Source organism: Equus caballus, chromosome 8, assembly GCF_041296265.1.
Source record: "Equus caballus isolate H_3958 breed thoroughbred chromosome 8, TB-T2T, whole genome shotgun sequence".
NCBI classification, from domain to species: domain Eukaryota; kingdom Metazoa; phylum Chordata; class Mammalia; order Perissodactyla; family Equidae; genus Equus; species Equus caballus.
Genome location: NC_091691.1, coordinates 14,631,515 through 15,203,063, shown reverse-complemented (window position 1 = coordinate 15,203,063; position 571,549 = coordinate 14,631,515). Strand labels below are relative to the sequence as shown.

General features: G+C 48.3%; 9 protein-coding genes, 8 long non-coding RNA genes and 1 pseudogene across 129 annotated transcripts in view; 11 read left to right on the top strand and 7 right to left on the bottom strand.

Moving 5' to 3' along the window:
* Window positions 1–7,939, bottom strand: part of LOC138915128 (uncharacterized) — a 13,115-nt gene extending 5,176 nt beyond the window's left edge. The window contains exon 1 of the long non-coding RNA XR_011420789.1: window positions 1–7,939. This exon is cut by the window's left edge and continues 244 nt beyond it. This is a non-coding gene — a long non-coding RNA (uncharacterized lncRNA).
* Window positions 7,940–14,618: 6,679 nt separating this feature from the next.
* On the top strand, window positions 14,619–53,711 carry LOC138915197 (neuroblastoma breakpoint family member 15-like). Its single transcript, XM_070220017.1, has 29 exons — window positions 14,619–14,790; window positions 14,892–15,101; window positions 17,101–17,203; window positions 20,721–20,935; window positions 24,644–24,695; window positions 25,493–25,716; window positions 26,532–26,583; window positions 27,400–27,569; window positions 28,430–28,481; window positions 29,298–29,467; window positions 30,328–30,379; window positions 31,196–31,365; window positions 32,226–32,277; window positions 33,094–33,263; window positions 34,124–34,175; window positions 34,992–35,161; window positions 36,022–36,073; window positions 36,890–37,059; window positions 37,920–37,971; window positions 38,788–38,957; window positions 39,899–39,977; window positions 40,574–40,788; window positions 41,868–41,916; window positions 42,540–42,754; window positions 43,839–43,890; window positions 44,661–44,836; window positions 46,754–46,990; window positions 49,326–49,540; window positions 52,531–53,711. Exons 2-28 carry the CDS (start codon window positions 14,924–14,926, stop codon window positions 49,529–49,531), a joined length of 3,555 nt encoding a protein of 1,184 aa, XP_070076118.1. The 5' UTR covers window positions 14,619–14,790; window positions 14,892–14,923; the 3' UTR covers window positions 49,532–49,540; window positions 52,531–53,711.
* On the bottom strand, window positions 51,063–76,302 carry LOC138915198 (cationic amino acid transporter 4-like). The gene is given in 7 exon segments (XM_070220018.1): window positions 51,063–54,947; window positions 55,049–55,157; window positions 55,415–56,055; window positions 56,524–57,091; window positions 57,093–57,546; window positions 74,391–74,461; window positions 76,160–76,302. Coding segments are annotated over 5 exon segments (1,932 nt in total). The 5' UTR covers window positions 57,507–57,546; window positions 74,391–74,461; window positions 76,160–76,302; the 3' UTR covers window positions 51,063–54,747.
* A 31-nt stretch (window positions 76,303–76,333) lies between these two features.
* On the top strand, window positions 76,334–84,186 carry LOC138915084 (cationic amino acid transporter 4-like). Of its 50 annotated transcripts, none has more exons than XR_011420788.1 (12): window positions 76,354–77,040; window positions 77,242–77,390; window positions 77,534–77,882; window positions 78,140–78,248; window positions 78,349–78,931; window positions 79,281–79,433; window positions 79,550–79,672; window positions 80,429–80,485; window positions 80,859–80,949; window positions 81,355–81,639; window positions 82,014–82,248; window positions 83,833–84,186. XR_011420788.1 is itself a non-coding variant. In XM_070220039.1 (12 exons), exons 3-5 carry the CDS (start codon window positions 77,817–77,819, stop codon window positions 78,483–78,485), a joined length of 312 nt encoding a protein of 103 aa, XP_070076140.1. In that variant the 5' UTR covers window positions 76,354–77,040; window positions 77,242–77,390; window positions 77,534–77,816; the 3' UTR covers window positions 78,486–78,931; window positions 79,281–79,433; window positions 79,550–79,672; window positions 80,859–80,949; window positions 81,355–81,639; window positions 82,014–82,248; window positions 83,472–83,589; window positions 83,833–84,186. The 50 variants fall into 50 exon arrangements, 49 of the variants coding, with proteins under 49 accessions (XP_070076126.1, XP_070076140.1, XP_070076141.1 ...); XM_070220039.1 differs by lacking the exon at window positions 80,429–80,485 and adding an exon at window positions 83,472–83,589; XM_070220040.1 differs by lacking the exon at window positions 80,429–80,485 and adding an exon at window positions 83,472–83,589 and having other exon boundaries at window positions 81,355–81,644.
* Window positions 84,187–91,438: 7,252 nt separating this feature from the next.
* Window positions 91,439–140,042, bottom strand: LOC138915193 (NBPF family member NBPF14-like). The gene is made up of 39 exons (XM_070220015.1): window positions 139,853–140,042; window positions 139,542–139,751; window positions 137,437–137,539; window positions 133,705–133,919; window positions 129,944–129,995; window positions 128,923–129,146; window positions 128,056–128,107; window positions 127,070–127,239; window positions 126,158–126,209; window positions 125,172–125,341; window positions 124,260–124,311; window positions 123,274–123,443; window positions 122,362–122,413; window positions 121,376–121,545; window positions 120,464–120,515; window positions 119,478–119,647; window positions 118,566–118,617; window positions 117,580–117,749; window positions 116,668–116,719; window positions 115,682–115,851; window positions 114,770–114,821; window positions 113,784–113,953; window positions 112,872–112,923; window positions 111,886–112,055; window positions 110,974–111,025; window positions 109,988–110,157; window positions 109,076–109,127; window positions 108,090–108,259; window positions 107,178–107,229; window positions 106,192–106,361; window positions 105,172–105,250; window positions 104,362–104,576; window positions 103,234–103,282; window positions 102,394–102,608; window positions 101,259–101,310; window positions 100,308–100,483; window positions 98,152–98,388; window positions 95,608–95,822; window positions 91,439–92,625 (listed from the first exon to the last, which is right to left on the bottom strand). Exons 2-38 carry the CDS (start codon window positions 139,717–139,719, stop codon window positions 95,617–95,619), a joined length of 4,665 nt encoding a protein of 1,554 aa, XP_070076116.1. The 5' UTR covers window positions 139,720–139,751; window positions 139,853–140,042; the 3' UTR covers window positions 91,439–92,625; window positions 95,608–95,616.
* Window positions 140,043–152,190: 12,148 nt separating this feature from the next.
* Window positions 152,191–160,462, top strand: LOC138915196 (uncharacterized). Of its 2 annotated transcripts, none has more exons than XR_011420787.1 (3): window positions 152,191–154,885; window positions 155,990–156,386; window positions 157,435–160,462. It is a non-coding gene; the product is annotated as an uncharacterized lncRNA (long non-coding RNA). The 2 variants fall into 2 exon arrangements; XR_011420786.1 differs by having other exon boundaries at window positions 153,536–154,885; window positions 156,005–156,386; window positions 157,435–158,537.
* Window positions 160,463–175,638: 15,176 nt separating this feature from the next.
* On the bottom strand, window positions 175,639–181,340 carry LOC138915195 (uncharacterized). 2 transcript variants are annotated; one of them, XR_011420784.1, is made up of 3 exons: window positions 180,582–181,073; window positions 179,081–179,462; window positions 175,639–178,032 (listed from the first exon to the last, which is right to left on the bottom strand). It is a non-coding gene; the product is annotated as an uncharacterized lncRNA (long non-coding RNA). The 2 variants fall into 2 exon arrangements; XR_011420785.1 differs by having other exon boundaries at window positions 177,979–178,032; window positions 179,081–179,477; window positions 180,582–181,340.
* A 14,121-nt stretch (window positions 181,341–195,461) lies between these two features.
* Window positions 195,462–228,838, top strand: LOC138915194 (neuroblastoma breakpoint family member 6-like). The gene is made up of 21 exons (XM_070220016.1): window positions 195,462–195,613; window positions 195,715–195,924; window positions 197,927–198,029; window positions 201,547–201,761; window positions 205,471–205,522; window positions 206,320–206,543; window positions 209,253–209,304; window positions 210,121–210,290; window positions 211,151–211,202; window positions 212,019–212,188; window positions 213,049–213,100; window positions 213,917–214,086; window positions 215,028–215,106; window positions 215,702–215,916; window positions 216,996–217,044; window positions 217,670–217,884; window positions 218,968–219,019; window positions 219,795–219,970; window positions 221,888–222,124; window positions 224,454–224,668; window positions 227,652–228,838. The coding sequence occupies exons 2-20, from the start codon at window positions 195,747–195,749 to the stop codon at window positions 224,657–224,659; spliced, it is 2,667 nt and encodes an 888-aa protein (XP_070076117.1). The 5' UTR covers window positions 195,462–195,613; window positions 195,715–195,746; the 3' UTR covers window positions 224,660–224,668; window positions 227,652–228,838.
* Window positions 228,839–236,091: 7,253 nt separating this feature from the next.
* LOC138915192 (cationic amino acid transporter 4-like) lies at window positions 236,092–243,202 on the bottom strand. 50 transcript variants are annotated; one of them, XR_011420776.1, is made up of 11 exons: window positions 242,396–242,842; window positions 242,030–242,138; window positions 241,347–241,929; window positions 240,845–240,997; window positions 240,606–240,728; window positions 239,793–239,849; window positions 239,329–239,419; window positions 238,634–238,923; window positions 238,030–238,264; window positions 236,689–236,806; window positions 236,092–236,445 (listed from the first exon to the last, which is right to left on the bottom strand). XR_011420776.1 is itself a non-coding variant. In XM_070219985.1 (11 exons), exons 2-4 carry the CDS (start codon window positions 242,459–242,461, stop codon window positions 241,793–241,795), a joined length of 312 nt encoding a protein of 103 aa, XP_070076086.1. In that variant the 5' UTR covers window positions 242,462–242,768; window positions 242,880–243,202; the 3' UTR covers window positions 236,092–236,445; window positions 236,689–236,806; window positions 238,030–238,264; window positions 238,614–238,923; window positions 239,329–239,385; window positions 240,606–240,728; window positions 240,845–240,997; window positions 241,347–241,792. The 50 variants fall into 50 exon arrangements, 42 of the variants coding, with proteins under 42 accessions (XP_070076086.1, XP_070076108.1, XP_070076083.1 ...); XM_070219985.1 differs by lacking the exon at window positions 239,793–239,849 and adding an exon at window positions 242,880–243,202 and having other exon boundaries at window positions 238,614–238,923; window positions 239,329–239,385; window positions 242,396–242,768; XM_070220007.1 differs by having other exon boundaries at window positions 238,639–238,923; window positions 241,515–241,929; window positions 242,396–242,889.
* A 745-nt stretch (window positions 243,203–243,947) lies between these two features.
* LOC111774618 (uncharacterized) lies at window positions 243,948–257,760 on the top strand. The gene is made up of 3 exons (XR_011420783.1): window positions 243,948–244,117; window positions 255,204–255,465; window positions 256,294–257,760. It is a non-coding gene; the product is annotated as an uncharacterized lncRNA (long non-coding RNA).
* Window positions 257,761–260,021: 2,261 nt separating this feature from the next.
* LOC111774625 (cationic amino acid transporter 4-like) lies at window positions 260,022–270,807 on the top strand. The gene is given in 7 exon segments (XM_070219970.1): window positions 260,022–260,159; window positions 262,711–263,164; window positions 263,166–263,733; window positions 264,202–264,842; window positions 265,100–265,208; window positions 265,310–265,864; window positions 266,501–270,807. Coding segments are annotated over 5 exon segments (1,905 nt in total). The 5' UTR covers window positions 260,022–260,159; window positions 262,711–262,750; the 3' UTR covers window positions 265,483–265,864; window positions 266,501–270,807.
* SLC7A4 (cationic amino acid transporter 4) lies at window positions 266,735–307,337 on the top strand. Of its 3 annotated transcripts, XM_070219969.1 has the most exons (8): window positions 266,735–266,797; window positions 267,401–267,480; window positions 267,869–267,959; window positions 270,783–270,882; window positions 304,296–305,317; window positions 305,786–306,378; window positions 306,636–306,744; window positions 306,846–307,333. In XM_070219969.1, the coding sequence occupies exons 5-8, from the start codon at window positions 304,336–304,338 to the stop codon at window positions 307,016–307,018; spliced, it is 1,857 nt and encodes a 618-aa protein (XP_070076070.1). In that variant the 5' UTR covers window positions 266,735–266,797; window positions 267,401–267,480; window positions 267,869–267,959; window positions 270,783–270,882; window positions 304,296–304,335; the 3' UTR covers window positions 307,019–307,333. The 3 variants fall into 3 exon arrangements, with proteins under 3 accessions (XP_070076070.1, XP_070076069.1, XP_001915777.3); XM_070219968.1 differs by lacking the exons at window positions 266,735–266,797; window positions 267,401–267,480; window positions 267,869–267,959; window positions 270,783–270,882 and adding an exon at window positions 296,635–297,011 and having other exon boundaries at window positions 306,699–306,744; window positions 306,846–307,337; XM_001915742.5 differs by lacking the exons at window positions 266,735–266,797; window positions 267,401–267,480; window positions 267,869–267,959; window positions 270,783–270,882 and adding an exon at window positions 296,638–297,011 and having other exon boundaries at window positions 306,846–307,337.
* A 31,397-nt stretch (window positions 307,338–338,734) lies between these two features.
* Window positions 338,735–366,860, top strand: LOC100067080 (cationic amino acid transporter 4). 5 transcript variants are annotated; one of them, XM_023646991.2, is made up of 5 exons: window positions 338,735–339,010; window positions 363,696–364,717; window positions 365,186–365,778; window positions 366,036–366,144; window positions 366,246–366,739. In XM_023646991.2, the coding sequence occupies exons 2-5, from the start codon at window positions 363,736–363,738 to the stop codon at window positions 366,383–366,385; spliced, it is 1,824 nt and encodes a 607-aa protein (XP_023502759.2). In that variant the 5' UTR covers window positions 338,735–339,010; window positions 363,696–363,735; the 3' UTR covers window positions 366,386–366,739. The 5 variants fall into 5 exon arrangements, with proteins under 5 accessions (XP_023502759.2, XP_070131453.1, XP_070131454.1 ...); XM_070275352.1 differs by having other exon boundaries at window positions 338,753–339,010; window positions 363,727–364,717; window positions 366,227–366,860; XM_070275353.1 differs by having other exon boundaries at window positions 338,753–339,010; window positions 366,227–366,855.
* Window positions 366,641–375,459, bottom strand: LOC138925331 (uncharacterized). Of its 2 annotated transcripts, none has more exons than XR_011441322.1 (3): window positions 370,711–375,459; window positions 370,558–370,638; window positions 366,641–370,236 (listed from the first exon to the last, which is right to left on the bottom strand). It is a non-coding gene; the product is annotated as an uncharacterized lncRNA (long non-coding RNA). The 2 variants fall into 2 exon arrangements; XR_011441321.1 differs by having other exon boundaries at window positions 370,558–370,804; window positions 371,120–375,459.
* A 17,948-nt stretch (window positions 375,460–393,407) lies between these two features.
* Window positions 393,408–410,358, top strand: LOC102148999 (uncharacterized). Of its 5 annotated transcripts, XR_002809686.2 has the most exons (8): window positions 393,628–393,752; window positions 397,274–397,456; window positions 398,173–398,413; window positions 400,201–400,389; window positions 403,462–403,519; window positions 404,233–404,382; window positions 408,334–408,522; window positions 409,020–410,358. It is a non-coding gene; the product is annotated as an uncharacterized lncRNA (long non-coding RNA). The 5 variants fall into 5 exon arrangements; XR_002809687.2 differs by lacking the exon at window positions 403,462–403,519 and having other exon boundaries at window positions 393,408–393,752; XR_011441318.1 differs by lacking the exon at window positions 403,462–403,519 and having other exon boundaries at window positions 398,173–398,342.
* Window positions 410,359–448,597: 38,239 nt separating this feature from the next.
* LOC138925468 (transforming acidic coiled-coil-containing protein 3 pseudogene) lies at window positions 448,598–450,431 on the top strand (annotated as a pseudogene).
* Window positions 450,432–482,334: 31,903 nt separating this feature from the next.
* On the bottom strand, window positions 482,335–497,516 carry LOC111774539 (uncharacterized). Its single transcript, XR_002809531.2, has 3 exons — window positions 497,313–497,516; window positions 484,309–484,396; window positions 482,335–483,209 (listed from the first exon to the last, which is right to left on the bottom strand). It is a non-coding gene; the product is annotated as an uncharacterized lncRNA (long non-coding RNA).
* A 59,693-nt stretch (window positions 497,517–557,209) lies between these two features.
* Window positions 557,210–567,576, top strand: LOC138925330 (uncharacterized). Of its 2 annotated transcripts, none has more exons than XR_011441317.1 (2): window positions 557,210–557,364; window positions 567,303–567,576. It is a non-coding gene; the product is annotated as an uncharacterized lncRNA (long non-coding RNA). The 2 variants fall into 2 exon arrangements; XR_011441316.1 differs by having other exon boundaries at window positions 566,372–567,576.
* The last annotated feature ends 3,973 nt before the right edge of the window (window positions 567,577–571,549 follow it).

Here is a 571,549-nt window from a genome sequence, read left to right as displayed (position 1 = left end):
CATTTAATCATCCACCACCACTCTGGTGGTCAATGCTGCCTTCTCTCTTTCACATTCTACATTCTCCTCCATTATACATGAGGTAAATACACTCAAAGAGGGTAATGCAATCCTCCACACAAACATTCTGGGTCCGTGGTGGAGCTGGTCTTTGACCCTCTGACTGCCTTTCCCAAGGCCGTGCTTCTATTGCTTCAACACAGACCTGGGATAGGGTTTGCCTGCAGATGTGGCTGGGACCAGAAGACATCAGCGAAAGTTAGTTATTCCTGGGAACTCTTGTTTATCCACTTGGCAAGTATTTCCTGAGAGGTTTATCTGGCGGGCTCTTGTGGAGGCCCCGGGGAGATGGGGTGGACAAGGCAGAGAGCACGCCTGCTCTCAGGAAGATGATCTTCTGACACAGGAGCTAGACGTTTCACAGATGCTCCCATAAATACATTTTCTTTTTAAAGATTGGTGCCTGAGCTAACAACTGTTGCCAATCTTTTTTTTCCTCCTTGCTTTTTCTCCCCAAATCTTCCCAGTACATAGTTGCATATTTTAGTCGTGGGTCCTTCTAGTTGTGGCATGCGGGACACTGCCTCAGCATGGCCTGATGAGCGGTGCCATGTCCACACTCAGGTTCCGAACCAGTGAAACCCTGGGCCACCAAAGCAAAGCCGGCAAACTTAACCGCTCGACCACAGGGCTGGCCCCCCTAAGTACAATTCAATGGTCGCTGTGATAAATTGTACTTAATACTGGTGTGTGCTGGTCTCATTGTGCCAACTCGGCTTGAAAACTGACTGAGTATACATGAGAAGACTATAGAACTGTGATAAAAGAATTGTCCCCGACAAGGTCCTTCAGATATTTTTGTTCTAACGGTGGAAATACTGATGTTTGATCCAGTGTCCCTTCAGATTCAGATGTGGGTTCCTGGAGGGTGTGGTAGGTGCTTTTGCACATGGAATCTTGTGGCCGATGCTTGTGTGGTGCCTCTGCCGCCGTCAAGTGGTGAAGGATCCTGGGAAAATCTGCTGTTCTCTCTGGGCCTCAGTTTGCTCATCAGTAAGATAAGGTTGTTATTCAAATTCTCAAAATCCTTTCCTGCTCGGTTTTCTCTAAGTGCATGGAGGAATGAGTTGCGTGTTAAATGTGCCCTGGGAACTGCAGCCAAGAGCCGACCTTGGTCCCTTCTCTGTTTGTCTCCTGTAGGAGCCTGAGCTGAGCTCGCGGGCTGAAAACACAGAACTGAGAGAGCAGATGGAAGAAAGAAAATCAGCAGGTTTGGAGGCTGAGAACAACCCAAAGAATGGTCAGGTACTGGTGGAGCAGGTGGTTGCCAAAGGAGGTGAGAATCAGGCCAAGTTGAGTTCAGAAAAGTCAAGGGAAACTGAGGAATGCGTACAGCATCACCCAGCTCCGCGTGAGCAGGCCTGGGCTGAACAGCGAGGACTGGGAGAGCAACTTACTCCACGGTGAACCTGTGCACCTGCCAAGGAGATCCAAGGATGGATCGGGGTTGGTTTCTCCTTCTGGGAAGCACCAATTCCAAGAAGAGGAGGAAGCGACCATGAGGCTCTGCCCTAGACCCCGCAGCCTCCACCTTGGGGCTGCCCTCACACTGGATGCCCTCGCAGTAAGTGTGGGCTTAGAGGGGTAAATGATGTTTGAGGAAAGGCTGGAGATGTCCGTTCTTACGTTAAACAGCTGTGCCCTAAAGCCAGGAGGGCCATGGCTAGGGAACCCTTGCATCTGAATCGGTGATCCTAATAATGTTCTTCTGTATCTATGTTGAGAAAGGCTTCACACACACTATGTCTTAAGTATTTGTTGAGAGCTTAATTTCCCCTATGCAGTGTTAAGAACTTGGAGTTCAGAAAAGAGTGAGATTTCCCTGAGGAAATCAGAGCAGTGAGAGGAAGAATGCAAGCAGACAGTTTCAATACCCTGTGGTAGCTCTCGTAAACTTGGGTGTCGTGGCAGCCCAGAGGATGGGAGGGGAGGCCGAGGACATCTCTTCCTAATGACAGGGTGAACCATCGAGTGGAAGCCCTGAGGACAGTCCCGTCATCAGCAGAGCTGACCCCAGGTGAGTGTCATAGGGCCTAGAGAGTGTAGGGCAGGCTCCTCTCTAAGGCTGGGCATCTGCTACATCCTGAGAGAGAGCAGAGCATTCCTGACAGGACATTTGGGACAAGAATGTAGCGAGATGATGATTTGCAACCACTTTGATTCGATCAGTGAACGAATGTCACGAGAGCCTCGTCAGGGCTTGACTTGGTGCTGGGAGCCATGAATACAGAGATGAAGAAAATATTCCAGCTTCACAGAGCTCTCAGTCTAGGAACCAGGAAGTCATGAAAAACGTAGTGGTAGTGGGTCATTGCAGGAAGTGGCCAGTGCTGCCTTGGGATGACCTCGCTGGTTGTCCTTCTCCCCTTTCTGTTTCTTCCAGCAGATAGATGACCTTTCCTGGCCCAGTGACCTAGGACCTCAGCCAGATTTCAGCCTCTCGGGATACAAGCAATTAGGCTCCATGTTGGCTCCAAGCAGTCAACACTACCAATGTCACCAGAGAAAACTGCTGATCTCAGTGGTTACTGTCTATGTCCTGGCCAGCTGGAGAAATAAAGAGGCAAGTCTAACTAGGCTTTTTCTTTAATTTTAATTTTCTTCTTTTATGTTTAATGAGGTAACATTGATTTATAACATTCTACAGATTTCAAATACACTTCATTATTATTCGACTTCTGTTTCCATGACATTATTCACCACGAAAAGTCTAGAGAATGTCCTCCAGAGAGTGTCCTGGTGACCAACCGTCATAGTTGAGTGTCCCAAATATTGGCATGGGCCTCCTTCCTGTGTTTCATTTCACAGATCTTGTTTACATAGTAGCCGTATCAAGAGAAAAAACAGAGAGATGGACTCAAAATGACTGAACAATGTGTGATTCGGCAATGAATCTCAAAAACTTTCAAGATCCCACTCAGAAAGTGATGTTTTCGGGAATACAATCCATGCTTGGGGTGTAGTGTCATGTAGCGAGAGAAAATCAATTGCATTTAGCAGCATTTAGCGACTTGTAAAAACAACACCTTCCCCAAATGACCCAAATGATGACTGTATAGACCAAATAACGAAGAGAGCCACTGATTTCCACTGATCTTACAGAAGCAGGAGGTCCTTCATGCGCTCAAACAAGCTGGGAAAACGGCTGGGTCTCTAGGGCCACGAAACAAAACAAATCCCACTGTGGGTGCCGTAAGAAGAGGCAAAACAGATTTTATGGCAGTGGCCGCAAGATGGCAGAGAAAATGGCTTGAGGCTTTTGGAGTCGCAAATGAGTTGGCTCAGAAGAACATGACCTCTTAGAAAAACATGTTTGGCAAAACTTTGGACCCCGTGGACACTAAACGTTTAGCCCGTGATCTGCGGTCATTCTGTATAGAATTCGTTCTGTATTCTCTTGGACCAACAGTCACTTTTATAAAGGAGGTCAGGAAGCTGCACATCAGCACGCACACCTGAAATGGAAATGGTGTATTTTTTCCAAAAAGCCAGAATAATAGAGAAGTTGTTTCTCATTTCCAAATTGGAGTTTTTGACCTAACTGAAGAATTGACTGCCATAGATATTAACTACTCATGATGCTCACAAATATGCTGACTTAAAGAGAGTATGATAACTTTGATAAATAGCAATGGAAAACAACTGCTTTTACTGTTAGCACACTGTCCTGCAGGGATGTCAGTGGAAGTAGTGAGCGACATTACAACACCTGAACGCCCAACAGGAAACAGGTCAAAGAAGGAGGAGACAGTCAGCCAAATGTATGGAATTATGTGTAATGTACACAACTGTGAGTTGGTTGGTAACAAACCAATGGGAGAAGTCTATGTTTATATTGACTCTTGGGTCCTGTCAAATGGGCAGAGCATTGGGAAACAAAACATTGGACTGTACAAAGAAAGTCAGTTTGGACACTGCCTTTAGAAAACGATTAAACAGATATAAAGAAAACACATCTAAAGGTGTTTGTGAGCCATGTTTTAGCCCAGCAAGAATAAGCTTTAGGAGAGATCCATAATGACAAATAGATGCTTTGGTCTTTCAGAGACAAGTCGTCTGACCCACTGGGAATGAGACCTTGTGAGTCATCCGGGTGAGCAGGCTTTACATGACTGGCTGGAAAGCTCAGTGACTGAAGAGAGAACTGAAATATGCTGCACACACCGGTCATGGCCTAATTTGAACGGAAGGTCTTTCACCGTCTTTTGGGGGGAACGAGGCTGGCGCAAAGGGACTACAGATTCTGTTGCAGCCACAGGGCTCCGATCCTTACAGACTGATGGGAGTGGACGCCTACTTCAGAGATGGTACAGGAGGCAGTGTCTAAGCAGGAACTTATGGTATTTGAGGGCTCTATCTTTGCATACCGTTGGAAAGATTCTGGCAGGACAGAATGCTGGAATAGATTATGGCAGACTAAATGAAATAACACGGGCGCAGACTGCCCCCTAAATCTCGGAACTGGCGTCGCAGCTGGATACAAGGACAAACTGGCAGCCTCACCAACCGAATGGTCACTTCTAAGGAAGTCTTGCTGATGAACACACAAAACCTTTCACATTCGTTAGTCCACAACAGCCCTCCTGCAAACACCTCCCGGCCGCAGGACTCAACATGGGTGTTGATTATCTTCTTTGGCCTGATGGTAAAACCTCAATTGATCTGAAGAATTCTTCTGACCTGGCAAATACACAAGTCCCCAAAACTGTGGTCTCTGCCCGATCTGGCTTGATTCTGAAGCATTTGTTTCTAGCAGGATACAAGGTCAATATACAAAAATCCATTTTATGTCTATGTAATTCCAGTGCACAACTGAAATGTAAAAAATAATAGCGTCAAACAAATGAAAGTACAGGACGTTGGTGAAAGAAATTGATGACGACCTAAAACATGAAGACCAATTCCCTGTTCAAGGGTCAGAAGACTCATTATTTTTGAGATGTCAGTTTTCCCCAATTGGGTCTATAGATCCAACCCAAGCCAACTCAAATCTCAGTCAGCATGTTAGGGAGACAGGAATGATGTGATTCTAAATGAATATAAAATGACAAAGATCTAGCGTAGTCAAAACATTTATAAAATAAAAAACAATGTTGGAGGGCCAGCTCTACCTCATTTCAAGAACTATTATAGAGTTATTTTGTTCAAAGCAGTACGGAATTGGTGTAATGATAAGTCAACAGATCGATGGAACAGAACACAGAGTCAAAAAGTAAACTGATACCTATAATGAGACTGATTTTTTACATTTTTATTTCTTTATTTATTTATTTCTTGAGTAAGAGTAGCCCTGAGCTAACATCCGCCACTAACCTTCCTCATTTTGCTGAGAAAGATTGTCCCTGAGCTAAAATCTGTGTCCTTCCTCTGCTTTATATGTGGGATGCCTGCCACAGCGTGGCTTGAGGAGCAGCGAGGAGACCGCCGCCCAGGATCCGAACCAGTGAATCCCATGCCACCTTTGGAGCACACGAACTTAGCTGCTACACCACTGGGCCAGCCCCAGGAGACTGATCTTTGGCAAATGCAAAAAGATACCGCAGTGGGGAAAGATAGTCTTTTCAACAAATGATAAAGAATGATCTTTTTCAAGCTTTTCCAACTAGTGGTTGTTTATATCTACATGAAAAATACTTAAATAAATAAATAGAATCCATGTCTCCCAGGATATCCAAAAATTAACTCAAAATAGATAATAGATCTAAATGTAAACGTTAAAAATGTAAAACTTCAGAAGAAAACAAAGAGGAAAATTTTTGTGACTTTAGGTTAGACAAATGTTTCTTAGATTGATACAAAAAACATAATCAATAAAAGAAAACATTGAGAAATTGAATGTCACAAAAATGGAAAACATTTGCTTTTCAAAAAACACTGGTAAGTGAATGAAAAGTCAAGCCACTGTGAGTTGAAAATATTTGTAACTCACTTATGTGAGAAAGGACTTATACCCAGACTATACAGGAACTCTTAAAACCAAATCATAAAAAGGCAAATCAATTTTAAATTGGGTGGAAGATTTGTATAGTAATTCTGGGAATAGGCAATGTAAGCTATCCATCTTTCATCTACGTTTGTGAAATTGCTTTGATAATTCAAGATGATTTGCGTTTCCATATAAATTTCAGAATCAGCTTGTCAGTGTGCCAACAGACCTGCCGGAATTTGGAATGGGACTGTAATAGATCTGTGGATCCCTTTGGGGAGAATTGACGTCTAAAGCATCTTGAGTTTTCCAATCCACAACAAGTTTCTCTCTCCATTAATTGAGTTCTTTAATTTCTCGAAGTATTGTTCTGTAGTTTTCACTGGACCTTTCTTACACATATTTTGTCTGGTAAGATAATGCAATGAGAGAATTGGTCAAAAGACTTGAGGAAATACTTCTCAACAGAAGATATGTTAATGGCCAAAAAGCAAATGAAAAGTTGCTCAACTCTGTCACCCAGGAAATAAATTCATCCTGCAATGGTTCCCATTCCCCATCCATCAGCATGACTAAAATTAAAGAGACTGGAAATACCACATGTGGTGAGGGTGCAAAGCAACTAGAAATCTCTTGCACTTGTGGGAATGAAAAATGGCACCACCACTTGGAACAGCTGCACCACAGGTAAACACACACCAGTCACGGAAAAGCCGCTCCACTCCTAGGTGTTTACGCAATATGTTCACACAACAATCCGCACACGAATATCCACAATAGCTTTATTCATAATGGCCAAAACCTGGGAACTGCACAGATGTCCATTAACAGACGAATGTATAAATAGACACGATACAGCCGTACAAAGGAATACCCCTTAGCAATAAAAAGGCATGAAGTGTTCATGTGTGGAGTAACGTGGATGGATTTTAAAATCATTATGCTGCATGAAGAAATGCAGACATGAAAGAGTACATGTATGGTTCCATTATATAAAGTCGTTAAAAATGCAAACCCATCTGTAATGACCGTGTTGCCTGGGTCTCGGGTTGAGGGAGTGATGGACTGCAAAGGGGAGCAAGGAAGGTCACGAGCTAATGGAAATGCCCTGTGTCATGACGGTGGCAGTAGTTTCATGAGTGTGTAGTCCGTCAGATGCATTTAATTGTATCCTTTAAAGTGGTGCAGCCTATTGTACCTAAATTATACCTCAGCAGCGTTCATATCATAATCGGTTGTATTTCTCCATTCTAGCCATGAGTTACTGAGAAAATGAAATTCAGTAAAACAGTATAAAGATTACCATCCACAATCATTAAACGCCTTAGAACACGTATAATAAAGACCCCTGAAAACTATTACTGAGAGAAATTAAAGAAGATCTAAGTAAATCGACCCAAATCTATGAAATTCATAGACTGGAAGCTTCAATATTGTTAGAATGACAGACCAACATTGTCCCAATTAATATTGCAGCAGGCATTTTTTGGGTAGATTTTCAAGCTAATTCTAAACTGTATATGGAAGTGAAAGTACCTAGAATAGCCAAGACAACCTTGAAGGAGAATTAAGTTGGAGGACACACTCTACTACATTTCAAAATTCACTTTAAAGCTATAATAATTACAACATTGTAATATTGGTGCAAGTAAACACAACACAAGCAAATCAATGTGAAAGAGTCAAGAGTAAAATATTTACCCACGTACACACACAATTATTTGATTTTTTTTTAATAAAGTCACCAATACGTTTCACTGGGGAAATCAAAGACTTTTCCATAAAAAGCGTTAGAAAAAATGAATATTTATTTAAAAATAAGTTAATATGAAAAACCACGTCCCACCGTACATTGAAGTTAATTGGAGATGTGAAAGTTAAACCTATAAAGCCTTTGGAAAAAAATGCGAATATTTTCATGAACCATGAAGAGGCAAAAGTTTCTTAGGCACAATACCCAGGAACTCGCTATAGATGAAAAATGGATCCAAGTGGATTTCATAAAGTATCGATTCTTTAGCTTATCAGACATGACTATTTAAAAAGTGTAAAAGCAATTCATAGACTAGGAATAATTACTTGCAATACTTATATCTGATGAGGAACAGTAAATCCTATAAAGTCAGAAGGAAAATTACAAACAACCTCATTTATTAATGAGCAGATTAGAAAAGCCACTTGGCATAATAAGAGAGTCACTTGGCCAGTAAGCTTTGGAAAACCAAGATGGCAAACCACTACACAGCCTGCAGGATGGCTAAAGTTGAAAAGACTGAGAATACTAAGTGTTGGAGACTACACCAGAGAGACTGGAAGTGTCCTGTATCTGGGGGGAAATGTGAAAGGATACAACTCCTTTGCGAGAGTCTGTGTCAGTTTCGACCCTTTCCCCAGGTAATTCTGTTCCTAGGTGTATGTACCCAGGAGGCTGGGTATCTCCACAAGTGAATGTCCCCCAGCAAAACTCATATATGAATATTCACAGTTGCTTCATGCATAATAACCAAAAATGAATCTGTCCATCATCGGAAAAATGGGTAATGAAATAGTGCTATAACCATAAAAGAGAATATTTCTTGCCAAGTAAAAAACCAAATTATTGCCATGGTAGCCTGTCAAGATTGAACCTCCAAACCAGATATTGAGGGAAAGAACACAGAACGAAAGAGAGATACCGCATCATTGCATTTATAGGAAGGGCAAAAATAAGCAAAATTAATCTATGGTGAGAGAACGCAGAATAGTTTCTCTGTGGGGGATGGGTCTTGACTTTCAGGGAGTGCGACAGAAGACTTGGGGGTGATGGAAAATGTTCTGTTTCTTGGTCTGGGTGGTGATTACACAAGGCCTGTGCATGCTAAATTCATGGAGCTGTACTCTTAAGTTTTGTGCATTTTCTTCTAGGTAAATTATACCTCAATAAAAAAAAGTTAGCAATAAAAAAGAGAGATGATCACAGAGTAAAAAGAGTGACAAATGACAGAAAATGGATAATAAATGTTGGACGTAAAAATAATAAGAAACCCTTGAGAAGGAACCCAAAGCAATGGAACAGAACAAACACTGAAAAGTATAGTTTAACCAAAAAAGATAATGAAATTTAAAAGTTCTAATAATATTAAAGTGACGCGCTGCTACCTTGGGAAAATCACCCTAGAACCACAAACGCTGAGATTATTCCAGCAAAAGTACTGCCACTCAGTTTGACATCATGGTACGAGGCTGACTTCGAAGGCCAAACAGAAATGGTTTCTAGTGCTCAATCCTCTGCTCACTCGATGTGTGATCTTGGGAAACTGTGTAGTCTTTCTGCGTTTTCTCAGGATAAAACCTGACTAATGGCATAGCTAGAAGGACCTGCAACTAGAACATACAGCTATGTTATACAACTGTGTACTGGGGGGCTTCGGGGAGAGGAAGAATAAAAAACCTGACTAACAGGCTAGTTCATAGGATTAAACATGAACACCCGAACAATAATAGGCCCTAAGAACATACGTGACTTTGAGTCCTCCTTTACTCACCGTAAATCTGTAGCCAGAAAACTATGGGCAGAGAGCACATTAGTTGTTCTTATAAAAACACACTTCCATCATTTCTGGAAAGAAGCCGTGGATGCAGTAAAAAGAATTGGAGAGGAACAAGAGCCTTTTGAACAGCCATCCCCAAACCCTGAAGCGGGGCTCGTTTCCATCAGAGACCAGAGAGGAAAGTCTTGCCTAAGCCCAGCCCCTGCAGTCTTCCCCGTCTGGAGGGGACTGAGGGCGTCCACTCTAGCTCCAGAACAATCAGGGCTCCCAAGGGTTTCTCAGAAAAACAATCAGTTGCTCCACTCTAAAGATATTGAACAATTTTTGAAACCAGGAGAGGTCAAGGAGAAGCTGAAGCACAAAACCAGAACTCTCTCCTGAATCAATGCCAGGATGCCAATAAATACCATTTCCCAGATCTCTGTCCTTTTTTTTCTTTTTTGAGGAAGATTAGCCCTGAGCTAACTGCTGCCTATCCTCCTCTTTTTCCTGAAGAACACTGGCCCTGAGCTGACATCCATGCTCATCTTCCTCTACTTTATACGTGGCACGCCTACCACAGCATGGCTTTTGCCAAGGAGTGCCATGTCTGCACCCAGGATCCGAAGTGGCGAACCCCGGGCCACCGAGAAGCAGAACATGCGAACTTAACCGCTACACCACCGGGCCGGCCCCCCAGATCTCTGTTCTAGTACGTGGATGCTCCATCGGAGTGGTGGGCAGGCCTGTGAATATCAATCAAGAAGGATATAAATATATATCAATTTATAGGAATCAAAATTCAAAAATGTCCCCCTATACTAACCCAGGAAAGTTCTAATTCAAAGCAGTGTGTTGAAAAAAACAGAGGTTTCGATCTTTGTGACCTTTGATTAGGTAATGATTGCTGAGATCTGACAGCTAAAGCAAAAACAATCAATGAAATAAGTAGATCGACTGGACTTCACCAAAATTAAAATTTTCTGTGCTTCAAAGGATGCCAACAAGAAAGTGAAGACAACCCACAGGATCAGCGAAGACAGCTGCAAAACATGGATCCGGTAAGTGTGTAGTACCCAGAATATTTAATGGACTCTTGCAATGCAACAGTAAAAAGACAAATAATCTATGAATGGAAAAAGCATTTGAATAGGCAGTTCTCCATATAAAATGCACAAATGGTCAATAAGAACATGAAAGGACGCTCAACGTCGTTAGTCATTAAGAAAATGCAAATCAAACCCACAATGAGATACCACTTCACAACCGCTACTATGATGTATTAAAAGACAGGAATAGCAAGTGTTGAGGAGGATGTGGAGAAACTGGAATCCTCGTGCATTGCTCGTGGGAACGTAAAAGGGCACAATTGCTTTGGCAAACAGTTTGTCACTTCCTCAAGGTTAAATATAGAGCTGATGTAGACATAGCAATTCCACTCCTAGGTATACATCCAAGAGAACTGAACACATGTGGTCACAAACAAACTTGCACATGAACATTCATAGCAGCATTATGCATAGCAGCCCAAAGTAGAAACAACCCAAATAGCCATCAACTGATGAATGAACAATATGTAGCATAGCCATAAATGAAATTGTATTAAGGCATGAAAATAGTAAAAGTACTGATACATGCCAAACCATGGGTCAACCTTGAGAACAGTATGCTAAGAAGCCAGACACAAAAGACATGTTGAATAGTTCGTTTTACAAGAAATGTCCACATTCGGCAAGTCCATAGGGAGAGCAGGTAGAGAAGTGGTTGCCAAGGGCTGAGAGAATGGGAGAATAGGCAGTAACTGCCAATAGGTATGGCGTTTCATTCTGGAGGTAATGAAAACATTCAGAAATTAGGTAGTGGTGAGAGTTTCACCACCTTCCAAATAGACTGAAAGTCACTGCTTTGTACACAAAATGCTGAATTTTACTGTTTATGAATTATGCCCTGATGATGATAATAAGGCAGCAATGTGACTTTGCACAGTCCCATGCCCTGTATTTTCGTGAAACAATGTGTCTCAAATGAATAACCAGTGGCCAGAATATGATGCTGTTAGCCTTTTGTGAACAATATATTGGATGAAAAAATTAAACTCAGGAAAATTTTGGTAGCAATGAGGTATAGGCGAAGAAAGTACCTCCTAGGGAAGACATGACACGAGAATGAACTGGAAAATGTGGGAAGAAGATTTGGGGGCAGAGGGGGACTACCTGACCCCTGGCTTCAGCCCTTACAGCCAGGAGACCTTGGGCCAGTTACACACCCTCTCTGTGCCTTGGTTTCTTCATCCGCAAACCAGGGAAATGTAATGCTTTCCTCACAAGTCGATGGTGAAGGTTAGAATTAATAATGTATCTGAAATAATCATCCCAAACTGTGAGGAAGGTCGATGACAGCAGTGGGCCCTCAACCTGTTTCACATCTGAGCGACTTCAGCAAATCCATTCCATGCCCCACCTCCGCCCGTTGAATCAGAATCGCTACAAGTGAGGACTGTGAACTTGATTGGTACCAACCCTCCCAGATGACTCTTCTAAGGATTGCCCCCCCCGGGGCGGGAAACACTGAGCTGTGTAACTTTTACCCAAAAGACAAAAGTAGGACAGAGCAGAGCCACAAGGACATTTCCAATCTGTTCTCTCAAGCAGAGGAGGAACTGTTGGAGGACCCTAGAATGGAAAGGGACCTGGCGTGGCTGACCCCGTTTTCACCTCATCCAGTTTATGGCACAGACACAAGCCCTTGGGGACATACGCCTGAGGTACCTGACGGTCCACCTTGAAATACTGAAAGCCCTCATTTCAAATCCCGGCTTGCTTTGAACGGAAGTTAAATTTACCCTCTTTTGCTCACGGAAGGGACCAGTCTTCCACACGCCTTTTACCTTACCAAATTTAATCATATCGGGATTGATGCACATTTCAACAGAGAAGTTTCAATGAGAAAGCCTTATAAATATCCTAGCCACTCAACAAGAAACCAGAACATTAGCAAGTTCAGGACAGTTCAGCCCAATAGATCACAGGCACTGAGACATGACTCCTGACCTGAGTTACAGGGAGGTCATCTTGCCTGTCGTTTGACATCATGCCGACTAATGAGGTGGGAAAGCAGCTACCCATTCTCAGATCTGGGTCGCTCTCGCCTCCAGACTGTGCCTGACGTCCTGACACCATAAGCATTTCAGGGAGACTCTGGAAGAGCCCAGCCGGCACTTCTGCTATTGGACGTGCATGCAGCTCGGTTAGTAGGACAAGGGAGCGCTCTAGAAGCGAAGCCAGGTCACAGAGAGAGACAAAGAGCACAGTAAACGGGACAAATGCAGGATAAAGACAAATAGGTTTCTCCTACTGTTCCAGAACGCAAAGCAATCACTCACTTGCTCTTATAAAGAAGAAGCGTTTGTCGTATTTTTTTCTATTTTTAATTTGGCCAAGTAAATTACTGAACGTCCCCTTCTTCAAGTTTTTTACTTTTTGCTTATGGACAGTAATATTACCTGAAACGATTATGATGAAAATAAGATGCCGTTCTATGTAGACAGCGCTTCTTAGCAAAATGCCTGGCACAATAATACTCAACGAACTATTACTGTTATTATGATTACTATAATTAGCACTGCAAAACGCTCCTCCCTGTGACTTCAAGTGTGTCATGTAACTTTTGCGAGCCTTCCGTCTCGTCAGTTTTAAAGTGAAGGAATTTGACAATTTTTTCTTTTTCCTACCGAATGTCAGGTCCCACAAACACCAGAAAGTAGATTTCTTTAAAGCCTTTGATGGCTCTCACGCCGATATCATTCCACAGCATAGTTGGAGGACGGCATGGGATGGGGAGCAGATGAGCTTCCAAAAGTGGCTGATCTGGGCCTCCATCCTGCACTGTGACGGGAACGCTGGGCCGCACGTGCTCACACCAGTTGCAGCCTTAACTCAGGCAAGTCCAGCAGCTAACCTGAAGAGGCCGATGCCACAGCGGGTCTGCCAAGTCTCAGGCTCACAAGACCCAGTTGGCATCGGATGCTGAGAAGGTCAGGAGAGGGTTCAGGGCATCGTTTTTCCTGCCTACCTCTCCTTCTCTTCGAAACCTCAGCTTCATTGTCACTGAAGCCCATTGCACATGTACACTGTGGATCATGAACCATCCCTGACCCTTGACCTTGAACTGACTGTGTTCTCAACTACAGGTCAGTGGCATGAGGACAAGTCAAAGAGATCTATCGAGCAACGTTCCATGAAAACTGCCCTGGATCCCTGTCTGTTCAATATGTAGGGGAACTGAGGGAACGTAAAAAGTAGCGTCACGTTTAGAAATCTTTCCAAAAGAATGAGCACAACATGTATTCCGGGATGTATACCTGAACTATTTTAATCATTTTGACAACTCAGAAAGAGCTCTTGTGGTACTAGAATAAGATCCACGAGTGAGAAATATGACATATGTTGTCTAGTGACATTGAAAGCATCCTCATCAAACATGGTGGACAATATTGATGAACAACATCCAAAAAGCAACCAAGAAATACAGGAGGACTTCGGGAGGCAGGCGTGTTCAACTTGACTTAACTTGCTGCCCCAGTGATGGAGAAGAAGCCAACGTGACACAAGGATACAGCAAACAGAATATTTAGAGTTTCAGGACAGAACACATTTTTTTAAATGAGTTGTTCATTCCTTTATAGGATACTCTGCTGTTGTCCTACACTTTTTAATGGATATAGAAAAAACGGTAGAAGAACATCATCATGAGAGTCGAAAAATTTAACATCTTTCACTTGTGGAAAAACCTTAAGCTCTGTTTGAATTTAAGGAGAAGGTTGGGTGACTTCATGACAGCCCTTAAGAAAATAAAACTTGTTGGGAAACTATTTCTGCCTTGATGCTTTTGTAAACATACAAGAACGAACACTGAGAAACTGTTAGGCTTGGATATGTCTTGGAAAGAAATAGGTTGGTACTATCAGCACAAGGGTAGACACCTCTTGAGAGTGGCTGCTTAGGGTGGCCCCATCGCTGGTGACTTTCAGAAGAGACCAGGGGGGCTTGTGTATCCTCGCGGCCTAGGCAACTGGAAGGCAGGGGCTCCTAAGATTCCATGACACCCCCCCACCTTCCAGTTCTGTTATTGCAACTCCAGACCGTTACCTGGCGCGCTGGCTCCTCCCTCCGTCACTCGTGTTGGAGTGTGAGCTAGGGGCAGTGCCTTTGGCTCTGAGCTCTGGCGTCTTGAACCTTGTTTTGGGGGTTACAGACTCTCAAGTGCTGTGGGGTGTTGATCACGTTGTTGCCGACAGTAAGTTAAGAATTCCTGACTCCTCACCCCTCAGTCCTCATTGAACCTATTTGCTTTCACTTGTTTTTAACCCATTCTGTGTTTGGGTCTCTTCTCCCCAGTCCCTGCCCTACCTCTTCTGCCCCACGTCACCATGGCAGTTTCTCTCGGCCCTGTGTCTGATCCGGGGGCCGAAATGACCCTCCTGGAAATCAACCAGGAGCTTCAGTCCCAGCTGGAACAAAGCAAACAGGACTTTCGAGACCTCAAACAGAAGTTCCTTGTCTCTGAGTCCACTGCCTACATCCTGGCCAACCAGCTGCAGAAATACAGTAAGTCCTACAGGGTCATGGTCAGCAGAGGGGTGAGTGACCACCGTGTTCCCCCTAAGAAACTAAAAACTCTCCAGACCTTTTCTTCTGTTCCCTGAGGCAAAATAAACATTCTGACCACAGTCCAGGGAAGGTGCAAGTGGGTATTTTACCCTCAGTTTGCTGAGCATGGACAAACCGAGGCCCAAAGAGTTGAGGGACTTTTCCAGATTGGCAGTGAGGTGTAGGGTGGGATTAGGTAAAATCCCAGTGACTGATTCCTGGTGCAGGCACAGCACTGCGTGTTTCCCTCTGGAGCAGGCTAACCTGTTTCTCCCAGCATCCTCCGTGTACGGAATCAGATCCTGCATCACTCTTGGCCTAAGTGTCCGGGACTAATGAGCTCCATCAGTTCAGGCTTCTCTGAGGTCCCACTGGCAAAGCTCTGTGCTCCTTACACTGGGGAGATGGGGTGATGGTACACACTGGGGGAAGCAGGTGATGTTCCCTGCTTTACAAGAGCCTGAAGATGAGTGTGCTCCTCACTGACACTGTGGTATCCATGAGTGACGCCATCCAGACAGAGACGACCCTGCTGAGCGCGAAGCCGTGCTTCCTGAGCACAGGCTTTTCTTTCTGAGGCCAAGGAAGCCACTTTGCCTCTTGGGGTGAGGTAGAGGGTGTCTCTGGGGAAATGAGACAATCCGTACCCCCTCTTCTGTGTCTCTCTGAGCTGGTGAACCTTTGGTGATGCAGGACTGCCAGCAGGTCCGGGTGACCTTGAGGGTCTGGGCTGTGAGACATGGCCCAAGTGAGAATGACGCTAAGTGGGGGTGGCCACCAGCCCCAGTAAAAACTCAAACCAGTGTCTGGGACAGGTCCTTCCCTCCCACAGTCAGCCTCGCAATTGGAAGCTCAATCACCTGTTCAGTAAGAGGGGCTGTGGTGACGAAAGGGATCGTGAGAACAGGGCCTCGTGCCAAACAGAGTGAGTAGAAGGGATCTTGACGACTCTGAGTCTGGATGGGTGTTATTTTCCAATAAACCATCGTGGGAGTGGTGAACTTCAAATGACTGACGCAGAGAAAAGTAAACATTGAAACCTGCTATTTAAGAAAGTGAGGAGATTAGGTTTTGAGAAAGGACTCAGTTTTCCTTACAGCTTTTTTTTATAGGCGTAACGTAACTGTAGGAAACAAATTTTGAAGATGAAGGAGAAAGATGTCACCCAAGATCTTGTGGCGAGGTAACACAGTGCATTGGTGAAGACTGAGCTACTCTTCCTGGGCTCAGATCCAAGCTGTGGCTTTTTCTGAGCCTCACGGTTTCCTCCTCTGTTAGTATGGCCCTGTCATAGTGCCTACTTCTTTGAGCGGTTGCAATGAATCACATGAGTTATTTCTGTAAAGTTACTAAAACAGTTCTTGACACACAGGAAACACTATTTATTAGTTCTTTCTTGTACTACTTGGAATTGAAAACAACTTCTACAGCCTGTGCCTATTTCCTTCAGGGATTGATGGTTATGCCTTGTATTTTTCAGAATTGCATTCGTATACATTTATATTTCATCGTGAAGGTACTTGTCCTTGAAATTCTGAGCTCAGAGGGCCCAACAATCAGTAGGCCCAGGGGCCTTCCCGAGCACACAGGGATCGCCACTTCATGCCGCTGCTTAGTGTTTTACTCAAGAGGCTGCAAGTCTTGGTAAAGTGGCCCAGGACTCGGCGTCAGTCTCAGGGCATGTGAATTCTGAGCTTGCCAAACGTCAGCTAATCTTGTCTGGTCACTTTCTCTGCCTTGGAGCTTCTCTTTGCTCAGCTGTCAAATGAGGAGTGACCAAATGCCGTGTATTTGGGAGGCTGAGCAATAGAAGGTGGAAATCTCAGTGGAGAGCCTGGTGCTGGGGTTCTATCTGCCTCTGAGAGAAGAAGATGGAGCCTGCCTCCTCCCTTGCAGGCAGTGACCCCAGCAGCATGGCCAGCTTTCCACTGAGGCCGGCCTCTCTGTCTTTCCTCAGAGTCTGGAGCGTGCAAAGACATCATTGAATCGGTGCTGGGGGAGAAGCTGCAGTTCCAGGAGGGGAAGCCCACAGAGAAGTCAACGTTAGCGGAGAAGCTCAAGTAAGCGGGGCTCTGTGCTGGACGTCTGCTGGGAAGTTGTAGGCATCTCTGAAGGGGGCAAGGAGCAACTCTGGGCCAGGAGAATGGCCCAAATTTTCATGGCAGCCACATGCATACGAATTTGCATAACACCATTAGAGAACAATAATTGGTAAACTATGGACTCCAATTACTCAAAGGTTCCTTGAGTCTTTTTTTAAAATAAAACTTATTGAGGTGAAATTCACAGAACCTAAAGTTGGCTAAATTCGAGTGAAGCATTCATTGGCATTTAGGACATTCAGGATGTGGTGCAATCACTACCGCATTTACCTTTAATCACAATCACCTCCTGACTGACTACAGTTTGTCAGACTTTCTCTGAAAAAAAGCTGTCTTTCTAAAGGTTTTGAGAAACCTCCAGACTGTTTTCCACAGTGGCTGCACCAATTTATATTCCCAACAACAGTCTAGGAGGGTTTCTTTTTCTCCACCTCTATACGGAATCTAGAAACCAAACCAAACCAAACAAACAGACTCATAGAAACAGGAAATAAAGTGGTGATTACCAGAGGGAGGAGGGGTTGGGGGTGGGTGAAATGGGTGAAGGGGATTAAGAGGTACAACCTTCCAGTTACAAAATAAGTAAGTCATGGGGTTGGAATGTAGAGCACAGGGACGGTAGTCCACAATATTGGAACAACTTTGCATGGTGACAGACTTACATCTATTTCGTTTACCCGTTCTCAAGAGTTATATTTACATCGTCCACAAAAACCTCATGAGACATTAAACAAAATCAGCTGTTATTCTAAGTTATTACTCTTGTTGACAAATGTTGTAACAGAGAGAACATGAGCTCATTTGACGAGTAAACCCAGGCTGTATGTCTGCATTGTATCCACTGCTGATAAGTCTGAGAACACGTCTATTTTAAATCAAACCAGCACACTTAAACAGGCTTTTATTTCCCAAAGTTCATTTTAGATCCTGTTAAATAGCTTTGTCTTTTAGGAGGTTCTGTATATTAATTAAAGACTGTGTTCCGTTCGAAGAGATTTTGAATCCTCTCTTTGAAGGGTGACCCCTCAGGTGGACTCATCTGAAGCAGAGGTTCCCCAGAGTGGCCATTATAATTCCAAATTATCTCAAAAGTTTGCCTATTTTCAGCTGTTTAGTTTCAGATCAGGCATTTTGGGGGAGTTGAAGTGGCAAATCTCAGTGAGAGAAGAGAAAGCAGCAGCAGGCTTCGCTTCTGCCCTGGCATGTTTAATTATTTAATGATTTTTCTCTTAAAGAGGCAGTAAAATATTTCTTATTTTCTTTAGAAGCATCAAAAGATTAAAATAGGCTTCCTGTTGTAGCTGGCTTGTTCCGATTGCATGTATCGGTTTGAGTAAACTGAAACTGCCTCATTTTGGCCATTGTAAAGTGAGATCTCCTCTACATGTCCGATTCGCAGAGCCTGAAGGGTGGGTTTATGAGCTCTTGCAATATCAGGCAAGGGACACGTTCCCCAGCGACACATAATGTTTATTCCCACTGCAGAATCCGTAATGCAATGCAGCAAAACAGACGTAATTGTTTTACAGAAGGTCTATTTACATACACCAACTTGGACAAACCTTTATCTTAATTTTTTCAACTCTTGTACCCCTAATTATAACTTATATTAGAATTTCACTCACAAGTTTTGGTATTACAGTGTTATGTAGGGAATGTATTCTCAGCTAGGCATAATATTTAATCCCAAAAAAGCATCCAGGCAAAGTTGACATAATCTCCTCATGTAATATTAGGGTAAACACTTTAATCTTTATACTTGTACCAACCTGAGCAGCCTAATTGTTGCCCCAAACAAGTGTTGATAGGTTTCTCGCTGTGATTTCTGTCTACTGACTTTTAAAATATTTTTCAAACTGGAAGAAATAGAACAAGTTTGTCTGATATTCTTGAATGTTGGGGGCCAATCTGGGGTCCCTTTAGCCCATCCAACCTTAGGCAGTGTTTTAGTCAAAGCTTCGTTTTGACTGTATTTGTGTCTGTTCTATTCACCCTGCTCTTTCTTTTTAATGACTAAAGATTGCCATCCTGTTGGAGTGAGTGAGTTCTGTCACTCTTCCCTTCTTCACTTCTCTTTGTTAACTTGATGTTTCCATTTGCATCTGTGAGACCACAAGAAGAAGCTGAGACCCCAAATTTGATGACGTTTTTGAGATTAGTCCTTGTATTTTCCTTTTAATTTGGTCTTTTCATAGGGACCAGTAAAACAGCTCTTTATGAAGAGAGCTCTCTAAAAAAGTTTTCTAACTTAAGGATCCATTGTTTGGCCATCTTCTCTCCAGAGTTTCAAGAGTATTGTGGTCAAACAGAGTCACAAAAGAAAATCATCCCTTTCAGACATTGGCTTCTAACTATAATTAGACCATCTACTCAGAATTAACCCCAATGGGCTCTGCTTGGTGACAGACAGCACGTTTCCCATTCCGATACACAGCGACAGAGAGACACTCAGATCCAGACACAGAAATACCAGACACCAGTGAACCAGTTCCCAGATGGAGGGTAGAAAGTCCTACAACTGTTCCCACTCCAAATGCGTGCCCAGACGGCCCCTCCGTGAATGGAAAGGACCCGAGTTGGCCCTTCCGTGAATGGAGGGGACCCCAAAAGAGGGGAAGGAACTTCATGGGCATCTCTGAGGCAACTTACTCTATTTCAGAGTCCATCGACTTCCCAGAAGGAAGAAGCAGCAAACAAACCAATCTAGAATCTGTTTCCTCGCCATAAGAAAATGGGCCTAGGGGTCAGTGGCTCCGAGGCAGATGGAAAGTACTGAGGGCAGTCGCTAGGGCAAATGACCGAGGTGGCTGCAGGACTGCTTCCCAGGAAATCCCAGTTGGCCTGGGGCCATGGACCCATGGGCAAGAGCCTTCTGGTGGGCTCATAAGATTTTACCACCTACAAACATCGGTTCTTTGCCCGCCACACAAGAGGGGCCCAATAAAAACTGGAACACCAGGCTTAAGGCAAGGAGAGGGTTGTTATTTCGGGTGACATGAGCCAGGAGATGAGAGGGAGCCCTCACATTTGTCTCATTTCATCTCGTCTCACCGAAAGAGGGGAGGTGAGCGTTTTTAAAGGTTTGTGAGGATTGTGGCTGCTTGCAGATGGTCGGGGGACTCAGTGGCCTTGCTGGTCGGAACTTTCCCACCAGCCTGCATTCGGCCTTGGGACACTGTTTGCAGGGGGGAGGAGGAGATGATAGGGAACCCAGGTGCTTTGTCTCCATGGTGGGTAGAGTATTCTGGAGCCAGGGAGTAAGCGGGGAAAGAGTGCTGTGGTTTTAGCCCCACATATGCTGGGTTTAATGGAGGGGAACTGATAGCAGGCTAGCATCAGCAGGTCACCATACATGTGCCAGAATTCTGCTACAATAGCTCCTTGGGGATGTTCTCACACAAATCTCCATGAAAAATCTTATAACCTATGGTTCGACTCTTTGCATGTTTAAATGGTCTCTTCTGTGCCACCTTAGGAAATACGATGTCCTAATCCAAGATCAGGCTCGAGAGCTGGCCCAGTTACGGCAAACGATAGAGAAAGGCAGAGAAGTCTCTGGGCTCCTCAAGCAGCACCTCAGGAACCTTCTCACCCACGATGACCCTACCAACTTCCAGGGTCAGGGCTTTCAAGAACGACTGGCTGAGGGCTGCAGGCTGGTGAAGCGCCTTGCCCGAAAGCTCAGCCCAGGTAAGGCGGTCATAGGCCCTGACTGCACTGAGCTGCTCCAAGAGATTCCACTCACGAGGATTTTTTTTTTTTAACCAGTTGTTCTGGTTTCCATGTCCCATTTGGGGCCATCACAGGAGCAGCACTGGCAGGGTGGGAACAGAGAGGAGAAATGCACTGGGTACAGGCCACAGTGGTCCAACTAGAGGTTTCTTTCCTGATGGACAGTGAATCACATTAATTGATTTTTGAGTGTTGAACCCCCTTTTCATAGCTGGAATCAATCTCACTTGGTTGTGGTGTATAATTCTTTGTATACTTTCTTGGATTCAATCTGTCAAATCTTGTTGATGATTTTTGCACCTATGTTCGTGAGACTTATTGGCCTGGAGTGTTCCTTTTCGTAACATCTTTGTCTGGTTTTTGTATTAGGAGAATGCTGACTTCATAGAATGTGTTAGGATGTATTCCCTCTGTTTCTATTTTCTGGAAGAGATGGTAGACAACTGGCCTAATTTCTTCCTTAAATATTTGATAGAATTCACCAGTGAACTTATCTGGGCCTGGTGCTTTCTGTTTGGGAAGATTCTTTTGTTGTTTCAATTTCTGTAGTAGATATAAGCCTATTCAGATGATCTGTTTCTCCTTGTGGGAATGCTGGTAGATTGTGTGTTTCAAGTAATGGATGCATTTCAAACTTCAGGGCACAGATTGGTTCCTAACATTCCTTGATTATCCATTTGATGTCCATGGGATCAGTAGTGCCAGTCCCTCTTTCACTTCTCATATGAGTAATCTGTATCTTCTGTCTTCTCATTCCTTCTCAGCATAGTGCCTGCCCTAGAGAATGTTCCGTGTGAGCTTGAGAAGAATCTGTGTTCTTCCCTCGTTTGATGAAGAATTGTAGAAGTGTCGATTCTATCAAGTTGATTGATGGTGCTGTTTATTTCAACTCTATCCTTCCTGATTTTCTGCCTGCTGGATCTCTCTGTTTCTGACAGAGGGGTGTTGAAATCTCCAACTGTAATACCGGATTCATCTACTTCTCCTTGCAGCTCTCACTTTTTGCCTCAGTTATTTTCGTGCTCTTCTCCTAGGTGCACCTTAAAAACTGTTATGTCTTTGGAGAATGGACCCCGTTTTGTTACGTGACACCCCTCTTTATCCCTGATCATTTTCATTGGTCTGAAGTCTGCTTTGTCTGAAATTGTTTGAGCTACTGCAGCTTTGTTTTGATCAGTGATAGCGTGGTATATCTTTCTCCATCCTGTTTCTCTTATTCTATCTGTGCCTTTTTATTTAAAGTGGGTATCTTATACACATCATCTAATTAAGTCTTATTTTTTCATCCGCTCTGACAGTCTATCTTTTAATTGGTGCATTTAGACCACTGACTTGGAAGGTTTTTGTTGATATACTTGGATTAACGTCTACCATATTAGTTACTGTTTTATATTCATTGTTCTCTTCCTGGTTTCTTTTCTTTGTCTTCCACTCTTTTTCCATCTTCTCTGGTTGTGAAAAAGAATTTTACGTGATTCCGTTTTTTCCTCCTCTCTTGGCATGTCAACTGTACTCTTATTTTTTCTTTCTTCTTTTTCAGTGGTTGCCGTGGAGTTTGCAATGTACATTTAAAAATCATCCAAGTGCTCTTTCAAAGAACAGAGTACTGTTTCATGGCTAACACAAGTGCCTAATAACACAGTATTCCCAATTCATTCCACCCATCCGTTAGAGCATTACTGTCATTCATTCCACTTATCCATAAGCTGCTTATCCAAATCCATTATTGCTACTATTGTTTTGAACAGTTATCAGTTAGATCAATCAAGAAAAAGACAAATAAATTATTGTATTTGAATTCATTGCTTCAAAATGCTCTTCCTTTCTTTGTGTAGATGCCAGTTTCTGATTTATATCATTTTCCTTTGTTCTGAGGAAGTTCTTTGAACATTTCTTGCAAGGCAGGCCTACTGGTGACAAAATCCTTCAATACTTCTTTGTCTAGGAATGTTGTCTTTTTCTCTTGCTGATGGAGGATAATTTACTGGATACAGAATTCGAGGTGGGTGGGGTGTCTTCCTTATACTCCCTTCTCTTCTTGCTTGCATGGTTTCAGAGAAGTCTGATATACCTCTTATCCTTACTCTTCTCCGGGTAAGGTATTTTTCCCTCTGGCTTCATTTAGACTTTTCTTTTGTCGTTGATTTTCTGCATTTTGAATATGATATTCTTTCCTAGGTGTATACATTTTGGTATTTCCCTGGTTGCTATTCTCTGAGCTTCCTGGATCTGTGGTTCAATGTCTATAATTAATTTTAGGGGATGCTGGCCCCACGGCCAAGTGGTTAAGTTCACACGCTCCACTCGGCAGTGCAGGGTTTCACTGATTCAGATCCTGGATGCGTACATTGCGCTTCTCATTAAACCATAATGAGGCAGCATCCCATATGCCACAACTAAAAGAACCCAGAGTAGAATGTACAACTATGTACTGGGGGGATTTGGGGGGAAAAGGCAGAAAAAAAAGAAGATTGGGAACAGTTGTTAGCTCAGGTGCCAATATTAAAAAAAAAAAAAACCTTTGGGTGGCAAAAACTGAAGAAATTTTTAGGAAATTCTCAGTCACTATTGCTTCAAATGCTTCTTCCATGCTCCTTCTGATAGTCACGTTACACATATTTACACCTCTTGTGATTGTTCCACAGTTCTTGGATCATCTCTTCCTTTTCATTGTTTTTCCTCTTTGCATTTCAGTTTTAGAAATTTCTCTCGATATTTCTCCAAGCTCACAGGTTCTTTGCTCAGCCGTGTCCAGTGTATTGTTGAACCTCTAAGGCACTCTCCATTTCTGTCCCAGTGTTTTTCATTTCTACCATCTCCTTTGGATTCTTTCTTAGAGTTCCCATCTTTCTACTTACCTTCCCCTTATGTTCCTGCATGCTGTCCACCTTTCCCTTTGGAGCCGTTAGCATGTTAATCACTGTCATTTTAAATTCCTGCTCTAGTAATTCCACCATGTCTGCCATATTGGAGCCTGGTTCTAATGCTTAGTTTCTTTCCTCAAACTGTTTTTTTTTTGTCTCATAGTGTGTCTTTTAATGTTTTGTTAAAAGCCAAACATGATATACTGGGTAAAGGATTTGAGGTAAGTAGGCCTTAGTGTGAAGTTTTGTCTTTATCTGGCTAGGGGTTAGGCTGGGTTTCCTGTTTATTGGAGCTGTAGATGTCAGAGGCTTAAATCTCCTCTGGAGTTCTTGGTTTTGTGTTCTCAGCTCTCCTGATTGTCCCTGGTGATTTCTGCCTAAATGAGGCCTGAGAACGTGCAGTTCTTTCAGTTGTATCCTTTCCGTTATATTCCCCTGTTATCATCTAGGATCCCTATGGATGTGCTGGTAAGGGGGGTGTGTGTGTGTGTGTGTGTGTGTGTGGAAACATTCTGTAGTCCTATGATCAGGGCTCAGTCTGTGAGTCAGCCTGGGTCCCTGGGCTGTGGCCTTCACAAGAGCTTCTCTGGGTTCACCTTCCTGCTCCCCTCGATGGAAAAGGAAGGCTAGAGGGGCTGGAATTGGGCATTTCCTTTCCCCAAGGTCAGTTGGGATGTGGTAAAATCCCAGTTGGTTAGGCTCTGGTCAAATAGTTTCTTTGAGAGCAGGCCAATGGGTGGCATGGAACTCCTTAGTGCCTGCTGGACATTTCTGAATTTGGAATTTCTGAATTTTTCTGCAGAAAATCATGCAGAGGAGGAGAACAAAGAAGAAAAAGCATCAGTGGACCCCAGGTAACAAGGAATGATCAGGGCCTGGAAGAGGATGGGTAAAATCAGAGGATGGTTCCCAAATAAAGACCGAGAGGCCAACACTAGCCACAGATTTCTAAGGCAAAAGTGACAGAAACTGCTGGTTGAATTATTCCATTCACTTAAGCGATCAGGAAATAGCCTTCTAAAAAGGTTGTCATTTGCTTTTGTGATACTTGTCATACTTACGTAAGGGAAATTAACCCGTCTCAGGGAATTTGTTGTAGTCACAGAATCCATCTGTTCTCTCCTCTGTGGCTAAACCTAAGATGAGATGGATATCTGCTTTCTGAATGGTGGACTTTAGCTTGTTGGCATGCATTTCATAGCAAGAAATGTAATTAGACCAAAACAATCATGTCCCGTCACAATATTGATAGAAAGAAGTCTAGAAGGCACAAGGTCTCTGGGCATGTACAATGTGTCAGGAACGTGCATTCCTTGGGTGGCAGTATGTAAAATTCAACACCATTTCTGCACGCAGTTGACCCACTGTTCTGGTTCTCTGTGTCTGCTGAGTGCCATTGCTGTACCATCCAGGTAGAGTTGATTCTCCTTCCTCATTGAGTGCTATCTGGCCAGTTCACTGAGCGCCCACTCCCCTCTCTCCTGCTCTCAGGGGCAGCCAGACCATGCCCTCATCATAGGAGGATTGTTTTCTTTCTCTTTGAGGGGACTGTCCCTCACTTTCTGTCACCACTCTCTCTACCACCAATCAGGACCACCTGGGACTCTGGCATCCGATCCTTCTTGGTTTCATCATATTCTTTTTCCCCTAGCCTGAGCACAGAGCTACAGGAAAAAGAGAGTGTGAAAGAAGCCCTGAAGGGGTCAGTGGATGAAGGCCCTGTGACTTCTTCCAGTCACCAGTACACGTCTGGTTCCCACGAGCCTCCGAGCACCAATGTTTTCTTGTCTGAGGAGCATGAAGACTTCTCTGCTCTGGTTGCAGCTACTGAGTACTCCCATCAACAGGAGAAGAAAGCTCCAACAGGTCTCCCAGGTAGTGTCCATATTCATGTTCCCCATGTCCCTGTCCAGGTCAAGATATGTCATCTCTTCAGTCTGGCCCTGGAGACGTAACTTGGTTTGAATCAGAATCTAGGACTCAGTTTTAAGCACACACATCAGGTGGGTCAGGTAGTTCGACACTCTTCCGAGTCCCAGGCCAAATCTCTGTCATCCCCGTTACCATGCCTGCTCCACTGCAAACAGCAGTCTCTGTCTCCTCTAAGTTGGTTTACCCTCAGTAGGGAGCCACCTAAGTGTCAAAAGATAAACACCTCTTGAATGTGTCTGGAAGTTTACCACCCAGGGCGTGGTGTGAACCCTGGCACCCTCCACCACTTGGAATAGCAAGAATCCTGTTCTCCAGGTGGCACCATAGATTCTTTGCTCTTTAGGAGTGATTAAATTCCATCCATCAGTCTAGTCTCGGTGTATAACTTCCTCCAAACCAACAGCAGCCAGCATACCTGATGGAGTAAGAGCTGAATCTTGCCACAGCCTTTCCAGAAAGCAACTAGATGAGCTCCTCATGACCTCGGGAAGAATATGTTGAACTCTTTGCCCAGGTTCAGGGAAGAGAACTTTGTTGTATTGATCTGCCAATTCAGAGACAGTCTGCCCTATGACTCAGGAAAGGAAGCCTCGTCCCTTTTCAGAAGACACAACCCGAGGCCTCCTGGAATATTCTGAGACTATCCTGTTCTCACGCTGAGAAGACTTATGTCCCTGGGTTGAAACAGGCCCCTGGGTTGGTAATGTGTCAAGAAGCAACTTTTTATGATGACTGGCCCTGTCCAAATTTATTTGCAGAAACTCAAAAAGATCAGAAGGATGAGGACAGAGATGAGCCAACAGCCCCCAGGTAACTGATAATCCTGGTTGTGAAAGCAATGGTGACATCTGAAGATCTCAAATCCAGGGAGAATTAGAAAGTACCAGTAGACCTGTTTCATCCCATCACGCTACCACCAATCACCCCTCTTAAGAATGCTGTCTGTTTCCTTGGGACTTGTCCTGTTAGTTTCCACTTGGTATTAATGTCTCAAGTTTAGGAACCTAGAATCAGCTTGACACAAGGCAAACTAACCAATCTTAGAGATTTCCTGCACTCAGGGAGACCACGCGTCCTCTCTTGTTTGGGGAAAACTAAGAGAAGTTGCATAACTTCTGTCTGCACATTTGGCCTGTTGAACGGTGAGGATTTCATAGCACGACATACAGCTCGACAAAAATGTGTCTATGGTATTACAGTATTGACAGAAACAGGCCTAGAAGGCACGAGATGTCTGGGAGCCCACAATGCCCCAGGAGCCTTTACTCACTGGGCCTCTGTAAGAAAAGTGGAACAGAAGTTATGCTTTGGAGTTGCAGGAACTCCTGTGGTTCTCGTTGTGTGCTCTGTGTCATGACTGCGCCATAGAGGAGAGCTGAGTCTCCTTCCTCATTAACTTGTTATCTGGACGGGGCAGTGAGCACCTGCTGCCCTCCCTCCCCCCACCACGGCAGCCTCACTTAGTTGCAGTCAGAGGAGGACTGTTATCTTCTTCCTGTTTCAAGGGATGCCCTCTTTACCTTCTGTGACCTCTCCCTTAGTCTTCCAATCAGAACCAGTGGGGAAGTTGCGGTGTCCAGTCTTTCCTCGTTTAATATTCTGTTATCTTTGTGCCTCTGGGCTCAGCTGGGAGCTGCAGGAGGAGGAGGAAATGGATGATGCGTGTCAGGATTCTTTGGATGAAAAGTATTTGGCTCTTTCCAGTCACCATGACTTGTCTGACTCCTGCCACCCTCCCGACAGTCCCACCCTTCAATCTGATGAGCATGAAATCTGCTCTCGTCTGGATGGAGCCCGTGAGTACTCTATTGGAAAGAGGACAAGCTCCGAATGGTCTCCCAGGTAGCCTCCATGTTCTTTGTGCTCACACCTCTGTCCGGGTACACAAATGTCTCTTTGATGGCAGGCCTTGGAGACCCACCTTGGTTTCAATCAGAATCTAGGACTCAGTTTTAAGCACACACATCAGGTGGGTCAGGTAGTTCGACACTCTTCCGAGTCCCAGGCCAAATCTCTGTCATCCCCGTTACCATGCCTGCTCCACTGCAAACAGCAGTCTCTGTCTCCTCTAAGTTGGTTTACCCTCAGTAGGGAGCCACCTAAGTGTCAAAAGATAAACACCTCTTGAATGTGTCTGGAAGTTTACCACCCAGGGCGTGGTGTGAACCCTGGCACCCTCCACCACTTGGAATAGCAAGAATCCTGTTCTCCAGGTGGCACCATAGATTCTTTGCTCTTTAGGAGTGATTAAATTCCATCCATCAGTCTAGTCTCGGTGTATAACTTCCTCCAAACCAACAGCAGCCAGCATACCTGATGGAGTAAGAGCTGAATCTTGCCACAGCCTTTCCAGAAAGCAACTAGATGAGCTCCTCATGACCTCGGGAAGAATATGTTGAACTCTTTGCCCAGGTTCAGGGAAGAGAACTTTGTTGTATTGATCTGCCAATTCAGAGACAGTCTGCCCTATGACTCAGGAAAGGAAGCCTCGTCCCTTTTCAGAAGACACAACCCGAGGCCTCCTGGAATATTCTGAGACTATCCTGTTCTCACGCTGAGAAGACTTATGTCCCTGGGTTGAAACAGGCCCCTGGGTTGGTAATGTGTCAAGAAGCAACTTTTTATGATGACTGGCCCTGTCCAAATTTATTTGCAGAAACTCAAAAAGATCAGAAGGATGAGGACAGAGATGAGCCAACAGCCCCCAGGTAACTGATAATCCTGGTTGTGAAAGCAATGGTGACATCTGAAGATCTCAAATCCAGGGAGAATTAGAAAGTACCAGTAGACCTGTTTCATCCCGTCGCGCTACCACGAATCACCCCTCTTAAGAATGCTGTCTGTTTCCTTGGGACTTGTCCTGTTAGTTTCCACTTGGTATTAATGTCTCAAGTTTAGGAACCTAGAATCAGCTTGACACAAGGCAAACTAACCAATCTTAGAGATTTCCTGCACTCAGGGAGACCACGCGTCCTCTCTTGTTTGGGGAAAACTAAGAGAAGTTGCATAACTTCTGTCTGCACATTTGGCCTGTTGAACGGTGAGGATTTCATAGCACGACATACAGCTCGACAAAAATGTGTCTATGGTATTACAGTATTGACAGAAACAGGCCTAGAAGGCACGAGATGTCTGGGAGCCCACAATGCCCCAGGAGCCTTTACTCACTGGGCCTCTGTAAGAAAAGTGGAACAGAAGTTATGCTTTGGAGTTGCAGGAACTCCTGTGGTTCTCGTTGTGTGCTCTGTGTCATGACTGCGCCATAGAGGAGAGCTGAGTCTCCTTCCTCATTAACTTGTTATCTGGACGGGGCAGTGAGCACCTGCTGCCCTCCCTCCCCCCACCACGGCAGCCTCACTTAGTTGCAGACAGAGGAGGACTGTTATCTTCTTCCTGTTTCAAGGGATGCCCTCTTTACCTTCTGTGACCTCTCCCTTAGTCTTCCAATCAGAACCAGTGGGGAAGTTGCGGTGTCCAGTCTTTCCTCGTTTAATATTCTGTTATCTTTGTGCCTCTGGGCTCAGCTGGGAGCTGCAGGAGGAGGAGGAAATGGATGATGCGTGTCAGGATTCTTTGGATGAAAAGTATTTGGCTCTTTCCAGTCACCATGACTTGTCTGACTCCTGCCACCCTCCCGACAGTCCCACCCTCCCATCTGATGAGCATGAAATCTGCTCTCGTCTGGATGGAGCCCGTGAGTACTCTATTGGAAAGAGGACAAGCTCCGAATGGTCTCCCAGGTAGCCTCCATGTTCTTTGTGCTCACACCTCTGTCCGGGTACACAAATGTCTCTTTGATGGCAGGCCTTGGAGACCCATCTTGGTTTCAATCAGAATCTAGGACTCAGTTTTAAGCACACACATCAGGTGGGTCAGGTAGTTCGACACTCTTCCGAGTCCCAGGCCAAATCTCTGTCATCCCCGTTACCATGCCTGCTCCACTGCAAACAGCAGTCTCTGTCTCCTCTAAGTTGGTTTACCCTCAGTAGGGAGCCACCTAAGTGTCAAAAGATAAACACCTCTTGAATGTGTCTGGAAGTTTACCACCCAGGGCGTGGTGTGAACCCTGGCACCCTCCACCACTTGGAATAGCAAGAATCCTGTTCTCCAGGTGGCACCATAGATTCTTTGCTCTTTAGGAGTGATTAAATTCCATCCATCAGTCTAGTCTCGGTGTATAACTTCCTCCAAACCAACAGCAGCCAGCATACCTGATGGAGTAAGAGCTGAATCTTGCCACAGCCTTTCCAGAAAGCAACTAGATGAGCTCCTCATGACCTCGGGAAGAATATGTTGAACCCTTTGCCCAGGTTCAGGGAAGAGAACTTTGTTGTATTGATCTGCCAATTCAGAGACAGTCTGCCCTATGACTCAGGAAAGGAAGCCTCGTCCCTTTTCAGAAGACACAACCCGAGGCCTCCTGGAATATTCTGAGACTATCCTGTTCTCACGCTGAGAAGACTTATGTCCCTGGGTTGAAACAGGCCCCTGGGTTGGTAATGTGTCAAGAAGCAACTTTTTATGATGACTGGCCCTGTCCAAATTTATTTGCAGAAACTCAAAAAGATCAGAAGGATGAGGACAGAGATGAGCCAACAGCCCCCAGGTAACTGATAATCCTGGTTGTGAAAGCAATGGTGACATCTGAAGATCTCAAATCCAGGGAGAATTAGAAAGTACCAGTAGACCTGTTTCATCCCGTCGCGCTACCACGAATCACCCCTCTTAAGAATGCTGTCTGTTTCCTTGGGACTTGTCCTGTTAGTTTCCACTTGGTATTAATGTCTCAAGTTTAGGAACCTAGAATCAGCTTGACACAAGGCAAACTAACCAATCTTAGAGATTTCCTGCACTCAGGGAGACCACGCGTCCTCTCTTGTTTGGGGAAAACTAAGAGAAGTTGCATAACTTCTGTCTGCACATTTGGCCTGTTGAACGGTGAGGATTTCATAGCACGACATACAGCTCGACAAAAATGTGTCTATGGTATTACAGTATTGACAGAAACAGGCCTAGAAGGCACGAGATGTCTGGGAGCCCACAATGCCCCAGGAGCCTTTACTCACTGGGCCTCTGTAAGAAAAGTGGAACAGAAGTTATGCTTTGGAGTTGCAGGAACTCCTGTGGTTCTCGTTGTGTGCTCTGTGTCATGACTGCGCCATAGAGGAGAGCTGAGTCTCCTTCCTCATTAACTTGTTATCTGGACGGGGCAGTGAGCACCTGCTGCCCTCCCTCCCCCCACCACGGCAGCCTCACTTAGTTGCAGACAGAGGAGGACTGTTATCTTCTTCCTGTTTCAAGGGATGCCCTCTTTACCTTCTGTGACCTCTCCCTTAGTCTTCCAATCAGAACCAGTGGGGAAGTTGCGGTGTCCAGTCTTTCCTCGTTTAATATTCTGTTATCTTTGTGCCTCTGGGCTCAGCTGGGAGCTGCAGGAGGAGGAGGAAATGGATGATGCGTGTCAGGATTCTTTGGATGAAAAGTATTTGGCTCTTTCCAGTCACCATGACTTGTCTGACTCCTGCCACCCTCCCGACAGTCCCACCCTCCCATCTGATGAGCATGAAATCTGCTCTCGTCTGGATGGAGCCCGTGAGTACTCTATTGGAAAGAGGACAAGCTCCGAATGGTCTCCCAGGTAGCCTCCATGTTCTTTGTGCTCACACCTCTGTCCGGGTACACAAATGTCTCTTTGATGGCAGGCCTTGGAGACCCATCTTGGTTTCAATCAGAATCTAGGACTCAGTTTTAAGCACACACATCAGGTGGGTCAGGTAGTTCGACACTCTTCCGAGTCCCAGGCCAAATCTCTGTCATCCCCGTTACCATGCCTGCTCCACTGCAAACAGCAGTCTCTGTCTCCTCTAAGTTGGTTTACCCTCAGTAGGGAGCCACCTAAGTGTCAAAAGATAAACACCTCTTGAATGTGTCTGGAAGTTTACCACCCAGGGCGTGGTGTGAACCCTGGCACCCTCCACCACTTGGAATAGCAAGAATCCTGTTCTCCAGGTGGCACCATAGATTCTTTGCTCTTTAGGAGTGATTAAATTCCATCCATCAGTCTAGTCTCGGTGTATAACTTCCTCCAAACCAACAGCAGCCAGCATACCTGATGGAGTAAGAGCTGAATCTTGCCACAGCCTTTCCAGAAAGCAACTAGATGAGCTCCTCATGACCTCGGGAAGAATATGTTGAACCCTTTGCCCAGGTTCAGGGAAGAGAACTTTGTTGTATTGATCTGCCAATTCAGAGACAGTCTGCCCTATGACTCAGGAAAGGAAGCCTCGTCCCTTTTCAGAAGACACAACCCGAGGCCTCCTGGAATATTCTGAGACTATCCTGTTCTCACGCTGAGAAGACTTATGTCCCTGGGTTGAAACAGGCCCCTGGGTTGGTAATGTGTCAAGAAGCAACTTTTTATGATGACTGGCCCTGTCCAAATTTATTTGCAGAAACTCAAAAAGATCAGAAGGATGAGGACAGAGATGAGCCAACAGCCCCCAGGTAACTGATAATCCTGGTTGTGAAAGCAATGGTGACATCTGAAGATCTCAAATCCAGGGAGAATTAGAAAGTACCAGTAGACCTGTTTCATCCCGTCGCGCTACCACGAATCACCCCTCTTAAGAATGCTGTCTGTTTCCTTGGGACTTGTCCTGTTAGTTTCCACTTGGTATTAATGTCTCAAGTTTAGGAACCTAGAATCAGCTTGACACAAGGCAAACTAACCAATCTTAGAGATTTCCTGCACTCAGGGAGACCACGCGTCCTCTCTTGTTTGGGGAAAACTAAGAGAAGTTGCATAACTTCTGTCTGCACATTTGGCCTGTTTAACGGTGAGGATTTCATAGCACGACATACAGCTCGACAAAAATGTGTCTATGGTATTACAGTATTGACAGAAACAGGCCTAGAAGGCACGAGATGTCTGGGAGCCCACAATGCCCCAGGAGCCTTTACTCACTGGGCCTCTGTAAGAAAAGTGGAACGGAAGTTATGCTTTGGAGTTGCAGGAACTCCTGTGGTTCTCGTTGTGTGCTCTGTGTCATGACTGCGCCATAGAGGAGAGCTGAGTCTCCTTCCTCATTAACTTGTTATCTGGACGGGGCAGTGAGCACCTGCTGCCCTCCCTCCCCCCACCACGGCAGCCTCACTTAGTTGCAGACAGAGGAGGACTGTTATCTTCTTCCTGTTTCAAGGGATGCCCTCTTTACCTTCTGTGACCTCTCCCTTAGTCTTCCAATCAGAACCAGTGGGGAAGTTGCGGTGTCCAGTCTTTCCTCGTTTAATATTCTGTTATCTTTGTGCCTCTGGGCTCAGCTGGGAGCTGCAGGAGGAGGAGGAAATGGATGATGCGTGTCAGGATTCTTTGGATGAAAAGTATTTGGCTCTTTCCAGTCACCATGACTTGTCTGACTCCTGCCACCCTCCCGACAGTCCCACCCTCCCATCTGATGAGCATGAAATCTGCTCTCGTCTGGATGGAGCCCGTGAGTACTCTATTGGAAAGAGGACAAGCTCCGAATGGTCTCCCAGGTAGCCTCCATGTTCTTTGTGCTCACACCTCTGTCCGGGTACACAAATGTCTCTTTGATGGCAGGCCTTGGAGACCCATCTTGGTTTCAATCAGAATCTAGGACTCAGTTTTAAGCACACACATCAGGTGGGTCAGGTAGTTCGACACTCTTCCGAGTCCCAGGCCAAATCTCTGTCATCCCCGTTACCATGCCTGCTCCACTGCAAACAGCAGTCTCTGTCTCCTCTAAGTTGGTTTACCCTCAGTAGGGAGCCACCTAAGTGTCAAAAGATAAACACCTCTTGAATGTGTCTGGAAGTTTACCACCCAGGGCGTGGTGTGAACCCTGGCACCCTCCACCACTTGGAATAGCAAGAATCCTGTTCTCCAGGTGGCACCATAGATTCTTTGCTCTTTAGGAGTGATTAAATTCCATCCATCAGTCTAGTCTCGGTGTATAACTTCCTCCAAACCAACAGCAGCCAGCATACCTGATGGAGTAAGAGCTGAATCTTGCCACAGCCTTTCCAGAAAGCAACTAGATGAGCTCCTCATGACCTCGGGAAGAATATGTTGAACCCTTTGCCCAGGTTCAGGGAAGAGAACTTTGTTGTATTGATCTGCCAATTCAGAGACAGTCTGCCCTATGACTCAGGAAAGGAAGCCTCGTCCCTTTTCAGAAGACACAACCCGAGGCCTCCTGGAATATTCTGAGACTATCCTGTTCTCACGCTGAGAAGACTTATGTCCCTGGGTTGAAACAGGCCCCTGGGTTGGTAATGTGTCAAGAAGCAACTTTTTATGATGACTGGCCCTGTCCAAATTTATTTGCAGAAACTCAAAAAGATCAGAAGGATGAGGACAGAGATGAGCCAACAGCCCCCAGGTAACTGATAATCCTGGTTGTGAAAGCAATGGTGACATCTGAAGATCTCAAATCCAGGGAGAATTAGAAAGTACCAGTAGACCTGTTTCATCCCGTCGCGCTACCACGAATCACCCCTCTTAAGAATGCTGTCTGTTTCCTTGGGACTTGTCCTGTTAGTTTCCACTTGGTATTAATGTCTCAAGTTTAGGAACCTAGAATCAGCTTGACACAAGGCAAACTAACCAATCTTAGAGATTTCCTGCACTCAGGGAGACCACGCGTCCTCTCTTGTTTGGGGAAAACTAAGAGAAGTTGCATAACTTCTGTCTGCACATTTGGCCTGTTGAACGGTGAGGATTTCATAGCACGACATACAGCTCGACAAAAATGTGTCTATGGTATTACAGTATTGACAGAAACAGGCCTAGAAGGCACGAGATGTCTGGGAGCCCACAATGCCCCAGGAGCCTTTACTCACTGGGCCTCTGTAAGAAAAGTGGAACAGAAGTTATGCTTTGGAGTTGCAGGAACTCCTGTGGTTCTCGTTGTGTGCTCTGTGTCATGACTGCGCCATAGAGGAGAGCTGAGTCTCCTTCCTCATTAACTTGTTATCTGGACGGGGCAGTGAGCACCTGCTGCCCTCCCTCCCCCCACCACGGCAGCCTCACTTAGTTGCAGACAGAGGAGGACTGTTATCTTCTTCCTGTTTCAAGGGATGCCCTCTTTACCTTCTGTGACCTCTCCCTTAGTCTTCCAATCAGAACCAGTGGGGAAGTTGCGGTGTCCAGTCTTTCCTCGTTTAATATTCTGTTATCTTTGTGCCTCTGGGCTCAGCTGGGAGCTGCAGGAGGAGGAGGAAATGGATGATGCGTGTCAGGATTCTTTGGATGAAAAGTATTTGGCTCTTTCCAGTCACCATGACTTGTCTGACTCCTGCCACCCTCCCGACAGTCCCACCCTCCCATCTGATGAGCATGAAATCTGCTCTCGTCTGGATGGAGCCCGTGAGTACTCTATTGGAAAGAGGACAAGCTCCGAATGGTCTCCCAGGTAGCCTCCATGTTCTTTGTGCTCACACCTCTGTCCGGGTACACAAATGTCTCTTTGATGGCAGGCCTTGGAGACCCATCTTGGTTTCAATCAGAATCTAGGACTCAGTTTTAAGCACACACATCAGGTGGGTCAGGTAGTTCGACACTCTTCCGAGTCCCAGGCCAAATCTCTGTCATCCCCGTTACCATGCCTGCTCCACTGCAAACAGCAGTCTCTGTCTCCTCTAAGTTGGTTTACCCTCAGTAGGGAGCCACCTAAGTGTCAAAAGATAAACACCTCTTGAATGTGTCTGGAAGTTTACCACCCAGGGCGTGGTGTGAACCCTGGCACCCTCCACCACTTGGAATAGCAAGAATCCTGTTCTCCAGGTGGCACCATAGATTCTTTGCTCTTTAGGAGTGATTAAATTCCATCCATCAGTCTAGTCTCGGTGTATAACTTCCTCCAAACCAACAGCAGCCAGCATACCTGATGGAGTAAGAGCTGAATCTTGCCACAGCCTTTCCAGAAAGCAACTAGATGAGCTCCTCATGACCTCGGGAAGAATATGTTGAACCCTTTGCCCAGGTTCAGGGAAGAGAACTTTGTTGTATTGATCTGCCAATTCAGAGACAGTCTGCCCTATGACTCAGGAAAGGAAGCCTCGTCCCTTTTCAGAAGACACAACCCGAGGCCTCCTGGAATATTCTGAGACTATCCTGTTCTCACGCTGAGAAGACTTATGTCCCTGGGTTGAAACAGGCCCCTGGGTTGGTAATGTGTCAAGAAGCAACTTTTTATGATGACTGGCCCTGTCCAAATTTATTTGCAGAAACTCAAAAAGATCAGAAGGATGAGGACAGAGATGAGCCAACAGCCCCCAGGTAACTGATAATCCTGGTTGTGAAAGCAATGGTGACATCTGAAGATCTCAAATCCAGGGAGAATTAGAAAGTACCAGTAGACCTGTTTCATCCCGTCACGCTACCACGAATCACCCCTCTTAAGAATGCTGTCTGTTTCCTTGGGACTTGTCCTGTTAGTTTCCACTTGGTATTAATGTCTCAAGTTTAGGAACCTAGAATCAGCTTGACACAAGGCAAACTAACCAATCTTAGAGATTTCCTGCACTCAGGGAGACCACGCGTCCTCTCTTGTTTGGGGAAAACTAAGAGAAGTTGCATAACTTCTGTCTGCACATTTGGCCTGTTGAACGGTGAGGATTTCATAGCACGACATACAGCTCGACAAAAATGTGTCTATGGTATTACAGTATTGACAGAAACAGGCCTAGAAGGCACGAGATGTCTGGGAGCCCACAATGCCCCAGGAGCCTTTACTCACTGGGCCTCTGTAAGAAAAGTGGAACAGAAGTTATGCTTTGGAGTTGCAGGAACTCCTGTGGTTCTCGTTGTGTGCTCTGTGTCATGACTGCGCCATAGAGGAGAGCTGAGTCTCCTTCCTCATTAACTTGTTATCTGGACGGGGCAGTGAGCACCTGCTGCCCTCCCTCCCCCCACCACGGCAGCCTCACTTAGTTGCAGACAGAGGAGGACTGTTATCTTCTTCCTGTTTCAAGGGATGCCCTCTTTACCTTCTGTGACCTCTCCCTTAGTCTTCCAATCAGAACCAGTGGGGAAGTTGCGGTGTCCAGTCTTTCCTCGTTTAATATTCTGTTATCTTTGTGCCTCTGGGCTCAGCTGGGAGCTGCAGGAGGAGGAGGAAATGGATGATGCGTGTCAGGATTCTTTGGATGAAAAGTATTTGGCTCTTTCCAGTCACCATGACTTGTCTGACTCCTGCCACCCTCCCGACAGTCCCACCCTCCCATCTGATGAGCATGAAATCTGCTCTCGTCTGGATGGAGCCCGTGAGTACTCTATTGGAAAGAGGACAAGCTCCGAATGGTCTCCCAGGTAGCCTCCATGTTCTTTGTGCTCACACCTCTGTCCGGGTACACAAATGTCTCTTTGATGGCAGGCCTTGGAGACCCATCTTGGTTTCAATCAGAATCTAGGACTCAGTTTTAAGCACACACATCAGGTGGGTCAGGTAGTTCGACACTCTTCCGAGTCCCAGGCCAAATCTCTGTCATCCCCGTTACCATGCCTGCTCCACTGCAAACAGCAGTCTCTGTCTCCTCTAAGTTGGTTTACCCTCAGTAGGGAGCCACCTAAGTGTCAAAAGATAAACACCTCTTGAATGTGTCTGGAAGTTTACCACCCAGGGCGTGGTGTGAACCCTGGCACCCTCCACCACTTGGAATAGCAAGAATCCTGTTCTCCAGGTGGCACCATAGATTCTTTGCTCTTTAGGAGTGATTAAATTCCATCCATCAGTCTAGTCTCGGTGTATAACTTCCTCCAAACCAACAGCAGCCAGCATACCTGATGGAGTAAGAGCTGAATCTTGCCACAGCCTTTCCAGAAAGCAACTAGATGAGCTCCTCATGACCTCGGGAAGAATATGTTGAACTCTTTGCCCAGGTTCAGGGAAGAGAACTTTGTTGTATTGATCTGCCAATTCAGAGACAGTCTGCCCTATGACTCAGGAAAGGAAGCCTCGTCCCTTTTCAGAAGACACAACCCGAGGCCTCCTGGAATATTCTGAGACTATCCTGTTCTCACGCTGAGAAGACTTATGTCCCTGGGTTGAAACAGGCCCCTGGGTTGGTAATGTGTCAAGAAGCAACTTTTTATGATGACTGGCCCTGTCCAAATTTATTTGCAGAAACTCAAAAAGATCAGAAGGATGAGGACAGAGATGAGCCAACAGCCCCCAGGTAACTGATAATCCTGGTTGTGAAAGCAATGGTGACATCTGAAGATCTCAAATCCAGGGAGAATTAGAAAGTACCAGTAGACCTGTTTCATCCCGTCACGCTACCACGAATCACCCCTCTTAAGAATGCTGTCTGTTTCCTTGGGACTTGTCCTGTTAGTTTCCACTTGGTATTAATGTCTCAAGTTTAGGAACCTAGAATCAGCTTGACACAAGGCAAACTAACCAATCTTAGAGATTTCCTGCACTCAGGGAGACCACGCGTCCTCTCTTGTTTGGGGAAAACTAAGAGAAGTTGCATAACTTCTGTCTGCACATTTGGCCTGTTGAACGGTGAGGATTTCATAGCACGACATACAGCTCGACAAAAATGTGTCTATGGTATTACAGTATTGACAGAAACAGGCCTAGAAGGCACGAGATGTCTGGGAGCCCACAATGCCCCAGGAGCCTTTACTCACTGGGCCTCTGTAAGAAAAGTGGAACAGAAGTTATGCTTTGGAGTTGCAGGAACTCCTGTGGTTCTCGTTGTGTGCTCTGTGTCATGACTGCGCCATAGAGGAGAGCTGAGTCTCCTTCCTCATTAACTTGTTATCTGGACGGGGCAGTGAGCACCTGCTGCCCTCCCTCCCCCCACCACGGCAGCCTCACTTAGTTGCAGACAGAGGAGGACTGTTATCTTCTTCCTGTTTCAAGGGATGCCCTCTTTACCTTCTGTGACCTCTCCCTTAGTCTTCCAATCAGAACCAGTGGGGAAGTTGCGGTGTCCAGTCTTTCCTCGTTTAATATTCTGTTATCTTTGTGCCTCTGGGCTCAGCTGGGAGCTGCAGGAGGAGGAGGAAATGGATGATGCGTGTCAGGATTCTTTGGATGAAAAGTATTTGGCTCTTTCCAGTCACCATGACTTGTCTGACTCCTGCCACCCTCCCGACAGTCCCACCCTCCCATCTGATGAGCATGAAATCTGCTCTCGTCTGGATGGAGCCCGTGAGTACTCTATTGGAAAGAGGACAAGCTCCGAATGGTCTCCCAGGTAGCCTCCATGTTCTTTGTGCTCACACCTCTGTCCGGGTACACAAATGTCTCTTTGATGGCAGGCCTTGGAGACCCATCTTGGTTTCAATCAGAATCTAAGATTCAGTTGTAAGCACAAACATGGGGCGTGTCAAGTAGCTGTACACCCTTCCAAGTCCCACATCAAATCTCTGTCATCCTGGGACCCAATGCCAAGCACAGGCTGATGAACACCAGGTAAACCAGAGTGGGGAGATTCAAGAGATCATAACACACTTCCAGCCACCACTGATGCTCCTGCACAACAGGAGTCTCCATGAGCTCCTTCTAGAAAGATGGGCCCTGTGATCTCTCCTGTAATTTTCTTCCTAATTGAGTTCCTGAACTGAGCATTAATGCCTGTCCAAGGAGGGTGGTAGTCTTGCCTATTTCTTTGGAGATGTTGTTACCATGGTTCCTCAGCTCTGGAATCTGGTCTCTCTCACCTCTGAGATATCTTGTCCTTGCTAAACAGTCTGCTGAGGAACGAGACAAAGATACCTCTGTCTTTCCATGTCTGGAGTTTTCGCTGAAATCAAGGCATGGGCCCTGGTGGCCCCACCTCTATGAATCACCCAGGATCCTGGCCTCTTGAAAGCGCCAAATACACTTTCCTCCGTGGGGTGTATGGATTCCATCCATCAGTCTCATCTTGGTGTACAATCCCACCTATCTCACCAAAGACCAGGGTGTCTGCTGGGGCCAAGCTGACTCTTTCGGCAACACCTCTTGAAGGCTGCTGACATGTTCCCTGTGATCTTTGGTGAAAATAGACGTATTTAACTGTTTGCTCGACTCAGGGCAGAGGACATGGGGGTGATGATCTACCAGGGCCGGGTCGATGTCTGACTAGACGTTTCTGAATTTGTATGCAGAAAGTCATGAAGACGAGGAGTATGTGGAAGAGAGAGAACCACTGTCCAAAATGAACGACCAGGAGAGGGTAAAGGACAGGTAAAGTATGGAAAGGTTCCTAGAAAGATCAAGGAGCACAAAGGTGACCACATCTGTGATGCGATGGTCACCCAAACCTGCAGATTGCACTCCTGTCATTCCCTCAACCAACAACGACATAGCCCTCTTAATGGGGCTGTGCAATCTCCTTCTGGTACTTGTAGAGTTAGTCTGAACCAAGGTGAACCAACTACTCTCATGGATTTCCTGTACTGCCGGACATCACGTGTCCTCTCATGGATGGTTGGCTAAAAGGCAGGGTGAGATTCACATCCGCTTTCTGCAGAGTTCATGTTAGGTCGTTGGCAGGTATTTCACAGCAGGGAAGGTAACTTGACCCCCGAAAGTGGTATTATGTTAGACACTGAGAGAAGGTGGCCTAGAAGGTACAAGAACGCTGGAGTCTGCAATGCCTCAGGAGCTGGTATTGCCTGGCCGCTGATGGAGCTTTCAAAACTATTTAGGCATTTGCCAAACATGTCCAAAAACTCTGTTTTGAAGGCAAATGGGGGATGTTCTCATAGAAACCTCTGCGGAGGTCCTAAGAACCTTTGACTCAATTCCAATTATACGTTTTCCTTTCTAACCCAACATAGGGAGTTCGAATTTCTAATTCGACTTCAGGCACGAGAGCTGACCCAGTTACGCCTAAAGACACGGGAAGGAAGAGAGCTATCCCTCCTGCTTAATCAGAACCTCAAGGAGCTCCTGGGCCGCAGTGACCTTAACAACCTCCGGGGGCAGGCCTTCCAAGAGCAATTGGCTGAGGGATGCAGGCTGTCCCAGGCCCTTGTCAACAAGCTCGGCCCAGGTAAGGCGGCCACAAGCCCTGATTGTGCTGAGCTCTCCAAGGTCCCCGGCTCACAAGAGACTCCACTTCTCCCCTCCTAATGTTTTTGCCATCTGTCCTGGTTTCCACATCACACTTGGGGTCATGACAGGACCAGGAGCGGCTGGGTGGAAGGAAAGAGAGGAGAAATGTACAAGGTGGAGGTGATAGTGTTCCGAGTGCCTGCTTCCTCCCTCATTTGCCATGGCCCTTGGGACAGGGGGCAGCCTCCACCCAGTTTTAGAGCACAGAAAGGCAGACATGATAGGAGGCAGCTAGTAAGGCGGAAAAGGGCCCTGAGCTAAGCGTGGACGTTCCCAGGCTCCAGCCTGAGTTCTGTCTTTTCTAACAGTGGGTGCGGGACGGATGTATCCTTCCTGGATTTCAGTGTCTTCATCTCTAACGTGATTAACACATGTGTTGCATAGTAGTTGTAGCATTCCAATAGGGAAGGCCTATGAGCGTACTTTCACAATGCTAGGGTCACTCACTGGGGTTGATTTCAGTGCTGGGTATGGTAGAATCTGGTAGCGGGATGTGGGTTTACACTAGAATACTTAGCACTTAACGAGGAGAGAATTTTCCTGGTGAACGGTAGAAGCAGACGTGGAAGTCCCCATGAAGGACCAAGTCATGTGAGACTCATGGGACAGAACTGTTTTTCGTCTCCTGAGAGAAAGGAAGAGGTTCTCTGTGAAAGGCATGATGAGATACAGAGTCAGTGAGCTTGGGAACCAGCCTTGTGGCAGGAGGGAGGAGAGAGTGGGAGGAGCCCCTAGGAAAGCTGGAGGAGCATCTCTTGATCTGGGTAACCAAATCAATTTTTAACTCCTTGCCCAGTTCCACCAGAGCATGCCATCTGGGACCCATCAGATCAGGGCCACTTTGCCTGATCCATCAGAATACCACGGCAGCCCATTTCTTTACAGACAAAACACGACACCTTTCTGAACTCATGTAGAGGTAATTCATGTCTCCAGGCCCAGAAAGGCACCTGCATTTGTAACGGGTGAAGTGCAACTAGCTCATGTCTAAATGGACCTTTCTCAATTTCTTTGCAGAAAACCACGAAGAGGAGGCTGAAGAACAACTGGGATCACTGACCCCCAGGTAACAGTGAAGGATCAGAGGAGGGTAATGTGCAATCAAATGCAGAGAGGGTTCTGGAAAGAACAAACGCAGAGGTCAAAAGTAGCTGCTTTCCTGAAGCAAGGAGGCACAAAACTGGCTGATTGTGCTGGTCTCCTCCACTCCCTCCATCTGGATCGTCCCTGTTCTTTGCAGCATGTGGAGTCTGTCTCACTCCCAGTGAGGTAACCAGGCCTAGAGACGTCCTGCCCCTTCAGACATGCCTTCTTCTCCTCCGGAGGGTCAAAACCCAGAGTCAGGTCCATACCTGCTCTCTGCATGTGGGCCTGAGCGTGTTGGCAGGTATTTCATGACAAGGAAAGTAACCAGACTAAATAAACATTCCTATTTTGCCTCAACCTTTAGAGAAGGAGGCCTAGAAGTTCCAAGATCTCTTCCAGTCTCCAGTGTCTCAGGAGCGTGTTTTCACTGGGTCACTGTGTGTAACATGCAAAAGGAAAGAAGAAAAAATGTGGTCCACCAAAAATGAGCAGATTTCTACTTGGAAGGCCTTTTGGGGATATTCTCACCAAAATCTCTCTCAAACTGTTTATCATCTCTCATGACCCCATTTCCACTCAGGATTTCTCTTCTCTCCCGCCTAGGAAATACCATTTCCTCATTCATGATCATGCACGAAAGCTGACCCGGATACGCCAGACGTTACGGGAAGGAAGAGAGCTCTCTGTCCTCCTCCATCAGGACCTCAGGGACCTCCTCACCCACAGTGACATTGGCAGAGACTGGGGACAGGGCTTCCAAGAACAACTGGCTGAGGGATCCAGGCTGGCAGAGCGCCTTGTCCACAAGCTTAGCCCAGGTAAGGCGGCCAGAAGCCCTGACTGCGCTGAGCCCCTCCAAGGTCCCTGGCTGACAAGAGCCTCGGCATCTCCCCTCATAATGCTTTCGCCAGCTGTCCTGGTGTCCACATCGCACTTGGAGCCATGACAGGACCACGACTGGCTGGGTGGGAGCAGAGGGGAGAAATGCACAGGGGGACGTCATAGTGCTCCAAGAGCCTGCTTCCGCCCTGAGGGACCGTGCCCTTTGGGGCAGGAGGCAGCCTCCACCTGGTGTCACAGCACACAAAGGAGGACGTGACAGGAGGCAGCTTGTTAGAGTGAAAAGAATCCTGGACTGAGCCAGAGCTCCTCGGGCTCTTGCCTGAGCTCTGGCTTTTATAGCTACAGGCGAGTACTTGATTTCTCCTTCCTGGATTTCCGTCTCCTCATCTGTAAAATGGGTCAAAAGATGTGTTGCCTGGTAGCTGTAACTACTAAAGGAGGGAATGCTCATGAATGTGCTTCAGAAAGGGATCATACTCCTAACCGTTTGGGGTTTATTTGGTTATAATCTGAAAATCTTGGGGCAGATACGTTGATTTGTAACAGAACACTTTCCACAAGAATATTTTCCCCTCTTATGATATAAAAGCCAACATGCAGGTCCCCGTGAAGTCCCGGGATGTATGGAGGGGTGAGTCATGGGGTTTTCTATCCTCCTTTTAGAGAAAGGAGTAGGGTCTATGTCGGGGTTCTGAGTGGACATACAGTCACTGAGACTAGGGAACCAGCTTTGTGGAAGGAGGAGGAGAGAACTAGAGAATTCCAGAGGGAAACTGGACAACTGCCCAATGACCTGGAGACAAAAGATATTTGATCTTTACGCAGTTAAACTCAGAGCACGCCATGATGGGGATCCAGCAGATCAAGGACATTTTGCCTGATGGGTCAGGACACCATCCCAGGCCATTCCTTCAAAGTCACACATGGGGCTGTCAGTACAACTCTCTCAGTGTGTCCTGCCCTCATACACAGGTCATTGCTGTCCGTGCCCAGGCAGGCCTTTGTGTCTGTAGCGGGTGAAGGGGCACTATTTCATCTCTGTCTGGATTTTGTTTGCAGAAAACCTGGAAGACGATGACGAGGAGGAAGAACAAGAATCGCTGAGCCCCAGGTAACAATGAATGAGGAGGGCTAATAAGCAAGGGTACAATGTGGGGAGAGCACCTGAAAGAAAGACCCTGAGGGCCAAATAGCCCCAGGGTTCACAGGCAAGGGGGAACCAGCACTGCCCCTGCTGCTGATTCCGCTCACTCCAGCAACGATGGCAAAGCCCTTTGAACTAGGTTGTCTCTTGTCTTTGTGGTACTCGTGGCCTCGGTCTGACAAGGGGAACTAAGAACTCTCAGGGATTTCCTGCCCTGAAAGAAATCCCTTGTTCTCTCTTGGAAGGCTAAAACAAGGATGAGATGCATGTCTGCTTTCCCAACTGATGGCCTTAGGTCCTTCATAGGTATAGCATAGCCAGAAAGGATCTAGACAAAATTAAAAAAAAAAAAACATAACAGGTCACAGTATTGACAGAAAATGGCCTAGAAGGCACAAGATCTCTGGGAGTCCACGATGCCTCCGAAGCCTGCATTCGCTGGGCTGCCATATGTAGATTCAACACAATGTATTCACAAACTGGAAGCCATTGCGTTGGGTCTCCGAGTGTGATGCGTCTGCCTTACAGGGAGAGCGCAGCCCCGTCACCACCTCACTGTCGGTCCAGTGCACTGAGCACGTTCTGCTCACTCTCATTCTCTCTCTCCCTCTCTCCTGTTCCAGGACAGCCAGGCTTTGCCCCAGTCCCTTGCACCCTACCCTTCAATCAGAACCAGCTGGGACACTGTGGTGTCTAATCCTTCTTGATCTCTTCTTTTCTCTTCCCTCTCTCACCAGTCTGGAGAGGGAGCTGCTGGAGAAGGAGATTGTGAATGAAATCCTTCCAGATCCATCAGGTGAACAGAATTCGACTCCTTCCAGTCCTCGTGATCTGTCTGCCTCCGGGGAACCCCTCAGAAGCACTGCCTTTCCGTGTGATGAGCCTCAAGTCAGATTGACTCTGGAGGCAGCCAGTGAGTACTCCCATCAGAAAGCAGATAAATCCAAGTGGTCTCCCAGTTAGCCTCCATATTTTTTAAGCTCACCACGGCTGGCCAGGTAGAGAGATACTTTCTGCAGGCTCTTGGACCGAGTTTTAAGTACAGATTTCAGGAGGGCTTGGGAGCTGTGCTCTCAGCCTAGTCCCTAGCTATGTCCCTCTCAGCCTGTCCCTCAGTGGCATCTGCAAGCCATTTTTCCCCAGGTGGGAGAGAGAAGGGATCATGACCACCTCACAGCCAGCACTACAGCAGGGGCACAGTAGGTATTTGTCAGACCTCTTTCTTTAAGATGACACATCTCATCTCCTGCAGTGTTTCTGCTAATTGCATTTCCTGAGCAGTGTCTCCCACGCCTCTCTGGCTATCCACACGTGGAACAGTTTTACTCAATTATTCTGGAGGTCTGTTCTCATGATTTGGGGTTTAAAGCTGATGCTCTACTTCCTCTGGGGTGACTACCTCCCTCTGAAGATTTAAAAACGAGATCCTAGACGCCGCATCCTGCCTGTGCCCCTTGGTTTCAATGAAGCCAGAGCTCTGGCTCTGGTTTCCCCTCCTCCATAAATGGCCATGAGTTTCATCCTTTGTGTAGGCTCAGTGACTTCTTCCATGTGTGGGTTAGAGCTTCAAGCATGAGTCACGTCTTAGTGTTGTAATCTCATGGAAATGTCAACAACCAGTGTGCCTGATAGGACCCTCGTCTAACTTATGAGCAAAGAAGAACATGAGGCCACAGGACAGAAGGACTACAAAGGCAGGGGGAGGAGTCTGCATGTGTAGAGTTGGACCATGATGAGAACAGGACTTCTGGGTGATTGGATTATTCAGACGTTTGATCATGTGGAGATGACAGGATCAGAGAAGCAGAAGGAGACTCCTGGATCCAGGTGTCAATGATGAGAGTCTCATAGAGTGTGTTGTCAGGAATCTACATGGTAACACCATCCCAAATGAGAGTTTTACGAAACATTTAAAACAAACATTGGTGGCAATGAGGATGTGCAGAGGGGAGGAGAAAGGGGAACCCACAGTGGTGTGGAGAAGGCCCTGGGGGTTATGACCCGCCTTAGCCTGACCTGGACTGGTCTGAGGCTATTTCAGGTCTTTGGTTAGCCCTCTTTCTGAGAATAGATTTTCATTTCACAGAAGAAATTGAAACATGTTGGATTAGGGACTAAAGCCCAGACCCCCGGAAGAGTGTGTAACATAAGGACTGTGCAGCATATTACGTCCCTGAAGAACCACACCAAGCCTGATGCCGTAGCACCTCTGGTCCATAAGTTTCTTATAAGGGTCTCAGACCTCTACCTCATTACTTACAGCTGCTACTACCTGACCCCCCCCCCACCAAGTGGCAAAAGAATATATATATGTGTGGGTGGGTGGAGGGCAGCCAAAACTTACAGAAAAGGAAGGTCAAAAGGCTCCAGAACTTTGCAAAGATTCCAAACTTGGTCTACAGTTTGCCAACTCCCTTCTTACTGGAAACAGAAGCCTTGGGACCATACTTCTTCCCTTCCTCTGATATTCTTCAGGGCAGACACCAGCAACTCTTTCTCCCCCATGTCCTGAGTCCTCTTTAGAACCTTCTCTGTAGGCTCCTGGACTAAGGTTACTAGTAACAGAGTAATAGGCATGACCTCATCTGCCCATGCAAAGCCCTCTGGACTCCAGTGGGTGACTGTCCACTTCAGGGCCACTGCAGCCTGGGCACCTGCCATCTCGGCCTCCCCAGGCACACACGTCATGGCGACATCTCCTTCATATACATGAAGTCTGAGTTTGTTTCCTGAGACCACTGACAAGCAGGGACTTCTGAAATGGGTGATCTGGGAGAGCTTAGCAACGGGAAACTCGGATTGGTCCTACTGAAACCACTTCTTGTTTCAGCTCCTTCCTGGGAGGCTTGTCAGCAAGGGCCTTTGAGTGGAAACTTGAGTTTCCAAAGGACAGAGATGCAAACTTCACAAGCACCGCTGGAGCCAAGCAGCTGGGGGAGCAATTATCTGGGGCTGAAGCTGGACCAGTTCCATTGCGGGGATGGCAAAGCCACGCTTGGTCTTTCCTTCACCACCTGGAGCTTTGCAGCCAACAGTGTTTCCGCAAACCGAGGTTCAGTCTTCCAAGGTAAGAAAGAAAAGAAGAATAGGAAGCTCTAGTAAACGTGTTGGGCGTCACAGGGTTGTGGGGGGAGGCGACAATGGGGCCTCTCCCGTGCTCGCTTCAGGTCAGGTTGAAAGCCGTGAGGCTCTGAGAGAGCGAGGTGGTGAGAGCCTGGGCTTTAGGATCAGCTCTGCCCCAGGTCCTGGGTTTGCATCTTACTGGCTGTTTCCCTTGGCCAGGTTGTTGAATCTCTTAGGTATTTACATCCCAATTCCCTCATCTGAATCCCCTGAGAATTAGGTCTGCATTCCATACTCTTACTCATACTGCGTTAATACTCTTGGGAGTATTAAGGACATCATTTCTACAGTGTCTGATTCAATAAAAATTGCTTGATAACAACTATGAGTATGTCAAATCCACCCCCGTATCTTTCTGGTGCTTTAACACTTACAAAATGATTCTGTGTGCCTTGTTCTGTCTGATGCAGAGCAGTCTTGATGGTCTCCACTCTCTCTGGACCCCATCTTCCCTTCTCTGTCAGAAAGGCACGTTTGCCCATTTTCCCCTCGTCTTTCAGGATCCATCATCAGGCCAGTTTTCCTGTTAGGTGCCCCCAGTAACACTGCCGTAGACACACTCAGTCCCCATGGAAACACTGGTGCACGGCTCAGTGTCCTCCTTATTCTTCACTTTTTTCCCTCTGTTTCGTGGAAAGGGCCACCTTCATCCTTAAAGTGCACAAGTCAGTCTCTTTTAGGAGACTCGATTTAATTCACCAGCTCTACTCATCTCTAAGTCCATGTCCTCAGTGTTTTTCTCCTCAGGATCCTGAGGGGTTGCTTACAACTGAGCTTCCAGACCCTGACATCCGTTTCCTCTGGGTCTGCTCCTCCTCACCCTCCACCACTCTCAGCATCTCCTCCTGGGCCCTGGAGCTGCCTGGTGCTCATCCTTCAGGTGACGGTGTCCTCTGAGGAAGGAGGAGAGACCCATGTTCTCAAGCGGAGGTGGGGCAACAAGGAGCGCCCTGTCGCTCGTGGACAGGTCCTACAGAAAGTCTCAGTGAGGGTCAGGAGAGGCGGAGCCATGACAAGTGCCGGCAGATCTTGGGCTGTTGAGTTGTCTTCTCACCCTCTAGCCTCTCTTTTTCCTTCTCCTTGGCTTCCCCAATCCCAGCCAAGACTCAGCCTCACTGGCCTAGTCGCTCTCTTTCCTGCTCACTTTCCACAGGGGCCTGAGCATGAAACCAGGCTCCACGCCAGGTTTTTTGGCCAACGATAGTTTCTTAGTCCATTCAGGCTGCTGGCACAAAAATTCCATTGACTGGGTGACATAGAAACCGCAGAAATTTATTTATTGGAGTTCTGGAGGCTGAGAGGTGCAACATCACGGCGCTGGCACCTTCGAGGTTTGGGGAGAGCCCCCTTCCTGGTTCACAGAGACTGTCTTCTCGCGCCATCCTCACGTGCTGGAAGGGATAAGGGAGCTCTGTGGGGTCTCCTTTATGAGGGCACTAATCCCATTCACGAGGGACGTGCCGCCCAAAGGCCCCACCTCGAAACACCATCACACTGGGGATCCGGTTTCCACAGAGGAATTTGGGGGAACGTAAGCGATCCTTCTCTGGAGATTCCGTCAATGCTCTTTGTGTTATCCTCACCGTCCTCCTCCTGGTGTTCCACGGGTCATCTGTTTCTCGCCACAGGCTTTCTCCTTCTTCTTGCACTTCTAAATGTTTTCCAATTTCAACTGACCAGAATAGTGATTAGAATGTCATATTCAATGCCTCCAAATCCCTATTTATTCATCTGTTCCATCAGAGAAAAAAACACATATGCATAGATGTATTTATATATTATGTCATACATTCTGTGTATTTTGTGTGTACCTTGTATAGGGTACATATATGACATATATATATATGCAAGTTTTGTAAACTCCCCTGCTTTCACCCTCCCCCAGTTTTTTCTCTCCTATGTTTTCCCGTGCACTCTGGTTCTGCGTGATCTCTACAATCTCCTTCCTGCCAGTAGGACAACCTCTGTCCATGTGATTTCCTTCCCTTTGTCTTCTCTACTGAGACACTGTCTTTATCAATTCTGTTTTTCTTGATATCTTTTGGCAAATGGGAGTGTGTTTGCCTCCTGACCATCTCATCACCACTGAGCACCGTAAAAAAGATCGACAAAAAAGAAAATCTCACTGTCTGCATTGGCTTCACCTCACCCCCACGGACTTTCAGATGGCCGTTGTTGTTCGAGCCACTTTCCTTATTCGATGTCGCTCTCGGGTGGGGAGTAAGTCACTGTGGGTCGTGAATAACTGTGGATCCTGTTGGCTGTGATTTTCTTTTCAGAGCTGGGTTTGGACGCATCCCTCAGGATGAAGACCCCTCCCACGCTGAAGGGTGATGCTCTTGAGTGTTCGGATGCCAGCAAGCAGGGGTGTCAAGTCATTGGTCACATTGATGCCTCAATTGTCATCCAACAGAGGATTCTCAAAAGAAAACTGCGGCTCAGCAAGTGGAGACTAGCATGCAGATTCCCTGGCCTTCAAGCTTAGGGTCCAGAGGTGAGCCCATCCGGGGCTCTCAGATGCACTTATTCCTCAGTGCTCCTGTCTAAGCTTATAGCTCAGTCTCCTGCTCTTTTTTCTCTCCCTTGTTTGTTCTGTTCAACATCTGGTGCTACCTCTGTCTGGTCTCACCTCTGTCCTCCGTGGGGGCTGCCACTGTGCCAGGCCCTTCCATCTCCGTCTCCTGTGTGCACTCTGACGTCTGCTGTGTTTCCACTGCCGCTGTCCTGATATTCCCTCTCACCTTTCGTCTTAGTCAAGGGGAAGCCCGGCCCCATGGTCCTCCTCATCACAAAGCATCTTTGAGCCACTGAACACATGGCGCTTTGTCTGAAATCACACACTTTCTTGGCTTCTTTGCCTTCCCTTCCCTGCTTCCCCAACTCCACTGCCTCTTGCTTCTGGGAGCATTGTCCAAATGGATCACTTGCACATGGATATTCCTCCTGTATGTGTTAGGGAACCCGACCTAGGACAACCCTTAACCCTGGACTTCTCCATGTGAATAGGAAGTGTTGAAACTGAGGAGAAAGAGCCCCGGTTACAAAAACTAAACGAGTGGCTGGGTCATGGCCATGTGGTTGAGTTCACGCGCTCTGCTTCAGCAGCCCAGGATTTTCCCGGTTCAGATCCTGGGCACGGCCCTAGCACTGCTCATCAGGCCATGCTGAGGCAGCGTTCCACAGCGCTGAACTAGAAGGACCCACAACTGGAACATACAACTATGTCTTGTGGGGCTTTAAGGAGGAGAAGAAGAAAACAAAAAAGATTAGCCACAGATATTAGCTCAGGGCAAATCTTTAAAAAGAAAAAACCTCACTGAGAGCCTGGGTGGGAGTGCTGGACTGGCCTGGTGTCGGGTTTCTCCTCGGCCCCAGGTGTGCAGGCCTTGGCTGGTCTGCATGGGGCTTCCAGGGACCGAGTGTCCCCACCTCAGGGCCTCCTCGGAGCTGGCAGTAGTACTGCCATGTAATAAGCAACTGGGGACTTTTATTTAGATGAATCCCTTGACCTCACAACTCAAGATTCTCATTTAAATGCTCTGGGGTGGACTTCGGGCTTCAGTATTTTTAGAAAGCTCTCAAGTAGTTTTTATGCAGCTACAGATAAGAAGAACCCTTTGTCTCCTATGACCTCAGGTTCAGCATAGAAATGTGCCAAACATGTCAGTGCTTCATTGAAATGTCTGAGTATCCATCAGTCCTTGATGGAATTGTATTCCTCTCTCAACTGTACTATCTGTATAACATGCCAGAAAATCAAGAAGAAAAAGAGGTAGATGAATGGATCAGACTTAGAAGAACTCTGCTTGGAAAAGACTTTCTCCAACTTTTTAGAATACAAGATAAAATGAGAAATAAACATTACATAGAAACCCAGTTTACAGATAACAATACCTCCCTATTACAAATAACAGAATTTAGTACTTTCTTTAATTTTTTTCTCTTCTTTCCTTTTCTTTTTTTGGTGAGGAAGATTGGCCCTGAGCTAACATCTGTTGCCGATCTTCCTTTTTCCTTGAAGAAGATTGTAGCTGAGCTAACATCTGTGCCAATCTTCCTCTATTTTGTATGTGGGAGTCTGCCACAGAATGGCTTGATGAGTGGGGTGTCTGTCCATGCCTGGGATCTGAACCCGGGAACCCCGGGCCACCCAAGCAGAGGGTGCAAACTTAACCACTATGTCACCACGCCAGTCCCTTCTTTCATATTTACCATGTAAAATGTGAAGTTCACAGTCCATCAAATTGAAATCAAGTCCAATGGGTTTGGTGCTACAGTTGGAAAATTTTACTATTGATCAATTTTCGTCATTAAGTAAAATCCTCAAAGAGAACCATTATATTCATTCCCCTAAAGAAAATATAATAGTAAATAAATTGGACGTTAGGAAAAAGAGTTAGGTTTATGCTTCTTTATGCCATTCTTTACACTGGCGTAAATCTTAAAAAGGAATCTTTCCCAAGGGAGTGCTTTGGGGGAATCAAAGGGCAGGTGGAGGAGAACCTAGTCAAACCAGTTGCCTTCTGCATCCCCTTCAGAGACTTTCTGGTCTAGACGTTGAGAATATTCCTAGCAATGCCCTAAGGTGTATCCTGGTGTGGAATCAACAGGAGGACTGAAGGAAAATGAGTTCGTCCATGGTTATACTCCTTGCTGTTTTTTTGCTAATTCCATTGTGCGTTTCCCCTTGTGGGTTTCTTCCTCAGGCCCTCGGGAGAATATTTCTCTGTAAAGCCTTACTCTCGTCCAGCCAAGGTGACCCAACAGTATCTACTTCCTGTCGACACCTCCGGACTGGAGCCTTTCCTCTCACCTTCCCCGAAATGGACACAAAGGGAGAGGCCTGAGTTCTGGCCCCAGGGTTGTCAATAACAGCTCTGACGGCTTTAGTTAGGCCTGAGCCCCCTGGCATCCCCACTCCTCATCTGCAGAAGGTGGAAGTGGATTTGGATATATTCTGAGGTCCCTGTAGGCTCTTCCATGCCGGACCTCTTCCCATCGCCTGCCCTTCTTCCTCAGAGTGCTGGGACAGAGAGAGAAAGAGGGCGTGCCTCTCTGAAAAGGGTCCTCTCCCTCCAACAGCAGTCTGTTTGTGAATGTGTGATGGATGCTGAGCACATCCCTCCCTGGGAGGTGTGAGACAACCATCCCTTTGCTCCAGACGAACGGGATTCAGGAGTGAAGTGGCTGCTGAGGACAGGGTGGTGGGGATCTGGCTAGGGCTCTGCACCAGCTCTGAGCTCGGATGTCACCAGCTCCTGGTGGGCGAGGACAGGGCTCCCTGGATCCTGCACCGCAGACTGGATGGAAGTTTAGGGAGGTTCTTCTTCTAACTTTGGATCTCCCTTTCCCCTTCAGCTCCTCCTCCCAGTAGGAGCTCAGCTTGCTCCTGGCCTCTGTCACCATGTAGCCAGCCCTCCAGGCTCAGCTCGCAGCAGGACCTGACAAAGACTCACACTGGCTTCTTTTTTCTCTCTCTCTCAGATACCAAGGACTTCCAAAACCAAGAAAAGAAGAAACCCCATTATGCACAGTCGCTTTTCCACTTGATGCAACACATCTAAAACAGCCAATCCAGCTCCAGCCCAAACAGAACACCAGAGGGATCCTTTGCTGAGAATCCACATCACAAGCACAAACCACTCTCCACGATGTTTACTCCAAAAGCCTGCTTCGATGGGAGCAATCCCAGCCCCTCAGCCTCCAGTTGTGGGACATCACAAAGGAGCCCAATGCCTAGATGCACACACGGTTCTGAGAGACCTTACCCCTCGCTCCTCTCCATTCCCATCCCCTACGTAACCAGAATCAGGAGCAAGTGGGCAAAGACAACGTGTCAATCCGGACGTTCTTTGCCACCAGCAGGGCTGTGCTAGGAGCAGACAGCAGTAACCGCGCAGTGTTCTTGCTGAGAATGTGCAGGCTGAATTTCATCATGAGGTCGTTATCAGACAGCTGCAGAACGTACACCATTGAACAAGACAACTGACCTTTCTTCCAACAGTCAGTGCCACCGCAAAATGACGACCACAAAGAGGAGAAGAGATATTTTCGCTTCCTAAGGACTGAAAGGATTATGTTATTGTGTTTTTTTAGTCCTTTGGGACCAAAAATATCTCCTCACCTTTTTGTGGCTGTCTGTGGTGGTGGTGATGTGGCCTTGTTTGCAGGGGACAGGTCAGTCGTCTGGCTCAGTGGTCTGCATTCTGAAGTTGTCTGACCGTTTCCTCCTGATGAAATTCAGAATCAGCCTTCTGCCAAGAACACTGTACAGTTAGTTTCTGCTGTGAGCGTCCTAGCGCAGCCCCCTGGAGACCAAGGATGTCCAGTTTATCCACCACCGTTACTGTGTGACTAGCATTGGTCACTTTGTTCTGGAGGGCCCACGAGATCGGTTCATTGTAAAGAGGCCTTTTTTTTCTTTCTATCATTAGCAATTTGGTGAGTGGTACTTTGAGAGTGTATGAATATCCTCTTCTCTAAAGATCTTTCTCTAAAATTTTTACCATCATTAATGAGCCCTGCTGTGTGTCACTTATCGTATTCCTGTTAGTACACTGGACATTTTCTAATTTCGTCATTCCTCTATACTTGTAGCTGCTGGCACAGTGCTGTGGAAAAGAACTTACCCTCCCCCTTTCATACCATTAAAGTTTCTGTTGTGACTGTCACTGTGGACTCGTGAATTTTTTACATGCATTAGCATAATCCATTATACTCAGGATTGATTTTGTTGGGTATGGATTTAAGTCAATAGAAATCTTCTTGTTCCTCCTGTTCATACTTATGTGCTAAAGCTTCCCCCATGAATCACATTTCCTCAGTCATCTCTTATCGGGTAGAGTTGGTCCCTCAAAGACTTCCTGTGATGGAATCAGGACTCCCCGGGGGTTGCATGTTTAACTGTCTTATTATGCTGCCTGATGCAGGGACAGCTTGGTGGAATGTAAAGGACTTTCCCACAATGACTCTTATTCAGTTTTTTAAAAACATTGTCTTGCTCTGTATGTTCTGTTGAGATGGAGAATGTAAATCCATTTTCTCCCAGTTGTGTGTGAATTGGCTTTGAGGGGTGGGGAACTTTGGGAATGTCTGGAACTTGAGAGGAATTTGTTTTTCTTTTTTTCAAGTCTTTTGGTTCTAAGAGGATAGAACTTGGAGTTGACCATTCCAGTCTATTTCTCCCAGGAATCTATGATTTTCTCTCTGATCCTGTCTCAGTATCTTTTCTTTGCTTTTGTTCTGCTTGATACTTACTTTATTCAATGTCTCTTATAATTTTGAAATATGTTGCCCTTATGAACCTTGCCAGTTAGCCTTTTTTCAGAGAGTTTTCTTTTTCTTCATTTTTTTCCTTGGTTCTGCCAATTCTAACTTCTCATTTCCTGTTTCGTACCCAGTTCTCTTTTGAGTATTTCTTGTGTGAAGTTTTGTTTCTTCGTATCCACAAATGCTTTGTCAGGAACATTGAATTCAGTTCAGGATGTCATTTTTCAGTGATCCTATGTTTGCTCATTGCTTTTGAGGGGAATTGTTTCATGAGCTGAACTCTTTGACTCTCTAGTTCTGGTTTTTCTTTCTGTCACCTTAGAACACCTGTCTGCTACATGATTTTCCCATTAACATGCTTAGGTTTACTGAACGAGAAACAAACATTCTATCTAGGAACGGATGAGTGATTGGTTTGGCTTAGTCCATTTCTTAGGTCTGGATCTCTCTCTTTGGTGCAAGTCGTCTAAGAGACATGAGGTTTGGGGATTGGTGGGCTGTGTCTTCTGGATTTAGGGAATCTAGGGCCTGCACCGTCTCCTCTAGGCTGCCACGTGTGGCAGTCAACCCCGGCAGCTCCCGCTGGTTCTCCTTGCTGTGCCAGATGCCGTAGACAAAATACACCACAAGTCCTCTAAGGATGGTACAAGCCTGAGGGGCAGGTCCCAGCCCAGCTTCCCTGCTTGCCCTCCTCCTGCAGCCAACCCAGGGTCCCAGCCTGATCCCTACTCACCAATCAGCAGCCAGACGGAGAAGCGCAGCCAGGTCAGGGAGCTCAGATGTAGCATGAGGAAGACGTTGAGGAGGATGCTCGCGGCTGGAATCAGGGGCACCATGGGAACCTGAGGGGGCAAGGGCAGGGCTGCTGGGCTGCAGGGAAGGGCTCTGGGCCAGGGCCTGATTTCTTGGGAGTCCACAGAGACTTTCTTCACCTGTGGAGGTTCCAGAGACAAGGGCCCACTCGCCATGCAGAAAGAGGGGGATGGGGTACTGGCCGCCCCCACTCCGTGAACCCTGGTGTATCCTGCCACGGCAGAGGAGGAAGGGGCAAAGGGAGCTGGCTGGGCTGAGAGTGAGGGGTGCTGGCTGGAGGAAGTACCTGAAAGGCATCCTGCCGGCGCTGTTGCTGGTGGGCCCCCAGGACGAGGAGACTGAGCAGAAACACGACGGAGCTGAGCAGGAGCAGCAGGGTGTGGCCCCAGGGTGGGAGGTACAGGGCCGACTTCCCAAAGACCAGCACGCAGTCCAGAGTGATGGCTGACACCACCAGGACACGGAGTGCCCAGGCCACAGCGACTCCAGGTCTGCGTCCACTCATGAAGCCAAGGAAGGGCCTCAGGGCTGGTCGCAGCTGCCCAGGCTCAGGGGCTGAGGGCTGCTCAGTGTCCTCCAGCCGTCTGTGTCCTGAGGAGTCCTCATACCCCTCAGCCACAGAGCCAGGGCTGACTGAGCCCAAGGGACTAGATGGAGGAGACTTTTGGAAGCGTAGCACAATAATGCTGGTGTTCACAACAGGGCGGGTGACCAGGGTGCCAATGGACAGGAACTGGATCAGTGCCTCAAGGTCCAGCAGCACCGCCAAGAGAGGCATGAGGAACCCGAACACCAGGATGCCCACTATGGGCACCTGTGTGCGAGGGTGCACACGGGTAAATATCTGGAAGAAGAGCCCGTCAGTGGCCATGGCATATACGATGCGTGGCACAGCAAAGAGAATGTTGAACAGGACAGTGGTCATGCCTATGGCAGAGGGTGGGAGACCAGTCAGCATGGTGGACAAGCCCACCTGTGGTCGCTGATCGGGGCCAGAGCATGGGTGGCCCCTTGGTAACAGGGGCATGAGTTTATCTGGGCTCTCAGAGTGAGCCTGAGTGTAGGTAGGGTACTGAACTGTTCCCCCCCACCACCCAGGAATGGGACAGCCCAGTTCAGGTGACAGACCCACTGGAGAATCTGATGAAGGCTGAGTCCTTCCACCAGGAAAGTACCTGGCAGCACATGCCCAGAACTGACATTCTGTGTACGATTGGGAGGGGTGGTGAGCAGGTCCCTCCCAAAAAGCCTGGGTGGCGAGTCTAATCACTAGCACCTTCCTGGGCCCAGGACACAACTGGGAACACAGGCCCAGATGGCGATGTCGTCTTGGGAGGCTATGGGCAGGGCCCCACCACCCTGTCCTCTCCCACCTTACCCAGAAGGGCCTCTTACCGCAGACAGCGCCAGCCGCCAAGATGAAGTCCGCCCAGCTGTAGCCCCGCTGGTAGAAGGCATCAGCGAGTGCCCAGTCAGGGTCTAGGCTGTGCCTGGGCACCATGAGGGTGAGCACAGTGGAGGCAAGGATGTTAGTACCAGCCACCAGGCCAACTGAGATGGCGATGGCCATAGGCACAGCTCGCTTGGGGTTCTGGCCCTCCTCGCTGGAGGCAGCAATAGCGCCAAAGCCCACGAAGGCATAGAAGCAGGTGGCAGCACCAGCCATGATGCCAGAGAAGCCAAACGGCGCAAAGCCGCCCTCCTCAGTGCTCCAGTTCTCCGGATGGGCCAGGACAAACCCCAGGGTGACGATGAAGAGGATGACAACCAAGCTGATGGCAGAGAAGGTGCAGTTGAGCCAGGAAGAGATGTGCACTCCACAGTAGACAAATGCGGAGGCCAAAAGTATGACTCCAGCAGCCAAGAAGTCCGGGTACTGGGCCAGGAACGGCACCTGCCAGCTGCCCACATGGGCCATGGTGAAGCTGCGGATGCGGTGACCGAAGATGGCGTCCAGGTGAGCTGCTCCAGGTGCGGGCCATGGCAATCCCACCAATGAGACATTGGATGAGCAATATCCAGCCAATGAGGAAGGCCCACAGTTCACCCATGAACACATAGGTGAACAAATAGGAAGTGCCCTTGCGGGGCACACGTGCTGCCAGCTCCACGTAGCATAGGGCTGCCAGCAGGGAGGCCATGACAGCTACACTGAAAGACACGAGCACCGCAGGGCCGGCCATCTCCTTGGCCACAGTGCCCGTGAGCATGTAGAGGCCCAAGCCCATCGTAGCACCCATGCCCAGCAGGATCAGATCCAGCACGGTCAGGTGGCGCTGCTGCGACATCTCCGTGGTGGACTCCTCCAGTGGCTTCAGCCGGTTCAGCTTCTGGCAGAAGCGCGCCAGGCTGGCGGTGCTGGGCAGTCCCCAGGCCATGGTGGGCAGCTGAGAGGAGCACCAAGCCGGCTGCTGGCACCTACGAGGGCGAGAGAGGAGTGACAGGCTGCCCCGATGGATCCTGACCAGCCTTCAGTCATTGCTCTGACCCTGCCCTGAGGACCGAAGCCTTGAACCACTGGCTGCCCGGAGGGCTGGATGAGGCAGGGTCAGGGTCACAGGGAAGCATGGAGACTGCTTTGGCCTGCCTCCGGGGCAAGGGAGGGAGCCTGGTGGAGGGGGACCTGGGCATGTTTGGGAGGGGCCCTGAGGGTGGGGAGGGTGCCGCCCCAGGGAGCCCGGCTAGGAACCGCTCCAGTGGTCTGGGATCCCAGGGCAGGGTGGAAACCAGAGGCTTCCAGGGAGCTGGGCCAGGGCTCCAGGACCCAGAACACAAGTGACTCTGTGGCCCTGGGTGCAGTTAGAGATGTTCATCCCCCCATCCCCCACCCTGCCAGGCTGGTATATCAGCTCACCCCTCTGGGAGTGGGTGGCACCCTGGGTTCTGTGCCTGTCCCGGTACCCAGAGATGCCTCCGGAGTCAGTTCTGTAGCGCCACTGCCCACTGATACCAGATCCTTTGCCTTTTCTCTCACCTGCATCTGTCCCCATAAGCGTTGCTGTGACTCACCTGCTGTCACTGCCACGGTCCCTCTGTGCCGAGGGCCTGCCCAAACCCCTGAGCGCCAGATCCAGCACTGAGCCTTACGTCATGGTGACACAGGCATTCAGCCCACCCTACCAATACTTCACACGGTCAAGACCAGAGTTCCCCAGGTTCTAGGGAAGCCTAACTACTGTGCCTGGTTCACAGATAAGGACATCCAAGCCACCAGGTAACTGACTAACCTAGGTCACTGGGGTGGTTTTAGGAGGCCTGTGGAGGTGAAGGTCCAAGTCAGGGAGTGGGGGGGGTCTGGACCCCACCCGCTTTCCACTGCTGCAGACACCCTCCTTGATCCCTCATCCCAACACAGGTACTCCACCAGCTGGGCACCATCCAGGCCCCTCCACACTGGGAGCTGTGGGGCTGTCGGCGTCAGGCAAGACGCTGATAAGACGAGGGTATGAACCTGGCTGAGAGGCCCTGGGCAGCACCTGACCTCTGGGCACAACGGGATGGCAGTAAGCCACCCTGAACCGTTGACGAGGGAGTGCGCAGCTTTGGAGACTGTTCTGGGAATTGGCAGGACTCACGCTGGCTGTTCTGAGCTTGTAGCTGCACACGATGTTCTGAAAGGAGGCAAGCAGACTCCTGGGGATGACCTCCAGCTTGGGGCATCCCTAGGGCCCCTCAGACACCAATGACAGCCCTTTCTAGACAGGAGCACCTGTCAAGCCTGGGGGACCCTGGGGGACCCTAACGGCAGCTCCCCACTTGCGGATATCCGTGAGAAGTAGCGTGGACTGAGCATCTAGCCCATGCCAGTCCCCACATCACGGGAGGCAGATCATGGGTCTCATCACATGACCATCAAACCCCCCACCCCCCACCCCAGGCTGATTTATTCCTGGGGCTGAGGGGTCTTTGTCCTTCTGCTCTTTCCACTTCTTTGAAAGTGTAAAGGTTGGTGTGACAGGGTGTGAACTTGTTTACAGCAAAATGATGACAATCCGTGCCAGCAACGCACAACTGAAACAGATATCCTCTTCCCCAAGAACCCTCTCCATGTTGTCAGGTTTCTATGTGGTTTGTGGAATAGGACTTCAGGGGCACCTGCAGGCTGTCTGGCTCAGTGGGCTGGTGACAGGATGGTGGACTCCCAGACAAGATGGTGCCACTTAGAACACTCTGCCTTAGCCCGCCCCCTTGACCCCTTCTGATATTTGGCTGACATCGTCTCGAGCAACTTCTCAGGTGGGCTCCCACTTCCTGCAGGGATGACAGCTCCAGTACTTTGCTCTTGTGTGGCCTAGACATAACTGGGCCTTATCCTGAAATGCTTTCACAAAAATCCAGAAAAACGCATTTCAAACCAAGAGGCTTGTGCAATTTTATAACAGGAGCTCCCCCAACGCCTTGCTGATGACAACCTGAGAGCTGGTGTGCAGGCTTTCAGAGCACTGACTTTATCTACCCAGAGAGGGGCTCTCACCACACACCCCTTCACAGGCACCAACATCCAATGGATATCTGTGGCCAAGCATGGTTGATGCAGTAAACCGTAAACTTCAAGGGATATGGCTGGGCCAAACGCTGGACCCCACTGAGCAAGGCAGTTGCACAGAGCAACACCATGAAGATGCAGTGAAGAGAAAGCACTAAAAGATACATGAAAAACAAGAGAGAACACTTCCCACCTCATCCTACAAAGCCAGGATCACCCTGACACCAAACCCAACAAAGACATCACAGGAAAAGAAATCTACAAACCAACATCTTTTAGGAATAGAGAGGCACAATTGCTCAAGTGAATACCCGCAAATCAAATCCAGCAACATATATAAAAGGACCAAGTGGGATTTATTCCAAGAATGCAAGACTGATTGAACATGTGAAAATCAATCAATGTAGTATGCCACACTAATAGAACAAAGGACAAAAACCACCTGATCCTCTCAACAGACACAGAAAAAAAACAGTCAACACACCTGGAGTAGAAGGGACTGCCCTCAAACTGATGAAGACCATTTACGAAAACCCTCGGCTGCTGTGCTCAGTGGTGAGAGACTGAAAGCTTTCCATCTGATCGGGAACAACCTCGGGATGTCCTCTCACCGCTTGTGCTCAACATTTTACTGGAGGCTCCGGCCATGGCAATTAGGTGAGAGCATGAAATCAAAGGAATCCAGATTGGAAAGGAAGAAGTACGACGACCTCTAGCACAGATGACATGATCTTATGGAGGAAAATTCGAAAGAATCCACAGAAAAAATATTAGAACTGATAAACAAGTTCAGCAAAGGTGCAGCATACAGACTTGTATACAACAGACAATACACAATATAAAAATGTAGTGTATTTCTATACAGTAGCAATGAACTATCCAGACTTAAAATTAAGAAAACAATTCTGGTTATATAGTATCAAAAAGAATAAATTTTTGTACAAACATACCTTAGAATAAATTTAACAAAAGGAATACAAGACTTGTACACCGAAAACTACTAAACATCACTGAAAAAAATCTGAAGACGACCTAAATAAGTGGAAAGACATCCCACTTTCATGGACTGAAAAACTTAATATTGTCAAGATGGCAATACTCCCCAAATCGGTCTGCAGAATCAATGCAATGCCTATCAAACTCCCAGCCGCCTATTTTCCAGAAATTATCAAGCTGAGCCTAAAATTTAGATGCAGATACAAGGGATCCAGAATAGCCAAAACACTTTTGAAAAGGAACAAAGTCGGAGGACTTACATGTTCTGATTTCTAAACTGACTACGAAAGCTACAGAAATTAAGATAGCGTGTTATTGAAGTAAAGACAGATAGAGATCAATGGAGTAGAACTGAGAGTCCCAAAATACGGCCATTCAATTTTGAAAATTTATGGTCAATTGTTTTTAAAAAATAGACTTCATTTTTTTAGAGCAGTTTTAGGTTCACACAACACTGAGCAGAAGATGGAGTTCCCATATACCTCGAGCCCCTGCACATGCCCAGCATCCCCCACTATCAACATCCCCAACTAGATTGGCACATTTGCTATAACTGACGAACCTACACTGATACATCATGATCACATCAAGTCCGCTGTTTACTTAGGGTTCACTCTTAGTGGGTTTTGACAAATGTATAGTGACATATACATGTATACACTATTAGGCTATGCCCTAAAAATCCTCTGTGCTTCACCCATTCATCCCTCCCTCCCCACTAACACCTGGGAACCACTGATCTTTTTCTGTCTCCACAGTTTTCCCTTCCCAGAATGTCATATGGTTGCAACAGAATCATACAGCATGTAGCCTTTTCAGATTGGCGTTTTCCACTTAGTAATATGCATTTAAGGTTGTCTTATGTATTCTCACGGCTTGATACCTCCTTTCTTCTTAGTGCTGAGTAACGTTTCTTGTCTGGATGTACCAGAGTTTATCCATTCACCTACTGAGGGACATCTTGACTGCTCCCAAGTTTTAGTAATTATGAAGAAAGCTGCTGTAAATATCCACGTGCAGGTTTACTTGTGGACCTAAGTTTTAAACTCATCTGCATAAAAGCCAAGGAGTATGGTTGCTGAATCACATGGTAAAAGGACGTTTCATTTCATAGAAACTGCCAAACTGTCTTCCCAACGACTGTACCATCTTGCACTCCCACCAGCGATGCATGAGCACTCCTGCTGCTCCACATCCTCAGCAACATTTAGCGTTGTCAGTGGATTGGATTTTTGCCACTCTAACAGGTGTGGAGTGGTGTCTCAGTGTTGTTTGAATTGGCAATTCCATAATGACATACGATATGGAGCATCTTTTCACAGGTTTATTGGCCAACTGTAAATCTTCTTTGGTGAGGTGTCTCTTGGGATCTTTTGCACATTTTTAACTGGGTTGTTAGTTTTCTTATTGTTGATTTTTAAGAGTTCTTTCTCTATTTTGAATAACAATCTTTTATCAGATATCTCTTTTACAAATATTTGTCCTAGTCTATGCCTTGTCTTCTCATTCTCTTGAAGACCAATTGAGTTTTTAGAAGAGTGCCTAAACAGTTCAATGGGGGAAACAATAGTCTTTTTAACACACTGTGCTGCGACAACTGGATATCCACATGCAAATGAATGAAGTCAGACTCCTACCTCACACCACACACACAAATTAACTCAAAATGGATCAGAGAACTAAATCTAAGAACCGAAACAATACACACATATCACAGGGATATTGCACGTTCACTTGCAGACCATTGCAATAAAATGAATGCCCCAGTAAAGTGAACCACATGAAGTTTTTGATTTTCCACTGCAAATAAAAGTTATAATTACACTACACAGTAGTGTATTAGGTATGCAATAGCATTATATCTAACAAAAGAATGTACATACATTAATTAAAAAATACTTTATTGCTAAAAAATGCTAACCATCATCTGAACCTTACAACTGAACGAGCTGTAATCTTCTTGCTGGGGGAAGGTCTTGCCTCAATGTTGAGGGCTGCTGACTGATCAGGGTGGTGTTTGCTGAAGGTTGGGGTGGCTGTGGCTGATTCTTAAAATAAGACAACAGTGAAGTTTGCTGCAATTGACTCTTCCTTTCACGAACAATTTTTCTGTAGCATGCAATCTGGTTTGTTAGCATTTTAACCACACTAGAACTTCTTTCAAAATTGGAGACATCCTCTCAAACCCTGTCACTGCTTTATCAACTAAGTTTATCTAACATTCTAAATCCTTTCTTGTCATTTGAACAATCTTCACAGCATCTTCAGCAAGAGTAGATTCTATCTCAAGAAACCAATTTGTTTACTCATCCATCAGAAGCAACTCTTTATCTGTTAAAGTTTAATCATGAGATTGCAGCCATTCAGTCACATCCTCAGGCTCCACTTCTAATTCTAGTTCTCTTGCTCTGCCCCCCATATCTGCAGTTACTTCCTCCCCTGAAATCTTGAACCCCTCAAAGTCATCCATGGGGGCTGGAATCAACTTCAAAACTCCTGTTAAGGTTGATATTTTGACCTCTTCCCATAAATCATGAATGTTCTTAATGGCATCTCGAATGGGAAATCCTTTCCAGAAGGTTTTCAATTCGCTTTGCCCAGATCCATCACAGGAATCACTATCTATGGCAGCTGCAGTCTTACGAAATGTATTTCTTAAATAAGAAGACTTGAAAGACAAAATTACTCCTCTATCCCTGATCAAAATGGGCATACAGGATGGAGGCTGTGCTAACAGGCATGAAAACAACATTAATCCCACTGTGCATCTCCATCATAGCTGTTGGGCAACCAGGTACGTTCTCAATGAGTGGTAATATTTTGAAGGGAATCTTCTCTTCTGAGCAGTAGGTCTCAATAGTGGGCTTAAAACATTCAGTAAACCATGTTGTAAACAGACGGGCTGCCATGTAGGCTTTATTGTTCCATTTACCGAGCACAGGCACAGTAGATTCAGCACAATTCTTAAGGGCTCTAGGATTTTCAGAATGGTCAATGAGCATTGGCTTCAACTTCAAGTCACCAGCTGCATTAGCCACTAACAAGAGTCAGCCTGTCCTCTGAAGCTGTGAAGCCAAGCATTGAATTCTCCTCTCTACCGATGAAAATCCTAGACGGCATCTTCTTCCAGAATAAGGCTGGTTTGTCTCCGCTGAAACTCTGTTGTTTAGAGCAGCCACCTTCACGAGTGATCTTAGCGAGATCTTCGCTGTAACTTGCTGCAGCTTCTCCATCAGCACTTGCTGCTTCACCTGGCACTTTCATGTCATGGAGATGGCTTCTCTCCTTAAACCTCATGAACCAACTTCTGCCAGCTTCATTCTTTTATTCTGCAGCTTCCTCATCTCTCTCAGGCTTCAGAGAATTGAAAAGAGTTAGGGGACTGCTCTGGATTAGGCTTTGCCTCAAGGGAATGTCATGGCTGGTTTGATTAGTGGGTTTGTGACAGAAGGCATCTCAAGCTCTGGAGGGACACCGGAGACACCGTTTTCACTACACCATCCTTACTGCCTATGCAACAAAGCTCTTTACTCTCTCTATTTTGGGGAGTGAGCATTTTGGATCATGAGAGCTACATCATCTGTGTCCTCCCAAGGGAGGTCTCCTGCATCCAGGGTAAAGATTTATTGTAAGCCTGGAAAGTTACCTCCAGGTCTTTCCTTAAAAAGGCTCATTGCATTGAATCACTAGTGGAATAAATACACAATTGGAGATCCCACTCATCAATGGCCAGATGACGCATCTTTTGAATTAGAAAAACTTCTATATTTGAAAAATATTTTAGAAAGCACTTATCACAAGCAGTTGTGTTACTGCTGTTTCAGGGAAGATCAAATTAAAAAGAAAACCCCCCAAAACATAATGGCTAGCCTGAGGGAATCTCTTAATAAACTGAAAGAAGTCAGACTTAGAACAAAAATTAAAAAGCAAATTAAATGAAAATCCTCCTTCTCCTCCCTCCTATACTCCCCTGGAACCCCAAGGCCCTGTCCCTGACTCCCCACAAGATCTTCTCGATCTCTGGGCCCCTGGCTTAACCTCCTCCTCTCAAGACTTAGCTCATCAGCCAGTTCCTCAGCCACTTCCCTTAGATCCTAAAACTCCAACTTCTCCATAAAGCATTCAGCTGCCCATCATCACCTCCCTCTCTTTAGAAGACTTACAGGGGCACTCAGGCCTCACCTCCAAGCTAGGGGCACACAGGTCACCTGTGTAAATGCTGAAAGCCAGGAAGTGAATTCAGTAGAAGCAGCCAGGAGAGGCAGGAAGGCTGGCTTTGCTGTCCCTTATCCTCCTACTTCCCAGGGCTCTGTCATCTTCAGGCATTCCATGCAGGGTCCATTGTGGATGTATCCTGGACGTCCACTGCAGAGAATTCATGTCCCCTGGACAGCAGGTGATCTATTAAATTATGAAACTCTCCTGCCTCCATTGTCAGACGAGCCTACGAAATTTGGAGAGGGATTAGAAAGTTAGTGGCTATTCATAACCCCACCCACAGAGACCTCTACTGGCTGCTAAGGGGGGTCCTTCCAGCCCAGGATTACACTGTAGTTGTCAGACAGGCCAGGCGGCCCCCTGGAGGAAACCCACTCTCATAGGGGAAAAGAGGTGGCCAGACCCTCTCCCAGGCCCTCCTGCAAATGACCAGGAAGTGATTCTGCTAGAGGCTGATATTCAAGGTTTAACAGAAGTGATTTTAGAGGCATTTCCTCCTACAGTGAACTGGTCAAAAGTTGAATCATGCACTCAGAATGAGGGGGAACATCCAAAAGCCCTTGTTGAACTTGTCATACAAACCTTTCAAAGTCACACTGCATTAAACCCGGAAGCCCCAGAGCACGGGAACCTCCTGATTTCTGCTTCAGCAGGAAATTTTCTTCCTCATGTAAAACAACAAATTCCAAACAGTGTGGGTGGTTGGTCAGGGCAACGAGTAAGTGTAATAATGGAGGCTGCTACACAATTCTTTGAAAATAGTCAGCAGGAAAGTAAAAGACAAGGAATTAAAAGCAACTCTTCTGGCTTTACAACTTGGATCTTTAGAGAAGAAAAATGCAACCGAGAGTAAATTACAGCCCACTCAGAGGCCTCCCTACTTGCCTCCAGACAACTGGAGGTGTTGCAAGAAACCAGGGCATTGAAAACAGATCCTACTGCTCTTAAGAGAAGGGGAAGCTTAAAAAATACGCCCCTTTTAGGCCCCAGCACCTCCAGAAGGCTTTTCTCCTCCTGAGAGGCATTTTCCCCTAAATGATGGGGTCAGCCTATCCTCAGTTGCACCTGTGAGCCTACCATTAAACTAGAGGATGGGAACTGTATTTCTTAATTGACACTGGTGGGACTTCCTCTACTATCCCTTCAGAGGCTTATCCCTACCTCTCACCTCTGATTATATTCAAGCTGTTAAGAGTCTCTGGGCAGCCTATTTCATGGCCCGTAGCTCAGCCCACTCCATCTTTAGGCCCGATCACACTCATCATGCCTTTCTAGTCTCCCACTGTTGACCAGCAAACCTTCTGGGCAGAAGTTTGTTATGTAAATTGAATGCCACTAGAAATTGTAATGAGAAAGGCATTTTTATCTCCCTGCCCTCAGACCACACTCCAAGTCTCCTATTTTCCTTGCTAGAAACGCATCCTGATATAAGAGGATGAGTCTTCAAAAGATGTCCCAATTAGTCTCTGGTCTACACATGCAAATGAAGTAGGATTCTTAGCATGCACATTACTAAGAAAAAGAATAAACTGTGTCCCTCAGTAACCCAATACTCGCTCTCCAGAGATGCAGAGTGAAGATTTCAATCTATAACAGACTCTCTTTTGCAACGGGGTATATTCATTTTCACTTCCTCACCCTGTAATACTCCAATCTTGTGATAAATAAATGACAGACATATAGGATATACTGGAGTATATGAGGAGGCCATCTGGGTTAAAACTAATTCAGCCTCACCTTGTTTTACCAAAAGGGCCTGACATGGCCCAGTGAGCATGCACTGTATAAGTGATTTAAGTATTTACTATGTCCCAAAGACAAGAAAAGTGCCATTAAAGATAAGGATGTAACTTCCCCCACGTTGGCATTTCCTTAAAGATAAGCATCTCTCCCTAAACTAAGGATTGATTGCTGACCTGCTGTGCTCACCTTGAGACCACCCATCTTCCAACCGCAGACCTGCTGTGCTCACTGAATTGCTGTGCTGCCAAAGCAATCTCATGACTATCGTCAAACACTATATAACCACTCTGTACACCCCCACTTCTTTGGAGTGTTTGCTTCCTTTGCGAAAGGGCTCTCCTGGGCTATATGGTCCTCGGGCTTGGATCATCAACTTATTCCAATTTGGTATATAGATTGGTTATGGATGGATTATTTGCGTTGACACTGGCCAGTGAAAAAAGAAGGCAATTTTCACTCAGATGGGAACCAAATCTATAGATTTGTACAAGACCCCAGAGCCATAAAGTCTTTCATAGTTCCTCAGCCTCCTTGGTCCTTGATACTGCTGCCATCTCGACCTCAGTTCTTGCTGACTGTTGACCCTTGCTCAGCTTTCTTTCCAACCCCTTTGCACCCTGATTCACAAGTTCTTTCTGCATTTACATTTACAGGGAGGCAATTAACGTGGACTCACCTCCCTCAGGGATATTGTGAGTCCTCTCATTATTTTCCGGAGTCCTTAAAGCTGACATGGATTCTGTACTCTCTACTCAAGGCTCCACTCCTGTTCGCTGTGTGGATAACCTTCCAGTCTGTAATGCAACTAAATAGGGAGCTCTTACAGAGCCCTCATTCTCCCGAAGGCACGAGCTGCTCGAGGCCATAAAGCCTCCAGGTCTAAATTTCAGTGGGTGCAAACGACTGCTACCTACTGGGACATGACATATCTCAAGGCATTCAGAAGCTACCCCTAAATGCCTTCAGTCCATTTTGTCCATCCTTCTACTCAAAACGAGAAAACAGCCACGTAAACGTCTAGGGGCAGCTGGTTACGGCCCCAGCGGATTCCTGATTCTGCAGCCCTTGCTAACCCTCTCTAAGTTCTTCTCCCAACTATCACCCCAGAGCCTATTTCCTGGCCTTCAGAGCCATTAAACTCCTTTGAAACCTTAAAATTAGGTTTGTCCAAACCCCTGGCTCTCGGCTCACCTACTTTTGACGACCTTTTCATCTATACTGCCACGAAAATAGTGGAATTGCTAAAGGCATCCTGGGGCAGTCTTTCGCCTCTCAGAGACATCCTATAGCATACTTCTCATGCCAACTAGATGCTGTATGCCCCCAGGCTTCCATGCAGTGGCCTCATCTGCCACCCTGACTGACAAAGGCAGTACTCCAACACTAGGCTCTCCCATTCGTCTCTAGGTTCCCCATGCTGTGTCTGCTATTTTGCAAATTCATAGACACAACACCTCTCTACAGGGCCAGAGACGACCTATAAGTGCACTCTTAACTAACTCTTCCATCATCTGACATCGTTGTGATACTTGGAATTCAACTACCTCATTACCCCTCCCTGATGATGGAGAGCCCCACGCTATCCCACATGATTGCCCTGCAACTATAGAAATGGTCTCAAAGCCACAAGAGGATCTCTCAGACATCCCTTTAGACAGTCCAGGCTTACTTCTGTTTTGTGATGGCTCCTGTAAACAGAATTTCCAGAGCAATATAAGAACTGGCTATGCCAAGTTTCCCCACATGAAACACTTGAAGCTTATTCTTTGCCCACTGTAAAATCAGCCCAAGATGCTGGACTCATAGATCTTATTAGAGCCTGCACATGAGCAAAGGGGAAAACTGCCACTCTTTACACTGACTCCAGTGTGCTTTTGGAGTCTGCCATGCTGTTGGTACAAGGTGGAAATCCCACGGATCCTTAACTTCTGCAGGAACACCTATTGCTAATGGACACTTAATTGCTGCCCTATTACAAGCTATTTACCTCCCTTCTCAAATAGCCATTGCTCACTCTTCAGCCCATACTCAGGAAATTGATGTCACATCTTCAGGAAATGACAGGCTGGCAGGGCTGCTAAATATACAGCTCACCATGGACCCCCTAGTCCTTTCTCCACTCAACTTTTAAATGTGCCTTTATCTCTGACTCCCATTATTAACCAGTACGGAAATGCCCCACAATCTGAAAAAGACCATGGGATACAACATGGCACCAAACAATGATCAGATGGATTAGACGCTTGGCCAACGAGACTTCCTGCAGCTTCTTTTCCTTTGACTTTTTGGCTGCACTTATCTCCCACCAAATGGGACATATGTGCAGATGGGGGATAGTTAAGGAACTAAAAGACAATTGGCTTTGCCCTGGCATCCACAAAATTTCTGACCCAATTATTTCCCAGTGCACTACTTGCCAATCTCACCAAGTTTCTGGGAGAAATCAGCAGAGCCCAGGAAGTGCTCCCAGGCCCACACCACACTTTGCAGCACTCCAAATGGACTTGATAGCCTTGCCCCCAGCTTTAGGCTATTCTCCCTGTTTGGTTATTGTCTGTATGGCTACTGGATGCACCGAACGCTCTCCAACTAGGCATGCAGATGCCACAACACTGGAAAAGAAGTTATTCCTTGTTTTGAAATTCCCTTATGGATCAAATCAGACCAAGGAACTCATTCTACAGCAGACAAAAACTACTTGCTTGCAGAAACTCTGGGGTACTCATTAAAATTTCATACCCCGTATCATCCTCGATCATCAGGGCTGTCAAATTCTAAACATCAAGAGGACTTTAGGAAAGGTCTGGCAAGAAACTGGGCTTAAAAGGCCAGAGGCTCTGCCCTTGGTCCTCATAAAGATTCAGCATATTCCAAATAGTAGAGATGGATTGACTCCTATTGAAATAGTGTTTGAATGTTCGATGCCTACTGGCGACTCTAAACCTTCCCTTCCTGGATTAAGTGAATATTACGGGAACTTAAGTGAACAATTTGATGCTATGACTAGCTATAGACAAAAATTAACTGGTATACTTGAAGCATATGGTCAACAGATAAAAGAGGCATGGTCCCCACTTTCTGATAAGCCTTGCTGTCCCGTCGGACCAGAAGATCGGGTGTCCATCAAGGTCCTTAGAAGAAAACATGCGCTGTCACCTCGCTGGGAAGGACCTTAGGAAGTCCTACTGACCAAATACACTTCCATCAAAATAAAGGAAAGATCTTCCTGGATCCATGCAAGCCACGTGAAAATAGATGCAGAACATCGCTCTAAGAAAACTCAGAGACAGTCCCCATAGGTGACCTTAAATAAGGATTTCCAGGGCCAATTCCCAGGCCCCAGAAGCAGCCAGCCTCATGGAGTAGCCAGTTTCTCCCAGGATCATGGATCAAGAAACCTCACTTTCACCTATTTTCCCCTCTGGCTTTTAAAACTCCCTACACACACACACACACACACCACCACTATCGCCACCAACAACCACCCTTTTTCTCTTAACCAGCATACATATTCCTTTTAATCACTTATTAGGAAGCAGACTCGAGAGTGTTGGTTTCTATCTGTCCTACTTCCCTCTCTGAGTTTCCACTATCAGCTCTTTTCCAGTATGTGTCTTGCTCTTGCTAACCCTCTCTTTCTCAACAGGACCAGCACAGACCAACACCCCCTTATGCCAGTTTACCAAACCCTGGCCACACTAACTATCCAATCTGAATGTTGGTTATGTCAACGGCTAGAGAGTTCAAAGAACCTGAACTAGTCTCTGTTCCTGCTGATGTGAACACCTGGTGGACTAAGTACGGGAGATGGATGAACAATAGGGTATGGTGTCCACGACAAGGACACCACCACTCTGCCTCTCCTGGTGAGTCACGTGGGCCCAGAAAGCCTCTAGAGAAACTCCAGGACTGTCCCTTGCCCAGATGAAAACAACAGGTAAAACTTTTTCCCTTTGAATTGAAAGTAACCCTCACACTGGACCTTTCCTTGGTGGCACACCAGGACAGTATTGCAATCAAACTCTGTGGTTTCATCCCACAGGTGGCATCTTCAAACCTCTCAAGGAAAGTGGAAGTGACTCTAACACTACTCCCTTTGGCACAAACATTTGCCAAATCACCAAATGTTCTGGATGGTTTACAAACCACCATTGTATGACCTGGGGTATTACAGCTGCACGCATGATTAAGCTGCCCCATACCACAAACTATATGTGGGTGGATCCAAACTCTGGACTCACATGGTCAGGTGACAGGACCAGGCTTTACAGCTGCCAAAATCAAACTGCAGGCCTCCTGTACCAGCTGTTCTGCAATCTTTTCTGCTCTCTGATTGACAGGAGCACATGGAAAATGGAGATGTTCAGGCAATAACAGTAACAGTAGCAAAGGTGATGGAATACTCCAGACCCTGGGGACTACTGGTTCAGTTCTAACCTTGTCTGTAAACCACATTGGTCTTTTTGTTTCATGTGGCAACCAAGTATATAACGGGTTCCCAGCTAATTGTTCAGGACAATGTGGACTTGGATATCTGGCCCCTTCTGTCACCAGATACTCCACCCTAAATGCTGGACAAATTGCAAACTTGGGTTCCTTTGTTCCTAAGATTGGCCACATCAACGTGCCAGTTCAGAAGTCATAGAGAATCCACTTGAAAATCCTAACTCCAAGTTGTTTTCAGCATCCATAGTCTTATTCCCAGCTTTGGAGATTACGAGGTGGAAAGGCAATCTTAAATCTCTCCATGGTAATGGAACACTACATTCAACACTACCATGCAAACTTTGAAAATACTCCAGTCAGAGATTAGCAGCCTAGCCTCTGTGGTCCTCCAAAATCCACCTGTTGTGGACACTCTGACTGCCCAGCAAGGAGAAGCTTGTGCAATCATCAGTGAAAAATGCTGCTTTTATGTGAATGGAACAGGGCAAGTAGTATCTAACTTCTATCTATTAAAAGAGAAGATTCACATTTCCCATCAGATGAATGAAGCTCACCCATTTTATTGGACTGACTCATTCCCAGGATCAGGAACTGGTTTAATGTGGTGTGAGGAGACGGGATCCAACCCCTTTTCTGCTTGTTCACCCTCATTCCAATCTATGTTCTTTTCTCCCTTTGCAGATTTCATACTACTTGGCTACTAACTCACTTTCTCTCTCCAGAGTCACCAGCTCAGCTTTTAACATGTGAAATTTCCGGGGACGTTTCAGAGAAAGGAACTGATGGGGTTCAGGGCAGGCCACCCCAAGATGTGCCACCCTGGGATGCGGATCATTTTGAGCTGAAGACAATCAAGGCTAAGAAGATTCTGGAAGAATATGTGACCTTCCCCCAAACTGCCTAAAAGAATTAAGTAGAACGCTGTGTCCCAGGAAGCTCTTACCATAGATTACTCTAGGTGTGGTAGGCAAGAAGGCATCCAGCAAGGGCCATTTTATCAAAAGAGCTCTTTTGCATCCCACTGGCTATAGATAGGACAACGCAAACATTTGTTTACCGAATACGAAATCTTTTCATCTTTCTATAAATTGCCTTCTCTCACTGTGAAGTCTCAGACCTCTATCTTCCTCTTCTCAGTCCAGAAAGACAGACATACTTCATTTCCCCTGACTGTCTTTGGAATTCTTCATGCTTATGTGACTTCCCCGTGTGCACATATTAAACTTTTATTTTCTTCTGCTAACTTGTCTTGCGTCATCTGTAATTCTCTGACCAGCCTTAAGAATCAGAAGGGGAAAAGGGGGTTTTTCTCCCTCTTCCCCTGCACCTTCAATTTGTAAAAAAGGCAACATCTGCAGAGCACAACAAAATGAGCTATGCCTGTAATACGTATGGTGACTTATCAAATTAACATTTGTTAGGCAGAGCCCTGGGGGTACTGGATAGTGAACCTCTGGTTCAACAAAAGACCACAGAGGAAGTGAAATAGAGAAGTGTGTTACTCCCAGGTCCTGGAGGACCTAGAGGGGCCACAGCACAAGGCGCAGGCAGGGAGCAGGGTGGGACCTGGGGCAGACACCTTTATTGGGTTCTGCAGGCAGAGTGCTTTCCAGGCTAAATCTGGATTGGACAATTCAAACCACATGAGGTTTTGGGGAGCTTCCCAGGGGTCTCATCTAAGGGGCAAACAAGGGAAAGCTAGAGAGTGCAGGGAGGGGAGAATGCTTCTCACAAGGGAAGTTGTAGGAACCATATGAGGAACTTACATTTACTTGTGGCTCTGTTACCTGGCCCACCAACCCCACAGGAAATTAAGCACAATGCTACTCAAAGCAAGCCTAACACATTATCTTTAGCTTACAGGAAACCACAGAGAGGGAGGAGAAGATGGATTTGACACATGGTCAAAAACAGTTAAAACCAGCTGAAGGCAACATGATAGTCTGACTTGACCTGACACAGAACCTACAGCTCGTCATACACTCAGTGTAATGCATTATCATGCTACATAATACACCTACCCACAGCTATGACAAGAAATTCTAGACCAGATAAGGGATGAAAAGGGGTGGCACCGCATTCCCCAGAAAATCCTGCCCTGTTCCCCATATTCCTACGAATATTCCTCCCCTTCACGATCTTGACCCCTTATATATAACACCTGCTTAATCCCCCTAGAGCTAAAAAGCTGATTTGTGAAATTGTTCCCATTTTTCTATTCTTCGGCCATTGAATAAAGCTTGTGCTATAGAATGCTCAGCTTCAGTTTTGTTTCAACTCTACGAGACTGAACAGGAAAGACCCCTCCAAGGAAGAGCTGGGGGTTGTGGGTTCCAGTCCCACCCATGGACTCTTCCTTGGGTCCCCTCTGATTGTGGGACAGTGGAGAGAGGCTAAATTGGTAACAGAATTGGCACTGGATCATGGGTTCAAGTCCCACCAGAGAGAAACTGGTAACAACTCTGCTGGTCGTCATCTAGGGGGTGTACTCTCAAGAGAGGCTAGTGTCATTTCAAGGCCCCTGCAGGCCACCTGGCCACACAAAATGGATGCCAAGGCAGCAATGCTATGGAGTAGTTTACCGAAACTCCCAACAAACTCTTAGAAGAAAATATAGGAGTAAATCTTCATGACTGTGGGTTAGCCAATGCTTGCTTTCTTTTAGTTTTTATTTTTACTGAGGTAACACTGGTTTATAACGTTGTACAGATTTCACGTGCACATGAGAATTCGACATCTGTATACACTATAGCATGCTCACCACCACAAGTGTAGTTTCCATCCATCATCATATAACTGTCCCCCCCCTTACTCAACCTAAGAAAAATATAAATAAATTGGACTTCATCAGAATTAAAAACTTGTGAGCTTGAAAGGATACCATCAAGAAGGTCATGCCACAGAACGGAAGAAAATATTTGCAAACCATACATCTGATAAGGGGATTGTATCCACAATTTAGGAAGAACTCTTACAACTCAACAAGAAGAAGATAAGTAGCCCAATTTAAAAAAGGACAAAGGATTGAATAGACACTTCTCCAAAGAAGATATACAAACGTCCAACAAGCACAGCGAAAAAGATTCTTGACATCATCAGTCATTCGGGAAATGGAATTCAAAACCACGGTGCAAAGCACCCTCCCCAAGGATGGCTACTGTCAAAAAGTCAGATAAGAACCAGCACTGAAGATGACGTGGAGTGACTGGATCTCTCATAGACTGCTGGTGGGAATGTAAAACAGTGCAGCTGTTTTGGAAAACCGTTGGGCAGTTCCTTAAAATGCTAAACATGAAGTTACTGTATGATCCAGCCATTCCGTCCCTAGGTATGTACCCAACACATGATAACATGCGTCCACACAAAAACTTACACGTCGATTTTCCTAGCAGCATGACTCCTAGCAGCCCCAAAAGCAGAAGCAATCCAAACGTCCGTCCACTCCTGATGGAGAAATAAAATGTGAACTATCCACACAATGGAATATTATTGCTCCATAAGAATGAATAAAACGGTGATAAAACATCGATAGATCTTGAGAACACTCTATTAAGGGAAAGGAGCCAGTTACAAAAGACAACATACTGTCTGATTTCATTGATATGAAATCTCCACAAGAGGCAAATCCATAGAGACAGAGAGATCAGTGGCGGCCAGGGGATGGGCGAGGGGGAATGGGAAGCGACTGCTAATGGATACAGACTTTCCTTTCGCGGTGAGGAAAACGTTGTGAAATTAGATCCCAGTCACGGCTGCACAATTCTGTGGATGTACTAAAACTCACTCAAGTGCACATTTTCAGTCGGTGAGTATTACGTTATGGGAATAAAGTTATCATCAAAATAAAGCACCAAACTGTTTCCAAGAAAGAATTCCAGGGGCAGGAAAGGCTGAGCGCCAGAGAGAAGAACCTGGTCAACGGAGGAACAGAGGAAGAAGTCGGGCGACCAGTGCTTCCTCCAAGCTGGCCCCTTGTTCATTTCCTGATTGAGGCAGGGAAATGCGAAACAGAACCAACCAGTCACTTATGTCTAAGGGCTCTAAATGGAGCTGGGAAGCCATGAAGGAAGTGGGTCTTATGCACGTCCTCGTGGGGCAGAACAGGAACCTTTGAAGTCAGTAACGCTGGAAGAAACCTGCAGCTCATCCCAGAGTCAGACGTTGGCCTTCCTCTGGCTAGCCTTATCAATTATTTTTAGCCAAGATTAGCTTTCTGCTGCGAACCCCAATGAACCTTCTTTGTAATGCAAACCTCCCTCCGTGCCTTTCAAAGCCCGACTTCTACTCCCTAGCGGGACACTATCTGGGTTTCTACCTGAATCTCTGCTCCCTGAATTGCAACTCTTTGAGCCCAAAATAAACACCTCTGCCTCTCATTTTCCTTCTTTATTTTTAGGTTAATCGCGCCAGTGGTGTGTCTGAGTCCTGCCCAGCACTTAGATTTCTGTTTTGACTGGAGCCAGAATACCAGCAACAGCTGCAAAGTGAATATGTGCCTGATTTTTTCGATTTGTTCTCTCTTCTACACTAGCCTGAAAGCTGACTGTAAACGACCCCTTTGCACAGCGCGGCCAAGACTTACTTAAAATCACCGCGGAGTTTCCAGCAAGACACAGCCCTGCTAGTGTCTCTGGGGCGTGTCTCCTACACTCCTTAAAAAACGTTGTTACTGATCCCACCTCTGAGCACCGCCCTACACAGAGGCTGACCTGTACTGTAACCACCACATTTACACACACATTTAAACACGCGAACATGTACAGGCCAGGACCGCGCCAGGCCTCCCCCCGGCCGCTCCGAGGGCCGAGCGCGCTCCTGCTCGGGCTCACCAGCGTCCGGTGGGTCTGTAGGGGTCCCCTCCTACAGACGGGGAAACTGAGGCTCGGAGAACTCGAGCCACACGGGAGGAGGGCTCGGGCGGGCCCCCACCGCCGGCTGACCCGAGGCTCCGCTCTCCCTCGGAGCTCCCGCCCTCCGGCCGCTCGCCGCGCGGTAACCGAGCCCCGCCGCGGGGCGCGGAGGCGGCAGGAGGGCGCGGCCGGCCTGGCTCCCCGCCGTTCCAGCCCGGGCGCGCGGGGGAACGAGACGGCGCCGGCGGAGGTTCCAGAGGCCGCCAGGATGCGGGGCGGTCCTGCCACTCACCTGTGGGGTCCGCAGCGTCGCTCGCCTCAAGGACGGAGTCCGCCGTTCGAGTTCTGAGCGCAGACACGTCGGCAACAAAGTGCGCCAGGCGTCTCGCCCCCTGGCCTGGCTGGAAACGCGCCGCTGCCCCCGCGCGCAACGCTCTCAAAAGGCGCATGCGCACAGCGAAGGCCCGCCCCAAGTATGGATGCCTCCTCTGACTACGCGTGCGCAGTGGGGGCAGCTGTGCCCCTTAGATCCCCGGGCTCACGCGCTGTATCGCCAGAAAGGACTGCGCCTTCCTGATTCGGGCCGTCGAAGCACGCCCTCTCGTGGGGAACCGGCGCAGAACAATTACACAGTGTGTTGACTGCCCTTACTCCCACGGGCATTTATTGAGCGCCCACTGGATGCCAGGCACTGCGCTGGGTGCTGCTACCTCAGGGACAACGACCGAGGCAGCCCAGCAGGGAAGCCGTGATCGCCAAGGAGCGGGTCTCAGCGGTCGGCCACGTTTTCCCCTACGGCTAACAGACAGTCCAGCGCGTACACGTCTGCGGACCGAGGGACCGAGGGGAGACGGAGCCGGCCCTGCCCTCCGGGATCGGGCTGCCGGGAAAGGAACGGTCGGAGGGTAGAGGTGGCTGTGGGCGCGCCCGTGGGGTGGGGCTGGGGAACGGGACTTGGGCAGGGGACAGGGGATTGGCGGGAAGGGCACTTTCCCGCGGCCGCGCAGATGGAGGCTCCGGGCGCCGGACCGGGGCCGGGGGCGTCACCGGGGCTGGAGGCGGCCCTGCAGAAGCTCGCGCTGCGGCGGAAGAAGGTGCTGAGCGCCGAGGAGATGGAGCTGTACGAGCTGGTGCAGGCGGCGGGCGGCTCCATGGACCCCGATGTGTTCACAAGTGAGCGGGAGCGGGCGCGGGCCGGGCTGCGCGCTCGGCGACCCCCGACCCTCCAGCTCTCCCAGCCACCGCCCTTGTCGGACCCCCTTGAGGCCCAGCGTAGAGTCGGGGTCTTGAGGGAGGCGGCCACGCCTGCCCGCTCTGGCCGAGCAGCCTGGCCCGGGCGAGGAGGCTCCTTGCGCAGCGCGCCTGTCTCTCCAGGATCCTGCTGGGCCTGCTGAAGCTGAACGTGGCGCCCCTAGCCTTCTTCCAGATGCTCAAGTCCACGTGCCCCGGGCAGAGGCTGCCGAGCGAGTCCCAGGCCCCCGCGGCCGTGTCACTGCCCACATCCAGCGCACCTGAGACGAGAGGTCAGAGGTGGGCCCGGTGCTCCCTGCTTCTGTGGCCCCGGCAGCGAGGTGGCGGGGATGGGGCGGATGGGGGGGGCGGCAGCGCCCACCCCAATGTCGGCTTGGCCCTCATTGGCCAGGCCTTTCTGCTGGTCTTCTCCCAGGACCCGCTGGGCTAGCCAAGGGCTCACCCCTGGGGCTCCGTCTCTTCGGCTTGGCTGCCGCCCTTGAGAGAGCACGTGCAGATCGGTGGCCGCAGAGCAGGTGCCCCAGGGAGGCCCAGTGGGCTAGGCTTCATCTGGGGCTTTTGCTGCCCCAGCCTCTTCTCACCTCTGGGCTCTTGCCTTCATCCCACAAACACCGGACGAGACTGCTTTGGTCTTCGAGGACTCGGCGCTGCACCTCCCACACTGAGGCTACACCCTGCTGCTCCTGCTCAGCTCCCTCATGTTTCTGCTCAGTCTCCTCGTCCTGGGGGCCCACCAGCAAAAGCACCGGCAGGACACCTTTCAGGTACTTCCTCCAGCCAGCACCCCTCACTCCCAGCCCAGCCAGCTCCCTTCGCCCCTTCCTCCTCTGCTGTGGCAGGATGCACCAGGGCTCACGGGCCTGGGGAGTCCAGTACCCCATCCCCGTCTTTCTGCATGGCAAGCGGGCCCTTGATTCCAGAATCCGCAGAGGCGGAGAAAGGCTCCGTGGACTCCCGAGAAATCAGGCCCCAGGCCAGCAGCCCCTCCCTGCAGCCCAGCAGCCCTGCCCTTGCCCCTCAGGTTCCCATGGTGCCCCTGACTCCAGCCCTGAGCATCCTCCTCAACGTCTTCCTCATGCTGCATCTGAGCTCCCTGACCTGGCTGAGCTTCTCCATCTGGCTGCTGATTGGTGAGTGGGGCCAGGCTGGGACCCTGGGTTGGCTGCAGGAGGAGGGCAAGCAGGGAAGCTGGGCTGGGACCTGCCCCTCAGGCTTGTGCCACCCCTGCAGGATTCGTGGTGTATTTTGTCTACGGCATCTGGCACAGCAAGGAGAACCAGCGGGAGCTGCTGAGGTTGACTGCCACAGACAGCGGCCTGGAGGAGATGGTGCAGGCCCTGCAGCCTCTTAGCCAGGCACCTGCCTAGGAGCCCAGACACATGGAGCAGCCGGCCAGTCCATGAGGACCGCTCGGGGCCTGCCTGTCTTCCCCTACATCCCCACGAGGCTGGAGGGGCTGGCAGCCCTTCTATCCGAGGCAGCTCGGATTTGCAGGCCTGCCCATGCCAAGGGGTCCTCAGGACCGCAGGACCTTAGCACAGGTGCGGAGCTTTGAATTCCTCAGGAGTGGGCCGTGGCCAGTGCTGGTGTGGTGGACTCTGCGTAGCACCTTCCACTTTATGACCAACTCCAGCCACCTGGGCAGGTGAGCAGGGTGGTCAGGGAAGAGGCCTGCAGCCCCAGGGATCTGCAATAATAACTGCTCAGTCACCCACGTGGCCTGCCATCGTGTCCACTGTGGTGTTCTTTGTGGCACTGAATCCTCGCCTGCTCCTGGGAACCAGAAGATTGTCCCCAATCCACAGTAAAGTTGGTGAGGTTCTGTAAGGGGGAGACACTAGCCCTGGGACAGGGACATGACCAGGTCAGGATCCCAGGGTCCTGCCCTCAGGCCACTGCCTTCTTCCCAGCACAGGGTGGGGCTACACACACCAGGCACGGAGGGCTCCCTCACAGGGTGGGCCCAGGCTCCCTCCCAGGTTTCCCACATGTCCCCTTGGGGGCGGATGCAGAGAGCAGAGCCTGGACCCCAAGGAGGCCGCCTAGAAAGGGCAGTGGAGTTCCTGGGTTCCCTGAGTTTCCAGGGCTCCTAGAGAGCAGGGCATGTGCCTGAGGCCCCAGGATATAGAGGCCCACAGGTACATGCATCACGCATCTCTCAGGCACCCACACGGCTCACCTGGGGGTGCACACCCACGTGCAGACTGAGGCAACGGCTGTTTCCAAGCTCAGGGCCCGCAGCTCCAGCTGCCTCTCTCCCTGCGGCCCCCTCAGGGATTTGGGATGAAGGCTCAGGATGGGAGACACGCATGCAGGTGGGTGCACAAGCGCCTAGGCCCTACCTGGTGGCTATAGGGCCCCATCCTCAGGGTCCCCAGGCCCACTCTGCACCCCAATTGGTCTCCCCAAGTCCATGTTACATCTACCATAGATGCCTCCAACTCCTTGATCCTGCCTGTGAGGACCACACAGGAAGCTGCTGGCTTTGGCAGCTTTACTCCTTGACTCTCTCCGGCCTTGACATCAGCCTTCTCTGGGCCCCAAGGACAGCCAGGTACTCGTGATCACACTCCAATAACCAGGCCTCAGGGCTGTGAACTCTCACCCCAACCCTTCTTACCCCGCCTCCCATGGACACTGCTCTGGGGATTGAGAGGCAGCAGGGACCCCAAGGTTTTGCTAGGCTCCAGGTTCCAGGTGATTCCAGGTGCTTCCCAGCCTGGGCTGCAGCCTTGGGCCTCCCCAACCTGGCCCATGTCACCCCACCAGCAAGCTGCCAGCATGACCTGGTCACCAGGGACCCATGAGAAGGCAGCCCCTTACCTCCCTGGAGTGGGTACCCCCCAAATCCCTGCCCCTCCATGGGACCAAGACAGGGCTGGACTGCTGCAGCCCCCGTCCCTCCCCTCCTGACCATGGGCCCGGGGACATGGGCAAATTCTCCAGCATGCAGGACTCAGGCCCCCGGGAGGATGCCAGAGCCAGAACCAGGCCAGCCTGCTGGGGGCTTCCATGGGCTCTGTTACAGGCATTGTCTCTGGCCCCTGGTCTGCACCTGGGGTCTTGGTCAGAGCATGGTCCCTGTGCAGTTGCCTCAGGCTGAGGTGGCCAACTGCCCAGACACGCTGTCGTGTGTGACCTTGGCCAGCAGTGACGTGTGCAGATATACAGCCTCCCCACCCCTTGGCTCCCAATAGCTTGGTGAGCAGCTTCCTGGGCATTGGGTTGGGGGTCACCAAGGAGACAGATAGAAGGTCCCAAAGGACCCCATGCCCACCAACTCAGCCCCTCTACCCTCCTCCCCCTTCAGCCCCCCACAGCCCAAGGGCTGCCACCAGGAAGGGGCTGGTGCTCATAAGCTGAGCAGGTAAGGGCCCAAGAAGTGCCTGGTATTCTAGGGGGAGTTAGATCACCTGCTCCCTGCACTCGTCATTCCATGGATGAGGCCCAGAGCTGGGAGGGGCCCTGCCCTAGGACACCAGGATCAGAACAGCTGTGACAACTCTTGTCAGGCTTCTTTCTCCCCCACCTTGGACTCTGGCTGCACAGACCCCCATGCAGGGTAGCTGAGAGGGCAGGGGTTCTACCTGTGGTGGGAGGTCTGGGAGCCGGGCAGGGCCGGAGTTAACCACAGCCAGGGTGGTGGACAGCTGGAGAGCAGGGAGCTATGGGGAACACTGGAGACAGAGCCCAGGAGAGCGTTCTCCAGCCCCAGCAGGAGCCCCACTGTTTCCCTGCAGGTCTCCATACAAAACTGGCTTCTGTGATCCCCAGGGAGCACCCCGCCGAGGCCGGAGCTGGGGGAGTGACAGTCTGTGTGGGAGCTGAAGGGTAGGATTTTTCCCCCACCCCCTGCCCTGGGCCTGCTAGGGCTTCATCCATGAGTCCGCTAGGCAGGGCCCCCACCCTTGCCAGCCCCTATCTCTCCCCCCAACTCTCAACCCCCAACCAGCAGAGAAAGGCTACAGGCCTCAGGAAAGGGCGAATGAGTGGGTGCCAGGGCCACCCTGGTGACAGTGTCCAGCTCCCCGCAGGTGGGGGTAGGTAAGGGGCAGGCTCTGCTGGTCCTGGGACCCTGCCCTGGGTGTCAGGGACACTTACACTGGCACAGTGTCACTCCACACGGCACCAGCCCCGGATCTCACAGGTCCTGCGGGTCCCATTGAACACCACACACTGGCCCGTGTTTATGCCTTGAAAACACAAGGCAAACTCCGGGCCCTCCAATCTCCACAGGATCTGGGAAGGGAGTGGCAGGGGGCTGTTGGAGAAAGGAGAGATGCAGAGGCACCACCAGGCCTGCACGTTGGAGCCACCCGGGGTCCCAGCACGGCCCCCTGAACCCCCATCCCAGTGGAGGTGCCGGAAGACAGAGCCCTCAGCTATGTGGCTGTGCGTTCCCGTCTCCCCTTCAGAACAGTCTTCGTCAGCCCAGCAGGTCCCCAGTGGATGGAGGGTGCTGACGTGGTGAGAGCAGAGCTGTCCAGGCCCAGGAGGTGTCTCCCCTTCGTGGGATGCTCGGTATTGTCAGTATTTTTTTTCCCATGTGAGTCATTCTAATAGATGTGTGGTGGTACCTCAGGGTGGCTCTAAGTTGATTAATCAACTGCCTAATGCAAATCGAACATCATTTGTTGAGTTATTTGCCAACATCATATCCTCTTTGCTGAAATGTCTATTCATGTCTTTTGCCTGTTTTGGGGAGGGAGTGGGTTGTTTATTGTTTAGTCTGGAGAGTTCTTTGTATACTCTGGACACAGTTGTCTTAGTCTGCTCATACCACAGACTGGTTGACTTAACAGATATTTCTTTTCTCGCAGTTCTCGGCTGGAAGTCAGATATTAGGGTGTCAACATGGTTAGGTTCTAAGGAGAGCTCTTTTTTCTGTCTTGCAGGTGGAACCTTCTCACTGTGTGTTCACATGACCTCCTCTTTGTGGATGAGGGGTGGTAGGGGAGGCAGAGGAAGACAGAGACATAGAGCTTTCTGGTGTCTCTTCTTTGAAGAGCACTGATCCCATCATGAGAGCCCCATCCTCATGACGTCATCTAGCCCTAATTACCTCCCGAAAACCCCATCTCCAAATACCGTCACATTTAGAGTTAAGCGTTCAACATAGGAATTTTGAAGGTAGGTACAAAATTTCAGTCCATTGCATTCTGCCCCTGACCCCCCAAAATTCATGTCTCTCTGCTATCAAAAATACATTCGTTCCATCCAAATAGCCCCAAAGGCCTTAACTCATTCCAGCATCTCTAAAGTCTAAAGTCCAAAATCTCATCTAAGTATCATTTAAATCATGTATGGATGAGACTAGAGCTACGATTCATCCTGAGGCAAAATTCCTCTCCAGCTGAGAACCTGTGAAACTGGACAAGTATTGTGCTTCCAAGATACAATGATGAGACAGGCATAGGACAGACTTTCCCATGCCAATAGAGAAAGACCAAAAATAAACATCTGTGATGCTCTAAAAGATTGGAACGACATTGAGATTCATGGAAGGCTGCACCCAACAACTGAGGGTACACATTCTTTTCAAGTTCACATGGAACATTCCCTAAGAGAGACTGCAGGCTCAACAATAAAATGCGCCTCAAAACTATTAAAGAAGAGGACTCTGAGTGTGTTATTTTGACCATAAGAGAATTAAATTAGAAATTAATAATAGGTATCTGAAAAATTGCCAAATATTTTGAAGTCAAGCAACATGCTTATAAAAAACCTGTAGGTCAAAGAAGAAGTGACGTTGGAAATGAGAAACTCTTTTGAACTGAGAGATGATTTTAAAGCCACATATCAAAACTGATAGGATGAGGCTGAGGAAGATCTTAGAGGAACGGTTCTGTCTCTAAATGCCTATATTAGAAAAGAAGAGAGGAATTAGATCAATATTTGGAGCTCCCACTTTGAGAAGATGGGAAAGTAAAGTGACGTATGCCAAAGTAGGCAGGAGGAAGTACACAGTAAAGCAAAACACTGGAACACAGAAAGTGGAAAACACAGAATCAATCAAGAGAATCAACAGAAGCAGAAGGCAGTTCTGCAAAAAGATTGATAAACTTGACCTACCTCTAGCAACACTCATTAAAGGCAAGAAAGAGAGGGAGGGAAAGAGAGAGGAATTAACAGTCTCAGGAAATAAAGACAGGATATCACAGCCCTCAAACCAAGAGGATTATTCTGAGGCTTTGAAACCTAAGTGAGGAACTCCTGCTAGTGTTTGCCCACCTTGATTTTCAAACTCTTTGGGGTCAATGACTCATTTTTACCTTCTTTTTTCTCCTTTTTTGAACTGGAATGTCTCTAATTTTTATCCAATGCCTGTCCCACCAATTGTCTATTGAGAACAGATCTCAAGACAGAGAGGAATTGTGCCCAGGAGCTGTACCTGATAGATTCTATTCAGGAGCCTCAGCAGCAATTGATGTGGACATTGTCATGGGATGAGACTTTAGGAACCTTAAGAAGGTGTGAATGTATTTTGTATTTGGGATCTCTGGGGGCCAAAGGGCACATTGTGCTAGGCAGAATTTCTAGACTGGCCTCCCAAATACGTCTCACCCTAATCCCAGAACCTGTGAAGGAGATGAGATATCAGTCCTGTGCTTATGATGTTATATGGCACAGTTCTCTTTAGGATGGGGTGATTATCTGGGTGGGCCAGGCCTAATCACATGAGTTCTTAAATGCAGAGTTTTCTCTGGGTGGTAGGAGAAGACAAAGCCAGAGACATTCGCAGCATGAGAAGGACTCGATGCCACATTACAGCATAGAGGATCTGAGGAAGGAGAAAGCCACCTGAGAAAGAATGCAGACAGTCTGTAGAAGCAGAGAATGGCTCCTGAATGACAATCAGCAAGGAAACAGGGATCTCAGTCCTTCAACTGCAAGACACTGAATTATGCCAATGCAGGAGTGACCTTGGAAAGGGACGCTGAGTCTGGGTGAGAATGTAGGCAGCCATCACCTTGATTTCAGCCCTGAAACCCTTAGCAGAGAACCCAGGCACATCATCCCAGATTCTGACCTACAGAGTCCACGATAATAAATGGGCATTGTTTTAAACGGCTGCGTTGGTGGTCATTTGTTACACAGCAATAGAAAACTAACACAGATGCTGTCTCTATTCTGCTGAGTTTCTGTCATCAGATACACATAATCTGATGCCGGCAGGAGCAAAAATGTCTGCAACCACAGGGTAAGTCGTGCATGCACGTTTGTGTGACTTGTCCTGACCCAGTGCCTCTTGAGGAACACCATGAAAGTCATTTCAATCTCTCAAGGAATGGCTCTTCACACAAACCTCCGAAAAAATTAAAAAGATGCAGTGCTTAATTCTAAATTGACATTATCTGAGAAGTCATCATCCATTTCTATTTCCTATGTCAAATTTATGCAATCTCCTTGTACACTGGAGCTCACCTGCCAAGATTTTAAAGCAAGGACCCTTACTGGCACAGACAAAATTCTTCCATGACAACAAAAACCTCCAGTCTTATTAAATTTCCCCAAATAATTGAAAGTGCCACCAATGCAACCCCACCACCCGTTGTCATGAAAAATAGGGAAAAAGGGAAAAGATCCATTGTTGAAAGACCCACCTTAACAAACCTTTAAACTTGAAGGCCTTGTTTTCTGATTTTTATTTTTCTCGTGCCCAGTCATGCGGGCCTCGCTCCATGGGATGGATGGTCCCCAGTTTCACTGGGCTCTCTCTGGGAGGAAGTCAGGTTAACCAAATGACAAGTCTCTCCTGTGAATCAGTCCCTCATCCACAAAATCCAGAATGACATGTGAAGCCAACAAACACTGTCATCCCCAGCAAGCAATGAGTTTGCAGTGCTATCTGCTGCCAGCTTATCTAACAGAACAGACATGACAGAGATAGCAGATAACAGAGAAAAAAAAGGGTATCCTGGTTTCAGCTTTTCCAGGGTGCCAGTTAGTTGGGCTACTTGCCCAGAGTCCAATTCTGTGGTAACTCCTGTGGGCAAATCTCCCAACAGGGGTTGATTGTTGGCAAAAAAAAAATTGCAGGTCCTGGTACTATGCATGTTGGCAAGAGGTTGGAGAAAAGAATATTCTCATAAACGGTGAGACTGTGACTTGGTCCCACTTCTTTGCAGGGCACTGAGGAGGGAGTTAGCAAAAGGGAGAAATGCACGAGTACTTTGATCAGGCAATTCCATTACAAGGAACCTCTCCTAGAGAAGAGTGCTAGCGAGGAGGGATATATGTGTAAGGGGCTCCCCTCCAGCACTGTTTGTAACCGTAAACGTTGAAACCAATTTCACGTCCATCAACTGGGAAACGTTTCAATGCATTATGACCAGTCCACACCATGAAAGGCTATGCAGTCATTTAAGAGAACACAGGAGATAATGAAAATGCTGAGTGATGGGCTGACAAGAACTCCTGTATAGTGAGTATTTACTATGTGCCAGACACTGGGCTCTGATAAGGTCAAATTTTACCAGAGCCTTGTGATCCTGGGGAGTAGGGCAGGTTAAGAAATCCTGGGACCCTTTGCGTCCCCGTCAGTATGGCTGACTGCAAAGAACTGCCCTTTCCACGTGACTCAGATGACACACATGGACACCTTCCTTGTCTACTTATGACAAGGCCAGACACAGACCCTCCCATTTCCACTCTTTGCTTCACACAGGATCAGCTGAACTGCTGGAGACACTAACCGATTAGAACAAAATGATTGTTAATCCAACTCTGGTTAAGTCTCTCTCCTTCCTCCAAGCCCCGGAATTTTGACCCGTCTGCAGCCTGAACTGAGTGTAGGCTGGTCTCAGGATGGCACATTCCCTGATCTGCTGTCTAATCAAGCCCCTTTCATCTTACTTGTCCACACGTGGCTCTTCGCCCCTTGCTTACTGCCCCCATAAAAGGAAGCTCTTTTGTCTGACCCTTGAGACACTTGCAGATCTTACAGTCAAGGCTAGACTACTTCGCATGTAACTTGTTTGGTTAGATTTCAGTTGCGATCTACATTCATTTTTTTTTTTAAGATTTTATTTTTCCTTTTTCTCCCAAAGCCCCCCAGTGCATAGTTGTGTATTTTAGTTGTGGGTCCTTCTAGTTGTGGCATGGGGGATGCCGCTTCTGCATGGCTTGATGAGCGGTGCCATGTCCACACCCAGGATCCAAACCAGCGAAACCCCGGGCCGCCAAAGCAGAGCACACGAACCCAACCACTCAGCCACGGGGCAGCCCCTCTGCATTCATTGTGACATAACTATAAAACTAAATGAAATTTTCAGAAATTTCACCTCTTGACATTGAAAATACAAGGCAACAAATGAACCCAACTGTGTATCCCTGTTGTAGAACAACCATGTGGATTAGAACTCTTCCAAGAGACTCTCAAACACAATAATTTATCTGTACTCCAAGAGAGTGACAAAACCAGAAGCCACTTTCCTCAAGCGTGTTATTAGTGGTGGTGTTGCTATTGTCTGTATTGTTTTGTTTATATAAATGAGGGGAAAAAGTAAATGAGACATTTTGGGATATTCTAATTCTATTACTCCCAGTGTCCTTTAAAACAAAAACTGCTCAGTGTTAGAGAAAGGAGATTCAGGTGAAAGATAGACAGCCGATAAAACCCTGACAGTGGCAGCCCCGTTGCCTAGTGGTTCAGTTTGGCATGTTCGGCTTCAGCAGCCTGCGTCCAGTTCCCGGGTACGGACCTACACCACTTACCTGCCAGTGGCCATGCTGTGGCAGTGGTTCATATACAAAAGAGGAAGATTGGCTAGAGATGTTCGCTCAGGGTGAATCTTCCTCAGCAAAAAAAGAAAAAACCCCTGTAGTTCCAAATTAGAATTGGCAGTGTTGGTGAATATACGGGAGTACATGAATACGTATGAACATAAATGTGCATTTCCTAGTTCTGTCCACTGGAAACTAATGAATGGCAATGAGTACCTCTAGGATACACAGTTGGATCTGGCAAGACCATTTTGCACAAAAAGAAACCAGAGTTTGTTAAAGAAATGGCTGAGTCAAGGAAGGAGCAGTAAATATTCAAGATGAGATAGAAACACCTTGTCATCCTGATATCAGGAGAGGTCTCAGAGAGTATTAGCATGTTATCAAAAGGATTAAGGGGCCATCTTGAGCTCACATTCTTTGCTGAAAGGGAGGATAATTGGAGCATCAGTAAGGACCATATTGCAATGGATTGAACTGCTTCCATGTGTCTGAATCCTAGAGTTCATGGCAACCCAGAAAAAGAAAAAGAAAAAGAAAGGAAGCTAACTGGTGACCACAGAGGGTGCTGGGGGACCAGCTCATTTAGCTGCAGTTCTCTTTACAGACTGTGCCGTTAACTGACTGACTAGTTATTTAGGGGATGTTTCTCTTTCTGCAAGTGTCCCAGGTAATAAGACCTGACGATGGAGTATCACCAGTTTGCTCCGCGTCATCGCTGAATGGACCTGGGCCTTGCACATGAAGGGCTGCTAACACCATCAGAAGAGGCACACAGGACGGGACGTGTCCCCTGATGGAAGAGCACACACCGCTTTTGAGGAAGTCTTGTCACCCTATCAAACCTGAATCCGATCAGTGTCTGCATCTGCGGATCCAACACAGTGGCCACGAGAAACGTGTGGCTATTGAACATTTGCAATGTCGCTAGGGGTGCAGAGGAGCTGAATTTTAATTTTATTGAATTTATAACCTTTAAATGTAAACTTACAAACTGAAGACAGGTAGAATGCTATTTTATTAGACCCAACTGTGTAAATTTCATTTCCCTCAACAGTAGCAGTGTACAAGATGAGCCTTTTGTTTTGTTGACTGCTCGTACATGTTAGTTTCCAAGGTGGCTACTAAGTTTTTTTTCCTTTTTTAGAGATTGGCACCTGAGCTAACATCTGTCGCCAATCTTCTTTTTCTTTCTTCTTCTTCTTCTCCCCCCAGCCCCCCAGTACAAAGTTGTGTGTTCTGGTTGTAGGTCCTTCTGGTCATGTGATGTGGGACACCACCTCAGCATGCCCTGATGAGCAGTGCCATGTCCGTGCCCAGGCTCTAAACCAGCAAAACCCTGGGCCACCAAGGGGGAGCATGGGAACTTAAGCACTGAGCCAGATGGCCGGCCCTACATTCATTTATTACGTTTGGCATTTGGCCCTGCATTGTCTTTCTATCAGACAGCACTGCTCCAGATTCTACCACCCACTGAGAGGAAGTGTGGAGGACGGAGGAACGTGTTAAAGTGTATCCGGGGACAAAATCAGCCAAATTCCGACTGCGGGAATGCTACAGAACAAACACTTCAGTTTCATCACAAATAATTGACAAAAGAGGAGAGAACAAGAGTGAGAGAAAGAGAGAGAGTGAGAGAGAGAGAGAGAGAGAGAGAATGAGGGAGAACCTGTGTATGCAAGAGGCTTAAAGACATATCCACTGATCATAGTTTGTGGATTTTTTTTGCATATTGACTCAAAGAAACCAACCTAAAAACAACAATGGGATAATTGAACACTGTCTATTTCATGATATTAAAGATTTTAAATTATTTACTGAATAATTGTAATAGTACTATGATAATACTTTCAAAAAGAGTCATCATTTAGGGAAACATTCTGCTATAATTACAGATGAACATGATGTGTGGGGTTTGCTTTAAATAATATAGGAAAAGGGACGTCAGCGGGATTGTATTAAACAAGTTGAGCCTTCAGGTGATAATTGTTGAAGCTGGTCGATGAAGATGGGGATGTTCCCTTGTAGAATTCCATTTCTGTGTACTATAGAAAGTCTGCATTTGGAAAGAATGGTAGCGAGTACAGGTCCACCTAGGATGACGGCAGCTGCATTTCTCAGCATTATTTCAAAGGACTAGGAGTTGACATGGAGAGTTGTAAAAGAAAAACCCAGTTCATTCCTCCTGTGTTTTTCTTTCCCGTGTGTCTCCTTTATTCGTCACACAAAACACTTCACCTCTGACACTTCTGGTCACCAAATGTGTGGGTTTTTTCCCACACCAAGCAATTCTCCAGGACACCAACTAGGTGTCCCACAATTTCACTGAATTCGGACACTGTCTCCCTGGAGATAGTGTCAAATCCCACAGATAAAGGGCTCAGTCCCACAAGAATGTTCCCACCCCACTTCACATGCCAATTGCATGTAGCAGGTCCTCAGGCTACCCACAACTTCTGTCCCACTTGGCTACAAAGCAGAAGTTCCCACAACCCCTTCCTCAGGTTTGGTTAACCAATGCAAAGCCAGATGAAGACACACATAGGGTGAGGTCCGGAAGGGTCGCGAGTATAGGAGCTTCTGTCCTCGTGGAGCTGGGTCGCCTCACCCTCCTGGTGCGAATATGTACACCACCCTGGAAGACCTCTGAACCCCTGACTACTGGGATGATTTAGAGGCTTCTTCCCATAGGAAAGGTCAATTATTAACTCCATTTTCAGTCCCTGTCCCCTCTCTGGAGGGTGGGGCGTGGGCTAAAAATTCCAAGCTTCTAATCATGGCTGGGTCTTTCTGGTGGCCACCCCTAGCCAGGAGCCATCCAGGAGACCACCCAGAGTCACCTCAATAGAACAAAAGCCGCTCCTGGTGCTCCTGTCATTTAGAGATTTACAAGGGTTTTCAGAGCCCTGTGTCAGGGATGGGGTCAAAGACCACATATTAGCAAGAGATTTGTTCCTTTCTTATCACTTATGAAACTACCAAGGTTTTAGGAGTTGTGTGCCAGGAACCAGGAGCAAAGAAAATAGTTTCCATTATCTCACAAGAGTCCAAAACACCACTCATAACCTTCTACCCAAACCACCAGGGGCCAGAGAACACTGTGGACTCAATTGGCTTCCACTGAGCCAGGTCTGGGGGCCACACAGCAGGGGAAGGATCAGCAAAGACCACGCACATAGAGGAGAGGACAGCAGGGAGGGCCTGCTCGGGAGGGAACACAGGGAAATCCTCCACAGAAAGGGACTGTCATAAACTCAGAGCAGGCCTGAGACCAGGGCCACCACAGCTCTGGCTGCTGGGGAATTGAAAGGAAGGGCTTCCACAGTGCAGAGGACCAGAGGTGACAATGTTGGGGAGGCACAATTGCTGGGGCCAGGGAGAGACCTGGAAGAGGGCGTAGTGTCTTTGGAGGCTTGTGGGGAAGGAAAGAATGAAGCAAGTGGTAGAAATGAAAGGTCCTACTGGAAGAAAATAGATTCCCCAAATCCAGAAGACACAGCCCGCCTATCCCCAAACCTCACGTCTCTTAGACGAATTGCACCAAAGAGAGAGATCCAGACCTAAGAAATGGACTAAGCCAAACCAATCACTCATCCGTTCCTAGAGAGAATGTTTGTTTCTCGTTCAGTAAACCTAAGCATGTTAACGGGAAAATCATGTAGCAGACAGGTGTTCTAAGATGACAGAAGAAAAAACCAGAACTAGAGAGTCAGAGAGTTCAGCTCATGAAACAATTCCCCTCAAAAGCAATGAGCAAACATAGGATCACTGTAAAATGACATCCTGAACTGAATTCAATGTTCCTGACAAAGCATTTGTGGATACGAAGAAACAAAACTTCACATAAGAAATACTCAAAAGAGAACTGGGTACGAAACAGGAAATGAGAAGTTAGAATTGGCAGAACCAAGGAAAAAAATGAAGAAAAAGAAAACTCTGAAAAAAGGCTAACTGGCAAGGTTCATAAGGGCAACATATTTGTTCAAAATTATAAGAGACATTGAATAAAGAAAGTATCAAGCAGAACAAAAGCGAAGAAAAGATATTGAGACAGGATCAGAGAGAAAATCATAGATTCCTGGGAGAAATAGACTGGAATGGTCAATTCCAAGTTCTATCCTCTTAGAACCAAAAGACTTGAAAAAAAGAAAAACAAATTCCTCTCAAGTTCCAGACATTCCCAAAGTTCCCCACCCCTCAAAGCCAGTGCACACACAACTGGGAGAAAATGGATTTACATTCTCCATCTCAACAGAACACACAGAGCAAGACAATGTTTTTAAAAACTGAATAAGAGTCATTGTGGGCAAGTCCTTTACATTCCGCCAAGCTGTCCATGCATCAGGCAGCATAATAAGAGAGTTAAACATGCAACCCCGGGGGAGTCCTGATTCCATCACGGGAAGTCTTTGAGGGACCAACTCTACCCAATAAGAGATGACTGAGGAAATGTGATTCATAAGGGAAGCTTTAGCACATAAGTATGAACAGGAGGAACAAGAAGATTTCTATTGACTTAAATCCATATCCAACAAAATCAATCCTGAGTATAATGGATTATGCTAATGCATGTAAAAAATTCACGAGTCCACAGTGACAATCACAACAGAAACTTTAATGGTATGAAAGGGGGAGGGTAAGTTCTTTTCCACAGCACTGTGCCAGCAGCTACAAGTATAGAGGAATGACGAAATTAGAAAATGTCCAGTGTACTAACAGGAATACGATAAGTGACACACAGCAGGGCTCATTAATGATGGTAAAAATTTTAGAGAAAGATCTTTAGAGAAGAGGATATTCATACACTCTCAAAGTACCACTCACCAAATTGCTAATGATAGAAAGAAAAAAAAGGCCTCTTTACAATGAACCGATCTCGTGGGCCCTCCAGAACAAAGTGACCAATGCTAGTCACACAGTAACGGTGGTGGATAAACTGGACATCCTTGGTCTCCAGGGGGCTGCGCTAGGACGCTCACAGCAGAAACTAACTGTATAGTGTTCTTGGAAGAAGGGTGAGTCTGAATTTCATCAGGAGGAAACGGTCAGACAACTTCAGAATGCAGACCACTGAGCCAGACGACTGACCTGTCCCCTGCAAACCAGGCCACGTCACCACCACCACAGACAACCACAAAAAGGTGAGGAGATATTTTTGGTCCCAAAGGACTAAAAAAACACAATAACATAATCCTTTCAGTCCTTAGGAAGCGAAAATATCTCTTCTCCTCTTTGTGGTCGTCATTTTGCGGTGGCACTGACTGTTGGAAGAAAGGCCAGTTGTCTTGTTCAATGGTCTACGTTCTGCAGCTGTCTGATAACGACCTCATGATGAAATTCAGCCTGCACATTCTCAACAAGAACACTGCGCGGTTACTGCTGTCTGCTCCTAGCACAGCCCTGCTGGTGGCAAAGAACGTCCGGATCGACACGTTGTCTTTGCCCGCTTGCTCCTGATTCTGGTTACGTAGCGGATGGGAATGGAGAGGAGCGAGGTTTAAGGTCTCTCAGAAGCATGTGTGCATCTAGGCATTGGGCTCCTTCGCGATGTCCCACAACTGGAGGCTGAGGGGCTGGGATTGCTCCCATCGAAGCAGGCTTTTGGAGTAAACATCCTGGAGAGTGGTTTGTGCTTGTGATGTGGATTCTCAGCAAAGGATCCCTCTGGTGTTCTGTTTGGGCTGGAGCTGGATTGGCTGTTTTCGATGTGTTGCATCAAGTGGAAAAGCGACTTTGCATAATGGGGTTTCTTCTTTTCTTGGTTTCGGAAGTCCTTGGTATCTGAGAGAGAGAGAAAAAACAAGCCAGTGTGAGTCTTTGTCAGGTCCTGCTGCGAGCTGAGCCTGGAGGGCTGGCTACATGGTGACAGAGGCCAGGAGCAAGCTGAGCTCCTACTGGGAGGAGGAGCTGAAGGGGAAAGTGAGATCCAAAGTTAGAAGAAGAACCTCCCTAAACTTCCATCCAGTCCGCCGTGCGGGATCCAGGGAGCCCTGTCCTCGCCCACCAGGAGCTGGTGACGTCCGATCTCAGAGCTGCTGCAGAGCCCTAGCCAGATCCCCACCACCCTGTCCTCAGCAGCCACTTCACTCCTGAATCCCGTTCGTCTGGAGCAAAGGGATGGTTGTCTCACACCTCCCAGGGAGGGATGTGCTCAGCATCCATCACACATTCAGAAGCAGACTGCTGTGGGAAGGAGGGGACCCTTGGCAGAGAGGCACGCCCTCTTTCTCTCTCTGTCCCAGCACTCTGAGGAAGAAGGGCAGGCGATGGGAAGAGGTCCGGCATGGAACAGCCTACAGGGACCTCAGAATATATCCAAATCCACTTCCACCTTCTGCAGATGAGGAGTGGGGATGCCAGGGGGCTCAGGCCTAACTAAAGCCACCTGAGCTGTTATTGACAACCCTGGGGCCAGAACTCAGGCCTCTCCCTTTGTGTCCATTTCGGGGAAGGTGAGAGGAAAGGCTCCAGTCCGGAGGTGTCGACAGGAAGTAGATACTGCTGGGTCACCTTGGCTGGACGAGAGTAAGGCTTTACAGAGAAATATTCTCCCGAGGGACTGAGGAAGGAACCCACAAGGGGAAACACACAATGGAATTAGCAAAAAAACAGCAAGGAGTATAACCATGGACGCACTCATTTTCCTTCAGTCCTCCTGTTGATTCCACACCAGGATACACCTTAGGGCATTGCTAGGAATATTCTCAACGTCTAGACCAGAAAGTCTTTGAAGGGGATGCAGAAGGCAACTGGTTTAACTAGGTTCTCTTCCACCCGCCCTTTGATTCCCCCAAAGCACTCCCTCGGGAAAGATTCCTTTTTAGGATTTACGCCGGTGTAAAGAATGGCATAAAGAAGCATAAACCTAACTCTTTTTCCTAACGTCCAATTTATTTACTATTATATTTTCTTTAGGGGAATGAATATAATGGTTCTCTTTGAGGATTTTACTTAATGACCAAAATTGATCAATAGTAAAATTTTCCAACTGTAGCCCCAAACCCATTGGACTTGATTTCAATTTGATGGACTGTGAACTTCACATTTTACATGATAAATATGAAAGAAGGGACTGGCGTGGTGACATAGTGGTTAAGTTTGCACCCTCTGCTTGGGTGGCCCGGGGTTCCTGGGTTCAGATCCCAGGCATGGACAGACACCCCACTCATCAAGCCATTCTGTGGCAGACTCCCACATACAAAATAGAGGAAGATTGGCACAGATGTTAGCTCAGCTACAATCTTCTTCAAGGAAAAAGAGGAAGATCGGCAACAGATGTTAGCTCAGGGCCAATCTTCCTAACCAAAAAAAAAAAGAAAAGAAAGAACAGAAAAAAATTAAAGAAAGTACTAAATTGTGTTATTTGTAATAGGGAGGTATTGTTATCTGTAAACTGGGTTTCTATGTAATGTTTATTTCTCATTTTATCTTGTATTCTAAAAAGTTGGAGAAAGTCTTTTCCAAGTAGAGTTCTTCTAAGTCTAATCCATTCATCTACCTCTTTTTCTTCTTGATTTTCTGGCATGTTATACAGATAGTACAGTTGAGAGAGGAATACAATTCCATCAAGGACTGATGGATACTCAGACATTTCAATGAAGCACTGACATGTTTGGCACATTTCTATGCTGAACCTGAGGTCATAGGAGACAAAGGGTTCTTCTTATCTCTAGCTGCATAAAAACCACTTGAGAGCTTTCTAAAAATACTGAAGCTCAAACCCCACCCCAGACCATTTAAATGAGAATCTTGAGTTGTGAGGTCAAGGGATTCATCTAAATAAAAGTCCCCAGTTGCTTATTACATGGCAGTACTACTGCCAGCTCCGAGGAGACCCCGAGGTGGGGACACTTGGTCCCTGGAAGCCCCATGCAGACCAGCCAAGGGCTGAGGAGAAACCCGACACCAGGCCAGTCCAGCACCCCGACCCAGGCTCTCAGTGAGGTTTTTTCTTTTTAAAGATTTGCCCTGAGCTAATATCTGTTGCTAATCTTTTTTGTTTTCTTCTTCTCCTCCTTAAAGCCCCACAGGACATGGTTGTATGTTCCAGTTGTGGGTCCTTCTAGTTTTGCGCTGTGGAACGCTGCCTCAGCATGGCCTGATAAGCAGTGCTATGTCTGTGCCCAGGATCTGAACCGGGAAAACCCTGGGCTGCTGAAGCAGAGCGCGTGAACTCAACCACATGGTCATGACCCAGCCACTCATTTAGTTTTTATAACCGGGGCTCTTTCTCCTCAGTTCCAACACTTCCTATTCACATGGAGAAGTCCAGGGTTAAGGGTTGGCCTAGGTCGGGTTCCCTAACACATACAGGAGGAATATCCCTGTGCAAGTGATCCGTTTGGACAATGCTCCCAGAAGCAAGAGGCAGTGGAGTTGGGGAAGCAGGGAAGGGAAGGCAAAGAAGCCAAGAAAGTGTGTGATTTCAGACAAAGCGCAATGTGTTCAGTGGCTCAAAGATGCTTTGTGATGAGGAGGACCATGGGGCTGGGCTTCCCCTTGACTAAGAAGAAAGGTGAGAGGGAATATCAGGACAGCGGCAGTGGAAACACAGCAGAGGTCAGAGTGCACACAGGAGACGGAGATGGAAGGGCCTGGCACAGTGGCAGCCCCCACGGAGGACAGAGGTGAGACCAGACAGAGGTAGCACCAGATGTTGAACAGAACAAACAAGGGAGAGAAAAAAGAGCAGGAGACTGAGCTATAAGCTTAGACAGAGAGCACTGAGGAATAAGTGCAGCTGAGAGCCCCGGATGGGCTCACCTCTGGACCCTAAGCTTGAAGGCCAGGGAATCTGCATGCTAGTCTCCACTTGCTGAGCCGCAGTTTTCTTTTGAGAATCCTCTGTTGGATGACAATTGAGGCATCAATGTGGCCAATGACTTGACACCCCTGCTTGCTGGCATCCGAACACTCAAGAGCATCACCCTTCAGCGTGGGAGGGGTCTTCATCCTGAGGGATGCGTCCAAACCCAGCTCTGAAAAGAAAACCACAGCCAACAGGATACAGTTATTCACGACCCACAGTGACTTACTCCCCACCCGAGAGTGACATCGAATAAGGAAAGTGGCTCAAACAACAACGGCCATCTGAAAGTCCGTGGGGGTGAGGTGAAGCCAATGCAGACAGTGAGATTTTCTTTTTTGTCGATCTTTCTTACAGTGCTCAGTGGTGATGAGATGGTCAGGAGGCAAACACACTCCCATTTGCCAAAAGATATCAAGAAAAACAGAATTGATAAAGACAGTGTCTCAGTAGAGAAGACAAAGGGAAGGAAATCACATGGACAGAGGTTGTCCTACTGGCAGGAAGGAGATTGTGGAGATCACGCAGAACCAGAGTGCACGGGAAAACATAGGAGAGAAAAAACTGGGGGAGGGTGAAAGCAGGGGAGTTTACAAAACTTGCATATATATATGTCATATATGTACCCTATACAAGGTACACACAAAATACACAGAATGTATGACATAATATATAAATACATCTATGCATATGTGTTCTTTTCTCTGATGGAGCAGATGAATAAATAGGGATTTGGAGGCATTGAATATGACATTCTAATCACTATTCTGGTCAGTTGAAATTGGAAAAAATTTAGAAGTGCAAGAAGAAGGAGAAACCCCGTGGCGAGAAACAGATGACCCGTGGAACACCAGGAGGAGGACGGTGAGGATAACACAAAGAGCATTGACGGAATCTCCAGAGAAGGATCGCTTACGTTCCCCCAAATTCCTCTGTGGAAACCGGATCCCCAGTGTGATGGTGTTTCGAGGTGGGGCCTTTGGGCAGCAGGGCCCTCAGGAATGGGATTAGTGCCCTCATAAAGGAGACCCCACAGAGCTCCCTTATCCCTTCCAGCACGTGAGGATGGCGCGAGAAGACAGTCTCTGTGAACCAGGAAGGGGGCTCTCCCCAAACCTCGAAGGTGCCTGCGCCGTGATGTTGCACCTCTCAGCCTCCAGAACTCCAATAAATAAATTTCTGCGGTTTCTATGTCACCCAGTCAATGGAATTTTTGTGCCAGCAGCCTGAATGGACTAAGAAACTATCGTTGGCCAAAAAACCTGGCGTGGAGCCTGGTTTCCTCCTCAGGCCCCTGTGGAAAGTGAGCAGGAAAGAGAGCGACTAGGCCAGTGAGGCTGTGTCTTGGCTGGGATTGGGGAAGCCAAGGAGAAGGAAAAAGAAAGGCTAGAGGGTGAGAAGACAACTCAACAGCCCAAGATCTGACGGCACTTGTCAGGGCTCCGCCTCCCCTGACCCTCACTGAGACTTTCTGTAGGACCTGTCCACGAGCGACAGGGCGCTCCTTGTTGCCCCACCTCCGCTTGAGAACATGGGTCTCTCCTCCTTCCTCAGAGGACACCATCACCTGAAGGATGAGCACCAGGCAGCTCCAGGGCCCAGGAGGAGATGCTGAGAGTGGTGGAGGGTGAGGAGGAGCAGACCCAAAGGAAACGATGTCAGGGTCTGGAAGCTCAGTTGGAAGCAACCTCTCAGGATCCTGAGGAGAAAAACACTGAGGACATGGACTTAGAGATGAGTAGAGCTGGTGAATTAAATCGAGTCTCCTAAAAGAGACTGCCTTGTGCACTTTAAGGATGAAGGTGGCCCTTTCCATGAAACAGAGGGGAAAACGTGAAGAATAAGGAGGACACTGAGCCGTGCACCAGTGTTTCCATGGGGACTGAGTGTGTCTACGGCAGTGTTACTGGGGGCACCTAACAGGAAAACTGGCCTGATGATGGATCCTGAAAGAAGAGGGGGAAATGGGCAAACGTGCCTTTCTGACAGAGAAGGGAAGATGGGGTCCAGAGAGAGTGGAGACCCTCAAGACTGCTCTGCATCAGACGGAACAAGGCACGCGGAAACATTTGTAAGTGTTAAAGCACCAGAAAGATACGGGGGTGGATTTGACATACTCATAGTTGTTAGCAAGCAATTTTTATTGAATCAGACACTGTGGAAATGATGTCCTTAATACTCCCAAGAGTATTAACGCAGTATGAGTAAGAGTATGGAATGCAGACCTAATTCTCAGGGGATTCAGATGAGGGAATTGGGATGTAAATACCTAAGAGATTCAACAACCTGGCCAAGGGAAACAGCGGGTAAGATGCAAACCCGGGACCTGGGGCAGAGCTGATCCTAAAGCCCAGGCTCTCACCACCTCGCTCTCTCAGAGCCTCATGGGTTTCAACCTGACCCGAAGTGAGCATGGGAGAGGCCCCATTGCCGCCTCCCCCCACAACCCTGTGACGCCCAACACATGGACTAGAGCTTCCTATTCTTCTTTTCTTCCTTACCTTGGAAGAGTGAACCTCGGTTTCCAGGAACACTGTTGGCTGCAAAGCTCCAGGTGGTGAAAGAAAGACCAAGCGTGGCTTTGCCATCCCCGCAATGGAACTGGTCCAGCTGCAGCCCCAGATAATTGCTCCCCCAGCTGCTTGGCTCCAGCGGTGCTTGTGAAGTTTGCATCTCTGTCCTTTGGAAACTCAAGTTTCCACTCAAAGGCCCTTGCTGACAAGCCTCCCAGGAAGGAGCTGAAACAAGAAGTGGTTTCAGTAGGACCAATCCGAGTTTCCCGTTGCTAAGCTCTCCCAGATCACCCATTTCAGAAGTCCCTGCTTGTCAGTGGTCTCAGGAAACAAACTCAGACTTCATGTATATGAAGGAGATGTCGCCATGACGTGTGTGCCTGGGGAGGCCGAGATGGCAGGTGCCCAGGCTGCAGTGGCCCTGAAGTGGACAATCACCCACTGGAGTCCAGAGGGCTTTGCATGGGCAGATGAGGTCATGCCTATTACTCTGTTACTAGTAACCTTAGTCCAGGAGCCTACAGAGAAGGTTCTAAAGAGGACTCAGGACATGGGGGAGAAAGAGTTGCTGGTGTCTGCCCTGAAGAATATCAGAGGAAGGGAAGAAGTATGGTCCCAAGGCTTCTGTTTCCAGTAAGAAGGGAGTTGGCAAACTGTAGACCAAGTTTGGAATCTTTGCAAAGTTCTGGAGCCTTTTGACCTTCCTTTTCTGTAAGTTTTGGCTGCCCTCCACCCACCCACACATATATATATTCTTTTGCCACTTGGTGGGGGGGGGGGGTCAGGTAGTAGCAGCTGTAAGTAATGAGGTAGAGGTCTGAGACCCTTATAAGAAACTTATGGACCAGAGGTGCTACGGCATCAGGCTTGGTGTGGTTCTTCAGGGACGTAATATGCTGCACAGTCCTTATGTTACACACTCTTCCGGGGGTCTGGGATTTGGTCCCTAATCCAACATGTTTCAATTTCTTCTGTGAAATGAAAATCTATTCTCAGAAAGAGGGCTAACCAAAGACCTGAAATAGCCTCAGACCAGTCCAGGTCAGGCTAAGGCGGGTCATAACCCCCAGGGCCTTCTCCACACCACTGTGGGTTCCCCTTTCTCCTCCCCTCTGCACATCCTCATTGCCACCAATGTTTGTTTTAAATGTTTCGTAAAAATCTCATTTGGGATGGTGTTACCATGTAGATTCCTGACAACACACTCTATGAGACTCTCATCATTGACACCTGGATCCAGGAGTCTCCTTCTGCTTCTCTGATCCTGTCATCTCCACATGATCAAACGTCTGAATAATCCAATCACCCAGAAGTCCTGTTCTCATCATGGTCCAACTCTACACATGCAGACTCCTCCCCCTGCCTTTGTAGTCCTTCTGTCCTGTGGCCTCATGTTCTTCTTTGCTCATAAGTTAGACGAGGGTCCTATCAGGCACACTGGTTGTTGACATTTCCATGAGATTACAACACTAAGACGTGACTCATGCTTGAAGCTCTAACCCACACATGGAAGAAGTCACTGAGCCTACACAAAGGATGAAACTCATGGCCATTTATGGAGGAGGGGAAACCAGAGCCAGAGCTCTGGCTTCATTGAAACCAAGGGGCACAGGCAGGATGCGGCGTCTAGGATCTCGTTTTTAAATCTTCAGAGGGAGGTAGTCACCCCAGAGGAAGTAGAGCATCAGCTTTAAACCCCAAATCATGAGAACAGACCTCCAGAATAATTGAGTAAAACTGTTCCACGTGTGGATAGCCAGAGAGGAGTGGGAGACACTGCTCAGGAAATGCAATTAGCAGAAACACTGCAGGAGATGAGATGTGTCATCTTAAAGAAAGAGGTCTGACAAATACCTACTGTGCCCCTGCTGTAGTGCTGGCTGTGAGGTGGTCATGATCCCTTCTCTCTCCCACCTGGGGAAAAATGGCTTGCAGATGCCACTGAGGGACAGGCTGAGAGGGACATAGCTAGGGACTAGGCTGAGAGCACAGCTCCCAAGCCCTCCTGAAATCTGTACTTAAAACTCGGTCCAAGAGCCTGCAGAAAGTATCTCTCTACCTGGCCAGCCGTGGTGAGCTTAAAAAATATGGAGGCTAACTGGGAGACCACTTGGATTTATCTGCTTTCTGATGGGAGTACTCACTGGCTGCCTCCAGAGTCAATCTGACTTGAGGCTCATCACACGGAAAGGCAGTGCTTCTGAGGGGTTCCCCGGAGGCAGACAGATCACGAGGACTGGAAGGAGTCGAATTCTGTTCACCTGATGGATCTGGAAGGATTTCATTCACAATCTCCTTCTCCAGCAGCTCCCTCTCCAGACTGGTGAGAGAGGGAAGAGAAAAGAAGAGATCAAGAAGGATTAGACACCACAGTGTCCCAGCTGGTTCTGATTGAAGGGTAGGGTGCAAGGGACTGGGGCAAAGCCTGGCTGTCCTGGAACAGGAGAGAGGGAGAGAGAGAATGAGAGTGAGCAGAACGTGCTCAGTGCACTGGACCGACAGTGAGGTGGTGACGGGGCTGCGCTCTCCCTGTAAGGCAGACGCATCACACTCGGAGACCCAACGCAATGGCTTCCAGTTTGTGAATACATTGTGTTGAATCTACATATGGCAGCCCAGCGAATGCAGGCCTCGGAGGCATCGTGGACTCCCAGAGATCTTGTGCCTTCTAGGCCATTTTCTGTCAATACTGTGACCTGTTATGTTTTTTTTTCTTTTTTTTAATTTTGTCTAGATCCTTTCTGGCTATGCTATACCTATGAAGGACCTAAGGCCATCAGTTGGGAAAGCAGACATGCATCTCCTCCTTGTTTTAGCCTTCCAAGAGAGAACAAGGGATTTCTTTCAGGGCAGGAAATCCCTGAGACTGCTTAGCTCCCCTTGTCAGACCGAGGCCACGAGTACCACAAAGACAAGAGACAACCTCGTTCAAAGGGCTTTGCCATCGTTGCTGGAGTGAGCGGAATCAGCAGCAGGGGCAGTGCTGGTTCCCCCTCGCCTGTGAACCCTGGGGCTATTTGGCCCTCAGGGTCTTTCTTTCAGGTGCTCTCCCCACATTGTACCCTTGCTTATTAGCCCTCCTCATTCATTGCTACCTGGGGCTCAGCGATTCTTGTTCTTCCTCCTCGTCATCGTCTTCCAGGTTTTCTGCAAACAAAATCCAGACAGAGATGAAATAGTGCCCCTTCACCCGTTACAGACACAAAGGCCTGCCTGGGCATGGACAGCAATGACCTGTGTATGAGGGCAGGACACACTGAGAGAATTGCACTGACAGCCCCATGTGTGACTTTGAAGGAATGGCCTGGGATGGTGTCCTGACCCATCAGGCAAAATGTCCTTGATCTGCTGGCTCCCCATCATGGCGTGCTCTGAGTTTAACTGGATAAAGATCAAATATCTTTTGTCTCCAGGTCATTGGGTAGTTGTCCAGTTTCCTTCTGGAATTCTCTAGTTCTCTCCTCCTCCTTCCACAAAGCTGGCTCCCAGTCTCAGTGACTCTATGTCCACTCAGAACCCCCACATAGACCCTACTCCTTTCTCTAAAAGGAGGATAGAAAACCCCATGACTCACCCCTCCATACATCCCGGGACTTCACGGGGACCTCCAAGTTGGCTTTTACATCATAAGAGGGAAAAATTTTCTTGTGGAAAGTGTTCTGTTACAAATCAACGTATCTGCCCCAAGATTTTCAGATTATAACTAAATAAACCCCAAACAGTTAGGAGTATGATCCCTTTCTGAAGCACATTCATGAGCATTCCCTTCTTTAGTAGTTACAGCTACCAGGCAACACACCTTTTGACCCATTTTACAGATGAGGAGACAGAAATCCAGGAAGGAGAAATCAAATACTCGCCTGTAGCTATAAAAGCCAGAGCTCAGGCAAGAGCCCGAGGAGCTCTAGCTCAGTCCACGATTCTTTTCACTCTAACAAGCTGCCTCCTGTCACGTTCTCCTTTGTGTGCTGTGACACCAGGTGGAGGCTGCCTCCTGCCCCAAAGGGCATGGTCCCTCAGGGAGGAAGCAGGCTCTTGGAGCACTATGACGTCCCCCTGTGCATTTCTCCCCTCTGCTCCCACCCAGCCAGTCGTGGTCCTGTCATGGCTCCAAGTGCGATGTGGACACCAGGACAGCTGGTGAAAGCGTTATGAGGGGAGATGCCGAGGCTCTTGTCAGCCAGGGACCTTGGAGGGGCTCAGCGCAGTCAGGGCCTGTGGGCGCCTTACCTGGGCTAAGCTTGTGGACAAGGCACTCTGCCAGCCTGGATCCCTCAGCCAGTTGTTCTTGGAATCCCTGTCCCCAGTCTCTGCCAATGTCACTGTGGGTGAGGAGGTCCCTGAGGTGCTGATGGAGGAGGACAGAGAGCTCTCTTCCTTCCCGTGACGTCTGGCGTATCTGGGTCAGCTTTCGTGCATGATCATGAATGAGGAAATGGTATTTCCTAGGCGGGAGGGAAGAGAAATCCTCAGAGTGGAAATGGGGTCATGAGAGATGATAAGGAGTTTGAGAAAGATTTCGGTGAGAATATCCCCAAAAGGCCTTCCAAGTAGAAATCTGCTCATTTTTGGTGGACCGCATTTTTTCTTCTTTCCTTTTGCATGTTACACACAGTGACCCAGTGAAAACACGCTCCTGAGACACTGGAGACTGGAAGAGATCTTGGAACTTCTAGGCCTCCTTCTCTAAAGGTTGAGGCAAAATAGGAATGTTTATTTAGTCTGGCTACTTTCCTTGTCATGAAATACCTGCCAACATGCTCAGGCCCACATGCAGAGAGCAGGTATGGACCTGACTCTGGGTTTTGACCCTCCGGAGGAGAAGAAGGCATGTCTGAAGGGGCAGGACGTCTCTAGGCCTGGTTACCTCACTGGGAGTGAGACAGACTCCACATGCTGCAAAGAACATGGACGATCCAGATGGGGGGACTGGAGGAGACCAGCACAATCAGCCAGTTTTGTGCCTCCTTGCTTCAGGAAAGCAGCTACTTTTGACCTCTGCGTCTGTTCTTTCCAGAACCTTCTCTGCATTTGATTGTACATTACCCTCCTCTGATCCTTCACTGTTACCTGGGGGTCAGTGATCCCAGTTGTTCTTCAGCCTCGTCTTCGTGGTTTTCTGCAAAGAAATTGAGAAAAGTCCATTTAGACATGAGCTAGTTGCACTTCACCCGTTACAAATGCAGGTGCCTTTCTGGGCCTGGAGACACGAATTACCTCTACATGAGTTCAGAAAGGTGTCGTGTTTTGTCTGTAAAGAAATGGGCTGCCGTGGTATTCTGATGGATCAGGCAAAGTGGCCCTGATCTGATGGGTCCCAGATGGCATGCTCTGGTGGAACTGGGCAAGGAGTTAAAAATTGATTTGGTTACCCAGATCAAGAGATGCTTCTCCAGCTTTCCTAGGGGCTCCTCCCACTCTCTCCTCCCTCCTGCCACAAGGCTGGTTTCCAAGCTCAGTGACTCTGCATCTCATCATGCCTTTCACAGAGAACCTCCTCCTTTCTCTCAGGAGACGAAAAACAATTCTGTCCCATGAGTCTCACATGACTTGGTCCTTCGTGGGGACTTCCACGTCTGCTTCTACCGTTCACCAGGAAAATTCTCTCCTCGTTAAGTGCTAAGTATTCTAGTGTAAACCCACATCCCACTACCAGATTCTACCATACCCAGTACTGAAATCAACCCCAGTGAGTGACCCTAGCATTGTGAAAGTACGCTCATAGGCCTTCCCTATTGGAATGCTACAGCTACCATGCAACACATGTGTTAATCACGTTAGAGATGAAGACACTGAAATCCAGGAAGGAGACATCCGTCCCGCACCCACTGTTAGAAAAGACAGAACTCAGGCTGGAGCCTGGGAACGTCCACGCTTAGCTCAGGGCCCTTTTCCGCCTTACTAGCTGCCTCCTATCATGTCTGCCTTTCTGTGCTCTAAAACTGGGTGGAGGCTGCCCCCTGTCCCAAGGGCCATGGCAAATGAGGGAGGAAGCAGGCACTCGGAACACTATCACCTCCACCTTGTACATTTCTCCTCTCTGTCCTTCCACCCAGCCGCTCCTGGTCCTGTCATGACCCCAAGTGTGATGTGGAAACCAGGACAGATGGCAAAAACATTAGGAGGGGAGAAGTGGAGTCTCTTGTGAGCCGGGGACCTTGGAGGGCTCAGCACAATCAGGGCCTGTGGCCGCCTTACCTGGGCCGAGCTTGCTGACAAGGGCCTGGGACAGCCTGCATCCCTCAGCCAATTGCTCTTGGAAGGCCTGCCCCCGGAGGTTGTTAAGGTCACTGCGGCCCAGGAGCTCCTTGAGGTTCTGATTAAGCAGGAGGGATAGCTCTCTTCCTTCCCGTGTCTTTAGGCGTAACTGGGTCAGCTCTCGTGCCTGAAGTCGAATTAGAAATTCGAACTCCCTATGTTGGGTTAGGAAGGAAAACGTATAATTGGAATTGAGTCAAAGGTTCTTAGGACCTCCGCAGAGGTTTCTATGAGAACATCCCCCATTTGCCTTCAAAACAGAGTTTTTGGACATGTTTGGCAAATGCCTAAATAGTTTTGAAAGCTCCATCAGCGGCCAGGCAATGCCAGCTCCTGAGGCATTGCAGACTCCAGCGTTCTTGTACCTTCTAGGCCACCTTCTCTCAGTGTCTAACATAATACCACTTTCGGGGGTCTAGTTACCTTCCCTGCTGTGAAATACCTGCCAACGACCTAAGATGAACTCTGCAGAAAGCGGATGTGAATCTCACCCTGCCTTTAACCAACCATCCATGAGAGGACACGTGATGTCCGGGAGTACAGGAAATCCATGAGAGTAGTTGGTTCACCTTGGTTCAGACTAACTCTACAAGTACCAGAAGGAGACTGCACAACCCCATTCAGAGGGCTGTGTCGTTGTTGGTTGAGGCAATGACAGGAGTGCAATCTGCAGGTTTGGGTGACCATCGCATCACAGATGTGGTCACCTTTGTGCTCCTTGATCTTTCTAGGACCCTTTCCATACTTTACCTGTCCTTTACCCTCTCCTGGTCGTTCATTTTGGACAGTGGTTCTCTCTCTTCCACATACTCCTCGTCTTCATGACTTTCTGCAGACAAATTCAGAAACGTCTAGTCAGATATCGGCCCGGCCCTGGTAGATCATCACCCCCATGTCCTCTGCCCTGAGTCGAGCAAACAGTTAAATACGTCTATTTTCACCAAAGATCACAGGGAACATGTCAGCAGCCTTCAAGAGGTGTTGCCGAAAGAGTCAGCTTGGCCCCAGCAGACACCCTGGTCTTTGGTGAGATAGGTGGGATTGTACACCAAGATGAGACTGATGGATGGAATCCATACACCCCACGGAGGAAAGTGTATTTGGCGCTTTCAAGAGGCCAGGATCCTGGGTGATTCATAGAGGTGGGGCCACCAGGGCCCATGCCTTGATTTCAGCGAAAACTCCAGACATGGAAAGACAGAGGTATCTTTGTCTCGTTCCTCAGCAGACTGTTTAGCAAGGACAAGATATCTCAGAGGTGAGAGAGACCAGATTCCAGAGCTGAGGAACCATGGTAACAACATCTCCAAAGAAATAGGCAAGACTACCACCCTCCTTGGACAGGCATTAATGCTCAGTTCAGGAACTCAATTAGGAAGAAAATTACAGGAGAGATCACAGGGCCCATCTTTCTACAAGGAGCTCATGGAGACTCCTGTTGTGCAGGAGCATCAGTGGTGGCTGGAAGTGTGTTATGATCTCTTGAATCTCCCCACTCTGGTTTACCTGGTGTTCATCAGCCTGTGCTTGGCATTGGGTCCCAGGGTGACAGAGATTTGATGTGGGACTTGGAAGGGTGTACAGCTACTTGACACGCCCCATGTTTGTGCTTACAACTGAATCTTAGATTCTGATTGAAACCAAGATGGGTCTCCAAGGCCTGCCATCAAAGAGACATTTGTGTACCCGGACAGAGGTGTGAGCACAAAGAACATGGAGGCTACCTGGGAGACCATTCGGAGCTTGTCCTCTTTCCAATAGAGTACTCACGGGCTCCATCCAGACGAGAGCAGATTTCATGCTCATCAGATGGGAGGGTGGGACTGTCGGGAGGGTGGCAGGAGTCAGACAAGTCATGGTGACTGGAAAGAGCCAAATACTTTTCATCCAAAGAATCCTGACACGCATCATCCATTTCCTCCTCCTCCTGCAGCTCCCAGCTGAGCCCAGAGGCACAAAGATAACAGAATATTAAACGAGGAAAGACTGGACACCGCAACTTCCCCACTGGTTCTGATTGGAAGACTAAGGGAGAGGTCACAGTAGGTAAAGAGGGCATCCCTTGAAACAGGAAGAAGATAACAGTCCTCCTCTGTCTGCAACTAAGTGAGGCTGCCGTGGTGGGGGGAGGGAGGGCAGCAGGTGCTCACTGCCCCGTCCAGATAACAAGTTAATGAGGAAGGAGACTCAGCTCTCCTCTATGGCGCAGTCATGACACAGAGCACACAACGAGAACCACAGGAGTTCCTGCAACTCCAAAGCATAACTTCCGTGCCACTTTTCTTACAGAGGCCCAGTGAGTAAAGGCTCCTGGGGCATTGTGGGCTCCCAGACATCTCGTGCCTTCTAGGCCTGTTTCTGTCAATACTGTAATACCATAGACACATTTTTGTCGAGCTGTATGTCGTGCTATGAAATCCTCACCGTTCAACAGGCCAAATGTGCAGACAGAAGTTATGCAACTTCTCTTAGTTTTCCCCAAACAAGAGAGGACGCGTGGTCTCCCTGAGTGCAGGAAATCTCTAAGATTGGTTAGTTTGCCTTGTGTCAAGCTGATTCTAGGTTCCTAAACTTGAGACATTAATACCAAGTGGAAACTAACAGGACAAGTCCCAAGGAAACAGACAGCATTCTTCAGAGGGGTGATTCGTGGTAGCGTGATGGGATGAAACAGGTCTACTGGTACTTTCTAATTCTCCCTGGATTTGAGATCTTCAGATGTCACCATTGCTTTCACAACCAGGATTATCAGTTACCTGGGGGCTGTTGGCTCATCTCTGTCCTCATCCTTCTGATCTTTTTGAGTTTCTGCAAATAAATTTGGACAGGGCCAGTCATCATAAAAAGTTGCTTCTTGACACATTACCAACCCAGGGGCCTGTTTCAACCCAGGGACATAAGTCTTCTCAGCGTGAGAACAGGATAGTCTCAGAATATTCCAGGAGGCCTCGGGTTGTGTCTTCTGAAAAGGGACGAGGCTTCCTTTCCTGAGTCATAGGGCAGACTGTCTCTGAATTGGCAGATCAATACAACAAAGTTCTCTTCCCTGAACCTGGGCAAAGAGTTCAACATATTCTTCCCGAGGTCATGAGGAGCTCATCTAGTTGCTTTCTGGAAAGGCTGTGGCAAGATTCAGCTCTTACTCCATCAGGTATGCTGGCTGCTGTTGGTTTGGAGGAAGTTATACACCGAGACTAGACTGATGGATGGAATTTAATCACTCCTAAAGAGCAAAGAATCTATGGTGCCACCTGGAGAACAGGATTCTTGCTATTCCAAGTGGTGGAGGGTGCCAGGGTTCACACCACGCCCTGGGTGGTAAACTTCCAGACACATTCAAGAGGTGTTTATCTTTTGACACTTAGGTGGCTCCCTACTGAGGGTAAACCAACTTAGAGGAGACAGAGACTGCTGTTTGCAGTGGAGCAGGCATGGTAACGGGGATGACAGAGATTTGGCCTGGGACTCGGAAGAGTGTCGAACTACCTGACCCACCTGATGTGTGTGCTTAAAACTGAGTCCTAGATTCTGATTGAAACCAAGATGGGTCTCCAAGGCCTGCCATCAAAGAGACATTTGTGTACCCGGACAGAGGTGTGAGCACAAAGAACATGGAGGCTACCTGGGAGACCATTCGGAGCTTGTCCTCTTTCCAATAGAGTACTCACGGGCTCCATCCAGACGAGAGCAGATTTCATGCTCATCAGATGGGAGGGTGGGACTGTCGGGAGGGTGGCAGGAGTCAGACAAGTCATGGTGACTGGAAAGAGCCAAATACTTTTCATCCAAAGAATCCTGACACGCATCATCCATTTCCTCCTCCTCCTGCAGCTCCCAGCTGAGCCCAGAGGCACAAAGATAACAGAATATTAAACGAGGAAAGACTGGACACCGCAACTTCCCCACTGGTTCTGATTGGAAGACTAAGGGAGAGGTCACAGTAGGTAAAGAGGGCATCCCTTGAAACAGGAAGAAGATAACAGTCCTCCTCTGTCTGCAACTAAGTGAGGCTGCCGTGGTGGGGGGAGGGAGGGCAGCAGGTGCTCACTGCCCCGTCCAGATAACAAGTTAATGAGGAAGGAGACTCAGCTCTCCTCTATGGCGCAGTCATGACACAGAGCACACAACGAGAACCACAGGAGTTCCTGCAACTCCAAAGCATAACTTCCGTGCCACTTTTCTTACAGAGGCCCAGTGAGTAAAGGCTCCTGGGGCATTGTGGGCTCCCAGACATCTCGTGCCTTCTAGGCCTGTTTCTGTCAATACTGTAATACCATAGACACATTTTTGTCGAGCTGTATGTCGTGCTATGAAATCCTCACCGTTCAACAGGCCAAATGTGCAGACAGAAGTTATGCAACTTCTCTTAGTTTTCCCCAAACAAGAGAGGACGCGTGGTCTCCCTGAGTGCAGGAAATCTCTAAGATTGGTTAGTTTGCCTTGTGTCAAGCTGATTCTAGGTTCCTAAACTTGAGACATTAATACCAAGTGGAAACTAACAGGACAAGTCCCAAGGAAACAGACAGCATTCTTCAGAGGGGTGATTCGTGGTAGCGTGATGGGATGAAACAGGTCTACTGGTACTTTCTAATTCTCCCTGGATTTGAGATCTTCAGATGTCACCATTGCTTTCACAACCAGGATTATCAGTTACCTGGGGGCTGTTGGCTCATCTCTGTCCTCATCCTTCTGATCTTTTTGAGTTTCTGCAAATAAATTTGGACAGGGCCAGTCATCATAAAAAGTTGCTTCTTGACACATTACCAACCCAGGGGCCTGTTTCAACCCAGGGACATAAGTCTTCTCAGCGTGAGAACAGGATAGTCTCAGAATATTCCAGGAGGCCTCGGGTTGTGTCTTCTGAAAAGGGACGAGGCTTCCTTTCCTGAGTCATAGGGCAGACTGTCTCTGAATTGGCAGATCAATACAACAAAGTTCTCTTCCCTGAACCTGGGCAAAGAGTTCAACATATTCTTCCCGAGGTCATGAGGAGCTCATCTAGTTGCTTTCTGGAAAGGCTGTGGCAAGATTCAGCTCTTACTCCATCAGGTATGCTGGCTGCTGTTGGTTTGGAGGAAGTTATACACCGAGACTAGACTGATGGATGGAATTTAATCACTCCTAAAGAGCAAAGAATCTATGGTGCCACCTGGAGAACAGGATTCTTGCTATTCCAAGTGGTGGAGGGTGCCAGGGTTCACACCACGCCCTGGGTGGTAAACTTCCAGACACATTCAAGAGGTGTTTATCTTTTGACACTTAGGTGGCTCCCTACTGAGGGTAAACCAACTTAGAGGAGACAGAGACTGCTGTTTGCAGTGGAGCAGGCATGGTAACGGGGATGACAGAGATTTGGCCTGGGACTCGGAAGAGTGTCGAACTACCTGACCCACCTGATGTGTGTGCTTAAAACTGAGTCCTAGATTCTGATTGAAACCAAGATGGGTCTCCAAGGCCTGCCATCAAAGAGACATTTGTGTACCCGGACAGAGGTGTGAGCACAAAGAACATGGAGGCTACCTGGGAGACCATTCGGAGCTTGTCCTCTTTCCAATAGAGTACTCACGGGCTCCATCCAGACGAGAGCAGATTTCATGCTCATCAGATGGGATGGTGGGACTGTCGGGAGGGTGGCAGGAGTCAGACAAGTCATGGTGACTGGAAAGAGCCAAATACTTTTCATCCAAAGAATCCTGACACGCATCATCCATTTCCTCCTCCTCCTGCAGCTCCCAGCTGAGCCCAGAGGCACAAAGATAACAGAATATTAAACGAGGAAAGACTGGACACCGCAACTTCCCCACTGGTTCTGATTGGAAGACTAAGGGAGAGGTCACAGTAGGTAAAGAGGGCATCCCTTGAAACAGGAAGAAGATAACAATCCTCCTCTGTCTGCAACTAAGTGAGGCTGCCGTGGTGGGGGGAGGGAGGGCAGCAGGTGCTCACTGCCCCGTCCAGATAACAAGTTAATGAGGAAGGAGACTCAGCTCTCCTCTATGGCGCAGTCATGACACAGAGCACACAACGAGAACCACAGGAGTTCCTGCAACTCCAAAGCATAACTTCCGTGCCACTTTTCTTACAGAGGCCCAGTGAGTAAAGGCTCCTGGGGCATTGTGGGCTCCCAGACATCTCGTGCCTTCTAGGCCTGTTTCTGTCAATACTGTAATACCATAGACACATTTTTGTCGAGCTGTATGTCGTGCTATGAAATCCTCACCGTTCAACAGGCCAAATGTGCAGACAGAAGTTATGCAACTTCTCTTAGTTTTCCCCAAACAAGAGAGGACGCGTGGTCTCCCTGAGTGCAGGAAATCTCTAAGATTGGTTAGTTTGCCTTGTGTCAAGCTGATTCTAGGTTCCTAAACTTGAGACATTAATACCAAGTGGAAACTAACAGGACAAGTCCCAAGGAAACAGACAGCATTCTTCAGAGGGGTGATTCGTGGTAGCGTGATGGGATGAAACAGGTCTACTGGTACTTTCTAATTCTCCCTGGATTTGAGATCTTCAGATGTCACCATTGCTTTCACAACCAGGATTATCAGTTACCTGGGGGCTGTTGGCTCATCTCTGTCCTCATCCTTCTGATCTTTTTGAGTTTCTGCAAATAAATTTGGACAGGGCCAGTCATCATAAAAAGTTGCTTCTTGACACATTACCAACCCAGGGGCCTGTTTCAACCCAGGGACATAAGTCTTCTCAGCGTGAGAACAGGATAGTCTCAGAATATTCCAGGAGGCCTCGGGTTGTGTCTTCTGAAAAGGGACGAGGCTTCCTTTCCTGAGTCATAGGGCAGACTGTCTCTGAATTGGCAGATCAATACAACAAAGTTCTCTTCCCTGAACCTGGGCAAAGAGTTCAACATATTCTTCCCGAGGTCATGAGGAGCTCATCTAGTTGCTTTCTGGAAAGGCTGTGGCAAGATTCAGCTCTTACTCCATCAGGTATGCTGGCTGCTGTTGGTTTGGAGGAAGTTATACACCGAGACTAGACTGATGGATGGAATTTAATCACTCCTAAAGAGCAAAGAATCTATGGTGCCACCTGGAGAACAGGATTCTTGCTATTCCAAGTGGTGGAGGGTGCCAGGGTTCACACCACGCCCTGGGTGGTAAACTTCCAGACACATTCAAGAGGTGTTTATCTTTTGACACTTAGGTGGCTCCCTACTGAGGGTAAACCAACTTAGAGGAGACAGAGACTGCTGTTTGCAGTGGAGCAGGCATGGTAACGGGGATGACAGAGATTTGGCCTGGGACTCGGAAGAGTGTCGAACTACCTGACCCACCTGATGTGTGTGCTTAAAACTGAGTCCTAGATTCTGATTGAAACCAAGATGGGTCTCCAAGGCCTGCCATCAAAGAGACATTTGTGTACCCGGACAGAGGTGTGAGCACAAAGAACATGGAGGCTACCTGGGAGACCATTCGGAGCTTGTCCTCTTTCCAATAGAGTACTCACGGGCTCCATCCAGACGAGAGCAGATTTCATGCTCATCAGATGGGATGGTGGGACTGTCGGGAGGGTGGCAGGAGTCAGACAAGTCATGGTGACTGGAAAGAGCCAAATACTTTTCATCCAAAGAATCCTGACACGCATCATCCATTTCCTCCTCCTCCTGCAGCTCCCAGCTGAGCCCAGAGGCACAAAGATAACAGAATATTAAACGAGGAAAGACTGGACACCGCAACTTCCCCACTGGTTCTGATTGGAAGACTAAGGGAGAGGTCACAGTAGGTAAAGAGGGCATCCCTTGAAACAGGAAGAAGATAACAGTCCTCCTCTGTCTGCAACTAAGTGAGGCTGCCGTGGTGGGGGGAGGGAGGGCAGCAGGTGCTCACTGCCCCGTCCAGATAACAAGTTAATGAGGAAGGAGACTCAGCTCTCCTCTATGGCGCAGTCATGACACAGAGCACACAACGAGAACCACAGGAGTTCCTGCAACTCCAAAGCATAACTTCCGTGCCACTTTTCTTACAGAGGCCCAGTGAGTAAAGGCTCCTGGGGCATTGTGGGCTCCCAGACATCTCGTGCCTTCTAGGCCTGTTTCTGTCAATACTGTAATACCATAGACACATTTTTGTCGAGCTGTATGTCGTGCTATGAAATCCTCACCGTTCAACAGGCCAAATGTGCAGACAGAAGTTATGCAACTTCTCTTAGTTTTCCCCAAACAAGAGAGGACGCGTGGTCTCCCTGAGTGCAGGAAATCTCTAAGATTGGTTAGTTTGCCTTGTGTCAAGCTGATTCTAGGTTCCTAAACTTGAGACATTAATACCAAGTGGAAACTAACAGGACAAGTCCCAAGGAAACAGACAGCATTCTTCAGAGGGGTGATTCGTGGTAGCGTGATGGGATGAAACAGGTCTACTGGTACTTTCTAATTCTCCCTGGATTTGAGATCTTCAGATGTCACCATTGCTTTCACAACCAGGATTATCAGTTACCTGGGGGCTGTTGGCTCATCTCTGTCCTCATCCTTCTGATCTTTTTGAGTTTCTGCAAATAAATTTGGACAGGGCCAGTCATCATAAAAAGTTGCTTCTTGACACATTACCAACCCAGGGGCCTGTTTCAACCCAGGGACATAAGTCTTCTCAGCGTGAGAACAGGATAGTCTCAGAATATTCCAGGAGGCCTCGGGTTGTGTCTTCTGAAAAGGGACGAGGCTTCCTTTCCTGAGTCATAGGGCAGACTGTCTCTGAATTGGCAGATCAATACAACAAAGTTCTCTTCCCTGAACCTGGGCAAAGAGTTCAACATATTCTTCCCGAGGTCATGAGGAGCTCATCTAGTTGCTTTCTGGAAAGGCTGTGGCAAGATTCAGCTCTTACTCCATCAGGTATGCTGGCTGCTGTTGGTTTGGAGGAAGTTATACACCGAGACTAGACTGATGGATGGAATTTAATCACTCCTAAAGAGCAAAGAATCTATGGTGCCACCTGGAGAACAGGATTCTTGCTATTCCAAGTGGTGGAGGGTGCCAGGGTTCACACCACGCCCTGGGTGGTAAACTTCCAGACACATTCAAGAGGTGTTTATCTTTTGACACTTAGGTGGCTCCCTACTGAGGGTAAACCAACTTAGAGGAGACAGAGACTGCTGTTTGCAGTGGAGCAGGCATGGTAACGGGGATGACAGAGATTTGGCCTGGGACTCGGAAGAGTGTCGAACTACCTGACCCACCTGATGTGTGTGCTTAAAACTGAGTCCTAGATTCTGATTCAAACCAAGATGGGTCTCCAAGGCCTGCCATCAAAGAGACATTTGTGTACCCGGACAGAGGTGTGAGCACAAAGAACATGGAGGCTACCTGGGAGACCATTCGGAGCTTGTCCTCTTTCCAATAGAGTACTCACGGGCTCCATCCAGACGAGAGCAGATTTCATGCTCATCAGATGGGATGGTGGGACTGTCGGGAGGGTGGCAGGAGTCAGACAAGTCATGGTGACTGGAAAGAGCCAAATACTTTTCATCCAAAGAATCCTGACACGCATCATCCATTTCCTCCTCCTCCTGCAGCTCCCAGCTGAGCCCAGAGGCACAAAGATAACAGAATATTAAACGAGGAAAGACTGGACACCGCAACTTCCCCACTGGTTCTGATTGGAAGACTAAGGGAGAGGTCACAGTAGGTAAAGAGGGCATCCCTTGAAACAGGAAGAAGATAACAGTCCTCCTCTGTCTGCAACTAAGTGAGGCTGCCGTGGTGGGGGGAGGGAGGGCAGCAGGTGCTCACTGCCCCGTCCAGATAACAAGTTAATGAGGAAGGAGACTCAGCTCTCCTCTATGGCGCAGTCATGACACAGAGCACACAACGAGAACCACAGGAGTTCCTGCAACTCCAAAGCATAACTTCCGTGCCACTTTTCTTACAGAGGCCCAGTGAGTAAAGGCTCCTGGGGCATTGTGGGCTCCCAGACATCTCGTGCCTTCTAGGCCTGTTTCTGTCAATACTGTAATACCATAGACACATTTTTGTCGAGCTGTATGTCGTGCTATGAAATCCTCACCGTTCAACAGGCCAAATGTGCAGACAGAAGTTATGCAACTTCTCTTAGTTTTCCCCAAACAAGAGAGGACGCGTGGTCTCCCTGAGTGCAGGAAATCTCTAAGATTGGTTAGTTTGCCTTGTGTCAAGCTGATTCTAGGTTCCTAAACTTGAGACATTAATACCAAGTGGAAACTAACAGGACAAGTCCCAAGGAAACAGACAGCATTCTTCAGAGGGGTGATTCGTGGTAGCGTGATGGGATGAAACAGGTCTACTGGTACTTTCTAATTCTCCCTGGATTTGAGATCTTCAGATGTCACCATTGCTTTCACAACCAGGATTATCAGTTACCTGGGGGCTGTTGGCTCATCTCTGTCCTCATCCTTCTGATCTTTTTGAGTTTCTGCAAATAAATTTGGACAGGGCCAGTCATCATAAAAAGTTGCTTCTTGACACATTACCAACCCAGGGGCCTGTTTCAACCCAGGGACATAAGTCTTCTCAGCGTGAGAACAGGATAGTCTCAGAATATTCCAGGAGGCCTCGGGTTGTGTCTTCTGAAAAGGGACGAGGCTTCCTTTCCTGAGTCATAGGGCAGACTGTCTCTGAATTGGCAGATCAATACAACAAAGTTCTCTTCCCTGAACCTGGGCAAAGAGTTCAACATATTCTTCCCGAGGTCATGAGGAGCTCATCTAGTTGCTTTCTGGAAAGGCTGTGGCAAGATTCAGCTCTTACTCCATCAGGTATGCTGGCTGCTGTTGGTTTGGAGGAAGTTATACACCGAGACTAGACTGATGGATGGAATTTAATCACTCCTAAAGAGCAAAGAATCTATGGTGCCACCTGGAGAACAGGATTCTTGCTATTCCAAGTGGTGGAGGGTGCCAGGGTTCACACCACGCCCTGGGTGGTAAACTTCCAGACACATTCAAGAGGTGTTTATCTTTTGACACTTAGGTGGCTCCCTACTGAGGGTAAACCAACTTAGAGGAGACAGAGACTGCTGTTTGCAGTGGAGCAGGCATGGTAACGGGGATGACAGAGATTTGGCCTGGGACTCGGAAGAGTGTCGAACTACCTGACCCACCTGATGTGTGTGCTTAAAACTGAGTCCTAGATTCTGATTGAAACCAAGATGGGTCTCCAAGGCCTGCCATCAAAGAGACATTTGTGTACCCGGACAGAGGTGTGAGCACAAAGAACATGGAGGCTACCTGGGAGACCATTCGGAGCTTGTCCTCTTTCCAATAGAGTACTCACGGGCTCCATCCAGACGAGAGCAGATTTCATGCTCATCAGATGGGAGGGTGGGACTGTCGGGAGGGTGGCAGGAGTCAGACAAGTCATGGTGACTGGAAAGAGCCAAATACTTTTCATCCAAAGAATCCTGACACGCATCATCCATTTCCTCCTCCTCCTGCAGCTCCCAGCTGAGCCCAGAGGCACAAAGATAACAGAATATTAAACGAGGAAAGACTGGACACCGCAACTTCCCCACTGGTTCTGATTGGAAGACTAAGGGAGAGGTCACAGTAGGTAAAGAGGGCATCCCTTGAAACAGGAAGAAGATAACAGTCCTCCTCTGTCTGCAACTAAGTGAGGCTGCCGTGGTGGGGGGAGGGAGGGCAGCAGGTGCTCACTGCCCCGTCCAGATAACAAGTTAATGAGGAAGGAGACTCAGCTCTCCTCTATGGCGCAGTCATGACACAGAGCACACAACGAGAACCACAGGAGTTCCTGCAACTCCAAAGCATAACTTCCGTGCCACTTTTCTTACAGAGGCCCAGTGAGTAAAGGCTCCTGGGGCATTGTGGGCTCCCAGACATCTCGTGCCTTCTAGGCCTGTTTCTGTCAATACTGTAATACCATAGACACATTTTTGTCGAGCTGTATGTCGTGCTATGAAATCCTCACCGTTCAACAGGCCAAATGTGCAGACAGAAGTTATGCAACTTCTCTTAGTTTTCCCCAAACAAGAGAGGACGCGTGGTCTCCCTGAGTGCAGGAAATCTCTAAGATTGGTTAGTTTGCCTTGTGTCAAGCTGATTCTAGGTTCCTAAACTTGAGACATTAATACCAAGTGGAAACTAACAGGACAAGTCCCAAGGAAACAGACAGCATTCTTCAGAGGGGTGATTCGTGGTAGCGTGATGGGATGAAACAGGTCTACTGGTACTTTCTAATTCTCCCTGGATTTGAGATCTTCAGATGTCACCATTGCTTTCACAACCAGGATTATCAGTTACCTGGGGGCTGTTGGCTCATCTCTGTCCTCATCCTTCTGATCTTTTTGAGTTTCTGCAAATAAATTTGGACAGGGCCAGTCATCATAAAAAGTTGCTTCTTGACACATTACCAACCCAGGGGCCTGTTTCAACCCAGGGACATAAGTCTTCTCAGCGTGAGAACAGGATAGTCTCAGAATATTCCAGGAGGCCTCGGGTTGTGTCTTCTGAAAAGGGACGAGGCTTCCTTTCCTGAGTCATAGGGCAGACTGTCTCTGAATTGGCAGATCAATACAACAAAGTTCTCTTCCCTGAACCTGGGCAAAGAGTTCAACATATTCTTCCCGAGGTCATGAGGAGCTCATCTAGTTGCTTTCTGGAAAGGCTGTGGCAAGATTCAGCTCTTACTCCATCAGGTATGCTGGCTGCTGTTGGTTTGGAGGAAGTTATACACCGAGACTAGACTGATGGATGGAATTTAATCACTCCTAAAGAGCAAAGAATCTATGGTGCCACCTGGAGAACAGGATTCTTGCTATTCCAAGTGGTGGAGGGTGCCAGGGTTCACACCACGCCCTGGGTGGTAAACTTCCAGACACATTCAAGAGGTGTTTATCTTTTGACACTTAGGTGGCTCCCTACTGAGGGTAAACCAACTTAGAGGAGACAGAGACTGCTGTTTGCAGTGGAGCAGGCATGGTAACGGGGATGACAGAGATTTGGCCTGGGACTCGGAAGAGTGTCGAACTACCTGACCCACCTGATGTGTGTGCTTAAAACTGAGTCCTAGATTCTGATTCAAACCAAGATGGGTCTCCAAGGCCTGCCATCAAAGAGACATTTGTGTACCCGGACAGAGGTGTGAGCACAAAGAACATGGAGGCTACCTGGGAGACCATTCGGAGCTTGTCCTCTTTCCAATAGAGTACTCACGGGCTCCATCCAGACGAGAGCAGATTTCATGCTCATCAGATGGGATGGTGGGACTGTCGGGAGGGTGGCAGGAGTCAGACAAGTCATGGTGACTGGAAAGAGCCAAATACTTTTCATCCAAAGAATCCTGACACGCATCATCCATTTCCTCCTCCTCCTGCAGCTCCCAGCTGAGCCCAGAGGCACAAAGATAACAGAATATTAAACGAGGAAAGACTGGACACCGCAACTTCCCCACTGGTTCTGATTGGAAGACTAAGGGAGAGGTCACAGTAGGTAAAGAGGGCATCCCTTGAAACAGGAAGAAGATAACAGTCCTCCTCTGTCTGCAACTAAGTGAGGCTGCCGTGGTGGGGGGAGGGAGGGCAGCAGGTGCTCACTGCCCCGTCCAGATAACAAGTTAATGAGGAAGGAGACTCAGCTCTCCTCTATGGCGCAGTCATGACACAGAGCACACAACGAGAACCACAGGAGTTCCTGCAACTCCAAAGCATAACTTCCGTGCCACTTTTCTTACAGAGGCCCAGTGAGTAAAGGCTCCTGGGGCATTGTGGGCTCCCAGACATCTCGTGCCTTCTAGGCCTGTTTCTGTCAATACTGTAATACCATAGACACATTTTTGTCGAGCTGTATGTCGTGCTATGAAATCCTCACCGTTCAACAGGCCAAATGTGCAGACAGAAGTTATGCAACTTCTCTTAGTTTTCCCCAAACAAGAGAGGACGCGTGGTCTCCCTGAGTGCAGGAAATCTCTAAGATTGGTTAGTTTGCCTTGTGTCAAGCTGATTCTAGGTTCCTAAACTTGAGACATTAATACCAAGTGGAAACTAACAGGACAAGTCCCAAGGAAACAGACAGCATTCTTCAGAGGGGTGATTCGTGGTAGCGTGATGGGATGAAACAGGTCTACTGGTACTTTCTAATTCTCCCTGGATTTGAGATCTTCAGATGTCACCATTGCTTTCACAACCAGGATTATCAGTTACCTGGGGGCTGTTGGCTCATCTCTGTCCTCATCCTTCTGATCTTTTTGAGTTTCTGCAAATAAATTTGGACAGGGCCAGTCATCATAAAAAGTTGCTTCTTGACACATTACCAACCCAGGGGCCTGTTTCAACCCAGGGACATAAGTCTTCTCAGCGTGAGAACAGGATAGTCTCAGAATATTCCAGGAGGCCTCGGGTTGTGTCTTCTGAAAAGGGACGAGGCTTCCTTTCCTGAGTCATAGGGCAGACTGTCTCTGAATTGGCAGATCAATACAACAAAGTTCTCTTCCCTGAACCTGGGCAAAGAGTTCAACATATTCTTCCCGAGGTCATGAGGAGCTCATCTAGTTGCTTTCTGGAAAGGCTGTGGCAAGATTCAGCTCTTACTCCATCAGGTATGCTGGCTGCTGTTGGTTTGGAGGAAGTTATACACCGAGACTAGACTGATGGATGGAATTTAATCACTCCTAAAGAGCAAAGAATCTATGGTGCCACCTGGAGAACAGGATTCTTGCTATTCCAAGTGGTGGAGGGTGCCAGGGTTCACACCACGCCCTGGGTGGTAAACTTCCAGACACATTCAAGAGGTGTTTATCTTTTGACACTTAGGTGGCTCCCTACTGAGGGTAAACCAACTTAGAGGAGACAGAGACTGCTGTTTGCAGTGGAGCAGGCATGGTAACGGGGATGACAGAGATTTGGCCTGGGACTCGGAAGAGTGTCGAACTACCTGACCCACCTGATGTGTGTGCTTAAAACTGAGTCCTAGATTCTGATTCAAACCAAGATGGGTCTCCAAGGCCTGCCATCAAAGAGACATTTGTGTACCCGGACAGAGGTGTGAGCACAAAGAACATGGAGGCTACCTGGGAGACCATTCGGAGCTTGTCCTCTTTCCAATAGAGTACTCACGGGCTCCATCCAGACGAGAGCAGATTTCATGCTCATCAGATGGGATGGTGGGACTGTCGGGAGGGTGGCAGGAGTCAGACAAGTCATGGTGACTGGAAAGAGCCAAATACTTTTCATCCAAAGAATCCTGACACGCATCATCCATTTCCTCCTCCTCCTGCAGCTCCCAGCTGAGCCCAGAGGCACAAAGATAACAGAATATTAAACGAGGAAAGACTGGACACCGCAACTTCCCCACTGGTTCTGATTGGAAGACTAAGGGAGAGGTCACAGTAGGTAAAGAGGGCATCCCTTGAAACAGGAAGAAGATAACAGTCCTCCTCTGTCTGCAACTAAGTGAGGCTGCCGTGGTGGGGGGAGGGAGGGCAGCAGGTGCTCACTGCCCCGTCCAGATAACAAGTTAATGAGGAAGGAGACTCAGCTCTCCTCTATGGCGCAGTCATGACACAGAGCACACAACGAGAACCACAGGAGTTCCTGCAACTCCAAAGCATAACTTCCGTGCCACTTTTCTTACAGAGGCCCAGTGAGTAAAGGCTCCTGGGGCATTGTGGGCTCCCAGACATCTCGTGCCTTCTAGGCCTGTTTCTGTCAATACTGTAATACCATAGACACATTTTTGTCGAGCTGTATGTCGTGCTATGAAATCCTCACCGTTCAACAGGCCAAATGTGCAGACAGAAGTTATGCAACTTCTCTTAGTTTTCCCCAAACAAGAGAGGACGCGTGGTCTCCCTGAGTGCAGGAAATCTCTAAGATTGGTTAGTTTGCCTTGTGTCAAGCTGATTCTAGGTTCCTAAACTTGAGACATTAATACCAAGTGGAAACTAACAGGACAAGTCCCAAGGAAACAGACAGCATTCTTCAGAGGGGTGATTCGTGGTAGCGTGATGGGATGAAACAGGTCTACTGGTACTTTCTAATTCTCCCTGGATTTGAGATCTTCAGATGTCACCATTGCTTTCACAACCAGGATTATCAGTTACCTGGGGGCTGTTGGCTCATCTCTGTCCTCATCCTTCTGATCTTTTTGAGTTTCTGCAAATAAATTTGGACAGGGCCAGTCATCATAAAAAGTTGCTTCTTGACACATTACCAACCCAGGGGCCTGTTTCAACCCAGGGACATAAGTCTTCTCAGCGTGAGAACAGGATAGTCTCAGAATATTCCAGGAGGCCTCGGGTTGTGTCTTCTGAAAAGGGACGAGGCTTCCTTTCCTGAGTCATAGGGCAGACTGTCTCTGAATTGGCAGATCAATACAACAAAGTTCTCTTCCCTGAACCTGGGCAAAGAGTTCAACATATTCTTCCCGAGGTCATGAGGAGCTCATCTAGTTGCTTTCTGGAAAGGCTGTGGCAAGATTCAGCTCTTACTCCATCAGGTATGCTGGCTGCTGTTGGTTTGGAGGAAGTTATACACCGAGACTAGACTGATGGATGGAATTTAATCACTCCTAAAGAGCAAAGAATCTATGGTGCCACCTGGAGAACAGGATTCTTGCTATTCCAAGTGGTGGAGGGTGCCAGGGTTCACACCACGCCCTGGGTGGTAAACTTCCAGACACATTCAAGAGGTGTTTATCTTTTGACACTTAGGTGGCTCCCTACTGAGGGTAAACCAACTTAGAGGAGACAGAGACTGCTGTTTGCAGTGGAGCAGGCATGGTAACGGGGATGACAGAGATTTGGCCTGGGACTCGGAAGAGTGTCGAACTACCTGACCCACCTGATGTGTGTGCTTAAAACTGAGTCCTAGATTCTGATTGAAACCAAGATGGGTCTCCAAGGCCTGCCATCAAAGAGACATTTGTGTACCCGGACAGAGGTGTGAGCACAAAGAACATGGAGGCTACCTGGGAGACCATTCGGAGCTTGTCCTCTTTCCAATAGAGTACTCACGGGCTCCATCCAGACGAGAGCAGATTTCATGCTCATCAGATGGGATGGTGGGACTGTCGGGAGGGTGGCAGGAGTCAGACAAGTCATGGTGACTGGAAAGAGCCAAATACTTTTCATCCAAAGAATCCTGACACGCATCATCCATTTCCTCCTCCTCCTGCAGCTCCCAGCTGAGCCCAGAGGCACAAAGATAACAGAATATTAAACGAGGAAAGACTGGACACCGCAACTTCCCCACTGGTTCTGATTGGAAGACTAAGGGAGAGGTCACAGTAGGTAAAGAGGGCATCCCTTGAAACAGGAAGAAGATAACAGTCCTCCTCTGTCTGCAACTAAGTGAGGCTGCCGTGGTGGGGGGAGGGAGGGCAGCAGGTGCTCACTGCCCCGTCCAGATAACAAGTTAATGAGGAAGGAGACTCAGCTCTCCTCTATGGCGCAGTCATGACACAGAGCACACAACGAGAACCACAGGAGTTCCTGCAACTCCAAAGCATAACTTCCGTGCCACTTTTCTTACAGAGGCCCAGTGAGTAAAGGCTCCTGGGGCATTGTGGGCTCCCAGACATCTCGTGCCTTCTAGGCCTGTTTCTGTCAATACTGTAATACCATAGACACATTTTTGTCGAGCTGTATGTCGTGCTATGAAATCCTCACCGTTCAACAGGCCAAATGTGCAGACAGAAGTTATGCAACTTCTCTTAGTTTTCCCCAAACAAGAGAGGACGCGTGGTCTCCCTGAGTGCAGGAAATCTCTAAGATTGGTTAGTTTGCCTTGTGTCAAGCTGATTCTAGGTTCCTAAACTTGAGACATTAATACCAAGTGGAAACTAACAGGACAAGTCCCAAGGAAACAGACAGCATTCTTCAGAGGGGTGATTCGTGGTAGCGTGATGGGATGAAACAGGTCTACTGGTACTTTCTAATTCTCCCTGGATTTGAGATCTTCAGATGTCACCATTGCTTTCACAACCAGGATTATCAGTTACCTGGGGGCTGTTGGCTCATCTCTGTCCTCATCCTTCTGATCTTTTTGAGTTTCTGCAAATAAATTTGGACAGGGCCAGTCATCATAAAAAGTTGCTTCTTGACACATTACCAACCCAGGGGCCTGTTTCAACCCAGGGACATAAGTCTTCTCAGCGTGAGAACAGGATAGTCTCAGAATATTCCAGGAGGCCTCGGGTTGTGTCTTCTGAAAAGGGACGAGGCTTCCTTTCCTGAGTCATAGGGCAGACTGTCTCTGAATTGGCAGATCAATACAACAAAGTTCTCTTCCCTGAACCTGGGCAAAGAGTTCAACATATTCTTCCCGAGGTCATGAGGAGCTCATCTAGTTGCTTTCTGGAAAGGCTGTGGCAAGATTCAGCTCTTACTCCATCAGGTATGCTGGCTGCTGTTGGTTTGGAGGAAGTTATACACCGAGACTAGACTGATGGATGGAATTTAATCACTCCTAAAGAGCAAAGAATCTATGGTGCCACCTGGAGAACAGGATTCTTGCTATTCCAAGTGGTGGAGGGTGCCAGGGTTCACACCACGCCCTGGGTGGTAAACTTCCAGACACATTCAAGAGGTGTTTATCTTTTGACACTTAGGTGGCTCCCTACTGAGGGTAAACCAACTTAGAGGAGACAGAGACTGCTGTTTGCAGTGGAGCAGGCATGGTAACGGGGATGACAGAGATTTGGCCTGGGACTCGGAAGAGTGTCGAACTACCTGACCCACCTGATGTGTGTGCTTAAAACTGAGTCCTAGATTCTGATTGAAACCAAGATGGGTCTCCAAGGCCTGCCATCAAAGAGACATTTGTGTACCCGGACAGAGGTGTGAGCACAAAGAACATGGAGGCTACCTGGGAGACCATTCGGAGCTTGTCCTCTTTCCAATAGAGTACTCACGGGCTCCATCCAGACGAGAGCAGATTTCATGCTCATCAGATGGGATGGTGGGACTGTCGGGAGGGTGGCAGGAGTCAGACAAGTCATGGTGACTGGAAAGAGCCAAATACTTTTCATCCAAAGAATCCTGACACGCATCATCCATTTCCTCCTCCTCCTGCAGCTCCCAGCTGAGCCCAGAGGCACAAAGATAACAGAATATTAAACGAGGAAAGACTGGACACCGCAACTTCCCCACTGGTTCTGATTGGAAGACTAAGGGAGAGGTCACAGTAGGTAAAGAGGGCATCCCTTGAAACAGGAAGAAGATAACAGTCCTCCTCTGTCTGCAACTAAGTGAGGCTGCCGTGGTGGGGGGAGGGAGGGCAGCAGGTGCTCACTGCCCCGTCCAGATAACAAGTTAATGAGGAAGGAGACTCAGCTCTCCTCTATGGCGCAGTCATGACACAGAGCACACAACGAGAACCACAGGAGTTCCTGCAACTCCAAAGCATAACTTCCGTGCCACTTTTCTTACAGAGGCCCAGTGAGTAAAGGCTCCTGGGGCATTGTGGGCTCCCAGACATCTCGTGCCTTCTAGGCCTGTTTCTGTCAATACTGTAATACCATAGACACATTTTTGTCGAGCTGTATGTCGTGCTATGAAATCCTCACCGTTCAACAGGCCAAATGTGCAGACAGAAGTTATGCAACTTCTCTTAGTTTTCCCCAAACAAGAGAGGACGCGTGGTCTCCCTGAGTGCAGGAAATCTCTAAGATTGGTTAGTTTGCCTTGTGTCAAGCTGATTCTAGGTTCCTAAACTTGAGACATTAATACCAAGTGGAAACTAACAGGACAAGTCCCAAGGAAACAGACAGCATTCTTCAGAGGGGTGATTCGTGGTAGCGTGATGGGATGAAACAGGTCTACTGGTACTTTCTAATTCTCCCTGGATTTGAGATCTTCAGATGTCACCATTGCTTTCACAACCAGGATTATCAGTTACCTGGGGGCTGTTGGCTCATCTCTGTCCTCATCCTTCTGATCTTTTTGAGTTTCTGCAAATAAATTTGGACAGGGCCAGTCATCATAAAAAGTTGCTTCTTGACACATTACCAACCCAGGGGCCTGTTTCAACCCAGGGACATAAGTCTTCTCAGCGTGAGAACAGGATAGTCTCAGAATATTCCAGGAGGCCTCGGGTTGTGTCTTCTGAAAAGGGACGAGGCTTCCTTTCCTGAGTCATAGGGCAGACTGTCTCTGAATTGGCAGATCAATACAACAAAGTTCTCTTCCCTGAACCTGGGCAAAGAGTTCAACATATTCTTCCCGAGGTCATGAGGAGCTCATCTAGTTGCTTTCTGGAAAGGCTGTGGCAAGATTCAGCTCTTACTCCATCAGGTATGCTGGCTGCTGTTGGTTTGGAGGAAGTTATACACCGAGACTAGACTGATGGATGGAATTTAATCACTCCTAAAGAGCAAAGAATCTATGGTGCCACCTGGAGAACAGGATTCTTGCTATTCCAAGTGGTGGAGGGTGCCAGGGTTCACACCACGCCCTGGGTGGTAAACTTCCAGACACATTCAAGAGGTGTTTATCTTTTGACACTTAGGTGGCTCCCTACTGAGGGTAAACCAACTTAGAGGAGACAGAGACTGCTGTTTGCAGTGGAGCAGGCATGGTAACGGGGATGACAGAGATTTGGCCTGGGACTCGGAAGAGTGTCGAACTACCTGACCCACCTGATGTGTGTGCTTAAAACTGAGTCCTAGATTCTGATTGAAACCAAGATGGGTCTCCAAGGCCTGCCATCAAAGAGACATTTGTGTACCCGGACAGAGGTGTGAGCACAAAGAACATGGAGGCTACCTGGGAGACCATTCGGAGCTTGTCCTCTTTCCAATAGAGTACTCACGGGCTCCATCCAGACGAGAGCAGATTTCATGCTCATCAGATGGGATGGTGGGACTGTCGGGAGGGTGGCAGGAGTCAGACAAGTCATGGTGACTGGAAAGAGCCAAATACTTTTCATCCAAAGAATCCTGACACGCATCATCCATTTCCTCCTCCTCCTGCAGCTCCCAGCTGAGCCCAGAGGCACAAAGATAACAGAATATTAAACGAGGAAAGACTGGACACCGCAACTTCCCCACTGGTTCTGATTGGAAGACTAAGGGAGAGGTCACAGTAGGTAAAGAGGGCATCCCTTGAAACAGGAAGAAGATAACAATCCTCCTCTGTCTGCAACTAAGTGAGGCTGCCGTGGTGGGGGGAGGGAGGGCAGCAGGTGCTCACTGCCCCGTCCAGATAACAAGTTAATGAGGAAGGAGACTCAGCTCTCCTCTATGGCGCAGTCATGACACAGAGCACACAACGAGAACCACAGGAGTTCCTGCAACTCCAAAGCATAACTTCCGTGCCACTTTTCTTACAGAGGCCCAGTGAGTAAAGGCTCCTGGGGCATTGTGGGCTCCCAGACATCTCGTGCCTTCTAGGCCTGTTTCTGTCAATACTGTAATACCATAGACACATTTTTGTCGAGCTGTATGTCGTGCTATGAAATCCTCACCGTTCAACAGGCCAAATGTGCAGACAGAAGTTATGCAACTTCTCTTAGTTTTCCCCAAACAAGAGAGGACGCGTGGTCTCCCTGAGTGCAGGAAATCTCTAAGATTGGTTAGTTTGCCTTGTGTCAAGCTGATTCTAGGTTCCTAAACTTGAGACATTAATACCAAGTGGAAACTAACAGGACAAGTCCCAAGGAAACAGACAGCATTCTTCAGAGGGGTGATTCGTGGTAGCGTGATGGGATGAAACAGGTCTACTGGTACTTTCTAATTCTCCCTGGATTTGAGATCTTCAGATGTCACCATTGCTTTCACAACCAGGATTATCAGTTACCTGGGGGCTGTTGGCTCATCTCTGTCCTCATCCTTCTGATCTTTTTGAGTTTCTGCAAATAAATTTGGACAGGGCCAGTCATCATAAAAAGTTGCTTCTTGACACATTACCAACCCAGGGGCCTGTTTCAACCCAGGGACATAAGTCTTCTCAGCGTGAGAACAGGATAGTCTCAGAATATTCCAGGAGGCCTCGGGTTGTGTCTTCTGAAAAGGGACGAGGCTTCCTTTCCTGAGTCATAGGGCAGACTGTCTCTGAATTGGCAGATCAATACAACAAAGTTCTCTTCCCTGAACCTGGGCAAAGAGTTCAACATATTCTTCCCGAGGTCATGAGGAGCTCATCTAGTTGCTTTCTGGAAAGGCTGTGGCAAGATTCAGCTCTTACTCCATCAGGTATGCTGGCTGCTGTTGGTTTGGAGGAAGTTATACACCGAGACTAGACTGATGGATGGAATTTAATCACTCCTAAAGAGCAAAGAATCTATGGTGCCACCTGGAGAACAGGATTCTTGCTATTCCAAGTGGTGGAGGGTGCCAGGGTTCACACCACGCCCTGGGTGGTAAACTTCCAGACACATTCAAGAGGTGTTTATCTTTTGACACTTAGGTGGCTCCCTACTGAGGGTAAACCAACTTAGAGGAGACAGAGACTGCTGTTTGCAGTGGAGCAGGCATGGTAACGGGGATGACAGAGATTTGGCCTGGGACTCGGAAGAGTGTCGAACTACCTGACCCACCTGATGTGTGTGCTTAAAACTGAGTCCTAGATTCTGATTGAAACCAAGATGGGTCTCCAAGGCCTGCCATCAAAGAGACATTTGTGTACCCGGACAGAGGTGTGAGCACAAAGAACATGGAGGCTACCTGGGAGACCATTCGGAGCTTGTCCTCTTTCCAATAGAGTACTCACGGGCTCCATCCAGACGAGAGCAGATTTCATGCTCATCAGATGGGATGGTGGGACTGTCGGGAGGGTGGCAGGAGTCAGACAAGTCATGGTGACTGGAAAGAGCCAAATACTTTTCATCCAAAGAATCCTGACACGCATCATCCATTTCCTCCTCCTCCTGCAGCTCCCAGCTGAGCCCAGAGGCACAAAGATAACAGAATATTAAACGAGGAAAGACTGGACACCGCAACTTCCCCACTGGTTCTGATTGGAAGACTAAGGGAGAGGTCACAGTAGGTAAAGAGGGCATCCCTTGAAACAGGAAGAAGATAACAGTCCTCCTCTGTCTGCAACTAAGTGAGGCTGCCGTGGTGGGGGGAGGGAGGGCAGCAGGTGCTCACTGCCCCGTCCAGATAACAAGTTAATGAGGAAGGAGACTCAGCTCTCCTCTATGGCGCAGTCATGACACAGAGCACACAACGAGAACCACAGGAGTTCCTGCAACTCCAAAGCATAACTTCCGTGCCACTTTTCTTACAGAGGCCCAGTGAGTAAAGGCTCCTGGGGCATTGTGGGCTCCCAGACATCTCGTGCCTTCTAGGCCTGTTTCTGTCAATACTGTAATACCATAGACACATTTTTGTCGAGCTGTATGTCGTGCTATGAAATCCTCACCGTTCAACAGGCCAAATGTGCAGACAGAAGTTATGCAACTTCTCTTAGTTTTCCCCAAACAAGAGAGGACGCGTGGTCTCCCTGAGTGCAGGAAATCTCTAAGATTGGTTAGTTTGCCTTGTGTCAAGCTGATTCTAGGTTCCTAAACTTGAGACATTAATACCAAGTGGAAACTAACAGGACAAGTCCCAAGGAAACAGACAGCATTCTTCAGAGGGGTGATTCGTGGTAGCGTGATGGGATGAAACAGGTCTACTGGTACTTTCTAATTCTCCCTGGATTTGAGATCTTCAGATGTCACCATTGCTTTCACAACCAGGATTATCAGTTACCTGGGGGCTGTTGGCTCATCTCTGTCCTCATCCTTCTGATCTTTTTGAGTTTCTGCAAATAAATTTGGACAGGGCCAGTCATCATAAAAAGTTGCTTCTTGACACATTACCAACCCAGGGGCCTGTTTCAACCCAGGGACATAAGTCTTCTCAGCGTGAGAACAGGATAGTCTCAGAATATTCCAGGAGGCCTCGGGTTGTGTCTTCTGAAAAGGGACGAGGCTTCCTTTCCTGAGTCATAGGGCAGACTGTCTCTGAATTGGCAGATCAATACAACAAAGTTCTCTTCCCTGAACCTGGGCAAAGAGTTCAACATATTCTTCCCGAGGTCATGAGGAGCTCATCTAGTTGCTTTCTGGAAAGGCTGTGGCAAGATTCAGCTCTTACTCCATCAGGTATGCTGGCTGCTGTTGGTTTGGACGAAGTTATACACCGAGACTAGACTGATGGATGGAATTTAATCACTCCTAAAGAGCAAAGAATCTATGGTGCCACCTGGAGAACAGGATTCTTGCTATTCCAAGTGGTGGAGGGTGCCAGGGTTCACACCACGCCCTGGGTGGTAAACTTCCAGACACATTCAAGAGGTGTTTATCTTTTGACACTTAGGTGGCTCCCTACTGAGGGTAAACCAACTTAGAGGAGACAGAGACTGCTGTTTGCAGTGGAGCAGGCATGGTAACGGGGATGACAGAGATTTGGCCTGGGACTCGGAAGAGTGTCGAACTACCTGACCCACCTGATGTGTGTGCTTAAAACTGAGTCCTAGATTCTGATTCAAACCAAGTTACGTCTCCAGGGCCAGACTGAAGAGATGACATATCTTGACCTGGACAGGGACATGGGGAACATGAATATGGACACTACCTGGGAGACCTGTTGGAGCTTTCTTCTCCTGTTGATGGGAGTACTCAGTAGCTGCAACCAGAGCAGAGAAGTCTTCATGCTCCTCAGACAAGAAAACATTGGTGCTCGGAGGCTCGTGGGAACCAGACGTGTACTGGTGACTGGAAGAAGTCACAGGGCCTTCATCCACTGACCCCTTCAGGGCTTCTTTCACACTCTCTTTTTCCTGTAGCTCTGTGCTCAGGCTAGGGGAAAAAGAATATGATGAAACCAAGAAGGATCGGATGCCAGAGTCCCAGGTGGTCCTGATTGGTGGTAGAGAGATTGGTGACAGAAAGTGAGGGACAGTCCCCTCAAAGAGAAAGAAAACAATCCTCCTATGATGAGGGCATGGTCTGGCTGCCCCTGAGAGCAGGAGAGAGGGGAGTGGGCGCTCAGTGAACTGGCCAGATAGCACTCAATGAGGAAGGAGAATCAACTCTACCTGGATGGTACAGCAATGGCACTCAGCAGACACAGAGAACCAGAACAGTGGCTCAACTGCGTGCAGAAATGGTGTTGAATTTTACATACTGCCACCCAAGGAATGCACGTTCCTGACACATTGTACATGCCCAGAGACCTTGTGCCTTCTAGACTTCTTTCTATCAATATTGTGACGGGACATGATTGTTTTGGTCTAATTACATTTCTTGCTATGAAATGCATGCCAACAAGCTAAAGTCCACCATTCAGAAAGCAGATATCCATCTCATCTTAGGTTTAGCCACAGAGGAGAGAACAGATGGATTCTGTGACTACAACAAATTCCCTGAGACGGGTTAATTTCCCTTACGTAAGTATGACAAGTATCACAAAAGCAAATGACAACCTTTTTAGAAGGCTTTTTCCTGATCGCTTAAGTGAATGGAATAATTCAACCAGCAGTTTCTGTCACTTTTGCCTTAGAAATCCGTGGCTAGTGTTGGCCTCTCGGTCTTTATTTGGGAACCATCCTCTGATTTTACCCATCCTCTTCCAGGCCCTGATCATTCCTTGTTACCTGGGGTCCACTGATGCTTTTTCTTCTTTGTTCTCCTCCTCTGCATGATTTTCTGCAGAAAAATTCAGAAATTCCAAATTCAGAAATGTCCAGCAGGCACTAAGGAGTTCCATGCCACCCATTGGCCTGCTCTCAAAGAAACTATTTGACCAGAGCCTAACCAACTGGGATTTTACCACATCCCAACTGACCTTGGGGAAAGGAAATGCCCAATTCCAGCCCCTCTAGCCTTCCTTTTCCATCGAGGGGAGCAGGAAGGTGAACCCAGAGAAGCTCTTGTGAAGGCCACAGCCCAGGGACCCAGGCTGACTCACAGACTGAGCCCTGATCATAGGACTACAGAATGTTTCCACACACACACACACACACACACACACACACCCCTTACCAGCACATCCATAGGGATCCTAGATGATAACAGGGGAATATAACGGAAAGGATACAACTGAAAGAACTGCACGTTCTCAGGCCTCATTTAGGCAGAAATCACCAGGGACAATCAGGAGAGCTGAGAACACAAAACCAAGAACTCCAGAGGAGATTTAAGCCTCTGACATCTACAGCTCCAATAAACAGGAAACCCAGCCTAACCCCTAGCCAGATAAAGACAAAACTTCACACTAAGGCCTACTTACCTCAAATCCTTTACCCAGTATATCATGTTTGGCTTTTAACAAAACATTAAAAGACACACTGTGAGACAAAAAAAAAACAGTTTGAGGAAAGAAACTAAGCATTAGAACCAGGCTCCAATATGGCAGACATGGTGGAATTACTAGAGCAGGAATTTAAAATGACAGTGATTAACATGCTAATGGCTCCAAAGGGAAAGGTGGACAGCATGCAGGAACATAAGGGGAAGGTAAGTAGAAAGATGGGAACTCTAAGAAAGAATCCAAAGGAGATGGTAGAAATGAAAAACACTGGGACAGAAATGGAGAGTGCCTTAGAGGTTCAACAATACACTGGACACGGCTGAGCAAAGAACCTGTGAGCTTGGAGAAATATCGAGAGAAATTTCTAAAACTGAAATGCAAAGAGGAAAAACAATGAAAAGGAAGAGATGATCCAAGAACTGTGGAACAATCACAAGAGGTGTAAATATGTGTAACGTGACTATCAGAAGGAGCATGGAAGAAGCATTTGAAGCAATAATGACTGAGAATTTCCTAAAAATTTCTTCAGTTTTCGCCACCCAAAGGTTTTTTTTTTTTTAATATTGGCACCTGAGCTAACAACTGTTCCCAATCTTCTTTTTTTTCTGCCTTGTCTCCCCAAATCCCCCCAGTACATAGTTGTACATTCTACTCTGGGTTCTTTTAGTTGTGGCATATGGGATGCTGCCTCATTATGGTTTAATGAGAAGCGCAATGTACGCATCCAGGATCTGAATCAGTGAAACCCTGCACTGCCGAGTGGAGCGTGTGAACTTAACCACTTGGCCGTGGGGCCAGCATCCCCTAAAATTAATTATAGACATTGAACCACAGATCCAGGAAGCTCAGAGAATAGCAACCAGGGAAATACCAAAATGTATACACCTAGGAAAGAATATCATATTCAAAATGCAGAAAATCAACGACAAAAGAAAAGTCTAAATGAAGCCAGAGGGAAAAATACCTTACCCGGAGAAGAGTAAGGATAAGAGGTATATCAGACTTCTCTGAAACCATGCAAGCAAGAAGAGAAGGGAGTATAAGGAAGACACCCCACCCACCTCGAATTCTGTATCCAGTAAATTATCCTCCATCAGCAAGAGAAAAAGACAACATTCCTAGACAAAGAAGTATTGAAGGATTTTGTCACCAGTAGGCCTGCCTTGCAAGAAATGTTCAAAGAACTTCCTCAGAACAAAGGAAAATGATATAAATCAGAAACTGGCATCTACACAAAGAAAGGAAGAGCATTTTGAAGCAATGAATTCAAATACAATAATTTATTTGTCTTTTTCTTGATTGATCTAACTGATAACTGTTCAAAACAATAGTAGCAATAATGGATTTGGATAAGCAGCTTATGGATAAGTGGAATGAATGACAGTAATGCTCTAACGGATGGGTGGAATGAATTGGGAATACTGTGTTATTAGGCACTTGTGTTAGCCATGAAACAGTACTCTGTTCTTTGAAAGAGCACTTGGATGATTTTTAAATGTACATTGCAAACTCCAGGGCAACCACTGAAAAAGAAGAAAGAAAAAATAAGAGTACAGTTGACATGCCAAGAGAGGAGGAAAAAACGGAATCACGTAAAATTCTTTTTCACAACCAGAGAAGATGGAAAAAGAGTGGAAGACAAAGAAAAGAAACCAGGAAGAGAACAATGAATATAAAACAGTAACTAATATGGTAGACGTTAATCCAAGTATATCAACAAAAACCTTCCAAGTCAGTGGTCTAAATGCACCAATTAAAAGATAGACTGTCAGAGCGGATGAAAAAATAAGACTTAATTAGATGATGTGTATAAGATACCCACTTTAAATAAAAAGGCACAGATAGAATAAGAGAAACAGGATGGAGAAAGATATACCACGCTATCACTGATCAAAACAAAGCTGCAGTAGCTCAAACAATTTCAGACAAAGCAGACTTCAGACCAATGAAAATGATCAGGGATAAAGAGGGGTGTCACGTAACAAAACGGGGTCCATTCTCCAAAGACATAACAGTTTTTAAGCTGCACCTAGGAGAAGAGCACGAAAATAACTGAGGCAAAAAGTGAGAGCTGCAAGGAGAAGTAGATGAATCCGGTATTACAGTTGGAGATTTCAACACCCCTCTGTCAGAAACAGAGAGATCCAGCAGGCAGAAAATCAGGAAGGATAGAGTTGAAATAAACAGCACCATCAATCAACTTGATAGAATCGACACTTCTACAATTCTTCATCAAACGAGGGAAGAACACAGATTCTTCTCAAGCTCACACGGAACATTCTCTAGGGCAGGCACTATGCTGAGAAGGAATGAGAAGACAGAAGATACAGATTACTCATATGAGAAGTGAAAGAGGGACTGGCACTACTGATCCCATGGACATCAAATGGATAATCAAGGAATGTTAGGAACCAATCTGTGCCCTGAAGTTTGAAATGCATCCATTACTTGAAACACACAATCTACCAGCATTCCCACAAGGAGAAACAGATCATCTGAATAGGCTTATATCTACTACAGAAATTGAAACAACAAAAGAATCTTCCCAAACAGAAAGCACCAGGCCCAGATAAGTTCACTGGTGAATTCTATCAAATATTTAAGGAAGAAATTAGGCCAGTTGTCTACCATCTCTTCCAGAAAATAGAAACAGAGGGAATACATCCTAACACATTCTATGAAGTCAGCATTCTCCTAATACAAAAACCAGACAAAGATGTTACGAAAAGGAACACTCCAGGCCAATAAGTCTCACGAACATAGGTGCAAAAATCATCAACAAGATTTGACAGATTGAATCCAAGAAAGTATACAAAGAATTATACACCACAACCAAGTGAGATTGATTCCAGCTATGAAAAGGGGGTTCAACACTCAAAAATCAATTAATGTGATTCACTGTCCATCAGGAAAGAAACCTCTAGTTGGACCACTGTGGCCTGTACCCAGTGCATTTCTCCTCTCTGTTCCCACCCTGCCAGTGCTGCTCCTGTGATGGCCCCAAATGGGACATGGAAACCAGAACAACTGGTTAAAAAAAAAAAATCCTCGTGAGTGGAATCTCTTGGAGCAGCTCAGTGCAGTCAGGGCCTATGACCGCCTTACCTGGGCTGAGCTTTCGGGCAAGGCGCTTCACCAGCCTGCAGCCCTCAGCCAGTCGTTCTTGAAAGCCCTGACCCTGGAAGTTGGTAGGGTCATCGTGGGTGAGAAGGTTCCTGAGGTGCTGCTTGAGGAGCACAGAGACTTCTCTGCCTTTCTCTATCGTTTGCCGTAACTGGGCCAGCTCTCGAGCCTGATCTTGGATTAGGACATCGTATTTCCTAAGGTGGCACAGAAGAGACCATTTAAACATGCAAAGAGTCGAACCATAGGTTATAAGATTTTTCATGGAGATTTGTGTGAGAACATCCCCAAGGAGCTATTGTAGCAGAATTCTGGCACATGTATGGTGACCTGCTGATGCTAGCCTGCTATCAGTTCCCCTCCATTAAACCCAGCATATGTGGGGCTAAAACCACAGCACTCTTTCCCCGCTTACTCCCTGGCTCCAGAATACTCTACCCACCATGGAGACAAAGCACCTGGGTTCCCTATCATCTCCTCCTCCCCCCTGCAAACAGTGTCCCAAGGCCGAATGCAGGCTGGTGGGAAAGTTCCGACCAGCAAGGCCACTGAGTCCCCCGACCATCTGCAAGCAGCCACAATCCTCACAAACCTTTAAAAACACTCACCTCCCCTCTTTCGGTGAGACGAGATGAAATGAGACAAATGTGAGGGCTCCCTCTCATCTCCTGGCTCATGTCACCCGAAATAACAACCCTCTCCTTGCCTTAAGCCTGGTGTTCCAGTTTTTATTGGGCCCCTCTTGTGTGGCGGGCAAAGAACCGATGTTTGTAGGTGGTAAAATCTTATGAGCCCACCAGAAGGCTCTTGCCCATGGGTCCATGGCCCCAGGCCAACTGGGATTTCCTGGGAAGCAGTCCTGCAGCCACCTCGGTCATTTGCCCTAGCGACTGCCCTCAGTACTTTCCATCTGCCTCGGAGCCACTGACCCCTAGGCCCATTTTCTTATGGCGAGGAAACAGATTCTAGATTGGTTTGTTTGCTGCTTCTTCCTTCTGGGAAGTCGATGGACTCTGAAATAGAGTAAGTTGCCTCAGAGATGCCCATGAAGTTCCTTCCCCTCTTTTGGGGTCCCCTCCATTCACGGAAGGGCCAACTCGGGTCCTTTCCATTCACGGAGGGGCCGTCTGGGCGCGCATTTGGAGTGGGAACAGTTGTAGGACTTTCTACCCTCCATCTGGGAACTGGTTCACTGGTGTCTGGTATTTCTGTGTCTGGATCTGAGTGTCTCTCTGTCGCTGTGTATCGGAATGGGAAACGTGCTGTCTGTCACCAAGCAGAGCCCATTGGGGTTAATTCTGAGTAGATGGTCTAATTATAGTTAGAAGCCAATGTCTGAAAGGGATGATTTTCTTTTGTGACTCTGTTTGACCACAATACTCTTGAAACTCTGGAGAGAAGATGGCCAAACAATGGATCCTTAAGTTAGAAAACTTTTTTAGAGAGCTCTCTTCATAAAGAGCTGTTTTACTGGTCCCTATGAAAAGACCAAATTAAAAGGAAAATACAACGACTAATCTCAAAAACGTCATCAAATTTGGGGTCTCAGCTTCTTCTTGTGGTCTCACAGATGCAAATGGAAACATCAAGTTAACAAAGAGAAGTGAAGAAGGGAAGAGTGACAGAACTCACTCACTCCAACAGGATGGCAATCTTTAGTCATTAAAAAGAAAGAGCAGGGTGAATAGAGCAGACACAAATACAGTCAAAACGAAGCTTTGACTAAAACACTGCCTAAGGTTGGATGGGCTAAAGGGACCCCAGATTGGCCCCCAACATTCAAGAATATCAGACAAACTTGTTCTATTTCTTCCAGTTTGAAAAATATTTTAAAAGTCAGTAGACAGAAATCACAGCGAGAAACCTATCAACACTTGTTTGGGGCAACAATTAGGCTGCTCAGGTTGGTACAAGTATAAAGATTAAAGTGTTTACCCTAATATTACATGAGGAGATTATGTCAACTTTGCCTGGATGCTTTTTTGGGATTAAATATTATGCCTAGCTGAGAATACATTCCCTACATAACACTGTAATACCAAAACTTGTGAGTGAAATTCTAATATAAGTTATAATTAGGGGTACAAGAGTTGAAAAAATTAAGATAAAGGTTTGTCCAAGTTGGTGTATGTAAATAGACCTTCTGTAAAACAATTACGTCTGTTTTGCTGCATTGCATTACGGATTCTGCAGTGGGAATAAACATTATGTGTCGCTGGGGAACGTGTCCCTTGCCTGATATTGCAAGAGCTCATAAACCCACCCTTCAGGCTCTGCGAATCGGACATGTAGAGGAGATCTCACTTTACAATGGCCAAAATGAGGCAGTTTCAGTTTACTCAAACCGATACATGCAATCGGAACAAGCCAGCTACAACAGGAAGCCTATTTTAATCTTTTGATGCTTCTAAAGAAAATAAGAAATATTTTACTGCCTCTTTAAGAGAAAAATCATTAAATAATTAAACATGCCAGGGCAGAAGCGAAGCCTGCTGCTGCTTTCTCTTCTCTCACTGAGATTTGCCACTTCAACTCCCCCAAAATGCCTGATCTGAAACTAAACAGCTGAAAATAGGCAAACTTTTGAGATAATTTGGAATTATAATGGCCACTCTGGGGAACCTCTGCTTCAGATGAGTCCACCTGAGGGGTCACCCTTCAAAGAGAGGATTCAAAATCTCTTCGAACGGAACACAGTCTTTAATTAATATACAGAACCTCCTAAAAGACAAAGCTATTTAACAGGATCTAAAATGAACTTTGGGAAATAAAAGCCTGTTTAAGTGTGCTGGTTTGATTTAAAATAGACGTGTTCTCAGACTTATCAGCAGTGGATACAATGCAGACATACAGCCTGGGTTTACTCGTCAAATGAGCTCATGTTCTCTCTGTTACAACATTTGTCAACAAGAGTAATAACTTAGAATAACAGCTGATTTTGTTTAATGTCTCATGAGGTTTTTGTGGACGATGTAAATATAACTCTTGAGAACGGGTAAACGAAATAGATGTAAGTCTGTCACCATGCAAAGTTGTTCCAATATTGTGGACTACCGTCCCTGTGCTCTACATTCCAACCCCATGACTTACTTATTTTGTAACTGGAAGGTTGTACCTCTTAATCCCCTTCACCCATTTCACCCACCCCCAACCCCTCCTCCCTCTGGTAATCACCACTTTATTTCCTGTTTCTATGAGTCTGTTTGTTTGGTTTGGTTTGTTTTCTAGATTCCGTATAGAGGTGGAGAAAAAGAAACCCTCCTAGACTGTTGTTGGGAATATAAATTGGTGCAGCCACTGTGGAAAACAGTCTGGAGGTTTCTCAAAACCTTTAGAAAGACAGCTTTTTTTCAGAGAAAGTCTGACAAACTGTAGTCAGTCAGGAGGTGATTGTGATTAAAGGTAAATGCGGTAGTGATTGCACCACATCCTGAATGTCCTAAATGCCAATGAATGCTTCACTCGAATTTAGCCAACTTTAGGTTCTGTGAATTTCACCTCAATAAGTTTTATTTTAAAAAAAGACTCAAGGAACCTTTGAGTAATTGGAGTCCATAGTTTACCAATTATTGTTCTCTAATGGTGTTATGCAAATTCGTATGCATGTGGCTGCCATGAAAATTTGGGCCATTCTCCTGGCCCAGAGTTGCTCCTTGCCCCCTTCAGAGATGCCTACAACTTCCCAGCAGACGTCCAGCACAGAGCCCCGCTTACTTGAGCTTCTCCGCTAACGTTGACTTCTCTGTGGGCTTCCCCTCCTGGAACTGCAGCTTCTCCCCCAGCACCGATTCAATGATGTCTTTGCACGCTCCAGACTCTGAGGAAAGACAGAGAGGCCGGCCTCAGTGGAAAGCTGGCCATGCTGCTGGGGTCACTGCCTGCAAGGGAGGAGGCAGGCTCCATCTTCTTCTCTCAGAGGCAGATAGAACCCCAGCACCAGGCTCTCCACTGAGATTTCCACCTTCTATTGCTCAGCCTCCCAAATACACGGCATTTGGTCACTCCTCATTTGACAGCTGAGCAAAGAGAAGCTCCAAGGCAGAGAAAGTGACCAGACAAGATTAGCTGACGTTTGGCAAGCTCAGAATTCACATGCCCTGAGACTGACGCCGAGTCCTGGGCCACTTTACCAAGACTTGCAGCCTCTTGAGTAAAACACTAAGCAGCGGCATGAAGTGGCGATCCCTGTGTGCTCGGGAAGGCCCCTGGGCCTACTGATTGTTGGGCCCTCTGAGCTCAGAATTTCAAGGACAAGTACCTTCACGATGAAATATAAATGTATACGAATGCAATTCTGAAAAATACAAGGCATAACCATCAATCCCTGAAGGAAATAGGCACAGGCTGTAGAAGTTGTTTTCAATTCCAAGTAGTACAAGAAAGAACTAATAAATAGTGTTTCCTGTGTGTCAAGAACTGTTTTAGTAACTTTACAGAAATAACTCATGTGATTCATTGCAACCGCTCAAAGAAGTAGGCACTATGACAGGGCCATACTAACAGAGGAGGAAACCGTGAGGCTCAGAAAAAGCCACAGCTTGGATCTGAGCCCAGGAAGAGTAGCTCAGTCTTCACCAATGCACTGTGTTACCTCGCCACAAGATCTTGGGTGACATCTTTCTCCTTCATCATCTTCAAAATTTGTTTCCTACAGTTATGTTACGCCTATAAAAAAAAGCTGTAAGGAAAACTGAGTCCTTTCTCAAAACCTAATCTCCTCACTTTCTTAAATAGCAGGTTTCAATGTTTACTTTTCTCTGCGTCAGTCATTTGAAGTTCACCACTCCCACGATGGTTTATTGGAAAATAACACCCATCCAGACTCAGAGTCGTCAAGATCCCTTCTACTCACTCTGTTTGGCACGAGGCCCTGTTCTCACGATCCCTTTCGTCACCACAGCCCCTCTTACTGAACAGGTGATTGAGCTTCCAATTGCGAGGCTGACTGTGGGAGGGAAGGACCTGTCCCAGACACTGGTTTGAGTTTTTACTGGGGCTGGTGGCCACCCCCACTTAGCGTCATTCTCACTTGGGCCATGTCTCACAGCCCAGACCCTCAAGGTCACCCGGACCTGCTGGCAGTCCTGCATCACCAAAGGTTCACCAGCTCAGAGAGACACAGAAGAGGGGGTACGGATTGTCTCATTTCCCCAGAGACACCCTCTACCTCACCCCAAGAGGCAAAGTGGCTTCCTTGGCCTCAGAAAGAAAAGCCTGTGCTCAGGAAGCACGGCTTCGCGCTCAGCAGGGTCGTCTCTGTCTGGATGGCGTCACTCATGGATACCACAGTGTCAGCGAGGAGCACACTCATCTTCAGGCTCCTGTAAAGCAGGGAACATCACCTGCTTCCCCCAGTGTGTACCATCACCCCATCTCCCCAGTGTAAGGAGCACAGAGCTTTGCCAGTGGGACCTCAGAGAAGCCTGAACTGATGGAGCTCATTAGTCCCGGACACTTAGGCCAAGAGTGATGCAGGATCTGATTCCGTACACGGAGGATGCTGGGAGAAACAGGTTAGCCTGCTCCAGAGGGAAACACGCAGTGCTGTGCCTGCACCAGGAATCAGTCACTGGGATTTTACCTAATCCCACCCTACACCTCACTGCCAATCTGGAAAAGTCCCTCAACTCTTTGGGCCTCGGTTTGTCCATGCTCAGCAAACTGAGGGTAAAATACCCACTTGCACCTTCCCTGGACTGTGGTCAGAATGTTTATTTTGCCTCAGGGAACAGAAGAAAAGGTCTGGAGAGTTTTTAGTTTCTTAGGGGGAACACGGTGGTCACTCACCCCTCTGCTGACCATGACCCTGTAGGACTTACTGTATTTCTGCAGCTGGTTGGCCAGGATGTAGGCAGTGGACTCAGAGACAAGGAACTTCTGTTTGAGGTCTCGAAAGTCCTGTTTGCTTTGTTCCAGCTGGGACTGAAGCTCCTGGTTGATTTCCAGGAGGGTCATTTCGGCCCCCGGATCAGACACAGGGCCGAGAGAAACTGCCATGGTGACGTGGGGCAGAAGAGGTAGGGCAGGGACTGGGGAGAAGAGACCCAAACACAGAATGGGTTAAAAACAAGTGAAAGCAAATAGGTTCAATGAGGACTGAGGGGTGAGGAGTCAGGAATTCTTAACTTACTGTCGGCAACAACGTGATCAACACCCCACAGCACTTGAGAGTCTGTAACCCCCAAAACAAGGTTCAAGACGCCAGAGCTCAGAGCCAAAGGCACTGCCCCTAGCTCACACTCCAACACGAGTGACGGAGGGAGGAGCCAGCGCGCCAGGTAACGGTCTGGAGTTGCAATAACAGAACTGGAAGGTGGGGGGTTGTCATGGAATCTTAGGAGCCCCTGCCTTCCAGTTGCCTAGGCCGCGAGGATACACAAGCCCCCCTGGTCTCTTCTGAAAGTCACCAGCGATGGGGCCACCCTAAGCAGCCACTCTCAAGAGGTGTCTACCCTTGTGCTGATAGTACCAACCTATTTCTTTCCAAGACATATCCAAGCCTAACAGTTTCTCAGTGTTCGTTCTTGTATGTTTACAAAAGCATCAAGGCAGAAATAGTTTCCCAACAAGTTTTATTTTCTTAAGGGCTGTCATGAAGTCACCCAACCTTCTCCTTAAATTGAAACAGAGCTTAAGGTTTTTCCACAAGTGAAAGATGTTAAATTTTTCGACTCTCATGATGATGTTCTTCTACCGTTTTTTCTATATCCATTAAAAAGTGTAGGACAACAGCAGAGTATCCTATAAAGGAATGAACAACTCATTTAAAAAAATGTGTTCTGTCCTGAAACTCTAAATATTCTGTTTGCTGTATCCTTGTGTCACGTTGGCTTCTTCTCCATCACTGGGGCAGCAAGTTAAGTCAAGTTGAACACGCCTGCCTCCCGAAGTCCTCCTGTATTTCTTGGTTGCTTTTTGGATGTTGTTCATCAATATTGTCCACCATGTTTGATGAGGATGCTTTCAATGTCACTAGACAACATATGTCATATTTCTCACTCGTGGATCTTATTCTAGTACCACAAGAGCTCTTTCTGAGTTGTCAAAATGATTAAAATAGTTCAGGTATACATCCCGGAATACATGTTGTGCTCATTCTTTTGGAAAGATTTCTAAACGTGACGCTACTTTTTACGTTCCCTCAGTTCCCCTACATATTGAACAGACAGGGATCCAGGGCAGTTTTCATGGAACGTTGCTCGATAGATCTCTTTGACTTGTCCTCATGCCACTGACCTGTAGTTGAGAACACAGTCAGTTCAAGGTCAAGGGTCAGGGATGGTTCATGATCCACAGTGTACATGTGCAATGGGGTTCAGTGACAATGAAGCTGAGGTTTCGAAGAGAAGGAGAGGTAGGCAGGAAAAACGATGCCCTGAACCCTCTCCTGACCTTCTCAGCATCCGATGCCAACTGGGTCTTGTGAGCCTGAGACTTGGCAGACCCGCTGTGGCATCGGCCTCTTCAGGTTAGCTGCTGGACTTGCCTGAGTTAAGGCTGCAACTGGTGTGAGCACGTGCGGCCCAGCGTTCCCGTCACAGTGCAGGATGGAGGCCCAGATCAGCCACTTTTGGAAGCTCATCTGCTCCCCATCCCATGCCGTCCTCCAACTATGCTGTGGAATGATATCGGCGTGAGAGCCATCAAAGGCTTTAAAGAAATCTACTTTCTGGTGTTTGTGGGACCTGACATTCGGTAGGAAAAAGAAAAAATTGTCAAATTCCTTCACTTTAAAACTGACGAGACGGAAGGCTCGCAAAAGTTACATGACACACTTGAAGTCACAGGGAGGAGCGTTTTGCAGTGCTAATTATAGTAATCATAATAACAGTAATAGTTCGTTGAGTATTATTGTGCCAGGCATTTTGCTAAGAAGCGCTGTCTACATAGAACGGCATCTTATTTTCATCATAATCGTTTCAGGTAATATTACTGTCCATAAGCAAAAAGTAAAAAACTTGAAGAAGGGGACGTTCAGTAATTTACTTGGCCAAATTAAAAATAGAAAAAAATACGACAAACGCTTCTTCTTTATAAGAGCAAGTGAGTGATTGCTTTGCGTTCTGGAACAGTAGGAGAAACCTATTTGTCTTTATCCTGCATTTGTCCCGTTTACTGTGCTCTTTGTCTCTCTCTGTGACCTGGCTTCGCTTCTAGAGCGCTCCCTTGTCCTACTAACCCAGCTGCATGCACGTCCAATAGCAGAAGTGCCGGCTGGGCTCTTCCAGAGTCTCCCTGAAATGCTTATGGTGTCAGGACGTCAGGCACAGTCTGGAGGCGAGAGCGACCCAGATCTGAGAATGGGTAGCTGCTTTCCCACCTCATTAGTCGGCATGATGTCAAACGACAGGCAAGATGACCTCCCTGTAACTCAGGTCAGGAGTCATGTCTCAGTGCCTGTGATCTATTGGGCTGAACTGTCCTGAACTTGCTAATGTTCTGGTTTCTTGTTGAGTGGCTAGGATATTTATAAGGCTTTCTCATTGAAACTTCTCTGTTGAAATGTGCATCAATCCCGATATGATTAAATTTGGTAAGGTAAAAGGCGTGTGGAAGACTGGTCCCTTCCGTGAGCAAAAGAGGGTAAATTTAACTTCCGTTCAAAGCAAGCCGGGATTTGAAATGAGGGCTTTCAGTATTTCAAGGTGGACCGTCAGGTACCTCAGGCGTATGTCCCCAAGGGCTTGTGTCTGTGCCATAAACTGGATGAGGTGAAAACGGGGTCAGGCACGCCAGGTCCCTTTCCATTCTAGGGTCCTCCAACAGTTCCTCCTCTGCTTGAGAGAACAGATTGGAAATGTCCTTGTGGCTCTGCCCTGTCCTACTTTTGTCTTTTGGGTAAAAGTTACACAGCTCAGTGTTTCCCGCCCCGGGGGGGGCAATCCTTAGAAGAGTCATCTGGGAGGGTTGGTACCAATCAAGTTCACAGTCCTCACTTGTAGCGATTCTGATTCAACGGGCGGAGGTGGGGCATGGAATGGATTTGCTGAAGTCGCTCAGATGTGAAACAGGTTGAGGGCCCACTGCTGTCATCGACCTTCCTCACAGTTTGGGATGATTATTTCAGATACATTATTAATTCTAACCTTCACCATCGACTTGTGAGGAAAGCATTACATTTCCCTGGTTTTCGGATGAAGAAACCAAGGCACAGAGAGGGTGTGTAACTGGCCCAAGGTCTCCTGGCTGTAAGGGCTGAAGCCAGGGGTCAGGTAGTCCCCCTCTGCCCCCAAATCTTCTTCCCACATTTTCCAGTTCATTCTCGTGTCATGTCTTCCCTAGGAGGTACTTTCTTCGCCTATACCTCATTGCTACCAAAATTTTCCTGAGTGTAATTTTTTCATCCAATATATTGTTCACAAAAGGCTAACAGCATCATATTCTGGCCACTGGTTATTCATTTGAGACACATTGTTTCACGAAAATACAGGGCATGGGACTGTGCAAAGTCACATTGCTGCCTTATTATCATCATCAGGGCATAATTCATAAACAGTAAAATTCAGCATTTTGTGTACAAAGCAGTGACTTTCAGTCTATTTGGAAGGTGGTGAAACTCTCACCACTACCTAATTTCTGAATGTTTTCATTACCTCCAGAATGAAACGCCATACCTATTGGCAGTTACTGCCTATTCTCCCATTCTCTCAGCCTTTGGCAACCACTTCTCTACCTGCTCTCCCTATGGACTTGCCGAATGTGGACATTTCTTGTAAAACGAACTATTCAACATGTCTTTTGTGTCTGGCTTCTTAGCATACTGTTCTCAAGGTTGACCCATGGTTTGGCATGTATCAGTACTTTTACTATTTTCATGCCTTAATACAATTTCATTTATGGCTATGCTACATATTGTTCATTCATCAGTTGATGGCTATTTGGGTTGTTTCTACTTTGGGCTGCTATGCATAATGCTGCTATGAATGTTCATGTGCAAGTTTGTTTGTGACCACATGTGTTCAGTTCTCTTGGATGTATACCTAGGAGTGGAATTGCTATGTCTACATCAGCTCTATATTTAACCTTGAGGAAGTGACAAACTGTTTGCCAAAGCAATTGTGCCCTTTTACGTTCCCACGAGCAACGCACGAGGATTCCAGTTTCTCCACATCCTCCTCAACACTTGCTATTCCTGTCTTTTAATACATCATAGTAGTGGTTGTGAAGTGGTATCTCATTGTGGGTTTGATTTGCATTTTCTTAATGACTAACGACGTTGAGCGTCCTTTCATGTTCTTATTGACCATTTGTGCATTTTATATGGAGAACTGCCTATTCAAATGCTTTTTCCATTCATAGATTATTTGTCTTTTTACTGTTGCATTGCAAGAGTCCATTAAATATTCTGGGTACTACACACTTACCGGATCCATGTTTTGCAGCTGTCTTCGCTGATCCTGTGGGTTGTCTTCACTTTCTTGTTGGCACCCTTTGAAGCACAGAAAATTTTAATTTTGGTGAAGTCCAGTCGATCTACTTATTTCATTGATTGTTTTTGCTTTAGCTGTCAGATCTCAGCAATCATTACCTAATCAAAGGTCACAAAGATCGAAACCTCTGTTTTTTTCAACACACTGCTTTGAATTAGAACTTTCCTGGGTTAGTATAGGGGGACATTTTTGAATTTTGATTCCTATAAATTGATATATATTTATATCCTTCTTGATTGATATTCACAGGCCTGCCCACCACTCCGATGGAGCATCCACGTACTAGAACAGAGATCTGGGGGGCCGGCCCGGTGGTGTAGCGGTTAAGTTCGCATGTTCTGCTTCTCGGTGGCCCGGGGTTCGCCACTTCGGATCCTGGGTGCAGACATGGCACTCCTTGGCAAAAGCCATGCTGTGGTAGGCGTGCCACGTATAAAGTAGAGGAAGATGAGCATGGATGTCAGCTCAGGGCCAGTGTTCTTCAGGAAAAAGAGGAGGATAGGCAGCAGTTCGCTCAGGGCTAATCTTCCTCAAAAAAGAAAAAAAAGGACAGAGATCTGGGAAATGGTATTTATTGGCATCCTGGCATTGATTCAGGAGAGAGTTCTGGTTTTGTGCTTCAGCTTCTCCTTGACCTCTCCTGGTTTCAAAAATTGTTCAATATCTTTAGAGTGGAGCAACTGATTGATTTTCTGAGAAACCCTTGGGAGCCCTGATTGTTCTGGAGCTAGAGTGGACGCCCTCAGTCCCCTCCAGACGGGGAAGACTGCAGGGGTTGGGCTTAGGCAAGACTTTCCTCTCTGGTCTCTGATGGAAACGAGCCCCGCTTCAGGGTTTGGGGATGGCTGTTCAAAAGGCTCTTGTTCCTCTCCAATTCTTTTTACTGCATCCACCTCTTCTTTCCAGAAAGGGTGGAAAAGTGTTTTTGTAAGAACAACTAATGTGCTCTCTGCCCATAGTTTTCTGGCTACAGATTTATGGTGAGTAAAGGAGGACTCAAAGTCACGTATGTTCTTAGGGCCTATTATTGTTCGGGTGTTCATGTTTAATCCTATGAACTATCCTGTTAGTCAGGTTTTTTATTCTTCCTCTCCCCGAAGCCCCCCAGTACACAGTTGTATAACATAGCTGTATGTTCTAGTTGCAGGTCCTTCTAGCTATGCCATTAGTCAGGTTTTATCCTGAGAAAACGCAGAAAGACTACACAGTTTCCCAAGATCACACATCGAGTGAGCAGAGGATTGAGCACTAGAAACCATTTCTGTTTGGCCTTCGAAGTCAGCCTCGTACCATGATGTCAAACTGAGTGGCAGTACTTTTGCTGGAATAATCTCAGCGTTTGTGGTTCTAGGGTGATTTTCCCAAGGTAGCAGCGCGTCACTTTAATATTATTAGAACTTTTAAATTTCATTATCTTTTTTGGTTAAACTATACTTTTCAGTGTTTGTTCTGTTCCATTGCTTTGGGTTCCTTCTCAAGGGTTTCTTATTATTTTTACGTCCAACATTTATTATCCATTTTCTGTCATTTGTCACTCTTTTTACTCTGTCGTCATCTCTTTTTTTTATTGCTAACCTTTTTTTATTGAGGTATAATTTACCTAGAAGAAAATGCACAAAACTTAAGAGTACAGCTCCATGAATTTAGCATGCACAGGCCTTGTGTAATCACCACCCAGACCAAGAAACAGAACATTTTCCATCACCCCCAAGTCTTCTGTCGCACTCCCTGAAAGTCAAGACCCATCCCCCACAGAGAAACTATTCTGCGTTCTCTCACCATAGATTAATTTTGCTTATTTTTGCCCTTCCTATAAATGCAATGATGCGGTATCTCTCTTTCGTTCTGTGTTCTTTCCCTCAATATCTGGTTTGGAGGTTCAATCTTGACAGGCTACCATGGCAATAATTTGGTTTTTTACTTGGCAAGAAATATTCTCTTTTATGGTTATAGCACTATTTCATTACCCATTTTTCCGATGATGGACAGATTCATTTTTGGTTATTATGCATGAAGCAACTGTGAATATTCATATATGAGTTTTGCTGGGGGACATTCACTTGTGGAGATACCCAGCCTCCTGGGTACATACACCTAGGAACAGAATTACCTGGGGAAAGGGTCGAAACTGACACAGACTCTCGCAAAGGAGTTGTATCCTTTCACATTTCCCCCCAGATACAGGACACTTCCAGTCTCTCTGGTGTAGTCTCCAACACTTAGTATTCTCAGTCTTTTCAACTTTAGCCATCCTGCAGGCTGTGTAGTGGTTTGCCATCTTGGTTTTCCAAAGCTTACTGGCCAAGTGACTCTCTTATTATGCCAAGTGGCTTTTCTAATCTGCTCATTAATAAATGAGGTTGTTTGTAATTTTCCTTCTGACTTTATAGGATTTACTGTTCCTCATCAGATATAAGTATTGCAAGTAATTATTCCTAGTCTATGAATTGCTTTTACACTTTTTAAATAGTCATGTCTGATAAGCTAAAGAATCGATACTTTATGAAATCCACTTGGATCCATTTTTCATCTATAGCGAGTTCCTGGGTATTGTGCCTAAGAAACTTTTGCCTCTTCATGGTTCATGAAAATATTCGCATTTTTTTCCAAAGTCTTTATAGGTTTAACTTTCACATCTCCAATTAACTTCAATGTACGGTGGGACGTGGTTTTTCAGATTAACTTATTTTTAAATAAATATTCATTTTTTCTAACGCTTTTTATGGAAAAGTCTTTGATTTCCCCAGTGAAACGTATTGGTGACTTTATTTAAAAAAAATCAAATAATTGTGTGTGTACGTGGGTAAATATTTTACTCTTGACTCTTTCACATTGATTTGCTTGTGTTGTGTTTACTTGCACCAATATTACAATGTTGTAATTATTATAGCTTTAAAGTGAATTTTGAAATGTAGTAGAGTGTGTCCTCCAACTTAATTCTCCTTCAAGGTTGTCTTGGCTATTCTAGGTACTTTCACTTCCATATACAGTTTAGAATTAGCTTGAAAATCTACCCAAAAAATGCCTGCTGCAATATTAATTGGGACAATGTTGGTCTGTCATTCTAACAATATTGAAGCTTCCAGTCTATGAATTTCATAGATTTGGGTCGATTTACTTAGATCTTCTTTAATTTCTCTCAGTAATAGTTTTCAGGGGTCTTTATTATACGTGTTCTAAGGCGTTTAATGATTGTGGATGGTAATCTTTATACTGTTTTACTGAATTTCATTTTCTCAGTAACTCATGGCTAGAATGGAGAAATACAACCGATTATGATATGAACGCTGCTGAGGTATAATTTAGGTACAATAGGCTGCACCACTTTAAAGGATACAATTAAATGCATCTGACGGACTATACACTCATGAAACTACTGCCACCGTCATGACACAGGGCATTTCCATTAGCTCGTGACCTTCCTTGCTCCCCTTTGCAGTCCATCACTCCCTCAACCCGAGACCCAGGCAACACGGTCATTACAGATGGGTTTGCATTTTTAACGACTTTATATAATGGAACCATACATGTACTCTTTCATGTCTGCATTTCTTCATGCAGCATAATGATTTTAAAATCCATCCACGTTACTCCACACATGAACACTTCATGCCTTTTTATTGCTAAGGGGTATTCCTTTGTACGGCTGTATCGTGTCTATTTATACATTCGTCTGTTAATGGACATCTGTGCAGTTCCCAGGTTTTGGCCATTATGAATAAAGCTATTGTGGATATTCGTGTGCGGATTGTTGTGTGAACATATTGCGTAAACACCTAGGAGTGGAGCGGCTTTTCCGTGACTGGTGTGTGTTTACCTGTGGTGCAGCTGTTCCAAGTGGTGGTGCCATTTTTCATTCCCACAAGTGCAAGAGATTTCTAGTTGCTTTGCACCCTCACCACATGTGGTATTTCCAGTCTCTTTAATTTTAGTCATGCTGATGGATGGGGAATGGGAACCATTGCAGGATGAATTTATTTCCTGGGTGACAGAGTTGAGCAACTTTTCATTTGCTTTTTGGCCATTAACATATCTTCTGTTGAGAAGTATTTCCTCAAGTCTTTTGACCAATTCTCTCATTGCATTATCTTACCAGACAAAATATGTGTAAGAAAGGTCCAGTGAAAACTACAGAACAATACTTCGAGAAATTAAAGAACTCAATTAATGGAGAGAGAAACTTGTTGTGGATTGGAAAACTCAAGATGCTTTAGACGTCAATTCTCCCCAAAGGGATCCACAGATCTATTACAGTCCCATTCCAAATTCCGGCAGGTCTGTTGGCACACTGACAAGCTGATTCTGAAATTTATATGGAAACGCAAATCATCTTGAATTATCAAAGCAATTTCACAAACGTAGATGAAAGATGGATAGCTTACATTGCCTATTCCCAGAATTACTATACAAATCTTCCACCCAATTTAAAATTGATTTGCCTTTTTATGATTTGGTTTTAAGAGTTCCTGTATAGTCTGGGTATAAGTCCTTTCTCACATAAGTGAGTTACAAATATTTTCAACTCACAGTGGCTTGACTTTTCATTCACTTACCAGTGTTTTTTGAAAAGCAAATGTTTTCCATTTTTGTGACATTCAATTTCTCAATGTTTTCTTTTATTGATTATGTTTTTTGTATCAATCTAAGAAACATTTGTCTAACCTAAAGTCACAAAAATTTTCCTCTTTGTTTTCTTCTGAAGTTTTACATTTTTAACGTTTACATTTAGATCTATTATCTATTTTGAGTTAATTTTTGGATATCCTGGGAGACATGGATTCTATTTATTTATTTAAGTATTTTTCATGTAGATATAAACAACCACTAGTTGGAAAAGCTTGAAAAAGATCATTCTTTATCATTTGTTGAAAAGACTATCTTTCCCCACTGCGGTATCTTTTTGCATTTGCCAAAGATCAGTCTCCTGGGGCTGGCCCAGTGGTGTAGCAGCTAAGTTCGTGTGCTCCAAAGGTGGCATGGGATTCACTGCTTCGGATCCTGGGCGGCGGTCTCCTCGCTGCTCCTCAAGCCACGCTGTGGCAGGCATCCCACATATAAAGCAGAGGAAGGACACAGATTTTAGCTCAGGGACAATCTTTCTCAGCAAAATGAGGAAGGTTAGTGGCGGATGTTAGCTCAGGGCTACTCTTACTCAAGAAATAAATAAATAAAGAAATAAAAATGTAAAAAATCAGTCTCATTATAGGTATCAGTTTACTTTTTGACTCTGTGTTCTGTTCCATCGATCTGTTGACTTATCATTACACCAATTCCGTACTGCTTTGAACAAAATAACTCTATAATAGTTCTTGAAATGAGGTAGAGCTGGCCCTCCAACATTGTTTTTTATTTTATAAATGTTTTGACTACGCTAGATCTTTGTCATTTTATATTCATTTAGAATCACATCATTCCTGTCTCCCTAACATGCTGACTGAGATTTGAGTTGGCTTGGGTTGGATCTATAGACCCAATTGGGGAAAACTGACATCTCAAAAATAATGAGTCTTCTGACCCTTGAACAGGGAATTGGTCTTCATGTTTTAGGTCGTCATCAATTTCTTTCACCAACGTCCTGTACTTTCATTTGTTTGACGCTATTATTTTTTACATTTCAGTTGTGCACTGGAATTACATAGACATAAAATGGATTTTTGTATATTGACCTTGTATCCTGCTAGAAACAAATGCTTCAGAATCAAGCCAGATCGGGCAGAGACCACAGTTTTGGGGACTTGTGTATTTGCCAGGTCAGAAGAATTCTTCAGATCAATTGAGGTTTTACCATCAGGCCAAAGAAGATAATCAACACCCATGTTGAGTCCTGCGGCCGGGAGGTGTTTGCAGGAGGGCTGTTGTGGACTAACGAATGTGAAAGGTTTTGTGTGTTCATCAGCAAGACTTCCTTAGAAGTGACCATTCGGTTGGTGAGGCTGCCAGTTTGTCCTTGTATCCAGCTGCGACGCCAGTTCCGAGATTTAGGGGGCAGTCTGCGCCCGTGTTATTTCATTTAGTCTGCCATAATCTATTCCAGCATTCTGTCCTGCCAGAATCTTTCCAACGGTATGCAAAGATAGAGCCCTCAAATACCATAAGTTCCTGCTTAGACACTGCCTCCTGTACCATCTCTGAAGTAGGCGTCCACTCCCATCAGTCTGTAAGGATCGGAGCCCTGTGGCTGCAACAGAATCTGTAGTCCCTTTGCGCCAGCCTCGTTCCCCCCAAAAGACGGTGAAAGACCTTCCGTTCAAATTAGGCCATGACCGGTGTGTGCAGCATATTTCAGTTCTCTCTTCAGTCACTGAGCTTTCCAGCCAGTCATGTAAAGCCTGCTCACCCGGATGACTCACAAGGTCTCATTCCCAGTGGGTCAGACGACTTGTCTCTGAAAGACCAAAGCATCTATTTGTCATTATGGATCTCTCCTAAAGCTTATTCTTGCTGGGCTAAAACATGGCTCACAAACACCTTTAGATGTGTTTTCTTTATATCTGTTTAATCGTTTTCTAAAGGCAGTGTCCAAACTGACTTTCTTTGTACAGTCCAATGTTTTGTTTCCCAATGCTCTGCCCATTTGACAGGACCCAAGAGTCAATATAAACATAGACTTCTCCCATTGGTTTGTTACCAACCAACTCACAGTTGTGTACATTACACATAATTCCATACATTTGGCTGACTGTCTCCTCCTTCTTTGACCTGTTTCCTGTTGGGCGTTCAGGTGTTGTAATGTCGCTCACTACTTCCACTGACATCCCTGCAGGACAGTGTGCTAACAGTAAAAGCAGTTGTTTTCCATTGCTATTTATCAAAGTTATCATACTCTCTTTAAGTCAGCATATTTGTGAGCATCATGAGTAGTTAATATCTATGGCAGTCAATTCTTCAGTTAGGTCAAAAACTCCAATTTGGAAATGAGAAACAACTTCTCTATTATTCTGGCTTTTTGGAAAAAATACACCATTTCCATTTCAGGTGTGCGTGCTGATGTGCAGCTTCCTGACCTCCTTTATAAAAGTGACTGTTGGTCCAAGAGAATACAGAACGAATTCTATACAGAATGACCGCAGATCACGGGCTAAACGTTTAGTGTCCACGGGGTCCAAAGTTTTGCCAAACATGTTTTTCTAAGAGGTCATGTTCTTCTGAGCCAACTCATTTGCGACTCCAAAAGCCTCAAGCCATTTTCTCTGCCATCTTGCGGCCACTGCCATAAAATCTGTTTTGCCTCTTCTTACGGCACCCACAGTGGGATTTGTTTTGTTTCGTGGCCCTAGAGACCCAGCCGTTTTCCCAGCTTGTTTGAGCGCATGAAGGACCTCCTGCTTCTGTAAGATCAGTGGAAATCAGTGGCTCTCTTCGTTATTTGGTCTATACAGTCATCATTTGGGTCATTTGGGGAAGGTGTTGTTTTTACAAGTCACTAAGTGCTGCTAAATGCAATTGATTTTCTCTCGCTACATGACACTACACCCCAAGCATGGATTGTATTCCCGAAAACATCACTTTCTGAGTGGGATCTTGAAAGTTTTTGAGATTCATTGCCGAATCACACATTGTTCAGTCATTTTGAGTCCATCTCTCTGTTTTTTCTCTGGATACGGCTACTATGTAAACAAGATCTGTGAAATGAAACACAGGAAGGAGGCCCATGCCAATATTTGGGACACTCAACTATGACGGTTGGTCGCCAGGACACTCTCTGGAGGACATTCTCTAGACTTTTCGTGGTGAATAATGTCATGGAAACAGAAGTCGAATAATAATGAAGTGTATTTGAAATCTGTAGAACGTTCTAAATCAATGTTACCTCATTAAACATAAAAGAAGAAAATTAAAATTAAAGAAAAAGCCTAGTTAGACTTGCCTCTTTATTTCTCCAGCTGGCCAGGACATAGACAGTAACTACTGAGATCAGCAGTTTTCTCTGGTGACATTGGTAGTGTTGACTGCTTGGAGCCAACGTGGAGCCTAATTGCTTGTATCCCGAGAGGCTGAAATCTGGCTGAGGTCCTAGGTCACTGGGCCAGGAAAGGTCATCTATCTGCTGGAAGAAACAGAAAGGGGAGAAGGACAACCAGCGAGGTCATCCCAAGGCAGCACTGGCCACTTCCTGCAATGACCCACTACCACTACGTTTTTCATGACTTCCTGGTTCCTAGACTGAGAGCTCTGTGAAGCTGGAATATTTTCTTCATCTCTGTATTCATGGCTCCCAGCACCAAGTCAAGCCCTGACGAGGCTCTCGTGACATTCGTTCACTGATCGAATCAAAGTGGTTGCAAATCATCATCTCGCTACATTCTTGTCCCAAATGTCCTGTCAGGAATGCTCTGCTCTCTCTCAGGATGTAGCAGATGCCCAGCCTTAGAGAGGAGCCTGCCCTACACTCTCTAGGCCCCATGACACTCACCTGGGGTCAGCTCTGCTGATGACGGGACTGTCCTCAGGGCTTCCACTCGATGGTTCACCCTGTCATTAGGAAGAGATGTCCTCGGCCTCCCCTCCCATCCTCCGGGCTGCCACGACACCCAAGTTTACGAGAGCTACCACATGGTATTGAAACTGTCTGCTTGTATTCTTCCTCTCACTGCTCTGATTTCCTCAGGGAAATCTCACTCTTTTCTGAACTCCAAGTTCTTAACACTGCATAGGGGAAATTAAGCTCTCAACAAATATTTAAGACATAGTGTGTGTGAAGCCTTTCTCAACATAAATACAGAAGAACATTATTAGGATCACCGATTCAGATGCAAGGGTTCCCTAGCCATGGCCCTCCTGGCTTTAGGGCACAACTGTTTAACGTAAGTACGGACATCTCCAGCCTTTCCTCAAACATCATTTACCCCTCTAAGCCCACACTTACTGCGAGGGCATCCAGTGTGAGGGCAGCCCCAAGGTGGAGGCTGCGGGGTCTAGGGCAGAGCCTCATGGTCGCTTCCTCCTCTTCTTGGAATTGGTGCTTCCCAGAAGGAGAAACCAACCCCGATCCATCCTTGGATCTCCTTGGCAGGTGCACAGGTTCACCGTGGAGTAATTGCTCTCCCAGTCCTCGCTGTTCAGCCCAGGCCTGCTCACGCGGAGCTGGGTGATGCTGTACGCATTCCTCAGTTTCCCTTGACTTTTCTGAACTCAACTTGGCCTGATTCTCACCTCCTTTGGCAACCACCTGCTCCACCAGTACCTGACCATTCTTTGGGTTGTTCTCAGCCTCCAAACCTGCTGATTTTCTTTCTTCCATCTGCTCTCTCAGTTCTGTGTTTTCAGCCCGCGAGCTCAGCTCAGGCTCCTACAGGAGACAAACAGAGAAGGGACCAAGGTCGGCTCTTGGCTGCAGTTCCCAGGGCACATTTAACACGCAACTCATTCCTCCATGCACTTAGAGAAAACCGAGCAGGAAAGGATTTTGAGAATTTGAATAACAACCTTATCTTACTGATGAGCAAACTGAGGCCCAGAGAGAACAGCAGATTTTCCCAGGATCCTTCACCACTTGACGGCGGCAGAGGCACCACACAAGCATCGGCCACAAGATTCCATGTGCAAAAGCACCTACCACACCCTCCAGGAACCCACATCTGAATCTGAAGGGACACTGGATCAAACATCAGTATTTCCACCGTTAGAACAAAAATATCTGAAGGACCTTGTCGGGGACAATTCTTTTATCACAGTTCTATAGTCTTCTCATGTATACTCAGTCAGTTTTCAAGCCGAGTTGGCACAATGAGACCAGCACACACAAGTATTAAGTACAATTTATCACAGCGACCATTGAATTGTACTTAGGGGGGCCAGCCCTGTGGTCGAGCGGTTAAGTTTGCCGGCTTTGCTTTGGTGGCCCAGGGTTTCACTGGTTCGGAACCTGAGTGTGGACATGGCACCGCTCATCAGGCCATGCTGAGGCAGTGTCCCGCATGCCACAACTAGAAGGACCCACGACTAAAATATGCAACCATGTACTGGGAAGATTTGGGGAGAAAAAGCAAGGAGGAAAAAAAAGATTGGCAACAGTTGTTAGCTCAGGCACCAATCTTTAAAAAGAAAATGTATTTATGGGAGCATCTGTGAAACGTCTAGCTCCTGTGTCAGAAGATCATCTTCCTGAGAGCAGGCGTGCTCTCTGCCTTGTCCACCCCATCTCCCCGGGGCCTCCACAAGAGCCCGCCAGATAAACCTCTCAGGAAATACTTGCCAAGTGGATAAACAAGAGTTCCCAGGAATAACTAACTTTCGCTGATGTCTTCTGGTCCCAGCCACATCTGCAGGCAAACCCTATCCCAGGTCTGTGTTGAAGCAATAGAAGCACGGCCTTGGGAAAGGCAGTCAGAGGGTCAAAGACCAGCTCCACCACGGACCCAGAATGTTTGTGTGGAGGATTGCATTACCCTCTTTGAGTGTATTTACCTCATGTATAATGGAGGAGAATGTAGAATGTGAAAGAGAGAAGGCAGCATTGACCACCAGAGTGGTGGTGGATGATTAAATGAGATATCATGCAGTAGACAGGGCTCCAATCCGTGGCCACCAGCTTCATAGCTAAAGACATCCACATCGGAGACAGTGTGGCGCTTGTTGAAAACGTCTGTGGTTAAGGCCCAAAAAACTGCATTTCACAAAAAAATTCCAAGGACAATCTCATGCAAGGAAAGAGCCCCACCATTAAACAAACAATCTAGGATGGAAACCTCCAAAAGCTCTAGGGGCAGCAAGAATGACTCAGCTGGAGCACGGTAAGTCCCTTGTCCAAGGTGTCCTTTGTGTGGGAAGTGTCCCCCTTTCCAGGAAGGGTTCTCACCTGACGTGGGCCACAAAGAGGACCCTGCTTCCGCAGTCGGGGCTTCTAGAGTGCCTCCACTGTCCTTTAGGTTTTCTCTGCTGTAATCACTGGGGATCTCAACCCTCATCTGGGTCATTTCTGTCTGAAGACCTCTGTGATTTTCTTCTCCTCTTGGAGAAAGAGAGGGCGGAGGTCAGTTCTGAGGCTCCACAGTTCTAGGCTTTCTCCTAAGCCGCCTACGGGAGCGGAAAGAGATCACGACGGAGAGAAATCAGGTCAATAAAGAGGATCCCAGAGGAGCATGAGATCGCAAGGGCAGGCCCTCATGGGAGACAGTCAGAACCCCGACAGGGTCAATATCAGACCTATTCAGAGGGAGAGGACACACCGATCGATTCTGTGGGCAGAGGATCCAGTCCTGTCCTTCCAGACTTCTGATCTACAGAACTGTGAGATGACAAATGTGTGTTGTTTTATACCACTGTCTTTGTAATCTGTTAACAGGCAGCATTAGAAAACTAATTCAGATGCTTGTCTCTATTCTGTTGATTTTTTAATTTTCAAAACACGTATGGTAATGCCCATAAACTAAAAAAGACCAAAGAACCACAGTAAAAACCTTGTGCCGTGTAAATCTTGTGTTCCCCTTCCTATGACTGTTCCCAAACCCTTGTATCAGGAAGGACACTATGAAGGGCATTTCAGGCGCTGGAGGGATGTCTCTTTAATGGGACCAACCAAATCTCTAAAAGAGTGAAGAGGCCACGATACTTAACTCCCCATAACATTCTCTACGAATCCATCATCTACCTCTATTTTCTAAGTCAGATCATGTTTTAGCTCCTTGTTCTTCTGAACTCACCAGACAAGGTTTTATAGCAAGTACCAGTTCCCGGCACAGGCGAACCAATTCAAGGAGAGCAATAGAACAGACACTCTATTAAGTTCCCCAAACACATTGTTTACATTGAATGCAATCTCTCCTCCTATTCGGACTAGAAATAAAGAACAGTTCTATTTTTGGAACTCCATTTCTAACGAAAATTTCAACTTACAGGTCTCTATTTTCCAGGTTTTCTTCTGCTCGATTCCAGTCATGGACACCTCACTCCTTAGGGTTAGCGAGTTCCCAATGCCCTGCAGCCTGGACTCTCTCAGTGGAACTCAGGGGAACGCAACCTCAAACCTCATCTATGAACCAGGCCCTCACCCTCAAAATCCAGGACAGTGTGCAAACCCAACAGGCAATAGCATCCACCCAGGAGGAGGGATATGTTTGCACGTCTCTTGGCCCAGATTATCTGAGAGAACAGAGCAGTCATAACGTAGAAGAGAACAGAGAAAAGTCATATGGATTTCAGCTTTGCCAGGATGTCAGTGAAGTCAGACGAATGAGCATAAACTCATTGGAGGAACTCTCTCAAGAAGGATTTAATCGTTGATAAAAATAGACGGTAGGTACAGATGCTACCGAGTGTTGGCAAGAGGGTGGAGAAAGGAATATTCTCTTAAATGATTGGGAATATGAAGTGGTAAAGCTTCTTTGCAAGGCAGTAGGGCAGGATTTAGCAAAACTATACATGTAGCAATATATTTCTAAACCCAGCACTTCCCTTTACAGAGACAGATGCTAGAGTAATACTTACACAAGCAATGATAGCTATAGACACAGACATAGATATAGATATACAGATGTCCCATGCAGCATTGTTTGTAAAACACTGGAACGAAGTCCATGGCCATCAATTGGAGAACACTTATTTATAGTGGTCCATCCATACCCTGAAAGGGTCTGAAGCTGTTTGAAAAAACAAGGCAGCTAATAACAATGCAGATGGGGATGGACTGGGAAGAGCTAAGATGTACTGAGTATTTACTCTGTGCCAGGCACTGGGCTCAATGCTTTCCCTGCACATCTCATTTAAACCTAGGACAACGCAGCGGGGAAGAACTCCCATTTCACCCATTTTTAAGTGAGAAATTGAGCCACAGAAAATTCAAGAAACTTAGCCAACATCACACGGTTACCCAGTCAGGTTTGCACCTAAAGCTTGTGAGACCAGGGTGCTCTCTTTCCTGGTTCTTTATTTGAGGGATTTCCAGAGAGAAAGAAAAATACCAGCCTCTGATGCCCTGAACTGATCTGACACTCACAGCCTGACCGTTTTGTTCTCATGCTGGAAATAAACCATCTCACATCCAGAATATCAACCTCAGACAAGATTACTCTCAGACTTGCATAAAATGAGACAAAACAAGGCTACCTCATAATTTTGTCCAGGCACAGGCAAAGACAAGGTCACTATGCAACCTACAAAATCCCAAACATCCTCCTCTTTTTCTAAGGAAATGGCTGTTACTTCGTTAGTCCAGTCATTGAATTGCCCCTGCTGACAACAGTATTCAGTATGGAACACACCCTGCCTCCTTCCATCCTTCCCCACATCACCCAGCCAAAGCCCAAATCCTCTAATACGTTCCTTCTAACGCCCTCTTTCTTAGATCGTGGGGTGTGTTCTTTCTGGCTGCAAGGAATAAAAGACCGAACTTGCTGACGAAGAAGTGTGTTCCTGGCGATTTGGCTTAAGGGAATTGACACCAGCTTTCCAGGAGGAGCAGCTGTAAACACCCAGCCTCAGGAAGGAAGCTTATGTTCTCTGTGAGATATCTAGGCTCTGAAACTCCACAACTTGTTTTCACCCTTAAAGAAAAAACAGATTCTTTCCACCTAATCCTTTTAGTAACCAACGTGAACCTTAGGAATTTAGGCAGGATTTTTCCACGTCTGATTTAAAGTCGAGAGATTGAGGACAAGGTGAAGAGAGAATCTAGTTAAGAGAGAACGTGCAGGACAACTATAGCTTAAAAGGACCTGGGATCAGTGAAAACCCGGTGTCCCTCGCGGGGCCTGACCACCCTCCCTTCATCTGACAGATGAACCAGCCCACCTATTTATTACCCAACGAAAGGCGGGCGCTGGTCCTCTCTGCCAGGTCTCTCTAGCCCCAGGCTGCCGCAGCCTGGGCTCTTCTCCCTTGTCTAACCGCGCCAGCGCCAGAAGACCTGGAGTCCAAGAATTGTGTGGAGATATCTACACTACCATCGTGTGATATCCTAAGAATCAGAAATTTCTGTTGGTGACAAAGTGACAGGACTGTCATATGCCCACATTCAGACGGAAAAGCTACATTTCTTGAAGAAATTAGTCAAGTAAAGACGTCATTCTCCCACCCACCTTAGATGTACGTACGACGTTTTGCAGTGCATGTCGCTGGATCGCGTGGCAAGGGCTGTTCTAGGCGGTTTTGGTGACCGGCGGCCTCCATCAAAGGCATGGAGCACTTGGCCGGCTCTGTGGGGTCTCCTCCCGCAAAGGGGCAGGGCCCCTCCCCCTTCCTTTTCCTAGGAAACTGCGGGACACTGTTCCCAACTCCTCTCCCCTGGTGAGTGTGAGAGCGTCATGACTGCTCGTTTCTTCCCCGGAAATCCTGTTCCTCATATCTGTCCTTACCAGACACACCTTCTGAGTTCATCTTTCTTCTCCTTTTATTCCCTCAATATCTTGCTCCCATTTCTAAATCACATCCTTGGCCTGAGCCTGAAAATCTTTTGCTGTTGCTCTTGTTCCTTCTATGGTAGTTTTAGTCCTCAAGCGCTCTTGTTCTAAAGTGGTCTCCGGATGAAGCGCCATCCCCAGGCATGAGGCCTAGCACCCCGCGGCCTAAACCGGGAGGGTGATGACGTCACTTCCTGCTCAGTTTCCTGTCCTGCCATTGGCCGGCAGGGTGGAGTGGGAGGGGAAAAGTGCGGGCAGGAGGCGGTGCGTGGGTCAGAAGGAAGTAGCAGTGAATGACACCAGGCCAGGGGGCGGGTCTTATGCAGATGAGACAGGTCCAGGGGCTGCTGTTCAGACTCCCGTTGGTCACAGACCCTATGACTTCCTGAGCCACAGGGATGGAGTCCAGGATGGTTGCCTGAATTTGAGAGCAACTTCTTTGCAGAGGACCCCAGGGACTGGGGGAGGGGGTCCTAGAGACTGGGAGTGGACTGTGTAAGGCTATAAGGCTATGCCAGGGCGGCAGGGAACGATGTTTCATGCGCTGTGCCACAGATAGCCCCCAAATGGAGGTGCTTCCTCAGGGTAAGGTTGCTGAATCGTACTTCAACGTTTGTCATCCCCATCATTTTTCCAACTTTGAGGGTCTGACTGTGTCATATGTGACCCCGAGTCCTGGTGCATGGGCTGTGTCCTGTTTGGGATTTCCTGAGAGCTGTCTTAATCCCGAGCTGTTCTCCTAATCTTTCTTTCCTTCCAAATTGGCCACTCTAGCTCTTCTGCTGATCTAGTGCTGTGGGCACTGAGTTCTCTCCTGCTCCCTTCATGAGGCCTGCCACAGACTCAGGGGAGGAACAACACTGGCCAGGTCCAGGGTCTTTACTGTCCGTTGCTTGGCTCCCGTTGCTGCTGGCTAATGGCTTTTGTTTTGTCGTTGCTCTGTGAGTGAGTGTGCGTGTGTTTTGCCACGTGTTTACATTGGGTGTGAGCTTTTGGGGACACATGAGAAAGCTGATGCTGGGAACCTCAGGCCACCTTCTGTGGGTTCTGCTGCTTCTCTGGCTGTCTGTTCTCTCCAGGTTGTTGACCTCTGTTGGAGGCCACACACCTCTGCCTTTGGGCATTTCCTGTCTACAGGCCTCTGACATCCTTGGAATGCTCTGGCCACCCAGCCCTTGAGGAGCTCTTGCCTAGGAACCCACAAAATGCCTGGGGTAACTGGGAATCCTCTTCTCTGCCATGGTTACCAAACACACTTCCTTCTTAGAAGGTCCCAAGAATTAGGACAATTCTGAGTCTCCCCCCCCCACCCCCACCCCCCAATAAAGCTTGGCATCTCAGTCCATGGCTCTAGAATGCACTGGATTCCAAGCTCCTCAGAGATACCCGCTGTTGGTCCAGGGACAATAGGTCAGAGCTATGGTTGCCAGCGCCATGCTTGTCACACAGGGCCTCCTCCAGTCCTGGTGCCACCACTTGTCTGGTTGGGACCAGGGCCCACCTCCTGGGCTTCCCCTGTGGGTCACGTGGATGGAATAGTGTCCCACACCTCCTAGTGCTGTGCAGATGGAGATACCCCAACTGCTCACTTAGCACAGTTTGTGCTTCCTGGTATGATCTGCATTGACAGAATGATATATTTTCTTCAACTGGATCATGCAATATGCAGAAGGCTGCAGAAAACATAAACGTACACCTTAATGAATGGCTGTAAATTAAAATAACGCCCACCTAGATCAATACCTACAATTTATGAGACTTCCAGAAGCTTCACACGTGCCCCTTCCTAAAGACATTTTATTCCCTGCCCTTAGCAGTAACCGCAGTCTTATGTTCATGGTGTTCCATTCCTCGTTTACTTCATAGTTTCATTTATCATGCACTCCGCACAGGTCTGGGTTTAACCTGTAATCATACGGTATATATTCTCTTCTGTCTGGCTTTTTTCACTAAAAATTATGGATTCAGGAGTCATCAGTGATTCCTCCGTTGCCATGGCTAACGAACTATACCCCGATTTAGTTCTCCATTCTATTGACGATGGACATTTGGGTTGTTTCCAGTTTGCGGCTCTTTCACACAATGAGGCTATGGTTCTTATTGTGCAGGTGTCCTGAACTCAGTGGATCACACAACAAGGAGTGGAATTCTAGGGTCCTGTATTTCGCCTGTCCAAGACTTTCTGAGGTTAAAAAACAAATTATAACGCAAAGCTGCAGATTGTAAAATTCATAGGAACAGAATAGAACAAACTGAATCCATGTGATTACTGGATATATAGATGCAAGCTTACATGTTCGAGTACTAATCAGTGTGTTTTCTATGTTCATCCTCCCCGCTCCATTCAAGTTTGACATCTCCACGTATCCAACTAGAATGACCTGGGAGGGCTAGAACCGATTCAGCAGGGGGACCCCATGGCTCCATGAGGAGACCTGGCCTACACATGCTTTTCTCTTGGGAGCTTTTTATACTTTGGACTCTCCAGACCCTCTCACAAGACCAGGGTTTGGCAAATGAAGGCCTGGGGTGGGGGTGGGGCGGAGAGTTGGGAGGCTACAGTCCTGTTGTGGGTGAAGGATTTGGGCCCAGGCTTGGGGATAGCCAGTGGAAAAAGAAAGGATCTCCAGAACCAGGGCATTGGAGGAGGAATGAGAGGCTGTTCCTGTGGAAAGAAAGGAGGCTGGAGGATGAGAGACCAGAATTTGTGTTTGCAGAATCGGATAAAGGGGAATTCCAGAGAGAGGGGCTGCCATTCTGGGGCCAGGGACTAGAGCCACCTTGGTATTCAGCTCCCCGTCCTCCACCTCTTCCTCCTTCTCCTCCTCATCTGCCCCTCCTCCCATATCCTGCCTCTCCATTCCCCTCCCCTTCCTCCTCCATCTCATGATGGCACACAGCGCGCCATAGGGAGCCACACAGTAGGCATAGGAAGATGTTTTAAGTTATTTTAAAATCAGAAGAAAAAGAAGTCTCTTCTGGTCAAAGAAAATACTTTAACACATAATAATAATAATTCGTTTCCATTATGCCAACACAGTGGTAAAAAATACTTTTTAATATTTTATGGGTGAGAGCGCCCAGGAAGGCAAAAGTACATAGGCCCCACGAAAGTCATCATGTGAACTGTGTGCTTTGTGTGCATTTGCAGGGTATTGTACGTGAAAGCAAAGACCTATACAGCCAACCAAACAAGGGCGAAGGGCTCAGCAGTTGTAGTGCAAGGCCTCTGTCCCTGGTGCTCTTTGGCAGAATCTCCCCCCCCCTCCAGGGAAGGGGTCCTACTTGGAGGGCCCAGAAGAGATTCCTCCATCTGAGCCTTTAGTTCTTTCAGTCCCGCTTTGGCGTCTCCTCTCCTCTGGGTGCTGGATGTTCTCAGCGCTCAGGGGGAGAATATTTTCTTGAAGACCACGGTTACTGCCTCTACTATGGGGAGACACGAGGAAGAGATGCATTAGGCACTTATCAATGACCCACTTTTCTCCACATCCATGGGGTTGATCTGGAGTGAGAGAATGATTTAAAGAGATCAGATCACTCAAGAGGTTCCATCCAAACCTGGCAGCACAAAGGCAGCTCCTAAGTGAAGAGTCAGCCCTACTGTGTGGCATGTGGATAACTGCTTCCTTGGCCACATGGGCCCTGGAGACGACTGTGGCGGGAGACAAGGAGAGAGACAGCCATGAGGAAGCAGTGGGGGGGTCACCAAGTGTATGAGAAGAAAAACAAACAAACAATGAGTCAGTCTATTGAAAAGAAAGATGCGTTTTAATTATGCAGGACGGCAGGAGGCTGTGATTCCTATCTTCTGGGTGGAATAAAGTCCCCTGAGATAACACCTCGCAAGTCAGGAAGCTTCATGACACCCCATATCACCTTAGAGATGGTACAATTAGCTGAAGGGCCTGATCCAAGACCACAAAGTTCATCAGAAAGAGAGCACCCGGCAGAGGGCCAGACCTCCAAAGAGGAGAGAATCGGGTTGCCTTGTGACAGCCGGGCCTGGGTCACCAACCTGGAAGTCTCCTGACCAGCAGGGCGCTGGAGGCACCTGGGGTTCCTGGGAGGGGATGGGGTTGGGGGAGAGGGCAGGTGGATGTGGGGGGCTGTGCCCTTCAGCCAGGAGAAGGAGAGCTGAGCCACAGTGCTCTGCGGTCTGAGAAAAGCGTGAGGAGGAGATGAGAGCCCCAGGGCACGCTGGCTGGTCTCTGGGGACTTGGGCACCAGCCCCCTTCTGGCGTCCTCTCTGGGATCTGTGGATCCCTGAGCTCTGGAAAGGCGCCCATCCTCCCGAGCTGGGGGCCCGCAGAGTTAGCCCAGGCTGCTCTTGGCACGGGTGGGGGTGCAGGGTCAGAGCCGAGTGCAGGAGTGGGGTGCCGAATGCTGGCCGACCCCCGCAGACCTCGCGGTGAGCGACGCCACCCCTGCCTCCCTCTCCCAGGAGCGGACCATGAAGAGTCTGGGGGCAGAAGGGAGGGGAGACGAGGAGGGAACGGCCGGGGGCTGCAGGGCACGCTGGGGTCGGCACCGACCGCTGGAGGGAGGGCGAGTGGCTGCTTCTGGGGGGACAACAAGCGGCCGTGGAAAGCGGTGCCCGAGGCGGCGGGGGTTCGGTGGGTCGCACTCACCGACGACGCGCAGCACGTTCCGGGAGCGCCAGGTGCGCGGGACAGAGCGCCGGCCCAGCTGCGGAGCCCGCCCCGCCCAGCCCCGAGGACGCGTGCGCGCAGGCCCCGCCTCTCCGCCCGGCCCCGCCCCTCGCTCCCCCTCCTCTGTGGTTCCTGCCGAGCCGGCTGCGGCGGCGAGAACCGGAGACCCCGAGCTGCGGCGTCAGGTGAGTCCGCGGCGGGCCCGGGGCCGGGGTGGGCGAGCTGCCGGGGACGGGCCGGGGGCGGCGGACGCGAGGGGCGATGCGGGGTCCGAGGGTGCGGGCGTCTCCATCGGGGACCCCCATTCGCCACCCACGGCGTCCCCACCGGGGTCCCCGCCGCCCTCGGCCTTGCTGGGGCCGGCAGGCCTCGGACCGTTAGCTGGCGTGGAGTCGCCACCCTTAGACCCCAGAGTTCCAGGCAAGCGGCTTCGGGGGTGGGGTCGTTTCTGCCCAGAGGAGGCTCGCGGGGCCCGTGATGAGGGGTGGTCTGGGGCCGGCTCTGCAGCAGGGGGCGCCAGGATCCTAGAGGATGCTGCCACCCTGAATCAATCGAGGAGGCTCTAAAGTTCTCCAGAACCAACTAGAACCCCTGCGATATTTTCAGGGATGCGAATGCCACAGGTCTGGGTTGGGTAAGATGCAGCCTCAGGATGGGAGACCCCACTTCTAGCGCTGCAGACCCCCTTAGTGGGTGGAGCCCCCCATGCCGCGCGCTTGGAAAGGCTCCCCGCCCTCAGGGTCTCCAGTCCCCCACCCGTGCCCCGCCAGCCAGACGAGGGTGCCCCCTCCACCCAGCTTCTCTGTGCACTGCTCCCGTTAAATTCCCTGGGGAGGAAAAAAAAAGCAAACAAATTCTCCGGGGAGGAAAAACCTGGAGTCTAATTAGCGTTTAGGCTTCTCATCGAGAAATCGTTTACCCTATTCTTCCGGGCCAGCGTGGATGGAGGGAGAGAAGGCGCCGAGGGTTTGGGCAGGTGGGCTTCAGGGAGAGCACTGAGCAGTGGGGGGGACATCCACCTTTGGTTGAGGCCCCCCCTGCACTGGTTGTTGGCTTCCCCTCTCAGATCAGCAAGGGGAGGGGGGCGGATTTAACCATCTGACTCAGACCCCCTGGAGGGGAGACAGGCTGTGCCTCTCCTGATGCTCCCGGACCCCCGCACTATTGCTGGGTTCCCGAGGCCTGGACCCTGACTGCTGGTCTGTGTCACCCGCTCTCCCACCCCAGGCGTGCCCTCTTCTGTGCAGGTGCTGGCTCGGCCCTGGCCCTCAGGCTCCTGCGCGCATGGCCCTGCCGGCCCTCTGCTGCCCCCTGCGGCCCTGCGGGGAAAGCTGCCCGTCCGGGCCTGGCTGACCCCCTCTCTGTGCAGTGGCTCAAGTGGACTTAACGGCCAGGTTCTTGGTGGGGCTCAAGGTCATTCCCCAGGCATTGGCCTGTGCTGAGGTGACTGACTCCAGCCCCAGGTGAGATGTCTGCCCTGCTGCAGGCCACACGCCCTGCCCATGGCCTGACCCCACTCCAGTTGTCAGCGCCCACCTAGAAGCAGAGTAGGTATCCCCTCCAGACAGCAGGGCAGCCAGGGCTCCATGGGGCCCAAGAAGTCTTGGTTTACAATCCAGACCTGTGACTGCCTTTGGGCAGACTCACGCGCCGTAACTGCTCTTATCGCACTTGTCACACACAGACACAGGCCTAGTTCTGGATTGTGTGGTGGCACAGCAGGATGACTCACTGTAGCTTTAAGAACACTTTCTCAGACTCACACACTCACACAGAGGCACACAGGCCTTTGTGCTCCCGCAGGTGGCACCCGAGGCCCCAGTTGGGTGCGGGTGGAAAAGAGGTCCCTCGATCACTGGAGGTCACACCCATGGATGATGGAGGGTGAGCGTGTACCCTGCCTGTGTGCGCTGGTGTGCCCAAAGTACACGATGGACACACAGATCCCGTGCTCAGACGTCTACACCAGGGACACCGTGGGTGTGCCGTGTGTCTCCTGGGTGCTCATCGCTCTCTCTCCCCAGCAGTCTGGCCTCCACTCTGCCTTCAGGGGTGCTTCATATAGTTCTTCCTGGCACCTCCCGGGATGTGACTCTGGGCCCCGTGGCCATCATGTCCCTCCTGGTCCCCTTCTACACCTTCCATGACCCCCCCTGTGCTGTGCTGCTGGCCTTCCTGTGGGGCTGCATGCAGTTGGCCATGGGACTCCCGGGCTTGGGTGAGACTCTTTTCCTGCTGAGGTGGGGGCTGCGTTTCTGCTCTTCCTGGGGCCCCGAGGCACCTGCCTCCTGCGGCTGCCCCTGCCCTCAGCATTTCCTTCTTTATATTCCGAGGGCTGTCCCTGTGTGTGTGTGTGTGGGGGGGGAGTGCCCTCAGCCCTAAGCCCTACCCCATTCTGCTTAAATGCCAGGACACTTGGAGAAGTGCCCAGGCCCTCAGACCCTGGACTCCCTTTCCTGCTCTCCAAACCAGCCCACACAGGGCATGTCACACCCTCAGCCCTTAACCCCAATCCCACCCACAACCCCCCTCCCAGCCCATGTCCACCCCTGTCCTCTGGGACCGGGCAGAGCTGTGACCAACTTGGTATTTCCTCTTGGCTGGCCAGGGTTCCTGCTGAAACCCTGCCCCACCATCTCCGGCCCCGTCAGTCATTAAAGGTCTCACCTCTGCTGCTACCGTCACCATCGGCCTTGGGCAGATCAAGGTAGGCTCACCACTTGGCACCAGGGCAACCTGCTGGGTAGAGGACCAAGGCTGGGTCCTGGTATGTGTGGGTTAGTCCTGCGATTCCAGAGCGCGAAGCACACGGTGCTCACATGGGCCTCCATGAATAAAATGACCCCTTTGGGGAGATGTTGGGGGAGGGTCAGATTCTGCCACAGGTCATTTGGGGCACTAGTAATGACAGCCCCCACTCTTGGTTGAGTTTTCCCCCAGTACTTCCGCTGCCTCTACACAACCCTCAGCCTGCAGCCGCCACACGTCCTGAGCGTCCTGCCAAAATTTCCACAAGCAAATGAATCCCCATGCTCACTCATTCAGCTGGGTGATTTCATTTTTAGATATTTTTCCAATTCCTGTTGAATGTGTTTCAATGCCATGCTTCTTTATGTTTCTATTTAAACCTCGATAAGAAGCACTAGATCACGGCAATCCATCATCCGAGGCCGTCACTGATTCTCCTTTCCCAGGCTTTGACGTTCCTGGGGGGCAGGAGCTGTTGTGGCCCCGACCATGGCCACCCAGCGCTGTCCTTGGTATAAAGTAGCTCGGGTGGGCGTGCAGAATGGACGCAAGCTGCTTTCTACTAATGAAGTTGTGGGGCTCTGGTGGCAGACTCAGGGCCACCCCCTGCGTCATGACTTGCTGTCCCCACCGGGCCTCTCCAAGGCCTGGTTCCCACGGCCAAGCTCTGCTCCAGGCTAGCCCATGACGGCCTTCCTTGATGGCGGGCAGGGGGCAGATCAAGGACAGGAGGAGACGTGTGTGTGAGAATCAAGTTCTGACACGTCTTCCCTCTCTCTCTGTGCTGGGACTGGGGCCACACTCTCCCTGTGCTTATTTCTCACCACACCCCCGGGAGGCAGCTTTACCATCGTCTCCATTTAGAGAGGAGGAAACCCCTTAGAAAGGTGGGGTGAGTGCGATTTCTATATAATGTGCACACACACGTCAGGGGAAGCTTGGCAAATGCGGTTTCATGGGATGGTCTGTCCTCTATTCTGGAACAACATCCTTCCTTTTTAGGGTCAAGACTGTTCCTTGATAGGATCATAATGCGGGTAGAGGCAGCTTCCTTATGCATATGTACTTGGTGACCCTACACCCCCAAAGTCATTGAACCTTGACTAGGTCAGGACAGCCATCTGAGAGCCCCTAGGCTGGGGTGGGTGGGGGTCCTCCTGACCTGCCAGGACAGAAGGGGAGGCGGAGGTTGGAGGTGTCTCCTGGCTAAGCAGCCGAGACTTCTGTGGCACCAGCACCTCAGGCCCCTTGGCCCTGGTGGGTGGCGTGAGCCCAGGGCAGTGTATTGTGGTCGGTGATGGTTGTGTGAACTGAAGGGGACAAAGATTGGCATCAAGAACAGGCGCACAGCTTTGTGACAAATCAGAATGTCTCTGTATTTGTGTTTGATCGCTCGTGGAAGGTACTTTAAAGCCTGTTGGATTTTAATAGACACGCCCTGTGACATCACTGCAAAGTACTGAATTCTCATGATCCTTTGTCACTCTGCCTGCTGGTCGTGCCGACCCACATTTATGTTTGTTATCTTATATAGAGTTAGGATTCGATTCAGGGTCAACAAAGAGCCTTTTAAGAACACTCTTGGATTCTTTTCAGTTGTATCCTGAAGGCATCTGTCACTTCTGGAATCCACTCCAACCACGAGGAGGAGAGTCCCTCCAATGCCTATGATATGGACTCTTCAGGAGTTTTTAGTTTTAAAAGTGGGAATCTGGAAGACTCAGTTCTTCATGACTCCAAAATATTTATTTCTTAATATTTTAGTTTTTCACAAACTGATGCTTTTCAGAGAGATGTTGTTATTGGGCTCTTTGACTTCTGAGGCCATCTCTGGGGGTGGGGCAGTAATAAGTGGGGGGCCACTTTCACATTCAGGTGCAGATCCGTGTGACCCAAACTCTTACACTTCTTTCCATTTGATGACTTCCCCGTGTTCCTCTCCCGCTCAGGGCTGATGATTCTTTCCTGACGCTTGTGAATATGTGTTTTTAAACCTTAGATGCCTTAAAAAAAATTAAAACATGGAAATCCTCGTGAATATTTCAGGATTTCCTGGTACCTTGAACGTTAACTAATAGAATTCCTCTGGGTTTTGTTGCCCTAGTTCAGGTCCTTTGAAGTGAGTGAACAAGATTCCATGCTCCCTTCTGGGGTTACTGTCTATGTTGACGATGCACAGCGCAGTCTTTTAATCGTCGTAACAGCTTTAGTGAGATATGGTTCAAGCACAATACAAGTCACATTGTGTGACCATCTGCTTTTATTTCTTTTGGTGTATACCTGGGAGTGGAATTTTGGGTCCTATGGTGACTCTCTGTTTCACTATTTGAATACCCGGAAGAATTTTTTCCAAAGTGCCTGCACCATTTTACACTGCTGCCAGCAGTGTGTGGGGGTTCCAGTTTCTTCATATCCTCACCAACACTTACCATCTGTCTTTTTGCTTCTAGCCATGCTGCGGGTGCGAAATGATATCTCACTGTGGCTATGAGTGGTACTTCTCTGGTGGCTAATGATGCTGGGCATCTTTTCATGCTTAATGGTCATTTGTATATCTTCTTTGGAGAAGTGTCTGTTCAGCTCATTGGTCATTTTTAAATTGGACTATTTGGCTTTTTATAACTGAGTTGCCACAGTCCTTTGTATATTCTAGACATGTTTCTTATCAGATATACGAGTTGCAAGTTTTTATCTATATTGTGGATTGTCTTTTCACATTTTTTTTTTAAAGATTTTATTTTTCCTTTTTCTTGCCGAAGCCCCCCAGTGCATAGTTGTGTATTTTTAGTTGTGAGTCTTTCTAGTTGTGGCATGTGGGACGCCGCCTCTGCATGGCTTGATGAGCGGTGCTGTGTCTGCGCCCAGGATTCAAACAGGCGAAACCCTGGGCCACTGAAGCGGAGCGAGCGCAGGAACTTAACCACTTGGCCACGGGGCCAGCCCCTCTTTTCACATTCTTAATGGTGTCTTTTGAATCCCAAAAGTTCTGCATTTTGATGATGGCTAATTTACGCACAATGGAGTCTTACAAGTTGGAAATGATTTAGATATTAAATCATATTCTCATCCATATTTTGGTTATATAAGTTAAAAGCCAACTGTGAAAGGGTCAGGGAAAGATTCACATTAGTTCATTTCAAGATTTGCTAGAGATCCAAGAGAACTCATCAGGGAAGATACCAAATATCAAGTATTTCTTTATTATCCGTTTAGTGTTCATGGGATCAGTATTTATATAGTTCCTCTCTCATTTCTGATACTAGTAATTTGTGTTTCTTTCTCTTTTTCTGATTATCCTGGCTACAGGTTTCTCCATTTTTAAAATCTTCTTTTAAGAACTACTTTTAGGGGGCCGGCCCGGTGGCACAGAGGTTAAGTTCACACATTCTGCTTCTCGGTGGCCTGGGTTTCGCCAGTTCGGATCCCAGGTGCGGACATGGCACCGCTTGGCAAAAGCCATGCTGTGTGGTAGGTGTCCCACACATAAAGTACAGGAAGATGGGCACTGGCTCAGGGCCAGTCTTCTCAGCGAAAAGAGGAAGATTGGCAGCAGACGTTAGCTCAGGGCTAAAAAACAAAAAAAAACAAAACCAGAGAAGGCAAAAATAATTTGAAAAGTGCAAGACAAAAACAGAAAGATCAAAAGCAATTTGTAGAAATAGTTACAAATATGGTAGGTATTCATCCAACTATATCAATAATCAGTTTAAATAGGAGTGGTCTAAATACAGCCAGTAAGAGACGGATTTCATCAGCCTACATTAAAAAAATAAGAACAAACTACATGCTGTTAACGAGAAGCTCACTTTAATTATAAAGATACAGCTCGGTTAGAAGTAGACGCAACAAGAAGTCAGGCTAACACAAATCCAAAGAAACCCACAGGAGCTGTATTAATTTCAGAAAGCAGATTTCAGAACAAGGAAAATTCTCAGGGACAAAGAGAGGCATTCATATGTTAAAGGGGTCAATTCTACAAGAAGACGTAACAATCCTTAACATACATGCCTCTAAAAACAGAACATCAAAGTATGTGGGGAAAAACCAATAAAACTTCAGCGGCCCAGAGTTTCACCTGTTTGAATCCTGGGCGCAGACACAGCACCGCTCATCAAGCCATGCTGAGGCGGCGTCCCACATGCAGGGGCAGCCGCAGGAGGCAGGTGCCTCGGGGCCCCAGGAAGAGCAGAAACGCAGCCCCCACCTCAGCAGGAAAAGAGTCTCACCCAAGCCCGGGAGTCCCATGGCCAACTGCATGCAGCCCCACAGGAAGGCCAGCAGCACAGCACAGGGGGGGTCACGGAAGGTGTAGAAGGGGACCAGGAGGGACATGATGGCCACGGGGCCCAGAGTCACATCCCGGGAGGTGCCAGGAAGAACTATATGAAGCACCCCTGAAGGCAGAGTGGAGGCCAGACTGCTGGGGAGAGAGAGCGATGAGCACCCAGGAGACACACGGCACACCCACGGTGTCCCTGGTGTAGACGTCTGAGCACGGGATCTGTGTGTCCATCGTGTACTTTGGGCACACCAGCGCACACAGGCAGGGTACACGCTCACCCTCCATCATCCATGGGTGTGACCTCCAGTGATCGAGGGACCTCTTTTCCACCCGCACCCAACTGGGGCCTCGGGTGCCACCTGCGGGAGCACAAAGGCCTGTGTGCCTCTGTGTGAGTGTGTGAGTCTGAGAAAGTGTTCTTAAAGCTACAGTGAGTCATCCTGCTGTGCCACCACACAATCCAGAACTAGGCCTGTGTCTGTGTGTGACAAGTGCGATAAGAGCAGTTACGGCGCGTGAGTCTGCCCAAAGGCAGTCACAGGTCTGGATTGTAAACCAAGACTTCTTGGGCCCCATGGAGCCCTGGCTGCCCTGCTGTCTGGAGGGGATACCTACTCTGCTTCTAGGTGGGCGCTGACAACTGGAGTGGGGTCAGGCCATGGGCAGGGCGTGTGGCCTGCAGCAGGGCAGACATCTCACCTGGGGCTGGAGTCAGTCACCTCAGCACAGGCCAATGCCTGGGGAATGACCTTGAGCCCCACCAAGAACCTGGCCGTTAAGTCCACTTGAGCCACTGCACAGAGAGGGGGTCAGCCAGGCCCGGACGGGCAGCTTTCCCCGCAGGGCCGCAGGGGGCAGCAGAGGGCCGGCAGGGCCATGCGCGCAGGAGCCTGAGGGCCAGGGCCGAGCCAGCACCTGCACAGAAGAGGGCACGCCTGGGGTGGGAGAGCGGGTGACACAGACCAGCAGTCAGGGTCCAGGCCTCGGGAACCCAGCAATAGTGCGGGGGTCCGGGAGCATCAGGAGAGGCACAGCCTGTCTCCCCTCCAGGGGGTCTGAGTCAGATGGTTAAATCCGCCCCCCTCCCCTTGCTGATCTGAGAGGGGAAGCCAACAACCAGTGCAGGGGGGGCCTCAACCAAAGGTGGATGTCCCCCCCACTGCTCAGTGCTCTCCCTGAAGCCCACCTGCCCAAACCCTCGGCGCCTTCTCTCCCTCCATCCACGCTGGCCCGGAAGAATAGGGTAAACGATTTCTCGATGAGAAGCCTAAACGCTAATTAGACTCCAGGTTTTTCCTCCCCGGAGAATTTGTTTGCTTTTTTTTTCCTCCCCAGGGAATTTAACGGGAGCAGTGCACAGAGAAGCTGGGTGGAGGGGGCACCCTCGTCTGGCTGGCGGGGCACGGGTGGGGGACTGGAGACCCTGAGGGCGGGGAGCCTTTCCAAGCGCGCGGCATGGGGGGCTCCACCCACTAAGGGGGTCTGCAGCGCTAGAAGTGGGGTCTCCCATCCTGAGGCTGCATCTTACCCAACCCAGACCTGTGGCATTCGCATCCCTGAAAATATCGCAGGGGTTCTAGTTGGTTCTGGAGAACTTTAGAGCCTCCTCGATTGATTCAGGGTGGCAGCATCCTCTAGGATCCTGGCGCCCCCTGCTGCAGAGCCGGCCCCAGACCACCCCTCATCACGGGCCCCGCGAGCCTCCTCTGGGCAGAAACGACCCCACCCCCGAAGCCGCTTGCCTGGAACTCTGGGGTCTAAGGGTGGCGACTCCACGCCAGCTAACGGTCCGAGGCCTGCCGGCCCCAGCAAGGCCGAGGGCGGCGGGGACCCCGGTGGGGACGCCGTGGGTGGCGAATGGGGGTCCCCGATGGAGACGCCCGCACCCTCGGACCCCGCATCGCCCCTCGCGTCCGCCGCCCCCGGCCCGTCCCCGGCAGCTCGCCCACCCCGGCCCCGGGCCCGCCGCGGACTCACCTGACGCCGCAGCTCGGGGTCTCCGGTTCTCGCCGCCGCAGCCGGCTCGGCAGGAACCACAGAGGAGGGGGAGCGAGGGGCGGGGCCGGGCGGAGAGGCGGGGCCTGCGCGCACGCGTCCTCGGGGCTGGGCGGGGCGGGCTCCGCAGCTGGGCCGGCGCTCTGTCCCGCGCACCTGGCGCTCCCGGAACGTGCTGCGCGTCGTCGGTGAGTGCGACCCACCGAACCCCCGCCGCCTCGGGCACCGCTTTCCACGGCCGCTTGTTGTCCCCCCAGAAGCAGCCACTCGCCCTCCCTCCAGCGGTCGGTGCCGACCCCAGCGTGCCCTGCAGCCCCCGGCCGTTCCCTCCTCGTCTCCCCTCCCTTCTGCCCCCAGACTCTTCATGGTCCGCTCCTGGGAGAGGGAGGCAGGGGTGGCGTCGCTCACCGCGAGGTCTGCGGGGGTCGGCCAGCATTCGGCACCCCACTCCTGCACTCGGCTCTGACCCTGCACCCCCACCCGTGCCAAGAGCAGCCTGGGCTAACTCTGCGGGCCCCCAGCTCGGGAGGATGGGCGCCTTTCCAGAGCTCAGGGATCCACAGATCCCAGAGAGGACGCCAGAAGGGGGCTGGTGCCCAAGTCCCCAGAGACCAGCCAGTGTGCCCTGGGGCTCTCATCTCCTCCTCACGCTTTTCTCAGACCGCAGAGCACTGTGGCTCAGCTCTCCTTCTCCTGGCTGAAGGGCACAGCCCCCCACATCCACCTGCCCTCTCCCCCAACCCCATCCCCTCCCAGGAACCCCAGGTGCCTCCAGCGCCCTGCTGGTCAGGAGACTTCCAGGTTGGTGACCCAGGCCCGGCTGTCACAAGGCAACCCGATTCTCTCCTCTTTGGAGGTCTGGCCCTCTGCCGGGTGCTCTCTTTCTGATGAACTTTGTGGTCTTGGATCAGGCCCTTCAGCTAATTGTACCATCTCTAAGGTGATATGGGGTGTCATGAAGCTTCCTGACTTGCGAGGTGTTATCTCAGGGGACTTTATTCCACCCAGAAGATAGGAATCACAGCCTCCTGCCGTCCTGCATAATTAAAACGCATCTTTCTTTTCAATAGACTGACTCATTGTTTGTTTGTTTTTCTTCTCATACACTTGGTGACCCCCCCACTGCTTCCTCATGGCTGTCTCTCTCCTTGTCTCCCGCCACAGTCGTCTCCAGGGCCCATGTGGCCAAGGAAGCAGTTATCCACATGCCACACAGTAGGGCTGACTCTTCACTTAGGAGCTGCCTTTGTGCTGCCAGGTTTGGATGGAACCTCTTGAGTGATCTGATCTCTTTAAATCATTCTCTCACTCCAGATCAACCCCATGGATGTGGAGAAAAGTGGGTCATTGATAAGTGCCTAATGCATCTCTTCCTCGTGTCTCCCCATAGTAGAGGCAGTAACCGTGGTCTTCAAGAAAATATTCTCCCCCTGAGCGCTGAGAACATCCAGCACCCAGAGGAGAGGAGACGCCAAAGCGGGACTGAAAGAACTAAAGGCTCAGATGGAGGAATCTCTTCTGGGCCCTCCAAGTAGGACCCCTTCCCTGGAGGGGGGGGGAGATTCTGCCAAAGAGCACCAGGGACAGAGGCCTTGCACTACAACTGCTGAGCCCTTCGCCCTTGTTTGGTTGGCTGTATAGGTCTTTGCTTTCACGTACAATACCCTGCAAATGCACACAAAGCACACAGTTCACATGATGACTTTCGTGGGGCCTATGTACTTTTGCCTTCCTGGGCGCTCTCACCCATAAAATATTAAAAAGTATTTTTTACCACTGTGTTGGCATAATGGAAACGAATTATTATTATTATGTGTTAAAGTATTTTCTTTGACCAGAAGAGACTTCTTTTTCTTCTGATTTTAAAATAACTTAAAACATCTTCCTATGCCTACTGTGTGGCTCCCTATGGCGCGCTGTGTGCCATCATGAGATGGAGGAGGAAGGGGAGGGGAATGGAGAGGCAGGATATGGGAGGAGGGGCAGATGAGGAGGAGAAGGAGGAAGAGGTGGAGGACGGGGAGCTGAATACCAAGGTGGCTCTAGTCCCTGGCCCCAGAATGGCAGCCCCTCTCTCTGGAATTCCCCTTTATCCGATTCTGCAAACACAAATTCTGGTCTCTCATCCTCCAGCCTCCTTTCTTTCCACAGGAACAGCCTCTCATTCCTCCTCCAATGCCCTGGTTCTGGAGATCCTTTCTTTTTCCACTGGCTATCCCCAAGCCTGGGCCCAAATCCTTCACCCACAACAGGACTGTAGCCTCCCAACTCTCCGCCCCACCCCCACCCCAGGCCTTCATTTGCCAAACCCTGGTCTTGTGAGAGGGTCTGGAGAGTCCAAAGTATAAAAAGCTCCCAAGAGAAAAGCATGTGTAGGCCAGGTCTCCTCATGGAGCCATGGGGTCCCCCTGCTGAATCGGTTCTAGCCCTCCCAGGTCATTCTAGTTGGATACGTGGAGATGTCAAACTTGAATGGAGCGGGGAGGATGAACATAGAAAACACACTGATTAGTACTCGAACATGTAAGCTTGCATCTATATATCCAGTAATCACATGGATTCAGTTTGTTCTATTCTGTTCCTATGAATTTTACAATCTGCAGCTTTGCGTTATAATTTGTTTTTTAACCTCAGAAAGTCTTGGACAGGCGAAATACAGGACCCTAGAATTCCACTCCTTGTTGTGTGATCCACTGAGTTCAGGACACCTGCACAATAAGAACCATAGCCTCATTGTGTGAAAGAGCCGCAAACTGGAAACAACCCAAATGTCCATCGTCAATAGAATGGAGAACTAAATCGGGGTATAGTTCGTTAGCCATGGCAACGGAGGAATCACTGATGACTCCTGAATCCATAATTTTTAGTGAAAAAAGCCAGACAGAAGAGAATATATACCGTATGATTACAGGTTAAACCCAGACCTGTGCGGAGTGCATGATAAATGAAACTATGAAGTAAACGAGGAATGGAACACCATGAACATAAGACTGCGGTTACTGCTAAGGGCAGGGAATAAAATGTCTTTAGGAAGGGGCACGTGTGAAGCTTCTGGAAGTCTCATAAATTGTAGGTATTGATCTAGGTGGGCGTTATTTTAATTTACAGCCATTCATTAAGGTGTACGTTTATGTTTTCTGCAGCCTTCTGCATATTGCATGATCCAGTTGAAGAAAATATATCATTCTGTCAATGCAGATCATACCAGGAAGCACAAACTGTGCTAAGTGAGCAGTTGGGGTATCTCCATCTGCACAGCACTAGGAGGTGTGGGACACTATTCCATCCACGTGACCCACAGGGGAAGCCCAGGAGGTGGGCCCTGGTCCCAACCAGACAAGTGGTGGCACCAGGACTGGAGGAGGCCCTGTGTGACAAGCATGGCGCTGGCAACCATAGCTCTGACCTATTGTCCCTGGACCAACAGCGGGTATCTCTGAGGAGCTTGGAATCCAGTGCATTCTAGAGCCATGGACTGAGATGCCAAGCTTTATTGGGGGGTGGGGGTGGGGGGGGGAGACTCAGAATTGTCCTAATTCTTGGGACCTTCTAAGAAGGAAGTGTGTTTGGTAACCATGGCAGAGAAGAGGATTCCCAGTTACCCCAGGCATTTTGTGGGTTCCTAGGCAAGAGCTCCTCAAGGGCTGGGTGGCCAGAGCATTCCAAGGATGTCAGAGGCCTGTAGACAGGAAATGCCCAAAGGCAGAGGTGTGTGGCCTCCAACAGAGGTCAACAACCTGGAGAGAACAGACAGCCAGAGAAGCAGCAGAACCCACAGAAGGTGGCCTGAGGTTCCCAGCATCAGCTTTCTCATGTGTCCCCAAAAGCTCACACCCAATGTAAACACGTGGCAAAACACACGCACACTCACTCACAGAGCAACGACAAAACAAAAGCCATTAGCCAGCAGCAACGGGAGCCAAGCAACGGACAGTAAAGACCCTGGACCTGGCCAGTGTTGTTCCTCCCCTGAGTCTGTGGCAGGCCTCATGAAGGGAGCAGGAGAGAACTCAGTGCCCACAGCACTAGATCAGCAGAAGAGCTAGAGTGGCCAATTTGGAAGGAAAGAAAGATTAGGAGAACAGCTCGGGATTAAGACAGCTCTCAGGAAATCCCAAACAGGACACAGCCCATGCACCAGGACTCGGGGTCACATATGACACAGTCAGACCCTCAAAGTTGGAAAAATGATGGGGATGACAAACGTTGAAGTACGATTCAGCAACCTTACCCTGAGGAAGCACCTCCATTTGGGGGCTATCTGTGGCACAGCGCATGAAACATCGTTCCCTGCCGCCCTGGCATAGCCTTATAGCCTTACACAGTCCACTCCCAGTCTCTAGGACCCCCTCCCCCAGTCCCTGGGGTCCTCTGCAAAGAAGTTGCTCTCAAATTCAGGCAACCATCCTGGACTCCATCCCTGTGGCTCAGGAAGTCATAGGGTCTGTGACCAACGGGAGTCTGAACAGCAGCCCCTGGACCTGTCTCATCTGCATAAGACCCGCCCCCTGGCCTGGTGTCATTCACTGCTACTTCCTTCTGACCCACGCACCGCCTCCTGCCCGCACTTTTCCCCTCCCACTCCACCCTGCCGGCCAATGGCAGGACAGGAAACTGAGCAGGAAGTGACGTCATCACCCTCCCGGTTTAGGCCGCGGGGTGCTAGGCCTCATGCCTGGGGATGGCGCTTCATCCGGAGACCACTTTAGAACAAGAGCGCTTGAGGACTAAAACTACCATAGAAGGAACAAGAGCAACAGCAAAAGATTTTCAGGCTCAGGCCAAGGATGTGATTTAGAAATGGGAGCAAGATATTGAGGGAATAAAAGGAGAAGAAAGATGAACTCAGAAGGTGTGTCTGGTAAGGACAGATATGAGGAACAGGATTTCCGGGGAAGAAACGAGCAGTCATGACGCTCTCACACTCACCAGGGGAGAGGAGTTGGGAACAGTGTCCCGCAGTTTCCTAGGAAAAGGAAGGGGGAGGGGCCCTGCCCCTTTGCGGGAGGAGACCCCACAGAGCCGGCCAAGTGCTCCATGCCTTTGATGGAGGCCGCCGGTCACCAAAACCGCCTAGAACAGCCCTTGCCACGCGATCCAGCGACATGCACTGCAAAACGTCGTACGTACATCTAAGGTGGGTGGGAGAATGACGTCTTTACTTGACTAATTTCTTCAAGAAATGTAGCTTTTCCGTCTGAATGTGGGCATATGACAGTCCTGTCACTTTGTCACCAACAGAAATTTCTGATTCTTAGGATATCACACGATGGTAGTGTAGATATCTCCACACAATTCTTGGACTCCAGGTCTTCTGGCGCTGGCGCGGTTAGACAAGGGAGAAGAGCCCAGGCTGCGGCAGCCTGGGGCTAGAGAGACCTGGCAGAGAGGACCAGCGCCCGCCTTTCGTTGGGTAATAAATAGGTGGGCTGGTTCATCTGTCAGATGAAGGGAGGGTGGTCAGGCCCCGCGAGGGACACCGGGTTTTCACTGATCCCAGGTCCTTTTAAGCTATAGTTGTCCTGCACGTTCTCTCTTAACTAGATTCTCTCTTCACCTTGTCCTCAATCTCTCGACTTTAAATCAGACGTGGAAAAATCCTGCCTAAATTCCTAAGGTTCACGTTGGTTACTAAAAGGATTAGGTGGAAAGAATCTGTTTTTTCTTTAAGGGTGAAAACAAGTTGTGGAGTTTCAGAGCCTAGATATCTCACAGAGAACATAAGCTTCCTTCCTGAGGCTGGGTGTTTACAGCTGCTCCTCCTGGAAAGCTGGTGTCAATTCCCTTAAGCCAAATCGCCAGGAACACACTTCTTCGTCAGCAAGTTCGGTCTTTTATTCCTTGCAGCCAGAAAGAACACACCCCACGATCTAAGAAAGAGGGCGTTAGAAGGAACGTATTAGAGGATTTGGGCTTTGGCTGGGTGATGTGGGGAAGGATGGAAGGAGGCAGGGTGTGTTCCATACTGAATACTGTTGTCAGCAGGGGCAATTCAATGACTGGACTAACGAAGTAACAGCCATTTCCTTAGAAAAAGAGGAGGATGTTTGGGATTTTGTAGGTTGCATAGTGACCTTGTCTTTGCCTGTGCCTGGACAAAATTATGAGGTAGCCTTGTTTTGTCTCATTTTATGCAAGTCTGAGAGTAATCTTGTCTGAGGTTGATATTCTGGATGTGAGATGGTTTATTTCCAGCATGAGAACAAAACGGTCAGGCTGTGAGTGTCAGATCAGTTCAGGGCATCAGAGGCTGGTATTTTTCTTTCTCTCTGGAAATCCCTCAAATAAAGAACCAGGAAAGAGAGCACCCTGGTCTCACAAGCTTTAGGTGCAAACCTGACTGGGTAACCGTGTGATGTTGGCTAAGTTTCTTGAATTTTCTGTGGCTCAATTTCTCACTTAAAAATGGGTGAAATGGGAGTTCTTCCCCGCTGCGTTGTCCTAGGTTTAAATGAGATGTGCAGGGAAAGCATTGAGCCCAGTGCCTGGCACAGAGTAAATACTCAGTACATCTTAGCTCTTCCCAGTCCATCCCCATCTGCATTGTTATTAGCTGCCTTGTTTTTTCAAACAGCTTCAGACCCTTTCAGGGTATGGATGGACCACTATAAATAAGTGTTCTCCAATTGATGGCCATGGACTTCGTTCCAGTGTTTTACAAACAATGCTGCATGGGACATCTGTATATCTATATCTATGTCTGTGTCTATAGCTATCATTGCTTGTGTAAGTATTACTCTAGCATCTGTCTCTGTAAAGGGAAGTGCTGGGTTTAGAAATATATTGCTACATGTATAGTTTTGCTAAATCCTGCCCTACTGCCTTGCAAAGAAGCTTTACCACTTCATATTCCCAATCATTTAAGAGAATATTCCTTTCTCTACCCTCTTGCCAACACTCGGTAGCATCTGTACCTACCGTCTATTTTTGTCAACGATTAAATCCTTCTTGAGAGAGTTCCTCCAATGAGTTTATGCTCATTCGTCTGACTTCACTGACATCCTGGCAAAGCTGAAATCCATATGACTTTTCTCTGTTCTCTTCTATGTTATGACTGCTCTGTTCTCTCAGATAATCTGGGCCAAGAGACGTGCAAACATATCCCTCCTCCTGGGTGGATGCTATTGCCTGTTGGGTTTGCACACTGTCCTGGATTTTGAGGGTGAGGGCCTGGTTCATAGATGAGGTTTGAGGTTGCGTTCCCCTGAGTTCCACTGAGAGAGTCCAGGCTGCAGGGCATTGGGAACTCGCTAACCCTAAGGAGTGAGGTGTCCATGACTGGAATCGAGCAGAAGAAAACCTGGAAAATAGAGACCTGTAAGTTGAAATTTTCGTTAGAAATGGAGTTCCAAAAATAGAACTGTTCTTTATTTCTAGTCCGAATAGGAGGAGAGATTGCATTCAATGTAAACAATGTGTTTGGGGAACTTAATAGAGTGTCTGTTCTATTGCTCTCCTTGAATTGGTTCGCCTGTGCCGGGAACTGGTACTTGCTATAAAACCTTGTCTGGTGAGTTCAGAAGAACAAGGAGCTAAAACATGATCTGACTTAGAAAATAGAGGTAGATGATGGATTCGTAGAGAATGTTATGGGGAGTTAAGTATCGTGGCCTCTTCACTCTTTTAGAGATTTGGTTGGTCCCATTAAAGAGACATCCCTCCAGCGCCTGAAATGCCCTTCATAGTGTCCTTCCTGATACAAGGGTTTGGGAACAGTCATAGGAAGGGGAACACAAGATTTACACGGCACAAGGTTTTTACTGTGGTTCTTTGGTCTTTTTTAGTTTATGGGCATTACCATACGTGTTTTGAAAATTAAAAAATCAACAGAATAGAGACAAGCATCTGAATTAGTTTTCTAATGCTGCCTGTTAACAGATTACAAAGACAGTGGTATAAAACAACACACATTTGTCATCTCACAGTTCTGTAGATCAGAAGTCTGGAAGGACAGGACTGGATCCTCTGCCCACAGAATCGATCGGTGTGTCCTCTCCCTCTGAATAGGTCTGATATTGACCCTGTCGGGGTTCTGACTGTCTCCCATGAGGGCCTGCCCTTGCGATCTCATGCTCCTCTGGGATCCTCTTTATTGACCTGATTTCTCTCCGTCGTGATCTCTTTCCGCTCCCGTAGGCGGCTTAGGAGAAAGCCTAGAACTGTGGAGCCTCAGAACTGACCTCCGCCCTCTCTTTCTCCAAGAGGAGAAGAAAATCACAGAGGTCTTCAGACAGAAATGACCCAGATGAGGGTTGAGATCCCCAGTGATTACAGCAGAGAAAACCTAAAGGACAGTGGAGGCACTCTAGAAGCCCCGACTGCGGAAGCAGGGTCCTCTTTGTGGCCCACGTCAGGTGAGAACCCTTCCTGGAAAGGGGGACACTTCCCACACAAAGGACACCTTGGACAAGGGACTTACCGTGCTCCAGCTGAGTCATTCTTGCTGCCCCTAGAGCTTTTGGAGGTTTCCATCCTAGATTGTTTGTTTAATGGTGGGGCTCTTTCCTTGCATGAGATTGTCCTTGGAATTTTTTTGTGAAATGCAGTTTTTTGGGCCTTAACCACAGACGTTTTCAACAAGCGCCACACTGTCTCCGATGTGGATGTCTTTAGCTATGAAGCTGGTGGCCACGGATTGGAGCCCTGTCTACTGCATGATATCTCATTTAATCATCCACCACCACTCTGGTGGTCAATGCTGCCTTCTCTCTTTCACATTCTACATTCTCCTCCATTATACATGAGGTAAATACACTCAAAGAGGGTAATGCAATCCTCCACACAAACATTCTGGGTCCGTGGTGGAGCTGGTCTTTGACCCTCTGACTGCCTTTCCCAAGGCCGTGCTTCTATTGCTTCAACACAGACCTGGGATAGGGTTTGCCTGCAGATGTGGCTGGGACCAGAAGACATCAGCGAAAGTTAGTTATTCCTGGGAACTCTTGTTTATCCACTTGGCAAGTATTTCCTGAGAGGTTTATCTGGCGGGCTCTTGTGGAGGCCCCGGGGAGATGGGGTGGACAAGGCAGAGAGCACGCCTGCTCTCAGGAAGATGATCTTCTGACACAGGAGCTAGACGTTTCACAGATGCTCCCATAAATACATTTTCTTTTTAAAGATTGGTGCCTGAGCTAACAACTGTTGCCAATCTTTTTTTTCCTCCTTGCTTTTTCTCCCCAAATCTTCCCAGTACATAGTTGCATATTTTAGTCGTGGGTCCTTCTAGTTGTGGCATGCGGGACACTGCCTCAGCATGGCCTGATGAGCGGTGCCATGTCCACACTCAGGTTCCGAACCAGTGAAACCCTGGGCCACCAAAGCAAAGCCGGCAAACTTAACCGCTCGACCACAGGGCTGGCCCCCCTAAGTACAATTCAATGGTCGCTGTGATAAATTGTACTTAATACTTGTGTGTGCTGGTCTCATTGTGCCAACTCGGCTTGAAAACTGACTGAGTATACATGAGAAGACTATAGAACTGTGATAAAAGAATTGTCCCCGACAAGGTCCTTCAGATATTTTTGTTCTAACGGTGGAAATACTGATGTTTGATCCAGTGTCCCTTCAGATTCAGATGTGGGTTCCTGGAGGGTGTGGTAGGTGCTTTTGCACATGGAATCTTGTGGCCGATGCTTGTGTGGTGCCTCTGCCGCCGTCAAGTGGTGAAGGATCCTGGGAAAATCTGCTGTTCTCTCTGGGCCTCAGTTTGCTCATCAGTAAGATAAGGTTGTTATTCAAATTCTCAAAATCCTTTCCTGCTCGGTTTTCTCTAAGTGCATGGAGGAATGAGTTGCGTGTTAAATGTGCCCTGGGAACTGCAGCCAAGAGCCGACCTTGGTCCCTTCTCTGTTTGTCTCCTGTAGGAGCCTGAGCTGAGCTCGCGGGCTGAAAACACAGAACTGAGAGAGCAGATGGAAGAAAGAAAATCAGCAGGTTTGGAGGCTGAGAACAACCCAAAGAATGGTCAGGTACTGGTGGAGCAGGTGGTTGCCAAAGGAGGTGAGAATCAGGCCAAGTTGAGTTCAGAAAAGTCAAGGGAAACTGAGGAATGCGTACAGCATCACCCAGCTCCGCGTGAGCAGGCCTGGGCTGAACAGCGAGGACTGGGAGAGCAATTACTCCACGGTGAACCTGTGCACCTGCCAAGGAGATCCAAGGATGGATCGGGGTTGGTTTCTCCTTCTGGGAAGCACCAATTCCAAGAAGAGGAGGAAGCGACCATGAGGCTCTGCCCTAGACCCCGCAGCCTCCACCTTGGGGCTGCCCTCACACTGGATGCCCTCGCAGTAAGTGTGGGCTTAGAGGGGTAAATGATGTTTGAGGAAAGGCTGGAGATGTCCGTACTTACGTTAAACAGTTGTGCCCTAAAGCCAGGAGGGCCATGGCTAGGGAACCCTTGCATCTGAATCGGTGATCCTAATAATGTTCTTCTGTATTTATGTTGAGAAAGGCTTCACACACACTATGTCTTAAATATTTGTTGAGAGCTTAATTTCCCCTATGCAGTGTTAAGAACTTGGAGTTCAGAAAAGAGTGAGATTTCCCTGAGGAAATCAGAGCAGTGAGAGGAAGAATACAAGCAGACAGTTTCAATACCATGTGGTAGCTCTCGTAAACTTGGTGTCGTGGCAGCCCGGAGGATGGGAGGGGAGGCCGAGGACATCTCTTCCTAATGACAGGGTGAACCATTGAGTGGAAGCCCTGAGGACAGTCCCGTCATCAGCAGAGCTGACCCCAGGTGAGTGTCATGGGGCCTAGAGAGTGTAGGGCAGGCTCCTCTCTAAGGCTGGGCATCTGCTACATCCTGAGAGAGAGCAGAGCATTCCTGACAGGACATTTGGGACAAGAATGTAGCGAGATGATGATTTGCAACCACTTTGATTCGATCAGTGAACGAATGTCACGAGAGCCTCGTCAGGGCTTGACTTGGTGCTGGGAGCCATGAATACAGAGATGAAGAAAATATTCCAGCTTCACAGAGCTCTCAGTCTAGGAACCAGGAAGTCATGAAAAACGTAGTGGTAGTGGGTCATTGCAGGAAGTGGCCAGTGCTGCCTTGGGATGACCTCGCTGGTTGTCCTTCTCCCCTTTCTGTTTCTTCCAGCAGATAGATGACCTTTCCTGGCCCAGTGACCTAGGACCTCAGCCAGATTTCAGCCTCTCGGGATACAAGCAATTAGGCTCCACGTTGGCTCCAAGCAGTCAACACTACCAATGTCACCAGAGAAAACTGCTGATCTCAGTAGTTACTGTCTATGTCCTGGCCAGCTGGAGAAATAAAGAGGCAAGTCTAACTAGGCTTTTTCTTTAATTTTAATTTTCTTCTTTTATGTTTAATGAGGTAACATTGATTTAGAACGTTCTACAGATTTCAAATACACTTCATTATTATTCGACTTCTGTTTCCATGACATTATTCACCACGAAAAGTCTAGAGAATGTCCTCCAGAGAGTGTCCTGGCGACCAACCGTCATAGTTGAGTGTCCCAAATATTGGCATGGGCCTCCTTCCTGTGTTTCATTTCACAGATCTTGTTTACATAGTAGCCGTATCCAGAGAAAAAACAGAGAGATGGACTCAAAATGACTGAACAATGTGTGATTCGGCAATGAATCTCAAAAACTTTCAAGATCCCACTCAGAAAGTGATGTTTTCGGGAATACAATCCATGCTTGGGGTGTAGTGTCATGTAGCGAGAGAAAATCAATTGCATTTAGCAGCACTTAGTGACTTGTAAAAACAACACCTTCCCCAAATGACCCAAATGATGACTGTATAGACCAAATAACGAAGAGAGCCACTGATTTCCACTGATCTTACAGAAGCAGGAGGTCCTTCATGCGCTCAAACAAGCTGGGAAAACGGCTGGGTCTCTAGGGCCACGAAACAAAACAAATCCCACTGTGGGTGCCGTAAGAAGAGGCAAAACAGATTTTATGGCAGTGGCCGCAAGATGGCAGAGAAAATGGCTTGAGGCTTTTGGAGTCGCAAATGAGTTGGCTCAGAAGAACATGACCTCTTAGAAAAACATGTTTGGCAAAACTTTGGACCCCGTGGACACTAAACGTTTAGCCCGTGATCTGCGGTCATTCTGTATAGAATTCGTTCTGTATTCTCTTGGACCAACAGTCACTTTTATAAAGGAGGTCAGGAAGCTGCACATCAGCACGCACACCTGAAATGGAAATGGTGTATTTTTTCCAAAAAGCCAGAATAATAGAGAAGTTGTTTCTCATTTCCAAATTGGAGTTTTTGACCTAACTGAAGAATTGACTGCCATAGATATTAACTACTCATGATGCTCACAAATATGCTGACTTAAAGAGAGTATGATAACTTTGATAAATAGCAATGGAAAACAACTGCTTTTACTGTTAGCACACTGTCCTGCAGGGATGTCAGTGGAAGTAGTGAGCGACATTACAACACCTGAACGCCCAACAGGAAACAGGTCAAAGAAGGAGGAGACAGTCAGCCAAATGTATGGAATTATGTGTAATGTACACAACTGTGAGTTGGTTGGTAACAAACCAATGGGAGAAGTCTATGTTTATATTGACTCTTGGGTCCTGTCAAATGGGCAGAGCATTGGGAAACAAAACATTGGACTGTACAAAGAAAGTCAGTTTGGACACTGCCTTTAGAAAACGATTAAACAGATATAAAGAAAACACATCTAAAGGTGTTTGTGAGCCATGTTTTAGCCCAGCAAGAATAAGCTTTAGGAGAGATCCATAATGACAAATAGATGCTTTGGTCTTTCAGAGACAAGTCGTCTGACCCACTGGGAATGAGACCTTGTGAGTCATCCGGGTGAGCAGGCTTTACATGACTGGCTGGAAAGCTCAGTGACTGAAGAGAGAACTGAAATATGCTGCACACACCGGTCATGGCCTAATTTGAACGGAAGGTCTTTCACCGTCTTTTGGGGGGAACGAGGCTGGCGCAAAGGGACTACAGATTCTGTTGCAGCCACAGGGCTCCGATCCTTACAGACTGATGGGAGTGGACGCCTACTTCAGAGATGGTACAGGAGGCAGTGTCTAAGCAGGAACTTATGGTATTTGAGGGCTCTATCTTTGCATACCGTTGGAAAGATTCTGGCAGGACAGAATGCTGGAATAGATTATGGCAGACTAAATGAAATAACACGGGCGCAGACTGCCCCCTAAATCTCGGAACTGGCGTCGCAGCTGGATACAAGGACAAACTGGCAGCCTCACCAACCGAATGGTCACTTCTAAGGAAGTCTTGCTGATGAACACACAAAACCTTTCACATTCGTTAGTCCACAACAGCCCTCCTGCAAACACCTCCCGGCCGCAGGACTCAACATGGGTGTTGATTATCTTCTTTGGCCTGATGGTAAAACCTCAATTGATCTGAAGAATTCTTCTGACCTGGCAAATACACAAGTCCCCAAAACTGTGGTCTCTGCCCGATCTGGCTTGATTCTGAAGCATTTGTTTCTAGCAGGATACAAGGTCAATATACAAAAATCCATTTTATGTCTATGTAATTCCAGTGCACAACTGAAATGTAAAAAATAATAGCGTCAAACAAATGAAAGTACAGGACGTTGGTGAAAGAAATTGATGACGACCTAAAACATGAAGACCAATTCCCTGTTCAAGGGTCAGAAGACTCATTATTTTTGAGATGTCAGTTTTCCCCAATTGGGTCTATAGATCCAACCCAAGCCAACTCAAATCTCAGTCAGCATGTTAGGGAGACAGGAATGATGTGATTCTAAATGAATATAAAATGACAAAGATCTAGCGTAGTCAAAACATTTATAAAATAAAAAACAATGTTGGAGGGCCAGCTCTACCTCATTTCAAGAACTATTATAGAGTTATTTTGTTCAAAGCAGTACGGAATTGGTGTAATGATAAGTCAACAGATCGATGGAACAGAACACAGAGTCAAAAAGTAAACTGATACCTATAATGAGACTGATTTTTTACATTTTTATTTCTTTATTTATTTATTTCTTGAGTAAGAGTAGCCCTGAGCTAACATCCGCCACTAACCTTCCTCATTTTGCTGAGAAAGATTGTCCCTGAGCTAAAATCTGTGTCCTTCCTCTGCTTTATATGTGGGATGCCTGCCACAGCGTGGCTTGAGGAGCAGCGAGGAGACCGCCGCCCAGGATCCGAAGCAGTGAATCCCATGCCACCTTTGGAGCACACGAACTTAGCTGCTACACCACTGGGCCAGCCCCAGGAGACTGATCTTTGGCAAATGCAAAAAGATACCGCAGTGGGGAAAGATAGTCTTTTCAACAAATGATAAAGAATGATCTTTTTCAAGCTTTTCCAACTAGTGGTTGTTTATATCTACATGAAAAATACTTAAATAAATAAATAGAATCCATGTCTCCCAGGATATCCAAAAATTAACTCAAAATAGATAATAGATCTAAATGTAAACGTTAAAAATGTAAAACTTCAGAAGAAAACAAAGAGGAAAATTTTTGTGACTTTAGGTTAGACAAATGTTTCTTAGATTGATACAAAAAACATAATCGATAAAAGAAAACATTGAGAAATTGAATGTCACAAAAATGGAAAACATTTGCTTTTCAAAAAACACTGGTAAGTGAATGAAAAGTCAAGCCACTGTGAGTTGAAAATATTTGTAACTCACTTATGTGAGAAAGGACTTATACCCAGACTATACAGGAACTCTTAAAACCAAATCATAAAAAGGCAAATCAATTTTAAATTGGGTGGAAGATTTGTATAGTAATTCTGGGAATAGGCAATGTAAGCTATCCATCTTTCATCTACGTTTGTGAAATTGCTTTGATAATTCAAGATGATTTGCGTTTCCATATAAATTTCAGAATCAGCTTGTCAGTGTGCCAACAGACCTGCCGGAATTTGGAATGGGACTGTAATAGATCTGTGGATCCCTTTGGGGAGAATTGACGTCTAAAGCATCTTGAGTTTTCCAATCCACAACAAGTTTCTCTCTCCATTAATTGAGTTCTTTAATTTCTCGAAGTATTGTTCTGTAGTTTTCACTGGACCTTTCTTACACATATTTTGTCTGGTAAGATAATGCAATGAGAGAATTGGTCAAAAGACTTGAGGAAATACTTCTCAACAGAAGATATGTTAATGGCCAAAAAGCAAATGAAAAGTTGCTCAACTCTGTCACCCAGGAAATAAATTCATCCTGCAATGGTTCCCATTCCCCATCCATCAGCATGACTAAAATTAAAGAGACTGGAAATACCACATGTGGTGAGGGTGCAAAGCAACTAGAAATCTCTTGCACTTGTGGGAATGAAAAATGGCACCACCACTTGGAACAGCTGCACCACAGGTAAACACACACCAGTCACGGAAAAGCCGCTCCACTCCTAGGTGTTTACGCAATATGTTCACACAACAATCCGCACACGAATATCCACAATAGCTTTATTCATAATGGCCAAAACCTGGGAACTGCACAGATGTCCATTAACAGACGAATGTATAAATAGACACGATACAGCCGTACAAAGGAATACCCCTTAGCAATAAAAAGGCATGAAGTGTTCATGTGTGGAGTAACGTGGATGGATTTTAAAATCATTATGCTGCATGAAGAAATGCAGACATGAAAGAGTACATGTATGGTTCCATTATATAAAGTCGTTAAAAATGCAAACCCATCTGTAATGACCGTGTTGCCTGGGTCTCGGGTTGAGGGAGTGATGGACTGCAAAGGGGAGCAAGGAAGGTCACGAGCTAATGGAAATGCCCTGTGTCATGACGGTGGCAGTAGTTTCATGAGTGTATAGTCCGTCAGATGCATTTAATTGTATCCTTTAAAGTGGTGCAGCCTATTGTACCTAAATTATACCTCAGCAGCGTTCATATCATAATCGGTTGTATTTCTCCATTCTAGCCATGAGTTACTGAGAAAATGAAATTCAGTAAAACAGTATAAAGATTACCATCCACAATCATTAAACGCCTTAGAACACGTATAATAAAGACCCCTGAAAACTATTACTGAGAGAAATTAAAGAAGATCTAAGTAAATCGACCCAAATCTATGAAATTCATAGACTGGAAGCTTCAATATTGTTAGAATGACAGACCAACATTGTCCCAATTAATATTGCAGCAGGCATTTTTTGGGTAGATTTTCAAGCTAATTCTAAACTGTATATGGAAGTGAAAGTACCTAGAATAGCCAAGACAACCTTGAAGGAGAATTAAGTTGGAGGACACACTCTACTACATTTCAAAATTCACTTTAAAGCTATAATAATTACAACATTGTAATATTGGTGCAAGTAAACACAACACAAGCAAATCAATGTGAAAGAGTCAAGAGTAAAATATTTACCCACGTACACACACAATTATTTGATTTTTTTTAAATAAAGTCACCAATACGTTTCACTGGGGAAATCAAAGACTTTTCCATAAAAAGCGTTAGAAAAAATGAATATTTATTTAAAAATAAGTTAATCTGAAAAACCACGTCCCACCGTACATTGAAGTTAATTGGAGATGTGAAAGTTAAACCTATAAAGACTTTGGAAAAAAATGCGAATATTTTCATGAACCATGAAGAGGCAAAAGTTTCTTAGGCACAATACCCAGGAACTCGCTATAGATGAAAAATGGATCCAAGTGGATTTCATAAAGTATCGATTCTTTAGCTTATCAGACATGACTATTTAAAAAGTGTAAAAGCAATTCATAGACTAGGAATAATTACTTGCAATACTTATATCTGATGAGGAACAGTAAATCCTATAAAGTCAGAAGGAAAATTACAAACAACCTCATTTATTAATGAGCAGATTAGAAAAGCCACTTGGCATAATAAGAGAGTCACTTGGCCAGTAAGCTTTGGAAAACCAAGATGGCAAACCACTACACAGCCTGCAGGATGGCTAAAGTTGAAAAGACTGAGAATACTAAGTGTTGGAGACTACACCAGAGAGACTGGAAGTGTCCTGTATCTGGGGGGAAATGTGAAAGGATACAACTCCTTTGCGAGAGTCTGTGTCAGTTTCGACCCTTTCCCCAGGTAATTCTGTTCCTAGGTGTATGTACCCAGGAGGCTGGGTATCTCCACAAGTGAATGTCCCCCAGCAAAACTCATATATGAATATTCACAGTTGCTTCATGCATAATAACCAAAAATGAATCTGTCCATCATCGGAAAAATGGGTAATGAAATAGTGCTATAACCATAAAAGAGAATATTTCTTGCCAAGTAAAAAACCAAATTATTGCCATGGTAGCCTGTCAAGATTGAACCTCCAAACCAGATATTGAGGGAAAGAACACAGAACGAAAGAGAGATACCGCATCATTGCATTTATAGGAAGGGCAAAAATAAGCAAAATTAATCTATGGTGAGAGAACGCAGAATAGTTTCTCTGTGGGGGATGGGTCTTGACTTTCAGGGAGTGCGACAGAAGACTTGGGGGTGATGGAAAATGTTCTGTTTCTTGGTCTGGGTGGTGATTACACAAGGCCTGTGCATGCTAAATTCATGGAGCTGTACTCTTAAGTTTTGTGCATTTTCTTCTAGGTAAATTATACCTCAATAAAAAAAGGTTAGCAATAAAAAAAAGAGATGACGACAGAGTAAAAAGAGTGACAAATGACAGAAAATGGATAATAAATGTTGGACGTAAAAATAATAAGAAACCCTTGAGAAGGAACCCAAAGCAATGGAACAGAACAAACACTGAAAAGTATAGTTTAACCAAAAAAGATAATGAAATTTAAAAGTTCTAATAATATTAAAGTGACGCGCTGCTACCTTGGGAAAATCACCCTAGAACCACAAACGCTGAGATTATTCCAGCAAAAGTACTGCCACTCAGTTTGACATCATGGTACGAGGCTGACTTCGAAGGCCAAACAGAAATGGTTTCTAGTGCTCAATCCTCTGCTCACTCGATGTGTGATCTTGGGAAACTGTGTAGTCTTTCTGCGTTTTCTCAGGATAAAACCTGACTAATGGCATAGCTAGAAGGACCTGCAACTAGAACATACAGCTATGTTATACAACTGTGTACTGGGGGGCTTCGGGGAGAGGAAGAATAAAAAACCTGACTAACAGGATAGTTCATAGGATTAAACATGAACACCCGAACAATAATAGGCCCTAAGAACATACGTGACTTTGAGTCCTCCTTTACTCACCATAAATCTGTAGCCAGAAAACTATGGGCAGAGAGCACATTAGTTGTTCTTACAAAAACACTTTTCCACCCTTTCTGGAAAGAAGAGGTGGATGCAGTAAAAAGAATTGGAGAGGAACAAGAGCCTTTTGAACAGCCATCCCCAAACCCTGAAGCGGGGCTCGTTTCCATCAGAGACCAGAGAGGAAAGTCTTGCCTAAGCCCAACCCCTGCAGTCTTCCCCGTCTGGAGGGGACTGAGGGCGTCCACTCTAGCTCCAGAACAATCAGGGCTCCCAAGGGTTTCTCAGAAAATCAATCAGTTGCTCCACTCTAAAGATATTGAACAATTTTTGAAACCAGGAGAGGTCAAGGAGAAGCTGAAGCACAAAACCAGAACTCTCTCCTGAATCAATGCCAGGATGCCAATAAATACCATTTCCCAGATCTCTGTCCTTTTTTTTCTTTTTTGAGGAAGATTAGCCCTGAGCGAACTGCTGCCTATCCTCCTCTTTTTCCTGAAGAACACTGGCCCTGAGCTGACATCCATGCTCATCTTCCTCTACTTTATACGTGGCACGCCTACCACAGCATGGCTTTTGCCAAGGAGTGCCATGTCTGCACCCAGGATCCGAAGTGGCGAACCCCGGGCCACCGAGAAGCAGAACATGCGAACTTAACCGCTACACCACCGGGCCGGCCCCCCAGATCTCTGTTCTAGTACGTGGATGCTCCATCGGAGTGGTGGGCAGGCCTGTGAATATCAATCAAGAAGGATATAAATATATATCAATTTATAGGAATCAAAATTCAAAAATGTCCCCCTATACTAACCCAGGAAAGTTCTAATTCAAAGCAGTGTGTTGAAAAAAACAGAGGTTTCGATCTTTGTGACCTTTGATTAGGTAATGATTGCTGAGATCTGACAGCTAAAGCAAAAACAATCAATGAAATAAGTAGATCGACTGGACTTCACCAAAATTAAAATTTTCTGTGCTTCAAAGGGTGCCAACAAGAAAGTGAAGACAACCCACAGGATCAGCGAAGACAGCTGCAAAACATGGATCCGGTAAGTGTGTAGTACCCAGAATATTTAATGGACTCTTGCAATGCAACAGTAAAAAGACAAATAATCTATGAATGGAAAAAGCATTTGAATAGGCAGTTCTCCATATAAAATGCACAAATGGTCAATAAGAACATGAAAGGACGCTCAACGTCGTTAGTCATTAAGAAAATGCAAATCAAACCCACAATGAGATACCACTTCACAACCACTACTATGATGTATTAAAAGACAGGAATAGCAAGTGTTGAGGAGGATGTGGAGAAACTGGAATCCTCGTGCGTTGCTCGTGGGAACGTAAAAGGGCACAATTGCTTTGGCAAACAGTTTGTCACTTCCTCAAGGTTAAATATAGAGCTGATGTAGACATAGCAATTCCACTCCTAGGTATACATCCAAGAGAACTGAACACATGTGGTCACAAACAAACTTGCACATGAACATTCATAGCAGCATTATGCATAGCAGCCCAAAGTAGAAACAACCCAAATAGCCATCAACTGATGAATGAACAATATGTAGCATAGCCATAAATGAAATTGTATTAAGGCATGAAAATAGTAAAAGTACTGATACATGCCAAACCATGGGTCAACCTTGAGAACAGTATGCTAAGAAGCCAGACACAAAAGACATGTTGAATAGTTCGTTTTACAAGAAATGTCCACATTCGGCAAGTCCATAGGGAGAGCAGGTAGAGAAGTGGTTGCCAAAGGCTGAGAGAATGGGAGAATAGGCAGTAACTGCCAATAGGTATGGCGTTTCATTCTGGAGGTAATGAAAACATTCAGAAATTAGGTAGTGGTGAGAGTTTCACCACCTTCCAAATAGACTGAAAGTCACTGCTTTGTACACAAAATGCTGAATTTTACTGTTTATGAATTATGCCCTGATGATGATAATAAGGCAGCAATGTGACTTTGCACAGTCCCATGCCCTGTATTTTCGTGAAACAATGTGTCTCAAATGAATAACCAGTGGCCAGAATATGATGCTGTTAGCCTTTTGTGAACAATATATTGGATGAAAAAATTACACTCAGGAAAATTTTGGTAGCAATGAGGTATAGGCGAAGAAAGTACCTCCTAGGGAAGACATGACACGAGAATGAACTGGAAAATGTGGGAAGAAGATTTGGGGGCAGAGGGGGACTACCTGACCCCTGGCTTCAGCCCTTACAGCCAGGAGACCTTGGGCCAGTTACACACCCTCTCTGTGCCTTGGTTTCTTCATCCGAAAACCAGGGAAATGTAATGCTTTCCTCACAAGTCGATGGTGAAGGTTAGAATTAATAATGTATCTGAAATAATCATCCCAAACTGTGAGGAAGGTCGATGACAGCAGTGGGCCCTCAACCTGTTTCACATCTGAGCGACTTCAGCAAATCCATTCCATGCCCCACCTCCGCCCGTTGAATCAGAATCGCTACAAGTGAGGACTGTGAACTTGATTGGTACCAACCCTCCCAGATGACTCTTCTAAGGATTGCCCCCCCCGGGGCGGGAAACACTGAGCTGTGTAACTTTTACCCAAAAGACAAAAGTAGGACAGAGCAGAGCCACAAGGACATTTCCAATCTGTTCTCTCAAGCAGAGGAGGAACTGTTGGAGGACCCTAGAATGGAAAGGGACCTGGCGTGGCTGACCCCGTTTTCACCTCATCCAGTTTATGGCACAGACACAAGCCCTTGGGGACATACGCCTGAGGTACCTGACGGTCCACCTTGAAATACTGAAAGCCCTCATTTCAAATCCCGGCTTGCTTTGAACGGAAGTTAAATTTACCCTCTTTTGCTCACGGAAGGGACCAGTCTTCCACACGCCTTTTACCTTACCAAATTTAATCATATCGGGATTGATGCACATTTCAACAGAGAAGTTTCAATGAGAAAGCCTTATAAATATCCTAGCCACTCAACAAGAAACCAGAACATTAGCAAGTTCAGGACAGTTCAGCCCAATAGATCACAGGCACTGAGACATGACTCCTGACCTGAGTTACAGGGAGGTCATCTTGCCTGTCGTTTGACATCATGCCGACTAATGAGGTGGGAAAGCAGCTACCCATTCTCAGATCTGGGTCGCTCTCGCCTCCAGACTGTGCCTGACGTCCTGACACCATAAGCATTTCAGGGAGACTCTGGAAGAGCCCAGCCGGCACTTCTGCTATTGGACGTGCATGCAGCTGGGTTAGTAGGACAAGGGAGCGCTCTAGAAGCGAAGCCAGGTCACAGAGAGAGACAAAGAGCACAGTAAACGGGACAAATGCAGGATAAAGACAAATAGGTTTCTCCTACTGTTCCAGAACGCAAAGCAATCACTCACTTGCTCTTATAAAGAAGAAGCGTTTGTCGTATTTTTTTCTATTTTTAATTTGGCCAAGTAAATTACTGAACGTCCCCTTCTTCAAGTTTTTTACTTTTTGCTTATGGACAGTAATATTACCTGAAACGATTATGATGAAAATAAGATGCCGTTCTATGTAGACAGCGCTTCTTAGCAAAATGCCTGGCACAATAATACTCAACGAACTATTACTGTTATTATGATTACTATAATTAGCACTGCAAAACGCTCCTCCCTGTGACTTCAAGTGTGTCATGTAACTTTTGCGAGCCTTCCGTCTCGTCAGTTTTAAAGTGAAGGAATTTGACAATTTTTTCTTTTTCCTACCGAATGTCAGGTCCCACAAACACCAGAAAGTAGATTTCTTTAAAGCCTTTGATGGCTCTCACGCCGATATCATTCCACAGCATAGTTGGAGGACGGCATGGGATGGGGAGCAGATGAGCTTCCAAAAGTGGCTGATCTGGGCCTCCATCCTGCACTGTGACGGGAACGCTGGGCCGCACGTGCTCACACCAGTTGCAGCCTTAACTCAGGCAAGTCCAGCAGCTAACCTGAAGAGGCCGATGCCACAGCGGGTCTGCCAAGTCTCAGGCTCACAAGACCCAGTTGGCATCGGATGCTGAGAAGGTCAGGAGAGGGTTCAGGGCATCGTTTTTCCTGCCTACCTCTCCTTCTCTTCGAAACCTCAGCTTCATTGTCACTGAACCCCATTGCACATGTACACTGTGGATCATGAACCATCCCTGACCCTTGACCTTGAACTGACTGTGTTCTCAACTACAGGTCAGTGGCATGAGGACAAGTCAAAGAGATCTATCGAGCAACGTTCCATGAAAACTGCCCTGGATCCCTGTCTGTTCAATATGTAGGGGAACTGAGGGAACGTAAAAAGTAGCGTCACGTTTAGAAATCTTTCCAAAAGAATGAGCACAACATGTATTCCGGGATGTATACCTGAACTATTTTAATCATTTTGACAACTCAGAAAGAGCTCTTGTGGTACTAGAATAAGATCCACGAGTGAGAAATATGACATATGTTGTCTAGTGACATTGAAAGCATCCTCATCAAACATGGTGGACAATATTGATGAACAACATCCAAAAAGCAACCAAGAAATACAGGAGGACTTCGGGAGGCAGGCGTGTTCAACTTGACTTAACTTGCTGCCCCAGTGATGGAGAAGAAGCCAACGTGACACAAGGATACAGCAAACAGAATATTTAGAGTTTCAGGACAGAACACATTTTTTTAAATGAGTTGTTCATTCCTTTATAGGATACTCTGCTGTTGTCCTACACTTTTTAATGGATATAGAAAAAACGGTAGAAGAACATCATCATGAGAGTCGAAAAATTTAACATCTTTCACTTGTGGAAAAACCTTAAGCTCTGTTTCAATTTAAGGAGAAGGTTGGGTGACTTCATGACAGCCCTTAAGAAAATAAAACTTGTTGGGAAACTATTTCTGCCTTGATGCTTTTGTAAACATACAAGAACGAACACTGAGAAACTGTTAGGCTTGGATATGTCTTGGAAAGAAATAGGTTGGTACTATCAGCACAAGGGTAGACACCTCTTGAGAGTGGCTGCTTAGGGTGGCCCCATCGCTGGTGACTTTCAGAAGAGACCAGGGGGGCTTGTGTATCCTCGCGGCCTAGGCAACTGGAAGGCAGGGGCTCCTAAGATTCCATGACAACCCCCCACCTTCCAGTTCTGTTATTGCAACTCCAGACCGTTACCTGGCGCGCTGGCTCCTCCCTCCGTCACTCGTGTTGGAGTGTGAGCTAGGGGCAGTGCCTTTGGCTCTGAGCTCTGGCGTCTTGAACCTTGTTTTGGGGGTTACAGACTCTCAAGTGCTGTGGGGTGTTGATCATGTTGTTGCCGACAGTAAGTTAAGAATTCCTGACTCCTCACCCCTCAGTCCTCATTGAACCTATTTGCTTTCACTTGTTTTTAACCCATTCTGTGTTTGGGTCTCTTCTCCCCAGTCCCTGCCCTACCTCTTCTGCCCCACGTCACCATGGCAGTTTCTCTCGGCCCTGTGTCTGATCCGGGGGCCGAAATGACCCTCCTGGAAATCAACCAGGAGCTTCAGTCCCAGCTGGAACAAAGCAAACAGGACTTTCGAGACCTCAAACAGAAGTTCCTTGTCTCTGAGTCCACTGCCTACATCCTGGCCAACCAGCTGCAGAAATACAGTAAGTCCTACAGGGTCATGGTCAGCAGAGGGGTGAGTGACCACCGTGTTCCCCCTAAGAAACTAAAAACTCTCCAGACCTTTTCTTCTGTTCCCTGAGGCAAAATAAACATTCTGACCACAGTCCAGGGAAGGTGCAAGTGGGTATTTTACCCTCAGTTTGCTGAGCATGGACAAACCGAGGCCCAAAGAGTTGAGGGACTTTTCCAGATTGGCAGTGAGGTGTAGGGTGGGATTAGGTAAAATCCCAGTGACTGATTCCTGGTGCAGGCACAGCACTGCGTGTTTCCCTCTGGAGCAGGCTAACCTGTTTCTCCCAGCATCCTCCGTGTACGGAATCAGATCCTGCATCACTCTTGGCCTAAGTGTCCGGGACTAATGAGCTCCATCAGTTCAGGCTTCTCTGAGGTCCCACTGGCAAAGCTCTGTGCTCCTTACACTGGGGAGATGGGGTGATGGTACACACTGGGGGAAGCAGGTGATGTTCCCTGCTTTACAGGAGCCTGAAGATGAGTGTGCTCCTCGCTGACACTGTGGTATCCATGAGTGACGCCATCCAGACAGAGACGACCCTGCTGAGCGCGAAGCCGTGCTTCCTGAGCACAGGCTTTTCTTTCTGAGGCCAAGGAAGCCACTTTGCCTCTTGGGGTGAGGTAGAGGGTGTCTCTGGGGAAATGAGACAATCCGTACCCCCTCTTCTGTGTCTCTCTGAGCTGGTGAACCTTTGGTGATGCAGGACTGCCAGCAGGTCCGGGTGACCTTGAGGGTCTGGGCTGTGAGACATGGCCCAAGTGAGAATGACGCTAAGTGGGGGTGGCCACCAGCCCCAGTAAAAACTCAAACCAGTGTCTGGGACAGGTCCTTCCCTCCCACAGTCAGCCTCGCAATTGGAAGCTCAATCACCTGTTCAGTAAGAGGGGCTGTGGTGACGAAAGGGATCGTGAGAACAGGGCCTCGTGCCAAACAGAGTGAGTAGAAGGGATCTTGACGACTCTGAGTCTGGATGGGTGTTATTTTCCAATAAACCATCGTGGGAGTGGTGAACTTCAAATGACTGACGCAGAGAAAAGTAAACATTGAAACCTGCTATTTAAGAAAGTGAGGAGATTAGGTTTTGAGAAAGGACTCAGTTTTCCTTACAGCTTTTTTTTATAGGCGTAACATAACTGTAGGAAACAAATTTTGAAGATGATGAAGGAGAAAGATGTCACCCAAGATCTTGTGGCGAGGTAACACAGTGCATTGGTGAAGACTGAGCTACTCTTCCTGGGCTCAGATCCAAGCTGTGGCTTTTTCTGAGCCTCACGGTTTCCTCCTCTGTTAGTATGGCCCTGTCATAGTGCCTACTTCTTTGAGCGGTTGCAATGAATCACATGAGTTATTTCTGTAAAGTTACTAAAACAGTTCTTGACACACAGGAAACACTATTTATTAGTTCTTTCTTGTACTACTTGGAATTGAAAACAACTTCTACAGCCTGTGCCTATTTCCTTCAGGGATTGATGGTTATGCCTTGTATTTTTCAGAATTGCATTCGTATACATTTATATTTCATCGTGAAGGTACTTGTCCTTGAAATTCTGAGCTCAGAGGGCCCAACAATCAGTAGGCCCAGGGGCCTTCCCGAGCACACAGGGATCGCCACTTCATGCCGCTGCTTAGTGTTTTACTCAAGAGGCTGCAAGTCTTGGTAAAGTGGCCCAGGACTCGGCGTCAGTCTCAGGGCATGTGAATTCTGAGCTTGCCAAACGTCAGCTAATCTTGTCTGGTCACTTTCTCTGCCTTGGAGCTTCTCTTTGCTCAGCTGTCAAATGAGGAGTGACCAAATGCCGTGTATTTGGGAGGCTGAGCAATAGAAGGTGGAAATCTCAGTGGAGAGCCTGGTGCTGGGGTTCTATCTGCCTCTGAGAGAAGAAGATGGAGCCTGCCTCCTCCCTTGCAGGCAGTGACCCCAGCAGCATGGCCAGCTTTCCACTGAGGCCGGCCTCTCTGTCTTTCCTCAGAGTCTGGAGCGTGCAAAGACATCATTGAATCGGTGCTGGGGGAGAAGCTGCAGTTCCAGGAGGGGAAGCCCACAGAGAAGTCAACGTTAGCGGAGAAGCTCAAGTAAGCGGGGCTCTGTGCTGGACGTCTGCTGGGAAGTTGTAGGCATCTCTGAAGGGGGCAAGGAGCAACTCTGGGCCAGGAGAATGGCCCAAATTTTCATGGCAGCCACATGCATACGAATTTGCATAACACCATTAGAGAACAATAATTGGTAAACTATGGACTCCAATTACTCAAAGGTTCCTTGAGTCTTTTTTTAAAATAAAACTTATTGAGGTGAAATTCACAGAACCTAAAGTTGGCTAAATTCGAGTGAAGCATTCATTGGCATTTAGGACATTCAGGATGTGGTGCAATCACTACCGCATTTACCTTTAATCACAATCACCTCCTGACTGACTACAGTTTGTCAGACTTTCTCTGAAAAAAAGCTGTCTTTCTAAAGGTTTTGAGAAACCTCCAGACTGTTTTCCACAGTGGCTGCACCAATTTATATTCCCAACAACAGTCTAGGAGGGTTTCTTTTTCTCCACCTCTATACGGAATCTAGAAAACAAACCAAACCAAACAAACAGACTCATAGAAACAGGAAATAAAGTGGTGATTACCAGAGGGAGGAGGGGTTGGGGGTGGGTGAAATGGGTGAAGGGGATTAAGAGGTACAACCTTCCAGTTACAAAATAAGTAAGTCATGGGGTTGGAATGTAGAGCACAGGGACGGTAGTCCACAATATTGGAACAACTTTGCATGGTGACAGACTTACATCTATTTCGTTTACCCGTTCTCAAGAGTTATATTTACATCGTCCACAAAAACCTCATGAGACATTAAACAAAATCAGCTGTTATTCTAAGTTATTACTCTTGTTGACAAATGTTGTAACAGAGAGAACATGAGCTCATTTGACGAGTAAACCCAGGCTGTATGTCTGCATTGTATCCACTGCTGATAAGTCTGAGAACACGTCTATTTTAAATCAAACCAGCACACTTAAACAGGCTTTTATTTCCCAAAGTTCATTTTAGATCCTGTTAAATAGCTTTGTCTTTTAGGAGGTTCTGTATATTAATTAAAGACTGTGTTCCGTTGGAAGAGATTTTGAATCCTCTCTTTGAAGGGTGACCCCTCAGGTGGACTCATCTGAAGCAGAGGTTCCCCAGAGTGGCCATTATAATTCCAAATTATCTCAAAAGTTTGCCTATTTTCAGCTGTTTAGTTTCAGATCAGGCATTTTGGGGGAGTTGAAGTGGCAAATCTCAGTGAGAGAAGAGAAAGCAGCAGCAGGCTTCGCTTCTGCCCTGGCATGTTTAATTATTTAATGATTTTTCTCTTAAAGAGGCAGTAAAATATTTCTTATTTTCTTTAGAAGCATCAAAAGATTAAAATAGGCTTCCTGTTGTAGCTGGCTTGTTCCGATTGCATGTATCGGTTTGAGTAAACTGAAACTGCCTCATTTTGGCCATTGTAAAGTGAGATCTCCTCTACATGTCCGATTCGCAGAGCCTGAAGGGTGGGTTTATGAGCTCTTGCAATATCAGGCAAGGGACACGTTCCCCAGCGACACATAATGTTTATTCCCACTGCAGAATCCGTAATGCAATGCAGCAAAACAGACGTAATTGTTTTACAGAAGGTCTATTTACATACACCAACTTGGACAAACCTTTATCTTAATTTTTTCAACTCTTGTACCCCTAATTATAACTTATATTAGAATTTCACTCACAAGTTTTGGTATTACAGTGTTATGTAGGGAATGTATTCTCAGCTAGGCATAATATTTAATCCCAAAAAAGCATCCAGGCAAAGTTGACATAATCTCCTCATGTAATATTAGGGTAAACACTTTAATCTTTATACTTGTACCAACCTGAGCAGCCTAATTGTTGCCCCAAACAAGTGTTGATAGGTTTCTCGCTGTGATTTCTGTCTACTGACTTTTAAAATATTTTTCAAACTGGAAGAAATAGAACAAGTTTGTCTGATATTCTTGAATGTTGGGGGCCAATCTGGGGTCCCTTTAGCCCATCCAACCTTAGGCAGTGTTTTAGTCAAAGCTTCGTTTTGACTGTATTTGTGTCTGCTCTATTCACCCTGCTCTTTCTTTTTAATGACTAAAGATTGCCATCCTGTTGGAGTGAGTGAGTTCTGTCACTCTTCCCTTCTTCACTTCTCTTTGTTAACTTGATGTTTCCATTTGCATCTGTGAGACCACAAGAAGAAGCTGAGACCCCAAATTTGATGACGTTTTTGAGATTAGTCGTTGTATTTTCCTTTTAATTTGGTCTTTTCATAGGGACCAGTAAAACAGCTCTTTATGAAGAGAGCTCTCTAAAAAAGTTTTCTAACTTAAGGATCCATTGTTTGGCCATCTTCTCTCCAGAGTTTCAAGAGTATTGTGGTCAAACAGAGTCACAAAAGAAAATCATCCCTTTCAGACATTGGCTTCTAACTATAATTAGACCATCTACTCAGAATTAACCCCAATGGGCTCTGCTTGGTGACAGACAGCACGTTTCCCATTCCGATACACAGCGACAGAGAGACACTCAGATCCAGACACAGAAATACCAGACACCAGTGAACCAGTTCCCAGATGGAGGGTAGAAAGTCCTACAACTGTTCCCACTCCAAATGCGCGCCCAGACGGCCCCTCCGTGAATGGAAAGGACCCGAGTTGGCCCTTCCGTGAATGGAGGGGACCCCAAAAGAGGGGAAGGAACTTCATGGGCATCTCTGAGGCAACTTACTCTATTTCAGAGTCCATCGACTTCCCAGAAGGAAGAAGCAGCAAACAAACCAATCTAGAATCTGTTTCCTCGCCATAAGAAAATGGGCCTAGGGGTCAGTGGCTCCGAGGCAGATGGAAAGTACTGAGGGCAGTCGCTAGGGCAAATGACCGAGGTGGCTGCAGGACTGCTTCCCAGGAAATCCCAGTTGGCCTGGGGCCATGGACCCATGGGCAAGAGCCTTCTGGTGGGCTCATAAGATTTTACCACCTACAAACATCGGTTCTTTGCCCGCCACACAAGAGGGGCCCAATAAAAACTGGAACACCAGGCTTAAGGCAAGGAGAGGGTTGTTATTTCGGGTGACATGAGCCAGGAGATGAGAGGGAGCCCTCACATTTGTCTCATTTCATCTCGTCTCACCGAAAGAGGGGAGGTGAGTGTTTTTAAAGGTTTGTGAGGATTGTGGCTGCTTGCAGATGGTCGGGGGACTCAGTGGCCTTGCTGGTCGGAACTTTCCCACCAGCCTGCATTCGGCCTTGGGACACTGTTTGCAGGGGGGAGGAGGAGATGATAGGGAACCCAGGTGCTTTGTCTCCATGGTGGGTAGAGTATTCTGGAGCCAGGGAGTAAGCGGGGAAAGAGTGCTGTGGTTTTAGCCCCACATATGCTGGGTTTAATGGAGGGGAACTGATAGCAGGCTAGCATCAGCAGGTCACCATACATGTGCCAGAATTCTGCTACAATAGCTCCTTGGGGATGTTCTCACACAAATCTCCATGAAAAATCTTATAACCTATGGTTCGACTCTTTGCATGTTTAAATGGTCTCTTCTGTGCCACCTTAGGAAATACGATGTCCTAATCCAAGATCAGGCTCGAGAGCTGGCCCAGTTACGGCAAACGATAGAGAAAGGCAGAGAAGTCTCTGTGCTCCTCAAGCAGCACCTCAGGAACCTTCTCACCCACGATGACCCTACCAACTTCCAGGGTCAGGGCTTTCAAGAACGACTGGCTGAGGGCTGCAGGCTGGTGAAGCGCCTTGCCCGAAAGCTCAGCCCAGGTAAGGCGGTCATAGGCCCTGACTGCACTGAGCTGCTCCAAGAGATTCCACTCACGAGGATTTTTTTTTTTTAACCAGTTGTTCTGGTTTCCATGTCCCATTTGGGGCCATCACAGGAGCAGCACTGGCAGGGTGGGAACAGAGAGGAGAAATGCACTGGGTACAGGCCACAGTGGTCCAACTAGAGGTTTCTTTCCTGATGGACAGTGAATCACATTAATTGATTTTTGAGTGTTGAACCCCCTTTTCATAGCTGGAATCAATCTCACTTGGTTGTGGTGTATAATTCTTTGTATACTTTCTTGGATTCAATCTGTCAAATCTTGTTGATGATTTTTGCACCTATGTTCGTGAGACTTATTGGCCTGGAGTGTTCCTTTTCGTAACATCTTTGTCTGGTTTTTGTATTAGGAGAATGCTGACTTCATAGAATGTGTTAGGATGTATTCCCTCTGTTTCTATTTTCTGGAAGAGATGGTAGACAACTGGCCTAATTTCTTCCTTAAATATTTGATAGAATTCACCAGTGAACTTATCTGGGCCTGGTGCTTTCTGTTTGGGAAGATTCTTTTGTTGTTTCAATTTCTGTAGTAGATATAAGCCTATTCAGATGATCTGTTTCTCCTTGTGGGAATGCTGGTAGATTGTGTGTTTCAAGTAATGGATGCATTTCAAACTTCAGGGCACAGATTGGTTCCTAACATTCCTTGATTATCCATTTGATGTCCATGGGATCAGTAGTGCCAGTCCCTCTTTCACTTCTCATATGAGTAATCTGTATCTTCTGTCTTCTCATTCCTTCTCAGCATAGTGCCTGCCCTAGAGAATGTTCCGTGTGAGCTTGAGAAGAATCTGTGTTCTTCCCTCGTTTGATGAAGAATTGTAGAAGTGTCGATTCTATCAAGTTGATTGATGGTGCTGTTTATTTCAACTCTATCCTTCCTGATTTTCTGCCTGCTGGATCTCTCTGTTTCTGACAGAGGGGTGTTGAAATCTCCAACTGTAATACCGGATTCATCTACTTCTCCTTGCAGCTCTCACTTTTTGCCTCAGTTATTTTCGTGCTCTTCTCCTAGGTGCAGCTTAAAAACTGTTATGTCTTTGGAGAATGGACCCCGTTTTGTTACGTGACACCCCTCTTTATCCCTGATCATTTTCATTGGTCTGAAGTCTGCTTTGTCTGAAATTGTTTGAGCTACTGCAGCTTTGTTTTGATCAGTGATAGCGTGGTATATCTTTCTCCATCCTGTTTCTCTTATTCTATCTGTGCCTTTTTATTTAAAGTGGGTATCTTATACACATCATCTAATTAAGTCTTATTTTTTCATCCGCTCTGACAGTCTATCTTTTAATTGGTGCATTTAGACCACTGACTTGGAAGGTTTTTGTTGATATACTTGGATTAACGTCTACCATATTAGTTACTGTTTTATATTCATTGTTCTCTTCCTGGTTTCTTTTCTTTGTCTTCCACTCTTTTTCCATCTTCTCTGGTTGTGAAAAAGAATTTTACGTGATTCCGTTTTTTCCTCCTCTCTTGGCATGTCAACTGTACTCTTATTTTTTCTTTCTTCTTTTTCAGTGGTTGCCCTGGAGTTTGCAATGTACATTTAAAAATCATCCAAGTGCTCTTTCAAAGAACAGAGTACTGTTTCATGGCTAACACAAGTGCCTAATAACACAGTATTCCCAATTCATTCCACCCATCCGTTAGAGCATTACTGTCATTCATTCCACTTATCCATAAGCTGCTTATCCAAATCCATTATTGCTACTATTGTTTTGAACAGTTATCAGTTAGATCAATCAAGAAAAAGACAAATAAATTATTGTATTTGAATTCATTGCTTCAAAATGCTCTTCCTTTCTTTGTGTAGATGCCAGTTTCTGATTTATATCATTTTCCTTTGTTCTGAGGAAGTTCTTTGAACATTTCTTGCAAGGCAGGCCTACTGGTGACAAAATCCTTCAATACTTCTTTGTCTAGGAATGTTGTCTTTTTCTCTTGCTGATGGAGGATAATTTACTGGATACAGAATTCGAGGTGGGTGGGGTGTCTTCCTTATACTCCCTTCTCTTCTTGCTTGCATGGTTTCAGAGAAGTCTGATATACCTCTTATCCTTACTCTTCTCCGGGTAAGGTATTTTTCCCTCTGGCTTCATTTAGACTTTTCTTTTGTCGTTGATTTTCTGCATTTTGAATATGATATTCTTTCCTAGGTGTATACATTTTGGTATTTCCCTGGTTGCTATTCTCTGAGCTTCCTGGATCTGTGGTTCAATGTCTATAATTAATTTTAGGGGATGCTGGCCCCACGGCCAAGTGGTTAAGTTCACACGCTCCACTCGGCAGTGCAGGGTTTCACTGATTCAGATCCTGGATGCGTACATTGCGCTTCTCATTAAACCATAATGAGGCAGCATCCCATATGCCACAACTAAAAGAACCCAGAGTAGAATGTACAACTATGTACTGGGGGGATTTGGGGAGACAAGGCAGAAAAAAAAGAAGATTGGGAACAGTTGTTAGCTCAGGTGCCAATATTAAAAAAAAAAAAACCTTTGGGTGGCGAAAACTGAAGAAATTTTTAGGAAATTCTCAGTCATTATTGCTTCAAATGCTTCTTCCATGCTCCTTCTGATAGTCACGTTACACATATTTACACCTCTTGTGATTGTTCCACAGTTCTTGGATCATCTCTTCCTTTTCATTGTTTTTCCTCTTTGCATTTCAGTTTTAGAAATTTCTCTCGATATTTCTCCAAGCTCACAGGTTCTTTGCTCAGCCGTGTCCAGTGTATTGTTGAACCTCTAAGGCACTCTCCATTTCTGTCCCAGTGTTTTTCATTTCTACCATCTCCTTTGGATTCTTTCTTAGAGTTCCCATCTTTCTACTTACCTTCCCCTTATGTTCCTGCATGCTGTCCACCTTTCCCTTTGGAGCCATTAGCATGTTAATCACTGTCATTTTAAATTCCTGCTCTAGTAATTCCACCATGTCTGCCATATTGGAGCCTGGTTCTAATGCTTAGTTTCTTTCCTCAAACTGTTTTTTTTTTGTCTCACAGTGTGTCTTTTAATGTTTTGTTAAAAGCCAAACATGATATACTGGGTAAAGGATTTGAGGTAAGTAGGCCTTAGTGTGAAGTTTTGTCTTTATCTGGCTAGGGGTTAGGCTGGGTTTCCTGTTTATTGGAGCTGTAGATGTCAGAGGCTTAAATCTCCTCTGGAGTTCTTGGTTTTGTGTTCTCAGCTCTCCTGATTGTCCCTGGTGATTTCTGCCTAAATGAGGCCTGAGAACGTGCAGTTCTTTCAGTTGTATCCTTTCCGTTATATTCCCCTGTTATCATCTAGGATCCCTATGGATGTGCTGGTAAGGGGTGTGTGTGTGTGTGTGTGTGTGTGTGTGTGGAAACATTCTGTAGTCCTATGATCAGGGCTCAGTCTGTGAGTCAGCCTGGGTCCCTGGGCTGTGGCCTTCACAAGAGCTTCTCTGGGTTCACCTTCCTGCTCCCCTCGATGGAAAAGGAAGGCTAGAGGGGCTGGAATTGGGCATTTCCTTTCCCCAAGGTCAGTTGGGATGTGGTAAAATCCCAGTTGGTTAGGCTCTGGTCAAATAGTTTCTTTGAGAGCAGGCCAATGGGTGGCATGGAACTCCTTAGTGCCTGCTGGACATTTCTGAATTTGGAATTTCTGAATTTTTCTGCAGAAAATCATGCAGAGGAGGAGAACAAAGAAGAAAAAGCATCAGTGGACCCCAGGTAACAAGGAATGATCAGGGCCTGGAAGAGGATGGGTAAAATCAGAGGATGGTTCCCAAATAAAGACCGAGAGGCCAACACTAGCCACGGATTTCTAAGGCAAAAGTGACAGAAACTGCTGGTTGAATTATTCCATTCACTTAAGCGATCAGGAAAAAGCCTTCTAAAAAGGTTGTCATTTGCTTTTGTGATACTTGTCATACTTACGTAAGGGAAATTAACCCGTCTCAGGGAATTTGTTGTAGTCACAGAATCCATCTGTTCTCTCCTCTGTGGCTAAACCTAAGATGAGATGGATATCTGCTTTCTGAATGGTGGACTTTAGCTTGTTGGCATGCATTTCATAGCAAGAAATGTAATTAGACCAAAACAATCATGTCCCGTCACAATATTGATAGAAAGAAGTCTAGAAGGCACAAGGTCTCTGGGCATGTACAATGTGTCAGGAACGTGCATTCCTTGGGTGGCAGTATGTAAAATTCAACACCATTTCTGCACGCAGTTGAGCCACTGTTCTGGTTCTCTGTGTCTGCTGAGTGCCATTGCTGTACCATCCAGGTAGAGTTGATTCTCCTTCCTCATTGAGTGCTATCTGGCCAGTTCACTGAGCGCCCACTCCCCTCTCTCCTGCTCTCAGGGGCAGCCAGACCATGCCCTCATCATAGGAGGATTGTTTTCTTTCTCTTTGAGGGGACTGTCCCTCACTTTCTGTCACCAATCTCTCTACCACCAATCAGGACCACCTGGGACTCTGGCATCCGATCCTTCTTGGTTTCATCATATTCTTTTTCCCCTAGCCTGAGCACAGAGCTACAGGAAAAAGAGAGTGTGAAAGAAGCCCTGAAGGGGTCAGTGGATGAAGGCCCTGTGACTTCTTCCAGTCACCAGTACACGTCTGGTTCCCACGAGCCTCCGAGCACCAATGTTTTCTTGTCTGAGGAGCATGAAGACTTCTCTGCTCTGGTTGCAGCTACTGAGTACTCCCATCAACAGGAGAAGAAAGCTCCAACAGGTCTCCCAGGTAGTGTCCATATTCATGTTCCCCATGTCCCTGTCCAGGTCAAGATATGTCATCTCTTCAGTCTGGCCCTGGAGACGTAACTTGGTTTGAATCAGAATCTAGGACTCAGTTTTAAGCACACACATCAGGTGGGTCAGGTAGTTCGACACTCTTCCGAGTCCCAGGCCAAATCTCTGTCATCCCCGTTACCATGCCTGCTCCACTGCAAACAGCAGTCTCTGTCTCCTCTAAGTTGGTTTACCCTCAGTAGGGAGCCACCTAAGTGTCAAAAGATAAACACCTCTTGAATGTGTCTGGAAGTTTACCACCCAGGGCGTGGTGTGAACCCTGGCACCCTCCACCACTTGGAATAGCAAGAATCCTGTTCTCCAGGTGGCACCATAGATTCTTTGCTCTTTAGGAGTGATTAAATTCCATCCATCAGTCTAGTCTCGGTGTATAACTTCGTCCAAACCAACAGCAGCCAGCATACCTGATGGAGTAAGAGCTGAATCTTGCCACAGCCTTTCCAGAAAGCAACTAGATGAGCTCCTCATGACCTCGGGAAGAATATGTTGAACTCTTTGCCCAGGTTCAGGGAAGAGAACTTTGTTGTATTGATCTGCCAATTCAGAGACAGTCTGCCCTATGACTCAGGAAAGGAAGCCTCGTCCCTTTTCAGAAGACACAACCCGAGGCCTCCTGGAATATTCTGAGACTATCCTGTTCTCACGCTGAGAAGACTTATGTCCCTGGGTTGAAACAGGCCCCTGGGTTGGTAATGTGTCAAGAAGCAACTTTTTATGATGACTGGCCCTGTCCAAATTTATTTGCAGAAACTCAAAAAGATCAGAAGGATGAGGACAGAGATGAGCCAACAGCCCCCAGGTAACTGATAATCCTGGTTGTGAAAGCAATGGTGACATCTGAAGATCTCAAATCCAGGGAGAATTAGAAAGTACCAGTAGACCTGTTTCATCCCGTCACGCTACCACGAATCACCCCTCTGAAGAATGCTGTTTCCTTGGGACTTGTCCTGTTAGTTTCCACTTGGTATTAATGTCTCAAGTTTAGGAACCTAGAATCAGCTTGACACAAGGCAAACTAACCAATCTTAGAGATTTCCTGCACTCAGGGAGACCACGCGTCCTCTCTTGTTTGGGGAAAACTAAGAGAAGTTGCATAACTTCTGTCTGCACATTTGGCCTGTTGAACGGTGAGGATTTCATAGCACGACATACAGCTCGACAAAAATGTGTCTATGGTATTACAGTATTGACAGAAACAGGCCTAGAAGGCACGAGATGTCTGGGAGCCCACAATGCCCCAGGAGCCTTTACTCACTGGGCCTCTGTAAGAAAAGTGGCACGGAAGTTATGCTTTGGAGTTGCAGGAACTCCTGTGGTTCTCGTTGTGTGCTCTGTGTCATGACTGCGCCATAGAGGAGAGCTGAGTCTCCTTCCTCATTAACTTGTTATCTGGACGGGGCAGTGAGCACCTGCTGCCCTCCCTCCCCCCACCACGGCAGCCTCACTTAGTTGCAGTCAGAGGAGGACTGTTATCTTCTTCCTGTTTCAAGGGATGCCCTCTTTACCTTCTGTGACCTCTCCCTTAGTCTTCCAATCAGAACCAGTGGGGAAGTTGCGGTGTCCAGTCTTTCCTCGTTTAATATTCTGTTATCTTTGTGCCTCTGGGCTCAGCTGGGAGCTGCAGGAGGAGGAGGAAATGGATGATGCGTGTCAGGATTCTTTGGATGAAAAGTATTTGGCTCTTTCCAGTCACCATGACTTGTCTGACTCCTGCCACCCTCCCGACAGTCCCACCCTCCCATCTGATGAGCATGAAATCTGCTCTCGTCTGGATGGAGCCCGTGAGTACTCTATTGGAAAGAGGACAAGCTCCGAATGGTCTCCCAGGTAGCCTCCATGTTCTTTGTGCTCACACCTCTGTCCGGGTACACAAATGTCTCTTTGATGGCAGGCCTTGGAGACCCATCTTGGTTTCAATCAGAATCTAGGACTCAGTTTTAAGCACACACATCAGGTGGGTCAGGTAGTTCGACACTCTTCCGAGTCCCAGGCCAAATCTCTGTCATCCCCGTTACCATGCCTGCTCCACTGCAAACAGCAGTCTCTGTCTCCTCTAAGTTGGTTTACCCTCAGTAGGGAGCCACCTAAGTGTCAAAAGATAAACACCTCTTGAATGTGTCTGGAAGTTTACCACCCAGGGCGTGGTGTGAACCCTGGCACCCTCCACCACTTGGAATAGCAAGAATCCTGTTCTCCAGGTGGCACCATAGATTCTTTGCTCTTTAGGAGTGATTAAATTCCATCCATCAGTCTAGTCTCGGTGTATAACTTCGTCCAAACCAACAGCAGCCAGCATACCTGATGGAGTAAGAGCTGAATCTTGCCACAGCCTTTCCAGAAAGCAACTAGATGAGCTCCTCATGACCTCGGGAAGAATATGTTGAACTCTTTGCCCAGGTTCAGGGAAGAGAACTTTGTTGTATTGATCTGCCAATTCAGAGACAGTCTGCCCTATGACTCAGGAAAGGAAGCCTCGTCCCTTTTCAGAAGACACAACCCGAGGCCTCCTGGAATATTCTGAGACTATCCTGTTCTCACGCTGAGAAGACTTATGTCCCTGGGTTGAAACAGGCCCCTGGGTTGGTAATGTGTCAAGAAGCAACTTTTTATGATGACTGGCCCTGTCCAAATTTATTTGCAGAAACTCAAAAAGATCAGAAGGATGAGGACAGAGATGAGCCAACCGCCCCCAGGTAACTGATAATCCTGGTTGTGAAAGCAATGGTGACATCTGAAGATCTCAAATCCAGGGAGAATTAGAAAGTACCAGTAGACCTGTTTCATCCCGTCACGCTACCACGAATCACCCCTCTTAAGAATGCTGTCTGTTTCCTTGGGACTTGTCCTGTTAGTTTCCACTTGGTATTAATGTCTCAAGTTTAGGAACCTAGAATCAGCTTGACACAAGGCAAACTAACCAATCTTAGAGATTTCCTGCACTCAGGGAGACCACGCGTCCTCTCTTGTTTGGGGAAAACTAAGAGAAGTTGCATAACTTCTGTCTGCACATTTGGCCTGTTGAACGGTGAGGATTTCATAGCACGACATACAGCTCGACAAAAATGTGTCTATGGTATTACAGTATTGACAGAAACAGGCCTAGAAGGCACGAGATGTCTGGGAGCCCACAATGCCCCAGGAGCCTTTACTCACTGGGCCTCTGTAAGAAAAGTGGCACGGAAGTTATGCTTTGGAGTTGCAGGAACTCCTGTGGTTCTCGTTGTGTGCTCTGTGTCATGACTGCGCCATAGAGGAGAGCTGAGTCTCCTTCCTCATTAACTTGTTATCTGGACGGGGCAGTGAGCACCTGCTGCCCTCCCTCCCCCCACCACGGCAGCCTCACTTAGTTGCAGTCAGAGGAGGACTGTTATCTTCTTCCTGTTTCAAGGGATGCCCTCTTTACCTTCTGTGACCTCTCCCTTAGTCTTCCAATCAGAACCAGTGGGGAAGTTGCGGTGTCCAGTCTTTCCTCGTTTAATATTCTGTTATCTTTGTGCCTCTGGGCTCAGCTGGGAGCTGCAGGAGGAGGAGGAAATGGATGATGCGTGTCAGGATTCTTTGGATGAAAAGTATTTGGCTCTTTCCAGTCACCATGACTTGTCTGACTCCTGCCACCCTCCCGACAGTCCCACCCTCCCATCTGATGAGCATGAAATCTGCTCTCGTCTGGATGGAGCCCGTGAGTACTCTATTGGAAAGAGGACAAGCTCCGAATGGTCTCCCAGGTAGCCTCCATGTTCTTTGTGCTCACACCTCTGTCCGGGTACACAAATGTCTCTTTGATGGCAGGCCTTGGAGACCCACCTTGGTTTCAATCAGAATCTAGGACTCAGTTTTAAGCACACACATCAGGTGGGTCAGGTAGTTCGACACTCTTCCGAGTCCCAGGCCAAATCTCTGTCATCCCCGTTACCATGCCTGCTCCACTGCAAACAGCAGTCTCTGTCTCCTCTAAGTTGGTTTACCCTCAGTAGGGAGCCACCTAAGTGTCAAAAGATAAACACCTCTTGAATGTGTCTGGAAGTTTACCACCCAGGGCGTGGTGTGAACCCTGGCACCCTCCACCACTTGGAATAGCAAGAATCCTGTTCTCCAGGTGGCACCATAGATTCTTTGCTCTTTAGGAGTGATTAAATTCCATCCATCAGTCTAGTCTCGGTGTATAACTTCGTCCAAACCAACAGCAGCCAGCATACCTGATGGAGTAAGAGCTGAATCTTGCCACAGCCTTTCCAGAAAGCAACTAGATGAGCTCCTCATGACCTCGGGAAGAATATGTTGAACTCTTTGCCCAGGTTCAGGGAAGAGAACTTTGTTGTATTGATCTGCCAATTCAGAGACAGTCTGCCCTATGACTCAGGAAAGGAAGCCTCGTCCCTTTTCAGAAGACACAACCCGAGGCCTCCTGGAATATTCTGAGACTATCCTGTTCTCACGCTGAGAAGACTTATGTCCCTGGGTTGAAACAGGCCCCTGGGTTGGTAATGTGTCAAGAAGCAACTTTTTATGATGACTGGCCCTGTCCAAATTTATTTGCAGAAACTCAAAAAGATCAGAAGGATGAGGACAGAGATGAGCCAACCGCCCCCAGGTAACTGATAATCCTGGTTGTGAAAGCAATGGTGACATCTGAAGATCTCAAATCCAGGGAGAATTAGAAAGTACCAGTAGACCTGTTTCATCCCGTCACGCTACCACGAATCACCCCTCTTAAGAATGCTGTCTGTTTCCTTGGGACTTGTCCTGTTAGTTTCCACTTGGTATTAATGTCTCAAGTTTAGGAACCTAGAATCAGCTTGACACAAGGCAAACTAACCAATCTTAGAGATTTCCTGCACTCAGGGAGACCACGCGTCCTCTCTTGTTTGGGGAAAACTAAGAGAAGTTGCATAACTTCTGTCTGCACATTTGGCCTGTTGAACGGTGAGGATTTCATAGCACGACATACAGCTCGACAAAAATGTGTCTATGGTATTACAGTATTGACAGAAACAGGCCTAGAAGGCACGAGATGTCTGGGAGCCCACAATGCCCCAGGAGCCTTTACTCACTGGGCCTCTGTAAGAAAAGTGGCACGGAAGTTATGCTTTGGAGTTGCAGGAACTCCTGTGGTTCTCGTTGTGTGCTCTGTGTCATGACTGCGCCATAGAGGAGAGCTGAGTCTCCTTCCTCATTAACTTGTTATCTGGACGGGGCAGTGAGCACCTGCTGCCCTCCCTCCCCCCACCACGGCAGCCTCACTTAGTTGCAGTCAGAGGAGGACTGTTATCTTCTTCCTGTTTCAAGGGATGCCCTCTTTACCTTCTGTGACCTCTCCCTTAGTCTTCCAATCAGAACCAGTGGGGAAGTTGCGGTGTCCAGTCTTTCCTCGTTTAATATTCTGTTATCTTTGTGCCTCTGGGCTCAGCTGGGAGCTGCAGGAGGAGGAGGAAATGGATGATGCGTGTCAGGATTCTTTGGATGAAAAGTATTTGGCTCTTTCCAGTCACCATGACTTGTCTGACTCCTGCCACCCTCCCGACAGTCCCACCCTCCCATCTGATGAGCATGAAATCTGCTCTCGTCTGGATGGAGCCCGTGAGTACTCTATTGGAAAGAGGACAAGCTCCGAATGGTCTCCCAGGTAGCCTCCATGTTCTTTGTGCTCACACCTCTGTCCGGGTACACAAATGTCTCTTTGATGGCAGGCCTTGGAGACCCACCTTGGTTTCAATCAGAATCTAGGACTCAGTTTTAAGCACACACATCAGGTGGGTCAGGTAGTTCGACACTCTTCCGAGTCCCAGGCCAAATCTCTGTCATCCCCGTTACCATGCCTGCTCCACTGCAAACAGCAGTCTCTGTCTCCTCTAAGTTGGTTTACCCTCAGTAGGGAGCCACCTAAGTGTCAAAAGATAAACACCTCTTGAATGTGTCTGGAAGTTTACCACCCAGGGCGTGGTGTGAACCCTGGCACCCTCCACCACTTGGAATAGCAAGAATCCTGTTCTCCAGGTGGCACCATAGATTCTTTGCTCTTTAGGAGTGATTAAATTCCATCCATCAGTCTAGTCTCGGTGTATAACTTCGTCCAAACCAACAGCAGCCAGCATACCTGATGGAGTAAGAGCTGAATCTTGCCACAGCCTTTCCAGAAAGCAACTAGATGAGCTCCTCATGACCTCGGGAAGAATATGTTGAACTCTTTGCCCAGGTTCAGGGAAGAGAACTTTGTTGTATTGATCTGCCAATTCAGAGACAGTCTGCCCTATGACTCAGGAAAGGAAGCCTCGTCCCTTTTCAGAAGACACAACCCGAGGCCTCCTGGAATATTCTGAGACTATCCTGTTCTCACGCTGAGAAGACTTATGTCCCTGGGTTGAAACAGGCCCCTGGGTTGGTAATGTGTCAAGAAGCAACTTTTTATGATGACTGGCCCTGTCCAAATTTATTTGCAGAAACTCAAAAAGATCAGAAGGATGAGGACAGAGATGAGCCAACCGCCCCCAGGTAACTGATAATCCTGGTTGTGAAAGCAATGGTGACATCTGAAGATCTCAAATCCAGGGAGAATTAGAAAGTACCAGTAGACCTGTTTCATCCCGTCACGCTACCACGAATCACCCCTCTTAAGAATGCTGTCTGTTTCCTTGGGACTTGTCCTGTTAGTTTCCACTTGGTATTAATGTCTCAAGTTTAGGAACCTAGAATCAGCTTGACACAAGGCAAACTAACCAATCTTAGAGATTTCCTGCACTCAGGGAGACCACGCGTCCTCTCTTGTTTGGGGAAAACTAAGAGAAGTTGCATAACTTCTGTCTGCACATTTGGCCTGTTGAACGGTGAGGATTTCATAGCACGACATACAGCTCGACAAAAATGTGTCTATGGTATTACAGTATTGACAGAAACAGGCCTAGAAGGCACGAGATGTCTGGGAGCCCACAATGCCCCAGGAGCCTTTACTCACTGGGCCTCTGTAAGAAAAGTGGCACGGAAGTTATGCTTTGGAGTTGCAGGAACTCCTGTGGTTCTCGTTGTGTGCTCTGTGTCATGACTGCGCCATAGAGGAGAGCTGAGTCTCCTTCCTCATTAACTTGTTATCTGGACGGGGCAGTGAGCACCTGCTGCCCTCCCTCCCCCCACCACGGCAGCCTCACTTAGTTGCAGTCAGAGGAGGACTGTTATCTTCTTCCTGTTTCAAGGGATGCCCTCTTTACCTTCTGTGACCTCTCCCTTAGTCTTCCAATCAGAACCAGTGGGGAAGTTGCGGTGTCCAGTCTTTCCTCGTTTAATATTCTGTTATCTTTGTGCCTCTGGGCTCAGCTGGGAGCTGCAGGAGGAGGAGGAAATGGATGATGCGTGTCAGGATTCTTTGGATGAAAAGTATTTGGCTCTTTCCAGTCACCATGACTTGTCTGACTCCTGCCACCCTCCCGACAGTCCCACCCTCCCATCTGATGAGCATGAAATCTGCTCTCGTCTGGATGGAGCCCGTGAGTACTCTATTGGAAAGAGGACAAGCTCCGAATGGTCTCCCAGGTAGCCTCCATGTTCTTTGTGCTCACACCTCTGTCCGGGTACACAAATGTCTCTTTGATGGCAGGCCTTGGAGACCCATCTTGGTTTCAATCAGAATCTAAGATTCAGTTGTAAGCGCAAACATGGGGTGTGTCAAGTAGCTGTACACCCTTCCAAGTCCCACATCAAATCTCTGTCACCCTGGGACCCAATGCCAAGCACAGGCTGATGAACACCAGGTAAACCAGAGTGGGGAGATTCAAGAGATCATAACACACTTCCAGCCACCACTGATGCTCCTGCACAACAGGAGTCTCCATGAGCTCCTTCTAGAAAGATGGGCCCTGTGATCTCTCCTGTAGTTTTCTTCCTAATTGAGTTCCTGAACTGAGCATTAATGCCTGTCCAAGGAGGGTGGTAGTCTTTCCTATTTCTTTGGAGATGTTGTTACCATGGTTCCTCAGCTCTGGAATATGGTCTCTCTCACCTCTGAGATATCTTGTCCTTGCTAAACAGTCTGCTGAGGAACGAGACAAAGATACCTCTGTCTTTCCATGTCTGGAGTTTTCGCTGAAATCAAGGCATGGGCCCTGGTGGCCCCACCTCTATGAATCACCCAGGATCCTGGCCTCTTGAAAGCGCCAAATACACTTTCCTCCGAGGGGTGTATGGATTCCATCCATCAGTCTCATCTTGGTGTACAATCCCACCTATCTCACCAAAGACCAGGGTGTCTGCTGGGGCCAAGCTGACTCTTTCGGCAACACCTCTTGAAGGCTGCTGACATGTTCCCTGTGATCTTTGGTGAAAATAGACGTATTTAACTGTTTGCTCGACTCAGGGCAGAGGACATGGGGGTGATGATCTACCAGGGCCGGGCCGATATCTGACTAGACGTTTCTGAATTTGTCTGCAGAAAGTCATGAAGACGAGGAGTATGTGGAAGAGAGAGAACCACTGTCCAAAATGAACGACCAGGAGAGGGTAAAGGACAGGTAAAGTATGGAAAGGGTCCTAGAAAGATCAAGGAGCACAAAGGTGACCACATCTGTGATGCGATGGTCACCCAAACCTGCAGATTGCACTCCTGTCATTCCCTCAACCAACAACGACACAGCCCTCTGAATGGGGTTGTGCAGTCTCCTTCTGGTACTTGTAGAGTTAGTCTGAACCAAGGTGAACCAACTACTCTCATGGATTTCCTGTACTCGCGGACATCACGTGTCCTCTCATGGATGGTTGGTTAAAGGCAGGGTGAGATTCACATCCGCTTTCTGCAGAGTTCATCTTAGGTCGTTGGCAGGTATTTCACAGCAGGGAAGGTAACTAGACCCCCGAAAGTGGTATTATGTTAGACACTGAGAGAAGGTGGCCTAGAAGGTACAAGAACGCTGGAGTCTGCAATGCCTCAGGAGCTGGTATTGCCTGGCCGCTGATGGAGCTTTCAAAACTATTTAGGCATTTGCCAAACATGTCCAAAAACTCTGTTTTGAAGGCAAATGGGGGATGTTCTCATAGAAACCTCTGCGGAGGTCCTAAGAACCTTTGACTCAATTCCAATTATACGTTTTCCTTTCTAACCCAACATAGGGAGTTCGAATTTCTAATTCGACTTCAGGCACGAGAGCTGACCCAGTTACGCCTAAAGACACGGGAAGGAAGAGAGCTATCCCTCCTGCTTAATCAGAACCTCAAGGAGCTCCTGGGCCGCAGTGACCTTAACAACCTCCGGGGGCAGGCCTTCCAAGAGCAATTGGCTGAGGGATGCAGGCTGTCCCAGGCCCTTGTCAGCAAGCTCGGCCCAGGTAAGGCGGCCACAGGCCCTGATTGTGCTGAGCCCTCCAAGGTCCCCGGCTCACAAGAGACTCCACTTCTCCCCTCCTAATGTTTTTGCCATCTGTCCTGGTTTCCACATCACACTTGGGGTCATCACAGGACCAGGAGCGGCTGGGTGGAAGGACAGAGAGGAGAAATGTACAAGGTGGAGGTGATAGTGTTCCGAGTGCCTGCTTCCTCCCTCATTTGCCATGGCCCTTGGGACAGGGGGCAGCCTCCACCCAGTTTTAGAGCACAGAAAGGCAGACATGATAGGAGGCAGCTAGTAAGGCGGAAAAGGGCCCTGAGCTAAGCGTGGACGTTCCCAGGCTCCAGCCTGAGTTCTGTCTTTTCTAACAGTGGGTGCGGGACGGATGTCTCCTTCCTGGATTTCAGTGTCTTCATCTCTAACGTGATTAACACATGTGTTGCATGGTAGCTGTAGCATTCCAATAGGGAAGGCCTATGAGCGTACTTTCACAATGCTAGGGTCACTCACTGGGGTTGATTTCAGTACTGGGTATGGTAGAATCTGGTAGTGGGATGTGGGTTTACACTAGAATACTTAGCACTTAACGAGGAGAGAATTTTCCTGGTGAACGGTAGAAGCAGACGTGGAAGTCCCCACGAAGGACCAAGTCATGTGAGACTCATGGGACAGAATTGTTTTTCGTCTCCTGAGAGAAAGGAGGAGGTTCTCTGTGAAAGGCATGATGAGATGCAGAGTCACTGAGCTTGGAAACCAGCCTTGTGGCAGGAGGGAGGAGAGAGTGGGAGGAGCCCCTAGGAAAGCTGGAGAAGCATCTCTTGATCTGGGTAACCAAATCAATTTTTAACTCCTTGCCCAGTTCCACCAGAGCATGCCATCTGGGACCCATCAGATCAGGGCCACTTTGCCTGATCCATCAGAATACCACGGCAGCCCATTTCTTTACAGACAAAACACGACACCTTTCTGAACTCATGTAGAGGTAATTCGTGTCTCCAGGCCCAGAAAGGCACCTGCATTTGTAACGGTCGAAGTGCAACTAGCTCATGTCTAAATGGACTTTTCTCAATTTCTTTGCAGAAAACCACGAAGAGGAGGCTGAAGAACAACTGGGATCACTGACCCCCAGGTAACAGTGAAGGATCAGAGGAGGGTAATGTACAATCAAATGCAGAGAAGGTTCTGGAAAGAACAGACGCAGAGGTCAAAAGTAGCTGCTTTCCTGAAGCAAGGAGGCACAAAACTGGCTGATTGTGCTGGTCTCCTCCAGTCCCCCCATCTGGATCGTCCATGTTCTTTGCAGCATGTGGAGTCTGTCTCACTCCCAGTGAGGTAACCAGGCCTAGAGACGTCCTGCCCCTTCAGACATGCCTTCTTCTCCTCCGGAGGGTCAAAACCCAGAGTCAGGTCCATACCTGCTCTCTGCATGTGGGCCTGAGCGTGTTGGTAGGTATTTCATGACAAGGAAAGTAGCCAGACTAAATAAACATTCCTATTTTGCCTCAACCTTTAGAGAAGGAGGCCTAGAAGTTCCAAGATCTCTTCCAGTCTCCAGTGTCTCAGGAGCGTGTTTTCACTGGGTCACTGTGTGTAACATGCAAAAGGAAAGAAGAAAACATGCGGTCCACCAAAAATGAGCAGATTTCTACTTGGAAGGCCTTTTGGGGATATTCTCACCGAAATCTCTCTCAAACTCCTTATCATCTCTCATGACCCCATTTCCACTCTGAGGATTTCTCTTCCCTCCCGCCTAGGAAATACCATTTCCTCATTCATGATCATGCACGAAAGCTGACCCAGATACGCCAGACGTCACGGGAAGGAAGAGAGCTCTCTGTCCTCCTCCATCAGCACCTCAGGGACCTCCTCACCCACAGTGACATTGGCAGAGACTGGGGACAGGGATTCCAAGAACAACTGGCTGAGGGATCCAGGCTGGCAGAGCGCCTTGTCCACAAGCTTAGCCCAGGTAAGGCGGCCACAGGTCCTGACTGCGCTGAGCCCCTCCAAGGTCCCTGGCTGACAAGAGCCTCGGCATCTCCCCTCATAACGCTTTCACCAGCTGTCCTGGTGTCCACATCGCACTTGGAGCCATGACAGGACCACGACTGGCTGGGTGGGAGCAGAGGGGAGAAATGCACAGGGGGACGTCATAGTGCTCCAAGAGCCTGCTTCCTCCCTGAGGGACCATGCCCTTTGGGGCAGGAGGCAGCCTCCACCTGGTGTCACAGCACACAAAGGAGGACGTGACAGGAGGCAGCTTGTTAGAGTGAAAAGAATCGTGGACTGAGCTAGAGCTCCTCGGGCTCTTGCCTGAGCTCTGGCTTTTATAGCTACAGGCGAGTATTTGATTTCTCCTTCCTGGATTTCTGTCTCCTCATCTGTAAAATGGGTCAAAAGGTGTGTTGCCTGGTAGCTGTAACTACTAAAGAAGGGAATGCTCATGAATGTGCTTCAGAAAGGGATCATACTCCTAACTGTTTGGGGTTTATTTAGTTATAATCTGAAAATCTTGGGGCAGATACGTTGATTTGTAACAGAACACTTTCCACAAGAAAATTTTTCCCTCTTATGATGTAAAAGCCAACTTGGAGGTCCCCGTGAAGTCCCGGGATGTATGGAGGGGTGAGTCATGGGGTTTTCTATCCTCCTTTTAGAGAAAGGAGTAGGGTCTATGTGGGGGTTCTGAGTGGACATAGAGTCACTGAGACTGGGAGCCAGCTTTGTGGAAGGAGGAGGAGAGAACTAGAGAATTCCAGAAGGAAACTGGACAACTACCCAATGACCTGGAGACAAAAGATATTTGATCTTTATCCAGTTAAACTCAGAGCACGCCATGATGGGGAGCCAGCAGATCAAGGATATTTTGCCTGATGGGTCAGGACACCATCCCAGGCCATTCCTTCAAAGTCACACATGGGGCTGTCAGTGCAATTCTCTCAGTGTGTCCTGCCCTCATACACAGGTCATTGCTGTCCATGCCCAGGCAGGCCTTTGTGTCTGTAACGGGTGCAGGGGCACTATTTCATCTCTGTCTGGATTTTGTTTGCAGAAAACCTGGAAGACGATGACGAGGAGGAAGAACAAGAATCGCTGAGCCCCAGGTAGCAATGAATGAGGAGGGCTAATAAGCAAGGGTACAATGTGGGGAGAGCACCTGAAAGAAAGACCCTGAGGGCCAAATAGCCCCAGGGTTCACAGGCGAGGGGGAACCAGCACTGCCCCTGCTGCTGATTCCGCTCACTCCAGCAACGATGGCAAAGCCCTTTGAACGAGGTTGTCTCTTGTCTTTGTGGTACTCGTGGCCTCGGTCTGACAAGGGGAGCTAAGCAGTCTCAGGGATTTCCTGCCCTGAAAGAAATCCCTTGTTCTCTCTTGGAAGGCTAAAACAAGGAGGAGATGCATGTCTGCTTTCCCAACTGATGGCCTTAGGTCCTTCATAGGTATAGCATAGCCAGAAAGGATCTAGACAAAATTAAAAAAAAGAAAAAAAAACATAACAGGTCACAGTATTGACAGAAAATGGCCTAGAAGGCACAAGATCTCTGGGAGTCCACGATGCCTCCGAAGCCTGCATTCGCTGGGCTGCCATATGTAGATTCAACACAATGTATTCACAAACTGGAAGCCATTGCGTTGGGTCTCCGAGTGTGATGCGTCTGCCTTACAGGGAGAGCGCAGCCCCGTCACCACCTCACTGTCGGTCCAGTGCACTGAGCACGTTCTGCTCACTCTCATTCTCTCTCTCCCTCTCTCCTGTTCCAGGACAGCCAGGCTTTGCCCCAGTCCCTTGCACCCTACCCTTCAATCAGAACCAGCTGGGACACTGTGGTGTCTAATCCTTCTTGATCTCTTCTTTTCTCTTCCCTCTCTCACCAGTCTGGAGAGGGAGCTGCTGGAGAAGGAGATTGTGAATGAAATCCTTCCAGATCCATCAGGTGAACAGAATTCGACTCCTTCCAGTCCTCGTGATCTGTCTGCCTCCGGGGAACCCCTCAGAAGCACTGCCTTTCCGTGTGATGAGCCTCAAGTCAGATTGACTCTGGAGGCAGCCAGTGAGTACTCCCATCAGAAAGCAGATAAATCCAAGTGGTCTCCCAGTTAGCCTCCATATTTTTTAAGCTCACCACGGCTGGCCAGGTAGAGAGATACTTTCTGCAGGCTCTTGGACCGAGTTTTAAGTACAGATTTCAGGAGGGCTTGGGAGCTGTGCTCTCAGCCTAGTCCCTAGCTATGTCCCTCTCAGCCTGTCCCTCAGTGGCATCTGCAAGCCATTTTTCCCCAGGTGGGAGAGAGAAGGGATCATGACCACCTCACAGCCAGCACTACAGCAGGGGCACAGTAGGTATTTGTCAGACCTCTTTCTTTAAGATGACACATCTCATCTCCTGCAGTGTTTCTGCTAATTGCATTTCCTGAGCAGTGTCTCCCACTCCTCTCTGGCTATCCACACGTGGAACAGTTTTACTCAATTATTCTGGAGGTCTGTTCTCATGATTTGGGGTTTAAAGCTGATGCTCTACTTCCTCTGGGGTGACTACCTCCCTCTGAAGATTTAAAAACGAGATCCTAGATGCCGCATCCTGCCTGTGCCCCTTGGTTTCAATGAAGCCAGAGCTCTGGCTCTGGTTTCCCCTCCTCCATAAACGGCCATGAGTTTCATCCTTTGTGTAGGCTCAGTGACTTCTTCCATGTGTGGGTTAGAGCTTCAAGCATGAGTCACGTCTTAGTGTTGTAATCTCATGGAAATGTCAACAACCAGTGTGCCTGATAGGACCCTCGTCTAACTTATGAGCAAAGAAGAACATGAGGCCACAGGACAGAAGGACTACAAAGGCAGGGGGAGGAGTCTGCATGTGTAGAGTTGGACCATGATGAGAACAGGACTTCTGGGTGATTGGATTATTCAGACGTTTGATCATGTGGAGATGACAGGATCAGAGAAGCAGAAGGAGACTCCTGGATCCAGGTGTCAATGATGAGAGTCTCATAGAGTGTGTTGTCAGGAATCTACATGGTAACACCATCCCAAATGAGATTTTTACGAAACATTTAAAACAAACATTGGTGGCAATGAGGATGTGCAGAGGGGAGGAGAAAGGGGAACCCACAGTGGTGTGGAGAAGGCCCTGGGGGTTATGACCCGCCTTAGCCTGACCTGGACTGGTCTGAGGCTATTTCAGGTCTTTGGTTAGCCCTCTTTCTGAGAATAGATTTTCATTTCACAGAAGAAATTGAAACATGTTGGATTAGGGACCAAATCCCAGACCCCCGGAAGAGTGTGTAACATAAGGACTGTGCAGCATATTACGTCCCTGAAGAACCACACCAAGCCTGATGCCGTAGCACCTCTGGTCCCTAAGTTTCTTATAAGGGTCTCAGACCTCTACCTCATTACTTACAGCTGCTACTACCTGACCCCCCCCCCACCAAGTGGCAAAAGAATATATATATGTGTGGGTGGGTGGAGGGCAGCCAAAACTTACAGAAAAGGAAGGTCAAAAGGCTCCAGAACTTTGCAAAGATTCCAAACTTGGTCTACAGTTTGCCAACTCCCTTCTTACTGGAAACAGAAGCCTTGGGACCATACTTCTTCCCTTCCTCTGATATTCTTCAGGGCAGACACCAGCAACTCTTTCTCCCCCATGTCCTGAGTCCTCTTTAGAACCTTCTCTGTAGGCTCCTGGACTAAGGTTACTAGTAACAGAGTAATAGGCATGACCTCATCTGCCCATGCAAAGCCCTCTGGACTCCAGTGGGTGACTGTCCACTTCAGGGCCACTGCAGCCTGGGCACCTGCCATCTCGGCCTCCCCAGGCACACACGTCATGGCGACATCTCCTTCATATACATGAAGTCTGAGTTTGTTTCCTGAGACCACTGACAAGCAGGGACTTCTGAAATGGGTGATCTGGGAGAGCTTAGCAACGGGAAACTCGGATTGGTCCTACTGAAACCACTTCTTGTTTCAGCTCCTTCCTGGGAGGCTTGTCAGCAAGGGCCTTTGAGTGGAAACTTGAGTTTCCAAAGGACAGAGATGCAAACTTCACAAGCACCGCTGGAGCCAAGCAGCTGGGGGAGCAATTATCTGGGGCTGCAGCTGGACCAGTTCCATTGCGGGGATGGCAAAGCCACGCTTGGTCTTTCTTTCACCACCTGGAGCTTTGCAGCCAACAGTGTTCCTGGAAACCGAGGTTCACTCTTCCAAGGTAAGGAAGAAAAGAAGAATAGGAAGCTCTAGTCCATGTGTTGGGCGTCACAGGGTTGTGGGGGGAGGCGGCAATGGGGCCTCTCCCATGCTCACTTCGGGTCAGGTTGAAACCCATGAGGCTCTGAGAGAGCGAGGTGGTGAGAGCCTGGGCTTTAGGATCAGCTCTGCCCCAGGTCCCGGGTTTGCATCTTACCCGCTGTTTCCCTTGGCCAGGTTGTTTAATCTCTTAGGTATTTACATCTCAATTCCCTCATCTGAATCCCCTGAGAATTAGGTCTGCATTCCATACTCTTACTCATACTGCGTTAATACTCTTGGGAGTATTAAGGACATCATTTCCACAGTGTCTGATTCAATAAAAATTGCTTGCTAACAACTATGAGTATGTCAAATCCACCCCCGTATCTTTCTGGTGCTTTAACACTTACAAATGTTTCCGCGTGCCTTGTTCCGTCTGATGCAGAGCAGTCTTGAGGGTCTCCACTCTCTCTGGACCCCATCTTCCCTTCTCTGTCAGAAAGGCACGTTTGCCCATTTCCCCCTCTTCTTTCAGGATCCATCATCAGGCCAGTTTTCCTGTTAGGTGCCCCCAGTAACACTGCCGTAGACACACTCAGTCCCCATGGAAACACTGGTGCATGGCTCAGTGTCCTCCTTATTCTTCACGTTTTCCCCTCTGTTTCATGGAAAGGGCCACCTTCATCCTTAAAGTGCACAAGGCAGTCTCTTTTAGGAGACTCGATTTAATTCACCAGCTCTACTCATCTCTAAGTCCATGTCCTCAGTGTTTTTCTCCTCAGGATCCTGAGAGGTTGCTTCCAACTGAGCTTCCAGACCCTGACATCGTTTCCTCTGGGTCTGCTCCTCCTCACCCTCCACCACTCTCAGCATCTCCTCCTGGGCCCTGGAGCTGCCTGGTGCTCATCCTTCAGGTGACGGTGTCCTCTGAGGAAGGAGGAGAGACCCATGTTCTCAAGCGGAGGTGGGGCAACAAGGAGCGCCCTGTCGCTCGTGGACAGGTCCTACAGAAAGTCTCAGTGAGGGTCAGGGGAGGCGTAGCCCTGACAAGTGCCGTCAGATCTTGGGCTGTTGAGTTGTCTTCTCACCCTCTAGCCTTTCTTTTTCCTTCTCCTTGGCTTCCCCAATCCCAGCCAAGACGCAGCCTCACTGGCCTAGTCGCTCTCTTTCCTGCTCACTTTCCACAGGGGCCTGAGGAGGAAACCAGGCTCCACGCCAGGTTTTTTGGCCAACGATAGTTTCTTAGTCCATTCAGGCTGCTGGCACAAAAATTCCATTGACTGGGTGACATAGAAACCGCAGAAATTTATTTATTGGAGTTCTGGAGGCTGAGAGGTGCAACATCACGGCGCTGGCACCTTCGAGGTTTGGGGAGAGCCCCCTTCCTGGTTCACAGAGACTGTCTTCTCGCGCCATCCTCACGTGCTGGAAGGGATAAGGGAGCTCTGTGGGGTCTCCTTTATGAGGGCACTAATCCCATTCCTGAGGGCCCTGCTGCCCAAAGGCCCCACCTCGAAACACCATCACACTGGGGATCCGGTTTCCACAGAGGAATTTGGGGGAACGTAAGCGATCCTTCTCTGGAGATTCCGTCAATGCTCTTTGTGTTATCCTCACCGTCCTCCTCCTGGTGTTCCACGGGTCATCTGTTTCTCGCCACGGGGTTTCTCCTTCTTCTTGCACTTCTAAATTTTTTCCAATTTCAACTGACCAGAATAGTGATTAGAATGTCACATTCAATGCCTCCAAATCCCTATTTATTCACCTGCTCCATCAGAGAAAAGAACACATATGCATAGATGTATTTATATATTATGTCATACATTCTGTGTATTTTGTGTGTACCTTGTATAGGGTACATATATGACATATATATATGCAAGTTTTGTAAACTCCCCTGCTTTCACCCTCCCCCAGTTTTTTCTCTCCTATGTTTTCCCGTGCACTCTGGTTCTGCGTGATCTCCACAATCTCCTTCCTGCCAGTAGGACAACCTCTGTCCATGTGATTTCCTTCCCTTTGTCTTCTCTACTGAGACACTGTCTTTATCAATTCTGTTTTTCTTGATATCTTTTGGCAAATGGGAGTGTGTTTGCCTCCTGACCATCTCATCACCACTGAGCACTGTAAGAAAGATCGACAAAAAAGAAAATCTCACTGTCTGCATTGGCTTCACCTCACCCCCACGGACTTTCAGATGGCCGTTGTTGTTTGAGCCACTTTCCTTATTCGATGTCGCTCTCGGGTGGGGAGTAAGTCACTGTGGGTCGTGAATAACTGTATCCTGTTGGCTGTGGTTTTCTTTTCAGAGCTGGGTTTGGACGCATCCCTCAGGATGAAGACCCCTCCCACGCTGAAGGGTGATGCTCTTGAGTGTTCGGATGCCAGCAAGCAGGGGTGTCAAGTCATTGGTCACATTGATGCCTCAATTGTCATCCAACAGAGGATTCTCAAAAGAAAACTGCGGCTCAGCAAGTGGAGACTAGCATGCAGATTCCCTGGCCTTCAAGCTTAGGGTCCAGAGGTGAGCCCATCTGGGACTCTCAGATGCACTTATTCCTCAGTGCTCTCTGTCTAAGCTTATAGCTCAGTCTCCTGCTCTTTTTTCTCTCCCTTGTTTGTTCTGTTCAACATCTGGTGCTACCTCTGTCTGGTCTCACCTCTGTCCTCCGTGGGGGCTGCCACTGTGCCAGGCCCTTCCATCTCCGTCTCCTGTGTGCACTCTGACCTCTGCTGTGTTTCCACTGCCGCTGTCCTGATATTCCCTCTCACCTTTCTTCTTAGTCAAGGGGAAGCCCAGCCCCATGGTCCTCCTCATCACAAAGCATCTTTGAGCCACTGAACACATTGCGCTTTGTCTGAAATCACACACTTTCTTGGCTTCTTTGCCTTCCCTTCCCTGCTTCCCCAATTCCACTGCCTCTTGCTTCTGGGAGCATTGTCCAAACGGATCACTTGCACATGGATATTCCTCCTGTATGTGTTAGGGAACCCGACCTAGGCCAACCCTTAACCCTGGACTTCTCCATGTGAATAGGAAGTGTTGGAACTGAGGAGAAAGAGCCCCGGTTATAAAAACTAAATGAGTGGCTGGGTCATGACCATGTGGTTGAGTTCACGCGCTCTGCTTCAGCAGCCCAGGGTTTTCCCGGTTCAGATCCTGGGCACAGACATAGCACTGCTCATCAGGCCATGCTGAGGCAGCGTTCCACAGCGCAAAACTAGAAGGACCCACAACTGGAACATACAACCATGTCCTGTGGGGCTTTAAGGAGGAGAAGAAGAAAACAAAAAAGATTAGCAACAGATATTAGCTCAGGGCAAATCTTTAAAAAGAAAAAACCTCACTGAGAGCCTGGGTCGGGGTGCTGGACTGGCCTGGTGTCGGGTTTCTCCTCAGCCCTTGGCTGGTCTGCATGGGGCTTCCAGGGACCAAGTGTCCCCACCTCAGGGCCTCCTCGGAGCTGGCAGTAGTACTGCCATGTAATAAGCAACTGGGGACTTTTATTTAGATGAATCCCTTGACCTCACAACTCAAGATTCTCATTTAAATGTTCTGGGGTGGGGTTTGAGCTTCAGTATTTTTAGAAAGCTCTCAAGTGGTTTTTATGCAGCTAGAGATAAGAAGAACCCTTTGTCTCCTATGACCTCAGGTTTAGCATAGAAATGTGCCAAACATGTCAGTGCTTCATTGAAATGTCTGAGTATCCATCAGTCCTTGATGGAATTGTATTCCTCTCTCAACTGTACTATCTGTATAACATGCCAGAAAATCAAGAAGAAAAAGAGGTAGATGAATGGATTAGACTTAGAAGAACTCTACTTGGAAAAGACTTTCTCCGACTTTTTAGAATACAAGATAAAATGAGAAATAAACATTACATAGAAACCCAGTTTACAGATAACAATACCTCCCTATTACAAATAACACAATTTAGTACTTTCTTTAATTTTTTTCTCTTCTTTCTTTTCTTTTTTTTTTTTGGTTAGGAAGATTGGCCCTGAGCTAACATCTGTTGCCGATCTTCCTCTTTTTCCTTGAAGAAGATTGTAGCTGAGCTAACATCTGTGCCAATCTTCCTCTATTTTGTATGTGGGAGTCTGCCACAGAATGGCTTGATGAGTGGGGTGTCTGTCCATGCCTGGGATCTGAACCCAGGAACCCCGGGCCACCCAAGCAGAGGGTGCAAACTTAACCACTATGTCACCACACCAGTCCCTTCTTTCATATTTATCATGTAAAATGTGAAGTTCACAGTCCATCAAATTGAAATCAAGTCCAATGGGTTTGGGGCTACAGTTGGAAAATTTTACTATTGATCAATTTTGGTCATTAAGTAAAATCCTCAAAGAGAACCATTATATTCATTCCCCTAAAGAAAATATAATAGTAAATAAATTGGACGTTAGGAAAAAGAGTTAGGTTTATGCTTCTTTATGCCATTCTTTACACCGGCGTAAATCCTAAAAAGGAATCTTTCCCGAGGGAGTGCTTTGGGGGAATCAAAGGGCGGGTGGAAGAGAACCTAGTTAAACCAGTTGCCTTCTGCATCCCCTTCAAAGACTTTCTAGTCTAGACGTTGAGAATATTCCTAGCAATGCCCTAAGGTGTATCCTGGTGTGGAATCAACAGGAGGACTGAAGGAAAATGAGTGCGTCCATGGTTATACTCCTTGCTGTTTTTTTGCTAATTCCATTGTGTGTTTCCCCTTGTGGGTTCCTTCCTCAGTCCCTCGGGAGAATATTTCTCTGTAAAGCCTTACTCTCGTCCAGCCAAGGTGACCCAGCAGTATCTACTTCCTGTCGACACCTCCGGACTGGAGCCTTTCCTCTCACCTTCCCCGAAATGGACACAAAGGGAGAGGCCTGAGTTCTGGCCCCAGGGTTGTCAATAACAGCTCAGGTGGCTTTAGTTAGGCCTGAGCCCCCTGGCATCCCCACTCCTCATCTGCAGAAGGTGGAAGTGGATTTGGATATACTCTGAGGTCCCTGTAGGCTGTTCCATGCCGGACCTCTTCCCATCGCCTGCCCTTCTTCCTCAGAGTGCTGGGACAGAGAGAGAAAGAGGGCGTGCCTCTCTGCCAAGGGTCCCCTCCTTCCCACAGCAGTCTGCTTCTGAATGTGTGATGGATGCTGAGCACATCCCTCCCTGGGAGGTGTGAGACAACCATCCCTTTGCTCCAGACGAACGGGATTCAGGAGTGAAGTGGCTGCTGAGGACAGGGTGGTGGGGATCTGGCTAGGGCTCTGCAGCAGCTCTGAGCTCGGACGTCACCAGCTCCTGGTGGGCGAGGACAGGGCTCCCCGGATCCCGCACGGCGGACTGGATGGAAGTTTAGGGAGGTTCTTCTTCTAACTTTGGATCTCACTTTCCCCTTCAGCTCCTCCTCCCAGTAGGAGCTCAGCTTGCTCCTGGCCTCTGTCACCATGTAGCCAGCCCTCCAGGCTCAGCTCGCAGCAGGACCTGACAAAGACTCACACTGGCTTGTTTTTTCTCTCTCTCTCAGATACCAAGGACTTCCGAAACCAAGAAAAGAAGAAACCCCATTATGCAAAGTCGCTTTTCCACTTGATGCAACACATCTAAAACAGCCAATCCAGCTCCAGCCCAAACAGAACACCAGAGGGATCCTTTGCTGAGAATCCACATCACAAGCACAAACCACTCTCCACGATGTTTACTCCAAAAGCCTGCTTCGATGGGAGCAATCCCAGCCCCTCAGCCTCCAGTTGTGGGACATCGCAAAGGAGCCCAATGCCTAGATGCACACATGCTTCTGAGAGACCTTAAACCTCGCTCCTCTCCATTCCCATCCGCTACGTAACCAGAATCAGGAGCAAGCGGGCAAAGACAACGTGTCGATCCAGACGTTCTTTGCCACCAGCAGGGCTGTGCTAGGAGCAGACAGCAGTAACCGCGCAGTGTTCTTGTTGAGAATGTGCAGGCTGAATTTCATCATGAGGTCGTTATCAGACAGCTGCAGAACGTAGACCATTGAACAAGACAACTGACCTTTCTTCCAACAGTCAGTGCCACCGCAAAATGACGACCACAAAGAGGAGAAGAGATATTTTCGCTTCCTAAGGACTGAAAGGATTATGTTATTGTGTTTTTTTAGTCCTTTGGGACCAAAAATATCTCCTCACCTTTTTGTGGTTGTCTGTGGTGGTGGTGACGTGGCCTGGTTTGCAGGGGACAGGTCAGTCGTCTGGCTCAGTGGTCTGCATTCTGAAGTTGTCTGACCGTTTCCTCCTGATGAAATTCAGACTCACCCTTCTTCCAAGAACACTATACAGTTAGTTTCTGCTGTGAGCGTCCTAGCGCAGCCCCCTGGAGACCAAGGATGTCCAGTTTATCCACCACCATTACTGTGTGACTAGCATTGGTCACTTTGTTCTGGAGGGCCCACGAGATCGGTTCATTGTAAAGAGGCCTTTTTTTTCTTTCTATCATTAGCAATTTGGTGAGTGGTACTTTGAGAGTGTATGAATATCCTCTTCTCTAAAGATCTTTCTCTAAAATTTTTACCATCATTAATGAGCCCTGCTGTGTGTCACTTATCGTATTCCTGTTAGTACACTGGACATTTTCTAATTTCGTCATTCCTCTATACTTGTAGCTGCTGGCACAGTGCTGTGGAAAAGAACTTACCCTCCCCCTTTCATACCATTAAAGTTTCTGTTGTGATTGTCACTGTGGACTCGTGAATTTTTTACATGCATTAGCATAATCCATTATACTCAGGATTGATTTTGTTGGATATGGATTTAAGTCAATAGAAATCTTCTTGTTCCTCCTGTTCATACTTATGTGCTAAAGCTTCCCTTATGAATCACATTTCCTCAGTCATCTCTTATTGGGTAGAGTTGGTCCCTCAAAGACTTCCCGTGATGGAATCAGGACTCCCCCGGGGTTGCATGTTTAACTCTCTTATTATGCTGCCTGATGCATGGACAGCTTGGCGGAATGTAAAGGACTTGCCCACAATGACTCTTATTCAGTTTTTAAAAACATTGTCTTGCTCTGTGTGTTCTGTTGAGATGGAGAATGTAAATCCATTTTCTCCCAGTTGTGTGTGCACTGGCTTTGAGGGGTGGGGAACTTTGGGAATGTCTGGAACTTGAGAGGAATTTGTTTTTCTTTTTTTCAAGTCTTTTGGTTCTAAGAGGATAGAACTTGGAATTGACCATTCCAGTCTATTTCTCCCAGGAATCTATGATTTTCTCTCTGATCCTGTCTCAATATCTTTTCTTCGCTTTTGTTCTGCTTGATACTTTCTTTATTCAATGTCTCTTATAATTTTGAACAAATATGTTGCCCTTATGAACCTTGCCATTTAGCCTTTTTTCAGAGTTTTGTTTTTCTTCATTTTTTTCCTTGATTCTGCCAATTCTAACTTCTCATTTCCTGTTTCGTACCCAGTTCTCTTTTGAGTATTTCTTATGTGAAGTTTTGTTTCTTCGTATCCACAAATGCTTTGTCAGGAACATTGAATTCAGTTCAGGATGTCATTTTTCAGTGATCCTATGTTTGCTCATTGCTTTTGAGGGGAATTGTTTCATGAGCTGAACTCTCTGACTCTCTAGTTCTGGTTTTTTTCTTCTGTCATCTTAGAACACCTGTCTGCTACATGATTTTCCCGTTAACATGCTTAGGTTTACTGAACGAGAAACAAACATTCTCTCTAGGAACGGATGAGTGATTGGTTTGGCTTAGTCCATTTCTTAGGTCTGGATCTCTCTCTTTGGTGCAATTCGTCTAAGAGACGTGAGGTTTGGGGATAGGCGGGCTGTGTCTTCTGGATTTGGGGAATCTATTTTCTTCCAGTAGGACCTTTCATTTCTACCACTTGCTTCATTCTTTCCTTCCCCACAAGCCTCCAAAGACACTACGCCCTCTTCCAGGTCTCTCCCTGGCCCCAGCAATTGTGCCTCCCCAACATTGTCACCTCTGGTCCTCTGCACTGTGGAAGCCCTTCCTTTCAATTCCCCAGCAGCCAGAGCTGTGGTGGCCCTGGTCTCAGGCCTGCTCTGAGTTTATGACAGTCCCTTTCTGTGGAGGATTTCCCTGTGTTCCCTCCCGAGCAGGCCCTCCCTGCTGTCCTCTCCTCTATGTGCGTGGTCTTTGCTGATCCTTCCCCTGCTGTGTGGCCCCCAGACCTGGCTCAGTGGAAGCCAATTGAGTCCACAGTGTTCTCTGGCCCCTGGTGGTTTGGGTAGAAGGTTATGAGTGGTGTTTTGGACTCTTGTGAGATAATGGAAACTATTTTCTTTGCTCCTGGTTCCTGGCACACAACTCCTAAAACCTTGGTAGTTTCATAAGTGATAAGAAAGGAACAAATCTCTTGCTAATATGTGGTCTTTGACCCCATCCCTGACACAGGGCTCTGAAAACCCTTGTAAATCTCTAAATGACAGGAGCACCAGGAGCGGCTTTTGTTCTATTGAGGTGACTCTGGGTGGTCTCCTGGATGGCTCCTGGCTAGGGGTGGCCACCAGAAAGACCCAGCCATGATTAGAAGCTTGGAATTTTTAGCCCACGCCCCACCCTCCAGAGAGGGGACAGGGACTGAAAATGGAGTTAATAATTGACCTTTCCTATGGGAAGAAGCCTCTAAATCATCCCAGTAGTCAGGGGTTCAGAGGTCTTCCAGGGTGGTGTACATATTCGCACCAGGAGGGTGAGGCGACCCAGCTCCACGAGGACAGAAGCTCCTATACTCGCGACCCTTCCGGACCTCACCCTATGTGTGTCTTCATCTGGCTTTGCATTGGTTAACCAAACCTGAGGAAGGGGTTGTGGGAACTTCTGCTTTGTAGCCAAGTGGGACAGAAGTTGTGGGTAGCCTGAGGACCTGCTACATGCAATTGGCATGTGAAGTGGGGTGGGAACATTCTTGTGGGACTGAGCCCTTTATCTGTGGGATTTGACACTATCTCCAGGGAGACAGTGTCCGAATTCAGTGAAATTGTGGGACACCTAGTTGGTGTCCTGGAGAATTGCTTGGTGTGGGAAAAAACCCACACATTTGGTGACCAGAAGTGTCAGAGGTGAAGTGTTTTGTGTGACGAATAAAGGAGACACACGGGAAAGAAAAACACAGGAGGAATGAACTGGGTTTTTCTTTTACAACTCTCCATGTCAACTCCTAGTCCTTTGAAATAATGCTGAGAAATGCAGCTGCCGTCATCCTAGGTGGACCTGTACTCGCTACCATTCTTTCCAAATGCAGACTTTCTATAGTACACAGAAATGGAATTCTACAAGGGAACATCCCCATCTTCATCGACCAGCTTCAACAATTATCACCTGAAGGCTCAACTTGTTTAATACAATCCCGCTGACGTCCCTTTTCCTATATTATTTAAAGCAAACCCCACACATCATGTTCATCTGTAATTATAGCAGAATGTTTCCCTAAATGATGACTCTTTTTGAAAGTATTATCATAGTACTATTACAATTATTCAGTAAATAATTTAAAATCTTTAATATCATGAAATAGACAGTGTTCAATTATCCCATTGTTGTTTTTAGGTTGGTTTCTTTGAGTCAATATGCAAAAAAAATCCACAAACTATGATCAGTGGATATGTCTTTAAGCCTCTTGCATACACAGGTTCTCCCTCATTCTCTCTCTCTCTCTCTCTCTCTCACTCTCTCTCTTTCTCTCACTCTTGTTCTCTCCTCTTTTGTCAATTATTTGTGATGAAACTGAAGTGTTTGTTCTGTAGCATTCCCGCAGTCGGAATTTGGCTGATTTTGTCCCCGGATACACTTTAACACGTTCCTCCGTCCTCCACACTTCCTCTCAGTGGGTGGTAGAATCTGGAGCAGTGCTGTCTGATAGAAAGACAATGCAGGGCCAAATGCCAAACGTAATAAATGAATGTAGGGCCGGCCATCTGGCTCAGTGCTTAAGTTCCCATGCTCCCCCTTGGTGGCCCAGGGTTTTGCTGGTTTAGAGCCTGGGCACGGACATGGCACTGCTCATCAGGGCATGCTGAGGTGGTGTCCCACATCACATGACCAGAAGGACCTACAACCAGAACACACAACTTTGTACTGGGGGGCTGGGGGGAGAAGAAGAAGAAGAAAGAAAAAGAAGATTGGCGACAGATGTTAGCTCAGGTGCCAATCTCTAAAAAAGGAAAAAAAACTTAGTAGCCACCTTGGAAACTAACATGTACGAGCAGTCAACAAAACAAAAGGCTCATCTTGTACACTGCTACTGTTGAGGGAAATGAAATTTACACAGTTGGGTCTAATAAAATAGCATTCTACCTGTCTTCAGTTTGTAAGTTTACATTTAAAGGTTATAAATTCAATAAAATTAAAATTCAGCTCCTCTGCACCCCTAGCGACATTGCAAATGTTCAATAGCCACACGTTTCTCGTGGCCACTGTGTTGGATCCGCAGATGCAGACACTGATCGGATTCAGGTTTGATAGGGTGACAAGACTTCCTCAAAAGCGGTGTGTGCTCTTCCATCAGGGGACACGTCCCGTCCTGTGTGCCTCTTCTGATGGTGTTAGCAGCCCTTCATGTGCAAGGCCCAGGTCCATTCAGCGATGACGCGGAGCAAACTGGTGATACTCCATCGTCAGGTCTTATTACCTGGGACACTTGCAGAAAGAGAAACATCCCCTAAATAACTAGTCAGTCAGTTAACGGCACAGTCTGTAAAGAGAACTGCAGCTAAATGAGCTGGTCCCCCAGCACCCTCTGTGGTCACCAGTTAGCTTCCTTTCTTTTTCTTTTTCTTTTTCTGGGTTGCCATGAACTCTAGGATTCAGACACATGGAAGCAGTTCAATCCATTGCAATATGGTCCTTACTGATGCTCCAATTATCCTCCCTTTCAGCAAAGAATGTGAGCTCAAGATGGCCCCTTAATCCTTTTGATAACATGCTAATACTCTCTGAGACCTCTCCTGATATCAGGATGACAAGGTGTTTCTATCTCATCTTGAATATTTACTGCTCCTTCCTTGACTCAGCCATTTCTTTAACAAACTCTGGTTTCTTTTTGTGCAAAATGGTCTTGCCAGATCCAACTGTGTATCCTAGAGGTACTCATTGCCATTCATTAGTTTCCAGTGGACAGAACTAGGAAATGCACATTTATGTTCATACGTATTCATGTACTCCCGTATATTCACCAACACTGCCAATTCTAATTTGGAACTACAGGGGTTTTTTCTTTTTTTGCTGAGGAAGATTCACCCTGAGCGAACATCTCTAGCCAATCTTCCTCTTTTGTATATGAACCACTGCCACAGCATGGCCACTGGCAGGTAAGTGGTGTAGGTCCGTACCCGGGAACTGGACGCAGGCTGCTGAAGCCGAACATGCCAAACTGAACCACTAGGCAACGGGGCTGCCACTGTCAGGGTTTTATCGGCTGTCTATCTTTCACCTGAATCTCCTTTCTCTAACACTGAGCAGTTTTTGTTTTAAAGGACACTGGGAGTAATAGAATTAGAATATCCCAAAATGTCTCATTTACTTTTTCCCCTCATTTATATAAACAAAACAATACAGACAATAGCAACACCACCACTAATAACACGCTTGAGGAAAGTGGCTTCTGGTTTTGTCACTCTCTTGGAGTACAGATAAATTATTGTGTTTGAGAGTCTCTTGGAAGAGTTCTAATCCACATGGTTGTTCTACAACAGGGATACACAGTTGGGTTCATTTGTTGCCTTGTATTTTCAATGTCAAGAGGTGAAATTTCTGAAAATTTCATTTAGTTTTATAGTTATGTCACAATGAATGCAGAGGGGCTGCCCCGTGGCTGAGTGGTTGGGTTCGTGTGCTCTGCTTTGGCGGCCCGGGGTTTCGCTGGTTTGGATCCTGGGTGTGGACATGGCACCGCTCATCAAGCCATGCAGAAGCGGCATCCCCCATGCCACAACTAGAAGGACCCACAACTAAAATACACAACTATGCACTGGGGGGCTTTGGGAGAAAAAGGAAAAATAAAATCTTAAAAAAAAAAATGAATGTAGATCGCAACTGAAATCTAACCAAACAAGTTACATGCGAAGTAGTCTAGCCTTGACTGTAAGATCTGCAAGTGTCTCAAGGGTCAGACAAAAGAGCTTCCTTTTATGGGGGCAGTAAGCAAGGGGCGAAGAGCCACGTGTGGACAAGTAAGATGAAAGGGGCTTGATTAGACAGCAGATCAGGGAATGTGCCATCCTGAGACCAGCCTACACTCAGTTCAGGCTGCAGACGGGTCAAAATTCCGGGGCTTGGAGGAAGGAGAGAGACTTAACCAGAGTTGGATTAACAATCATTTTGTTCTAATCGGTTAGTGTCTCCAGCAGTTCAGCTGATCCTGTGTGAAGCAAAGAGTGGAAATGGGAGGGTCTGTGTCTGGCCTTGTCATAAGTAGACAAGGAAGGTGTCCATGTGTGTCATCTGAGTCACGTGGAAAGGGCAGTTCTTTGCAGTCAGCCATACTGACGGGGACGCAAAGGGTCCCAGGATTTCTTAACCTGCCCTACTCCCCAGGATCACAAGGCTCTGGTAAAATTTGACCTTATCAGAGCCCAGTGTCTGGCACATAGTAAATACTCACTATACAGGAGTTCTTGTCAGCCCATCACTCAGCATTTTCATTATCTCCTGTGTTCTCTTAAATGACTGCATAGCCTTTCATGGTGTGGACTGGTCATAATGCATTGAAACGTTTCCCAGTTGATGGACGTGAAATTGGTTTCAACGTTTACGGTTACAAACAGTGCTGGAGGGGAGCCCCTTACACATATATCCCTCCTCGCTAGCACTCTTCTCTAGGAGAGGTTCCTTGTAATGGAATTGCCTGATCAAAGTACTCGTGCATTTCTCCCTTTTGCTAACTCCCTCCTCAGTGCCCTGCAAAGAAGTGGGACCAAGTCACAGTCTCACCGTTTATGAGAATATTCTTTTCTCCAACCTCTTGCCAACATGCATAGTACCAGGACCTGCAATTTTTTTTTTGCCAACAATCAACCCCTGTTGGGAGATTTGCCCACAGGAGTTACCACAGAATTGGACTCTGGGCAAGTAGCCCAACTAACTGGCACCCTGGAAAAGCTGAAACCAGGATACCCTTTTTTTTCTCTGTTATCTGCTATCTCTGTCATGTCTGTTCTGTTAGATAAGCTGGCAGCAGATAGCACTGCAAACTCATTGCTTGCTGGGGATGACAGTGTTTGTTGGCTTCACATGTCATTCTGGATTTTGTGGATGAGGGACTGATTCACAGGAGAGACTTGTCATTTGGTTAACCTGACTTCCTCCCAGAGAGAGCCCAGTGAAACTGGGGACCATCCATCCCATGGAGCGAGGCCCGCATGACTGGGCACGAGAAAAATAAAAATCAGAAAACAAGGCCTTCAAGTTTAAAGGTTTGTTAAGGTGGGTCTTTCAACAATGGATCTTTTCCCTTTTTCCCTATTTTTCATGACAACGGGTGGTGGGGTTGCATTGGTGGCACTTTCAATTATTTGGGGAAATTTAATAAGACTGGAGGTTTTTGTTGTCATGGAAGAATTTTGTCTGTGCCAGTAAGGGTCCTTGCTTTAAAATCTTGGCAGGTGAGCTCCAGTGTACAAGGAGATTGCATAAATTTGACATAGGAAATAGAAATGGATGATGACTTCTCAGATAATGTCAATTTAGAATTAAGCACTGCATCTTTTTAATTTTTTCGGAGGTTTGTGTGAAGAGCCATTCCTTGAGAGATTGAAATGACTTTCATGGTGTTCCTCAAGAGGCACTGGGTCAGGACAAGTCACACAAACGTGCATGCACGACTTACCCTGTGGTTGCAGACATTTTTGCTCCTGCCGGCATCAGATTATGTGTATCTGATGACAGAAACTCAGCAGAATAGAGACAGCATCTGTGTTAGTTTTCTATTGCTGTGTAACAAATGACCACCAACGCAGCCGTTTAAAACAATGCCCATTTATTATCGTGGACTCTGTAGGTCAGAATCTGGGATGATGTGCCTGGGTTCTCTGCTAAGGGTTTCAGGGCTGAAATCAAGGTGATGGCTGCCTACATTCTCACCCAGACTCAGCGTCCCTTTCCAAGGTCACTCCTGCATTGGCATAATTCAGTGTCTTGCAGTTGAAGGACTGAGATCCCTGTTTCCTTGCTGATTGTCATTCAGGAGCCATTCTCTGCTTCTACAGACTGTCTGCATTCTTTCTCAGGTGGCTTTCTCCTTCCTCAGATCCTCTATGCTGTAATGTGGCATCGAGTCCTTCTCATGCTGCGAATGTCTCTGGCTTTGTCTTCTCCTACCACCCAGAGAAAACTCTGCATTTAAGAACTCATGTGATTAGGCCTGGCCCACCCAGATAATCACCCCATCCTAAAGAGAACTGTGCCATATAACATCATAAGCACAGGACTGATATCTCATCTCCTTCACAGGTTCTGGGATTAGGGTGAGACGTATTTGGGAGGCCAGTCTAGAAATTCTGCCTAGCACAATGTGCCCTTTGGCCCCCAGAGATCCCAAATACAAAATACATTCACACCTTCTTAAGGTTCCTAAAGTCTCATCCCATGACAATGTCCACATCAATTGCTGCTGAGGCTCCTGAATAGAATCTATCAGGTACAGCTCCTGGGCACAATTCCTCTCTGTCTTGAGATCTGTTCTCAATAGACAATTGGTGGGACAGGCATTGGATAAAAATTAGAGACATTCCAGTTCAAAAAAGGAGAAAAAAGAAGGTAAAAATGAGTCATTGACCCCAAAGAGTTTGAAAATCAAGGTGGGCAAACACTAGCAGGAGTTCCTCACTTAGGTTTCAAAGCCTCAGAATAATCCTCTTGGTTTGAGGGCTGTGATATCCTGTCTTTATTTCCTGAGACTGTTAATTCCTCTCTCTTTCCCTCCCTCTCTTTCTTGCCTTTAATGAGTGTTGCTAGAGGTAGGTCAAGTTTATCAATCTTTTTGCAGAACTGCCTTCTGCTTCTGTTGATTCTCTTGATTGATTCTGTGTTTTCCACTTTCTGTGTTCCAGTGTTTTGCTTTACTGTGTACTTCCTCCTGCCTACTTTGGCATACGTCACTTTACTTTCCCATCTTCTCAAAGTGGGAGCTCCAAATATTGATCTAATTCCTCTCTTCTTTTCTAATATAGGCATTTAGAGACAGAACCGTTCCTCTAAGATCTTCCTCAGCCTCATCCTATCAGTTTTGATATGTGGCTTTAAAATCATCTCTCAGTTCAAAAGAGTTTCTCATTTCCAACGTCACTTCTTCTTTGACCTACAGGTTTTTTATAAGCATGTTGCTTGACTTCAAAATATTTGGCAATTTTTCAGATACCTATTATTAATTTCTAATTTAATTCTCTTATGGTCAAAATAACACACTCAGAGTCCTCTTCTTTAATAGTTTTGAGGCGCATTTTATTGTTGAGCCTGCAGTCTCTCTTAGGGAATGTTCCATGTGAACTTGAAAAGAATGTGTACCCTCAGTTGTTGGGTGCAGCCTTCCATGAATCTCAATGTCGTTCCAATCTTTTAGAGCATCACAGATGTTTATTTTTGGTCTTTCTCTATTGGCATGGGAAAGTCTGTCCTATGCCTGTCTCATCATTGTATCTTGGAAGCACAATACTTGTCCAGTTTCACAGGTTCTCAGCTGGAGAGGAATTTTGCCTCAGGATGAATCGTAGCTCTAGTCTCATCCATACATGATTTAAATGATACTTAGATGAGATTTTGGACTTTAGACTTTAGAGATGCTGGAATGAGTTAAGGCCTTTGGGGCTATTTGGATGGAACGAATGTATTTTTGATAGCAGAGAGACATGAATTTTGGGGGGTCAGGGGCAGAATGCAATGGACTGAAATTTTGTACCTACCTTCAAAATTCCTATGTTGAACGCTTAACTCTAAATGTGACGGTATTTGGAGATGGGGTTTTCGGGAGGTAATTAGGGCTAGATGACGTCATGAGGATGGGGCTCTCATGATGGGATCAGTGCTCTTCAAAGAAGAGACACCAGAAAGCTCTATGTCTCTGTCTTCCTCTGCCTCCCCTACCACCCCTCATCCACAAAGAGGAGGTCATGTGAACACACAGTGAGAAGGTTCCACCTGCAAGACAGAAAAAAGAGCTCTCCTTAGAACCTAACCATGTTGACACCCTAATATCTGACTTCCAGCCGAGAACTGCGAGAAAAGAAATATCTGTTAAGTCAACCAGTCTGTGGTATGAGCAGACTAAGACAACTGTGTCCAGAGTATACAAAGAACTCTCCAGACTAAACAATAAACAACCCACTCCCTCCCCAAAACAGGCAAAAGACATGAATAGACATTTCAGCAAAGAGGATATGATGTTGGCAAATAACTCAACAAATGATGTTCGATTTGCATTAGGCAGTTGATTAATCAACTTAGAGCCACCCTGAGGTACCACCACACATCTATTAGAATGACTCACATGGGAAAAAAAATACTGACAATACCGAGCATCCCACGAAGGGGAGACACCTCCTGGGCCTGGACAGCTCTGCTCTCACCACGTCAGCACCCTCCATCCACTGGGGACCTGCTGGGCTGACGAAGACTGTTCTGAAGGGGAGACGGGAACGCACAGCCACATAGCTGAGGGCTCTGTCTTCCGGCACCTCCACTGGGATGGGGGTTCAGGGGGCCGTGCTGGGACCCCGGGTGGCTCCAACGTGCAGGCCTGGTGGTGCCTCTGCATCTCTCCTTTCTCCAACAGCCCCCTGCCACTCCCTTCCCAGATCCTGTGGAGATTGGAGGGCCCGGAGTTTGCCTTGTGTTTTCAAGGCATAAACACGGGCCAGTGTGTGGTGTTCAATGGGACCCGCAGGACCTGTGAGATCCGGGGCTGGTGCCGTGTGGAGTGACACTGTGCCAGTGTAAGTGTCCCTGACACCCAGGGCAGGGTCCCAGGACCAGCAGAGCCTGCCCCTTACCTACCCCCACCTGCGGGGAGCTGGACACTGTCACCAGGGTGGCCCTGGCACCCACTCATTCGCCCTTTCCTGAGGCCTGTAGCCTTTCTCTGCTGGTTGGGGGTTGAGAGTTGGGGGGAGAGATAGGGGCTGGCAAGGGTGGGGGCCCTGCCTAGCGGACTCATGGATGAAGCCCTAGCAGGCCCAGGGCAGGGGGTGGGGGAAAAATCCTACCCTTCAGCTCCCACACAGACTGTCACTCCCCCAGCTCCGGCCTCGGCGGGGTGCTCCCTGGGGATCACAGAAGCCAGTTTTGTATGGAGACCTGCAGGGAAACAGTGGGGCTCCTGCTGGGGCTGGAGAACGCTCTCCTGGGCTCTGTCTCCAGTGTTCCCCATAGCTCCCTGCTCTCCAGCTGTCCACCACCCTGGCTGTGGTTAACTCCGGCCCTGCCCGGCTCCCAGACCTCCCACCACAGGTAGAACCCCTGCCCTCTCAGCTACCCTGCATGGGGGTCTGTGCAGCCAGAGTCCAAGGTGGGGGAGAAAGAAGCCTGACAAGAGTTGTCACAGCTGTTCTGATCCTGGTGTCCTAGGGCAGGGCCCCTCCCAGCTCTGGGCCTCATCCATGGAATGACGAGTGCAGGGAGCAGGTGATCTAACTCCCCCTAGAATACCAGGCACTTCTTGGGCCCTTACCTGCTCAGCTTATGAGCACCAGCCCCTTCCTGGTGGCAGCCCTTGGGCTGTGGGGGGCTGAAGGGGGAGGAGGGTAGAGGGGCTGAGTTGGTGGGCATGGGGTCCTTTGGGACCTTCTATCTGTCTCCTTGGTGACCCCCAACCCAATGCCCAGGAAGCTGCTCACCAAGCTATTGGGAGCCAAGGGGTGGGGAGGCTGTATATCTGCACACGTCACTGCTGGCCAAGGTCACACACGACAGCGTGTCTGGGCAGTTGGCCACCTCAGCCTGAGGCAACTGCACAGGGACCATGCTCTGACCAAGACCCCAGGTGCAGACCAGGGGCCAGAGACAATGCCTGTAACAGAGCCCATGGAAGCCCCCAGCAGGCTGGCCTGGTTCTGGCTCTGGCATCCTCCCGGGGGCCTGAGTCCTGCATGCTGGAGAATTTGCCCATGTCCCCGGGCCCATGGTCAGGAGGGGAGGGACGGGGGCTGCAGCAGTCCAGCCCTGTCTTGGTCCCATGGAGGGGCAGGGATTTGGGGGGTACCCACTCCAGGGAGGTAAGGGGCTGCCTTCTCATGGGTCCCTGGTGACCAGGTCATGCTGGCAGCTTGCTGGTGGGGTGACATGGGCCAGGTTGGGGAGGCCCAAGGCTGCAGCCCAGGCTGGGAAGCACCTGGAATCACCTGGAACCTGGAGCCTAGCAAAACCTTGGGGTCCCTGCTGCCTCTCAATCCCCAGAGCAGTGTCCATGGGAGGCGGGGTAAGAAGGGTTGGGGTGAGAGTTCACAGCCCTGAGGCCTGGTTATTGGAGTGTGATCACGAGTACCTGGCTGTCCTTGGGGCCCAGAGAAGGCTGATGTCAAGGCCGGAGAGAGTCAAGGAGTAAAGCTGCCAAAGCCAGCAGCTTCCTGTGTGGTCCTCACAGGCAGGATCAAGGAGTTGGAGGCATCTATGGTAGATGTAACATGGACTTGGGGAGACCAATTGGGGTGCAGAGTGGGCCTGGGGACCCTGAGGATGGGGCCCTATAGCCACCAGGTAGGGCCTAGGCGCTTGTGCACCCACCTGCATGCGTGTCTCCCATCCTGAGCCTTCATCCCAAATCCCTGAGGGGGCCGCAGGGAGAGAGGCAGCTGGAGCTGCGGGCCCTGAGCTTGGAAACAGCCGTTGCCTCAGTCTGCACGTGGGTGTGCACCCCCAGGTGAGCCGTGTGGGTGCCTGAGAGATGCGTGATGCATGTACCTGTGGGCCTCTATATCCTGGGGCCTCAGGCACATGCCCTGCTCTCTAGGAGCCCTGGAAACTCAGGGAACCCAGGAACTCCACTGCCCTTTCTAGGCGGCCTCCTTGGGGTCCAGGCTCTGCTCTCTGCATCCGCCCCCAAGGGGACATGTGGGAAACCTGGGAGGGAGCCTGGGCCCACCCTGTGAGGGAGCCCTCCGTGCCTGGTGTGTGTAGCCCCACCCTGTGCTGGGAAGAAGGCAGTGGCCTGAGGGCAGGACCCTGGGATCCTGACCTGGTCATGTCCCTGTCCCAGGGCTAGTGTCTCCCCCTTACAGAACCTCACCAACTTTACTGTGGATTGGGGACAATCTTCTGGTTCCCAGGAGCAGGCGAGGATTCAGTGCCACAAAGAACACCACAGTGGACACGATGGCAGGCCACGTGGGTGACTGAGCAGTTATTATTGCAGATCCCTGGGGCTGCAGGCCTCTTCCCTGACCACCCTGCTCACCTGCCCAGGTGGCTGGAGTTGGTCATAAAGTGGAAGGTGCTACGCAGAGTCCACCACACCAGCACTGGCCACGGCCCACTCCTGAGGAATTCAAAGCTCCGCACCTGTGCTAAGGTCCTGCGGTCCTGAGGACCCCTTGGCATGGGCAGGCCTGCAAATCCGAGCTGCCTCGGATAGAAGGGCTGCCAGCCCCTCCAGCCTCGTGGGGATGTAGGGGAAGACAGGCAGGCCCCGAGCGGTCCTCATGGACTGGCCGGCTGCTCCATGTGTCTGGGCTCCTAGGCAGGTGCCTGGCTAAGAGGCTGCAGGGCCTGCACCATCTCCTCCAGGCCGCTGTCTGTGGCAGTCAACCTCAGCAGCTCCCGCTGGTTCTCCTTGCTGTGCCAGATGCCGTAGACAAAATACACCACGAATCCTGCAGGGGTGGCACAAGCCTGAGGGGCAGGTCCCAGCCCAGCTTCCCTGCTTGCCCTCCTCCTGCAGCCAACCCAGGGTCCCAGCCTGGCCCCACTCACCAATCAGCAGCCAGATGGAGAAGCTCAGCCAGGTCAGGGAGCTCAGCTGCAGCATGAGGAAGACGTTGAGGAGGATGCTCAGGGCTGGAGTCAGGGGCACCATGGGAACCTGAGGGGCAAGGGCAGGGCTGCTGGGCTGCAGGGAGGGGCTGCTGGCCTGGGGCCTGATTTCTCGGGAGTCCACGGAGCCTTTCTCCGCCTCTGCGGATTCTGGAATCAAGGGCCCGCTTGCCATGCAGAAAGACGGGGATGGGGTACTGGACTCCCCAGGCCCGTGAGCCCTGGTGCATCCTGCCACAGCAGAGGAGGAAGGGGCGAAGGGAGCTGGCTGGGCTGGGAGTGAGGGGTGCTGGCTGGAGGAAGTACCTGAAAGGTGTCCTGCCGGTGCTTTTGCTGGTGGGCCCCCAGGACGAGGAGACTGAGCAGAAACATGAGGGAGCTGAGCAGGAGCAGCAGGGTGTAGCCTCAGTGTGGGAGGTGCAGCGCCGAGTCCTCGAAGACCAAAGCAGTCTCGTCCGGTGTTTGTGGGATGAAGGCAAGAGCCCAGAGGTGAGAAGAGGCTGGGGCAGCAAAAGCCCCAGATGAAGCCTAGCCCACTGGGCCTCCCTGGGGCACCTGCTCTGCGGCCACCGATCTGCACGTGCTCTCTCAAGGGCGGCAGCCAAGCCGAAGAGACGGAGCCCCAGGGGTGAGCCCTTGGCTAGCCCAGCGGGTCCTGGGAGAAGACCAGCAGAAAGGCCTGGCCAATGAGGGCCAAGCCGACATTGGGGTGGGCGCTGCCGCCCCCCCATCCGCCCCATCCCCGCCACCTCGCTGCCGGGGCCACAGAAGCAGGGAGCACCGGGCCCACCTCTGACCTCTCGTCTCAGGTGCGCTGGATGTGGGCAGTGACACGGCCGCGGGGGCCTGGGACTCGCTCGGCAGCCTCTGCCCGGGGCACGTGGACTTGAGCATCTGGAAGAAGGCTAGGGGCGCCACGTTCAGCTTCAGCAGGCCCAGCAGGATCCTGGAGAGACAGGCGCGCTGCGCAAGGAGCCTCCTCGCCCGGGCCAGGCTGCTCGGCCAGAGCGGGCAGGCGTGGCCGCCTCCCTCAAGACCCCGACTCTACGCTGGGCCTCAAGGGGGTCCGACAAGGGCGGTGGCTGGGAGAGCTGGAGGGTCGGGGGTCGCCGAGCGCGCAGCCCGGCCCGCGCCCGCTCCCGCTCACTTGTGAACACATCGGGGTCCATGGCGCCGCCCGCCGCCTGCGCCAGCTCGTACAGCTCCATCTCCTCGGCGCTCAGCACCTTCTTCCGCCGCAGCGCGAGCTTCTGCAGGGCCGCCTCCAGCCCCGGTGACGCCCCCGGCCCCGGTCCGGCGCCCGGAGCCTCCATCTGCGCGGCCGCGGGAAAGTGCCCTTCCCGCCAATCCCCTGTCCCCTGCCCAAGTCCCGTTCCCCAGCCCCACCCCACGGGCGCGCCCACAGCCACCTCTACCCTCCGACCGTTCCTTTCCCGGCAGCCCGATCCCGGAGGGCAGGGCCGGCTCCGTCTCCCCTCGGTCCCTCGGTCCGCAGACGTGTACGCGCTGGACTGTCTGTTAGCCGTAGGGGAAAACGTGGCCGACCGCTGAGACCCGCTCCTTGGCGATCACGGCTTCCCTGCTGGGCTGCCTCGGTCGTTGTCCCTGAGGTAGCAGCACCCAGCGCAGTGCCTGGCATCCAGTGGGCGCTCAATAAATGCCCGTGGGAGTAAGGGCAGTCAACACACTGTGTAATTGTTCTGCGCCGGTTCCCCACGAGAGGGCGTGCTTCGACGGCCCGAATCAGGAAGGCGCAGTCCTTTCTGGCGATACAGCGCGTGAGCCCGGGGATCTAAGGGGCACAGCTGCCCCCACTGCGCACGCGTAGTCAGAGGAGGCATCCATACTTGGGGCGGGCCTTCGCTGTGCGCATGCGCCTTTTGAGAGCGTTGCGCGCGGGGGCAGCGGCGCGTTTCCAGCCAGGCCAGAGGGCGAGACGCCTGGCGCACTTTGTTGCCGACGTGTCTGCGCTCAGAACTCGAACGGCGGACTCCGTCCTTGAGGCGAGCGACGCTGCGGACCCCACAGGTGAGTGGCAGGACCGCCCCGCATCCTGGCGGCCTCTGGAACCTCCGCCGGCGCCGTCTCGTTCCCCCGCGCTCCCGGGCTGGAACGGCGGGGAGCCAGGCCGGCCGCGCCCTCCTGCCGCCTCCGCGCCCCGCGGCGGGGCTCGGTTACCGCGCGGCGAGCGGCCGGAGGGCGGGAGCTCCGAGGGAGAGCGGAGCCTCGGGTCAGCCGGCGGTGGGGGCCCGCCCGAGCCCTCCTCCCGTGTGGCTCGAGTTCTCCCAGCCTCAGTTTCCCCGTCTGTAGGAGGGGACCCCTACAGACCCACCGGACGCTGGTGAGCCCGAGCGGGAGAGCGCTCGGCCCTCGGAGCGGCCGGGGGGAGGCCTGGCGCGGTCCTGGCCTGTACATGTTCGCATGTTTACATGTGTGTGTAAATGTGGTGGTTACAGTACAGGTCAGCCTCTGTGTAGGGCGGTGCTCAGAGGTGGGATCAGTAACAACGTTTTTTAAGGAGTGTAGGAGACACGCCCCAGAGACACTAGCAGGGCTGTGTCTTGCTGGAAACTCCGCGGTGATTTTAAGTAAGTCTTGGCCGCGCTGTGCAAAGGGGTCGTTTACAGTCAGCTTTCAGGCTAGTGTAGAAGAGAGAACAAATCGAAAAAATCAGGCACATATTCACTTTGCAGCTGTTGCTGGTATTCTGGCTCCAGTCAAAACAGAAATCTAAGTGCTGGGCAGGACTCAGACACACCACTGGCGCGATTAACCTAAAAATAAAGAAGGAAAATGAGAGGCAGAGGTGTTTATTTTGGGCTCAAAGAGTTGCAATTCAGGGAGCAGAGATTCAGGTAGAAACCCAAATAGTGTCCCGCTAGGGAGTAGAAGTCGGGCTTTGAAAGGCACAGAGGGAGGTTTGCATTACAAAGAAGGTTCATTGGGGTTCGCAGCAGAAAGCTAATCTTGGCTAAAAATAATTGATAAGGCTAGCCAGAGGAAGGCCAACGTCTGACTCTGGGATGAGCTGCAGGTTTCTTCCAGCGTTACTGACTTCAAAGGTTCCTGTTCTGCCCCACGAGGACGTGCATAAGACCCACTTCCTTCATGGCTTCCCAGCTCCATTTAGAGCCCTTAGACATAAGTGGCTGGTTGGTTCTGTTTCGCATTTCCCTGCCTCAATCAGGAAATGAACAAGGGGCCAGCTTGGAGGAAGCACTGGTCCCCCGACTTCTTCCTCTGTTCCTCCGTTGACCAGGTTCTTCTCTCTGGCACTCAGCCTTTCCTGCCCCTGGAATTCTTTCTTGGAAACAGTTTGGTGCTTTATTTTGATGATAGCTTTATTCCCATAACGTAATACTCACCGACTGAAAATGTGCACTTGAGTGAGTTTTAGTACATCCACAGAATTGTGCAGCCGTGACTGGGATCTAATTTCACAACGTTTTCCTCACCGCGAAAGGAAAGTCTGTATCCATTAGCAGTCGCTTCCCATTCCCCCTCCCCCATCCCCTGGCCGCCACTGATCTCTCTGTCTCTATGGATTTGCCTCCTGTGGAGATTTCATATCAATGAAATCAGACAGTATGTTGTCTTTTGTAACTGGCTCCTTTCCCTTAATAGAGTGTTCTCAAGATCTATCAATGTTTTGTCACCGTTTTATTCATTCTTATGGAGCAATAATATTCCATTGTGTGGATAGTTCACATTTTATTTCTCCATCAGGAGTGGACGGACGTTTGGATTGCTTCTGCTTTTGGGGCTGCTAGGAAAATCGACGTGTAAGTTTTTGTGTGGACGCATGTTATCATGTGTTGGGTACATACCTAGGGACGGAATGGCTGGATCATACAGTAACTTCATGTTTAGCATTTTAAGGAACTGCCCAACGGTTTTCCAAAACAGCTGCACTGTTTTACATTCCCACCAGCAGTCTATGAGAGATCCAGTCACTCCACGTCATCTTCAGTGCTGGTTCTTATCTGACTTTTTGACAGTAGCCATCCTTGGGGAGGGTGCTTTGCACCGTGGTTTTGAATTCCATTTCCCGAATGACTGATGATGTCAAGAATCTTTTTCGCTGTGCTTGTTGGACGTTTGTATATCTTCTTTGGAGAAGTGTCTATTCAATCCTTTGTCCTTTTTTAAATTGGGCTACTTATCTTCTTCTTGTTGAGTTGTAAGAGTTCTTCCTAAATTGTGGATACAATCCCCTTATCAGATGTATGGTTTGCAAATATTTTCTTCCGTTCTGTGGCATGACCTTCTTGATGGTATCCTTTCAAGCTCACAAGTTTTTAATTCTGATGAAGTCCAATTTATTTATATTTTTCTTAGGTTGAGTAAGGGGGGGGACAGTTATATGATGATGGATGGAAACTACACTTGTGGTGGTGAGCATGCTATAGTGTATACAGATGTCGAATTCTCATGTGCACGTGAAATCTGTACAACGTTATAAACCAGTGTTACCTCAGTAAAAATAAAAACTAAAAGAAAGCAAGCATTGGCTAACCCACAGTCATGAAGATTTACTCCTATATTTTCTTCTAAGAGTTTGTTGGGAGTTTCGGTAAACTACTCCATAGCATTGCTGCCTTGGCATCCATTTTGTGTGGCCAGGTGGCCTGCAGGGGCCTTGAAATGACACTAGCCTCTCTTGAGAGTACACCCCCTAGATGACGACCAGCAGAGTTGTTACCAGTTTCTCTCTGGTGGGACTTGAACCCATGATCCAGTGCCAATTCTGTTACCCATTTAGCCTCTCTCCACTGTCCCACAATCAGAGGGGACCCAAGGAAGAGTCCATGGGTGGGACTGGAACCCACAACCCCCAGCTCTTCCTTGGAGGGGTCTTTCCTGTTCAGTCTCGTAGAGTTGAAACAAAACTGAAGCTGAGCATTCTATAGCACAAGCTTTATTCAATGGCCGAAGAATAGAAAAATGGGAACAATTTCACAAATCAGCTTTTTAGCTCTAGGGGGATTAAGCAGGTGTTATATATAAGGGGTCAAGATCGTGAAGGGGAGGAATATTCGTAGGAATATGGGGAACAGGGCAGGATTTTCTGGGGAATGCGGTGCCACCCCTTTTCATCCCTTATTTGGTCTAGAATTTCTTGTCATAGCTGTGGGTAGGTGTATTATGTAGCATGATAATGCATTACACTGAGTGTATGACGAGCTGTAGGTTCTGTGTCAGGTCAAGTCAGACTATCATGTTGCCTTCAGCTGGTTTTAACTGTTTTTGACCATGTGTCAAATCCATCTTCTCCTCCCTCTCTGTGGTTTCCTGTAAGCTAAAGATAATGTGTTAGGCTTGCTTTGAGTAGCATTGTGCTTAATTTCCTGTGGGGTTGGTGGGCCAGGTAACAGAGCCACAAGTAAATGTAAGTTCCTCATATGGTTCCTACAACTTCCCTTGTGAGAAGCATTCTCCCCTCCCTGCACTCTCTAGCTTTCCCTTGTTTGCCCCTTAGATGAGACCCCTGGGAAGCTCACCAAAACCTCATGTGGTTTGAATTGTCCAATCCAGATTTAGCCTGGAAAGCACTCTGGCTGCAGAACCCAATAAAGGTGTCTGCCCCAGGTCCCACCCTGCTCCCTGCCTGCGCCTTGTGCTGTGGCCCCTCTAGGTCCTCCAGGACCTGGGAGTAACACACTTCTCTATTTCACTTCCTCTGTGGTCTTTTGTTGAACCAGAGGTTCACTATCCAGTACCCCCAGGGCTCTGCCTAACAAATGTTAATTTGATAAGTCACCATACGTATTACAGGCATAGCTCATTTTGTTGTGCTCTGCAGATGTTGCCTTTTTTACAAATTGAAGGTGCAGGGGAAGAGGGAGAAAAACCCCCTTTTCCCCTTCTGATTCTTAAGGCTGGTCAGAGAATTACAGATGACGCAAGACAAGTTAGCAGAAGAAAATAAAAGTTTAATATGTGCACACGGGGAACTCACATAAGCGTGAAGAATTCCAAAGACAGGGGAAATGAAGTATGTCTGTCTTTCTGGACTGAGAAGAGGAAGATAGAGGTCTGAGACTTCACAGTGAGAGAAGGCAATTTATAGAAAGATGAAAAGATTTCGTATTCGGTAAACAAATGTTTGTGTTGTCCTATCTATAGCCAGTGGGATGCAAAAGAGCTCTTTTGATAAAATGGCCCTTGCTGGATGCCTTCTTGCCTACCACACCTAGAGTAATCTATGGTAAGAGCTTCCTGGGACACAGCGTTCTACTTAATTCTTTTAGGCAGTTTGGGGGAAGGTCACATATTCTTCCAGAATCTTCTTAGCCTTGATTGTCTTCAGCTCAAAATGATCCGCATCCCAGGGTGGCACATCTTGGGGTGGCCTGCCCTGAACCCCATCAGTTCCTTTCTCTGAAACGTCCCCGGAAATTTCACATGTTAAAAGCTGAGCTGGTGACTCTGGAGAGAGAAAGTGAGTTAGTAGCCAAGTAGTATGAAATCTGCAAAGGGAGAAAAGAACATAGATTGGAATGAGGGTGAACAAGCAGAAAAGGGGTTGGATCCCGTCTCCTCACACCACATTAAACCAGTTCCTGATCCTGGGAATGAGTCAGTCCAATAAAATGGGTGAGCTTCATTCATCTGATGGGAAATGTGAATCTTCTCTTTTAATAGATAGAAGTTAGATACTACTTGCCCTGTTCCATTCACATAAAAGCAGCATTTTTCACTGATGATTGCACAAGCTTCTCCTTGCTGGGCAGTCAGAGTGTCCACAACAGGTGGATTTTGGAGGACCACAGAGGCTAGGCTGCTAATCTCTGACTGGAGTATTTTCAAAGTTTGCATGGTAGTGTTGAATGTAGTGTTCCATTACCATGGAGAGATTTAAGATTGCCTTTCCACCTCGTAATCTCCAAAGCTGGGAATAAGACTATGGATGCTGAAAACAACTTGGAGTTAGGATTTTCAAGTGGATTCTCTATGACTTCTGAACTGGCACGTTGATGTGGCCAATCTTAGGAACAAAGGAACCCAAGTTTGCAATTTGTCCAGCATTTAGGGTGGAGTATCTGGTGACAGAAGGGGCCAGATATCCAAGTCCACATTGTCCTGAACAATGAGCTGGGAACCCGTTATATACTTGGTTGCCACATGAAACAAAAAGACCAATGTGGTTTACAGACAAGGTTAGAACTGAACCAGTAGTCCCCAGGGTCTGGAGTATTCCATCACCTTTGCTACTGTTACTGTTATTGCCTGAACATCTCCATTTTCCATGTGCTCCTGTCAATCAGAGAGCAGAAAAGATTGCAGAACAGCTGGTACAGGAGGCCTGCAGTTTGATTTTGGCAGCTGTAAAGCCTGGTCCTGTCACCTGACCATGTGAGTCCAGAGTTTGGATCCACCCACATATAGTTTGTGGTATGGGGCAGCTTAATCATGCGTGCAGCTGTAATACCCCAGGTCATACAATGGTGGTTTGTAAACCATCCAGAACATTTGGTGATTTGGCAAATGTTTGTGCCAAAGGGAGTAGTGTTAGAGTCACTTCCACTTTCCTTGAGAGGTTTGAAGATGCCACCTGTGGGATGAAACCACAGAGTTTGATTGCAATACTGTCCTGGTGTGCCACCAAGGAAAGGTCCAGTGTGAGGGTTACTTTCAATTCAAAGGGAAAAAGTTTTACCTGTTGTTTTCATCTGGGCAAGGGACAGTCCTGGAGTTTCTCTAGAGGCTTTCTGGGCCCACGTGACTCACCAGGAGAGGCAGAGTGGTGTTGTCCTTGTCGTGGACACCATACCCTATTGTTCATCCATCTCCCGTACTTAGTCCACCAGGTGTTCACATCAGCAGGAACAGAGACTAGTTCAGGTTCTTTGAACTCTCTAGCCATTGACATAACCAACATTCAGATTGGATAGTTAGTGTGGCCAGGGTTTGGTAAACTGGCATAAGGGGGTGTTGGTCTGTGCTGGTCCTGTTGAGAAAGAGAGGGTTAGCAAGAGCAAGACACATACTGGAAAAGAGCTGATAGTGGAAACTCAGAGAGGGAAGTAGGACAGATAGAAACCAACACTCTCGAGTCTGCTTCCTAATAAGTGATTAAAAGGAATATGTATGCTGGTTAAGAGAAAAAGGGTGGTTGTTGGTGGCGATAGTGGTGGGGGGTGTGTGTGTGTGTGTAGGGAGTTTTAAAAGCCAGAGGGGAAAATAGGTGAAAGTGAGGTTTCTTGATCCATGATCCTGGGAGAAACTGGCTACTCCATGAGGCTGGCTGCTTCTGGGGCCTGGGAATTGGCCCTGGAAATCCTTATTTAAGGTCACCTATGGGGACTGTCTCTGAGTTTTCTTAGAGCGATGTTCTGCGTCTATTTTCACGTGGCTTGCATGGATCCAGGAAGATCTTTCCTTTATTTTGATGGAAGTGTATTTGGTCAGTAGGACTTCCTAAGGTCCTTCCCAGCGAGGTGACAGCGCATGTTTTCTTCTAAGGACCTTGATGGACACCCGATCTTCTGGTCCGATGGGACAGCAAGGCTTATCAGAAAGTGGGGACCATGCCTCTTTTATCTGTTGACCATATGCTTCAAGTATACCAGTTAATTTTTGTCTATAGCTAGTCATAGCATCAAATTGTTCACTTAAGTTCCCGTAATATTCACTTAATCCAGGAAGGGAAGGTTTAGAGTCGCCAGTAGGCATCGAACATTCAAACACTATTTCAAAAGGAGTCAATCCATCTCTACTATTTGGAATATGCTGAATCTTTATGAGGACCAAGGGCAGAGCCTCTGGCCTTTTAAGCCCAGTTTCTTGCCAGACCTTTCCTAAAGTCCTCTTGATGTTTAGAATTTGACAGCCCTGATGATCGAGGATGATACGGGGTATGAAATTTTAATGAGTACCCCAGAGTTTCTGCAAGCAAGTAGTTTTTGTCTGCTGTAGAATGAGTTCCTTGGTCTGATTTGATCCATAAGGGAATTTCAAAACAAGGAATAACTTCTTTTCCAGTGTTGTGGCATCTGCATGCCTAGTTGGAGAGCGTTCGGTGCATCCAGTAGCCATACAGACAATAACCAAACAGGGAGAATAGCCTAAAGCTGGGGGCAAGGCTATCAAGTCCATTTGGAGTGCTGCAAAGTGTGGTGTGGGCCTGGGAGCACTTCCTGGGCTCTGCTGATTTCTCCCAGAAACTTGGTGAGATTGGCAAGTAGTGCACTGGGAAATAATTGGGTCAGAAATTTTGTGGATGCCAGGGCAAAGCCAATTGTCTTTTAGTTCCTTAACTATCCCCCATCTGCACATATGTCCCATTTGGTGGGAGATAAGTGCAGCCAAAAAGTCAAAGGAAAAGAAGCTGCAGGAAGTCTCGTTGGCCAAGCGTCTAATCCATCTGATCATTGTTTGGTGCCATGTTGTATCCCATGGTCTTTTTCAGATTGTGGGGCATTTCCGTACTGGTTAATAATGGGAGTCAGAGATAAAGGCACATTTAAAAGTTGAGTGGAGAAAGGACTAGGGGGTCCATGGTGAGCTGTATATTTATCAGCCCTGCCAGCCTGTCATTTCCTGAAGATATGACATCAATTTCCTGAGTATGGGCTGAAGAGTGAGCAATGGCTATTTGAGAAGGGAGGTAAATAGCTTGTAATAGGGCAGCAATTAAGTGTCCATTAGCAATAGGTGTTCCTGCAGAAGTTAAGGATCCATGGGATTTCCACCTTGTACCAACAGCATGGCAGACTCCAAAAGCACACTGGAGTCAGTGTAAAGAGTGGCAGTTTTCCCCTTTGCTCATGTGCAGGCTCTAATAAGATCTATGAGTCCAGCATCTTGGGCTGATTTTACAGTGGGCAAAGAATAAGCTTCAAGTGTTTCATGTGGGGAAACTTGGCATAGCCAGTTCTTATATTGCTCTGGAAATTCTGTTTACAGGAGCCATCACAAAACAGAAGTAAGCCTGGACTGTCTAAAGGGATGTCTGAGAGATCCTCTTGTGGCTTTGAGACCATTTCTATAGTTGCAGGGCAATCATGTGGGATAGCGTGGGGCTCTCCATCATCAGGGAGGGGTAATGAGGTAGTTGAATTCCAAGTATCACAACGATGTCAGATGATGGAAGAGTTAGTTAAGAGTGCACTTATAGGTCGTCTCTGGCCCTGTAGAGAGGTGTTGTGTCTATGAATTTGCAAAATAGCAGACACAGCATGGGGAACCTAGAGACGAATGGGAGAGCCTAGTGTTGGAGTACTGCCTTTGTCAGTCAGGGTGGCAGATGAGGCCACTGCATGGAAGCCTGGGGGCATACAGCATCTAGTTGGCATGAGAAGTATGCTATAGGATGTCTCTGAGAGGCGAAAGACTGCCCCAGGATGCCTTTAGCAATTCCACTATTTTCGTGGCAGTATAGATGAAAAGGTCGTCAAAAGTAGGTGAGCCAAGAGCCAGGGGTTTGGACAAACCTAATTTTAAGGTTTCAAAGGAGTTTAATGGCTCTGAAGGCCAGGAAATAGGCTCTGGGGTGATAGTTGGGAGAAGAACTTAGAGAGGGTTAGCAAGGGCTGCAGAATCAGGAATCCGCTGGGGCCGTAACCAGCTGCCCCTAGACGTTTACGTGGCTGTTTTCTCGTTTTGAGTAGAAGGATGGACAAAATGGACTGAAGGCATTTAGGGGTAGCTTCTGAATGCCTTGAGATATGTCATGTCCCAGTAGGTAGCAGTCGTTTGCACCCACTGAAATTTAGACCTGGAGGCTTTATGGCCTCGAGCAGCTCGTGCCTTCGGGAGAATGAGGGCTCTGTAAGAGCTCCCTATTTAGTTGCATTACAGACTGGAAGGTTATCCACACAGCGAACAGGAGTGGAGCCTTGAGTAGAGAGTACAGAATCCATGTCAGCTTTAAGGACTCCGGAAAATAATGAGAGGACTCACAATATCCCTGAGGGAGGTGAGTCCACGTTAATTGCCTCCCTGTAAATGTAAATGCAGAAAGAACTTGTGAATCAGGGTGCAAAGGGGTTGGAAAGAAAGCTGAGCAAGGGTCAACAGTCAGCAAGAACTGAGGTCGAGATGGCAGCAGTATCAAGGACCAAGGAGGCTGAGGAACTATGAAAGACTTTATGGCTCTGGGGTCTTGTACAAATCTATAGATTTGGTTCCCATCTGAGTGAAAATTGCCTTCTTTTTTCACTGGCCAGTGTCAACGCAAATAATCCATCCATAACCAATCTATATACCAAATTGGAATAAGTTGATGATCCAACCCCGAGGACCATATAGCCCAGGAGAGCCCTTTCGCAAAGGAAGCAAACACTCCAAAGAAGTGGGGGTGTACAGAGTGGTTATATAGTGTTTGACGATAGTCATGAGATTGCTTTGGCAGCACAGCAATTCAGTGAGCACAGCAGGTCTGCGGTTGGAAGATGGTTGGTCTCAAGGTGAGCACAGCAGGTCAGCAATCAATCCTTAGTTTAGGGAGAGATGCTTATCTTTAAGGAAATGCCAACGTGGGGGAAGTTACATCCTTATCTTTAATGGCGCTTTTCTTGTCTTTGGGACATAGTAAATACTTAAATCACTTATACAGTGCATGCTCACTGGGCCATGTCAGGCCCTTTTGGTAAAACAAGGTGAGGCTGAATTAGTTTTAACCCAGATGGCCTCCTCATATACTCCAGTATATCCTATATGTTTGTCATTTATTTATCACAAGATTGGAGTATTACAGGGTGAGGAAGTGAAAATGAATATACCCCGTTGCAAAAGAGAGTCTGTTATAGATTGAAATCTTCACTCTGCATCTCTGGAGAGCGAGTATTGGGTTACTGAGGGACACAGTTTATTCTTTTTCTTAGTAATGTGCATGCTAAGAATCCTACTTCATTTGCATGTGTAGACCAGAGACTAATTGGGACATCTTTTGAAGACTCATCCTCTTATATCAGGATGCGTTTCTAGCAAGGAAAATAGGAGACTTGGAGTGTGGTCTGAGGGCAGGGAGATAAAAATGCCTTTCTCATTACAATTTCTAGTGGCATTCAATTTACATAACAAACTTCTGCCCAGAAGGTTTGCTGGTCAACAGTGGGAGACTAGAAAGGCATGATGAGTGTGATCGGGCCTAAAGATGGAGTGGGCTGAGCTACGGGCCATGAAATAGGCTGCCCAGAGACTCTTAACAGCTTGAATATAATCAGAGGTGAGAGGTAGGGATAAGCCTCTGAAGGGATAGTAGAGGAAGTCCCACCAGTGTCAATTAAGAAATACAGTTCCCATCCTCTAGTTTAATGGTAGGCTCACAGGTGCAACTGAGGATAGGCTGACCCCATCATTTAGGGGAAAATGCCTCTCAGGAGGAGAAAAGCCTTCTGGAGGTGCTGGGGCCTAAAAGGGGCGTATTTTTTAAGCTTCCCCTTCTCTTAAGAGCAGTAGGATCTGTTTTCAATGCCCTGGTTTCTTGCAACACCTCCAGTTGTCTGGAGGCAAGTAGGGAGGCCTCTGAGTGGGCTGTAATTTACTCTCGGTTGCATTTTTCTTCTCTAAAGATCCAAGTTGTAAAGCCAGAAGAGTTGCTTTTAATTCCTTGTCTTTTACTTTCCTGCTGACTATTTTCAAAGAATTGTGTAGCAGCCTCCATTATTACACTTACTCGTTGCCCTGACCAACCACCCACACTGTTTGGAATTTGTTGTTTTACATGAGGAAGAAAATTTCCTGCTGAAGCAGAAACCAGGAGGTTCCCGTGCTCTGGGGCTTCTGGGTTTAATGCAGTGTGACTTTGAAAGGTTTGTATGACAAGTTCAACAAGGGCTTTTGGATGTTCCCCCTCATTCTGAGTGCATGATTCAACTTTTGACCAGTTCACTGTAGGAGGAAATGCCTCTAAAATCACTTCTGTTAAACCTTGAATATCAGCCTCTAGCAGAATCACTTCCTGGTCATTTGCAGGAGGGCCTGGGACAGGGTCTGGCCACCTCTTTTCCCCTATGAGAGTGGGTTTCCTCCAGGGGGCCGCCTGGCCTGTCTGACAACTACAGTGTAATCCTGGGCTGGAAGGACCCCCCTTAGCAGCCAGTAGAGGTCTCTGTGGGTGGGGTTATGAATAGCCACTAACTTTCTAATCCCTCTCCAAATTTCGTAGGCTCGTCTGACAATGGAGGCAGGAGAGTTTCATAATTTAATAGATCACCTGCTGTCCAGGGGACATGAATTCTCTGCAGTGGACGTCCAGGATACATCCACAATGGACCCTGCATGGAATGCCTGAAGATGACAGAGCCCTGGGAAGTAGGAGGATAAGGGACAGCAAAGCCAGCCTTCCTGCCTCTCCTGGCTGCTTCTACTGAATTCACTTCCTGGCTTTCAGCATTTACACAGGTGACCTGTGTGCCCCTAGCTTGGAGGTGAGGCCTGAGTGCCCCTGTAAGTCTTCTAAAGAGAGGGAGGTGATGATGGGCAGCTGAATGCTTTATGGAGAAGTTGGAGTTTTAGGATCTAAGGGAAGTGGCTGAGGAACTGGCTGATGAGCTAAGTCTTGAGAGGAGGAGGTTAAGCCAGGGGCCCAGAGATCCAGAAGATCTTGTGGGGAGTCAGGGACAGGGCCTTGGGGTTCCAGGGGAGTATAGGAGGGAGGAGAAGGAGGATTTTCATTTAATTTGCTTTTTAATTTTTGTTCTAAGTCTGACTTCTTTCAGTTTATTAAGAGATTCCCTCAGGCTAGCCATTATGTTTTTGGGGGTTTTCTTTTTAATTTGATCTTCCCTGAAACAGCAGTAACACAACTGCTTGTGATAAGTGCTTTCTAAAATATTTTTCAAATATAGAAGTTTTTCTAATTCAAAAGATGCGTCATCTGGCCATTGATGAGTGGGATCTCCAATTGTGTATTTATTCCACTAGTGATTCAATGCAATGAGCCTTTTTAAGGAAAGACCTGGAGGTAACTTTCCAGGCTTACAATAAATCTTTACCCTGGATGCAGGAGACCTCCCTTGGGAGGACACAGATGATGTAGCTCTCATGATCCAAAATGCTCACTCCCCAAAATAGAGAGAGTAAAGAGCTTTGTTGCATAGGCAGTAAGGATGGTGTAGTGAAAACGGTGTCTCCGGTGTCCCTCCAGAGCTTGAGATGCCTTCTGTCACAAACCCACTAATCAAACCAGCCATGACATTCCCTTGAGGCAAAGCCTAATCCAGAGCAGTCCCCTAACTCTTTTCAATTCTCTGAAGCCTGAGAGAGATGAGGAAGCTGCAGAATAAAAGAATGAAGCTGGCAGAAGTTGGTTCATGAGGTTTAAGGAGAGAAGCCATCTCCATGACATGAAAGTGCCAGGTGAAGCAGCAAGTGCTGATGGAGAAGCTGCAGCAAGTTACAGCGAAGATCTCGCTAAGATCACTCGTGAAGGTGGCTGCTCTAAACAACAGAGTTTCAGCGGAGACAAACCAGCCTTATTCTGGAAGAAGATGCCGTCTAGGATTTTCATCGGTAGAGAGGAGAATTCAATGCTTGGCTTCACAGCTTCAGAGGACAGGCTGACTCTTGTTGGTGGCTAATGCAGCTGGTGACTTGAAGTTGAAGCCAATGCTCATTGACCATTCTGAAAATCCTAGAGCCCTTAAGAATTGTGCTGAATCTACTGTGCCTGTGCTCGGTAAATGGAACAATAAAGCCTACATGGCAGCCCGTCTGTTTACAACATGGTTTACTGAATGTTTTAAGCCCACTATTGAGACCTACTGCTCAGAAGAGAAGATTCCCTTCAAAATATTACCACTCATTGAGAACGTACCTGGTTGCCCAACAGCTATGATGGAGATGCACAGTGGGATTAATGTTGTTTTCATGCCTGTTAGCACAGCCTCCATCCTGTATGCCCATTTTGATCAGGGATAGAGGAGTAATTTTGTCTTTCAAGTCTTCTTATTTAAGAAATACATTTCGTAAGACTGCAGCTGCCATAGATAGTGATTCCTGTGATGGATCTGGGCAAAGCGAATTGAAAACCTTCTGGAAAGGATTTCCCATTCGAGATGCCATTAAGAACATTCATGATTTATGGGAAGAGGTCAAAATATCAACCTTAACAGGAGTTTTGAAGTTGATTCCAGCCCCCATGGATGACTTTGAGGGGTTCAAGATTTCAGGGGAGGAAGTAACTGCAGATATGGGGGGCAGAGCAAGAGAACTAGAATTAGAAGTGGAGCCTGAGGATGTGACTGAATGGCTGCAATCTCATGATTAAACTTTAACAGATAAAGAGTTGCTTCTGATGGATGAGTAAACAAATTGGTTTCTTGAGATAGAATCTACTCTTGCTGAAGATGCTGTGAAGATTGTTCAAATGACAAGAAAGGATTTAGAATGTTAGATAAACTTAGTTGATAAAGCAGTGACAGGGTTTGAGAGGATGTCTCCAATTTTGAAAGAAGTTCTAGTGTGGTTAAAATGCTAACAAACCAGATTGCATGCTACAGAAAAATTGTTCGTGAAAGGAAGAGTCAATTGCAGCAAACTTCACTGTTGTCTTATTTTAAGAATCAGCCACAGCCACCCCAACCTTCAGCAAACACCACCCTGATCAGTCAGCAGCCCTCAACATTGAGGCAAGACCTTCCCCCAGCAAGAAGATTACAACTCGTTCAGTTGTAAGGTTCAGATGATGGTTAGCATTTTTTAGCAATAAAGTATTTTTTAATTAATGTATGTACATTCTTTTGTTAGATATAATGCTATTGCATACCTAATACACTACTGTGTAGTGTAATTATAACTTTTATTTGCAGTGGAAAATCAAAAACTTCATGTGGTTCACTTTACTGGGGCATTCATTTTATTGCAATGGTCTGCAACTGAACGTGCAATATCCCTGTGATATGTGTGTATTGTTTCGGTTCTTAGATTTAGTTCTCTGATCCATTTTGAGTTAATTTGTGTGTGTGGTGTGAGGTAGGAGTCTGACTTCATTCATTTGCATGTGGATATCCAGTTGTCGCAGCACAGTGTGTTAAAAAGACTATTGTTTCCCCCATTGAACTGTTTAGGCACTCTTCTAAAAACTCAATTGGTCTTCAAGAGAATGAGAAGACAAGGCATAGACTAGGACAAATATTTGTAAAAGAGATATCTGATAAAAGATTGTTATTCAAAATAGAGAAAGAACTCTTAAAAATCAACAATAAGAAAACTAACAACCCAGTTAAAAATGTGCAAAAGATCCCAAGAGACACCTCACCAAAGAAGATTTACAGTTGGCCAATAAACCTGTGAAAAGATGCTCCATATCGTATGTCATTATGGAATTGCCAATTCAAACAACACTGAGACACCACTCCACACCTGTTAGAGTGGCAAAAATCCAATCCACTGACAACGCTAAATGTTGCTGAGGATGTGGAGCAGCAGGAGTGCTCATGCATCGCTGGTGGGAGTGCAAGATGGTACAGTCGTTGGGAAGACAGTTTGGCAGTTTCTATGAAATGAAACGTCCTTTTACCATGTGATTCAGCAACCATACTCCTTGGCTTTTATGCAGATGAGTTTAAAACTTAGGTCCACAAGTAAACCTGCACGTGGATATTTACAGCAGCTTTCTTCATAATTACTAAAACTTGGGAGCAGTCAAGATGTCCCTCAGTAGGTGAATGGATAAACTCTGGTACATCCAGACAAGAAACGTTACTCAGCACTAAGAAGAAAGGAGGTATCAAGCCGTGAGAATACATAAGACAACCTTAAATGCATATTACTAAGTGGAAAACGCCAATCTGAAAAGGCTACATGCTGTATGATTCTGTTGCAACCATATGACATTCTGGGAAGGGAAAACTGTGGAGACAGAAAAAGATCAGTGGTTCCCAGGTGTTAGTGGGGAGGGAGGGATGAATGGGTGAAGCACAGAGGATTTTTAGGGCATAGCCTAATAGTGTATACATGTATATGTCACTATACATTTGTCAAAACCCACTAAGAGTGAACCCTAAGTAAACAGCGGACTTGATGTGATCATGATGTATCAGTGTAGGTTCGTCAGTTATAGCAAATGTGCCAATCTAGTTGGGGATGTTGATAGTGGGGGATGCTGGGCATGTGCAGGGGCTCGAGGTATATGGGAACTCCATCTTCTGCTCAGTGTTGTGTGAACCTAAAACTGCTCTAAAAAAATGAAGTCTATTTTTTAAAAACAATTGACCATAAATTTTCAAAATTGAATGGCCGTATTTTGGGACTCTCAGTTCTACTCCATTGATCTCTATCTGTCTTTACTTCAATAACACGCTATCTTAATTTCTGTAGCTTTCGTAGTCAGTTTAGAAATCAGAACATGTAAGTCCTCCGACTTTGTTCCTTTTCAAAAGTGTTTTGGCTATTCTGGATCCCTTGTATCTGCATCTAAATTTTAGGCTCAGCTTGATAATTTCTGGAAAATAGGCGGCTGGGAGTTTGATAGGCATTGCATTGATTCTGCAGACCGATTTGGGGAGTATTGCCATCTTGACAATATTAAGTTTTTCAGTCCATGAAAGTGGGATGTCTTTCCACTTATTTAGGTCGTCTTCAGATTTTTTTCAGTGATGTTTAGTAGTTTTCGGTGTACAAGTCTTGTATTCCTTTTGTTAAATTTATTCTAAGGTATGTTTGTACAAAAATTTATTCTTTTTGATACTATATAACCAGAATTGTTTTCTTAATTTTAAGTCTGGATAGTTCATTGCTACTGTATAGAAATACACTACATTTTTATATTGTGTATTGTCTGTTGTATACAAGTCTGTATGCTGCACCTTTGCTGAACTTGTTTATCAGTTCTAATATTTTTTCTGTGGATTCTTTCGAATTTTCCTCCATAAGATCATGTCATCTGTGCTAGAGGTCGTCGTACTTCTTCCTTTCCAATCTGGATTCCTTTGATTTCATGCTCTCACCTAATTGCCATGGCCGGAGCCTCCAGTAAAATGTTGAGCACAAGCGGTGAGAGGACATCCCGAGGTTGTTCCCGATCAGATGGAAAGCTTTCAGTCTCTCACCACTGAGCACAGCAGCCGAGGGTTTTCGTAAATGGTCTTCATCAGTTTGAGGGCAGTCCCTTCTACTCCAGGTGTGTTGACTGTTTTTTTCTGTGTCTGTTGAGAGGATCAGGTGGTTTTTGTCCTTTGTTCTATTAGTGTGGCATACTACATTGATTGATTTTCACATGTTCAATCAGTCTTGCATTCTTGGAATAAATCCCACTTGGTCCTTTTATATATGTTGCTGGATTTGATTTGCGGGTATTCACTTGAGCAATTGTGCCTCTCTATTCCTAAAAGATGTTGGTTTGTAGATTTCTTTTCCTGTGATGTCTTTGTTGGGTTTGGTGTCAGGGTGATCCTGGCTTTGTAGGATGAGGTGGGAAGTGTTCTCTCTTGTTTTTCATGTATCTTTTAGTGCTTTCTCTTCACTGCATCTTCATGGTGTTGCTCTGTGCAACTGCCTTGCTCAGTGGGGTCCAGCGTTTGGCCCAGCCATATCCCTTGAAGTTTACGGTTTACTGCATCAACCATGCTTGGCCACAGATATCCATTGGATGTTGGTGCCTGTGAAGGGGTGTGTGGTGAGAGCCCCTCTCTGGGTAGATAAAGTCAGTGCTCTGAAAGCCTGCACACCAGCTCTCAGGTTGTCATCAGCAAGGCGTTGGGGGAGCTCCTGTTATAAAATTGCACAAGCCTCTTGGTTTGAAATGCGTTTTTCTGGATTTTTGTGAAAGCATTTCAGGATAAGGCCCAGTTATGTCTAGGCCACACAAGAGCAAAGTACTGGAGCTGTCATCCCTGCAGGAAGTGGGAGCCCACCTGAGAAGTTGCTCGAGACGATGTCAGCCAAATATCAGAAGGGGTCAAGGGGGCGGGCTAAGGCAGAGTGTTGTAAGTGGCACCATCTTGTCTGGGAGTCCACCATCCTGTCACCAGCCCACTGAGCCAGACAGCCTGCAGGTGCCCCTGAAGTCCTATTCCACAAACCACATAGAAACCTGACAACATGGAGAGGGTTCTTGGGGAAGAGGATATCTGTTTCAGTTGTGCGTTGCTGGCACGGATTGTCATCATTTTGCTGTAAACAAGTTCACACCCTGTCACACCAACCTTTACACTTTCAAAGAAGTGGAAAGAGCAGAAGGACAAAGACCCCTCAGCCCCAGGAATAAATCAGCCTGGGGTGGGGGGTGGGGGGTTTGATGGTCATGTGATGAGACCCATGATCTGCCTCCCATGATGTGGGGACTGGCATGGGCTAGATGCTCAGTCCACGCTACTTCTCACGGATATCCGCAAGTGGGGAGCTGCCGTTAGGGTCCCCCAGGGTCCCCCAGGCTTGACAGGTGCTCCTGTCTAGAAAGGGCTGTCATTGGTGTCTGAGGGGCCCTAGGGATGCCCCAAGCTGGAGATCATCCCCAGGAGTCTGCTTGCCTCCTTTCAGAACATCGTGTGCAGCTACAAGCTCAGAACAGCCAGCGTGAGTCCTGCCAATTCCCAGAACAGTCTCCAAAGCTGCGCACTCCCTCGTCAACGGTTCAGGGTGGCTTACTGCCATCCCGTTGTGCCCAGAGGTCAGGTGCTGCCCAGGGCCTCTCAGCCAGGTTCATACCCTCGTCTTATCAGCGTCTTGCCTGACGCCGACAGCCCCACAGCTCCCAGTGTGGAGGGGCCTGGATGGTGCCCAGCTGGTGGAGTACCTGTGTTGGGATGAGGGATCAAGGAGGGTGTCTGCAGCAGTGGAAAGCGGGTGGGGTCCAGACCCCCCCCACTCCCTGACTTGGACCTTCACCTCCACAGGCCTCCTAAAACCACCCCAGTGACCTAGGTTAGTCAGTTACCTGGTGGCTTGGATGTCCTTATCTGTGAACCAGGCACAGTAGTTAGGCTTCCCTAGAACCTGGGGAACTCTGGTCTTGACCGTGTGAAGTATTGGTAGGGTGGGCTGAATGCCTGTGTCACCATGACGTAAGGCTCAGTGCTGGATCTGGCGCTCAGGGGTTTGGGCAGGCCCTCGGCACAGAGGGACCGTGGCAGTGACAGCAGGTGAGTCACAGCAACGCTTATGGGGACAGATGCAGGTGAGAGAAAAGGCAAAGGATCTGGTATCAGTGGGCAGTGGCACTACAGAACTGACTCCGGAGGCATCTCTGGGTACCGGGACAGGCACAGAACCCAGGGTGCCACCCACTCCCAGAGGGGTGAGCTGATATACCAGCCTGGCAGGGTGGGGGATGGGGGGATGAACATCTCTAACTGCACCCAGGGCCACAGAGTCACTTGTGTTCTGGGTCCTGGAGCCCTGGCCCAGCTCCCTGGAAGCCTCTGGTTTCCACCCTGCCCTGGGATCCCAGACCACTGGAGCGGTTCCTAGCCGGGCTCCCTGGGGCGGCACCCTCCCCACCCTCAGGGCCCCTCCCAAACATGCCCAGGTCCCCCTCCACCAGGCTCCCTCCCTTGCCCCGGAGGCAGGCCAAAGCAGTCTCCATGCTTCCCTGTGACCCTGACCCTGCCTCATCCAGCCCTCCGGGCAGCCAGTGGTTCAAGGCTTCGGTCCTCAGGGCAGGGTCAGAGCAATGACTGAAGGCTGGTCAGGATCCATCGGGGCAGCCTGTCACTCCTCTCTCGCCCTCGTAGGTGCCAGCAGCCGGCTTGGTGCTCCTCTCAGCTGCCCACCATGGCCTGGGGACTGCCCAGCACCGCCAGCCTGGCGCGCTTCTGCCAGAAGCTGAACCGGCTGAAGCCACTGGAGGAGTCCACCATGGAGATGTCGCAGCAGCGCCACCTGACCGTGCTGGATCTGATCCTGCTGGGCATGGGTGCTACGATGGGCTTGGGCCTCTACATACTCACGGGCACTGTGGCCAAGGAGATGGCCGGCCCTGCGGTGCTCGTGTCTTTCAGTGTAGCTGTCATGGCCTCCCTGCTGGCAGCCCTATGCTACGTGGAGTTGGCAGCACGTGTGCCCCGCAAGGGCACTTCCTATTTGTTCACCTATGTGTTCATGGGTGAACTGTGGGCCTTCCTCATTGGCTGGATATTGCTCATCCAATGTCTCATTGGTGGGATTGCCATGGCCCGCACCTGGAGCAGCTCACCTGGACGCCATCTTCGGCCACCGCATCCGCAGCTTCACCATGGCCCATGTGGGCAGCTGGCAGGTGCCGTTCCTGGCCCAGTACCCGGACTTCTTGGCTGCTGGAGTCATACTTTTGGCCTCCGCATTTGTGTACTGTGGAGTCCACATCTCTTCCTGGCTCAACTGCACCTTCTCTGCCATCAGCTTGGTTGTCATCCTCTTCATCGTCACCCTGGGGTTTGTCCTGGCCCATCCGGAGAACTGGAGCACTGAGGAGGGCGGCTTTGCGCCGTTTGGCTTCTCTGGCATCATGGCTGGTGCTGCCACCTGCTTCTATGCCTTCGTGGGCTTTGGCGCTATTGCTGCCTCCAGTGAGGAGGGCCAGAACCCCAAGCGAGCTGTGCCTATGGCCATCGCCATCTCAGTTGGCCTGGTGGCTGGTACTAACATCCTCGCCTCCACTGTGCTCACCCTCATGGTGCCCAGGCACAACCTAGACCCTGACTGGACACTCGCTGATGCCTTCTACCAGCGGGGCTACAGCTGGGCGGACTTCATCGTGGCGGCTGGCGCTGTCTGCGGTAAGAGGCCCTTCTGGGTAAGGTGGGAGAGGACAGGGTGGTGGGGCCCTGCCCATAGCCTCCCAAGACGACATCTCCATCTGGGCCTGTGTTCCCAGTTGTGTCCTGGGCCCAGGAAGGTGCTAGTGATTAGACTCGCCACCCAGGCTTTTTGGGAGGGACCTGCTCACCACCCCTCCCAATCGTACACAGAATGTCAGTTCTGGGCATGTGCTGCCAGGTCCTTTCCTGGTGGAAGGACTCAGCCTTCATCAGATTCTCCAGTGGGTCTGTCACCTGAACTGGGCTGTCCCATTCCTGGGTGGTGGGGGGGAACAGTTCAGTACCCTACCTACACTCAGGCTCACTCTGAGAGCCCAGATAAACTCATGCCCCTGTTACCAAGGGGCCACCCATGCTCTGGCCCCGATCAGCAACCACAGGTGGGCTTGTCCACCATGCTGACTGGTCTCCCACCCTCTGCCATAGGCATGACCACTGTCCTGTTCAGCATTCTCTTTGCTGTGCCACGCATCGTATATGCCATGGCCACTGACGGGCTCTTCTTCCAGATATTTACCCGTGTGCACCCTCGCACACAGGTGCCCATAGTGGGCATCCTGGTGTTCGGGTTCCTCATGCCTCTCTTGGCGGTGCTGCTGGACCTTGAGGTACTGATCCAGTTCCTGTCCATTGGCACCCTGGTCACCCGCCCTGTTGTGAACACCAGCATTATTGTGCTACGCTTCCAAAAGTCTCCTCCATCTAGTCCCTTGGGCTCAGTCAGCCCTGGCTCTGTGGCTGAGGGGTATGAGGACTCCTCAGGACACAGACGGCTGGAGGACACTGAGCAGCCCTCAGCCCCTGAGCCTGGGCAGCTGCGACCAGCCCTGAGGCCCTTCCTTGGCTTCATGAGTGGACGCAGACCTGGAGTCGCTGTGGCCTGGGCACTCCGTGTCCTGGTGGTGTCAGCCATCACTCTGGACTGCGTGCTGGTCTTTGGGAAGTCGGCCCTGTACCTCCCACCCTGGGGCCACACCCTGCTGCTCCTGCTCAGCTCCGTCGTGTTTCTGCTCAGTCTCCTCGTCCTGGGGGCCCACCAGCAACAGCGCCGGCAGGATGCCTTTCAGGTACTTCCTCCAGCCAGCACCCCTCACTCTCAGCCCAGCCAGCTCCCTTCGCCCCTTCCTCCTCTGCCGTGGCAGGATACACCAGGGTTCACGGAGTGGGGGCGGCCAGTACCCCATCCCCCTCTTTCTGCATGGCGAGTGGGCCCTTGTCTCTGGAACCTCCACAGGTGAAGAAAGTCTCTGTGGACTCCCAAGAAATCAGGCCCTGGCCCAGAGCCCTTCCCTGCAGCCCAGCAGCCCTGCCCTTGCCCCCTCAGGTTCCCATGGTGCCCCTGATTCCAGCCGCGAGCATCCTCCTCAACGTCTTCCTCATGCTACATCTGAGCTCCCTGACCTGGCTGCGCTTCTCCGTCTGGCTGCTGATTGGTGAGTAGGGATCAGGCTGGGACCCTGGGTTGGCTGCAGGAGGAGGGCAAGCAGGGAAGCTGGGCTGGGACCTGCCCCTCAGGCTTGTACCATCCTTAGAGGACTTGTGGTGTATTTTGTCTACGGCATCTGGCACAGCAAGGAGAACCAGCGGGAGCTGCCGGGGTTGACTGCCACACGTGGCAGCCTAGAGGAGACGGTGCAGGCCCTGCCGCCCCTCAGCCAGGCCCCTACCCATGAGCCTGGCCACATGGAGCAGCCTGCCAGTCTATGAGGACCCCTGGGGGCCTGCCTGCCCTCCCCTATCTCCTCAGGAGGCTGGTGGTGGTGGTGGCAGCCCCTTCTATCCGGGGCAGCTCAGGTTTGCAGGCCTGTCCGTGCCAAAGGGTCCTCAGGACCTCAGACCTTAGTCCAGGTGCTGAACTTCGAGTCTTTGGGAGTGGGCCACGGCCACTTCTGGTGGTGGACTCTGTCCAGCACCTTCCAGTTTATGACCAACTCCAGCTACCTGGGCAGGTGGAGTAGGGTGGGCAGGGAAGAGGCCCGCAGCCCTAGGCACCCAAAGTAATAACTGCTCAGCCACCCACATGGCCTGCTGCTGTGTCCACTGTGGCATCTTTTGTGGCACTGAGTCCTCACCTGACCTCGGGAACCAGGTGATTGTTCCCAATCCACTGCAAATGTACCAAGGTTCTATAAGGGGGAAGCACCAGTACAGGGAGAGCTCAGAGTCAGGGACATGGCCAGGCCTGGGACCCAGGGTCCTGCCCTCAGGGCAGTGCCACTGTCCAAGCTCAGAGGGGACCTAACACACGCCAGACACAGACGGGTCCATGACAGGGCAGGTGCAGGCTCCCCACATGTCCACTTGGGAGTGGATCCAGAGAGCAGAGCCTAGACCCCAAGAAGGCCGCCTAGAAAGAGCAGCGGAGTTCTGGGGTTCCATGAGTTTCCCAGGGCTCCTAGACTGCAGGGCATGTGCCTGAGGCCCCGGGATGTAGAGGCCCACCTGCCCAGGTACATGCATACTCAGGCACAGGCCCACATGGCCCACACGACTTCCCTGGGGGTGCACACCCACCTGCAGACTGAGGCAACAGCTATTTCCAAGCTCAGGGCCCACAGCTCCAGCTGCCTCTCTCTCTGCCACCCCGTCAGAGCTTTGTGATAACAGCGTGGGGTTGGTGCACGAGCGCCTGGGCCCCACCTAGTGGCTGTAGAGCCTGACCCTGGGGGAGTCCCCAGGCCCACCCTGCACCCTCTCACCCTTCACCCTCACTGGTCTCTCCAAGGCCATGCTACGTCTACCATAGACGCCTCCAACTCCCTGTTCCTGCCTGTGAGGACTACACAGGAAGCTGCTGGCTCTGGAAGCTTTACTCCTCGACTCTCTGCAGTCTTGACATCAGCTTTCTCTGGACCCCGAAGACAACCAGGCACACGTCATCTCGCTCCAGTAACCAGGCCTCAGCGCTGTGATATCTCACCCCAGCCCTTCTGACCCCACCTCCCATGGACACTGCTCTGGGGATTGAGAGGCACTAGGGACCCCAAGGTTTTGCTAGGCTCCAGGTTCCAGATGATTCCAGGTGCTTCCCAGCCTGGGCTCCAGCCTTAGGCCTCCCCAACCTGGCCCATGTCACCCCACCAGCAAGCTGCCAGCATGACCTGGTCACCAGGGACCCATGAGAAGGCAGCCCCTTGTCTCCCTGGGGTGGGTACCCCCCCAAATCCCCACCCCTCCCTGGGACCAAGAGAGGGCTGGACTCCTGCAGCCCCCGTCCCTCCCCTCCTGACCGTGGGCCTGAGGACATGGGGAAATTCTCCAGCATGCAGGACTCAGGCCCCCAGGAGGATGCCAGAGCCAGAACCAGGCCAGCCTGCTGGGGGCTTCCATGGGCTCTATTACAGGCATTGTCTCTGGCCCCTGGTCTGCACATGGTGTCTTGGTCAGAGCATGGTCCCTGTGCAGTTGCCTCAGGCTGAGGTGGCCAACTGCCCAGACACGCTGTCGTGTGTGACCTTGGCCAGCAGTGACATGTGCAGATATACAGCCTCCCCATCCTATGGCTCCCAATAGCTTGGTGAGCAGCTTCCTGGGCATTGGGTTGGGAGTCACAAGGAGACAGATAGAAGGTCCCAAAGGACCCCATGCCCACCAAGTCAGCCCCTCTACCCTCCTCCCCATTCAGCCCCCCACAGCCCAAGGGCTGCCACCAGGAAGGCCCAAGGGCTGCCACCAGGAAGGGGCTGGTGCTCATAAGCTGAGCAGGTAAGGGCCCAAGAAGTGCCTGGTATCCTAGTGGGGGTTAGATCATCTGCTCCCTGCACTCGTCATTCCATGGATGAGGCCCAGAGCTGGGAGGGGCCCTGCCCTAGGACACCAGGACCAGAACAGCTGTGACAACTCTTGTCAGGCTTCTTTCTCCCCCACCTTGGACTCTGGCTGCACAGACCCCCGTGCAGGGTAGCTGAGAGGGCAGGGGTTCTACCTGTGGTGGCAGTGCTGGGGGGGTGAGGGCTGGGAGCCGGGCAGGGCCGGAGTTAACCACAGCCAGGGTGGTGGACAGCTGGAGAGCAGGGAGCTGTTGGGAACACTGGAGACAGAGCCCGGGAGAGCGTTTTCCAGCCCCAACAGGAGCCCTACTGTTTCCCTGCAGGTCTCCATACAAAACTGGCTTCTGTGATCTCCAGGGAGCACCCCGCCAAGGCTAGAGCTGGGGGAGTGACAGTCTGTGTGGGAGCTGAAGGGTAGGATTTTTCCCCCACCCCCTGCCCTGGGCCTGCTAGGGCTTCATCCGTGAGTCCGCTAGGCAGGGCCCCCACCCTTGCCAGCCCCTATCTCTCCCCCCAACTCTCAACCCCCAACCAGCAGAGAAAGGCTACAGGCCTCAGGAAAGGGTGAATGAGTGGGTGCCAGGGCCACCCTGGTGACAGTGTCCAGCTCCCCGCAGGTGGGGGTAGGTAAGGGGCAGGCTCTGCTGGTCCTGGGACCCTGCCCTGGGTGTCAGGGACACTTACACTGGCACAGTGTCACACTCCACACGGCACCAGCCCCGGATCTCACAGGTCCTGCGGGTCCCATTGAGCACCACACACTGGCCCGTGTTTATGCCTTGAAAACACAAGGCAAACTCCGGGCCCTTCAGTCTCCACAGGGTCTGGGAAGGGAGTGGCAGGGGGCTGTTGGAGAAAGAAGAGATGCAGAGGCACCACCAGGCCTGCACACTGCAGCCACCCGGGGTCCCAGCATGCCCCTCTGAACCCCCATCCCAGTGAAGGTGCCAGAAGACAGGGCCCCCAGCTATGTGGCTGTGCATTCCCGTCTCCCCTTCAGAACAGTCCTCGTCAGCCCGGCAGGTCCCCAATGGATGGAGGGTGCTGAGGTGGTGAGAGAGCAGAGCTGTCCAGGCCCAGGAAGTGTCTCCCCTTCGTGACCCAGCCTTGCAGTCCGCAGGGACATGCCCCTCCCCTGCTTAGCCCCCAGGGTTCCCTGAGTTTGGGGCACATGGGAAATCTGGAGGGTGCAAATAAAGGGAGATGGTTAGATGGGGAGGGCAAGCAGCCCCTGGCCAGATAGGGGTGCAGTGCTGTAGCCCTAGTCAGAACGAGACTCCTCCTCCTGATAGTTGTCACTCCGGTGGGGGCGAAAGTGATTCCTGGAGGCCCAGCTCTTCTAGTCCAATTCGGACAGCAGAAGAGGGAAGGTGGAGGGACTCGAGGGTGGGGGGGGTGCCTTTGTGCCAGGGTAGAGGTGCTGGGTGTGGCAGGCAAAGCATGGGACCATTGTCACAGGGGTTGTAGGGAAGTGGGACCCCACACACTGGCCAAGGACCACAGGCTAGGCCCCTCCTGGCTTGTTCTGCTATCAAATAGGACACTGGTACCTGCCCATGGTCACAGAGTTCTGGGTATCAGCCAGTAGGGGACAGTGGCGAGCTTTCTGGGAGTCCCAGACCCTGGAGAGGGAGCACCCTCAAGCATCAGGCACTTCCACAGACGTGGTTCTGCAGGTGGAGGCTGGACGCCGCTGTCCAGGGCTCCAGGGAACACAGCACTAGGGTGACAGGAGGGGCTGGGGACTCTGACAAGCCAAATGAGATCATGGCACTTTGTGCAGGATGGGACTGTGAGAAGTGAACTGAGTTAAGCGTAGGCTACTGGCTCTGCCTCACTGTCCTTACCTATGTTCTGAGTCTGCCCCTCCTTTTCACCTGGCTGGGCCGCTGTCATCTCCAACTGGGTCCCATGTTGACCACTGCGGGTCCCACCTCTGCCCTCATCCACACCTTCCCGCAGCCCGCGTGGTCCATCCCAATGCACAGACGATTGAGCGCCCTCCCCGGAGCCCATCTGTGGCTCCGCTGATGCTGGATCCACTTCAGCTCCTCAGAGGGGCTCACGGGGCCTCTGTGACCTTCGGCTACCCCTTCCCTGGCCCAGTCCCAATCTAGGGACAACCCCACTCAGTGCCGGGAGCCCTGGAGGGGGCCTCATCTCGCACTGCTCACGGCCTTTGCCCACGCAGCCCCCTCTGCCTGCACATCCTCAACATCCGGCTCCAGCCTCACACCCTGCGGGAAAGCCTTCCTGAGGCCCTGGGTTGGCTGACGAGCCTCCCTGGTTCTCCCAGCTGCAGCTTCTGTCCCCATCACAGGCCCCCCCACCTGGCTGGGCTGTCTGTGCAGGAACTCCCTGAGGTGGGGAGGGTGGAGTTTTGCAAGCCTGGTCTGGGGGAGGCTCGACAGGTGTTTGCTGGAGGCTGTGACACCACAAGGACATAGTGCATGTGCTTGGAGGGGCCAGATGACCAGGACCCCTGAGGAGCTGGCAGGAACTCTGCTATTTAGGAACTCAGGAAGCCTGCTTGTCAGACCTGATGAGTTACTTCACAGCCCCAGCAGTTTCGAGGGAAGGGCGAGAAGGCAGGGCATGGGCAAAGAGGAATCAGATTCCAGAAAACACAGAACCGTAGTCCCAGCACAATTTCAGGACAGTCTACAAACCAAATATTAAATAGACGTCTTACGAGCTTTTAGAAAAGGAGGGACATTGTGTGTGTTTGCTGAACGCCAGCACATGCTTTGTGCATGTGCCTCACCTCGTTTGTGCACAGGGCCAACCAGAACATGTGGCACCCCCAGCAACTGAGGTGAGACCAGTGACCAGGACCCAGGGGACAGGGACCCACACAGTTACCTTCCAGCCCAGTAAGCGATTCAGTGTTGAACTCAATTAAAGAAAGATGTCACCATGGAGGTAGGCTTCCCGGTCTATGTCCTGGGACCGAACTGTTCAGAGAAAATCCACAACTCAGGGGAGGACAGCCCAGTAATGTAGTGGTTCAGTTCAGTTTGCTCCATTTCAGCAGCCTGGGTTCAAGGGTTCAGATACCAGATGTGGTCCTATACCACTCATCCAGCCATGCTGTGGTGATGTCCCACATACAAAGTAGGAGGAGATGGGGGCAGACATTAGCTCAGGGTCAGTGTTCCTTGCACAAAAAGAAAAGTGGGGAACTCTACACATAAAAATGGTTAAGATGGTAAATTTTATGTTACGTGTATTTTATAGCAATAAAAGAAATTGGAAAAAAGTCCATTGCTGAGGAGGAGAACAAGTGTGCTCTGTGACAGACACTGGATTCCTGGGACATCCCCAGGAAGAGGAAAAGGTGAGATTTCAGAGAATAGTCTGCATTTCTGCATGAACAGGCAAGAAGAGGGTGGGGCACTCTGGCTTGACCACACTTGTGAAAAAATACCCAGAGATCATAAGTGACCCTGTGCTTCGCAAAGGAAGGAGTGTGCTGTGTTTGGAAAATGGAAGCTGTCCTGGGAGACGTTAACAGACGCTGGGCATAGAGAAGGGGAGGTGATCTTTCAGCTTGGCCTTGCTATTAGAGCCCAGCTAAGCACTGTGCCCAGTTCTAGGTGTTAAACTGACAACCTGGAGAGTGCTGAGGAGGGACCAGGATGGGGAGGGGCCTGGACACCTCACGGAGAACAACAGTAGAAGGCTCTGGAAGCAGACTGCTCAGGGGGGCAGAGTCCCGTCACCCACAGGCTGGAGGCCTCGTGGAAGTGACTCAGCATGGCTGAGCCCCAGTCTTCTCCTCTTCAATGGGGCCTGCAGTACCTCCTGCCAGGCAGGGTGTTTGTGAGACTAATGAAATTATTCATGAGAAGGCTTCAGCTCAGTGCCTGGGCTACAGCAGCACATGCTGAGCCCTCAGTCACCTGGGAAGGAGGAGGGGGGACATGGCTGGTGACCCAGGGCTGGTGGAGGAACCAAGGACCCACTGGGAGGCTCCCAGGCAGCCTTGCCTCTGGGCATCTGCCCTGAACTTGATCTGGCGTCACAAGGAGATTGGTCGCCGAGAACACGTTCTCCACCTGGAAGGCAGGTGTCAGGGTTGGCCACCGCTCAGCTCCATCGAGGGGAGAGGACAGGCTGGCAGCTGGGTTTGTGAGGGGAGGAAGGGTCCTGCCCCATCGAGCCATCAACCCTGTGCCCCAGGAAAATGCCCCCAGTGAGGTAAGTTGAGGCAGAGACAGGAGGTGGGCTGGCTTTCGGGCCATTTCTGAGCCCTGTCTGCCCATCCAGTGACTGCACGTACACCCAGGGGCAGGGGAGCAGGTGGCAAGCTCTGCCTGGGACAGAGGGAGGGTGGCTGTGCGGAAGAGGAGCTAGCACCGTGTGCTGCCTGTGACAGCTCTGCACGTTTCGGGGGATGCACACCCAGGAAGCAGAGGGCAGGGCTGGGCAGAGGGCACAGGGGGTGGCAGCGGTCAGGATCTGTGGGGACTTGGTGGCCACCATCAGGGAAAGGGAGCTTTCCAAGGTGGCAAGCAAGGGCTGGCAGGCTCTGATGGTGTCACCTGTGAAAGCTCGGCCTGGCTGCTGCATAGAGCACAGCTGGAGACCCACAAGAAGACCACAGGGACAGCATGGGCAGCACGGAAAACCTTCAGGAGGTGGAACGGACAGGAGGGAGGGACAGGGAGGTGTTGAACCGGGTCCACCTTTGGCACTGGGAGATGTCATGGCCTCATTGGGTGAAAAGAGGCCACAGTGGGAGAAGGAGGTTTCTCTTTGGACGTGGTGGGAGTGCTTCAGGACGCAGCCATGCTGTGGGCAGGTGGTCACTGGGCTACAATTTGGGCATCAGCAGAACAGAGGTGTACCCTGGGGCTGTAGAGGATGTGGGTGAAGGGAGAAGGGGCCGGAAGTGCAGCATTGGAGGCACAGAGGAGGAGCCAGACCGCAGGATGCAGGTGATGGAGGGGAGCATTCAGGAGCCCCAGGCCCTGGCCCCCAGGCTCCTCCAGCCCTCCCTCAAGCTCAAGCCTTGAGTGCCGAGACCCTCCGCTCTCCCGGATGCACCTGCATAATGCGGTGCCTCTGGCCTGTCTTCCCGCCCTGCCTCTTTGTCCTCCTGGAAAGCTCTTACACACCCCCTGAGAGCCCTGTCCAGGGCCACTCCTCTGTCAGGCCATTCCTGAGCCCGGCCCTGTAACAGTGCCCATACCCCCTCTGTCATCACATGTGCCCCTGCACACACACGCTGCATGGGGGCGATTAGAGGTGGCAGCGCCTGGCAGCAGCACCAAGGCACCACCTGTGGCGGCTTCATGAAGTCGGCCACCTCCCACAGCCGGTTCCCCAGCTCCTTCCTCTGGGTCTAGGAAACCCCATTGAGTTTGGAGATGATGGAAACCTGGGGGTCCAGGTCCTGCTCCCGGTAGCCTTTTTTGGTGAGGAAGGCCCACCTGGGGAGGAGGCGATGGGCAGTGTGGTGTGTCCCCAGCACATGGTGAGCAGTGGCTGAGTTGGGCCCTACCCACTAGGTCCCTACACACCCTATAGGCTCCCAGCACAGCGTCTAGGGCCCCCACCTCTTCTGCAGCCTCATTTGCCACCCCAGACACCCTGCACAGACCAGAAGTCCCGGCCACGCATCGGAGAGCCCATGCTCTCAGACTGAGGTGCCTGCCACCACCTCCTTCACCGGCCTTCACCCGCCCCCTGCAACAACCATAGCCAGCTCCTCCTTAAAGGGCCCTCTGACCCAGCCACAAGTGGTGGTCTTTCTCGGGGGCCTTAGGGCTCCAGCTCTCACAGGTGTCAGGGACTACCTCCTGCTCCTCCTGGGGCCTCCTGGACTGGGCTGAGACTCATCCTGCTCCATGCCCAGAGCCCAACACGGGGCTGGGGACCAGGCCCAGGAAAGGAGGCAGGTGGGCGCACAGGAGGAAAAAAGCACATGGCTTGCTCTTGTCCCTGCTGGCCTCTAGACAGACGGAGATCCTTCCTTCTGTCCCTACCCTGTCCCAAACTGCCCCCTCCACCACCACCAGCCCCTGGAGAGTCAGACCCCAGCCCTCAGCCCAGCAGGACCAGTCAGGATACCTGCAGCCAACCTGCCCAGGTGCCATTCTCTCACCCACCACATAGGCCATGACCCCGAGCTGCAGCAGCCTCTGCAGGGCGCCCAGCCACCAGTCCTGGTCATCACACGCTTCTCAGTTTTGTAATCCAGAAGCCCCCAGCCTGTCCCGGCCCCTGGGGAGCCAATGCTCTCAGCTCCTGCTGACTGCCCGGGTGCAGGAGTCAGCACAGCAGCTGCAGCCCCAGCTCAACAGGAGGTACAGCAGGCGCCCAGGCCAGGCCAGGCCAGCAGCTGCTAAAGGGACACTTCCACTCAGGGTAGGAGCCAGCCCACCCCAGCCCTGGGCTCAGGCCAAACCCCCAGCTGTCCTGGGCCTCCCTCCCCCTCCAGACTCCCTCTACTGGGTCGTAGGGCACAGAGAGGAGCAGCTCCTCTCCCCTGCCCTTTGGCCTCACTTCCTTGGGGACACAGGGGATGACAGTGTTGTAGGTACTTTGAGAGGGCTGTGGGAGCCCAGAGGAGGGCCTAAGGAAAGCTTCAGGAAGTAGGGACCTCTGAGCTGACACTTGTAGATTCTGAAGTTCCACAAGCAACGCTGAGGGGGAAGGTTCCTGGTGGAGGAAGCCGCACTTGCGACACTAGAGCATGAGAGAGACCTGGGACCCACAGAGTGACAGCCTGACTCTGGCTCCAGAGAGGAGGGTGGCTGGCCCTGCAAGGTCCCCCAGGCCCTCCTGTGTGATGCCCGGTAGAGCTGGCCCACCCCACAAACGCAGGGACTAAAGCACAGCTGTGGAGTCAGGCACGTTCCCCAGTCCGCGGAGGGGGCCGATGCGGGACCCACACGGATGGCAGCGGGAACAGGCCCCCTCAAGGAGCCCAGCCTTGCGCCTGGCCCGTGGCGCGCGCCCTTCTGCGCTCTCCCAGGAGCAGGCTCAAGGTCAGCACAGGCCAGCAGCGATTTCACAGCAACCAGCAACACGGGGTTGCCAGGCGACAGCCGCCAGGAGGGAGTGTCTCCTGGCTGCGGAGGGGCCTGTTCACTGTCCGCAAAATTCGGTTGGTCCACCCAGCCGGCGGGTCCGCCCACATCCCCGGCTGTGCTCTAGGTGCCCCTGGCTCAGTCCCAGCCTCAGTGCTTGTGACTGCGAAATGGGTGTAACCATGAGGGGTCCTTGCGAGAGGTCTGGGGAGAATGACCAGCAGGAGGGGAAGGAGGCAGCGGCCGCTGGGTGTCCTGCAGGAGTCGCGGAGCCCCAGGAGGGTTCGGATGCAGATTGAGACTCGCACCTGAAGACAGAAGATACCGTGGGCAGGGGGTTCAGTTCTGTCCCATCACCTTGGGGGCTTCTAGGCAGAGGTGGAGGGGGCAGGCTGAGGCCGAGGAGGCAGGGGACCCCAGTCCAGCAGAGAGCACATCCCTCTGTGGGACACCTTCCGGGCAACCCCTCCAGACCTGTGCCCTTCTGGAAGTGCTCTTGGCAGCATCACTTGTTCCACCATTAGCACAAGCTTCCAGAAAGATGTTACAATGCAAAAACCTAGCCAAAGAGTCTCAGAAGGGGTTTCCCACCCCATCCTGAAATGGGATCAGGGCTAGGTTTTCCCAACCCTCAGGAAAAACTAAGCTAATGGATGTATAGAACTCAGAATTGTTTCAGGATTTTCCTCTATAAAATGCTCATAAAACACATGTGGTCTTCGATGCAATAGAAAAGACACAGCATGCGCTTCAGTGTCAGACAGGCAGGGCCCTCAGTCTGGCTCTGCCGGGATCAGCTACTACTAGCTGTGTGACTTTGGGGAAAGGATTTGCTTTCTCTGAGCCTCGATGTCCCCATCTGGATATGGGGGCAGGATTGCTACTAGCACAGAAAGAAATGCCTCTAGAGGGGAAACAGGCTGGGTGGTGACAGAGGGCAGTGGAGGAGGCAGGCGGCTGTCCCTGGGGAGGGAGCAACATTTACTCCCTGTCACCTATCCATGGGCTTGGAGAACTGGTCAAGGACACCCTCCCCCTGAGGTCTTGCCGGGCCCATAGCATTGTGCTTGCCTCCTGCTTTCTGCACCAGGGAAGCGCCCCAGAGCTGAACCTGAGGCATTGTGGCCTGGGGACCCAGGTACCCCTGGAGGGACCCTGGGCCAGGCTTGGAGGGGGAGAACTTGGGAGTCAGCAGCCACGGGAGTGGCCCTCCGTGAGCCCATCCCACACATTCCCTGGCCTTGCTCTGTGCCAGGTATGTCCCGTCTCCCACATCTGGGCAACAGATGGGATCCAGACAATGACGGAGATCACTAAAACGGCTGGGGAGCCTGCAGGAGGCCCCTAATGCACTGGGGGGGGGAGGGTCAGGGAAGTCTCCAGGAGGTCTGGTGGAGCCCAGAAGGAGAAGCAAGTATCCCCTGGGCATGTGGGAAGAGGAAGACCTTCCAGTTGGAGGGCAGCAAGTAGACTGAGCCTTGGGAGCGTGAGCCAAGGGAGTGAGCAGCTGTGTGTGGGGCCTTTAGCCCTGGGAAGGACCAGGCCTCTCAGTCCCCTCTCTCTCCCAGGGGCCCCGGGCTCTGGCTTCCCCATTTACCTATAATCCCTATGTCAAGCAGCTGGACCTTCAGGACAATGGGCTCTGTGGGGCTGGTGCAGAGGCCCTGGCAGGTGCCCTGAGCAAAAGCAGCAGCATCTGTGGTAGTTGCGAAGCCTGGGACAGGTGGGCAGACTTGAGTTCTCCCTTTCTTGAGGGGTGTGGGCCTCCCCACTGCCAGGCCTTCTTCTGCTGGTGTTGCTGGGGGAGGGGCCTCATCAGAGGGTGGGGTGGGTGGGGGTGGATGTAGACCCTCTGGGGTGCACCCAAGGCTGGATGCCACTCCCTTCCAGTCCCATCCCACCCCTCTGCCCCTTCCTCTGCTGGCCAGCACCACTCCGTATATGGTGGCCTCCCAATGCCTGAATGCAGGATGGGAGAGTCCTTCAACACAGAGAGGCAGGGACTGGCATTGTGAGAGGAGGGAGGGCTGGGTGGAACTTTGATAGGGCTGGATCCAAATGACATCTCTGCCACAGAAGAGCATAGTGATGCTGGAAAGCCACCCAACCTCACTGAGCCTCAGTTTCCAATCTGCGAAATGGACCCAACAATAGCACTTAGCCCTTGTGGTTGTGATGAGCATTATATGCTCAGCAGAGGCCTGTGTATGTGCTCTGAGCATAGCCCCTTAGACTGTCCTTGCCAGTCCCCAGAGGTGCAGCAGTGAGGGCTTCAGTGGGGGGTTATGTTGCTTCCAGGCACGAGTCATCAACGAGGTGGCTGCAGCTCCATCATAGCATCCTCCACAGCACCACAAAGCAGGTGGCTTTAACCCCTTGACAAAGAAGCTCCTTTTCACCTGAGGTGGGGGTCGGGGTATCCAGCTGATGGGCTGCAGAGTGGCCTTGCAGCCCCAGGACAGTCCATCTGCAAAGCCCCTTCCACTGCCTCAGGCCTGGAAGTTTGGGGGATGGTGGAGGAGGGTGGTACCTGACTTTGGATCCCACCGATTGAGAACTGGTGCCAGCTCCCAGATGTGGACCTGTCGGAGAATGAGCTGGGAGTGATGGGCACCCAGACTGTGTGTGCCGCCCTTGCAGTGTGCCTGGCCATGCAGAAGTACAGCTGGCAGAGAATGGCCTGGAGGAGCAGGTGGCCCAGTACCTTGCTGAACTCCCGACGGCCCACACTGGCCTGAAATCCCTGGACCTGAGCTGTAAGCAACTGAGTGACCAAGAAGGTCCCATCTGATCTGGGCCACTGTGGGGCCTATCTTCCTGGGGCGGGGGTGGGTGGAGGTTGGCAGGACCACTCTAGCAGCCATGCTCTGGTGCCTGCTCCCTAATTCCTACTTTAGCCTGCCCCTTTCCCACTCCTTCCGCATGGAACTCTTACTCCATCCCCTGCGTATCTCATTGCCCACTGCTGCCTCTGTGGGATGCTGATTTAGGTACTAGCGACGCAGCATGAACAAAACAGAGGCCCTGGCCTCAGGGAACACATGTTAACAAGGTTATTCTCCATAATTACTGATGCTACAATAGAAACAAACAGGGCATGATTCTAGAGAAGAAAGGGGCTCCCTGCTTTAGACAGATGGCCAGGGTGGCCTCTGTGAGGAGGTGACATTGAAGCTGAAATGTGCAGCATCAGGAGGAATCAGCCATGGTAAGGCCAGAGGGAGCACATTTCAAGCAGAGGAACAGTGAACACACAGGCCTGTTTCTCAGACTGACAGACACCGGTGTGACTGGGCTATTGGGCCGGGGAGAGTAGCCAGGCTGTGGGGTGGAGAGGCAACAGGGGGCTGCAGGGCTACAAATCATGGCAAAAGGCAAGAAGATTTTATTCTGAGTCTATGGAAGACATCAGTGAGATTCCTTGATCTCACCACTTTCTCTCATGTCCCAGGGCCTTTGCATGAGCTATCTGCTTTGCGAGGTACATGCAGTTCTACCTGCCTATCATCGACCACTCTAATCAATTGTAAGAATCATATGGGACCATGGGTTAGGAATACAGATTCCTGGGCCTTGGACCTGCTGAACCAGACTCCTGGGGGGGGGGGGGGGGGAGATGCCTGTGCATTTGCATTTTAGTGAGTGCCCAGGAGATTTGTCTGATTGAAAGTTTGGGAGTCACTGCTCCGTCTCAAACTGCGTAGAGCACATGGGGTGGCACCAGCCTTGGCCTGTGGGAAACAGCACTAGAATCTAACTGCCAGAGAGCCGGTTCACCTTCTAAGAAAATTATTGTGAAAAGTCACTGAAATTAAAAGAGAAGCTCGTTTCAGACTTTCAACAAACCAAGTATAGGCATCCCTCTGGACCTGCATGGTCAGAGGCAAGCACCAGAGAGGCGGCCAGGAGGGAGGGGCTGGAGGCTAAGGCCCTGTGCAGGCTGCACAAATACAGAAGGGGGCGCTCTTCAGCCTGGAAAAGCACAGACTCAGCAGGGCCATTTTGTTTCCCCAACTGGGGCTCTATGGATGGGCCTGACACCCTGAAGGAGTGAAGGAGCTTGAGTCCAGTCTCCCCAGCTGACCCATGGTGATTGTAGCACCTGCCACATGGTTGGCTGCAGGGGTCAGGAAGACCAAGCATTAGAACTACAAGTGGCTGATTCCTGGGTGTACAAGAACCTTGTCATCCTCGGGCTGTTCAGCAAAGAACGGGCTTCCCTACAAAGTGGGAGACCACGGCCCTCTCCTCCCAGCCCTGGAAAGGTCTGAGAGCCTGCGGGGTCAAACCCAGCGCTGTGCAAGGAGTCTGAGCCCTGTTCCCAGGTGGGCGGCGCAGGGGCCGCCCCTCCTGCCGGGAGCTCTCCACGGTGCTGAAAGCGTCTGTCCAGGCGTGTCAGGCCCAGGGGGCCCGCTCAGCACTCTGCTCAGTCAGGGCATGTGTTTTCCTCTGTGCATTTCTTCAGACTAGCCTTACTAGACCTGTGCTCGGTGCTGGAACCATGGAGAAGGGTCAAATTCAGATCCATGAGTGACTGCCCAGGCAGAGAGAGGTCTAATGGCCAGATTCTAGAAGGATGGAAGCACAGTAGACATGGGGCCCAAGGCAGCCCAGCCCAGCCAAGCAGGCAAACCTTCCTGACACCATCACCCCAGGTTAGCAGGATGAGGACCTGTTAGCCAGGTGAAGAAAGGGGTCAAGTGTTACACACAGGGGGACAGCCTAGAGGCATGTTGGTCCCAGCACTTTTGAGACCTGGACACAGGTCAGACTGGCTGAGTGCTGAGGGAGTGGAGATCAAGGTGGATGGGTGGGTGGGGCTTCTGCCCATTTTACATGCTGAATATCTCTCAGGGTTTCTTAACCCCACACGGCCCGCACTTTCCTGTCCCTACCACCACTGTCTCCTCTCCACCATAGCTGCGCTAGCCTTGTCACTTTTTGCCTATAGACTATGGCACAAGCCTTCCAACAGTCCCCTAGCCTCTCGTCTCTGCCCCTGCCCACCCCACTCCATCCCCTACAACCGCTGCTAAGGAATCCAGCCTTGTCACTTCTTAAAGCCCTCCCTGCCTCCTCACCACTGATATGGTCATGCCAAGTTCCTGGTTCTGACATTCAAGTCTCTCAGCATCTCTTAGGTGCCCACAGTTCCTCCCTCATTTCACTGGCTCCCCCTACCTGCCACCAGAGCCAGGCCTGTGTGCATTTCCACCAGTGCCGTGTGCTCTCTTGGCCTCCACACATTTGCTCTTTCCTGTGTCTGCTCTCCACTGTGCGTGCACATGTGTGGGGAGTCCCTCAGTCTTCAAGGTTATCTCCTCTGTCCTCACATTCCTGACCCCACCAGGCAGGGTCAGCCCCCACTCTGTTCCCATGCCTCCCTTTTTGTAGTCTAGAATAGCTTACATCCCATTAATTTGTATTTATGTCTCCCCTATTAAATGTGAAATCCTTGAGGGCAGAGCAGGCCTATGTTGGGTTCAACTCTGTGACCCTTGTGCCCAGCAGAGACCCTGGCACACAGCAGACATCAGTATCATTTTTTGAAGGAATAAACCGTCAATAAGAAGGTCTCTCTTGTCGTTTCTTAATGGAAGACACTTGGACCAGCCCTGGCAGAAAACATAGGACTCACCAAGCTTAACATAACACCTGTGAGGCCCATGAGTCATGGCCTTTGCCAGGGGAATGGACATATGAGGCCCCCGCCTGTCAGCCCCTCTGGCCTGTCTTTTGGGGCAGGGCTCCCAGATGCCTGCTCCCTATCTTTGCAGCTCTTCACAAATGAACCTTGGATGTTTTCAGCAGAGCTTCAAGAATATTTCTTTAAGTGACTTTAATTTTCCCAGTTCCACTTAGTGACGACAATGTTCCATCTCTCTGTGTCCACTCTTACGTCACTTACTGAGGCGTCAGAAGCTGACTGTCACACACATTCCCCAGATGTCACAGACACTCGGCTGGTGGGGACATGGTGCAGTCTGGTGACACATGCTCACTGTTGGGCATATGCAGATGCTTCCTGAGATGATGCCCTGGCACCCTGGGGTCCCAGACACTCTCAAACAGCCCACCTACTCCCTCGGATGTACTGGCTTGTAGGTATCAGGAACAGGTGGCTCCAGCCCCTGCCAGGATGGCAGAAGGCGCCAGCAGGTGCCAGCTCCCTCTGTGGGTCCTCCTAAGGAACAGCAGCCACTGCTTTGCCCTCTGACAGGGGCTGACCTCGGCTCCAGCCCCAGAAGGTGGCAGGTCAGGCTCTGTCTTCCCAGCACATCCATAAGCTGCCCCCTTCTCCCCATCACAACCCCCAACAGCCCTTCACTGGAGCCCTCCTGGGCCCCTGAGCCACTCCGTGCCTCAGGGCCCCTGCCCTTGAGAGGCCCCCAAGTGGTCATGGGATCTGATCGCTGTGTCTCTGCGGCCTGCTGTCACATGGCAGCTCCCCAGGCTCTGAGGGTCATTCACATCCACAGCCCTCTCTCCACTGTACTTCCAGGGGTTCGGCCCCACTGCTCACCACCATCCAAGACACAAGACTCTAACCTGGACTCTGCCCTTCCACACTCGGTCCCTGCTCTTTTCACCTCGGGCCTCCTGGGCGCTGAGGCTGTGGCCCCTGACTTTCTCCATCATCACATGTGGTGCCACGGCTTCCCTCTTTTGCATTCCAGGTAAACATCTTCCTGAGATTCCTGGGCTTCTCATACAAGGGGTTGGAGATCCTGGAGCCTCCATGGTGGGTGAGGCACTTAAGACCAACAACATGTTGGAGGAACTCATAATGAGGTGGGGAGCACAGGGTGCCCCCTGTGTCACAGTCTCTGGGCCCATAGCCACCCCAAGGACCAGGGGCTCTGTGATCTTGCTGCTGTTCAGCACTTTAATTCCCAAACCTACCACAGTCTACCCATGATGGGGCCTGAGCCGCAATCTGAGAGCGCCCAGCTCCATCCTTCTCACTGGAGTTCATCATTCAAACACTGGGGCTCGTAATTCCCACTGCACGGGCAGGGGGCTGGGAGCTGCAGACGTATGTGTAAAACCTCTTCAGAGGGCCTGGTGCAGGGTGGGTGCTCACATGCTCTGCTCAGCACATGACTGCTGGGGGCCTGCTGTTTGGGGGCTGCTCCTTCAGGCCCAGGCAGGGTCCCAGGCCTCAGCAGGTAACCAGAGCAGGAGCTGCATGCCAGAGGGAAGGAAAGAGGCAGAGGCCCAAGAGGTCGTGGCTGCCAGAGTGAGCAGGGCCTACTCGCTGCAATCTTGCCCAGCTCCGCTCCTCATGGAAGGAGCCAAGGCCAGAGGAGGCCACGGGAGATGCTGAAATTCAAGGCCAGAGCTGGGGTCTGAGAAGTCAGAGAGAAGTGAGACTGATTCCCAATGTGACCAAGAGCTGTGCTGAGGTCTGGTGTTCAGGTCCAGCAGAAGCAGGAGGAGGAGGAGAGGATGTGGAGAGGCAGCTGGTTCCAGAACAGAAGCTGTCATGGTGATAAGGACAGGGTGCCAGCTGGGGCAGAACACGGGGGAGCACCTGCTGAGCTCTGAGGGCCAGGGAGCAGCTGCAGGTCTCCAACAGGGGGGAGGGACACTCTGGGCGTGTTGCTGGGTGATCTCCCTGAACACTGGGAGCCTCCAGTGAAGCAGGGTCATTATCCAGCTTTTACTCACTGATCTGCCCAGGGTGGTCCCCTGCATGTGTGTGGAGGTAGGAGTATGAAGTCTGACCCTGTGGATGCACCAGCAGCTCCAGCTGGGACCCTGGGGAAATTTCATTGCAAGATAGCACAATGCAAGTGTCTTTCTGTTGCGGCAACAACTGCATCTCTCTGGTGGGAGCCCTGAGCCTGGGCCTGGGGCACTGGGCCAACCAGACACTGAGGATTCTTGTTGTGAGTGCTAGCCTGATGGGGGAGGCCCCAGCACAGACCTGCCTGTGCCTGTCCACACAGATCCCTCCTCTGTCACCTCTCGCACTCCAATGGCAGCAGGGTACACAGTTTCCAGAGCCCCAGTGGGAAGTGCACCTCCTGGCTTCTTCTAATGACCCCTTCTTCCTTTTGCCATCACTCACGCATTCCTGGCCTGGACGATGCACTTCTGCAGACTCCTCCCCTCTTCGTCCTTCCCTCCCAGCTGTCCTTCCTCCTCCTCAGCCCACTGGAGAGCTGCTCTGCTGAAGACGGCAAGGACACCCTTGCTTCCCCTTCCCCTTCTCCCCTGCTCTTCCTCTGGCCTTGCAGGACCCAGGCTCAGACCTACCTGAGGCCTTCTGTGCACAGCATGGTTCCTTCCCCCAGGGATGCCAGTGGGGAGGGAGTGGCTGAGGAGGGCTGAGAGCAGAAGACAGAGAAGAGAGGTGCAGTCGAGGGTGGAGCAGGTCCACAAGGACCACTGTGGCAACAGCATGTGCTCAGAGGAGAGTACCACCAGCTCCAGGGGATCCAGCCCTGCATGGCCCTCAGCTCCCTCAACTGGCAGAGGAGCCCCTGTAGCACCCCGTCCCCAGCCTGAGGCTCACCCCTCTCCAGCCCTTGGCTGGAGCCCAGACTCTCTCTTAAGCTCTGGATCCCCATTTCCAGCCGTCTGCTGGACGGTCTTCAGATGGCCCTTAGGCGCATTGGATTCTGAGAGTCTGACCTGAACGCATCACCTCCCTCTCCCGGCTGCCTCTTGGTCGGGGAAACATCTTCCATCAGAAGCTGGGCCCAGTGCTTGTCCCGAATGTATACACTCAAAAAAAAAAGAAGACCAAAAGAGCCCCTGGCGTTATTAATAATGCTTATCTCTAGGTTGTGGGTTCATGTATTTTTATCTTGTTTATATTTTTCTGCATTTTCCACACTTGCTAAGTATGCATTACTTTTAGAGCCAGAAAAATAAATAGTACTTAAGAACACAACATGGTGCATGCTACAATTCAGCTGTGTGCATGGCATGCTTGGAGCCCTGAGGAAGGAGGGTGCTACAGACTGTTTTCCCCAATATCTCATATGTTGAAGCCCTACTGTCAATGTGAATGTATTTGGAGACAGGAATTAATTAAGGTTAAATGAGGCCATAAGGCTGGGGCCCTGACTCACAGTAGAATTAGTATCCTTACCAGAAGAAGCACCAGAAAGCTTGCTCTCTCCCCTTCCCCCTTGTGAGGACACAGCAAGAGGGCAGTCCTGTGCAAGCCAGGAAGAGTGGCCTCACCAGAAATCAACCCTCCCAGACCTTGATCTGGGACTCCTGGCCTCCAGAACTATGAGATGTCGATGAGGAACAGTCCTCTACAACTCAAGTAGCAGATGTTTATTTGGGCAACTAGAATTGCAACATGGGAGACTTAGACTCGGGCAGAAACCCGAAAGGTCTTCCAAGGAAGACAAAGGAGGCAAGGGTTTATAAAGGCACAAAGAGAGAAATTACACAGGATGTTTTGCAAAATTTGTGACTGATGCTTGCAACAACTGTTGCTTCTTGGCTATACGTGATTGGTTGCTAAGGCCATCTCCAAGGCAGAAAGTTCTTATCCATGGGAGTAAGCACACCTCTTGAGAGAAGGTCAAGATGACAACAATGAGGCACAGTTCAAATTGGCATTCCCTCTGAGTAGAGACATGCATAAGTAGAGGCCTGCATAAACCGCATTTCCTTAGTGGCCTCTCAGTTCTATTTTAGAAGCCTTGACATGTGTTACTCCATTTTGTTGTCACGGTGCACATTTTGAACACAAAGCATTGTAGATCAACTGTTTGAAATACTGATATTTCCCTCATTGCCAGGAAGGCTCATTCCTGGGAAGTCATGTCCGTCGTGGCGGGAAGCGAGGTGCTCAATCATCAATAGGAGTAATGCAGTCAGAGGCTCCAGCTGCATCTGAGCAACAAGGAGACAGTCAGGAAATAAGTCTTACGCATGGTCTCTATCTGGAGAAAGTATCAAGTCCTTTTTTTGGAGTTTCTAGATTGGTTGATCATCTCAAGTCGCTGAGCAATCATTATTCTGGAGGTAGACACATAGCATTGAGAAATGCAAATGCTTAGTAGCTTGAAGGCTACAAAGATCGTGCAAATCAGGACCATAGTTATGAGCATAACTTGGAGCAGATCTGAGTGAGTAGTAGTGTAAGAAACTTAAATGCAAGTACACATACAAGAATTCCAGTAGTAATCATAAACCATGTTTGAAGTCCTGGTCTCATCCAAGCCCCTCTGCCTGAAGGAAGCCAGCTGAAAACACTGATAAGGAACCAGAGGGTGTCATTGAAAGACATTGGACAGGAGACATCCTGTGCTATTTTTATAAATTTTCCAAGTTCTAACTCAACTTCACCAGAAGAGTTGATGCAAGTACAGCAGGAGGTGTTGGCTACAAAACAGATGCCACCCTATTCTGCAAGGAGATAACTGAGTGCCATTCGATTATCTAATACAACCCTCGCTAGAGAATCCAGGGGTCAGTGTTATTGTGCTAAGGCTCGAGAAATAGAATATGCCAGTTTAGCTATAGTTAGGGATACATTTTTTATCAAGAGCTCATTACAGGCAACGTCAATCCAAGGGACAAAGCCTTTGGCAATGGCGATCAATGAAGAGAAGAAGGGGTATAAAAGGGGTCTCCAAGTCTCATCCGGACCTATGAGATGGGGTTTGGGTTTCTTTTTAAACAAGAACTGGAAATGGAATATTATGATATCCTAAAGGGATTATCTTGTCATATGCCAGCTGTCTAGACATTCATAAGCCCATGGTTCCCCACAGTAATCACACACAAAGATGTACCCAACAGGGGGCACACAGAATGCAATGCCTTCTAGTTCACTAGCAGTGTCAGTGGTCAGGAGCACGTGGTAAGGCCCTTTCCGATGGGGCTCAAGGGCTTCCTCTGATGATGCTTCCAGAACACCCAGTCACCAGGCTCTAGACTGACCAACAGGATGCTTAAATTGGAATCTGGGAAAGGGTCTTTAACCTGTTAATAGGTTGAGCATAGGACTGTAGAGACTCCCAGTAGCTGGTCATAGGTGCATAAGACAACAGGGGAGCAGCAGAAGCCTGTGTGCCAGCAGACACTGATCTGCTGGTGACTGCTTTGTGCAGTTGGTTTGTATTTTCCAAAGAGAGCACAGCGCACAGTCTGCAGGACTGAAGGCAATACCTTAGGCCAGGGGGGTCCAGTCCACAGTATAGAACAAACCACAAACACAATTAACAGGACTAGAATCTAATATGTATAAAGGTGCAAACATAATTTTTCTCTCTACAATTACCCTCAACTCTTTTTTTTTGCCGAGTATAATCACAGCAAAACTAACTCATTTATACTAAAAACTTGGCCTGATTATTTATATAAGTGAAAATAAGAATACTGAGAGTTTCTGAATTCGGGAGGGATCAGAGAGGGAGGAAAGGTAAATGTTTCATCTTTGTTCACAAAGCTATGTCTTACCAAGTTGTTGGTAGCTTAACAGAAAAGATCTCTTTAAATCCAGAAAAACAAAACATTAGAACATCCTCCTCAGTTAATGTAGTCCCAGGTAATTAATATTTGTTCTGCTTGACCTCATTTTTTCATTAGTTTTCATGACTTTGCCTGATGATTGAGGGTGATAGGGACAGTGATAATCCCAAGAAGTTTGCAGAGTTTTCATTAAGGTTCCTATGATTGCCCAGTGAAGTGGGTGCCTTTGTCACTGGAGGATGTGGAAGGTGCATCCCAAGTGGGAAGCACGTGTTCTAACATTTTCTTTGCCATTGTGAGGGCATCAGCTTTGTGGTGAGGGAGAGGCTTTAACTCATCCAGAAAACACATCCAACAACAAGAACATACTGATGAGCCATAGGAAGTGGCAGTTGAATGAAGTCCAGCTGCAGGTGCTCAAAGGACCCAGAGGGAGGAATCCTGAGGCCTTTGGGGATGGAAATAGTTTTTCCTCTATTGGGTGAAGGAGTGTAGAAAATGAAAAATGGGACTTTTCAGAGAGCTTGGAAGAACCCAGTGGCCATCTTGGGTTTTCCTAGCCCTGACTGTTGAATTTACAGCTGTTGTTTACCCGCCTTCATTTCTCTGCTCCAGGAGCAGACTGTTGCCTTGTTATAAGGACGTCAGTATGGCAAAATTCTGGCAGTGCGGGACTATTCTTTGCAGAGGCAGAATGGACTTCATCCACATGTGCCAATCTTTGTAGATTGTGTGGTTGCTGCCTTTGCATGAAAGTCAGCTAAGGAGCTTTCCTGATGTTTAGTGTGAGCCTCAATTCTGATGACAGACAGCATTTTATCCCAGGACATGTTAGACTCCCAGGAATTTCATGTAATTTCTGGAACTCATAACATATACTTGTACAGATATAACGTAAAGAAGCTTAATTGCTATTTGACAGTGCTTCCTATGTAATTTAACATATCAGAGAAGCCTAATTATTTTAACATCCCTCTTTTTATATGGAGAGAAAGTCAATCTTTCAACATGTCTCAGGGATCCTCTGAAAAATTACAATGTGAGCTAGAGGTCAAAAAAGACTTCATTTAGAATCTGGTTTGGGGAAGTTTGACAAAAATATCAAAGAAGGGCTTCGAATATTTGCCTAAGTAGGATCACACATCATTATGAAACGATATTTAATTATCCATTTAACCAAGGTGACAAAAAGATTTCAAAGGCAAATATAGAAGGTTACAAAGCTGCAAAACCTTAGCTCTTTGTAATGGAAAGACTCAGCTTTTAACATAAAGCACAGCAAGTTATTTTGATAAAACATAAAATCCCTGCCTTTTGGCCAGATTACTCAAAGACCAAAAAACCCTTTTCATTATCTCTTTATCAGGAGTCGATTAAAAGCCCAAGAGACCTTGTCCTTATAACAAACACACAGAGAAAACCAAATTTCAATGTTGCACAAGCTTACTTTTGATATTAAAACTTATTTGCTTAATTGAATTCATTCAATCTTAGCCAGCTTGACCACACACAAGACTCTTTCCTCAGGATTCTTCTTCCACAAACTTTCTTTTTTACCTTCAGAATCCCACCTTTCTTCTTTCTCATAACCAGTGTTACTTTAGGACAAAATTACCATCTTACAAAAATATCTCCATTCCCTGTACCTGCTTTTACTGAAAACATATATTTCTGATAGCATAAATTTTTCTGAGGTGACATGAGAATTTTTTACTAATATATCCAAACATCACTTATTTTTTCTGTAATAAGAAGCCAAAAGTCGGTCAACCCCTGTGCAGTAACTACCATTTTCCTGTTTTAGCTTTTCTGAAGATCTGTTTTATGTTTTCAAGATGTTCAATGAATTTCCCATCATTTACTTTCATTTAGCAAAACTCTAAGGTTTCAAGTTGGCAAAAGATTTGGAGAGGCTATTTTAAAGTACACATACCATAAAACATAACTATTGCACTTAAAATGCCTTATTTCATTAATATCTATATAATACAGTTGTTCTTAACAATCATACTTAGATTATTCATGAAAATTTCATGAGACATTAAACCAGTTAGCTATCATTTTAAGTTAATCTTTTCTTGCTGAAAAATTTTATGGGTGATAACATGAGCTTATTTGACTAATAACCCAGGTATAATAAAAGTTGTATGTTTCCATTATGTCCAATGCTGATGATTCTGAAGACATGTTTATTTTAATTAAACCAACAAACTTAAGCAAGCGTTCATTGACCATGATTTTGAGGAATAAAAATGGCAAGCATCCTGGGGGATGCATCATACTGTGGTTTAGATTTGCATTTCCCTAATGACTAATGACCTCAAGAACCTTTCTATGTGCTTATTGGACATTTATGTGTCTTCTTTGGAGAAATGTCTATTCAGATTCTTTGCCCATATTTAAATTTTGGAATTTGTCTTTTTACTGTTGAGTTGTAAGTGTTCTTTGTATATTCTGGATAAAATCCCCTTATCAGAAATATGATTTGCAAATATTTCCTCCCATTCTGTGGCTTATTATATTTTCCCTTTCTTGATGGTGATATGGGCTTGGCAAGCCAAAGCCTTGAAAGAAATATTTCTTGGACTCTCAAGGCCTGGTAGTAGTGCTCTTTTATTCAGAGAATATCATAGGAACAGGATCCATGCGCAGTGAAGAGCTGCAATCGGTTGAGGGTAGGGCTAAATTTATAAGACATAGGTATGTGAGTTATTTATTTACAAGACAAAGGAAAGGCCAGGTAAAACAGTCATTAAAATTGTATCAGTGCAGGTGATATCTGGCTCTCGGGTGCTCTTATAACTTTGGATATGAATCAGGTCGAATCAGGTCAGAAAGTCCTATGCTTCCTGGAGGATGATATAGATCGGTATGCACACCAGAACACCTTGGGCTTCTCTCCCTGGGGCAGACTTAATCTTCCTCATAAAATCCCCCTGAACCCGTTTGGCCCCAACCTCCTTTGGGGATTTGGATGATGGTCAATCTTGTGTAACTACTTCCAGCTGTACAAGGTCATAGATCTGTCCCTAAATTGGGCCATAGGGGTACAGGCAGGAAATTCAGTGGACAGGAATGTTGTGCCCATGGAGTCCATGGCAGACAAGATACACGGATCCCCTGGAGACAAGAGGATCATTTGAGAAGAAGTGGTCCAGGAGGCGAAGCTTTGTTGACATGTGGAAGACAAACAACGAAATAGACAACAAACTATAATAAGAAATACAAGCAATATGATTAATGCAATGAATAAAGTTTTGACAGTAGTCCAGAGACCTGGACCTGACCAGGAGTGCAACCAATCATTTACGGATAGGGTAGGGTCAGACATGGATTTAATTTGGTGACTCATACCGGACAGGAGGCCGGAGATATTTTGATAATAGTCAGGAATATAGACACAACATTCAGTTTTTATAATGGCACTAGTGCCTCCCTGTGCTGCTGTCAAGACATCCAGTGCCATTTGGTTTTGGTGGACTGCCTTACACATTTGGGATGCTTCTAAATTGAGCAGCAAATGGCTATGTTGTGTATCCTTTAATGCCTTCATGGTAAATTTGTTTAAGGCTTCCATGCGCCAGATGACACTTTCAATTCCTAGTTGGTGAAGGAAAATTGAGGCAAAGTGATCATACCAGTAGAAGACAGAATGAGTCCAACGTTACTGTAGATTGGGCAGGTTAGCAGCAGGAGATAGAGAAAATGTAGTTCTACCTTGCATCCAGATGAAACCTAGGGTGCATCACCCAATGCTTCCAGGCAGTAGCCAAGGCCATAAATTGGAGCCACATAACCACTAAGTGCCATTAGGGACTAACCAACGTGTGCTCGGCTGTTTATCCTGGTCAGTCCCAAACCAAATAGTATTTTTTAAGGCTATGATATGAAAACACATGTAATGGTGAATTTGTCACATGTATCGGATGCTATTAGGCCAAGTATCACAAGTGTGATTCGTTTGTCCCCAGCATAGAGTGGCCTTTTGACTGAGTTGACCACTAGGAGGAGTGAGCCTAATATATTCACTCCAAATTTGTTATAGTCCATCCTGTGTGTATCAATAGTTTGGGGACTTTACCTCAGGAGCTCATTGTTTATGATCCACCTGTGACAAGGTGAATCTAGTTAGTACTTGGGCAGTAGAGTTGAAGGAAAAGGTTCGTTTGTGGCCAGGTAGCTCCCAGGTATCAGAGACGGATGGCCACAAGGAGACATTATGATTAGTAATAAATGAATCTCGTTGAAGAGAAGAGATAGAATCTAATATCTATGAATGTGTACTATAGCTTCCACTGAAACAAAATTTTTCTCTCTAAAATCACCTTCATTTTTTTTTTTTTACAAAAGATAGACAAATTAAGAGTAACTAGGTTGCAAAAGAAGTGTAGTTTCCATAAAACTTGGTTCAATTATTTACATAAGTGTGGCAAGAATAGCACTTGACTGTATAGGCTCTTTTAAATCTGCTTTGCAGGAATTTTTTATGAGGAATCTCAGATTGAACTGTAAAGGCCTCTCAAGGCCAGAAAAGCCAACCCGAGGACTTGCCCTGAGAGTTTGCTTGCAATGTCTACAGATTTGGGTGGATTCCTGTCTTCTTGAGGTCCTGCAAAATATTTTGAGGTTCCAGGCAGCTGCGAGATAAGTGACCTTCCTTACTTACCAGGTACAATTGCTAGAACCTCTGTAATCGAGGTACCAGGCCAATATTTCCAAGTGGCTTTGTTTCAGAAAGTCAACCATATTCCTCAGAAGCTGTCTTGTCATATCTGAGTCTATATCTTTCTCTCAAATATGACATTCCAGTCAAAGCCTTGTTTATATAACCAATGTTTCCAAATGTGTCCTGTTATAAGGAGAACAGATTCTTCATGAACTTATGCAAATAACTATACTGCGATGAAATAAACATACTCACACACTCACTGAGTTTCCAAATTTTGGAGTGTTCAGGTAGGGAGAAAAAGGTAAATGTATCAGTTCTGCTCACAAAGGTAGAATTTCACCAAATTGCTAGAAGTCATTGTTAGCATAAGAGAAAAGGATTTCCTTAAATCTGAGAAAACAAAACAAAACGTCAAAAAGTCAATGATATTTCAAACAAAATCATAAAAAATTATAATCATCCTCATCAGTTCATACAGACCTGTATAATCAATTCTTGATGTTGATCTTCTGTTAGCAGATTTATGAGGTCATCACTTTCTCTGTTAGAATTCTATAATATCTTACCCAGTTCAGTTTTATGATCTGAAAGTTTATTAGACACCTGTATGCTAGAATCCTGTGTCAGAATCCTTTGCATGAATTTCTCTGAAGATGAAACATATTTGCAAAAGCAAAAAGCATCAGGGTAAAACAGCAACTATCTGCAAGTGACAAAAGACTCAAAAGGGCAATTGACAAGGAAACCTGCCTACTTCTGTGACATGCAACACTTCAACATAATAACTAGGATTATGGCTGACAACCAGGACATATCAGAATTGTAAGAATGTTATATAATTAAAAAAATTTATATCAATAGCATTCACCCACATAATACCACCAAAGAAAGTTTATCATCTCTTATTTGACAATGTTTCCCATGTAATTTAATAGACCAAATAAGCCCAATTGGTTTACTATTCTGCTTCTTATAGGAAGAGAGAGCAAATTTCTTTGGGAAGTCTCAGGGCCCCTCTGAAAATCCTCAGAGAAATTTTCTTCCTTCTACCAGGTCAAAAGAAAGCATTCATTCAGCATTTGAATTTTTCTTTGAATGAGAAGCTTGTCTAAAATGTCAAAAGGTTTTAAAACACTTGTTCTAAGAGGAAACAACACTTACTGTCAAACAATGCTCAGGTATATATTCAAAATGAGAACAGAAACAGTCAAACATCTTAACAGAGTGACTTCAGTCCTTCTGAACATAGGAAATTATTTTAATGAACCTAGATTTTCTGTCTTTTAGGTAGACTTAAAGTTAAAGGAAAACCTTTTATAACCTCTTTATTAAGAGCAGACCAAAAGTTCAAGAAAATTATCCTTTTGAGAGAGAAAACCAAATTTTAATTTTTGCACCAGCTTATTTTTTACATTAAAACTCAGTTACTTAATTGGATCTACTTTAATCTTAGCCAACTTGACCAGGCATAAAACTCCCTTCAGAATTTCTCCTTCACAAACTTCTACAAGTGTCTTTTTACATTCAGAATTGGTCTCATGCTTGCTTTCTTCCCTTCTAGTATTTTAGGACAAATTTATCTTTCTTAACCCAAAGAAACAAAAATACTTCCATTCTTTACACCTTCTTTACTGAAAACATACCTTTTACTTTGCGTGAATACAAAGATGTTCACCTTACTAAGTTCCAGTAGCTTTAATTAGATATATTAATTAGAATTTCTAACCCTCACAGGCCCTAGCAAAGAGTAAAAAGTAAGCCATTACAGACTTTTGTATCAGCATTCTAAACTCCTTATAATTTCTAGAAAAATGTTACTTCATAGTAATAAAGCACAAGCATGTTTACTAATAGACCCAAACAACCTTTAGCCTCTCAGCAATAAGAAGCCAAAAGTAGATGACTTAGATACTTTTAGCAAAAATGTTTCAACGTTCCATCCTATCCGAAAATGACTCAGATACTCAACAGATTTTTATCATTTAACTTAATTTACCAAAATTCTAAAGTTTTAAGTTGCCATAAAGAATTTGGAAGCTGTTTTTTCCCGAGTATACAGGCCATAGAACAATTATTGTACCCACAAACTCTTACCCATTTCCATCTCTCCAAATCACTTCTTTCCAACAATTATGTTCAGATTACCCGTGAAAACAACATGAGACATTAGACAAAATTAGCTATCATTTAAAGTTATTATTTTGCTGACAAATTTCTAATGGACAACATGAGCTTATCTGACTAGTAAACCCAGGCTGCATGCCTGCATCATATCCAAATGCTGACAACTGTGAGGACATGCCTATTTCAATCAAGACAACAAACTAGAATGAGTTTTCATCTACCAAAGATTAATCTATATCATGTTAGCTTAAAAGACATTGGGTTAATTTCTATTACATTTGGAATTTAAGTCAATTAGACAGAGCTCTTAATTTTGGCCATATCATCCAGAGGTAAAATAATACACACATATAACATACCTATAGACACACATACACAGAGTCTCCACAGTTATTGCTTTTAAAATTACTGCCAAGAATCAGGTAGAGTATTACAAAGCTCATCACTTATGAATCCAAATTTTGTTTGAGCCTTTTTACTAATATTTGTGGAGAAGTTATTTAAGATGCCAGATTTTTTGGCAAGGGCATGCTTATGGCCATTTTTTCCTTTCTCCTTTTTTCCTTCAGTCTTAGGAATTAGTGATGGCCTAGACAGTCCCCAGAGGACTTGCAAGCTCTTTGAGATCAGGGAAATGTGTGGAACCTGAACTGCCTCTGGAGCTGCATTGCCAGTCTTACAAGGATTTTGTAAGGACTGCTGCTCTTGATTTCTCCGAAATGGGTTTGTAATTCATATGAGATTATAGGTTGATCTAGCCTGTCCAGCTACATCATAAAGGGACAGAAAACCACTCAAGTTTTCTCCAAGATGGAGTTTCTGGGGCATAACCCATCCAATTGAAAGTGTTTCCAATTAGTTAAAATGCACCATAGGGGTGAATATCTGGGGATGCTTGGGGTGTTCCCCGTGGCAGTAAAGCTGGTGTCTGACTGACAGTGGGCCTGGAGAAGGGTGCAGAGCCTGACTTCAGGCATCAACACAGTTATAAGATTTAATCAAGTTCTGCTCAGCCCAGGCATTTAGTCCCTGAGCCAGCACAAGGTGAGCCAGGGAAGCAGGAGGCAAAGGCCTAGAGTGGGCCAGGGGCCAGGGATCCTAACACTGGAGCTGAGAGTTCAGTCCCTAGCAAAATGTTTAAAATTTTACAGAAGGTCCAGGTTCTGCTCAGGTCCAGCCTGCACTTAACCTCAATATGCTGATAACAGAGGAGGTGATGAATGAGACAGACAAAGAAAGGAAAAGAGAAGATTAGGCCTTGCCCTCGTGGCCTCTTCCCAAGGGTTATCAAGATAAGGGTCACACAACAGTTCCTGTTCTGGGGCACCCCACCCCACCAGGACAGTTCACAGAATAAATCACAGGTCTCCTGTCTTCATAAGTGACTCAGTAGGTGCCTAAAATACTCAGTGAGTCAACCGCCAAGAGAGGGCTCCCCACTTGGGGTCACTGGGGTAATCAGGCCTGGAAACCAGGAGAGGGGGTATTCTCAGGGGTGGAGCTCTGACTCTTTAAACATTTCTTTGTTTCTCTGTTGCAAAGCTCAAAAGGAGCCAAAAATGGCCACTGTAACTCTAAGAGAGATGAAAGAAAAGAGTCCATTACCTTGAAATCCCCCCAGAACCTAGGACATCGTCCTACCCATTGTTCCTCTGTGAGGTTCCTATAGCAAGGGGTGATGAGGGCATCCCCCTGCATTGCATCTCTTGTATATCTTCCCTATTATGCCTGGCAGTAATAGGTTCCTGGTGAATGGTCCCAGAGATAAAAGAATAGAGAAAAAAAGTGAAGAATTTTCTGCCAGTCTGGGCGACATTCTACCCAATTGCATCCTGGAGCTGTTCTTCCAAGAAGGGGTTCCCATACTCAACCAAATGTTAGAGTTTGGTATGTACCTTGAACCAGAGTGCCGATTGTGACTTTTCCACAGTTCAGAGTGTGGTCAGGATCCATAGGGGGGATAGCAATCCAGCCTTAGGAAAAGAAATCTGCCATGGGCGGCTTGGAGATTGGCAACTGTCCTAATGACTTAAGTGGTCAATCCACGCCCGTGTAAATTTTATATATTAGAGATAGGATTAGCAAAGAATGGATCAATTCACTCTTCATCACCCTCAGGCTTAAGGTACTGATTCTGTTTGGGCTGATGCCATGGTTGGCTCCATAGAGTAGTCATGGGCAATGTGGGGATGTGAAATTGGCCACCCCAAGATATGTCTCTTTGGCATGATGATTATTTGAGGCTAGTTACTTTGCAGAGAGGAAAGCAACTGAAAAGTAGAATTTACTTGCCCTTTGTAAGAGACATTTACATTGTAAAGGAACTCTCCATCTGTAGAAATGTCTCCCTCTGTACCAGGAAGAAGGGGAGATGACCTTGTCTCTAGAAACTCTTAATCAATGGGGAAGACAGGGACTTAAATCTGCATTTGTTCATTTTGCTTGTCTGGTAACCTCCTGTAACTGACTTCCCTCCCCCTCCCAACATTGGCATTTCTTTAAGCATTAAGCATATTTCCTTAGGCTAGGAACTGATTGCTGCGCTCACCTGTGACCACCCAGCTTGAGACAATAGACTTGCCTCCTGCTACACCCGCTGAGATAACAGACCCACTACCTGCTGTGTCCATCAAGCGCTGTGCCGACAGGGCAATCTTGTGACTATTGTGGGAGGGACATTTCAATCATAATGTGAAATAGCACCCCACTTCTTTGGTGCCCTTTCTTCCTTCAGGAAGAAAGGCCCCAGGCCATGGTCCTCATAAAGCTTTGTTTAATTTTCTCTTGCTGTTCTGTCTCATGTGAATTTAATTCGTTCTCTGGCCAGACGAACCCACATTAGGTAGAGGAAATGTCTTCCTCCCCTACAGCAGCAAACTTGGATTCATACAGCTGTCCGAGAAGGTTCCTGATGAAAAAGTGAGTTTAGATGCATCTTTGAAAAAGTAGAAGGCCCAAGGAAGTGCCAGAACTTAAGCTCACAAGCCCGTGAAGCAAGATCCTCGTATGGGCGACCAGAAGAAATGATGAGGGCTCAGGTAGCCAAGGAGTCAAAAGAAAGATTTCATGGACTCTCAAAGTCTGGTAGTAGTGCTCTTTTATTCAGAGAATAGCATGGGGACAGGACCCATGGGCAGTGAAGAGCTGCAATGGGTTGAGGGTAGAGCTAAATCTATAAGGTATAGGTATGTGAGTTATTTCTTTACAAACAAAGGAAAGATCGTGTAAAAAACGTCTTTAAAATGGTATCAGTGCAGATAGGGTCTGGTTATCAGGTGGTCGTATAACTTTGGAGAGAAATCAGGTCAAATTAGGTCAGGATGTCTTATACTTTCCAGAGGGTGGTATAGGTCGGCGTGTAGGCCAGGAAGCCTTGGACTTGTCTCCTTGGGGTAGCCTTGATCCACATCAGATGGTGTCCTTTGAAGCACACAAGTTTTTAATTTTGATGCAGTCAAATTTTTCTATATTTTTCTTAGGTTGCTTGAACTTTTGTTGTCATATTAAAGAAACCATTGCAGCGATGAAGAAAAGGGTAAAGGGGGTCAATTATATGGTGATGGATGGGAAGTACAGTTTTGGCGGTGAGCATGCTGTAGTACATACAGATGTTGAATTATAATGTACACCTGACAGCTATGCACTGTAATAAACCAGTGTTACCTCAATAAAAATAAAAAATAAAAGAAAGACAGAAACCAATACCTAATCCTTGGTCATGAAGATTTACTCCTACATTTTCTTCTAAGAGTTTGTTGGGAGTTTAGCTAAACTACTCCATAGCATTGCTGCCTCAGCATGCATTTTGTGTGGCCAAGTGGCCTTCAAGGACCTTGAAGTGACACTAGCCCCTCCCAAGAATGCACGCCCTAGATAACCACCAGCAGAGTCAGAGTTCATGTCAGGTCCTGATATGACTCCCATAACTGTGCTTGTGGGAAGCATTCTCCCTACCTCCCAGGGCCTTCCCCTTGTGTGTATCTTAGATAAGACCCCTGGGAACCTTGCCAGAACTTGTTTTTGGTTTGAATTGACCAGTCCAGACTTAACCTGGGAACCACAAAGCACTCCACCTGTGGACTCCAATAAAGGCGTATGCCCCAGGTCCCACCTTTTTCTCCGCCTGCATTTTGCCTTAACCTCCCAGTGTGGCCCCTTGAGGCGTGCTGAGGACCTTCTCCAGGAGCCGTGAGTAACAAACTTTTCTATCTCAATTCCTTTGTGGTCTGTTGTTGAAGAGAGGCTCACCATCCAACACCCCCAGGGCTCTACCTAGCAAATGTTAATTTGACATCTTGGCAACACCTATTACAGACATATGCTTTTTATTGTGCTTTGCAGAAATTGAATTTTTTACAAATAGAAGGTGCAGGGGAAGAGGGAGAAACCCCCTTTTTCCCCTCCTGGTTCTTATGGTTGACCAAAGAATTAAAGATGACCTAAGGCAGATTAGCAGGAGAAAATCAAGCCAAGTTTAATATGTGTACATGGGGAATTCACATAAGCATGAAGAATTCCAAAGACAGTCAGGCAAAATGAGGTATATGTGTCTTTCTGGACTAAGGAGAGGGAGATAGAGGTCTGAGACTTCAAAGAGGGAGAAGGCAATTTACAGGAAGATGAAAAGAGTTCACAGGTGGTAAACACATGTTTGCATTGTCCCATTTATAGACAATGGGACTTTAAAGATGTCTTTGGATAAAACGGCCCTGGCTAGTTGCCTTCCTGCTTATCACACTGAGAATTATCCATGATGAGAGCTTCTGCTTGGGACAGGCCTTTATATCTTAAATTCTTTTAGGCAATTTAGGGCAAGGTGAAATGTTTTTCCAGCATCTTCTGACCTTGATTGTCTTCAGCTTGAAATAATCTGCATACCAGTGTGGCACACCTTTGGGTAATCTTCCTTGAACCCCATCAAAGGCTGATGGTAACCCTGTATCAGGCAAATTTATCAGCGCCATTTTTCCAACAGCATTTACTCACTTCATGTTTTTGTCACATTTTAGTAATCCTGACAGTGTTTCAAACTTTTTCATTATTATTAATTTGATGTGGTGAGCTGTGACCAGTGATCTTTGATGTTAGTATTGTAATTGTTTTGGGTTGCCACGAACTGAACTGATATAAGAAGGCAAACTTAACTGAGAAATGTTGTGTGTGTACTGACTGCTCCACTGAATAGCTGTTCCCCCATCTCTCTCCCTCTCCTCGAGACCTCCCTACTCCCTGAGATACAAAAACACTGAAATTTGGCCAGCTAATAATCCTGCCGTGGCCTCTAAGTGTTCCAGTGAAAGGAAGACTCGCACAACTCTCAATTCAAATCAAAAGCTAGAAATGATTAAGCTTCCTGAGGAAGGCAGGTCGAAAGCCAAGATAGGATAAAGGCTAGGCCTCTTGTACCAAACAGTTAGCTAAGCTTTGAATTCAAAGGAAAAGTTCTTGAAGGAAATTAAAAGTGCTACTCTAGTGAACACACCAATGATAAGAAAGTGAAGCAGCCTTATTGCTGATATGGAGAAAGTTTTAGTGGTCTGGGTAGAAAGTGAAACCAGCCACAACATTCTCTGAAGCTAAAGCCTAATCCAGAGCAAGGCCCTAACCCTCTTCAATTCTGAGAAGACTGCGAGAGATGAAGGGGCTGCAGAAGAAAAGGGTGAAGCTAGCAGAGGTTGGTTCATGAGGTGTAAGCTTAGAAGCCATCTCCATGACATAAAAGCACAAGGTGAAGCAGCAAGTGCTGATGGAGAAGCTGCAGCAAGTTCTCCAGAAGATCTAGCTGAGATCACTAGTGAAGGTGGCTGCTCTAAACAACAGATTTTCAATGTCTATGGAACAGCCTTATATCAGAAGAAATGCCATCTAGGACTTCCGTAGCTGGAGAGAAGTCAATGCCTGGCTTCAAAGCTTCAAAGGACAGGCTGACTCTCTTGTTAGGACTAATGCAGCTGGTGACTTGAAGTTGAAGCCAATGCACATTTACCATTCTGAAAATCCTAGAGTCCTTAAGAATCACGCTAAATCTACTCTGCCTGTGCTCTACAAATGGAAAAAGCCTGGATGACAGCATGCCTGTTTACATCATGGTTTGCTGAATATTTTAGACCCACAGTTGGGACCTACTGCTCAGAAAAAAGATTCCTTTCAAAATGGTACGGCTCATTGACAATGCGCATCGTCAGCCAAAACCTCTGATGGAGATGTGCAATGTCCATCAGACACTGTTTTCATGCCTGCTAACACAGCATGGATTCTGCAGGATCTGGACAGTGATTTTGACCATGGATCAAGGAGTAATTTACTTTCAAAAGTAAATATCCAGTTATCACAGCACAGTGTGTTGAAAAGATTATTGTTTCCCCCAGTGAGTTGTTTTGGCACTCTTGTCAAGAATCAACTGGCCATCGTTAAAGTTCAGTGCTCACTGCTTTGGCAAGCTGCGTTTGTTCCCCATCACAGAACAACACCACCTGTCTGTCAGCTGCCATGCTGTGGTGGCAGCTCACACAGAAGTACTAGAAGGACTTACAGCTAGGATATACAACCATGCTCTGGGGCTTTGCTGAGAAAAACAAAAGGAGGAAGATGGGCAACAGTTGTCAGGTCAGAGCGAATCTTTCCCCACAAAAAACAAGAAAAAAATCAATTACTCACCAAGAGAATGAGAAAACAATGCATACACCAGGAGAATATATTTGTAAAAGTCATAACTTATAAAGAATTGTTATCCAAAATATGCATAGAACTCTTAAAAATCAACAATAAGCAAACCAACAACCCAAGTAAAAATGGGCAGAAGGTCTGAGCAAACACCTCACCAAAGAAGATACACAGCTGGCAAACAAGCCAAAGCGAAGATGCTCCACATATTATGTCATTAGGGCACTGCAAACTAAAACAACAATGAGATACCACTCCACACCTGTTAGAGGGGCAAAAATCCAATTCAACAACACCACATGCTGAGGATGCAGAGAAGCAGGAACGCTCCTTCATTGCTGGTGGGAACGCAACATGGCACAGCCATTTGGGAGACAGTTTGGCAGCTTCTTACAAAACTAAACATACTTTTACCACATGATTCAGGAACCACACTCTTTCATATCTACCCAAATGAGTTGAAAACATGTTTACAAAAAAACCTGCACATGGATGTTTACAGCAGCTTCATTCATAATTGCCAAAACATGGAATCAACCAAGATGTCCTTCAGTAGGTGAATAGATAAATGAACTCTTTGTGCAGACAAGAAACATTACTCTGCTCTAAAAACAAAGGAGCTATCAGGCCATGAGAAAACATAAGACAACCTAAATGCATACGACTAAGTGAAACAAGCCAATCTCAAAAGGCTATAGACTGTGTGATTTGATTACCAATACACACCATTCTGGAAAGGCAGAACTGTGGAGACAGTGAGAAGATCAGTGGTTGCCAGGGGTTAGTGGGGAGGGAGGGATGAATAGGTCAAGCGCAAAGCATTTTTAGGGCACACCCTAACAGTGTATACACACTATACATTTGTCAAAACCCATGGAATGTACAACACCAAGAGTGAGCTCTAATTTGCACTATGGACTTTAGGTGACTATGAGGGCTCAGTGTAGGTTCATCAATTACAACACATGTACCAATCTGCTGCGGTGTGTTGAGAGTGCGGGAGGCTGTGCATGTGCAGGGGCTGGGGATATATGGGAACTCAACATTCTGCTCAATTTTGTTGTGAACCTAAAACTGTCCTAAAAAATGAAGTCTATTTTTAAAATATCAATTGACCATAAATGTAAATTGGCTACAAACTTTAAAAAGTTAACTGCCCTTATTTTTTGACTCTCAATTCTATTCCATTGATCTATGTGTCTATCCTTTTGTCAGTAACACACTGTCTTGATCCTGTAGCTTTGTAGTCTGTTAGAAATCAGAGAGTGTAAGTCATCCTTCAACTTTGTTCTTCGTCAAAATTGTTTGGGCTGTCCTGGGTCCTTTGCATCTCCACATGAATTTTAGGATCAGCTTGATAATTTCTGCAAAATAGCACTTGGGATTGTGACAGGGATTGCACTGAATCTGCAGTCCGATTGGGGAGGATTGCCATCTTGACAACATTAAGTTCTCTAGTCCAGGAATGTGGGATGTCTTTCCACTCATTTAGGTCTTCTGTAATTTTTTTCAATGATGTTTAGTAGTTTTCAGTGCACAAGTCTTGCATTTCTTTTGTTAAATTTATTCTAAGGCATGTTTATACATAAATTTATTCTTTTTTTTTAAAGATTTTATTTTTTTCCTTTTTATCCCCAAAGCCCACCAGTACATAGTTGTATATTCTTCATTGTGGGTCCTTCTAGTTGTGGCATGTGGGACGCTGCCTCAGCGTGGTCTGATGAGCAGTGCCATGTCCGCGCCCAGGATTTGAACCAACGAAACACTGGGCCGCCTGCAGCGGAGCGCGCGAACTTAACCACTCGGCCACAGGGCCAGCCCCTAAATTTATTCTTTTTGATGCTATGGAAACAGAATCATTTTCTTAATTTCATTTCTGGATAGTTCATTGCTAGTCTATGGAAATACAATTGATTTTTGTATATTGATCTTGTATCCTGCACCTTCACTGAGCTTGCTCATTAGTTCTAACATTTTCTGTCTGGATTCCTTAGTATTTTCCTCCATAAGATCATGTCATCTGTGCTAGAGGTCGTCGTACTTCTTCCTTTCCAATCTGGATTCCTTTGATTTCATGCTCTCACCTAATTGCCATGGCCGGAGCCTCCAGTGAAATGTTGAGGACAAGTGGTGAGAGGACATCCCGAGGTTGTTCCCGATCAGAGGGAAAGCTTTCAGCCTCTCACCACTGAGCACAGCAGCCGAGGGTTTTCCTAGATGGTCTTCATCAGTTTGAGGGCAGTCCCTTCTACTCCAGCTTTGCTGACTGTTTTTCTCTATGTCTGTTGAGATGATCAGGTGGTTTCATCCTTCTTCTATTAGTATGGCATATACTACCTTGATTGATTTTCAGATGCTAAATCAACCTTGCATTCCTGGGATAAATCCTGCTTCATCCTTTTTATATGTTGCTGGGCTAGATTTGCTGGTATTCAGCTGAGCAATTCTGCCTCTATATTCATAAAACATGTTGGTCTGTAGATTTCTTTTCCTGTGATGTCTTTGTTGGGTTTGGTGTCAGGGTGATCCTGGCTTTGTAGGATGAGGTGGGAAGTGTTCTCTCTTCTTTTTCATGTATTTTTTAGTGCTTTCTCTTCACTGCATCTTCATGGTGTTGCTCTGTGTAACTGCCTTGCTCAGTGGGGTGCAGCGTTTGGCCCAGCCATATCCCTTGAAGTTTACAGTTTACTGCATCAACCATGCTTGGCCACAAATATCCATTGGATGTTGGTGCCTGTGAAGGGGTGTGGTGAGAGGCCCTCTCTGGGTAGATAAAGTCAGGGCTCCGAACGCCTGCACACCAGCTCTCAGGTTGTCATCAGCAAGGCCTTGGGGGAGCTCCTGTTACAAAATTGCGGAACCATCTTGCTTGGAAATGGATTCTTCTGGATTTTTGTGAGGGCATTTTAGAGCAAAGACAATCTGCTCAGTTACGTTTGGGCCACAAAAGAGTGAGCTACAGGAGCTGTCATCCCCGCAGGAAGTGGGAGCCCATCTGAGAAGTTCCTCAAGACGATGTCAGCCAAACACCAGAAGGGGGCAAGGGGGCGGGCTAAGGCAGAGCGTTCTAAGTGGCACCATCTTGTCTGGGAGTCCACCATCCTGTCACCAGCCCACTGAGCCCGACAGCCTGCAGGTGACCCTAAAGTGCTATTCCACAAACCACATGTAAACCTGACAACACGGAGAAAGTTCTGGGGGATGAGGATATCTGTTTTGGTTTTGCTTTGCTTGGAAGGATTGTCATCATTTTGCTGTAAACAAGTTAACACGCTGTCACACCAACCTTTCCACTTTCAAAGAAGTGGAAAGAGCAGAAAGACAAAGACCCCTCAGCCCCAGGAATAAATCAGCCTGAGGGGGTAGGGTTGTGATGATGGTCACGTGATGAGACCCATGATGTGGAGACTGGCATGGAGTAGATGCTCAGTCCATGGTACTTCTTACGGATATCCACAAGTGGGGAGCTGCCGTTAGGGTCCCCAAGGGTGCTCCAGGTTTGACATGTGCTCCTGTCTAGAAAGGGCTGTCATTGGTGTCTGATGGACCCTAGGGGTATCCCAAGTTGGAGGGCTGGAGGTGGTCCCCAGGAGTATGCCTGCCTCCTTTCAGGACATTGCCTGTAGCTGCGAGCTCAGAACAGCCAGCGTGAGTCCTGCCAATTCACTCCCCAAAGCTGAGCACTTCCTCATCAACAGGTGAGGATGCCTTACTGCCATCCCATTTGCCCAGAGGTCAGGCACTGCCCAGGGCCTCTCAGCCAGATTCATACCCTCATCTTACCAGAGTCTTGCCTGATGCTCACAGCCCCATAGCTCCCAGTGTTGAGGGGCCTGGATGGTGCTCAGCTGGTGGAGTACATGTGTTGGGATGAAGGATCAAGGAGCAGTGTAAAGTGGGTGGGGTCCAGACCCCCCACCCCAGACCTGGACCAGCCTCCCAAGGCCACCCCGGTGACCTGGGCTAGTCAGTTACCTGGTGGCCTGGGCTTCCTCAACTGTGAACCAGACACTGTAATAGGGTTTCCCTAGAACCTGGGGATCTCTGGTCTTGACCATGTGAGGTATGGGTAGTGTCGGCTAAATGCCTGTAAGACCAGGATATAGGGTCTGGTGCCAGATCTGGCACCAAGGAGTAGGGACCAGTGATGGTGGCAGCGGCAGCTGTGGTGGCAGTGAGGGTGACAGCAGGTGAGCTGCAGGAAGTCCTGCAGGACAGACTCAGGCCAGAGAGGAGGTGATGGCTTTGGTACCTGGGGACAGGGTACCTGGGGACAGGGGTATGGTGGAGGTGTCTCTGGCCACAGTATGGAGACAGGTCGCAGGGCCCTGGCCTCAGGCACAGGGCCCAGGGTGTCCCCGACTCCCACCAGGCACTGATACATAGCCTGGCAGGGCTGTAAGTGTGGGCATGAGTGCTGCTGTCTGAGGCCAGGTGGCAACTGGGCCAGAGTTACTCCTGTTCCATGTCCTGGAGCCCTGGCCCAGCTCCCAGGAAGCCTCGGGCTTCCACCCTGCCCTGGGATCCCAGACCACTGGAGCAGTTCCTAGTCAGACTCCCTGGGGCGGCCCCCTCCCCACCCTCATGTCTCCTCCCAAGCATGCCCAGGTCCCCCTCCACCAGGCTCCCTTCCTTGCCCAGGAGGCAGGCCAAAGAGATCTCCATGCTTCCCTGTGACCTCCTGCCTCATCCAGCCCTCCAGGCAGCCAGTGGTTCCAGGCTTCTGTCTCCAGGGCAGGGTCCGAGCAAGAACTGAAGGCTGGTCAGGATCCATCTGGGCAGTCTCTCACTTCCCTCTCACCCTCATAGGTGCCAGCAGCTGGCTTGGTGCTCTCCTCAGTTGCTCACCATGGCCTGGGGACTGCCCAGCAGCACCAGCCTTGTGTGCTTCTGTCAGAAGCTGAACCGGGTGAAGCAACTGGAGGAGTCCACCACAGAGACATCACTTCAGCGCTGCCTGGCCACGCTGGACCTGACCCTGTTGGGTGTGGGTGCTACAGTGGGCTCAGGCCTCTATGTACTCACAGGCACCATGGCCAAGGAGATGACTGGGCCTGCTGTGCTCGTGTCCTTCAGCATCGCTGCCATGGCCTCCCTGCTGGCAGCCCTATGCTACGTGGAGTTTGGGGCCCGTGTGCCCCGCACAGGCTCTGCCTACCTGTTCACCTACGTGTCATTGGGCGAGCTGTGGGCCTTCCTCATTGGCTGGAACGAGCTCCTTGGGTACCTCATTGGTGGTGCCTCTGTGGCCCGCGCCTCGAGCAGCTACCTGGACGCCATCTTCAGCCACCGCATCCGTAACTTCACCATGGCACATTTGGGCATCTGGCAGGTGCCTTTCCTGGCCCAGTACCCCGACTTCTTGGCTGCCGGAGTCATACTTTTGGCCTCCACATTTGTCTCCTGTGGAGCCCGTGTCTCTTCCTGGCTCAACCACGTGCTGCTTGCTATCAACCTGCTCGTCATCCTCTTCATCATCATCCTGGGGTTTGTCCTGGCCCGCCCGCACAACTGGAGTGCTGACGAGGGCGGCTTTGCACCCTTCGGCTTCTCTGGCATCATGGCCGGTGCCGCCACCTGCTTCTACGCCTTCCTGGGCTTTGGCGTCATTGCTGCCTCCAGCGAAGAGGCCCAGAACCCGAAGCGAGCCGTGCCTATGGCCATCATCATCACTCTCGGCCTGGTGGCTGTTGCCTACATCCTCGTCTCCACTGTGCTCACCCTCATTGTGCCCTGGCACAGCCTGGACCCTGACTCAGCACTCGCTGATGCCTTCTACCAGCGGGGCTACAGTTGGGCGGCCTTCATCGTGGCAGCTGGTGCTATCTGTGGTAAGGGGCCCTTCTGGGCAAGGAGGGAGGGGACAGGGTGGTGGGGCCCTGCCCTAGGCCACCCAGGGAACATAGCTCCATCTGGCCTGTGTTCCCAGTTGCATCCTGGGGCCAAGACAGTGCTAATGATTAGACTCTCCACCCAAGCTTGTTTGGAGGGACCTACTCACTGACCCTCCCAATCGTACACAGAATGTCAGTTCTGGGCATGTGCTGCCAGGTCCATTCCTCATGGAGGGACTCAGCCCTCATCAGAGTCTCCAGTGGGTCTGTCACCTAAACTGGGCTGTCCCATTCCTGGGTTGTGAAGGGGAACAGTTCAGCATCCCACATACACTCAGGCTCACTCTGAGAGCCCAGATAGACTCATGCCCCTGTTCCTAAGGGGCCACCCATGCCCTGAATCCAAGCAGCGGCCCCTGGTGGGATTGTCCACCTTGCTGACCAGTCTCTCACCCTCTGCCACAGCCATGAACACCGTCCTGCTCAGTGACATCTTTACCCTGCCACGCATCGTATACTCCATGGCCTCCGACGGGCTCTTCTTCCAGGTGTTTGCCCATGTGCACCCCCGGACGAAGGTCCCCATAGTGGGCATCCTGGTGCTCGGGGTCCTCATGGCTTTCCTGGCGCTGCTACTGGACCTCCAGACACTGGTCCAGTTCTGGTCCATCACTGTACTGCTGACCTTTACCTTCGTGGGCACCAGCATTATCGTGCTACGCTTCGACAACTCCCCTCCAGCCAGTTCCCTGGGCCCAGCCATCCCTGTGGGCACTGAACAGGCCTCAGCCCCTGAGCCTGGGCAGCTGCGACCAGCCCTGAGGCCCTACCTTGGCTTCCTGGGTGGGTGCAGACCTGGAGCCGCTGTGGCTTGGGCACTTGGTGTCCTGGTGTCCTCGGCCATCACTCTGGACTGCGTGCTGGTCTTTGGGACCTCGGCTCTGCACCTCCCTCCCTGGGGCCACACCCTGCTGCTCCTGCTCAGTTCCGTCGTGTTTCTGCTCAGTCTCCTCGTCCTGTGGGCCCACCAGCAACAGCACCGGGAGGACGCCTTTCAGGTACTTCCTCCAGCCAGCACCCCTCACTCTCAGCCCAGCCAGCTCCCTTTACCCCTTCCTCCTCTGCTGTGGCAGGATGCACCAGGGCTCGCAGGGCAGGGGAAGCCAGTACCCCATCCCCCTCTTTCTGCATGGCGAGTGGGCCCTTGTCTCTGGAACCTGCAGAGGCATAATAAGGCTCCGTGGACTCCCGAGAAATCAGGCCCCAGGCCAGCAGCCCTTACCTGCAGCCCAGCAGCCCTGCCCTTGCCCCTCAGGTTCCCATGGTGCCCCTGACTCCAGCCCTGAGCATCCTCCTCAACGTCTTCCTCATGCTGCAGATGAACTACCTGACCTGGCTGCGCTTGTCCATCTGGCTACTGATCGGTGAGTGGGGGTCAGGCTGGGACCCCAGGTGGGCTTCAGGAGGAGGGCAAGCAGGAAAGCTGGGCTGGGATCTGCCCCTCAGGCTTGTGCCACCCTTACAGGACTCATGGTGTATTTTGGCTACGGCATCTGGCACAGTAAGGAGAACCAGCGGGAGATGCTGGGCTTGACTGCCGTACGTGGTGGCCTGGAGGAGATGGCGCAGGCCTTACAGCCCCTCAGCCAGGCGCTGGCCCAGGAGCCCGGCCACACGGAGCAGCACGCCAGTGCATGAGGACCGCTGGGGGCCTGTCTGCCCTCCTGCACTTCCTCATGGGGACAGAGGGGCTGGCAGCTCCTTTTATCCAAGGCAGCTCAGATTTGCAGGCCTGCCCATGCCAAGGGGTCCTTAGGATCTCAGACCTTACCCCAGGTGCCGAACTTTGAGTCTTTGGGAGTGGGCCGTGCCCAGTGCTGCTGGGGTGGACTCTGCCTAGCACCTTCCAGTTTATGACCAACTCCAGCTACCTGGGCAGGTGGAGCAGGGTGGGCAGGGAAGAGGCCTGCAGCCCCAGGGATCCACAATAACTGCTCAGTCACCCACGTGGCCTGCCATCGTGTCCACTGTGATGTTCTTTGTGGCACTGAGTCCTCGCCTGCTCCTGGGAACCAGAAGATTGTCCACAACCCACAGTAAAGTTGGTGAGGTTCTGTAAGGGCGAGGCACCAGCCCTGGGACAGCCCTGAGTCAGGGACATGACCAGGCCAGGATCCCAGGGTCCTGCCCTCAGGCCAGTGCCCTCTGCCCAGCACTGGGGGGGGCTACACACACCAGGCACAGAGGGCTCCCTGACAGGGTGGGCCAAGGCTCCCTCGCAGGTTCCCCACATGTCCCCTTGGGGCCGGCTGCAGCGAGCAGAGCCTGGACCCCAAGGATGCCGTTTGGAAAGGACAGTGGTGTTCCTGGGTTCCCTCAGTTTCCCAGGGCTCCCAGAGCAGGGCATGTGCCTGAGGCCCCAGGATGTGGAGGCCCATCTGCCTGGGTACACGCATCTCTCAGGCACAGGCCCACACGGCTCCCCTGGGGGCGCACAGCCATGTGCCGACTGAGGCAACAGCTGCTTCCAAGCTCAGGGCCCGCAGCTCCAGCAGCATCTCTCCCTGCCGCCCCCTCAGGGCTTTGGGACGAAGGCTCAGGATGGGACACACGCATGCAGGTGGGTGCACGAGTGCCTGGACCCCACCTGGTGGCTGCAGGGCAATGTCTATGGGGTTGCCAGGCCAACCCTGAACCCCCACTGGGCTCTTGAAGGCCATGTTACATCTACCATAGATGCCTCCAACTCCCTGTTCCCGCCTGTGAGGACCACACAGGAAGCTGCTGGCTTTGGCAGCTTTACTCCTTGACTCTCTGCGGCCTTGACATCAGCCTTCTCTGGGCCCCAAGGACAGCCAGGGACATGTGACCCCACTCCAATTACCAGGGCTAAGGGCCATGAACTCTCACCCCAGCCCTTCTGACCCTGCTTCCCATGGACACTGTTCTGGAGATTGAGAGGCAGCAGGGACCCCAAGGCTTGGCTGGGGCTCCAGGTGCCAGATGTTCTAGATGCTGCTCAGCCTGAGCTTCAGCCCTGGCCCTCCCCAACCTGGCCCATGTCACTCCACCAGCAAGCTGCCAGCATGATCTGGTCACCAGGGACCCATGAGAAGGCAGTCCCTTGTCTCCCTGGGGTGGGTACCCCCAAACCTCTGCCCTTCCCTGGGACCAAGAGAGGGCTGGACTGCTGCAGCCCCCGTCCCTCCCCGCCTGCCTGTGGGCCCAGAACATGGGGGAATTCTCCAGCAGACAGGACTCAGGCCCCCAGGAGGATACCAGAGCCAGAACCAGGCCCGCCTACTGGGGGCTTCCATGTGGTCTGTTACGGACATTCTCTCCAGCCCCTGGGCTGCACCTGGGGTCTTGGTCAGAGCATGGTTCTCGTGCAGTTGCCTCAGGTTACAGTGGGCAGCTGGCTAGACACGTTTTCAGGTGTGACCTTGGGTAGCAGTGACATATGTGTCCACATATACAGCCTCCCCACCCTATGGCTCCCTGCAGCCTAGCGAGCATGGTGTTGCATTGGGGTCACCAAGGAGACAGACAGAAGGTCCTAAAGGATCCCAATGCCCACCAACTCAGCCCGTCTACCTTCCTCTCCACCACCAGCCCCCAACAACGCAAAGGCTCCACCAGAAAGAAGTTGGTGCTCACATGCTGAGTGGTTATGGGCCCAAGAGGTGCCTGTGCCCTTGCCTGGGGCCCCAGGGGGTCGGATCATCTGCCCACTGTACTCATTCCATGGATGAGGCCCAAAGCTGGGAGGGGACATGCCCTAGGAACCCAGCACCAGAGTAGCTGAGACAGCTCCTTGTCAGGCTGCTTTCTCCCCTGCCTTGGACTCTGGCTGCACAGAACCAAACTTCCCTGCCTGAGAGGTCTGGGCTGAGCTGCTTGGCTGTGGCTGTCACCCCTGACCACCCCTCACCCCTGCCCGCCCACACCCACCCTGACCTGGCCCCTCCCTCCCCTGTGAGGAGGATGGTGAAACAGACCTCATAGAGCTTGGGCAGGCTCCAGGCCTCTGCACCTGAGGCCTCCCCGAGTGAGTGGCTGTCCTGGGGGCAGGAGAGTCTACTGGCCTGCTCTGCCCACTCCTGGGCTGGCCCGGCCCTCACAGGCCTCATCTTACTCATCCACTGACTCCATCCACCCCCAGCCTAGTCCTGGGTCTCAGCCCTGTGTCATTGCAGAGGACACAGGGGACAAGCAAGCTGGGACCTGCCTCTCAGAAGCTCCCTGCCTGCTGAGGGGACGGGGACAGAAGGGTCCCTAAACAGACACCGGCAGTGGGGGTGGAGGGAGGTGGGTGCAGGCCTTGGCTGTGGGGTCCAGAGAGGGGACTCACTCCCCCCAGGAACCAGGGGCTTCCTGCCAGGAGACTGTCAGGCTGGTTTTCCAGGCGTCAGGAAGGAGTTCGAGGCAGAGACGTGGGGCGGGGAGAGCACAGAGGGGAGGGGGCAGGGCGTGGGCAGGTCCAGCCCCACATGGTTGTGAAGGGCTGGGGAGGTCAGCAAAGCCAGGCCAGGCCGAGCTCAGCAAGCTGTCAGGGGCCATCACCTCCAGGTTTGGTGGTTGTGTGCACATATGTGCTAGAGTGACGAGGTGACATGTGGTGGCAGAAGGATGGGAGACATCTGCTTAGGAGACTCAGACATGACATTACCTGCAACTCAAGATCCTGGACTGCATCCTGGGTCTGAAAATAGAAAGATCTAGGATTATTATTGGCACAGCTGGGGAAATTTAAATGTTCGATTTATCTGCCAATGTTAGACTTCTTGAGTGTCACAAGAGGACAGTGGTCACCAGGGGACAGTCCTCACTCTCAGGACAGCGTTGAGAGCGGTCAGTGTCCAAATATCTGCCACTTACTTTCCAATGATTTTCTGTGAAATCTATCTAAATATATCCAGGTCACTCCAGAGAGGGAGAGAGAAAGCAAATGGGGCAAAATATTGCGGGAAAAACAAAAAACAGCCCTGGTGAACCCAGATGAAGGCTATATGGGTTTTCACGATACTAACCTTTGAAGTTTTCTATAGATTTTGTAGTTTTTTAGATAAAACCTTAAGGGAAAAGTAAAAAGGAAAGCCCCCTGTGGCGTGGAGGGAGATGCTGGAGGAGGGTGGAGTGCAGGAGGGGCTGGGGTAGGGGTCCCAGCTACAGCAGGGGTGTGGGGACAGGTGGGGTGGAGGCCAAAGGGCTCAGCAGGGAGGCTGGACGTAGCCTGTGCTGGGGACCTGGAGCTGAGAGCACCCCTCCTGCCCTGGGGCCCCTCACACACACAGCAGACCGTCCAGAGGGACTGGCCAGGGTGTGGTCTGTCCCGGACGCCACGGGAGGACAGGTGGGGGAGGACTTGGCTGAGGAGCAGCAGGCGGGCAGTGGGGCCGCACCTGAAGTAGTAGCTCCTCTTCTGCAGCTGGAAGGAGTTGGGGGACTGGCAGTCAGAGCCCCTGGTGTCCAGGTCACAATCCCCGGGGCTGGGGATGCCCACAGCACCGCCCTGCACACAGCGGGTCACTGTTCCACCAGCACACAGGCCCCAGCACTCTCTCCCTGAGCCCTCTCAGAACCCTGCCCCCCAGAAGCCCACCAGCAATGCCAGGTCCTCAAGATCCCTCCAGCTGTGGCCATAAGTCCCTGATGGGGAGCACAGGGCTGTAGGGGCTGAAGCGTGGGTCATAGCAGCAGCACTTGAAGTAGGTGGTGTCCCAGGTCTCCAAGGCATTGGACCTGAGATAGGTGAGGTCAGGGGTCAGGCCCGGCAAGGGAACAAGGAGGATCTGAGGTCAGCCAGGACCAGCCGTGCTTACTTGGAGAAGTTGAACTTGCTGAAGGTTACAGGTTTTTGAAAACAGCGTGAAGGTGTCAGCCTCACCAGCAGAGGCTTCTTGCAGGTGGGGGGAGGTAAGGGACAGGTTCTGCTGGTCCTGGGACCCTGCCCTTGGTGTCGGGGACACATACACTGGCACAGCGTCACTCTCCACGGGGTACCAGCCTTGGATCTCACAGGTCCTGTGGGTCCCATTGAACACCAAATGCTGGCCCATTTTTATGCCTTGAAAACACAGGACAAACTCCAGGCTCTCCAATCTCCATAGGGCCTGGGAAGCGAGTTGCAGGGCGCTGTCGGCAGAAAGAAGAGACACAGAGGTATCACTAGGCCTGCATGCTGGAGCCACCCGGGGTCCCAGCATGGCCCCCTGAACCCTGAGGCCCCGAGTTGGCTGACGTGCCTCCCTGGGTCTCCCAGCTGCAGCTTCTGTCCCCATCGCAGGACTCCCACCTGGCTGGGCTGTCTGTTCAGGAGCTCCCTGAGGTGGGGAGGGTGGAGTTTTGCAAGCCTGGTCTGGGGGGAGGCTCAACAGCTGTTTGCTGGAGGCTGTGACACCACCAGGACACAGTGCATGTGCTTGGAGGGACCAGAAGATCAGGACCCCTGAGAGGAGCTGGCAGGAACTCTGCTATTTAGGAACTCAGGAAGCCTGCTTGTCAGACCTGATGAACTACTTCACAGCCCCAGCAGTTTTAACGGAAGGGAGAGAAGCCAGGGCATGAACAAAGAGGAATCACAGATTCCAGAAAACACAGAACCGTGGTCCCAGCACAATTTCAGGACAGTCTACAAACTAAACATTAACTAGACGTCTTTGAGCTTTTAGAAAAGGAGGGACATCGTGTGTGTTTGCCAAATGCCAGCACATCCTTTGTGTACGTGCCTCACCTTGTTTGTGGACAGCGCCATCCAGGACCTGTGGCACCCCCAGCAATTGTGGTGGGACCAATGACCAGGACCCGGGGTGGGGGTACAGCGACCCACACAGTTACCCTCCAGCCCAGCAAGCGATTCAGTGTTGGACTCAATTAAAGAAAGATGTCACCATGGAGGTAGGCTTCCCGGGCTACGTCCCAGGTCCCCAGTGTTCAGACAAAACCCACAACTGGGGAACCTCACAGAACAACAGTGAAAGTTTCCAGAAGCAGACTGCTCAGGGGGCAGTCCCGTCACCCACAGGCTGGAGGCCTCGGGGAAGTGACTCAGTGTGGCTGAGCCCCAGTCTTCTCCTCTTCAATGGGGCCTGCAGTACTTCCTGCTGGGCAGTGTGTTTGTGAGACTAAATGAAATGACTCACGAGAAGGCTTCAGCTCAGTGCCTGGGCTACAGCAGCACATGCTGAGCCCTCACTCACCTGGGAAGGAGAAAGGGGCACATGGCTGGTGACCCAGGGCTGGTGCAGGAACCAGGGACCCACTGGGAGGCTCCCAGGCAGCCTTGCCTCTGGGCATCTGCCCTGAACTTGTTCTGGTGTCACTAGGAAATTGGTCATCAAGAAGTATATATTTTCCCCCTGGAAGGCAGGGGTCAGGGTTGGCCCCTGTTCGGCTCCCTCGATGGGAGAGGACAGAAGCTGGCACTAGGTTTGTGAGGTGAGGGTTCCTGCCCCATTGAGTCATCAACCCTGTGCCCCAGGAAAATGCCCCCAGTGAGGCAAGTTGAGGCAGAGACAGGAGGCAGGCTGGGTTTCTGGCCATTTCTGAGCCCCTGTCCGCCTCTTTGGGGCAAGTTTTTTCTCACAGTCACTCTCATTCACTCAACCAGAATGTTCCAAGAGCCTCCTGTATCTAGGCACTGAAGATCCAGAGCTAAACTGCACTGGGTGCCTGCCAAGGCTAGGGGGAGAGGTCATTTCATTGCACCATGGCCGGGGGCCAGGGGAGCGGGTGGCGAGCTCTGCCTGGGACAGAGGGAGGGTGGCTGTGCGGAAGAGGGGCTGGCACCGTGTGCTACCCATGACAGCTCTTTACATTTGGGATGCTGCACACCCAGGAAACAGAGGGGAGGGCTGGGCAGAGGTCACAGGGGGGTGGCAACGGTCAGGATCTGCAAGGACTTGGTGGCCACCATCATGAAAAGGGAGCCTTCTCCAGGTGGCAAGCAAGGGCTAGCAGGCTCTGATGGCGTCACCTGTGAAAGCTCAGCCTGGCTGCCTCGTGGAGCACAGCTGGGGACCCACAAGAAGACCACAGGTACAGCGTGTGCAGCACGGAAAACCATCAGGAGATGGAACGGGCAGGAGGGAGGGACAAGGAGGTGTTGAGCCAGGTCCAGCTCTGGCACTGGGAGATGTCATGGCCTCATTGGGTGAAAAGAGGCCACACTGGGAGAAGGAGGTTTCTCTTTGGACGTGGTGGGAGTGCTTCAGGAGGCAGCCATGCTGTGGGCAGGTGGTCACCGGGCTACAATTTGGGCATCAGCAGAACAGAGGTGGACCCTGGGGCTATAGAGGATGTGGGTGAAGGGAGAAGGGGCCGGAAGTGCAGCATTGGAGGCACAGAGGAGGAGCCAGACCACAGGGTGCAGGTCAGGGAGGGGAGCATTCAGGAGCCCCAGGCCCTGGCCCCCAGGCTCCTCCAGCCCTCCCTCAAGCGCAAGCCTTGTGTGCCCAGACCCTCTGCTCTCCCAGATGCACCTGTGTAATGCAGTACCTCTGGCCTGGCTTCCCAACTCACTCCTTTGTCCTCCTGCAGACCTCTTACACACCCCCGAGAGCCCTGTCCAGGGCCACTGCTCTGTCAGGCCGTTCCTGAGCCCAGCCCTGTAACAGCGCCCATACACCCTCTGGCATCATGTGTCCCCCTGCACAAACTCACTGCAGGGGAGCGATGAGAGGTGGCAGCGCCTGGCAGCAGCACCAAGACACCAGCTGTGGCGGCTCCATGAAGTCAACCAGCTCCCATAGCCAGTTCCCCAGCTCCTTCATCTGGGTCTAGGAAACCCCTTTGGATTTTATGATGACAGAAATCTGGGGGTCCAGGTGCTGCTCCCGGTAGCCGTTTTTGGTGAGGAAGGCCCACCTGGGGTGAGGCGATGGGCAGTGTGGTGTGTCCCCAGCACATGGTGAGCAGTGGCTGAGCTGGGCCCTACCCACTCGGCCCCTACACACCCTATAGGCTCCCAGCACAGCGTCCAGGGCCCCCGCCTCTTCTGCAGCCTCATTTCCCACCCCAGACACCCTGCACAGGCCAGAAGTCCCGGCCATGCATCGGAGAGCCCATGCTCTCAGACTGAGGTGCCTGCCACCACCTCCTTCACCCGCCTTTGCCAGACCCCTGCCCCGGCCATACCCAGCTCCTCCTTAAAGGCCCCTCTGACCCAGCCACAACTGGTGGTCTTTCTCAGGGGCCTTAGTGCTCCAGCTCTCACATGTGGCAGGGACTAACTCCTGCACCTCCCGGGGCCTCCTGGGCTGGGGTAAGACCCATCCTGCTCCGTGCCCAGAGTCAAACATGTAACTTGGGACAAGGCCCAGGAAAGGAGGCAGGTGGGTGCAGAGGAGGATGCAAGCACGTGGCTTGCTCGTGTCCCTGCTGGCCTCTACACAGAGGGAGATCCTTCCTTCTGCCCCTACCCTGTCCCAACCTGCCCCCTCCACCACCACCAGCCTGGTCCCTGGAGAGTCAGACTGCCAACCCTCAGCCCAGCAGGACCAGTCATGGTCCCTGCAGCCAACCTGCCTGGGCGCCATTCTCTCAACCCACCACTTAGGCCGTGACCCCCAGCTGCAGCCGCCTCTGCAGGGCGCCCAGCTGCCAGTCCTGGTCATCACACACTTCTCAGTTCTGTAATCCGGAAATGCCCAGCCTGTGGGCCCCTGGGGAGCCCATGCTCTCAGCTCCTGCTGGCTGCCATGGGCCAGGAGTCAGCACAGCAGCTGCAGCCCCAGCTCAACAGGAGGTACAGTGGGTGCCCAGGCCAGGCCAGGCCAGCAGCTGCTAAAGGGACACTTCCACTCAGGGCAGGAGCCAGCCCACCCCAGCCCTGGGCTCAGGCCAAACCCCCAGCTGCCCTGGGCCTCCCTTCCCCTCCAGACTCCCTCTACTGGGCCCGAGGGCACAGAGAGGAGCAGCCCCTCTCCCCTGCCCTTTGGCCTCACTTCCTTGGGGACACAGGGGATGACAGTGTTGTAGGTACTTTGAGAGGGCAGTAGGAGCCCAGAGGAGGGGCCAAGGAAAGCTTCAGGAAGTAGGGAGCTCTCAGCTGACACTTGCAGATTCTGAAGTTCCACAAGCAACGCTGGGGAGGAACGTTCCTGGTGGAGGAAGCCGTACATGCGACGCTAGAGCATGAGAGAGACCTGGGACCCACAGAGTGACAGCCTGACTCTGGCTCCAGAGAGGAGGGTGGCTGACCCTGCAAGGTTCCCCAGGTCATCCTGTGGGATGCCCGGTAGAGCTGGCCAACCCCACAAGCACAGGCATTAAAGCACAGCTCTGGAGTCAGGCACGTTCCCCAGCCCGCGGAGGGGGACGATGCGGGACCCACACGGAAGGCAGCGGGAACAAGCGCCCTCAAGGCGCCCAGCTCTGCGCCTGGCCCGAGGCGTGCGCCCTTCTGCATCCTCCCGGGAGGAGACTCAAGGTCCCAGCAGGCCAGTGGCGGTTTCCACAGCAACCAGCAACACGGGTTACCAAGTGACAGCCGCCAGGAGCGAGTGTCTCCTGGCTGTGGGGGCGCCTGTTCACTGTCCGCCACATTCGATTGGTCCACGCAGTCGGCGGGCCCGCCCACATCCCCGGATGTGCTCTAGGTGTCCCCTGGCTCAGTCCCAGCCTCAGTGCTTGTGACTGCGAAATGGGTGTAACCATGAGGGGTCCTTGCGAGAGGTCTGGGGAGAATGACCAGCAGGCGGGGAAGGAGGCAGCGGCCGCTGGGTGTCCTGCAGGAGTCGCGGAGCCCCAGGAGGGTTCTGGTGCAGGTTGAGACTCGGACCTGAAGACAGAAGATACGGTGGGCAGGGGGTTCAGGTCTGTCCCATCACCTTGGGGGCTGCTAGGCAGAGGTGGAGGGGGCAGGCTGAGGCCGAGGAGGCAGGGGACCCCAGTGCAGCAGAGAGCACATCCCTCTTTGGGACCACTTCCGGGCAACCCCTCCAGCCCTGTGCCCTCCTGGAAGTGCTCTTGGCAGCATCACTTGTTTCACCATTAGCACAAGCTTCCAGAAGGATCTTACAATACAAAAACCTAGCCAAAGAGTCTAAGAAGGGGTTTCCCACCCCTTCCTGAAATGGGATCAGGGCTAGGTTTTCCCAACCCTCAAGAAAAACTAAGCTAATGGATGTATAGAACTCAGAATTGTTTCAGGATTTTCCTCTATAAAATGCTCATAAAACACATGTGGTCTTCGATGCAATAGAAAAGACACAGCATGAGCTTCAGTGTCAGACAGGCAGGGCCCTCAGTCTGGCTCTGCCGGGATCAGCTACTACTAGCTGTGTGACTTTGGGGAAAGGATTTGCTTTCTCTGAGCCTCGATGTCCCCATCTGGATATGGGGGCAGGATTGCTACTAGCACAGAAAGAAATGCCTCTAGAGGGGAAACAGGCTGGGTAGCGACAGATGGCAGAGGAGGAGGCAGGTGGCCTTCCTGGGGAGGGAGCAACATTTACTCCCTGTCGCCTATCCATAGACTTGGAGAACTGATCAAGGACAGCCTCCCCCTGAGGTCTTGCCGGGCCCACAGCGTCATGGCTGCCTGCTGCTTTCTGCACCAGAGAAGTGCCCCAGAGCTGAACCTGAGGCATTGTGGCCTGGGGACCCAGGTACCCCTGGAGGGACCCTGGGCCAGGCTTGGAGGGGGAGAACTTGGGAGTCAGCAGCCACGGGAGTGGCCCTCCGTGAGCCCATCCCACACATTCCCTGGCCTTGCTCTGTGCCAGGTATGTCCCGTCTCCCACATCTGGGCAACAGATGGGATCCAGACAATGACGGAGATCACTAAAACGGCTGGGGAGCCTGCAGGAGGCCCCTAATGCACTGGGGGGGGGGGGAGGGTCAGGGAAGTCTCCAGGAGGTCTGGTGGAGCCCAGAAGGAGAAGCAAGTATCCCCTGGGCATGTGGGAAGAGGAAGACCTTCCAGTTGGAGGGCAGCAAGTAGACTGAGCCTTGGGAGCGTGAGCCAAGGGAGTGAGCAGCTGTGTGTGGGGCCTTTAGCCCTGGGAAGGACCAGGCCTCTCAGTCCCCTCTCTCTCCCAGGGGCCCCGGGCTCTGGCTTCCCCATTTACCTATAATCCCTATGTCAAGCAGCTGGACCTTCAGGACAATGGGCTCTGTGGGGCTGGTGCAGAGGCCCTGGCAGGTGCCCTGAGCAAAAGCAGCAGCATCTGTGGTAGTTGCGAAGCCTGGGACAGGTGGGCAGACTTGAGTTCTCCCTTTCTTGAGGGGTGTGGGCCTCCCCACTGCCAGGCCTTCTTCTGCTGGTGTTGCTGGGGGAGGGGCCTCATCAGAGGGTGGGGTGGGTGGGGGTGGATGTAGACCCTCTGGGGTGCACCCAAGGCTGGATGCCACTCCCTTCCAGTCCCATCCCACCCCTCTGCCCCTTCCTCTGCTGGCCAGCACCACTCCATATATGGTGGCCGCCCAATGCCTGAATGCAGGATGGGAGAGTCCTTCAACACAGAGAGGCAGGGACTGGCATTGTGAGAGGAGGGAGGGCTGGGTGGAACTTTGATAGGGCTGGATCCAAATGACATCTCTGCCACAGAAGAGCATAGTGATGCTGGAAAGCCACCCAACCTCACTGAGCCTCAGTTTCCAATCTGCGAAATGGACCCAACAATAGCACTTAGCCCTTGTGGTTGTGATGAGCATTATATGCTCAGCAGAGGCCTGTGTATGTGCTCTGAGCATGGCCCCTTAGACTGTCCTTGCCAGTCCCCAGAGGTGCAGCAGTGAGGGCTTCAGTGGGGGGTTATGTTGCTTCCAGGCACGAGTCATCAACGAGGTGGCTGCAGCTCCATCATAGCATCCTCCACAGCACCACAAAGGAGGTGGCTTTAACCCCATGACAAAGAAGCTCCTTTTCACCTGAGGTGGGGGTCGGGGTATCCAGCTGATGGGCTGCAGAGTGGCCTTGCAGCCCCAGGACAGTCCATCTGCAAAGCCCCTTCCACTGCCTCAGGCCTGGAAGTTTGGGGGATGGTGGAGGAGGGTGGTACCTGACTTTGGATCCCGCCAAGTGAGAACTGGTGGCATCTCCCAGATGTGGACCTGTCGGAGAACGAGCTGGGAGTGATGGGCGCCCAGACTGTGTGTGCCACTCTTGCAGTGTGCCTGGCCATGCAGAAGTACAGCTGGCAGAGAATGGCCTGGAGGAGCAGGTGGCCCAGTACCTTGCTGAACTCCCAACGGCCCACACTGGCCTGAAATCCCTGGACCTGAGCTATAAGCATCTGAGTGACCAAGAAGGTCCCATCTGGCCTGGGCCACTGTGGGGCCTATCTTCCTGGGGCGGGGGTGGGGGCAGGTTGGCAGGACCACTCTAGCAACCATGCTCTGGTGCCTGCTCCCTACTTCCCACTTTAGCCTGCCCCTTTCCCACTCCTTCCGCATGGAACTCTTACTCCATCCCCTGCATATCTCATTGCCCACTGCTGCCTCTGTGGGATGCTGATTTAGGTACTAGCGACGCAGCATGAACAAAACAGAGGCCCTGGCCTCAGGGAACACGTGTTAACAAGGTTATTCTCCATAATTATTGATGCTACAATAGAAACAAACAGGGCATGATTCTAGAGAAGAAAGGGGCTCCCTGCTTTAGACAGATGGCCAGGGTGGCCTCTGTGAGGAGGTGACATTGAAGCTGAAATGTGCAGCATCAGGAGGAATCAGCCATGGTAAGGCCAGAGGGAGTGCATTTCAAGCAGAGGAACAGCGAACACATAGGCCTGTTTCTCAGACTGACAGACACCGGTGTGACTGGGCTATTGGGCTGGTGAGAGTAGCCAGGCTGTGGGGTGGAGAGGCAACAGGGGGCTGCAGGGCTACAAATCATGGCAAAAGGCAAGAAGATTTTATTCTGAGTCTATGGAAGACATCAGTGAGATTCCTTGATCTCAGCACTTTCTCTCATGTCCCAGGGCCTTTGCATGAGCTATCTGCTTTGCAAGGTACATGCAGTTCTACCTGCCTATCATCGACCACTCTAATCAATTGTAAGAATCACCTGGGACCATGGGTTAGGAATACAGATTCCTGGGCCCTGGACCTGCTGAACCAGACTCCTGGGGGGGATGCCTGTGCATCTGCATTTTAGTAGGTGCCCAGGAAATTTGTCTGATTGAAAGTTTGGGAGTCACTGCTCTGTCTCAAACTGTGTAGAGCACATGGGGTGGCACCAGCCTTGGCCTGTGGGAAACAGCACTAGAATCTAACTGCCAGAGAGCCGGTTCACCTTCTAAGAAAATTATTGTGAAAAGTCACTGAAATTAAAAGAGAAGCTCATTTCAGACTTTCAACAAACCAAGTACAGCATCCCTCTGGGCCTGCGTGGTCAGAGGCAAGAACTAGAGAGGCGGCCAGGAGGGAGGGGCTGGAGGCTAAGGCCCTGTGCAGGCTGCAAAAATACAGGAGGGGGCGGTCTTCAGCCTGGAAAAGCACAGACTCAGCAGGCCCATTTTGTTTCCCCAACTGGGGCTCTGTGGGTGGGCCCGACTCGCTGAAGGAGTGAAGGAGCTTGAGTCCAGTCTCCCCAACTGGCCCATGGTGATTGTAGGACCTGCCACATGGTTGGCTGCAAGGGTCAGGAAGACCAAGCATTGGAACTACAAGTGGCTGATTCCTGGGTGTACAAGAACCTTGTCATCCTCGGGCTCTTCAGCAAAGAAGGGACTTCCCTACACAGTGGGAGACCACGGCCCTCTCCTCCCAGCCCTGGAAGTGTCTGAGGAAGAGGAAAGTCCCCGATTCTGAGAGCCTGCGGGGTCAGACCCAGCGCTAGGCAAGGAGTCTGAGCCCTGTTCCCAGGGAGGCGGCGCGGGGGTCGCCCCTCCTGCCGGGAGCTCTCCACGGTGCTGAAAGCGTCTGTCCAGGCGTGTCAGGCCCAGGGGGCCCGCTCAGCACTCTGCTCAATCAGGGCATCTGTTTTCCTCTGTGCATTTCTTCAGACCAGCCTTACTAGACCTGTGCTCGGTGCTGGAACCATGGAGAAGGGTCAAATTCAGATCCATGAGTGACTGCCCAGGCAGAGAGAGAGTGTAATGGCCAGATTCTGGAAGGATGGAAGCACAGTAGACATGGGGCCCAAGGCAGCCCAGCCCAGCCCAGACAAACAGGCAACCCTTCCTGACACCGTGACCCCAGGTTAGAAGGATGGGGACCTGTTAGCCAGGTGAAGAAAGGCATCAAGTGTTACACACAGGGGGCCAGCCCGGAGGCATGTTGTTCCCAGCACTTTTGAGACATGGACAGAGGTCAGACTGGCTGAGTGCTGAGGGAGTGGAGAGCAGGGTGGATGGGTGGGTGGGGCTTCTGCCCATTTTACATGCTGAATATCTCTCAGGGTTTCTTAACCCCACAAGGCCCGCACTTTCCTGCCCCTACCACCACTTCCTCCTCTCCACCATAGCTGCGCTGGCCTTGTCACTTCTTGCCTATAGACTATGGCACAAGCCTTCCAACAGTCCCCTAGCCTCTCGTCTCTGCCCCTGCCCACCCCACTCCATCCCCTACAACCGCTGCTAAGGAATCCAGCCTTGTCACTTCTTAAAGCCCTCCCTGCCTCCTCACCACTGATATGGTCATTCCAGGTTCCTGGTTCTGGCATTCAAGTCTCTCAGCATCTCTCGGGTGCCCATAGTTCCTCCCTCATTTCACTGGCTCCCCCCACATGCCACCAGAGCCAGGCCTGTGTGCATTTCCACCAGTGCCCTGTGCTCTCTCGGCCTCCACACATTCGCTCTTTCCTGTGTCTGCTCTCCACTGTGCGTGCACATGTGTGGGGAGTCCCTCAGTCTTAAAGGTTCTCTCCTCTGTCCTCACATTCCTGACCCCACCAGGAAGGGTCAGCCCCCACTCTGTTCTCATGCCTCCCTTTTTGTATTCTAGAATAGCTTACATCCCATTAATTTGTATTTATGTCTCCCCTATTAAATGTGAAATCCTTGAGGGCAGAGCAGGCCTATGTTGGGTTCAACTCTGTGACCCTTGTGCCCAGCAGAGACCCTGGCACACAGCGAGCATCAGTATCATTTTTTGAAGGAATAAACAGTGACTAAGAAGGTCCCTCTTGGCGTTTCTTAAGGGAAGACACTTGGACCAGCCCTGGCAAAAAACACAGGACTCACCAAGCTCTACATAACACGTGTGAGGCCCATCAGCAATGAGCTTTGCCAGGGAAATGGACATATGAGGCCCCCACCTGTCAGCCCCTCCAGCCTGTCTTTTGGGGCAGGGATCCCAGATGCCTGCTCCCTATCTTTGCAGCTCTTCAGAAATGAACCTTGGATCTTTTCAGCAGAGCTTCAAGAATATTACTTTAAGTGACTTTAATTTTCCCAGCTCCACTTAGTGACGACAATGTTCCATCTCTCTGTGTCCACTCTCACGTAACTTACTGAGGCGTCAGAAGCTGACTATCACACACATTCCCCAGATGTCACAGACACTCGGCTGGTGGGGACATGGTGCAGTCTGGTGACACATGCTCTCTGTTGGGCATATGCAGATGCTTCCTGAGATGATGCCCTGGCACCCTGGGGTCCCAGACACTCTCAAACAGCCCACCTACTCCCTTGGTTGTGGTGGCTTGTAGGCCTCGGGAACAGGTGGCTCCAGCCCCTGCCAGGGTGGCAGAAGGCGCCAGCAGGTGCCAGCTCCCTCTGTGGGTCCTCCTAAGGAACAGCAGCCACTGCTTTTCCCTCTGACAGGGGCTGACCTGGGCTCCCGCCCCAGAAGGTGGCAGGTCAGGCTCTGTCTTTCCAGAACATCCATAAGCTGCACCCTTCTCCCCAACACAGCCCCCAACAGCCCCTCACTGGAACCCTCCTGGGCCCCTGGGCTACTCTGTGCCTCCGGGTCCCTGCCCTTGAGAGGCCCCCAAGTGGCAGTACAGCCTGATCACTGTGTCTCTGGGGGCTGCTGCCACGCGGCAGACCCCAGGCTCTGAGGGTCATTCACATCCACAACTCTCTCTCCACTGTACTTCCAGGGGTTCGGCCCCGCTGCTCACCACCATCCAAGACACGAGACTCTAACCTGGACCCTGCCCTTCCACACTCGGTCCCTGCTCTTTGCACCTTGGGCCTCCTTGGCTCTGAGGCTGTGGCCCCTGACTTTCTCCACCATCACATGTGGTGCCATGACTTCGCTCTTTTGCATTCCTGGTAAACATCTTCCTGAGAGTCCTGGACATCTCATACAATGGGTTGGAGATCCTAGAGCCTCCATGGTGGGCGAGGAACTTAAGACCAACAACACGGTGGAGGAACTCAACATGAGGTGGGGAGCACAGGGTGCCCCCTGTGTCACAGTCTCCGGGCCCATAGCCACTCCAAGGACCAGGGGCTCTGTGATCTTGCTGCTGTTCAGCACTTTAATTCCCAAAACTTCCACAGTCTACCCATGATGGGGCCTGAGCCGCAATCCGAGAGCACCCAGCTCCATCCTTCTCACTGGAGTTCATCAGTCTGACATTGGGGCTCGTAACACCCACTGCATAGGTGAGGGAGCTGGGAGTCATGAATGTATGTGTAAAGCACCTTCAGAGAGCCTGGTGCAGAGTGGGTGCTCACATGCCCTGCTCTGCACGTGGCTGCTGGTGACCTGCTGTGTGGGGGCTGCTCCTCCAGGCCCAGGCAGGGTCCCAGGCCTCAGCAGGTAACCAGAGCAGGAGCTGCACACCAGAGGGAAGGAAAGAGGCAGAGGGCCAAGAGGTCCTGACTGCCAGAGTGACCAGGGCCTGCCTGCTGCAATCTTGCCCAGCTCTGCTCCCTATGGAAAGAGCCAAGGCCAGAGGAGGTCATGAGAGATGCTGAATTTCAAGGCCAGAGCTGGGGTCTGAGAAGTTGAAGAGAAGTGGGACTGGCTCTCAGACAATGTGGCCAAGAGCTGTGCTGAGGCCTGGCATTCAGGTCCAGCAGATGCAGGAGCAGGAGAAGGAGGAGAGGATGTGGAGAGGGAGCAGGGTGTTTTTCTAGAACAGAAGCTGTCATGGTGATAGGGACAGGGTGCCAGCTGGGGCAGAACACAGGGAAGCACCTGCTGAGCTCTGAGGGCCAGGGAGAAGCTGCTGGTCTCCACTAGGTGGGGAGGGATGCTCTGGGTGTGTTGCCAGGTGATCTATCTGAACACTGGGAGCCTCCAGCGAAGTGGGGTCATTATCCAGCTTTTACTCACCGACCCATCCAGGGTCCCCAGGGTGTGTTTGGAGGCTGGAATGTGAAGCCTGACCCCGTGGATGCACCAGCACCTCCAGCTGGGACCCTGAGGAAATCTGTGTGCAAGACAGCACAAGGCACATATATTTCTGTTGCAGCAACAACTGCATCTCTGTGGGGAGCCGTGAACCTGGGCCTGGGCCTCCGGGTCAACGAGACACTGAGGATTCTTGTTGTGAGTGCTAGCCTGACGGGGGAGGCCCCAGCACAGACCTGTCTGTGCCTGTCCACATAGATCCCTCATCTGTCACCTCTCCCACTCCAGTGGCAGCAGGGAACACATCTTCCAGAGACCCGAGGGGGTGATGGGATCCTGGCTTCTTTTTGTGACCCCTTCTTCCTTTTGCCATCACTCACCCATCTATGGCCTGGCCCATGCACTTCTGCGGACTCCTCTCCTCTCCATCCTTCCCTCCCAGCTCTTCTTCCTCCTCCTCAGCCCACTGGAGAGCTGCTCTGCTGAAGATGGCCAGGGCATCCTTGCCTCCCCTTCACCTTCTCCCCTGCTCTTCCTTTGGCTTTTCTGGACCCAGGCTCAGACCTACCTGAGGCCTTGTGTGCACAGCATGGTTCCTTCCTCCAGGGATGCCAGTGGGGAGACAGTGGCTGAGGAGGGCTGAGAGCAGAAGACAGAGAAGAGAGGTGCAATCTAGGGTAGAGCAGCTCCACGAGGACCACTGTGGCAACAGCATGTGCTCAGAGGAGAGTACCACCAGCTCCAGGGGATCCAGCCCTGCATGGCCCTCAGCTCCCTCAACTGGCAGAGGAACCCCTGCAGCACCCCGTCCCCAGCCTGAGGCTCACCCCTCTCCAGCCCTTGGCAGGAACCCAGACTCTCTCTTAAGCTCTGGATCCCCACTTCCAGCCACCTGCTGGATGGGCCCAAGATGGCCCATAGGCACATCGGATTCTGAGAGTTTGAACTGATTGCAGCATCTCCCTCTCCAGGCTTCCTCTTGGTCAGAGAGACATCTTCCATCAGAAGCTGGGCCCAGTGCTTGTCCCCCCATCTTCCTCCTTCATCTCACCTCCTACAGAGAGTCAGGCTGCCTGCTCCTCCTTCTCACCTCCCCTCCTCTAGGTCTGTGGTCCTGCTAGTTTCTCTTCTCTGGCCCATAATTCCTACCTACTCCCAGGTGATTTTTCTAACCCAGAAACGTGCCCCTGTCCCTCCCTGCTTTAAACTCGTCAGTGACTTTCCTCTGGATGAATCCAAGCTTAGCGGTGTGTCATTCATAGTTTGTCCCCAGGATCTGGGCTCTGCCAACCCTGCTCTTCTCTCCCGTTCTGAAATCCATCCTCTCCCTCCAAGCTGCCTGGAAGTATCCATGCACACGGGGCGGTTTCTCTCTCTGTGGTTGCTCCTGCTGCTCTTCTTGCTGAAATGCCCAGCTCTGCCCACCTCACCTGTAGAAGTAAGATCAGGGGTTCTGTCCCCACCTAACCTTTACTCCCAGGAGAGCTGGTGCACACTCCCTCGCTGCACTCATCACACTGCATTTTTGTGATGTTCCTTTTCCTCTCTTCCCCGCAATGGGTGAGATCTTTACGGGAAGGAGTGTGTCTTGTGTGTCTGCATCCTTGTCCTTGGCACAGAGCCGGGCCCTGGGTGGGCACACATCCAGCACCCACTCCCTTCCTCTCTTCTAGCCCTGCAGCCGCACCCAGGACATTCTGTCCCATGGAGACACCTTCTGAGCGGAGGCAGTGGGGCTGTGCTCGGCCAGGTCAGCAGAGATGAGGAGTCCCTCCTTCTGTGTCACGCTGCTCTCCGGGACTCCCTGGGCTCAGCTGGTCTCAGTGTGTGTGCGTGTGTGCGTTTCTTCCATGTCCAGGAATCCCAGGTGAAGTGAAGGCTGCTTTGGTGTTCTCACGTCTGTACAGGAGGATCCATGACAGACCGCCCTGGAACTGCTGGATTTCTCTGTAGGAGGTTTTCATGAACCCTCCCTCAGATTCTCCCAACAGCCATTTGAGGGGTTTTACAGGGAGAAAGTGGGGATTAGGGAAACAGTGTGCCCTGCCCAGGTACACAGCCTGACGGAGTCAAGTTGCAGCCCAGGACTGAAGTGGCTTCTGACGCCCCTCCAGCTCCACTCCTGCTCCTGAGTTGGGTCCCGCCCTGGCCTCACCTTGGACCCCTGCCTGGGTTCTTCATCAGCTGGGAGAGAAGAGCCGGCTCGGAGGCAGGATGCTCGCTGTTCACTGACATTTGGATTTGCAGGGTCAGCACTTGCAAGGCGGCCGCCTCCCCCCAGCCTGTCCTGCCTGCCAGGGATCCTGGTGCTGGAAGATTCACTGTGTGGCCGAGGGGGAGATCAGGACCCCTTTCCATTCAATTTTACCTTTTTAATACAGAAAAAAATGTCATTTTTTTCTAAGGCAGTTAAACACTAAGGAGAGACTTGCCAAATACAAAATACTTTTATTAAAAGAAAGTCTAGTCACAAATCACTGCTTATTCTAACCCTGCTTTCTTTGAATCCAGACTTGAGTCAAAGCCTCTCCAGAGATGTGTTTTCACAGTTCCAGTCTTCAGGCTTGAGGCACCTGGTGACAAATATCCTTGTTTAGTATAATGGAAACCCAACAGGAATTGGAATCAGACAGGCCTGGAAGCAAATCCTGATCCATCAATGTTAGATCCTGGATTCTGAATCCGAGATCAACACTAGTCTAGACACAATGTTCTACTTCCTCTTCCTTCCCTGTTATCATTAGTCTCCTCTGCCTGGCCCAGATGCTATCCTCAGCTTTAAGGGAAATACTTCTGAATCCTTACAGTCCATGTAAAAGCCTTCCCAGGAGTCAGCCCTGTGTCCATGTGAAACATGGCTGATACCTACCAGGCAGGGTCACTGTGAGCGGGGATGACATGACAGAGCCCACAGAAAGGTCCTGTGCAGAGACAGACTCAGTGCTGGTTCTCTTCCCCCAACCTCTCTGGTTTTCATTTTTTACTGAGGAACAACATTTATGCTGCAAAGTGCACATGGATTAAGGGCAGGGTCTGGTGAATTTTCACAAACAGCATCCACCTAGGTAACCAGCCCCTAATCAAGAAATAGAGCAGGCCCCCAGAAGCCCCCTTGTGCCCCTTCCCTCCTCTGTTTTAACAGTTTGGGGAGTAATGACGTTGTCATCCATAGGAGAGAAGCTGTCCTAAGGAGCTTCTTCGAGGCCCTGTGTGTGTAAGTGAAAGAAGTCAGGTTCTTAGAAAGTGACGATGTGCTGCCTGGTCCTGGGTGTCTCCTCAGGACGTCCAGGTAAGCAGAGGGTTTGAGGACCTCACCAGCTCAGTGAAGGTCATTCTTCCAGGGCTTTGCATAAAGACTGCTGCCTACAGAGTGGAGTGCCAAACAGAGTTTCTGCCAGTCTTCAGACCGTCCCCACCAGCGTCTGCCCCTAAATGACTGTGGAGTGTGGCTTCCTCATCTTCCATTGGCCACTTCACTTTCACACGAAGGGTTCTGGCCCTCGCCATGCCTTGTTACTACTGAGTCTGCCCTGAGTTCCAGTGTCAACTGCTGGTAAGTCCTATTGAGCCAGACTTCATGATGACTCAGACACCCGTACGCTCCTCAGCCCCCATGGTCTGTATAGTAACCAGGGCCATCCTCTGCTCTCCCTTATTTATGTAACACGAAGTCACATGATGTGCTGCACATTGGGCTGGGCACAGGGTCAAGATGCCCAAAGTCCCTGCCCTGGTGACCTCAGGAGACAAAATAAAAGCTGGTGTGCCATTGGTATTCCCACACTCAACATGTGGGAACATAACTGACACAACTTTTTGGGAAGGCAATTTGTCCTTATGCACTGAGAGCCTTAGAACTGCCTGTGACCTTTGACCCAATGGTCTGACTAATCTGCTCTACAGAAATAACCAGAGACACAGAAAAAGATTGATGCCCAACGACGTCCACTGAAATACTGTTTATAACACGAAAATTGGAAATAATCTAAATGCCCACTAACAAGGATTGTTAACTGAGATTTGGAGGTCTGCAAACACTAAAGCCAAGTTGTCAAATATCATTTAAGAATTTGTGATAGTGCACGTGATTAATAAACTGGGACACTTTGGGTAAAATTCACATGGTTTGTCTGGCAGGTCCTCAAAAGGGTAAACATGGAGGTGAGCATGTGACCCAGCAATTCCACTCCCAGAGAAATGGAAACATATGTCCCCACCAACACCTGTACTCAGATGTTCATGGCAGCGTTCTTCCTAATAGCCTCAAGGTGCAAATGTCCACGAGCTGATGAAAGGATAAATACTGTGGGACATCTATGCAATGGAATATGATTTGGCAATAAAAAGGAATGAAATTTGGGGTGATGACAATGTTCTAAAATTGATTATGGTGGTGGTTGCACACCTCCATGACAACACTAAAATAAATCGACTTGTGTGTTTTAAATAGGTGAATTGTATCTCAGTATAGATGTTTAGAAGACAATGGAATGAAGCAGCATGCTACTGCGGGAACGGATCATGTAGTGAGGGGCATGTGTCATGCTATAACATGGATGGACCCTGAAAACATTATGCTGAGTGAAAGGAGTCAGTCACAAAAGAACATCTTGTACCATTCTGTTTATCCAAAGTGTCTAGAATAGGCAAATCCACAGAGACAGAAAGTAGAGTAGACGCTGACCTGGACTGGGGGAGGGGAGGGATTGGAGACTGACAGCCAAAGGGTCTGGACTTCTTTTGTAGGTGATAAAAATGTTCTAAAATTGATTGTGGCGATGGTTGCACAGCTCCGTGAATGCACTAAGACCTGTTGGTTTGTCCACTACTTTAACAGGGTGAATTGTATGGTATGTGAATTACATCTCCAGAAAGTTGTTACAAAAAAAGTCATATTGTTTGATCCAAGTTGTGTACAAAAAATGTATGAATGTATACACTCAATAAAAAAAAAAAGACCATAAGAGCCCCTGGCGTTATTAATAATGCTTATCTCTAGGTTGTGGGTTCATGTATTTTTATTTTGTTTATATTTTTCTGCATTTTCCACACTTGCTATTCTAAGTATGCATTACTTTTACAGCCAGAACGATAAATAGTACTTAAAAACACAACATGGTACAGGCTACAATTCAGCTCTGTGCATGGCATGCTTGGAGCCCTGAGGAGGGAGGGTGCTACAGACTGATTTTTTCCCCAATACCTCATATGTTGAAGCCCTAACTGTCAATGTGAATGTATTTGGAGACAGGAATTAATTAAGGTTAAATGAGGCCATAAGGTTGGGGCCCCGACCCACAGAAGAGTTAGTATCCTTACGAGAAGAAGCACCAAAAAGCTTGCTCTCTCCCCTCCCCCCTTGTGAGGACACAGCAAGAGGGCAGTCCTCTGCAAGCCCGAAAGAGAGGCCTGACTGGAAGTCAACCCTCCCAGACCTTGATCTGGGACTCCTGGCCTCCAGAACTATGAGATGTCGATGAGGAAAAGTCCTCTACAACTCAAGTAGCAGATGTGTATTTGGGCAACTAGAATTGCAACTCGGGAGACATAGACTCGGGCAGAAACCCGAACGGTCTTCCAAGGAAGACAAAGGAGGCAAGGGTTTATAAAGGCACAAAGAGAGAAATTACACAGGATGTTTTGCAAAATTTGTGACTGGTGCTTGCAACAACTGTTGCTTCTAGGCTCTACGTGATTGGTTGCTAAGGCCATCTCCAAGGCAGAAAGTTCTTATCCATGGGAGTAAGCACATTTCTTGAGAGAAGGTCAAGATGACAACAATGAGGCACAGTTCAAATTGGCATTCCCTCTGAGTAGAGACATGGCATGCCTGCATAAGCCCCATTTCCTTAGTGGCCTCCCAGCTCTATTTTAGAAGCCTTGACATATGTCACTCCATTTTGTTGTCACTGTGCACATTTTGAACACAAAGCATTGTAGATCAACTGTTTGATATACTGATATTTCCCTCATTGTGAGGAAGGCTCATTCCTGGGAAGTCATGTCCCTTGTGGGGGGAAGCGAGGTGCTCAATCATCAATAGGAGTAATGCAGTCAGAGGCTCTGGCTGCATCTGAGCAACAAGGAGGCAGTCAGGAAATAAGTCTTAGGCATGGCCTCTATCTGCAGAAAGTATCAAGTCCCTTTTTTGGAGTTTCTAGATTGGTTGATCATCTCAAGTCTCTGAGCAGTCATTATTCTGGAGGTAGAGACAGACACACAGCATCGAGAAAGGCAAATGTTTAGTAGCTTGAAGGCTCCAAAGATCATGCAAATCAGGACAATAGTTCTTAGTACAACTTGGAGCAGATCTGAGTGAGTAGTAGCATAAGAAGCTTAAATGCAAGTACACATACAAGAATTCCAGTAGTAATCGTAAACAATGTTTGAAGTCCTGGTCTCCTCCAAGCCCCTCTGCCTGAAGGAAGCCAGCTGAAAACACTGATAGGGAACCAGAGGGTGTCATTGAAAGGCATTGGACAGGAGACATCCTGTGCTATTTTTATAATTTTTGCAAGTTCTAACTCAACAACACCAGAAGAGTTGATGCAAGTATAGCAGGAGGTGTTGGCTACATCACAGATGCCACCCTATTCTGCAAGGAGATAACTGAGTGCCATTCGATTATCTAACACAACCCTCACTAGAGAATCCAGGGGTCAGTGTTATTGTGCTAAGGCTCGAGAAATAGAATATGCCAGGGAAGCTATGGTTAGGGATACATTTTTTATCAACAGCTCATTACAGGCACCGTCAACCCAAGGGGCAAAGCCTTTGGCAATGACAATCAATGGAGAGTAGATGGGGAATAAAAAGGGGTCTCCAAGTCTCACCTGGACCTATGTGATGTGGTTTGGATTTCTTTTTAAACAAGAACTGGAAATGGAATATTATGATATCCTAAAGGAATTATCTTGTCATATGCCAGCTGTCTAGACATTCATAAGCCCATGGTTCCCCACAGTAATCACACACAAATATATACCCAAAGGGGGCACACAGAATGCAGTGTCTTCTAGTTCAGCAGCAGTGTCAGTGGTCAGGAGCGCATGGTAAGGTCCTTTCAGATGGGGCTCAAGGGCTTCCTCTGATGATGCTTCCAGAATACCCAGTCACCAGGCTCTAGGCTGACCAACAGGATGCTTAAATTGGAATCTGGGAAAGGGTCTTTAACCTGTCGATAGGTTGAGCACAAGACTGTAGAGACTCCCAGTAGCTGGTCATAGGTGCATCAGGCAACAGGGGAGCAGCAGAAGGCTGTGTGCCAGCAGACACGGATGTGCTCGTGACTGCCTCGTGGAGTTAATTCATATTTTCCAAAGACGGCACTGTCAACAGTCTGCAGGACTGAAGGCGATATCTCAAGCCAGGGGAGTCCAGTCCACAGTATATAAGAAACCTCGGAGACAATTAACAGGACTAGAATCTAATATGTATAAAGGTGGAAACGTAATTTTTCTCTCTACAATTACCCTCAACTCTTTTTTTTTGCCAAAGATAATCATAGCAAAACGAGTTCATTTTTATTAAAAACTGGGGCTGATAATTTATACAAGTGAAAATAAAAATACTGAGAGTTTCTGAATTCTGGAGGGATCAGGTAGGGAGCAAAGGTGAGTGTTTCATCTTTGTTCACAAAGCCATGTTTTACCAAGTTCTTGATAGCTTAACAGAAAGGATTTTTTTAAATCTAGAAAAAGAAAACATTATAACATCCTCCTCGTTTAATGTAGTCCCAGGTAATTAATACTCGTTCTGCTTGAATTCATGTTTTCATCAGTTTTCAGGACTTTACCTGATGATTGAGAATGATAGGGATGGTGATAATCCCAAGAAGTTTGTATTAAGGTTCCTATGATTTCCCAGTGAAGTGGGTGCCTTTGTCACTGGAGGTTGTGGAAGAATCCCAAGTGGGAAGCACGTGTTCTAGCAGTTTCTTTGCCATCATGAGGGCATCAGGTTTGTGGTGAGGGAAAGGTTTTAACACATCCAGAAAACATCCAACAACAAGAACATATTGGTGAACCATAGGAATTGGTAGGTAAATGAAGTCCAGCTGCAGGTGCTCAAAGCACCCAGAGGGAGGAATCCTGAGGCATCTGGGACAGAAATAGTTTTTCCTATAGTGTGTGAAGGAGTGTAAAAACTGAAAAATGGGGTTCTCAAGAGAACTGGGAAGAGCCCAGTAGGTGTCTTTGGTTTTCCATAGCCCTCACTGTTGAATTTACAGCCATTGTTTACCTGCCTTCATTTCTCTGCTCCAGGAGCAGACTGTTGCCTTGTTATAAGGACGTCAGGATGGCAACTGTCTGGCAGTGAGGGACTATTCTTTGCAGAGGCAGAATGGACTTCATCCACATGTGCCCATCTTTATAGATTCCGTGGTTGCTGGCTTTGCATGAAAGTCAGCTAAGGAGCTTTCCTGATGTTTAGTGTGAGCCTCAATTCTGATGACAGACAGCATTTTATCCCAGGACATGTTAGACTCCCAGGAATTTCATGTAATTTCTGGAACTCATAATATATACTTATAAAGACATAGCATAAAGAAGATTAATTGCTATTTGACAGTACTTCCCATGTAATTTAACATATCAGATAAACCTAATTATTTTAACGTCTCTCTTTTTATATGGAGAAAACCAATCTTTTGAGATGTCTCAGGGATCCTCTAAAAAATCACAATGTGAGCTAGAGTCAAAAAAGACTTCATTTAGAACCTGATTTGGGGAAGTTTATCAAAAATATCAAAGAAGGCCTTCAAATACTTGCCTAAATGGTATCACAGATCATTATGAAACATATTTAATTATCTACTTCACCAAGGTGACAAAAAGATTTCAAAGGCAAATATAGAAGGTTACAAAGCTGCAAAACCTTAGCTCTTTGTAATGGAAAGACTCAGCTTTTAAAATAAAGCACAGCAAGTTACTTTTATAAAACATGAAATCCCTGCCTTTTGGCCAGATTAATGAAAGACGAAGAAAAACGTTTCATAATCTCTTTATCAGGACTAGATTAAAAGCCCAAGAGAGCTTGTCCTTATAACAAACACACAGAGAAAACCAAATTTCAGTTTTGTACCAGCTTACTTTTGATATTAAAGCTCATTTACTTAATTGAATTCATTCCATGTCAGCCAGCTTGACCTCACACAAGATTCTTTCCTCAGGCTTCCTCTTCCACAAACTTTCTTTTTTACCTTCAGGATTTGTCCTTTCTTCTCTCTCATAACCAGTGTTATTTTAGGACAAATTTAAACTCTTACAAAAATATCTCCATTCCTTGTACCTTCTTTTACTGAAAACATATTTCTCATAGCATAAATTTTGTTAATGTGGCATGAGATGTATTTACTAGTAGATCCAAGCATCATTTATTTTTTCTGTATTAAGAAGCCAAAAGTAGATCAACGTCTGTTCAGTAATTACCATTTTCCTGTTCTAGCTTATCTGGAGATCTGTTTTATCTTTTCAAGATGTTCAATGAATTTCCCATCATTTATTTTCATTTAGCAAAACTTTTAGCTTTCAAGTTACCAAAAGATTTGGAGAAGATATTTTAAGGTACACTTACCATAAAGCGTAATTATTGCACTTAAAATGCCTTATTTCATTAACATCTATATAGTTCATTTTCTCTTAACAATCATACTAGGTTATTCATGAAAATTTCATGAGACGTTAAACCAGTTAGCTATCATTTTAAGTTAATCTTTTCTTGCTGACAAATTTTATGAGTGATAACATGAGCTTATTTGATTAATAACCCAGGTAGAATAAAAGTTGCACGTTTCCATTATGTCCAGTGCTGATAAGTCTGAAGACATGTCTATTTTAATTAAACCAACAAACTTAAGCCAGCTTTGCTTGGCTATGATTATGACAAACAAAAATGGCAAGCAACAGGATATGTTGGAGAATATGAGGGAGCCATTTGTTGTAAACCTAATTCAGCCTGATCTTGTTTTTCCAAAAGGGCCTGACATGGCCATTGAGCATGCATTGTATATCTGCTTTCAGCATTTGCTATGTCCCAAAGAGAAGAACAAATGGCCTTAAGATAGATGTGCAACTTCCCCCACATTGGCATTTCCTTAAGGATCAGCATCTCTCCCTAGGCTAGGAACTGATTGCTGTGATCACCTGTGACCACCCAGTTCAAGGCAACATACCTGCTCTGTCCACTGAGACCACAGACCTACTACCTGCTGTGTCCATCAATCGCTGTGTCGACAGAGTAATGTCATGACTATTGTAAAAGGGACATTTCAATCGTGTGAAACATGCTCTTTGAGGGTATATAACCACTCTGTACACCCCATCTCTTCAGTGCCCCTCCTTTGTTGGAGAAGGAAGGCCCTGGGCTACATGGTCCTCACATTTGGCTCAGAATAAACTCACCCCCATTTTCATTAATAGATTGGTTGTGGATTATTTTCATCAACAATTATTTTATATCATGTTAACTTGAAAAACATTTGGGTCAGTGTCTATTATATTTAGGAATAATTTATGTAAGTTCTTACTTTAAGTTGATTAGCTAGAACTCTTTTTAGAAATCAATTTTTTGTTTATACCATCTGGTGGTACAGCAGTATCACACATGTATAATGTACGTACATGTATATGGACCAACACAGACAGAGGTCTTAGAGTTTTCATTTGAAAAATTACAGCCATGAATCAGGCACAATTCAAAACTTTAGGATTGTGTCTCTAGCAGATGGAACAAGTTAAGGTCATCTGCTTAAAAGGTTCTGTTGTTGTTAATATTTGTGGAGAAGACGTTGAAGATTTATCTTTGCTGGAGATAAGGAGGCTATGAATTATATTTAGGAGAGAGAGCCTCTCTAGCAGCCTGCATTTCAAAGGAAACATTTTTCCTTTTTGTTCTTTAGCCTCAGGCTTTACTGATGAGGAGCCAGGTTCAGTCTCAGGAGACTGTGGGCTGTTATCTCTTTGGGTGTTTACACTCGAAAGACATGGAAAAATTTACAACTTTAAATGACAAAGAGAAACAAATGCAAGTATTTTCCTAGGAGTTTCAGGGTAATTGGGGTTTAAAATTTTCCTTCAGTCTTAGGAATGGAGGATGGTCTAAATAGGAACGTTCCTGGAGAGGTTCCTAGGCTCTGAGTCAGATGGTGGGGGGGAGGGTTAGGATGGTGAAAGGGAGTGGGTGGAATCTGAACTGCCCTTAGAGCTACATTTCAGATTTGCAAGGATTTGTAAGATAAAGATATTTGCTCTCAATGCCTCAGAAATTGGATTATAACTTAAATGAAAACATAGGTTCATTTACCTGACCAATTATATTATCCATAATTTACTTCTTTCTTTCTGGGTACATAGTTTTTGTCTTTTTTTTTTAACTTAGGAAAGAAAGCCTGTTTAAAAAATTCTTATCAGGCTCTGAATATCAGCTTTGAATTTGGCCAATTTTTGACCAGAGAGCTAGTAAAAAAAAAGAAAATATCCTTGTAAAAATCTTGCTAGTTTTTGGCTTAGAAAAACAGTAAATAATTCTGGCAGTATTAAATAACTCCATTAATTCTAATTTTAGTTTCCCCTAGGCTGTTTAAGAGGATAACATGACAGTTTACTAGGAAAATCCTCAGAGTCTCATTAACTCTGGAGGGGCCTATCCAGGGACTCTCCTACAATAGTAGAAATGAGGGTGTCAGTCCGCTAACTTGGTGGACTTCTGTTTATGGTTGTGTAGTCTTTTCTTTTAGGTCCCTCTTATATCTTTAATTTTTCACTAGCTTTTGGCAACAAAACTTTCAATGAAGCCGAAGCTGGGTACCTGAGGGTTACTATAGATATTCAATAAGAACACGACTTCTTCCCATCAAAGACATGGCTGAATCTTATCAATTTGCTGTTTTCTTGTTTAACCTGAAGGCTGATTTAAGGGTCTCAAGGATTTGTTAGCTTGTTTTCCAGAAGAAACAGAATGCATTTGCAGAGGCTGTGATCACAGAATGGCTGGCCCCCAGCTGCTGTTGATGCCCACGTCAGATTGCCCAGGAACTTATTGGGAGTGAACCCTTTGTTTCTCCAAAGCACCTTTGCTCTATAAAACCTCCTGTTTCCTGCTCTTAAGGTGGATTTGAGTGAACCCATGCTCCCACTTTCTCATTTTGGCCAATTCAAATAAACCTTTCTCCATCTCCAAGCACTGATGTCTCAGTGTTCAGTTTACCGTGCATTGGATGCACAAATTTGAGATTAACAGGTTCAATATCAAAGCCATTTAGAATTTTGAAGCCTTTCCTTTTTTTTTCTTTTTGGTGAGGGAGATTGGTCCTGAGCTAACATCCATTGTGAATCTTCCTCTTTTTGCCTGAGGAAGATTGTCCTTGAGCTAACAACTGTGCCAATCTTCCTCTATTTTGTACGTGGGACTCTGCCACAGCCTGGTTTGATGAGTGGTGTGTAGGTCTGTACCCAGGATCTGAACCTATGAGCCCTGGGCTGCTGAAGTGGAGCACCTGAACTTAACCACTATGCCACTGGGCTGGCCCCTTGAAGCTTTTGCTTTTAAGTGCATCTTTTAAATGATCTTGTCTAATTAGAACGTTCCCTTTGCTGGCCATCTGTTAAGTCATCTTTAACAGTTCTGGTCCTCTGATCAAGAAATTTACAAGAGAATAAACCTCAGTTCTTAAACATAAAACAAGCTGGAGTTCCTGAGGGAGAGAATTCTTGGGAAACTTTAGAAAATGAAATCTCATGTGAAAGAAAAACACAGACAGGAATGGCAATAAAGAAATTCCTGAAGTCAGTGAAAGTGCTCACCGACCAGAGAAAAAAACTCTGCTGAGGGATCCCCTTCTGTGGCAATGGCCACCACACAGGACTGAGACAGTCACCTCCTGGTTGGTCACCCCTGATCCAAAAAAAGGACTGACCTCGACCAAATGGACGGAGGTCAGAACCTGAGAGGACCCACAATTGGAAGAGTCGCTGATTCATGAAAACCATGAACCCCAGGTGGCTTGTGTAGTTACCGTACCTGGTTTCAGGAGACGCTGGTCTACGAAGGTGAGATCACTTCAGGTCCCACTTTCTGACACCATGTATGTTAACCTAAAAGTCAAAAAGCCAAAATGAGAGGCAGAGAGGTGTTTATTAGGGGATCAGAGAATTGCAATCCAGGGAGCACAGATTCAGGTAGAAACTCAAGTAGTGTACCACTAGAGAGTCAAAGTCAGGGGCTTTGAAAGGCACAGAGGAAGATTTGCATTACAAAGAATGTTAGCTGGGAATGGAGGCAGAAAACTGATCTTGGCTAAAAATAACCGATTGCTAAGGCTAGCCAGAGGGAGGCAAAAGTCCATCAGTGTGAGGAGCTGCAGGTGTCTTGCAGCGTTACTCAGTTCAGAGGTTCATGTTCTGACCCATGAGGACGTGCGTAAGACCCATGCCCTTCATGGCACTCTCTCTGGCGCTCAGCCCTTCCTGCCCCTGGAGTTCTTTCTAGGAAACAGTTTGGTGCTTTATCTTTTATTTTCACAACAACTTTATTTACACACCATAATACTCACCAACTGAAAATGTACACTTCAGTGGGTTGTAGTGCATCCACAGAACTGTGCAACCATCACCACTGTCTAATTTCACAACATTGTCATCACCCCAAAAGGAAACTCCGTCCCCATTAGCTGTCACTTCCCATTTCCCCTCCCCCATCCCCTGGCCACCACTAATCTCTCTGTCTCTATGGATTTGCCTATTCTGGACATTTCATATCAATGAAATCATTCAATATGTTGTCTTTTGTAACTGGCTTCTTTCACTTAGCACAGTGTTCTCAAGATTCATCCATGTTGTATCACCACTTTATTCATTCTTATAGACCAATAATATTCCATTGTATGGATAGTTCACATTTTATGTTTCCAACATGAGTTGACGGACATTAGATGGCTTCTCCTTTGGGGCTATTAAGAGTAATGCTGCTTTGAAAGTTCACATACAAGTTTTTGTGTAGACATGTCTTGGGTACATACCTGGGATGAAATGGCTGGATCACACGCTAACTTCATGTTTAACTTTTTAAGGAACTTCCCAGTACTTTTCCAAAACAGCTGTGCTATCTTACCTTCCCACCAGCAGTCAATGAGGATTCCAATCACTCCACATCATCTTCAATGCTTGTTCTTATCTGACTTTTTGGCTGTAGGCATCCTAGGCAGTACATCGCTCTGTGGTTTTGATTTGCATTTCCCTAATGACTAATGATGTCAAGAATCTTTCCATGTGCTTTTTGGACATTTGTATATATTCTTTGGAGAAATTTCTATTCATATCCTTTCTCCTTTTTTTTTTTTTTTTGGCTGAGGTAGATTCACCCTGAGCTAACATCTGTTGCCAATCTTCCTTTTTTTGCTTGAGGAAGATTAGCCCTGAGCTGACATCTGTGCCAATCTTCCTCTAGTTTGTATTTGGGTTTCTGCCACAGTATGGCTGATGAGTGGTTTAGGTCTGCACCTGGGATCTGAACCCACGAACTCAGGCTGCCAAGGTGGAGCATGCCACACTTCAATACTGTGCCATGGTGCTGGCCCTCATTTGCCCATTTTTAAATTGGGCTATTTACCTTTTTACTGTTGAGTTGTCAGAGTTCTTTATATATTCTGGATACAATCGCCTTATCAGATATATGCTTTGCAAACATTTTCTCCCATTCTGTGGATTATTCTCCTCTCACTTTCTTGATGGTATACTTTGAACCACACAAGGTTTTAATTTTGATGAAGTCCAACTCATTTATATTTTTATTAGGTTTCTTGACATTTTGGTCTCATATTTAAAGACACCATTGGGGGGAGGGTGAGATGGGTATGGAGGTCAGCTATATGGTGATGGATGGAAACTACATTTTGGTTGTGTGCACACTGTACTACATGCAGATGTCGAATTCTAATGTACGTTTGAAACTTATACAATGTTATAAACCAATGTTACCTCAATAAAAATAAAAAATAAAAGAAAGAAACCATTACTTAATCCTCGATCATGAAGATTTGCTCCTATGTTTTCTTCTACGAGTTTGTTGGGAGTTTAGCTAAACTACCCCACAGCATTGCAGCCTCAGCTTCCATTTTGTGTGGCCTAGTGGCCTTCAGGGGCCTTGAAATGACACTGGCCCCTCCCAAGAGTGCACACCCTAGATAACCGCCAGCAGAGTCAGAGTACATGTCAGTTCCTGATATGACTCCCACAACTGCCCTTATGAGAAGCACTCTCCCTGCCTCCCAGGGCCTTCCCCCTGTGTGCCCCTTAGATAAGACCCCTGGGAAGCTTACCTAAACCTCTTTTTCATTTGAATTGGCCAATCCAGTCTTAGTCTGAGAACCCCAAAGCGTTCCACCTGCGGATCTCAATAAGGAATATGCCCCAGGTCCTGCCATGCTCTGCCTGCCCTCTGCCTTAACCTCTGATGTGGCCCAACAGGGTGTGCTGTGGACCTTCTCCAGGAGCCGTGAGTAACAGACTTCTCTATTTCAATTCCTTCGTGGTCTTTCGTTGAACATAGAACAGAACCATCCAATACCCCAGGGCTCTACATAACAAATGATAATTTGACACAATCTCAACACCTATTTTATTGTGCTTTGCAGATACTGACTTTTTTACAAATAGAAGCTGTAGGGGAGGAGGGAGAATTCCTCCCCTTTTCCCCTTATGGCTCTTATGGCTGCTCAAAGAATTAAAAATGACCTAAGGCCGGTTGGGAGGAGAAAATCAAACAAAGTTTAATACATGTACATGGGGAATTCACATAAGCATCAAGAATTCCAAAGACAGTCAGGCAAAATCAGGTATATATGTCTTTCTGTACTAAGCAGAGGAAGATAGGGGTCAGAGACTTCAAAGGGAGAGAAGGCAATTTTCAGGAAGATGAAAAGAGTTCATATTTGTTAAACAAATGTTTCAATTGTCCATCTATAGACAGTGGGCCCTGGACAAGAGATCTTTTGATAAAATGGCCCTTGCTAGATGCCTTCCTGCCTACAACACCTAGAATCATCTATAAGAGCTCCTTCTGGGACAGGCCTGTCTATCTTAAATTCCTTTAAGCAATTTGGGGGAAGGTCAGGTGTTCTTCTGAGCCTTGAATGTCTTCAGCTTGAAATAATCCACATCCCAGAGTGGCACCTCTTGGGGTGTCCTGCCCTGAACCCCATCAATTCCCTTCTCTGAAACTTCCCTGGAAGTTTCACATATTAAAAGCTGAGTAAATGACTGTGGAGAGAGAAAATGAGTTAGTAGCCAAGTAGTAAGAAACCTGCAAAGGGAGACAAGAACATGGATTAGAGTGAGGATGAACAATCAGAAAGGAAGAGATTGGAACCCATCTCCTCACACACCATTAAACCAGTTCCCGATCCTAGGAATAAGTCAGTCCAATAAAATGGGTGAGCTTCATTCATCTGACGGAAAATGTGAATCTTCTCTTTTAATAGATGTAAGTTAGATACTACTTGCCCTGTTTGGTTCACATAAAAGCAGCTTTCTCACTGATGATGCACAGGCTCCTCCTCGCTGGGCAGTCAGTGTCCAGAGCAGGTGGATTTTGGAGGACCACAGAGGCTAGGCTGTTAATCTCTGACTGGAGTATTTTCAAAGTTTGCAAGGTGGGTTTGAACTCTTGTTACATTACCATGGAGAGATTTAAGATTGCCTTTTCCAACTCACACCTTCGTTAGCTGCAGAATAAAAACTCAATGCTGAAAAGAATTTGGAGTTGTGATACACAAGTGGATTCTCTACGATTTCACAACTGGCATGTTTATGTGGCACAATCTTATGAACAAAGGAGCCCAAGTTTTCAATTAGGCTGGTTTTTAGGGTGGAGTATCTGGTGACAGAAGGGGCCAGATATCCAAGTCCACATTGTCCTGACCAATTAGGTGGGGACCCTTTCCACACTTCGTTGCCGCTTGAAATAAAAAGACCAACGTGGTTTACAGACAAGGTTAGAACTAAAACTGTAGGTCCCAGGATCTGGAATATTCCCTCACCCTTGCCACTGGTACTGTTAGTGCCTAAATAACATCACTTTCCATGCACTTCTGTCAATCTTGGAGAACAGAGTGGACTGCAGGATCATTGGTATGGGAGGCCTGAAGCCTGATTTTGGTGGCTATAAAGCCTGGTCTTGTCACCTGAACATGTGAGTCCAGTCTTTGGGTCCACCCATATGTAGTTTGTGGTATGGGGCAGCTTAACCATGGGGGCAGCTGCATTACCCCAAGTTGGACAAGGGTGGCTCATAAACCATCCAGAGCATTTAGCGATTTGCAAATGTTTGTGCCAAAGGGAGTAGTGTTAGTCACTTACAACTTCCTTGAGTGGTGAGAAGATGCCACCTGTGGATTCAAAGCACAGAATTTGAGTGAAATATCATCCAGGTATGTCACCCAGGAGAGGTCCAGGGTCAGGTTTACTTTCAATTTGAAGGGGAAAATTTTCATCTGTTGTCTTTATCTGGGCAAGGGACAGTCCTTGAGCTTCTATACAGGTTTTCAGGGGTCTTAATGACTCACCAGAAGAAGAGGCAGAGTGATGCTGTCCTTGTCGTGGACACCATACCCTGTCATTCATGCATCTTCCATATTTAGTCCGCCAGGTGTTCACATCAGCAGGAACAGAGAATAGATCAGGTTCTTTGCACTCTCTGTTGACAACAGTCAGATTGATTAGTTAGCTTGGCCAGGGTTTGGTAAACTGGCATAAGAGGGTGTTTCGTCTGTGCTGGTCCCATTGAGAAAGAGAAAGAGAGGGTTAGTAAGAGCAAGACACAGTTTGGAAAAGAGCTCATAGTGGCAACTTAGAGAGGGGAAGTAGGACAAATAGAGACTAGCACTCTCCAGTCAGCTTTTGGATAAATGATTAAAAGCAATATGTATGTTCATTAGAGGAAAAGTGTTGGTTGTATGTGTGTTTTTGTGTATTGAGCTTTAAAATAAAAGGGGGAAAACAGGTGAAAGTGAGGTTTCTTGATCCACAATATTGGGAAAAGCTATCTACTGTGTGAGCCCAGCTGCTCCTGGGACCTGGGAATTGGCCCTGGAAATTCTCATTTAGGGCCACCTGTGGGGACTGTCTCTGTTATCTTGAGAGCAATGTTCTGGTTCTATTTTGGCATGACTTGCACGGATCCAGGAAGATTGTTCCTTTATTTTGATGGCAGTGTAGGTGGTCAGTAGGACTTCATAAGGTCCTTCCCAGTGAGGTGACAGCACCTGTTTTCTTCTAAAGATCTGGATGTGCACCTGATATCCTGGTCCAAAGGGATAACAAGTCTTGACACAAGGTGGGGGCCATGCCTCTTTTATCCATTGACCATATACTATATACTTCAAGTATACTAGTTAATTTTTGTCTATTGCTATTCATAGCATCAAATTGTTCACTGAAGTTCCCATAATATTCACCTAATCCAGGAATGGAAGCTTTGAAGATGCCAGTAGGACTTGGGCATCTCAAAACTACTTCAAAAGGAGTCAACCCATGTCTCCTATTTGGAGAATTACAGATCTTTACAAGGGCCAACAGCAGAGCTTCTGGCCATTCAAATCGAGTTTCTCAACAGACCTTTTCTCAAGTCCTTTGGATGTCTATATTTTTACTTTCCACTTGCCCTGATGATTGAGAATGATATTGTTAGCACCTACATCACCTGGGAGATGAAAGTGAGCCTTCACATTTGTGTTGTTTCATCTTGTCTCCCCAAAATATGGGAGGCCAGGGGTTATAAAGGTTTGTGAGGAGTGTGGCTGATGGTAGAGAGGTGGGGGGCAGTCATTGGACCTGCCTGCATTCGGCCTTGGGACACTGCTTGCAGGGAGGAGGAGGAGATGATATGGAATCCAAGTGGCTGTCCTTGGCCATGTCTATCTCCATGGTGGATAGTGGATTCCAGAGCCAGGGATCCAGGGAGTAAGCAGGGAAAGAGTGCTTTCGTTTTAACCCCATATATGCTGGGTATAACGTAGGGGAACTGATATCAAGGCCGGTATCAATTCTCCCCTATTTTATGTTCATTTCTCAATCTTGTAGGATTTGGGGCCACAACCGATCTAGCTACTTCCTGCTGAATCAGGGTCTAGGTTGTTCCATCTTGTTGAACTAGTCTTTTAGTAAGCCAGTGATGCAGATGGGCTTCCAAAGTTAGGCCTGTATCATGTAAGTAAGTAACCAAACATTTAATAAGAAGTATTTCTAGAGAAACAAAAATAAAAAACAAGGTTAATAGATGGAGCAAATTATAAGCCAGTTCCTGAGCCCAGGGTTGGGGGGTGGCCAATCAAGATTCCTAGAATTCAGAGTCAAAGTACTTTTGCAATTATAAGTGTCTCTGATGGTGTCATTGGGCACTCAGGGACCTTTCTGAGTGGATTACACAGCAGCAGACATGATTCTCTTTTAAGTTCATATTAAGTCCTTCAGCATCAGTTTGTAAGTTTTCAGGGAAAAGGGCAGGTTCAGCTCTCAATGATTCTAAATGAAAGTGATAGAAAACATTAGTTTGGAGATTTGTTATTTCAGATATTTCAGGAGACTAGAAGAATTCAGAATCAAGTCCAGTTTACATATACAAAACAAAAACCTCAAAGATAATTGACAGAACAAAAATCCAAAATTTATAAATATGTATTATAGTTTTTATTGAGACATAATTTTTCTCTCTAAAATCACCCTAATTTTTTAGCAAAGATAGCCAAATTTAGACCCACTGGTTTACAAAGTAGGTCTAGTTTTAATAAACTTGTCCCAATTATTTACATAAGTACAGCAAGAATAGCAAATGATCATATAGGCTCTTTTAAATCTGCGTTGTTGGAATCTTTTATAAGGAATCTCAGATTGAATTTTAAAGGCCTCTCGTGGCCAGGAAAGTCAGGCCAAGAAGTTGTCATCAGATTTTCCTGCAACACCTACAGATTTGGGTGAATTCCTGTCTTCACGAGGTCCCCAAAATATTGAGGTTCCTTGTACCTGCCAGAGGTTGTGACATTCTTTACTCAACCTTACCAGGTTACTGGGAACCCATAAGCAAGGTACTAGGCCAATATTTCCAAGTGGCTTTATTTCAGAAAGTCAACTTTTGTTCTTCCAAAGCTGTCTTGTCATATCCGAGTCTGTCTGTTTCTCTCAAATATGACATTCCAATCAAAGCCTTGGTGGTATAACCAGTGTTTCCAATTGTGTCCTGTTATAAGAAGAACAGATTCTTATTGAACTTATGCAAACAATTATATAGGCATGAAAATAAGAATACTTACTCATAAGGAGTTTTCAAATTCTGGAGTGATCGAATCGGGAGAAAAAGATAAATGTTTCAATTTTGTTTACAAATTGGTATGTCATAATTACTTAAGAGAAAAAGTTTTTCTTAAATCTGAGAATACATAAAAATAAAAAAATCAACAATATTTTAAAGAAAAGTCATAAAAATGATAATTATTCTCACCAATTCATTCAGTCCTGTGTAATTGATTATCTTAATCTTCTGATAGCAGTTTTATGAGGTCATCAGTTTCTCCATTACAGTTCTGTAATTTCTTACCCAGTTCAGTTTTATAATCTGAAAGTTTATCAGAAACCTGTACTCTAGTGTAAGTGTCAGAGTCTTTTCCATGAATTTTTCTAAAGATGAAACATATTTGTAAAAACTTCAGAGTAAAACAACAGTCTTCAAGTAATAAAGCATTCCAAAATTGCAATTAACAAAGAAACTTGGTTATTTTTGTGACACATAACATTCCAAGACAACAAGCAGAATTATGGCTGATAATCAGGACACAGCAGAATTTTAGTAATGTTAAACAATTTTTAAAACATTGATAATAATAATATTTACCAATACAACATCATAGGTCCGCATGAAGCAACGTTTAATTATCACTTTAACCATGGTGACAGTTAAAGAATTTTAGGCGCATGCAGAGAATTAAATAGCTGTAAGAAAAATGTTAGCATCTGTGATTAAGAACCTGATAAAAACAATATAGGAAATTAATTTTGATAAAACATAAAATCCTTATCCTTTTGGTAGACTAGTCAAAGAAAAAACTTTTTATAATTTTTTTTACCAAGATCAGTCTAAAAGTTCAGGAACATTATCCTTTTAAGAAAGAGAAGATCAAGTTTTAAGTTTGTACTAGTTTCCTTTTGACATTAAAACTCATTTAATTAATTGGATTTACTTTAATCTTAGCCAACTTGACCATGCACAAAACTCCTCTGGGTTTTACTTTCATAAACCTTTTGTCATTTTTTTATGTTTAGAATTTGTCCCGGGTTTCTTTTTTTCCCTTCTAGTACTTTAGTACAAATATATCTTTTTTTAAGCCAACAAGCAAAAACGCTTTTATTTTCTATACTTTCTTACTGAAAACATATTTTATTTTCTTTGAATACAAAGGTTTAAAAAAATCTAGCAGCTTTAATTACATACATTAATTAGAATCTTTAACCTTTAGGAACTTTAATCTCTAAGTAAAAACTAAGCAATTATAAACTTTCCTTTAAATTAGAATTCTCTTGCTTGACAAATTTATAGACACATTTTATAATTTTTAGAAATATGATACTTTGTAGTAATAAAACACAAGGTGTGCTTATTAATAGACCCAAACATTTTTTAGTCTTTTTGTAATAAGAAGCCAAAAGTAGATAAACTTAGTCATGTTCAGCAATAATGTTTTAGCATTCCATCCTATCCAAAAAGGACCCAGCTATTCAACAGATTTTGTCATTTAACTTAACTTGGTAAAGCTCTAAAGTTTTAAGTTACCAAAAAGATTTTGTAAGTCATTTTTTAAGTACACAGACCATAAAATATAATTATTGTTAAAAAGTTTCTCCAAAAACTTCCATCCTTTTACATCTATTTAGTTTACCCATTCTCAACAATTATATTTAGATCGTCTACAAAAACCTCATGAGACATTAAACAAAAACAGCTATTATTCTAAGTTATTACTCTTGTTGACAAATTTTATAACAGAGATGACATGAGCTTATTTGACCAGTAGACTCACGCTGTATGTCTGCACTATATCCAATGCTGATGACTCTGTGGACATGCCTATTTTAAATCAAACCAGCACACTTAAAAAGGCTTTATTTATCAAAGATTATTTTATATATCATGTTAAATAACTGTCTTTTAGAAATTTTTGTATATTAATTAAAAACTGCATTCCATTATGAGAGACTTTGAATCCTCTCTTTTAAGGGTGACCCTTAATGTGAACTCATCTGAAAGAGAGGCTCCCAAGAATGGCCATTGCAATTTCAAGTTATCTCAAAAATTTACTTATTTTCGCTTGCTTAATTTTATATCAGGAATTTTGGGGGAGTTGAAGTGGCGACTCTCAGGGAGAGAAGAAAGAGAAGCAGCAGATTTGGCTTCAGCCTGTGGCATGTTTAATTATTTTCTCTTAAAGAGGTAGTAAACAATTTCTGATTTCATTTAGAAGTCTCAAAAGATTAAAATAGGCTTCCCATTGTTGTAGCTGGCTTTTTCCCTTTGTATATATAAATATATCAGTTTGGGTAAACTGAAATTGCCGCATTTGGGCCATTTTAAAGTGAAATCTCCTTTAACGTGTTTAATTAACATTGCCTGGGGGCCAGCCCAGTGGAGCAGCAGTTAAGGTCGCACGTTCTGCTTTGGCAGCCCAGAGTTCATCAGTTTGGATCTTGGATGTGGACCTAGCATTGCTTGGCACACCATGCTGTGGCAGGTGTCCCACATATAAAGTAGACGAAGATGGGCCTGGATGTTAACCCAGGGCCAGTCTTTCTCAGCAAAAAGAGGAGGATTGGTGGCAGGTGTTAGCTCAGGGTTAACCCTCCTCAACAAACAAAAAAACAAAACCAAAGAAAGCATTGTCTGAAGGATGGATTTATATGCTCTGTCAGGAAGGGGAACTGTTTTCCAGTGTGACACAATGTTTATCCTCACAACATAATCTATAATATGATCAAGCAAAGAGATGTAATTATTTTACATAAAGCCCATTTAAATACACCAATTTCTACAAACTTTTATCTTAACTTTTCCAACACTTATACTTCTAATTATAAGTTACATTAGAATTCCATTAACAAGTTTTTATATTGAAATATTATGTAGGGAAAGCATTCCAGCTAGACACAACATAATATTAGCTTAAACACTTTAATCTTTATAGTCTTATTAACCTGAGCAGCCTAACTGTTGCCCAAACAATTGCTGGTCAGGTTTCTCACTGTGATTTCTGCCTCCTGACCTTTTAAGTTTTTTCAGCTGGGGTGAATAGAACAGGTTTGTCTGATGTCCTTTAATGTTGGAGGCCAATGGGGGGTCCATTTAGTCCATCCAACATTAGGCATTGTTTTATTAAAACCTTTGTTTTAACTTTATTTATGTCTGTTCTATTCATCCCATTTCCCTTGTTTTTAATAACTGGTTAAGGATTTCTGTCCTGTTAGGATGAGTCCTATGACTCTTTCCTTTCTGATTTCTCTTTGTTAACTTAATGTTTTCATTAGCATCTGTAAGACCACAAGAAGAAGCTGAGACTCCAAGATTGATTAAGTTTCAAAGACTAGTCATTGTATTTCCTTTTGATTTGGTCTTTGCATAGGTACCAATAAAATAGCTGTTTATGACAAGAGCTCTCTAAAAATTTTCCAACCTAAGGATTCACTATTTGGCTATGTTCTGTCCACAGTTTAAAGAATATTGTGGCCATGCGGTGTTACAAAAGAAATCATCCCTTTTTAGACACTGGCTTATAACTATAATTAGACAATCTATCAGAATCAGCCCCAGAGGGCTCTGCTTGGGGTCAGGCAGTGTGTTTCCCATTCTGATACACAGAGACAGACACAGAAAAGCCAGACACCAGTGAATTGGTTCCTAGATTTAGGGTAGAAAGTCCTACAACTTTTCTCACTCTGAATGCACACCCAGAGGGCCCCTCCACAAACAGAAAGGACCCAAGATGGCCACTCTGGGAATAGAAAGGACCCTAAATGGCCTCTCCATGAATGGAAGGGACCCCAGAGGAGGGGAAGGAAGTTCACAGGCATCCCCAAGGTGACTTACCCTATTTAGACAGAGTCTGTTGACTCACCAGAAGGAAAAACAAACAAACAAATCTAGACCCTGTTTCCTTGCCATAAGAAAATGTGCCTAGGGTCAGTGGTGTCAGGCCAGACAGCAAGTACTGGGGAAGTCACTAGGGAAAATCACCTAGGCAGCTGCTGGACTGCTTCCCAGGACACCCCTGTCAGCCCAGGACCATGGGTCTATGGGCAAGAGCCTCCTGGCTGGCTCAACAAATTGTTAGTGCCTACAACAACAGGATCCTTACCCATCACACAAGAGGGGCTAAATAAACACTGGAATGCCAGGCTATGGCAAGTAAAGGGGTTTTATTTCGAGTGGCATCAGCCAGGAGCCAAGAGTAAGCCCTCAAATTCATCTAGTCTTGTCTCCCCAAAAGGTGGGAGGCCAGGGGTTTTAAAGGTTTCCAAGGAATGTGGCTGCTTGTAGATGTGGGGCAGTCAGTGGCTTTGCTGGTCACAGCTTTCCCACCAGCCTGCCTTCGGCCTTTGGACACTGCTTGCAGGGAGGGGGAGGAGATGATAAGGAATCCAGGTGGCTGTCCTTGGCGGTGCCTGTTTCCATGGTGAGTAGTGGATTCTGGAGCCAGGGAGCCAGAGAGGAAGCAGGGAAAGAGCACTTTGGTTTTAACCCCATATAGGTTGGGTTTAATGTAGGGGAAATGATACTAGGGTCAGCATTAATATGGGGTATGAAATTTTAATGAGTACCTCAGAATTTCTGAAAGCAATTGGTTTATCTCTGCTGAAAAATGAGTTTCTGGGTGTGATTCAATCCATAAAGTAATTTCAAACAAGGAATAACTTCAGTTATTAATTTCTTTACCACAGTTGTGGCATCAGCACGTCTAGTCAGATAGCATTCGGTCCATCCACTAACCATGCAGACAATAACCAAACAGTGAGAAGAGCCTAAAGTTGGGGGCAAGGCTATAAGGTACATTTGGAGTGCTGCAAAGGGCAGTGTGGACCTGGGAGGACTTCCTGGGGTCTGCTGATTTCTCCCAGGATGTTGGTGAGATTGGCAAGTAGTGCACTGGGAAATTATTGGGTCAGAAATTTTGTGGATGCCACGGCAGGACCAATTCTCTTTTAGTTCCTTAACTATCCCCCATCTGCACATATTTCCCATTCGGTGGGAGATAAGAGCAAGCCAAAAAGTCAAGGGAAAAGGAGCTACAGGAAGTCCTTTGGCCCAGTGTCTAATCCATCTGATCACTCTTTGGTGCCATGTTGTATCCCATGGTCTTTTTCAGATTGTGGGACATTTGCATGATAGTTAATAACATCAGTCAGGGATAAAGACAGCTTTAAAAATTGAGTCGAGAAAGGACAAGGGGGTCCATGGTCAGCCCATATATTTAGCAGCTCTGCCAGCCTGTCATTTCCTGAAGAAATGACATCAGACTCAGAGTATAGGCTGAAGAGTGAACATATAATTTGAGAAGTGACAAATAAAAATGGCAAGTAATAGGATATATTGGAGTATATGAGGAAGCCATTTTGTGTAAACCTAATTCTGCCTGACCTTGTCTTTCCAAAAGGGCCTGACTGAGGCCTTTGGGCATGCATTGTATATCTGTTTTAGAGATTCCCTATGGCAAGAGCAAAGGCCCTTGAGATAAAGGTGCAACTTCTCTCCTCCTCCCAACATTGGCATCTCCCTAAAGATTAAGCATCTTTCTTTAGGCTGGGAACCAATTGCAGCGCTCATCTGTGACTGCCCAGCCCCAGGCAACACACCTGCCACCCTGCAGCGTTCACTGAGACAGCAGACCTATCTGCCATTTCCATCAATCGCTGTGCTGACAGAGCAGCCTCGTGACTATTGTAAAAGGGACATTTCAATCATATGTGAAACATACTCTTTGAGGGTATATAACCACCCTATGTACCCCCACTTCTTTGGAGTGCTCTGTTCCTTTGTGGAAAGACTCTCCCGGGTTATAATCCTCAGATTTAAGCTCAGAATAAACTCACCCAACTTTTCACTTATAGATTGGTTATGGATTATTTTCGTCGACAGAAGGGAGGGGAATAGCTTGTAATAGGGCCACAATTAAGTGACCATTAGCAATAGGAGTTCCTATGGAAGTCAAGAATCCACAGGATCTCAAAATTGTGCCAACAGCATGGCAGACTCCAAAAGCATATCTGGAGTCAGTGTAAAGAGTGGCAGTTTTCCCTTTTGCTCATGCACAGACTCTAGTAAGAGCTATGTGTCCAGAAGCTTGGGCTAATTTTACAGTGGGCAAAGAATAAGCTTCCAGTGTTTCATGTGGGGAAACCGTGGTATAAACAGTTATTATGCTTCTCTGGAAATCCCATTTATAGGAGTCATCCCAAAACAGAAGCAAGTCTGGAGTGTCCAAAGTGATGTCTGAGAGATCCTTTCATGGCTTTGAGACAATTTCTACCATTGCAAGGGAATCATGTGGAATAGAGTGGGACTCTCCATCATCAGGGACAGGTAATAAGGTAGCTGGATTCACAGTGTTACAAGGACAAAAAATGACGGAAGGGTTAGTTAAAAGAGCCTGCTCATGGGTGGTCTGCGGCCATGTAGAGAGGTGTTGGGTCCTATGAACTTGAAAAATAGCAGACGCAGCATAGGCAACATAGAGATTAAGGGGAGGGCCTAATATTAGAGTACTGGCTTTGTCAGTCAGCGTGACAGCTGAGGCCACCACACATAAACATAGGGGCATACCTGATGCACAGGGTCTAGCTGGCATGAGAAATATGCTATAGGATGTATCTGAGAGGAAGAGATTCTCCTAGAATGTCTGCAGCAAATCCACTATTTTCATGGTGGTATAGATGAAAAGGTTTGTCAAATTAGGTAAAAGAGCCAGGGGTGTGGACAAAGCTAATCTTAAGGCATCAATGGAGTTTAATAGCTCTGAAGGCCAGGAAATAGGCTCTGGTGTGATATCTGGGAGAAGAGCATCCAGAGGGTTAGCAAGGGCTGCAGAAACAGGAATCCACTGAGGCTATAACCAGCTGCCCTTGGAAATTTATGTTGCTGTTTTGTGATTTTGAGGAAGAAGGATGGACAAAATGGACTCAAGGAGTTTGGCGGTAGCTTTTGAATATTTTGAGATATCTCATGTCCAGTGGGTACCAGTCATTTGCACCCACTGAAGTTTAGATCTGGAAGCAGTATGGCCTCGAGCAGCTGGTGTTTTCAGGAGAATGAGGGGTCTGTAAGAGCTCTCTGTTTAGTTTGATTACAGAGCAGAAGGTCATCCACATAGTGAACAGGAGTGGAGCCTTGAGTAAAGACTACAGAACCCAAGTCGGCTGAAAGGATTTGGGAAAATATTGAGAGGGACTCACAATATCCCTGATGTAGGTGAGTCCATGGGAATTGTCTCCCTTTAAATGTAAATGCGAAAAGAACTTGTGAGTGAGGGTGCAAAGGGATTGAAAAGAAAGCTGAGCAGAGGTCAATTCCTGTCACCCAGGCTGCATCAGCAGGAACTGAGGTCAGGATGACAGCTGGATCTGGGCCCACAAGATCCTGAGGATTTGTGAAAGACCTTATGGCTCTGAGGTCTTACACAAATCTATAGATTTGGTTCCCATCTCAGTCAAACTCACCTTTTTTCACTGGCAAGATTGGAGTATTACACGGTGAAGTAAAATCTAATACACCCTGTGTAAAAGGGAGTGTGTTATAGATTCAGTTCCTCGCTCTGCATCTCTGGAGAGCAGGTATTGGGCTACTGAGGTACACGGTTCATTCTTTTTCCAAGTAATGTGCATGGGTTCTTCACTCAGTATCAACCCTACTTCATTTGCATGTGTATCCCAAAGACTCATGGGGACATCCTTTAAAGATTCATCTTCTTCAGAAGAATTTAAATCAAGATGAGTTTCCAGGAAGGAAATTAGGAGACTTAGGCTTTGGTCTGAGGATAGAGAAATAAAATTGCCTTTCTCATTGCAATTTCTAGTGGCATTAAATTTACGTAATGAACTTCTGCACAAAAGGTTTGCTGCTGAACAGTGATAGAGTAGAAAGGCATGATGAGTGTAAAGAGTCCTAAAGATGTTGGAGTGGGCTGAGCTATGGGCCATGAAATAGGCTGCCCGGAGGCTCCAACAGCTTGAACAGAATCAGAGGTGAGAGGTAGAGATAAATTCTCTGAACTGATAGTAGAGAAAATCACATCGGTATCAATTAAGAAATCCAGTTCCCAAGCTTCTATTTTAAGTTTAATGGTAGGCTCAAGGGTGGAACTGAGTCTTGGATGACCCACCAAATAAGGAGGAAATGCCCCTCAGGATGAGGAAAACAAGACCTCCAGAGGCGTTGGGGCCAAGGGAGGGTATTTGTTAACTTTCCCTTCTCTTAAGAGGACAATCTCTTTTCCAATGCTCTGGCTTCTTGCAACACCTGCAGTTGTCTGGAGGCAAACACGGAGGCCTCTGAGTGGGCTGTAACTTACTCTCAGTTAGATTTTTGCTTCTCTAAAGATTCAAGTTGTAAAGCCAGAAGAGTTGCTTTTAATCCTCTTTTACCTTCCTGCTGACTATTTTCAAAGAATTGTGTAGCAGCCTCCATTATCACACTTCATGGTTGCCCTGACCCAACAAGCACACTATTTTGAATTTGTTTTTTTATATCAGGAATAAGATTTTCTACTAAATGAGAAATAAGGAGATTCCTGTGCTCTGGGGCTTCTGGGTTAATGCAGTGTGCCTTTGAAAGTTTTGTATAAACCTTCAATAAAAGTTTTTGGATTCCCCTTCATTCTGAGTGCATAATTCAATTTTTGACTGATTATCAATAGGAGGAAACACCTCTAAAATTTCTCCTAGTAAACCTTGAATATCAGGCACTAGCAGAGCCACTTCCTGCTCATTTGCAAGAGGGCCTGGGGGAAGGTTTGGCTATCTACTCTATGAGGGATGTTTTTCCAGGGGTTCCCTGGCCAAGCCAAAGATTTGTCATCAGATTCTGCCTACAATATCTACAGATTTGGGTGGATTCCTCTCTTCTCAAGGTCCTCCAAATATTCTGAGGTTCCAGGCACCTGCCAGAGAAGTGTCCTTTACTCACCTCATAAGGTTGCTTAGAACCCTGTAAACAAGGTACCAAGGCTGATATTTCCAAGTGGCTTTATTTCATAAAATTCAATCTTTGTTCCTCAAAAGCTGTCTTGTCATATCTGAGTCAGTATATTTCTCTCAAATATGACATTCCTGTCAAAGCTTTGATAATATAACTGTTTCCAATTGCATCCTCTTATAAATGGAGCAGATTATTATTGCCATGAAAACAATACTCATTAAGAGTTTCCAAATCCTGGAGGTATCAGATAGGGAGAAAAAATAAATGAATGTTTCAGTTTTACTTGCAAAAGTATAATTTTACAAAATTGCTATAAGTCATAGTTAGCTCAGAGAAAGAGAAAAACGTTTTCTTAAATCTGGAAAGAACAAAACATTAAAAATCAGCAACATCTCCAATAAAAGTCACAAAAATTATAATCATCCTCATCAGTTCACTCAGTCCTGTGAAATCAATTCTTGATCTTTATCTTCTGTTGGCAGTTTCATGAAGTCATCAGTTTCTCCATTAGAGTTCTGTATTTCTTTTTTTTTTTTTTAAAGATTTTATTTTTTCCTTTTTCTCCCCAAAGCCCCCCGGTACATAGTTGTGTATTCTTCGTTGTGGGTTCTTCTAGTTGTGGCATGTGGGACGCTGCCTCAGCGTGGTCTGATGATCAGTGCCATGTCCGCGCTCAGGATTCGAACTAACGAAACACTGGGCCACCTGCAGTGGAGCGCGCGAACTTAACCACTCGGCCACGGGGCCAGCCCCTAGAGTTCTGTATTTCTTACGCAGTTTTATCCTCTGAAAGTTTATCAGAAACCTGTACTCTAGAGTAAGTGTCAGAGTCTTTTCCATGAATCTGAAGATGAAACATTTTCAAAACCATCAGAGTAAAAGAGCAACTATCTGCAAATGACTCAAAAGGGCAATTGACAAAGAAACTTGACTATTTCTGTGACCATATAACACTTCAAGATAATAACTAGAATTTTGGCTGACAATCAGGACAAATCAGAATTTTGGGAATGTTATATAATTTTTTGAACATTTATATCAATAACATGTACCGCCATAATACCACCTAAGAAGGTTTATCATCAATTATTTGACAATGCTTCCTGTGTAATTTAACATACCAAATAAGCCTAATTATTTCAGTATCTTCTTTCTCATGGGAAGAGAGAGAATGTATTTCTTTCAGTAGTCCCAGGGGTGCTCTGAAAGCTCTCAAAGAAAAAACTCTTTCCTCCAGGTAAAAAGAAAGACTACATTTAGGATTTGAATTTTGTGGGAAGCTTTTCAAAAATACCAAAAGGTTTAAAATACTTGGTCAAATAGGAAACAATGCTCACTGTGAAACAATGCTCACCAAGTTATCCATTCAAAGTGACAATGGAAAAAGTCAAGGTCAAATAGAGAGTTAAAACAGTCAAGAAACACTTTAATAGAGAGACCTCAGTCTTTTTGAACATAGGCAATTATTAGCCTTTTCTCTTTGAGGAAGACTACCCCTGAGCTAACATCCACTGCCCATCCTCCTCTTCTTGCTGAGGAAGATTGGCCCTGAGCTAACATCTATGCCCATCTTCCTCTACTTTATATGTGGGACACCTGCATGGCTCAATAAGTGGTGTGTAGGTCCATGCCCGGGATCCAAACCAGGGAACCCTGGGCTGCTGAAGTGAGTGTGTAAACTTAACCACTGCACCACTAGGCCAGCCCCATCAGAAATTATTTTAAAATAGAGATCATTTGCATTTTAGGTAAACTTACTCAAAAACAAAGAAAAGCCTTTTATAACCTCTTTTTCAAAAGCTGACTAAAACTCCAGGAAAATTATCCTTTTAAGAGAGAGAGAACCAAATTTTAATTTTTGCATCAGGTTATTTTTGACATTAAAACTCATTTACTTAATTAGATTTATTTCAATCTTAGCCAACTTGACTATGCATAGAACTCTTTTTAGGATTCCTCTTTCATGGACCTTCTATAACATTCTTTTCACATTCAGAATTTGTCCTATGTCTTCCTTTGTCCCTTCTACTACTTTGGGACAAATTTATCTTTCTTAACAAAACAAAAACATTTCTATTATTTATACGTCCTTTACTGAAAACATACATCTTACTTTCCTTGAATACAAAGATGTTTGGTTTATTAATTTTTAGTAGTATTTTTAACCGTTACAGACCTTACTAAAAACTAAAAAGTAAGTAATTATGAACTGTCTTTTACATTAGCATTCTGTGGCTTGGAAAATTTATAAATACTTTTTTATAACTTCTAGGAACATGCTACTTCATAGTACAATCTTTCAATAAAAATGCAAGACACGTTTACTAGTAGACCCAGACATCTTTTAATTTCTCTGTAATAAGAACTCAAAAGTAGATAAACATAGACATGTTTAGTTATAATGTTTCAATAAACTATCCTACTTGAAAATGACCAACATATGCAATGAATTTTTTTTAAAGATTGGCACCTGCACTAACAACTGCTGCCAATCTTTTTTTTCCTGCATTTTCTCTCCAAATCCCCCCACTACATAGTTGTATATTTTAGTTGTGGGTCCTTCTAGTTGTGGCATGTGGGATGCTGTCTCAGCATAGCCTGACAAGCGGTGCCATGTCCGTGCCCAGGATCCAAACCAGAGAAACCCTTGGCCACTGAATTGCAGCATAGGAACTTAACCACACGGCCACAGGGCCAGCCCAATGCAATGAATTTTTTATCACTTAATTTCACCTAGCAAAACTTCAAAGTTTCAAGTTACCAAAGAGAAGCTAGAAGTTATCATAAATATGCATGCCAGAATACATAATTATTTTTAAAATTTCACCCAACACTTTTATCTTTTTCACATCTATTTAGTTTACTCGAGCCCAATAATTATTTAGATTGCCTACAAAACTTCATGAGACATTAGACAAAATTAGCCATCATTTTGTTATTATTTTTACTAACTAGTTTTGTAATAGAGATAACATCAGCTTATATGACCAATAAACACATAATAAAGGCAGAATGTCTGCTTTATATCCAATGCTGATAACTTTGAGCACATGTCCATTTTAATCAAGTCAACAATCTTAAATAAGCTTTCAGTTACCAAAAATTAACTTATATCATGTTAACTTGATAGACATTGGGGTTTGCTGCATTTAGAAATAATTTATGTAAGTGCTTACTTTAAGCCAATTGAATAGAGCTCTTTAGAAATTATACCATCTGGAGGTAAAATATCACACATGTAACATACATATAAACACACATACAGAGAGTCTCTACACCTATTGTTTTAAAATTACTACCCAGAATCAGGTACAGTAATATACTAGTTACAAATGCAAATCTTGTTTAAAGTCTATTTTACTTATATTTGTGAAGACACTGAAGATGCTCGATTTTGGCAAGGGTGATCTTATGGTCATTTTTCTTTCTTTTTTTTCCCTTTGGTCCTAGGAATTAGTGGTGGGCTAGATATTCCCTGGTGGGCTTGCTCCTTGAGTTAAGGAAAATGGGTGGAATCTGAACTGTCTCCACAATTGAATTTCCAGTCTTGCAAGGATTTTTTTTTTCCAAGGACAATTGCTCTTAATTTCTCAGAAACTGGGTTGTAACTTAAATGACATTATAGGTTGATGTACCGACTACATCACAAAGGCACAGAGAAACCACTCAAATTTTCTCCTAGATGGAGTTTCTGGGGCATATTTGCCTTATTCATTTTTAACATCCTAATACCTATAAGCATTTTGAGAGGGATCAGGGGAGGCTTTGAAACTGGAAAAGGACAAGTGAACTTTGAACTGCTTTCTAGAGCCGCACTGCTGGCCCTGCAGGGATTTGCGAGACAAAGATGGTTGTTTACAGTTCCCCAAAGAACTGGAAAGAGGTTGATCCACACTTTAAGCTGCATTTTTTCAATTTAGAAGTTTTTCCCATTTAAGGAACCATCCTCTGACCTTTGACGAGTAGGATCCTAATAGTAACTCAAACTAATAAGAAATTATGGCTTAGCTCTGGATGTGACAGGCATCCCCAAAAGAGAGTGTAAAATAAACAACCCTCAAAGATCCAGGAAGTTCACTCCCAAAAATAATCCAAGAAAGCAAAGGCTTCTGCTGCACAGCTGGTAGTGCACTAACAAGCAAGGAAAGTTGAGACGACAAAGACCTCCAATGGCCTGGGACCCCTCATGACCAAAGAGGTCACAAAGCCAAGCTCTGAAGACAGAACAAGAGAAAAGGGGAAAAACTGATCCTATATGCACATTAACAGCTTTAGCTATGCTTTGGTTCTCTCAGAGCCAGACTAACACATGGGGGGGGGGGAAGGCAGTTGCCACACAGTTGGGGATTGTGTGTGCTTTACAGAGTACCTCATCCTTGCATGGACATTTTCTTGAGGTTCGCAGGAGACCTGTTGTCATCAACCCCCTTCTGTGACCAACTCATCCTATCAAGGGAGTCTTCTTGAGGTGGTGACTGCCTAATGGCTCTGAATTGCTTGACCTGTGCCCATCAATATTGTGGCTTTTTTGGATTCCAGGATGTCCCTTAGCAACAGCTTCCAGCTTATGTGCATACTCTATAGGTGTCCCTCCAGCAACATTTTCTGTGGGCCTGCCCAGACAATAGGCTTACAGAGATGCCTGCATCTTACCCTGTGGTCTTTCCTTTTTTATGACAAAGGATGCAAAAGACAGAGACAAGGGAAAATAGTGACCGTCTCTGGGAGTAGAAGGATTGATAAACCAATGAGTACTCAGTAGCTCATACTACATACTCATAGCTAAAAGGCACCCAATTTGGGAAAATGCGGCCTAAGAGACTACAGGTGGGGCTCAAATTAGCACTTCTGATTAAGAATTTAGACATGCAAGTCAAAAGTATGTTTATGCTGCAGCTAGAGCCAGATCATGAAAATTTCAAGTGTCCCCAAAATGAAGACCCTTACCATGAAGGCCTAACCAAGTCTTCCTTCTAACGGCCAATATAATTTTCCCCTGAGGCTGATGGCAGTTTGGTAGGACCCTTAGCCACAAACAGGAGTGCAACCTGCATTTCTGTCTGACCATCTCAGACTGAAAAATGCAGTGCAACCTCATTCTTTTTCCTGCCATAGTTTTGAGACTCCCCCAACCTGATTATTATCAAGCCAAGCCCTCAGAACACAAAACAATCTTGATAAGAGTCTGCAGTTCTTGTAAACATTGACAACTTCTGGAAACTTTAGGTCAAATGGTGGAGACATTGAGTCTTTAAAGGTTTGTTTCTTGTTTGAAAGCTCAAAAGGAGCCCAAGTGGCCACTGTAATTCTAAATTATCACAGGTAATCTTGTCAGCTGTTTACACTTATCCCCATTTTAGGGGGTTTTGCCCGATGTAGTCACAACACCACAGTAATTTCTAAAGAGAGTTTGTTACAATTATTGAGAAACTCAGTCCCCAGAACAGCCAATTCAGTTCAGACAAACATTAATACAGAATACAATTCTACATGTAATACAGACCATAATACTAGCTAGAGTCCCAGGAGTAGCTCAGAACCAGAGCCAAGATCTACTCAAAACCAGATTTCCAAGGGTAAGTCAGAACCAGTGCCAGGACTGGCCCAGACCCAGAAGCAACACCATGAGTGAAGGTTTTCTGTCCTATCTCTAAATACCTTGGATGGTTTAGGCCCAAGGTTCAGGTCTCAGCCCACCAGGATGCCCCAGAACACCAGCCAAACTTATATTTCCAGAACATCAAACCAGAGAGACAAGGTAAAGGATAGTCAGTCTCTTAGAGTTAATTGCCCCTAGTCCAGAGACATCCTGATCCAGAAGCTGTTTCTTCTCCCAAAGGGAAAATAAAAATGCCTTGGGGCCTGGAGTGCCACAGCGGGGAGACAGGAAGCCAATCAGTGAAGCCTCTGGAGGAAACTGTTCAAGCCCCACTTAGGGTGGATGGAAATGATGCAGGGTTGGTGAGCTGAGGAGTCGAAAGAAAGATTTCTTGGACTCTCAAGGTCTGGCAGTAGTGCTCTTTTATTTAGAAAATAGTATGGAATAGCATGGGGACAGGACTCATGGGCAGTCAGAGCTGCTGCTGCTGCTGCCATGGGGACAGGACACATGGGCAGTAAGAGCTGCTGCTGCAAACATGGGTTGAGACCAGGGCTAAATTTAAGGCATAAGTTGTTAAAATGGTATCAGTTCTGGTGGGGTTTGGTTATTGGGTGGTCTTATAACTTTTAGATAATAATCAAACCAGATTCAGTAAATGGCAGAAGCCACCACCTTAAATATTATCTTCAGCTAAAGATAAAGGAGGATGTTGGTGGTGGGGAGAGTCAGCTACATGAGGTTACCAGACAAGCACAATAAACAAGATTTAAGTCCTTGCCGTCCCCATTAAGAGTTTCTAGAGATAAGGTCATCCCCCCTTCCTCCTGGTGCAGAGAGGGAGACATCCCCACAGATGGAGACTTCCTTCACAAATGCAAATGTCTCTCATCAAAGGGCAAGCAAATTCCACTCCTCAGAGTCTCCTTCCTGTCTGCAGTAACCAGCCTAAAATAATCCTCATCAAAAAGACCCCACACCCTGCCGGGGGCTGCAGGGCCTTGGGTGGGTGGTCACAGGACCTTGGTCCCTTTGTGGTCACCAATTTTTACCACACAAAATTGGGTTTCTCCTCTGATGTGCATAAACAAGCCAATTAATTATGGCATCAGACTTTAGGGGGAGAAATCAGCTTTTATTCTGTGAAAGCAACCTGCAGGGAGATAGGGGACAGGTGCCCTGAGATCTATCTCCCCAGTTCAGGATTTGGGGTGGAATTTAAGAGGTTAAGGAAATTATGCTGGCACACAGAAATGCTGGTGGGACAGGTTCTGACTGGTGGGCTTCAAGCATTTATGGTAACGTTTTGAATATTTATGACAGGGTGGGGAAGGAATCTTAAGATCAGATCTTCCTGAATGAGGGACTCTTCACTTCTGACAAGAGTCCGACTTTCAGGTTCCAGTCACGTCCTCGTCCTTGGGTTCTGTGGGCATGGAGGTATTTAGTTCTGAGGTCGTTTCAGGTCTTGATTTCTTCATTTACACATGCTCTGGCTATGTGGCTTTCCAGTTTTTCTGAAAGGCAATCCTTAATCACTTTGTTGAACTGGTCCTGGAGGGCCTGTGGTTATATTTACATTAAATTTGCTTTTTAATCTTTGTTCTAAGTCAGACTTCCCTTCTTTCATCTTATTAAGAGATTCCCTAAGGCTAGCCATTATAATTTTTTTTTGGATTTTCTTTTCAATTATTCTTCCCATAAATATCAGTAAGTCAGCTGCTTGTGATAAGAGCTCTCTCAAATAGTTTTCAAATATAAAATTTACTCCAATTCAAAAGATCCATCGTTTGGCCCTTGACGAGGAGGATCTCCATTGATGTATTTATTCCAATAGTGACTCAGTCCAATGAGACTTTATAAAGAAAGACCTGGAGGTAACTTTCCAGACTTAGAGTAAATCTTTACCATGGATGCAAGACGTGTCCCTGGAGAGGGCACAGGTGATGCATCCCCCATGATCCAAGAAGTTGACTCCTCAAACCCTCAGGAGGAGTAAAGAGCTTCACTGCACAGGCGGTAAGGATGGTGTAATGAAAATGGTGTCTCTGGTGTCTCAGGAGAGCATGGAAGCCTCTAGTCACAGACCCACTCATCTGTGACACCAGGCAGGAGCCACAGGAATGGGACTTTTCCAGAACTAACAAACAAGGAAGGTTGAGATGACAAAGGTCTTCATGGACTGGACCCTTTATGACAAACTCCCCTGAGAGCCTGGCACAGCCAGACAGAGGATGCTTGGAACCTCAGTCTGTTTGACTGGCCACCAAGGTTTACTCCAGCAAATGCACCTTCCAGATGCTGGAGACCAAGGAAAATATTATCACTGGTCAAAAAGCTAAGTTCTCGGAACATAGAATAAGACGGAAGGAAAAAGCTCATCTGTGTGGTTTTTTCCATTACATACACAGTGACAGCTTTAGCTCTGCCTTGGATCCAAACTAATACGTAGGAGGGATGTGCCATGGGGTTGAGGATTGTGTGTGTTTTACAGAGCACCTCATTGCACAGGAATTTTCTCGAGGTTGGCGGGAGACCTGTTGTCATCTACCCAGTTCCATGGTAAACTTTTCTTATCATGGGAGTCTTCTTGAGGCGGCAAGCACCCCAATGGCTCTGGACTGCTCGACCCATGACCACCAATATTGCAGCCTTTTGGCTTCCAAGATATCCCTCAGCAACAGCTGTTACCTCACGTGCATAGGAACCCACAGCAAAGTTTGTCTCAACAGACGCTGCTCTGGTGAGATAGCAAACCCACCAGCCTGTGCCTGTGGGTCAGCCCATACAACGGCCTTATAGGGCCTATGTCTGTATCCTACCCTATGGTTTTTCCTTCTTATGACATACAACACAAATGCATAGACAAAAAAGAAAAAACAAGTGACTATCTCTGCGAGGAAAAGGATAAAAAATCCAAGAGTACTCTATCAAATTTACTGGAGTCACTAAAAACCACAAGAAAATAGTTTCCCAAATATTTTCTACTGCCAATCTAAATTTAGAAAGTGAGAAAAAAGTTCTCTTTCCTTCTGCGAACCCCACAGATAGAGACTCCAGGAGGCTGATGTGGTCAGAAATCTCACCTTTTGCCAGCCTTCATCAGACAACCCGGAGTCTCCACATCTGTGATCATGCCAGAGAGAAAGCACTTCTTCCAGCCAGAGAATGCAGCTTGCCAGCCAGTGCGGAATCCTGATGGCTACACCAAAACTGCAGGGGAAGAGGGAGAATTCCCCCTTTTTCCCTTCTGGTTCTGATGGCTGGACAAAGAATTAAAACTGACATAAGGCAGGGTAGCAGGAGAAAATCAAAGTTTAACATGTGTACATGTTGACTTCACATAAGCATGAAGAATTCCAGAGAATCAGGCAAAATGAGGTGTATGCGTCTTTCTGGACTAAATAGAAGGAGATAGAGGTCTGAGACTTCAAAGGGGAGAAGGCAATCTACGAGAAGGTGGAAAGAGTTAATATTTGGTAAAGAAGTGTTTGCATTGTCCCATCTACAGACAATGGGAACTGAAAGAGCTCCTTTCATAAAATGGCCCTTGCTAGATGACTTCCTGCCCACCACACCTAGAATTATCTATAGTAAGAGCTCCTTCCTGGGACAGGCCTTTCTATCTTAAATTCTTTTAAGCAGTTTGGGGGAAGGTGAAATGTTCTTCCAGTGTCTTCTGAGTCTTGATTGTCTTCAGCTTGAAATAATCCACATACCAGAGTGGCACATCTTGGGGCAGTCTGCCCTGAACCCCATCAAAGGTTTATGGCAACCCTGGGTCTAGTCAGTCTATTGGCACCATTTTTCCAACAGCATTGGCTCACTTCTTGTCTTTGTGTCAGATTTTAATAATTCTCAAAATGTTTCAAACATTTCCATTATTATTAATTTGTTATAGTGACCTGTGATCAGTGAGCTATTTTTTCTTTATGCTTTTTATTGAGGAAGACTAGCCTCCCTATGCCCTGAGACACAACAATACTGAAATTAGGTCAGTTAATAACCCTACGATCGCCTCTAAATGTTCCAGTGAAAGGAAGAGTTGTGCATCTCTCACTTTAAATGAAAATCTGGAAATGATTAAGCTTACTGAGGAAGGCAGCTCAAAAGCCAAGATAGGACAAAGGCTAGGCCTCTTGCACCAAACAGTTAGCCAAGCTGTGACTGCAAAGAAAGAGTTCTTGAAGGAAATTAAAAGTGCTGCTCCAGTGAACACACAAATAATAAGAAAGCAGAATAGCCTTATTGCTGATATGGGGAAAGTTTTAGTGATCTGGATACAAGATGAAACCAGCCACAACATTCCCTTAAGCCAAAGCCTAGTCCAGAGCAAGACCCTAACTCTTCAATTATAGGAAGGATGAGAGAGGTGAGGAGGCTGCAGAAGAAAAGAGTGAAGCCAGCAGAGGTTGGTTCATGAGGTATAAGGAAAGAAGCTGTCTTCATAACATGAAAGTGCCAGGTGAAGCAGCAAGTGCTGATGGAGAAGCTGTAGCACGTTATCCAGAAGATCTAGCTAAGATCACTAGTGAAGGTGGCTGCTCTAAACAACAGATTTTCAATGTAGATGAAACAGCCTTTTATTGGAAGAAGATGCCATCTAGAACTTTCCTAGCTAGAGAGGAGGAGTCAATGCCTAGCGACAATGTAGAACCACGATATGGGGTCCTGTGCCAGATCTGGCAGCCTGGGGTAGGGACCAACGTAGAGTGGTGGCAGCAGCAGCAGCTGTGGTGGCAACGGTGACAGCAGGTGACTTGCAGGAAGTCCTGTGGAACAGACTCAGGCCAGAGAGGAGGTGACGGTTTTGCTACCCGGGGACAGGGGTATGGCGGAGGAGGCTCTGGCCACGTGTGGAGACGGGCCGCAGGGCTTTGGCCTCAGGTGCAGGGCCCAGGGTGTCCCCCACTCCCACCAGGCGCTGATACACAGTCTGGCAGGGCTGGGAGTGTGGGCATGAGTGCTACTGTCTGAGGCCAGGTGGCTGCTGAGCCAGAGTTGCTCCTGTTCCAGGTCCTGGAGCCCTGGCCCAGCTCCCAGGAAGCCTCAGGCTTCTACCCTGCCCTGGGATCCCAGATCACTGGAGTGGTTCCTAGTCGGGCTCCCTGGGACGGCCCCCTCCCCACCCTCAGGGCCCCTCCCAAACATGCCCAGGTCTCCCTCCACCAGGCTCCCTCCCTTGCCCAGGAGGCAGGCAAAAGGGATCCCCATGCTTCCCTGTGACCTCCTGCCTCATCCAGCCCTCCAGGCAGCCAGTGGTTCCAGGCTTCTGTCTCCAGGGCAGGGTCCGAGCAAGAACTGAAGGCTGGTCAGGATCCATCTGGGCAGTCTGTCACTTCCCTCTCACCCTCATAGGTGCCAGCAGCTGGTTTGGTGCTCTTCTCAGGTGCTCACCATGGCCTGGGGACTGCCCAGCACCACCAGCCTGGCACACTTCTGCCAGAAGCTAAACCGGCTGAAGCCACTGGAGGAGTCCACCACGGAGACATCACTTCGACGCTGCCTGACCACGCTGGACCTGACCCTGATGGGTATGGGTGCTACAGTGGGCTCAGGCCTCTATGTGATCTCGGGCACCGTGGCCAAGGAGATGACTGGGCCTGCTGTGCTCGTGTCATTCAGCATCGCTGCAATGGCCTTCCTGCTGGCAGCCCTCTGCTACGTGGAGTTCGGGGCCCGTGTGCCCCGCACAGGCTCTGCCTACCTGTTCACCTACGTGTCCTTGGGCGAGCTGTGGGCCTTCCTCATTGGCTGGAACGTGCTCCTCGGGTCCCTGATTAGTGGTGCCTCTGTGGCCCGCGCCTCGAGCAGCTATTTGGATGCCATCTTCAGCCACCGCATCCGTAACTTCACCATGGCCCACGTGGGCATCTGGCAGGTGCCTTTCCTGGCCCAGTACCCGGACTTCTTGGCTGCTGGAGTCACAGTTTTGGCCTCCACATTTGTCTCCTGTGGAGCCCGTGTCTCTTCCTGGCTCAACCACGTGCTGCTTGCTATCAACCTGCTCGTCATCCTCTTCATCATCATCCTGGGGTTTGTCCTGGCCCGCCCGTACAACTGGAGTGCTGACGAGGGTGGATTTGCACCCTTCGGCTTCTCTGGCATCATGGCCGGTGCCGCCACCTGCTTCTATGCCTACCTGGGCCTCGGTGTCATTTCTGTCTCCAGCGAAGAGGCCCAGAACCCAAAGCGAGCCGTGCCTATGGCCATCATCATCACGCTTGGCCTGGTAGCTGGTACTAACATCCTCGTCTCCACTGTGCTCACCCTCATTGTGCCCTGGCACAGCCTGGACCCTGACTCTGCGCTCGCTGATGCCTTCTACCAGCGGGGCTACAGCTGGGTGGCCTTCATCGTGGCAGCTGGTGCTATCTGTGGTAAGAGGCCTTTCCGGGCAAGGAGGGAGGGGACAGGGTGGTAGGGCCCTGCCCTAAGCCTCCAGGGAACACATCTCCATCTGGGCCTGTGTTCCCAGTTGCATCCTGGGCCCAGGAAGGTGCTAATGATTAGACTCTCCACCCAGGCTTGTTTGGAGGGACCTACTCACCACCCCTCCCAATTGTACACAGAATGTCAGTTCTGGGCATGTGCCGCCAGGTCCTTGCCTGGTGGAGGGACTCAGCCCTCATCAGATTCTCCAGTGGGTCTGTCACCTAAACTGGGCTGTCCCATTCCTGGGTGGTGAGGGGGAATAATCCAGCACCCCACGTACACTCAGGTTCACTCTGAGAGCCCAGATAGACTCATGCCCCTGTTCCTATGGGGCCACCCATGCCCTGAACCCCAGCAGTGACCCCCGGTTGTCCTCTCCACCATGCTGACCAGTCTCTCACCCTCTGCCACAGCCATGAATACTGTCCTGCTCAGTAACATCTTTACCCTGCCACGCATCGCATATGCCATGGCCACCGACAGGCTCTTCTTCCAGGTGTTTGCCCACGTGCACCCTCGGACGCAGGTCCCCATAGTGGGCATCCTGGTGTTTGGGGTCCTCATGGCTTTCCTGGCGCTGCTGCTGGACCTCCAGACACTGGTCCAGTTCCGGTCCATCAGCACACTGCTGACTGTTACCTTCGTGGGCACCAGCATTATCGTGCTACGCTTCCGAAAATCCCCTCCAGCCAGTCCTGTGGGCCCAGCCAGCCCTGTGGGCAGTGAGCAGGTCTCAGCCCCTGAGCCGGGGAAGCTGCGACCAGCCCTGAGCCCCTACCTTGGCTTCTTGGGTGGGTGCAGACCTGGAGCTGCTGTGGCTTGGGCACTCGGCGTCCTGGTGGCCTCAGCCATCACTCTGGACTGCGTGCTGGTCTTTGGGGACTCAGCCCTGCACCTCCCACCCTGGGGCCACACCCTGCTGCTCCTGCTCAGCTCTGTCCTGTTTCTGCTCAGTCTCCTCGTCCTGGGGGCCCACCAGCAACAGCACCGGGAGGACGCCTTTCAGGTACTTCCTCCAGCCAGCACCCCTCACTCCCAGCCCAGCCAGCTCCCTTCGCCCCGTCCTCCTCTGCTGTGGCAGGATGCACCAGGGCTCACGGGCCTGGGGAGTCCAGTACCCCATCCCCCTCTTCCTGCATGGCAAGCGGGCCCTTGATTCCAGAATCCGCAGAGGTGGAGAAAGCCTCCGTGGACTCCCGAGAAATCAGGCCCCAGGCCAGCAGCCCCTCCCTGCAGCCCAGCAGCCCTGCCCTTGCCCCTCAGGTTCCCATGGTGCCCCTGACTCCAGCCCTGAGCATCCTCCTCAACGTCTTCCTCATGCTGCAGCTGAGCTCCCTGACCTGGCTGAGCTTGTCCGTCTGGCTGCTGATTGGTGAGTGAGGGCCAGGCTGGGACCCCAGGTGGGCTGCAGGAGGAGGGCAAGCAGGGAAGCTGGGCTGGGATGTGCCCCTCAGGCTTGTGCCACCCTTACAGGACTCATGGTGTATTTTGGCTACGGCATCTGGCACAGCAAGGAGAACCAGCGGGAGCTGCCAGGGTTGACTGCCACACAAGGCAGCCTGGAGGAGACAGCACAGGCCCTGCAGTCCCTCAGCCAGGCACTGGCCCAGTAGCCCGGCCACACGGAGCAGCCCGACAATCCATGAGGACCGCTGGGGGCCTGCCTGCCCTCCTGCACCTCCTAACGGGGACAGAGGGGCTGGCAGCTCCTTTTACCCCGGGCAACTCGGGTTTTCAGGACTGTCCCTGCCAAGGAGTCCTCAGGACCTCAGACCTTAGCCCAGGTGCTGAACTTCGAGTCTTTGGGAGTGGGCCATGGCCACTTCTGGTGGTGGACTCTGCCCAGTACCTTCCAGTTTATGACCAACTCCAGCTACCTGGGCAGGTGGAGCAGGGCGGGCAGGGAAGAGGCCTGCAGCCCCAGGGATCCACAATAATAACTGCTCAGTCACCCCCATGGCCTGCCATTGTGTCCACTGTGGTGTTCTTTGTGGCACTGAGTCCTCACCTGCCCCCAGGAACCAGACAATTGTCCCTAATCCACAGCAAAGATGCTGAGGTTCTGTAAGGGGGAGGCACCAGCCCTGGGATGGCCCTGAGTCAGGGACACGGCTGGGCCTGGGTCCTGGGGTCCTACCCTCAGGCCAGTGCCCTCTGGCCAGCTCAGAGGGGACCTGCACACACTCCTACACATACCAGGCACAGAGGGGTCCCTGACAGGGTGGGCCCAGGCTCCCTCCCAGGTTCCTTACATGTCCCCTTGGGGACAGATGTAGAGAGCAGAGCCTGGACCCCAAGGAGGGTGCTTGGAAAGGACAGTGGAGTTCCTGGGTTCCCTCAGTTCCCCAGGGCTCCCAGAGAGCACAGCATGTGGCTGAGGCCCCGGAATGTGGAGGTCCACCTGCCTGGGTACACACATCTCTCAGGCACAGGCCCACACGGCTCCCCTGGGGGCGCACAGCCACATGCAGACTGAGGCAACAGCTGTTTCCAAGCTCAGGGCCTGCAGCTCCAGCTGCCTCTCTCCCTGCCACCGCCTCAGGGCTTTGGAATGAAGGCTCGGGATGGGACACACGAGTGCAGGTGGCAGCATGAGCACCTGGGCACCAAATGGTGGCTGCGGGGCCCCGTCCTCAGGGTCCCCAGGTCCACCCTGCACCCCCACTGGTCTCTTGAAGGCCATGTCACATCTATCATAGATGCTTCTGACTCCTTGATCCTGCCTGTGAGGACCACACAGGAAGCTGCTGGCTCTGGCAGCTTTACTCCTTGACTCTCTCCGGCCTTGACGTCAGACTTCTCTGGGCCGCAAGGACGGCCAGGTACATGTGACCCCGCTCCAATAACCAGGCCTCAGGGCCGTGAACTCTCACCCCAACCCTTCTGACCCCGCTTCCCATGGACACTGCTCTGGGGATTGAGAGGCAGCAGGGACCCCAAGGCTTGGCTGGGGCTCCAGGTTCCAGATGATTCCAGATGCTGCCCAGCCTGAGCCCCAGCCCTGGGCCTCCCATACCTGGCCCATGTCGCTCCACCAGCAAGCTGCCAGCATGACCTGGTCACCAGGGACCCATGAGAAGGCAGCCCTTTGTCTCCCTGGGCTGGGTACCCCCAAATCTCTGCCCCTCCTTGGGACCAAGAGAGGGCTGGACTCCTGCAGCCCCCGTCCCTCCGCTCCTGACCGTGGCCCCAGGTACATGGGGAAATTCTCCAGCATGCAGGACTCAGGCCCCTAGGAGGATGCCAGAGCCAGAACCAGGCCAGCCTGCCGGGGCTTCCACGTGCTCTGTTAAGGACATTTTCTCCAGCCCCTGGGCTGCACCTGGGGTCTTGGTCAGAGCATGGTCCTCGTGCAGTTGCCTCAGGCTGGGTTGGGCAGCTGGCCAGACACGTTCTCAGGTGTGACCTTGGGTAGCAGTGACATATGTGTCCAGATATACAGCCTCCCCACCTTATGGCTCCCTGCAGCCCAGTGAGCAGGGTGTTGGGCTGGGGGTCACCAAGGAGACAGACAGAAGGTCCCAAAGGATGCCAATGCCCACCAACTCAGCCCCTCCACCTTCTTCCCCATGCCAGACCCCCACAGCCCAAGGGCTCCACCAGGAAGGGGCTGGCGCTCACGAGCTGAGTGGTAATGGGCCCAAGAGGTGCCTGTGCCCTTGCCTGGGGTCCCAGGGGGTCAGATCATCTGCCCACTGCACTCATTCCATGGATGAGGCCTGGAGCTGGGAGGGGACATGCCCTAGGACCCCAGCACCAGAGCAGCTGAGACAGCTCCTCTTGTCAGGCTGCTTTCTCCTCTGCCTTGGAATCTGGCTGCACAGAACCACACTTCCCTGCCTGAGAGACCTGGGCTGTCGCTGCCTACCACCCGTCTGCCCTGTCTGCCCACATGCACCCTGGCCTGGTCCCTCCCTCCCCAGTGAGGAGGATGTCGAAGGGGATCCCACATAGCTGGAGCAGACTCCGGGCCTCCACGCCTGAGGCCTCCCCCAGTGAGTGGCTGTCCTGGGGGCAGGAGAGTCTACTGGTCTGCTCTGCCCACTCCTGGGCTGGCCCGGCCCTCACAGGCCTCATCTTACTCATCCATTGACTCCATCCACCCCCAGCCTAGTCCTGGGTCTCAGCCCTGTGTCACTGCTGAGGACACAGGGACAAGCAAGTTGGGACCTGCCTCTCAGAAGCTCCCTGCCTGCTGAGGGGATGGGGACAGAAGGGTCCCTAAACAGACGCGGGAAGTGGGGGTCGGGGAGGTGGGGCAGGCCTGGGCTGCCTGAGTGAGAGGGGACTCACTCCCCCCATGGACAGGGGCCTTCCTGCCAGGAGACTGTCAGGCTGGTTTTCCAGGCATCAGGAAGGAGTTCGAGGCAGAGATGTAGGGGGGGGAGAGCACAGAGGGGAGGGGGCAGGGCATGGGCAGGTCCAGCCCCACATGGTTGTGAAGGGCTAGGGGGGTCAGTGAAGCCAGGCCAGGCCGAGCTCAGCGAGCAGTGTCAAGGGGCATCACCTCTAGGCCTGGTGGCTGTGTGCACATATGTGTGAGAGTGACGAGGTGACATGTGGTGGCAGAAGGATGGGGGACGTCTGCTTAGGAGACTCAGACACGACATTACCTGCAACGCAAGATCCTGGAGTGCATCCTGGGTCTGAAAATAGAAAGATCTAGGAGTATGACTGGCACAGCTGGGGAAATTTAAACGTTCGATTTATCTGCCAATGTTAGATTTCTTGAGTGTGACAAGAGGACAGCGGTCACCAGGGGACAGTCCTCACTCTCAGGATAGCGTTGAGAGGGGTCAGTGTCTGAATATCTGCCACTTACTTTCCAATGATTTCATGTGACATCTAACTAAATATATCCTGGTCACTCCAGAGAGAGAGAGAGAGAGAGAAAGCAAATGGGGCAAAATGTTGGGGGGAAAACAAAAACAGCCGTGGTGAACCCAGATGAAGGCTATATGGGTTTTCACAATACTAACCTTTGAAGTTTTCTATAGATTTTGTAGTTTTTTGGATAAAACCTTAAGGGAAAATTAAAAAGGAAAGCCCCCTGTGGCGTGGAGGGAGATGCTGGAGGAGAGTGGAGTGCAGGAGGGGCTGGGGGTGAGGGGTCCCAGCTGCAGCAGGGGTGCGGGGACAGGTGGGGTGGAGGCCAAAGGGCTCAGGAGGGAGGCTGGATGGAGCCTGTGCTGGGCGACCTGGAGCTGAGAGCACCCCTCCTGCCCTGGGGCCCCTCACACACACAGCAGACCGTCCAGAGGGACGGGCCAGGGTGTGGTCTGTCCCGGACGCCACGGGAGGACAGGTGGGGGAGGACTTGGCTGAGGAGCAGCAGGTGGGCAGTGGGGCTGCACCTGAAGTTGTAGCTCCTCTCCTGCAGCTGGAAGGAGTCGTGGTGCTGGCAGTCAGAGCCCCCGGCATCCAGGTCACAATCCCAGGGGCCAGGGATGCCCAGAGCACCGACCTACACACAGTGCGTCACTGTTCCACCAGCACGCAGGCCCAGGGCCCTCTCTCTCCCCAAGCCCTCCTAAAACTCTGCCTCCCAGAGACCCAGCAGCAATGCCAGGTCCTCAAGACCCCTCCAGCTATGGGCATGGCCATAAGGTCCCTGATGTGGAGCACAGGGCAGGAGGGGCTGAAGCATGGGTCACAGTGGCAGCACTTGAAACAGGTGGTGTCCCAGGTCTCCAAGACATTGGACCTGAGAGGGATTGCAGCCGGGGGTTTGGGCAAGGACGGGAACAAGGAGGGTCTGGGGCCAGCCAGGACCAGCCATGCTTACCTGGAGAAGTTGAACTTGTTGAAGGTGACAGTGTTTTTGAGGAACAGTGTGAAGTTGTCAGCCTGGACCAGCGGGGCCTTCCTGCAGGTGGGGGAGGTAAGGGGCAGGCCCTGCTGCTCCTGGGACCCTTCCCTGGGTATCGAGGACACTTACACCGGCATAGTGTTGCTCTCTACGAGGCACCAGCCTTGGATCTCACAGGTCCTGTGGGTCCCACTGAACACCACACACTGGCCCATTTTTATGCCTTGAAAACACAAGACAAATTCCAAGCCCTCCAATCTCCACAGGGCCTGGGAAGGGAGTGGCAGGGGGCTGTTGGCAGAAAGAAGAGACGCAGAGGCACCACCAGGCCTGCACGCTGGAGCCACCCAGGGTCCCAGCACGGCCCCCTGAGCCCCCATCCCAGTGGAGGTGCCGGAAGACAGGGCCCTCAGTTATGTGGCTGTGCATTCCCGTCTCCCCTTCAGGACACTCCTCGTCAGCCCGGCAGGTTCCCAGTGGATGGAGGGTGCTGAGGTGGTGAGAGAGCAGAGCTGTCCAGGCCCAGGAGGTGTCTCACCTTCGTGACCCAGCCCTGCAGGCCACAGGGACACGCCTCATCCGTGCTTAGCCCCCAGGGTTCCCTGAGTTTGGGGCACATGGGAAAGCTGGAGGGTGCAAATAAAAGGAGGTGGTCAGAGAAGGGAGGACAAGCATCCCCTGGCCAGATAGGGGTGCAGTGTTGTACCCCAAAGTAGATGAGACTCTTCTCCTGATAGTTGTCTCCCCGGTGGAGTCAGAAGTGAGCCCCCAGGCCCAGTTCCTCTAGTCCAACTCAGATGACAGGGAAGGTGGCGGGACTCTGGGAGGGTGAGTTCATGCCAGGGTGGAGGTTCTGGGAGTGGCAAAGGGTAGGACCATCCTTAGAGGGCCTGTAGGGAAGTAGCACCCCACACACTGGCCAAGGGACCACAGGCTAGTCCCTTCCTGGCTTGTTCTGCTGTAAAATAGGGACACTAGTGCCTGCTCATGGTCACAGAGTTCTTAGCATCAGCCAGGAGGGGATGGAGGCGAGCTTTCTGGGAGTCCCACACCTCAGATAGGGAGCACCTTCAAGTGTCAGGCACTTGCACAGACATGATTCTGCCAGGTGGAGGGTGGACGCTGATGTCCAGGGCCCCAGGGAATACAACACCAGGGTGGCAGGAAGGGCTGGGGACTCTGAGAAGCCAAATGAGAGAGTGGGACTTCATGGGGGTTGAGACTGTGAGGAGCAGGCAGAAGACACTGTGGGGCCTCCTGCTCTGCCCCACTGTCCCTACCTATGTCCTGAGTCTGCCCCTCCTCTCCACCCTGCTAGACCACCACCTTCTCTGAGCAGACTCCACAGTGACCACCGTGGGTCCCACATCTGCCCTCGTCCACCCCCTTCCCGCAGCCCGCGTGGTCCATCCCAATGCACAGACGACTGAGCGCCCCTCCCCGGAGCCCATCTGTGGCTCTGCTGCTGCTGTATCCACTTCAGCTCCTCAGAGGGGCTCACGGGGCCCCTGTGACCTTGGGCTACCCCTTCCCTGGCCCAGTCCCAATCTAGGGACAACCCCACTCAGTGCCGGGAGCCCTGGAGGGGGCCTCATCTCGCACTGCTCACGGCCTTTGCCCACGCAGCCCCCTCTGCCTGCACATCCTCAACATCCGGCTCCAGCCTCACACCCTGCGGGAAAGCCTTCCTGAGGCCCTGGGTTGGCTGACGAGCCTCCCTGGTTCTCCCAGCTGCAGCTTCTGTCCCCATCACAGGCCCCCCCACCTGGCTGGGCTGTCTGTGCAGGAACTCCCTGAGGTGGGGAGGGTGGAGTTTTGCAAGCCTGGTCTGGGGGAGGCTCGACAGGTGTTTGCTGGAGGCTGTGGCACCACAAGGACACAGTGCATGTGCTGGGAGGGACCAGATGACCAGGACCCCTGAAAGGAGCTCGCAGGAACTCTGCTATTCAGGAACTCAGAAAGCCTGCTTGTCAGATCTGATGAATTACTTCATAGCCCGAGCAGTTTCGAGGGAAGGGCGAGAAGCCAGGGCATGGGCAAAGAGGAATCAGATTCCAGAAAACACAGAACTGTGGTCCCAGCACAATTTCAGGACAGTCTACAAACTGAACATTAACTAGACGTCTCTGAGCTTTTAGAAAAGGAGGGACATCATGTGTGTTTGCCAAACGCCAGCACATCCTTTGTGTACGTGCCTCACCTCGCTTGTGGACAGCGCCATCCAGGACCTGTGGCACCCCCAGCAACTGTGGTGGGACCAACGACCAGGACTCAGGAGACAGGGACCCACACAGTTACCCTCCAGCCCAGCAAGCGATTCAGTGTTGGACTCAATTAAAGAAAGATGTCACCATGGAGGTAGGCTTCCTGGGCTATGTCCCAGGTCCCCAGTGTTCAGACAAAATCTGCAACTGAGGAACCTCACAAATCAACAGTGACAGTTTCCAGAAGCAGACTGCTGAGGGGGGCAGAGTCCCGTCACCCACAGGCTGGAGGCCTCGGGGAAGTGACTCAGCGTGGCTGAGCCCCAGTCTTCTCCTCTTCAATGGGGCCTGCAGTACCTCCTGCCAGGCAGGGTGTTTGTGAGACTAAACGAAATGATTCACGAGAAGGCTTCAGCTCAGTGCCTGGGCTACAGCAGCACATGCTGAGCCCTCACTCACCTGGGAAGGAGGAGGGGGCACATGGCTGGTGACCCAGGGCTGGTGCAGGAACCAGGGACCCACTGGGAGGCTCCCAGGCAGCCTTGCCTCCGGGCATCTGCCCTGAACTTGTTCTGGTGTCACTAGGAAATTGGTCATCGAGAAGTACACATTCTCCCCCTGGAAGGCAGGGGTCAGGGTTGGCCCCTGCTCGGCTCCCTCGATGGGAGAGGACAGAGGCTGGCAGTTGGGTTTGTGAGGGAAGGGCTCCTGCTCCATTGAGTCATCAACCCTGTGCCCCCGGAAAATGCCCCCAGTGAGGGACAATGAGGCAGAGACAGGAGGTAGGCTGGGTTTCTGGCCTTTTCTGAGCCCCTGTCTGCCTCTTTGGGGCAAGTTTTTTCAAACAGTCACTCTCATTCACTCAACCAGAATGTTCCAAGAGCCTCCTGTGTCTAGACACTGAAGATCCAGAGCTAAACTGTGCCCGGCACCCGCCAAGGCTAGTGGGGAGGGGTCCCTTCATTGCACCATGGCCAGGGGCCAGGGGAGCAGGTGGCGAGCTCTGCCTGGGACAGAGGCAGGGTGGCTGTGCAGAAGAGGAGCTGGCACCGTGTGCTGCCCATGACAGCTCTGCACGTTTGGGGGTATGCACACCCAGGAAGCAGGGGGAGGGCTGGGCAGAGGGCACAGGGGGTGGCAGCGGTCAGGATCTGCGGGGACATGATGGCCACCATCAGGGAAAGGGAGCCTTCCAAGGGTGGCAAGCAAGGGCTGGCAGGCTCTGATGGCATCACCTGTGAAAGCTCAGCCTGGCTGCTGCATGGAGCACACCAGGGGGCCCACAAGAAGACCACAGGGACAGCGTGGGCAGCACAGAAAACAGTCAGGAGACGGAACGGACAGGAGGGAGGGACAAGGAGGTGTCGAGCCAGGTGCAGCTCTGGCACTGGGAGATGTCATGGCCTCATTGGGTGAAAAGAGACCACACTGGGAGAAGGAGGTTTCCCTTTGGACGTGGTGGGAGTGCTTCAGGAGGCAGCCATGCCATGGGCAGGTGGTCACTGGGCTACAGTTTGGGCATCAGCAGAACAGAGGTGGACCCTGGGGCTGTAGAGGATGTGGGTGAGGGAGAAGGGGCCGGAAGTGCAGCATTGGAGGCACAGAGGAGGAGCCAGACCACAGGGCGCAGGTCAGGGAGGGGAGCATTCAGGAGCCCCAGGCCCTGGCCCCCAGGCCACTCCAGCCCTCTCTCAAGCTCAAGCCTTGAGTGCTGAGACCCTCCGCTCTCCCGGATGCACCTGCGTAATGCAGTACCTCTGGCCTGGCTTCCCGACGCGCCCCTTTGCCCTCCTGGAGACGTCTTACACACCCCTGAGAGCCCTGTCCAGGGCCACTCCTCTGTCAGGCCATTCCTGAGCTCAGCCCTGTAACAGTGCCCATACTCCCTCTGTCATCACATGTCCCCCTGCACACACTCGCTGCATGGGGGGGATTAGAGGTGTCAGCGCCAGGCAGCAGCACCAAGGCACCATCTGTGGTGGCTCCATGAAGTCGGCCACCTCCCACAGCCGGTTCCCCAGCTCCTTCCTCTGGGTCTAGGAAACCCCATTGAGTTTGGAGATGATGGAAACCTGGGGGTCCAGGTACTGCTCCCGGTAGCCTTTTTTGGTGAGGAAGGCCCACCTGGGGAGGAGGCGATGGGCAGTGTGGTGTGTCCCCAGCACATGGTGAGCAGTGGCTGAGTTGGGCCCTACCCACTAGGTCCCTACACACCCTATAGGCTCCCAGCACAGTGTCCAGGGCCCCCACCTCTTCTGCAGCCTCATTTGCCACCCCAGACACCCTGCACAGACCAGAAGTCCCGGCCACGCATCGGAGAGCCCATGCTCTCAGACTGAGGTGCCTGCCACCACCTCCTTCACCGGCCTTCACCCGCCCCCTGCCTCGGCCACACCCAGCTCCTCCTTAGAGGATCCTCTGACCCAGCCACAACTGGTGGTCTTTCTCAGGGGCCTTAGGGCTCCAGCTCTCACAGGTGTCAGGGACTAACTCCTGCCCCTCCCGGGGCCTCCTGGGCTGTGGTAAGACCCATCCTGCTCTGTGCCCAGAGCCAAACACGTAACTTGGGACAAGGCCCAGGAAAGGAGGCAGGTGGGCGTAGAGGAGGACACAAGCACACGGCTTGCTCTTGTCCCTGCTGGCCTCTAGACAGACGGAGATCCTTCCTTCTTCCCCTAGCCTGTCCCAACCTGCCCCCTCCACCACCACCAGCCCGGCCCCTGAAGAGTCAGACCCCCAACCCTCAGTCCAGCAGGACCAGTCACGGTCCCTGCAGCCAACCTGCCCGGGCGCCATTCTCTCACCCCACCACATAGGCCGTGACCCCCAGCTGCAGCCATCTCTGCAGGGCGCCCAGCTGCCAGTCCTGGTCATCACATGCTTCTCAGTTCTGTAATCCGGAAGCCCCCAGCCTGTCCTGGCTCCTGGGGAGCCCATGCTCTCAGCTCCTGCTGGCTGCCGGGGGGCCAGGAGTCAGCACAGCAGCTGCAGCCCCAGCTCAACAGGAGGTACAGCAGGTGCCCAGGCCAGGCCAGGCCAGCAGCTGCTAAAGGGACACTTCCACTCAGGGCAGGAGCCAGCCCACCCCAGCCCTGGGTGCAGCCCCAACCCCCAGCTGCCCTGGGCCTCCCTTCCCCTCCAGACTCCCTCTACTGGGCCCAGGGGCACAGAGAGGAGCAGCCTCTCTCCCCTGCCCTTTGGCCTCACTTCCTTGGGACACAGGGAATGACAGTGTTGTAGGTACTTTGAGAGGGCTGTGGGAGCCCAGAGGAGGGCCTAAGGAAAGCTTCAGGAAGAAGGGACCTCTGAGCTGACACTTGCAGATTCTGAAGTTCCACAAGCAACGCTGGGGAGGAACGTTCCTGGTGGAGGAAGCCGCACATGCGACGCCAGAGCGTGAGAGAGACCTGGGACCCACAGAGTGACAGCCTGACTCTGGCTCCAGAGAGGAGGGTGGCTGGCCCTGCAAGGTCCCCCAGGCCCTCCTGTGCGATGCCCGGTACAGCTGGCCCACCCCCCAAGCGCAGGGACTAAAGCACAGCTGTGGAGTCAGGCACGTTCCCCAGTCCGCGGAGGGGGACAATGCGGGACCCACACGGACGGCAGCGGGAACAGGCCCCATCAAGGCGCCCAGCCCTGCGCCTGGCCCGCGGCGCGCGCCCTTCTGCATCCTCAGGGGAGCAGGCTCAAGGTCCCAGCAGGCCAGTGGCGGTTTCCACAGCAACCAGCAAGACGGGTTTGCTGGGCGACCTCCGCCAGGAGCGAGTGTCTCCTGGCTGCGGGGGCGCCTGTTCACTGTCCGCCACATTCGATTGGTCCACGCAGCCGGAGGGTCTTCCCACATCCCCCAGCTGTGCTCTAGGTGCCCCTGGCTCAGTCCCAGCCCCAGTGCCCGTGACTACGAAATGGGTGTAACCATGAGGGGTCCCTGCGAGAGGTCTGGGGAGAACGACCAGCAGGAAGGGGAGGAGGCGGCAGTGGCCGCTGGGCGTCCTGCATGGATCCTGGAGGCCAAGGGACGTTCAGACGCGGATTCAACTCAGGTGCACGGGCAGTTGGTTCAGGTCTGTCTCCTTCCCTTGGGGGATCGAGGCAGGGGTGGAGGGGGCAGGCTGGGGCCGAGAGGGCAGGGGACCCCCAGTCCAGCAGAGAGCACATGCCTCCGTGGGTCACCTTCAGGGCAGCCAGCGGCCCCGTGCCCTCCCGGAAATGCTCTTGGCAGCATCAGTTGTTCCACCATTAGAACACGCTTCCAGAATGGTGTTAAAATGCAAAAACCTAGCCAGTCTAAGACGGGGTTTCCCACCTCTCCCGGAAATGGGATCAGGGCTGGGTTTTCCCAGCTCACAGGATAAACTAAGCTGATGGACGTACAGAACTTAGAGAAGGAATAATCGAAGGTAAAATAAAAGTGTTCAGTTTTTCTTTTTCTTATTCTGAACTGATCTAACGGATTCATTCTGTTCAAAATAATAACTGTAAAAATACATTGGGTGATAATAGTTCATGAATAAGTGATGTGTACGAGGAATTGGGAAGACTCTGTCATAAGGGACCTGCACTAACCATGAAGAAACACAGTGTCATTGCAAAGTGAACTGAGGTTAGTTGTAAATTTATATTGTAAGCTCTATGGAAGCCATTTAAAAACTTCAAAAGAAGTATAATTGATATGCTGAAAGAAAAGAAAAAATGGAATCATATAAAATGCTGAATTAAAAGCAGAGAAGGCAAAAAATAATTTAAAAAGTACAAGACAAAAAAAAAAACATCAGTGGCTGGCTGGTGGCGCAGCGCTTAAATTCGAACGTTCTGCTTCGGGGTTCGCTGGTTCGGATCCCGGGTGCAGACGTGGCACCGCTTGGCAAGCCATGCTGTGACAGGCATCCCACGTGTAAAGTAGAGGAAGATGGGAACGGATGTTAGCTCAGGGCCAGTCTTCCTCAGCAAAAAGAGGAGGATTGGCAGCAGATGCTAGCTCAGGGCTAATCTTCCTCAAAAAAAAAAAAAAAGGAAAGATCAGAAGCAACAGAGAGAGACAGTTACAAATATGGTAAATATGGTGGATATTAATCCAACTATATCAATAATCACTTTAAATAGGAATGGTCTAAATACTGCCAGTAAGAGACAGATTTCATCAGCTGACATTAAGAAAATAAGAACAAACTACATGCTGTCCACAAGAAACCCACTTTAATTATAAAGACACAGCTAGGTTAGAAGTAAACAGACAGAACAAGATAAGTCAGGCTAACACACATCCAAAGAATTCCAGAGGAGGTGTATTAATTTCAGAAATCAGATATCAGAACAAGGAAAATTCTCAGGGACAAAGAGAGGCATTCCATATGTTAAAGGGGTCAATTCTACAAGAAGACGTAACAGTCCTTAACATACATGCCTCTAACAACAGAACATCAAAGTATGTGCGGAAAAACCGATAAAACTGCAAGGAGAGAGAGACAAATCCACTGTCACAGTGGATGGACCCAGAAATGGACAAATCCATCCCGACAGCAGTAAGCACTGCTCTGTCAGTAACTGATGGACGCGGGAGGTGGGACATGAGGAAGGATAAACTGAACGGTGTCATCCATCAACTGGATCTGATAAACATTTATCAAACACTGCACCCAGCAAAAGCAGAATGCCCAGGCTTCAAAAGCTCACATGAAACATTCGCCAGATAGGACACGTTCCAGGTAAGAAAAAATCACACTGCAACAAATTTAAAACAAAAGAAATCATATACAGTAAGTTCTCAGACCAAAAAGGACTTTAAAATTTGAAACAAAAATGGAAAGATAGCTGGAAAATTCCAAAATATTTGTAGATTAAACAACACATGGATCAAAAAAAGGGGTCTCAAGAGAAATTGCAAATATTTTTCACTAAATGAAAATGAATATAAAACTTATCAAAGAGTGTGGAATGCAGTGAAAGCAGGACCCAGAGGGAAATTTACAGCAGTGAATGCACAGATTAGAGAAAAAGAAAGAGCTGAAACAACAAGCTAGAGAAAGAAGAACAAAGGAATCCTAAAGTAAACAGAAGAAAGGAAATAATAAAAACTACAGCAGAAATTAATGACACTGAAAATGGGAAATCAATAGAGAAACTGATAAAAGCAAAACCAGTTCTTAAAAAAGATTTAAAAAATGGGTAAACCTCTAGCCAGGCTGACTGAGAAAAAAAGAGAGAAACACAAATTACTAATATCAGAAATGAGAGAGGGGCTATAAATACTGATCCCATGAACACTAAACAGATTATAAAGAAATATTTGATATTTGATATCTTTCCTGATGAGTTCTGCCGGATCTGTAGCAAATCTTGAAATGAACTAATTCGAATCTTTCCCTGACCCTTTCACAGCTGGCTGTTAACTTATATAACCAAGATATTGATGAGAATATGATTTAATGTTTAAATCATTTTCAACTAGTAAGACTCTATTGTGCATAAATTAGACATCACCAAAATGCAAAACTTTTGGGATTCAAAGGACACCATTAAGAATGTGAAAAGACAATCCACAACATAGAGAAAAATTTGTAACTCTATACCTGATAAGAAACATACCTAGAATATATAAAGGACTGTGGCAACTCAGTTATAAAAAGACAAATAACCCAATTTAAAAGTGGGCCAATGAGCTGAGCAGATATTACTCCCAGGAAGATATACAAATAGCCAGTAAACACATGAAAAGATGTCCAGCATCATTAGCCATCAGGGAAATACCACTCAAAACCACAGTGACATATCATTTCACACCCATGGGATGGCTAGAATCAGAAAGACAGTAAGTGTTGGTGAGGATGTGGAGAAAGTGCAACCCTCACACACTGCTGGGAGGAATGTAAAATGGTGCAGGCACTTTGGAAAAAATTCTTCCAGGTACCCAAATAGTGAAACAGAGAGTTACCATAGGACCCAAAATTCCACTCCCAGGTACACACCAAAAGAAATGAAAGCAGATGTCCATGCAAAAACTTGTACAGGTATGTTCACAGCAGCAATAGTCATAACAGCCGAAAAGTGGACACAACCCAAATGGCCGTCAACTGAGGAATGGAGAAATACACTGCTACAGCCACACAATGGGATATTATTCAGCAATCAAAGCAATGAAGGGCTGACACACGCCACAACATGGATCGACCCTGAAACCACTGGGCTGAGTGAAAGAAGCCAGACACAGAAGGTCACACATTCTATGATTCTGTTTATATGAAATGTTCAAAATGGGCCAATCCATTGAAATAGAAAGTGAATTTGTTTGTCTAGGCCTGAGGGGTTAGGGGAAATGGGACTCTCTCCTAATGGGGAAGGTGTTCCTTTGGGAGGGATGAGGGAAAGCTTCCAGAGTCAATTTTGTGATGTTGCACAATTCTGTGAATGTACTAAAAAATGCTGAATTGCACACCTTCAAGCGTGACGTGTATTGTTTGTGAACCATATCTTACTAAAGCTGTTACGATGAATAAAAGACTGCGCTGTGCATCGTCAACTTAGAAAGTAACCCCCAGAAGGGAGCATGGAATCTTGTTCACTCACTTGAAAGGACCCGAACTAGGGCAACGAAACCCAGAGGAATTCTATTAGTTAACGTTCAAGGTACCAGGGCATGCTGAAATATTCATGAGGATTTCCATGTTTTAATTTTTTTTAAAAGGAACCTAAGTTTTAAAAAAAACATATTCCCAAGTGTCAGGAAAGAATCATCATCACTCAGGGGGAAGGGAACACAGAGATGTCATCAAATGGAAAGAAGTGTGAGAGTTTGGGTCACACGGATCTGCACCTGAATGTGAAAGTGGACCCACATTTATTACTGCTCCACCCCTAAAGATGGCCTCAGAAGTCAAACAGCCCAATAACAATATCTCTTTCAAAAGCATCAGTTTGTGAAAAAACAAAATATTAAGAAATAAATACTGTGCAATCATGAAGAACTGAACCTTCCAGATTCCCAGTTTTAAAACTAAAATTTTCTGACGATTTCATATCATAGGCGTTGGAGGGACTCTCCTCCTCGTGGTTGGAGTGGATTCCAGAAGTGACAGATGCCTTCAGGATACAACTGAAAAGAATCCAAGAGTGTTCTTAAAAGGCTCTTTGTTGAGGGGCTGGCCCCGTGGCCGAGCGGTTAAGTTCGCGCGCTCCGCTGCACGCGGCCCAGTGTTTCGTTGGTTCGAATCCTGGGCGCGGACATGACACTGCTCATCAAACCACGCTGAGGCAGCGTCCCACATGCCACAACTAGAAGGACCCACAACAAAGAATATACAACTATGTACTGGGGGGCTGTGGGGAGAAAAAGGAAAAAATAAAATCTTTAAAAAAAAAAAAAAAAAAAGGCTCTTTGTTGACCCTGAATCTAATCCTAACTCTATATAAGATAACAGACATAAATGTGGGTCGGCACGACCAGCAGGCAGAGTGACGAAGGATCATGAGAATTCAGTACTTTGCAGTGATGTTGCAGGGCGTGTCTATTAAAATCCAACAGGCTTTAAAGTACCTTCCACGAGCGATCAAACACAAACACAGAGACATTCTGATTTGTCACAAAGCTGTGCCCCTGTCCTTGATGCCAATCTTTGTCCCCTTCAGTTCACACAACCATCACCGACCACAATACACTGCCCTGGGCTCACGCCACCCACCAGGGCCAAGGGGCCTGAGGTGCTGGTGCCACAGAAGTCTCGGCTGCTTAGCCTGGAGACACCTCCAACCTCCGCCTCCCCTTCTGTCCTGGCAGGTCAGGAGGACCCCCACCCACCCCAGCCTAGGGGCTCTCAGATGGCTGTCCTGACCTAGTCAAGGTTCAATGACTTTGGGGGTGTAGGGTCACCAAGTACAAATGCATAAAGAAGCTGCCTCTACCCACATTATGATCCTATCAAGGAACAGTCTTGACCCTAAAAAGGAAGGATGTTGTTCCAGAATAGAGGACAGACCATCCCGTGAAACCGCATTTGCCAAGATTCCCCTGACATGTGTGTGCACATAATATAGAAATAGCACTCACCCCACCTTTCTAAGGCATTTCCTCCTCTCTAAATGGAGACGATGGTAAAGCTGCCTCCCGGGGGTGTGGTGAGAAATAAGCACAGGGAGAGTGTGGATTCAGCCCCAGCACAGAGAGAGAGGGAAGACGTGTCAGAACTTGATTCTCACACACACGTCTCCTCCTGTCCTTGATCTGCCCCCTGCCCGCCATCAAGGAAGACCGTCGCGGGCCAGCCTGGAGCAGAGCTTGGCCGTGGGAACCAGGCCTTGGAAAGACCTGGGTGGGGACAGCAAGTCACGAGGCAGGGGGGTGGCCCTGAGTCTGCCACCAGAGCCCCACAACTTCATTAGTACAATGCGGCTCGAGTCTTTTCTGCACACCCACCTGAGCTCTGACCTACTTCATAGCAAGCACAGCGCTGGGCAGCCACGGTCGGGGGCACAACAGCTCCTGCCCCCCAGGAATGTCAAAGGCAGGGAAAGGAGAATCAGTGATGGCCTTGGATGACGGATGATTGAGATCTAGTGCTTTTTATTGAGGTTTAAATAGAAACATAAAGAAGCATGGCATTGAAACACATTCAACGGGAATCGGAAAAAACACAAAAATGAAATCATCTAGCTAAGTGAACGTGGGGGAATCATTTGCTGGTGGAAATTTTGGCAGGATGCTCATGACCTGTGAAGGCTGCCAGCTGAATGTGCAGTAGAGGCAGCGGAACAGAACCACTCTGAGGGAACCAAGCACACTGGGGGAAAACGCCGCAAAGAGCAGGGGCTGTCATTACCGGTCCCCTAAATGACCCGTTGTAGAATCTGACCTCCAACACCTCCCCGAGGGGTCGTTTTATTCATGGGGACCCATGCGAGCACCGTGTGCTTCGAGCTCTGGAACAGCAGGACATTGACTGGCCTGCACATGTCAGGACCCGGCCTTGGTCCTCTACCCAGCAGGTGTCCTCGTGTCAACTAGCGAGCCTACCTGGATCTGCCCGAAGCCAATGGTGACAGTAGCAGTAGAGGTGAAACCTTTAATGACTGACAGGGCAGGAGATGACGTCCAGCAGGAATCCTGGCCAGCCAAGAGGAAATACCAAGTTGGTCCCAGCTCTGCCCGGTCCCAGAGGACAGGGGTGGACATGGGCTGGGAGACGGGGTGTGGGTGGCATTGGGGTTAAGGGCTGGTGGGTGATATGCCATTTGAGCTGGTGTGGAGAGCAGGAAAGGGAGGCTAGAGTCTGAGGTCCTGGGCACTTCTCCAAGTGTCCTGGCCTCTAAGCAGAATGGGGTAGGGCTGAGGGCTGAGGGCACCGCTCCCCACCCCCCTACCTCACACATACACACAGAGACAGCCCTTAGAATGCAAAGGAGGAAATGCTGAAGGCAGGGGCATCCTCAGGCTGCAGCCCCCACCACAGCAGGAAAAGAGTCTCACCCAAGCCCAGGAGCCCCATGGCCAACTGCATGCAGCCCCACAGGAAGGCCAGCAGCACAGCACAGGGCGGGTCACGGAAGGTGTAGAAGGAGACCAGGAGGGACATGATGGCCACGGGGCCCAGAGTCACATCCCGGGAGGTGCCAGGAAGAACTATATGAAGCACCCCTGAAGGCAGAGTGGAGGCCAGACTGCTGGGGAGAGAGAGCGATGAGCACCCAGGAGACACACGGCACACCCACGGTGTCCCTGGTGTAGACGTCTGAGCACAGGATCTGTGTGTCCATCGTGTACTTTGGGCACACCAGCGCACACAGGCAGGGTACACGCTCACCCTCCATCATCCATGGGTGTGACCTCCAGTGATCGAGGGACCTCTCTTCCACCCGCACCCAACTGGGGCCTCGGGTGCCACCTGCGGGAGCACAAAGGCCTGTGTGCCTCTGTGTGAGTGTGTGAGTCTGAGAAAGTGTTCTTAAAGCTACAGTGAGTCATCCTGCTGTGCCACCACACAATCCAGAACTAGGCCTGTGTCTGTGTGTGACAAGTGCGATAAGAGCAGTTACGGCGCGTGAGTCTGCCCAAAGGCAGTCACAGGTCTGGATTGTAAACCAAGACTTCTTGGGCCCCATGGAGCCCTGGCTGCCCTGCTGTCTGGAGCGGATACTGTGCATTTCTACTCTGCTTCTGGGTGAGTGCTGAGGCCCAGAGTGGGGTCAGGCGGTGGGCAGGGCATGTGGCCAGCAGCAGGGCAGACATTTCACCTGGGGCAGGAGTCAGTCACCTCAGCACAGACCAGCAACTGGGGAAAGGCCATGATCCCAACCGGGAACCTGGCCATTAAGTCCACTTGAGCCACTGCACAGAGAGGGGGTCAGCCAGGCCCAGACGGGCAGCAGAGGGCCGGCAGGGCCATGCGCGCAGGAGCCTGAGGGCCAGGGCCGAGCCAGCACCTGCACAGAAGAGGGCACGCCTGGGGTGGGAGAGCGGGTGACACAGACCAGCAGTCAGGGTCCAGGCCTCGGGAACCCAGCAATAGTGCGGGGGTCCGGGAGCATCAGGAGAGGCACAGCCTGTCTCCCCTCCAGGGGGTCTGAGTCAGATGGTTAAATCCGCCCCCCCCCCTTGCTGGTCTGAGAGGGGAAGCCAACAACCTGTGCAGGGCGAGGGGTGGGGGCATCCCCTCCCCTGCTCACTGCTCTCCCTGAATCCCACCTGCCCAAACCCTCGGCGCCTTCTCTCCCTCCATCCACGCTGGCCCGGAAGAATAGAATAAAGGATTTCTCAATGAGAAGCCTAAACGCTAATTAGACTCAAAGTTTCTCCTCCGCGAGAATTTGTTTGCTTTTTATTTCCTCCCCAGGGAATTTAAGGGGAGCAGTGCAGACAGAAGCAGGGTCCAGGGGACACCCTCCTCTGGCTGGCGGGGCACAGGTTGGGGGACTGGAGACCCTGAGGGCAGGGAGCCTTTCCAAGCGTGCAGCATCGGGGTTCCACCCACTAAGGGGGACTGCAGCGCTGGAGGGGGCGTCTCCCATCCTGAGGCCTCACGTTACCCAACCACCACCTGTGCCATTCGCATCCCTAGAGGGGCACCAGGGGTTCTAGTTGGTTCTGGAGAACTTTAGAGCCTCCTCGATTGATTCAGGGTGGCAGCATCCTCTAGGATCATGACGCCCCCTGCTGCAGAGCCAGCCCCAGACCACCCCTCATCACGGGCCCCGCGAGCCTCCTCTGGGCAGAACCGACCCCACCCCCGAAGCAGCTTGCCTGGAACCCCGGGGCCTAAGGGTGGGGACCCCAAGCCAGCTAACGGTCCGCGGCCTGCCGGCCCCACCAAGGCCGAGGGCGGCGGGGACCCGGGTGGGGACGCGGTGGGTGGCTAATGGGGCTCCTCGATGAAGGCGCCCGCACCTTCCGACCCCGCACTGCCCCTAGCGTCCGCCGCCCCCGGCCCGTCCCCGGCAGCTCACCCACCCCGGCCCGGGCCCGCCGCGGACTCACGTGGCGCCGCAGCTCGGGGTCTCGGGTTGTCGCCGCAGCCGGCTCGGCAGGAACCACAGAGGAGGGGGAGCGAGGGGCGGGGCCGGCCGTAGGGGCGGGGCCTGGGCGCACGTGTCCTCGGGGCGGGGCGGGATCTGGGCGGGAGCCGGGCGGGATCGGGGCTGGCACCGCTGCTGGGCCGGCGTTCTGTTCGGCGCCCCGGGCGCCCCCAGAACGTGCTGCCGGTTCTCGGTGAGCGCCACCCGCCCACCAGCCTACCCGCCGCCCCATCCCGGGCACCGCCCTCCACAGCCACTTGTTGTCCCCACCAGAGGCGGCCACTCGTCCCTCCCTCCAGCTGTCGGTGCTGACCCCAGCGTGCCCTGCAGCCCCACTGCGGTTCCCTGCCCATCTGCCCTCTCTGCTGCCCCCAGACTCCTGGTGGTCTGCTCCTGGGAGAGGGAGGCAGGGGTGGCCTCGCTCACCGCGAGGTCTGGGGGGGTCGGCCCAGCATTCAACACCCCATTCCTGCCCCCGGCTCTGACCCTGCACCCCGACCCCTGCCCACAGCAGTCTGGGCTAACTCTGCCAGCCCCCAGTTCTGGAGGATGGGCGCCTTTCCAGAGCTCAGGGATCCACAGATCCCAGGGGGAAGCCAGAAGGGGGATGGTGCCCAAGTCCCCAGAGACCAGCCTTTTTTAAAATGTTTGCCTGAGAGTGTAACAGAAACAAGACATCTAATGTTGCAATACATCGTATCCTGTGTGTTTTATGAAATACTGAAATTCATAGTCATATAAAAATTACTACTGACCCGCTGTTTCACTCAATTTTTTGACCTTGTTAATCCTCACAGAGGATTTTGAATCTGTTGGTGGCTGACAAAGTTCGAACCCCAAGCATTTAGAGTCTATTGGAAGGATGTACGTCAGAGTCAAGTGTAACTACAATTTCTCAATGTGGGCATTTTCTGTGTTTTGTATTTGCCTTCTTTTGCTCATCTCAAGTCTGAAAATACACAAGAATAATGAGAATTGTGGTCTTTACGTCTGAGATAGGAAATCCCAAATAATTTATATTGTCAACGCAAATAATCAATAACCATCTATAGATTAGAACGATCAGGTGATGTTTATCTGAGCCAAGCTGAGGACGAGCCCGGAAGGGCAGTCTCCACCAGGAAGGGAGCACTCCAGAGAAGCGTGGCTTGCAGCATTATATATTGTTTCGGAACAAAGAACATACATCAAGCATGACAGGAACACAATTTTCTTCCTCAAAGTCACAAGCAGATGATGTGCTGCAGTTTAGCACGTGCACAGCAGGTCAACTTGACCTTGGTTTCCTGGGAAGAAAAGCTTATCTTCAAAGAAGTCCTGGTGTTGGCGTCAGAGAGAGGGGGGCATTCATCCCGCCTTTGAAGAGGGCGCCCCTCGCTTTGGGAAGACGTTTGAAGCAGATGGACTGTGCGCGTTCAGGGCGCCGTAAGTCAGGCTGCTCCGGGGAAAACAAGTTTTAGGGCAAATCAGGGTTAAACCAGAATGGCTGCCCCATATACCTCAAAATGTGAAAACTTCTTATTATTCTACTATTTTCATCAATATATAATCTTAATATTTTCCCTTCTCAATATTCTATCACAACTCGGATAAATTTCCTGTTTTATTGTTTGTATGTTGTACAATCAAGTTTGTTCCCTACAAATATATTATTGATTTAGATGATGACTCGAGAAGCAGGCCAGCGTAGGGAAGATGAAAGTCTGGAGAAAATATACAGGAAATCAGACTGATTTAAAATTATTAAACTAAATTATATGACAATGCAATAGTAATTCTTTGTTGTCTTTTTGCTGGGTATTCTTTGTATTTCATGTCCAAAATCAAGGCCACAGACTCAGCTCTCTACTAAGCTTGTCTCATTAAAGAAGATTTAAGACCACACCAATCTCAACAAAAGTGGTTACAGAGTCTGTCAGAGATGTTTATAAACGGTCCTGGAGAGCAGCATGAAGAACTGGTTTGGGGAGAAAGGAAAGGTTCCTACAGGAAGGAACACTGATCTGGGCGTTGGGCATAGTGGAGTTTTGTCACATTCAGGGTTAAAGGTTTCCAGAAGAACAACACTGAACAATTACCTGTGAATTTAAACTGCTATGATTTGTAATAATCTTGTGAGGAGCAGGCAGTCAGCATATCCCTAGTTGTCAAGAGACAGAAATGTTTAGTGAACTGAGCAGGCGCAGGAGAGACGGGTCCTCGCCTTCCGGTCCGCACCTCGGGAAGCAGGATGGAGGCGGAGGCCCGCGTCAGGACCGGGAGGAGGGGGCACTTCGGATCCTGTGACATGGCGCCACCTAGCGGGCAGCTGTGAGATGGCCTGCAGCGCTTTTATTCTTTCTTTGTTAATCAAACCTGGTTAATTATGTCTGCAGCAGTCACTCAAAAACTAAAACCCATTTGAGCTATTTATATTTGAAAAATATCCAAATTTCACTGAAGGTTCATTAATAAGGACTTTAAAAATATGTACAATTTGTGAACTTGCATTATGACCTTCCTATATTATCAATCTCAAAAATATTTAAAATAAGCTTCGTGATTTTTGATACACCTACATTTTTATATTTCACTGTGTGGTAAATCACAACGGCAATAAGAAGTGAAGAATCTATCTCCAAGGATGGGCATAGAGCACGGCCAACTCCCATCTCAGTTCCCTTGATTCCACACGATTCCAGCCGATAGGTCATGTGTCCATCAGCCTGAACCCACATATTCTAAGTTGTTGAGCCAAAATGAGTGGGTATTTATATCAGGTACTAGTTAAGGGTGAATATTAATAAAGCTGAAGATTCTGGGTCTTCAGAAAGCATCACAAATTAAAACGAGAGTTTTCCCTACCATTGTGTAGTTTACAAATTTTTTTACAAATATATATCGAGTAATATTACGAAATTAAATGTACATGTCTGATTTTGTCTAAAAGCCAAGAAAAAAATGTATAATTATTGGCCACGGGCAATGTTCTTGAGATTTATGAATACTCGAATGCGACATTTCTGAAAATGCAATTTGTGTTGGAGAAACTCAGTCTTTCCCCCTCCTGCGTTTCTCCACCGTGTGTCTCCTTTACTCCTCACAGCGGACGCTTCACTGCTGACACTTCTAGTCAACAAATGTAGGAGGTTTTTCCCCCCACGAAGCAATTCTCTGTGACACCAGCTGGGCGTCCTACGGTTTAACTCGATTCTGACACTGTCTACCCGGAGACAGCGTCGGAGCCCACAGGTTAAGAGCCCTGTCCCACAAGACTGCTTCCATCCCACTTCAGATGCCAGGCACAGCAGTGGGTCCCCACATTACCCACAACTCCTGCCTGATTTGGCTACAAATTGAGGTGCCCACGACCCCCTCTTCAGGTTCGATTACTTTTCACCAGCATTAGATCACGGAGCTTTTTCCTAAGAGTCCACTGCACCTGCTTATCACGGTTCACACTGACCCCGTGGGTGCTGTCGACACGGAATGCTGTTGTCTAAAGGCCAGCGCTGTTCTCGAGTTCAGTGTTCTCACCACTCCTTCTCTCTCTGACTTTCTGCACACATTGCTGCACCCCACTGTGGTTCTCTCCCTGCACAGATGGTCGACTGAAAGCTAGGGTTTTTTAGTCATTTATTGATCCTCATTTCTCAATCATGACCTTGCCCCACGGATAGAGTGAACTCAGTTTTCCTTCAGGTCCACAGATATTCGCTAGAATTTCAGAATTCTAAGGACTTTCAAATGCAAAAATTGTAACAATCAGATATTATTTAAGAAGAGATTTGAGAGTCCTGTTTCCCACAGTGAAGAACCTGTATTTCACGGTCACATAGGAACATGGAGACGCACGATATCCTCTTACATAATTTAAAGAGTCGCTGTCAGTCAATCCAGGGAGACACCGGGCCCTGGGGGCTGAGTGTGGAGCATTAACCCCTCAGGCGCTGCTGGCCTGACCTTGAGCAGAGCCTGGGGGCAGAGCAGGATAGCTCCATGCTTCCTTGGGTTCCTGAAGCACATTCGGGGACAGGAGGTGGGAATTTGGACCCAGCTAAGCGAGATGTTGCAACACAAGGTCCATCCAACACAGGAGACTCTTAAAGTCTAGAATAGTGGGCAAGGACAGCTTTCCCGCTGTCCCAGGGGAAGGCAGGCCAGTTCCTCTGTGCAAGTCTCCACCTGGGAAAAATGTTGTGAGTAACTCAGGGATAAAAACTGAGTCCCTCCCGCTGGGCTCTGTGAGGAGCAGAAGGTCTGACCACCAGGGTGGGCGTGGGGACCCCGGCCCCCCACCCACACTCAGTAGGACCCGTCCTGAGACCTGCACAGTGAAAATGGGTGAGACCTAGAGCTCACCCCTTTGCCCCTAAAAATCCTTTTTCTTTTAAAAAAATTTTTTTTAAAGATTGGCACCTGAGCTAACAACTGTTGCCAATCTTCTTTTTTTCCCCCTGCTTTTTTCCCACAAAATCCCCCCAGTATATAGTTGTATATTGAGTTGTGGGTCCTTCTAGTTGTGGCATGTGGAATGCCGCATCAACATGGCCCACTGAGCAGTGCCATGTCCGCGTACAGGATCCGAACTGGCAAAATACTGGGCTGCCGAAGCAGAGCACGCGAACTTAACCACTCGGCCATGGGGCCTACCCCTCCTTTTTCTTTCTAACACCTTCATCAAACTTTGCCTGTGCCTTTCAAGTAAAAGAAAATCCTTATACTTTAATAATAAAATCATAAATTGTAAGGCTTTAGTATATTCCAGCAAGAAAAGGTCCCAGAAGACACTGCTTTTTAAAGTATAGTACAAGTTATGTTCGCTTTATTTCTTAACAAAATTGGAAAATACAAAGAAATGTAAGTAACTTATAATTGTCATTCCTTAGCATATCCCAAGTTAGCATTGCAGTGAATTTCCTTCAAACTGTAGTGTTCTGTTTGATTTTTATGTGTCTATGGAAAGTCTCTAGGACTTAGCCCGAGAACCAGTGCTGTGAGGGGCCCCAGCCCTTCCTGCCGTCCTCTACAATTCCCGCCGGCCATGGAGGGTGCCCAGGGCAGCTGGACACGGGCCTCTCTCACACGGAAGCCACTGCAGGTTTTATTCCTAGCCCAGGATTTGGGATGTGAGTGAGGAGTGGAGGCTAGAAATGTGCCCCAGGATGTGCTTCCCCCCCACTTCTCCAGAAGGATCTGGGAGCATGTGCAGGAAATGCAGAGGAAAAGTCCTCTCCATCCTTTAGCCCTGGGAGGGCACTGTAAGCAGGAGTGAAGCTGAGGGCAGAACATGCAGGTGCCGCTACCAGCCTGAGAGCGCAGAGGGGGAGGTTGCTTCTCTCCGCCTGACGCACACGGAGAGCGTCGTTTCCAGGTTCAACTGCATGTGAGAGAGCTGTGTTCCAGCAGAGAGCCTGCGGCCTAAGTGCACGCCGAAACCCATCCCCATAACTCCCATGCTCGGTTCTCGAGAGGTGCTAACCAGTCGGACCAAAGGCTTGATGTTTGCTGTGGCAAAGGCAGCAAGAACTGGTCTTCTGGAAATGATTTTCTTCAACAGAAAAGCAGATTATAAAGGCAAAGATGATTATAAACATATTTACACTTAAAGCCCATAGTCATGATGCCTCTTACTATTATGTTGTTAAAATATGGGAGAAAACAAAACAAGCCTTCATATTTCCTTTTTCTCTCTGATTTCGTGCTTCCTTCCTCAGTCCACAAAGCAGCAGGTGTAAGCCGACTGCTCCGGGATCCCTCTCCCATTGGGTCCAACCTGAGTGATGCTCCTACCTGGAGGGTCTTCATCCTCACTGCTCGAGTCATATCTTCTGTTGACAATCCAATCTTTAGAGAAACAAACAACAGCAAGAAAGTTACTAGAGAGAGGAGCTCATCCATTCCTCCAACTCCACTTGAGGCCCTGCTGGCTCACACAGCATCACGCTGCTCTTTGCTCTGCTTCTTGGACCTTCCCTGGGCTCCGTGGAGTCAGAGCCCTTTCATGGAGACATTGATCACAGCTGCAAATCCTCAAACGAGAGAGAGGCTCCCCACTCAACTTCTCACTTCCCCTTTTCCACCAGGCTCTCGCCTCAATGTGACGAACCTGAAGTTGCAAATGTAATGGACACACTCTGGGTTAGATGAGGTCAGTGGACAGACGCTGGGCCAGACTCAGAGCAGCTGCCCAAGAGAATGTTCTGTGGGGAAGGTATTTCTGTGTTGGAAACATAGGGCTATTGAGTCCTTGAAATGTGGCTGTGTGGGGTCCCTAGGCAGACACGACACCTGGGGGGCATGATACCCAGGCTGGCATGATACTCAGGCGAGCACATTAGCAGGCGGTGGCTGAACACATGAACCCAGCAGACTCCTGGGCAGTCCTGGCCTCAGCAGACACTGCAGGAGGCAGAGGCCAGGAGGGCCATGCCCAGTGCACATCCAAGGATCTGAGTTTGTGCATAGCCCGCCAACTGCCTCTCACTGATGCACAGGACCCATCCCCAAACCTAAAGGGACCTTGAAGATTGTCTGTTTCAACCCCTTCACCCTACAGAAAAGCAAGTGAGGCCCAGAGAGGTAATGTGTAGCACCCAAGGCCACACTGCTGGTCAGTGGGGACCAGGGACTGGGTCACCTGCCTCCTATAATCATGCCAAGCTTCTCTGACCTGCCGTGGAGTAGAGGAGGTCAGGGGCACTTGGAATAAGCCAGTGGGAGCTCCCGGGGCCAAAACTTGTCCCAGTTCCCTCAGAGGCAACTGAGGTTGGGGGGAGGTCCTTGAACAGAGGTGGATGGTCAACCTTCTGTTGGACTATCATCTTCCATCCTGCAGGGCCCACTGGGACATGAGCTGATGGCAGCTGAGCAGACAGGAGTGCGGGATAACTCCTGTCTGACATGCATCCTGCCCATGGGCCAGGAGGCAAAGCCACGCTTCTCCAGACCTGCTCAGAGGGTCTCAGCACTTGGCTGTGCACCTGCCATGGAAGGAACTGTGCACCCCCAAATCCATGAGGGGAAGCCCTAACCCCCAATGTGACTGTATCTGGAGATAAGGTCTTTACTTAAGGCTAAATGAGGTCATAAGTGTGGGGCCCTAATTCGATAGGATTGTGGCCCTATAAAAAGAGGAAGGGAGAGAGATGTCTCTCTACCATGTGAGGACACAGCGAGAAGGTGGCCATCTGCGAGCCAGGCAGAGAATCCTTACCAGCAACTGACCTTTCTGACCCTGATCTTGGACTTCCAGCCTCCAGAACTGTGAGAAATAAACACCTGTAGTTGAAGCCCCCCAGTCTATGGGATTTGTTACAGCAGCCCTGGCTGACCAAGAAAGGACCTGACCTAGGGGCTACATCATCTGGGCTCCGGAAGGTTCCAGCTGTAATCCCAGCCCTGGCAGGAGGTGGACATGCAGATTCTCTGCCCTGTTCCTGGGAGAGGGGGAGTTGATGGGCGCCCCTCAGTGGAGAGCTGTTTATGGTGCAATTAGCTGAAGGGCCTGATCCAAGACCACAAAGTTCATCAGAAAGAGAGCACCCGGCAGAGGGCCAGACCTCCAAAGAGGAAAGAATCGGCTTGCCTTGTGACAGCCGGGCCCGGGTCACCAACCTGGAAGTCTCCTGACCAGCAGGGCGCTGGAGGCACCTGGGGTTCCTGGGAGGGGATGGGGTTGGGGGAGAGGGCAGGTGGATGTGGGGGGCTGTGCCCTTCAGCCAGGAGAAGGAGAGCCGAGCCACAGTGCTCTGCGGTCGGAGAAAACCGTGAGGAGGAGATGAGAGCCCCAGGGCACGCTGGCTGGTCTCTGGGGACTTGGGCACCAGCCCCTCTTCTGGCATCCCCTCTGGGATCCTTGAGCTCTGGAAAGCCACCCAGTCTCCTGAGCTGGGGGCCCGCAGGGTTAGCCCAGGCTGCTGTGGGCACGGATTGGGGCGCAAGGTGAGAACTAGAGCAGGAGTGGTTTGCTGGATCTCTGTAGACCTGCAGTGGGCAAGGCCGCCCCTGCCTCTCTCTCCAAGGAGCCAGCTGACCACGAAGAGTCTGGGGGCAGCAGAGAGGGGAGAGGAACAGAGAATGGCAGTGGGCGCTGGAGGGCACGCTAGCGTCAGCACTGACGTTAGCGGGGAGAGGCGAGTGATCAGATCACCTTGTGGGCGGACAGCAGGCGGCCGTGGAGGGCAATGCCCAGGGTGGCAGCCAGTCCACGAGGGCGCACTCACTGAGGATCAGCAGTACGTTCGGGTCCGCACCCAGCAGAGCCCCAGGCCCAGCAGTAGCGCCCAGCAGGGCGGCTCCAGGCGGCACCTGCCTGCAGTCCTGATCCTGTCCCCGCCGCACTGTCAGGTTCGCGCCAGGCCCAGCCCCAGCTCTGGAGCGCTCAGGCCCCGCCCCCGCCCTCCGGGCCCCGCCCCTCGCTGCCCTGCCTGTGCTGTTCCTGGGGCCCCTGCGGTAGTGACGGATGCAGACCCCTAGCCGCGGCGCCGGGTGAGTCCGCGGCGGGTGGCAGGCAGCGAGGAGGGCGAGCTGCCGGGGACCGGCCAGGGTCGCCAGGACGCGAGGCGCGGCCGGCGCAGGGGCGGCGCGGGGACCTCCGTTCCTCATCCACCGCCTCCCCTCCCAGGTCCCCGCCGCCCTCGGCCCCACTGAGCCCGGGGGAGCGCGGACCGTTAGCTGGCGTGGGGTCCCCACGTTTAGACCCCAGGGTTCAGGGCAAGCCGCTTCGGGGGTGAGACCTGGGTCCTGCCCAGAGCAGGCTCGCGGGGCCCGGGGTGAGGGGCGGTCTGGGGCCAGTTCTGCGGCAGGTGGCGCCTGGATTCCAAAGAATGCAGCGCCCTCGATTAATGACGGAGCCTCTGACCTTCCCCCAGAACCAACTAGAACCCCTGGGGTCCTTCTAGGGTTGCGAATGCCACAGGTCGGGGGTGGCGTCAGGCACAGCCTCAGGATGGGAGACGCCCCCTCCAGCGCTGCAGTTGGCTTTAGTTGGGGGGGGAGGGGGGACGGGATCGGCCCATGGTGCGCGCTTAGAGGGCCTCTGGGCCCTGGGGGCCTCCAGTCCCCTCACCCACACCCCACCAGCCAGGCGAGGGTCCCATGGGGAACTTGTTTCTCTCTGTACTGCTGCACTTTGAATTCCCTGGGGAGCAAAAAACCCAAATTCTCCTGAAGGAGAATCCTTGAGTCTAATTAGCCTTTTGCCTTCTCACTGAGAAATCCTTTATCCTATTCTTCAGAGCCAGCGTGGATGGAGGGGGAGAAGGCGCCGAGGGTTTGGGCAGGTGGGATTCAGGGAGAGCAGTGAGCAGTGGGGGGGGCATCCACCTTTGGTTGAGGCCCCCCCTGCACAGGTTGTTGGCTTCCCCTCTCAGACCAGCAAGGTGGGGGGGGGGGCGGATTTAACCATCTGGCTCAGACCCCCTGGAGGGGAGACAGGCTGTGCCTCTCCTGATGCTCCTGGACCCCCGCCCTATAGCTGAGTTCCCCAAACCCAGGACCCTGACTGCTTCTCTGTATCGCCCCCATGCCCACCCAAGGTCTTCCCTCTTCTGTGAAGGTGCTGGCTCAGGCCAGGCCCCAGGGCGCTGGCATGGCCCCATGGGCCCGCTGCTGCTCCCCTACATGTGGAGAAGTCCACCCATCCAGGGCGGGCTGCCCAACTACTCTCCACAGTATCTGAAGACAGACTTCATCGCTGGGCTCTCGGTTAGGCTCATGGTCATTCCCCAGGTGCTGGCCTATGCTGAAGTGGCCTGATTTCCGCCCAAGGTGACATGTCTGTCCTCTCCTGATGGCCTACCCCACTCTGGGCCTCTCCTCTCCCAGAAGCAGAGCAGAAATGCACAGTATCCCCTGCAGACAGTGGGGCACTCAGTGATCCAGCCCCATGGGGCCCAAGAAGCCTTGGTCTACAATCTAGACCTGTGACTGCCTTTGGGCAGACACATGCCCTTGTGCATGCTCTTGTCACACTTGTCACACACAGACACAGGGCTAGTTCTGGATTGTGTGGTGGGACAGCAGGATGACTCACTGTAGCCTTAAGAATGCTTTCTCAGACTCACACACTCGCACAGAGGCACACAGGCCTTTGTGCCCCCACAGGTGCCACCGGAGGCCGGAGTTGGGTGCGGGTGGAAAAGAGGTCCCCTGATCACTGGAGGTCACACCCATGGATGATGGAGGGTGAGCGTGTACTCTGCCTGTGTGTGATGGTGTGCCCAAAGTACCCAAAAGACACACAGATCCTGTGCTCAGACGTCTACACCAGGGACACCGTGGGTGTGCCGTGTGTCTCCTGGGTGCTCATCGCTCTCTCTCCCCAGCAGTCTGGCCTCCACTCTGCCTTCAGGGGTGCTTCATATAGTTCTTCCTGGCACCTCCCGGGATGTGACTCTGGGCCCCGTGGCCATCAGGTCCCTCCTGGTCTCCTTCTACACCTTCCGTGACCCCCCCCTGTGCTGTGCTGCTGGCCTTCCTGTGGGGCTGCATGCAGTTGGCCATGGGGCTCCTGGGCTTGGGTGAGACTCTTTTCCTGCTGAGGTGGGGGCTGCGTTTCTGCTCTTCCTGGGGCCCCGAGGCACCTGCCTCCTGCGGCTGCCCCTGCCCTCAGCATTTCCTTCTTTATATTCCGAGGGCTGTCCCTGTGTGTGTGTGTGTGGGGGGGGTGCCCTCAGCCCTAAGCCCTACCCCATTCTGCTTAAAGGCCAGGACACTTGGAGAAGTGCCCAGGCCTCAGACCCTAGCCTCCCTTTCCTGCTCTCCAGACTAGTCCAAACAGGGCTGGTGTTGCCCACTAGTTCTTAGCCACAATCCCACCCACACCACCTCTCATCTGTGACCGGGCAGAGCTGGGATCAACTCAGTGTTCCCTCTTGGCCTGCCAGGGCTCCTGCTGGACTTCATCTCCTGCCCCATCATTAAAGTTTTCACCTCCACTGAAAATGTCTCCTAGGGCTTCAGGCAGATCAAGGTACACATGCTAGTTGGCACGGGGGCACCTGCCAGGTAGCAGGACCGAGGCCGGTTCCTGATATGTGTGTGCCAGTGGCCATCTTGCTGTTCCAGAGCTTGAAGCATGCAGTGCTCACGTGCATGTCCATTGATAAAATGACCCCTCAGGGGCAATGTCGGAGGTCAGATTGTACAACAGGTCATTTGGGGGACCGGTAATGACAGTCCCCACTCTTGGTTGGGTTTTCAGCCAGTGTGCTTGGTTCCCTCACAGAGTGGTTCTGTTCTGCTGTGTCTGTTGTATACTTTGCCAGCAGGTCTGACTTTTCGTGAGCCTGTGTCCCTGGATTTGGCCTTTACAAGTGCTTCTCAGGTTTTTCCCCATCAGGCGAGAGAATGCTCGAGGGAGCTGGAGTTGGGTATTTCCCCTCATCCCCATGGAAAACTCGAGGGCCTAGACTACGTATTTCCTTTCCCCCAGGCCAGCGATGCTCTGGTGGAAGCTGAGGTGGTGGCTCTGGTGACACCGTTCCCTCGAGGGAAGGCGTTCTTGAGGACAACAGGCTGTGCTGGGTGTGTCCCAAAATGGTTCTTTTCTTTGTCTCTGCAGGAAGCATGAGGGACATTTCTTAGTTCTTCACCCTGAGAATGTGGTGGCGCTACTGGAGAGAAAACTCAGGAAAGTGTGGAGGCCCCATAACATGGCCCCCTGAGGTGTTTAACTCTCAGGCTGGTCCACACGGAGCCTCGAGAAACCCATCAGCTACAGTCCCAGTTTTGCTGCCCAGATCCTGCCTCCAGCAGAGGCCTCTGCTCCATTCCGCCGTGATTCTCTGGGTTCGCCTGTCTCTCCAGTTTCGGTGGTGATATTTGCTCTATGACCTCAATTCTCTGATAGGTTTAAGAAGAATTGCTGCATTTCAGTTTGTTCAGTTTTTCTCTTGTCGTGACTGCAGGAGTGACGGTCTCTAAGCTGCGTGCGTATCAGACCACAAACTGGAAGTCTTTTACTCTTCTATAATTAAAGTGACTAATTTTAGTTGTTTCCTCTGCAGATAGTTCCCTTTCGTCTCTGTTTTTGGAAAAAGGAAGAGATGGCTTCAGGGAGTCCTTCTGCTTCTATAAAGAAGATGTCACGAATTGCTCAGGGTTGTGTTGCATCCTAGAATTAAGGCTCCATATGTGTTCAGGTCCAGAAGCATGAATGCCAGGCCCACGCCCTCCAGCTGAGACATGTGGTAGGTGATTAGCCCGGGACTTGAAAAGCAAATGGTCCAAAAGAAATTGCTCCATTGGAAAAGGCTAAACGTGTCGGTGTGGACTCCTGGTGTCCACTAGGAGTGACCAGCCCACTCCAGGTCAGAGAGGAGGGGGAGCGGCCATTCCACCAGCAAGGATGAGCCTCCCTGTCTGTGCCTCCCCTGGGCCCCTGTTATCCCAGGCTGCATCGTTTCAACTCAATACACCCCTTTAACATTTGGGTGTCAGCCCTTGTAGCCATCAAGTAGTGTCCTCCCCACACCCCAATAGCTGGGCCACAGGAACCTGTACACAGTTAGGTGTGGCTTCCTGTGTCACCATGCACAGAGAGGTGCTTTTCCACACTTGGTCTCCAGAGACAGAAGCAGCAGACTTATGCAAATGAACAGGAACAAGGCTTTGTTGTAAGTTATGGGGAAGACATGAGGGTTCAGCGAGGAAGATGGGAGAGGGGAGTGGTCAACCACAAGCAGGAGGGGGCATCCCCACCGCTCCAGGATGGGAGGGAAATTGGCCGCATGCCTCTATCTACTGTCCTGAGGTCTCTGGCCACCAGGATGGACAACAGCCTCGGACCACCCGCCTTTGGGAAGAGCTGCAGGGCGGGGGTGGGAATAGAATGCCGTGTCTCTGGCACCCAGTTTGCTGCAGGGTCACAGAGGTCAGGGATAGACTTGGTTTCCCATCTGAACAGGTGCACACACAGTCAGCGCAGGAGGACGGGGGACACTGGCTACTTCTCCAGGAAGCAGTTCGCTCAGGCCAGCATTCGCCTCTTAGACCCCAAGGGAGTGAATCCCGACCTGGAGGAAAACGACTTGGTTGATGGCTGAAAAGTTTTCTGTCCAACCATTCCCTGGACAGGTGATGGGGCCCTGATGGCAAGGCTGCTCCTCGCTGTGCCCCCCGCAGAGGCTGGGCTGCCTGGAGTGGAGGTGGGGACGGATGCACCCCTCAAGGCACCTTGCTGGTGGTGGTGCTGGGCCATCAGCTGGAAGTAGGAGGGCTCTGCCTGGGTGGGCCCCGGGGATGTGACTTAAGAATGGGGCAGTAGCACCTCCAAAACCAGAGTTCTTCTTCGAGCTGGGTCCTGTGGTCACCGTGGGGGTGCTCTGGGGAGGGGGCCCCAGGTGTTTGGGCCCAAGCTGCCCCCATAGCAGTGTGCGGTGTTTGGAGCCCCGCTTGTCTGTGCTGCAATGCTGAGTGCTGCAAAGGAACAGCTCAGATCTGAGACAGCCTCTCTGCCCCCAAAGGCCATAGGTGCTGCTGAGACCCCTGACCTGAAGGGGGCTGGGCTTGTGCTGCCACATGGTGAGCAGTGCTACCTAATGTGGCGCCCAGCGTTTGTCACAGCACTGGCCATGTGGGGCAGCTGCAAAGCCAGGGGTGAGTGCTGTGCCAGAGGGGAAGACAGCTGGGGTGGCAGCGAAGCCTGGCCAGGTGCTGGTATGGGTACCCAAGATGGAAGGTGAGAGTAAGACACCCCCAAACGCTTCCCGTGTGGTGCTGCCCGAGGCTGGCTGGCCTGGAGCAGAGGTTGGGGCCCAGCCTGGGGCTGGAACTGCCAGTCATCCATCCTGAAGAGGGCTGTGTACGGTGGTGGCCCTGTGCTGCTGCGCATCAGGGGCCCCAGAGCTGGGCTGGGCAGTGGCTCCAGAGTTCACAGGAAGTTTGGGAGTTGGGCTCAGGCTGCAGAACCTCAGTGCAGACAGGCTGGCGGTGACTGAGTCCACACTGTCACTGGGGGACATCTGGAGGGCCTGGGAAGATGGGAAGATGCTCCCACTGGAGCCAGAGGCAGACCCCAAGAGGAAAGGCTGGGGAGCTGGAGCAGTGTCTATGGAGGTGACAGTGTCAGAAGCTGGCTGGGGAGCCAGGCCTGCAGATGTGCTGGTTGAGGGGCTGGAGCTGCCAGCAGAAGTGACTGGCAGGCCGGTGGAGGGAGGGGCACTAGGATCAGTGATGGGAGGGCCAGCTGGTGGAGGAGCAGTCCCTGCAGCAGGCGCGGGGACAGAACAGGAAGGCCGTGTGGGGCCACAGGCCCTGATGGCCTGAGTGTCACCCTGCAGGGCACTGTCGATGGCCCACAGTGCTGCTTACTTCTTCAAGCCCAGGTCTTCCACAGTGACTCGAAATCCCAGCTCTGGGGGTGCCGGCAGCCTCCGAGGGACCCCTTGCCTGTGTGGCAGCAGAGGAGTCTGGCGTTTTCAGGGCCTGGAAGTGTCCAGCCATTCCTCTGGGTTTGTGTCTGCCCTGTTGTTGCCTCTGCGTCCTTCCCACACTGGGTCTTCCTCAGGGAAAGCACTGAGGCTGCAGAGGGAGACCCAGGGCCTCCTTGCTCACCTTCTTAGAGGACATCTGGGACAGCCAGGTGTGGGGCTGTGGGGATGTGGCTGGACCTCTCCTCCTCTTCCTCCTCTGCACTGGCGGGAACCCTTGGGAGGAGCTGTATGAGCTCGTGATAGCGTTTCGTCTGGGGCCAGAGCTCATACACAAGGTCTGGGATTTCTGGATGCATTCGCCTTCTGAGCTCATGGTGTGTACATTTCTCTGCAGAGGCCTGGGCCTGGGCACAAAGGAAGAGAGGCCTCCGTGGACCCCCAGGGGCCTGAACGCAGGCAGTGCACCCCCAGTGCCATCAGGGTCCCTTCCTTGATCATGCTGCCTCTCTATGACTGTGGGGTCTTCCTCCTGATTCCATCTCTTTCCTACTCTCTCCCAGGGTCCTCAGTGGGATCTCCTCCATGCAGGTGTCTTGGGAACACGTGGGTGTTGTGGGCATCATAAGGGTGACTCCTGCTCCTGTACACACACAGTGACTTTGCCCACTGCAGACGCTGAGCTGTAGGACATCTTGGAGGTGAGGGAAGACAGCACTGCCTCCCTCTGATGGCCAGGCCTGCCAATAGAGGTAAGGACCCCTATAAAGGAGCACAGGGTCTGCTGGATCATGGCATATGGTCTGGGAGTTGCTATGCCAAGGCGAAGATGCATTGCATACTTGTCGGATGGTCTGCGAGTTGACCCAGGGGCATGGACAGGTGGGTGACCCTGGCCAGCCACGGGAATTTGGGGGGCCTGGTGAGCAGGTTGGAGGCAGTGGAGCCCTCTTGGCAGGTGCTGGCCCCCCACTGCCCCAGGCGGGGATGTGGGGCAAAGCCTGCCCAGGTAACCACCCATAGAGCAGTTGAGTGAAGTCTGTCCCTCGATAGAGAGCTGGGCTCAGAGCTTCTCCTTCAGCTGCCTACTGGGCCAAAGGCGAAGTGGGCACCTTTGGCCTGTTGCTAAGATGCAGCTTTGGAATGTCTGAAGGAAGAATGGGCGCACGTCCATGGGGCCTGCGAGGCAGGGGCGCAGGCAAAGAATCTGGAGGGACGGCGCGTGTGCAGAGGACGTGGGAGGACCTGGGGCAAGCAAAGGTGGGGATCCACACTGACCCCTGAGGGTCTGAGGGTTCAAGGTGTTTGCCTTGAGGTTGATGAGCTTGTTGTCAGGACAGTGGCCCATTGTGCCCTGGCCAGATCCCAGAGCTGTCGGGGAACTAACTGTAGGGGACGAGGTTCCCCATCCAGCAGAGGGGGAACTGCTGAGGAGCAGGTTGCATGAGGTGGCAGCTTTGGGATCCGTGCCTGTGGGTCCTCCTGCCCTTTGCGCTGGGAACACTGGAGGGCAGAGCTGCTAAGAAGAGAAGTGCCCGTGCCACCCAGATCCTGAAGGCAGGGGTGACCTGTGAAGTGGCAGCCAGGGCAAGCTGGGACCCAGCCATCCAGTGTTGAGAAGTTAACCAAGAGAAATGAAACTTATGTTTAAAAACCTGTATGTGAATGTTTTTGGTTGCTTTGTTCATATTTCCTAAACACTGTATAGGACTATTGATGTTTTCCCATTTTTCATTCATAAGTTTTAATTATTTTTTAATTGTGTTCTGGGAATAACTAATGATACTAATCATTTCATGGTCTAATTAGAGTTAATATTTTGCCAATTCTAGTGACCATGATGACCTTAAGGTTGGGCTCAGCTTGACTCAACTTTAGACAGAAGTCTTCCTGGCTCTAGGTACTGCCCTCCCTTTTCTAAAAGCATTTACTTAAAAAGAATTTGTTGTAAATTCTTTTTCTGTACCTTTGAGATGTAAATATTTAAAAAGCTTCTGGCCGGTTTTACAACCCAGGAATGTTTTTCTCAAGGGCTCAGTAAAAATCATCAAGGGAGATTGTGCCCCATCTCCCTGTCTCCGTGGGAGGGCAGGAGCTTAACTCTGATGGGTCCTGAAGATCACACATGCCTTCATCACAGAGGAAGACCACCGCCTCAGGAATGACTCCCTGTGCTGCACACCCCAGAGATCAGCTTCATCCCAGCACATACACACTCTCCTGCCTTTTGCTTCAGTGACGTTGAGCTCAGACTGAGTTCTGGCTTTCCTCCCTTATGGCAGTAGTCTGGAATAACAAGGTCCTTGCCTATTTAACTTGGTTCGGTGCAATTTTTGCTTTGAGAAAAGTAAAATGTAGACGGTTTCCAGCAATATAGGTTCTTCTGCTCTCTGCTCTTTATGTTAGAGTTGTGTATGGATCCCATCAACATGAACTGAACCTGCCCTCTGAGACGGTGGTAGAATTTGTTCCTTTGAAAGTCATACATGTCTTAAAAGACTTTCAAAAAATGGGCAGAGGATCTAAACAGACATTTTTCCAAAGAAGATATACCGATGGCCAACAGGCACATGAAAAGATGTTCAACATCACTAATTACTAGGGAAATGCAAATCAAAACTACAATGAGGTATCACTTTATACCCATTAGAATGACTATAATTACCAAGACAAAAAATAACACATGTTGGAGGGGATGTGGAGAAAAGGGAACCCTCATACACTGCTGGTGGGAATGCAAACTGGTGCAGCCACTATGGAAAACAATATGGAAATTTCTCAAAAAATTAAAAATAGAAATACCATATGATCCAGCTCTCCCACTACTGGATATTTATCCAAAGAATTTGAAATCAACAATTCAAAGAGATTCATGCACCCCTATGTTCATCACAGCACTATTCACAACAGCCAAGACATGGAAGCAACCCAAGTGCCTATCAACAGATGATTTGCAACAACATGGATGGACCTTGAGTGTATGATGTTAAGTAAAATAAGCCAGACAAAGACAAACACTGCATGATTTCAGGCATATGTGGAAGATAAACATATGGAATAAAGAGAACAGATTAGTGGTTACTGGAGGGGGAAGGAGTTGGGGGGTGGGCGAAAGGGGTAAAAGGGCACATATATATGGTGACAGATAAAAATCAGACTATTGGTGGTGAGCACAATGCAATCTATACAAAAACTGATAAATAATAATGTACACCTGAAATTACACAATGTTGTGAACCATTATGACCTCAATAAAATAATTGAAAAAAATTCAAAGAAAAAAAGGCTTTCAATGGAGAAAATTCGCTGTCTCCTTTGTCCGGGTCCTCCCTCTTCCATGGCTCTTCCTTTGTTCCTGAAGTTCCCAGCTTCCCTCTGGGGTCCTCTCACTGCAGCCTCAAGAGGCTCCTTTCCCATCATTTGTGTCTAGTTACTCAGTGAGGAACGCTTCTGGTTTCCTTTCATCCTCATCAGCCTTGGTTTTGTTTTCATTTTTGTTTTGCCTCAATCTTTAAGGATATCTTTGCTGAACATAGTATCCTGGGTTGATAGATCTTTTCTTTCAGTTTTTTAAGATGTTGTTCCAATCTCTTCTGGCCTCTGTTTTCTGATAGGAAATCACAAGCTTTGGAATTGGTATTTTTTTCTATGTAATGTGTCATTTTTCTCTGCTTTCAAGATTTTTCTTCATCTTTGATTTTTAGCAGATTGATAATGATGTGTCAGATGGAGGGTTTTGTAAGCTTCTTTGATGTGTGTTTCACAAATTTGTGAGGTTTTCAACCATTTTCCTCTCCTGTGTTTTCCTCTGCACCCTCCTCCAGGAACTCCAATGGCATGGAAATTAGAACTTCTGATTGTCCTACATGTCTCTGTGACCCTGTGAGTTTTGGTCATTTTTTTCTCTGTGTTCTTTAGATTGTCCCATTTCTAATGCTCTGTCTTTAAGTTCATGACTCTTTCCTCTGTTTTCTCCATCCTGGTACTGAGCCCATCCAGTGAGTTTTGATTTTGGTTATTGAATGTTAGGTTCAAAAACTCCCATTTGCTGCTTTTGTGTGCTTTGCATTTCTCTACTGAGAACTTATTTCTGAAGGAGAACAGCGTTTACCACTCCAAAATCTACTTCTTTGGGATATTGATTATTCTAGGTTGATTATTTTTAATAGAAAATCTTTTCTTTTACCTTCATCTTAACTGTCTAAAATAATTTAGATAAACGGCCTGTAACAGGAACACAGCTATCACCAGAGAGATCTACAAAGAATCTGGGCCAGGTGTGGTGAGGAAACTGGGCAGGGCCTAGAGATCAGAGTCCTCTCCATGTCCCATTGTCTCTGCATGGCGTGACAGACATTTGTTTGCCAAACATTTGCTTTTCTATTTCCAGGTGAATTGCCTTCCGCCCCTTTGAAGTCCCAAACCACTACGCCCAACATCCTCTTTTGTGTTTAGCTGAAGATGATATTTAAGGTGTTGTCTTTGGCCCTTTTGGGGAGTTACTCAGTTTTCCTGGGTCTCTCCCATGTATACATGGTATTAAACTTTGTTTGATTTTCTCCTGTTGATCTGTCTCATGTCAACTTAATCCTTAGACCAGCCAGAAGAACATAGAAGGGTAGAGGAGTGGTCTTCCTCACCTACAGTTGGTGACTCCGGCGGGACCAACTTAACTTGCTGGATGCTTCTTGCCCAGGGGCTATGGCAGCTGACAGATCTTGGACCCTGACAAGAGCTGGCAGGAGGTAAGAGTTCCTACCACATCCGTCTCCTAGGTCTCTGCCTGCAGGTCTAATGGAAGTCAGAGTGGTGAGGTTTATTTCCTTTTCTAAATTTAGGTCAGCTGGAGAAAATATTTGTAAAATTAGCTTCTTGGGAAAAAATGATTCTAGTAAAGATTTGGGACCAGTGCTCTTGATTTTGTTGATCTTGTTCCTCCCAGAGATGGTCTTTTGTCTCTACCAGCTGGAGGATGCACATGCATCGTTCAGACAGTGGAGTAGGCTGTGGATCTGAGCTTAGGGAATCTAAACTGGGTGAAATTTTGAGTCACCCTATTCTGTTCAACACAGGGAGAAATACGTGATTCCCTGTGTTTTGGAATGGCTATTTAAAGACAGGCCCCTCATAGTTATTAGGCTAACTCTGGTAGTGAACTCTCTGGATCTTGGGAGGGCTGCATCCTTTGCATTCTCCTTTGGGGATGCTTCTTGCGACCATGGTTAAGCCATAAAAAGTCTTATTGATTTGAGTTGCTATTAAGATCCCACTCATCAATGGCCAGATGATGGATCCTTTAAATTGGAAAAACTTCTAGGTTGAAAAGAATATTTTTAGAGAGCTCTCATATTGGTATAATGCTTAGCCATTAAGATGCCTTTAATAAGATGGAAGGACAGAAACTGGAATACAAATCAGAGTCGACTCTGACCCCCGAACCCTTCCTATCTGCCTTTAGACATTCACAGATATTGTAAAAAATCAGGACACTGGAAGTGCAGTTGCCAGACACTGAAGAAAAAGAAGGAGAAGGAGAAAGAAGAAAGAAGAAGAAGAAAATAACAGCTAGACTTAGGGACTCTCTAACAAGATGAAAGAACAGAAATTTAGGATGTAAAACAAAAATCCACCATAAAAACACTGCCTTAAAATCTGGCCCCATCTGCCTATTTTAGCTTTTCTTTTTCCTGCAAGGCTTACAGAAAGCACTGCAGCCTAATCTCTAAGAGTATACAGATTACTCATGTAAGTGCAACAAGCCAGAAAATGAATTTAGCAGAAGCACCTGGGACACACAGTAAAGCTTGCTTTGTTGGTCTCTATAAACCAGGCTCCGCCAGCTTCAGGCCTTTCTATGCAATATCCTTTGCAGATGCATCCTAGAACCCCCTCCCGGGAATTCACGTCCCTGGACAACAGCCTTCTTACCTGTACTTGATGGCCTCCTATAATGCTCAGTCAAGAGAGGAGGATAAAATTTCATGTTTTCCCTTTCTTTACAAGTCCAGACCTGTTGGTTATTGACCCTTTCTCTCCCAGGGATAACTATTACCTCCTTGTTTGTCTCGTTTTGTGTCCTAAGAGCTTGGCTTAGCTTTCTGCCTGCCTGCAACATGCAGGCTATCGGTTTTTTCTTTTGGGAGTGACTCTGGATCTTGAGAAGATAATAACTTTTGAGGACACCTCTTGGGGTCCATAGAGTTGCTTAGTAACACCAGAGACGTTTACTGCTTGTCCCAGCTGAAAACTGGAAAGATATTTAGAAGGATTTTTTTAAAAAATAGCTCTATGATCAAAAATTGGAAGCTGATAGGGCTGGCCGCATGGCTGAGTGGTTAAGTTCGCGTGCTCCGCTGCAGGCAGCCCAGTGTTTCATTGGTTCAAATCCTGGGCACGGACATGGCACTGCTCATCAAACCACGCTGAGGCAGCATCCCACATGCCACAACTAGAAGGACCCACAACAAAGAATATACAACTATGTGCCGGGGGCCTTTGGAGATAAAAAGGAAACAAAAATCAAATCAAAAAATTGGAAGCTAATAATCAGAGCCTGGTAGGAATCTTTTTATAGGTCTTCTTCCCTAATTTAAAAGAAAACTATGTGCCCAGAGGGAAAGAAATAAATTAGGGATAATGTAATTGGACAGACAGATGAACCTGTGATGTCTTTGCAAATTTCTGAAGAATTGAGAGCAGCTGTCCATATCTTACAAGTCTTTGCAAAACTGGAAATGCATCTCTAAAGGCAATTCAGATTCCACCCATTCCCTTTCACCAATCCCCAAACCTCCCCTATTTATCTCAAAAGGCTTGTAACCTCTCCAGGAACTCTTACCTACACTCTCTTCAATTCCTAAGACTGAAGGGGAAAAAAGGAGAGAAGAAACTTTTGGAGATGAAGACTGCCATAGAAGCACCCTTGCCCATAAATCTAAGGAAAATTTAAAACAGGCTATAAGATTTGCATCTGTCTATGTGTTTATATGTGTGTTCATATATGTATGTTGTAAATATATGATACTTTTCTACCTCTGGATGGTATTATCAAGACTAGTTTATAAGAGAGCTCTATTTAATTGGCTTAAAAACAGACCAGCACTATATAAATTGAGCATACTTTCAGAAATAGAATAGAATAATATTTAATTTTTACATATTTATTTTTCAGTAGAAATTAAGGTTTCTAAGGGTTAAAATATTAATTAATATATTTAATTAAAATTGCTAAAATAATAAGGGAAACAGTTTAATATGCAAGGAAAATAAAATGTGTGTTTTCAGTGAAAAAATTATATATATATATATGGAATGGAAATGCATTTTGTTAAGGAAAAAAGAGAGAGGAAGTATAGGACAAAGTCTGAATATAAAACAAGAAGTTACAGAAGATTTGTGGAAAAGGAACGTTGAGAAAAAAGGTTTTATGCATGGTCAAGCTGGCTAAGATTGGGATGAATGTTAAGTAAATCAGTTTTAATATCAAAAGTAAGCTGGTGCAAAATTGAAATTTGTTTTTCTCTCTCTTAAAAGAACAGTTTTCTTGGACTTTGGTCTGCTCTTGATAAAGAGATTGTGAAAGGTTATTCTTTACCCTTGAGTAGTCTACCTAAAAAGCAGGGATTTTATGTTTTATCAAAATAATTTCCTATGTTCAAAAAGCTGAGACCTCTCCATTAAGAGAGCTAAGGTTTTTTCCAATGATGTAACTTTCTGTATTTGCCTTTAACATCTTCTATTGTCACTTTGATTAAATAGATAATTAAGTGTTGTTTCATATTAATCTGTGATCCTATTTAGTCAAGTGTCCAATCCTTTGATATCTTTAACAAACTTCCAAAATCACGTTGTAAAAATGAAGTCCTTTTGACTTGGAAGAAACTGGATTTTTCCAGAAGGCCTCTGGAAAATTCCAAAGTTTTGTTAAACCAATTAGGCTTGTTTTGTATGTTAAATTGCTTGGGAAGCATTGTCAAATGAATGATGCTAAACCTCCTTTATGGATATCCTTGTATGCACACGTTATTAAAATAAATGGTCTAGAATTGTGTGAGATTTTAAAAACCTAAGATGTCCTTGTATAATGTTATCAGTCATAATTCTAGTTACTATCTTAAAATGTTATGTATCACAGAAATAACCAAATTCCCTTGTCAGTTGTGTTGTAATCAAATCTTTAACCATGCCATTGTTAAGTCTTTTGTCACTTACAGGCAGTTACTGTTTTACTCTGATGCTTTTGCAAATATGTTTCATCTTCAGAGAGATTCATGGAAAAGACTTTGACACTTACTCTAGAATACAGGTTTCTAATAAACTTTCAGATCATAAAATTGAACTGGGTAATAATTTACAGAACTCTAGCAGAGAAACTGATGGCTTCATAAGACTGATAAAATATCAAGACCAGGAATTGATTACATGGGACTGAATGAACTGATGAGGATGATTGTAATTTTTATGACTGTTTCAAGCATTGCTGTTTTTTAAAACCTTTTCCTCTTTTCTCCTAAGCTACCTATCACCTACAGCAGTTCAATAAATTATATCTTTGTAAGCAGAACTGAAACATTTATCTTTTTCTCCCTACCTTATCCCTCCAGAATTTGGAAACTCTTAGAGAGTGAGTATTCTTATTTTCATGGCAATATAGTTATTTGCATAAGTTCAATAAGAATCTGTCCTCTTTATAACAGGACATAATTGGAAACTTGGGCAATATTACCAAGGCTTTGACTGGAATGTCTTATCTGAGAGAGACATGCATAGATTCAGATGTGACCAGACAACTCTAAGGAGCAAAGGTTGACTTTATGGAACAAAATAAATCCCCTTGGAAATATTTGCCTGGTACCTTGCTACAGGGTTCCCAACAACCTTACCAGGTGAGTAAAGAAGGTCACTTCCTGGGAGGTGTGAAACCTCAGGATATTTTGGAGATCTCAAGACAAGAAGGATTCCCCCAAATCTGTAGGTATTGCAGGCAGAGTCTGATGGCAAGTCCTTGGGATGGTTTCCTGTTGTTGAGAGGCTATTGAAAGTCCATTCTGAGATTCATTATGAAAAGTTCCAGCAAAGCAGATTTAAAAGAGCCCGTATGATCATTTGCTATTCTTGTTACTTATGTAAGTAATTGGGTCAAGTTTATTGAAACTAGACTCATTTTGGAAACAAATTAATCTTAATTTGGCTATCTTTGGTAGGAATGAGGGAGAAAAGTTATGTTGCAGTAGAAACTATAATATACACTTGTGGATGTTAGATTCTACTTTGTTTTCCACCTGTAAACTGGACTGGGCCCTGAATTCTTCTAGTTTCCTGAAATATTTTGCTACAACTCTCCAAACTAACATTTCCAATTTTTCTCCCACTTTTGACTTAGAATCATTGAGAACTAAAGCTGCCCTTTTCCTGAAGCCCTGTAAACTGAAGCTGTGAGACTTATTATCAACTTAAGAGAGATTGCCACAATAGCGCATGTTTAAACAATCTTCATGCTTGTTGCTGTGTAAGCCACTCAGAAAGTTACCTGAACACCTGATGACATCATCAGAGACATTTCAAACTGGAAAAGATGCTTCAACCCCTACATCTAGGAATCTTCTCTTGACTGGCTGCTCTCCAGACTAAGACTGGGTTTATAGTCTCCTCCAAACATTACCTTTTAGTTTTGTTTTTGTTTCCATAGAAATGCCTCTTTTTAAATACCTGATTGCTTGCTTACACAATATAGGCCCAACTTTGGGAGACCACCTGCATCACCACCTCCTGAAATGAGGCAAAACTGTTTAACTGAACTGAGCTATTCTCAGGACTGAATGACTGGTTCAGAGAACTATGGAGAAATCTATCAACTTAGGTTCTGGACTCTGAATCTTTTTATTTGAGGTTTCAAAGGCAGGATGGAAGGGGAACAGAATTTGCCACCCCAAAATATGTCTCTTTGGGATGTTGATTATTTTATGTTGATATTCTTTAAGAAACAGAAAACTCAGAACATTTTTCTTTTACTTCCCCTGTAACCACCTAAAAGAATTTAGATAAATGGCCTGTAACAGGAACAGAGCTATCACCAGAGATATCTACAAAGAAAATAGGCCAGGTGTGGTGGGGAGACTTGTCAGGGCCTAGAGATCAGAGTCCTCTCCATGTCCCGTTGTCTCTGCATGGCATGGAAAACATTTGTTTGCCAAGAATTTGCTTTTCTCTCTCCAGGTGAATTGCCTTCCACCCCTTTGAAGTCCCAAACCACTACGCCCAACATCCTCTTTTGTGTTTAGCTGAAGATGGTATTGAAGGTGGTGTCTTTGGCCCTTTTGGGGAGTTACTCAGTTTTCCTGGGTTTCTCCCATGTATGCATGGTATTAAACTTTGTTTGATTTTCTCCTATTATTCTGTCTCAGGTCAATTTAATTCTTAGACCAGCCAGAAGAACCTAGACAGTAGAGGAAAGTGTCTTCCTCCCCTACATTTCTTTCTATTAGTTTCAAGGATATTTTCCCTTGCTGCATTGAGCATGGCTATATTAGCTACTTTGTCTGATAATTCCTTCACATAGGGTATTTCAGGACTGAATCTGTTGATTGTCTTTTCCCTTGAGAAATGGTCAGATTTTCTTATTCTCTGTGTGTTATGTTGTGTAATTTTGGATGGAATCTTGACAGTTTACTCATGATGTTGTGACATTCTGGTTTCTATTAAAATCCTCTGCAGAATGTTCATTTTTCTTTTTCTGTTGTTTTATTGAGCAATCAACACAGTGAAGGTCACACCGCAAGTTGCATCTTGCCTTTTGTCGACAGTTTAGTCTCATTGCAGTTTTCATGCCATTTATGCTGTTTGTGTCCATGTGCCACACACATAACTCAGGAGTTGATCTTGGAGTTGAATCTCTAGTCTGCCCTCCCCAAAGATAAGATGTGTAGGATAGCCATTCACAGAACTTTCCCTGCTTTCTAACAGCACCCAATCTAGAGCTTCCTTGGACCTTAACCCTAAGCACCCATGAAAACCCAATCCAATCATAACTTCTGTCTAACACTCTCTTATGGAGACATCCCATGCTTCCCTTTGGTTCATGTTCTCCCACATAGCAATGAGTAATAAACCAAACTTGGTCAACTTCAAGTGTGATCCTGGTGGTCTCTAGCTGAAGGGCGCTGAGTAACTATGTGTTTTTAAGAGTGGGAGGCAGCTTGGTGATTTGTGAAGAGCTGAACTCAGAGAGACCCAAGTTTAAGTTCTGGCCCTCTCATGGCTGTGTGACCCTGGGCAAGTCACTTCACCTCTCTGAACCTCTATCTGCCACATGAGACTAGTAACACCTTATTTATAGGGCTGGGGTGAGGATTCAAAAGTGACTGGGTACAGTGAGCACTTGGAAATAGTGGGTACTCACTACATGTCACTTCCCTGCTCCTTGGTCCTTTGGGAGTAGTATATTAGTAAAATTTATGATTGACAGATTTTTAAAATATTTTCCACTGACAAATAGAATTATATTTGCTTGTCTGTATTTTAACAAAGTCATATGAACATAACTCACACCTGACACCAATATTTCAATGTGTTTATGTCCTTAAAACTTGACTGTAAATGACAAACATAACAAAGAAATTTCCAGGAACATACCAGTGCTCTTCTCAGAAAAAGTGGGCTCTTGCTCCTCTCATTGGTGATGATGATGAAGATGCAGTCATGGCTTCCACTTCTCGAGTGCTGGCTGTGGGCCTGTGCCTGCGCTTCCTGCTCTGCACGACTTCTCTAGGTCACCCCACAACTCTAGGAGGTGGTCCTGCTGGAATCTCCACTGCAGACAAGGACAGGGGAGAAGACCCGATTTCATCTGAATCTTTTGGCAGAAGGAGGAGGGAGGAGGGAGGAGGGCTGTGGGCGGGAGAGAGGGGAGGCAGGAGGATGGGGAAGGGGGAGGGGCCAGTGTGGTGACTGTGCCTGCTCAGCTACGTGGTTGGGATGGAACCTCAGGGCAGAGACTAGCAGAGCCAGAAACCCGAGGACCTGGTGTCAGAGGGATGCGGGCCCCACTGCTGCCCTTGCATGTGTTCCAGGGTGTGGAGAACTCCTTGGCTGTGCCTTGGCACAGAGCCCTCCACTGCCCTGGCGTCCTGAGCATGGGGACTTGGGGACAGTGGAGGCCGTGCACTTAGCTGACACAGAGGAGATGGGGCAGAACATGGGAGATGTGCCTCTGAGCCCACAGGACCCAGAGACCCAGCACCTAGGGAGGCCTGGGGGGACGGAGGGGCCTCCTCCTCCTTTAGCACTGGGACTCAGGCACTCAGAGGTCCTGAGTCCTAGTAAGGGACCTCGTCTGACCTCCCCTGCTGAGGACACCAGCACATGCAGGTCACCTTCCTGGCTTCTCTGCCAACCTTTGTCTCAGCCTTTAAAACTTTCTCTTCCAAATGTCATTGTGAAACTTTGTGAATTTTCCTTCTCCTCCACTAGATGCTGCTCTACACCCATGTAACACAGCGCCCATCTCTGATTCCAAGAGTCCTGGTATGGATGAGACAGGGAGGTCATCTGGTCAGTCCTTCTCACTTTCCAGAAGGCAAGTGGAGACCGGAGTGTTTACCAGGCTCGTTGACATCATGATGACGATATTAACTCTAATAGCTGTAGCTTGACCAGCACTCCACCTGTGCTAGTCTCTTTACACAGATTAGCTCCTGAAACCCCACAGGCCCCTGTGATGTCAGTTCTTATCCTACAAATGAGGAAATTGAGTTTCAGAGAGGTGAGGTGACCAGCTCAGAGTCACACAGCACATAACAGGACAGGCTGTTATTTGACCAAGTTTTTCTCTAAGTCCAGATGCCAGAACCATAGTGTTGTCCTGTTGCCCATGACAATGGCTATTTATTAAGCTCCTACTATGTGCTGGGCACTTGGCAAAGCTGGGAGAATACAGAGATGGATAGGACAGACCCATTCTATGGTGGCTTGTTATGTGTCCTCTCCCTTGGGAACTTTGAGAGCAGTGCCCACAGGCCCCAGCGCCTCACTCAGAGCTTGGCACAGAGTAGGGCCTCATTTAATGCTGAATAAATGAATTAGCTGCTGCAGGTTATTCAACAAGCACTTACAATAATTGCAGCTAGAATATCTTCCTCTTGGAAAGTAAAACCAAAACAAGTTAGACCATACTTTTCAAGAGATGATGCTGGGTCAATTTTTTTACATGGAAATCTTTAACCCAACCTCAAAATCATCTCCAAAAATCAGTTCCAGATTTATTGTGGATCTAATTGTTCAAGGTAGAACAAAAAATGCTTAGAATAAACAAAGGAAAATGTTTTCTCAACTTTGGGGGGCATGTAAAGATGCTGTAACTAGGGTACAACGGTGCTGACCATGAAGGAAAAAAATGACTCCTATGAAATGAAGAACTTCTGTTCATCAGTAGACACCATTAAAAGCATGAAAGATAAGCCACAAAATGGAAAAGGATTTCTGCAATCCACAGATCCAACAAAGGACTGGTGTTTACAAAGAAAACTGGAGAAAATAGGCAATAGACATGGATGAGCACTTCCTAGAAGAGGGGATCCGTTGATAAAACTGAAATTAAAATGTGCTCAACCTCATTAATCTTCAGTGAAGTACAAGTTGACAATCCGTTAGTGCTCCTATTACATGTGCGCCAGAATGGCCACAGTGGAAATTGTCGATATTGAGTGTTGCTGAGGATGTGGAGGAACTGGAACTCCATTCAGCTGATGATTGGATAAGTTGATACAAAACTCTGGAAAACTATGTGTTAATATCTCCTAAAACTTAATACAGTCATACCCTTGGACTCCACAGTTGCCTCTCTGTATAACCCCAACACAGACGTGTACTCGTGTTCGCAAATACACAGGAACTGGAACGTTCAGAGCACCACTATTCCTATGAGCCCCAGTTGTGAAACTATCCAAATGCCCATTAACATGAGGATGGATAAAGTATGGTGTATTCACACAGTGGGATGCTGCACAGTGTTGAGAACGAGCATCTTTGACTGCACGCAGCAGTGCGGACGAGCCTCACAAGCACAGAGTGAGGGAATCAGACTCCCAAAGAGCACCTGCTGTTTGCCAGAGACTGTGATAAGCAAGTGACACACGTGGTCTCAGTAAGTCCTCATCACCAGACCCTGAGTTGCTCTAATGGTCCCATTTTACAGATGAGGAGACTGAGGCTCAGAGCCTTAGGTCCTTCATCTACATTTTCCCATGGAGCAGATGATGCTCTCAAGTGCGTATCTTTGGGACTCACACTCCCACCAAGAGATGGAAGCCGTGCCCAACACCTTTCCCCTGAGGTCTTCAGGGGCTGGGAGGCACCCCACCTCTAGGGGGTCCCCACTTCCTCCTCTCTGAAGAGGGTGGAGAGATCCCACACACCAGAGTTCGGAGCAACGGGACTGTCTATGGGCACAAAGAACAGCATTGTTTCCATCACCCAGGAGGGAGAATGTCCTTCTCCATGATGTCCTTTATTCTGATCTGCCGTTGCTTTCTAGCATCTAGTGATCACAACCTGGCCGGGGAGCAATCTGGTATCTGATGGATGGATCTTCTTGTTCAGAATGGGTGAGTGTGACCACAGCGCACAGTTTTGGTTCCACAATGGGGTGTGGGCACCAAAGGCTGTGGTGTCAGGGCATTTCTCAGTGGTAGCACAGGTCCTGCCTTCCTACATTCTTCTTGTCCTGGGGCCTCGGACTTCTCATCCAACACTGTTCAGTGGACAGAGAATGTCACCCACAAATGGAAAGCATGTACATAAGTCTAAAATTTTAGCCACCATATTAAAACAAAGGCAAAATTAATAATATATTTTATTTTACCTAATATATTCAAAATGTTATTATTTCAATACACAATCAATATACCAAATGGCAAGGAGATATTTTACATTCCTTTTTCTTAATAAATCTTCAAAGAATATTTGATAATACAGCCATCTCAGTTCAGACTTGAGATGCTCACTCACCCCATGTGGCTGATGGCTAATGGCCAGGGCAGCTCCAGTGCAGTCAGTTCCACACAGCGCTCTGGTCAAGGTGCCTTGACTCCTCCTTAAAGATGACGTTTATCGATGCTAAGTGTTTGCCAGGCATGGTGCCCAGCACTTCCTATGCCTTCTCTCACCCTCACCCTGGGAGGCAGATATTCTTGTTGTCTCCGTTTTACACATGGGAAAACCAAGACACAGAGAGACTGAGTAACAAGCACAAGGTCACGAGACTTAGAAATGACAGAGGCAGAATGTGAACCCATGCAGCCTGGCATCCCAGCTCAAGCGTGTCATCACAAGGCTTGGCCGAGTCCTTCATTAAAATGAAAGTGCATGTTTACTACGATAGCATACTTTAGCATGTAGGATTCCTTTAAAGGCATGGCATATACATTAATCCAAATATTTGCCCAGTCCAAACAGCCCATTCCCAGTTTACAGAGACACCTTTTGGTCAGAAAGCATCTTGCTCAGAAGACTGCTTATCCCACTTATGACACAGAGAACGTATTAATCAATGCTGCAGGGCACAGTAAAGGCAGAATCTTGAGTTCAGCTCCGTAGGGTTGCCAGGAACATTCTAATGTAAGGCTAATCAGAGCAAGATGCAGGTGAACCCCAACTGACACACAAACCTGGTCCTGAGATTAGGGTGACCGACCGCCCCAGTTTGCCTGGGATGGAGGAGCTTCCCCTGACTAGGAACTTTCAGTGATAAAGTCCTGGGCAAACTTGGACAAGTGGTTCTCCCTCCCTGAGATGGTACAGGCTGGGCAAACCCTCACAGGTGGATGGAGCTGCCCACTGGCTCCCATAAGAACTGATTCTTTTCCATTCTGGATAATCTTTCTGTTGCCAGGACCCTGAATTATTTGACCCTTGGTTCAAATGCTGGTCCTAGTTGATGTGACTCTTTGGTTTGCACCACCCAATGGACACTCCTCTGCCCTCCGCCCCCACCCACTCTTGGCCTCTGGCCTCTTTCCCATGCTGCCACCAAGGGGATGTTGAAAACTGCAGATACAATGTCAAGATCTTCTCCTCCAGTGCCTGGGGCTGAAAACCCTTCAGTGACTCCCCAATGTTCCATTTACCACTGGATCTTGGTCTTCAGGGCATGTGGTCCTTGATCTCGGAATTTTGGGTCTGGAAATTAGCGGTTGGGGAAAGACATAGGATAGCAAAAAATTGGTAATTTTGGTTATTAAGGACAGGGAAAAAAGACAACATACACACGTCCACTGTCTCCATGATTTAATAAAGGAAGACCATGTTAACACCTGAAGAGTAGGAGAGACGTGATTCAGGAATAAACAGCCATCGCCCTTCCCAGGCAGGGACAGCTGGTGTCCTCACACTGACATTTTCACTCCTGAGAACTTCTGCCACCAGTATATAGATTTGAATCTTGTCGCCATTACTTCCTAGCTGTGTGACCTTGGGGAAGCAGCTTCGCCTTTCTGTGCCTCACTGCCTCCTTCTTGGGGTCGTCGTGAGGATGGAATGAGGGAACCTGTGAGAAGCCCTTAGCTGACTCCATAACCTGCAGCAGCAATGGGGATGGATCCCCACTGCACAGTAGCGCCCCCTCTTGGCTCTGTGCCTGGAGTACAGGCCAGAGGCTTTGGAGCAGTAATGAGGCTCCCCAGGCAGGAGTGGGGACCTGGTGTAAGGCAAAGGGTGAGGCTGAGCGGGAAGAAAAGCCATAAGTATTCATAGAATCATTTAAAGCCCAGGACGTGTGTCTCCCTGAGAATAAGTTTTTTCCTTGAAAGCTGCTGTCCAGGCTGTGAGCTCTGGAAGATGAGAGACAATGGAACCTCTCTGCACCCCCAACCAGGGAGGCTGTTTTATGTGCATTTAGGGGGAGCTGCCTCTTCACGCAGGGCAGGGAGCCTTGGCACTGTCACCCACTGGGTAGGGCTGGATGTGGGGTTGCTGTGGCCACAGCCCTCCTTGCCTCCTGCAAGGTCTGAAGGATGAAAGGGGACAGCAGACTGCATAAGGCAGCCTTTCTGTGATGTCCCCAAACAGGGACACATGCAAGCTCGGTGCTCTCCCCATAAGGGCCTTGCACCAAGGGAGCCATTAGCTACTGGGAACAGCCCTGTGTCCTCAGAAGGGGGGTGGCAGGAGAGTCTGGGAGACACGAGACAGACTCGAGCACCCTCTCCTTTGACATTTCTTCCCTGAGGGAGAGGCTGACATGGATGTCCCTTCCTGTCTCTGCTCGCGGACTCTTAATTAGCCTGCGGGCCTGGGAATGAACCTCTCAAAGGACAGAGAAGGTGGCTCTGGGAGTAGGCAGGCTTGTGTTCGAATCCTGGTCCTGACACTTGCTGACCATGTGACTTTGGGCAAGTCATTGTCTCCTTGACCTTGTTTCTGCATCTGTAAACTGGGGATGATAACGTACATCCCTGAGGGATCTGATGTGAGACTCGAGCGTGCTGATCTACCCCACAATCTCAGATGCCTCCAGGGGCCAGGCAGGAAGGTGAGCAAGAGAAGTGGGGCAGGTGTAGGCAGCAGGGAGTGGTGGGGACGGTGGTAAACCAGGAGCACAAACCCCCAGGGGCAGCTGGTAGCCAGCGTCGTCTGGTCCAGGGCATTCAGGCATTTGATCCAGGGCATTATAGACACCCTCAAAATCCCAGAATTTGTTTTTTTTGTTCAAGATTCTGTGGGTGGACTTCGGCACTGTTGGGCTTAGCTGACCTGCTTAGCAGTGAAGTGTGGTAGGAAGGAATGTGGGTCCACTTCTGCCAGTTTTTTCAAAAGTTTAAGAGAAACAGGAAATTAGCTCTATCTTTCAATGTTGACAATTAAACAGCATTTTAAAAACAAGGCAATGGGATCCAGACAAAACCCTGTGTTAGCTGTGTGACCTTGGGCAAGTCTCTTAACATCTCTTAGCTTCTGTGTCTCCATGAATAAGGAGTTAAGAATACCCGTAGCTCCTGATCTTGCAGTTTACATAAATTACTTCCCTGAACCTTTTCCTCAATGCGATAAAGGAAGGGTTACTATTATTATCCCTCATCATACAGATGAGGAAACAGGCACAGAGAAGCTAAGTCACTTGCCCAGAATCCCACAGGCAGTGAGGGACAGGGCTATCATGAGGCTTTAGATGAAATAATGCAGGCAGAGTGGTCATTGCATATCAGCCATTGTTGGTGCGTCATTGTCATTATTATTACTTTTATTAATGACAAAATGGGTCAAGATCAGTTCTCACGCTTAATTTGATGGTCAGAGTAAGCTGCTAGACTTAAATCTGTCAGACAAAGACCAGGGCTGGCTCTGGATTACATAGTATGTATTTTTGAAGGTAGCTCTGGGCCATTTTAACAGCTCCTTTTTACACAGGCATTGGGCCACCCTGCCAATGGCGTTCCTGGGACAATAATTAGATTTAAACTCCAGTGCAGTCAATAGATTCTCATCTCGGGGTGACCAAGCCAATGATGACCTGTAATTTACAGAGTTGTTCTGAAATCAATATGGGTTTGCTCTTCACCGAGTGGGCTGTACAACACGGGTGACGGGCGACCCTGAAGAGCAGTTGCCGTGGGAGTGCAGAGCCGACTGGGCCTGGAGAGGGGCCGGCTGGCAGAGGAGCCACGGAGCAGGGGCTGGAGGAGGCCGACCTCTGTCCAGGGGCCGTGGTCAGTGCAGCCGGGGCTCCCACTGGGATCTGCTCAAGACGGAGTCCTGCTGAGAGAGATCTGATCGGCAGTGAATTGTGGGAGGAAGAGAACAGTTTTGGGCTTGGTAGAACTGGATTTGTGTTTCAGCGGTGCAGTTTTCTACCTGTGGTCCTGGGGAATTGGGCCCCATCCCCTGATACTTGGTTTTCTCATCTGCAAATGGACAACTCATGGAATCTGCTGCACGGATGACGATGAAATGAGTCCGTATTTGCAAATACTTGTTTTACTGCAATGTGAGGCCATCAAGTGCGGTGGTGATGAGGCTATGGGGTCAGGCAGACCTGGGGTCGCATACTGCCTCGTTCCCCTCCATGCTGAGTGACCTTGGGTAAGTCACTCCACCACATGGAGCCTCGTGTTCTTATACTGGGATAAGGAGAGAAGCTCCTGCCCAGGGTGGTTATATCATTCAATTGGATGATGCACATAAGGATCAGTCACCACCGTGCATGGAACAGAACATGGGCTTGGCACGAAGAGGGCGTTATTTTTGTCAGTTCGATCCTTGTCCACCCAAGCCGGGCACAGAGGGGGCTCTCAGGGAACATTAGCTCAATTGCACAATGGATTAATGTGTTCTTCAGGAAAAAGATGACATCCTCAAACTGGGTAACTTGAGGAGAGTTTAATAAAAAAATTAATGACGCTAAAATACATTTAAATAATAAAATAGCCATTAAAATTAGATATACATGGACTGTTTACAAATGCGTGGACCGGACATTGGGAAACCAACATGGGACAGCGCTGTAAGCAGGGGCTATGCCAGTGGGGAGCTGTTACCATCTCGGAGTAGCCAAGGTAATCATTCCAGCTCTTCTCTTCCCGAGCCATGTGATCCTGCAGGGCCTCCTCGTAGAAGAGGAACAATGAATATCCCCACTCCATTGGTTGACGGCTTGACCATGGGTCTTGCTGAGGTCAACAGAATATGAAGGAGGAAGTGATGACAGCAGAGGCTAGAAATGTGCTTGTGTGGCTTGGCTCACCTCTTGTGCTTCTGTCCTTTGCCCTGAGAGGAGCAGGCTCCAGGTATCTGACTGCCTCAGAAGGGAGAGAGCTGTGGAGCACATCTGACCCCATCTGGCAGCCTGGACCAAGATGAGCTGAGCTCAACAGAGCCAAAGCTGACCTACAGACCCGTGAGCAGAAAACCCGATGTTTGCTCTTGTAGCCACTGACATTCTGAAGTTGCTTGTCACGTAGTGAAAGCTGACTGATGCCCACCTCTAGATGAGGAGGGGCCGGGGGTGCAGTTACTGGACTGGGCTGCCTGATAGGAGCTGCGACCTCAGCAGAGGGGAGCAGACAGTCCTCCGGACTCCTTCCCCTCCCTTCCATCTCCTGCTGGTGCCACCCATGTGCTGGACTCCACTGATGATGGGGAGGAAAGGAGCCACTGACAGAGCCGCTGAAGACCAGCCCCAGGCACAGCGTGTGGTGGAGAATGGATGTTGAAGGGCCAGGGGAATGATCCTGCACAATGAAGAAGGAAGCTGGGCATGTGGGCTCTTGGATTCACACAGTGCTATGCTGAGGCTCCTTTGCACAAGGAGCCCCATCAACCTACAGTCCTTGGGGTATCTCCCCCTAACTCTTTCCTCAGTGCCCCTGGTTTTTCTTGTTCTGGCCAGTGATTGGGAGCATTCTCTGGGATCTGAAGCTCAGTGGAGTGAGCCAGCAGGGCCTCCTCGAACAATCCTACAGTTACATCAGAATTTCTCCCCTCCCCAATCCATCAGCCAAACAGAAGTTGTTCCCAAGATTATTATGGTTGAGAGGGAGATTTCAGGGAATATTTTTTGAATCTGTTGCCTCCCAATGTCTTTATCAAAACCACGTGTTGCAAGGTCTTGTTCACGTGAGTCCCAGCTCTATCCTGTCCTGTTCACGTGTCTTGCTGGTCAAGAGACCCGGGCCTCCGTTTCCTTGCACAGGAGCAGTTTAGCACAAAGTGCAGAGGAGGAGTTTTGAAGTCCCATGGAAGCGGTGGTAAAGCCTGACTTGCCCTATTGGCAGCTGGGTGGTTAGGCAGATGACACCACCTGACTCCTGAACCAGGGGAGATAATAGCAGCAGCAGGTCCTGGGGCCACTTTGAGGGTTGAATGGGATGGACATTTGTGCCCTGAGCACAGAACTTTGTTCATGCTCATGAAACTCTTGTTGTTGCTCCACACTTCCTAAGTGAGTCAGGGTGGACTGGGACTCTGGAAGGGGCTGGGGGCACAGAATGTTCCATTGGATGTCACAGCATTCAGTGACCCATTCCTGGTATTGGGAGGGCCACGCGCAATTCTTCCATCAGTGGGATCCCGTCAGCTCTCAGAAAAGCAAAATTCCTCTCCTTTCCAGGCAGGCAGGAGCTGGACATCCCTTGGCCTTCCTGGGCTCTGGGCTGCACTGGGCAGGGGATTTCTCGTAGGATTGGACATTGGTGGTCTCGTGCCATCCATCTGTTAAGCAGCTCATTCCATTCTGGAGAAATAGGTATCTGCCAATCCCTGTAATATCCTGAGATTTGTGAATTCTTAAATCTGAATATACATTTATGGGTATGAATTCAGTGATGAATGTAGGCCAGCCTGAATCTTGTAGATAAACAATATGTGTAAGATGATTGCAGAGGAAAAGTAGAGAATGTCCGGGAAGCTGTTCAGATGGGAGAGAAGCTATTGTCTGTTTTCACCCACCTGTCTCACACCCACTGCATCCACTACCAACCCAGCCACCCACTCAATACCCCACTTTATACCCACGCCACTCTCCATCCATCCATTCCTCAACCCACCCCAACCCCCTTCAAACCCACCCATCCATCCTCTAACCACCCACCACCAGCCCCCATCCCATCCATGCACCATCCATCCACCATCCTCCACCCAGACATCCATCCCGTCCATCCATCCATCCATCCATCCATCCAGACATGTACCACTCACCCACTCTATCCATCCATTTAACAAACATTTGTTAATTACTCATCATGTGCCAGGGCTTGTGTTATGGACCAGGGACACATATGACTAAGACTTGGCTCCTTTTCCCAAGAACCTCCTATCTGATGTGCAAGATATATATTCTAAAATTAAAAAGACACAATAAAACTCAACTAAGTTTTAACAAGACGTGGCATTCAGGAGGCAGCAACCTGTGGTGGTTACGCACACAGGTTCTGAAACCAGACCAACTTGACTTTGATTTGGGCTCTGCCACTTGCTAGATGGATGTCCTTGTACCAATCACAGCACTCCATCGAGCCTCAGTTTCCTCATCTGCTAAGCAGGAATAACAACTGCATCTACTGCAGAAGGTCATGGTGAGAACTGAACAAGTCAACAGTAAGAAGGTTGACCCACTGGGAGAGGGTCACCCAGCAAAGAGCTGCAGGTGTCCTCTAGGAACTTGAGAGCTGCCCCTGCTGACCACCAGCAAGAAAATGGGAACCACAGTCCTACAGCCTCAAGGAACTGGATTCTGCCAACAACTGTGTGAGCCTGGAAGGGGACCCTGAGCTCCAGAAAGCAGCCCACTGACACTTCAATTGTAGTGTCGTGCACCCTGAGGAGAAGACCCAGCTAAGCCTGCCTGGATAGTGACTCGTGGAAACTGCGAAATGTTAGTTGTGTGTTATTTTAAGCCACCCAGTTTGAGGTAACTTGTGATGTGGTAATAGACAACTAAGACATTAAGTAACCTGCCCATGGCTGCGTAGCTCCTCAGTCATGGGGCCGGGATTCAGGACAAGAGTGAACCACCCCACGTACTGAAAGATAAGCAGCCAGAGGGCTTAAGAAGCAGAAGATTTTCTGATTAGCACTCAATCGACTGGAAAATTCAATTAATCAGAATCTCTATTTCCCGGACCTTATGATTAGTCAGGGATTTTCTGGATTTGAAATCAAGTTTCCATGGCAATTGGAACAAATACCATGGATGCCCTGATGCTGCTGGAGCCATGCAGCGACTGTAGAGTGGGGAGCGGGCGGAAGAAAGTTCTGCTGCACACGTTGTACAAAGGCCTGAACAAGTGTGCCCACCTTGAAAAGGGGCAGGCTTGCTTACTGAGCAGCAGCCGTCTGACTTTATGCCTCTGCTCTGTTCCTCCCCATCGGACCCCACGGACATTTACATCTCTGGACATATGACTTATTCCTTTCAAAGGAAGAGAATGACTCGTGGGGGTGGTGGTCTACCAGTGAAATGCCACCACCACTACCAAAGTAACAGCAGCAGCTCGCAGATCTTCGGAGCTTCCCCGAGCCTCACACAGAGGCCCCCTGGGACCTGTGGGGCCCCCAGGCAGACTCATCATTGGCACCCTTCATGTCATTACTCTTTAATCTTTATTCATCATCTGTTTACTGGGTGCCAGGAAAGCGAAGCTTTCTATTAATAAAACGACATGCTTTTTTCACACTCAGGGTGGGTCAGGTACTTTACTCCAGTATGAATGGAGAGGAATGTGAATTTACTCATTCGCACCCCAGGGCCGGCGTGGCATCAACGACCTGAAAACATTGGGCAAAGTCTTCCCTCCTCTTCTCCATCCTGTTTCCTCCCTTCACTTTCAGTTTGCAGCTTCTTAGGAGACATATTAAAGCGACCAACATTTGGGTCAAGAAATGTCTCCTTTCCAGATAAGAGCTCTGTGCTGTGAACCAGTACAGTGCAAACATCCTCAACAGACCAGAGCTGATGCAGGGGGCCAGAGTTTTTCACGTTTTCACCAGTGTGTTCTGTCTCCTGGAGAGTGTGTTTTGCCTGCAAGAAGTGTGTATCAACCTGAGGAAACCACCCCACAGCGCCATCTAGTCAAGGGGTCCTGACGCCCCCTGCGGGCGGGCTGGCCCATTAACCTTGTCAGTTTGGCTGAGCACTTGGATGAAATCGGCTCACCTTTTTCTTCCTGTCGCTTTGTGAGGCAGATCCAGTATGGGCCCCATTTTCTAGCTGAAGAAACTGAGGCTTAGAGAGGTGAACAGATGGGCCCAGGCTCAGACAGCCGTTAAGTGGCAGAGCTCAGATCTCAACCACATACAGACGGGCCCCGGAGCCTGCGCTTTGGTTCATTATGTCGGATACTCAACAGTGGGATCCGGGTGCACAGTTGGCGTGGTTGAGGGGTGACTGTATCCAGGGTGAGCCGCCAGTGTCGCCAGGATGAAAGGATAAGGGAGCTTTTGTGGGGAGAAGCAAACAGAGAAGAGCATGGGAGGTGATGCTTACCTGAGTCTCTGCCCTGGGTGACAGACTCACTGTGAGGCCGCAGTGACAGACTCACTGTGAGGCCCCAGTGACAGACTCACTGTGAGGCCCCGGGTGTCAGACTCACTGTGAGGCCCCCGGTGACAGACTCACTGTGAGGCCCCGGGTGACAGATTCACTGTGAGGCCCCGGGTGACAGATTCACTGTGAGGCCGCAGTGACAGACTCACTGTGAGGCCCCGGGTGACAGACTCACTGTGAGGCCGCAGGCGACAGACTCACTGTGAGGCCCCAGTGACAGACTCACTGTGAGACCCTGAGTGACAGACTCACTGTGAGGCCCCAGTGACAGACTCACTGTGAGACCCCGGGTGACAGACTCACTGTGAGACCCCGGGTGACAGACTCACTGTGAGGCCCCAGTGACAGACTCACTGTGAGACCCCGGGTGACAGACTCACTGTGAGACCCCGGGTGACAGACTCACTGTGAGACCCCGGGTGACAGACTCACTGTGAGACCCTGAGTGACAGACTCACTGTGAGGCCCCAGTGACAGACTCACTGTGAGACCCCGGGTGACAGACTCACTGTGAGACCCCGGGTGACAGACTCACTGTGAGGCCGCAGGAGACAGACTCACTGTTGGTGGGAGAGCCTCAGCTTTAGCACTTCTCAGAGTTGTCTCTTCTCCCCTGTTTTCCTGTTTACAGTCGGCTCCTTCCATCCATTGGAGAGTTCTAGAGAACCCACAGTGAGAAGCACTGTTTTAAGCATTGGTTGGTGAATTTGACAAAATCCCTCTGTCATGCAGCTTGAATTCTAATATGAAGGTAAAAGAACAAAGAAGAGAACCAATAAATGAATTAGTTGTGAGAAGATAATAAGTAATGTGATGGAAGCAGGTGATGAAGTGGCTGACAACAGCAGTGGGGTCTGTGTGGAGAACACAGAGAAGATCCGTCTGAGGAGATGACAGCAGAGCTGAGACACGAATGCAGACAGGGAGGCAGCCAGGCCAGGACTTGGAGAAAGAACATTCCAGCCACATAGAAGAACAAGTGCAAAGGCCCTGGGGTGGGCATGAGCATGGCCCAGATGAGGAAGAGGCTAAAGCTCCATGCATGTGCTGAAACACAGAGGGGCCTGGGGTGGCTAAGGTCAGAGATGAGGTCAGCAGGGCACAGTAGGGTGCATTAGGGTAAGAAGAAGAACCTGGACTTTATCCTGCTGGCATCAGGGAGCCACATAAAAAAAAAAGCAGAAAAAAAAAAAGCAAAAAGAAAGCAAAAGCATGATCCAAGTTTTACTTTCCAATGATCTCTCTGATTGCAGTGGGGAGAATTAGAGAGAGAGCTCCAGGATGGCAACAATGAGAACAGGGAGCAGGCCCTGCGGTGGTCCTAGCCCGGGACGTCCTCAGGGATTTCTCGTCTTGCCCACTCTGGTTACACTGGGATCCTTGCCGGTTCCTTCAACTCACCACGCTCTTTCTTGCCTCCAGCTTTCCCACATGATGCTCCCTCACCTGCAGTCCTCTTTCCGCCTCTTTCTCTAGCAACCTCTCCAACTCCTTTTGTAGACCTCATTCTCTGTATCTTTTCCCCTGGGAGGACTTCCCTGACCCCACGCCCAGGTGAGTGCTCACGGCACCCAGCTCTTCCTCTCGGGAGCACTCCGCAAGCTTGCGAAGCCCACTGCCGCCCTCCTCCCCTCTGTGAGCCTAGCAAGGCGACAATCGCATCATCGCAGCCCTACATAGGAAGCACAGACAAGGCTCTCACAAATCTTTATTTGATGAAATAATGTGTTGTTAAAGCTAGTGGCAATTTGAGATTTATGCTGCTGACCCTAGATGATTTTTAAACAATTAAGTAGAGTCAGTCTTTCAAATAAACGTGTTTTTAGAGCAATAGCTCTGATGGGTGGCGTGCCTTGTATGTGCTAGGAGCAGCGCTCAGCACGTGAAATCCACTTACTCATTTCATCATCTCAATAACTATAAACTAGGACTGTTCACCCCCATTTTTCTTATGGGAAACTGAGGACGAGAGGGATGAAGTAGCTAGCTCAAGAAAGCCTATGACTGTGATGGAGATGACTACTGGAGCCCACGTCCATTTGGGCTCGTGCTCTTTTTTTTTTTTTTTTTGAGGAGGATTAGCCCTGAGCTAACATCTGCTGCCAATCCTCCTCTTTTTGCAGACGAAGACTGGCCCTGAACTAACATCTGTGACCATCTTCGTCTACTTTATATATGGGACGCCTACCACAGCATGGCGTGCCAAGCAGTGCCATGTCTGCACCCGGGATCCGAACCCGTGAGCCCCGGGCTGCCAAAGCAGAACGTGCGCACTTAACCGTTGCGCCACCAGGCCGGCCCCAAAGCTCATGCTCTTTTGAACACTGACTCCGGAAGGCAGGCACAGTCCTTCCTTCAGCAAGTATGTGCTGACCATCAGCTTCGGAGGTGGAGGAGGAGGTGATGTGTAATTAGCCAGAGTTCCTGCCTTCTAGGAGATTGGCAGCTGGAAGAAGAGAGGAGACCTGGAGAAAAGTGTCGACATCACACTTACAATGCAGGATCCATGTGGCCCAGTCTAGAGAGCTGTGGATGTCAACAGAACGCGGTCTAACAATCCCAGGAATAATTTCAAAATAACTCACATTCACTTATTGTAATTCTCCGACACTGTGAAGGGAACTCATAGTCCACCAAAATATTTCTTAAACCTCCTTTTCTCTCCCAGCCTCACCCCAAATCACCTTCTCCACTCTTAACCTCTTTCCCTTTTGCATTAAGATTTCACATCATTGAAGCTCCAAACAGCTGACAAAACCTGAACCAGCCCCTTGATAATCGGATGAAAGCCACGGGCTTTTTCCCAGAGAAATGCTCAAGTGCGTGTTACGCATGCAGACACGCACCCACACAAGCAAACACACTGGTTTCGCTGGTTTGCCTATCATTTCCGGGGGTCTATTGACCTCCCGAATCTTGTCCACAGTTTCTAAGTGAGAACCCTGCCACTGGACATCTGAAAAGCCTTCAGCTCCTTAGCATTTGCCAAAGGAAAAGAGCTCCTCCTCTTTCCACGTGCATGAGAGAACTTCAGAAATTTATGTAAAAATAGATACGCCCCCAGCCAACCAAACCCCACGCTTCCTGCTTCGGAAGCTTGTCTTCCTGCAGTTTCCAGCCTGAAACGGCTTTCTCTTCCAGGGAGCAAGGAACTCTGTAATTAGGACAGCAGATGACAGGGGCCTTCACAGCCCTCTAGCTGTTGGCGTGCTTGCGGAAAGAACTGGAGCCAAGTCTTGGTCTGAGTTTAGGTTCTTAATACCCAAGGTGGCTTTAATTCAACCACATGTCATGATTCTGGAGACCAGCAGTTCTCAACCACTGCATTGCATCACTCCTAGATGGCCATCAGTTATCAGGGATGTTGGAAAATAATTTGAACTCTTGGTGAAATACCAAATTTGGCAAATTCTTTGCTTAAAAGATAAATTTGAGAACATTCAATTTCTCTCTATAATGATGCTGTTTTCAATGCCTTGTTTCTACATGTGCTTTCCTATAAGTGAGGGGGTGGATGGGAAGGAATGGACAGTGAATATCATCTAGGGAATTCCAAATAACTCCGGGATACTCACAGAACTCATCTTACCCTTCATAGTTCCTGAATTTTTTTTTTATGCTTAGAAATGCCTTTGCTAACCCCAAGATTTTTGATGTCACCATTTTTCTCCTTCTAAAACAATACTTCCCAGTTATTTTAATATCATCTTCAAGATTTTTACTCTTTCTTTAGTTAGACTTTATTACTTTTTTCAAGATTTGTTCTAACAGTCAGCCCTCTATAGCCTGGCTTAAGCAATAATATTTATGAAATCATGGGACCGATATGTTTATTTCTCCTCAGGACACATTAAATAAGCACATAACTTTAAAAATAAAAATCACTATCCATGTGCCATCAAAAATCATTCCAGAGGTATGGTTACCACATTTTGAGGACACACTATTCTAATAATTGCCGTCATGAGTTGAAGAAATTAACTTTGATCCATTTATTCATTTGTAAATTCCATTTGTTCTTTTAAAATCATCTATTAGGTGCTTACTCAGTGCCAGGCACTGGCCTCGGCCTGTGTCTGCTCATTATTTCATTTAATCCTTGCAACAAACCTTTGAGGCTGCTATTGCTGTTCCCATTTTATAGATGGAGAAAAAGGCTCAGAGAGGTCCGAGGGGCTGGCCCAAGATCACACAGCCTGTGCTTTTTCAAGGGGGACAGAACCAGGTGCCAACCTTAGGATGGTGAGGAGCTACCAACCACTATGGGGATGCTGGCTCACCCCTTCAAGTACATGGGTATGGGTTTCTAAGGCGGACCCAGCTCCTCGAAACAGTCAAACTGCAGTGGGGACGTTTGTTTGTGAAATATGTTCCTGTGTTCTAGCAGCCTAGATTCTTTCCAAGAGTTTCTCAAAAATCTAGCAGAATAAATATCAGATTTTTTATTGCTCACCACATAATAGGAATATAACTTATTACCTTTGGAGTGCCAGACTTTCGGCAGCCTCCATAAATCTGGTGCTGAAATTGACTCCATATGCATTTAAGCAAAACCCAGCCCACGTAGGGGAGCTGTGGATGTAATTGGAATATGGAGTGGGGCTTTGGATTAATCACATTCTGAATATTAACTGTGCATTATGCTGATTTCCTTGCAAATATATTCAGAAGCCCCAGCATGTGTATCTGACTCGGGCTCATACAATCAGAACAGCGGATGTCCCAAATGTGGGGTTGGAAACAGTCCCAAGTGCAGTGTATGAGGCTGAATTTCATTCCCCCTGAGAAAAAGAGTATTTCAGCCCTCTCCAGGAGGCCTCACAACATAGTGTATGATTTTCCGACACCCGGGGAAGAAGAAGTGTTTGTTTTCAACTGCCTGGTTCAGAATGCATTTTGCCCAAAAACAAGACCACATTTTGCAATGAATTCTTGGAGGATTTTTCTGGCCCTGGAACTTCTTTAGGAATAAGCCACTCTGTGTCATTGTCTTTACTCAGTGGGCGGTGAGGTCGGAAGGTGGTGGAGGAGGGAACAGGAAGGGGAGCAGTGTCACCAAGGATTGAGGTTTAGAAGGAAGATCTCGAACGACTCCCAGCTCTGCCAGGGGCATTGCGGGGTGAACTTGTTGCATGAGAACAGAAAACATCTTCTCTGAGTCGCACAATTCATCAGTCACAGAGTGAGGCTTATACCTGTGGAATCTCCTCTCTCACTCACGGCAACTCCCAGAGGTGGGCTTCAAGGATTCTCATCTCACAAATGTAGAAACAGACTCGGAAATGTTTTTCGTGGATGAAGGGTAAATAAACAAGTCATGGGAGAAGGGCCTGGACTTGGGCACAAAGTTAAAGGGGCACTAAAAAACCCAGCAATCAAGAACAATATTTTAATGCCATATTTTTTTAGTCACAGCAAAAAAAAATCTATGATGAACAAAATATCAAAATTTTAAATACAGACAAGATTAGTAACAGTGCTTTGCTGAACCACATTGGAGCCTGAGGCAAAAGGAGATATCAGAATAGTCATGCACCACATAATGACGTTTTGGTCGATGATAGACTGGCTATACAACCGTCATCCCATAAGATTAGTACGATAGACCCTAAGTGTGCAGTGAACTAAACCATCTAGGTGTGTGTAAGTCACTCTGTGATGTTCACACAATGATGAGATCGCCTGACGGTGCATTTCCCAGAACGTAGCCTCGTCGTTAAGCAACTCGCGAACGTGATACTGATCCTGTCTTTATCATCTTGATTTCTGAGTAATTTTGGTTTCTCCCTAAATTTCATGCCCGAGATGGGTGCCTCCTTTGCCTCACCTTGGTTCTGACCCTACATGGGACCCACAATTATCTCCCTAAATCACACGTGACCTCTGAGCCAGTCCTTCTGGAAGGAGGATCCCTTTTACCTCCAGGAAAGAGTCCAGGTGCCCACACCCGGCTCTGAGAGGCTTCTGGAATCGGAGGAGCTCGGAGCGTGTGCTCTGAACCGGGCTCTGTGGTTTACATACATCAAATGCTGAATCATCTTTGAATCATCTTTGGGGTAGGGACACAGGCTCCGGTCTGGACTGGATCCCGGGTTTGGATCCTATTCTATCATTTACTAGCAGTGTGACCTTGGATGGTGCACTTAAGGTCCCAGGGCCTCAGTTTCCTCATCTGAAAACAGCAGAAACAGTCATGCTGGTCTCAGTGAGTTGCTGAGAAGATTCAATAATAAAATGATAAGAATCATACAAATAACAACACCATCAATGGAGCACCAATTTCCCCAGCATCTAGCACAGACAGGGTACGTGCTCCATTAATTCATTCAACAAATATTTATCAAGCACCTACAACGTGCCAGGCACATAGTGCTGGAGCTTTCGAGGCCCAATAAATGCTAGTTATTGCTATTACTATTATTTAATCCTCACAACAACCCATGAGGTAGGTACTACTATTTCCATCCTCATTTTACAAAGGACGAAACTGAGGCACAGAAGGATTGAGTAACATACCCAAGTAACATTACCCGAGGTAAGCCAGCAATTAAATTGAGGATCCAGGATGGGACCCAGTAGGTCTGGCTCCAAAGTCCACAGATCTCTCAGTGAGGTCTCTTTGAGCCTTTTCTGAGGATTTTCTTTTCCTCAGGACTGCGAGCTTCCAGAAGGCAGGCCCCACAGTGTCTTCATCCTTGTGTCTGCCTCAGGCCTAGCAAGGAGCTGTGTATACAGTAAGTGCTCAACAAACGGCCAACAAAATAACCCAAATCCTGTCTTGCAGCCGTCTTGAATATGCCTTGTGATCTGTGCCCTCGTATTTCCCCCCACGATGGAGAATGTGTGTGGCGCTTCTCTGAACTCCTAGTTCCCTGCAAGGACAGAGAACTCCGCTCGGTGGTGGGCGCGAGTGGGCGTCCGCAGTGAAATTCAACTTTTCCCCGCCTGCACCTGCTGCTCCTTGAGTTTCCTGTCTCAGGGAACAGAGTGCAGTCCACCCACTGCTCACACAAGACACTGGGCATCCCTCCTTCTCTCCTCCTCCTGCGTCCTCTGACAGTCACTCAACTGCCACGTGCTGGGGGCTCCCGCCTCCTAAGTCTTCCAGTCTGCCGCTTCTGCCCATCCCCCACCACCTTAGTCCAGGCTGCCACTGTCTCCTTCTTGGATGCCTGGAACCACTCCCTCGCCACTCTGCCTGCTTCCAGCCTGGCCCCCCCTCCCTTTCCGTCCTCTCCTGGGGCACCAGGACCATCTTTTCAAACACAGATCTGACCCAGCCTCTCCTCTGCTTCAAACCCTGCCAAGGCTCCACTCACCTAATGCAGTAGTCTCCGAAGTGGGGCATCCACAAACTGGGGGCAATGCAGGATGATCCTGCTGGGTGGGGGAAGAAGGCATCAGAACTTTGATTTCTGTTTATTTTCTCTTGTATCTGTTTTGGAACTTCTGTTTCTGGTCATGTTTCATAATGTACTGTCTTAGTTCAGGTTCCCTGGAAGCAGAGCCTGAGGCAAGGATTTGGCTGCACATGACTTATTGAGGGGATGCATTCAGGAGAAACCTCTGGTGGAGTAAGGGAATCAGGGTGGAGTAGAGAACAGCTCAGCAAGGGCATGGCCTTAGCTGGAGTCTCTGGAAAGTGAATTGCCCCACCGGGGATTGACCTGACCTCTGGATGGGGAGGGGGTGTCAACTTCCAAGTGAGGCAGCTCCCTTTGGTCAAGGGCAGTTCCTCAGATGAGAGGGCAGATCTAGGAATGGGCACACCACTGGGAAAGGGAAGGGAACAGGCACCAAGCTTGTTGATCTCACACAGGGGTGCGAGAAGAGAGGGTTCCACTGTCTGTATCTGATTTCCACTTCTGCATCTTACACTACGTGTATTTTCTCCTGTATTATAATAGACACAGCATCCTAATGTACATAATGTATTAGCACAGGCCTATGTGTGCACTTGAACAATAAATAGATCAGTGTTGTGGGGGATTAGGATAAAAGCTCATGTCTTTTTGACTTCCTAAGGGGTATGGATGAACTTGAATCCACATCTGAGGCCCAATTACATGGCTAGAATCAGGTCACCCAGGGAAGCCAGGGCTGAGAGTGGCAGGGCTGCACCTCAAGCAGCTGGAATCTAGACCTTAGAGGGGCCCAGGCTTGTTTATTTTGGAAACCAGCATTAGAAAGCTTTGGCCCAGTCTCTTCTGGTCTTTTTGTCACTCACTGAGAGCATAGAAAGAGAATGATTGCACCAATGGGAGCCCCTGTGGCTGTTTTTAGAGGGTCTGATAATTCTGACCTCTTCCTACCTCTTCTTATGCATCAACACTTAGTGGATCCTCCAGATACTGTGAAATCCACAACCTGTCTCATCCTTGACCAAGAACAGCAGCCCGGGTGGAAAGCCCTGTGGGACAGGGAACCCATGGTGTGAAGGCAATCTGCTTTGAAACAACAGGAACTCTCACTCTGTGCCTGCCTGGGCCCACCATGCAAATTACTCTGACCTGAGCTACTGGGCTGGTACTGGGAGATCTCAACTCAGCTCACACCTGGAATAGAGCGCAGTGAAAGAAGAGGGACTTGAAAGTCAGATAGAGTTGGGACCCAACCTCACCTTGGCCAAGTACCAAACCTCACTACTGTGTGACCTTGGGCGACTTAGGTAATTTCTCTGAACTGAAGTCAAGGTCTTTACAACTTCTAGATCAGTTTCCCAAAGCCAAACTCAGACCAGTAAGCTGTGAGCAGAATACTAACTGACATGATAATTGAACACTTACTCTATGCCCGGGATAGTGCTAAATAAGATGCATATATCTCTGTGTATATGTACGTGTGTAATATGCATCTATACACACACACACACACACACACACGTATATATTCTAATTTAATCATTTAAAAAACCCCATTATCAGGGCCAGCCCAGTGGTGTAGTGGTTAAGGTCACGTGCTCCACTTTGGTGGCCCAAGGTTCACAGCTTCGGATCCCGGGCATGGATCTTGCACTGTTTGTCCAGCCATGCTGTGGCGGCAACCCACATAAAATAGAGGAAGATTGACAACAGATGTTAGCTCAGGGCCAATCTTCCTCACACACACAAAAAACCCATTGTCTTTATTTTATAGATGAGGAAACTGAGGCTCAAAGAGGTTGAGTAACTTATCACGGCCAGTACGTGATGGAGCCAGGATTTGAACCAGGGCAGCTCACCTCTTCACCATCCCCTTCATTGCCTCACATGTCCTCCCTTTCTTAAGTTATTAGCACCTCAAGTGCAGACTCTGAACCCTTCTGAGACAGCGAAGGCCTTGTTGCAGCATTTGGAAGTCCTAATTAGAAAGCAGAAGTCATCTTTATTAAGTTCTGCGTAGTAGAGAGCTGGGTGTACAAACTGTACAGTTCCAATGGTTTGAATGTCTTCTCACTCTAAGTGAAAATCCCCGAAGGTGCCGCTGTCTTAATTAACAGTCTGCCTTGTTCACACTGTAAACGTTCCCCTTGCTGAGGAGCGGGTCATACAATTAAAGGCGAGGGTGATGCTGAGCAGGCGGGCAGTACGTGCAGGCCTGCTGAGAAGCCCCACCTTCTCCTGCTGGCCGTGGCCCCCACATTTCTGCTGGGAGGTCATCGAGACACAGGGCCGTGGAATGACAGTTGCTCCCATATAGTAAGCGGCCACCATATGGTATGGGCTGCCTACAGAGGCTGGGAGCATGGGTTGGGAGCCACTGAGACCTGGGTGTGAGTTTTGGCCCTTCTCTGTGCCTCAGTTTCCCCAGAAGTACTTTCCTCATGAGCCCAGGTGAGGCTCGAATGAAGAGACGTGTGTGACGGTCCTCAGCCCAGGGCTTGGCACTTAAGAATTGAAGCTCTTCTCCTCCCCATTCCTTCTGCTCAAGTGGACAGCTTTATGCTTTTTGGCCAGCCAGCATCATTATAATGTTCTTCCTCAGTGGATGTATTTTCCCTGGTTAAGAGTCCCACTTCCCCAAGGAAAAAGCCAGAAACTCACTTGTAAGCATGTGGCCCAATCTTGGGACCAAATCCTGGAAGACTTGGAATTTTTTTTTTTTTTTTGCAAACTTTTTATGGAATAACATACATATAGAAAATCACACAAAGCATAAATATACCGCTGGTTTAATATTTACAAACTGAACGTATTCCTGTAACAGTGTCTAAAACAAGAAACAAAACATTACCTGAGCCAGCCCTGATGGCCTAATGGTTAAAGTTCGGTGCTTTCACCACTTTGGTGCCCTGGGTTCGGTTCCCAGGCGTGGAACCACACCGCTCGTCTGTCAGTAGCCGTGCTGTGGCAGCGGCTCACATAGAACTAGAAGGACTTGCAACTAAGATATACAACCAGGCACTGGGGCTTTGGAGAGAAAAAACAAAAAGAAAAAGGGGAAGCTTGGCAAAAGATGTTAGCTCAGGGCAAATCTTTCCCTGCAAAAATAAAAAAAAGAAACAGAACAGTATGAGCTCCCCAGAAGACCTCCCATTGATCCCTCTTTCGGTCACTATTCCCTAAGAGTATCTACTGTCTTGACTGCTAAAGCATAGGCTAGTTTTGCTAATTTTTGAACTTTATATAAATGGAATTATATAAAGTTTTATATATATATATGGAATTAATGAAAATATAAGTGAAATGGAATATAAACATAATGGAATGGAATTATATAAAGAATATATAAAGTATGTCTTGTTTTGTGTCTGGCCTCTTTCATTCCACATCTGTTGGTGAGATTCATTCATTCTCATTTCAGTGACATATTCCACTCTGTGACTATACCATAGTTTATCTATTCATTCAACTGTTGACAGACGTTTGGGTTATTTCCAGTTAATATGAATATTCTTGTTCATGTTTATTGGTGAGTATGACCATGCATTTCTTTTGAGTAGAATTGCTGAGTCAAAGATGACGGACATGCTTGGCTTTAGCAGATACTGTGAAACCATTTTGTAAAGGTTTATCCCAATTTACACTGCCACCAATAATACAGGAGAGTTCCAATTACTCCCACACTTTGTGCTGTCTGTCTTTGTAATCTTAGTCTATGACGTAAGAGTGAGAGGTATTACATTGTAGTTTTAATTTGCATTTTCCTGATGTCTCGGGACCTTCTCATACACTTATTAGGCAATTGGATAGTGTCTTTTGCCCACTTTTCTGTTGGGTTGTCTGTCTTTTTCTTACTAATTTGTAGGAGTTCTTTTTACACTTCGGATAAAAGTCCTCTTGGAATTTGCGGAAGTCCATTCCCACTCTACTGTTGTCTTTTCATTCCTTTCATGGTATCTTCTGATTACCATCAATGGTTATAGTTATAGTCCATTTTATCAGTATTTCTCTTTAGTTAGCACTTTTGTGATCTATTTAAGAAATCTTTGCCTACCTCCAGGTCATGAAGATATTCTCCCCTGTTTTCGCCTGTGTCTTATTGTTTTACCTTTCACGACTAAGTGTACCATACATGTGGAATTGATTCTTGTATATGGTGTCAGGTAGGGCTCAAGATGGTTCTTTTTCCAGTTGGCTACTTGGATATCCAGTTGAGCCAGCACCAGGATTTGAAAACAGCAGCCTTTCCTCTCTGCTTCCAGTGAACCTTTGTCATGAGACAGGTGATTATATATGTGGGAGTCTATTTCTGGACTCTCTATTTTGTTCCATTCGTCTATAGGTCTAACCTTTAGGAAACTTTCATATGGAAGACAGGTTTGTGAAGAAGGAGGTAGCCCCAAGGAATCCATCAATGGTTGTGGAGAGACAGGAAGAAATCCATCCAGCTTCTGGTGGCAGCTGGTCAGAACCCCAGAGCCCTGGTCGTGTGGACTACAGCGTCTGGGGCCTCGGTGGCATTGGCTGTAGGGTCTCCCCTGGCGCAGTCTAGGGGTCTAAAATAGGCCTAACCCTTGGCCATATAGACTTGAAGCTTAATTTTTTGTTAAGGCTGGATGCGAAGAATTTGAATCGTCTGAGCTTGCCTTCCCCCAAAACCAATCTGCCCCTGCATGCTCCTTTCCCAGTAAACTGTGAAATACAAGGTCTCCTTGCAATACTTTTATACACTTCTCGCTGCAGTTTAATATATCAGACACTGCATCACAGTCTGGAGGTTCAAAATTACCTCGAAGTAATCATTTCCTAGAGGGCTGGTAGTAAACATTCTGTCACACAGCTATAGATTGTCGCCTGTCGCCATCAATCAGGCCCCAGGGAGATATTAGGGGGAATGATAGGGGAATGAATTGAGAACTGGTGCACGTGGCTGCCAGGTTTGCAGAGGGAAACAGGCTTGGTGGCCCATGGAGGTTGGCATGGGGGGTGAGATGTCTCTGCACCCCTACGTGAGGTTGTGGGTTTGAGCTCTGGGTGGCCTGTTGGCATAACTCAGCTCCAGGGTCATGGAATCCTGCAGCCCTAATCTTGGCCTTCTGATATCTTCCCTACATGCTTCAAAGCAAAGCCAGCACCTGTGTTTGCAAAATAATAACAGCTGCGATTTATGGCACGCACTCTGCTGCTCCTTTTCATGCATCATCTTATTAATCTTCAGAGTGAACCCAGGTTGGAGTTACAGTATTATTCCTATTTCACAGCTGAGGAAACTGAGGCTCAGAGGTGTTGGGCAACTTGCAAAATCAGGCAGCTGGTCAGTGGCAAGGCCAGGATTTGAATCTGGGTTCTCTGCCTCCAAAGGCCAAGTGTGAAATCACTACATACCATTTCTGTCAAACATCCAGCCCATTAGCTTGTATCCTAACTCAACTTTTATGCTTGCTGTTCTTGTCCCCATTATACAGATGAAGAAACCGAGGCTCTGAGAAGAACAGATGCTCATCCAAGTTCAGCAAGTAGATAACATGGCTGAAGATCCACTCCGGGGCTCCCTGGCCGCACACCTAAAACTTCCTCCTTGGGAAGGCAGGTGGAGTGCGGGTAAAGCATCGCTGTCTGCAGAGTCATAGGTGATGTGCAGGTTCATCTAGTGGACTGAATGGCTTGGTGAACTTTGGCCTAAGTCCTCAACAGGGTCAGACTGGGTTTGGGGGACTGAAACTTAGACAATTTGGATAACCCTCTTAAAAGAAAAAAATATTAATCAAACTTAGGTGTGGAAGTACATATTTATTTGGCAGGTGCACTCAAGAGAAGAGTCCTGAAATTTACACCTCAGGAAATTTATGGTCAGTCCACTTGGGTCCCAGTCTTCTGTGGGATCTCACATTGGAAGCCTTTTCCTGCCTTAGCTAGTCTTTCAGGAAACTCAGAATGGAAAGAAGCACAATGTGTCTGATTTGAGGGTGTTCGGCATCTCAATGTCATATTTGGGCTCCACCCAGGACTGGAGCTTGGAGGGGTGAGGGTTCTGCTTGACTCTAAGCCAGTGCCACGCAAAGTGTGGTCTCTGAGCTGTGCCTCTGTGAGCGCGGTTAACAGTCTAAGACAAGATCAACCAGACACCAAGAACTGGCATGTAGAAACTTTCAGAGCAATTCAGCGCTGCACGGTGGCCAACTGCACTTGCCTCGTTGAACAGGGTATAGACCAGTCTAAGTATTGTCGAAACTCAGTAGTGAGCCACTTGTGGTACTAACCTCATGCACAGTAGGATCACATGACTAGTACCAGCTTCATGCATAACTAGGATCAGTCCACGGTGTACTGGAAAAAGACCAAGCTGGCCCTTCATCACAGACTGTTTGAGACCCACTGGTCTAAGCCTTATTACGGATGTTGTTGTTTTGAAAACATCTTGACATCAGCATTTCATTTCACAAACAAGTGAACTTCAAACCAAGACAACAATGACAAAAACCCAAACTGAACCCAGTAATAATTTCTTTAAGGTCAGGTTTAATTTATTTTTTTAAACACACAAAGCACTAATTTTTAATCTTTTTTCTTGCAGTCTTCTTTCCCAATATTAAAATGTGAGCGTTTCCCTCATCTCTTAAAGCTTTCTGAAAATTTACTTTTGTCCTCCTACCCTTTTTCATGGAAAAATATACATAAAATAATATTATTTTAACCATTCATAAGTGTTTAATTCAATGGCATTAAATGTATTCACAATGTGTGTAACCACCACTACTGTCTATGCTCAAAACTTTTTCATTACCCCAACAAAATCTCTACACCCGTTAAATGATAACTCCCTTGCTCCTCCCTTCCCCTTGCCCGTCTCCCCACAGCCCCTGGCAATCTCTATTTTACTTTTTGTCCCTATGCATTTGCCTAGTCTGGGTACCTCATATAAATGGAATCATACAGTATTTGTCCTATGTCTGGCTTATTTCATTATCTGTTCGTTTGTTGATGGACACTTGGGTTGCTTCCACCTTTTGGCTGTTGTGAACAATGCTGCTGTGAACATGGGTATACAGATAGATGTTTGAGTCCCTGCTTTCAATTCTTTGGATGTGTACCTAGGAGTGAAATTTCAGCATCATATGGTAAGTCTATGTTTAACCTTTTAAGAAACCACCAAATTATTTTCAATAGCGGCTGCACCAATTTACATTCCCATTGGCATCACACAAAGTTTCTAATTTCTCTACATCCTCAACACTTCTTGTTATTTTTTATGTTATTTTTTAAATTATAGCCATTCCAGTAGGTACGAGGTGGGTTTGATTAGCATTTTCCTAATGACTAATGATGTGACATCTTTGACCTGTGGCATCTTTTCATATGCTTATTGGCCATTTGTATATCTTCTTTGAAGAAAATGTCTATTCAAGTCCTTTGTACATTTTGAATTGGGGTTTTTTTTGTTGTTGAGTTTTGGGAGTTCTTTATATATTCTGGATATTAATCCTGTATCAGATATACGATGTGCAAACATTTTCCTCCACTTTGTAGGTTGGCTTTTTGCTTTCTTGGTAGTATCCTTTGATGCACAAAATCTCTTAAGTTTCATGAAATCTAATTTATTATTTTCCCTTTAGTTGCCTGTGCCATTGATGTTGTAGCCATGAAATTTTGCCAAATCCAACGTCATGAAGATTTTCCCCAATGTTTTCTTTTAAGAGTTTTATAGTTTTAGCTCTTAAGATTAGGTCTTTGATTCATTTTGAGTGAATTTTTGTATATATTGTAAACTGAGAGTCCAACTTCATTCTTTTGCATGTGGATATCCAGTTTTCCCAGCAGCATTTGTTGAAAAGGCTGTCTTTCTCCATTGAATAGTCCTGGCACCCTTGTTGAAAATCAATAGATCATATATGTGAGGATTTATTTCATGCTCTCTATTCTATCCCATTGGTCTGTATGTCTGTCTTGTGTTACTGTCAGATTGTAATCACTGTAGCTTTTTATTAAGTTTCGAAGTCAGGAAATGTGAGTCCTCCAACTGTGTTCTTTTTGTTTTTTCAAGATTGTTTTGGCTATTCAGGGCCCCTTGCAATTACATATGAATTTGAGGACCAACTTTTCCATTTTTCTGAAAAAGGCTATTGGAATTTTGATACAAATCGCAGTAAAATTGTAGATCACTTTGGATAGTATTACCATCTTAATAATATTAAGTCTTTCTATCCATGCACACAAGATGTCTTTCTGTTCAGTTAGGTCATCTTTAATTTCTTTCAGCAATGTTTTGTAGTTTTCAGCATACAAATCCTTTACCTCCTTAGTTAGATTTATTCCTAAGAATTTAATCCTTTTAGGTGCTTTTGTAAATGGAATTGCTTTCCTTATTTTCTTTTGAGATTGTTCAATGCTGATGTATAGAAACACAATTCAGTTTTGTGTGTTAATCTCATACGCTGCAACTTTGCTGAATTTATTCATTATCTCAAGTAGCCATCTTGTGGATTCTTTGGCATTTTCTATATAACAACATCAAGTCATTGGTGACTAGAAATAGTTTTACCTTTTCTTTTCCAATTTGAGTGCCTTTTATTATTATTATTTTACTTTTGCCTAATAACTGTGGCTAGAACTTCCAGTACAATGTCAGCAGTGAAAGTGGGCATCTTTGTCTTTTTCCTGACCTTAGACATAAAGCTTTGTCTTCTACTGTTAAGCATGACATTATCTGTGGGTTTTCATAAATAGACTTTATCATATTGAGGAATTTTCCCTCTATTTCTGGTTTTCAGAGTGCTTTTATCACAAAAGGGTATTGGATTTTGTCAAATGCTTTTTATGCATCTACTGAAATGATCATGTGGGTGTTTTTCCTTCATCCTATTAATGTGATGTATTACACTGATTGATTTTTCTTATGTCAAACCACCCTTGCATTCCTGAGATAAATCCCACTTGGTTGTGGTAAATAATCCTTTTAATATGCTGTTGGATTCAATTTGCTAATATTTTGTTGAGGATTTTTGCGTCTGTGTTCATAGAGAATAATGATCTGTAATTTTCTTTTCTTTTGATGTCTTTATCTGGCTTCAATATCAGGGTAACGCCAGCCTCATAAAATGAGTTAGGAGATAATTCTTCCTCTTCAAATTTTTGGAAGATTTTGAAAAGGATTGGAGTTAGTTCTTCTTTAAGTGTTTGATAGAATTCACTGGTGAAGCCATCTGGTCCAGGACTTTTCTTATTGTGAGAGATTTAGTTGTGGTATGGTTAATTTCATTGGTCCCCAGTTCTATGAAGGCTTGGATGAAGGTAGTTCCAGCGTTTTTCAAAGAGTGGTCCAAGGACAATTACCTTTATCCAGATTGCCTGGGGAGCTATGTTAGTTTCTATTGCTGCACAATAAATTACCACATGCTTCACTTAAAAAAGCCCAAATTTATTATCTCTACATTTCCATGAGGCAGGAGTCTGGGCATGGGATGGCTGGGTCCTGTGCTCAGGATCTCACCAGGCTGAAATCAAGGTACTGGCCAGAGTGAGGCTTGGGATCCTCTTTCAAGCTCACTGATAGTTGGCAGAATTCATTTCCTTAAGGACGTAGGACTGAGGCCCTCAGCCCCTAGTGGCTGTCTACTGTTCCCCACCGTGTCACCCCCTTTACAACATGGCAGTTCACTTCTTCAAGGTCAATGAGAGTGTGTCTCTGCTATTTTGATTTCTCTGACTTCTTCCATCTCTGACCTCAAGTCCTCTCTTAAAGGGCCCACCTGATTAAGTCAAGTCCACCCAGGATAATCTCCCTTTTGATTAACTTGAAGTCAACTAATTAGGGACCTTAATTACATCTATAAATCCCTTCATCTTTTCCATAGAATGCAAACTCTTCATGAGAGTGACATCCATCATGTTCACAGGTCTCACCTACATTCAAGGTGAGGGTACAGGGTGGATACACCAGCTGGTGGGGATCTTGGGGGCCATCTCAGAATTCTGCCTATACAGAAGTCAATTTAAAAATTGGGCTCATAGTTTCAAATCCCAGAGAATTAACTTAGTGGGCATAGTGGGGCCCCAGAACACACATTTTTAGCAATCTTCCAGGCTACTTTGAGACTCTGAGTTACACAGATCTGGGCTTGAGTCTCAGCTTTGCCACGTAGTGACTGGAAGTCCCCTGGATAACCACTCTCTGTCTTTGGCATTCAGTTTCTTCATCTGTAAAGTGGGGTGAGTGAGCCCTCATAGGATTGCAGAGAGGATTAAATGTGATAATGCACACTGGTGGTTTTCAACTCTGACTGCACGTTAGAATCATTGGGGAGATGCCCTCGGTCATCCCAGACCGATGGACTCAGAATCTCTAGGATGAAACCTAGGCATCAACATTGTTTAAAAGCTCCCCAAGTGCTTTTGATGCACAGTTGATATATGGGTCAGCCACTGCCACAATAACGCTGTGGAAAAAATAACTCCTCAATCTCAATGGCTTACAATAACAAACATTTATTTTTCTCACTTCTGTGTCTGCAGAAGGGCTAAGATTTGTCCAATTTCAGTGCAATTTCAATTTGTCCAGTTTCTCTCTGGGCTGTGTGTCTGCTCTGTGTGTCTCCCTCTGGGACCCGCAGCTCTCTGGGGCATGCCCTTATTGTGGTGATGGCAGGAGGGCAAGAGATTGGAGACCTGTGACGCCGCTTGAAGCTCAGCTTAGAACTCTAACAACATCACTTCCTCCCACATTTCATTGGCCAAGGCGAGTCACGTGACTAAGCTCAACAACACTGGGGCAAGGGAGTTGATGCCACCCATGAGTCGTGTGGCAGAGAGCGTGGATGTATAATTCTACACAGGGAGAATGTGGAGTTGGGAATAACAATCCAGTTTTCTACAGCTGATAACCACTGATACTAGGAAAAGCACTTACCAACATGTCTGGTTAGGGTAGGTGCTCAATAAACATTGCATATTTTCCTAGTGAGCAGACTCCCACAGCTTCCTCTGAGGCTGTTGGATGGGAGCGATTCTCCCTGCATGAGGGGCTCCAGGGACGAGTTGACTTTCCACTCTGGCGTTAAGTCAGACTCCAGGGAGAAAAGACTATGCCATAATGCACCAAATGCTTTGAGTTCCTAGGAAGAAAGATCCCAATTGGAGGCTGCAAGAACTATCATCGGCTGCTTAAATATCCATTTGCCCATCCACCACTCACAAAGTGTTCTATTTATTTGCACAGTCTCTGTAATACAGCAGCGGAGGGAGAATTCATTAAGGCAAATTGTGAGGGTAGCTTTCAAAAAAAAATTCCTCTCTCTGTTTTATGCAGTGCATAGTTCCCCGTTTAATGAGAGCTCTGCAAGTCCATTTTCCTTAAGGGTTTAATAAAAGTATAATTTAAAAAATTAAGACAGATGGGGAAAGTGCCAAGGGAAGCTATTTCTCCCATTAACTCGCAGGATAGACCTTCTTGAGACTGTAAGATGAGTGGGGAGAAGAAAGATTCCAGAAGCCGTTAAGAGTTCTTTAAGGTTACATAAGACTCTGGTCTGGGTTTATGTGGCCCAGAGATGCCTGCTGAACAGATAGGAGTTAGATTTATTGGTTGAGTAATGGGCCTGTTACTAGCTGGCAGTTTAATTAATGCTGATATAGGAGCTTTGCTTTTTCTTAGAATCTGAGCTATGGAGCCCCGCGAAGGAGACATTCACATTTTTAAAACTTTCTGAACAATCTTGGTTTCTTTTGGAGGATGGAGTGGAATGGAATGTTTAAGCGAGGGAGGGTCTTGGGATGTGGGTGGCCAATGTCCAGGTGATTCTCACCTCCCTACATGCGGCATGTCAGGGGCGAATTGTTGACTGCAATTTGGTTTCCTTCCATCCTGCGGCTGGCCCTGGCTTCTTGAAGCATGATAGAACCTGAGATATAATCATTTTAATAGTATGATTATTATTAAAGAAGCTAAGAATTAGGCTGGCTCACATTTTTGGGTGCTTATTTTGTTAATCTTCACTGGGAAGCTGGTGGTGTTATCATTACCCCTATTTTACAGATCAAGAAACCAAGACCCAGTCACACGGACAGAAAATGCAGAGCTGGCACTTGGACCCTGTGTCTACATGTTAAACACCCTGCTACCCTTTTCTGTGTGACAAATGGGCCAAGTGAGGCTCAGAGAAGTCTGGTAAAACTCCCAAGTCTGAATAGCAAGTGAGTACTAAATTTCTTATCTAGTAGCCTTCTCCACCACATCTCTTGAATTTAATAAGGGGATTCTGACTCATTTTAATATTAGTCTGCATAAAACTCATTAAGAAATATAAATACACTCTCTTCCTTCATCTCAAAAACAATAAGCAAACTCACGTTGATGGAGGGCTTGCTGTGTTGCAGGCACTCTGCTGAGTTCTATGAGTTCTTTATTTCATTTAATCCTCACATACATGCTAGGAGGAAGGTATGTAACTATCTCCACTTTCTACATAAGGAATCCAAGGCTCTGAGAGGTGAAATTGCCCAAGGCCACATAGCAGGAAGTGGTCCAAACACAACTCAGACCCTGGACTGTCTGAAACACCCAAGCCTTTGCCCAGAACCCCAAGGTTAAATAGAATAGATTGCTGGGTTTTCCTTTACTTCACTTTACCAGAGTCTCAGGCTGCCTCCATCCATGATAATTGAGAGGTGACTGATGCAATGCAGCCTGTCGCACCTGGGAGTTATTTTTAGCAAGTTCCTGTATAAATCCTTCTTCTCCGAACGTAGGAAGGAGTCTGCTTTCCTTGGTTCTTTCTCTGGTTGGCATATTGCTTTATGGTCTCCTTGATGTGCTGTGGTGTAAATCAGGAGGGTCTTGGACCTTGCTGAGATGGACACAGGTCCCTGAGTCAGCAGGTTGGGAAACACTCTTTTCTCTTCCTTCCCTGGGCTGCCAGGCACTAGGTGATCCTCGAGGGACCCAGGCTTCTTTCTGACCAAGAAAATGTCTTTGGTTTCCCTCTATGTTCAATTCAAAAGTAGTTGAAAACAATTTTTTTTTCTTACCATGTTGCCAAAGACATTTGAATTGATGGACAAAAGTCAAGAACTAGATAACGTCCAGAGAATGGAGAGGGTGATTTCTAAGTTCATGTTCATATTATCAGAGTTGGTAATTGGTACCAAGTAAATTAAGTTGCTCTCTACCTTGACCAGTGAAAATAAGTGGGCAGTTTTCAATTTTGCAAGAATACTTGGGTTTTCCATTTAACACTAGCAGAAGTGACTTTTGTATCACACAGACTTGTGCCCTCTATGGCTTCGTCCATGCCAGACATCACTAATCGATTGACCAGTTGTGATCTTAAAATTCTTCCCAGAAGAGGGCGCCAGGCTTCTTCTGCCTCTGATCAAGATTGGATTAGAAGGTGAAATCAACTTGCCAAACTTGGCTGGTTGCTGTTTTATGACCTTTTTGTTTAGGCATCTATAGTTTCCTATCAGATACCCTCAGATACACTCCAAGCTGCATTGAGTTACGATGCTAATTAAGGCATCAGATGGGAAGACAAATGATACTCCAATTCCTAAATTATGAAAAATGAAAGTTTAGAGGGGCGATTTGTCACAGGTCACACAGTCAGTAAATGAGGGAGAGGGTTTAGCAGGTTTGAGAGTCAGAGAGACCCAGGTTCATGTCCTGGTCATCTTGCTTTTTCCTTTGGTGATATTTTCCTCTATATCCCTGAGCCTAAGTTTCCTCATCTGTCAAATGGGAATAGAATGCTACCTACCTCACTGAGCTGTGAAGAGGATTAAAATGAGATGCTGCATACGAGTGCCTCAGAGAGGGCCTGGTAGGCAGAGGAAGTGCCTAACAAATGTAAGCCATTATTTGTTCAGTTTTCTTAAAAACATCAAATGCACAAAAAACCTTAATACACACTGTGATGGAATCTGACAGCTCTGAGAGGTGGGTGCCACCATTTTACAGATCATGAAAATAGGGACTCAGAAGTAATGTGGTTTTCCCAGTATCAGACGGAAAGTAAATGGAAAAGTTAGAATTCAAATGTCAGATATGGCGAGGCACAAGCCCTCACTCCCTTAAAGTCTTATTCAGATATTCGTACCTCGATGCCACACACCACGACCATCCTTTTAAAATTTCAACCTCTCCCTGCGTGTCTGTTTCCTTCACTTAATTATTCTCTCCAAAGCACTTTTTTCCTTCTAACACGCTATCTTACTATATAATTTACTCTTTTATTATTCATATGTTTTCTTTCCTGTCTCCCTCCAACTTGACCATAAGCCCCACAGAATAGGCAATTTTATGTATTTTGTTAACTGCTGTGTTCACTGGTCTGAGCACAGTGTCTGACACACAGCAAGTGCTCAATAAATATTTTCTGAATAAACATATGAAGTCCACCTGGCTCAAAAGCTCCTTTTTTGTAGCACACCATGTCCTAAACAATTTATAATGAGAGCTGTCATTTGTCGAATGCCTACCATGTTCTAGGCACCACGGAGCATCATAAATATATTGTTGCTAAATTGGACCATATTCTTTCATGGAAGGGACGATTATCCAGGCTTTGCAATTGAGGAGACTGACACTCAGCAAGGTTACGTGACTTGGCGCTCATCCCATTGGCATGAAGGGGCATGTGGGGAGTCATGTCTAGGTCAGCTGGACTCCAAGACCTGCCCTCCTTCCCTGGCCTATGTCAAATTATAAGAACGAGCTTCATTCTCAGCGGCTGTTTACGATTATCATCCTCGTACCAAAATTTTTGTTTGAGAACCAGACCCTTGTTCAGCTTAAAAAACTCACCAGACCTCGTGATCAGACTTTACTGTGTACAAGTTCCAGGGTTGGAGGCCACCAAGACCTATGGAAAGAGAATCCTCAGGGTTGGAGGGAGTTGTGGGGAGCCCAGGAACCTGGTTTTTTGTAAGAACCTAGGTGATTTCTATGATCAGGCTAATCTGGAAAACTGAGTAATGGAATTCGTCCATCCGTCCATCTATCCATCCATTTCCTCATCTTTAATGTGGGAATAATACCAGTACCCAGCTTATATGGTTGCTGTAAGGATTAAATGGGGCTATGTGTAGGAAGTGCCTGAAGCAGGGCCCGCCATGTCAGAGAGGCTGATTCAGACTCATACCTGGGCACCTCCTGTGGGCCTGGCCCTCTTCTAGTTATGAGGGATACAGCGGAAACAGAGGGCCTGGCCCTCCTGGTGCTGACCATCTAGCTGGAATGAGTACAGATTTTGGCATCAAACAAAACTGGATTAAACTCCCACCCTTGTCACTCACACTCAGATGTGAACACAGGCAAACTACTGAATTCTCTGGATCCATTTGCTCAAATGTGAAGTGAGGATAATGAAATTATGACTAAATAACAAAAAATGTTTTATGGCTTTGTTTTTTTTTGTTATTTATATAAAATAGAAGTGATTGAGGCTCAGAGAGGCACAGTAACTTGCCTAAGGTCACACAGCTTATAAATGGCAGAGCTGGGATTTGAACCCACATCTGTCAGGCTCTGGGGATGTGCTGTTTACCTGCCATGTTACGTGGCTTCCCACAGAGAGAGGGGACATCCACAGGCAATTAGTGGAAAGGATTTTTAAGGCTTCACTCAACATGTCTGCAAATTGAAGGACATTACACTGAGGGCCTGAGACGCTCCTCTGAGACAAACAGCTGTCCAGACTCGCCCAATTTCTGCTGGCTTCACACACAGCCAGCCTTACGAAGTTCTCCTGCAGCGCAGGAATTTGGAGGGCCCCTCGGAGAGATCCAATTGCTCTGATCTCGCCAAGCACAAGGAGAGTTTGGGAGACATGAAAGGCAGCAGTTATTCATTTCATGAATAGATAACGGCCAGCCATTTAGAGGGAGCCACGGCAGGAAGATGAAAAAGCTATTAATACAGTTGGGAGCTCATTTCTTTTGGAGTGGTCAGCAGCAGCCAGAGAGGACAAAAATGAGAAAATATTGCAATAGGCGCTCCTGACAACACAAATTATTCAGGAGATGTTAAAGTGCATTGTTCACCATCGAAAACATTTTTTCTATGTTTATGAGATCTATTCAAAGGCATCTTGATGGATGAAATTGAGTAATATTTACAGGTGTTTGTGTGTACGTGTGTGAGTGTGTGCGTACTCGCATTCCTTTTGTTCTAATAGCCTTTGTAAATCATTTCTTTGAGCTGATGCACTCAACAATGGCCAGGCTGGGTCCACATAACGCACAGTGAAGTCCGTGCCACTGATCCCTGGGTAACTGTAGTATTCTTGATGTCTGGGTCTCTGGAGATGGGGCTCTGGGAAGTGGGAGCTGATCTGAGGTACACACATGGGAGCAGAAGAAATCCTCCGATTCTGAGAGGAGAGAAACCAGGAACAGCACGGAGATGAGAAGGATGTGATGGCATTTCCCAGCGTGTGTTGGGAACTGTATGTTCCCACCCAAAGAGGGGCCCGTGGGGACAGGACAAGACCCGGGGAATCCTTGCACTTCTGACCCCTATGGACGATTCACAACGTATAGGATCCTGCTCAAGGCTGTGCAATTCTTGAGATAAAGCGATTCCCTTAACGTGGCTTAGTTCCACTTTCCCCATCGCTGACCGTAGTGTGACACCAGCAAAACTCCTGCTCCTTAGAGAACGCTTTCAGAATACAACTTTTGTGTGTGTGTGTAAAGATGGTCCCTGAGCTAACATCTGTGCCCATCTCCCTCTATTTTGTAGGTGAGACGTTGCCACCGTGTGGCTTGATGAGTGGTGTGTAGGTCCGCACCTGGGATCCGAACCTACGAACCCTGGGCCACTGAAGCGGAGTACATGAACTTAATCACTACACCACCAGACTGGCCCTGAGGAATACAACTTTTAAGTGGTAAAACTGAGCAAAACTGTTAATCATTGTAACTAAGCCGTGATTTTATCTACGCACACCATTATTAGCTCAATTATTTTGAATTAAATGACTTGGCAACTTCGTTAAGTAGCTGACCTAATTAGACAATGTACTGGTTTGATCACTGTTTGCTTTTCTTTCCCACCTGAATTGGTTTATTGTTTGATTTAGAACTCGTGCACACAACCAACTTAACCGTTAGGGATGAGTTCAGTTTAGAATCCATCATCCAGTCTTGTAGACGGACTGGAACACCAGTTTAGGAGTCAGATGCACCAGGGTTAAACCCTGGCATCTTAACTTTCTACAGGTGATTTGCGGCAAGTTCCTGAAGCTCTCTGAGTTTCAGTTTCTTTATCTATAGAATGGGAACAATAATGATAAGACTTATTTTATCAGATTGTGGGATTAGTTGAAATAATGCAGATAAAAAGCTTAACACGGGGCTGGCACATAGTGAGTTCTCGGTAAGTGTTGATTACCATCATCATCATCATCATCATCGGAAGGAAGGGGTTGGGATTAACAGATGAACCGTAAATCTTTCTTCCAGCCTCAGAGATGCTTGAAGAAAGTTGGACTCTGTGATATCAGTGGAGGGAATGTACCCATTAGAGATAAGTGATGGTCTTGCTGGGGTGGCTATGTACTGGTCACTGACCCAGCGATGTCCCTGAGGACACTATTCTTGGCTGTCGGGTTTGTCTACTACATGACCTGTAGTTTATGGCACACAGCTGCTGAGGGATGGAAGTGTGACATGCACCCCTCCACGCACTGCATCACCAGCAAGGTCTTCAAGTGAGCGACCTGAGACCCTGCAGCTTCCCTACTCTGATGCGACCACAGTGACACCAGCTCTCATCCTTGAGACCAAAATGGAGACTCAGCGCCCCCTGTTCCCTCAGCTCCACATGGTGGCCGGAAGAATGCATCTGTAGATCTTCAGTGAGGAAAATGTCACTGGTGACAAAAGTACAGAAACCCGTGACTTCCTGTTTTCACCCACGGAACTTACTGGAAGATCATCTGTTCTTCATCTGTCACAGAAAGAAAATGTGCCAGCGAAGAACACAGCCAAAGCTACAAGGTGACTTTTCACATGGCTCTTCCCTCCAGGGGATGTGAGACCAGCCTCTGGAGACAGGAGTTGGGGTGGTCCACCTAGCTCCCCTGGTGGCCTGGACCCCTTGAGATCTCCCCAGACCCAGAGGAGTCTTGAAAACCAAGTGGCATCTCCAGGATGAACGTCTGGCAGCCCTGAGCAAGCCCTGGAAGTCAAGGTTCCTTCTTATTCCTTAGGGAAAAGGATTACGCTCACTTCTGAAATCCTAGCGGCCCCTGGGGATGGTCCCAAGACAGAACGGAAGCCTCGCAGCACCACCAAGAAAGCTCACAGCCAACCCCGCAAAGGAGCTGGGAGCAGTGCCCTGGTGGACCTGCCCGGCCCTGAGGACAGTGCCCTCTGCAGGCCAAGGAGCCTGGTCTGCCTTCCAGGCTCTTACACCCCGGCCTAGGACCAGCTGGACAACCCAACTTCACTCTGGCAGATGTGACGGGGAGGGGGCCCCAGAACAGCCATGGCAGGTCACAGAGGGGCATGGGAGGGGGAAGCGTGAATTCTTGGGGAGCATGCGTGCCCCCACCCCAGGCAGTTGGGCAGTGAGCCGCTGCCAAGCCCGCCGAGCTGCCTGGACCTGAGTGAGGGCACTTTCCAGACCCGCTGGGGTTCCAGCACGGCGGGCGGGGGGATTTCCTGCAGCAGTCTGGGCCTGCCTAGTGTCAGGAGGCGGCAAGCTCTCCCTGCTCTGGAAGGACAGCCCTCAGGGTGTCCTGGGCCGGTCTGCCTCCCTGTGTCCTCGCCCTGGGCGCCCATGTGGACCAGCTGCGGGACAGCCAGGAGGACCTGGACTCGGTGGTGGAAGCGACAGAGAAGGAGAACCCACTGCTGAAGAGCAGGTGTGAGGAGCTCCAGCGACAAACCTGGAGATGGGAAGATCCTGGATGGCTCTGGGGATCTGTACCAGGCGGCAGAGGAGGCCCAGAAACAGAAGGAACTTGCCAAAGCCGCGATTCAGAAGGTTCTGAAAAAAGAAGACCAACTTACAGCAGACCTGAGCTCCACGGGAAAATCTTTCTCTGAAATCTTCAAGTGGTTTGAGAAACTGGAGGTGATGGAAGGCTACCGCAGGAATGAAGAATCGTTAAAGGAGAGCGTTGAGGATTAGATCGTAAGAATTGAGAAGGAAGGCCAGCGATGCCAAGCCCCAAAGGCCCACGCAGAAGAGAAACTCAAGCTGACAAACGAGGAGATGGCCAGGTCCGGAGCAAGGTCCGAGGGGAGGCCTCGGCCTTCCAGGGAGCCTGAGGAAGGAGCGGATGCACGTGCGTCACCGGAGAAGACCATTGAGCAGAAGACTAAAGAAAGCGACGAACAGACCAGAATAGGTCAGTTCCAACTGCATTCCAAGATGGAGAAGATCTGGCGTGGAAGTCCCTGACCGGTGCCCGTCAGCCCTCCTTCTGTCTGACTCTGTTTGTTAGAAGACTTCATGTTCTTTCTTCTCTCTTAGTCTCCACTAGTTTTTTAACCAGATTGCTTGAAAAAGAAGACTAAATTTTCCCTTAAGTTAAAAACAAAAGACCAAAATGGGGGTTGGGACATTGGAGGTTGACCCTGGATGCCCACGGTCTTCATGAAGCTGTTAGCCTGATGGGCTGCTCTGCCCCTTGCTCTGCATCCCGTCTTAAGGTGAAGTAGGCCTCGTGCCGGGCAAGCCTATCGTGTCTCGGGAATTTCAGCGACAATCTGAAGCTGAAAGTCATTCCAGTGGTCTGGAAAGTATTAGGAAATTTGCAGTTAAAAATATCTAGACTTGGTTTGGCATAGCCATTTATTTACTGGGTAACTTTACGCAAGTCACTTAATCTCCATGGCCCTCAGGTTCCTCTTCTGTAAAACGGGGACAAAGATACATGCTTCATAGAGTTGTGTTTCGTTAAATGAGAAAATGCATGTCAAATGCCTAGAACAGTGTCTGGCCCAAAGACTGAATAATTATTATGTAGGAAGCCCAGTATTGAAAGATGCCCTGGGTCTAGGCAAGGGGGTTCTCCACAGACTTCTTTCCTGCTCACCAGGGGCCATCTGGGTCAGGAATCAAATCCCCAGGTAGTTATGAAGTTGTCCCTTGCTCTGCATATGGGTCTGTCTGCAGTCTCACTAGGGGCATCTTAGTTCAATGGAGCATTAGTTTCATGAAGCCAGAGAAGTTCTAATTCGTGTCTAATTCCCTTCTCTATTGTTTGGCAAAATACTAGAAATACCTACAGGATTGTGTAGTCAAAATGACATGCATTTTCTAGAGAGCTGAAGAAATTAAACCTGGACAGGTATGATGATGTCATGTAGGCTGAGTGTGGTCTCTCTTCTATGGGCAGTGGGGAGCCCTGGAAGGTTTCGAGCAGAGGAGTCATCTGATCAGCCCCCTACTGTATTCATAATAACAATGATGTTATCGACATCATGACAATGGTGCTGATGATGAGGAAATTTGAGCTCTTCCTCTGTACCAAAAGCTGTGCTAAATCTTTTACACCCATCATGACACTTAGCCTTCACAGGGGCCCTCTGAGCTTAGAATATTGGATAATTGGCTGTGTGCTGCCTGGATTGAAGGGCAGAACGACTGGAGTCTTAAGACTGGATGCAGGCCTCAATTAAGGGAGGACAGTGAAAACGGATTTGACAAGCCCCCAAGCACATAGCACACATTTGTCAATTTTACTGGTCAGCCAAACACATCCCTAGTTTAATAAAATGTTCAACCAAATCAATTTGATCCCTTATGTCAGAACAAAGTAGGCGTGGCTTGTACGGAAAGAGCCTTATTAGGTTTAAAGGGGATGCTGTGACTCATTTGTATCTGGGTCATGAAGTCCCCAGAGAGGACGTTCTGAGATGTGTCTGTGGCAGGGGCTTTGCACTGTGTAATGCAGTAGCTGATGTGGGGCAATTTTCTCCTAGCTGGAGGCTGTGCTTTCCTGACTTGAGATTTCCCTTTCTCTTCTGCGAAAACATCCTCTGGGACCAATCTGAGACTTCTGGTTGGCCACCGACTATGTTATTTCTCTTCCACAATTCCAGTCCTGCATGTTGCCCCCACTGTTTTCTCACTTAAGTCAGAAACCAGTGTCATCCCAGCAGCCTTCTCTGCCTGGTCCCATATCAGCCACCAAGCTTGCCAAAATGAATCCTCCAAGAGTTCTTACATCCACCCTCTTCTCTCCGTCCCCATTGCCACCACCATCCAGGGTGCCGTTATCACCCATGCAAGGACCGCCATGGCACCTTGGTCTTCCTGCCTCCAGTCTTGCCTCTCCACCCTGTTCTCCACATTGCAGCTGGAATGCTGGTTCAAAGATTCAAATCTGATCTGATGGAATGCCAATTTCTGGCATTCAATGCTAGTCATAACCTGGTGCCTCCCCAGCTCCTATTCTCAAGCCGCCACTCCTTGCGTGCTCCAGCCATGCCACACCTTCTTTCAGGTCCCCAAAGCACCAGGCTTTGAATCGAGTCCTCAGCCTGACACTGCAAAGCCCCAGCAGGTGACCGTGTTTCTCCTTCCTCCCACTCCCTTTCTCATGCCCCCATCTGCACGTGGGGTTGGTAAATGAGGGCGGTATTTCCCTGGGAGGTTCCTCTAGGGCTGTATCTGCAGTTCTAGCTGAGATTGATGAACTTTCAAATGATGAGGTTTCCAGGGGCATTTATTGACATATAAATCAAAATCCAATTTATGTGAAGGAAAATCCCAGCTGGTTTACATGGCAGGATTATGAAACAGTTTTTGCCTTGTGCAAAGCCTGTGGTACGATGCGAAATGATTTTACCTTCCACAAAAGGCAGCTTGGCTTTTTAACTTCTGCTGGCACTTTCCTGGAGTTACCCTGGCATGGGGTTCAGTTGGAATATTTCCAATACATATGACATTCTGTGATTGCCAACTTATGATGCTGGTCTAACTGAGCAGAGGAAGGGAAGGGAAATTTATTGAGTGCCTACTATGTACCAGGCACATCCCTGCAATGTCCTATTTTGTCCCTTGTACAACTGGCGGGGTACTTGACATCAAATCAAAGGCCTTACTCTCAACCAAATGGCTGTCTTACCTTTCTCTCCTTGAGAGAGTGTATTCATTATTTACTGCTGCATAACAAATTACCACACACAACTCACACTTGTTATCTCACAGTTTCTGTGGGTCAGGAGCCTGAACACAGCTTAACTGGGTCCTCTGCTGGGTCTTGCAAGGTTATAATCAAAGTGTTGGCCGAGACTGTGGTCTCATCTGAGGCTCGACTGGGGAAGGACCTGCTTCGGAGCTCTTACGGTTGTTGGTAGTGGCCCTTTACTAGTGGGCTGTGGAACCAAGGACTCAGTTTCTTGCTGCCCCTTGGACAGAGACCACCCTCAGTTCCTTGACAAATGGGCTTTCTCAACACAACCACCTACTTCTTCCAAGACAGGGAGAGAGAGAGAATCTTCAAGCAAGACGGATGTTACGATCGTATGTAACATTATCACAGAAATGACGTCATTCCATCATCTTTGTCATATTTATTGGTTAGACGCCAGACACAGTGCCCCCCCCCCCCCCATGCTCAAGGGGAGGGTGTCACATAAGATGTGAGTACCAGGAGGTGGGGATTATGGGGTCTGCTTCAGAGTCTATCTGCCCCAGAATGGTTAAGATACTGAAGGTCACTCAAGGTTTGTTGAGTTGGTGTCTTCAGAGGCCGCATTTAACATTATGCTGTGCCATCACAGCTGATTCCACTCTGTGAAACCCAAAGCAAAGCTCTTCCTGGGAGATTTACCCTGACTGCCGAAGCCTGGGTCACTTGTTCATCTCTGGAGGGGCTGTGGGTCACCAGCACCCAAGTTATTAAAACTGGAGTGAGAGTGAGGCAGTTCTTTAAAGGATGACTGGGACATTAGTACCCCAAACAGGGAAAGGATCCTGAGTGTGTCCACTCCTGCTGGACACAGACCTTCACGGGCTGTTCTCTGATGGAGAGCACATTCTCAGATGGAGCCCAAGTAACCATGATCCATTGTTACCTTTGGGAGAAACTCACACTCAGGGGTAAATGCCATCACAGGTCTCTCTCCTTATGGTCACCCCTCACAAACAAGGCCTTCACCATCTGGCTTATTTGACAGGGTATTGCTGCTGTGTTTTTGTTTTTCCACCAATACTCACAATTTGATGTTTGGAGCTCTTCTAACTGTTGAATTCTGAACAAAACTTGTGTTAACTCCTACATGGCCGTCATGCATAGTTGTGTGGGTTGTGAACAGCATACGAGATGCCTGACTGAGAGGGTGAGTGGATTGTAGACAAAGTCAGCACATTGAGAACTCGTTTCCAATGGCAGTGAACACAGTCAGCACCCCTTCCCCTTCTTTTGGTAACAACCCCACCCCCCAGTTGTGTTTTGTTTTGTTTTAGGAGCCTTGTCCCTTTATTCATCAGCCTTCATACCACTCATTAAGCCAGGAAGGGCTGTTTCTGCCTCAGGGAAGAGACACCTCTTTCCAATTCATGTACAAGGGCCCATCCAGGATTGTAGCAGCCTTGATGACTGTTTTCAGGATATAGAACCTTCTGCTAGACTGGGGCCATGACATAATCTGCCGAAGCTGACTTTGCGAGTCAGCAACTCACAGTTTTTAAAACCAACTGACAGCTGCTCCATCAGAGGGGAAATTCTGCTTTCAAAATGTTGCACCTAAACTTCTAAGTCCATATGCAGAGTTATTTAGCTAAAGAATGAACAGCTCCAGCTGTTATGTGCCTTTAAATAAACCTTAAAATCGACAGCCAAGGTTCGGCTCAATGCTGATTTTCAGACATAAAGGCTGTGCTAGAGGAGTGAGTATTGAAAAGCCACGTTAAAAAATATGCAATCAACACCAGCTGTGTTCCAATTAAATTCAACCGATCCAGGTGTTTACACAGATTACACGTGTGTACACACACATACACATACATACACACACACTTTACCCAACAAGTCACTTCCTTTAGAATGCAGAGTTTGAAAAACACAGCAAGATGCGGTCCATGGACCATTCACACCAGAATCACCTGAAATTCCTAATAAAAATGTAGATTCTCTGTCCCCACCGTGGGCCAATGAATCCAAGTATTTTAGGAGAGGGAGCCCAAGAATCTGAACTCTAGCAAGCACACAAGGTGGTCTGAAGTTCAAGCGCCATTGAAGACCACTTCCATGCAAGGCCAGGCGGTATTCTAAGGTTCCTGCATTACTGAGCGACACGGCTCTGGTGAAGTGCCCACATTTTTTACAAGGTGCAGGTGATTCTAATGTCAACCACAGGAGACTCTTGATAAACTTCAATTTGTTACTATCACAAACTGTTCTACCAATGAACTTCTCCAGGGCAGATACCACGTCTGACTCATGTCGTTTCTCCAAATTTCAATAAGTGTTGAAGGAAAGAATGAATGAATGATTGAAGTAATGAAGTGGCACCCAGTGTTTATTCGTTAAAATAGACCAGGTGGTAGATTAAAGATGGCTGCCAACTCTTCTTCATGCCTCCCATGGAGAGGTGGGGTCCAATCCTCCTCCCCTTGAGTCTGGACTGGTCTTGTGACTTGCTTGACCGATAGAATGTGGTGGAAGGGATGCTGTGGGGTTTCTGAGGCCAGGTCATGAGAAGCCTGTGGTTTCCGCCTGAGTCTCTTGAAATGCTGACCCTTAGACCAGTGCAGCCCCAGCTGTGCTCCAGCTGACTTGCAGCACTAACTGCCTGCCAGCACTGACTCCAGCCATCTTGGATGGTCCAGTTTAAATGAACGTGCATATGAGTGCAGCTGGTGACCTGCTGGGACCGTGTGAAGCAGAAGAACCACCCAAGACCTACAGGACAGTGAGAGATAAAACACGCAGTGTTTTAAGCCACTATATTTGGGGGTGATTATTATGCATCACTGGATAACAAACAGACCACCGGGATGTTAGTGCTCTGGAACGTTTCAGTGATGAGGGATGCTCGTCAACTTCTTGCAGTCATTGGTTAAGAGATGCTCCTAGGAGCAGGTGAGTAGGTGTTTATTCTCTAGTACTTCCCACCTGCCCTGCAGTGGGATGGAGCAGCCTCCATAGGCAGAGGGAGATTTCACACAAAGAATCAAATGAGTGGGTGGCTGGAAGTCATCCAGCCAGCTGCTTGCCCAGAAATGGTAGGTGCTGAGGGAGTATGGGGGTGCAGGGGGCACACCAGCATCTACTGCATCCTGTCTAAGGAAGCAGCTGCTCAGTTCTGGATAGCTGTAACCATGAAGAAATATGGCTGCAGAGTTATCAAATCTTGTAGCCTTCCAAGAAAAATCGGAAGGCTAGATCTTTACATAAAATTTCCTGATTTTTGAAAGTTGGCAAGTAATTCAAATTAAAAAAATTCTATGCAGCCAAATCATGCAGGCCGAACAAAAACACATGAGTGGGATGGATGTCTCGATCAGTGCAAGACGGATGCACTGAACCTCATGTAATACTTCTTAGGATGGGAAGATGTGGCAAGACAGAAGGAGATGGGTCATGAACTTGACCTTAAATGACAGATTTAGATGGAAGTGGCTTTCAGGCAAGGGAAGCCACGTGGATGAGGGCTCAGGAGGTGGCACAGTTTGTAGAATTGCAGGGAAAGTGGCTAGTTCATAGTGGAGGCTGTTTATATGAGGGAAAATGGGAAAACAGCATTAATCTTACATGTGGAAACAAATAGAGCAGGATTGCACTAATTGGCCACATTAAATGTACATATAATTTTCACCTTTTCACTCTTAGGAGTCTGGTGTCAGGAAATAGAATGCTTATGTCTTGGCGAGAAATATGCACTGAAGATTATAATCTCAGAAAGAAAACAACTATGTCTATTGATTGGGATCCTGTTTCCTCTTGTATTGACTAGGCTAATCGTTTAAATGTGGTGCTTTATCTTGATCTGTATCCATAAGCAAGCAAAATATGTTAAAATGGTGTAATTATATTGAATTTCTCATATTCTACATTTCATAGCAAAGGATCAGGTAAAGATTATATAGCCTACACTCAAGCAAAATGATTTCACTTCACCGAACCCCCTGGCTGAGTTACCTTGGCTAAGTTACTTAACCTCTCTGCGCTTCTGGATTCTTATTTGAAAGGGGAGGATGGTGAGAGAACCTACTTTATCACGTGGCTGAGATGAGTAAGTGAGATAAAACAGTGCCTGGTACAAGTCCTCAATAGACACCAACACTTATTGATTCTTAGCAAGTCTCACCCCTGACAACTGAAGGCTAATGAGAACCACCAATTCATGACTTTCTCCACATTTGTGCTGATACAGGCATTAGTTCCTGCTCATCTTCTCATCCACGTCCCAGAAGATCATGTAACCCGGCAGTGGGAACTGGTTCTTCCAGTTCTCTTTACAAGATTCCGCTCAAGTCTGATTCATTCCCATGCTCAAAGTCTCTCTTGTTTTAGCTTCCTTCCTTCCTTCCTTCATTCATTCAATCAACCAACCTACCACTTAATGAAAGTCAGGGCCTGTGCTAGGCACAGAGATGAAAGAAATAGCCCTGGGCTCACAGAGCTCATAGTCTATTGGTGGGGGAAAGGGAGAGAAAAACAGGCATTCACATCTCAATGAGATCCGGGAAATCGGCAGGAAGCTGAAGGACCACAGAGGAGATCCTTCCATCTTACCCAGCCTGGGGATCAGAGAAGGAAACTGTGACATCTAAGGTGAGTCCTAAAAAGAAGAAAGGAAATAGCCGGGCAGGGCAGGGAGTGGGGAGACTGTCCCAGCTCAAGAATGTCCCAGGAGAGCTGCACATAGTTCGGTATCACAGGAAAAGCATGTGTTCTGGTGAAAACAGAGAACACGGAGAAGGGAGGGAGGAAAGTCAGTAGGGGGCACACACAGATTAAGAAACGCTTTGGGGGCAATGGGGAGCCATTGAAGGCTAGCGGTGGGGGGAGGGTGGCAATCAGACTGGTGCTTTGGAAAGATCACATTTGCTGCCCTGGGGAGAATGGGTTACATGTTATGAGACTTGTTAAGAGACTAGTTTAAGAGGCTGGCGTGGTCATTCAAGTCTAAACTAGGCCTGTGGCAAGAAGTAAATAGATTGAGATATAGTTAAAAGACATAAGCAACAGGACATGGAGAACGAATGAAGGAGAGGAGGGTTGGGATGTCAAGACTGACTCCAGGTTTAGGTAACTGGGTGGGTGGTGGATGGAGCAGTTTTGTGAGGCAGGGAGTGTGTGTGGTAGCGATGTTTGTTAGCTGGCTCTTCTTAACCAGACCACACACCTCTTTAGATTAAATTCAAGAATCTCAATTGAGCTTGCCAGTCATTCTTACCAAAGCTTGAACCAGAGTGACAATCACTCCAGGAGGCAAGTTGGGCAAATTCTCATGAGGGCATCCTCTTGAAGATACTCGATTTTCTGCACAATCTTCAAACTCAGTACAACAAGATTTATTCATCACCTGCTCTGTGTGACTTGCTGTGCCTGTTGGGTTGAACCAGGAAAACATGGACTTAAATTTTAGCTTAGAGGTCTAGTATTGTCTCATTTAATGCTAAATCCTCCTGCCCTCCGGGGATGCTTGAACAAGAATAGGAGTGTATCAGTTAGCTATTGCTGTATAATAAATGCACTCTAAACCCAGTGGCTTAAAATAGCAACTGTCTGTTTAGCTTAAAATTCTGCCATTGGCACTTGAGGCTGGGCTCAGCTGAGTGGTTCTTCTGATCTAGCTGGACATACTCTTGCATCTTTGTTCAAGCTACTGGTTGGGTAGGCAGCTTTACTGACTCTTGTTGACTCTCACATGTTTGAGGCCTCAGCTGGATAACTGTTCTGGATGGAGTCTGGTCCACATGCCTCTCATCCTCCCACAGGCCAGCCCAGGCTGTTCCCATGGCAGCCAGGAAGATTCCCCAGAGAGAATGGAAGTGTGGACTGTCTCTTGAGGCCCGGGCTTAGAACTAACGCAGCATCACTTCTGCTGTGTTCTATTGGCCAAAGCTAGTCACGAGGTCCAGTGCAGATTTCGGGAGTGGGGAAAGAGCTCCACCCCTTGATGGAGCAGCAGCTGAGTCTCATTGCAACAGCATACACACAGCGAGAGGAAGAATTGTGGTAATTTTGGAAATCTAATCCAAGGACTCATGCACTCCTAATTCTTACCAGATGTAGAAGGAACCACAAAAGGGAGCTCTAGTGAGCAGATGATGGCAATAGACCTACTTCTTATCTTTCCGAGCCAAACAGGAGACTTATCAAGACCTGCCCTTCCTCGTGAGGGAATTCACTCTGTCCCTTTTGACTGCTGGCTCAGTCAATTTTTTTCATTTTAGTTTTCTGACTGTGGCCATCCTCTCCTTTTCATTCCCCGGGACAACAGCTTGAGATTCTCTGCACTGATGTCAAAGAAATGAAATGTCATCGGAGTTCACTGTGACCCCGGAGGCCAGCGCTCTCCCCCTGGCTCTCCCATCTCCTCCTCACAGTCGCTTTTGGCAGGGCTGGTCTGCACTGTTAATAAACCTTCCCCTCAGCATTCTCTCTCCAGGGGACAGTAGCGGACAGGCTCCATCTATCTCCCAGCCTCACTCCCGCTGGCCTGGAGAGAAGGTCTCCTCAGATGGAGATAAGAAATTCCAGACATCACTGCCATGTAGGGAAAGCTTGGGGTTCCGTTTTCCTTATGAAAGGTCAAACCACTTCTTTTGCAGTGTTTGGAAAGAAAAGAGCCAATGTAATGGACTTTCTAGATGCCAATGGTCTTGACATCCCTGATGAGGAGAAGTCAATGAAGGAAGAGAATGGCTCAGGAGGAAAGCTGACTTCTAAGCACCAGCGGGAGAAGTAAAGCATTTTTAATAACTCATGTTGAAGGCTGCATTTACTTTGACCCTGAGTTAGGGTAATGCAATTATTGCTGCTTAAAAAAATTCCTGCCTTGCTGCATTGAATACAGGCAACGGTAATAGCTCTCCCTCAAGAGGCTTAGGAGGCAGGACAGGCCAGTGACAAACTGGCCCTACCAACTTTTAATTCACTTATTCTTTCATCACATATCTACTGAGTGGCCACGATGTGCCAGAAACTGCCAGGCAAGGGGGTGCAGAAGAGGTAAACAGCACAACATTCAGCTCTTAAGAGTTCACAGTCTAATTGAAGAGCATGAGAAGTCAACAGACACCCGCTAAGAGAGTGATGGGTGCGACCCCAGGAAGGGCAGGGCCTCATGGAGGCATCTCCATGGAAGGGTCTAGGGAACATCATCTCCTGAAGTTCTTCCCTTAAGCAGCAAAGTCTCCAGGAAGTTATGGGTCAGGCCTGGCATATTCACTACTATATCCTTGGTGCCTGGCCCTTAGTGAGGGTTCATTCCTATTTGTTGATTGACTTAGTGAATCCTACATTCTCACCCCATGGGGTCCTCACTCCTTCTCCAAACATTCCGTGCATTCCTACACCTGTGTGCCTTGGCAAATACCATCTGTAATCTTGTTCTCATCCTTTAGCCCCTAGAAAACTCTTATGCACCCTGCATAAGACCAAATGGCCTCTCTTCTGCAAAGCCTTTTCTGATCTGCTGAGTAGTACCCGTCCTCTCTCCATACTGCTTCTAAGCACCTTGTTTATATATCAAGCGTGGCCTTATCTCAAAGGACTATTTTATTGCAATTATTTAGTTTTGATACATTTCCATCTCCTTCACCAGATCATGGGCTGCTTTGGAGTAAGGTGTGGATGTTAAGAATCTTTGTGTCATCTGTGCCTGGCCCACAATATCAGCTCAATAAATGTTCATTGTATGGATAAAAGACTGCATGTTATGATTGGGACCACAGATCAGTGGACACCATCAAGATGGTTGTATTTTCTAATTCATGGGGCCAATGGGATTCAGCATGGAGAACTGAGAGGGAGACCATCCGTTTAACCTCGTCTCTGTGGTAGGGGCAGCACCTCCTCCCTTGTGTAATGTTAGGGAGAGAGGGGAGGCCAGGGCTCATGTCTTAGTGCCACGGCCCATGTCCAGGAGCAGATGATACACTGCTCTCTGCAGAAACTGGAGATTTTTGATCAAAACAGACCAGCTCTGCCCCCATAGCCAGGCACGGTGGTAGGTATATGCTTTATGTGCATAGTTCTCATAATGCACATCAGAAAAACCTATTATCTCTACCTTCAAAAGGGTCCCAGAATCCCACCACTTCTCACCACCTCTGCTGATAGCCTGGTCTCCCCATCACATCCTGCTTGGATGATTGTAACAGCCCTGTAATGGATTCCCTGCTTCTGCCCATGCTCTCAGCCCCTACCTCCCTCCCTTCCTGTCTAATCTAAACCCAGAAGCCAGAATGGTCTTATGAAAATGTAAGTCAGATCACATCCCTCCTCTGTCAAAACTCTCTCATGCATTCTATCTCTCTCAAAGAAAAAAGCAAAGTCTTCGTGATGGCTCTCAAGGACTGACACTTCTCACCTCCTGACCTCATCTCTGCCCACCCCCTCCCTCCTTCACTTTGTTCCAACCCCCTGGGCCTTTCTGCTGTCCTTCCATTATGCCAAACATGTTCCTGCCTCAGGGCCTTTGCATTTACTATTCTCTCTGCAAAGATGTCCTCCCCTAGATGTCCACACAGCTCATTCCCTCATCTCCTTCAGACCTTTGTTCAAATGTCATCTTATCAGAAAAGCCTTCCCCAAGCGCCTGATGTAAAATAGCACACATGACAACCCCAGCACTGTCCTGTCCTCTTCTCCTGCCTGATTTTCCTCCATAACACTTATTGCCACAGACATATATTTTTATTTGTGTTCTTGCCTGTCTCCTCCTGCTGGGTATAAGGTTATGAGAGCAGCCGCTTGGGCTGTGTCTGTCCATTGTTGTATCTCTAGAACCTGCTTTCTTAGTCGAGAGAATATTGGACCGCCAGCCTGTAGAAAACCATTCTTCCGGATGGCTGAGGCAAACAGCTCGATTCACAGGGAGGCACTCATGTCTTATAGAGCCTGGGGCCTCCAGAAGGACCGGAAGAGGGAACGGAAGGCTGTCAGGACCCACAGGACAGGGCTGTCACTAGGATGTGTGGGACCCAGGGCAATGTTATCTGTGGGTCTTCTGTCTGTATAAACAACATGAGTCAGTCTAAATCAGCGCGTCAGCACCATTCTGTGGACCAACTGCATGCAGTGCCATTAAAGAAATACCACACTGGCTAGTGAGAGTCATCCACTCATGAGAACCCAGAGCCCAGGACAAACTCAATTTTGGGGGCCTCTGGTCGACTCAACACATGGGGTAAAACCCCCTGCAGGGCAGGAGCAGAGACTGGAGCTTATATGGGTACAGGTCTGGGTTCAGGGTGCCCTGCCTGGATGGCACTGCCAGCCCAGCAGGTCCCCGGCTCTAGAGAGGGGACGTAAAAAGTTTCCAGGAAAACAAGGACGCGCTGTCCTGAGTGCGGGTTCTCCTGAGGGGTGGGGCCTGGGCAAGGGCCTGCTACCCCAGGTCTAAAGGGGATCTATTTCTCTGTCTCTATCTCTGCCACAAGCTTCTTGGGCCCTACTCTGTTCTCTATTTCATTCTCTCTCAATCTGTCTGCAGACTGAATTCTCTGAGGAAGACACCCCTTTTCTCAACCTCAGCTGCCCAGCTTGCACCATTGCTAACACACCGCACAGACTGACCAACAGCTCTCAATCCTAATTCCAACCTTCTGGGAAGGACAATACAGATGATTGGCTCATCTGTAATCAGGTGTACGTGCCTGGTCCAATCATCAGCGACAGGGGGAGGGGCGTGCTGCAGAATGACAGCACAAACATGGCAGCCGTTCTCAGAGGAGGTGGGGTGATGGGCGAGGCAAATACCCTCAGAGTATTTACGATAGCTTGTCAGGAAAAGCAAGGCTTTGCCCTGGATAGTCCAACACCCAAAACCTGTATTCTAGAACAGCAATGGTACAACTGAACACCACCCTTCTTAGATCCACCTGGGGGACTGAAAGGACCAGAGAATCCTGGTAACAGCATCATGGCTTTATACAGTGAGATCTACACACTGAATTTAAAATCTTCTCAGCTCCTTCCTTGTGTATTGGGATGCAGGCCTCAGAAAAAGTGGGAGCGTTCTGCCTGCAGACAAGCTGACATGAACGGCAGGCTACTCTCTGAACACCCAGGATCTGAGTGCCCGCAAATGCACATTCATAAAAAGTGGCAAATTACACTGGATGAAATCAGGTTAATTGGAATATCTGATACCTTGGGTCTATTCAGGGCAGCTTCTCACAGACTCTAACTGGGCAGGACTTGGGACTGCTCGGAACAGAACATCCAGATGCTGTCATGAGCTCAGACTCCCGTCTCAGCAATTTCACTTCAGTCTCTATGAGAAACCTGATGCTCAGCCAGGATGTGCTGCTGCTGGGACAGAAGGAGTCCCAGGTCAACGGGGGAGTGGCTGAGCAAGCTGGTGGAGGGGGGATGACCTGGGGGCAGGTGAGAGTGGACTTTAATTGTCTGAAGGGCTGTCATGTGGAAGAGGCAGCAGGACTGGGAAGAGGGAGTGATGGTTACAAGAGAGCAGATTGAGTCTGACACAAGAAATGTTTTCAAAAATTGGGATTCTTACACCAATGGGATTAGATAATATTACCAAGTGGTGAGCGCCCTGACGTGTCTAAGTCTGGCATCAGGATGCAACAGGGCTGGTAATTCCATCTGTCCTACAACTGTGAAAAATACCAGACTGTTCATCAGTGTAGAAGATAGAACAACCACCACAACAAAACCCACCAGCGCATTGGTGTAACCTAGCCAATCGCCCTGCTTAGTTCCTGTCTTGCGGACTGTGGTTCTGCATGTCCGCCTCTAACGACCTATCTTTTTCTTTCACTCATCCTTTTTTTTAAAATTCTCTACCCTCATACCTCTTTCAAAATCTTATTAAGATGTCTTGGGCCAATTTGGGCGAGGTTGGCATGGTCCCAATGCTGGGGGGAAAATTGTGTTCAATGGTTGTTTAGGACCATGGACAGCAACATTCATTTCCACCTCCCCCAGTGTCTGAGGTTAGGCTGATGACCAGGTTGTCAGGGGCCATATTCAAGCAGAAGTTGTGGGGCCGCCTGCTGTAACTGGTGCACTTGGATTCCTATATACCCATTCACTCCATTCATTCATTCATTCAGTCAGTCAGTCAGTCATATGTGTGTAGAGAGAAAGAGAAGAAAAGATGGAAAACATAATTATCTGATGACTTCCGAGTCTCAAAAGGTCCAGTGGTTTTCTCCACCATTGAGATCCACAAGATTACCCTTTATCCATTCAATCAACCTCCTTTTACATGAATCAGTCTAAGGAGGTTTCTGTTCCTTGTAACCAAATGATTCCTAATAAAAAAATAGGATCGTTGGGTTAGCAATCCTCATCCAAAAAGTGACCAGTCTTGTCTTTCTGTCTTCCACAGAGCTTTGGTCAAGGAAGTCTCCAAGATACAAATGTTGATAGCATGGATGAAGGACAGAGCGTGGGGAAGAACCTCACGAGACGTGTTTTCTGGCCAGAGCCAGAAATGGGCCCATTCTCTCTGCCCATGTGGGCAACATCACAGTTGGGAGGCAGATGTCAAGCAGCACCAATAAATTAGACCCCAGTGGTGCTTGCTTTACTGAAGAACTCAATTTAATGAGTCTTTCTTTGACACACAAAATTCTACTTGCTCCAGCAGCAAATGTGACCTGTTTGGTGTGAATAATTCAGTGTTTTGCAGGGGCTCTGACTTTCGCTGGGAATGCTGCACCGTCAAAGATTGTTAACTAATCCTATGGAGCAGAACTCAGCTCTGGTTCACCTCTGAGTCAGAAAACTCTTGGGGAAACAGCAAAAGAGAATAAATAAGAAAAATATTTCCCCTAGTTAACAAGAGAAACCACTCTCCTCAAACTCTCCCAGCACATACACATCAGTGTGCAGCCCTTCTCTTCTCAAAGCCTCAAACCTAGTCTGGGGAGGTGTTAGTCCAAAGCAAATTTCTGAAGATGCATTTTCATGCCAAAAAAGGACTGTTAAGTGGAAAAGTCCAGCACTGGATGAATGTGCTGTCTGTCTCTTCCCAGAGGAAGTGAGGGATCTTGAAAAATGAGAAAATCCTGATCACTTACAACTCATAGAAGGATTTCCTTCCCTTTCTTCCTTTCCAGGTGGGAGATCTTGGGCAAGTCACTTCCCCTCTCTGGGCATATTCATAAAACTAGAGCCTTGGATTAGAGATCAGAAATTCCTAACCAGGAACTCTGGATGGTCCATGTGTGGTCAGTAAAGTCTCTGAAATACTATGCAAAATTCTGGTCATGTGTGCATTTGGGGAAGGGGAGAGGCTCCATAGCTTCCATCAGATCCTCAAATGGTCCATGACCTCCAAGGCTGGAGAAATCCTAGACTAGACAATTGGTAGGTCTCAGTTCAGTCCTAACACAGGCCATGATTCTGTCTTCTGTGAGTCTGGAGAGTTGTGTTTCTGTGCCCAGACTGCTCCTGCTGGGGACTGAAAGGGGCTGTGCGTGCTTCCACCTTTCAAGCTCTAGAGCCAAATTAGGGGCCTCAGCACTGGATGAAGCAAGTTTGCATTTGTATGTGGACCTCTATCGGGGGGATAAGATGTTCATTCATTTATTCATTCCACACATATTTATTGAGTCCTCTTGAGCGCTAAGCTCTCTGGTACCCACTGCCCTCCTGGAGCTCCCAGCCTAGGAGATAGACAATAGAAAATCAACCACAAATAACTCAAATTGCAAAGTTTGACACGGGCTCGAGGGCTTCAGAAAGGGTTACTAAGAGTTTTGGTGAGAGATTATAAGAAGTGATCTGTTTTTTCCTCACTGCGACATCCCACACATCCAATGAGTGGTGAACTCTAAAAATAGTTTACCTCTCCTGATCCCCACTGCCACCACCCTAGTCAGGGCCCCCATTATATCACACTTGAACCACTGCAACCCTCTTCTCTTTGTTTCCATTTTTTTGTTATTGAAATATAATTGACATACAATATCATCTTAATTTCAGGTGTACATCATAATGATTCCATATTTATATATATTATGAAATGATCACCACAATAAGACTACGTACCATCTGTTACCTTACAAAGTTATCATAATATTATTGACTATAGTCCCTATGCTGTACATTACATCCCATGACTTATTTATTTTATAACTGAAAGTTTGTACTTTTAATTCCCTTCACTTATATTTCTCGCCCTCCAACCCCTAACCTCTAGCGATCACCAGTTTGTTTTCTGTATCTATGAGTCTTTTCTGTTTTGTTTTGTATTGTTTGGATTCCACATATAAGTGAAGTTGTATGGCATTTGTCTTTCTCTGTCTGACTTATTTCATTTAGAATAATACCCTCTAGGTCCATCGATGTTGTGGCAAATGGCAAAATTTCATTCTTTTTTGGTTGAGTAATATTCCATTGTTTATGTAATCCACATCTTTGCTTCCATTCTCACCCATAGACTGAAATGGAGAGACTCATGGAGGACAGGATAGGGGTGAGCAGGATCCAGTCATGTGATATGAAATCCAACAGCACGATTCGATTCCCATGTTGGAAGAGCCCGTAGGCTCTCAGGGAAGGGGTGGGAGGAAGGATGCTGCTGAGGTGCTCCAGGTACCCAAGGCAGAGTGGGGGAGAGCAATTACCTTCTCAAGGTGAGAACTTTAAAAGACAATGCTCACTTGGATGTGTAACTTACAGCATTGAGAAAAAGCACATCATTTGTTTGGCATCACACCTGTGTCGCACTAAACGAAACATAATAGAGCTGAAGCTGTTGATTCTCAGCCCACAACAGGATTCAAAACAGTCTAAATAAAGCAAGCAAGCAAATCCAAACCCGCAAACCAGGCAAATTACAGGGTGATTGCATTCATTTGTGTTTCAGAAGCACTCTTTGATTTACAAAGGGCTCTCTTTAAATAGCATCCTTGGAGTGTTTACAGATCTGTAACTGCTTGCGAGAAGGGCTCTGGATGGGGAGGGAAACCTAAAACAAAAGCTGTCGAATCCCTGGCCAGTTGAAGGCCATTGTAAGGAATGTTTGACCTGATTTAAAGCTGTACATATGAGGGATCTATCCACGATGTAACCATCAGTACTGGGAGCAGAGTCCAGTGTGGGTTCTTATCTGAGAAAACGCACATGAAAGATTTTGTACGCACATGGCACATAATAAGCACTCAATAAATGTCAGCCGTCATCATCATTCCCTGCATTCCAATAACAATTCTCTAACACCAGCTGGGTGTCCTGCAAATCAATCCAGTTCAATTCCAACACTACCTCCCTGGAGTTAGTGCGGACCCAGTAGGTTAAGAGCTTGGTCCCACAAGACTGCCCCTACTTCTGACACCAGCCACAAGTCGCAGGTGTCTTTTAGCCACTTAGGCTTCCACTAGCAATTTGGGGGTTCCCATGACTCCCTTTGAGGTTAGTGATTGACAAGAACAACTCAAGGATCTTACTGAACACACTTACAAGTACAGTTTTATTATAAAGGATACAACTGAAGAAAGCTAACTGGAAGAGATGCATAAGGCTAGGTGGTGGGCTGGGGGAGCCCAGAGCTTCCATGCTCTCTCCCCAGGAATCAGGGTGTGTTGCCTCCCAGCGCGTTGATGTGTTCACCAACCTGGAAGCTCACCCAAGCTTTGGTGTCCAAGAGTTTTGTTGGGGTTTCATTACGTAGGCATGATTGATTACATCATTGATTTAATTTAAACCATGTGATTGAACTCAATCTCCAGCCTCCCTCCCCTCTGCAGAGGTGGGTGTGGGGCTGAAAGCTCTAATGGTCTAATCACGTGCTGGGTTCCTCTGGCAGGCAGCTCCCATCCTGACCCTATGTAGCCCCTTCCCAAAAGGGGCTCATTATGAATAACAGAAGATGTTCTTATGACTCGGGAAATTCCAAGGGTTTTTGAAGCACTGTACCAGGAACCTGAAACAAAGCAGATATATTCTTTATTATATCACACTCCCTCTGCCATGCTGCCTCCTGCAATACAGAAGGAAGGTCTAAAGAGGTTAAATTGGCCATCCCTCTGCCTCCAGGTGAGCCTGTATTTTAATCATTGAAGACAGTTGATGATCATTTTCAGGAAAAAAAAGACAACAACAAAATCTCGAGGGTCGGAAGAGTCCCCACTTAGTCCAGGTGTCTGTGCATGTCCAGATTCTGGGGGATACATGGCAATAGGGACGCTCTCCATGGGGACTGGCCATCTCTCTCCTCCAGCTCTTCCTGTTTGCTTTTATTGAACCTCTCACATCTCCCCCACAGCCAGAAAGAGGACTGGCCACCAAAGGGTTAACTCTTTGGGGCCATCCAAGAGGGGAAGGAAGGCGGGTCCTAGGTTCCACCACCTTAGGGTGCACTGCTGCTTCGTGTGTGATTTGGACTGTTTCTGTGATACTTTCTACCCATAATGTCTGTGTCTGGAAGGGTTTTCAGATTTATTACTTCTGCTGAAGGTGTCTCTCTGCTCTTGAGTGCACTTCATTTTCTTTCCCTGCAATTACTCTGAAGTTAGAGTCAGTGGTGCATGTAACCCACGGACTCCTCCTGACATTCTCAAAGGCCTCACCCATTAGGGCCTCACAAAGCTGACGCTGGCCTCTCTTACCAGGTATGTTTTTCCTTGAAGTGTCTTCTCATGTCGTCTTTTTCATTCATTCATTCATTCAGTTAATCATTTATTCATTCACTTCTGCCTTTCCGTGGGCTGCTCTCTCCACGTTGTCTAAGTGGTGAGCTCTTCCTCAGCCTTCAAGATCCAGCTTAAATGTCGCCTCCCGTGAAAAGCCTTCCATGATTGCCTTCACGTCTCTCTTCCATTCTCTCTTCCATATATAGCCTGGACATTGATCTGTGCATCTATCACAATCTGTTATCATTATTTAATTAATGTCTGCCCAATTCTACTAGACTGAAAATCCATCAAGGGTAGGAGCTGTGTCTAATTCCTTTCTGATTCCATAGTGCCCGTCATGACACTTGGCACTGAGAAGTCACTCAAGAAACATTTATTGAGTGAATGTATTGATGAATCCTGGTCTACAACGAGCATTGCCTATTCCATGTATAGGAGAATGTCGATTTCCCATTCAGCAAACACTTCCTTGCTAACAGAACCCCAACTTGGACCAGGTACTGGGCATTCATGTCCCTGACGGCCCCTTTCCCCACTCCAGGGTGATGGATGTTGTTTATTTCAACACGATCATGGTAATTTCACAATGCTGGCTGGGCAGTGATTGGTTTAGATGTGTGCATGTGTGCAACCCTTGTCAATGAGATGTAAGGCAAGTGTGCCTAGGTTTGGGAGGTTCTGGGAAAAGGTGTCCCATCTTGATAAAAGTTGTTGCAGGAAGAGAAATGCCTCTTCCTGCCTTTGGATGAAATCCTAGGGGACCAAGATGTCTCAGGCAGAAGCAGCTATCCTGAGGCCATGTGGAAGGTGGCAGTGTAAAAGGATGGAAAGCAGCTGGGCCTTGATGACACCGTGGGCCTCTGGGCTAACCCGCCTTTGCCCATCGTAATACAGGGATCCGTGCTCTGAATTTGATCTCTCCCTAGAAGGGGGAGGTTTAAGTGTCTGTGGGAAGGGGTTGATGAAGGGATTGTCAGGAGCTTCCCGAGGCCTGGAAAATCATCCACTTATTTTACTAAAGCCAGTGATCTTAGACAAATGGATTCCCTAGAGAGACAATGCACAGATTTCCTTCTTAGATTAATTCAAGTGAGACAGTACTGTCCACCCTGGTGAGTGTATTAAAAATAGTATTCATGAGAGAGAGTGGTCTGGATCACCAGCGTCCTCCTACGTGGTTTGTTAGATTTCTGGTACAAGTGAAGAATGTGCTTCCCACTGCCTCGCCATGTGACTAATTCCAGCTGATGAAGCAGAAGCTGAAATGGTGTGCGTCTCTTCTGTCCTGAGGTATTTAAGGGCCAGGGTGCCACCTCCTGCTCTCTTTTCCTTGCTGCCTCAGCCTTCAGAGTGGTGCATCTTAGAGAGCATAGTTACAAGAGGGCAGCAGGCTTTTAACTTGGGAATAAAAAGTTATTATGCTAAGCCACCGATTTAGGAGTTATTTTGTTACCCTATAGCTTGTCGTGACCAATACACAGAGTAATATATTTGGAAAATATAAACAAGCACAAAGAAAGACAGAAAAAAAATCTCCTATAGTCCTCTCTGCATTTTTGAACCTCAGAGACCCATAATTCTCTGCGGGATGATCCTGGAGAAGACACCACCTCTTAGTCTTGCAGTGAACTCTCAGGAATGTTCTAGGCTCTTTCACATCAGTGACTTTCACCTGATTTCAAGAAGACAGATAGCTAGAGTCTCTAGAATGGACAGATGAGAGGAGAAACTTGGAGAACAATGCACAGGGAGAGTCTTCACCCCGCACAGTCATGTCACTAACAGCTGTCTTCCTTGTAGGGAACTTTAGGAAAGCTGGAAATCTTTGTCTGTGAGGAGCTGTGTTATTTTCTGCCTCATGTAACCATCTCCAAAAATTTCCATATCCTTTCCCATTAAAGACAATCTTCATTTTTCAACTGGGCCAGTGGTGACTTTCCATCAATGACATAATGTATTACCACTCAAAGATAATTCTGTTTGTGACTTTTGTTTCCAGGATTATATCTATTTTTCATAATTAAGTTTTCACAATTAAATATTAAACCACAGCATTTATCCTATATTTATAAAAATGAAACTGCATTTCCATGCAATTACAAAAAAGGAATCTGCTTCTTTACTTGCAATGTTACGAACATCTTTCCATGTCATTAAACATTCTTCTACAGCATCCATTTTAATGCCTGCCTAGAATCCCAACATCTGGATATATCCTCATTTATTTGACAAATCCCTTACTGCTGCTGGACATTTAGGATGTTTCCAATTTTTTAGCACTGAAAAAAATGTCCTCATCATTAATCTTTGCTCATATCCACCATTCTTTCTTTAGAATAAATCCCTAAAAGTGGATTTCTCCAAAGTGTGCCAAAAGATTAAGGCTTAGATCCGTATTGGTAACCTGCCTTTTCTAAAGGGACTAGAAAGACTGTACTAGCCTACACATGTGAAAGTGTCTTTTTCTCACCCCCCTGCCTCACATCCTTAAAACCAGCAGGCAGAAACCGAACAGGTGACAATACAATGCTCACCAGATAAGTCTCCCTCTTGCAGGCTTTGTGTCTTACGATTAATGCTCTATAGCTGCTGCTGATTCTATTTTCTTTCCTTTATTTGATCAAACACACACTCAAATAACCTCAAGGAGACCATTTAAAACATCTTGTGCCTATAGTTTCCTTCATTAGTTGCACCTTCTGACTCTCATTGGAGTTTGGTTTCTTTGTGTGCTTTACGATTTTTCACTGTAAGCTCATCTTCAGTGGGCATTTTTTCTTTAGGATTCTCAGGGGCCCGAGATTGGGGAAGCTCATGGCACAGCCCTGATATTTGAATTTCTCCCAGTGAATCTTTTACCACCTGTGGTCTAGGGTTGTCAACTTGCCTGCATGCCATGTGCTTAAGCCAATGGGGAGAGCTTTCTGGTGCCCCTTTTGTGGATGGGAAGCCCTTTAAGGTTCCTTGCCTTGGGCTTTACTAGCTCCCACGCTAGGGATGCAACTCTGCTCTCCAGGCATTGGGATTATGACTCTCCAGGTGTGAGCAGTTGTGACACCACATGGACCACTTGGCTCATTCAGTTTGCTCTTCCTTTCTGACACTTGGGATTCTCTTTTCCTTTATTTTTTATTGTTGATCCGAGACATGTACTGGAAGCTTTTCATGCTATATTTTATCCAGCATTCCTGTGTGTGTGGAGTGTTGAGAGGGCTCTGATGTCGGCTCAGCTCCCATATTGGCTGGGAGCCTCTGAACTCTCACTGTACCCTGATTGGACTGATCGGCTTATTGCACACTCTTCGATGGCGACCAGAGGCAGGAGAGCCGTTGAAGCAACAATCACTGGGATTGTTAAGAAGTCAACACAGGTAGAACACTGAGACCACATGGATTCATGTTCACATGGCTTATTTGCAGGAGTCACGGCCATGTTATTGGGGAGAGAAAAGAAGCATGCCCCATGCCAACAAGTCCTCAAGCTCCTGACTTAGGGCATCACTTTTTATCCACAACCCGATAAACAAAAACAACAATTAACACAGTGACCCATTGTTGAGTGCCAGGCACTTCTATAAACAGGTTGCATAGATCAACCCATTTAATCATCACAAAAACCCCGTGAGATAAAAATTGTTGTCACACTCCATTTTTCAAATGAAGAGACTGGTCCAGAGAAGTGGATCCACGTGCCAGAGGTCACACAGCTATGAAATGGCAGAGATGGGATTTGAACCCAAGAAGTCCAAGTCCAGATCTCATAGTCCTGACCACTGTGACACAGCTATGATCTTCCTTTGTCTTCTGCTTAATGTCCTCCCAAACTCCACTCGAAAACCTTTCTCTTGAAATGTCTTTGGTGTTCAGTCTCTTCTTTATCATTAGGTCTTTTCATCTAATTCTAGCGATTCAATGCATTCTATTTCTTGCAAGAAGAGATTATTTAAACACCCACATGATTATGCCTCCCCTCTCCTCTCCTCCTCTTCCTCCTTCTCTCTCTCTCTTTCTTACATGGCACTACTTATGAGGTATGTTAACCACACGTAATTAACTCAATGCATTATCCCCTTTGTAATACATTAATCCCCCTCCTGAGCAGTACCACCATCAACCTCTCTGTGGCAGCTGGGTGAACTCCAGCAGATTACATTATCAGGCAGAATTTCAGGTGTACTTGGTCCTGGCTTACCCTTGCCATCATGCTACAAAAAAGTACAGACACCATGCCTTTCAGTCATGCCTGCACAGTGGAACGGCATGGGGAGGTTTATAAAAAATACAGACTCCTTGGTCCGATACCTAGCAATTCTGGTTTAATTGCTCTGTATGTGGCCTGGGCATTAGGAGTTTGAAAAGCTCTCTGGGTGATTCTTATGTGCAGTCAGGACTGAGAACCACTAAAATGATGCAAGTGATCCCCCAGGATTCTGTCATGACTGACTTCTAGTTGGATCTGGGCAGACATCTCACCCTTCTTGCCTTGCCCTTATACCTTAGAACTTGAGCGTGCATAGAGTCATCTGGTGGGCTTCTTAAACACAGATTTCTGGGTCCCCCCCCCCCCCGAGTTTCTGATTTAGTAGGTCCTGGGCAAAGCCTGAGAATTTGCATTTTTAACAAGTTCCGGACAATGCCAATGCTGCTGATCTAGGGAGCATCCTTGGAGACTACTGTCTTAGAACTATTCTTGCTCTTAACGCCCCCTCCAAGTGCTGTTCACTACCGTGGTTCAGAACCCCATACCCCCGTTCTTGTTTTCCTAACTTGTCCTTCAAGGTCATGATCAAGTCTTCCCATTGGGTCTCCCAGGACTAGCCCAGCTGGGTGGCCTCTCTTCCCTCCCCACTGCTGGGAGCTCCTTCTCAGTAACACTCATTGTGGTTGTTAGTTACAGGTCATAGACTTTAGAGCTGGAAAGATGCTTAGAGTCCAACAGCGTAAAACTTTACCTTTAAACTGAAGAATTCTTTTCATTCAAATGAAATCCTACTCCCAGTGGCAATATTTGAGATCCACACATGGGTTGGGGCTAGCAGATTAGGAGCATCACTATGTGAACCTCTTTTTCCTTCCTTCTGGGGTCTTGAGGCTCTTGGGGAGGCACTTGGGACCTGGGGAGCATAATTTGGAAACCACCCATTATCCAAGCTTTTAATTTGTAGAGGAGGAAACTGAGACTCAGAGAGGATGACACACCTGTTCATCCATTCAATATCGTTCATCACCAACTCTGTGCCAGGCACGGTGCCAGGTTATGGGGATGGCAAACAGGATGGAGAAGCCCATGCCCTTGTGAGCTTTTATTCTAGCTGGGGAGATAGTAAATAAACACACAGACAAAATGTTCACAGATTGTGATAACAGCTAAGAGAAAACCCAGTGTACATTAGAATCTCACGGGTTCAAGGAGGGTCTTTATGAAGTGACCTTCATTCTGAGTCCTGAGGATGAGAAGAAACCAGCTATGTCAAGAGCTGGATGGGGGGCTGGGCAGGGGTATTCCTGTTGAGCCTTTTGTGTAGGTCACAGTGGAAAGTCTGGATTTGATTCTCACGGGGCTGGAAAACCAGAGGGGTTTAAGCAGAGAGATGACAAGATCTAATCTTGTTCCTCCTGTGATTTTTCTCCTCGGAGACATGGATGGGTATCAATCTTTGTATTTTTCACAGTATCCCATGCAGAGTGAGTCCTGAGAATATGTGTTGCTGGCTGATTGCCTGAAGTCAGCAAGGATTTATAAGCCGTCTTCTGTGTAGCTTGCCATCTTCTAGACCAATCTCTCTTAAGCTATTTTGGGTTTAGAACCCCTCAAGTGTCCGATCAGAGCGATGGAACTGTCCTTAGAAAATATCCTTACACACTTGCGCACCGTGTTTTGCATAATAACAGTTCGTGCAAGCCCTGAGGCCATCTCAGGACCTTGGACAAGGACGTCCTGCCCTGGAAGCCGCCTCACCTACCTTTCCTCTGCAGACCCTTGACTTGGCTGGATAGCATCACCCTCCTGGATTTAGAATCAGATTATTTTAATATCTTTAAGTTCCAGCATTCCTGCCTGTAAGATGGGTGAATGCATATGTCACAGGGGACTTTAAGAATTAAATGAGATAATGTGGAAAGGTGCCTAGCACATGGGTGCCCAGTAAATATGAATTACTTTCCTTCCCTCCTTGGCAAGAAAGAAAGAAGCTCCTTGTGAGACAGAATCTCATAGTTGTTAGGAACCTGGCTCTGGTGGTAGATAGATGAGAATTGAATCTTCTGTCTCTAACTCAGTTTTCTCATCTACATAATGGGGATAAATATTTCAAAACACTTAGTATAGTGCCTGGCATCTGGCAAAACCTTTGATAACTAATTTCTGATAATTTTGATACTGATGATGCTACCAATATTGTCTGCTTGATGCTGTGCCTTGGGCCAGGAATAGCAGGGCTATAGGACAAATTGAAAACACAGACTTGATTCTAAGGAGCTAAGACTTTTGGGAGCTCTGCTAGTCATGGAAAACCCTTCTAGAGTGTTGCCCCGTGGAACCACCTTAGCTAAAGACAATATGATGCTCATGAAACCCCTTTCCCTTGGACAGCTCTGCCAACTTTCTGAATGCAGGTAAATCAGAGTGGAGGACAAAGTTCTGCAGGCACCAGAGATGGACCTGCTTTCCTCTGGGGATGCTTGGTAACATGGAAAACCTGCAACCTCACGAGAGAGCAGAAGGACCATTGAAATGAGGCCAATGCCTAATGCAAGAGCCCGCTCTCTCCCCAGCTTAATTCTATTTCGTTAAGTAGTGATGGAATAAAAATTCAGGCTGGTGGAAGATGAGATTTGCAGCTCTATTTGATCAAACGCCTATCGCTGTCGCTTCAAGCCAAACAGGCTGCTTCATAAACAGATAAATAAATCAGATGTCAATGGGAAATAAAAAGTCATGGCTAAGAATGGAATGAGAAGAAAATCATCCCCAGCTGTGGGCGTTATACCCAGGCTGCAGTGGGACCCCCGAGTGGCCGATGGAGGATGCTATGGATGGGGATTCACCCTCAGTAAGCAAGCCCTTAGTAGGGAGCACCATCCGCCTCAGCCAAGGTCGTCGCAGGGAACTGTGAACAGCCAGAAATTGACCCTCCACCACTAATGCTCCATTTGTGGGATGAACTGGGCTGTGTGGGTAATAATTTATGGGGAATCATTAACCTAATGATATTGGTTCTCTATAAACTGCTTAGTCTGTCTTAGGGAAAATGGATTTCATAAATCTAGGTGGAAAATTCTGGGTGACTCATGGAAAGCCCATCAGCAGGGCGGGGATGGGTCAGCAGACAGTGAAACTCTGCACTGTTGGCTTGGGTGAAGGGCCTGGAAAGTCACCCCTTCATTTTCTTGTATCTGCCTGCCCAGACAGTCACACAGATGGAAGCAGGAGAGGCCCCGGGTTGAAAAGTACAGGCTGGAGAAAGGGATGTGAATTCTCCTCGCCTTGGCTTTCAGATCCCATGTGAGACCTGCTCTGCAGAGTCTAGTAAAGGGGAGAGGGTAGCATTTCCAGTGCGGGGAATTCCTGGACTGCAAAAATCATATCTTTCCTCATGTAGAAAAACTTTGACAAGTTAAACAAGTCAGCTTCTGCATTGTCGGTGTGCCAGGCTGGCAGGGTCACTTCCAGGGGCACCAAGGAAGCCTGAGAAGGTGACTTAAGAGATTGAATGATGAGCTGGAGCCAGCGTGCTAGAGCTGAAAGGCAGGGCATTTAGGGCTAGAAAAGATAGAAAGGCAAGTGCAAAGGCCCTGAGGTCAGAGCAAGAGTGGCCTGTTTGGGGAACAGAGAGTTTGTTACCATTATCAGAGGGGTAGGTATATTTATCCCCATTTGAGAGATGAGCAAACTGAGGCCCAAGGAGATTAGGTAGATAATTCCCATCCACCCTAGAAGATGGGATTTGCAGGAAGTTGATGGAAGCCAGTCCGTACAGGTAACCGCTGTCACAAGGCGAGGGGTCAGGAAACTACAGCCTGTGGGTCACATCGGGCCTTCATCTGCTTTTGTAAACAAAGTTTTGTCAGAACACAGCCATTTGTTGACATGGCTGCTTCATGCCACGTGGGCCGGGTTGAATAGTCATAACAGAAACCTTATGGTTGGAGAAACCTAAAATAGCTTCTATCTGACCCTTTACAGATAAAGCTTGCACGACCCTGCACTGGACAAGGACACCTCTCTCCTCTCCCTGTGCTCCTTGTGGGGACAGATGACAGTCTTATGGCCCCTGGGGATACGCATCATCCAGTCCATTGCATGGATCCCATAAGAGGAAGAAAAAACTCTGAAAATTTCTTTCTTAAGGGAGCAAACAGGGAAAAAAGGTCCCTTTCCAGTAGGTGGAAGGTCCTAATATCCAGGGAGAAGCATTCGATTCTTTGGGCCCTGGGATTACCTCCATCACAGACGATATGGGGCGGCCACTTTAGATCACATCGGATGAAAAAAGAGCTTGGGCTGAGAAAGCCAGAGTGCCCCTCCATCACCAGCAGCCAGGTCTGTGTCCCAGCAGTGTGCTGTTTCCCCAGTCATTGATGGGGGTTGGGTCACGTTACAGGGAGCCTTCTACTCCCTGAGCCTGAGTGATGGGGAAGCTGGGATGTTCTCCCCAAATGCATAATGGGAGGCATCCTTCCCACAGGGAAGCCTTGTTGAACGGAGGATTCTCCCTTCCTGCTTCTGCTGGAGCTGCAGCATGTGCAGGGAAGAGGAAATCACAGCACTCAGAGTCAGCCCACCTGGCTTCAGATCCTCCCTCTGCCGTGGAGCAGGCATCTGATTCGAGCCAGCTGCTTAATGCTTCCGAGTCTCAGTTTCTTCATCAGCAACTCGGCAATAATAATAGCACCTGTCTCCTTGCATGTTATTAAGATAATATAAAACACGAGCCACTGGGTCATTTAAATTCCTGTTTTTGATTTTGAAATTGGAAACAAAGACTATATTTCCCAATCTCCCTTGGAGCTGGATGTGGGCACGTGAGTAAGTTATGGCCAATGAGATGCAAAAGGCACCGGTGTCTAAAACTTCTAGGAAGTATCTTCTTTTTTCTTCTTTCTGGAAGCTAGAAGGTGGGCATGATGACTGGAGCTGGAGCACCCATTTTGAACCACGAGGAGAAAGCCTCATGTTGAGATGGCAGAGCAACAAGCCAGAAGGAGCCTGGGTCCTGAACCCATTAACTGAGGTTTTCGATTCTGTGAGAGAGAAATAAACTACCATCTTACGTAAGCCATCTTTAAATTTTGAGATTTCTCCTCCTCAGAGTAGAATGACTCCTGATATACTAATTACACAGCCTCGAGCAAATTTTCTTAACCTCTCTGAGCCTCAGTAACCTCATCAATAAAATAGGTTTAAAAATCTCAACCCCTCAGAGACGTTGTGCGGATTCAAGGACACAGTGTGGTGGTTTTCTGCTGCCTCAGAAACGTTTTGTGATTACGCCCTTGAAATCCAGATGTTCAGGCTCCATGCTGAAGCATTTGAATCACCACGTCTGGAGCTGAGAGGTTCGTCCCTTCCTCCTGCTTTCAAAGTCAGAGTGAACGTTAAGAGATGTGGGCTGCGTATATCTCTCAAGGGGCTCACCCGCTTGGAGGGGGCCTTACCAGGCGTCCAGCCCACCTCACACCACCTGCTGCAAAGACCCCTCGGCCTCACTCTCCTAAGAGGGAAGAATGATTTTCTGGGTAATGACAGTGTGTGCCGTCAGCAGCCGCCAGCTGCTCGGCCCCATCTGAGCCGCTTGCTCTGAGTTTCTGTTTAAAATGCAGCGGCATCCATGGATTATGGCTTTTGGGTTTCCATCTCATGACGGATCTTTTAATCTAATTAAGGGAAGGCAAAGATGTTCCCCTGTGCTTTCAGCTGCAGGGAGCTCTGATTCTTAAACAGAGCACACTGGCTGAGAGGACTTGATTTAGGAGCAGGAAAACCTGGGCCCTATGCTGGCTGTGTGTCCTGGACGAATCACTTAACCTCTCTGAGGAGTCAGTTTCCGCCTCTCTGAACTAGGCTTTGAGCCAAGCCCTTTGCATGCATTAAAAAAAAAAAAAAAAAAAAAAACCAATAGCCCCATAGGCAGGTGTCTTCATTATTCCCATTTTACTGATGGGGAAACTGAGGCTCAGAGGTGCTAACTAAATAGCCCAGATCACACAGCGAGGAAACGGTGTGAATTTGGTAGAATAATAGGATCTGGCTGAGGCACTGTTCTGAGGATGAAATAGTTGAGTGGCTCTAGAGTTTAGTACTGCTCTTACCCAGTGTATGCAACACTTACTGTTGTAACAATTAGCTGCTATCATCAGTGTCATTATTATGCAGGTGTTGTCAGTGGAAATGGCATGGGGGCCAAGCAGCATGGGACCATTCATGAAAAGCAGCGTTCCCCTCCAGGTGCAAGAGAGCACAGGAGAATCCTCCAGACCCACAGAATCATCTGTCCTGGGCCGGATGTGGGCTGATGTCCCAGGGGGTGGATGACTCCTTGGATATTGTCTCTTGACCCTGAAAGCTCTCGGCGGTGAAGACACTGGCTTTTTGGTGGCAGCCTCAGTTACCTTGTTTGTTTTCATTCCAGCCACCCTGGATCCTGCGAAGTGCATCAAGCCAGACGTGTTCACTCTCTCCTTATTTTTATTTCTCTTCTACTCAAGAGTCTCAGGAGAGGAGAAGAGAAATCAGTGAATAATCGAGAGTGAACCCACCACCTAAAATCTACCATCAGCATTTTACTGAACTTGCGTTATTGCTTCTCTCCCTCTATGATATATTTGACAGTAAATTGCAGACATCAGTACTAAATACTTCAGCATTTTTTTAAAGCTTCTGAATCAGGTGTGGCCCTGAATCCTGTCCTGGCAGCCCAGTGGGTGTGGTTCAGATGGACACAGAGCACCTGAGGTACAAGTGGAGGTGGGGATCTGGACCCTTGAACCCCAGAACCACCTTCTCATCTGAGCGCAACCCCAAGACCTTGGGGCTCTGAAGGGCAGAGTTTGAAAGTCACTACTGCTCATTTTCTGGAAGAGGAAAGAGCTTGGTTGGGGGCGGGGCCGCTTATCCCGAGTCGTTCATTAATTCGTCACAGATTTGGTAAGCACTGACTCCAGGATTCTTACACAGCCTCCTTTGATAATTTGATGGGTGTAATGGACCTTTCCCAGGAAAACTGTGCCTACACTTTGGGGGTGGGGTTCGCAGACCCCTCAATCCATTCATGATTCTCCAAGGACACAGTGGACTGACACTGGACCCTTCAGCCATGCGGCCTCCCTAAGATGCTGGAGGAGGAGGGCACCCTGACCTGGAGGCCTCTCAGATTGTTAAGCCACATCATAGCACCTGGCTGAAGAGAATGTGTGATGAGAGAGAGACGGAAAGATAAGAGGGAACAGCTGAGGGAGATACATCAGAGAGATGAGAGAGGCAGAACAGAGTGGAGAGAGACCTGGAGAGAGAGCAAGAGAAGCCCCTCCCTCGGGAGGCTCTGGGCTGGCGGGGAGGAGCTGGGCTCACTTAGAAAGCAGCTGCCTGTTCACCCTGCCCTCTGGCAGCCTTCTGAACTGCTCACACGCTGGCAGCTTCCCGCAGATGCCAAAGCAAATATTCTCAGAAGAGTGCTTGGCATCTGGAAGGAGGGAAGGGAATGTCATCTCCAGTAGCAGCCCAGGCAATGCTGAGGTCTCAAAAGCATCCTCCATTTCACTACCCCCTCCATCCTCCCTCATCTCTGAATCTAGAGGTCCCCATGATGAACAAGCTTCTTAGTGGGTGAGGCACTGGCCTGACCCTTAGGGACTCCGCTGCACAAGGCAGAGGCTGGTACAGCAGGCCTCCTGGGTAGCACTGAGAGGACACGCAGAATGAGGGGGTCAAGGTAGAGTGGTCCATGATCCCAGAGAGAGGCCAGACCCCAAACCCAGAAGAGTGAGTGAGGGCAGGTGCAAAGAACAGTTCTCTGGTCTGAACTCTTCTGCCACTCAACCTGCAGACACAGAGAGGGTGGGAGAGGAGGATAAAATATGAGAGACAATGAGAGAGAAGAGGAAGGGAAATATCAAGAAGGTCAGGGCGTAGTCCCTCCCTCTCTCCATCTACCCATCCATCCATCCATCCATTCATCCACCCATCCATCCATCCATGCATCCACCCATCCACCCATCCACCCACCCATCCACCCATCCATCAATCCACCCATCCACCCATCTATCCATCCATCCATCCATCTCTCTCTCTCTGTACAACATTCACCAAATATTTATGGACCATCTGTCATATGCTCAGTGTGTGCTAGGCACTGGGGATATGGCAAAGAATATGACTAAACAGGTCCCTACTATCAAAGACCTGATGTTCTAGAGTGAAGATACTCAATAATCAAGGAAATAATTTTAAAAACCTGGTAGTGATAAGGACTTTGATGAGAATAAAACAGGATAATTTGCTGGAGATTGAGAAATGGCTTTATTTTTAAAATTAATTTTTAATGGATAACACAAGCACATGATTCAGACTTTCAAATATAAATTTAATTTTTATTTTCATCAAAACAACTCATGAATATAGTTAAAAAACCCAAAGAGCACAAGAAGGATGGGCGAACAGGTGCTTGGGTCTATAGATCTTGCTCCAGATTACCAAAACAATTTAACATGTTATCTTATTTGATCCTCGGGACGACCATGTGAAATAGGACTTGACAGCCCTATTTTACAGATAAGGAAACTGAGGCTCAGAGCAGTTAAATGATTTCATAAAGTCACATTCTTAGGAAATATTAGGGCTGGGTCCCTTCAGCCTTGGCTTTTATGTGGGTTATATATGCAAACTGTGGACCCAATGATTAACCCTAAGGAAATTATCTTGGATATGTAGAGATTTCATTATGAGGATGTTCATCACAGTGTTGTTTATAATGTCAATAAATGGAAAGGAACTTAAATTTCACCAACAGGGAGTTGGTTAAGTAAATAGAGACACAGGGGAATTCTGTGCATAATCCTACTGTCTATCTGATCTCTCTATTTATCTACATATAATCTCAAAAGAAATACAAATGTTTATTGGCGCCTCTCAAAGAACATCAAAGGGGACTCAACTTCGTAATCCTTAACCAACTCTTCACTGAGCCCCCTTCCCCATTCCTGTTTTCTCACATCCCTGGGGTTTCCCTAATATTTACCCCTGAACTGCTCCCTTTCCACTGACACCCAACCATCTGAGGATCTTGCCTTTTCTCCCCTTCCTCATTTCCTTCCACCTGTATCCTTTGTCTCTTACAAGATGGAAAAAAAAACCCATCCTCACTTACCCAACTCTTTTTATACCAAATTTTTCATCATAAAAATCTCAGGAACCCCTCCCCACCCCCCCACCCCCCCCACCCCCAGTTAAGACAGAATTCTTCCTATTGGAGAGAGAAAAAGGAAGGCTGAACAGGCCACCACGGAGTTATCTTTAGCAGGTGGAGACAATCAAAGATGTAGACAATCAAATATGAAGCTGTTTTTCCTCCATCACACTTAACATTTTAAAAGCTTTGTTATTTTTGGACAAAGTACTTTTCAGAAAACGTGTGCCAACTGGCAGGCCCATAGCTGTGTGGGAGTGTCAGGAATCCTCTGTGACTATGAAGCCCCTTGGGATGGATGATTGTGAACTAGGGAAAGAATTCTGGAAAAATCCAAAGTCGGTTACCCCACCGTGGTCTTTGGCTTCCAGAGAGGCAGAAAGAGCTGTGCCCCAGGCAGCTGCTCCCTCCTCTGAAGAGTTAGAGTGGAAGTAATTTTCTGGTTTGGGCCTAGATGAGTGAAAATAAATCATTTTCTTTTGGCACCTGCTTCGAGACGGAGGGACTCCATAATCTTGTCTCTATTCAGAGTCAATTTAACACGGTATTGACATTCCTAGATGGAGGGAAGTGGCCGAAGACAGATCGACTCATCAAGCTCTAGGACAGGTGGAGTTGATATTTCAAGCAGCTGCTGGAAAGGGATGTGCAGGGGGCTCATCCTCATCTGTCTGGGAAAGGTCTGAAAGGTGGAATTTTGACATGGGTTCCTGCTGGGAACTTCTCAGCCCTCTTCTCCTGGAGTCCCATCTCCTCTTTCCTGGGGAAGCCCATTTCACATGGCTTGGGTGGGCTGACCCCACTCTGGCCAGCCACAACTATGAACATGTAGCCACATGTAGTTCATCAGAATAGCTCCTCTTTCCGGCCACAGTGATTGGTTTGATGGTGGGCTCACGAACCAACCTGGCCAGAGCCCTTTGTAGGATTTTTCTGCTGGAGCTCTTGGAAAAGATGGTTTTCCTGCTGAGATGGCTCAACGAGACAATATGAGTCCAGGGCTGCCAATGGCTGTGTTTCCCATCACATCCTGAGAGGCAAACAGAAAAGAGAAACAAAGAGGCAGAATTCCCTGACAGAGTCCAATGTGAACTCCTGGATCCAGCTATGTCTGAATCCCAAACCCACTCTGGGATTTCCTGTTTCAAGAGCCAGTATATGCCAATTTTTATTGAAGCTAGTTTGGGTTGGGTCTCTATCACTTGCAACTCAAAAAAATCCTGGCTGTTACACATCCAATATGAAAGGGGTTATAGCGTTTTATGTGGCCTCTCTAATCCATAACCTCGGTCTCCACCTACCTGGCAAGAATTCAACTCAATTCAGTTCAATTCAGTTCAATTCATCCAACTTGTTTTGAGTACCTACTATATACTGGACATTTTACTAGTTCCTAGGGATTCCAAGATGATTAAGTGCCCAGCTTTACTCTTAGGAAGCTGAAAGTGACTCATAAACAGTCATTGATCAATGAGATAAATGTTCTCACATTCTAAGTGCAGTGGGACCAGAGAGAAAGACTGACCCTCGCGATTCTGATTTGGTCTGGAACCATGGGCTGGGGGCTTGACTTGAAGCCACACAATGGGCAAAGCCTTTTACCCAAGATTCATAAAATATTCCTTTATGTCAACAAATGGAGGCAGGCGATGGAGATTATCAGAGTGGAGGAGGTGTCTAAATCCACTGGGAAGGGTCCCTCTGTCCCTCCGCAGAGCTCAGAGACTCTCTGGCTACTCAGCCTTCTCCTTGGGACAAGTGACAAGGAGCTGGAAGGAAGCTCAGATCTGGGTCAATAACCCAGTGCAATTGCTTCATTTTACAGAAGGGGAAACCAAGGCATGGAGAAACTTGTCCATGGTGACCCATCGGGTTAATGACAGATCTGAGCAGGGACCATTTATCCTGTCACTCAACTGGGTGCTCATTCCACTCCCCCCTCTTCAGAGATTGTTGTGAGATTTGTACCTAGAGCTGGAGGGAGACAGAGGCTGGGGTGGGATGGGGTAGGGGGACAGCTTGAGTGTGTCCCACATCCTCTGCCAGGCTTTTCCTTCACACCCCATGAAGCCTTCCCCTCCCCACCTGCATTCTCCTCCTCTCCTCGAGGGGAGCCCCTTTGGTCTCACCTTTGAATGGTCTGTGGTCCATTGTTAAATTTCCTGCCTCTTCCTCCCACAGTTCTTGTAACCAGTTCTGCCTCCTCCGATCCAGCCCCTATAACAAAGGATAAAACCTCAAGTTTTAACAGGGTCTAGGCTAATAACAAATGAAAGAGCCAGGTGCCACACAGTTGGGAGTGGTGGGGACTGTGGCAAATTGGCATCTCCATACCTGTCTAAAAGGATCAGCTCACACTGGTGCTGCCACAGGAGAAAAGGTAGACTCGGATTGGCCAGATCTTGCATTTTTCAGAAGGCAGACATGGAGATTTTTGTGTATAATTTCCTGTTTAGGAAGACAATACATCTGCTGGGGGGATTAGCCCCAGGCATCAGTTTACAACTCTTAGTGGTGTCGCCTACCTATTGTTGACCCCGGCCTCAGAGTGTGAAGTCAGCTCCACAGACAGAACAGACAAGAAGGAGCCAGTCAGGGAACTTGGCACAAAGTCAGCAGCTGAGAGGAAGGGGCCTCAGCGAAGTTGCTGAGATTCTGAAATCTTGGGTGCGTCATGGTGTGAGTTTTTTTCTGCTGCACATAGCTGCCTCCCGCCAGGCTCCTGCCTGCTGACAGCCCGAGATGGAGAATTGACTTTGAAATGCTAATCACGGGGAAAGAGTGGTATTGATGTTGCTGACTAATTAAGAGCCGGCCTGGTTTAAACTTTGGAGGGCTCCTGCTTGTCTCCGGCCTTGGCAGGAGCCCGGGAGGACGCTGTTTTTATTAAATCGGAGAGATGAGTCAAATGGTTGAAGTGGACAGGGAGCGTGCGCGGTGGAGTTCTTCACAACTCATTTATGGAGACGGCGGGGACCGGGTCTCAGAACGTTAGCCCTGGAGCCAAGTCCGCTCCCGGGTGGCTGCTTGTGGTGAGGGGACGGACTAATGGGTCGGGCTACAGGGCCTGGCTTTGTTGGAACTGAAAGTGGCACCAGGCGACTGATTACGGTGGCCAACGCTGATTTATGGGAGGCCTCATTTGCAGATTCTCTCTGCGGGCTCTGAGTTACACTTGGAGGCTGTCCAGAATTAGAAGCTGCCAAGACAGCTGGCGCTCACAGCCTCTGAAGGCCAGCACCCCGGTAGGCGGGAAAACAAGGGCCGAGGGCCGTGTCCCCACTGCCCTGTGCAGGACCTACTGGTCTCTGGATCCCTGATGACAGTTGATGCTCACCGCGGGCTGGGCAGGCGGTGCCCTCATGTTTCCATTACAGAGGGGGAAACTGAGACCTAGAGAGGATCACGCAGCCAGTGAGCCACAACTGGGATTCAGACCTAGACCATATGACTAGGGCTCCAGGGCTCAGCTTTCGACTCTGCAGCCCTTTGGTCTCTGCCCAATGCCTGGCACACAGGATGCCATATATGTTCATTCATTCACTTACTCATTCCCTCATGCATTCATTCATTCACCAACTTGCATTAAATGCTTCTGCCTGTTGTCTTGTTGGATCCCACAAGAGCCCGGCCAAGAGCCTTGTTCCCCTTTTACAAATGGTGGCGTGAGATTGAAGCGTGTTTATGGACCTACTGCAGCTCACAGAGCTGTGAACGCTGGAGGCAGGATTCGCAATGCAATCTTCTGCCCCGGATCCTAGTATTTCTACTACCCTAGGGCTTTGCGCTAAAAGTTAGCTTCCTTGAAGGCAGGCTAGGGATGTCACACTAAGTTTTCATTCCCGGGGCACCTGGTGCAAAGCTGAGCAAGCTCATTCACTCACTCATTCCGTAGATGTGTCTACAAAATGCCTGTCATGGCTGTGCTGGGAGATGAGGATAGAGCTGTGGGTCCAGGAGACGTCATCCTGCCCTTTGGAGCTCACGTCCTGGTGGGATTGCACACAGGGAGAGAGGCAATGACCACGGCAAGGGACAGAGGTGGGAGCAGGCTATGAGACCCCAGAGAAGAGGCTTTTAATGAGTGTTTCTGCCTCTCACCCCCAGTGCGATGGCTAGTGAGAGGACTGAATCAGGCCAGCTGGAACCCAGGGTGGACAGGTGGCACCTGAGGGTCAGAGAAATCCCCCTGTATATAAAATCTGTATATTATTTACAGATACAGCCTTTGGGTCAAGACAGGCTTGAGTCCAGGTCTATCTCCTCAATTTAACAGCCCTGTGCCCTCGGGAAAGCCACCTCAACTCTCTGAGCTGATTTCTTCCTCTGTAGAACAGATTTCCTAACACTTACCTCCCGGGACTAAAGGAGAAAGAGTCTATGATGCCCCAAGGATAGGGCCTGGCATGTTGAGAGAAAGATAGAACCATGGCTGTTGTTACTGTCATTGCCATTGCTGGTATGACTGTAACCGTGTCCTCAGTAGTCTCTGAAGGCCACCAGACCACATTTGCAGGCCTTGTCCCTCTTGCTTCCTTCTTCCAACCCCCTTCCCTCCACCACTGAGCCCTGACTGAGCACAGAGACACCGCGCTGTGTCGGGTGCAGGGTTGGGTCCAATGGGAACCAGACAGAGTACGCTGAGGGCCTAGGTCCTGACAAACTTCTGTTAGATTGTGCCTTCGTGAGGTCTGGGCCCAGCACAAAGTAGGCCCAGGCTGATGCATGTTGCTTAAAGGAATATATGAAATAAATGAAATATATTTTTTAAAAATGCAAGGAGATCCCTGACCCTGGTAAAGTGAGTGGTTCAGACTTGAGAAAATGGTGGATGTCTGGATAGTAAAAGTCCCCAGTGAACCAGCTCGTTCAATATTTGTGCCCTCGGATGTCCTTTCCGGTTGAATCTGGCTGGCCCTGGGACTCACTTACTTCAACAGCACGTGGCAGAAAGGATGCTGTGCCGTTTCCAGGTGCAAATCTTAAACGAAAGAGAGTTCCTGAATTCTGGCTAGAGACCGTTGCCTACCTGAGGTCCTCCCGAGGCTTGATGGCTCCTGGTGAAGTGAGGGGAGATTAGCAGGTGTGGGGTGTTGGAGACCCATTCCTCCTTGACTTCTTCAGAAGGATGGAAGGGACTGGAAAGGGAACGACTTCCTCACTCTTAAGTTTAAGACCCAAAGGGAATGGCTTTCTCTCAGTGTTATTCACTGAACCACCCATGTGTGGGCTCTGCACTTGGAGAAAGGCTGGCTCGGGTGACCCAGGGTTTCCCATCAATCCTGTCCAATCCCGGGCTATTGCATCCTTTCATTCACGGGTCCTTCGTATGTCCCTGACTCCCAGGGCCCTGAAAAGGATGCAGTCTGCCCGTCATCTGAGCTCGCCATCTGGAGCTCCCTGCCTTCCCCCGGACTTCTGGTCAGCGGTTAGAGAATAGTATTTATGGCTCAGCGACCAGATGGAGCTGGAATGTCCTGTAGCAGAAAATGGTAGCGAGTGAGAAGTCAGTGGTGCTCAGGCCGGAGCCAGCCAAGTGTGGCTGAATTGCAGTTTTTGCTCTTGTCCCAGAAGGAATGCTTCAATTTGGGGCTAATCAGCTCGATTTCCCATTAACGCACCCCCTGGCTCCTGCAGGCAGGAAGACAATTGGTTGCACTAGAGAGGGGTGTGTTTCAAACCAGGGACATAACTCAACCCACGACAGCCACTTGCCAAGGATGTGGGCATTTTGGTTTGTGGCCCCTCCTTCCCCACCCCCAATTCCTGGCCCTTTTCTCTTGAAACTGCATAGAGGGTATTAATAATGATGCTGACGGTTTCCCTGTCTTCCTGCCGCTTGGGCTGGAGGCCATTGTCAACCTCAGCAGTTGGAAAGACGTTAACTCCCAATGGAAATCTAATGAGGAGGCATCAAAAGATTGACTTTTTGCTGCCTTTGGGGACATGTCAGGGGTCCGGCTTGGGCAAAAGTGTTTCTCTGTCCAAGTCAAATTCCCTGACATCCCCTCCCCCTTAGTCACGGTTTGGATTGATTTGCAACTTATTTTTCAGTAAACAAAATTATTTCATGTAAACGCAGACTTTAATTTTTTTTTTTTTAAAGATTGGCATCTAGGCTAACAACTGTTGCCAATCTTCCTTTTTTTTTTTTTAAGGATTGGCACCTGGGCTAACAACTGTTGCCAATCTTTTTTTTTTTTTTTCTGCTTTATTTCCCAAACCCCCCTGGTACATAGTTGCATATCTTAGTTGCAGGTCCTTCTAGGTGTGGGATGTGGGACGCTGCCTCAACATGGCCTGACGAGCGGTGCCATGTCCACACCCAGGATCCTAACCCTGGGCTGCCACATCAGAGCACGCGAACTTAACCACTCGGCCACGGAGCCGGCCCCCGTGGACTTTAATTTGATTGACAAGTAGGGTTCTGTGCTTGAGCCTAGACAGTGCCCCTGCCATCATTCAGGGAGCCCCCAGGGAGAGAACCCACCCTAAGGGAAGAGGTGGCCTGGCATGACACTATTCTAACAGCAAAGCCTGATTGTCACAGAGGCGTGGAGATTTAGAACGGGAAGATGATGGTATTGTGATTGTTGCTCAAATCCATCCTCAACCTAGGCCAGCTACCTGGATGCACGTGTCATAGGGAGAAGCAAAGGGGGAGCTTCTCGAAGCTTGACACCCGAGCAGCAGCACTGGGACCCCTCTGATACGCTGCACACAATGGGGAGAAAGCATTCACGCCCTGCTCTTCATCCTGGACTAATGAGCAACATCAGCACAGGGGGAGTCCTGCTCATTAGAACGGGTTCCCGGTGGGGCAGTGGGAGATGCTGGTGTCCATGGAAGGTGAGAAGTAAAGCCTGGTCTCTGCTAAGCCCAGGGGAGCATAGATGTGCGACGCCTGGAGGGAAACTTTGGGGTACAATAATAGCCCACGCAGTCACCCTGGGTTGCTGAGAGGTGCGAAGGCCCCGTGACCTAGATATTTGAACAAAGTTCAAGGGAGAAGAAAAAAGAAAGATAAAGAAGCTCTTTGAAGGAAGTGTATGTGCTTGCAGATCAGGAAACAGGGTGGGTCGCTCAAAGTCATGGGCCGGCAGGGGTGGCCAGAGAGAAGCACATGAAAGGGCTTGCAAGAGGCCAAGAAGACAACGCTTACCTGCAGGAAGTAGCCAATTAAGGGGGATTTTTGAAGCCAGCAAGTTAAGGCCCAGCGAGCAATCAGTGTGTCTCCTGGAGGTCGTGCTGGACCACAAGCTGGAGAGAAAGAGACCAGCTCAAAGGGCTCATTGGTGCATAGGCTCCCGGTGCGAAAGGCCATTCAGTCACATACTAGGGGCTGTGACTGTTACCTGTCCCTGAGGTGACTACACCTGGTGAATGGCCTAGAGAGAGAATTGCTTCCCCAGAAATGAGGATTCCTTAGGGAGAAAAGGGGCTCCCCATTCAGAGGCTGGGGTCTGGAGGTCTAGAATTCAGAGGAGGAACTCAGCTTACAGCTGGAGGTGACAGACCAAAGTCTACGAGTGAAAAATGGCACCATGTACCAATAATTGGGGTGCCCTGACCCCGGCTGTGCCAGGCAAATGGTTTCTGCCCCATAAATGGCCAGCTGACCACAAGGTACTCAGAAGGAAGAAATCCCACAAGAAGGATGTAGAGTGTGAGATCATCGTTCAGCAAATATTCACTCCCTGGCCCATCTGCATGGAGGACCTGGTATTCCACCCCTTGGCCACGTGACTTGCTTTGGCCAATAAGACACTAGAAGAGATGATGCAAAAAGAGACTTGAAATGCATTTGTACAGTTGGGCTTGTCCTCTCCTTGTCCTCTTGTCCTCCTTGTCCTCTTGCTTCCTGCCTTTGGCATGAGTAGAACATGCCTCTCGAGTCAGACCACTCATCCAGGGAGGATGATGGACACGCAGCAGATGTGGGTCCACCCTGACCTGAGCCAAACCCAGCAGGGCCCAGCCTAGATCAGCCAAATTCCAACCGGCTCACAGACGCGAGAGTGAGCAAAAAACACTGAGCTGGTGGATGGAAAACTTTACCATCTTCAGGCCACGAATGCTTGGAACCCTTTTCAAAACCCATTTCTGCTGCTCAGCAGTCCCGCAGAGAGCCCCACCAGGCTCCGGTAACTAGATACCTCTCCAGCCTTGTCTCACTCCCCTCTCCCTGGGGCCTTAGTTAAGAATCAGGGCTGCCCGGCTTCAAATCCTCATTCCAGCTCTTTCTAGCTCTGTGGCTTTGAGCCTCAGTTTCCTCGTCTGTAAAATGGAACTTTTGGTCACCCACCTCAAAGGGATGTGAGTTTTAAAGGACGTAATGCTTGGAAAATAGTAAATTGAACATTAGCTGGCACACAGTCAATAAATTGTCAACAAGTAGTTGTTGAATAATTATTCTTTTTTGTGGTTGGCACTCATGACTCCAGACCCATTACTTTGGGATTTTACTTCAGATTTGGGGGGCTAGGATGCCTCAATTCATGTCTCCTTGCTAGTGAGTCTGGCCTGCATCCTCAGCCGCTTTGACAGACAGGAGGGCACCCTCTGAAATGCCCACACACTTTGATTTCCCGTTGGAGAGGCCTCTGCAGATTCTGGGAGGTTGATGTCAACTGTTGAGAAGGAGGGCATGAACCACAGCTTTCCAGAGGGGTTAAAAATCAGACCCTAGGCAGGTGCCACAGATCACAGAGAGTGGGGCAGGTCCCAAGCATCCTGTAAAGCTGGATCCCTTCCTCACTGTGAGGAGTCTGAACCCCAGAGGATGGATATTAGAAGACCAGTCGGCCAGCCAGATTTGTAAACACATGCAGAGTAGCTGAAGGATTATGTCAGCCTGGACCAGGCGGATGGAGCATGCACCGCACTTCTCCTGCCTCCGTCTCCGTGAGTGAGGGAAGGCCCTCCCCCTCACCTTGTCCCAGTGGCCTTGGCTCTCTCCAAAGCAAGAAGATTGTGGAGGTTCTGTTGGGGTCTGTGCTCTGTGAATGGAGGGGGCACTTGGGACCAGCAGTACAAAATTGTCTCACTGAGGGCGTAATTGAGAAAGAGATGCATTTTTATGCAGTGGATCGTTGATTCTAAGATGTACATTTTTTTCCCCACATTTCAACAGCTATGAAATCAGGATGTTTCTTACCATCAACTGACATGAAAGTGTTGTCACAGGGCAACTGGCACCATTTTCTCATGTCTAGTGGTTCATGATATAATGTGTGACTTACAATCAATGGCATCTTAGATCCAGTGAAATTTTTTTTTTCAGGAAAATTAGCCCTGAGCTAACATCCGTGCCCATCTTCCTCTACTTTATATGTGGGACGCCTACCACAGCATGGCGTGCCAAGCGGTGACTTGTCCACACCCGGGATCCGAACCGGCGAACCCTGGGCCACCAAAGCAGAATGTGCGAACTTAACAGCTGAGCCACTGGGTCGGCCGCTGAAATTTTTTTAACAGCTCATATTTATATAGATTCACCCTGTGCTAAATTCTGTGATTAGTGCTTTCCGTGGATGAGCTCATCAAAAAGACTGTGAAGTAATCCTCATTTTGCAGGTGGAAAAACCAAGATCAGAAAGTTGAAGTCACTTGCCCTAGGTGACACAGCAATGGAAAGGCCTCCACTTTTCTCTGTGTTCTCATGCCTAAATTCATCTCTGTTTAGTCTCCCCTATCTGAACATTCAGTTTATTGATAAATTAGATCAGGGTTTACTTTGAAGATCTGCCTATCTATCTATCTGTCTATCTATTTATCTGTCTCTGTCTGTCTGTCTGTCTGTCTGTCTGTCTGTCTGTATGTCTATCTATCTGTCTATCTATCTATCTATCTGTCTGTCTGTCTGTCTATCTATCTGTCTGTCTGTATGTCTATCTATCTATCTATCTGTCTGTCATCTCTCCATCCATCCATCTCTGTCTCTCTCTTCCCCTCCCTCCCTCCCTTTCTCTCTTCTTCCAGGAATGTGTGCATCCCTCAGGCATTCTTGAGTCCCTAAATCTTTCTCTTAACCCATAATAGTTCTGAGAAATTGACTTCATTCATTTGATCAAAACGTATTTATTGGGGTATCTACTACTATCAAGGTTCCGGGGGAATTATTCTGTGCAAGTGAGAGATGAACAAATCTGTCTCCTGGTCTCGCGGGGTTTGCAATCTCATATTATGGAGAAGTTTTGCTTTTTTGTAGGCCAATTAAAGCCCTATTTTAAATGCACTAGAAAAATCTATTGATCAAACAATGGTGGATTGCACCATTCTCCTTTCGTGGATGTAACAGGCTGCCTTTGCCTGAGACTCACAAGGTTATAAAAACCTCACTGGGACTAGCAGAGGCTGGAAAAACTCCCATTTCATAACTGGAAGCAGTTTTCTGCCTGGCAGGTACAGGGGATTTAAAAGCCCTTTGGGGCAAGCTGTTCCTTTGTTCTGGAAAAATCACCTGAACAGGCCCTTTAGCTGCAGAAGAGCAGAGCAAGTGGATGCCAATTGTTTTCAGGGAAAGCTGTGAATTAGCTGTTATCCTGAATGCAGATGGTTAGGCCAAGCTCCTCCGAATTCCCAGGAGACTGTTTTGTTTGGGTTGGGTAGAAGATTTTTTTCTCTCTGTATGAGTTTATTCAGCACTGAGCAGGAGGCGTGGCCCGCCCTGCTTGTCTTCAGAGACGGGCCGCGTGTTCTTGACGAGCACCGCTGGCGGGGAGCTGGGGCAGAGGTCCTGGTGGCTGCCGGAAGGAAGTCCAGCCTCAAAAAGAACCTGGTCCAGCTCGGGGGAGCCCAAGCTGGACTCTGCAGTTGAGGTCATATAGATGGTGTAGGCAAAAATACACAAATGCCACAAGAGCTGAAAAAAAATTTACAAAACCAAGTCTATTCGCCTGTCAAGCAAAAAAATGCCAGTGAAGAATTTCACTGAGCAGGTCACGCACAGAAGGCATGAAGTCAGGAGTCTGAGGCACTCGAAGGGAATTTTCTTGGTGCTATGCTGATTAAGGATCGGAAGCCAGCTCTGTGGACAGGACAAATGGGCCCGAGGTCAGTATACAGACCTGTTGGTCAGGAAAGAGCCTTCGGTTTCCTCCAGGGAGGCCTGGAATTCAGGGTCACTGACAGCGTGTGGTCCTTTATCACCTTTAGCTGATTACGGCCATTTGCGATGAGACGCAACAGTCAGTTTGGGTATCTCCTAGGCAAGTGCTGATGTCCGTGGAAATTGTTCTTTGTGATGCTGGGTGATTTTATTCCCATGCGATCGCCTTGTATCGGGGTCAGAGGGCCAGGCCTCCCCCATTGGTATCTGGCGGGCCTTCTTATAAAGGGAGCCAACAATTCTGAGACTGAGTATACCAATGGACAATGACCAGACCCTATCAAAAACAGAACTCTGACCCACAACCTCTGCAGCGAGCCCAGGAAGCCAAACCGCAACCTCTGAGCAATAAGCCCCAAACAGTAAGGACTTGGTCAATAACTGCCAGCTTCCCTAATTTTGCCCCTACTTCCGACTTAGGACCCTCACAGAAAGGAAAAGAAGCTTCTCTAACCACTTACAAAGGACACTGTGCGTCTAGGCAACCCACCTCCAGCTTCTCCACACCCACAGCCTCCAATCAAGGCATCCCTGAAGGCTTCTCCTTTCCCACTCTACAGCTTCCCCGTGGCTCTACCTGCCTGTGAGTCTCTGCCAAATGCAAGGGGTGGTGGCTGACTGCCTTGCTTTATAGCCAACTCTGAATAAATAGCCTTCGCTTATTCTCATTTGGGTGGTCTTCATTTATTTCCACAATTCCTGCCATCAAATTGTGGGCAGGAAAGGAGGACAGTGGAGGTGGCATTTTAGACAAGGGGAGCTTGACCCCAGGGGTGTAGGTGTGTTCCAAGGCAGCCCTGGTGGAGTGGGATCAGCTGCCCCTCGTTCTTGGAGGCGGGACAGCTGCCAGGCAAAGGGGCAGCTGGTAGAGGCCCCTGGCACGGGCTTGGTGCCCGAGGGTTCTAAGAGAAGCCACTTCTGGCAACAGAAATAAATGACACCCTTGGTTGTAAATCCTTCCTGGATGTTCGGCAACTTCTTGGCAAACTTGGTGGTCTTGGCTGTGCCATAGGGACAGATTAATAAAGGGCAAGGTAGAGGTCAGGGTGGGAATTGGAGAAGACCAGGGAGAAGAATGCCAGGGAGCATGAGGGCCGTGGCAAAGCCCCAGTTCACCTCCCTCAGGAACATGGGCTCCACCCTCCCCTGCGATGAAAGAGGCATCGCCCTTGATAGGAGAGGCCATGTTCCCTCTTCCATGACGCATCAACTATGGCATGGTCACCCTCGAGAAACCTCAGAAATATCTGGGGGAAGAAAAAGCTCTTGCAAAGACTATTATTCTTGCCAGTAGATCAATTTATAACAGTAAAACGGGACAACTGAAATAGTCACCAAGAGGAGACAGTTAAGTCAGCTAAGTTGTAGCCATCCAACGGACCATCATGCAGTCATTAAAAATAATGGAAGTCCCTTTGAAAGACGGGAGATGACTCTCAAAATACACCAAGCAGAAAAAAGTGGGTCACAAAAGTTTGCACAATGTGATGCCATTTTTGTGACAAATAATGGCCACATGGATAGAAAAAGACTGTGAGGTTATTGACCAAAATGTTAACAGTTGTAATCTCTGTATGATGGCCTATGTGACTTTTACTTTCTTTATTTGTTTATTGGTATTTTCTGAAGCTGCCATATAAATATAAATTATAGATTTACACTGGAGAAAGCGAATGTTATTTCGCGTGCGATTCTAACAACAGAGCTGCTATGGCTCTGAGTGTGGGACTCGAGTCTCCTCCTGATGCTCCCACATGCTCCTCCCTGGGGCCTGCCTGGCTGGCAAAAATTCCAAGAAATAAACAGAAACTGCAGCTTAAGGAGATCTGCTCAGGAACAAGCAGGGAGAAGAGCCAAGTTGTTCCTCCAATCGCTCAGCCAGCTGTGTCCTTGGAAGAATAAAGATGCAAAGCTTGGAGAAAGGAAGGATTCGGCGCTCTGGGGAAAGAAAATTGAGCAGAGAAACAGTGTGGGGTGTGGGGGCTTGCTGACACAGGCTGGGGTGGGGGTGGGCTTTACCTGCCCCATCATCTCAAAGCTGCACCCCAAATTATAATATTCTTCTTTGGTATGAACAATGGATGTTTTCTCCATCTTGTGTAGGGTATGGATAAAAGCATCTTTAGACAATTTAGCTGTCTTAATTGATCTGCAATTTAAAATTGAAGTGAGAACAGTGTAGTTGAAGCCCCCCCACACACTGAAATCTGGACGCTGTAACTGCAGACTTTGGAGTGAGTGGCAGCTCTGTTCTCAGGAACACGCAGCAAAACATCTGTGAATGGCCAGCCCAATGAGCTTCAGAAATGGGACCTGCCCTGGCCTATGCGGACACGGCCACTGTGAGCACGCTGCCTCTGGCCAGGCATGGCTGAATTTCCTCCTGCCACCCCCAGAGAGCACAAGACGTCCTACGAGAGTATATAGTGAAGGAAGTCTACCTGATATAATTAATTTCCAGTTCCTAGTTTGTTATTTATTTTTTACACTGGGTCTTGGTCTCCTCAAGAATGATACTTTTGGGGTAATTCATGTACTCATCCACCCATCCACCTACCTACCTATTCATCTCTCCATCCATCCATCCATCCATCCATCTACCCACCCACCCATCCATCCATCCATCCGTCCATCCATCCATCCACCCATCCATCCATTCATCCACCCATCCACCCACCCATCCATCCATCCATCCATCCATCCATTCATCCACCCATCCATCCACCCATCCATTCTTCTACTCATCCACCCACCCATCCACTCACCTCTCCACCCATCCAAATATTTAGCGAGCACTTACTATGAGCCAGACGTTATCCAAAATGGTTTCTGCCCCCAAGAAGCCCAAATTATAGAAGGATAGAAAGACAAGTAAGTTGCTGACCATCACAGAGCAGGATACTCTCATTCGTCATGTGAAGTTTAAACAGGTACAAGCCCTAGGCAGGCAGCTTGGCAACATTATAACTGCAAATTCCCTTTGACCCAGCAATTCCACTTCTAGAAAGTTAATCTACAGAGGTACTCATCCATGTACAACATGACTCATGTACCGGGTTATTAATTTCAGAATTATTTGTAATAGCAAAAATTTGGAAATCACCCAAATGACCAAGAGTAGGGGACCAATTAGGGAAATGACAGTATATCTATACAAGAATATCACGTAGCTCTTCATGTACTGATACAGAAAGATCACTAAGATTCATCTTCAGGTTAAAGAAGGATATGGAACAGTGTGTGTATTATTTTACCATTTGTAGTGAAAGAGAAAATAACACCTGTGCATGTAGCATTTGTCTGCAGACTGTTCCAATGCACACAGAAGCTCTTTCTAGAGAGTTAAAACCTTGAAATAACCCTCAATCAATACAGGAGGGGTGCTGGTGGATAAATACCCGAGCTCCCTCGCCCCTGGGTGGAGAGAAGTGAGAGATGTGGACCCACAGTGGTAACATGCTCATTCGCACACACTGGGGTTTCTTCTCTTCTCTGTCTCACTTCCCTACTCTTTCACCATGCTGCCTGGAAATAATCTCCCAATAAACTACCTGCACCCAACATTTACCTTGAGGACTGCTTTGGAGGAAGCCCAAACTAAGACAACGTAATTGCTTGTATATAGATTGAAAGTAGAAGCACTGACGTCCTCTGGGGAGGGGACTTGGGTGGCTGAGGGCAGGAGTGGCAAGGGGCATTTTTGTCCTAGAACCTTTGTTATCTTTTGAAATGTGTACTATAGGAAATATTACCTATTGAAAAATTAATTCCCATTGACACCAACTCATACATGACACAATTGGGGAAGCACGGGAGTCTCTGGGGGTGCAGATAGGGCGTCTAGAGAAACCCAAATCCAGCCTGTCAAACACAAACAGTGATCCATGGACTCTGGAATCTGGCTACATAGCTTCAAATCCTGCCTCTACCACTGACAAACTGTGTAACAAGCCAAGTTTCCCAAACTCTCCATGCCTCAGTTTTCTCATCTGTACAAGAGGAGATAATAGTAATGGTACATACCTGATAGGGTTGTTGTGAAGTGTCTTAGTCTGTTCCGGCTGCTATAACAAAACACCACAGACCGGGTGGCTTCTAAACAGCAGGAATTCATTGCTCTCAGTTCTGGAGGCTGGAAGTCTGAGATCAGGGAGCCAGCATGGTCCAGTGAGGGCCCTCTTCCGGGTCGCAGACTTCTCTCTGTGTCCTCACATGGTGGAAGGGGCTAGCAAGCTCTCTAGAGTCTCTTTATAAGGTCACTCATCCCATTCATGACAAAGAGCCCTCACGACCTAACCACCTCCCAAAGGCCCCACCTCCAAATACCATCATCTTTGGAGGCCAGGACCTCAACATATGGCTAGGGGGGAACGCCAACACTGAGTCCATAGCAACGTGTAAATAAAGCACTAATATATACTATAGCTCAGTGACGACGCTCCGTACGTGTTAGCTCTTGTGTTCAACTGTGCAGTTTGATCTGCGTGTTTGATCTGATCCCAGTCCATGCATCCTAGGGAAATTTTTGTATCAGTATTCCTCTCCCACCAGCCTCCCAAATTTCTTCATTCAGTGGATTTGCTAGTTCCAGGTGGAGGAAGCAAACATCCCTTTGGAAACCTCCGGATGGGGTTGCGCATCCTCATATCTGCCTGATGGTCAGGCAAAGCCTCACAGAGCCGTCACGGACAGTAGCAGCCCCAGGAACCCATCAGCAGTTGAGGCAACTTGAGATGAATCCACGTTTGGACCCAAAATTGTACCAGGCAAGCAGTTTTGACAAGAAGCTAAGGATGTGCAGTGGCGAGAGAAATGCAATTGGCTTTGGTTTCTGTCTTCCTAGAATTTTTATATCTGCATTGGAATTAGCTTCCTTTTTCGCCCTCTCTCTCACTTGAAGAGAAGTCAACTCTGATAATTAAGCTCAAAGTGGGCTGGACAGCGTCCACCACATCACATAAGTACATTTGCAGCTCTTGCTCCTGTTATTTAAAATGGTGTGATTATTTATGGTACGATGGTAATATATTTCTTTATCCTCCTGTGCCTTCTAGACCCTAAAGCAGAAAACAAAATGCTTTAATAAAAATTAGCATAGTGCTTCCTTGAAGCTGGGAGGCTGTATTATGAGGGCTTGTAGGAGGCTTGGGTTTGGGATGTTTTAATGAATCATTGCCTAATATTTCTTTTCTTGAGACACGTATATGATTAGTAAATGTCTGCTCACTGATTAACTTTGTTTATTTCCTAATTAGGTTTAGGATCAGCTGTCTTATGGTTATAGAAATAATTGTTTGATTAATGTGTGGGAATTTACATTTTCATTACACTCTTGAATAAGTTCTGTCTCAATTAGCCGCAACGCCCCATGCTGATCTGGGGCACTGGAATTGCAGTTTTCACCCATTAAGTAATAACTGTTATATTGATTGGTGATAATTGGGTGCAGATAGTAAATACACATTAGCAGAATTTAAATTATGTACCAACTGGTTCTTTCAATTTGTCTCCAGAGTAGCAAAGTTCTAGAAATGGGCACCCATGGTTTGGATGGGATGGAGCCTCACATTCTTGCAGACACTATTTTTGATCAGTAAATTCCACGATGTTTCAAGAAGAGCTGTAGAAATCAGTCATCCACTGGAATTTGATGTCTGAGCTTGCAAGGCTGGATCTCCTTAAATTTATCCCTGGGCACCTCACCTACCTTGCCTACCTGAGGTAGTCCCTCCCTGTTTCTCTGTCAAGAACACTCAATGGCTCCCCATTGCCTGTCATTGTATGTTAAATGTGCTGGCTGGTGCCCAAGAATCTTCAAAATACATTTTCTTCCTATCCCTCCATTTATGTTAGGCTTTCTGATATGAACGAAGACCCACTCAAGATATCTCAGGAAACAAACAGGATTCATTGTAAGGACACTGTGGGGTAGAGGCAGACCCAGGAAGTAGACCATGGAGTAGGCAGCTCAGGGCATTTCTATGTGTTTCAGCGTCTCTCTCTGTCTTGCTGTCTTTCTCCTTGTCTCGCCATCTCTGCCTTGTCTCCATTGTTTCTCCATCTCTCTTGCTTCCTTTACGCACATTTATTCAAGTCTCCCATCTCAACACCGACCAGTTTTCCCACACTGCTCATTTCTCCCTCTCTCCCAGCCGCAGTCTGCACAAGGCTTGGGTTTGCTGGCATTCCGACTCCAGGCCAGGTAACGCTTCACCTTCAGCCCCTCGCTGACTACCCGAGCCATCCATTGCCCTCTTTTCCAATTCCTGAGGGAGGAAGGTGGCCTTGGGACTTTGCCATGTGTCAATCATTCACCCTCCACTCTTGGATTATTTGCCACAGACCAACCAGCTGGGCTAAAATTTAGTTCATACATTAAAAAAAAGCAATTCCTTGTGAATTTTAATATTATGAATCATAAATGGAAATTTTTATCGGTACCATAAATAGGAAACCAGCATTTACCATAATAATTTAAAAACTTAAAAAGTGATATGTGTGTCAACTAAGCTTGTTTCGCGTACCACGATGTGGGTACGTCCCATCCCTCCGAAGTACCGGACTAATGCATCCTGCTGAAGCCGCTCTACATCCATTGTTGGTCAGCAGCCTCAGGATTGGTTGCCCTTCAGTCACGTGCCCATCACTGTCCAATCAGCTGTGACCAAGTTGAAAGCATGGTCACGTGATCTAGAACAGCGCCACAAAGGTACCCGGCTTCCCACAGAGAGCTAGTGGGCTAAGTGATTACTGGCCCCTACGTGATTCTCGTGGCCAAGTTTCAAGCCAGATGCTCTACACACGCGATTGCAATTCGTCCGCACAGCAACTCCACCGGGAGGGCATCAGTAGTCCTGTTTCTCTGTCCTTTAAAGCCTAACAGAGTGGAATAACCCTTAAGGTCCAAGGGACACTCCACTGGAGGCCCTGGGAAGATGCAGCTCCATTTGGGACCGTTCAGTTCCATCAAGAGGGGGCATCTCTTTGCCCTAGAAGTCAAGGTCAGCCCCAGTCGCCTGCAAAAATGGAACTCCTCCCCTCCAAATTCCTGGAAGGCGGAATTACAGTCAGCCAGGCCATTAGCCGCCTACCAGCAGAGGCTTTTTGCTGAGCCCAGAGGAAAAGCGTCTGGGGAGTGCTCAGAGCGCTGGAGGGCTACCTCCTGCAGAGAAGCCTCCATTCCTGATTGCTGATGACCAGACCATCAGGACCGCAGCAGACCGGGATGCTGAGGACGGCAGAGACAGGGGACAGCTCTGACTGCAGAAGCTGCTGTGTTTCCTCCCTCTGCAGCTGGGCTGACCCCACTGCAGTTGTCTGTCCACTGTGTTTAATGCACCTTGACTCTGAGGGTTACCCTGAGAGTGTGTCCCAGCCACACCTTGTTTCTCCTCCCTCAGCCCAGCCCCCCAATTAAAAAAAAAAAAAGTGATGCTTTGTGAAGGGAGCTGAAAATACAGCAGCCACCTTCTAGATTCTGGAGGGGAGAATTGTAGCTGTTGAGGTTGCCTGTGGTGTCGCCAGTGCCCTAACATGGTGCCTGACGCATGGGAGGTCTTCAGTTACGATTTGTGAATGGATGGATGAGACAGAACAGGAGGTGTGGCTGAACTGAGTATGGCTTCTGGAGGCAATAGTTAGGGAGGGAGAGCAGATCCTTCATTTTCAGTAAGGATATAGCCAGAATAGAAGGAGTCTAAAGTGGAACAGAAAACCACACTGAGTATCTTTTCTGGTGGGATCAAAATTATTGGCTTCTCCTGAGGGAAACCAGAATCGCTTTTAGTTCCAGCAGAAATCTTTCTTGGAGGCTGAGCCGAGAAACATATTGCATAATGTCGTTTTCCAGGAGGAAGAAGCTCCCAGTTTCTTGACTGTAGCTCACAATGGTGCCCAGACCACACTCCCCAAAGGGGCAAATGCTCAGCCCTGCCCAGTGTGGACTACAGGTTGACGGGGCAGCTTTTGAAGTCAGCCTGCGTGAGACTGAACCCTGGCTCTGACGTTAACTGGCTCTGTGACCCTGGACCGTGTGAGTTAATTTTCATGATCCTCGGTTTTCCCCACTGTAAAATGGGGATCATAATTGTAATCACCTTAGAGGAATGTTGCGAGGAATAAATGAGAGAATCCACGTGAAACATCCTGTCTAGCCCATGTAGGGCTCAATAATTGGTAACGATAAGTTCCCACTTCTCTTTCTGGGCCTGCTTGAATTTCTGGATTTGATACACTCATTCCTCTAAGGATGGAGAAGTGTTATATTGTAACTGTATTGCAAGGTCACTGACTCAAACTGGGAAGAGTGTTGGACATGGAGTAGTGGAGGAGTAGGAAAGAATGTTCTATCCTGGCTTGTGTCCAGCCCCAGTCCAGTGCAGGCAACACTGGTGAATATGGGCTATGAATGAAGCTCAGTGTTGGGCAAACACAGGGCTGAATACATCATCCTAGCCCTCTAGGAGCACAATCTTCCAGAAGCTGAGATACATGTGTATAATCAAGATGGCGGCCTTGGGTGGTCCCAGCCTATAATTTAAGATTAGAGGGTTGTACGATACGTAGTTACCCATCTGCCCCATTAAAAGGCATCAGACACAACCAGAGGCACTCACAACTAGAATATAGAACTATGTCCTGGGGGGCTTTGAGGAGAAGAAGAACAAGAAGAAAAAGGCATTCGAATTAGCTTTTTGGCTAATCTTTACATGGAGGGTGACCTTCCAGGGGGAATAAAAATATTCCTTCTCCCCTTCAGGTAAAGGTTTTTGTGTTCCAGTCAGGGGCCCTCCCTGGCATGTCACAGCTTGTTAAAGGCATGGGTTCCTTTCACCACTTTCCTTCTGATGTGCCATGAAATATTGTGGCATAAAAGAATTTTGAGTATGACCTTAAGGATGGACGAGGCAAGGCCCAGGGCCAGAGCAGGGGAAGGGGGAGGCAGGCTAGATACTTGAAAGCTCATGCTCCATTGGTGAGACAGCCTCTCTAGTGGGCAGTGGACAGTGAAGACCAGCCCAGTGGCTGTAGGGGCAGCATTTGAGCCCAGCCCTATGGGGACCAGCCCAGTGGCCTGGGATTGGCTCACCCAACATGGATGTCCATCATGTCCAGGGAACCAGCCCCTGTCTGGCCTCTAGACCCTCCCTTTTGACTGTCCTGCCACCAGATAAGTGACATCAAGGCTTTCCCAGGACTTCATGCCCTATTCGTCCACCTACAAGAATGCTCCCCTAAGAACACTCACTAATCCTCAGAAGATCCCTAGAAACTCCAGAAATATTGGTTGCAGTGTGGGGGGCTACCAAACCAGCCATCTGGGGCTTGACTGAGCAGCTCAGATCACCCCAAAGTGGGAGCACCAGGCAGGACACCCTGTTACAAATGAAAATTTACTTAAGAAAATCAAAGAAATGAATGGGCTAAGGTAACCAAAAGGTTCAGACGTAGTGTGTGGACCAGGCAAAGCTGGATCCAGTAGCTCTGCGTTGCCACCAAGGATCTTGTTCCCCTGGTTCTCCTCTCTCTGCCTTCCATGTGTCGGCTTGATCTGGACACCACCTTCCTTTGGGGTCAAAAGAGATTCTGGCAGAGCCTTTCCTGGGGGCATAACTTTCCATATTCACACCCGCGGGAGAGAGAAGAGATTTTTGGAAGAAAACACGTAAATTTTGAGTCTCGCTCTCTCTCGTTAGATCAAATTCTGTGACATCTTTGAACAAATCCCTATGGCTGGGGGAGATGAGGAGGGTGGGATCCACTGATTGGCTCAGCCACTCCTGGAGCTGGGGTAGCGTATGTCCCACCTGCACCATGGGGTTGCTGCCTCATGGAGAGGACCTCCCTAAGGGAAGAAATCAGGAGGAAAGGAAGGGAGGCAGTGTTTAGGAGGTGTCTTAGATTGGGTTCCCCCCAAAAGTCAATCTTGAGACAAGGATTCTAGTGCAAGTGATTTATCCAGGAGGTGATCCCAGGAAGCAAGGGGGAAGAGTGGGGAAGTGAGACCCGACACAGAGGGCAGCCAAGACAGGGAGTGTAGTGACCCCAGCTGCAGCAGAAGACAGCTGGAGCTTAATGGCAGGGGGAGATGCTGGGAAATGGTGTAAAACATCCACTGCAGGATGATCTTGCTGAGAGACGGAGAGCTGGGCTATTGATACCTCCACTGCCCTCAGTTGGCCGGGGGCTGCTCCTCCACGGTGCGAATTGCCCAGCATTTCCTGCCAGCAGGTGCAGCAGCCTCCTGAAGACCAGAAAGCTTGGGCAGAGAGATGCAGACAGTGGCATCCGAAGTTGACTGAAGCATGCTGGATTGGAAGGGTGTGAGGGACGCTGGGGGGACTGACAGTATCTGCTACAAGAGGCAACCTGGGCGTGTCAGTAGAGTCCCCCTACTGGGCACGGTTCAGTTGAAGAACATGAACTTCATCTTGGTGGCAATGGGGAGCTATTGAGGATGTTTTAAGTAGGTAGAGGGCAGAGTCAGATCTGAATTTCAGGACTGTAACTGTCAAATCTCAAATCAAATCTCAAAGTGTCCGTCCACTTGAGTTCATGCGGGAATCATGCCGGCTCCTGGCTGTGTGGTGCAGTGGTAGAGAGAGTGAGTCATGAGCCAGAAGGGAAGGATTCAGTAGGCAGTTGACAGTGGCTTAAGGGTTTGCTGTGGCTTAAGACTCTCAGTGCCAGCCAGAGCCACAGCTAATTGCAAAATCATTCAGAAGGCACTTGAAGTTGCCCATATGTCCCAGAGGCCCTGAGCCCGAGAGAAAGGTCTACGCAGGCTGCTGTCTCTGGGGACACACCTGCTGGGGACGTGGCCTGGCTCCCAGCAGGAGGCACAGTCAGAACAGCCATCCATGTGGAGAGGGCTCATAGTCAGCCCCTGGGCTCTCTGGGACCCTCTGGGCCAAGGCAGTCAAGGCATGGTGACCACCAGAGTGTCCCACCCTCTTATATTCCATCAGGCACTGGGAGGAGAAAAAAATGACTATTTCCCTGTTTGGTCTAAATTCATTCTTTTTTTCCCCCCTCCAGCATGAAAGTATGTTTGAAAGAAAGAAAAATGGCTTCCAGCCAGCTGCTCTTCCGCTGAGGAAGAAAGGGCATAGGATCTGGGGACAAGAAAACTAGGATGTGGTCCTTTATCTGCTGCCAAAAATGATGTGACTTTAGGCCAGTGCCTTCCCCTCTCTGGTGGGTGACATCCTTACCTGCTACAAATGACGGGGTTGAAAGGCACGGCTGATCTCAAGAGCGGTGTGTCCAATGGAAATATTTCATGAACCACAAATGCGAGCCACTGTGCAAGCTCAAATTTTCTCACAGCCACGTTAAAACAAAAAAGAGAGAGAGAAGGCAAAAACACCCGGTGAGATTCATTAATAATTTTGGTAATATGTTTTATGTAACCCAATACATCAAAAGTATTATAGTTCCAACATGTAATCAACATAAAACATTAGTAGTGTGGTATTTTACATTCTTCTTTTTCTACTGAGTCTTCAATGTACATTTTCCATTGGCTGCTCATGTCGATTTGGACTGGCCAATGATTTGGATCATTAGGTGTGGCCACTGGCCACTGTACTGGGCAACACAGCTCCAGGGTCTCTCAAACCTTGAATTTAGATTGTGGGGTTCTGAGATGAACTGTGCTTTTATTGCAGCAAGAAGAGTAGAGGTCAAGACAGGACACAGCTTCGTGTGTGTGTGTGTGTGTGTGTGTGTGTGTGTGTATGGGGGAGGGGCAAGAATGCAGGCGCTTGGCACTGAAGGAGCCGTGGGATCATTATTCTACTGGATTGCAACAGAGCTGGGTTCAAATCCTGGTTCTGCCACTTATTGGCTAAGAGTCCTTGGGCAAGTCCCCTTATCTTTCTTAGCCTGAGTTTCCCTGTGTGTCACGTAGTTATGGTGGTACCTTAGGGTAGTGATGCAGTTTAATTAAGATAATATGTGTAAAGCACTTACCCCAGCGTCTGGCATATTTTAAGCACTTAATTATCACAGATATTATTATTATCCCACTGAGGCAAAATTAAAGCCAAAATTACATACATTGGAGAAAAAATTCTTTTTTCCTTTTTCTCTCTATGAGACAAGACACTTTAGGTTCCAAGGCTTTAGAAGGATGGTGAATTTGTGGTACTAGACCCATATTCCCCCTTCATATGTCCTGACAGACATCACTACTCAATCACAGCTTCTCTCCATCCAAGCCCTGATGAAACCTCAGGAGTCTACTCAACACAGGCAGTCACTACCCATCAATCTGAACTGGTAGCACACGAAACGTATGTGCCGTCCCTGCCTCAGATCATTAGCATCGTGCGGTAGAAGGTGGATGTCAGAGCCCCAGGAGGCACTACTGAAAAATGACTGGACAAAGAGAGGGGGAGGGAACAAAACATGGGAAGTTTTAGCAGGGCTTAAAGTGACAGGTCAGAGATGGGACTTTTTCCTCTCTGGGTGTTTCTTTCGTCTTGGAGTCAGGGTGACTGAGCCTGCACAGGGCTCCCCTCTGAATCCTGCCTTGGCTGGAGCTCGGGTACCAGCATCTCTGGAATGCTTTCCTGGGCCACGCATCTGGGCTGCGGTCAAACCCTGGCTATTTCATCCAGGGAGGCGGGTTCATTTAGAATTCCAAGGGCCCAATTTGTCTTGTGCCGAGCTGCCAGCTGGGTAACGAATGGCTGGCCTTTTCGCCAGCCATCCTGCTTCCCAATCATCGCTCTGCTCAGCCCCTCAGTCATGGTCATGGACGGTCTCACCTGGGAATGTTGCAACGTCTGCCCATCCATCTCCTGCCAGGGGAGGGAAAATCTCCCTGCACCAGCCCCAGGGTTCTCTGGCAAAGATGAAAACGGGTGCCAAGTTGACACTCCTTCCCCCAGGAGACGAGGCAGCGGAAGCAGGGGGAGGTTTAAGACAAATGAAAAGAAAACAGGTCCATCCATCTTTTCTTTGTTTCTTTATTCATTCAACAAATATTTGCAAGGGCCCAGGGCAGTTTTTCAGGACCTGGAGGGAGGGGGTTGTAAAGATGAATTGGGCATGGTTTCTGCCCTGAGTTTACAGGACACGTGGAAGGCTCGGGCCGGTCGATCAATAACTGGACTGCCTGATAAATGGGATGAAAACTAAGAGAGATCACATTCACCACTCCCTGCTGGAAATCCTACAACGGCTTCCTGAGGCCTTGAATAAAATCCAATCTCCTGACCGTGGCTTAGAAAACCTGACGTATTGGGCCCCACCTACCTCCTGGACCTCGCCTTGAACTACTGCTCCTGTTGGCCCCTCTGCTCCAGCTACAACGGCCAAAGGTCCCCAATCTTTCCACAGTAGCCACCTCAGGGCCTTTGCACAGCCGTCTCTGCCACCTGCAATGCCTTCCCCTGACTTTCTCTTTGTCGGCTCCTTCTTTTCATTCAAGTCTCAGCCCTACGGCCCCTCCCCAGAGCAGCTTTCTCTGAGCCCCACTGACACTTTCTCCTCGTCGGCTTTTATCACGCTGTCCTCTGTTAATTCTCCTCAGAGCGCTTCTCCCCAGTCAGTATTTCTTGCTCATCTATTTAGAGTCTGTCTCTTCTCCAGGACAGAAGCTCCAGGAGTGCAGGGACTTCTCTTTTTTGCTCTCAACTGTGTCCCCTCATTTGGAGCACTGCCCGACGCCCAGTAGATGGGCAGTAATATTTATTTAATGAATGAACAGCCTCATAGTTAATGTTTCTGAGCACCTACCAGGCATTGTGAAGGATGTTAAAATGAATTCTCTCATTGTCCTCCTCACCACGCTAAAGGTAGGTGGGACCATTATCCCTGTTTCTCAGTGAAGAAACTCTTCACTCGTGAGAGGTGGACCCGCTTGCCTGAGCTCTCAGCTGGTAAGCGGGAGCGTTGGGATTCGAACCCAGGTCTGGGTGACTCGGGTACCCACGTTCTTAACCCCCAGTGCTGCACTTGCTCTGCCTGCAGACATCCAGCTGGCTCAGTCCTTGATCACTGTCATGTCACTCGCCCAGGGAGCTTCTACATCCTTGTGGCCTCTGCTGTCTGGTGACCTGGATTCAAGTGCGGAATCCTGGCTGTGGGGTATGAGGAGCTACTTCACCTTCCAGAGGCTCCCTGTGCCCCTAGAAAAGATAAAAGAGGATTGGATGAGGTTGGGGTTGTGCCACTGGGGCTGTCAGCCTAGATAGCTCTGCTCATTGGGCTTCCACACAAGCAATTCTTTGCAGGAAGGGCCTTGCTGCCAATGTGCAACAGAAACTTCTGGGTGGGCCAGCTCTGAGGTTACTTCCACCTCTCGCCTGCCAGCATTCTCTTGATTCCATTCTGCACCAAAATATATTAGTGAAGGGGCTGGCCCAGTGGCGTAGTGGTTAAGTTTGCAGGCTCCACTTCAGCAGCCCTGGGTTCGTGGATTTGGATCCCGGGTGCAGACCTACACACCACTCATCAAGCCATGCTGTGGCAGCATCCCACATCCTAAAGAGAGGAAGATTGTCACAGATGTTAGCTCAGGGCCAATCTTCCTCACCAAAAAACAAACAAACAAAATATACGAGTGGAATAACAATAACCCCAAACTATGCTTGAAAGTTTAAAACAATTTTTTGCCGACTTTATCTGAGTTAATTCTCATAAGAAAGGAGGCAATATTTTTAAAATTATTTTTATTTCTTATTTAGTTTCAATGAAAACAAAATATTTTCAAACATTTAGAGGGTGGATCAAGATGGAGAACTTACCACAAAGATTTCCTTTCCTCCTGACCCAAATTCCATAAAAATAAGAGAAACAAAATTTTTAACTGCAATCTATCTACAGCTTTGTAGGGGAAAAGGGAATGCTGTTTATGGGCCAGAAATTTTAAATGACTTCAGAAAGATTTCATTTAGACGCTATCGGATCACTGGAGGAGGAACTCTGGAGAAAGCCACAATCCCTAATCCAATTCTAAGCTAGGAGAGTGAATAGATAGAAGGAATAGGAAGGCTCTGGGGCTGATGGGGAATTATTTGTGGGCTGTGCTCTGCCCAGTGAGGCTGGTTGAGTCCTCTGCCCTCCTCACTTCGGGGATGGGGGGGGGGGGTGTGGAAGTGTGGACACTGAGACTCAAAGGCAGGCTGGGCCCCAGAGAGCTGCTGACCCCCGGCAGGATGGGACGTCCCACACCAGAAGACAAGTTGCTAACACTCCGCACGTTGCAGCACACATCACCCCATCTTCCTCAAAGGCCACAGGAAAGAGAAATACCACTCAAAGGTAGGCACATGGCACCTCAGATACCCACATGAGCACCAGCCAAGAATCTCTAAGTGTTGAAACCCCTCCTGAAAGAGAAAAATGAATGCCTAAGTAAGTAGAGAGAATAAAGCTAACAGAAGATGACAAACTAAATGTGATTAATCGATTTAGAGAGGTAAGATAGGAAGTTGAATTCATAAAACAAGAGCAAGGGTTTATGAGACTGTAAAAATTCAAAACATCATAAACGTTTTTTTTCCTCATTACAGAAGGATTTATGCTAATTGTAGAAAATATGCAAAATACAGAATAACACAAAGAATTAAAATCATTCGTAATCACAACATTGAGAGAAAACTTTTAGTGTCTTTTCAGTTTTCAAATGTATCTATGTATATATTTGTGCATAAATATGTAAATATATACATATACACACATACCCTATTTTTCAAATAATTTTTATACAAGAGATGTTACACTGTTGGTAACTAGAATTTTGGTGATGAACACGATGCCATCTATACCGAAGCTGAAATCTAATGATGTCCACGTGAAATTTACACAATGTTATAAATCAATGTGACCTCAATAAAAAAAAGAACTCCCAAGTTAACGATATATTTTGAACATTTTCCCATGTCCTTAACCATTTATCGACAAATGACTTTTAATGCAGACGTGCTAATATGCTGTCAGGATCCGCCATCATTTATTACACCCATCCTCCCTCTTTAGACATCTAGATTGGCTCCAACTTTTCAGTTATGAATCAATGATGCTGGGATAAGCAACTTTGCATGTGAATCTTGGCCCTCCTCTCTGCATGTTTGAGACGGTGGTCTTCTCAAGCCCATTTAAAGTATGAGCACCATCATGTAACAGTAGCAATAGCTAACGTTCATTGAGCATGTTGGTGAGTGATGCCGCACTGATTTCTCTGTCTCCAGATTCCATGATTTTGCTTGTTTTCGGTGGTAGTTTTCCTTTGAGCTTGTATTTGGAATCTGGATAGCTGGCTTGCCACTCGCTTGCTGTGCGACCTTAAGCAAGTTCCTATAGCAATCTGAGGCTCAGTTTCATCATTTGTAAGATGGGGAATAATACCACCTAAGTCACAGACTTATTGTAAGGATTAAAGGAGATAGTAACGGCAATGAGCACAGTGCTTGGCACATGGAAAGAACTCAGGATCTATTAGCTTCTCTTATTAACCCCGCCTGTGGAGCTAATCAGGAATGAACACTATGAAGTGGGGAGTGCCCAACCAGCCTTCTCGACGGTCTCTTTGTAAACCACCCTGCAACTGGGATTTTTCTCTCTTGCTCTTCAAATGCATCTAATCTAAGGAGGAATGAGGGCAAGGAGGAAATGGGAAAGACCCCAGGATTTCCTCCAGCCTCTTGCTGGCTGCAAAAACCCAACAGGAATCTGCTTCTGGAGGGGCTGGCTTTCCATCTGGATGCAGTCGCCCGCCTGCCACCCAGAGTGTGAGCACCTCGCGAATGAGGGAAATCACAGGCAGCAACTTCAGACAGCGCACCAGGCAGCGGGGTGCCAAGCCATGGCAGAACACCTTGCCGAAGCTAAAATTAACAAGCTTCTTGGGTTGAAGGTTTTAATTAAAAAATGCTAGGGAATTATTTCCTTAATTCAGACACTTCTTCTTAGCAGTCACTGTCCCTTGTGCTGCCCCGAGACTTTATCTACAGCTTATGTAATGGATGCTCTCAGCAGCCTGAGCTGCACAGGACCAATGGCTGGAGTTTCAGGACTTGCGAATCAGATGGGGTGGGTACCCTTCAGGGCTCCACCCTGGGGTCCCAGAACTCTTCATGCTGCGAGTTCTCTCTGGGCCACGGCATCGTCTCCCATGGCTTTAGGTACCAGCCATGTGCTGTTGGCCCCTCTGTTGGCTTCACAGTCCAGATGTCCTCAGGATCTCCAGACCCACACATCTCAACTGCCCACTTGGCACCACCATAGATGGCAGCGGGTCTAAAATAATCTCCTTCCGTTCCACCTACTCTTCCACTCTCCAATTCAGTGCATGAAACACTGGACTGGATACCTAAGTCAGAATGCTGGGATACCCAAATTCCTGGGGCAGATCGTATCGCTATCCTTACCACTTCATGTACACCAGACAGACTTCATCTGCCACAAACCTACAGTTTGTGTCCTGAGGGTTTCTCTTACTGCTAGAGCCCTCCCTGTGACCTGCCTGGTGGCTCAGATGTGCTGGGGAATTAGTGTCCCCACCCCAGAATCAGTTCTCAGCTAATACTGGCAGAAGCTGGTGTATAAATACCCCAGCTCCTTTGCTGCCCAGGTGGGATCCCTCTGTGGTCATGTCCTACACTGTCCCCAGGGCTCCCTAGCAGGATGAAGTTCCACTTGCCCTCAGTGGTAGTTGACTAGATCCTTTATCGGCTGCTTTCTCTTCCTCTCTCACCTCCCTGCTCCTCCACCTTAACATCCTAAATGAGATTCTCATTGTTGAAGCCTTGTCTCAGGGTCTACAACTGGAGCCCAAATTAAAGATTCTCCTTTCTCCCTTTGAGCCACCGTGTCCATCCGTCTTCAACACCTGTCTCCCTAAATATCTCTCCAATATGACCTCTTTTCTTTCTTCCTGCTGCTACTGCCTTAGTCCAAGCCACCAGCATCTCTGATGTGGACCACTGCCTAGCCTCTCAACCTGTCGCCCAGCCTCCCATCTTGCCCCTGAAATATATCATATTGATGCATTCGAGCTGGTCTTTGTAGAACGAAGCCTGGTTGTGCCATGCCTCTGCCTAATCCCCCCAGTGGCTCCCATTTGCCTCCAGGAAACAGAGCAAATTCTCTAATTTGACTCCCAATGTCCTCTATGATCTATTCCTAGTATGGGGTTCCCTGTGCCTACAATCCCCAACCTCCCATGGCCATCCCCTTCGTAAGACTCTCCCATTCATTCTGTACCTCAATCATCGCCCCTTCTAGAAAGGCTTCTCTGACTTCTTCCTCCCCAAATTGACTTAGGTGACTGTCTTAGTTGGCTCAGGCTGCCACAACAGAAATACCAACAGAAATTTATCGTCTCACAGTTCTGCAGGCTGGAAGTCCAAGATCAAAGTGTTGGCAAGTCTGGCTTCTTCTGAGGCCTCTCTCCTTGGCTTGCAGGCTGCCGCCTTCTCGCTGTATCCTCACATGGTGACCCCCTGGTCTGCGTTCTGTGTCATAATCTCCTCTTGTAATGACACCAATCATCTTAGATTAAGACCCACCCTATTGACCTCATTTTACCTTAATCACCTCTTTAAAGGCCCTGTCTCCAAATACAGTCCCCTTCCAAGGCACTGGGCATTAGGACATCCCCATACGAATTTTGAGGGGACACAATTCAGTCCCTCACAGTTGCCTTTCTCTTTGCTCCACAGCCCCACCTCCACACCTTCTAACTGAGAAACTCTCTCACTCTGCTGCCATGACCTGCATCTTTCTCTTGCTCCCTAACTATACTGCATATCTGGGAGGGCAGGAACTGAGTGTTTTTCACTGCTGTATCCCCACAGTGCCTGGGACACTGGCTGGTGCACTGCATTTACTCGACAGATATTTATAAAGCACACGAACATATTTTCCATCTTGGCCATCCTTAGGCTTACGTGAGGGAAAAAGAAGGAAGATCCACCCAAATACTCAGCTTGAGGCTGACCTGCGGCTGGATAGAGTGGAATGTTGCTGCAGGACCACGCCACCCACCCACTTCCTCCTTTGGGACCTCACCCATAGGTCTTCTCTTCTTTGGCTGGTCACCCTGCCATCCTCATTCTACAACTTCACCAACGAGACCGCTGTGGTGAATATATCCAGCAGTGCCACCAGTCCTGTTGCTGTGAACAACCAGTCTTTCTCCAACCGTAACCATCGCAGACAGCCCACATGGGTCCCTTTCTTAGTGGTTGCAAGGAAAGGAGAAGTTAATCTTGTCCAGAGTGGGTCACTCTGTTTTAAAGGTTCTGGTGGAGGTGAAGACATCTCTACCGTGTCACAGCCAACATTGGCAAATCCAGTGATATTTTCACAATGACTTTGTGTGAACATTTCAGAGATGACTTCTTTTTTCCCCATTGATTCTTTTGCCAGCTGCCATCACCCTTTAATTAAAAGTCTCCACTCCCCACCCAAGCTTCTCTGACAAATAGATAATAATGATCTGGAAACAAACATGTATGTGCACTAGGGGAGCAACTCTTGAAGAGAGCCCTGCATGGCAAGAGGCAGGCACAAGCAGAGCACTGAAGTCACTCAGACCCTAGTTAGAATCACAGCTCTGCACTTTCCAGACCAGCGCCATCATCATGATAGAGCGTTCGGTGATAACAGGAACGTTCTCTATCTCTGCTGTCCAATATGGTAGCCACCAGCCACATGTGGCTACTGAGCACTTGAAATACGGTTAGTGCGACTGAGGAACTGGATTTTTAATTAATTTAAATCTAAACAGCAACAAGAGGCTGGTGGCTACTGTCATGGACAGTGCAATTTTAGAGGCCCAGTCGTGTCACCTCCCTGAGCCTCCACCTCTTCCCCGGTAAAACGGAAATAATAATCTCTATGGCATTTGGTTAACACCAGCTGCTATAACAAGCAGGCTCCATGGCATAGTAGCTCCAACATGTCAGAAGTTGATTTCTTGTCCATGTAACAATCCAGGGCACGTCTCTTCTGAGGGACATTCAGGAATTCAGCATGATGGGCTCTGCCCCTTCCAACACATAGTCACTCGAGTCATCCCTGGTGCAGCCAGCAGGAAGGGGAAAGTAGCAGAATTCCAAGGCTGGGAATTTTATCTTAAGCAATTGAGGCAGAAGTTGCAACATCATTTCCACTCTTCTGGTCCTTGGCAAGAACTCCCTCACATTGCCATGCGTAACTGCAAGAGGGGTTGAGAAATTTAGTCCCTAGTGAGGCAGCTATGTCCTAGCTGAAACTCTTTTGCTGTGGGATAAGGAAAGAACACATTTTGGAGGACAGATAACTGTATCCGCCGCACCTACTTTGGAGGGTTGTTGTAAGGGTTAAATGCTACTATGTACGTAAACGGGACATGTGTATCAGTCAGCTTTTGCTGTGAAAAAACAACCCTAAGTCTTAGGAAGCACTTAGATCCTAGAACCACAACCGATTTGGTTCACAGTTGGGGCTGGGTTTGCTGGAGTGGCTCTAGCCTCAGCTTCCCCATGCTGTTTTGGTCAACTGCCGCATTGGGCTGGCTGATCTAGGATGGCCCCAGCTGGACCACCTTGTCTCTGCTCTACTTAATTTCTTATCTTGCTGTTGGCTAGTGACAAGCTTCCAAGATAGTGAGGGGACATGCACAAAGCCTTGGGGGCTTAGAATTGGAACTGGCAGCCAGTCACTTCTGCCACATCCTCTTGACCAAAACAAGTCGCAAGGCCAATCAAGATTCAGGGGCAGGAAAACAGACCCCATCCCTTGACTGGAGGAGATGCAAAGTCACATTACCAAGGGGTATAGATACAGGGAAGGGAATAATTAGAGTCACTTCACAATCAACCATAATTGGGCCACAATTTATTCAATAACTGATGTCCAATATTATATTATTAATCCATGAAGGAAAATGTAGTTTTCTATATTGTCCACTCATTTGTTCATTCGAAAATGTACTGACTATTAACTATGGGTCAGGCTCTACGCTAGACAGTGGCAGGGTTTGGTGTGTTGGGCATTGAAATGCCACCAAGAAGCCGAGTTAATTTTTGTATTGTGAAAAGGGAACAAATATACTTCAGAATAGATGCTGGTTCTCCACCCTGCAGCCCTCGACTGATACCCGGTGTCCTCCTGTCATTTCCTGGGAAACTCCTATGAAAAGGTACCTTGTTAACCGTGACCCCCGTGGTTTTGACTATGGGGTGGCCACTCTTTGGGCCTGAGTGAATTACCAATGAGGTTTGTGGCCTCTTGTGGCTTTGTCTGCCGGAGGGAGGCACTTTAGGATGAACCTGGATGGATCCAGCATGAAGTGACAGAAGCCTTTGGAGAGAGAGAATAAACAGCCCACTGATTCAGAGGGCTATAAAAGGAATCCTTCTTGCTTCGGCGTAAAACGACCTGTCTTGCCTGCAAGATGAATCAGAAACATAAAGGGTGATGAATGGGGGTGATTTCCAAAGCACTGGGAAATAGCGTGGGCCCCACAGCAAAGTCACATCTGGTGGCTGCGAGATCCATCTTGCACCCGGTGACATCCATCTCTGTCTCTCTCCAGGTACCCGTAGCCCTGCTCCCACTACCTAGCTATCAAAACCAGCATTCCTTTAAAGCTGAGAACCTAGCTGGGGACATGGTCTCTGGGCCTGACAACTCCCAAGGAAAAGAAAAGGCAAATGGAAGACTGACATGCCCACCTTAGGGGAGCCTAGAGAGATAAGCCCTCAGGCCCTTGGCTTGTCCTGCCTGCTGCTCTCCTGCTGGGCATCAGAATGACTCATAAAGAAGAGACAGGACCATTCCCATCAGAAAAGGATCACTTGCTGGGACTTTTTCTCCCCAACATTTTCTTATGAAAAGTATCAAACCAAAAGCAAAGTTGAAAGAATTTCCTCCATTGCAAAGATCCTACCAGTAACATTTTATTTTTCTTGTTTTATCACTTATCTATCAATCAACCCACCTTCTTGTTTTTCTGACCCATTTCACACTGAATGTGGTCATCAGCACACTCTGGCAGGGGCCTTTTAAGATCATACCTGTCAGGAACCCACATCCACTTCCCTAAATCACTAGCCAGAGAATGTGCATTTTTAGTAATTATTAAGCCCACTTTGCAAGTAAGGAAACTGAAGCTCAGAGGGGTGACAGGACCTGCCCGAGGCCACACAGCAAGCAGGTGCTCATGCTGGGAGTTCACCTCACTCGGGGCCTTCATGCTGTGAGCCTGCGCCCTGCCCTTTCTGCCACAAAGTCCCTGGGAGGTCTGTCCTCTCTCTTCTCAGCCCAGACCTGCCCTGTGGGAGGAGCCCTGGGCCCCCAGCTCAGGACCAGGTCTCTGCTTCCCTCAGCGCTTCTGCTCAGAGCCCTGGAATTCAGCCAGACCCAGGCGGAGAGCCACGGTTGGCACAGGGCCCCGACTGCTTGTAGCCCTTGAAGCGACAGTTACTGAACCTCTTGGGATCCGTAAAATGGGCGTAACAGTGGTTTCTGACTCCTGGGTTTAACGAGATCATTCATGGAAACGTGTGAGTGCTGACAAGAGGTGATGTTATGAAGGTCTTCATTAACGCGTGCAGTCTTACAGAGCTCAGTCTACGAACTCAGCCAGGCATAAAGGGGTACCTAATTTTTTTCCCATAATTAAACTCAGTTTTGTTTTAAGTTCCTGTTTTATATCAGATTCCTCAGATCCTAAAATGAGGATTTGAGGAAAAGTGACTTATAAGGAAGTGGTTCCGGGAAAATCTGATCAGAGAGCAGGCAAGTGAGACTCCAAGGAAAGGAGTCAAGCCAGGTCCCATGGAGGGCACCCTTGACTCCGTCCTGCAGGGCACTGGGGACAGTGATGGCCACACATCGGAGTTCCGGAATGGGGCCCCGGAAGCTGACAAATTTGCATTTCCTTCTCCCTGCACCCGTCAGGCATCAGTTAAGGGCTGTCCTGGGGGGTGTGAATACGCAGGCACCTTGGGTTCTCTGGGTGGGCAGGCCAAGGGGGTTCTGGAAACCTGAGGGCAGCCCTGCCACACAGAGATGCAGGTGCCGGCCATAGGGTGACAGAGCACATGGCGAGACTGTGCGCATGGAAATGACAGAGGGTCTGAGGATGGTGGTGGGGCACCATAGCATTGGCTACAGACCCCGCCGTGCCTCAGAGCAGAAACCTAGTCTCAGTCTAACTGGGGTGACCCTGGGGGCATACCTAGTGCCAAAGAAGGGCAGTGAGCTGGGGATCAGATCCTTCCTTTCTAGTCTATTCCACCTGGCAACAGTCGAAACATCCTGACCTGTCTGCTCTTCATGCATCTGCCCATCTAGGTCATTGCTGAATGAGTCTGAATTTCCAAGAGGTCCTTTCGGGTCCCCTGCGTGTGCTGTCAGAGCCCTCTGCTGCTTCCACAGCACTCTGGGGTTTAGGAGACTCCATCCTCAGGACCCCATCAGCCCCTGGACCCCTATTCTGCTCCCACGCTGTGCTGTGGTCCAGGGCTCTCAGGAGGCAGGTCTCCCACTCACTGGTGAAACCATCCCGTGCTAGGTGCTCAGAACTCGGAGGTCTTCCCATCTCCCCTCCCGTGGTGACACCCAAGGAGGGGCTGCAGCAGGAGCCTGCTGCTCTCAGATGTCCCCACCTACCCGGGGCTGCTTCCCTGCTCCACAGAATCGGCCTGGGGGTCAAGTGGGCGAGGAGCGGGTTCTTTCTCGGGGTCCTGCTGCTGGCTGAGCACTCTGGTTCTTAGTCTCTGCTTCCTGCATTCCAGGAGGCTTTTCTGAGAACAAGATGTCTAGTTCTCACTAAACATTCTTCCAAATACTTCACTGGCAGCACAAGAGTGCTTCTCAACTTCAGTGACCGTCAGAATCACCCGGGACCTTAATCAAACCGCCGCTGTGTGCAGGTCAGGTCCCCGGAGACTCTGATTCAGAAGAAAGTCCTCAAAACTCACGAGCCAGGGACCTGCCTGCTTTATTGTGGCTTCTCTTCTGCGTCAGCTCTTCCTTAGACCGAGATGCCTGGCCAGCCATTTGCAGCCTGAATAGGGGGAAACGATGAGCCATCAGGAAACGCAGTGTGGAAACAACCCCAGCTAATGCTCCAGAACATTATGCTTCTGCACAAGGCTTCAGCCTAACTTGCAAAGACCTTTTAAAAACTTTGCTATAAACTGTTTGTCTCTCAGTGCCCTCCCTACCTCCATTTACACGTCCTCACTATGCAGACACCCCACTGTGACTTGTGTGATTTGGGGTGGCTTTTTCTTCCCTCCTGCAGCAGCCTCTTTGCCAGTACCTCCCCTCTGGATTTGTCTTTCTTTATAATAGATATGGAGCTGGACAAAAATCCACTTGACCATAGATTCTTCCTGAAATTCACGCGGAACGGTTGCTGTGTATAAAACAGACCACTGGCCTCGGGGGAGGACGCAGTGGAGCACAGTGGTCAGGAATGTGGATTCTGGGGCTGATGTCCCATCTCTGCCACTGTTGAACTATGCGACTTCAGGCACGTTCGTTTCTCTGAGTCTCGGTTTCTTAAACTGGAAAATGAGGGTAATAATATGCTCCACCACTGAGGGGCGCTGTGAGGACTTAAATGGGTAAATGTGTGGAAAGTGCCGGGCACAGGAAATGCATGGCTCTTACAAGATCCATAACGGCAGGTGTGTAAAGTTGGGGTCTTAGCTTAAAGTTTCTCCTGAAGGTTTTCCAAGTAATCACCAGCATTCCATTGGAGGACGCTTCCTCCCCGTTTGGCTGCTGATGGGGAAAGACAGAGGGACTGGCTTTGAGAAGTAGAGGGAGTTGGGAAATTCAGTCAAAGATGGGGAGTCAGGGAGGGGGAGGGTTCTAAGCTTTTCTGGAGAATGTCCACCTTCCGTTAGAGCAGAAGCATCTTTTGGGGTCCTGTTGGCTCAGAACTGGCTTTGTTAGAAACGACGCTTGCAGAGAGCAGCGTGAGGGCAAACAGTGAAGAGAGGCTTAGGTGATTTTTTTCACATTTTAGAGAAACCCCAGTTGGGATTGGGAGAAGAGGGGTGGGAAGTGCAGAAACCGACTTTACAACAGCGACCATTTATCAAAGGCCTCCTATGTGTCAAGCATTCTTCTGAGAACTTTGCATGTTATCTCATTTCATCATGTCTTGGGCTGTTATAACAAATACCAGAGACTGAGGGGGTAAACAACAAATGTTTATTGCTCACAGTTCGGGAGGCCGGGAAGTCCAAGGTCAAGGTGCCGGCGGGTTTGGTGTCTGGTGAGAGCGCTCTTCTTGGCTTGCAGACGGCCGCCATCTTGCTGTTTCCTTGCAGGGCAGAGAAAGAGAGAGAGAAAGCAAGCTCTCTTGTGTCTCTTCTTATAAAAGCACTAATCGCATCATGAGGGTTCCTCTCTCGGAACTGTTTATCTCCCAAAGGCCCTCATCTCCGACTACCATCACATTGGGGGTTAGGGTCTCACTATGAACTGGGGGAAAACCCATTCAGTCCACAGTACATCCCTACAACGACAACCCTATAACTAGGTACCATTTTGATCCCCATCCGGGAGATGAGGATTGATGAGAATGATGACAGATGAGGCTTGGGGATGGTAACTAACTCGTCCAAGTTCATGTCACTATTTGGTGATGGTGCCAGGGTTTGCCCCAGGTCGAGCTCCAGATCCTGCACCCTCTTCGCTGTTTGTTCAATGCTTTTCATCGAAAGGTGAACCTCTCTTCTCCCTGCAAACAACCCTTTAGAGCAGCGGGTCTTAAACTTTTTGAGAATCCAATGAAACTCATGCATCCTTTCATTTGAAAGCACATACAATGGCATAACTAACGAAGCTGTGTCGGTTAGGATGCCCAGTTAAACGTCAGCTTCACGCAGCTCAGATGTCCCTCTGGGGGAATCACCCTCACCTTACGGTCCCTGGGGTTGATAAGGCAGGGAATCAGCCATAAACCAAATATACAGGTGAGCATCACAACAGGATCATCCATCCATTCACAGGGATTACACTGCCATGACCTTGGCCAAACCATTTTAACTCTCTGAGCCTCAGTTTCCTCATCTGTAAGATAAGATGCTAATAGTGCCTACTTCTAGGATTTTGTAGAGATTTAATGAGATACGCTATGTAAATTTCTTTCAGCAGAGCCTGGTGCATCGTGTTTTCCAATGAGTATTTGCTATCATACTATTATTATTGTCAGTCCACAAACAGTAGCCCCTATTGCTTCCTCCCCTCACGTGTGCATCACCTTTTTCTTGAGTGTGTATCCTGCCTCTTCAACAAGGCAGTGAGCTCTTCAGGGCAGCCAGACTGCTTGGGATTAGATCCCAAATTTATCTCTTCCCTGCTATGTGACTTTGGGAAAGTCTCTTGACTGTCCTGCCCCTCAGTTTCCTCTCCTATAAAATGGGAATATTAAAGCCCCTACCCTGCAGTGTTTGTATATGTGCAACATGCCAGAACAGTACCTGGACCACAGGAAGGGCTGGATCAAGGTTAGCTGTTACTGATGTTACAGTCACAGGCATTATCATCAGTAATACTATCCCACTGGAGCTGAGCTCACCCACAGAGCTCAATAAATGCAGGTCGGTTGACAGGTGACCCCGTCCAGGTCAGACAGTCAATTTCCCTCTGATCAGTGGGTTTCCTCTCCCTGGGCAGGAGCCCGGACCCTGCCGTAACACAGAACGCAGCAGATCAGCGTCCACCCCGACTGATCCAGGAACAAGACTCCTGGGCGGAAACAGACACGGGAATACGATGCTCCCGGCCCAGTAAAATTGTCAGCTAGCTGCTCTGAGCAAGTGCCTGATTAGGCAGATCTAACTGTGGCTGTAGGTTACTCCTCGGCACCATTGACACGCTGGGAATCAATCGATCATCTGGGCTGGAAGCAGAGGCGGTGCGGGGAGGTGAGGGTGTCCAGGCAGGCCTCCACCAGCAGAGACAAATTAATTATGTCCCAGGGCTGCCTGGCAGGAGGGCCGTAAATCATGGCAGCAATCCATGGCTTGGGGGGTGGACAACCCTGAGATGGGTGTGGAGGCTCCAGAGGGAGTGGAAGGACCCAGGTCCCAGCACGGCTATATCAGAACAGCCCAGACAGCCCCAAACCCAGCTCTGCTCTTTCTAGCTGTGTGACCTTGGGCGAGTCACTTAACCTCACGGGGACCAGTTCCTCATCTACGAGATGGAATGTTAATACCTCATAGGGCTACTGCGAGGACTAAATGGGATGCAGATGGTCCACCTCTGTCCTGTCCACTGCGGCAGCCACGTGTGGCCACTGAGCACTTGAAATGCCTTGGGTCCAAGCTGAGATGTGCCGTATGTGTAAAAACACCAGATTTCAAAGACCTGGTATGATAAAAGGAATGGAAAATATCTCATTGATACTTTTTCATATTGATCGCATGTTGAAATAACATTTTCGATATATTGGGTTAAATAAAATATATTATCAAAATTAATCTTGCCTGCTTCTTCTTATTTTTTAAAATGTGGCTACTAGAAAAAAAAAGAATGGAAAATATCTCAATAATTTTTTACTTGGATCACACATTAGAATGATAATATTTGGGATATATTGGGTTAAATAAAATATATTGTTAAAATTAGTTTCACCTGTTTCTTTTTAAAAAATGTAGCTATGGGAAAATCTAAAGTTATATATGTGACTCATTGTGTTTCTACTGAATGACACCCGTCTAACCCTTTCTTTCTCTCACATGTTTCTGCTCCATGAAATCTGAGGACCTCTGTGCTGTACTGGACACACCACCTCTTCCCCCCGAGTCCCGGTGTGCTCTCCCCTCAGACACAGAGGACAAGCACGGTCCAGATTCTTGAGCCTTTCCCGTGTTCCAGGTACTAGTCTAAGCAGGTGATGTGCATTAGCTCGTTTGCTCCTCAGGACAACACTGTAACAGAGACATGAACCCATTTCACAGCTGGGGAAACTGAGGCTCCGACAGTAAAGCCCTCCCCGAGGCTGTGGACCCAGGAAGAAGCAAAGAGCGAGGCTCCAAGCCTCGTTCTACCACCCTGCAGAGCCGCCCTCCTTTCCGACTTCTCCACGCTCCTCCTTATGCATGTGTTAACGTAGGGCCGCCAGCCTGTCAGGACGCGTGGGCACGCAGGAATCTGCTGCTCAAGTCAAATTCCTCTTTGCACTTGTGAGCTCCAAGTGCCCCATGATGGTGTCTTTCAGGGCTGGACTAAGTCCCACTGGGTGGCGTCACCTCCTTTCTGATGTGGCCACTGTCAGAGCCAAACACTGAGGACGAGTGGCCCATCTACATGGCCTGAGTGGACCCACCTCCTCTGGAGCTAGACTCTCCCTATTGCTGAGGGCCTAGTCTGAGCACCAGCCCCCAACCTCCTCCCCTCACCCCTGCCCTACATGCTCATGGCTTCCCAAAATTGTTACTCTTATTCCCGAAATTGACATTTGCAGATAAGTAGGCTGCTTTCTTTGCCCTTTTCTCATGGAGGAGGGGCGCATGTATTTGTAGGTGTGTGTGGAATAATTGTATTTCGTGATGTGGGTCAGTTTTTAAATTTGCCTGTGTGGGAAGAAGGGGGGTGCTGGGCAGCCAAAGGCTGGAACGTGATGGGATCTGTGTGTGTGTGTGTGTGTGTGTGTGTGTGTGTGTGTGTGAGCTCAGCATCCTTTTTCTCCTTATTCTGGGAACAACATCCCCCTTCTTTAGAAAACTGTCCCTCCACCCCTCCATGTCATGCCACTGGGGCTGCCACACACAGAGCCCACCCCTCTGACTGCAGGGCTGACCGTGAACCCAAGCCAGCCCAATCAGAATCCCTTTCTTGGGGACGTGAACTTTGAGTGGATACCACAGGGGCAGAAGGAATTAATGCATTTGTCCTTTGGGGTAGACCATCATTCCTGCTGCTGAGGGCCCTGCCCTGCCCTGGTCACCGGTCTTTCTGCGGGCAATGGTTTAGAGATGTCTTAACTCTGTGAGCTTCCAGGAACTTTCCAGCGTCTCCTCCCCTTGCTTTTACACTAGACTCAATCTGTTTTTGGTTTTTTCTTTGAAAGACTCCAAAATGAGAGAGAGCTGACACCAGCAGAGAGAAGGGCCCCAGCTCTCTGGACCATCTGCCTGTGGGAGGATTTGGGGGGAGGGGATAAGGGGGGGAGAGTCTTAACACAACACTGGCTTAGAGCCCCCTCAAGGCTTCTGTCGATTCTCAGAAGGATCTGGGCTCCCATGCTTCTTGCTTCCACACTTTGTGGCCCCACATCTCTGCAGATGCAAAACTTGCCCCCTGATCAAGTTCCTATTAAAAAAATATAGAAATCCCATTGTACCAACCATCTTTGAGGAGAGCAGAATTTTCTGCAGATTCCAGGGGTGGGGTAGAAGACAGCAGGGGTTGACGTTACCTTAACGTGAACAACTTCAAAATGGAGCATTAGGCACCACGGTTTGTAAGCTGTCCCTTGGTCGAGACTTTCCGGGGGCTGGTGGTGCTGATGAGAGATTCAGCCCCGCTCTCCCTCCCCCAGCTCCCGCCTCTCGCCGTCTTGCTGGTTTTTCTCATCCTCTCCACTCTTCAAGCTTTCCTAATCTCCCCCTCTTACCCGCTCTGGAAAAAACCGTACAGTATTCTTGTTGTCTAATACGGAGCCACCTCAGACTTTCCTCTGAAACCTTCAGGAGATCTGACATGAAAGCCCTCGGATCTTACCTTCTGTTCCCAGCCATAAGGTTTCCTTAACCACCTGTTAGTATAATAATACTTTATCCACCTAATTGCGATAATTATTTTAGCAGGGACCCTTATCTGAGCCTCTCCCCACTGCTCTCCTCACCATCTCCCACGGGTGCCACCCCAGAACCAGGGATCTGTCTGCATTCCAGGCATCTGCTGAGAACCGGAGAATGGGTGATGTTCAATGTCACTGTGCAGGGAGGGGAGAGAATAAAAGAGAACGGCTCACATTTAATGGAGCACGTACTCCATGCCCAACCTGAGCGAAACCCATCACCTGCATTGCCTCATTCAGTCTTCATGGGGACCTAAGAGGCGGGGACCAAAGTGACCCCCTGTTCCCAAATGTGGAAACTGAGGTTTGGAGGATCCCGGTGGATCTGGGCCCCCAAACCCTATGAGCTCCCCCCTTCCCTGACTTCTGAGGGAACAGGACCGTTTCCATCCCTCAGTTGAAGCCCAACCTCCACCCCCACGTGGGCTGTTCCATCCACTTTGGGATCGTTTTGCCCCCCAATCAGCCTGGTAACGGCGAGAGCCTGGAGTCCTGCTCTTCACGCTTCAAATTGAATTACATCCATCCGCCCGGCGCCAGCTCTCTTGTTCCCAGGGCCTCCCCAGCTTTAATTAGAATATTTTTATTTTCCCTAGGAGAGGGAGGACAGTCGATCTCAGCTTCAATAACCTTGCCAGGGGCCAGAATCTGGAACTGCAAGGCTTGTGGGTCATCACATGGAGCGGCCAGCAGGAGGGGGGGCGGGGCTGTGATTCTGTGTCTGCGTGGGGGCCCCTCTGCCTTCTCCCACCCTCCGCGAGCTGGTGTGAGGCTAAAAATGGTAAAGAGGGAGCCCAGAAGGAAATGGCTTGGAAGAGGACGCACGCATGCGTGCCCACGCACACGTGCACGCGCGCGCGCGCACACACACTCACTCTAAGGCATGAGGGACAAGGGAGTCAACTCATCAGCTCACGGACGGAAGTTCAAGTGCAGCAGCATCAGGAGGACCTGTGCGGAGAGGGTGGGGGCTGGGAGACAGCTCCCCCGACACGCTGGGAGCCGAGTAGCACAGTGGTCAGCGCAGCACCGCCGGCTAGAAATATAACACACGCCTCATACGTAATTTTAAATTTTCCACTAGCCATGTCAAAAAGAAAAGTAAAAAGAAATCCGTGAAATTAATTTGAGCAATCTCTTTTCTTTAGCCCAGTACATCGAAATATTGTCATGTCAACATGTAATCAATATGAAAAATTACTTACAGGATATTTCAAATGAAGTCTTCGAAATCCGGTGTGTATTTTACACTCATAGCGCATCTCAGGTCAGACTGGAGCGTTTCAGCGCTTACTGGCCGCGTGTGGCTGCCATACTGGAAGGAGCCTGACGTCCGGGGCTCCAGACTGCACTGGTGTCTGTTAATGGCATCGTCTTGGACAAGTTGCGAATCTCTCTCCCCTCACTTCCTTTGTCTGTGGGCTCTGTGATGATAATGGCATCTAACTCACAGGCTGCTCTGAGCAGTAAATGAGGTGACTCCCGCAAACCCCTTAGCAGAGCGCCTGCACGCAGTAGGTCCTGGGCTGTTGGCTCTTCGAGGTGTGATGGTGTTTTAGAGGAGAGTGAGCTGCAAGCCAGGCCTTTCTGCTTGCTCCACACTCTTCATCCACGTTGAGCCCCATCACAATATCTCGAGGTAGAAACTATTAATGTCTATGTTTTATAAACACAGAAACTGAAGCTCAGACAGGGTCTGAGTAACTCCCACTGCGCGGATGAAATCCTAAAATGGCTGATTAGGGACGTGGTGGTCTGTCCCTCTCCACCTCGACAGCTGTGCAGCAGAGTGACTGTGTGCACAGATTCCAGGCCCAGCAGACCTGAGTTCAAATCTTGTCTCCACCACTTACCAGCTGTGTGACCCTGGGCAGGTTGCTTCCCCGCTCAGAGCCTCAATTTCATCATCTGTGAAATGGGGGCAATCTGCGGCAGAGGGTCCTTGTGAAGATTGGGTGGGTTAACGTCTGAAGAGTGCTCGGCGCAGAGTAGGTAGCACATAAGTGCGGCTGCTTTTATTATTCTTATCAGCCGCATTTTCCATCCCTTCCTATCCCCATCTCAGCTCCAGGAGGACTGAATGACCAGCAGCTCCTGCCCCAGATGGACCACATCCTCTCCTCGCACACCACGGGTCATTGCCCCGCCTCTTCCTCACACCTGCATCACGTTCCCTCCTTCCTTTCTGGCTTTGCTGCCCCTTCCTCGAGGAAATCTGGACTCGGTCCCCTCCAGGGGCGTCCACTGCTCCCCTCCTAGCTCCCTGCATGGCCCTGGGATGTCTGCTTGTCCTCTGTCCTGGGGCAGGGGCTTCATCAGGACAGGAGTGCAGTGTCGTATTCATCTTCACTGAGCCCCAGCCCAGGGCCTGGCTCAGGGACAAAGCTCAGAAACAGGTGTGACCTGAACAGAGATCGTCCCAATCCTTGGGAAAAAGGGGTGGCCATCCCGTCACCGCTCGGCTCAGCCTGGCTGTTGGTTATGGCGCAGCTCAGCCATGTTCTGGCTGTGTAGCAGGGCGAGTCACTGCACCGCCTCATATATTTCCCCCTGCATTCTATCAAGGCATCATTCACATACAGAAAAACGCACAAATCTTGAGTCTATAGCTGGATTTATTTTGCCAAATGCAACGCTCTTGTATCATCCAGATCAACTTATATAAAATCACTCCAGAAGCTTCCCTGTGCCCCTCCCACTCAGTGCTCTTTCCCCCAGAGGGGAGCACTATTCTGATTTCTGTCCCCCTAGAGTAACCTGGCCTGTTCTTGGATTTCAGATGCATGACATCCTCCAGTGTATACTGTTTTGTGTCCAGTTGCTTTCACTCAGCATAATCTCTGTGAGATTCACATCCACGCTGTTGCACGTATGAGTGGTTCCCTCCTCTTCATTGCTGAGAAGTATTATTCCATTGTGTGGCTACATCATTCTTTTTTCATACATCCTCTTGTTTATGGACAGTTGGGTTGTTTCCTGTACAAGTCTTTTTTTTTTTTTTTTTTTTGCTGAGGAAGATTTGCCATGACCTTACATCTGTGCCAATCTTCTTCTATTTTGTATGTGGGACACCACCGCAGCATGGCTGATGATCAGAGTGCAGGTCCATGCCTGGGATCTGAATCTACAAACCCCAGGCCACCGAAGCAGAGCCCACAAACTTAACCAGAGCCCACAAACTTAACCACTCTGCCACCAGCCAGCCCCTGTACATGTCTTTTTGTTTTCGTTTCTCCTGGGTAAATACGGCAGAGTAGAAGTGCTGGGTTTTGTGGGGAGAGTGGGTATTCCTTCATTAGAAACTGACGGATGGACTCCCACGGCGGCTGTACCATTTTAAGCCTCCACTTCCTCTGCTGTCAAACGGGCATGATGCACGTGCAGCCACTGTGGGGAGGAAGTCAGGTACTTGTGTGTGAAGTGGCTTCGCTGTGCTCATTGTCATGTGTATCTCCTCTCCTGGGGGGGATGTGCACAGCGGTTGGGGGGAGAGAGGGCCGAGGACTCAGTTCCACAGCCAGGTGTCGTGGGCCCAGCACGTCAGGACTGAACAGGATCTGGGCACTCTGCATGGGTCCTTCCTCGCCGACTCCTCAGCGGATCTCACGCTCTCCCCGCTCTGGGAGGCAACTCTAATGACCACGCTTACCTGCACATCCTCAGAGCCACTGCGGGCAGAGACAGACGGCCCCACAAACAGCCCTCCCGCCACCTTGGAGGGACCTCCAGGGGTGCTCCCCTGGCCTCCTCCCGGGTTTAATGCCATGAAGGGACATTCTAACGAAGTTCTCGCCCTCTCCCCTGAGTCCTGCAGACGCCGCACTCTCTAGGCCGCTGTAATGAAGGCTCCCTCACCGCCTCCACGAGAAACAGCTCTTTCCTGGGGATTTGCGTTCAGTTGTCAAAATGGCTCTGGTTTGAAACTTTGCGTATAAAATCCAAGACCTGAAGCCAGTGATGCTGAAGGTGTGTCTCCGGGTTCCTCCTGTTCGTGGAACTTCCCCTCCCATCTTTTTATACAGATTTCAAAAGGCCCCGTGGCTCAGAGTCAGACAGACGCGGATTCAACTCTGGCTCTCCACATACTGTCTGGGTGACCTCTGACAAGCCAGTGCCTCTCTCTGAGCCTCAGGTGCCCCATCTGAGAAGCAGAGTTATAGTAACTCTGTGGCCGAGACCACAAGTGCCCCCCCTCCACCAGTAGCCATCCTCCCATTTCCTTCCCTGATTTGTAGTTGAACTCACGGTCACCTGGAGTAAACACTTCATTTCCCACCAGTCCCTGCTGCCGGGGGTGGTCATGTGGCTAATTCTGGCTGAGAAGATGTGAGCATAAACGTCACCTACAACTGCCTGGAAGGACCCTACACGAGAGAGGTGAGCCTTTCTTTGTCCCTTCCTCCTACTTGCTAGCTGGAATGCAGTTGTGATGCAGAAGCTCAAGCAGCTATGTTGGCCTATGAGGAGAAAGCCACATGGTGAGGATGACGGGGCCTTAAGAAAGAGGGAGCTCTAGTTACTGACACGTGTCCTGGACCAACTGTTTCTGAACTCATTTAACACAAGAGAGAAATGAACTTTTTTCTTCCTTAAGCCACTGTTGCTTTGGTTTGTGTCTTTGCAACCCATCCAAATCCTAATTGATACCAGCTGTTGGGAGGATTAAATGAGCTAATTTGTGTAAAGATGTTAGTACAGTGCCTGGCTCATAGGAACCACTCAGTGTGTTATAGATACTTGTACGATTTTAAAGGCAAGAACTAAAGAGATGGTGAATCTTGGTTGTGCAATCTGGTGCATTATTTCTGATTTGATTTAGGTGAAAGAGAGAAATTCTAAATAGAGCTCCCTGAGCTGGGGTGTGTGCGTGTCCCCAGGGCCTATACTTCTGCCAGAACCTCATAGATGTGTGTGTGTGGGGGGGTCTGTTTGTTCCCAGGGCTTTGGTCTTGGCGAGCTGGCCCCCATCCTCAGGCATCTCCTCCTCTTTCCGCAGCTGGAATCCCGTCTCTTCATTTCTAATCACCCGGCCTGGGGCCGCAGCCCAGAAGCCGCGGGCTGTGCTATAATTCCTCATCCTTTCCCCAGTGCATGGAGCGCTCCACTGATGAAACTGGCCCAAATGATCCTTTACTGCCTTTTTCATCCAGGAATTAAGCTTTCCCTGGCACAGCTCTGGAGGGGGCTGGGGAAAAACAAAGAACCAGCCGGCCCAGCTCTGATTCCTTAAAAGTAGAAATCTGAAAACAAGCCCTGCAGGACCCGGCTCAGTCTGCACTCCGTACCTTTGTCCCCGCTGTCCCGCCCACTGAGGTGCTCCCTCAGCCCCCACCCACCATACCCACAATAGCAATATCCTTGCGTGTTGGGCCCTGCTCTGTGCTAAGCTTGGTGCTAAATTCCTTCTATTCCTTCCCTCATTTAATCCCAATGCCATGGGTGGTACTGTCCCCATTTTGCAGGTGGGGAAGCCAAGACTCAGTGAGGTCAGAGAATTTGCCCAGCATCACGTGCCAGTCTGGAGTCAGGCTCCAGACTCTGCTGCTGACCAGACCCCTCCCGTCCACAGTAGCCTTTTCCCTCTGCAGTCGTCTGCCCTGGACCGCGCGCCGAAGATGCTCACGGATCCCTGACAACAGACACACAGCCGTTGCCACAGGAGACGGGAATCTCAGACAGGCTGGCCTCAGGATCCCTCTGCTTGGTCTTAGTAAACAAACATTTTCCTTCCAAACAGAAAATGTTTTATTGTTCCTTTTTGATTATAAAAGCCGTTTGTGCTCTCCTGAATCATGCAGACGATACACAGGCACAGAGGAACATGTGCCCATCACCATCCACAGGTTCACATATGTGAATGTGGTGGGTCAGCCCAGCCGGCTGCACCGTGGACAGGGCTGACCAGCACAGACTCCCCTCTGCTCCCAGGAGCTCCCCGAGAGCATCTGGACACAGCTCCTTCCAGGCTATTTTCTATGCAAAGTCACATGACACACATTCCTTAAAAAAATGGGGCCATTCTATGGAATTGTCACAGTTTTTCTCTTAATATCACCTAATGATGTCTTTCTGCTCCCTTCACAGAAAATAGAGCTTGCACAGCGTGGACTCCCTGGGGCCATCTGGAAGCAAAGGGCTTTGGGTTTGGACGACCCAGGTGAGAACCACGCTCCTCCAATGAGTATCCCTGAATGAGTTCCCTCGCTTCTCTGCTCCACTTTCCCCATCTATCAAAGGAACCATCCTTCCCTCCCATGCTCTGTTGAGTTAAATGAGAGAAGACACTCCTAGTGCCTGGTACACAGGAGGTGTTTCAAAAAGGCCAGTTTCCTCCTGCTCTGACTTTATTCTGCTCACAAGCCTAGTAGAGCGATTTTTGTTTTGGGATGTGTTTATGTTTTTGAATCTGGGGTGCTAAGGCTAGAGGTACTCGCATTCCTTCGCTTATGGCACATTCACATTATTGTCTGCAAGCGTCTCCCATGTGTAATTCATTCATTCATCCACTCCTTCATTTATTCCCATTGAACTCACACCCCACTCTCATTGCCTTCCTCCCCCACACACCCCACAGGCAGCCAGTCTGATCTGTTTGCTGTTATGTCTTTTTATTTGCATTTGTTCCCAGAAAACATGTTTTGTGTGCAGGTGTTTTTCAGTTACCTAAATGGTCCTGTGCCATGGTTTCATCCTGTTTATTCTTTTCTTCGTGGCCCTGTGACTTTAAGATCCGCCCGTGCTGTCCCCTCCATATCTAGGACTGTTGTGTGGTACTCCTCGCTGTGTGTCCACCATATTTCACTCATCCGTTTGCTTAGGGACAGACACTAGAAGGCCCCAGCTTGCTGCCACCACAGAGAGCATGGTGGCAAACATCCTCATGCGTGCCCCCGTATGGGCCTGTGTGGGATTTCCCTACAGTGGACTGTAGGGTCAGGGCCACATCCACTCACCCCCGCAGAATGGCTGCCCCGGCTGCCCTCCCGACCAGTACCTTCATGTGATGCTAACGTCAGCAAGAATCTTCTGATGGACCCCACCTTGGGCCCGCTGCATCAGAACCCTTGTCATCCTCTGCTCAGGATCACGTCTGAAAAGCCAAAGGTTCAACACTTAGGTGTAACCATGTAAAGGTCCTAATAGCTATTTGGCGTCTTCTCCCACCTCAGAACCACGCTGGCTGCTCAGAGCCTCATTGTCCTCACTCGTACAAGGACCTTGGGTTCAAGTCTTAGCTCCGCCGCTTCTCAACTATGACCCATTTGGCAAGCGGCTTTGCCTCTCTGAGCCTCAGCTTCCCCATCTGTAAAATGAGTACCTAACAGCCCCTGTCTCATGGGGATGTTGTAAGAACCAAATGAAATAACGCATGAGATCCTCTTACCATCCTGCTCGGCATTACCCTCAATACCCACCAGCCGCTCTTCCTGTTGTTGACACGAATATTGATGATGGTTACAATTACAGTAGCAGCAACAACAACAGAGCATGTCTCCATGGCCTGACGATCAATGAGCCCATGACGATTGTAGCGGTGTGATTGATTGCTTGACTGATTGCCTTTCCTTTCTGCCCCTGCATTTCGCCGTACCACCTCAAGGAGGCAGTAATGAGTCATGGCCTGTGGTCTGAGCAATGAGCATTCAGAAGATTCACAAAAACCCTCTGCTGAACCTCTTTCTATGGGCTTCAAACCATGAATCTTGCTGTTGGGTTTCTTCTCTGTGCCTCCCCCTGCCGATCCCTTGCCAACTTTTTTAGGACACTGATGAGTTGAACAGCACATTCTCCTGAGCAACGGCCAGACTCCTATCTCACCTGCCAGGTTTAGGTAGCTTCCCATTTCTATTTTAATGCAGGGGCTCAGTTTTCTTTGTTGTCTGTGCCTCTGGGCCCCAGTCTCACGGCACAGAATATCTCACGTTTGTAGAGTAGCCATATGGCTGGCCGCAGATCGACTTCCCCTAAATTGTCCTGCCACACTGGCTTCCATTTTTTAGTAAATACATGTATTGAGATAGTCAACAAAATATTTATTGAGCACCTGCTATGGTCCTGACACTGTGTTCAGCTGGGATGAAACGTTGTTCTCCTAAAACTTTCAGTCCATAGGGGAAGGCAGGTGGTGAACAACTAATTACACAGATAATAAATTCAATTAAAATGTCACAAATTTATTATATTATGCAAACATATACACACAGAGAAATAAGTATGAGAGGAGACATACCAAAACGTGACTGTTGATTTTCTTTGGATGATGGGTGTATTGGACAGGACTCTTTCAGTTGCAAGAGTCAGAAACTCAATTTAAACTTACTTAAGTAGGAAAGGGAATTTGTTTTCTCATGGAGTAAGTTGAATGATATGAAGTTATCACTTCTAGGTCAAAAATTGTCAAATACTGGCAATTGCATATGGTTCAATTTAATAACTGAAAAGTTTATTGAAGGGCTGGCTTCAGGTGTAGTTGGATCCAGGTGCTCAGACAATGTCAGAAATCTGTCTCTCCACATGCCTCAGCACTCTTTCTTCTGTGGAGTTGGCTTCATTCTGGGGCAAATTCTCCACATACTGGGGCAAGAACGGCCACTCTCTACTCCCAGCCTCTTTGCAGCTTAGGACAAGGGGAAAAAAAGCCTTCTTTCCTGATGATTTCATGGGAAGTTCTGGGCAGAGCTCTAATGAACTAGGCTTGGTTGTGCTCCCTTCTGTAAACCAATCACTGTGGGCCAGGGCAGGGATGCCCCTGATTGGCCATTTCTGGGTCACATGTTCCTCCCCGCCACCAGCATGGGGGTGGAGTCAGCCCCTAATTAGTTGGGTGGAGAATGAGTCACCTATGGTTTCCCAGGGCAAAATTCTAGCACTGTTACTAGATGTAACTGGAAGAAATGGCTGCTTCAGGGAGATTGCAAGCATTTTTTCCCTTTTTTTTTTTTTTCTGTATTCATTTATATTTTTGCCTCTCTACATTTCCTAAATTTCTGCAATGAACATGAGTTACTTGCAAAAAAACATTTTTAAGTTATTAAAAAGAAACCCAAAGGTATTGAGAACGGAATTTGGACACTAATATGGCCTGGCTCTATGCCAAGCTGAGAATGGCTTTCTGTGTTATCCCTTCCAGGTACAATTTGCATTTTAACCAGAATCAAAACACTGACACTCCGAGGAGAGGGTAACAAAGGAATTTAGGGTACTGAACAAGACTTGTGAGGCTCCAACTCCATTGTCTGCCTTCTCTGGGGCCATATCACCATGGAGTCCCGTTGACCTTGCAAAGCTTTCATGAGGATTAAGTCGACCATCTCAGAAATGGCATTCAGCTCTGAAACTCAGTTTCTTCCCCTCCTGGATGGGGACAATGACAGTTCCTTCCTCGTAGGTGAGCACGATCCTTCAACAAGGGTCTCCCATTCCTTCCTATCCGTCAGACCCTCTTCCCAGGAAGGCCGTGTGGGGACACGGCGACAGCACAAAGTTCGGGACTGAGCAGAGCTGCATTCAGAGACAGGCCTGCCATTTCCTAGCTGTGTGGCCTCAGGCAGGATGTGTAACCACATTGTATCCGAGTCCCCTCACCTGAAAAAGAGGCATGAAATTACCCTGTGTGCAGTGTTGAGAGCATCTGACAGGGTAACGTTTTAACTAAACAGCTTGACACTTAGTGGACACTCAATAAATGTTTGCTCTCATTTCTTTTCCGGTGACTTATAACCCAATTCTGTCCCAGAGGCATCAACAGAAATCAGCCCCATGTAGTCAGAGATTGTGTCTTTTATAAATAAATTTGTGTGTGATTGTGATCCTTACATATGCAATGTGAAGATGGCAAATTTATGCAGAGTCAGCACATTCCTAGACTATGATTTTTAAGGTATTACTTACTTTTTCTATTTAAAAAAGATAATATATCTAGCTATTCTAAAATGCTAAATTACCAAAGGTGTTCACTCATAAAATTTTTTTAACCATGACTTGGGGCTGATATTTCACACCATGATTTGTCTATCCATTCATCTTGCCTTTCTTCCTGCCTTCCATCTTCCTTATTTTCTTTCTTTCCTTCCTGCCATCCTTCTACCTATTCTTCCCTCCATTCATCCATATATCCATCTATCTATTCACCCATCCATCCATCCATCCATCCATCCATCCACTCATCCATCCATCCACTCATCCATCCATCCACTCATCCATCCATCCATCCACTCATCCATCCATCCATCCACTCATCCATCCATCCACTCATCCATCCATCCACTCATCCATCCATCCATCCACTCATCCATCCATCCACCCACCCATCCATCCACTCATCCATCCATCCACTCATCCATCCATCCACTCATCCATCCATCCACTCATCCATCCATCCACTCATCCATCCATCCATCCACTCATCCATCCATCCACTCACCCATCCATCCATCTGCCTAATATATAATGGCTGCTATGTGTCATGCCCTTATACTGGATGCTGGCTACACAGTGATAAATAAGACGGACATAGTTCCTGTCCTCATGGAACTTACTCTGAATTCTTGGGAGGTGGAACGTGACTGAAAAAATCTGAACTGATCACTGCAATTCGGGGGCTCAGCCTGGCACCTGGGGGTGGGATAGTGCTCTCTGACATCAGGCAAGTGGTCCGTGCAGGAATCAGAACCATCTTCACAGCTGCCGGTGTGTCAGCACACTAGCGGTGGTGCCCTGTTGGGACTCCAGGCTTCGCTCTTTGCTGTGGAAGCTCCTCCCTATGGATGCCCCGCCCCGGATCCACGGACCAGTCAAGAAGGGTCAGCATGGGTTGGAGGGGGTTGGACTTTCAAGAGGAAGATGTAGGACTTCCTGTGTGTGGGGTCTTGAGCAATCAATTGGAAATGTAAACGTGTTGTGACTTTTCACACCCCGAGTTTAAAGATTGTATTTATACCCGTTTTGAGTAAATCTTCACCCCCGCCCTTTGTTTAGCTTCAACTGATCTGAGGGGAGTTTGTTGCAGCCAAAACGCTCTCAACCTCAGCCCATGAGGGTTAGTTTGCTTAATCTTTGTCACAACTCTGTGAGGCTGGATCTGTCACTGACACCATTTTGGAGACAAGGAAATAAATGATCAGACAAGTGAAGTGGCTTGTCCTGGGTCTCTGAGTTAGAAAACCTCAGAAACGAGATTTGCACCTACAGACCTAAGCTGGTCTTGAAGCAGAAAGTAGGGGAGGGCATTCCCGGGGGTGTAAATGGCGGGTGCAAGGGCTCGGAGGGGGCCGGAGGGCATGCCTGCAGTTCTGCTTGGGGAGGAGACATAGGAGATGAAATGGCTACAGAGATCTGGTTCCTGATCTCCTCAAACACATCAGGCCCTCACGTGCTGGAGAACACAGGCGAAGGAAAGCGACTCTGCACAGAATCTTCAGGAACACTCCTTACCCGGGCTGGGCCTCCAAGGGGGTGCCTGCTCTGGGGACAGCCTGACCCGGGGACTTTTTCTGCAGATAGATTGCATCATTACCACGAGAGAGGCTTGAGTCATGAGGATAACAGGTTTATGGCCCACAGACCCCCACAACTGGAACCATCTGGACTTTTAAAAGCTTGGTCATGCAGCATCATAAACAATATCATAAATGTGTGCGTGAGACACACAGTGTGCAGAGATTCAGAACCAGGAGCGTGCCGTGGGGGAGGCAGCGAGGTCCAACAGGGACACAGGTCATCAGGCTTTTGGGCAGGGTGATTTGCTGCGTGACCCCAGGTAGACATCTCCCCTTCTCTGTGCTTCACTTGTTTTCCTTAATGAGCCTGGTTTACTAAATGTATAGGGAGATTTGGGACTAGAAATTGTACGCATATTCTTTTTTAAACGCCACCCCAAGCCATTCTCTTAAAATCCCAGGGCTTCCCAACATCCAGCCCCCCCAGCCCCTCCCCCAGTTATGGAAATATTGGCTCACAAATGGCTGGGACATGATGTGTGTGCCCAGAGTGACAGGATGCTCAGAACAGAGCTCCATCTGGAGGCCCTGAGTGATCTGTGTGAGGGGAAGACACAGACACGGCTGCAGAAATGCCGATGCACACCAGGGGCGGGAATAAAATGCTTCTTAAAGGCCAGGCCTTCCCTCCAGCACGACACAGGGCTCCTCGCCTCCAGCCCAGGGTTTCGGTTCCCCATCAGAGAGACGAAGCAGATGTTGCTTTCCGGCTGAGCTGATAAGCCGGCTGCTTTCAACTTGTCCCTGGGAGAGATGGAGAGACAGTCCAGGGACATTTCCAGGTGTGGCACATGGGGCATTTCAGAGCTTTTCATCCGAGCCCCAGAGCTCGGGGGAGGGACAGAGAAGAAGAAGAATGGCGACAGACAAGTTTCTCTCGTGGGACTCATGAGGTCCTGTGGCATCACCCCACAGAGCCAGCAGATTAAAAAGAATGATAATGTGCAATCAGGCAATTGTGGGCACATGGCCACTCGTGTATAAATTAGCGTGTAAATTAGTCCATGTAGGGAAACCTGCGGTATCTATCGCAAACCTTGAAACGTAATACTCTTGATCCAACTATTTCACACCTGAGAATTTGTTCTAAGGCAAATATTGGACAAGTGCAACATTATAATAGTGAGAACTTGAAAATCACCCGAAAGTCTGGCCAATGAGACTGATTGATTAAATTACACTACACCCCTGGAACAGCTGCCCCTATTTTTTCCAATGAGCATGACCTCCTTTTCTAGTCATAAAAACCGTAAGGCTATTTCTCTTTCGAAAGGGAGAATATAATGACGTCAGAAAATCAGCCTCATATTTACAGGATTGCTTCTTGATTTTCTCGATCCTTGTGATTTTGCCCTCAGAATAAGTTCCTGTTCAGTTTCCTGGACATGATTTTGCACAAAGTTCCCTGGTGTTCCCTGGGGCTCCAAGTCCTGCTGGAAGAGGATGCTCTGTTTTCTGAACCGCTCTCTTGCGTGGTATTTCATCGTCTGCCTGGTATTAAGGTGCGCTGTGCCTGTGGCTCACATCCCTGACTGAACTTGGCTAGATCCATGTCTGATCCGCCTTTGACCCCCAGGGCCTGGGTGGTGGTGGGGAGGGAGTGAAGTGATGTCCTGTAAATTCTCAGCATGAGAGAGGAGTGGACGCGAGGCGCTGCAGCCGATTTCTGTGCCCAACGCGTAGGTCTCACTCGGTGTTGTGGACGGTGCTGCCTTGTTCTCACCCCATGTCCTCATGAAGGGCAGCACCACCTCCGGCTCGCTCGGGGCAGATGCCACCTAATACCAGGACGTGGGCTGGAGGCAATTATCATCGTGGTGGTCCTAAGTCCAGAGAGCAGGGGTGAGAGGCTCAGAGGCGTTCCTGGTAAGCGGGGGAAGCCCCCTCTCCACCTGCCTTGATGGCATCCTTGAGTCTGGGTTGGGGAGGCCCCTAGCAGGCCCACTCCTGCCCCAGAATTCCACTGAGCACCAGGGAAAGCCACAGAAGGTTTCAGAGAAGCATATGCGTCCTCTCAGGATGGAGGAGGGTGTGTCCCCTGGTCCCCAGCTGGACGGGTGGGCAGAGGTGCAAGGAGCAGATCCCTGGAGCAGGATCCTTGGGGAGAGTGGTGATGTCTCTTCAAACACCAGCGTCAGTTCTTATTCCTCTGGAGACAGCTCCTGAGTCCACTCTTGCATCCTCTTCTCTTGTACTTGCTTTCCCCCTTATTATTCCAGAAGCAATACACATCGACCATAGAGACGTAAGCAAACACAGATAAATAAAAAGAGGACATATTTTTAAAGCATGCTCCCACCACCCAGAGACAACATCCTATTTAACTTTCTCTGCATGTTTATATGGGCGGGAGCATTTATATTTCAAGTAACCAAAATATTCCCAGATTGTATATATAGTCTTTAATGGCTGTTTAGTCACCAAAAATACGTTATTAACATCTTTTCATGTCATCAAGTATCTGTCAGCACATTGTTTTTGATGCCTGGGTGGTGCTTTCCTGCAGCCAAGAGGAACCCCGAGCTCTGTGTGCTCCAGATAAGACGTCCCACCCTCTGCCCCGTCACCACTGGCAGGAGAGAGGAGGGGACCCAGCGCTCTGGATGCCCCTGGGAAAACACCCACCCCTTCCTCTTGGACCCTCCCACAAATGCTCCCAGCTCACCACTGCTCTCTGCCTTGGGACTCTTAGAAATAATTTTATTTTCCCCTTTATCCCTTTTCACATCAGCCACCTTAAGTAACCCAGGACGCCCCGGTCGTCCCCCATGCCCTCCTCTGATCTCAGAAGGGCTCTCTGGGCAGCAGAGCAAACCCCTGCCCCAGCCACACTGGCATTGCCCGATACTGTGCTTTGTTTTCTTCATACTCCTGTCACCATCTGCATATATGTATGTGTGTGTGTGTGTATGCATATGTGAGGATATACGTGTATATACAATGCATATGTGTGTATCTGGCCTTGAACACTAGGATATGAGCTCCATGAGGGCAGGTGTTTCTGTGTCCTTTATCTCCCATGTCTAAAACAGAGCCCAGCCCCCGGTAAGTGCTATGTGTCTATGTTGAATGGATGAGTGGATTGTTCCCCTATCATAAAAATGCTGTCATAACATCCTTATAGGAAGTCTTTACATTCACTTAGAATCTCCTTTTAACAAACGTGCAGAAGTGGAATTTGCCCAGTCAAAAGATAAAAGGTAGGCAACCTCTTTTCTTTTCTTTTTAAAGGCATTTGGTCCAAGGATGGGCGAGCTGCAACATGCAGGATGTAGAAATCCTGTTTCTTCACACCCTCAACAATGCTAACTAAATATTAGCGCTTAAATATGTCATTGTCTATTCCGAGAAAAGTCAAACCACAGCCACAGTAAAATGAGCAGTGGATGTTAGGGGTTTAGGGAGGGGGTGGAGGGTGAATAGGAGGAGCACATGGAATTTTGGGGGCAGTAAAGTATTCTGCAGCGTACTGTAATGAAAAATACAAGATATCATGCATTTATCAAACCCACAGAGCTTTCCAGCACAAAGAATGAAACTTAATGAATGCAATTTAAAAAAAATCGTTTAAAAAGTCAGAGATCCTAGGAAGGAATGAAGACTGTGATGAAGAATCTAACCGTATTGCAAATGTATGCAACAACCACACTGAAGGGGGGGGGAGGAAAAGGCGCTTCTCCAAGTGACTTTGGAAAAGCGTGGAGTCTGCAAGACTAAAGGCAAAAGGAACTGCACGTGAGCACTGTGCTCTAGTTGATAAAGTTGTTTCCATAGGCTCCAGGTCAACAATCTGATACCGCTGCACACGGATCCTGGAACTGAAGAATTAAGTAATGGATGGTGCCTGGTGGAGCCAGGTTTCTCACTGTTGGAGTGGGAGTTTCCAGATAAGCAGAGTAGGAGGCTGGATGAGCCATGTGGTGATGGATTAGAGCTGGACATCAGTATGAATTCGTGTAGTTTAATATAGATAGAGACTGCTACATACAGCAATATTTATAGATATGTGTATATACGCGTTAGTATTCGCACATACATTTCCTTGCTCTGTCAGCTGGGAGGGCTTAGAAGCAATGACACTCCGGTAGCCACAAAGAACATCTAATGCCCAGATCTTCGTTTATAATATCCTTCTCCAATAAAAGGAACCAAGGATCATTGGAAAAATAGCTGATTCAATGACTAGGGCAGTAAATATTCAAGGTGAGCCGGAAGCATCCTCTACTGCCAAATTGCAAGGATGTGCTCCAAAAAAAAAATGTATGGGAATACATCAAAGGAGCACAGGAGCCAGCTGAAAGAGCTCCCAATGGAAAAGCTGGAGCAATTTGAACAAGGTAAATAACGAAGTATTGGATTATAAGTCAAAGTATTAAATAAATAGCCATGAGTCCATACTGACATAAATAAATGATTGGATAACTTCATAAATGAGGGAGAAGAGATAAATCCCCATGCAGAAGAATTCCAAATAATTTATACAAATACCCTGTCCTCAAGGAGGGTGGATGTAGCTCCTCATCCTTAGGTTCGGGTTGCACATGGAATGCCTTCCAAAGGGTCCAGGATGGAAAGGGGGGGGGGTTAACTTTACCTGAGAAGCACCATCTCAGCCAGGTGGCCGAGGCCAGCACCAACAGTCATACACCAGGTTGACTCTGTGTACCCTCGATAGGATGAAATGGGAATTGCATTTTACTTCTCTGGCCATCCTTCCCCAAACCCATAACCCCAGTCATTTCATGAAAAAAATCAGATAAATGCTAGTAGAGACACATTCTGCAAAACACCTGACCAGTACCCTTCCAAACTGTCCGGGCCATCAGGAACAAGGAAAGTCTGTGAAGCTTACGGGGACATGACGACTATACGTAATGCACCATCTTAGATGAGATTCTGGACTCGGAAAAGGACCTTAAGTAAATACTAAGGAAATATGAATGAAATACAGACTCTAGTTAATAATAATATATGAGTATCAGCTCATAATCAGCAACAAATGCCCCATATTACAGTAAGATGGTACTAATAGGCAAGCCTGGCAGGGGGCATATGGGAACTCTGGGCTGTCTTCTCAAATTTTCCATCAATCTAAAACCTGTTCTAAAAAGTAAAGTCTATCTTTTAAAAAATTGCCAATTAGGTATAGATGAAAAATGATATCTTGGGTTTTCTTTAATTTGACTTTCTTTGCTTACTAGTGCAGTGAAGCCATTTTGTGTGTGTGTCAGCCACTTATCGTCATTCTTCTGTGGATTGCTGATTGTCACGTGTCACTAAAGTTTATGGTTATTTGTTACACAGCATTATTGTAGGCATAGCTGACTGATACAGTCTCACCGAATCAACACAGCCCTATGAAGTATTATTTGCCCACTTTCCATTATCCAAATACCCATTTCACAAATGAGGAAATTGAGACTCAGAGAAGCTAAATAATTTACCCAAATTCACAGAGTCAGTCAGGGTCACCCCTGGATTTTAGACCCACATCTGTCTGACTCCAGAATTCCCTACACACCACACTGTACTGTAAGGTACCAAGGGTGATGCTGGCAGGGGAGGGCAGGGGATCCTGACAGCTAGTTGGGTGTCCGCGGACAACCTTTGAATTCTGTGTTTTAAGGTAGGGATGGCAACACTCCAAAGAGGGGCACCGTGCAGCCAAACTAGAAACTACGTGGGAAGTCCCCAAGCGGCCGCTGTGAGGGATGGCTCATGATGGCGCTAAACTTTCTGTCCCAAGCAGAGGGACAAGTAGGCCACTCCAGACTCTGCTGAGAACAGCAAAATGGACCCTCTGGAGTCATGCCTGGAAGAAATACAATTGTCAGGGGCTAGCAGGTGACGCAATCCTGTGTCCTATGTCATCATAATTTAACATTGAGGCTCTGAAAACTGAGACCAGGTAGGAGAACTTCCTCTCCTGAGAAAGTATAAACAGCATCCGAGCTGTGGGGGCCCCCACTCACCAGTACCTGCTGCTCAGGACTGGACCTCAAGGAGCCGGGCTGGAATCCAAAAGCCCTGCACTCAAGGAACAAGATTTGACCTCCAGCTTGGCTGCTTCTCCTGTGCAACCTTGAGCAAGTTGATTCACCACTCTGGTCCTTGGTTTATTCATATCAAAATAAGAACCACAGTCCTTGCACTCCTGACCTCACAGAATTTTCCAAAGGATGCACGGCAGCACTGATGGCTAACAGTTCCTGCACACTCTCCACAGACCAGCATTTTGCATGCGTCTTCTCATACAACCCTCACAGCAATCTTAGTGGGTATGTGCTTGCATTATCCTCACTTTTCAGGTGGAGAAACAGGTCCAGGGGGATGACATTGCTCTCCTGAGGTCACCCAGCTTGCAAAGATGAAGTCTGAATTTAGAGCCGATCTTGGCAACCAAAGAGCTATGTCCCTAACCGTGTTCCAACGTGATGCTAGATGGAAAGATGCCTGAGGAAATTTGGAGTCCTGGGGAAGAACTGAGGGGCAGGCTGGGGAAGCTGGAGAGGAGCCATGTGGCTCAGAGCTGGGGCTTGGTATCCTCGCCGGGTGGGTGTGCGAGCTGAAGGGTTTGGAGAAGCAAGGCGCAGAGAGAAACGAGCTGGTTTGGAGAAAGCTGGCAGAGAGGGAGAAGAGAGGGGTGCGGCAGCTGCCTGGAGAATTGGAACTCTGGAGAAACAGAGATGCTTCGGGGGATTTTTAGGAAAAATCTCCATCCTCTGGCCCCCACTAGATCTTCAGTAAAATCCTTGCTTCCTAGCGACGCCTTCAGAGCTGGATCCAGATGCGCTTTGGGCTTCGACACCCCGAGACTGGTCACAGAGTGGGTGCTGACCGAGAGGAACCAGCCCCATTCTTCCGCCTCGGGTCCCAGGCTGTCCCAGGGCCTCCCAGGGCTGCGCTTCCAGGAGCTCCGGCTCTGGCTCCTCCAAGCACAACAGCTTGTTAAGAGAGTTGGTTGTGCAAGGTGTACGATCCTAGCTGGGTCCTGGCAGAGGTGTCTTCCTGAATATAGGTAATCTACATGGAGGCTGAATCCTTCTCCTTCCTCCTTCCCTTCCTTTCCTCTTTCTTTGTCCTTTCCCTTTCCTTATTTCTCTCCTTCTCTCATTTTCTTTCCTTTTTCCTCTCCCACCTCCCATCTTCCCTTCTTGTCCATCCAGCCCTCCATCATTCGGCATCGATCTTTCAACCACTACCTGCAAGATACTGTGCTCTGCCTGGCATGCAGGGGTGAGGGACATAGACAACCTTTCTTCTCTCTTCCATTTATTAGGAACCCTCCACCAGGCGTTGGGGCTAGGAGCTGATCACAAATAAATCTACATCTATCTCTATAGATATCACAGTCCTTGCTCGCCAAGTGTCCAAAGCTGGTGGGGAGACAGGCATCTAAACCAGTCATCAGCATACCCTCCCTCCAGAGTCAGCTCTCCTGGACAACCAGGTCCTGGGGAGAGTTCATTCATCTTCTCATTTGGTACAAGGTGATTCTTCATCTCCCACTCCCGGTGTTATTTTGTAAGCATTTTTTCCACATTGCTACACAACTTTTATCCATAATTACTTTAATGGCCGTATAATATGCCACGGAGTAACCTGATTTACATAACTGGCCCCTACCGTTGGCCATTAGATCGTTTCCAGTTTTTTCACCTTTCTAAGTAAAAGTACTAGCTTTTTGGGGGCTGGTGGGTCCAATTTAAATGGGACCCTGGGAGGTGTGGGTATAGGGTTTACCTGGCTTTGTGGCTTGTCCTGGAGCATCTGCCTGCCCCGTTCCGGTCCCCAGGGAAGCCGGGAACACACAGCAGTTGCTCTGTGATGCTCCCTGGGGAGGCCTCCCCTGCCTCTATTCTTGCGCTCATCACACCACCTTAGAACCCTCCCTTAAAGCCACCTCTCTCCCACCTGACCGTGACCATCTAGTGGGCTTTTTTCATCTCTAGGAGCCCTGTGCCTGGCACCGGGAAGCCCCTCAGACATGGAGGGGAAGGGAATAAAGGAAGGAGAAGGAGGTGGGGGAACAGATTCCTCTCTTCCTCCTGCCACCTCTCATTAATAGGACCTGGGATGGCCGTGGGGTGTCAGTGACCGAACGTGTCGACATTGTGTAATTTATTAGCCTGAACTATACAAATTATACCTTGCCCCCAGGACTCTCCCACGACGAGAAGCTGCTTTTCCCGAGTTTATCCTGGGGACCCAAATAAATAAGCAGAGAAAGAAAAACCTCATGAATTTTTTAAAGAGCTTACTGGAATGGAGGGGAAACCTGGCGTGCAGAAGCATTTGATAGATCAGCATTTGTTTCTCTTTACCCTCTTAAATCTTTTTTAATCCTCTTGCTTGCCAGTGTTAATCCATGCTTTTCCCCCTGAATTTCTCTCCACTTCGGATCATCAGAAGAACAACATCCACCGATGAGGCTTCCGCCTGCGTCTCCCACCCTGGGGGGATCCAGGTGTCCAGGCCCCGCTGAAGGTTGGGCCCTGGAGCCCCAGAGGTGTGGCGACTCTGTCCTCTGCCTGAACCTATTTGGGATGAGATTAGAGATGTGGGATTGCCATGCTGAGACCCTCGGAGTCCTCTTAAAAAAAGCTTCTTGGTCATGAGCAGCACCCCAGCTTATCCGTCAAATGTCAGCCTTACCGAAAGTTAAGCGGTTTACAAGGTCTTGCTGAGAAATTCCATGTACCAGAAGCTAACAGAAGGTCATCATTTTCCATTTCAATTTTTTTCCTTCCTGCTGTCCAGGGTCTAGGTAATGCTCCCTTCAGCATTTTGAAGATGTTCCTACAAATTCTGGCAAGTAGCTAAACACTTATTATAACTTATCCTCCCTGAAGTCTGGGAAATGAGGGTTGTTATTATTTCCATTTTCAAAATGAGGACATCGAGGCTTGAACAGAGAGAGGGCCCTTGCCCGAAGTCACACACGGCAGGTGATGGAGCCGGGTTCAGGACCCACGTCTGTCTGAATGCAAAGCCCATGCTTCGCTGCGTTATGATTTCTTCCTCCACTTGGCAAGTCAAGAACGCTTCCCCCTCTGCCGCAGGGCTCCCCTTGCAGTGACTCCCACAATCGATGTAAACAGCCTGAGAGCCAAGCTGAAGAACGGTAGCCCTGAACAGGTACAGTGGGCACTCTGTCTCTGACGTCCTCTAATTTCTTAGAGCAGAGGCCAGCGAACTACAGCCCAAATCCGGGCCACTGCCAGACTATCTAAATAAAGTTTTATTGGCACCCAGTCGCACTCATTCATTTATACGGTGTCCATGGCTGCTTTCACACCACAAAGGCACAACCGAGTCGTGCGACAGATAGCACGTGGCCCATGAAGCCTACAATGTTTACTTCTGCCCCTTAGAGAAAAAGTTTTCCAACTCCTACAACCTGGAGTAACGGGTACCTGTTACCCCAGAATCTAGGGTAACAGATGACAACAGCAGTCTGACGGGTAGCCTGCATTTCTTGAGTGCTGACTCTGAGCCAGGCACTGCAGGTTGCTTTCCGTGGATGATCTCCTGAATCCTCCAACAATGCTACCTGGCAGGTGCTCAGAGAGGTGAGCAACGTCCCCCAGTCACAGGGCGAGGGGGTCCGCGACTCACCCCGGAAGCTGACTGGCAAGCTCTTTGTACACTGAAAAGTGTTTATAATATTAAAGGCATCATTTCCAGATGGGTCATCCACCCAGTGCCTGGCATCATGCTGTGTGTTGGGCTGGGAAGTGACGTAAAACAAACAAGGGACAGCCTCTGTCCTTGAGAAACCCGTGAGCTTGAAGGAGAGACACACCCCCATCTAGACCAGCCAGTGAAGACGGACTTTCCTAGAACTCAAAAAGCCTGGAGGAGGGGATTGGAGAAGGGCCCTCAGGGAAGGTGACCTTTGAGTTGGTCTTTCATGATGAACAGAAATTAATCATTAAAATGGGAGACAGCAAAGAGCACCCCAGGCAGTAGGAACAAGTTAAGCGAAGGCTTGGATTATAACAATGTCCAGGTGCCTGAGTCCAGGGTGAGTGAGGGGTAGAAGCGAGCAGAAGTTGGTCCTAAATGACGGTAGGGTTTGTTTAAAACCAAAGCAGAAGAGTTTGGGATGTGTTGCTGAGGACCCTGAAAACTTATTTGCCTCCCTTATCCAGGAAAAGCCTCAAGTTTTCCATGCCATCTGTTTCTATCGGGTAGGTAGTACCTGCTCAGTAAATGCTTCCAAGAACAGAATACCAGCCCCAGCAGCAGGGAGCCCAGCCAGCTCTCGGCTGCCCCTGCGGGATGCTCACACAGTGGTGGGCACCAAGACCCATCTGGTGACAATGACTCACCCACCTGGGATGGCTCCAGGCCGTCCAAAGAGTTTCCAGTGTGGAGTCGACTCCAGTGGATCTCTCGGGAGGGTCAGTCCAGAAAAGGCTATTTTTCCCATGGGCGCTCAGATGGCAGAGCCATGGTCTTGTGCCCTGAAAGAACTTCACTTGTGTTCTTGATCATTCACTTGGGTGGACAGAGAAGATGTGGAGAGCCCCCAGCCCTTGGGGCCATTCAAGTCCCAGCTCTGCAACCTTCTGGTTGTGCAACCTTGGGCAAGTCCCCTAATTTCTCAGAGCCTCAGTTTCTCATCTATAAAACAGGGGTGATGATTCCTGTGTCACGGGGTTGTTATAACAGCAAGGACAGCCTGCCATATAGTAAATGCCCAATATTTATTATTGGCTATTATTTTTATTACTATAAGTGACCAGGTTTCTAGATGAGTCAACTTTGGCTGCAATAGTGATGCAATAATGCCAACAATCTGCGTGATTTACAAAAGCACTCTATTTTCCCTCTCGTAGTTCTGTGGACCAGTTGGGGATGGCTCTGCAGGTTGGGTTTAAGCCTGATCTCCTTGTCTTTCATTTTTGGACCAGGTGGGCCACCCAGGACATGGCCTTCTAAAGGAAGAGGACAGAAATTTCAAGAGTGAGTGAAAACACAGGCACCACCTAAGGCCTGAGTTCGGAACCGGTATACAGTTACTTCAGCATATCCCATTGGGCAAGGCAAGTCACATGGTCCAGCCCAATAGCAAGGGGGTAAGAAGGTGTATTTCTCCCACAGTGAACTCTAGTGAGGATGGAGAAAGGAGGAAGGATTGTGGGCAAATTGTATCACCACCACAATCGCCGGAACTCACAGCACCACTGTGGGCCATGTGACTCCATCCTTCACCCAACGCTGCCTGCTCTGTTTCTCAAGGTTTAGCAGGTCCTCTGAATTCTCCACCTCCATGATGGAGAAACTGAAGTTTGAGCCCCTTCCTATGTTGTCTCCAGTCACAGACGGCCCTAGGGATGAGGAAATTGCCACGAGGACACTGTACGTCTCCTTCTGGTGGGGTTCCAATCAGTAGCCTCCAGCATGCATTGCCAGGGGAAGCCTAATTTCCTCCTGGAGTGAGAAGATAGCCATTCTCCCACCCCCACTGTGGGTCCACCGTGAGGGAAAATCACCAAACAGCCCTCATGTTGGGTAGTGACCACCGAAATTCCGATTATCCATGGCCAACGCTGCCCATTCGATTTCTTCTGGCTGAAATTTTTGGTTGTTTCATTGCCAAAGCCAGCTTGGCTATTTACCCTGGACACCAATGGCTGTTAATAACCATATTGATAAATAAGCCTTCTCAAGTCATCTCAGTACTAGAAACAGATCATTTAAAATAATAGTGGCAACAACAACACCAACAACAAAATCAAGGCAGTCAAGTGGTGTCCACCCTCATCCAGGGGAGCCCGGCAATGAGTTGATGAGTCCTTTTGGATATAGACAACTTGGGCCTGGCTCAGATCCACTCATTTCTTCAGTAGCACTTTCCAGAGAGTTCACGCTATTTCCTAACTTGTTCCAGATACTTCATCTTTTGTGGCTTCATTTGGGCATTGAGGTCATCACGAGATGATGGAGTTGGGCAAAGGAGAAAGTAGAGAGAGGAAAGAAATGCCTCATTCCTTCCTTCGTTCGCTCAGTCGTTCCTTCACTCACTCGTTGCTCAGTGTCTGCGTGTCCTAGGGGCTGGGGATTGAACGTTGAGGGAAGCAGAAGTTGCACCGTGCTGGCCATGGAGCACGCCAGATCCTCAGTCAGTGCATCTTCAAGGTAGACGGCCGGCTTCCCAACAGCCACTGCGCTGCATATGGCTGGCATAAGCGAATCCCAGGGTACTATTCCCTTGCCAAGAACTGGTTTAGGGGTTAGCATGTGACCCAGTTCTGCCCCATGAGAAGGGGGAAAGTCTGTTAGGGGCTTTTGACAACCTTCTCCCCATGACTGAGAAGGAGCTATAGGAGGGGATGGTCACTTCTCCATCACTTGTAGTCTGTGCCGATGTGACAACTGCAGCTTCAACAGCCATCTCACTATGTGCCACAAAGCAGAAGATGAGCTAACTCTGGCGATGGCAGAGTGGGAAGATGAGAGGACATACGTCCTTGCTGACATCATTGAGCTGCTAAGTCTCTGACCCTGAAGGCCACTCTGCTCTTGGACTTCCTGTTACGTAGCATGATAGATTTCCTCGGTGTTTCAGCCAGTACAGGTTGGGGTTTCTGTTATCAGCGTCCCAAAGCATCCTAGTTGATGCAACACTCTTATTGTGGAAACTTGATTTCCCTATAAAGGAGCAGACACAGAGAAGTGGGTTAACTTGTCTAGGGTCACACAGCTGGGAAATGTCTGAATTAGACTGTGAACCCAGGGCTCCCTGCCTCCACCTCCTCTCTCCAGAGGTGCATTATAGCTGGTCTCAGAACGAGCGGTCGGCAGATAACAGATGTTCCAGCATCCACTGCAGGAAGTGCTGAGTGCGGAGAGCTGAGACCCAAAGAAAGAGAAGATGGTGAAGATCCTGCCGGAAGAGCAACACATGACAGGCGGGCGTGGGGGCCACACCTGCCTGTGCCTGGCTCTCCCATCCCCCCACGCTCCAGAGCCAGCAGCTGCTTTCTCTGCAGCAGTCTGGTACAGTGGAAAGTGCTTCCGTTTTGAATTCAGATAGACCTGGGTTCAAATCCTGTCTCGGCTGCTTCCCCCCATGTGACATCGGCCATGCCCTGTCCCCTCTCTAAGTCCCATCACCTCCTGTTGGTTCTGAGCAGTGGACATGATGTGTGCCCATCGCTGGACACTTAGAAGGTGCTGAGTGAATGATAAGCGTGAGGAGGATTCTTAAGCTAGGATTATTAAGAACTTTGAGAGTCGCACAGCAGAGCGAGTGCTGTTCTGATGGCTAGAGGACCCCGGGCCTAATCCCAGCTCTGCCATGAGGAGCTGTGTGACCTGAAGCAGTTCCTGCCCTCTCTGAGCCATTGAATTGGAAGGGTTGGGCTTCACCAATTGTTTCAAACTCTGCTTCCTGGAGCTCTAGAGATCCCTTGGCTCTGTAATGAGAGAGGGGCCCAGGCGCAGGGACTGGAACCCCCACCCCAGCTCCCAGCGCACCAGCTCTTCTGTTCTTCCTTTCATGGGAATGGGGTTTTCTCTAAGATGTTCTTAAAGAAAGCCTTCTGCTGCTTTAATTTTTTAAGAAAGGCTTAAAACGTCTGGATGAGGTCATTGCTTCAGCGGTTGACGGCATAAGCTTTGGAGCGCAACACCCAGAGCTGAAGGACGAGTCTGACATTAGCCATCTTCGCTGCCTCGGGGAAGCAGATGACTTCCTGGGCGGCGTCTCGTCACCTCCCAGCCATTCCTGAGCATTTCCTTTCCCCTCATCTCCGCCAGCAGGAGGTGTTATAGTCCTTTTTCATTTTTGCCAGTTCAATGGGTATAAAGCGGCATTTCATTGCTACTTTAATTTGCATTTCTCTAACTTCTAGAGAATTCAAGCATCTTTTTCTTTCTTTAGTTGTTGGTCACTCAGATTTCTTCCATGAATTTTTATCCTTTGCTCATTTTCTAATGGGTCATTTGTCATTTATCTCGTTGACTTATGAGAGCTCTTTACTACGGTATGGACATTATCCTAACATAGTATGAATTTTATCTTTTATCTGTGTTACAGCTTTTTGATAGAATCATGTTTGGTTCTTTTTTGATCTCATAATGTTGATTCCCACTGTGCTGTCTTGTGAGGACTGAAGCGCTGAGCAGCATTCCTGGTCTCTAGTTCAATGAATTATTTCTTTATTCACAGGCTTTGGTGTGGGGACAGGGTCCTGTGGTAATTCGAATGTGTGTGCGCTAAAATCCCATTGGCCAAAGTGGGTCACATGGTTGAGTCAGTTCAGGGAGGGAGAGCATTGAGGTCACATGGTCAAGGACAGGGGCATAGAGAGGGATAAAGAATTGCAGCCATAATTGCAGTTGGCTACCACGTCTGGTAGCAAATCCAGATGACAGGTTATGGAAACAGCAGACCTGAATCTGGGGGCCTCTCGCTGCTAGGACCTTCACGCCTCCCCATTGCTCCCTGGGATACCTGGAGCAGAGCCGTTTTCCCACAGGGCTTTGTGCTCAGCCAGATGCCAGGGCCGGAAATCTCTCTTCGATGTTGCCTTCCAGCTGCGAGTGCCCCCTCTCTCTTTCAAGGATGTTTGCCTTGAAAGATCCTTATTGCTTTTTCTGATGACAAGGGAGTACAGCGCACAATGCTCAGGAAGGACAGAGAGCCGGGATCCGGTTCCATCACCTGCTCTGAGTGGAAACCCTCCACTGTCGCTGCATTCTTCCAGACTTTTTCCTGTGCCCACTCGAGATCTCGTCTCTTTGTCAATATGAGGTCACGCTTTACACAACGAACTACTGTCACCTAACAACAACGATGTGGGTGCTTTTCTAGGCAGGGCGTAGGCAGTGGCTTATGCGTCAGAATCGTTGAGGGAGGGGAAAATCCAAATGCAGATTCCTAAAGAGTCAGTGTTAAAAGGTCTGAGGGGAGGTTCAGGAACCTGTGTTTTTCACGAGTTGTAAAACCACAGTATTCATATTTTAACAGGGTCTCCTTGCCTGGGGCTAATCCTGGGTGACAGAGGCAGAAAAATAAATCCCAATGAAAGGAATGATTAGTGGCGGGGTTCCAGGCATTGTGACAGGCAGTAGGAGAGACAGCGTGGTCAAACCATACCTCCTGCCTTGCCCACAGGAGGATCCTGCAGTGGCTCTAAGCCACAGTTTATTTGGTATCTGCCCAGGTATGGCCCCTAAGTAACCAAGTAACCATTAACCTGCGTTCTGGAACTTTCCAACTCTGTGTCATTGGGTGACTGACGACCTCTCTGAGCCTCAGTCAGCTCATCTGTAACGTGGGAAGCATACCGTCCACGGGGCAGGGCTGGTGGGAAGAGCAGTGAATTCTCACATAGGACACCCACTCCAGGGCTGGGCTCACTGTAGGTTTCCATCCACATCACCTCCCTCCCCCTGAGCTGACGAGATCAGGGACTCACGGGCGGTCTAGGGGAAAGCCAGAGAGCCCCCGAGGAGAGCAGCAGCCACCCCAGGTGTCTTGACGAGGTAATTATGGAAAATTAGGGCAAGTCAGATTTCTGCCTCCAGGAATCTCATATTAAGATCTGGACGATGGTGCAGGGTTTAATCATTCTCCAGGGACTGGTGACAAGAAAGGCTCTTCCTGCTGGGGCTGATGATAAGTAGGGGAACCAATCAAAATATGCAAATACAGCGGAGGGAGAGGCTGGGGACACCTTCAGAGAGGGCCAAGGCCTTTTCTGGATGTTTGCTGGCTGGGGACTCTTACCAGGCAAAGCCTGAGGGGGCCTCCCTAACTCCCACCTTCAGAGCTGTGTGTGATAAGCAGGTGCAGAAATGGCCCCGATTCTCTGCCCTTCCCTGGACACACTCCTTTTCCAATGTGACTCTGCAGCTGCCCCCATTAAGAAGTGGAGTCTGTTTCCCTAACAGCCCTGGAATCTGGGCTGGCCCTGTCCCTTGCTTTGGCCTATCGAATATGCTGGAAGTAACTGTGATGGTTCCCAGCTCTGGGGTCAAGAAGACTAGAATGCTTCTGCTCTCGGGCTTGGAATCTTGCCCAGCCACCGTGAGAAACAGCCTGGGCGAGTCTGCTAGAGGACGAGCGATCTCACAGAGGAGAACCCAGTCACGCCAGACAAGGCCATCCTAGGTTCTCCCACGGCCAGTCGAACCCAAATATGTGAGACAGGTCAGCCCAGCCCAGCCCAGCCCAGCCAGCAGAGCCGCCTCGCTGACTCCCACCACATGCAGATACATAAGTGAGCCCCACTGAGGCCTGAACAACCACCAGCTGACCTGTAGAAAGCAAGCAAAATAATTGCTTACTGTCGTAATTGTTTATGGCTTTGGGGTGCTTTGTTAGGCAGCAATAGCTAACTGATACAGTATGTGTGATGATAATGATCTAAGGATATTAAAATGTAGTCACAGTAAAAGCTACCATGTACCATGTTTCAGGTACTGTGCAAATGACATATATATCACCGTATTTAATTCTCACATTGGCCCTGCAATGTAGGTGTCAGTATTTTCATTGTACCGAGGAGGAAACTGAGGCTTGGGAAGGTTTATCTTAACTGTCTAACATCAGTTGCTTTCAAGTGGGGAAGCCAGTGTTGGAACTCAGGTCTGTCTGACCCCAGCGTTTACTTTGTGCAAACTACTGACTCATCTGTAGAGAAGCCATTCTCAGCATAAGGCCAGGTTCCCGCATCTGGCCTGGCAGGCCCTCCATGGCCTGACCCCTGCTTTCCGCTTGTGATCCTTCTCCAAAAGTATCCATGCCTTTGCCCAGGCCATTCCCTCCACCTTCCCTCCTTCTTCACCTAGAAAACTCCTATTCATCCTTCAAGACCCAGCTCAGTTTCACCCATGTCAGCCCTTAGCAGCAAGTAATAGGAATCTCTTTCAAATTGGCACGACCCACCATACAATTTAAGATCCCACTGAATGGAACTCCTCCAGAGGTGAGGGAGGAAGGAGAGTCCCAGCTTGGTTGAGGCAGCAGTTCACTGGTGTCCTCAAGGATCCCCCTCCCTTCCATTTCTTTGCTTTGCAAGCTTCACCCCAGGCGGGTGTCAGGGTAGCTGCAGCAGACCTGGCATCACAGCCAGACCCAGCTACTTCCAGAGAAACTAGAGATTGTTTTCCTTGTGTCTCATTTCGAGGGAGAATCAAGGAAACCTTCCCCTCACGTCACCTTGGCCGGGATTGGGTCACGTGCCCTTCCCTGAGCCAGTCACGAGCAGGAAGATGATTACACCACTATCACCAGCTTTGACACATGCAGTCATCTCTGATGGAATGGATGTGGGCGGGTCAACCACCATGGCCATGACCCACCTCCGCCAGGAAGCCACCTCTTTCCAGGCAGGATCAGGTGCCTCCATGGGGTTCCCACAGCCTCCCGAGCTTGCCTCCAGCACCCTCTGATCACCATGAGTTATAGTGGCTGCTTCATTGGTAAGACCTCCCCTCCAACGTAGCTCTATCATTCTCATCCATTGTCCCCTGCGTCACCCCAACCATCCCCACCCTTAGAATCACTTACCCCAAGTCCCCTACAGAACGTGAATTTCATGACGGCAGGTGCTATGTTACTGCCGCCCCACTTACTGCCGTATTCCCAGCCCCTAGCAGACTACTGGGCCCATTGAGATTCCCGATAAATATTTGTTTTGCGATGTCTTCTTTGCTAGGATTGGAACTCTAGATCAACGCAGCGGAAGGAGCTGTCAGAGAAATACTGCGATGTCACCTTCAAGGACGCCTTTATGCAGATTTCCATAGGGAATGGCCCGAGGCTCAGCTGGATGCCCACTGAGCTGAGGCTGCTTCACCAGCCCCTCGGCGTCACAGCGTTAGTGGCTGTGAATAATAACCAATAGCTGTGGGGAGTCCATGGCTCACAAAGGGTCTGCCCGCACATTAGTCCTCTGATCCTCACGGCCACCCCAAGTCACGTGGGAGCCTCATTGTATAGATGACTCCCGGAGAGGTGGAAAGACATCTAAGGGGCTGGATTGTCAATTGTTAGGGCTGGGACTTGAATCCTGAGTTCACTTTGATTTCAGACTGGTGCGCTTTCCGATTCATATAAATACCAATGGGTTTCCAACGTCCAACCCTGTCACCATCTAGGTGGCTGTCCTTGGGAGACTATGTAACTGTTGACCACTGCCTGGACTGGGTTTTGTTGAAGAAGCATTTTTCTCTCCCTTATAATAATAAAGACCTTTTATTAAACCTGTGGTGTTTTGTACTGTCATCCAGCATCTTCGCTCTCCCCCGCCCACCCTGGTCAGTGAGGATAGGATGTCTCCTCTCCCCATGGGGGTCGGGCTTGGCCACTCGGATTGATTTGGCCAATGCAATGTGGGAGGAAGTGGTGACGTGCCAGTTCTAGGCGGCGGCCTCCGGGCCTGACAAGTGTCTGCCAGTTCTTGCTCTCCCCACAGAACAGCATTCCCAGATAGGAGCTGCTCCTTTAGCCTGGGCCCCAAAATAGAAAGACACATGGAGCAGACCCCATTCTGACCTACCTAACCTTCAGACATCTAGGTGAGAAATAATTTTGTTGGAGCTCACTGAGATTTGGGGCCTGTTTGTCACATAGCTTTGTCACAGCAGAAGCCGACTCATACACACACTCTGTTTGGATTGCCCAAAGCATGTTCCATGTGTTACTCAGTCAGTCCCCACAACCACCTCTGAGGGAGGCACCATATAATCCTCTGCTTATCTGTGAGTCCTCCTGCCCATCCCTGCATCCTCAGAGCCTAGCACACTGCCTGGTCCATGGTATACGCACAATCAACATTTTTAGATGAATTAACAAAGGGAAAGTAGGAACTGTGTGGCCCTTACCTGCTTCGTGACCGACTTCTGAGTCATGCTAATGAGCTACTATGTGCCAGGCTCAGTTGGTGTTTATCTAATTAAGAAATTATTTCGATACATGTTTATTGAGCATCTACTTCACTCCAGACATTGTTGTAGGTGCTGGGAAAACAGCAGTGAGACAAACAGGTAGAACCCCAACCCTCTGGGAGCTAAAATTCTCATGGGGAGAGAGAGAGAATGAACAAAACGTGTAAATCCAGCCATGAGAGAACATATTCTGTAATCAATGTTATGCAAAAATTAATCACAGCCAGGAAAGGAGATGGAGAGAGCCAGGGCGGAGTCGCGATTTCTAATGAGGCGGGAGGAAGGTCTCTTGGAAGTGTCTGAACAATGTCTTGAAAGAGGTGAGCGTGGGAGTCAAGTGGATGTCTGGGAGAGACTGTCCAGAAGGAATAACCATCCTGAATCCATCTTGTGGATGAAGATAGGGGCTCAGAGCGATTCAGTTGTTGCCCGCTGTCAGCTGGCAGGTGGCAGAGCTGGCACCTGGACCCAGGTAGCCCGTCCCAGGTGCTTAATGACCTCATCACTGATCTTCACGGGGCTGCCCTGTCTCCACCATTGGTCTGGGAATCCAGGCACGGACCCCGGGGCCTCCACCCTGCGCCCTGAGCTGTAGCATCATCCGGATTTCAGCTGCTGACAGTGGGAAACCACTTTGGTTCCTAATGGACTCAGCGCTCTCCAAATGGTCTGTCGTATTAGCCGTGGAAATTGGCTTCATCATGTCCAGGGAGTCATCGCTTGATGAAATGAGCGGGCATCATCCTCCCTAAGCCAAAGGGGATTTAAAAATGTCACCAGAGCCAGCCTCGGATGAAGCTTACACACACCATCTCTTTGATTTGATGGGGGTGGGTCTCATGGCCCTCCCCAGGGGCCTTGGGGCCCCGCTGTCGGCAGCGGGTAGAGAACAACCCCCCTGAGCTGGGTGTCCACCACCCCCGAGCCGAGGCTGAGCTGGAGAGAAGACACAGGACAGGGCTCAGATGCCCTTCCCGGGCCGTCAGTGGGCAGAGGCGGAGAACAGGGCTCCAGACCATTTTTGGAGATGTTAGCCCTGCTTCCTGCTTGTCGGTTCTGAGAGAGTCCCTTCCCACCTTCCTTTCTTCCTGTTTCTCCTCGCCTCTTGTGTCTCCCAGCCTGACTCATTCATCACCAAGCATCCGTGAGCGGGAAGGTCTTGGTCTAACGTTAGTCTTGTCGAGTACGGGAGCCGCGAGCCACGTGCATCTACGGAGTGCTTGAACTGTGGCCAGTCCACACTGAGACGGTCTGTGAGGGTAACACATATGCCAGATTGTGCAGCCTTAGTGCAAAAAGAAAAAAACCTACAAAGTATACAAGATCTTATTAATAATATTTTCTATTGATTTCATGTTAAAATGATAATATCTTGGATAGGTTGGGTTGAATAAAATATTATTAAAATATTATAACATCTCACCTGTTTCCTTTTCCTTTCCTCGTGTGGCTACTAGAGAAAGTTTATAATGACATGTGGTCCGCCTTCATGGCTCACATCACATTTCTGCTGGAAAGCACTGGCCTGGTGCCTCTTTCTCATCAATCCACATGTATTAATTAATATTTTTTCTCACAAGACACCATCCAGGATCACCAGACTAGGCTGACATTTTGGCAGCAAATAAATAAAATAGAAGGGAGCTGATGCTCTGGGCGCACTGATTCCGTGTCCAGCTCAGTGCCGTGTAATTGACTTGGATCGGGGATTGTCAGCAGCGGCACTGCTCACATTGTGTACCAGAAAATTCTCTGACGCTGGGGGGCGTCCGGGGAGGGGAGGGGTCCCTGTGCGTTGCAGGATGTGGAGCAGCATCCACCTGATGCCAGTCGCATCCCCCAGTTCTAACCACCAAAAATGTCTCCAGACGTCGCCAATGTCCCCTGGGGGCCAAATCGGCCCCGACTGGGAAGCACCAATGTGACTTATTCGTTTGAATCCTCATTTCTCTGTGAGGAGATTTTGGTATCCCTATGTTGCCGATGAGGAAACTGAGGCACAGAGAGGGGAAGTCATCTGCACAAAGTCACATAGCTAGTAAGCGGCGAAGCTGGGGCTAGAACCCAGTTCTTTCTGACTCCAAAGGCTGTGTAATACACGCGGGGGGCCCATGCTGCATCTTCATGCGTGTGTATGTATGTGTATGTATGTAGGGTCTCTGGGGTGCACACCGGAGAGCCATCAGGAGGCCACACTCCTCTCCCACAGGTCTGCCATGGGCCATGCCCTCCTCTTCCCTTGGCCTAGGGTCAGCAGTCAACAGAGGCCAGGGAAGCTGCTGGAAGTCCCCCATCAGCATTCTCACCTGCCATCATCCCACCAGCAGAACCAGTGGAATGGGGCTCTAGAAGGCCTTGAAGCAATGGGTCTCCAGCCTGGCAGCAATTAGAACCACCTGGGGAGGTTTTAAACGTGCCACTGCCCAGGCCACACCCAGACCTATCAAATCAGGATCTCTGGGGATGGGGTCCAGGCATCAGAATCTCCTCCTCCAGGAAGGCTCCCTGGCTTCCTGCTGGGATGACAATTCCCTCTGCCAAGTGCTCCTGTGCCCTCACCTCCAGGCCCCCAGAACCCCGCACAGTACCCGGCACAGAGTCAACACTCAGTGCAGATTTCCAGGCGAAGGAACTTCTGCTTGGCGCAGACTCCTGGGCCGCAAATGATTTGTAACGTCTCCCGAGGAAGGAAAAGCAGCTGCCGGCAGAGAAACCACAGGATGGATTCCAGGGTCGTGGGCTGAAGATTTAGGGGCTGGCCTCAGGTCTGCTTGCCCACTCCACCCTGCCACCTTCACGAGCCCAGACAACTAAGAGCCTGGCCCCCTCGTCCTTCCCTTCAGGCGCCTCAGAGCGTGTTCTAACTTGAGTGTCCCCAGAAGCAGACAGAGACAAGGAGCAGATCCTTGGGAGCAGCAGCAGGGGAGGGGAGATGAGACGGGGAGGGAAAGGAAACCAACACAGGGCATGTTAAGGAGCAGGCGAGTGCTGAGGGCAACCGGGGCCCGGCCCCACTGAAGAACTACAACATGCACAGAGATGGTGTGCAACAGGCACAAAGTTGTCCCGCCCCAGGGACAAGGTTATCTGCCAATTCTCATTTGTCATTGGTGGACGGATGTTCCTGGGGGTCAGTCCCCTTGCACTCCAGCTGGCCTGGCTCATGGAAGACCCTCCGGCAGAGAGGCCCGGCTGCCCTGAGAAGTTACTAACCTCCAAGGAACGGCGGGCGCGCGGGAATATGGGCAGGGTGCTGACAGCACCACAGGCTCTGAGGCTCTGCTCCCTGCACCGCGAATGCGGTCCTGATGGAGAACAGCTCTGATCTCCAGAAACGCCCGGCACATAGGTGGTTCCCCCATCACAGCAAGAGGGTGTACTCTGGAGCCACACAGACTGGGTTCCCATCCCAGGTCTTGGGGCTCGCTCTCTACTTTCTCTCCTGCCAAAGAGGGTTTAAACAGAGCAAAGGGAGATCTCAGAGAAGGCTGCAGCCTCAGGGGAGGGTGTGGAGGTGGCCTGGTTATTCTTAGCAGTGAATTCGGGGAGGAAAAAGGTCTCTAGGCTGCCAGGGCTGCATAACACCTTCCAGAAGGAGCAGCCAGACCACAGTTCGTTGGCTGGCCAAGTTTGGTCGGAAATTCTTTCCGCCCCAGGCAGTCGGGAATGCCAGGAATGCAGGGTGGGCCTGCAGAGCCCCTGAGCTAAGATTTCTCTGCTCTGGTGTCAGTCCGGGAGGTGGTCAGGCGTCATGGGAGCTGTTCAGACAGACAGGCCTGGCGAGCAGGACCCCCGAGTCTGGGCTCCCGGCCCAGCTGTAGTTTTCCTTTGCTGCCCGGATCCTTTGATGCACACAGGGGCTGGCCCAAGGAGAGCGAGAGGAGCTGAAAAGGTATGTGTCCTCAAACCAAGGCAGGAGGGCCGCGGCCTTGCTGAGGTTCCACTTTGGAAGGTTCAGGAAGAGCCGAATTCAATTGAGTCCTGGCCTTTTGGTCCAAGCTGTTGTTACCATCCATGATTGAATAAAGGCCCCCTTCTAGGACAGCAGAGTGGGTATGAGCACATTCTCTGGACACGGAGTCCTGGGTTCAAATCCCGACTCTGTCACTGACACGTTGTGTGGCACCGGATAAGTTACTTAACGTTGCTGTGCCTCAGTTTCCCCAACTAAGAATAAGCCCTCCATGATGGGGCTGCTGTGAGGGTGAAATGAGTAAATACAGTTCTTAGAACAGAGCTTGGCCTGGGAGGTATTCCATCAATCAATAGTAACTATCCTGGATCCTGGCTGCTCCTCCTTCCACCCCTCGAGTCTGTTTTAGAGCATTTCAGACATGATGGAAGACAGATCTGGCCCGGAATCTCTGGTTTCCTCCCTATTAGCCACGGAGCAAATGACTCAGGGTCCTCCTCTGCAAAGTGGAGATGACCGTGGCGGCCACTTCGCAGAGGTGTAAGAGGATTAAATGGCGAGTGGACAGAAACTGTTTATCCCTGTGCCTAGCACACAGTAGGCACTTTATTATTATTTATTAACTTTTCTTTGTTATTTTTGCTAGAATTACTCATCAATCCACTCACTCACTCACTCAGTCATCAAACACTTCCCATGCTTCAGGCGTCAGCTCTCAGAGAGGAATCAAGTGCCAACAGGCTGATTCTAAGTATCTGTGTGTCCTCTCAGGAAAGGGAATTTGTTTCCAGAACAAAAAGGAGAGGAGAGCGGGAAGGTAGAAATAACCGTGTCTGCTCCAGCTGCCAGGGCTATGGGTACAGTGTTGGGGGGAGGCAGGTGGGTTGGTATCTAAAATGGACACGTGAATGATGCCGGGAAGCCGGGCTCACGGTCCGCTCTTTCTGACTCCGAGTCTTCAAAGTGCCGTCTGGGAGCCTGGAGCAGGGCGGTAGCTGGAAGAGGCCGCACGTCCTATGGGGTGGTGGAGACCATTTCCCATCCCATGAATCTGGGCGGGCCTTGGTGACTTGCCCCACCAATAGAATGTGGCGGAAGTGATGCCCTGGGATGCCCAAGGCTGGGTCATAAGGACACTTATGGACACTTAGTAACCAGAACCAGCAGGGTCTCCCAAGGGCGCTCCGGACCACTTTTTATGAGACCGCCCAGGAGAATAGGTGCACACTGATTAAATGAATTTGGGAAACTGCACAATAGACCTGCCTCCCCATCTCATACCAAAGAGAGTCCCCTCACGCACTTGAGCATTTGAAGGCTCTGAGAAGTCCTGCATGAAGGAACCCTTTCATCTTGGTTTGACTCAGTTTCCTTGTAACGCCTACTACTATCTGCTCTTGAAAGTCACTAACACTTTAGGGACTGCTGGCCTTGACCTGCGCATTAAAGATCTTTGGAACCCTAGAGTTTTTCAGCTTGGAGAAAAAGCCCTGGTCTTTCCCGGACACATCCCCAGCCTTTTTACACCTCCCTCTGTCTAGGAGCGGGAGGGCCCGAGCATGCAAATCAGCTTCCGCAGCCGGTTCAGCTGCAGAGAATAAAGTGGCAACATGAAAGAGAAGAAGATACGTTGCCGGCATTTTCTTTCTTTCTTTTCCTGAGGAAGATTGTTGCTGAGCTAACATCTGTGCCAATCTTCCTCTATTTTATATGGGATGCCGCCTCAGCGTGGCTTGACAAGCGGTGCTAGGTCTATGCCTGGGATCTGAACCTGTGGACCCTGGGCCGCCAAAGACGAGTACTGGAACTTAACCATTATGCCACGAGGCTGCCCCAGCATTTTCAAATTACCTAGACTCTCAGGAGAAACCAAACAGGGGAGAGGCCCAGAAACTGGGGGTATGCAATGCATAATAACAACCGTTACAAAAAAGCCTGAGGAAAATAATTTGGAGGATTATTGAGTGCCAGAACCCCAAAGCTATAAACAGGATGTTTGAACGGATTTCAGGCATACAGGTCACGAGCTGCAATTTAAATGGGCAGTTTGTTGCCTTTTTTCTTGGTTATGGTCGGGTGCCACCAATTAGCTGAAGTGTGCGTGCATGTGTGTGTGTGTGTGTGTGTGTGTAAAGGTTTTTCAAAGAGTGCGTTGGGCTTCTCAATCAGGCTGGGTGGGTCGACAGCCTCTCAGCCCACACGGGGGTGGGCGAATCCCTTAAAGCAGGAGAACAGGCAGAACTCTTATGCTACACAGTGAGGGCCTTCTTCCCCTTTCTGGAAAAATAAAAATATAGCACAACACAAGCCCTTGATCATTTCAGCCCTCTGGCGTGGTTTTACCCTGAAGAAACGAATCATTGAGAAATGGTCCCCGGGGTGGGAGGGCCGCCAAGCCCCAATCTAGTCTAGTGGCCATTATTAGCACAAATCCCGTTTCTCGACTTGGGGAGCGCAATGGGAGGGAGCTTCCTCAGCTGAAGATTGGCGTCGTTCTTTTAAGCTTCCCTCCCGTGGACAGACGCCGACAGAGTTTATTCTGTGGTTTGGAGAGAGGTCTGTGAGCTGACAGCCGGGCGAGCCTGCATGTCCTCCTCAAGGTTGGGAGGGGGGTTGTGACAGTTAAGCAGAGGAGGCTAAACTAAGAGTGGCTATCAGGACAGGGTTTCTCAAGCTGCAACGTGCACATGGACCAACTGGGCATCTCTGTGGAGAGTGTAGCTACACTACCCCACAGCATCCTTGGCATCCATTTGGGGCAGCCCAGCGGCCCGCAGGGAACTTGACCTGACAGCAGCCCCTTCCATGGGCGCATGCCCTAGATAGCAGGCTGCAGAGTCCTAGGTAAATGGAAGGGCCTGATGTGACCCCTACAGAGGCCCTGGTGGGAAACATTCTCCCCTGTGTCCCAGGGCCACAAAGCTCACCAAAATGCTGCTTTTGGGGCATTGAATTGACCAGTGGGGCCTTAGCCTGGGAACCCCAAAGCACTCCACCCTCAGACTCTAACAAAGGTGTGTGCCCCAGGTCCTGCCCCGCTCTCTCTCTGCTTGCCCTCTGCCTGGACCTCCCTGCGTGGCCCCTTGAGGTGTTTCGTGTACCACCTCCGGGCCCTGTGAGTAACAAACTTCTCTATTCTACTTTCCTTGTGGTCTTTTTTTTTAAAAAAAATTATTTTGTTAAGGTCCTAGGGGCTTATAACATTGTGTAAATTTCAGGTGTACGTTATATTTCAGCTTCTGTATAGACGGCACCACCAATAGTCTAGTTCTCATCCATCCCCGTATATATTGTGGTCTTTTGTTTAACCATGGCTTAACACCCAACACCCGCCCCCCCAACCCCTCTACTTAACCAATGTTAATTTAACAAAGCCACAGGATCTGCTTGAAATGAGGATTCTGACTCAGTAGGTCTGTGAAGGAACGTGAGATTCTGCATTTCCAGCAAGCTCCCAGGTGACGCCAATGAGGCTGGTCTCAGGGATGACACTCTGACCAGCAGGACTCTAGACCAGCGGTGTCATCTGATAGAATCTTCTGTGTCGAAGGCCATGTTCTATGTCTGTGCTGCCCGATTCGGTGGCCACGGCCACGTGTGGCTGCTTAAATTTAAAATAATTAAAATTAAGTAAATGTAAAAAAAGTAAATGTATAATCCAGTTCTTCAGTCTCACTTGCCACAGGGCCATATTTTTATCTCATTGTTGGGTCCCCATCACCTGGCAGAGTGCCTGGTCCACGCCAGGTCCTTAATAGATATTTGCTGACTACATTATGACATGCTGTAATTGGAGGAGTTTTAAACCATAGAATCTTATGGTTGGTTGTAAGTGACCAAAACTCACCTTGAACTTGAACTTCCCAAAGACTTTATTGGCTTTTACGACTCAATTGCAGAAAAATCAGGGTGCAGCTGATCTTGGGGAGAGCTGGAGGCGGGAACTAATTCAACAACATACTTTTTCTCAGCCTTTTATCTGCATGCTGGTTCATGCTCTCAAGATGGTCGTCCTCACTGGGCTCAAACCAATATCGCAGGGAGCTCTGGACTTCCGAACCTAGAGGCTCGTGACCACGTCAAATAGGGCTGTTTCCCACCAACACCAGTCAGAAAACTCCCAGGGAAGTCCACTGATTGGCTGAGCTTGGGTCATGGGCCAATTCCTGGACTGGTCACTGTGGCCAGGCCCTGGGACTCTATGACGGGTCCAGCTAGACCCAAGGATGCCCGTCCGTGTTCAGGATGGCTTCCTCTAGAGGCACGGGGTTGGCCTGGGGAGGAGCAGCTCTCACAGGTGGGGCGTGCTCTTCCGGGCAAGTGGACCCATAAATGTGGGGAGAGGGGTGAGGGAGGGTTCCCAGCTTCTGTAAACGGCTGTTGAAAGGTGTTTCTTGGAGCTGGACTGAAGAGAGGGAATCCCTTCTCCGATGACGTCAGAAGGCATGAGAATAATGAGTCCATGGGCCACACTGGTTCCCTCTACTCTCCCTGACCCATCTACGATAGTGAGGCTGCGGGTTCTAGAAACCAAGGCGTCCCAGGGGAAGCAACATTTGAAACTGAAAGCTGAGCAGGAGTTTGTGGGATGGAGAAGTGGAAGGAGGGAAAGAACATTCCAGGGAGGAGAGACGCACATGCAGAGGCAAGATGGGAAAGAGCATGGCATGCGGGGAAGAACAAAGGGAGCCCGGAGCAGAGGGGAAGGAGCAGGAGGCCTTGAGCTGAGGGAGGGAGGCCGGGCTCTGGGCTGCGGGAAACAGGAAGCCACTGGAGCTCTCAAGCAGGGGTGGAGTCAGAGCTGGGTGTGTGCTAAGACATCACTGTGGCTGGGTTTGGAGGACGCACAGGCTGTGATGGGAGGCACGGTGCCAAGGACGAGGCTGTCCCAGTGTGTCTTGAAGGAACTGCTGCCTCAGAGGCGGGCGGCGGAACACCCAGCTCCACTCAGGCCGCCAGTGCCCTTTCTCCTGGCTCACGCTCAGACCTTGGCCGGGCTGCATCCCCGATCTCAGCTGTGCCACTTCCCAGCTCTTGGACACTGGGCAGGGTACCGTATTTCCCTGGGCCTCAGTTTCCCCATCTGGAACATGGGGGTAGAAATACCCACCTTGCATGGCAATCGTGAGGTTGCAAGGCCAAAATGGATGTGATGGCCCTGGACCGGTGACCCCGACCCGCCCAGAGGAGGAGCTCAGCAAATGTTGCTGTTGTTATTAACGGACTCTTGCTCCCGAGTGTACTTGCACGTAAGAAGCTTGAACACTGAAGACGTGGGTAAAACACGACATTCAAATTACTGAAGCTTCTTGGGGCAGCTCTGAAACCGGGGCAGCTCTGAAACCACGTCAGGCTTTTTCCCGAAGTCCCAGGTAACAGTCCTCAAGCCCACAAGCCCGTGGCGCTCTCCCCTCCTGGAGACCCTGTGTCTAAACTGGAACATGCCAGAAGAGGCTGGGTTCCAAGAGCGTTTCCCTGGAGGCCAGGCTGGAGTCCCCAGGGAGCACAAGGGCATCGTGCTGCATTTCAGACCGTGTCTTGCAATGAGCTGACAGTCATGTGTCCCAGTGGAAAAATCCCTGTGTGGAGCCAGGACGACCCAGACCTGAAACGGGCAAAGATCTGCAAGTTCAGGAGAGTTGCTTCACCTCAATGGGCCTCAGTTTCTCCATTTGGAGGATGGGGACAGTACTGCTCACACGCGGGCTGTTGAGGGGAGTAAGTCAACTAATGCCTGTGGCACGTGGTCACGTGGCCGGGTCTCCAGTTTGGGATCAGGAAGTGCATTTATTGAGTCCCTGCAATGTGTGAGCCCCTTGCTAAGTGCTGGCCATACCCAGACAGATAAGATGTGGACCCGGCTTCAAGGGCGGGCTCGGGGTACCGAGGACTGAACACATGGCAAATGTGACACAGGACAGTCTCTGCTCCGTTCCAGTCCTCTCAACGAGAGTGTGTCAATGTCTGAATATGATTTTCCATGGAGGTAATGATATACTTTGAGATAATATTCATGTCTTGGTTCTCTACTTCATTTGAATAATTGCAAACACTAAAAGTAACCATCTATGCGTAAGTCTGCCTGTTATAATAATAACGAGAAAAATACTATGATAGCAGTATCTCATTTGATCTTCAAAACAGATGAATAATATCTAGTGGGTCGATATTGTGGTCCCCATTCCACAAATGAGTAAATAGAAGCTCAAAGAGGTGAGATGAGCTGCCTAAGTTCACACAGATTGGAAGAGCTGGGGCTAAAACTTAAATCCAGATCCGACATCTAGTCTCTCATCCTTATCACTAAAACACGCGGCATGGAACATCCTCAGGAAGTGTGTGGCGATCAACCAACACAGAGGGGCTGCTCAGGAGAGTTCATCAGTCTAACTGAGCATCTACTACACACCAGACTTGCTTTCTGCACAGGATAATTCCTGCTCTTATAGAACTCGCAGTCCAGAGGGGAAGGCAGCCATCCAATAAATAGTTTCAACGGACACTCTTAAGAGACGCTCCGCTCGCCCGCTCATAACCAATGTACTCAATAAACAGATGCCCACTCTGCTTCTGTAAAATGTGCTAACTGATCCCACGGCCCACCAAAGACCAGCAGCCTGGGCCATCCCTGCCCAACCGGGGACTCCACCAATGGACGTCTTTGCTCTGGGGCTCCTGTTGGGCTGGCTGAGCCTTTCTCAGAGCTGTGCTGTCCTCTGAGGCTCTTCCTGAGTGTCCTCCTTCCTGCCCCCTCTCCTTTCCCGGGTGTCAGACCTGCCCATAGTCTGAAGGCTCTGCCTACTCAGCCCTGCTCCCTCCCTTTTTCACGCGACAGAGGTTTCCTCCAATAAATCCTGTGCACTTCTAGCTCTATCTCGGTGCCTGCTTTGCGGAGGACCTGCCCTCCCTGAGCATCCTGCAGAGTGAGGTTTGCACAGAGCCTGAGGCAGGGGTACCTAGTGTAAGAGACGGGAGCAGTGCTCCTGCAGGAGGAGTGACGGGAGCGGGCGGGGCTGGTGAGAGAATCAGTTCAAAAATAAATGACTCGACTCCTCTCTGGTGTTCACACTTGGGTGACTCATGGAACCCCTCTGTGCCTCAGTTTCCTTCCCTGCAAAATGGAAATAATAATAATAAAGATTTTACCTTCTTCCTAGGGCTGTTGGACTAAATGAGATCCATGCATAATGGCCCAGAGCTGTGTCCTGGGGAGGCCGTGAGAGAGCCCCAGGGCAGGACCGAGTTGGGGGCCTGGAGCCCCACGGGGTCCAGAGTGGTCTTGCCTTTCAGTGGCTTCAGCAGACTCTCAAAGAGCTCCCACAGCTCCTCATGCCGAAAAGAGACCCAGGGGCGGCACAGGCCCCCTCCCCTCTGCCTATAAATATGGCCCCAGGGAAAGGGCCCACCCTGTGGGTATTTTGGCTGAGATGTGTGGTGTCACTATGGCAGTCTGACCATTATCTGGGTCATTCGATCCCAGGAAACTGCCAAATCAGATAATTTGGGAGGTCTGCCTGTCTCTCTGGATCGGATGTCCTGAGTAATGGCCCTTGTCTCCACCTGGCCGGGTCTACGCAGACGATCTCCCTCTCAGTGAGCCTGAAGCGGAAGCCGGTTTCAGCCGGTGTGTTCAAGGTCAAGGCTTAGGAAAGGATGTAATTTAGAGGGTTACACTGACCCCCTTCGTTATGCGTCTCTTGATCTATGATGGGGTATAGGCATCGCCAACTGATAAAGGTTGAAATAGTGAAATTTGCAAATTTTTACGCTGAAACCCATTTTAATTGGAGTGTAATATACGTCCGTAAGTGTAAAAATAAGACGTGTACAGCTCATGCAGTTCACAAAGCACACACCCACGGGACCAGCACCCAGATCAGCCAAGGGAACGTCATCAGCCCCCAGCAGAACTCCCAGACCCCTTCCAGCAGCAGCCTCCCACCCGAGTGGAGCCACTCTTCTGACTTCCAGCAGGCTGGTTTGTTTCGCAGTTTTGAACTTTATATAAACGGCAGCAGACAGCATCCTCGGGCCCGGCTTCTTTTGTTCACAGTATGTTGTGACGTCCATCCACGTGGTCGTGGTAGCGGTGGTCCGCTGATTCCCATTGCTGGACAGTATTCCGGTCAACGGGTGCGACACTATTTATCCATCCTTCCACTGACGGACATGAGCTGTCTCCAGTTTGGGGTTATTACAAATAGCGCATTCTAGTATGTATATTTTTGTGAAGATATATGCATGTTTGGGTTAGGCATCAGATTTTTGACTATTTAAAAAATGTAAATTAGAAAAGGACAAGCTTATAATATTATTCTTCTCAGCCTCTTTCATGATGATATAAATATGCTTTGGGATGGGAGAGAAGGGAATGAAACCATGTTAGGATGTATCCTGCCGCCTCTGGGATCTGTGTCCCGATTTTAGCGGGTCCCCATAGGACTGTCATCCACCCCATGGACGGAAGTGAGGGTTTCCGCAGGCTTAGTGGGAGGGGCTTTTCTACGGAGGTTTGGAGCAGACTGGAGGCCCCACACAGCACCTCACCCAGGGGGGCCCTCCCCACGCAGAGGTTCTCAGATCCTCAGTTCTACCTCCCATGCCCCCTGCAACCTCGGACAATTTACTCAACCCCTCAGTCTCAGAGGTTTTATCTGTAAAGAAAGCTTAGAAAGGATGATCTTCTTAGATGTTTCCAGTTCTGAAATAATTTGATATTGGCTATTGATAATTAATTATGATATGAAGTTATCATTAGTTGAGTGCTAACGCTGCTTTAAATAATTTATTGACATTATCTCATTTAATTTGTCAAGATTTATTATCCTCATTGTAAGGTTGAGGAAACAGAGGCTCAGAGAGGTTGAATCCCTTACTTGAGGCGCACAGCGAGTATCAGGACGGGGTAAGAATTAGGTCTCTTCCACTCGAGCCTTCACTCTCAACAGCTGTTTCACTTTTTTTTTTCTCTAATGAAATATTTCAGGCATACAAAAAAGTACAGAGAACAGTAGAACTTGTATGTCTTCACCAAACTGTGTCAGAGACAGAGCGTTGACACCACAGCACAGCTCTCGGGAACCCCCACTCGCTCCCTCCCCGAGCAGGATGACGTCTCTCCTGAATCTGATGTTCATTATCCTCCCAGAGGTTTCTCCACTTTTACTGTACATGTCTATACTCATAAAAATACACTAAATTGTTTCTCAGATTTTTGAACTTTATTAAAAGGTATTATTCTGTATGATTCCTTTTGCGACTAGCTGCTTCTTTTCACACAATACTAATTTTCAAGACTTGTCCACAGTGATACAGAGTTCTAGTTCATTAATTTCCACTGCTGCATGGTGCCCCCTTTAAGAATATACGGGGGCGGTGGGGCTGGCCCTGTGACCCAGTGGTTAAGTTCACACACTCCACTTCAGCGGCCTGGGGTTGCCGGTTCAGATCCTGGGTGCGGACCTACACACTGCTCATCAAGCCGTGCTGAGGCGGCGTCCCACATAGAAGAACGAGAAGAACCCACAACTAGAACATCCAACTATGTACTGGGGCTTTGGGGAGTAAAAAAAAAAAAACAAAGAGGAAGATTGGCAACAGATGTTAGCTCAGGGCCAATCTTCCTCACCAAAAAAAAAAAAATATATATATATATATATACCGGAACTGACCCATCCATCCTCTTGTCAATGGGCATTTAGGTTCTTCCCAATGTTCTGGCATTAAAAGGTGCTGTCGTATACATTCTTCTGTTTATGTGCCTTTGCTTCTTTTATTGAAACTCTACTGGGTGAAACCTCCTGAATACACCAAGTTTTCTTTTAATATGTATATATCTGTGTTGCTCCTGGGCAGTTTTATTCGTTCATTTTTTCCTGAGCATCTAGGCTATAGCCTGAGTGTCATTGCCCCCCCAGTATTCATCTGTTGAAACCTGATTGCCTGGTGATGGCGTTTGGAGGTGGGGCCTTGGGGAGGCGACGAGGTCATGAGGATGGAGCCCTCGTGAACGGGATCAGTGCCCTTCTAAAAGAAGGCTCAGAGGAATCCCTTGCCACGTGAGGACGCCCCAAGAAGATGGCCATCTATGAACCAGGAAGTGGGTTCTTGCCAGATGCCGAATCCGCCAGCATCTTCATCTTGGACTTCCAGCCTCCAGAACCGTGAGAAATAAATTTCCGTTGCTTAGAAGCTACCCAGCCCCTGGTATTTTTGTTACAGATGTCCACATAGACTAAGACAACCTACCATGTGCCAGGCACTGTGTTGGGCACTAGAGACAGAGAAGTCGTTAAAAGCCACAGCTCCTGATATGCAGGAGTTTGGGTGGCAGACCAGGCACAACCTCCATCAGACGGAATGGGGGATGCCGGGAACTCACAGCGGGCTCTGAATGGAGGGGCGGGGGGCGGACAGAGATCCGAGATGCAGGGTTGTGGAGAGAGGGACCAGCCCACCCCGGGCCTCGTACCCAAACCTCTTGCAGTTAAAGGAGCCCCTCCACTGTGTATCTGTACCTGGGACGAAGTCGCCGCGACCTCTGCAGGTTCCTCTTCTCGAACTTATTCTCGCTTCCACACGTTAACAGTGATGTGTCAGTCAGTTGTTTAACGCCTGAAAAAAAGTCTGACTCTGGGAAACCCACACAGGCTTGAATTCCAGAATTCTGTCCAGAGCCCAGAATAAACAGCATCCTTTCCATTTGGAATCGTTATAACAGGTCACGGCTCATGCACATCTTACAAGTGTTTAAGATGTGGTAAACAGTCTATATATGTCTATCATTTAATCTGCACAAAATCTTCCAAAGGTTGGAATTACTATTCTCCATTTTTTAAAAGATGAGGACCAGAGAGGTTAATCAATTTACTCAAGGCCACCCAGCTAGGAGGAGGGCTCTGTCCCAGGTCTGGCTGACTCCAGTGTCCTTCATCTTAACCCTCTGAGCTCTGCCGGGGTTTGCCTGACATGTCTGGAGGTGAGTCCCCTCCTTTCCACTTTAGAAAAACACCATCAAAGTGGAGTTACTTACCTCCTGACACAGCCGGCTCACTACTCTCATATTATCTCCTTTTACATCAGCTACTCAGGAAATTAGAGCAAATCCTATTTTTAGATGCTGTGGGTCAAATGACAGTGATGTATGGGTTAGTGACTCTTTTTATGAACACAGCTTGGAGGAGTTACCTGATCTTAATCTCAGAAATTCTCTCACTTCACCCTGCTTTGATCTTTATAATTTATTTCAAAGATCACTGTGTTTCTTCTCTCTCCTCTGCGAGTCCGGCAGCAGACTTTGGCCAGAAACAATAACATTCTGAGCTGAGGCAGAGGGCACAGAGAGAGGATGCGGCTCCTGTCGGAGACCCGACACATGAATGATGGCGGGGTAAGCAGAGAGCACAGCGTGTCCTCAGCAGAAAACAGTTCGTCCAATGGCTGAGTCCAGAAGGAGCCAACTTCATCCCTTCCTGCTCATCACAATCTCTTAGATTCGAAGGCCAGCAACGGGGCTTAATGATGCTTGTGGGGAGCCCGGCCACCCTAGGAATTAGGCAAGGAAAGAAGAGAGGGACGGAGATGACGGGAAGGGAAAGGAACGAATACAGAGAGCTTGGTATGTGCTGGGAAGACCTACCTGCCTGAGTCAGTTTCATTCTCTCCACACTGGCAGGGACCTGTATTCCCATTTTGCAGGTTAGGCAATCAAGGCCAGAGAGGTCAAGCAACTTAGCCCAGGACACACAGCTGCTAACTATCAGGTTAGGATGGCAAGATTCAGCAAGTAAAAATACAGGACCCCCAGTTAGATTCGAATTCCAGATAAACAATTTAAAAAGCTTAGTGTAAATATGTTCCATGTAAAATTGTAGACTTACACTGAAAATTTAACTGAGCGTCGTGTATTTTAGCTGACGACCATCTCTGAGGTTCAAACTTAGTTCTTTCCATTAGTCCTCAGACACCCCTTGACTATGGGACATGTATCACACTGTAGAATATGGTTCGTGGTCATCACCAGCCGGTATGGGTGGGGTGAGGCCCCAGGCTTGGCAGCTGTTATTTCGCTTGAAGCCCTGTCACCCTCACACCACCCCAGCCAGTAGGTATGATTGTTATTCCCATTTTACCGATGGGGAAACTGAGTCTCAGTGAGATGAAATAAATTGACCATGCTCACAGAGCCAGACAGTAGCAGTGCTCAGGTGTGAACCCAGCTCTGCTTTGCTCAAGGATTGCTGCTAAAAACAGCTTTTTCAAGAGTTAAGTTTTAACACATGTACAGAAAAGCGTTCGATACGTAAATGTAGGATTCAATGACTTTTCACAAACAGCTGTGAGCTACCAACCAGCTCAAGAAAGAAAAGCTGTCCAGCACTCCGGAAGCTTGCGTGCGTGCTCCCTCCCAATCATAATCTCATCCTCCTCAGAGGTACCACCATTCTGGCTTCTAACCCTGGAGTCGAGTTTTGCCTGCCTTCCAACATGATGGAAGTGAAATCACACAGAGGGTACTTTTTGGTGTCTAGTTTCTATCACTCAACAGTATGCTTGTCCGATTCACCCCGTGGTTGTGCATAGCTGGAATTTGGTCGTTTTCATTGTCATATAGTATTCCATCATAGGAACATACACAGTTAGCCCACTCTGTTGTTGGCGAACATTTCGGTGGTTTGGAGTTATTTGAAAATTTGCTATTATAAGCCCCCAAAATTGCTTCTGGGAGCATTCTTGGACATGTCTTTTGGTGCGCATAAGCATTCATTTCTGTTGGATGCATACGTAGGAGCAGAAATGCTGCTTATAGGGAGGGTGTATACCCAGCTTTAGTAGATAATGCCACACAGGTTCTCCAAGCGTTTGTACCAATTTACACTCCTCCCAGCAGCATCTTCAATTTCTACGTGCTCCACATTCTCACTAGCACTTGGGATGGTCAGTCTTCACAATCCTGGTACAGGGGTATCTCCCTGCAGTTTTCACAGGCGTGCCCTGGATTTCTAATTAGATGGAGCACCACTTAATGAGTGTACCGGCTCTCTGAGCATCCTCTTTTGTGAAAGGTCTGTCCCCGTTTCTTGCCCATTTGGTTGGGCTGTCTGCCTTTAACTTGTTGATTTGTACAAGTTGTTTGTAAATTCTCATGGGAATCCGTAGTTGGTGATGTGTTTGGAAAATATCTGCTCGCACTCTGTGGCTTTTGACTCTCTTCTTGGTGTCTTTGAATGAAGAGAAGTTCTTATGGTTTCAGTGAAATGAAACATATCAGTGCTTTCCTTTATGGATAGTGACTTTTGGCTTGTTTAAGAAACCTTCCTCTACCCTAAGGTTATGAGGATTATCTCCACTATTGGCTTCTAGAATCTTCATTGATTTGTCTCGCACATTTAGATCTGCACCCAGCCAGGGGCGATTTGTGTGTGTGGTGTGAGGTAGGGGGACGGGAAACCTCCATATTGTAAAGATAGCGAGTCTCCCCAGATCCATCTGTAGACTCAGTGCCATTCCAACCCAAACCCAATTGGTCTTTTATTGTTGTATGAGGGACCTGAAAAGGGATTCTAAAATTTATATGTGAATGCCTAAGGCCAAGAATAGCTACGAGAACCTTGCAGGAGGAAAAAAAAAAGTCAAGAACATCTTTTACTGATATCAAGACTTATATAAAGCTAAAGTAACTCAGACTATGTGACATGGGCACAAAGAAACAAACTGACCTCTGGACCCATGAGGAGGGCTGAGGCAGCCCCCACACACACGGGGACAGATACTTTATGACAAAGGTGGCCCCAAAGAGCAGTGGGGGAAAGAGGGTTCTTTCAAAAAGTTACAATGGGTCAATTGGACACCCATATGGGGAAAAACAAACTTGTCTTCAGAGCTCCCACTTTGACCCACTACACGACGCCATGATGCTGTTCATAGAGGCTCATATGATGGTGCCAGTAATGACCGTAACACCTTTATGTTTTTACAGATTTTGCCACTTTTGAGGTGTTTTCCAATCTATCATTTCCCTAACAACCCTAACAACCAGGCAGGGGAGACATTAGTCCTTTCACAGAGGATGAGCAGAGACTTGAAGGGCCAAGTGACTGACCCAAGGACACTTGCCTAGCACTAGAGCCTCATCTGGTGATTCCAAGCCTGGGGCTCCTTCCCC

Coding starts and splice junctions, on each gene's coding strand:
- LOC138915197 (XM_070220017.1), top strand. CDS start 14,924: ATGGCAGTTTCTCTCGGCCCTGTGTCTGATCCGGGGGCCGAAATGACC. Junction 29,468..30,327: donor CTCTCGTCTGGATGGAGCCC/GTGAGTACTCTA, acceptor ATTTATTTGCAG/AAACTCAAAAAGATCAGAAG. Junction 35,162..36,021: donor CTCTCGTCTGGATGGAGCCC/GTGAGTACTCTA, acceptor ATTTATTTGCAG/AAACTCAAAAAGATCAGAAG.
- LOC138915084 (XM_070220019.1), top strand. CDS start 76,875: ATGGAGGCTCCGGGCGCCGGACCGGGGCCGGGGGCGTCACCGGGGCTG.
- LOC138915193 (XM_070220015.1), bottom strand. CDS start 139,719: ATGGCAGTTTCTCTCGGCCCTGTGTCTGATCCGGGGGCCGAAATGACC. Junction 100,484..101,258: donor CAAGAATCGCTGAGCCCCAG/GTAGCAATGAAT, acceptor CTCTCTCACCAG/TCTGGAGAGGGAGCTGCTGG. Junction 95,823..98,151: donor CCGAGGTTCACTCTTCCAAG/GTAAGGAAGAAA, acceptor TTTTCTTTTCAG/AGCTGGGTTTGGACGCATCC.
- LOC138915194 (XM_070220016.1), top strand. CDS start 195,747: ATGGCAGTTTCTCTCGGCCCTGTGTCTGATCCGGGGGCCGAAATGACC. Junction 211,203..212,018: donor GATGAGCCAACCGCCCCCAG/GTAACTGATAAT, acceptor CTCTGGGCTCAG/CTGGGAGCTGCAGGAGGAGG. Junction 217,045..217,669: donor CTGGGATCACTGACCCCCAG/GTAACAGTGAAG, acceptor CCTCCCGCCTAG/GAAATACCATTTCCTCATTC.
- LOC138915192 (XM_070219985.1), bottom strand. CDS start 242,461: ATGTTTCTGCTCAGTCTCCTCGTCCTGGGGGCCCACCAGCAAAAGCAC. Junction 242,139..242,395: donor ACCGGCAGGACACCTTTCAG/GTACTTCCTCCA, acceptor CTTGCCCCTCAG/GTTCCCATGGTGCCCCTGAC. Junction 241,930..242,029: donor CTCCATCTGGCTGCTGATTG/GTGAGTGGGGCC, acceptor CCACCCCTGCAG/GATTCGTGGTGTATTTTGTC.
- SLC7A4 (XM_001915742.5), top strand. CDS start 296,722: ATGTCAGGTCCTGATATGACTCCCATAACTGTGCTTGTGGGAAGCATT. Junction 305,318..305,785: donor GGCAGCTGGTGCTATCTGTG/GTAAGGGGCCCT, acceptor CCTCTGCCACAG/CCATGAACACCGTCCTGCTC. Junction 306,379..306,635: donor ACCGGGAGGACGCCTTTCAG/GTACTTCCTCCA, acceptor CTTGCCCCTCAG/GTTCCCATGGTGCCCCTGAC.
- LOC100067080 (XM_070275352.1), top strand. CDS start 338,969: ATGTGGCCCAACAGGGTGTGCTGTGGACCTTCTCCAGGAGCC. Junction 365,779..366,035: donor ACCGGGAGGACGCCTTTCAG/GTACTTCCTCCA, acceptor CTTGCCCCTCAG/GTTCCCATGGTGCCCCTGAC. Junction 366,145..366,226: donor GTCCGTCTGGCTGCTGATTG/GTGAGTGAGGGC, acceptor TGTGCCCCTCAG/GCTTGTGCCACCCTTACAGG.